Source organism: Phocoena sinus, chromosome 1, assembly GCF_008692025.1.
Source record: "Phocoena sinus isolate mPhoSin1 chromosome 1, mPhoSin1.pri, whole genome shotgun sequence".
NCBI lineage: Eukaryota > Metazoa > Chordata > Mammalia > Artiodactyla > Phocoenidae > Phocoena > Phocoena sinus.
The window spans coordinates 13651380-14220139 of NC_045763.1; the positions used below are offsets into that span (position 1 = coordinate 13651380).

At 50.3% G+C, this 568760-nt stretch overlaps 2 protein-coding genes and 1 long non-coding RNA gene across 3 annotated transcripts; 2 read left to right on the top strand and 1 right to left on the bottom strand.

Moving 5' to 3' along the window:
* Positions 1-134875: 134875 nt before the first annotated feature.
* Positions 134876-379383, top strand: IGSF21 (immunoglobin superfamily member 21). Its single transcript, XM_032641651.1, has 10 exons — positions 134876-135285; positions 241480-241592; positions 299128-299249; positions 338076-338194; positions 364940-365055; positions 367690-368164; positions 377311-377396; positions 377808-378000; positions 378418-378456; positions 379153-379383. The coding sequence occupies exons 1-10, from the start codon at positions 135216-135218 to the stop codon at positions 379224-379226; spliced, it is 1407 nt and encodes a 468-aa protein (XP_032497542.1). The 5' UTR covers positions 134876-135215; the 3' UTR covers positions 379227-379383.
* On the bottom strand, positions 297807-301373 carry LOC116758651. Its single transcript, XR_004351203.1, has 3 exons — positions 301325-301373; positions 299101-299226; positions 297807-298966 (listed from the first exon to the last, which is right to left on the bottom strand). It is a non-coding gene; the product is annotated as an uncharacterized LOC116758651 (long non-coding RNA).
* A 72829-nt stretch (positions 379384-452212) lies between the features above and the next one.
* Positions 452213-461434, top strand: KLHDC7A (kelch domain containing 7A). Its single transcript, XM_032608214.1, has 3 exons — positions 452213-452332; positions 453063-453180; positions 453299-461434. The coding sequence occupies exon 3, from the start codon at positions 453969-453971 to the stop codon at positions 456351-456353; it is 2385 nt and encodes a 794-aa protein (XP_032464105.1). The 5' UTR covers positions 452213-452332; positions 453063-453180; positions 453299-453968; the 3' UTR covers positions 456354-461434.
* Positions 461435-568760: the final 107326 nt, after the last annotated feature.

The window sequence follows — 568760 nt, forward strand, 5'->3', positions numbered from 1 at the left end:
TGCGACATGGGTTTCTTAGAGTGTTTATCCAGGGGAAGCCAGCCAGCATGTAAAGACTCTCACTACTCTGAGACCACCATGCTGTGAGGAAGGTCACTTTGGCCACTTGGGTAGAGACAGGTGCCTGGCCAGCCCCAACCGTCCCAGGTGAGGGACCAGACCTGTGAATGAAGAAACATTGGAGACACACAGTAGCTGTGTGACTGCAACTGTATTAGAGACCAAAGCGAGCGCTGCCCCGCTGAACCCAGTCCACACACAGAACTTCGGGAGATAATAATACATTTGTATTTTAATCCGCTCAGTTGTGGGGACCTGAATAACAGGTCATTGAAACAGGCCCCCCTGCTGTGTGCACCCACAGGCCCCTGAGCTTCTCCTCGTAAGCATTCATCGTGAGTTATTGTGCCTACTTGTATTGGCAGAGAGGTGGGCTAGTCAACCAAGATTCTTCTGCCCTTCCACAGGGTAGTGTCATTGTTAGGAAGTGGTCACCCAGCCAGACAACATTTCTCAGCTCCCTTTGCAACTGAGGTCTCACCAGTGGATTATGGGTAAAAGTGATGTACATCACGCCCACTGGCCTACAAAAATGTTTTGGGTGGTCTTTCTCTACCTGTCTGTTAGATGTGACTTTTGGAGCCATCCATTGAAGATGCTTCCATCTGCCTGGGTCCTGAGGAGAACTCCCACCCTCCCCCACTGACTGATTTTTCTGCAGGAAAGAAAGAAACTTTTACTTTAAGCCACCGAGATTTGAGGGGGCGTGCTGGTTCTAGTGCATATTACCTTAACACTCCGCTTGTAAATTGTGTGTTCTTGCCAGCTGGATTGCTAACACCACGAGGGCAGAGATATCAACTGACTTGCTTGCCATTGTGCCTCCAGCCCTAACCCAATGCCTGGCACTGGCATGTGGTGGACACTTGAGAAATACCAGTGAGTGAATGAGTGTGTGGGCTATTTATTTATTTTCCTGCTGAATTATCTGACTCACACTTTACCCTCAGGCTAAACTTTGATGACTCAGCTGTCATGCTCAGCAGGTGGGCGTTAGGGACAAATTCATATGTTGAAACCCTACCCCACGTGTGTTGTATTAGGATGTGGGGTCTTTGGGAGGTAATTAGGATTAGATGAGGTCATGAGGGTGGAGCTTCTGTGAATGGGATTTGTGCCCTTATAAGGGCCACAGGAGAGCTTGCTTCTACTCTCTGCCCTTGGCCAGTTGAGGGTACAATAAGTCAGCAGTCTGCAAGCCAGAACAGGGTTCTTACCAGAACCCAACCAGGCTAGCACCCCAATCTCAGACTTCCAGCCTCCAGAACTGAGAGAAATAAAACTCTGTTGTTTATAAGGCCCCCAGTCTCTGGTACTTTGTTAGAGAAGCCCGAACAGGTTAGGACAGTGATGAACCTGAAAAGCAAAAATTCCTTTCCTCCCAGAGGCTCCCTGGAGAGGCGAGGAGCTGGGGAGTCTAGCTTCCCTTTGCTTTGGCCTTATTTTAATGACTGATTTTTTTTAGGTCTTTTTTTTCTTTCTTTTTTTTTTTTTAGGTAGGAGAAGTTTAGGTGGGTGGCAGCTTCATTCTAGTCAGAAGCTAAAAGGCTCGTTGATTTTTCTGATATCCTTTGAATGGGCCCCTTCTCCATAGACAGCTCCTCGCAGCTGTTAGGACTTCAAATTCCTCATGCATTGATGGGGACAGAGAAAAGATATGAAAGGCTTTTCGGCTGACACAAAAGAGGGGAAAAAAGAGGAATAAAAATGACAATGTGGTTAATACATAAAATGGTGAAATTTCTGGCACTCGCTGTATCATTAATCTGTCTAAAGTGCCTTTGATCTCTTCTGCTTTAATTAACTTGTAATTATAACATGATGATTTTTGCAGCGGGCAGAATCTGGGAGCTGAGCCCTGAAAGCAACTTCAGCCTCTGAGTAACACCATAAAGCAGCGTTTGCAGCATCTGCCTTTCAGAGGTGCGCTTCCCACATCTGTGTTTGCACACCCATGCGACACACACACGCACACACCAGGCTCCCTCATTGCACATTCTCATGCATTAGTAGCTATGTGCTCGTACTAAGTTTTATGAGTCTGGCCGTAAAACTTGTTTTGGTTGATGGCATGTTGACGAAAGCGACAAAAAATGCCCAGTCTTACTTTCTGGTCCCAGAAGGAGCAGGAGATGCAGGCAGAGCAGTCACCCCAGTGCAGGCCAGCCTAGATCAGCCAACACCCAACAGACCTGTAAGTGCGTGAGTATAATAAATAATTATCATCGTAAGTCCCTGAGTTTCGAGGCTGAGGCAGCGAGAGTTAACTAATATATTGGCGGGATTAGGATTCAAACCCAGGCCCACTGTTCCATCTGTGTCTAAGGCCAGTGTGCTTTCCTCAGTGCCATGTGGTCCCAGAGTTGAGGGCCCTCGAGGCTCTCGGTGTTTTTCAGACTGGTGAGCGAGGGGGAGGGGGAGGACTGAGCACTAGACCTCTGCCCCCATCACTCCTACATCAACTGTTCCACATCCATCTGTCTTATATTGGCCTGCTAGATAAGACTTCATTGAAAGAATGTGTTCTGCTCCTTAAACAATGTTTAAAAAACCATGTATTTACTCCAATTCTCCTCATTTTACAAACGAGGAAACAGAGGCTCATAGAGGGACACCAGCTTGGCCAAGACCACAGCTGGTTAGGGATAGAGCCAAGATGTATAGCTCAAGTTCTCCAGGCCTCTTAGTCAGAAAATCACATCACAGTAGATGTCATGAATCTTTGAGACAGCAGGACTGGGCAGGGATAAATGGTGAGGATGTGAAAAGAGGCTCAAAGGAGGGATGCCCCTGGGTGAGGTCACCTCCACCTCTTGCTGCCCTGGCTGACTCATCTCATTCTCATCAAGGTTCCCAGAGGGATGGCTGCATGGCTGCTGCCCTCCCATGGCTGGACTCTGAGAGCCTTGAGGAGGGCTTGTGTGGTTTTGACCCCATTCACCCAACTTTTAGAAACAGATGCTGGGCAATCCACCCTTCCTCATATTCTGCCCTTGGGGTTGATGTGTGCCCGGGTCACATCCCTTCGCCCCTGATCTCAAGGGAAGAGCTCATGACACCTCCTTTCTGGACACTGTGATTGGCTCAGAAACGGCACGTGAGACAGTCAGACCAGAGATCAGTGGGGCTTTCTCTGAGCTCCAGGTAAGCTGAGCTCAAATGTGAGAGAGACAAAGAGATAGTCTTTCTGAGAAGGAAGCCAACATAAGAGAAATCAAGCTTAGTGAAATGAGAGGAGCCCAGCTTAGGAGGCACAGGCTGAGCCCCTGGATCAGGTTGTGCCTGAAGTCCACCCTCTCCCAGACTTAGGAGTTCGTTGATCCAATAAAGCCCCTTGGCCTAGGCCAGTTTGGGCTGGGTCGTCCATCACGAGGCCTCGTGCCGCTTAGATCCCTGGCAAACAAACGTATATTTCTCATTCTGCTCCCAGAGCTCTGAGCTACGAGAGTTCCAATCAAAGTTCTGCTGCTGAAATGCTGTGTGATCTTGAAGGAGTCACTCACTCTCTCTGGAGTTCAGTTTTCTCACCTCTGATTTATGCTGGTTGCCTCAAAAGAGGTCTCGGGGCCCTCCCAGCTCCCAAACCTGTTACCTCCAAGCTCACTGTGTTCTGTCTTACCTCCCAGGCTTTGCAGGTGATTCTCTGCCTGGAGCATTTTTCTCCCCCACTGGCTCCAAACGTCTTTCAAAATTCGGCACAGCTCACTTCCCCTGGGAAGCACTTCTGATTCTGTTCCAGCCCGGTTGGATTTGGACTTTCCACCGTTGGGCTCTTGTGGCTCCTTTAGTGGCTGTTGAGCTGGAGGGAGTTTCGTCTGTGTGATGCTGGCTGGACCAGTCAGAGATACAGCTGAAGACTGGTCCCTTTACTATGTGCTGCTCCATGTAGTAAATGCTGATGCTGAGAAAACAGGCTGCAGTTTAGAGAATAAGCTCTCAGTGTGGCGGAGTCTGGTGCCAGAGATGGAGATGGCCCCCAACTAAGCGCACATGTCACAGGTGCCCCCTTTCCCCAGCACCACCTCCACTCCCCTCCCTATCCTTCACATGTATTTCCAGCTTAACTCCTTTGTCCTTGCTCTCCCTCTTGCTTGTCATCCTTTCCCTCTATAGTTCCAAATAACCACACAGATGAAGGATGGAGGCAAGCTGGATCCTCTAAGAAACCCCCCGGGGGAACCCCAGCTCATGGAGGCCTGGCTCCCTGATGTTACAGCCTGGGGGGCTCCAGCTCCCTGCATTTCTCTCTAATTATTTCATGCTGGTGACAACCTTATTTTCCCAACCTGACTGTAAAGACCCCAGAGGCAGGACTCTGAGGTTCATCTCTGGCTCCCTAGCAACTGGCTTGGACCTGGCACAAAGCTGGCCCCTGGCACACTGTTGAATGACACACAGTTTTGTTCCCAGTTGTGTTCAATGCAGGGCTGGGAACACACGCCTCCCGGCGATTACATGTAGATTATGTGTGGATGTGTCCTGGTGATTACTGGAGGCTGGGTGGGTAGACTGAACTCACGGTGAATGACTAGTTAGTACCAGACTACGCAAAGTGCCTTGTGGGCAACATCTCATTTAATCTTCCCAGCAACTTCGTGGTGGGGAGTCATTCATTCATTCACCCAACAGATATTTCTTGAACGCCTTCTGTGAGTCAGGCACTGCCCTAGGCACTGGGATATAGCAGGGACCATATTTTCATCTGACAAGCCGAGGCACACAGCAATGAAGAGACCTGCCCAAGGGTCACGCACCTGCTTGATGTCTCCAGAATTCAGACCCAGATCTGTCTCTCTCCAAGTGCTGAGCCCAAAAATGCTGTGCAAGTTGCTTCTGCAGATCTTGCTTGCCTGAGATATCTTTCCTCCAAAGCTCCCCAGCTCCTCTCCTTTCCCCATTCCCTCATCACTCAGCCACTCACTCATTTGATCTTTGTCTTATTAGTTCAATCATTCATCCATTCAGTCATGTATGTACTCATTCATTCAGACGCTTCCTAAGATCCTGGCATGCCTAGATCCCATGCTGGGCATTGGTCACGACAGGTAATAACTCAGCCAACATCAAGCCTAGAAGCCAAGAGGGGATTTCCAGAGGCAGACTTCCAGCTGCATTGTGGGAGGAAGAGGGAGATGGGTCCATCCCAACTAGGCCTGGACCAGCCGGGCATTTCTCCAGGTATGGTTAACACAAGCAGAGGGAGGCAGAAGGTGAGAAGACAGCAGCACAGAGACCAGTGTTGGGAGCCCTGGAGAGTCAGAAGAAAACTGTGAGCAAATGTCAGTATTTTTGGACGGGAAATAAGCACTATGCAAATGAGATGCAAAACGATGCAAATCATGGCCATTCAATTTCAGTCCAAAGCTACTTTTGGTAATAAGTCTACAGCAGGGCTGGTAATGGAAGAGAGGGTGCATCAGCGGGGCCATGAGGGTGCATGAGGGCTTCCGATGTTTAAATGTTGGCTCAAGCTCTTTTTTTGGTAAACACACTGTGAGCAAAAAGAAGAAATGAAAGAAAAAAGAAAGAACAAGGAAAAGAAAAGGAAAGGAAATAATTAAAATCTAGAGGCCATGAGTCATCAATTGAGGTTTCTGTGCTGGAGGAGAGATTAAGGAAGGAGCGGTGGCTGGAGGAGGGGAGCTGTGGCTGCCCCAGTGAGAGCGCCTGGCACGCCAGGGAGAATAACAAGGAGGGACTAGGTGCAAGATGTAGGTATCAGGTATCTATCGCCGTAGAGATGCTTCAGAACAAACAGCCACGAAACCTCAGTGGAATACGATTGATTGTAAACCTGTGTGTTTGCTCATGAGTCTCTGGGTCATCTGGGTGGTTCTGCTGAGGTGAGTGGGCCTGGGCAAGGCACACACATCTGTCTGGTCAATTGCAGGTCAGCTAGGCGGCTTTGCTGATCTTGGCTGGGCTCTCACGTGTCTGGGCCTGGCTGAGATAACTGGGTTGATTGGACTGTGCTCACTCCTCCGGCAGGCTAGCTCAGGAATGTTCTTATCAAAGGTAGAAAAGCAAGGGAGAGACCCAAAATGCCTACGACTCTTGAGACATAGACTTGAAACTGGCATATAAGCATTTCTGCCGCTGTTTGGCAAGCAAGTCACTTGGCTAAGTCCAGATTCAAGGGTGGTGGGGGGAGGGGGGGATCTAGGTTCCTTCTTGCAGTGGGTAGAGCTGTACATCACTTTGCAAAGGGCATGGATTGAAGAATGGGTGAAGGATAGGACCATTTTTGTAATTAACTTATAAGAGTGTAACTTTGGGTAAGTCACCCACTCTGTCCAGACCTGCTTTGTCATCTCTGAAAAGAGAAGGTTGCATGGATGATCCTTCCAGCTCAGCTACCCTGAGTATGTACCTCATCTCAGGCCTCCAGGGCCCAGCTGGATTCTAGCTGGTAATAGTGAGGGCCTTTGCCTCTGTTCCTCCTCCACTGGGCCCAGGAAGTGCCTCCCCTAGGATCCCAGGCATCTTTCATCAGGGATCAATAGCTCTTTCCTCTTCTAATGGGCTCCCTGATGGCTGGTGGCTGCGGCAGAACTGTGGGGAGAGATGTATTAGCCCCCCTTGTCCCCCAGAGGAGTGTTCATCTTTAATGGATAGAGGGATGTGGCTGATCCTGTCTCTCCATTGTCTGAGATATTAATGAGGCCTTTATGGATTACACTTCACTGAGGAGGATGACACAAAGGATAGGACTATCTCACAGGCCCAATTTCCATGTGCTGAAACCTGTAGAAACCTGCTTACGTGGAATTATCCCATCCATCCACCCATCCATCCACCCATCCATCCACCCATCCATCCACCCATCCATCCACCCATCTATCCATCCACCCATCCACAGTCTTCTTAAGATCTCCTATGTGCCAGGGCAGATACAGGTAACACAGAGATGAATAAAACACAGCCCCAGCCTTCAAGGGGGGAGGGCACACAAGTAAGCAGTCAACGGACCATTCTGGGTGTTAGGTGCAGCTAAGCGTGGAGAAAAGAACCCAGCAGAGGTCAACTCTGCCCCAGGTCTAAGAGGGAGTCAAATCCAGACTGAGTACAAGGGAAAAGATGTGGCTGGCTCTCTGCAGGCTCACAGCATCTGGCGGTGGGTCCAAAACTGCCTTCCATTATCTAAAGGATGAAGGGTAACCCCAAGCCAGAGTACAAGGATCAGGGCCCTGACCTTTTGGCCTTACATTCAAGAAGTCAAGCCAAGGGAGTCCATATGGGAGAACACCATGGTGTTAGAGTGTGTATATGTAGGACCCATGTGGCTGAACTCCACACCTTCTGTTGTGTGGCCTGGGCCCGAGGGAATGGTCACTCCATCCTGCCCCTGGAGCCTTTGGTCAGTTATAAACAAAGGTCCTGAGTTCTCTTGCTTTGTGGCCATCTTGGGAAGGGTTGCTTAGCAGCCAGTGGGGTGAGTTCATCCACATCAATGCTCCAGGGGGCTTTCCCCTGGGAGTAACTGGTCCAATCTGAAATATCCAGGTAAGAGGCTGTGTAGATGAGACTCTGGCTCTGGGCTCCATCTTCCACCCAACCCTCCTTGCCAGGGTGAGTGGAGGCAAGGGCAGGAAGGACCAGGTAAAGGAGAGACCATCTTCCTTAGCAGGACAGAGCCCACCCCAGACTCCCAGATAGGTGCTTACCCTACTTTTGCAGCCACAGAAGGTACTCAAAATTAGGCATATAATTTTAGGGAGACTCCTAAAGTCCCAGGATAAGAACTCTAACTTTAGGTCTTAGATTAGTCCCTCCTAATTAGACTTCAAACTCAGACCACTAAGACATTCTACTATCATTAGAGAAAGCTGGTACCCAGCCCTGCCAAGATGGGAAGGGGAGGGGTTTTGAGACACTGCCTCAAAGTTACAACTGCAGTTCCCTGCCGCTGAGAGATGTAACTGCCCAGGAAAGTGCAGGAAGGCAGGCATTTCTCTCTGTAGTCAGAACCAGGAGATGCCAGGCAAACAGGAAATTTCACACCCAATGCGAGTCTCTTCACCATGCACACCTCAGTATCGATTTATCACTTATTGCTTCTCCAGTTCCAAAGATGGATTGTGTAGCTATGTAAAATAAGTGCAACAAATAAAGGAAATACATTTAAAATGTACAAGAATTGGCCAATTTTGCAATATTTCGCCTCAATTTTATATGCTGGCAAATAGATTTGAAATACAAATAGATTTGAAATACATGTGACAAATTTATGGAAACTAAAGTTCTATTATTTTGCTGCAATGCGCCAGGGGAATAGCCCTGAAATAATATACTTCTGTCTGCAATAAAGGCTTTTCTCTGAAGCTGTCTTAATGCTGTGAGCAAAACCTAGAGCTCTCTCAAGGGCTTCTTCCTTTGAATTACTGCTCCTCTCCGTGGCCTTTCACCATGATGCGTTTGGCAACCACTTGGTGGGTGGATGGGGATCCAGCCCACCATGCAGCCCCCTGGCCCAGATGGCCCAGAGAGATAAGCGTGGAGAGGACGGTGAGCGTGAGAACACACCCCCAGCACACAGCGTCTGTGTGACAGGCCTGCCACGCCCAGCACCTGCCTCCTGGAGACACACCTTAACTGTCACCGTCTCCACTTGGGTAACAGTCCTCCGGTAAACTGGAGACACAGTTTGAGAGGTTGGCTACAACTGCGCGTGCGGCGTGGCAGCAGTAGGCTGGGGAGGAGTCTAATGGCCTCAGGGTCATACTCTGCTGTCAAATGGATTTGGATCTACGCTCTCTATTCTTTGTTGTGCTTCCGGAAGGTCACATAAGCTCTCTGAGACTCACTTCTCTTGGCTGTAAAAAGGGAGTAAAGATTCCAACTTTATACGATTGTCGTCACCCCACCGCACAATGTGTAATTAATTCCAGGGGGCGCCATTCACACTGTACTCTCTAGGTAGATGGTGCACTCTGCAGTTACACAGTGCACTACCTGTGCAGCTGTACATGGCAGCTCTGCATGATATAAAGGCCCTGGCACATAGTAGGTATGCAATAGGCACAACCAGTTTTAGATTGTTGGATCTGGCCCAGAGTAGGCTGTTTTGCATACTGATTAAAAGAGAGGATATTGGAATCAGATGGCCTAGATTCAAATTTCTGCTCTGCCACTTCCTAGCTCAGTTATCTTGGGAAAGTTCTTAACCTCTGCCTCGGTTTCCTCTTCCATAAGACAGGGATAACAGAGCTGCCTGCAGAGGTTGCTGTGAGGATAAAACCTGATAATTCAAGTCTGAGCCTTTATTGGCCAGTGTCTGGCAAATGACAGATGTTCCAAATGTTAGTTTCCACAGGGCAACTGGATAGACAGAGTGAGAGTATGGCCACCATGAGGCTGAGAGCAGTCAGAAGCAACACACCAGATGCACCCACAGTAATATGGGTTGACTGCAAAGCCCAGTGCTGGGATGGAAATTCCATTTAAGTACATTGAAAATGCACACATACAAAACAAAAATATGCATTTCACAAAAAGACATACAAACAGAAGGATACACATAAAATGCATCAGAAGGGTTGCTTGTAGGAGGGGAGAGATGGACTAGGAAATGAGGATGAAAGGGACTATGTAGGTAAGAATGGGATGCGACCAAACCACATCGAATATCAGAGCTGGGTGGTACTTCAGAAACCGTCCAGCTCAACTACCTCCCAGACAAGGGGAAGAGAAAGAAAGATAGTAGACTGGGCAGCACAGTCTGTGGACCACGTGACCATGACGAAGGGTCTCTTCTCTAATGAGGGTGTCAGAAGTTCCCAACACCTGTTACCTAATTTGGTAGAATTTTTCAGCTTTTCAACTAGTAAGTTTGGGGACATGTCGCTCAGAACCATTCTTTATTCAGTTGGTTCCCTTTCTCTCTACCTGTTCCTCTTTCTTCCCCCTCTCTCCTTCTCCCCTCACCTGCATATATTTTATTAAAATTAAAAAATTTTTAAACATCTTTACTGGAGTATAATTGCTTTACAATGTTGTGTTAGTTTCTGCTGTGTAACAAAGTGAATCAGCTATACGTATACATATATCCCCACATCTCCTCCCTCTTGCGTCTCCCTCCCACCCTCCCTATCCCACCCCTCTAGGTGGTCACAAAGCACCGAACTGATCTCCCTGTGCTATGCGGCTGCTTCCCACTAGCTATCTATTTTCCATTTGGTAGTGTATATATGTCCATGCCACTCTCTCACTTTGTCCCAGCTTACCCTTCCCCCTCCCCATGTCCTCAAGTCCATTCTCTACGTCTGTGTCTTTACTCCTGTCCTGCCCCTAGGTTCTTCAGAACGTTTTTTTTTTTAGATCCCATATATATGTGTCAGCATACGGTATTTGTTTTTCTCTTTCTGACTTACTTCGCTCTGTGTGACAGACTCTAGGTCCATCCACCTCACTACAAATAACTCCATTTCATTTCTTTTTATGGCTGAGTAATATTCCATTGTATATATGTGCCACATCTTTGTCCATTCGTCTGTCGATGGACACTTACGTTGCTTCCATGTCCTGGCTGTTGTAAATAGAGCTGCAGTGAACACTGGGGTGCATGACTCTTTTTGTCACCTGCATATCTTCTCTTGCTCCTCTGGTGTTTCTCTCCTTCCTCTTCTTCTCCTCCTTGGCATAAAGATGCTGCTCTGTGGACCAGCCCTGAACCCAGTGCTTGCAGATGCTTCCCAAGTAGGAAAAAATTGGAATTGGTCAAAGGCTTCATGTGCCTCAGCTGTCCACCTAACCTCAGGTCTCCCCAGGGGACAGGGGGCCCTTCAAGCTACTAATGAGACAGGCAGGGTCCCGGGGGGAAGGGCTAGGCACCTGGAGGTGTGGGCCTGCGTGTACATTCTTGCATTTCTACAGAACGGAGGCATGAATGCACACAGGAATACACACACGTGGGCACATGCAAATCCAAAGGCACACCTTAGAGGCACCATGTGCACACACAAACATGGCCCCATACATATGCATCAAAATACAGATGCACACCCAGATGTGTGGGTATGCACAGACTCACCTGCTGATACACACACATGTATGCATCTATGCATAAGCATACACATGGAAAGAAATAGACACCTATGTGCAGCCATGCACACACACAGGTGAGCCAGGAAACAGAAGAGGAAAGCCCACCCCACTCCCCACCTGACACACAGACCAACAGGCATATGTTCCTAAAGTACCACACAGGTGCTTGGGCAGGTACGCATCCAATAGCCCTCTCTCTTCCCAGACTCTCCTCCTCCCCTCCTGGGATGTGGGGTGAGGGCGCGTCTGCCATATCTTGTGGCTGCAAAGAGCCAAAGCAGAGACACATGATGGGATCCTCATGGAAGCCTCCCTATATCATGGGAGCTCTAGCGTCCCTCCCGGGATCAGGTCTGTAGCCCCTCAAAGTGACTGCAAGAGGAATTTCTGCTAATTCCCTGTGCTTGTGTTGGCAGAAGAATTCCATTGAGATGATGCTTCCACGTGAGAGCTCTGGATACGGGAAACACTGCCGTATCCCCTTCACCATGCACACAGCCCAGCCCAGGTTGCCATGAGAGCCTCAAGCTTCAGAGAAAGGCTTGCAGGTTTCCACGGGGCTGGGCAGACATGCCTCCTACAAGCAGGAGCCTGCGTCTGTCTTCCTCTTCTTGGCGGGGCTGTGGGGTGGGTACGATGAGCCCCGGGGAGCTAGAGTGGGAGCCAGTGCTGGAGCACCAGCCAGGCGCTGCACACAGCATGTCTGCTCATTTCCTCTGCTTTTTTCTTTCTTCCCTGGACAATAGCTTCCTGCTTCCCGCTTGCCTCTTTGGGAACATTCTCTGCATATCAGTCAGAAAGAGTCTGTTAACCTATAAGCCAATCATGTCACTTCTTTGCACAGAACCTTCCAACGGCTTCTGTTTCATCAACAGTAAGCTCGAGGCCAGCACAGCCTCTGGGATGCCCTTCCTCGTCTGGCCCTGCGTTGCTCCGCTCTGCCCACCTTGCTCTCTCTCCTCCAGCCACACCAGCTCCCTTGCTGTGGCTCAAACGCACCAGGTCTGATCCTGCCTCAGAGCCATGCTGATCCCTCCCCTGGAAATTCTTCTGCTCTCTGAAGATCTGCATGACTCACTTAAATGTCGTCTTCTCTGTGAAGCCTTCCTCGGACACCTGATCTAAATCTGCATCCTGCCACAGTTTCCATGGCCTTTCCCTGCTTCATTTTTCTCTGGAACACAGCACCCTCTGACCTACTGCACATTTTACATATCTTTCCTGTCTGCTTTCTGTCTCCCCACCATAACATAAGCTCCGTGAGTGAAGGGGTTTTGTTTGTTCTGTTTAATGCCTCCAGTGGTACTCGGTACGAGGTGGGTGCTCAATACACATTTGCTGACTATGTGAACAACCCTGTGAGGCAGGCATTTTTACCCCCATTGTACAGACGAGAAAACCGACGATACTAAAGCCAGCAGGCGGTAGGGCTTGAATCTGAACTCAGGCTGATCTGGCTCAAAAGCCGGAAGCTGGATTTAACCTGCCTTGCTGCCACCTGCAACCACGCTGCAAAAAACCACGTGCCACATACCTTGTGTAAACTTCCAACCTGTGGTTGTCAAACTTTGGTGCACATCAAGATCAACGCAGATCCCTGGGTTCCACACAACCCTAATTAAGTCAAGTGGGTGCTTCGTGAAGCACACTTGAGAAACACAGTTATATACTCTTTTCCCAAGATACCCAAAGGCCCATGATGTCACTTGGCTAAACCCTCCTATCACGTTTCAGAAATTCTTTTCTCTGCACTTCCTTTTCAAAAACTTAATGTACCTAGGTGGTGGTAGTGGCAGCTTTTTTTTTTTTTCTTTTCTTTTCTTTAAGGATCTCGCTATCTAGGGTCAGGGGCAAAGGGAAAATAACCTTTACTGAACTCCTATTACTTTTGAGCACTCTTTTAGGAACATTATATGTGTTTTTAAATTTTTTTAAAAATTGAACTATAATTGATTTACAATGTTGTGTTAGTTTCTGGTGTACAGCAAAGTGATTCAGTTATATATACATATATATATATATACCTTTTCTTTTTCTTATCCTTTTCCATTATGGTTTATTACAAGATATTGAATATAGGTCCCTGTGCTGTACAGTAGGACTTTGTTGTTTATCTATTTTATATATAGTGGTTTGTATCTACTAATCCCAAACTCCTAATTTGTCCCTCCCCCATTCCCTTTCCCCTTTGGTAACCATAAGTTTGTTTTCTACATCTTTGGAGCATTACATGTGTTGATGAGGCAGACAACTGTTGTAGCTTTGTGCATGGGCTCTGGACCGACTGCTGGGGTGAGATTTGGTTCTATCACTTTTGCTAGCTGTGCAAACTTGGGTGACTTATTTAACTTCTCTGAGCTTCCATTCCCCTATCTGTGGAATGCTGACTTTGTTGCAGATGATTGTCTCCAATGTTAATTTCTTTTTCTTTTTTTTCTTCTAGTAATAGAATTGGTGAATTTTAGCAAGGCACATGGTCACCAGAAAGAAACTACATTTCCCATAGTCCCGTGTTACTAGGTGTGGCCATTTGAGTATGTTCTGACCAATAAGATTTAAGAGAAGTTATGGGATCAACTTCCAGGTCATGCCCTTAAAAGAAAAGGGGATATCTCTCCTTCTCTCTCCCTCTCTCTCCCTCTCTCACCCCCTCTGCCTGCTGGTGAGAATGCTGGGCCATGTGGACAAAAACAGAGCAATAAAGTTGAAGGAGGCCTTGACTCTGACATTGTGAAGCTATCTTATCAGTCCTGGATCAACTGTTACCCAAGAGAGAAACTTCCATCTTGTTTAAAGCACTGTTCCTTTGACTTTTGTTACAGCAACTGAGTCTGTTATCTTAACTAAAACCAACTTTGGTACCAGACTGTTGTGCTTCCATAACAAAACATAAACTATGAAGCTTTGGCTTAGTGGCCAAGGGGCAGGTGTTAAAGCTGGAGGTATCTCAGAATAGGATGATGGTGGCCCTTGTTATGATAAACATCTGATATTGCCTGGGGTTCCTTGAAAACAGATCATGTGCCAGCAGTGTCTGTAACTCTAGCAGGTCCGTCGTAACTCAGAATGTAATATGTATTGGCTGATTCTTTCATGTTTAGCAGATCCTATGAGAGAGATGATCTCAGGGTACTTATAAAACAAGATTTGGAGGAGGAAGTCTTAATAGGCAGGAGAGAAGACTGAAGCCCCAACCTTTTCTCATGCACCTCAAGCCAGACTGTAGGATAGAATATGGCAGCCAAAGTCAGATCAGACTGTTGCCTCCTCACCCAAACCTACTGTCCCAGGTGGCCCCCAGGAGGCCTCCTCTGGGTTGGAACAAGAAAAAGATACCAGGAAATGAAAGATGAGTTTTTATTTTATTTTTAAAAACTTTTATTGAAGTATAGTTGATTTACAATGTCATGTTAATTTCTGCTGTACAGCAAAGTGACTAAGTTGTACATATATATTCTTGTTCATATTCTTTTCCATTATGGTTTATCACAGGATATTGAATATAGTTCCCTGTGCTATACAGTAGGACCTTGTGGTTTATCCATTCTATATATAATAGTTTGCATCTGCTAATCCCAAACTCCCAATCCTTCCCTCTACCAATCCCCTCCCTCTTGGTAACCACAAGTCTGTTCTCTATATCTGTGAGGGTTTTTTTTTTGTTTTGTAGAAAACTTCATTTGTGTCATATTTTAGGTTCCACATATAAGTAATATTGTATGGTATTTGGAAAGAAGAGTTTTTAAACAGAAAAAATATACCTAGGAGAAATTTTGGTTGTGGTTACTTGTACATGGTGCTGACTGGAAGCAAATAGAAGGAAAGCTTACCCAATTCTTGAGGGAATTATTTTGCCAAAGAGACCACAGTTTTCTCTGAGACAAGTTGATCTCCGTAGGCAAGAGCCTGGTTCTGGAACGGGGCTTACCATGCTCCTAAGCACCTCTAGGTAAGCCCCACTGTTCTTGGAAATGCACATTTCTGCCCTGGCGTGCTAGAGCTGGGCCTTGGAGCTTACCTTGTTCACCTTCCCATTGTTTTGCATGTGGCGAAATAGAGGACAAGAGAGGGACGGTGCTCAGCCAAAGACCACACGGCTCCATGCTGGATGAGGTTGAGAGCAATCACCCTCATGGCAAGATTCACCACAGGGTTTCTACTTGTTGTCAGCTCCTTAATGCATAACTTCTGGGGCATGTGTAATGAAAAGAAGTGATGTTTGTGAAAACAGTGCACAAAAATTAGGGATCATGAACCAGGATGTTGGCACCTGTCACAGTTGTTGCCCCAATTCCCACTCGTTCTGCCTCCTTCCAGGGGAATAGGGAATGTTCTGGCAAGACAGATGGAAAAGCAACCCCAGGCGTAAACAACATGTGGCCTGAGTTTGAATCCTGATCATGCCACTTACTACCTGTGTGACCTTGAACAGGTAAATTACTTCTGTGGTGTCGGTCTCCTCATCTGTAATAGTAATGCTTACCGCACGGGGTTGTTGTGAGGTTGAGATGAGGAAATAATATAAAATGTTTACCATGGTGCTGGCACATGTCAATATCTGTTAATGCAAACTGCTCCGTCTTAGTGATTTTGTACAATTGTTTATTCCTTATTTGCATTGCAATCTGATGGCTCCTGAGTCACCCTTCTCCATCCTCCAGCCACACTGTCCCTGGTCTCCAAGCAGAGGAAGAGAGAGAGATGTTTCTAAGGGCCATGCCTGGAAGTGACAGACATTACCTTGCCCAATCCTACTGACCAGAAACTGTCAATGGCACAACCACCCCGCCGAGGGGGTGCTGGGGCACCCTGTGCCCAGGGGAGGGAATGGTGTCTCGGCCACATCTAGGCTATAATACTGGCTCGGTCCCTGGTATATTGTGTGATTCTCTACACGTTGTTCAACCTCTCCAAGCCTCACTATCCTCATTGTAAATGGAGCTGATGATACCAGTTTTATTATTATGAAGTTCACGTAAGGAAAGAAACGATCAAAGTGCCTAATGCGTGGAGGGTGTTTGGTGAATGTTATTTTCCTAACTTTTTTGCTGAACAGGCCCCCTCTTTGCCGCATCGTTACTCCCTTCTCAGCTCTTCTGTCCTCCTCTCTCCTTCCTTTCCCTGCAGTGAGCAGGTGACAGCTGGCAGGGCTCCTGGGCTGCAGTCACTGAACTGGCCCATTTTAAACCAAAGGGTCAACGTTACCAAAGAAAATCCAGAGAGGGAAGGTTGTGGCTTGGAGTCGGTGACTGGAGCCACGTCCCCTGCCCCCCAACATAAATCTTTGGGGAAACCATTAGTGGGCCCTTCAGCTCAGAGACAAATTACAAGGCAGGGGATCAATGTTATTTTTTCCACAAGCTGAAATAATAACGGCTTATAACAAAATCGATGCAAATCTTCATGAATAAAGTGATGGCAGGTACATGTTAGAGTAATAAGGGGGTGGGAGGGGAGGAGAAGCCTCAGCCAGTCGGCAGTGGAGGTGGCATCCCAGGAGGGAGCCACCTGCACGGCTGCCCCGGGGTTTGGTCCCCTGTGTAGTGTAGCGACACCCCTCCCAGACTGGCCTCAGCCAGTGAATGCCCCCAGAAGGGAAGGGGCCTGGGGGTGGGAGAGGAGTTAAGAAGAGATGACATTTTCTTGCAAGTTTACTCTGAGCTCCATCCTTGATGTTCTTACGGGATCCTCAAAGCTTGATGCCATCAAAACCCTCATTTCGCAGCTCAGGAAACTGAGGCTCAGAGAGGTGAAGCAACGTGCCTGGCATGGTTAATAACTAGCCATGCCTGGATTTAAACCCAGGTCCCCCCTATTCCAGAGGCCGAGAGTTACTTCTTTAAATGAGCATTGCCTCTCTGTCCTGTGCTTTCCTGCCTCTGCACCTCTGCACGTGCGCACCCTCTGTCTGGAGCACCTCGATCCTCTTTCCTCCTCCCAAGAAAGAAACTTCTCATCCGCCCTCTTGACTTGGCTGCAGGGTTGCTGTGAAGGCTGGCGGCGTCTGTGATGTCCTCAGCTCACATTGTCATGCCCTCCCGGCAGGATTTTGGGTGTGGTCTGGGGGTGGACCCTGTGACATTGCCTAGGGAGTGTTTTTCCTCCTGGAGTAGCTCCGAGCTACTCCAGGGTTGGATTGTATCCCGGTTTACTATCTCTTTTTCAATCCACCCACCTAAATACCAGCACTGATATTCATCCTTCCATCCATTCAATCATCTGCCCAGCCATCCATTTGTCCATCCAACCGTGCATGAATCCATCCATCTGCCCCACTAGCATCTGTCCATCCATCCATCCATCCACCCATCCCTCCATCACTCTGTCCTTCCTTCCTTCCTTCCATCCATCCACCCATCCATCCATCCATTTCCAGGTAGCTCCCAGGACCTGCAACATTATAAGATTTTATGCTGACAGATGCTGCAAAATGGATGAACCTTGAAGACATTATGCTAAGTGAAACGAGAGAGTCACAAAAGGACAAATACTGTACAATTACACTCATATGATGTACTTAGAGCAATCAAATTCGTAGAGACAGAAAGTAGAATCCTGATTGCCGGGGGCTGGGGGAGGGAAGATTGGGGAGTTAGTGTTCAGTGGGTATAGAGTTACAGTTTTGCAAGATGAAAAAAGGTCTGCAGATGGAGGGTGGAGATGGCTACACAACAATGCAAATGTGTGGAATGCCACTGAACTGGACACTTAAACATGGTTAAAATGGTAAATGTGATGCTTTGTGTATTTTATCACAATTACAAATTAATTAGTTTAGAAAATTATCAGATTTCCCAAGGAGGCTGCAGTATAGCCCTTATACAGAATACCACCCCTCCCCACCTGTTCCAATCCAAACTACTGGTCAAGCTCTACCTGAACTTCCACCTCCCCCGTGTAGAAGCCTGCAGGTTTCTGCAGCCCCCTCCAGCTCTCCTGCCTTCAATTCCCCAGGTGCTCATGGTTTTCCCAGAGTTGTTATGGCTATGTTTATAGGAGAAGAAGTTTATGGCTACGTTTACAGGGGGAGAAGTGACAATGCCTTTCGTCATATACAGATGGGAAAACTGAGGCTGGGGGAGGTTAAGGGATTATATCAGGCCACCCAGGAATACTGGACGGTGCGAGGATGGGCAACAGGTTTGTGGAGGGTGGTTTACTTCCAATATTCCAGGCTAAGAATCTGGCTGTGATGGCATGACTTTGCCTTCCAGAAACCTTGACCTGGCTTTCTCTTCACCTGCCTTTCTTTTCTTAAGGGTCGAAGGAAGTCGGGAGAGGTGGAGGAAGTGTCCGTCGCCCAACCATGGTGGGTGGGAGAGAGCCTCATTTCTTCATGGCAGCCTCAGAATCGTTGTTCTTTGCAGTGGATCTTAGAATCTCAGAGCATCAGGGCTAGAAGGGGCCCCGTTGCTTCAGTGCAGCCCCCACCCATATTCCAACCAGGAACACCAAAGCCAGACACGGGAAGCAGCCTGCCAAGGAGAGGTGGTTGCTTCCTGAAGAGCCAAGACCACTACCCAAGTCTTCTGACTCCTGGGATCAGTTCCTTCGGGAGGCTAGCCCCCTCCTAGCTCACTCTGTGACCATGGGCAGGTTCACCTCCTCTGAGCTCTGCTTTCCCTACATGGATGAATGAAGGGATGAGTCCCTTCGCCATCCAACTCAAAGGGCAGTTGGGAAGTCGTACAGTAGTCAAGTGTAAACATATGGGTAAAGAGAGCTAACACTTTCTGAGTTCCTATTGTGTGCCAGGCCCTGGGCCGGGCACTTGGCATATGAGGTCCCTATGATGCAACCACAGCTACCCCATCTGCCTGGAACGTCTCCTGACTCCCCCTCCCCTTGTCCCTTCTTCTAATTTCTTCATCTGGCCAACACCCACTCAGTACTGCAGTCTCAGCTAGATGTCACCTCCTCCAAGAAGTATGCTCTGATCACCGATGCCCCATCATTGTGTTCCCACACAACCTGTGCATCCTGGCACAGCACTGGTCACAGAATGTATTCATTGGCTGTTTCAATGTCTGTATCCTGTACTAGACCTCGAGATCTGAGTGCGTAGGCATGTTGCACACTGTTGTATCCCAGTGCTCATGAAGGTGTCTGATACAGAGTATACACATGATATATATCTGTTAAGTTTCACCAGTGAGGAATCTGGGATGGAAAAACTAGTAAACTACAAAGGACCCACCCTTTCAGGGCAAAATGTGGTTTGAGGTGTTGTAATTCCACATCTTACCTACAGAGGGCGACGCTGAACCCAAGAGACTGCTCAAGGGGTTGTGGCATTTTCGACTAAAGTGGGGTCAGTGAGGGTGCGGTGATATTGGGGGGAAAGGAGGTCTGTGGCCTTTGCATCACAACGCATGATAATGACACAGAGCCTATTCCAGTGATTTCTAAAACCCACATAGGTTAATTCCGGCAATGGAACAACTTCCTGTGGGTTTCAGCTCCTGGCCTGGGAGCTCTGCCCGGCTTGTGGTCAAGGGGTGATCCATCACAGTTAGGCCCTATTTATTATTTTGGCTGCATTTTCTTCCTCTCTCCTTTTCTGTCCCCCAATTAGATTTAATTAGATATTGATAACAGATGCATGTGAAGTGAACCTCTGTGGTCCTGAGCTGGCTGGTTGCAGGGCAGCTGTAGAAAGAGGATGCCAGAGGCAAGAGACAGCCAGCCTCTTGGATCAGGACTTGTGCAGCCCAGGCTCTGGGGTTCTGAGTGACACTTCCAGCTCGTGCGTTTTCATCTCCCATCACTTTCTGCTCCTTCCCTGTCCCCTCTGTTTTCCTTCAGGGTCCTCTGCCCATGCCTGGACCTGCTGTCCCCTCTCTTCAGCCTAATCATTTTATTTCTCTAAGCCTCAGGCATTTTAATTCAGGTCCTTCCTGGAGGGAGATGGGACACTTTGGGTTACTGTTCAGCAGACAATCAGATATTGTCCTCCTCCCACCGTGGTAGAGCATCCCCATCCAGTAACGAGGAGCTTGGCCATGTGACTTGCTTTGACCAATGCAAAGTTGGCAGACGTGAGCCAAGCAGGGGCTTTACATATGGGTATGTCAGTTGGCTTAATCTCTTGTGCTCTTATGACCCGACAGAAGCAGAAGGTGCCAGGGGTGGCCACTGTCCCCTCAGGCCAGGCTTCAGAATGACCATCCAGGGCTCAGATCTGAGCCCGACCTGCAGCCGGAGTAGAGCAGCCCAGCTGGGTCCAGCCTAGACCAGCCAAACCACTGCCAAACCGTAGCCAAGCTGAGCCTCATGAGTGTGAGAATAAATGCTTATGGTTTTATTACACAGCATTACTGCTGTAAAAGCCTGGCTAGTACAGAGGGTAGTGTGGGACTTCGGGGAATGATACAACGAAACAGATTATTCTAGACTGTGAGGCAGGAGACCTGGACTCTCATCCAAAATATTCTACTAACTCCTACGTGCCTCTGGAGGAGTGGGAAAGAAGCCGGTATCGGCTGATCACCTACAGTGGGCCAGGCACTGTGCTAGGTACTCTCCACATATCCTTTATTTTAACACCACCATTTCTGTCTTAACTTTTTTCCCTGTATTTCTCCTTTTATTACATTTCAAAAATTAAGATATCATCACATACAATAATATGCACAGATCTTAAGTGCTGTTCAATGTGTTTTTCACAGTTGTTTACACCCATGTAACCACCACCCAAACCAAGATACAGAAGACTTCCATCACCTCAGGGAATCCCCTTCTGCTCCTTTCTGGTCAGTTCTCTCATCCCAACTCCACAATCACTTTTTAAATTCAATTCATAGATTTTGCCATTTTTATTTTTATATAAACGGAAGTGTGCAGTATGTATTCTTTTGTGTCTAGTTTCTTTCACTCAGCAAACTGTTAGTGAGATTCATTCAAGTCATTGCCTATATCAGTGGTTCATTCCTTTTTATTAGCAAGTAGTAGTCACTCTATGAATATACCACAATTTTTAAATTAATTTTTATTGGAGTATAATTGCTTTACAATGTTGTGTTCATTTCTACTGTATAGCAAAGTGAATCAGCTATGCATATATCCTCCCTTTTCTGGATTTCCTTCCCATTTAGGTCACCACAAAGCACTGAGGAGAGTTCCCTGTGCTATACAGTAGGTTCTCACTAGTTATCTATTTCATACGTAACATCAATAGTGTATATATGTCAATCCCAGTCTCCCAAATCACCCCACCCCCCTTCCCCCCTTGGCATCCGTACGTTTTTTTCTCTACATCTGTGTCTCTATTTTCTGCTTTGCAAATAAGTTCATCTCATCTCTGTCTTATCTTGACCTTACTCTGTGCCAGGCGTTCTGTTAAGTGTTTATAAGGCTAATTAGGATTATGCTAAAAATGAAACCAATGCTTAAATGATTAATAACTTTAAAGGGAGGTGTTTGTGGAGTACGTATTACGGGACAGCCTTGCATCAGGTTGTTTCAATGTCTTGTTTCACCTTACCCTCAAAACAACTCGGTAGACTGTAACTCATGAAGTAGACATCACATCTGTTTAGTTCACTGCTGTGGCCCCAGGGCCTGGCACATGGGTACTCAAATCAATTTTTGTTGAAGAGAAAGTCCTGTGAGGTAGATGTTTGTAGTACCCCCCCAGCCCCCCGACTCCTTTCTCTAGTTGCTGAAATTGAGGCAGATGAACTGGCCTAAAAAGTGTCTCTACCATTCCAGTTGGGGGTGATTTTGTTCCCCCAAGGGACATTTGGTAACATCTGGAGACATTTTTGCTCGTCATGGGGAGGGTGTAATGTAGCTACTGGCGCATGGCGGGTAAAGGCCAGAGATACTGCTCATATCCTACAGGACAATCCCATAGCAAAGAATGATCTGGCCTAAAATGTCAGTGGTGCTGAATTTGGGAAACCCTGGTTTGGCTATTAGGGGATCCTGGCTATTAGGGGACTAGCTATTAGGGCTCCTTTCTGTTTTATCTCAAAGCACCCCTATTGCTTTTCTGCGGCTGCCATAACAAATTGACAAACTGGATGGCTTAAAACAACAGAGATTAATTTTGTCAGAGTTCTGCAGGCCAGGGTCCAACATCGAGGTATCTGCGGGACCACATTCCCACTGGAGGCTCTAGGGCAGAGTCTTCCTTGCCTCTTCCGGCTCCTGGTGGTTGCCAGCACTCCTCGGCTTCAGGCTGCATCACTCCAGTCTCTGCCTCCATCTCCACACCCGCTTCTCCTCCTCTGTCGGTTTCAAATCCCTCTGTTTTTCTCATAAAGGACACATCATTGGATTTAGGGCCTACTCAGATACTCCTGGATCATCTCAAGATCCCTTAATCTTACCTGTAAGACCCTTTTTCCAAATAAGGTTACGTCGCAGGTTTGGGGATTTGATGGGGATATCTTTTGTGGGGGGGCTATTCTTCAACTGCCTACAGCACCTCTTCTTGGATACAGACATATCCCACTCTTCCACAGAAATGATTGACATTTTATCTTCACGACAACCCTCCAAAGAGTGTATTTTACCCCCTTTTACCCACGAGGCACTGAGGCTCTCCGAGGAGAATCAGCATATTGGGTCAGGATTTGCTCTCTGGCTTTAAAGCTCTTGCTCTCACCTTTAAACTCGCTTCCTGAATCTCATCCATCTGTCTGGGCTCCGAGGAGCTCATACTCCATGGAGCACCTAGAGGTGCCACCTGGACCAGCCCTGCAGTTGGGGGTCAGTGGGCATCCTACCTGGATGACATGAGCCATCAGCAGCCTTTTCAGGTGAATACGTCTTTCACATACCTGGGTGCTGGGAATGCTGGGTGGGGAGAGACCTAGGATCAGTAGGTTTTCTCCTCTGGAGAAGGGGAGCAGGTGGCCTTACCCTGGGGTCTTTGCCATGAAAGGCCAAGCCTGGCCTTTCAATCACTCCAGGAGGTCCTCCCCTCCCCGTCCCTGGCCACTTTCTCTCTTACTAGCCCTCCACTCGATGAACTGTGTGCCAGCGTATTGCAGGGCCTCCTGCATGGGAGCAGAATAATAAAGAGGAGGGACTTGTCTGGCCCTGGTCTGTGCTTGATGGTTTGGACAAAGCCGGTAAAGGGCATTGGCGTGAGAGCCCCCGCGCCCTCCCCCTCCCCCTTGTCTCCACCTTCAGTAGTGAAAGTCCCAACAACACCACAGAGATGAATGGGGAGCCACTGCGTATTACATCATTTAAAAACGTCAATAAACTTTTGTTTTTTTTCCCTTTTGATAATAGCTTTATTGAATCATAATTTACCCACAAGAAACTGCACATCTTTAAAGTGATACATTGGATATATTTTGACATGTTTATACCCATAAAACCATCACCACAATGAAGACAATGAAAATACACATCACTCTCCAAAAGTTTCCTTGCGAACCTTTGTAAATTCCTCCCTTTTCCCCTCCTCACCGTCCCTCCCAGCCCCAGGCAGTCATTGATCTGCTCTCTGTCACTATAGATTAGTTTTCATTCTCTAGAGTTTTACATAAATGGAATCCCACAGTACAGACTATTTTGTTGTGTGGCTTCTTTCACTCAGTATAATTATTCTGAGATTCAACCACGTGGTACCATGTATCGGCAGTTTGTTCTTTTTACTGATGGCTCATGTTTCATCTTGTGACTATTCTACGGTTTCTGGGTCCATTCCCCTGTTGATAGACATGGGATCTTTCCCATTTTTGATGATGATGAATAAAGGTGCTATGAACATTTATGTGAGAGTCTTTGTATGAGTACACGCTTTCCTCACTCTTGGGTAAACACCTAGGAATGGCTGGATCGTATGGTGGGTTCATGTTCAACTTAACAAACCACCAAACTGCTTTCTGTACTTTTTGTACCATTTCAAATTCCCACTGGCAGTGTATGAGATTTCCTGTGGCCCCACTTCCTCACCAGCACTCAGTATCATCGCTCTTTCACGTTTAGCCATTCTAATAAGTACGTAGGTATCTTCACAGCTTTAATTGGCATTTCCTTAATGCCAAATAATGTTGGGCATTTTTGTGTGTGTGCTTGTTTGCCATCCAGATATCTTCTTTAGTGAAATGTGTGTTCAAATCTTTTGCCCATTTTTAACTGGGTAGCTTATCTTCTTACTGTTGCGTTTTGAGAATTCTTTACGTATTCCAGATATGTCTTTTAGCAATAAATGATTTGTGAATAGTTTTCTCAGTCCTTGTCTTGTCTTTTCATTCTCAGAACAGTATTTTTCAAAGAGCATGAGTTTTGGGCTTCCCTGGTGGTGCAGTGGTTGAGAGTCCGCCTGCCGATGCAGGGGACACGGGTTCGTGCCCCGGTCCGGGAAGATCCCACATGCCGCGGAGTGGCTGGGCCTGTAAGCCATGGCCGCTGAGCCTGCGTGTCTGGAAAAAAAAAAAAAGAGCATGAGTTTTTCATGCTGATGAAGCCCAAATTTTCAATTGTTTCTTTACTGGATCATGTTATTGATGCTGTATCTAAGCAATCTTTGCCTCGCCCACAGTCTGGAAGTTCTCTCACGGTAGTGAGCCTGGCAGGTGAAGGACTTGCCTCCTGTTTCTTGTTTCTCAGGGATTAAGCTCCTTCCTTCTCTGATGCCCAGGGTCTTGAAAACCATTGTTCAGTATATTTTGTCTGGGGTTTTTTTGGTTGTTGCTTTGGGCAGGAGGGTAAATCCGATCTTTGTTACTCCGTCTTGGTCTGAAGCCCCAATAAACTTTTAAGGTAGGCATCATTTTACGCATACTGTCACCCATGTCTCAGTTGAGGAAACAGAGTTCAGAGAGGTGAAGTGAACTGCCCTGGGTTCTACAGCACATAAATGGTTGTATTAGGACAGAAGCCCGCGGCTACCCAACTGGTTCAAGTCCCGCTTGCTGCCAGAAATTTCTGAGTCTGGCGTGCACATAGGATCCGGGATTGGCTAGGCAGGAGACTCCCATCCAGTATTGCTGGCTTGGCACTGGCACTCTAGATCAAAAGTAAACTCTCTGAGCTTTAGATGTCTAATCTGCCTACTGAAAATGTTAATTCTGACTTAACCTGCTCTGCAAGGGGTGCAAAAGATGCAGTTACAAAACCAAAGGATTTCCAGGACCTTGTAGGATCTAGAGCCCAGCCTTCTACTCCATGCCACTTCTACAGCAGGATTAGAAATCTGAAATGCTCGTGCCGTCACCTACCCCTCCTGTGTCCATTGCAAACATCACCAATCAACGACGGAGCTCTTTCCTGATCAGCTGAGCTTCATCTCAAAATCCAATTTTTAAAAAATCTAATACTCAGAGTGCCCACCACCAACTGATTGGATTGGCATATGAAACGAATCCCATTTGCACCTAAGCGCTAAAGCATTCTGGTCAGACGGCCATCCAGCCTTGCGGGCACACCTCATTTGACCAAGCCTTAACTACCTCCTAAGGAGGTGTGTTTCATTATCATGCAGCTGAGACGTGAAGGACGAATTTTCTGGACAGGCCTCTCTTCCTAACTGCAGGCTTGTTTCCATCTCTCCCACCTGGACAGGGACCCTCAACCGGAATGGACTGGACCAGATTACCAGTTGGTGAATCTCACCCTCTAATTAGTCAGTTTCTCTGCTGAAGTTCTGTATATACCACAGGTACAAGCAGGTAAAGGTAGACAAAAACCCAAAGGTGATTTTACCCATAGCCCAAACTGCCTGTCCCAGTACCCAGAGGGCCAGAGCCCTGGCCTTTGATTCATAACTCAGAGCTGCAATCTGGAGGGCACCCTGTGGGCTCCCTCTGCGAGATGGTGTCACAGGATTGAGAGTGCAAAGGGACAGCCCAGGTTTGAGATGGGGACTCAGTTTCACCATCAGCAAGGCCACCCTCTCCCCTCCCCGGGTGGCGGGGAAGCCATGTCTCCCTCGTCTTTGGTCCTCGGCCTGGTGCTTGGGTGGACACGTGGTCTAAACCGAGCCTGTCAATGCACCTCGACTCTCTGCTCGCTGACGCTGGCCCAGCTTCAGAGACATGCCCCAGCCTAGGCTGCGGAGAGGCAGGCCTGGGATTGTGATAGGAATTGCTCTTCTCTATGGACTTGGGCCCAGGAGTTGAACCTTGAGGCTTCATGGGAAGAATCTGCCTGTGTGTAGAAAAGCCAAGAGGGAGGTGCAGAGCCGAGAGGCCTTTCTGAGCCCGGAAGCTAGCCACGCTGGACTGCCCGGCCATCAAGCCCACACGCCTCCTGGGCTTCTGAAGCTGGGTGAGCTGCTACCAGCGACCTCTGACAAGGACCGGCTGTGACTCCAGTCCCTGATGGACTCTCTCCGGCTGTTATGTGCCAGCCCGGGCCCAGGGGCCATGAGGGGATTCGCCACCAGCATGAAATGCGAGCCCTGGCAACATGGCAGCATATTGGGGCACAGCCATGAGTCCAGCACAATCTCTGTCCCCGAGGAATTCACAGCCAATTAACAACTAACCACCATCTATGCAAGTCATGTCCACGGAGTGAGGTGTATTGTAGAGATGGTGCCGGGAACTCAGGGAGGGAAGTAAAGGGAGGGAAGATCCCCAGAGAAAGCAACGTTTTAGGCAACACTTGAAGGAGTGTTGGGATTAATGGCTCAGGTCCTACAACATTCTTGGGCTTAAATCCTGTTCAGCCCCTTGCTAGCTCTGTACCATTGGGCAAGTTAGTTAATGTCCCTGGGCCTTGGTTTCCTCATCTGTAAAATGGGCATCTGCCCCGTGGGTTTATTGAGCGGATTCAATGGCTAATATAGGCGTAGTGATTACTACAGTGACTAGAGCAAATGTTCAGTAAATGTTAGTCTATTATATTATTATTATTATTTCATTGAGGGCAGGTACACCGTAGGTAGCAGTAAAAACGGATACTAAGAATCACACATTCATAAAGGGGATAGGCGTGCAAGATTCAGGTTTGTGGAAAAGAAGAAGGGGTTCTGGGCAGTGGGGCCATGGCAGGCGATGGTGCAGAGGAGGGACAGAGCGACGGGCAGACTCAGCACAGCTCTTCCCCCGCCTCCGCCAGCAGCAGGAAGACGTCGAGACAGAGAAAGGGGTGGGTGGACAAGCATTAGCCATCAGGGTGGGGGTCAGATTGTAGAAACCTAGCTTGTTACTATTTTTTTTTTTTTTTTTTTTTTTTTTGCAGTACGCAGGCCTCTCTCTGTTGCGGCCTCTCCCGTTGCGGAGCACAGGCTCCGGACGCGCAGGCTCAGCGGCCATGGCTCACGGGCCCAGCCGCTCCGCGGCACGTGGGATCTTCCCGGACCGGGGCACGAACCCGTGTCCCCTGCATCGGCAGGCGGACTCTCGACCACTGCGCCACCGGGGAAGCCCGCCATGTCTTTTCTTTAGAAGAAGAATCTGCCGCCACCTAACCCAGAAGTCACTTGTCGATTTGCTCAATTTGGTTAAGTTGCTCGTCAATTCAGTAAGAAAAAAACCCCAGTCCTGCCAACCATTTGCCCAAAGCAAGCATGAGCCTGGCGTGAGAAGTGCATGTTAGGATACGCTATTATGTAAACACCTAAGCAGGTCTACCTGGGCACAGAGGTGCCCTAGGAGCCCAGTCCCCAGGAGAAATGAGAGAAACATAATATGAGACAACGTCACAGTTATTTTTGTTTTTGATCACGTGGAAAAGAATGATGTGGACTCCCGCGAGCTCCTGGGACAGTGGAAGAGGTAGTCTCTGTGAGGCCAGCATCCCTCCCACCCTGCGCCCGACCTCTCCTCCAGCACGACATCTAACCCCGAAGGAAAAGGGCAGTTCTCTGGACGACTGGGTATTAAGTCATTCAAATCCTTCACACCCTAACCTCCTGTGTGACCTGAGGTTACATCGTCCGATTTGAACAACCACAGGCACCTTACAGAAAAGACAATCTCTCCACCCACCTACCACCCCATTCATTCACTCACTCACTCGCTCAGCCCTCACAGACATCCTCACTCACTCCTTGGTTCCCGAATCCAGCTTTCCAATCACTCAGGATTTCACTCACGCATCCTTGCTTATACATTCGTGAACGCTCTCTCATCACCTGGGCACTGGGCGTTGTGACCGGGTGCAGGTGGCAGTGGTGGCCGTGAGGTGAGGTCACTTCGAGCAGATGGGGCTGGCTGCCCAGGGCTCTGTGACCACAGCAATGGCATGAGACATCCCTGGGGCTTCCCTGCAGGCAGCAGGGCGAGTAAGAGACCGGGGGCTCAGGGCAGGTGGGGCGAACGGGTTGAGAAGGCACAGCAACTGGGCCAAGTATGAGCAAACTGAAGCCACATTGGGGAACATTCTGGGCTCCCGACTCCTAAGCATCAGTGGCCTGGGATTGTGGCTGCTCCAGGTTAAGCAATGGTCTGGTCCTCCATCCCAGGTCTGGATACTGGCCCTCCCTGTGTGTTTCAATGCTTTCTTATTTCCCCTGGGGTATGCAGGACCTTAAGGCCATAGAGAACCAGGAGATGCAGGAGGGGGTGATGTCCAACAGAAAAGAGACTGGAAAGCCTGGCTTGGGAGAAGGGCTTCTCAGAGCTGCTTACAACTTGATCAAAAACACATGCCTTTGAGAGAGGTTTGGAGTCTCCTTGCCTTGCGCCTGTACGGTTTGTGCGTCTCGTGTGAATACAGACATCTCCTAAGTTCCCGCAAATCAGGTACACCTTGGACTTCTTCTAAGTTACTCCAGACCCTAAAGGGCCACGGCCATGGGAAAGGGATCCTAGTATCTATTAGATAAATTTCTTGAAAGAAGAAGAAGAAGATCTTAGGCTTCTCCATTCCAAGTACCTAGTACAGGGACTGATAGTAAAGATTTTCTTTCATTCGTTCATTCATTCATTCATCAAATACATATGCCTACTCTATTAGTTTCCTAGGGCTGCCATCACAAAGTACCACAAACTGACTGGCTTAAAGCAATAGAAATGTATTCCCTCACAGTTCTGGAAGCCTGAAGTCCTAAATCAAAGTGTCCACTCGTGTTCTCTCTGACACTCTGGGAAGAATCCTTCCTTGCCTCTTCCTAGCGTCTGGTGGTGACTGGTGGTCCTTGACTCACAGCTGCATCACTCCAGTCTCTGCCTCTGTCGTCACATGGCATTTCCCCTGTGTGTCTGTGTCCAAATTTCCCTCTTCTAATGAGGATACCAGTGTGTTGGATTAGGGCCCACCTTAATGACCTCAACTTAACTTGATCATATTTAAAAAATGCTATTTCCAGCTAAGATCACATTCACAGGCACTGGGGTTAAGGTTTCAACAGACCTTTTGAAGGGGACACAGTTATACCCGTGATAATGACTAGGTGCCAGGCCAGGTGATGGGCATTGGAGGAAAATACCCGTTGGATGGAGACTTCATTCTTTTACCCCATAACACTCCTATTGGGGAGCTGTCCTCCTAGGACTCACGACTCAGCTCAGCTGAAAAATTCCTGGAGCCCAGTCTTGCTGGGAACTCCCACCCACCTCTCTAGCCTTACCTGTCTGGTTGCAGCCTCTAGTGGGGCCTCAGCAGCTCATCCGTCACCATAACAGGAACGGCAGGCAGGATAAATCTCACTCTGAAATTAATGTAGCTCAGGAATAAAAAAACAGTACATTTGCTCATTTCAACTTCTTGTTGCAAGACTCATAAGCGAATAAATCCAAAATAAATATAACCGGGACGGAGGGAGAAGCCACAATAAATGCAATCCTGTCACCCTAAATGAGGACAAAGGCTCCGAGGCAACATTAAATTCCATCCCCAAAGGCTCATTGCATTTCCGACCCAGGTTTCCACAACATCGAGTTTTCCAGTCCCCCTCCTGCCCCTATCCTGGGAGTTCTGCAACCTGGTCCTGTCAGCCTCTGGGTGCGCTGGTCCCTGCAGTTCGTGGCCTCCGGCGGCTCGCATACCAGCTGGCCCCCAAACTATCGAGACGTGGCGACTTCCTCAGCTCTGGGACGGGCGGCCTCTACTGCACTCTGGGGACCCGCAGCATCTGCTTGGGCTTCTAAGCTTTGTGTACCAGTATCCACATCTTCCCGCAGCCCAGGTGGAGCATAGCAGCGCTCCACTCACATGTACATCTCCACAGATGCTTTGGACCTGTGGGCTGGGAGACCAGGAGGCAGGATGGTCAGCGTTGGGTGTCCTTCTAGCCAAAATGTGTCAGCCAGGTCTTTTGGGGGCAGAGGCAGGTCTTATTCTTCTTCGTGTTACCCTGACAACTACGGATCTCATCCTTGCCCTGCATTCTACAGACGCAGTGCCTGGATATCCTTGAGGCAGGGGAGAGTGGGAGCGTGGAAGGCAGAGAAAGGAGCATTTGGAGGCAGAGGTCCCAGCCTATGTGGGGGCAATCGTCTCCTCCCCAAGGAAAGATGAGCCAGCCTTTATTTATGGAGGGTAAACTCTACCAAGCCAGGGGCTGTGTCCGCCTGTTTTTTTTTTTTTTTTTTTTTTGCGGTACGTGGGCCTCTCACTGCTGTGGCCTCTCCCATTGCGGAGCACAGGCTCCGGACGCGCAGGCTCAGCGGCCGTGGCTCACGGGCCCAGCCGCTCCGCGGCATGTGGGATCCTCCCGGACCGGGGCACGAACCCGCGTCCCCTGCATCGGCAGGCGGACTCTCAACCACTGTGCCACCAGGGAAGCCCTGTCCGCCTGTTTATGGTCGACCCCATATCCCCGGGGCCTCATATGCTCTGAGCCCTATATGCCCAGCTCAGAGCCTGGTGTATGCAGGGCATCACACATACTTGTCAAATGGATTTAAACTACTCACTGACCAGATCCCCCCCCTCGATGATGTTACCAGCCAGGTGATCTTGGGTGGATTATCAATGACCATGACCATGGATCAGCTGGGCTGTTTCACAATCTTAATGACTCAGCTGAACTGACTGGGGAGGTGGTGAAAGGTGTTCAGGTAATCCAGTGAGCTCCCTGACAGAGCTGACAGATGGCTGTCACCAGTGCCAGCAGGTATGTCTGTGTCAGAATGCTGCCCACGTCAAGAATTGTGTCACCTGTACCCAACTCTTCCCAGGGAGGCTGTGGTGTTGACCTTGCTGTTGGTGGTAGGGGTAGGTTTACTTTCAACAATGGTAGGAGCTGCCATGTGTTAGCACCTACTGTGTGCCACCTCCTTTCCCTAGGCTTACCCACCTCTTCGTTCAATAAATCGCATTTGAATGCCTACTATTTGCTAGGTTCTATGTTAGTGGTGCTGGGGATTGCTCTGTTGTTATGAAGTTTACATTCTAGAAGGGCGTAGCATATTCTATTTTATTCTATTATGTTCTAGTGGAGGGAGTTACAGATATTGTCATATTATTAAAAATATATGTACTTTATTATACAAAATTTTAATTATATTAAAATTTATTATATAAAATTTATACAGTATAAAATTTATGTTCTGTTCTGTTTCATATCATATCAGACTATTCCCATTTAACCCCAATAACAGCCCTGCCAGGGAGATATTATCTTCGTTTTGTAGCCGAGAAGACAGGGTCAGAGAGATAAGTTAACGTGCTAAGTGCTCACAGCTTGTGAGCAACCGGGCAGTGCTGTGTGGGAGCCTGGTGGGACGAAGGTGGCTTTGGGAGTGGGACAGACCTGGATTTGAATCCGAGAGGGAGACCTCATCCTCTGCAAACCTCAGTTTGCGGAGCTGGTGTGGTTTCCCTGCTAGGACGTGTGGAAGACTCACCTGGGGTAGCGTGTGCGCAGTGCTCAGCTCCTGGCTCATCACTGGTGCCAGGTAAGAGCCGCCACATCATGGCTGTGATCACGGTTCCTATGAAGCCAGGACCACAGGGCTGCGCCGGGCAGGACCCAGACCCCTCATCTCCTGCACTGAAGCTGCCAATGCCACTTCGTAGGCGAAGACCAAGCAAGAATCAGAAGCCCCGACTCCTCTCTTGCACTGGACCCCCAAGCGGGGAGGGGTGGGGCGATTAGCCCCTCTAGCTCACTGGCCGTCACTTCACACCGGAGGCGTAGCAGGGGTCAGGGTTAAGAAGACAGACTGTGGGCCCAGGTTGCTGGGTTCCAATCCTGGTTCTGCCACCACGGTATGAACTGGGGCAAATTCTTTACCTGTCAAATGAGGTTTTACCTCGCAGGGTCAGAGGAAGGATTGAGTCTATGTAAAGAGCTCAAGACAGAGCTGGTCCCGTGGATCGTTAGCGAGTGGATGCAGACCAGGCCATGAGGAAGCGGGCCTCCCCTCCTGGTTGGGTTGACACCCCGAACCCGCCACAGGGAATTGCAAATGAGTCTTGAAATGAAGTACCAGGGAGATGGCGGCTTTTGTCCAGAAGAAGCCAGGCAAACACTTCCCTCTCTTCTGCTCCGTCCTCGGGGGGCTGAGCATCCAGGAAGCCCAGTCTTGACGCTGACTCCAATCCGCCCTACTATGTGTCCTAGTGGTTCACATGGATGGTACAGGTGGCTGCCTGTGGGGTACAGTTTCCCGAACCATCACCCTAATCACCCATTCCCAGTTCCCTGGGGAATATTTAAGTCACACTTACTTTTTATTCTGTTTTTTTTTTTTTTTAACAATTCAGTGGGTTTTAGTGAATTCAAAAAGGATATTCACAAAGTTGTAAAATAACCACTACAATCAATTGTAGAACATATCATCACTCTAGAAAGAAATTCCATACCATTTAGCCATTACCTTCTCACTTCATCCCCATCCCCCCAGCACTGGCAACCATGAATCTGCTTTCTGTCCTTATAGATTTGCCTATTCTGGACATAGCTTATAAATGAAATCTTACACTATGTGGCCTTTTGTGACTGGCTTCTTCAGATTTATTTGTAGACTTCTACACGGATAGAGTTAGGAGAGATCTCCCAAGTCATCCTTCATATTTCAGATCATCCTTCGTCCTTCAGTGGGGCCGTAGTTAAGCAGTTGCTTGCGTTCATTCATTCATTCATCCATTTATCCATTAATTCAGCAGCAAACATTTATTGGATACCAATAATACGCCAGGCTCTCGTCCAGGCAATGGAGACATGCAGGTGAACAAGACAGAGAAGTCCAGTGCTTGAAGCCGCAGTCTATAAACGCAGAAACACAAACAAAACAGGAGCTGTCAGGTTGCAACCAGTGCTGTAAATACAGTGAAAGAGGGGAATGGGAGAGAATGGCCTCGGGGAGGGATGCTACTTCAGCTTGGTGGTCAGAGAAGGCTGGGGCGGGGGTGGGGGGGGGATATTTAGAGTGAGGGAGGCACCCGTGTGAAAGTCTAGAGGAAGAGCATCCTAGGAAGATGGAACTGAGTTTAATGACTGAGTTTGGAGTGACAGGGGGTGCAGAGCAGGCCACTGCGGCTGGAGCTCATGGTATGCGGACAGTGGCAGGAGGTGAGGTTTGCTTTCCCCTTGATCTTCCCAGGCCATTTATCCATTGTAATGCCATTATTTGTTCATGGTGTATTTGTTCATGGTGGCCTCTTCTTTGCTAGTCTGAAGGCAGGATTCAAATCCTAGGGCTCTCTTTATGCCCCGTGGCCAGCCTGGGGAATGGTTCCCACCAGGAGTGGGTCAGCATTGTTTGAAGTGACGTCTTAAAGGAACGCCCATTATAGGCCTTTTTGAGAGCAGGTTTGCATAAATGAAGGTGGGGTGGGAGGCAGCTGCAGAACCCAGAAGTGTGTGAGGAGAGGGGTCCCAGGGGAATGGGGAGGGACCAGGTCGCCAAAGACACACTCTACCCATCTCCTGCTTCCTGCATCATATACTTTTTTTTAACCCCCACATGTCCTTGTCACTTTTGTCATTTCTCCTTGAGAATCAAGTTGTTTGGGAAAAAGAAAACCAGTTGCATAACTGTGTCCGTTGGCAGGCGCGTTCTAATTTTAAAAAATGTGTCACTCTCCAAGCTGCGCGTCCCTTAATCAGGCAATTACTTTATGATGTAGTATAGTTAAGGAGAGGGAAAAAATAAAAAACCACCAACCCTTGAAATCTCAATTTCTTATGGAGAGTTAATTTGGTAAATGTTTGACTTGAACTCAAGAATGTCTTTTGTTTCCATTTCTAAATGACAAAAGGGACACAAAAGAAAGGTAATATTTGGTCTTAATCAATCTTTTTCATTAAAATTAGCTCCCCAAACCAAGGATGTCATGGAATCAGTGAATGTGGGGAGAAGGGCTTGGGGGTCTGTGAGGAGGGGGTGTAAGGACGTTTGTGGGGAGGGCAGGATTATTGCGTGGGCATGGCCCCGGGAACACAGGATGGGACGGGATGAGTGGCGCTGGCACTGAAAATAGTTACATCATGGATTGAAGGCTTCCCACATTTCAGCCCTCGTTCCAAGCCTTTCCAAATACCCTATCATTTTTTACTCAGAGCAACCCTGTGAGGTAACTATTGCTACGCCCATTTTACAGTTGAAGACACTGAGCCTTGGGGAGGTAAGAGAATTTGCCCAATGCTTACAGCTGGACGGGGCAGAACTGGGACTTGAACCCAGGTCTCCTGATTCCAAAGACCATGCTTTAGCACTTATCATCCCAAAGTGCACTTTTTGTCTCTGCCAAATCCCGAGACAGTTCCGGGCAGATCGCAATGCTGGAGGGGCTGCCAGGAAGCCCTTGAAAGTATATAAAGAATCTTACCATTTCTGCCAAGTTTTCTGCCAAGGATGTTTCTTCCAAAGATGCCCTGAGTGGAAAGGCAAATTCGAGACACCTAAGAAGCTTCTCTCCAGCACCCAGGGCTTCTGAGGGACCCCATACTTGACCCTGACCTGCCCGTTCTCCTGTGTGGTCTGCTTTCCAAATCCTTCCTGGGCCCCTCCCTTCATCAAAACACCCAGGTTTTTGTGTCCTTCTCCTCGGCTTCCCAGGTCATGATGAGTCAATAAGCCCCTGTCCTGTGTGATCTGTGTGTTGTTAAACCCATCTCCAAAGCTAGAGATGTCAGCTTCTGTGCAGGCTCACAGAGGAAGCATGTAGAGCTGGAAGGCAGGGGGAGTGAGGTCGGTTTTCTATCATCATTTTATCCATCCACATCCGTAACTCTCTCTCTCCAAAGCTCAAGCAATGAGACTCTTCCTCCTCCCCCCACTCCCCCCCCCCCCCCCCCCCGCAACCCTTTATGATGTAGAACAGTCTAGATGGCCATTCTGGCTAACTGTTTCCCCCTTTGTTCCTCATTTCTTTATCCAACTTCCAGCACTAGGCTACAAGAACAGGGCTGGCCATCATCGGAGGTGGAGGCTGGGTATGGGATCTTGGTTTGCAAAGACAACATTTTCATTGGGGGAAGTTGAGGGTGGTGGGGAATCTTACTGCTAATATATCTTGTCCCTGTCACAAGATCACATCACATTTGAACAGCACTCTTTATCGGCTAAAACACAGCTGTGTCTTGAGACAGCAGGAAATCCAGAGAACCCATGAACACATCCCCACCAAAGGCTGGCTGGCTGTTGGTCCCCTGAAAGTCTCATGCGTCAGGGCAATGGGGCACCTTAGCCTAGACAGCCCCTGGAGGACCCTAAGACCTCTGACAAGTTGAAATGGGAAACCCTAGGCAAGTAAGTGTCTCATGTCAGGCTTTGCGACAAAAGCAAACAATTATTAAGCACCTACTGTGTACAAAGGACTTACTTCTGTACAAGATAGGTATAATTCCCCCCACCCATTTTACAGATGAGAAAACTGAGTCTCAGAGAGGTTAATCCACTTGGTCAATGTCACACAGCTTATAAGCACAACCCATTCCCTGACCATTACATCCTCTTGCTTCCCAGCGATGTGCACAGGGTCTGTTTTCCTATCTGCTGAAAGAGGCACAACCTCATTGTACCTTCATGGACGTAGCATTGGAAGCAAAAGTTTGCAATGTCTTTTTCCAGGAATTTGGATAAGGGTGGACTCCGGGGCAGGCTAGGACCCCTTGTTGGGTTACCATTTCTATGTCTGTATAGCATTGGTTATCATGGTAAGAAATTGCTGTAGCCAGTGCATGGACTCATGCACTCAATCACTCGAAGTAGTATTTATCATGTTCCCATGGTACGCCAGGCACTGTGATAGATGTTGCCATTGTGGACACAACTCATTTGGTTCCTGCTGGCACGAAGTTTGCAGTTTTGTTGGGAAAATGGCATTTGACCAAGTAATTAAAACATCGTATCTGTCAGGGTGCAGTGCTGTATTTTAAGAAGAAAGGGATTTAATACAGGGGATTATGTGTTTATAAAACTGCTGGATGGTCTGAAGAAGCAGGGCCTAGGCTGGGTCCCTGGGAATGACTCTCAGAACAATGTAGTCCTCATCAGGAGAGGGGCTGGGACCCTGAGGCCACCCTGGATGCCCTGCCACCTGGGTTTGGAGCCACCACTACTGATGACCCAGCGCCACACACCAGGAGGGGGTGAAGGACCACCTGATGCTGTGATCCAATGATTAGGGAATCATCTCAAGAAGCTCCGTGACCATCACTCTTTCATGATGCCCAGGATGCTGGTGAATTAACCTAGGAACTTGCTGCAGGAAAATCACAGATATTTTAACCAGTGGAGAGGATCAGAAACCACAGACAGATGGCATTCACTTTATGTTCGCCTTCCAAACGGAAACCTCATTTTATCCTAGATCTTAGCTGCAAAGGAATCTGGGAGATGGGGCTTTTAGTCTTCCAGACCAGGAAGTATGGGGAAAATAGGTACCACGTATCGATAGAAGATATCCAGAGAATCCAGGCTGAGGGTTGGGAAGGAAGGCCCACAAGATGCTGTGGGTGTATAATGATGAGATGAATCCAGACTGTGGGGTGAGAGGCAGCTTCTCTCATGATGGTGGCTTCCGAGCTGAGGTCTGAATGGTGCAGTCTGTATAAAGGCCCCGAGACTAGGGGTGGAGGGAAAGCAGAGCATGTCTGTGACAGTTTTGGATGATTTTTCAATAAATGTTCACTCCCCCTCACCTTCCACGTGGGTGGTATGCACTCCCCTGCCCAGTGACATTCGCCATGTGACTTGGTTTGGCCAGATATACGAGCAGAGGCCTGGTTTAGCGTGGATTATTGTGTCCTGGTGATCTATCATGAGAAGCACCTCTCTGGACTCCAGAAAGAAAACACATGAAATTGAAATAAACCATCTTTTACAGAAAAACCCGGACGAACTTTTTGGCCAACCCAATACCAATGGCATATGGTAGGTCAGGGGCAGAGCAGAGGCTGGATCCCATCTATACCTGTCCTCCTCTCATCTCATCTAACTGACAACAGCAACTATTCAACAACACCAGTATTCAGACTTAGCCAGTCGTATCTGATTTATCCAGCGCTGCCTGATTTAACCCTGTTAATATCTCCACTTGCAGATGAGGAAACTAGGGATCAAAGAGGTTCCACGTTTTGCTCAAGGCCATACCTGAGTTTTTTTCTGCCCGATGCCCATGATCCCAACTGCTGGGCATGGCAGACCCCCACCAGCCTGACTTCTTATCCAAGCTGTGCTGAACTGGACTGCTGGCTCCATGGGCATCAGCTTCTGACTCCATGGCTCTCTGCAATTCTCCTGACTCAGGTGGGCTAAATTTATACCTCAGGCAGGAGCGTATGGAGACTGTTTGCAGTAGGTGATGGAGAGGTTCAGATCCCATTGTGCACTCTTGGTAATTACAGGCATCTTTGTCGGCAGGCAATCATGTCGTGCCTGTGGGGGAGATTTCCTTCTCAGAAGGTGGCTCATGAAGTGGGCTTAGCCTGTGTCTAACAGGAATTAACAAGGGCAAACGTCAATGTGGGGAGAACAGAGGAAGGGAAGACACAGGAAATACTACTCTTGGGACGTGGGTGGAAGGAGGGAGAGAAGAACTCCAGAAACCTAAAGGGGGCTGCATCTGGTCCAGCCCAGGGCACTGGATAACCTGGAGCCGCCTTCCCAAATTGGGCTCTACCAAGCACAAGGGCCCGTGAGATGCTGGCAGATGATCCGCAGACCAGAGAACCCCCGGTGTGTTCCTCTCCCACATTTTTTAGCTCTGTGCTTCCTGGAAACAGGGCAGCAGTGCACTTCCTGGACCCCTTGTCCTTGTGTGAGGCCACGTGACTCTTCCTGGCCAATGAGTTGTGAGTGAGAGTGGCGTTCATCACTTCCGGACTGAAGCATTTAAATGGTGGTGCAGATCCTCAGGAGTTCTGGGTCCCCTGCTGGGAAGCACCTCTTGTGAGTGAAAACCATGAGCAAACACCCCCTGTCAACCTGCAGCGGAGACACAGTACAGGTGAGACATACACCTTCCAATGAGAAAAGGAAGTACTACAAACCCGGTCCTTTTCTTAGAGATTTACAGGGCACATTATCAGTGAAGGATCTGAGAAGTCCTGAAAGACAAACAAATAAAAAATTTGTTTTCCTCGGTTTAATTCAAAGTTTCCCAAATGTATAGACTAGCAATCCTTCGCACCAGTGGAACATCTTTGCCTGGGACAGCAGGATGGCAGCAAAAATCTTCCAGGGTGCTCTTGCAGACTCAAAAAGCATCTCTGGAAGACATCTCATCTCAGACATCCTCCTGTGAACGCTGACAGGGGAAGCAGTAGGGAAGGATTTGAATATTCAGATAGGAACAAGAAAATCTGCTTATCAATCCCGCTCTGCCACCAGCTCCGTCTCTAACGTGGAAAGTCATCTCTTCTCTCTAAACCCCTCTAAACCCCATCAGTGTCCTTCCTGCGCCTCCAGGCTTATGAGGAAATGACTCTGTAAAGTGCTTGGCACGTCAGAGGTGCTAACTTGGCTGCTGCAGCTGTCCCAGATGTGCAGACAACTGTCTGAAGGGTGGACTGCAGCCATGCAGGGAGCACAGAGCCAGGATATGTTAAAGCTGCCGAAGAGAGAGTATGATTTGGAAAGCAAGCCTGTCAGCCTGTAGGGGGGATCAGTGACACACGAGACCCCATGAATTGCCCCTGGGATATTCCATATCTCCCTGGTTTCCTGACTGAGCTTCCACACAGCTGCTAGAGCCCACCCTCCTTGCAGCCCCAAGGATGTGGCATCCTGCCTCTAAGATCCTCTGCTGGGACTTTCACTGGCAGGAACCCATGGAAATTCACTCTGATCCTCCCACCTCCATTAAGACCGCTGTGGTCCCCAGGGCTCAGCTTTCCTGGTCCCAGTGACTGCCATCTCCCTGTGGGATCCCCTGGGATACCATTGTCACATTCCCCCAAGGCCTTTCCTTAGCAACTTTCAGGCTTGGACACCTGCTCCTTTGTCCCGTTGGGGACTAAATGTACACTGACTCCAAAAAATGTTGCTCTTTTCTCTGGGTCTCAGATGTCAGCCATGGGGGAGCCAGTGGTTTTCAAACCATTTGTGTTTTGAGCCATGGACAAGAGTGGGATCTTCCCAGACCGGGGCACGAACCCGTGTCCCCTGCATCGGCAGGCGGACTCTCAACCACTGCGCCACCAGGGAAGCCCCCTGGAGATGTTTTTTAATGTAATAATAATAATGACAGTGATGGGTGGGCACAGGAGTCATGGTGCCCAGTGGGAGGGCCTGAGGTAGGGGCAGGGTACCAAAATGCACCCCCTAAAATAACCACAAACCATGGTGATAACAGCCTTTGAGCGACACCTTAGGTGGAGCCCCAATATGTACAGCACAGGTGAGAGCAGAGTGCCCTGCTCACGCATGACTTCTCGGATCACAGTGTGAAAGTCACTGGATTAAACCCACTTGGAGAGCCTCCCAGCTCATGTACAGTCCACACCTCTGTGAGACAGACTCCTACTGCCTCTCCCTCCTTCTCTCCTGAGGACCCACACCCTCTGCTCCCTGGTGCCCCCTCCCTCCTCCACTTAGGCCAGAGGCTGCTTCCCCTGCCTCTGACTGGAGGCGGACACCCCAGAGGCTGCCCCTGCAGCTCAGGGATTCCGGGAGCTCACAGGATGGCAGCAGAGGCCGGGTCCCAGCCCCGCCTCGTCCTTGTATCCTCACCCCCACCAGCAGGATCTGCTGCGATTAGAGGCTGGACAGGGGGGGCACAGCGAAACATTTTCTGGCTTAGCTGGGGATCCCTGGATTTCCACTGCCTCACTTACCTAGGACGGCGCCCGAGCTCTTCCCCGCCCTGAGGCATCTGGGAGCAGGGACTGGGCCACCCTCTCTGTCCTGGGAGCCAGCACTGCAGGCCTCCAGAAACCCTCCTGGTACCAGCCCCCTTCGGACCTGCTAGCTGAAGAAGGGAGCTCATTAGCTACAAATTAGCATTATTATTCCACTCAAGTGCTCTGTCAGGGATTACACAAGGGAACCTTCAGGTGCCCAGTCTGGGGGTCTGCTTGTCCTTGCTTGAGGTTTTAATAATCTCTGGAGTTTTTTTTTTTTTTTGTGCGGTACGTGGGCCTCTCACTGTCGTGGCCTCTCCCGTTGCGGAGCACAGGCTCCAGACGCGCAGGTTCAGTGGCCATGGCTCACGGGCCCAGCCGCTCCGCGGCAATGTGGGATCTTCCCGGACCGGGGCACGAACCCGTGTCCCCTGCATCAGCAGGCGGACTCTCGACCACTGCGCCACCAGGGAAGCCCCCTGGAGATGTTTTTTAATGTAATAATAATAATAATGACAGTGATGGGTGGGCACAGGAGTCATGGTGCCCAGTGGGGAGGCCTGAGGTAGGGGCAGGGTACCAAAATGCACCCCCTAAAATAACCACAAACCATGGTGATAACAGACCTTGTGGCTCCATTTTAATCTGCTCCCTGCTTCTAGAATCATGCCAGCATGCTGAAAGAAACCCCTGCCCAGTTTCCAGTTTATTCAGAAGCGAGGATGTATTCCAGAGGTTCACACTAATCCCTTTTGGGGATCTCTCTGAGGTGCTAATGGATCCCCTCCTGTTCCTTTTGGAATGGTTCCCTCCCATCAGGTTATCTGAGATTGACCAGTAGAGAGAACAACCATATTATACTTAAAAGAACCCCCTGCAACAGAAATAACTCTTTTGGGAACAAGTGACAGAAAAAATTAATTTTAATGGGCTCAAGCAACAACCACCACAGATGATGTTTTAGGCCACAGAACACATATGTTTGTGAGAGAGCTTCAGGTCTGGTTGGATTCAGGTGGCCCTAAAAATTCTGACAGAATATTATAAAAATATAAATATTTTTATTTCCATAAACAGGTAATAAGTCCAAATATAAAAATGTTGATCATTCTTCTTTGCCATTGCTTAGCCCTGCTGTCATTTGTGTTGACTGAATTCTCAGGCACTCCCCTCATGGTGCCAAGATGGCTGCCAGTGGCTCAAATCTTCCATCCTACCATCTTTTTTTTTTTTTTTTTTTTTTCAGTACGCGGGCCTCTCACTGCTGTGGCCCCTCCCATCGTGGAGCACAGGCTCCGGACGCGCAGGCCCAGTGGCCATGGCCCACAGGCCCAGCTGCTCCGCGGCATGTGGGATCCTCCCGGACCGGGGCACGAACCCGCATCCCCTGCATTGGCAGGCGGACTCTCAACCACTGCGCCACGAGGGAAGCCCCCCATCCTACCATCTTAGTGCAAGAGTCTTCTTCTTTTTCACCAACCCCTACTGAAGTCCAGCATTGACTCTTTGGCCTCCCATTGGCCCAGCTGAGGTCACATGCCCATCGCTGAACCTGATGAGATGCTCTGACTGGATAGTCCTGGATCACATGCCCATACCTGGAGCCAAAAGGGGGACAACCCCACTCAAACCACCTGGACTGAGAGGGGAGGAAGGTTGAGTGTCCCCAGGGAAATCAGGGCACTATTAGGAGGAGTAAGGGATCTGTATTCTGGAAAGGCAAAACCTCGATGGTTATTTATGTATATTGACACTGTAGATGGAACTGCTCCACATCCAACCCCTACTACCACCATACTCATGGCTTTCAAATCCAGGCTGGCCTATAATTCAGGCTCAACCCCGAAAGGGGGAAAACTTTCTTTATCAAGATGGTTGCCTCTAGGGCCAGAGATCTTGGCAATGGTCAACTGAAATTGAGGGAATCACAGATGTCAAGGTCACTCAGTCCAGCCTTCACCTGATGCATCTTCCCACTGCAGCCTAAGAGGTTGACTAGTCTATATGTCCAGGGAACTATCCGTGTCCAGTAGACAGTGACCTCCTTCAGGGTGAGGCTTCTGTTGTGTTCACTTGTTTCATCCCAGGACCGAGGGCAGGGCCTGGCACATACTTCTGCGTAAATCAAACAATTTCACAATTGGTTGGTTCTGACTTTTTAAAAAATTCTCCTTATATACATATATGAAACAAAATGTAGTTTGGGGGGGATTTCTACACTCTGGTTAGGACCACTCAGAAAAATGTTACCATTCTCAGGGGACTACATTTTATTTTATTTATTTTTTATTTATTTATTTTTTTTTTGCGGTACACAGGCCTCTCACTGTTGTGGCCTCTCCCGTTGTGGAGCACAGGCTCCGGACGCGCAGGCTCAGCGGCCATGGCTCACGGGCCCAGCCGCTCCACGACATGTGGGATCTTCCCGGACCGGGGCACGAACCCGTGTCCCCTGCATCGGCAGGCGGACTCTCAACCACTGCGCCACCGGGGAAGCGCGGGGACTACATTTTAGACATTAGCGGCTACAAAATATCTATCACCTCTACTCCCTCCGGTCTCTCCTTAGGCTACACAGTACTAGTTCCTTCAACTACCTCCCACATGGCATGATTTCAAGTCCCTCTACCCAGACTCTCTCTAAACCTAATCCCTTTGGTCATTTATCTTGCTGAAAATGTGGTGCCACTTCTCCAGGTGGGAGTACTGGAGCATAGTGACCACTTCCCACCTTCTGCCTACTCTACCTCTATCAATATGGTCAACATCCCATTATTGTTTCAGTCCCTATATCTTATTGGAGACTCACAATATACTTACTGTTTTCTAAAACCCTTGGGTTTTTCATATATCCTAACCATGGTTTTCCTATTCCCTACTTGTATGGTTAAATTTTTATATGCTTCCTGATACTCAAGTAGAAGCTGAGGATGGGGAAATTAATCTTTCTGGAGCACTTCTTATGTCCCATGTACTTCATAGGCATTCAGCTATTTACTTCTAACAATATTTTTTAATAGATCTTTATTGGAGTATAATTGCTTCACAACGCTGTGTTAGTTTCTGTTGCACAACGAACAATATTATAAAGTAGGTATAATTGTCCCAACTTATAGATGTGCAACCAGAGGCTTAGACAAGTTCCTCATTTGCAAAAGTCACACATTTTAAAAGGGGCAGAATCAGGATTCAAACCCAGAATAGCCTGGCCCCCAAGCCCAGGCTCTTACAGCAACAACATGAGTTTACTCCTAATGATAGGGGTCTGGATTGAAGGCAAGGGAGCCAGATCACCCCAGAGAGGATTTCACCGTGCACCGTGTAAGTTCCCCTTGTAAGCTCTGTGTAAGCCCTGTCCAAATACATCCCACTGTACTCCCTCTGACTGCCCTTCTAGATACTGCTTCCAACATCCTGCAAGAACTTTCATAACCTGAAAGTTCTCTATGTCCATCTGCCTACTTAGCATGGCTGTATCAGCAGGACACTGTGGGCAGCAGATGGGGGGGGGTCAGCAAGTCTGGGACAACAAGATGTCTTGGAAAATGTACGCAGAAGAGAAAAAGGCCAGTGCGGTCCATTGCTTCCCTACCTTCTATTCACCAGCTGTCAAGGGGGATCACCAATTAAGTGGCTGTCTAGGACTTTCAAAACCACTAATCAACCCTGCCAAAATCTTTAAAAAGAGCTTTTTACAAATTTTCTCTTCATTTACTTTATTAAGCGTGTTAAAAGGTTCACTAGGGATCTGCAAAGGAGGAAGAAGCCCTTCTCCGGCTACCGTCCTCCCTCACTCAGTAATTAAGAACACAGCTCCCCCCAACAGTAGCTTTCATGCCTCCCCCGTCGGCAGCGGAAGATGTGGACAGCAGTTCAGAAGCATCTTGTTAGCGTGTCCGCCTTGCAAGAATTGCTCGCTGATGGGAGATGCTGGGAGTTCATAGTTTGGTAAAAAAATGTGTTGTTACTGTCAGCAGACGGCTTCTCCAGCTCTTGCCCGGGCCCCGCCTGCTCTGTCTCTTGTACTGGGAACTCGGCTGGGAAACAATCAAGAAGAGATGGCCCTCTGGGAATCCAGGCAGAATGTGTTCCCTTAAGGAACGCTCCAGAATACGTGGCATTTGGGAGCTGCAGCTCACATCCCCCCAGAGAGAATGGTTTTCCCGCTACGGTGGGAGCTAGGGCCTCGTGGGAATGGTGTGGGCCTCAGAGTCAGAAAACCTAAAACAAGACCCCATCTCCGTCTCTGAGTTACCTGGGGCAGGTGGTTTCATCTTTTGACTTCATTTTCCACTTGTGTAATATGGAGATAACAGTATCCTCCTTGCAGGATTGCCATGAGGGTTACCTGTCCACAGTGGTCATTAGAATGATAACTGACATTGATGGGAGCATTTGCCAAGAGCGAGACGCTCTGCTAAGGTTTCCAAAACACCCATTTCATAGGCAAGGAAACAGGCTCAGAGACACTGAGTGACTTGACAGTGGTCACACAGCTGGGAAGTGGAGTGGGATTTGAAGCCAGGCGTGTCTGTTTCCGAAGACTTGTATGTACTACACATTCTTGGTTCAGGCAGGCTCCAGATGCGATTGTAGCTGTAATTGCAGTGTGTGCAGAGAAGGTTCTGTACATGCCTGACGTTGCAGAAGTATCCATATTGACATTCTGGGAGCTGACAGCCTCTGGGAATGGGAGAAGCAGAAGGGACCATCATCAGTTTTCAGGGATGGGGAGAAAAGGGAGGAAGGGGAGAGGGAAAAGGGGCCGGGAGGCTGGCTGAAGGCTCCACAGCGCATCAGTCAATCCATGCTCCATGTACTTGGAGGGACCAGATCTCAGAGGCTCTGATGAAAAGACAGGCCCAGTCCCTACCTAGCATCAAAATGACCTTCTAATAGAATAGGAAAGCTGACATGGAGTGAGTGGAAATCTACAAATAACCAACAAAACCTCGTCCTGGTTTATTCTCCAGATATTCCCTGAGCACCTGCCATGAGCCCTGGGGGTACAATGTGGGGGGGGGTCCTTGTAGATCTCTGCCTAGAGTCCCCCCGAGTGTCCCAGTGCAGGTTCTTACTGAGCGCGATTTGACTCTGCCACCCCAACGCTTTCTCCTACGACCCCCCCCCCTCACTCTCCCCCATGGGCCGCAGGCCACTGTCCGGAGTTACCCCCCGACACCCCGCTTCCAGTGTTTCCACAATGAGCTTCTCATTATCCTTCAGGTTTCAGATCAAATGTCCTGCCTTAGACACACTCTCCCGGACATCTCCCCGTCGTGAGGTTCCTCCCCTCCCCTTACGGTCTCTGTCCTCACATCTTTTTGTTTCCTTTATAACCGTTAGCATCATTCACAGTTATTTTCTTATTCGTGTACTTCTTCCACCTCTTTCTCTCCCATTAGTCAGAAACTTCTTGAGGAAAGTAACAATGTCTGTCTTGTTTACCATCACATCTCTGGAGCCTGAAACCCGGTAGGTATCCAGAAAGTCCTGATTGAAGGTACCATGCACAAGACATTTTACCTGCCCCTGGGGGGCTTAGAAGGGAGTAACAGGTGGCATTGGTGCCTGGTAGAAAGGAAGAGCTCGTCCCAGTGGGCTTCCTGGAGGAATGATGCCTCCAGGGTAGGGATGGCCTGAACACAGATGGGGGGAGGCTGGGACAAGGGAGAAAGCAGAGTTTGTGAGAATCACTGTGCACGATAGCCATGATCCCTGGGCCCCAGGGGAAAGGGCCTGGCCCTGCTCTGGTGGTGGCGTCAGTGAAAGGACAGCGGAGGATAGTGGCCGTAACAGTTAGCCATATCATGGGCAGAACCGGGCGGGCCAGGGAAGCCCGGCAGCTCTGAGGTTGGCCTGCCCACAAACCCTGATCCCAGTGTTTCGCCCGCTGCTATAGCGGCTGCAAATGAGCCCCTCAGCCAGACAGAGAGAGGAGTAAAAACAAAAAAGGAGATCGAAAAAAACCCACACCGACTCCCTGGGAAGCACAGTTGAAAACAACATCTCATTGAACAAGGAATGCGTGCGAGGCTCAGGCGGCAGCAGGCAGGCTGGTAAGTGACCCCTTTTCCTCCGCTGACACAAGGCCCTCCCGCTGCCAAGCGTGGCAGAGCTGGCCATGACCTGGGCTTCCCCAAGCAGGAGCTTCCACGAGGTAAGGTGTTTCTCCTGGAAGAAAGCACTGATGCCCAGCTGGACCTGCAGGGGTCTGATGAGCAAATGTTCTCTCCTGTTTCAACATCCCAGGCCAATAGACATTCTCTGATGACTGCTAGGTTCCAGGCTCTGAGCCTCGTGCTGGGAAGGCAGATGAAAAAGACAGAGCCCATGCCCTTGAGAGGCTGGTAGTCGGGAAGGCGAGAGGAACATGGAAATCAGACGGTAGAATCAGTGCAAATGTGATGGGGGGGACAAAGAAGGGCCATGGAGACTGATGGGCCCTGGGATCCCACTCCTCCATTTGCTGAGGGGCGGCTAAAGGTCAAGGGCCCTGGGGATAGCATCCTGGGTAGAGGAGAAGCCACCACTTACCTGGAAGTACCACCACCCCGTGGTCATACCCAACTTACCCAGTTCCTTCAAGGCCTGTGGTTGTGTCAACCTGTCCCATATATGACAGAGGATCAACACACATGCCATCCGGGGTTCCCTGTCCCCAGAGGTGAAGTAGAGAGAAAAAAGGAGCAAACCTGGAAGGTTTTGCCTGTGATTGGCACAGATTGTTAAATTAGTCGGGGTACAGAGTGGTGATGGGGTGAGGGCAGTGAGTAGTGGTCAAGAATTTTCGGTGATAGGGCAACGGGGGTGAGTTCTTACAATGGCTGCGGTTGTGATACCCCAGGAAAGGGTGAAGGTGTTGATGCTGGTATAGAATTGTGATAACAATGGCAATTGTGGTAGCCCGAATCTGGATATGTGTCTCACCTCTCTGCATCTCAGCTTCCTCCTTTGTAGAATGGGTTTGATGCCTGATGAGCAGGCTATGAGGATTTTAAAAAGGCAGCTCCAGGGGCTTCCCTGGTGGCGCAGTGGTTGAGAGTCCGCCTGCCGATGCAGGGTACACGGGTTCGTGTCCTGGTCCGGGAAGATCCCACATGCCACGGAGCGGCTGGGCCCGTGAGCCATGGCCGCTGAGCCTGCGCGTCCGGAGCCTGTGCTCCGCAATGGGAGAGGCCACAACAGTGAGAGGCCCGCGTACCGCAAAAAAAAAAAAAAAGGCAGCTCCAAAATCCATAAGAAGGGTACAAAGAGAGGGGCCGATTTCAAGGCGGGAGGGATGCTTTCCAGCTGCGGGGGATTGTGGGAGTCTTTCTTGAGGAGATGAGTTTCTGGTGATAGGCCTGGAGATGGCTAATAATCCAAGTGGGCTGGCTGGGAAAGGTGGGGGCCTGGGCAGAGCACCTGGTAATGAGCACACAGTTTATAAACTCAATGTAAAGCGGGCAGCCACGCTCTGTTGCACGAGCCTGCTGGTCTTCTTATGACCTGTATCTCTATTGGAAATTGTCATGTCCATTCGCCTTCCTGTTTATTGTCCATCTCCCCTATCTAGATTGTAAGAGCCAGGAGGGCAGCCTCTGAGTTCCGCTGCCTAAAGTGATCTGATCCAGAGTGGGGCATTTGGTTACTGCTTGTTGGACAAATGAATGGAGCTGTAAACGACGCTGTCCTGTGAATCCCAAAGCAGCCTTGTGATGAGGTCAGCGATCTACTAGCTCATGACCTTCCACAAAGAGAGTTGCTGGCTTCTTGGGGACACCTGATCCCACTGATACTAATGCTTGCGGAGCGAGTGGTATTCCAAAGGAGCAGCGGCCCCAAACCCTCTGCCTTTGAGGTAGTTGAAGCTGGGATGCTTCATGTTATTATATCAGCGCTATTTTCTCGTCTGTCCTAGCAGGCAGGGCAGAAAGAGTGACCCCATCTCCCAGTCCAGGAAACAGAGGCTTGGGAAGGTAACGTACCCCTCAAGTTCACATGGGTGGGAACGGGCAGCATCAATCCCCAAACGCAGGGCTCCGTCTCCAAGCCCAGGGCTCCTTCCAAAAGCCCCACTCACCTCCTTCCAGAAACTCTACTCACCTCCAAGATCCTCGACACGGATCAGTTATGCGCGTAGAGGGGCTGCTTCGTTTCCGAGCTTTCTCCTCTGCCGAGTGTGATCCGTGTGCTGCGTGTGTGAATGTCTCCACTTCACCTGTTCCGTCTGAGGATAATCACACAGGTGTATAACCCGACACAGTGCCGTGCAAACAGCAGGTGCTCACATATGAATTGACCTGCCCCCTTTCCTGCCTGGGCTGCTAACTTGCCAGTCCCAGGAAGGAGAGGTTGCCTGGGAACTGCTCTACAGCTGAGGGTGTGGAGGGCAGACAGGGGGACTGGGGTGGAGGGTGGTACATAGACGTTGGTGCAGCGGGGAGGGGAGCCCAAGGGCAGGGAGTGAGAATGAAGGAAGTGAGGATGGAAACCCAGAGCCCAGCTGGGCCAATCTTAAGCAGGAAGGAGAATGGCACATACTTGCTGTGTCATATAAATGATAAACAATAATAATAACATTGGTTTGCGTGTAATAAGGTCTACAGGGACTGAATTACCTTGATAATGGGCTGCAGATGTCAGAGAGTCATTTGTTTCTTGAGGGAAGAGCTGAGGGTTGCATTCTCTCCCTCTCTCTCTCTCTCTCTCTGTCTCTCTCCCTCTCTGTCTCTGTCTCTCTCTCTGTCTCTCTCTGTCTCTGTCTCTCTCTGTGTCTCTCTCTCTCACACACACACACACACACACACACCAAGGATGTCGCTCCAGGTGGGGAGAAGGGGGACGGACCCTGGCGGAGGGTGAAGCAGCTGAGGCTGGGGGCTCAGAAACAGGCCCTGGTAGTCATTATTTTTGCTCATCAGATATGTCCCTTCTCACCTTACGGGCACATGCAGGTTTGCATTTCCTGACCCCCATGTGGTTGTGGAGTCACTGAGTTGTCAGGGGACGTGATGTGTGTCACCTCTGGGTGGGAGCCCCTAATGGCTAGTGCAAGACCTTCCAGAATTGGCTTCCCTCTGCTGAAGTGCTAGTGGAAGTGCATGTCCCGGAGTGAAAAAGAGGCAGTGTTAAGTCCCCATTGCAATGGACATAGAGCAGGAGAAAGAAACCAAAGTTTGTCAGTGTGAGCCATTGAGGCTGAGGCTCATCGTTACTGCAGCATTACCCATCCCACCCTGATTGACAGAGGGCCCTGCTTTGGGACCAAAGTCTAAGAATATAAGTCCCAGACCATAGAGCCGTGCAGCTGTCCAGGATCACAGTCCCTCAATCATGATTTCCCTGGTCAGATGGAAACTGTCCCCAAACCTCCAAGACTAGGAGATGGGTCTCTCGACCTTGAATCATCTGATGGTCCCGTCCCTGCATTGCTTTGTTCTGCTAGTTGCAACATCGATCTAGAAGTTACAAGTCCCTGTCCGATTCAGGAAATAAAAATTAGATGGGATGTCCAGTATCATGGAGACAGAAGGTGACCTATTGACTGAATTTTGCTTTTTCAATTACTTTTAAGGTTATCAGATGTAAGAACACTGTGGCTTTGGGGTCAGAGCCTGCATAACGTACGTGGTGGTTATCAGGAACTGTGTTCTCATCCCATCCCCTTATTATGAGGTGGGAAACCTTGGCTCACGTATTCGAGGCCACGTGCAACACAGTGTGTTGTTTTAAAGTTCCCTGGATTCTCCCTAAAGTTTCTCTCCACATTTCCCCCAGAGAGGTGGTCTCGGAGAACCTGATTACTACCTTCATGTCATATTTTGGGAGGTCTAAGGAGTGAAGGGAACTTTGAGAGAGAAAACCTCGCACCTGGGTTTAAATCTTAGAGGCAAGATAATGATGGACACTCTTCTGCCAGGTGGGTGAAAACTCAACCAGCTCTTTGCTTCCTATGTAATTATCCCGAAGCTCAGCTGGGGTCTCACCCCCAAAGTTTCCCACTGTACCGGAGGAGCTGGTGCCTGGGAATTCTTCTCTGCGACCTCTCCACCTCTGCTTTTGTAAATAATCCACTCTCTGCCTCTCTTGCCAGGAAGTGCCATTCTTCAGAACTTTAATCACGTCCGCGCCTCATTTCTGAATCGTTTCCAGTTGCCACCTTGCTCGGCATCTCTGCACAGATCGTTTTTTTACTGCTTCCCCCATCCCATATACTATACACTCATGTAGTCAGCCTAATAGCCCTCACAGCCTGGAAGCATAAATCACATTTTAAAAAGGAGCAAAGTGCTTTAGCATCTTAAGCTGGAATAACAATAACAAGAGGTAACACTGATGGACGGTGCCAGGGACGGTGCCACGGGCTGCTCCAAACGCTACAGACAAGTTAACTTATTTCCTCTTGTGACAACCCGGAGAGGTGGTATGGTGATTTTTCTGCTGAGGAAACTGAGGCACGGAGCATTTCAGTAACTTGCGTAAGGTCATGCTTCGGAGACAGTATCTGAGCTTTGCGTGCTGAGTCTTCCCTCTTAAGCATTATACTCTGTACTTCTCTGAAAGGAACTTCAGGGGTCCTCAACTCCAGCCCTTTTTGGAGACAAGGCACAGAGGAGCAAAGTGACCTTTAACTCCCACGGAAAGCTAGTGGCAGATCCACTAACTGGTCCACTCCCATCAGTTCTATTCCAGGCTTCCTACATCCCTCCTGTGGGGCAGCCTTTGATTTGTACAAGGCTGCATGGCTCTCTCTTCTCTCCTTCCTGCTCCACCCACAGGCCAGGCTTCCTTGTTCTTTCCAGAGACCCAGCCAGCACTGAAGAGGCGAGCCCACCCGATCTGCTCTGCTCCCGGCACATCTGGAAGTGAATCCGAGATGAGACACAGTCGCAGGAGAGATGCACCCCAAGCACCATTTCTGTGAGGAAATATTAACAGAGGGAGGGGATTCCCACTGGGCTATAGGTCCTGGCAGAGCTGCTTAAAATTCTTTAAAGGAGAACGGGACCATTCAGCTTGGTTGCACCTGGCTTCTTGCCCTACTGAAGCCCAGACACTGGTGGCCTCCTCTGGAAACACCTCTGCTTGACAAAGAGACAAAACAGATCCTTGAACAGAAATCTCAACCTGCCAAGGAGCCCTAGGGAAAAAAAGGTGAAACCAATTTTCAACCAGGAATAGGAGAGTCTTAAGGGTCTTTTGGTCAACAGGTGAGAACCAGAATTGGGAAGAAAGCCTCCTGAGCTCTGAATTTATCTCCTCAATGACATGTCGTGGAGCATTAAAACTAGTCAGCTATGCAATGACTTTATTACATAAGCCAATAAAATGGAAAAATTAGATTTTCACTGTTCACTGCTAGGCTGAGGTTTTTGAACCTCGTATTTTATAGCTTCATGCTTCTCAAAGACTTTTTAAAAATACATTCTTTCCATCTTGAACAGAGTTACTCAAATATTTCACATGCATGCATCTGGTACATAGAATTCTTGCTCCTAATGCTTCAGTGACCCGCATTCCCCTTTGTCATGTGACTTTAGAGTACAATGGCATCGCGGCCATCCCTGCAGCATTGACTCTGGGTGTGGCCATGTGACTTGTTTCGGCCAATGAAATGTGAGAGAAAGTGATGGAGGGGCATTGTGTATTTCTAAGTGTCCTCAGCAAACTTCCCACCCTCCATCATGAACGGGGGCATGCCCCAGATTGTGTGGTCCCGGGATGAGAGATACGTGGAGCAGACCTGAATCCAACCCACAGCTGGAGCCTGAAGCCTGGAGCCTGGCCTTGCTGGGTTGCAACTGGCCCACAGACCCCTGAGCACAAAGCCAGTGCTTGTTTTTGTAAGCCATTGCAATTTGGAGTTGTTACGCAGCTTTATTGCAACAAAAACCTAATACAACATATATACTCACGGAGGTGGAGAGTCTCATAATCTCTAATTTGGAAGAAGCTTTTTTTAAGTTAATAACATGGCCATCACTTATCAAGGACTTATTAAGTGCCAGGAACCTGTGCTAGCTAGTTTACATGCAGCATCATGTTCAATTGAGGAAACAAGCTCAGAGTGGTCAGGTAACTTGCCCAAGGTCACTTAGCTAATTAGTGGTAGAACCAGGGTGCCATCCTCAGGTCTTGCTGACTACAAAAGCCTTACTCATCCATGCTGCCCTCACCTCTTGGAGTTGGTCAACCTCAAACTTCCCTGGTCTGGGCCTCTGTGACACTGACTCATCCTCCAAGATCTTTGCTAAAGTTTCTGTGACTTTGAGTCCTTTAATTAAATTAAAAGGAATTGATCTCCTCCCCAAAAGTGCACTCCACCTTTGAACATTTAAGATTACTGGAAATTCTTCCTTATCTTGAGTCAAAACCTGTCCCTCTCTGATCCTGACCGTTTCCTCCTTTGGGACTATATAAAAAGCTGGAGGTCTCCTGTCTATATCCTGATCTCCCAAATATCGTTAAGACAGGTTTTGCATTCATTCCACGTTTTCTCTTCTCCGAACTAAACACCTCTACTTCCTAGCTGTCCTTAAGAAAACATATCTTTCGGTGAAATACTGCATAAAAGTGCATGAAATATAAATGTACAGTTTAATAAATAACTCTAAAGCAGTCTCATGAAACTCCTTCCAGGCCAGGAGCTGGAGTTTTGCCATCTCCTGAAGACCCTGTGTGTCTCTTTGATTATCTCTGCTCCGCACCCAGCTGGAACCACCATCCTGACATTTATGGTAATAATTTCCTGGTTTTTTAAATTGTTTTATTACCTGCATATCCATCCCTAAACAACACAGTTTAGTTTTGCCTGTCTGTGGACTTCATGTAAATGGAGTCATGGAAGTACTTTCTTGTGCTTTGTTTATTTTAATTCACATTTTGTTTATAAGATTCACTCATGTTGTTGCTTGTAGCTAGACTTCATTTCTTTTCCTATGGTTATAGTATCCCATCGTATGAATGCATGCAATTTACTTATCAATTCTGTTGTTGGTGGACATTTAGAACGTGTGTAGGTTTGGATTTTGGCACACAACACTGTTATAAATATTCTGATACATGTGCCTTGGTCATATACCTGAGTTTCTCTCAAATCAGAGGATACAGGTATCTTCAACTTAGATGATTCCTAGCTGCTTTCCAGAGTGTTGGAACCTAATTCATATACCTGCTAGTAGTTTTTGTGAATTTACATTGCTCTTCTAACTGTCCCTTATATGGTTTAGTTCCAAGTAGCCTTCTTATCCTGGCTATTTGGTCTCCATGTACACATACGAAATGCCTTCATATTCACAAGGTATGCACTTATGCCTGTAAACACATGCTTGCCTAACAATACATGAGTTATATGTAGAGACAAGAAATCTCACTTGACTAAGTTTTAGAAGATTTACAATCTGTTAGGAAAAATCACAGTGACAAAGATAAGACACTGGTTCCACTTAATCACAAGCTTAATTCTGTACTTGTGTGAGTGGGTGAAAGTCAAAGGAAGTCCACCTGAGCTGTTCATTGTAGAAGACTGGGTTACAGGTCTAGCCTCTTCACTCCCTGGCCAGTAATAGGATTATCCACACTCTTGGGCAAGCATCTTGGCCATCTTGGCCTGGGTGTACTTCTCTGTCTCTTGAGCTGGGGCTCGGCCATTGGCCAATGGAAGGCAAGCAGATATGACACAAGTAGAGACTCAAAATGCACTTGTGCAACAGCTTGTGCTCTTTCTTTTGAGTCTACCACAGCCATGGGCCCAGGACAAAGATGAGAGCCACATGGAGCCCAGCAGCTCCAGCTGAGTCCAGCCTAGATCAGCCAAGTCCCAGCCAACTAATTGATGAACTAATGAAATGCTGTTGTTGTATGCCACTGAAGTTTTGCTGTTTGATACAGAGCGATGGTTAACCAATACAATCATTGTCAACATGACCATCATTCCATTAATAATAGCTACCATTTATTGAGCATATATTATGTGCCAGGCACTTTGCTAAGAACTTCATATACATTACCTCGTGAAATTCCCATACCATTCCTCTGTAGTAAACACCATTATTCTCTCCATTTTGCAGTGGGAATCTGAGGCTCAGAGAGGTTAAGGGACTTGCCCAAGGTCACAGAATTAGGAAGAGGAGGCACCAAAATTTACACTCAGTTCTCTCTGATTCAAGAGTTTGTCACCAGCTAGGGAAGTGGCAGGAGGAGGCTTTTAAAGCAAATGTTTAAGTTACTATGGCATCGGAAGACACAGGCGTCACATATATTCAGATGGCCAGACTGAAATAAGCAGAGAAGCAGCCGAAGGGTGGGCCCTTTGAATGAGCTCTCTCCCCATTGGTTGGCTCAGACTGGCCCTTGGGCTTTCTCCCTGATGCTAAAATCTAGCAACAAGGCCACCGCACTGTGCTTATAGAGTTGAGATGGAAACAGTCAGAGACTGGCAAAAGGTCAGAGCTGGATGAGAGTCTTGGTTCGACTTCTTATCAGCAGTGTCTCCTTGAGCAAGTAACTCCATCACCTGAAGCTCCATTCCCTCATCTGTAAATGGGGGGAGAAAACAATTTCCTTGATGCTTTGATCCAGTTTTCCGTGACGGGCAGTGCTACCAGGGATGGGCAGAGTTTGTAAATGGCAATACCTCTGCCATGTCCGTGGTTGTCGTTTTTATTGTTATGATGACAGCGTGGGTCCCCCTTGTGACCAGGCAAAAACAGTGATGTCTCCAAGCATTGGCAGGGCTCTTGTGGATGATCATATGTAAAAGAGAGAGGTGGGAATGTTAAAGACAGTGAGAAGGACAAAGGTACCTCGGGTCTCATGGTTTTGGGCTGGCTGATGGTTCTTCTCTGCCCTCCCACCCAAGCTGGGAAGACTTGAGTTCGGGAGGGGAACAGACTCATTTCATCACTCGGAGAAAGAATCTTGAGCGGTATAGGCCACAGGGATGGCCAGTGGACTGCTGAGGCTCAAGGGGGGACCACTCTTGCCCGGTCAGCTTCCTTCCCTAGCGGCCAGCTCATCCCACAGCCCCGAGAGCAGTATCACGTGGTGGGCTGGCTGTCTTCAGTGTCCTGCACTCTGCAAAGCAGGCAGAAGAGTGGGGCCTCTGTCCTGACCTTAGCTTTTATGTGCTTTAGCTTCTGCAAAAGCGTCTTTCATTTCTCCCCGGCACAGCATCTGACAGCTCTCCTCTCTCCTCCGTGTGCGATGGTTTCTTTGTTTGGTTGAATAAAGAAGCTTGTTACTGGAGAAAATGCCTTGGCAAGTGTCAGTGGAGATACCTGTTTCCTTGCAGAAACTCCCATAAAACCTTTCAAGCTGCAGCTTCTGAGTCCCAGAGCCCCTCGGATCTCCAAAATTTCCTTACTGTTTTCAGACCTCATTGGGTGATTTTCCAAGTCTCTCCTCTGCAGCAGGAAGGGTGAGCCCAACTCCTGGAAACTCTGGGGTGCCTGGTGAGCTGGTCTCCATCAGTTTGCTTTCCTTGTGATTGACATCAGGCCAAAGCCTCCATGCTGGGCAGGGGAGGGGAGGGGGAGGGGTCATCAGGGAACATTCACCTGTGGTCACCTCCCTCAGAAGGTTTCCCAAGGCCCAAATGTGTCTTCACTAAGTTTCTAGCATCTGGGCATTGTCTGAACTCAAGAGAAGATGACGTTCACCAGGGTGACTCTGTCTGTGGGTTGCAGTCCCCGATCCTAAGCAAAGACATTGTAAGACAGTCTCGTCTTTTGCTCTGGTTTCCTTGTCCACCATTCCTCCCCTGGCCTCCTGCTTTATGAATCACACACCTTCCATATAAGCCCTGGAACCCACCACCCTCTGTCACCCCCCTAGCTTTACACACAGGGCTCCCTCTCCCAGAATGCTCTTCTTCCTCCCATGGGCCCATTTCCAGCATCACTTTCTCACAAGCACTTCTCTGACCACCAGGGAGGCCCAGTACCCTGCTCTCCCTCTGGGCCTGCTTTTACTTTGGCACTTCTCACATGCCATTTTATTTTATTTTATTATTTTTTTAACATCTTTATTGGAGTATAATTGCTTTACAATGGTGTGTTAGTTTCTGCTTTATAACAAAGTGAATCAGTTATACATATGTTCCCATATCTCTTCCCTCTTGAGTCTCCCTCCCACCCTCCCTATCCCACCCCTCTAGGTGGTCACAAAGCACCGAGCTGATCTCCCTGTGCTATGCGGCTGCTTCCCACTAGCTATCTATTTTACGTTTGGTAGTGTATATATGTCCATGCCACTCTCTCACTTTGTCACAGCTTACCCTTCCCCCTCCCCATATCCTCAAGTCCATTCTCTAGTAGGTCTGTGTCTTTATTCCCGTTTTACCCCTAGGTTCTTCATAACCTTTTTTTCCCCTTAAATTCCATATATATGTGTTAGCATACGGTATTTGTCTTTCTCTTTCTGACTTACTTCACTCTGTATGACAGACTCTAGGTCCATCCACCTCATTACAAATAGCTCAATTTCGTTTCCTTTTATGGCTGAGTACTATTCCATTGTATATATGTGCCACATCTTCTTTATCCATTCATCCGTTGATGGACACTTAGGTTCCTTCCATCTCCTGGCTATTGTAAATAGAGCTGCAATGAACATTTTGGTACATGACTCTTTTTTTTTTTTTTTTTTTTTTGCGGTACGCGGGCCTCTCACTGTTGTGGCCTCTCCCATTGCAGAGCACAGGCTCCGGACACGCAGGCTCAGCGGCCATGGCTCACGGGCCCAGATGCTCCACGGTATGTGAGATCTTCCCGGACTGGGGCACGAACCTGTGTCCCCTGCATCGGCAGGTGGACTCTCAACCACTGCACCACCAGGTAAGCCCGCATGATTCTTTTTGAATTATGGTTTTCTCAGGGTATATGCCCAGTAGTGGGATTGCTGGGTCGTATGGTAATTCTATTTTTAGTTTTTTAAGGAACCTCCATACTGTTCTCCATAGTGGCTGTACCAACTCACATTCCCACCAGCAGTGCAAGAGTGTTCCCTTTTCTCCACACCCTCTCCAGCATTCACATGCCATTTTAATGGTCTGCCTGGATGTCCATCTCCCACTAGGCAGGAGCTCCTTGGAGGTCAGGAGCTGGTCTTATACACAGTGCCTGGTACTTCACAGGCACTCTATCAATTTGGCTTTCTAGGGCTTCAAGGATGAGTCCCATCCAGGTTGACTTTGGTGACACAGGGGCAGGGATAACTGCACGGACAGAAAGGGCAGTGAGTTAGCATGGCCATACCATTATGCTGGGTCCTGGAATTTGCTGGGCTCATGAAAAACAGAAACAAATGCTCGGCGATAGTTCAAAAATACCTAGAATGATCTACTTTCTCTGGGACCCCCTGCATCTAGAGCCCTAGAAGAGAGAAGCAGATTGTCCTGTTTGTTTCCACCTGGAATAAAGCATCATTCCTGGTCATCCCTCCCACCCTCCCAAGTCTCTGCAGAGGACATAGGCTTCTGTTGCAGACTTGAGCACTGACCTTGACTCTACCTGATATGACTGGGGTTAGCAGGGTGTCCATGCTCGGGGCACAGGCCACAGCCACTCTGCAGAAAGGCTCTCTCAGGGCATCTTTCCTCAAAGGGGACAGTAGGCACAGTGACTCCTGGGCGCCTCTCCAGGGCCACATGCCATTCATCATGAGGGCAAGAAAGGATCTCACAAGGGCTCTTGCTTTGTGTTGGGACGACATCTGGCCTCGCTGAGGGAACTGAGGGAAATAAATATTGAGTTCCTGTGGCATCTCAAAACCCACAGGTGGTCAACAGAACACGTCTCTTTTTGTCCTGGTTCAGGGCTACCATAGATGAGGTCTTAGTATCCAGAGTGCCCTGATCCACTAGCGCCAAAAGTAACTAAAAATCTACTAAGCGCTTCATCTGTATCAGACACGTATTATTCCATTCAACCCTCCTTCCAATCTGGTGAAGTCAGGCGCTAGTCCTGTCCCACTTGACAGGTGTGGGAATGGGACTCAGGTTGGTCACATGAGCTGCTTGAGTTCATGGAAGGACAAGGTCTCTAGCCCAGTGAGACTCCAAAGCCCATGCTCTGGACCTCTGTTCCCTATGGCCCAACTGGCGTGTCCCAGCAGCCCTGGGCTCCCAGACTCAGCACCTTCCCAGACGTGCCCCTGCCTGTACCAGCTCCTGAAAGCTGCGTGTGTCCCTGGGCTATCTGAGGGGACCATCCTGTCCCATCTGCCTGCTGGTGTCTGGAGGTAAGCCCCATTCTCAGCAGCAGGAAGTGCCTCTCCTTAGCTCTTTGTTGCCCGAAAGGCCTGGGACCACCCTGGCCACCCACAGACCCTTCAAGCTTCAGTGTACCCCCATGCCGGGCTCACCGATCCATGGATACACTTTTATCCCAGCCGTCTTCCTTGGAGGTATCTTGGTTCCTTCTCTAGATGTGAGCTCTGCTCACCCACTGGGTTCACCAGTTATCCCCCGAACAGGGTGAATCTGGCCACCATCAACCCCAGACATCGGTGAGGGTGCTTCTTCCGTCCATGGTAACTCTTGTCCTCACCCTAGAAAACCCCCTTGACCCCCAAACACTGACTGCATAAACTTCTAGGCTCTGCCCTTTGGCCACATACTTCTGTGAGCAGAGATAATAATGGTAATCCAAGGTGTTCATCATTGAACCAGGCATACGTGCCAAGCAAAGGCTTGGGTCTTTCATGTTTTATCTCTTCTAATCCTCACTGGGTTTTATGGTCCCTTTGTACAGATGAGGAAACTGAGGCTGTGAGAGTGGAAGACTCTCCCGAGGTGGCAGGGCTGACATTGCAGGCTGTCTGGGAGCCCAACCTCTCTCTCCATCCTCTGGACAAAAGTGAGTGGACCACCTCCTTAAGGATGGGTCAGTTGTCTCTGGCTTTAGTGCTCCAGGTGGGGACTAAACTGCTCTCCAGTCTAGAATTTCCCCTCAATACATGGCCTGCATTGACAAAGACTCAGAATAAAACCACCGGGGATTCTAGCAATAGAGCTAGGGTTTTATCTGTGAATTGCTACACCCTGGTGGGACCCCATCCCCCCCCATATATGTAGACCAGCTGATGACAATGTACAATGTAACAGAACTAGTGACCCAGTGCAGGCCAACATTTCACGAGGGCTCCCTGGGTGCCTAGCTCTGTGCTGTTTTTCACAGGCTACAGCGAGAGACCTTATCCCCTGAATGATGTGGACACATAGCCCAGCATCAAGGATCCAAGGGACAAACCACCTCCCTGCTTTCCTCGGAAGCCTCAACATCCGATCTGTCACCAGTTCAACCCAGCCCAGACCGGGCCCCGTCTTCCACATTTCCTTTGCCAAATGAAATAACGAGACTTTTGCTTTGTTGAGAAAAGGGGGGAGAGGAAGAAGAAAAAAAAAAAAGAAAAAACCACTCTCAACAACCAACAAGAAATAATTAGTGCACATTGTGTCATTAAACACTAGACTTTAATTAAATCGCATGGAGATAAATACCTCTAACGACTGGAAATCTGGAGACCGTAGACAGCAAAGCACTCAGCATAATGGCGGAGACTCTGCGAGCAGCGACAAGTCAGGCATTCGACTTGATTAAGAATCTGACTAAACTGGGTTGTCACCTCGGATGCTGCACCTACTACCTGAGAAGTGTTCATTACCTTCCCCATTTGATCTTCTGGGAGCTAACAAGCCTTTGTGGAGACTGGTCCAATGATCAAAGGACCCATTTACTTGGAATTTGTTCCAGCTTCAGGGTCCTCATTGCTGCTGTCTCCTTCCCCCCTTTCTTATTTGTAATGAATCATCACCTGGCAGCAGCCAGAGGCCAGGCTGGAGGTGACCTCTGCGATTTCTGAGATGATTGTCCCTTCCTTAACCCTGACTATGGGGAAAAAAGCGCCTGGCTCCAGGAAGTGGCGTGGCTTTCCCTCGCTTGCCTCTGCCCCGGCCGGCAGCCAGCCCCCAAATCCAATCTTCCCCCTGTCCCTTGCACATGATCTCTCCTCCTTCTGTCTCCCACTGCTGTCCTGGGTCAGCACACCCCGAGGATGAGAATATCCAGTCAGTTGGATCTCATTCCCATCTCGCCCTGGCCAGAGCGACACTTGTAAAGCACAGTTCTGATTAAACCTCAGCAAGGGCTCCCCATTTTCGTGTCTGGCTTTCAAAGCCTTCCCCAGTCTGATCACAGCCTACCTCTCCAGTCCCCAGATGAATGTGTATGACGTGCATCTCCACTCCGGCCACGCTAAGCTGTCCTCGTTCCTTAATATAACCCTTTCCTTTTCTGGCTCTTAACCTCCGCTCAGTCTGTTCACTCCACTTGCAACGCGCTTCCTCAAGATCTCAGCCTGACAACGTGGTGTACACCCCCCAGGGCTTGCCTCCCATCCTTCTCAGCCATGAATGCACCGCTGAAAACTGAAACTCAGAGGTGGTAGCTTCCCAGCCAACCTGGGTCTGAATTCCAGCATGAATTGTGTGAAATCCAGATGAGCTAGGGCAAGATCCCATTCATTTAGAAAGTGCCTACTATGTACCAGGCATGGCAGCGGGCTCTGAGGGTAGATCAGTGATCCTCCCTGGGGCTGGACCTTAGAGAATTCGGGGTGGACCCTGAGATCTCTAAGGTCCAGCCCCAGGGATAATCACTGTGTGTGCAGTGCCCAGGGATCGGGGGTGTGAAATGAAATGAGCGAGGTGGGTGGACCTGAGAGTGCAAAGTCCAAGAGGTGAAGAGGTTTAGACTAAATCCTTTCTGCAGGGAGTCATTGAAAAGCCTCTGAGCTTCAGCGTGTCCATCTCTAATATGGGGAAGATTTGCACCCAGAAGGCTGAGCTGGGCTGGGGCTAAAATACACCCACCCCCTACACACAGTGGGTCTATCATAGAAGTGGTGCTTAGGAAGACTGGTCTCTAAGGCTGTCACTCCCCTCAGGGGGTCCCTCCCAAGAAAGAAGAGTGTCCTATTCTTTATCCCCTTGGTCATAGCTGTTTGAAGACAAGGAATTTCCAAGTCTCTCCCTGGACCTCAGTTTCCTTCTCTGTAAAGTAGAGATAATGACAGCACCTTCCTATAGGCATGGTGTGGGGAGGCTTTAATCACATAATAGTCGTGGTAGACGAACACGTTTTTAGTGCTTGCAGTACTATTTAGGCCTTTCTCCCTTTCTTCCATAAAAGTTTACTGAGCACACACTATGGGCCAGGCACTGTTCTAGGTACTTGGGATATGCCTATGAATAAAACAGGTAAATCTCTAGTCATGTGGAGCTCACATTCCAGTAGGGGAAAGACCGGCAATAAATTATATATATAATAACAATAACAAAGTTTATAGTCTGTTAGAAGGTCATAAGTGCTATGGGAAAGGGGGAAAAAGTCGAGCGGGTCAAGGGTGATCAGAGCTCAGTACAGTAATTTTTTAAAGGGTGACCACTCATTTGACCCTCTACAACAATCTTATAAAGGAGTGCTAGTAGTCTACCCAATTTACACATGGGAAAAGTGAGGCACATAGAGGATAAGTAACTTACGAGGTGTTGAGCTGCCAAGCTAGTGGGAGGTCTGGGGTTTAACTAATTCACGTACACGGAGAACAGAAGGTTTTCTATAAATGGTAATTTCTGGTGGTTTTGCATACAGTAGGTGGCCATTAAATGTTTCTGGAGTTGAAATCAACTGAAACTAGCAAACATTCGGCCAGCGCACGTTCACCAGCCACTGAGAGATATGAAACCCCGATGGCCCCTTGTGGTGCTGGGTGGGCAGGACCCCTGGCTGCACAGATGCAATCCCATGGGTGGATCCTGTCTCTTGCCTGGATGCCCCATTTCAAGGCTCCAGCCTCTCTGGAGGGAAGGTGAGGGAGGCAGATGCTGGGACCCAGGGAGGAGAGGAAGCTGGGGCTGAAGGACAATTGTGATTCAGGGAGGGACCCAAGCCAAGAACCCACTGCAGGGGGGAGTCAATAATTCACTCAACCCCTTTAAATATTTAGCTCTCTGGCTACTTAACACGGAGAGCAGCATCTTTGAATACACATGTATATTTTGTAGTTTGGTCACAGAAACATGGACGACACAGACAGACTGATGGGGGTGGAAGGGCATGGTGGGGCGCTGGAACCCTCGGGACATGCGGAATAGTTTTGTGCATAGGAGGAGAGAGTGCTGTGATACTGAAATACTAATGATCGCCTCATATGTTGAGCACTTATTGTGTGCTGAACGCTGTGCGAAGTGCTTTATCTACTAACTCACTCATTTATTCACTCCTCCAGCCTCCAGGCTCTGGAGCTCAACAGCTGAAGCTTCCATCCTGGCTCCACTTTGGGTGACCAGCTGCGTGACTCTGGGCATGTTGCTGACCTTTCTTATGCCTCAGTTTTCTCCTCTATAAAACAGGGCGATGGTGAGAAGTAAATAAGTGAATGCGTGTGACAATGCCTGGCATGTTCTACGAGCTCAATAAATATTACTGTTGTCATCATCATGAACCCACTTATTCTTTTTTTTTTTAATTAATTAAGTAATTTATTTTGGGCCGTGTTGGGTCTTCGTTTCTGTGCCAGGGCTTTCTCTAGTTGCGGCAAGTGGGGGTCACTCTTCATCGCGGTGTGCGGGCCCCTCACTATCGCGGCATCTCTTGTCGCGGAGCACAGGCTCCAGACGCGCAGGCTCAGTAATTGTGGCTCATGGGCCTAGTTGCTCCGCGGCACGTGGGATCCTCCCAGACCAGGGCTCGAACCCGTGTCCCCTGCATTGGCAGGCAGATCCTCAACCACTGCGCCACCAAGGAAGCCCAAACCCACTTATTCTTTTGAGAAATATTTACTGAGTGCCTACTATGGGACAGGTACTGTAGGGTACAATGATGAAACGCAAAAAGATAGTTTCTGCCTTCAAGGAACCTCCACTGGGGCACAGACAGTAAACTAATTTAAAAAGACAATGAACAAACCAGTTCAGATTGCCGTATGTCTGGGAAGAAGATGAACAGGCTGATGGGATAGAAAGGAACTCCGTTACCTAGGTGGCCAGGTCAGGCAAGCCTATTTGAGGCGGTGACTTTTAAGCTTAAATGTAGAATATCAAAAGGAGTCCAGAAAAGAAAGCCCCAGGCAGAGGGAACAGCATGTGCAAAGGCCTCGAGGTGGAATGTAGCTTGACGTGTTTGAAGAAAAGAGAGAAGATCCTTGTGGCTGGAGAGTAGCATAACCTCCAAATCTCTCCAGGGGATTTAGAACATCTTGGGGATGTGGAAAAGGAAGCCCAGAGAGGTACAGAGATTTGCCCAAGGCTTCACAGCTGGTATTGGAAAAACCAAGGTCTGTCTGACTCCAGAGCCTGTGTCCTTAATGAAGGCACCAGGCCACTCCCAAGGGGGAGCACAGGCCCCCAGGAAGGCAACCCAACTTGGAGAACGTCAGTGTGAATTCGTGGTGACTCTGAATTAGGGAGTGTCTTATGAGAGAGGCAGCCGGAGGCTCTTGTAGGCTCAAACTAGCCACCCACGAAATGCTGCCAAGGAGAGGCCCTGTGGAGCCTCCTTAAGGAAAGTCACCTCCAGTTGGCAGCTCCCTGGGCATCACACCAGCCATGGAAAGCAATTTGGAATTGTAGTACGGGCTCACACAGGCAGTGGGAAAGGAAGCAAGGCATGGGGTTGGCAGGATGGGGTGTTCATGGAGCCCCTTTTATGTGCCAAGTGCTGTGCTAGTGTCTTCACACATCATTTAATCCTCATAGTAACTCAGAGCTGTGCAAAGTAGCTTCCTTCTGTTAGGAGCGTGGGGTTCGTCAATATCGGGTAATTTACCTGTGGTTACACAACTAGAAGGCAGGGTGCTAGGGTAAAAACCAGGCTCCAAAGCCCCACCCTTCCACCCCAAACCTATCACTGGGTCCAGATGATGCTTAGCTCAGGCTCCAAAGCTTGATGTAGCCCCAGATTATCCATCTTTGCCACAGTCACTAACCACCAGCCAGGTTCTTTCATGCCAGAACCTTCTGAGATATCCAGGTCACAATTCACTCACAACCAAGACGGCCATCAGGTCTGGGAATTAACAGTGGGCTTTCCAAACTTCTTAATGAAATTCCAAGGCACTCCAGGAGCTGCTGGGGTAGCAGCTCTGGGAGAAGGCATGCCACCTTTGGGGACACTGAATTGTTCTAATGGAGTGTGACCGCTCCATTAGATGTGATTTGGGGGTGACACCTCCCTGGGGAGGGAGTAGAAGCATTTGTGGTTGTGCGTGGCTGAGCCAGCTCATATGAGACACCATCTGATCAGGGCGGTGCTTTCTAGGAGGGCAGAACCCCATGTCTACCTGTTTTACCACTGAATCTCCCAGACCTAGGGCCTTACACAGGACCTGGAACATAGTAGGGGGTTCTAAAAAATAGGTGCTGTGTGATGACAATAGCTTGTGTTCACTGGGTCCTCACTAGGTACCAGACACTCTGCTCAGAATTTCACATGGTGCAACCTCAGGTGCATACAGGAGATTGAAAATATACCAGTACCCGAGTTCCATTCCCCAGATAGTCTGCTTTTGTTGATTTAATTGGATACAGGCATTTTTTAAAGCTCTCCTGGTGACTAGTGTCTAGCCAAGGTGGGGAGCATTATGTTTCATCCTCATCTCATCTAAGCCTTCCATTAGCTCTAAGGAGGCGGTTACTAGTAACGAGCCCACTTTGCAGGTGAGAAAGCAGATGCTCAGAAAGGTTAGGTTGCCTGTTCGGAGACACACAGCGAGGAAGAGGTAGAGTCAGCATCTGAACTGAGGCAGTCTGACTCTAGCACCTGGGCTGAGCCACAAACCACACAGAATGAACAGAGGGAAGAAGGGGCATCCTTAGAGCCCTGGGAAAAGGAACAAGGTACAGGCAGGGTTAGGAAGCACCTGCAGATGCTACAAGGCACTTGCCCTCATCACAAACTCCTCTTAAAGAAGTGACTCCGCCCCCAGATAGGTCCCACCCAGGGTTGTTTCTAGAGCAAGAAGGACACCTTTCTGTGCCTGTAACCTGTCCCTTGGGCCAGAAATGTTTGGATTTGGGGCAAGTGTTCAACTCAAGGACAAACAGTTCACAGACTGGATATAGCAGCACATCAGGGGGCCTGATATAAAAACTTCCCTGTGTAACATAATGTAACATAATGCCAGTTTACCCAAGTATTTATGAAATTAGTTGCTTGATATTGTATTTTACAAACCAACGAGTAGATCAGTGTACTATTCATACTTTCCTCTTTAATCCCAAATATCCACTTTCCTTATTGGATCCTCTGATCAGCTTATGCTCTACCCTTCTGACTGAAATGATCAGAGCCTTAGGGCAATGCATTCATTCATTCATTCATTCATTAGTTCATTCCGTATCTTTTCTGTGCCAGGCTGTCCCTTAGATGCCGGAGCATTTTCTTGTGGGTAGCCATGCATCAAACGGCAAGGAGAGAGGGAGCTGGATTCATGTTGATTTTCGCTTGCCTTAATGTAAAACAGGATTGCCTGCATTTTGGAATTTGCTGGTTTATCTTGCACGGCCAAAGCCCCACTTATCTCTGCTTTACTAAGCCTTGAGATTGGTTTGGAACTTGAACATATATTCTCTGAAACCATTAAAAGTGGTTTAATTGGCTGTTCAGGGATGTCCTCCACTCTACTCTCCAAATGGATCAGCCCTCTCCGTCTCTCCCAAGAACTGGGAGGCTGGAAGCCCTCGCCTGGATGATGCACTCCCCTGGATTTATTAATCTTGCTCTGGGCCCCAGAAACATCAGCCTTCGCATTGCAGATCTAGCCTATGTTCACAGCTGCACGTCCAAATCCTGTCTCAGAAACCCACTGGCGCCCGCAAAGCCCCATGCAATGGGGCCACGTCAGCCTGTGTCTTCCAAGAAGCCAGACTCTTGAAAAATTCACACCTTACCTTGATAAGCATGGGATGTGGTGGCCCAAAGGAGGGCTTCAGGAAGAAAGACAGACAGCCACCTGGGATTATGCAACATAGCAGAAAGGCAACGACCTTGGGAGTCAGATTGTCCCAATTTGCTGCTGAGCCATCGTGCATTTGTACAGATACAGGGCTTGGTTCACATGCAGGCTTTTCCAGCTCTTAGCTGTACGCCCTTGGACAAGTCACGTAACCCCCTTGAGTCTGTCTGATTCAGTCTCTCTGAAAATTGAGACCATATATATGTATGCACGTGGCAAACTGCAAGAGATCAGTAAGTGTTGGTGCAATGGCTGGTTTATCTTTATTTTAAATCAAGGTGAGTTTATTATCCAAATAGCATAACCTGATTGCATCCAAAACCATTTTCAAATCCATCTTTAAGCTACTCAGAAAAACACGTTACTATTTTTAAAGATCACTTAACACTGAACAGATAGGACCTCTTAAAAGGCAGCTGACTAGGGTTGAGAGTCTGCCTGCCGATGCAGGGAATCCGGGTTCTTCCCCCGGTCCGGGAGGATCCTACGTGCCGCGGAGCGGCTGGGTCCGTGAGCCGTGGTCGCCGGGCCTGCGCGTCTGGAGCCTGTGCCCCGCAACGGGAGAGGCCACAACGGTGAGAGGCCCGCGTACCGCAACAAAAGAAAAAAAAAAAAGGCAGCTGACTATACCATGTCACCATCACAGCCAGGACAACACCTTTTTCCATACTTCCTAAAAACCTTTCGTGTATACTGATAATGTTCATGCTACTTTAGCACTTGCTCTCATGCAGACCAAATAAACACCCACACCGCTTATAGAGTACAAGGTGAGAGAATAACACTGGCTTGATATGGCATCACACTTGTTTTAAAGCAAAAAAATATATAATAAAAATAAAAGAAAGTCCAAGACAAGAAACTGTAACTGAGAGAAAGAGAGAGAGAGAGAGAGAGAGAGAGAGAGAGAGTCTGAGGTACGTGGTGAAAATGGAAAAAATCCAGTGGCCCAGTGACTAGCTGGGGATTTCAGAGTTGTAATCGCTGGTTTAGAAACACCAGTGCCCAGCCACTCGGAACTGGACACCTCATTTTCATTAACTGTTATTTGCTGGAAGGTGTCTTATCCCACCCAACCCTAAAGTGCCACGTGTTGCACACAGGTATGTATTTGTATACACACACAGTGGAAACACACACACATAATAAATATGTGTATATTTTACAAAGGTAAATGGAGATGTGAAAGTAGACTGGAGATCTAGAGACAGAGACAACGTATTTCTAGGTGCTTTCTTTTTTTTTTTTTGCGGTATGCGGGCCCCTCCTGCTGTGGCCTCTCCTATTGTGGAGCACAGGCTCTGGACGCGCAGGCTCAGCGGCCGTGGCTCACGGGCCTGGCTGCTCCGTGGCATGTGGGATCCTCCCGGACCGGGGCACGAACCCGCATCCCCTGCATTGGCAGGCGGACTCCCAACCACTGCGCCACCAGGGAAGCCCTCTAGGTGCTTTCTTGAAGTCATTTCTAGGTCTAGTGCCTGCAAAGCATTTGGTATATAACAGAAACTTACTGCGTATTTATTTGTTCGTGTGTTTGTTTTAGACAGTGCACATGGAAGGTTTTTATTTTATTTTTAAAATTAAAAAATTTTTTATTTTTATTGGAGTATAGTTGATTAAGAATGTTGTATTAGTTTCAGGTGTACAGCAAAGTGAATCAGTTATACATAGACATATATCCACTCTTTTTTAGATTCTTTTCCCATATAGCCATTGTGGAGTATTGAGTAGAGTTCCCTGTGCTGTACAGCATATTTGTTAAATGAATAAATTTAAGAATCCGTGATTCATGTATATGACAGAGAGAATGTGAATGTGTTTCTATGTAGTTGTAACAGTAACTCGAGGGACAATATCACATTTAATATAAGGTACCAGCAAATAAAATTAAATAAGTAAAAAAAAATACTGAATAAAATATCAGAAAACATAGATATGAATTTTAAATTTTTTAAATTTATTTTCGGCTGCATTGGGTCTTGGTTGCTGCTCGTGGGCTTTCTCTACTTGTGGCGAGTGGGATCTATGCTTCATTGCAGTGCGCAGGCTTCTCACTGTGGTGGCTTCTCTTGTTGTGGAGCACGGGCTCTAGGGCGCTTGGGCTTCAGTAGTTGTGGCTCGCAGGCTTAGTTGCTCTGCGGCATGGGGGATCTTCCCGGACCAGGGCTCGAACCCACGTCCCTTGCATTGGCAGGGGGATTCTTAACCACTGCACCGCCAGGGAAGTCCCAGATATGAATTTTTTTATCTCCTTTTTTTCTTTCTCTTCCTTTTCAGTTAGGGTCGCCAGATAAACAACATGATATCCATTTTTATTTGAATTTCAGTCTTCAGTGATTTTCTAATATAAGCATATCCCAAATATTGCATGGTCAAATATTACTTGGGATGTATGGATGCTAAAAAAAAATTTTCATCCCGTATTTTCTATTTGTTAAATCTCACAACCCTACCTGACCCTTCCAGACAAGTCTAAATCCTACTTTGTTTGAATGCCACTTAAGTACTCAAGGGCCTTCGGTGGTTTTTCATCACCTATGGGATCAGGAAAAACCCCTTCAGCCTGGCATCTGACCCCCCCACCCCACAATTCAGGGTAGATGCCTGACCACTGCCGGATGCAGCCCCCCCCCCCCCCACTCAGGCCTGGCCTGGCCCCTCCAATGCCTGCAGGCAGCTGGGGGCAGAGACTGAGTTTGTTTTGGTTTGTTTCACATTAGCTGATTCTCCCAGATAAAGTCACAAATCAGCCGTCATGGAGCCCTGCTGTTTCATGCATAGAGTGGTACCCTGCTCAGGGCCAAACCTTACGCCGACACAGATGGAAGCCCAGCAAACCTTTTCCTTTACCTTTTCAGGCACTAAAAATGCAATCACCTTTTCTCTAGTCATGGCGAGGATTATAAAGAGCCTTACCAGAGATAAAGCCTCTGCAGTGGGTAATCGGCCATAACTCATGGCCCGGGTGTGGGTGTTGGCAGGCGTCGCCCTGGTGCCAGGGATGACACGAAGCACTTCCTCCCCACCAGCCTCCCCACATGGCTTAGCAGCACAACCCTAGACTGCCTTTGGAGGTTTGGACAACCCAAGGCTGAAAAGCACTTGAAGGAAAGGTGGGGCTTGGAGAAAGCAGAGGAGGGAGACTTTTAAGAGAGAGGGAGAAACGGATGGCTGGAGCTCCCCTGCATCCTGGGTACCACCCCCTGAGTGTCAGCTCGTCTGGAAAAGTGGGAGTCACAAACCTACCTCTCAGGGTGGTGAAGATACACTGAGCCGGCACATGGGAAGCGTCTCCCGGCTGTCTGTCCTCAATACACTTTCACTTCCCTTTCCCTAATGCACAGCCTATAGGGAGGCATCTAGCCAGCCTCCTCCCAAGGCTGGCTCTCGTCAAGATGGCACTGAATTGAAGCCAGGCCGAGTAGGCGCTCAGCAGCTGTCTGGGGCTCACCTGATGCAAAGACATGAGACGCTGCCTCCTAGCCCCCTCCCAGCCTACAACCCATCCTGGAGACATCCCAGGGCCTGACACCTTTGGCTGGGCTGTCCATCCTGTCCTGGTGAATCACAGTGATGCCAAGAAACCTCAGCTCAGCATCCATTCTCCAAGAATGACCTATCGCTGACCAGATTGTTTCTAGCCATCATCCCACAGAATCCTTGGAACGACACTAAGGCTGGCACCATTGATATGGCCTCATTTTACAGACGAGGAGATCGAAGTTTAGAAATCTGAAGTCACCAGAGATGGTGGTCACTGTGGTCACCGGGCCGAGCTGTTTGATTCCAGGGCTGCAATCTTTACCACTGAGTCTATAAAGAGGCTGGAGGTGGATTCTGGCTCCGAGAGCACAGGCTTGAAACTTCCACCTTCCCCTCTCCCTTCCATCCTGGAAGTAGAGAGGGGTCCCCAACACCCCTAAGCCCCTGCCCCCTGGACGCACCCAGGTTTGCTTCCAAAGCAGCCCACAGCTGCTCTCAGAAGGAAATCTCCCCCCAGCCTCCCCCGTCTCACAGCTACAGTTTTATTCCTGGGTGTTTTTTTTCTGCATTCCTCTCTGTGGCTCCAGCCCACTCTCCCTGAAAATACAGTTTGCTGATATTAAAAAGAAACACACAATCACTAAACACATTTTATATAGTCTTTGAAGTCTCATGGCCTCAGGTTTCCAGATTGATAAGTATACAGACAGAGTGCAGACCAGAGCTGGGAAGAGGCACCTCCTGCAGTCACAGCCTCATGGAGCACGGGGCAGGGGAGGAGAGCCCACGGGAGGGAGGCCTGAGGGGAGGTGGGTCCCCACAGGGGGCGGGGGAGGGCAGCGAGAGGTGCACAGGTCCCAGAGGGAGGTGGTCCCCACGGATGCCCTGTGAAAAAGCATTTGGTCTCTCAGAGGCTGGGTAACTGGGGCTTCCCTCTCAAAACAGGGAGGGGAAAAGGAAAGTTCTCTGCACCCCAAGCCTTCAGAGGGCATCTTTGTACCCAGGAAAAGATCATGATGGGAAGGTATTGAGGTTCTCTGCTCACACGGACTTGTGGAATACGGGTACATGTGTGCAAGTGGGGCTGGGGGGCAGAAGTTGGCTCCGTCAGCCCCTTCCTATAGAGTTGCTTGCACGGGGATGGCACCCCAAGTGCAGACACTCAGCCAGAGCACCGGGACCACCAAGCCCTGTTGGTACAGCGGAAGAGATCCAGCAGTCCCCAAGTCCTGAAGGGGTGGAAAGCTCTGCCTACAGGGAGCTCCCGGGCTGATGGAGGAAGTTCCAGCCCACAGAGGACCTGCATAAACATTACAACCACGGACCCAGGAGACATCCATCTCAGCCTCAACTCCTCATCTACCAAATGGGGCATTTATCCTGGCATTTCTCATTAGCTCCCAAATTTCCGTGGAGGGACCTCCTGGGAAAGAGGCGCCCACTCTGCTTCCTGATTCCACGGTGCTGCCTCCGATGTGCCCCCTAGGCCTCCAGGCTTGGTTTCCCCCAAATCCGTCCTCAATTCTCTGGCTGTCCCTCGTCCCTCTAACCCCATCTCACTCCCACTTAACCCCCCACCTTCCCATCCATCCCCATCACGCCCACCCCATTACCCCGTGGTGTCCTCACCTTGCGCGTGGCTTCCTGTAACTGAAACCCCATTTGTGTGCCCGTGACCCGTGCAGGGCAGGGGTCCTGAGTTCCTCATCTTCCTAGCACACCTCACACAGAGCCCAGCTGCGTTGTTCATCTCTTTGTTATTAAAAGAGAGCGTGCTCTGTGCCGGGCCCATGTGTATCATCTCATCCATAGATGTGAAACCGAGGCTCTGAGAAGCCTGGGAACTTGCTGCCCCCTTGCCTGGGTAATTCCCGTCATCCCTTGGGTCCCAGGCCAAATGGCCCTTCCTTAGGGAAGTTCTTTCTGACTCTCCCCCCACCTGCCCCCCCCCCAGTGTCCTGATAGCACTAATTACAGGGTTATTGAATTAATCATTTCATCTCTCCCTGCTCATCCACAGGAAGGGAACATACTACGTTGCTGACCTCTGTCCTGAATGCTCAGCGTGGATGACGGTTCAGAGAGGACCCCAGGAGATATTTGCTCTTTAAGGAGTGAATGCCTTACTGATTTTGTGCACCTAGAGCTCTCTGGACTTCAACTGCCTCAGGTGTACATAAGTGGAAAATAGGTCCCCAGGACCAGCTCACTGTGAAGGTGACTTCTTATACCTAGGTCCTAGAAAGTGCTTTTAAAAATTCCACTTTCCTTCCTCCAATTAAAATGACAGTATCCATTAAAAAGTCTACAAATAACAAATGCTACAAAAGCTGGAGAGGGTGTGGAGAAAAGGGAACCCTCCTACACTGTTGGTGGGAATGTAAGCTGGTGTAGCCACTGTGGAAAACAGTATGGAGGTTCCTCAGGAAACTAAAAATAGAACTACCATATGATCGAGCAATCCTGGGCATATATCCAGACAAAACTATAATTCGAAAAGATACATGCACCCCTATGTTCATAGCAGCACTATTTATAATAATCAAGACATGGAAGCAACCTAAATGTTCATTGACAGGTGAATGGATAAAGAAGATGTGGTTCATATATACAGTGGAATATTACTCAGCCATAAAAAAGAATGAAATAATGCCATTTGCAGCAACATGGATGCAACTAGAGATTATCATACTAAGTGAAGTAAGTCAGAAAGAGAAAGACAAATGCCATGTGATATCACTTATATGTGGAATCTAAAATATGACACAAATGAACCTATCTATGAAACAGAAACAGACTCACAGATACAGAGAACAGACTTGTGGTTGCCAAGCGGGAGGAGGTTGAGGGAGGGATGAAGGGGGAGGCTGGGGTTAGCAGATGTAAGCTTTTATATATAAAATGAATAAACAACAGGGTCCTACTGTATAGCATGGAAAACTATATTCAATATCCTATGATAACCCATAATAGAAAAGAATATTAAAAATAATGTATATATATGTATAACTGAATCACTTTGCTATATAGATGTATGTAGTTAACACAACATTGTAAATCAACTATACATCAATTCAAAAGACAATATCAGGGACTTCCCTGGTGGCGCCTTGATTGAGAGTCCGCCTGCCGATGCAGGGGACACGGGTTCGTGCCCCGGTCCGGGAAGATCCCACATGCCGTGGAGCGGCTGCGCCCGTGAGCCGTGGCCGCTGAGCCTGCACGCCCGGAGCCTGTGCTCCACAACGGAAGAGGCCACAACAGTGAGAGGCCCGCGTGACGCAAAGAAAAAAAAAACAAAAACAAAATCACATCACTTCATACCAATCGGATTAGAAAAAATTTTTAAATTGGTAATGCCATGTGTTGACACTGTGTGGAGTACCATATTCTGGAAGAAACCTGACAGTATTAAGGGAAATGAAGTACTGTGTCCCTGTGACCCCGTCATTCCACTCCTGGGAGACCCCAGGGAAACCCCCTCAGAAGCCCCTGGGGGAATCTGGGTGTCCACTCTTTGGGGAGCAGGTACCTCTCTGGAAACCTCCGCAGCAGTTAGAGTCATCGATCGAGATTTACCCACAGAAACACAGGTAGATCTTAAAAACGCAGTATTAAGAGGAAAAATTATGCAACAGAATGAGATCCATAGTCCACTACAATTTATGTAAATTAAGACACAGTCACATGGTCAACAGCACTATATGTTTTACAGGAAGCGTCCATATCTAGGGACATACATTAGAGCTGTTATAGTGGGGCTCTGGAGGGGCAAGTGGGGGGGATAAGGGAGAAAATCACACAAAACAAAGCAAGGGTGGGGCTGTGAAAGAGCAGGAGGATAACGGGTGAGCTGAGGGGTGTGGAGGTCCTGACTTACTCTCCTTTCAAGGTAGAGGTAACAACTGACTAACTGATCAACCTTCCACCTCCCCTTCCACCTGTGGATTCCCAGGGGGTTAGACAGGATTTCTCAGCCTCGGCACCATTGACATTTTGCCGTGGAGACCGTCCTGTGCATCGTGGGATGTTCGGCAGCACCCGGGCTCTACCCACCAGCTGCTGGCAGCACCCACTCAGTTGCGACAACCAAAATGTCTCGAGAAGTCGCCAGATGTCCCCTGGGGGAGAAAACCGCCCCTGGTTGAGAACCACTGGGTGGGAATAAAAGCCTGGAAAACCGCTCCAAATCTTCCAAGTAAGTGGCCCACACTTGCTTTACACACACACACACACACACACACACACACACACATACACACACATACACACACACAGAACGTCAGGACCCGGACTGGCTGGGACCTCCATCTTGAAATCTGCCAGCATTACTTGCACGTCTAAGTCACGGCTCTGTGGAGATTCCAGTTACAGCCCATAACCACATCTGCCTTGGGCTTCCTCCTAATTTTAACCAGCAGCTGGATTTGCATAGGACACTTGCATCTGAGATTACCCATGGTTCTCTGGGAGGCACTGTCTATAGCAGATGATGGCAAATATATATATAATTTCATCTCAGCTTGCAAGGGAGGGGGGAGGAAGGAAGAATGCTTCAGGGAGGGAGGGTATTTGTAGGAAATTTCAATGCCTTATGCACTTGGAGAAGGAATGTAAAGGGGGTGTTCTGCTGGTTACTGGGTAAAGGGAGGACTGTCTGTCCTGGGTTCTGGTACTTGGTAGGCAAATTAGTGAATCAAATAGGGGATGAGTGGGGCTCCCTGAGACTCCTTCAGGAGGGACTGCTGTTTCAGGCGGAGGCAGACAGAGGGGAGGAGAGAGTGGTGCAGACGGTCTACAGAGCAGCGCGCAGACCCAGCCCCTGCCCCCGGCAGCCCAGCCACCCACCAGCTCTGCCTGCGAGCCTACTGTGCGCCCATGTTTCCTAAGTGCTTTCCCCACGTGGGGCCGTTTCATCGCATGGTTCACCCGTCTCAAGGGGAACACCATTCTCCTTGTTTAGAAGAGGAGGAAACAGAGGCTCCCATGTCTCACCCTTAGTAAAGAGCAGAGCTTGAATTGGTACAAAAGTCTGCCAGACTTTAAAACTAATCCTCTTCCCAAACCCCTTGGCAGACTGCCGCTGACTTGCAAAGTGTATGTGCCACTTGAGTCAAGGCTTAACTGGCAACTTCCCTGCTCTCCTCACACCCATCCCCAGGCACCCAAGGACAGTCACACCCGCCACTTTGCTGCCCCGGTGCCTTGTTGTCCTCTATTATTGCACGCAATGTATTCTTTCTCTATCTCTCTCCCCCACTAGACCAGGAACATCTTAGGGGCAGAAATCATAATTGACTCATCTCTCTCTCTGGTGCTCGGCCAAATTATTCTGAGCTAATTTTGGACTGGCAACAGGAGAGTAACCAATCCACATCATTCCAGTTGAACATTACCTTGTTCAGGAAGTTTCTTGGTTTTCCCAGAAGGAAGAGATTTTAGATGAGATCTTTCCCTAAGCCACATGTAGCAGCAGGCATTGTGTACCCCTGATCACACTCCATCTGCACGTTTGATCTCCATGAAAATGCCAGTGACTCCTCAAGGGAAGGGGCCTAGTCCAATGGTTTCTGCATTCTCAGTGCCTAGAGCAGGGTCTTGCATACAGGAAATAGAACATGGATGAATGGGTCGGTGGATGACTGGATGGATGGATGGATGAGTGGATGGCTGATGGAAAGGTAAGAAGGTAGGTGGACATATGATAGGCATATGTTTGGATGGTGGTTTAATAGTTAAGTGAGTGGATACATGGATGGTGGATTTATGGATGAGTCTGTAGATGGACAGATGGATGGATGGAAGGACGGTGGATGGTTGGGTGTTTGGTTGTGGGAGAGTGAGCCGGTCAGTGAATGGGTGGATGAATGAAAGTTTGGGTGGGTGGATTAATGGTTTGGAGGGTGAGTTAAGTGTATGGATGGTGAGAGGCCGGATGGACCTGCATGGTGTGGGAGGGTGGCTGGCTGATGGGTTAATGATTGCATGGATGAAAAAGATGTCTTTCCATCTCCCAGCATCACACTCAGCCTCCCTAAGTAAAATAGCCCTTTGTACTCCTTTTTTTTTTCTATATCTTACCCTTAAGTCCCCCACCTCTCCTGCTCTTTTCCATCCTCCGAGCAGGGGCTCTGAGATGCCAGATGGAAGTCTTCCCAGGAAGTTCAGCTCCAGTCTCTGCCTCTGTGCTGAGCGATCCTTGCTGTGCAGAGATTTAATACTTCACTCCAGCTTCTCCCCGCTCCTTACCTGCCTGAGGAGGCAGAGGTAGCGATTTGCATAGTTATTAGATATCTCTTAGCAGGATACACAAGCCGCATTGCTACATCCCGCTCCCAGAGTCGTCCTGCTGGCAGACAAGACCGCGTGTGATCAGTGTGGCATCACCACCCATTAAATAGCTGTTCCAGGGCTCGGGGGGCTAGGAGGGGAGAGCCAGGGGCCACAGGGTGGGTGGGGCAGACGAGGCCCTGGGGGCCGGGACTCTGTCATCTCGCAGTTATTAGGCAGTGGGGGCTTTCTGCCCTCCGCCCAGGAGAAAGGGCTCTGAGCCCTCCCTTCCAGCCTCCACCTCCACATGGCACCCCTGAAATTCAGCGCTTCCTTTAGAAAGTTTCCAGAGGAGGGTGTTTGGAAGCATCTTTGTTTTGTGTTTCTTCCGCTGCTCATTTTACTCGGACGTCCTCCCTAAGGTCTAAACAGAAGTGGGCCTGCCTTTGCGTAGACCTACTGCTGCTGTGTTGCCTTTGGCCAAAATGGGACAGGCATCCACCGTGGGTCGGGACATCCTCCCCCAAGCAGAGTCATACCATGAGGTCCAGTCTTGGATCTAAGTGTCCTTGGGAATCCGTGCCCTCTGTTATCCGGAGAGAAGTCCCTGGGGTGGGGACAGATGCACCCAGCTCTAAACTGGGATGATCCTCCCCACTGCAGACTGGGCCCCCGCTCTTCTTCCCCTCTCCTGTCACAATTCCTAGACTGGGGTTCAAATCTGAGGATGTGGTTTCTGCAGTCAGATGTCCCAGGTACTGATCCCTGTCTCACCTCTTACTAGCTGGGTGATCTTGGGTAAGTGGCAGACCCTCTCTGAGCCTCAGTTTCCTCGTTTGGAAGTGGGGATGATAATGATAATACCCACTTCATGAGGTGATTATAAGGGCTAAGTACAATGAAGGACATTCAGAGCTTAGCACAGAGTCTGACTTTGGGCTGAATAACGGTTGTTATTTTTATGGAATCATGGAAAGTTACAAGTACAAAGTGAGGCTGGTTGCCTGCCTGTCTTTCCCAGGGAGAGGGGAAGGGCAGAGGGACTCAGATCTGCCGAATTCTGTGCTGAGCATGACTCCTCACAGCTACCTTCAGGTAGGTACTCCTAACACACCCCCTATACAGATGAAGAAACTGAGTCCCAGAGGGAGGAAGGAAACACACAGGACCATGTGTGAGTTGGGGACACACATCTCTCTTGATGTCCTCTTCCCACACAAGTCACAGGGGATCCCTGCCTAGGGAAGAGCCTAGGACCCAAGGAAGAGGAAGCAGAAACCCACAAACAGCTTTTCCACCTCCATCTGCCCCCACCTCCCACTGCCCTGGACTGGCAGGAGGCAGAGGGAAGGATCCAGGCTGCAGCCTCGTAAACCTTCCTGAGCGCTCTCATAAACACAGAGCCTGGCTGGCTCCAAGTCTTCTGTTGCAAAAAGCAAAATCTCTGGTTGTAAAGTAATCCCCATAAATAAATAAAAAAGAAGAAAAGAAAAAAACCTGTGTAGTAAAAACAGTAACAGCTTCTAGGAAACAAGGAAGAAGAGGTTAAGCTCCCATGACTGGGGGAGGGGGGAACAAGGGCACCTATCCCCAGTCCCCACCTAAAAGGCACCAAGCTCAGGGAGTCTTATGGACCAATGGTCCAAGCTGGTAGAGTGGGTACGGGTGACTCGGGGTGGGAGGTGGAGGTGCTGGAGGATCGTGGCGTTTCCGATAATGATGATGATAACACTGAAGTGGCTTCTGTGAGAAGGACATTCACACTCACCCCCTCACTGGAGCCACGGACAGTCTCAAGGTGTCTAGGGTTGGGATACCCATTGAACAGATGCAGAAGCTGAGGTCAAGGAGAATAGGAATTCTCAGGCAGAGCTCCGGACTGCTGCCCCCTCCAGGGCTCCCTACTGCTGCCTTTGTGAGCTCAGATCCCCAGAAGAGATGGGGGCCTGACTGCTCCCCCCAAGAAGGAATGCCAAGGCTTGGGAGGTGAACACAGCTGTGGGATCCTAGGTGGGTACTTCTGTTTGTCATCTACTTATGGAGGATGATCATTCTTACCTCACCTGGGGGATGAAATGACATAAGAGATGCAGAGGAATAGGGTCTGGTGCCACTCAGGGCTCTGTACAAGGGAGGTGGGCCAGTTAGAATCCTGGTGAAGTGAGGCTTCCAGACCAAGGGGCCAGGATGACATTTGTGGGTGGGGACAAATGTCGCCAACTCAGTACTGGCGTAAACCGCCTCCACCCCTCTTCCGCGCCCGCATGGCCCCCAGACAAAGCAGCTCTGCTCAGCTCTGAGCCTCCGAACCCTGACAACTCCTGGCCTTTCTCTCCTTCCCCAACCTTTTCATTCCTGGCCTTATCTCTTCCCTGAGCCTCTCTCCTTCCCTCTCTGCGCCTTCCCTTGGCTGGCTTTTGTCTGCAGGTTCCAGCTTCTCCGTCTTGCTGCAGTGCCGACAATCTCCTTTGCTCTCTCCCTCCAGGTTTGGGGGGGCTATTGTCCTCCTGCTGTCAGAGCTGACTCTGCCTTTCTTTATTCAAGATGACACTGCACTGGCCTCTCCCTGGACCCTCCGGTGGCCCCTCCAGGACCCAGACTCTGTCCTGAGCCTGTCTCAGCCTCAATCACTTGGGGAATCCTCACTTTGATTCCAGCCCACAGCCCCAGGGAAGAGTCCGTCCTCTAGTGAACAGGGGCTCCCCTCCCTCACATCCCTCCCCAAACCCGCCACCCCATCTCCAGGAAGTGAGCTCAGTAAGGAAACACCCCTGCCCCGTGCACCTGCCCAGCTTCTCTGTCCCCCCCAGCACAGCAGGAAAGGACCATGCCCTGCGCGTATGTGTCTTCTGCCCAGTGTCCACTACCAGGAGCTTAGGCAGAGCGTGTTTTGAGTGAATGAGCCTCCCTAGGGAACGATATCCCTGACACAAGGGACCCTCCTCATCAGAGAACGTGTCCCCCTCTCCCGAATTCACTTTTGCCACTTCTCAGCTCCTGCTCAGACACAGAGCAAATGCAAGGGGGCCCAAGTGCTGTCCCCGTAACCTCCCCCACCCCCAACTCAAGAACGTTTGGGGAGGGGAGGGTCCCAGACCTCCGGTCTCATAAGCTATGCAACGAGATAACAGTAGCTATTCGCAGGGCTGCTGGGAGAACTAAATGAGTTAACAAATGGAGAGTGTTTCCCTCCATGCCTGGCATATAGTAAACATGCATAGATAAGTGTTCACCGCTGCCATTACTTGTGGTGGTCATACTGTCCCAGACTTCCTTCTGCCTCCAGCCTCACTTCCAATCTTAGCTGCTTCTTTCCAACCCTGGGCAGGGAAATGAGTCCCAGGTTCTAGAAACGACGGAGTCTTCACAGGCAGTCGGCTGCTCTCTCTTAAGAGCAGGAATGGTACTAATGATATCAGTAAACATAATAATGCTGCTACCGTTTATTGAGCAGTTACTACGTGCCTCCCACGAATGGGCTCACGTAATCTTTGCCAGATCCACTGAGGCAGCCACCGTTGATCACTCCTTCTCCTCACATGACAGTTCCAGATTGGTGGAGTGACTCTGTCCAGCCCACGGAGCCCCTTGGGAGCAGGACATCAGTCTAAATTCACAGCAGTGAGTCACTGGACAAGCCTCTTGCCCTTTCTGGGCCTTAGTTTTCTCATCTGTAAAATGGGTGCCAGTGCCTACGGGGTCTGGGGTGTGATTAAGACAGCACTCTGGTTAAGATTTGCCAAGGAGCCCGGGGGCTGCTAAGCCTGCCCTGCCTGCAGAGGGTTAAGGTGCCAGAGCCCCGGGGGTCGCCTGGACTTGTCCAGGGGCTGGGTCCTCTCCCCATAGGGTCCATCCTGCCACTTGGGCACACAGAGATCATGGGCTCCACCATCACTCCGCTTTGGAGCAGCCAGGAAATTAGCAAGTCTGATGGAAAAGCGCCTGGAGACTCAAGTGGCTTTGGTGCCAACCTGGTTCCTGGGCTCCGCCATTTGAGTACCTCAGAGGGGTTTGGGAGGGTGGGGACAAAGGGACAACAGAGGCTCTGAGCCCAGCAAATGCAAGCCCAGACTTTGCAGCTGGAGCGACTGAGACCCAGAGAGGGACAGGAACCTCTGACTTCCAGCCCTGTCCCATTACCACCTGTCCACCACCCCCCGCCCCTGCCAGTGGCTGCGGCAGTAGTAGTAGCAACAATCATACTGATCATTGTAGCGAGCCACCCTGAGCCCCTTCTCTGTGCCAGACACCTGCCTGGCAGCTTACCTTTACCCCACAGCAGCCTTCTGGGACGGGATCATCTCCCCAGCCTCAGTGTACAGGAGAGCACACAGACGGATTTGCCCAGGCTCAACCACCTAACGGGCAGCGGGGCTGGTTTTGAACGTGAATCTGACTCTGAAATCTGTGCTCTTTTTAAGAAGCTAGACCACCTCATAAAGGACCCGTCATTTATTTTCTCATGAGACTGTGTCCCCTTTCAGGCTTGGCACAGACCTGGGCACACTTTGACAGGGGTCATCATGAGAACTGGGGCTGGCCAGACCTGGGTTCAAATCCTGCTGCTGCATAAATGGTACAGAATGCCATATACATGATACCTAGGGATGCTCATGGGCACGTGTGTGTGGTTAGTTGGTTGACAAAGAGGTTGGTGCAACCCCCAACTCACCCCCAACAAAGGGTAAGTGTTGACTGCTTTCTGTGGTCCTGGGAATCCCTTGCATTTAGCCAGAACCCATTTGTATTCGGGGACCTTCCCCTCTGCCTGGAATTGCCTCTTTTCCCACCTGGCTATTTTAGACTCCTCTTTCCAGATGGTTCCTTGGGAAGTCTTGTCTGATTCCCTAGTCTGAGTTAGACGTGCTCCCTCCCCTTCTGGGCTGCACCGTACCTTTAACATCTCTGTCTTCCTGGTAATTGCCAATTACACGTCTGTGTGGAGTACAGCGAGCTCCCTGAGGGCAGGGAGGATGTCGTACTCATTGCTCACTCCTGGTGCTGTGCAACACTTGGTAGGTGCTTGGATACGGTTGCAGAGTGAATGAACAAGTAAAGCAGATGAATGAATAAATCAACGAATGGGTGACAGGGACGTCAGCATGAGTGGCACTCCCGTCCGGCCGTATTTGGGGCCAGAGACACGGATGACAGACTCCCCATCCCCAGGCAACCCCACCCTCACCCCCACCAAGGTTCCTCTCCTCAGCATTTAAATTTGCCTGTCGTCCTTGCAGAAGATGCTACCTGGTCATGAGTCTAGAAGGACAACACCACAGTGACCTCTGAACTCTGCAGCCACTGGCCAAGGGAGCAATTTCGAGGTCATGGGGCCAGTGTGACATGAGAGATCAAGGGATGGCCTTTCCTGAGAGACCCAAGACCTCCCTGAATTTGCCTGAATTTTCATGCCACTTGGCTATTCTCTTTGAGAAGGGAGAACGCGTGTACCGTGGTTCCTGACTGCAGAAATCTATACATGCTTCTTATTCCAAGCATTCCCCCCCGAAAAAATACTCTTGCTAGGGTAAGAGATGAATTTATCGTGAATTGGCATATACTCCCTGACCCTGACCCAACCCCATCCTCATCTCTGTCAGAGAAGCAAATTTCTACTCCCTTTGCTCTGGACACCAGCAAGGAGGCTTCTGAACTTCCAAATGCTGCCTTCCAAGAAGTTGGAGTTTGAACACGATCCCTTGGGTGATACATCCAAAGGAGAAGTTCTCGCTGAAATTCCCTGCTTCATAAAATGTCAGGATGTCTGCGGTCTTTATTTATAGACAGATTGCTTTTCAACTTTCCTCACTCCAACATTTCAATGTGTTATTCCTGAAGATAAATGCACATTATGCTTTCATAATAGAAACTGCATTTCTCCCTTGTGTCACCTCTAAGCATGTATATATGTAAATACGGCTCATTGCCTCCAACAGTAATTTAAAAGGCACTTTGGAGAACATACTGATCATGACCAGAGACCAGGGCTGACGTGGTCTAGATTTCATCGAAGTCTGCCTCCTCCAAGCCCCTGCCCTCTCTCGTCATTTTTGTTTGAATTCTGAAGCTTGGGAACTTACGATTTCCATTTATCTTTGTATATGGGGATGTTTGCTTATAGGCACCATGGGTTTTGGGAGTAGGGGGAGAAGCGAATTTTTATAACTCCGAAGTGCAAACAAGGAATGAAAAATGTAGCCTTCCTCTCAGAGTGAGTTCCCTGGAGTCAGGAATTCTTCAGCTGACTCCTGGATAGACTTGAGATCTTGTGAGGCTGACGCTGTCCTTGGCTGCCTTGGGGTCACCTGCACTCTCTTTTCAGATCATCATCACCTTCTCCTAGGGCTGAATTCTTGGTCCGGCCAGACCATCCTCCTCTCTACTCACTTGTCTGCTCCTAGGGACCTCAGGATCCCTTTAGAACGTTCACCTCCTCCCAGGCCCTTGAGCTCCCCCTCCCCTCATCATTCCTGGAACTACTAGCAACTCACCTCTTTTAGGGAGTGTTCGTGACTGCTCAGAGCTTCATCCCAGCATCCCAGCATCCCACTCTCTGTGGCACCCTCCACACTCTGCCCATTTTGAAGATGATTTTTCTTTAGGTTACTTTTAAGGTCACATTGTCCTAGGCCAGGTGGCTCAGTGAGTGGGAGGGAACCAAATCGGAATTTGTTGAGCATTTATGATACATCAGGCAAGTTTCCTTAACCCATCTCATTTAGTCCCTACAACAGTCTTGAAGGGTACGGTTTTATTCTCCCATTTTACAGAAGAGAAAACTGAGGCTCAAAAATGTCAAGGTACCCATCCAAGGTCTTGAGCTGCTAAGAGGAAAAGCCTCGATTCAAATCTCCAAAGACTCTATTTCCTCCAACATTTCATAAAGCTGATGGGGCTGGATTTGGTGGGTCAGTTTTTCAAGATGCCGATTACTTTTCCAATCCAGAAGAGTAGCCCCATAGATGTCCGCTGACAACAACCGTGGCCTGGCCAAGTGTCCTACAGACACCCATGTGTGGTCATAAGGGGGCCAGTGTATAGTAAACCTCCACCCTATCAGTACCACACCCTCTTTATCTTTGCTGTTGTCTCTCTGGTCCTCCCCCTCAATCTCCATTAGCCTGTTTCCTCTCTCTGCTCCTTCAGCATCAATATTCCCTCCACTCTGGACTTGGACCTCCTCTCTTCTTCCTTTCATTCTTTCTGGACTCTCACTCACTTACCCTCTAACCTCCAGCTTCAATGGCCATTTTTCTCTTGGCAACTTTCCAATCTCCATTCCACCTCAGATCACTGTCCTGACTATCCCTCCACTGGACAACTCCATTGGGAAGTCTTGCAGTCCTCTCAAATGTAATCTGGCAAAGATGGAGCTACACATCCCATTTGTGAGGGTACCATCACCCACACAGGTTGCTCAAGCCAGAAACCGTGGCCATCGTACCTGACTCCTTCCACATTATCACACCCATTCCTTACCAGCCCCAATGTCCTCCACTTATTAATACCTCTGGACCATCTCCTTTCTCTCTATCTCCTCTTATTCCGTTTTAATTCAGGCCACCACTCATTCTGACCTGAGTCACGGTGGTGGTCTCCTAACTCATCTTCCAGTTCCCACTCTTGCCCCTCCCAGTCCATCTTGCATATTAGAGCCAGAATGAGCTTCCTCAAGCAGAAAACCAGTCACATCCTTCTTTTGTCTAAAATGCATCATGGCACTCCATTGATGGTCAGTGAGGGTGGCCCCCATTGTGTCCTCCCTTTCGTTCCAGGCGCACGTAGGAGGCACTCAGCAAATAGTTACCAAGTGAATTCTCTCCCCCTTCTCCTTGGGTCTGCTCTCTGGGCTTTACGCCCGCTGACTTTTCCTTCCAGAGCCTCCCTCCAATGACTCTGTTTCCGCATCTTAGCTTTGCCATGCGGCTAACATCGTGGGGGCTGAGTTGGCCTTTGCTTCTGCCATTAGCTGTCTTCCCCTCTCAATTACACGGTAATCCCTGTTAAAATTACAAATTTATTTATAGTTTTTTTTCCTTTCTCTTTTCTCCCCACCCGGCAATTTTTACGGCTCATCGTCCGTAACAAATTCTACTTCATAAAGCAAAGGGCGCGTTATTATTACCTTATGGAAATAGACTGCAGCAGCCGATTCCCATTCCCAGCCGGCGTGTTGCTTCCGCAAATCCGTAATGGTTTCAGTCAATACCCCTGTGGGATTTGTTCCGCTCTTTGAAGACGCGAGCATTTGGACCTGGAAATAGTGTTTCTACCTCCAAGACAGATGGCAGTGGTGGTTCTGCCCAGGGACCCTGGATTTTGGTGGTTGTTCTGGTGAGAAGAACAGGTAGGAGAAGTCTTGGTGATTCTGTTTTGTCCAGGAATAAAGAGACCACTCTTCTGCACAATAGTGATTGAATATTATTCAGTCAATATTTGTTCTGGTAACCATGCGAAGTAGGTGGCAATTATGACCCCGTTTTACTGGTGAGGAAAGTATGGCTCAGAGACCATATGTAACTCCCCCAAGAGAACAGAAGGGTCAGGGGTCTCCAAGGGACACCCTCCTCCAAGCCAGCAGAAGTGGGGAGGAGGTTCTGAGTGTGTCCCGAGCTTCCCGTCACCAGGTAAACCTTTCCCAGGATCCACTATGGGGACTATAAGTTGTTCTCTCCTTCGTTCATGAGCTCTTTCGTTCGTTTATTCAATGCAAATGTACCAGCACTGGCTGTGTGTATTTCCCTGTGCCAGATGCTCAGATCCTGTGATGATTCAGCCATAGATGAAAGGGGTGGACGTTATCTTTTTTCCCGCCCAATTAGAGGGCAACTTTGTCAATTATAAGGACGCTCAGGAGGAGGAGAAGCCTTCAGAGAAGTCAAAGATGAAGGCAAAGAGAAAGAGGAAGAAGAGCTAACCTCAGGTCCTCCCATTTTACAGAAGAGAAAACTGAGGCTCAAAAATGTCAAGGTACCCATCCAAGGTCTTGAGCTGCTAAGAGGAAAAGCCTCGATTCAAATCTCCAAAGACTCCATTTCCTCCAACATTGTGTGTGATCTTATGTCATTCTCATAGATGCCAGGGTCAGAGGGCTTAGGAACACAGACCCCGAGTGCCTGACTCTGAATCGCAGACCGTCCCCTCCAGCTCTGTGACCTTGGCCAGGTGACTGACTCTCAGGACTTCATTGATGAAATGGGGGTGGGATGCTACTAATACTTGCCTTTAGCTTATCATGAAGAACAAAGAAACATACTTGTGCCCGTGGCCGTCACCAAAAAATCTACAAACAATAAAGGCTGGAGAGGGTGTAGAGAAAAGGGAACCCTCTTGCACTGTTGGTGGGAATGTAAATTGATACAGCTACTATGGAGAACAATATGGAGGTTCCTTAAAAAACTACAAATAGAGCTACCATATACCCCAGCAATCCCACTACTGGGCATATACCCTAAGCAAACCATAATTCAAAAAGAGTCATGTACCACAATGTTCACTGCAGCTCTATTTACAATAGCCAGGAGATGGAAACAACCTAAGCGCCCATCGACAGATGAATGGATAAAGAAGATGTGGCACATATATACAATGGAATATTACTCAGCCTTAAAAAGAAATGAAATTGAGCTATTTGTAGTGAGGTGGATGGACCTAGAGTCTGTCATACAGAGTGAAGTAAGTCAGAAAGAGAAAAACAAATACTGTATGCTAACACATATATATGGAATCAAAAAAAAAAAAAAGGGGGGGTTCTAATGAACCTAGGGGCAGGACAGGAATAAAGACACAGAGGTAGAGAATGGACTTGAGGACATGAGGAGGGGGAAGGGTAAGCTGGGACGAAGTGAGAGAGTAGCATTGACGTACAATTTACATTTACTACCAAATGTAAAATAGATAGCTAGTGGGAAGCAGCTGTGTCACACAGGAAGATCAGCTCAGTGCTTTGTAACCACCCGGGGGGTGGGATAGGGAGGGTGGGAGGGAGACCCAAGAGGGAAGGGATATGGGGATATATGTATACATATAGCTGATTCACTTTGTTATACAGCAGAAACTAACAACACTGCAAAGCAATTATACTCCATTAAAGATGTTAAAAAAAAGCACTCAATAAATATTATCAATAACTGCATGAGGTAAGCACTATTTATTATCCCATTTTATAGATGAGGAAAATGTGCTTAGAACATTCAGAACTTGTCTAAGAGACAAGAGCCGGCAAGGGGCAGAGATGGGCGTCTGCAGTTAGCTCCAAGATCTGTCATCTCACCCACCTCCCGATACAGCGTCATTACCACTGTACCATGCATCGGTTTAGTAATTAGTTTTGCCGGGGCTGGGGCTGGACAGATCAAGAATTAGCATGGAACGTCTGCCCTCAAGGAGTTTACAGTCTTGTAGAGTAGAAGGCTGTTAACAAGAGTTCATCTACTTTCAATGCAGCCATGGAAACATGTGAGCACACGGTAGTGGGTGCAGAGGAGGGGGGTGGTCCCCTCAACCAGGTGATGGGGGGAGGGACTGCCAGGAAAATAAAAAGCACAACACCTGAGATACCAGAAGGAAGGCTCTGAAAAAGATCTGATCTGACTCTACTTTTTCTTTTTCGTCATATCAGTGACTCCTTGCTACTGATCCTGGGTGCATCCTACACATCAGTCAGGTCTCTGTTGTGGAATGAGCTCCCCTGGAAGGTTTCCAGATCGGCTCAGGCCATGCTGAGGTCCCAAGCCCTCTCCCGGGAAGCTGCTTTCCTCTCTCCTCTTGCCATTCACCATCCTTGTCAGATCTTCAAATCTTCATCGTGAGCATGTTTACCTGCTTCTTCAGGATGGTAAAATTCCTCTTATCCTCCTTCAGGATCACTCAAAAACCCCGAATCATACCAGTGTGTGTGATCTTAGTGTGGTGTGAATAGATGTGCCATTAAAACAAAAGCAACTAGCTGTGTGTTAATTATCAGATTGTTTTCATAACAAAAAGCAAGATGTGTTTGCACCATAAGCAGGCTGCCTTCCTGGAGCTTACAACAGAGTATCAATGTGACATGGTCAGGAACCTGGCTGAGGTGACCCACAGGCCATCCTCTCCCATCTGATAGGCTGTAGGAGGCACAGGAGCTAGGGTGAGGGTTACAAATGAACATCGGTGACTTGTTGACTTCTCCCTGCCTCTGGCTCCAGATCTGATCATACTTGGGAGGACAATCCATCATCACAGAATGATAAGGCATCCTACTGGTTGGGCATGGTGACGGAAATGACTAGAAGGGCTTACCTCTTTCCACCTCACTTGAATGCTTCCAAAGACAGGGAACTCACCACCCGAAGAGCAAGTCCATTCCTGAGATGCCTGGCTCTCACATAGTTTTCCTTCGATGGAGACCAAATTGACAATTCTGTAATTTCTATCCATATGTCCTAGTTCAGCTTTTGGGAGCAGCAAAATCCTTCCTGTCCCCTTCAGCTGCTTGCCTATTGCAGACAGAGCATCAGAGCTGGAAGGCACTCTCAGAATTCACTCCCTCCCTGATTTGTACATAGGGCTGCGGTCATTGTAGCCCCGGACAACTTGATTGTATCTCACTTTCCTCATCAGTGTGGCAGGATCTGTCATGTACAACATCTGTCAGAGACCTGACCCCAGAGCTGGGGCTAGATCCCAGCCTCCAGCCTCCTCATGTGCTGCCTTTGGTCACCACCATCGGCAGAAAGTAGAAGTGGACAGGATGGGTCTGACTCGAGCTGTGCCCATTCCCCAGCAACCCCTTGGTTTACCTTGGCACGTAGAGAGTAGCCCTGACATGGCCTGTGCGAAATGTTGAGTGCTTTTTTTGACCACATCTTTATTCTCAACTGTCTGCCTAATTTGGCTCACGGAAGCGGTCTAGGGTGCTGCCCGGCAGCCTTGGGATCCGAGGAAATTTTACCATCAAGTTAACTCTTGGGTTTACTCCGAAACGTAGAGGGACTTGCTGACTCTTGGGTCCTTATCACCCCAGAGCCAGGCTGGAAGCCCCAGCATCCCTTCCCTGACCCTCAAAGTAAATCCTCCCTGAGTCCCAGTGGCAGCCTAGTGGAACAGGAAGAAAACACAGGGGCTCTGGAGACAGAATGCAGGTTCCAGTTTCTGGCTCTTTCTCTCAGCAGCTGTGTGACCTGACTCAGAACTCTCTCTTCTCTTGGTCTCAGTTTCCTCATCTGTAAAAGAGAGATAAAAATATCCCATTCAAAGGGCTGCTTCTGGGTTCTAAACAAAATAAGTTAAGGAGAGCGCCCGGCCTGGTGTCTGGCTTACATTCTCTGCTCTGGAGACGCTGGCCTTCCCCATCCCAGCCCCTTGCACGTGTACCGCTGTCTTCACCAAATGCCCTTAGAACTCAGCCTCTTTTGGCTCACACTTGGTAGATCATGGTTACTATGGCAACTCGTGGGCTGTGCAGCTCCAGGTCCCTGTTCGCCCAAACCCGTCCCTCTCCACTCCTGCACCCAGCCCAGCCCAGTTTGGACAGCTACCAACGCAGCTGGGTTGTGTTGGGTACAGCTGGCTCATCCTCTGAGCTGACCCCCGGCTGCCAAGAGATTTTAAGGGGGTTAAGACTCAGTGGGCTTAATGGGCTTTTCTCAGCCAGCACAGGTCCTACTGCTCCCCTGCCAGTGGAGGCTTGGCCCTGCTGTGCCCCTGCTTCCCAGAACCCACCTGGGTCCTCTTTGCTGTCTCATTAGGAAGCCTGGCAGGGCCAGGACTGGTATTTGGAGAGCTCTTACCTGCAGCAGACCTCTTCCTTCCATGGCCTGCCTCCCCCAAGCATTGGCTAAGCAAAGCCTCTGTCCAACTCCCCTTGGCTGGGCAGGCTAGGTCTGGGTGAAAGGGATGTCTTGGTGCACGGAGAAGCGTCAGGCACTGAGACCAGAGGTCTCTGGGTTCAAATCTTAGCTCTACATTTCCCTGCTGCGTTAGCTGGCCAGGGCTGCTGGAACAAAGCACCACAAACTGGGGGGCCTACACAACAGAAGTGTATTCTCTCACAGCTCTGGAGGCTGGCAGTCTGAGATCAGGCTGTTGCTTTCTCCTGAGGGACTGTAGGAAGAATCCGCTCCAGGCCTCTCCACCAGCTTCTCGTGTTTGCTGGCAAGCTTTGGCTTTCCTTGGCTGGTAGAGGCATCACTCAGATCTCAGCCTTCATCTCCACATGGCGCTCTCCTTGTGGGCGCATCTGTCCAAAGTTCCCCTTGTTATAAGAACACCAGTCATAATAGATTAGAGACCCACCGTGCTCCAATATGACCTCATCTTAACTAATTACATCTTCAATGTGACCAAATTCAAGGTCACATTCTGGGATACTTGGGGTTAGAACTTCAACATTTGAATTTTTAGAAAAACTTTTCTTTTTTGCTGTGGACCATTTTTAAAGTCTTAATTGACTTGTTTGTTTGTTACAATATTGCTTCTGTTTTATATCTTGGGTTGTTGGCCGCAAGGCATGTAGGATCTTAGTTCCCCGACCGGGGATCGAACCCACACCCCCTGCACTGGAAGGCAAAGTCTTAACCACTGGACTGCCAGGGAAGTCCCCCACATATGCATTTTTGAGAGATACAATCCAACCCATAGCACTAGTCATGTAGCCACAGGCAAGTCATATCCTCTCAAAGCCTTAAAGAGACTCATCTTGAAAATGGGAGTGAAAGTAGCAAAGGCCACATGCAGATGTCGTAAGGATTAAATGGAACAATGTATATAGGTTGGTTAGCCCAGGGCTAGCAGATAGTAGAGTCAATAACTACAGCTGCTGTGAATTCCTCTTTGGGGGACGGGCCTTTCCCTTGGGGACCACGTCCACTGATCCTTTTTACTCTGGGTGGAGGTAGTGAAAAGATGGGTGAGTTCACAGCTTTTGGGCCTCATCACTACAATCCAAACTCCTAGAAACCCTGGTAGGACCATGGTTTTGGGGTTCACTCACTGACTCCATCAATTTATTCTACAAAGGCTGAGTGCTTTATGCATCGCTGTTTTATTTCATCTTTACAAATGTATTATTGTTTCCACTTAACAGATGTGGAATCTGAGAGGGGGTGTGGCTTCCCAAAGTCTCACGGAGAAGGGGACTGTGGGGACAGGGCTCACCAGTTCAGAGCATGGATGTGCCTGGCCACAGGGGTACCTCCATGGGGAAGCTTTACCTTTTCTCCCTGTGTGGGTCACATAAATCCTTCACTGACCCCCCTGTAGGCCATTTTTGGAGGAGCCCTCATGTCCTCCCATGCTGTCGGCGCCCTACATGCAGCCCCTGCTTATAATTTTTTGTATTTATATCTTCTTTCCATTGCTTGTCATCAGGCTGTTTATCAGCACGCAGAGATGCACCCCTCGTACGTGTTAAATATATACGCATCTCTGTGTGTATGAGGGTGCCTTCCCAGTTATATTTATGCAGTTCCTCGGAGGATTAATTTATCCAAATAACCGAAGCTATTTAGGTAGCTGACATTCACACTGTGATGGGAATGCAGAGGAGCTAAGTCAGCAAGATGCTGGCTTTCTCCCAGGCCTCCCCAGGACTCAGTTTCCTTCACTCGGGGCCCACTGTGGCAGAAAGTGCAGGAGCTCAGCTAGCCCAGGGTTCAAATCCAGGTTCTGCAATGGGGAGCTGTGGACTTCGGGGAAAAAATCCAGAACTGAACCTCAGTTTTCTCATCTAAAAGAGGTCTTTTTTCTTACAGAGCTGTTGCAAACTTTAGTGAAAGTAATGGATTTAAAGCTGTTTGTTCCTAGCAGGTGCTTTGTTGGTGGTTACTTTCATTCTCTTCTTTCTCCCTTCTCTCTCACTATGTGACTCCAGGAGTCATATAAGATAAAGTTAAAATTTGGCTTAGCCCTTGAGGTCCTCAACTATGTGATCTTTGTTGGTCTTCCTTACCCTGGAAATTATCCTCTCACTGTGACTGGAAGTGTATCCCCGAGTTAGGATGGTCGATGCTGTTGGTGCCCTTTCAATCTGTCCTTGGTGTCCACCATTCCTGCTCAAGCCAACCCAACAGCTTCCACCAGCCAGCGTACTGGGGGCCAGAGCCCACTCACCTGCCAGAGGGGCAGGCTGGTGTGGGTAACAGCCCTCAACAAAAGACGGAAGGGAGGTGATGCATAAGCACCCCAACTCCCCCGCCCCTTTGTTGGACTAACTCATAGGTCTGTTTTATACTCTCGTTCACTGTGCTCCAGTGGGCTGGAGCCCTGGTTGCCCACAGCAGAAACCTGCTCCACTGATTGACTTTCTTCTCTTTCTTTCCCTGTCTCACTCCCTCATGCTCCTACAAGTGTGTCCAGGATCTCCCTTCAAGATAAACTCTGTGCCCTCAAATCCTTGTCTTGGGGTCTCCTTCTGGAAAAACCCAGCATAAGACCAGACGGGGTGGGGAGTGGTTAGAGCTGAACTCTGGGGTCCCCTATCCCCACCTGTATTTGAATCCTGCTTTAAGAGGCAGTGATAAATTAATTATTTAAACTTTCTGAGCCTGTTTTCTCCTTTGTAAAGTAGGGGTAGAGTCACAGTTCCTGCCCCCTCGAGGCACGGGGTAACTGATGGGGGGAACATGATGTCTCTCTCTGGCTGCTTACTAGGCTTAAGTTTATTCCATAGCCCCCTTTACCTTCTCCATGGAGGTTATTTTATTTATTTAATTTTAGTTTCTCTATTGAAGTATAGTTGATTTACAATGTTGTGTTTGTTTCTGGTATACGGCAAAGTGATTCAGTTATATATATATATATATATTCTTTTACAGATTCTTTTCCATTATGGGTTATTACCAGATATTGAATATATAGTTCTCTGTGCTATACAGTAGAACCTTGTTGTTTACCCATTCTATATATAAAAGCTTACATCTGCTAGCCCCAAACTTCCACTCCATCCCTCCCTCAACCCCTTCCCCCTTGGCAACCACAAGACTGTTCTCTACTGTGAGTCTGTTTCTGTTTCACAGACAGGTTCATTTGTGTCATACTTTAGATTCCACATATAAGTGATATCCTATAGTATTTGTCTTTCTCTTTCTGACTTACTTCACTTAGTTTGATAATCTCTAGTTGCATCCATGTTGCTGCAAATGGCATTCTTTCATTCTTTTTTATGGCTGAGTAATATTCCACTGCATATATGTACCACATCTTCTTTATCCATTCCTTTGTGGATGGCCACTTAGTTTTCTTCCATGTCTTGGCTATTGTAAATAGAGCTGCAATGAACATTGTGGTACATGACTCTTTTTGAATTATGGTTTTCTTTGGGTATATGCCCAGTAGTGGGATTGCTGGGTCATATGGTAGTTCTATTTTTAGTTTTTTAAGGAACCTCCATACTGTTCTCCATAGTGGCTGCACCAGTTTACACATGGAGGGTTTTTCAGATTGATTTGTGTATGGTCTTTCTTCACATAGACTGTCCTACCCGATCTAGAAGATCATCTCCGTGAGCAGCGTCTCTGTCACTTTTGTGCACTGCTGGTTTTCAGCACTCTGGACAGTACCAAGCTCATTCTGCTCAGTGAACATTATTGCTTTGTTCCTTGCTGCCTCTGATTTTGCTCTAGCTGTTCTCGTCACCTTGGATTCCTGTTCTATCTAACTCTATTCATCCTTTACAGCCCAGGAGGCTTCTCAGGTCAACTCTGACCCTTACTGAACACTGCTTCCTCTGAGATTCCCCACTGAGGTCCTTCCTCAGGGGCACAGACTGAGGTCTTAGGCCTCAGGATAATACCTACTCAGTGTCTTTCCTCTCTTGTCCTCTGGTGGGATGCACCCAGGGCCTCTGCAGCTTGCTCCTTTCCTTGGCCAGTAGTAGCAGACAGAGAGGCCAGCTGAGGACCTCTCCAGTACCTGCCATATTTGCAAGGGCCCATCAGTCTAGGCCTCAAAGCTACAGCTTCTCTTTCTATTTTTCCTGGATCCCCTGCCTTGCAACCAGTCTGTCCTCACACAGACACCAGGTGCCCATAGTGTGCTTGCCCTGCATCTTGCTCAGGGGTTCCACTTACATGGGTCACTGAGCTTTCCCACATGCGGTTCCACACTTGATCATGGCCGACTGGATCCAGGATCAAGGCCTGAACCAAAGGCATCCGCATCTACCCTGTGGATAGGCTGGAGGAAAGCCCATGAGGTACCTGGGAATACCAGCAGACCCGTGTGGAACATGTCCTGCGTGCAGGGCACCGTGACAAGAACTCCCCTGCACGTGACCTCCTCGATCTTCACAGCCGTCCTTTGAGGCCAGCGCTTTTATTATCATGTCCATTTCAAAGATGCAGAAAATAGACTCAGGAACTTGCCTGACATCAGGATTTGAGCCAGCTCTGTCAGACTCCAGAGAAGGCACTGGGAATACCGCCCTATCCTTTCCTTTGGGGTGGTGATTAACTGAAGAGCACACATCCTCCTTATTGAACCATCCAGCTCTGAGTGCCCTGCCTACCACAAATGAGTGTGTGTGTGTGTGTGCATGAGAGGGAGACACACACAGAGGGACACAGAGAGACACACAGAGAGACAGACACTTAAGGAATACAGAGGAGCAGACATGGCCAAAAAAACAAATGTGGGTGGAGACTGGGAGCCAGGAGATGATAGAAGCCTTGAGAGCAGAGATTGGGAGAAGCGTGCCAATCATCAGCTCCTGGACGAAGCTCCATTCTCCGTGAGGCCTGGTCCATCAGTAGCTGGATGGTTTCACATCCCCTTAGGAGCCCCAAGCCCACCTACATCCCTTGCAACCCAAGACAGCCAATGACATTGTTGCTACCAACTCCACCATCACACTCTACCTTTCAGTGACATCATCCCAGCCAAGGTCCTCTCCATCACCATCATTGTTATATCATTTGCATAGATGTCTTTTCCACCCCACTCACTCCTGGCCTACCCTTGCCACCCCACCACCCTCATCACCACCTTCATTCATTCATGCATTCATTCATTCAGCAAATATTTGTGGAGAACCCTTATGTGCCAAGTGCTCTCATAGCCACTGGGAATGCAGCAGTAAACAAAGCCCTCAGGGTTCTCCATTCATCATCCTCACCCCCTCCCTCCATGACCTTGAGTGTCAGTATCAGCCCCATTGCTACAATATCATCAACGATTATTCAGTGAGCACCTGCTATGTGTAACACCCCAGGCTGGGAACTGAGCATGTAAAAAGTCGCCCCACCCTTGCAGTACATATGCTGCTTCCTATTCTGTCATCTGCATGAAGGGAAACCCCTGCTTACAGAGATACCCCTCCAGTTTTCCCCCAGATGTTACCCCTCAAAGCCTGCTGCTGGTTGTAAGGCTGTCTGACCTACTTGGAAATCTTTTAGTGCAAAAAAGGAGCTGACGCTTCATCTCAAAGGAAGCTGCCTTTCTTCATAGCAGGAAAGGAAATAAGACAAAGACTGGGCTCTCCTAAATTAAATAAATGCCCATGAAATGCCAGAGAGGGGCTGAGGAGGACACTGGGGATTGCAGTGGACTCTGACATCCTCTGCTTACAGCAGCACCTGAACAAGATCCTCTTAAGCAATAACTGATGGGACAATAAGGACATGAGGGTGGGGGGCAGATGAGCCCTAAGTCTCAGGCTGCAAATGAGCCCATCCATTCACCCAAGTGGCTCCCCCTGCCCAGCATCCCAGCTTCCTTCTAACCCAGCACTCCGTCCATCCGTCCATAGCACTGAGGGTCCATCAGCCTTCAGGGCTGGGATTTGTTTAAATGGCGAGTGAGCTGTGTGGCTAAAGTGCGGGTTAAGCGATGTTTACTACAATCAATAAATCACGGTCCCGTATCTGATGCAGAGATGGAAATAGCTCGCGAGCCCAGGTGGCAGGAGAGAGTGAGGTGACCGCAGCCCCAGAGATAAGACAAACTCAGTGAGGTCGGCCTCTCCATCTCGGCTGCGAGGGGCTGGCGTTCTCCAGAGCCTTGGTCTCATCTCTCCTGACAATTCCCCCTCCGCCTCCTGCTTGGAGTAATCTTGGGACAGTGCAGATGGTCTGTCTTTCCTCCCCTTGTGAGAAGGCTGGTCTGGGAGCAGAGGTGCAGCTTAGCTGGCCAGGTAGGTACCTTACTAAGAACAGGACTTGGAGGAGAAGGTTGTCTGGTCCCTTTTGGGGACTTCTTTCTGCTCTGGGTGGAAGTTTGTCTCCATTCCATGCAAGTTGGGAAAGGAGGCAGGGTAGTGGAAGAGGAGATGACTTGAAGTGCCATAACTGGAAAGTCTGCTGCTTTGAATGAGGGGTGAGGGGTGCTATGGACAGGCGGTATTAGATAGTTTCAGAGCACAGTATTGTTGTCACAAAGAGCTGGGGTTCAAATCCCAGCTTTGCCACTTCCTTGAATGAGCTCCCTAACCTCTTTGAGTATCCATTCCTTATGTGTAAAGCAGAGGAAATAATATCACCTGCCTCACAGGAATGTTGGGGAAACACAAAGAGTTAACGTGTGTAGACGTGTTTAGCACAGGGCTGCAATTTGTTTAGTGTTCAGTAAATGGTACCTATTGGGGGAGGTTGAATAATGGCCCCAAAGGCGTCCTCATACTAATCCCCAGAACCTGCAAATGTTATGTATATGGGAAAAGGGATTCTGTAGATGTGAGTAAAGGATCTTGAGATGGGGAGATTATCATGGATTATCTGGTGGGCCTGATGTAATCACAAGGATCCCTATAAGAGGGAGGCAGGGGAAGTCAGAGTGAGAGGGCCAGGAGACCATAGAAGCTATAAGAGAAAACACTACACTGATGGCATTGAAGATGGAGGAAGGGGCCACAAGCCAAGGAGTGCAGGAGGTCTCTAGAAGCTGAAAAGGTAAGAAAACAAGTTCTCTCCCAGAGCCTCCAGAAAGGACAAGCCCTGCCAACACCTTGATTTTAGCCCTGTAAGACTCATTTCAAACTTCTGACATCCAGAACTGGAAGAGAAGAAATTCATGTTGTTTTAAGTCACTGGGTTGTGGTCATTTGTCACAGCAGCAACAAGAACACTAACACATCCGTGGAGACAATGATGTTGATGATGCCACAGTGCCAACATCTGAGATGCCTCCCAGGGTCCCTTGGGTGGTGCAGGCAACTGTCATCAACCTTCTTGGAAAGTGAAACCTGGTAAGAGCAGACTCTTCTTGTGCCCTCTTGGCATTACCAGAACAGACCAGGTGGGAAGTTGGAGTGGATTTCTGATGCCCACGTAGGTGGCAGCCAAACCCTTGGTGGTCCCAGGCTTGTGGGCTGACATGTGGACCATCTGAACTATTAAACAGGGCTAATTCACAGGACTTTGAACTGTCCGTCAGTACCTCTGCACTGGCTGTGATGGTTACTGTTTGGAGCTTGGACAGGGATAGGATGGCAAGGGCAAGTTTTGGAGGGACCCAAATGCTGTGTAGAGGCAATAAGAGTGAGGACTTGGTGGAACCAGTTGTCGATATGGAGACCTGGACAGATGCTCGACCAGAGAGCCAAGGCAGGGGACCCCTTCCCTGGTGAGAGGTCAGAGCAAACCTTCTTTGATATAGAGACACCTGACACTGGTCCAGGGCTCCTCACAAACCCCTGGTTAAGATTAAGGTCAGTCCTAAGCCTCAGGGTCGGGGCAACCTAGCATGCTGTCCATGAGCTGCAGCTATGCAGAGAGAAAGACTGAGGGACTGTTAGAACGAGGAATTTTGTTTTCTTTTGAGTCGTCTTTTTTGGACTGATGTATGAGCCCAATCTCAGGATCTCCTCTGATGAGGGCGGGGTTTCTACTCCAAAATCAGACAGCTGAGCCATACTCGGCGGAACGACTCAGGCTGCTGGGAAGCAGTGAGTGGTGGTTTCTTTTTCCTTAAGTGGAGCTGCCAGCTCTCCTGGAGGCTCCTAGTCTGTCCCGTGAAGCACTGTAGGGGAGGCGGAGACAGTGTGTGATGTTGGAAGAGGGCCTGTGGGATGAACGCTGGCCCTGGCTCGGGGGAGTTGCTGGGGAAGAGAGGGACGAGGTGTCAGCGGTATGGGTGAGTCCAGCGTCTCCACTGGTGGCTCTCAAATGCTGTCGCCTGTATGAGCCACAGCAGAATCACCCAGGGAGGGTGTCCAAAATACAGACTTCAGGAACCCACCCCCAGAGGAGATTTCCGCTCAGTGGTCTCGGGTAGGACTTTTGCATTTTTAGGGTCACTCTCGCTACAGCTGTACCCAGAACCTGCCCACAGCCCCCTCCCACGTGCTTCAGACCAGCTCCTGCTCTGAGCCAGCCTCCCTCGGCTTCAGAGCTCAGCTTCATTTCACAGTTATGAACGTGGCCCTCCAGACCTGGCATTGGGGGTGGTCTTCCCCACGTGCCTAAGGTCCCTTCCTTAAGGACTGAGGGAACTGGTTTGTTCTACTTCAAATGGTGTGCCCAGGAAGCTTCTTTCCTGCCTCCGGCTTAGAACATCATTGTGGATGGACCCCCGGGGATTGGAATTTTTGGTCCACGGTGCCTGTACCCAGGGCATGATATGGGAACTTAGGAGGTGGAGAAATTTTGTCCTATTAGTTCTTATCTTGTGATCAGATTCATCTCTAGCTTGACATCCCCAGAATGTGGCAGGCAGGGATAGAGCCAATCCAGAAGAGGTGTGATTATAACTTCGTCAGGAGAAGATGGTGAAGGAGGAGGACAGGAAGAAGGAGGAAGGGTAGAGGAGGGGGGCAGGGAATAATGGCCTGTTTCTTTTTTTCCCGCACCCTCTTAAAGGACACTCCCAGCACCGCAGCCAGAAACATAACTCTGATGTGTAAATATAAAGATCTCCCTCTATTGCGGCATTTCTCATTGACATTTAGGACTGGATAAATTTTTTGCTGTGGAGGCTGTTCTGTGCATGGAAGGATGTTTGGCAGCCTCTCTGGCCTTACTCGCTAGATTCCAGTAGCACCCATCCCCAGTTAAGACAACCAAAAATATCTCTAGGTATTGTCAGACGTCCTCTTGGGGGCAAAGTTGCCCCCAGTTGGAGAACCACTGCCAAATTACTGAAAACCCACCCGTGGCTTCTATGCTGGGTTGCACCATTGTTCCTAATTCTTCATCCATGCCCTTAGGCATATGACTTTAGAGTCCCTTCCGTTAGAGGCAGAGTACACGTTTCCATCCCGGTGATGTTGGGTACAGCCAGAGACTTGCTTTGGCCAATTGAATGAGAGTGGAAGTGACAGTGTGCCAGTTCCAAGACCAGCCTTCAGAGACATCACCTATTTCAGCTTAAACCTCGTGCTTCTGCCATTCCCTCAAGAAGGTCATGCCTGGAGGCATCCACTGGCTCCAGGAAGAGGACGTATACATGTGGGGCAAACCTGGCCCCCATCTATGGCTGGTGGCAAGCCCAGCCAAAGCAAAGCTAGACTGGGCTACCCCCAGCCAACCCGCGGATGAGTGAGGACAAATGATCGCTACTTTAAGCCATTGGGTGGTGTGTTATGCAGTGTTATTGTGGCAATACCGGACTATTATAGCTTCCTTTTGAAACCAGGAGAAACCCTGAACTCCTCACTCTGACCTGTGAGGCCCTGTATGAGATGCCACTGCCTAACTGGCTTGGCAGGAGGGGAGTGGGGGATGGAGTGAGTGTACCAGCGCAGGGAAGGGCAAAGAAGAAGACTCTGATATTGAGTGGTAAGAGCTGTTTGTGTATTTGGGGACCTAGAGGTTAGCATACTGAATAAAGTAAGTCAGACAGAGAAAGACAAATATTATATACATAGCACTGATAGGTGGAATCTAAAATATAGAAAAGAACTTATTTTCAAAACAGTAACAGACTCAACTTGTTGGTTAGAAAAAAAAATTATCATTACCGAAGGGGAAAGGGGGTGGGGAGGGATAAATTAGGAGTACGGGGTTAACATTACACACCACTATGTATAAAACAGATAAACAAGGACTTACTGAATAGCACAGGGAACTATATTCAATATCTTGTAATAACCTATAATGGAAAAGAACCTTAAAACAATATATATGTAAAACTGAATCAGTTTATAGTTTTGCTATACACCCGAAACTAACACAATATTGTAAATCAACTATACTTCAATTTGAAAAAAAAGACCCTGACAAAGGACCGAGCTGGGGTCTTCAAGGGACAGAAATATGCCCATTGTTAGGCAGGGACTAGATCTGCTTTTGGAGAACCAGGTTAAAAGAGGTACAGCCAGAATTAAAATCCAGGCTATCACAATCCTAGATTCTGGGTGTGTCTTTTTGCCCGCACCGTAGATGATGATCATCGTGATTGTTATTATTACTATTACGCTCTTTTTCTGGACCAGGCACTCGGCTAAGTATCGATACTTAGCATCCAGAATCGAATTCAATCTTCCTACGATAATGAGGGTTGTTCTATTATGCCCATTTTACAGATGGGGAAATTGAATCCTAACTTGCCTGAGCTCACACAAGTAGTGGTGAGAGAGCGAGAGCTCAAACTCAGGCCCACCTGAGCCCAGAGCTCCAGCTCTCAAGCCACTGCCTTGTCTCTCCCTTGACTAGCTCTGCACACCCAAACATTTTCTGGAAGCTTCAGGAGACACGTGCCACCGCGGGGCCATCAAAGTCTTCAGTGACTTTCAAAGGCCTGCTGCACGCTCTCCAGGTTCACGGTGTCGACATCCCCTCCCTCGGCAGGGTGCGGGTGAGTTGTCTATTTGAGGACAGGTCTCTGGGTGCACATTATGGGACAGACTCCAGGAGGATTTTCAGACTCTGGAGTCAGGTCCCATGGTTAACAGGCAACACCATTAGAAGAGAGGCAACAGACAAGGCAAAATAAGAGGTTGGTTTTGCATGAGGCTGGCCAGGGTAAAGCGGTCTCCGTGGGGGTCTTTGGGGCTTAAGGGAGCTTTAAAGAGTACGTAAGTCTGGGATCCACCCAAACCTCTGATTTAAAGCTCAGGGCTCTATTTTTTAAGCTTTCCTCCATCCCCAGGTGGTTCCCGTTTGCGCCCCTGCTTAAGAATTTCCATCATGGAGGCTGTTCAATGGAATGTTTTCTGCCTGTACCACTCTCCTTTCTCGTCACATTTCATGGCCAGGGACTTTGGTATCACTGCCTCTTTCATGATGATGCCTTCTTGGGCTTATCATTTAAAGGCAGATGCCTTTCCTAGACTCCTTTCTCCATACCTGAACACTTGACCCTTCTAAAGCACCCCAAACTAACACACCGCAAAGGGAACTCATCTTTGCCCCTAAACTTACTCCTCTTTCTAGCGTTCTCTGTCTCAATAAATGGTATCTCCATCCCTCCAAAAGCCAGAAAAGGTAGGTACCACTGATGACTAAGGGTTAAGGCCCTAAGCTGTGCAGTCAGTCCCCTGGGTTTGCAGCATGGCTCCACCACTTTGGCTCTGTGACCATTAGCCAGTTATTTAACCTCTCTGAGCCTCTGTTTCCTAATCTGTAAGATGGAGCCACAGTACACATGTGTCCTAGGGGTGTGGTTAGGAGTCAGTGAGATGACACAAGTAGAATGCTTAGAACAGCACTTGGCACACAGTGTGTGCTCAAGCAACGTTCACTGTTGTCTTCCTTGATGCCTCCCTCCTCGTTCCTTGTATCCAGACAGAGCCCTGCCGATTCTATCTCCCAGATATCAAATCCGTCCTCTTTTCTCCATCTCCATGACTACCCACTGAGTGCAGGTAACTCTATCCAGTACAGTGACACCTGCCTGGTGCCCCTGCTTCCTCTTCTACCTGCCTCCAATCTATTCTCCACGCAGCAGCAGGGGGGGGTGAGCTTTTAAAAGCACAAATTGGATCGTGGGATCCTACCCCTTTGCTGATTAAAACCTTCAGGAGCTCCCCAATGCCTTCCACGCTGTTACAGTACAGATCCTTCTGTGTGATCCTCTCTCCTCCACCCCCATCCGGTCTTCCCAATTCCCTACTACTCATCCTCAAAGCCAAGGCAAGATGTCACGGGCTCAGGGGAGTCCTATTCCCAGGTCAGATCCCTGGCTCTGTGCCTCCACAGCCCACCCCATGTGTCCCCGATTACAGCACCTTTGCATGCTGTGTTACGATGATTGTCTCTGGTCCAGTCTGCCTTCCGGGCTCGAAAGCAAACACACTGTCACTTGGTATACAGCAAACAGTAAGTAGAAGCTACTGTTGTCTTCATGGTCAACACCATTGCCATCATCATCACCTCTCGCTGGCCAGATCCCACCATCATCTCCTGTTATGACTGATAACTGACATGGAAGCTGCCTGCAGCAAGCACAAGTTGAGTCCTAAGGAAAGATGTTTCGATGCCTACATCTTCTCTGCCATCCACTCTGCTAAACCCAGGGACCAGCTGAGGCATTTCAGCCCATCTGACTTCTGTCTCTCCTCCCTTCCACCCAAACTGCTGTCTGAGCTGGAATAGCATCTCTGAGACCCCCAGGGCAAAACCCTCTGCAGGAGTGGGAGTGGGAGGCTGTTCTTGAACAGCCCCAGGTGACGGAGACGGGGTCATCACGCCGCTCCCTAAACCCCAGCGTACCCCACACCTGAGGCCCGCCTGTCCTGGTGTGAGGCTCGCAGCACTCCCTGGACAGACCTTCCCAAGCTTCTCGTGGATTCTTGTGGCTCATCCCTGGCTTTGCCTCTCAAGATTGTGCTATAAACCCTTCTCTTGTAAGTAGAGTGAGCAGTGACTAGGACACTCTATTTCTGGCCTGCCTGTGTCATCTCTTGATTACCACCTCTGCCCAGCCAGCAATCAGGTTCAGATCCAGGAGAAAATGGGAGAGAGGCTTTTTAGAACTCAACACTTAATTTAACATCTGCCTTTTTTTTCTTTGAAAGAGAGAGGCAGTGAACAAGCCAATTTTACATGGGGTGAATTTTTGCACCTGTCTAAATCCGGTCTGGAAAACTCTAGCCATCCCCAAGCATCGTGGTGGGAAGGAGGAAACCACTGCTGCCTTGAAGCTACCAACATAGCTTCATTTCATTTGCACTGAATCGGCCAAAACACCAGCGATCCCAAATATTATGGATAGATACACTTCCAGCCCAACATTAGCCCCGAAGCACATTCAAAACCAAAGAGAAGTGTCTTTCAAATGTTCCTGAATATTCTAAAATTGTTTGGACAACTCTTGGATTCCCAAGGAATGTGGTAAGAGCTGTCTGCTCCATGAGGGCCCCGGGGGAAGATAGCTTCCCTCTCCAAGGCTGGAGCTGATGGCTGTTTCTCTCTAGGGGAGGGAGTGGGCTCCATCAGCCTCTGATGAAAAGCTCTAAAGCCATCCTTCAAAAACGTGTGTCCCCCATAGGACCCAGCAATTCCACTTCTAGGTATGTAACCAACAGAACTGAAAGCAGGATCTCGAAGAAATATTTGCACATCTCCGTTCATAGCAGTGTATTCACACTAACCAAAATGTGGAAGCAACCCAAGTGTCCGCTGATGGACGAATGGATAAACAAAATGCGCCGTATACATTCAGTGCAATATTATTCAGACTTAAAAAGGAGGGACAGGGCTTCCCCGGTGGCGCAGTGGTTGAGAGTCCGCCTGCCGATGCAGGGGACACGGGTTCGTGCCCCGGTCCTGGAGGATCCCACGTGCCGCGGAGCGGCTGGGCACGTGAGCCATGGCCGCTGAGCCTGCACGTCTGGGGCCTGTGCTCCGCAACGGGAGAGGCCACAACAGTGAGAGGCCCGCGTACCGCAAAAAAAAATAAAAAAAAATAAAAATAAAGGAAGGACATTCTGACATATGCTCCAACATGGATGAACCTTGAGAGGACACTATGCTAAGTGAAATAAACCAGTCTCCAAAAGACAAATACTGCGTGATTCCCCTTATGTGAGATACCTAGAATGGTCCAATTCATAAGGACAGAAAGTAGAAGCGTGGTTACCAGGGGCTGGGGGGAGGGGGAAATGGGGAATTGTTTAATGGGTGCAGAGTTTTAGATTTTTTGCGAATGAAAAAATTCTAGTGATTGGTTGTACAACAGTGTGAATATACTTAATACTCCTGAACCGTACACTTAGAAATGGTTAAGAGGGTCACTTTCACATTAGGTGGTTTTTACCACAATTAAAAATTAAAAAGTGTACGTTATACATGTATTAGATTTTTTTAATGCAAAAAATATAAGGAAGACAACAGAAGAGGCTCTTGATTCCATAGCCCGGACACCATGTTTTGAACATTTCTAAAAATAAAGGTAATGTGCACAAAAGATTAGAATACTTAAACATTACAGAAAAGCATAATTTAGAGCTATTTTTAAAAATGTATACAAAAAGGATCCTTTTTCTGGGTCTTGCTTTTTTCACTGAACGATACCTTAGAGATCTTTCTCAGTCAGCACTTGAAGCTACATCATCCTTTTCGACAGTTCCGCAATCCTAGGAAGAGTGTCCATTTTTTTGAGCCCTTATTCTAGGTCAGGTATTATTCCAAGTGACGAACATGAGATAACTCATTTAATCTTCCTAGACTTTCTGAAGCAGGTCCTCTAATCACCCACATTTTATACAGAAATGTGCCCAAAGAGGTTCAGTTCACAGAGATGAACCTTGTCCAGGTTCACAGAGATGGTAAGTGACAGAGCAGGAATTGAAACCCAAAGAATTGGGCTCCAGCCTTGTGTTCTTAGTTTGTTACCCCGACCCAGTGGCATTTTCTGGTACAAGTGGACTAGACCTTATTAACCCGTTCCCTCTTCATGGCCATTCCAGTTGTTTTCACTCTTTTGCTGTTATAAATAATGCTGCATAAATATTTCTGCCCATGTGTGCGTGTGTGTGTGTGTGTGTGTGTGTGTGTGTATCTTGAACGAATACAAGAATGAGTCTGGGGGTAAATTCCTAGCTCGGGAATGGATGCATTGAAAGGTTTGTGCATTTCAAATTTTGATATTATTGTCGAATCACCCTCCAAAGAAGTAGCATCTATTTACACTCTCACCACTGATGGGTGAGAGGGCTGGCAAGCATCTCTTTTGAGGTCTGCACCTGAGAATATCCTGGGAATACCTGGGAGGGCTCACAGCTCTCTTTTTAAAAGCTGGCTTCTCATACTTCAGCAGTACACTGGCCGCCTTGGACCAGCTCCTTAAGGAGATTGGGGGCCTGAAACTGGTGTGGGGTGCTATCCCAAACCAGGATGATGGAGATACAGCATGAACCACAATGAGGTAATGACTCACAGTCACTGAATGCTGATGTACCAGTATCTGTGCTAAGCAGGGGACACACTGTTTTCCAGTTTTCCCAGAAGACAGCAGCCTGCCTCAGGATAACTGCACCCTGAGAGGATCCTGGTGATACTTCCCAAGGTTGCAACGAGGCTGCATGAGAGGAGACCTGGGTTTGAGTCCCAGCTCTCCGGTTAACTTTCCATGGCACATGGTTCAAGGGTCCCTTCCCCTGGGCCTCAATCTACCCATCTGTAAAATGATAAGGAGGTACTCAGTGCTCTGTAATCCCTATCCAGCCCCACCGTTATGTGATTCTGTGATTCTCAACATGGGCAAGGATTTTCCATAGACCGCTTTCAGTCTCAGGTATTTCTGTGAAGCATGGTGAAATACATGGGCCCCATAGCTGAGCTGCCTGGGTACAAAGCCCAGCTCAGGGTCATATGAGCGGTGTGTCCTCCAGCAAATAACCTAATCTCTCTGACCCTCAGTTCCTTCATCTGAAGGAGGGAATAAAGTAGTTATATGTTAGAGATTTGGGGAGAAGAGAGATAACACATGTAAAGTGGCACATAGTAAGCACTCAATGAATATTGGCTTTGCTGCTGTTACCACTACTACTACTATTATCTTCTTTCCATTGGCACCTGGAGCAAGGAGGATGCTGAAAAGGGCTCCTTCTTCTTGGGCTCCAGCTGCCTGGCTTAAAAAGGCATCGCCTTGGGCACCTCATGCCTTGAAATCCATCCGCAGACCAAGCTTCTGTGTTGCCTGCCCCGAGCATCTCACAGAGGTGGGGAGACGTAATTATAGTTGCAATTAATGCTGGTAAAGGGGTTGAGGGTTCACTAGGGAGTGGATGCTGCAAGACGTAAAGAGGCAGGTCCATGGTCCCTGCATCGACGTCTTCCATCTCCGGGAAGGCGGCTGCTGGGGGAGAGGTGGAGAGTATACCGTGGGGAGTCCCTGTTCTGCTCTGGTGGGAAAAACAGGATTTGGGAGACCTGTGGACCTAGGGTCAAAGACTGGGTCTGACACCACGTAGCCAGGTGTCCTTGGGAAACGGTTGTGCTCTCTGAGCCTCAGTTTCTTCATCTCTAGAATGGGGACAATTGTGTTGCCAGCTATAGTAGTGACGATTACACAGAAGTGCCCTGCATATAGTGGGGCTCAATGACCATTAGTGTTCCGTCCTCTCCTTCTCGGAGTTCAGGCAGCCCTGTAAGCAGAGCCCTGGCTTGGGCACCACGAGGAGGCAGGCAATGGAGAGCAGCTGACGTAACCCCTCACCCTGGAGGAGCTCTCGCTCTGAGGGGTGTGCCAAGCCCTGCCGAGTGGTGAGCTGAAACCTTTGGCCATGGAAGTGACATCCTTTTGTCCTTGCCCAGGAGGCACTTGGGGCCCCTTTCCTCAGAGTGTGGTCCGTGGACCGGCAGCCCCCGCATCCCCCGGGGCCTTGTTAGAAATGTGGAATCGAGCCCAGCCCAGGCCTCCCGGATCAGTATCCGCACTTTAACAAGATCCCAGGGGACTGGCGTCCGCAGCCAGATTTGAGGAGTGCTGGACTCATCCTCGTCTTCGTGCTCCCGGCTCAGCATTGCCACGGGGCTGCCCTCTCCTGAGTCAAGAAGGCAACGAGGGAAGGAAAGGGCATGGTTACTTCAGACCCACAGAGGCGGAAGGAGATGATCCTGAAGGGGGCCACCATTTGGGATGGAGGTACTCCTTCTGGGATGGCAGCCTGCCTGCTACCCTCACACTCGCCGCCCCCGAGACCAGGGGCCCTGCAGCTATAGGGGACCATGTCGCCACACAGCAAGCAGTCCTCAGAGGTCAGACCAGTGGAGCAGAGCCTTTGCTTCCCCGGGGCACATCTCCCATAAACCTCCTCCCACCTCCCCTGCCCCTGCGTCTGAGGGGGTGAGCTGGGGAGACCGAGGCAGCAGGGACCAGCCAGCTGGTAATGAGGCAGATCCACAAAACAGCCGCCACAGAAGGCGTATTAAAGCCGCTCGCTCCCACTTTAATAACCTGCCAGCCTGGGCGGCCGAACGTGGCTCAGAAGTTGTGGAACAGGAGAGCCATTTCTTATTATTTTTAATAAAGAGCTTTTCATAACCGACTTCATCGGTGCTATTAACATGCCGCGTGTTTAATAAGACGACATGGTAGCAAGGGGGTTGTCTTGTTACTCACTTGCCGAAGAGGCAGGAAGAGCTGTAGGCATGTCCACGCTCACACGCCAGCATGCACCATGCAAGCGGAGTGGTCCAAACGAAGGGCTGCCTGGGCACACGCGAGCACACGCTTTGGCACATGCATGTCCTCACATGCGTATGCATGTCACACACACGCAAGTACAGGAACCTGAAGAGGGTGCGTGTGGACCTGGTTGTGTGAGTTGCGCAAACATGCACGTGTTAAGAAAAGCGTGCATCGTGCACACGTGTGGTTTTCCAGTTCACAGCATGGAGGGGAAAAGGCGGATACGAGCTATGTTTCCCACCAATGCACAGGAATACTCTCCTAGGTGCCCTGCGGGGCAGCGGGATGGGGGATGGGTTGCTGGGATTCCCTCCTCCCCCGTGTGTGCCAAGCAGTGGCAGACCCAAGAGGGGTGGTCAGAAAGGAGGGCAAGGCCGGCAGGAGAGGGGAAGTAACCAGCCCCTAAATCTGCTTGCCAGGGGGGTTTCCAGAAACAGGAATCCCGTGCATTAGCAAGTAACTAAAGAGAGAGAGAGAGAAGGAAGAGAGGGAGATGGAGAGCCAGGGGGGTGGCCGCCGTGAAGAGTCATGACGGGGTCAGGAAGGGTACGGGGTAGCTGTCCTGTCTTCCTTTTTCAGAGACGCCTCTTTCACTCTGAAGGGTCTATTTCTGGATTTATCTTCTTCTGAGATACACACCCACACACACACGTAAAGTGAAAGCAATGGCAAACATGTATGGAGCGCCCACCATGTCCCAGGCCCTCCTTTTTTTCAGTCCAGTGCAGGGATTAGTTCATTCCACAACGTGGTGGTTGAGTGGGGTTTGGGGAGATTCCATGACCAGCTCTACAATCAAGGAAGATGATCGCTGGAGAAGGTAAGTGACTTGCAGTCAGGGCTGGGGATTAGCAGAGATGGAAGGCAGAAGAAATGGGAATCAAGGGCTAAGGGTTCAGAGCAGAAAGGAAAGGAGAGGGAAGAGGGGAAACAGGTGCTGTGTGCCTGGAATGGGGTGGGGTGACTTTGAGTCAGAGGGATGACTTGGGGGGTAGTGAGTTCCTGTGCAGGGTGATTTACACCCACTATCGCACTGGGTACCCGAGTCAACCTGGGAGGAAGGGAAGGATCAGTGGCCTCATTTTCTCGACTGAAGCCTGGGAAGTTTTGCCCCAGGTGAAGCCGCAGAGCAGGTGCCCCTCCTAGGTCTGCGGGCTCCAGCGGGAGGGGCGCACACTAGGGAACCCACAGTGTGGCCACACACCTTCCGGAGCTGGCTGCTTTCCTCTTGCTCCTTTGTAGGCAGAGCCCAGGAACAATGGGTCAGCAGCTTCCTTACAATGCTTGGCGACTGGTAACGAGACACCTGTCAGCCCTCTCATCCCCAGGCCTCTGTGCAGAATAGATGAGAGGAGCTCTTTGCAGTGTTGCGCTGAGCGGGGGATAAAGAAGAGAAGGGCAGGGGTGAGGGGGGGCGGGAGGATGATGAATAAAACCACCTACGTTTGCAGAAGAACAGAAGCAGTGTTTTCTGCCTTCTGATCTGTATGCCTCTGGAAATTGGGGGTCTGCGGGGGTCCCTCCTTGCGTCTGTTTGAATTATGGCCTCTCTGCTCCATGCAGCTTTCTGGAGCTGTCATCGAACGAGCTCCCCAAAGGAGACATTGACAGACCCAGGAAAGGAAAAAAACGATGAAGCCGCTTGCCTTCTCCAGGCAGGGAAGGGGCGGCAGGCGGTTGGGGAGGGATCGACATTCTAGCAGCTGCAGCCAGCGGGGCACTGGGCAGCCCTGGTCCAGACAAAGACCCCAGATCCCTCCCTCAACCCCACCCTGGCCTCCTCCTGGCAGGCAGGTGGGCTGCTTTCCTGGACCCTGTTCAGAGTTGGCCTCGCACCTGCTGGGGCCTCCAAAAAGTCAGAGGCCACCAGGCTGAACTTGGGCTTTGAACTTTAAAGGGGACAGCTAGAGGCTACTGGGGGCTGTGTGTGGAGCTGAGTAAAATCAGGGAAGGGATTTGGATGGGACTGTGGTGCTTGGGGACAGTGGGAGATCCCGGGGACTGGCCTACAAAGATGAGGTATGGCGGCATCGCACTGAGGTTACCAACTCCGGCGTCAGCCCCTGCGGCTTACACACTGACCTATTTCCCCAGCTCTTCATCTCCCGGATCCAGCGGCAGCCCCCCTCCGTGGACTGAAACCAGCAATGAAAAAGGGAATCTCTTAGGTGCAGCCCCTGGACCCCCCTGTTGCCCACTGCTCTGCTCTGCATCCCTACCCCAGCTTGGCCAGCCCGGCAGGTCTCAGACAAAGGAAAGGAACCTAGAGGTAAGATGGGAATAAAGACACAGACCTACTAGAGAATGGACTTGAGGATATGGGGAAGGGGAAGGGTAAGCTGGGACGAAGCGAGAGAGTGGCATGGACATATATACACTACCAAATGGAAAATAGATAGCTAGTGGGAAGCAGCCGCATAGCACAGGGAGATCAGTTCGGTGACCACCTAGAGGGGTGGGATAGGGAGGGTGGGAGGGAGACGCAAGAGGGAGGAGATATGGGGATATATGTATAGGTATAGCTGATTCACTTTGTTATACAGCAGAAACAAACACACCGTTGCAAAGCAATTATACTCCAATAAAGATGTTAAAAAAAGACACATGTACTTATAAGAGCTCTTTGACTAATAAAAGCAGAATTATTAGGAAAAAATGGTCAGAGATAGGTTTGTCGACTGCAAAGGGGCCACACGATGCGACTATTTTTTTTTTTTTAACATCCTTACTGGAGTATAAATGCTTTACAATAGTGTGTTAGTTTCCACTTTACAGCAAAGTGAATCAGCCATACATATACATATATCCCCATATCTCCTCCCTCTTGCATCTCCCTCCCACCCTCCCTATCCCACCCCTCTAGGTGGTCACAAAGCACCGAACTGATCTCCCTGTGCCATGCGGCTGCTTCCCACTAGCTATCTACCTTACGTTTGGTAGTGTATATATGTCCATGCCTCTCTCTCGCTTTGTCACAGCTCACCCTTCCCTCTCCCCATATCCTCAAGTCCATTCTCTAGTAGGTCTGTGTCTTTATTCCCGTCTTACCCCTAGGTTCTTCATGACATTTTTTTTCTCTTAAATTCCATATATATGTGTTAGCATATGGTATTTGTCTTTCTCTTTCTAACTTACTTCACTCTGTATGACAGACTCTAGGTCCATCCACCTCATTACAAATAGCTCAATTTCGTTTCTTTTTATGGCTGAGTAATATTCCATTGTATATATGTGCCACATCTTCTTTATCCATTCATCCGATGATGGACACTTAGGTTGTTTCCATCTCCTGGCTATTGTAAATAGAGCTGCAATGAACATTTTGGTACATGACTCTTTTTTTTTTTTTTTTAAACATCTTTATTGGGGTATAATTGCTTTACAATGGTGTGTTAGTTTCTGCTTTATAACAAAGTGAATCAGCTATACATATACATATGTTCCCATATGTCTTCCCTCTTGCGTCTCCCTCCCTCCCACTCTCCCCATCCCACCCCTCCAGGCTGTCACAAAGCACCGAGCTAATATCCCTGTGCCTTGCGGCTGCTTCCCCCTAGCTATCTACCTTACTACGTTTGTTAGTGTGTATATGTCCATGACTCTCTCTCGCCCTGTCAAAACTCACCCTTCCCCCTCCCCATATCCTCAAGTCCGTTCTCCAGTAGGTCTGCGTCTTTATTCCTGTCTTACCCCTAGGTTCTTCATGACATTTTTTCCCTTAAATTCCATATATATGTGTTAGCATACGGTATTTGTCTTTTTCTTTCTGACTTACTTCACTCTGTATGACAGACTCTAGGTCTATCCATCTCATTACAAATAGCTCAATTTCATTTCTTTTTAAGGCTGAGTAATATTTCATTGTGTATATGTGCCACATCTTCTTTATCCATTCATCCGATGATGGGCGCTTAGGTTGTTTCCATCTCCTGGCTATTGTAAATAGAGCTGCAATGAACATCTTGGTACATGACTCTTTTTGAATTATGGTTTTCTCAGGGTATATGCCCAGTAGTGGGATTGCTGGGTCATATGGTAGTTCTATTTGTAGTTTTTTAAGGAACCTCCATACTGTTCTCCATAGTGGCTGTACCAATTCACATTCCCACCAGCAGTGCAAGTGTTCCCTTTTCTCCACACCCTCTCCAGCATTTATTGTTTCTAGATTTTTTGATAATGGCCATTCTGACTGGTGTGAGATGATATCTCATTGTAGTTTTTTGGTTGTTTTCTTTTTTTTTTTTTTTTTGATGTATGGGAGCCTCTCACTGTTGTGGCCTCTCCCGTTGTGGAACACAGGCTCCGGACACGCAGGCTCAGCGGCCATGGCTCATGGGCCCAGCCGCTCCGTGGCATGTGGGATCCTCCTGGACCGGAACACGAACCCATATCCCCTGCATCGGCAGGCGGACTCTCAACAACTGCGCCACCAGGGAAGCCCCTCATTGTAGTTTTGATTTGCATTTCTCTAATGATTAATGATGTTGAGCATTCTTTCATGTGTTTGTTGGCAGTCTGTATATCTTCTTTGGAGAAATGTCTATTTAGGTCTTCTGCCCATTTTTGGATTGGATTGTTTGTTTTTTTGTTATTGAGCTGCATGAGCTGCTTGTAAATTTTGGAAATTAATCCTTTGTCAGTTGCTTCATTTGCAAATATTTTCTCCCATTCTGAGGGTTGTCTTTTGGTCTTGTTTATGGTTTCCTTTGCTGTGCAAAAGCTTTGCAGTTGCATTAGGGCCCATTTGTTTATTTTTGTTTTTATTTCCATTTCTCTAGGAGGTGGGTCAAAAAGGATCTTGCTGTGATTTATGTCATAGAGTGTTCTGCCTATGTTTTCCTCTAAGAATTTGATAGTTTCTGGCCTTACATTTAGGTCTTTCATCCATTTTGAGCTTTTTTTTTTTTTTTTTGCCATACGCAGGCCTCTCACTGCTGTGGCCTCTCCCGTTGTGGAGCACAGGCTCTGGACGTGCAGACTCAGTGGCCACGGCTTACGGGCCCAGCTGATCCATGGCGTGTGGGATCTTCCCGGACCGGGACATGAACCCATGTCCCCTGCATTGGCAGGTGGACTCTCAACCACTGTGCCACCAGGGAAGCCCTGAGCTTATTTTTGTATATGGTGTTAGGGAGTGATCTAATCTCATACTTTTACATGTACCTGTCCAGTTTTCCCAGCACCACTTATTGAAGAGGTTGTCCTTTCTCCACTGGACATTCCTGCCTCCTTTATCAAAGATAAGGTGACCATATGTGCGTGGGTTTATCTCTGGGCTTTCTATCCTGTTTCATTGATCTATATTTCTGTTTTTGTGCCAGTACCATACTGTCTTCATTACTGTAGCTTTGTAGTATAGTCTGAAGTCAGGGAGCCTGATTCCTCCAGCTCCATTTTTCATTCTCAAGATTGCTTTGGCTATTCGGGGTCTTTTGCGTTTCCATACAAATTGTGAAATTTTTTGTTCTAGTTCTGTGAAAAATGCCAGTGGTAGTTTGATAGGGATTGCATTGAATCTGTAGATTGCTTTGGGTAGTAGAGTCATTTTCACAATGTTGATTCTTCCAATCCAAGAACATGGTATATCTCTCCATCTATTTGTATCATCCTTAATTTCTTTCATCAGTGTCTTATAATTTTCTGCATACAGGTCTTTTGTCTCCTTAGGTAGGTTTATTCCTAGATATTTTATTCTTTTTGTTACAGTGGTAAATTGAGTGATTTCTTGATTTCACTTTCATATTTTTCATCATTAGTGTATAGGAATGCCAGAGATTTCTGTGCATTAATTTTGTATCCTGCTACTTTACCAAATTCATTGATTAGCTCTAGTAGTTTTCTGGTAGCATCTTTAGGATTCTGTATGTATAGTATCATGTCATCTGCAAACAGTGACAGCTCTACTTCTTCTTTTATGATTTGGATTCCTTTTATTTCCTTTTCTTCTCTGATTGCTGTGGCTAAAAATTCCAAATCTATGTTGAATAAGAGTGGAGAGAGTGGACAACCTTGTCTTGTTCCTGATCATAGCAGAAATGCTTTCAGTTTTTCACCATTGAGGATGATGTTGGCTGTGGGTTTGTCATGTATGGCCTTTATTATGTTGAGGAAATTTCCCTCTATGCCTACTTTCTGGAGGGTTTTTTTTTTTATCACAAATGGGTGTTGAATTTTGTTGAAAGCTTTCTCTGCATCTATTGAGATGATCATATGGTTTTTCTCCTTCAATTTGTTAATATGGTGTATCATATTGATTGATTTGCATATATTGAAGAATCCTTGCATTCCTGGAATAAACCCCACTTGATCATGGTGTATGATCCTTTTAATGTGCTGTTGGATTCTGTTTGCTAGTATTTTGTTGAGGATTTTTGCATCTATGTTCATCAGTGATATTGGCCTGTAGTTTTCTTTCTTTGTGACATCCTTGTCTGGTTTTGGTATCAGGGTGATGGTGGCCTCGTAGAATGAGTTTGGGAGTGTTCCTCCCTCTGTTATATTTTGGAAGAGTTTGAGAAGGATAGGTGTTAGCTCTTCTCTAAATGTTTGATAGAATTCTCCTGTGAAGCCATCTGGTCCTGGGCTTTTGTTTGTTGGAAGATTTTTAATCACAGTTTCAACTTCAGTGCTTGTGATTGGTCTGTTTATATTTTCTATTTCTTCCTGATTCAGGCTTGGCAGGTTGTGCATTTCTAAGAATTTGTCCATTTCTTCCAGGTTGTCCATTTTATTGGCATAGAGTTGCTTGTAGTAATCTCTCATGATCTTTTGTATTTCTGCAGTGTCAGTTGTGACTTCTCCTTTTTCATTTCTAATCCTATTGATTTCAGTCTTCTCCCTTTTTATCTTGATGAGTCTGGCTAATGGTTTATCAATTTTGTTTACCTTGTCAAAGAACCAGCTTTTAGTTTTATTGATCTTTGCTATTGTTTCCTTCATTTCTTTTTCATTTATTTCTGTTCTGATCTTTATGATTTCTTTCCTTCTGCTAACTTTGGGGTTTTTTTGTTCTTCTTTCTCTAATTGCTTTAGGTGCAAGGTTAGGTTGTTTATTCAAGATGTTTCCTGTTTCTTAAGGTAGGCTTGTATTGCTATAAACTTCCCTCTTAGAACTGCTTTTGCTGCATCCCATAGATTTTGGGTCGTCGTGTCTCCATTGTCATTTGTTTCTAGGTATTTTTTGATTTCCTCTTTGATTTCTTCAGTGATCACTTCGTTATTAAGTAGTGTATTGTTTAGCCTCCATGTGTTTGTATTTTTTACAGATCTTTTCCTGTAATTGATATCTAGTCTCATAGCGTTGTGGTTGGAAAAGATACTTGATACAATTTCAATTTTCTTAAATTTACCAAGGCTTGATTTGTGACCCAAGATATGAAGATAAGTAAGATATTCTTAATAGAGGGAAGGAAAAGAGAAAAAGAAAAAAAAATCAAAAGCGTGGTCACCTCGTCTACGTATCTATTTTGTTCACCGTGATCCTCCAGCACTTAGCACAATGCCTGGCCATAGCAGGTGGTCAACAGACATTCGTCAAATTAATGATAAAGCTAATGCTTCCATATTACTTATTAATTTAACTTACACATTAGCCCTATGAGGCAGGCTCTATTATTGACCTCGTTTCACAGATGGGAAATACAGAGAGACTAAGTAACTTGCTCAAGGTCAAGTGAATAACCAGCAGAGCTGCGATTCTATCTGAAGGGTCCTACTAGAGTGTGGCCCTACTATGCTCTCCGGCTGCTGAGCAGCACACTGTATGCAGGGACAACACATAGGCTTGTGCTAGTTTGCTTGGACTGCCATAGCGAAGTATTGCAGATTGAGTGGCTTAAATGACATTTTCTTAAAATGACTTAAAATACATTTTCTCACAATTTTGGAGGCTAGAAGTCTGAGATCAGGATGTCAGCAAGGTTGGTTTCTTCTGAGGCCTCTCTCCTTGGTTTGTGGATGGCCACCTTCTCCCCGTATCTTCACATGGCCTTCCCCTGGTGTGTGTCTGTGTTCAAATTTCCTCTTCCTATAAGGACACCAGTTGTTTCGGATTAGAGTTCACCCTAATGATCCCATTTTAACTTTATTGCCTCTTTAAAGACCCTGTCTTCAAATGTAGTCACATTCTGAGGCACTGGGTTATTAAGATTTCAAGATACGAATTTGGTTGTGGGGGCATCATTTAGCCCATAGTAAGGGGGTTCTGGGAATAGATGGGGGAAAAAGCTAGAGGGATGGGCAGAACTCAAATCCTGCTGGGTCTTTGCATGGAAAAGATACATCCAATTGCATCTGGAGGCACAGGTTGGAACCTAAGCAGGATGACTAAGCTGTAACAGATGCTCTCAGACTCTTCTGTACAAGGATTACTTCAGTGGGACAAAAGGCTCCTATGGGTGCCCACTTTGCAGTTGAAAAAATGAAGATGGTAATAACAGCAAAATATCACCATCATGCAGTTCTCCACATTTGCTTTGGCCAGGGATGCATGGATGATTCCTTTTTAACCGTGGCGTGCAATATTTGAAAATCTAGTAGGGTTAACTGAACGTTGTAAAATTAACCAAACCACCCCTCCCAAACTAAATTGATAAATGGTGCAGTTAAACTAGAAGGCACCACTAATTACAAAGCAAGAAGAGAAACAATTGAAAATCACAGCTTACTCAAGAGCGCCCTGCTGTCCCTCTGATGACAGGGTATCCTCCCCACCCCTGCCACTGAAATGGGGGAATTGACACTGCTTGTGCGAGCATGTGCGGAGTAGGGGCTGTGCGATGCTGTCAAGTGTGTGAGGCAGCCAGATCCCTTGAAAGAGAGATGAATCTCAAGCCCAAGTTGATGGTCACTGTTAATAGCTCACTGAGCAGGTTAGTAAAAAATAGGTCTTAGTCTGATGTCAAAACAAAAGCTTGTGGAAACATGAGCCATTTGCCTCAAAGAATGAAAGGAAAGATCTGCATTATGAATTTCTTTCTGGCCCATCAACTGACCCTTGAGACCTCCCAGTGAGCTACAATACTACTTTGAAAATCCCTGTGGTAGAGAAATATCTCAGATCCACCACCCCCTGGCCTGCACCCCAGGGCTGTCCCATATAATACGGGCCTGATAAAAACAGAACATATTTCAACACATTAAACACATCCTCAGCAAGAGATGTAAGTACTTTCTAAGTCCATATTTTAAATCTCAGAGAAACTGAATGGCAACCTTCAACAATTTGTATGCCAGCAGAAAGAGTTCTAGACAGAGAGACAGAAGGCCCAAAGTCCATTTGTCTGTCCAGACCCAGCTCAACCACAAATCAGCTATGCTTTAGATTTCTCTTACCTATAAATGTGCTCATTTATACAGTTCATGGCTAAGGTTCTTTAAGGTCTGCACGCCTGTAGAATATCTTCTATTACATGTTTTGGTAATTTTCCCCATTCACTCCCTGTGTTAGTTATCTACTGCAACATAATGAAGAGGCTTAGAACAGCACACTTTAATTATATCACTTTCTGTGGGTCAGGAATCCAGGTGCAGCTTAGGTGGCTTCTCTGGCTGAGGATGTCAGGTGGTACTGCAGTATCACCTTAAGGCTCAGCTGGGGATGGATTTGTGTCTAAGCTCAAGCCAGAGGTCACTGGCAGGGTTCAGCCCCTCACGGATTTTTGGACCGAGGGCCTCAGTTTCTGATGAGCTATTGTCTGGGAGCCTCCCTCAGTTCCTTGCCATGTAGGCCTCTCCATAGGGCAGCTCACAACGTAGCAGCTGGCTTCATCAGAACGAGCAGGGAGGGGCCAGAGAAAGCACCTGCAAGACAGAGGTCACAGTCTTATAACCTCAGAGGTGACGTCTCATCACTTTTGCCCTTTCCTACTCATTAGAAGCAAGCACTAGGTCTAGCCCGCAGTCAAGGGGAGGAGATTACACCAGGGTGTGGAGGCAGGAGATGGGGACCACTGGGAACCATTCTAGAAGCAGCTCACCATGCCTCTCCTCTCCACTGTTCTCTTGGCCTCACTGGGTCACCTGAGACCACAGTTCTCCTTCTAGGACTCTTACAAGATTCTCCACTAGGAAGGGGTCGAGAAATGGGAAATGGAGACTTGGAAGAATGTGATGTAGGTCAGTCAAGCAAAGCCCGTGGGGTAGGTGCACCGGGAGAACAATGCAGGGGAAACTGACAACAGACGTAGCCCCAGTACAATTAAAGGGAGTTGTGTCAGCCAATTACCCCGTGGGTGCTGCGTCTTAATGATGCAGAAAACTTGGGAGAAAAGGCAGTGTTTGATGCACATCTGATTTGACTCTCTCATGCTTCATGAGACCTCTCGGCCCCAAGTCCTCCAACTCCAAGTAACACCTTCAGGAAGAGAAAAGACAAAAAAAAAAAACCCTAAAGCCTCTTTAAGAAGGTTAACGGGGGAATCCTCTCTCCATGACATAGGAGTGTCACTTTCTTGTTTTGGTGAGGTAGGGTTAAGTTCGATGCTTCCTGGCATGTGGAAGGGAAAAGCGGTATAAGTTTCAGTGGTCTTGCCTGTTGTATTGCCTTGGACCGGCAGTGTGAAGGAGCTGGGAACTCAGAGGGCAGAAAGCAAGATGCAGGGACATGCCTGAGAGCAACCTGACACATGTAAATATTTAGTTATGGGTTGAACTCTGGCACGTAGTTTGCCCTCATGAATGGGGTTTCACCACCCTACAGCCCCCAGTGGCAGGGCACGGGTAGACCAGGGCTGGGACCAGGGTGAGGGATCTGGGGGCACAGTTTTAAAGAGGCCCTCACTCTCAGAAGTGCAGGACGACCCTAGTCGTGGCACTGGGGTAGACTAATTGGTCGTGTGATTATTTGTTCAATGCCAGCCTCTCCATCTACGTGGATATTCCACATCTGTTTTCTTTCACCACTGTGTTTGCAGTGTTCCCTATGGGGTCTGGCTCTTATCTGTGGGATGAATGAATTAGTCAAGGACTAAATCGATAACTCTCCACGGAGTGAGGTTCCGTTCATCGGTCAAGACCCAGCTCAAAGGCTCCTTCTTGCTGAAACTTTGGATGTTGCCTGGGCAGCACTGAGGGCCACTTTTTGGCTTCCCATCATACCCCGTACTCCCCACGCCAACCGCCACCACAGCGTGCCCATCAACATGCTATAGGATGGTATTTAAGAGCTTGGGTTCCAGGTTATACTACTTGGGTTCACATCCTCCCTCTGTCTCATTAGCTCTGTGACCTTGGCCAATTCGCTTAACTTCTCCAGACCTCAGTTTCCTCATCTGCAAGTTGGGGCCACTGATAGTTGTGTCATACGGATTAAAGACATGAATACTTGTTAACCACTCAGGATGTTGCCAGACACATAGTAAGTGCTCAGTAAATCTCGCTGCTCCCTGCATCAGCTCACTCATCACCCCGCACTGTAGTTATCTGCTTAATTGTATACTCCTCAAGGGCAAGGACTTCAACTCACTCATTTCAGTATCCGTTCTCCTAGCACACAGTGGGCTGTAATTCCTGATTCACTTAGTGGGCCGCTCTGCCTAAAGCAGACATAATGGAGCCTTGAACTCTGAGACGAGCCCTGTGACCTCTTGTCTCCCCGCCTCCATTCCCCAACACCCCTGCATGGTACAGATACCTTGGTCCCTGGAGATGCTTGGAAGTTTCTGGGCCCCCTGTTCCTCCCTCCCCACCCCCTCATGAATCTTGATTAGGGAGTCCTTGCACTGGAGTTAATTTTCTTGTAGATGCCTATCAGTCAGGTAGCAAGGAATCTCTCCCAAGCTAATGAGGAATCATAGTCTTGCCATGTTATTACTTAGCTAATTAATTAGTACACAGACTTCTTTGGGGTGGGAGGTGGGGGGAAGGTCAGGGAAGATATCAAGAGAAAGGAAGAAAGTTGAGATTTCCAGGGGGATTGGGTGTGCGTGGTGAATCTCACAGGAAATGAGGGAAATGTCCTGCTCCCACCGTCTTCTTTCCCTGGACTGGCCCCTGGAGCTCAGACTGGGGCATAGAGGCCTTTCCAAACTTGAGCCCAGCGCCCTGTGCGGTGGGGTGGGACCACACAACCCCCTTCCCACCCTGTGCAGGCTCTGAGAGCCCCGGCTTACAGATGCAAAGTCCTGCTGAGAAAGGCAGAGGCCAGCTGGGCAGTTCCCGGGGGGTCTAGGGCAGCAGGAGGGTTATTTGGCTGCAAGCAGGGAGGATGGTCAGGGCCCGGCTGGAGACCAGGAAGCCGGAGCAGAGGCAAAGCTTTTCCCTTCAGCGCCTGCCTCCTCTGGGCAATTTGTTCTTCCGCTCAAGATTCAAATTCTAAAGAAGGAGATGTGTTCCCTGCCTGCCCCTCAGGGAATGAAAAGTGCTCCAGTTGTGACAGTCCCATAGACTGACACATGGAAGGATTAATTTGTTCAAAAGAATTGAGCCCTGCTAGGAAGTGGGAAGATATGCTGGGCAAACAGGGTAAAATGCCCCCTCGGCCTACCTTGTAAGCAAGTTTCCTTCAACAAAGAAAGATGTGGTAGGTGCCTACTAGATGCTGCATCTTGGGGAGATCAGAGAGACCCCCCCGCCATGCATCTCCCAGGGATAGCACACTCTGGAGGGCACACGAGTCACAAGGTCCCACCAAGAATGGGAAGTGATCTGCAGTTTGCGGGTTGTGACATCCAGAACAATTTCAAATCCCAGTGGCGTCAGGACCAGGAAGGCAGCGCAGCCCAGCAGGTCAGGTGGATCTTGGCTACTGGCCACATTATACTGAAGTTCACATCTCTGGGCCTCACCTACTTCACCTGTAAGGGGGCTGTTTCCTGATTAAATAGGATGATGTGTATCGTGTATAACAAAGGCCTGGCACACGGTGGGTGCCAGATCCAGAAGTAGGTCCAAGGGGTACATTTGGGGTTCTATCAGGGTTCAAGGAGGAAACCCAGCCAAAGACAGGACGAGGTAAGACAGTTTGGGAAGGTCCTTCGTGTTGGAGGGCACGAGAGTGCGTTGGCTGATTTAAAGGTGGGTGCAAAACAAGCTGCAAGGCCACCTTCCCGACTAGATGCCTTTGCTGTGGGGGGTGTGCTTCCTCCATCAGACTAGGCACTCTCCAGGGAGGGATTGTGCCTTGTGTGATGTTTAAGAGCATAGACTCTGGAGCCAACTGCTTCTGTTTGATTCCTTTTCCAGCCACTTCTTAGCTGTGTGGCCTTGGGTAAGTCACTTAGCCTCTTTGAGCCTCAGTTTTCATATCTATGAAATGGGCTGATGGCACCCACCCTGTAAAACATATGCACGTAAGGCCCGCATTAAGTAGCTAATAAGTGTTCACCAGTGCTTTAGTCATTCATTGCCGCATAGCTAATCACCCCAAAACCTAGTAGCTTCAAAGAACAACATTTATTGTCTCAAAAGAATCGGGGGTCAGGACTCCAGGTGTGGCTTAGCTGGGCCTCTGGCTCAGGACGTCTCCCGGGTTGTAATCGGCCAAGGCTGCCGTCACAGCAAACGCGACTGGGAAGAGGAGCCTGGAACCACTCCCAAGCCCTCTCCCGCGGTGGCTGGCAGCTTCAGCTCCTCGTGGGTTGTTGGATTAAGACCTCAGCTCCTCATGAGCTGTCAGCCTGCCGTTGGCCTCCCTCGGTTCCTTGCTACGTGGGCCTCTCCACTGGGCAGCGCACAACATGGCAGCTGGCGTCACCAGAGTGAGCAAGGGAGGGCCCAGAGAAAGCACCACCGAGACAGAGCCGCAGTTTTTTGTGACCTAATCTCAGAAGTGGCACCCCATCACGATCGCCTATTCTGTCTGTCAGAAGCCAATTACTCGGTCCAGCTCACATTAAGGGGAGATTACACAGGTGTGAACGCCAGGAGGCCGTCGTCCATTGCTGGAGACCTACACACCTGGGCGGGCTGTGGGGAAGGTCTGGGGGAAAGGGGCACTTTGTCTTTTCATTCACTGCGCATCCTCAGCAGCTAGAAAAATGCCTGGCACTACTGTCCAGACTATCAGTGGGGCTCCCTCAGAGCAGGAGCTGGATAGGGAGGGGCCTTCTCTCCCCTCTGCCCTCCTTCGAGCAGCCTGACAGGGTTTTGCAGCCCAGAGCCCGGAATAATCCCCCCAGGACAGCCTTCCCCCACCCCCCAAAGAAGTCTGTGGTTGCATTGCAGTGGTTTGCCCTGACTTCCCACTCGGAGGGAAGGCAAATTCTACCCAGAAGGAGATGTGTGAAAATTGGATTTGCTGCCAGGGTCAAACTTTGCAGTGCTTTATCCCGGCTGTCACCTGCCTTTGAAACAGAGAGTGTTTCTCCAATTGGTACATCTCACTCGTGGCCCCTCCCCCCTGGAATCAGAGCCCATGAGTCTCAATCAGTCCCCCATCGCCCAACCCCTGGCCATTTCTATGGCTTCTGCTCTGGCCCACTGCTAGCCTCGGCTCTCTCTCCTTGTGGTGGCCTCCTGACCAGTGTCATCATCTCCACCAGGCCCCTCCTCCTTCCCATTTTTCATGCAGCAGCCAGAAAGGTCTTTCAAAAGTGCAAATCGGATCACATCATTCTCCCTCTCAGAGCCCTCCGATGTCTTCCCGTCACTCTGGAATAAAATCCCAACTCCCACCCATTCCTGGGTGGCCCTGTTTCCTCTCCTCTCGCAGCTCACCTTCTAAAACTCGCCCCAGGCACTGTCAGCCAGTTTCTGGAAAACAGGAAGCTCTTCCTCCCTCAAGGCATTTCTCCCTCTGCTCTTTGCAGTTCCAGCTCCTTCTGATCCTTCTTATCCAGCCAAATTGTCACCTCTTCAAGGAAGCCTTCCCTGATTGCACTATGCTCCCATCATTACTGTTCGCGTCGTCTTGTTTAATTATGTCCTGGTACAGGTCACAACCTGTCATCATTTTGGTTTAGTTGCTAACCTGTTTATTGTCTGTTTTCCGCATGATGGCTCCACGAGGGCCAGGAGGATGTCTGATCTGTCACAGCGTTGTCCCCTGGGGACCCGTGTGCTGTGGGACAAATGAATTCCCCCTTTCTGGAGGACTGCAGCAGTGGTCCCAGCCTCCCTTTCTGTCTGCAGGCTCACCCCCCGCCCCACGCCGTTCCCCCTATACACAGCCTCCAGACGAATCCAGGTAAAGCATAGCTCTGAGCACTAGACCTGACTGCCCAACATTATCTGGGACACTTGACTTCAGGTTCAAGGTTGGGGCCAACCATTTCCTAACATTCCCTTACATGTACACCATGCTCTGTTCAACTGGAATACATGTCTGCTGATTCCTGAACACTCCCTGCCCTTTTCTATCTCTGGGCTTAGGCTGGTATCTCTCCCTCCACCTGGAAAACATTTTTCTTCTTTAGAGGCAGATGTACATTCTCATTGCAGCTCAAGTCACCTCCTCCAGGAAGCCATCCCTGACCACCTCGGTTGGTGAAGAGGGAGGAACTTTGGGATTTGTCCCGGTTTTGCCATTTGCAGTGTGCGGCCTTGGGCAGGTCACCCCATGTGTCCGGACCTGTGCGGTGGGAACAGTCCCGACTGCCAGGGTTGCTGAATGAAACACATTATGAGAAAGCGCCTGGCCCACGGCTGTTGCAGAATGGATGTCAGAAGCCCTTTCTGCGATTGCTGGTGACTCGTGATTCTCCCTCACACTAATTCTCCCCTCGATGCACACGGTGGTGGACTTGTCTTCTTCTGTCCGCACTGACCATGAACCACATCTGGGCAGGACCACACCTGTTCCCTCTCTATCCCCTTACCCTGCCTACCGAGGTGCTTGCTTTGCAGCAAGCAGGGTCCAGGGAGAGTTTGTTGAATGCTCTTGACCTTTTATCTTCTCTGGATATTCTTGCTTTATAGAGAAAGCAACCGGATACAATTGTACGCTCATTCATTCATCCATTCACTCATTCACTGGGCTTCCACCAGGTAAACAAGAGAGCCACATTTCAGGGCTCTGTGGAACTTGCTTTCTCCAGTTTTGGAACTGCCATCATTCATTCAGTCAACAAACATCTACCAGGACTAGTGTGTGGGTGCTAGCTGCCTCACTAAAATCTCCAGCCTCTTAGCAGTGGTTATTGGTGGCCAAGGACACGTGGGTCCCCCTTTCCTGTATCTGCAAGTTTTCTGAGCGTCATTCCTTCCAGCTCCTCTCTGTGCCTACAGGGAGGCTCACGAGATGCAGGAGCCACGCGGGCAGAGGACTGTGAAGTCTGCCACGATCTGCTGCAGCCCGTGAGGGCGGCAGGGCTTCCCTGCCTCCCAGGCTTCTGTGCGCCTTCCAGCTTCTCTGATTGTGCTCACCACCTGCAGAGGTAGCTGGGGGTGCCTGGCAGGCGATGCCACGGAGCCTCTCTCTTTAAAGAGAAGTGACCATGCGATCCAGCAATTCCACTTAGGGGTATGTATGCAAAAGAACTGAAAGCAGAGTCTCAGAGAGATGTTTTTTGTACACCCATGTTCATCGCGACAGCCAAAAGAGGGAAGCAACTCAAGTGCCCAACGACGGATGACTGGATAAATGTGGTCTATCCATACAAAGGAATATCATTCAGCCTCGAGAAGGAAGGAAATTGCGATATGTTCTACAGCATGGATGAACCTTGGGGACATTATGCTAAGTGAAATAAGCCAGTCACACTAATAGACAAATACTGTGTGATTTCATTTGTATCAGGTACTTAGTCAAATTCACCAATGCAGAAAATAAAGTCGTGGTTGCCATGGGCTGGGGGGAGGGGAGAATGAGGGGTTATTGTTTAATGGGGATGTAGTTTCAGTTTTGCAAGATGAAAAAGTTCTGGAGATGGGTTGCACAACAATGGGAATAGACTTACTACTGGATCATACCGTGAAAAATAGTTAAGATGGTACATTTTATGTGACATGTACTTCACCATAATTGAAAGAATGTTTAAAAAGAGAGACAGAGGGGAGCAGAGAAGCCCTCTGGGAAATAGCACTTGCGTAGGTAGGGATAGCCCTGTGGGATCTGACCTTGGCCTCTGAGCGCCACCTCCTCCTGAAAGTCCTCCAGCTTTGACTTCTACTCCCGTCAGTCTGGCCATCCATCTCCTCTGTCTCAGTAGCCCGAGTGTGGATGCACCTTCTTTCCACAGCTGACTGAGGCTGGTGCTTCCAACTTTCCTGAAAACAGAAATAAATTAGAAAGAAAATAGAGAAAAATCAAACCGGAAAGAACAGGATTCTGATGCAACAGCTACCAACCTGCTCCTCCAGATTCTGAGCCCTGCCGATTCCACATGGGCCACCCTCTGACAGCCTCCCTTAATTCTCCATTTACAAATCAAGATGGTTTTTTCTATCATTTAAATCATGCTGGGCCGTCACTGAGCCCCTTTCATTCTCACGGCCACGGCTCCCCTTGTCCGCGGACCACCGCAGTATCAGAAGTCTGCCCCTACATTCCCTGTCGTGCTTGGGGGGCTCCCTCCTGGCACACTGATGTCGGTGGCACTGGGTAATTTCCTTGTCCAGTCCAGCCTGGTCTCTGGGCCCTGAAACTCGGCACTTGACCTCCTGGGTTGTGCCTCCACTGGACCTTCAAGTTACAGTCTCAGGGCATTTCCTCGTCTTCCTACCTAGGGCTGTGGAGTCCAGGAAGCACTTTGGGGGAAGAAGGACAGCAGGCACCGAGCCCCTGGGCACTTGACCTTCCTGTTGGCCTCCGGGATGACTCAGTCCCTGGGAAGAGGGCAGCCGGCTCCCCTTCCTGATCTTCCATATGCTGGGATGTGAATTCAATGGATGAGAGGTCAGAGCTCAGCATCCTTTGATCCCCTGCCCCTGACCTTGACCATCAGAGAGTTCTCACTGCTCTACAATCCATCCTCTACCGGGGCACATCCCCACCAAAGCCTTTGGTTTTTCTCTCTCTCATGGCTCTCAGATGAAAGCCATGACCTCTCTGCTTCGGCCTATGTGTGATGAACGAAGTCTGGACCCAGGTCTCACAAACTCCCTTCAGGACGACAGGCTCACCCCCACCAGCGTCACCATGGGGCTGCTTAGAGGGACACACCGTGGGATGGCACATCCCCCAGCCCAAGTGTCCCGACCATCCCTAGCAGCAGGCAGTCAACCCAGAGACTGCGATTCCCTTAGGGCCATGAGAGGAAAGTTTGGTCCTGCCGCTCGTTCAAAGGTGGGTTCCAGCGCTCCCTAGCCCGTGACTGTGCACACGTTCCTTAACCATTTTGAACTTCAGCTTCCTCATCAATGAGCAGGAATGACACCACCCCCAAGGTGTCCCTGTCATGTCCAAATGTCATGATATATATAAAGCACCCAGCCCTGTAGCAGGTCAACAAATGCTGTTTCCCCTCCTCCTGTCCATGATGGGTGAGGCAGCCTGCAACCTCTAGAGCATCCATTGCCTGTATTACCAGATACGGTCTTATACTTTCACTAACCTGTTCTAAATGAATGGCTGGGGAGGAATAATGACAAGCCTCTTACAGTTGTATATTACAGTTCTCAGAGCCCATTGCAAATTCTTCATCGTATTTGTTCTTTCAAAAAGACCTGGGAGGCTGATTAACAGGGCAGGCATGATTAACCCCATTTTTATAGATATCAGCGCTGAGAACCAAAAGAGGGAAGAGGTCTTTATCCAAGGTCACACAGCTGGTAAGTAGCAGAGTTAAGATGAGATCACAGATCTGTCCTTTTTTGAAAAAAATTTTGTTCTGGAAAGTTTGCCAAGGTACCACCTGGTCCTCAGGAGCCTGTGAGGGCACTGTTGTAAGGAGGATGGGGCCGGCGATACTGGTAAGGGCAGCACCTTCCGACCCCGCGGAGCCTGTGCCCTGGTTGAACTACGTGCCATGCTCCCTCACACTCACATGGAGCCTGCCTTCCAGAGAGACACTAAAGTGCTCCTGAGCATCTCGTGCGTATTTATATGCCTGCGTGCATGATAAAAAATAAAACGACTTCACCCACCGCCGAAATGCAACCGCTCGCCGTGTGAAATATGGGGCTTATCGAGCAGCGACAAGGAAAGTTCTCGGGGAGAGGCTCCTGTCCCTCATGACACTGCAAGGGGGCAGCTGGAAGGAGGTGGAATTTAATTATCTTGATAAGTAAGTGTTCGACTTGGAAGCAGGAAGATGAGTGGTCCCCAGGCACCCAGGACGCCCTCGAGCTTCCCTGGGTTGGAGAGCCGGTCCTGCCAGAGGAGACAGTACTGTCTAAAGAGGAGCGTGGGCCCCTTCACACGCTCCCCTCAACCTCACTCCCTGAGAGGCAGCCTGCAGGCCTGCTCTTCTTCTCCTGGGCCCAATGTTCCACCATGTATTGCTTCTTCCTCTAAGGGAAGGTGTCGGGAGGCTTCAGTGATCTCACACGTTTTGGAGCAAGAACCAGCACCTCTGTCTCTGGTCCATTCAAGGCAGCCCTAGTTAAGAAGGCAAAACCGTTCTGGAGAAGCTGAGCATCTTTTCTGGCCATTCCAATCTTTCGACAGTATCTTGAGTCTGTTCTGATTCCTGATGCTGAGCCTTGTTCTAGATTTAGACTTCTGGCTCTCTCCATCCCACTCTCCCTCCTTTCCTTCCTTCTTCTCCCTTTGCTTTGCCCATTTTACCACCATACTCTTAATTCCCTGGGACAAACACAGAGAAGGCATCTAACGCAGACTTCCAGAACTACTGACAGCTAAAGCTAAGCCCTGGGACATGAGTAGGAGCCAGCCAGCCTAAAGGGTGTACATGGGGTACATGGGGGCAGGGTAAGGGAGAGAGGAGTAAGGAGGCTGGGGAGGCTGGAAGGGTGTTTCAAGCAGAGGGAACAGCATGTATAAAAGCCTAGAATCAAGAGAGCTTAGTGGGCACTAAGAACCGCAGAGGTGGGTCCAGTGTGGAGATGAAGACCCTTGTAAGCTGTTCCGAGGGTGTTGGCTTTGGTCTTCAGGCCATGAGTGGCCTGGGGTGTGGATAGGCGGGGGTTGTGCTTTATGTGTAGGATAAGGTCCAAGGAATTGTCCAATAGTCAATTCTGAGGAGACCCAACTGTCCTTCCTTTAGTGTAAGCCTGCATGGGGTTAGGACTGGGGGCCCAGCAGGAGCTGGGGGGCCTGGGGAGGCATCTGGGAAGGAAGAGCCAAGTGAGCAGGCAGGTGGGTGCAGGACCCTGATGGCGAAGAGGTTAGGTGAACAGGTGCAGGTGGGCAGCCCTGAGGTTGGTATTCAGGCATCTTGGTAGTGTACCCATCCCTGATGACCGTGAGCGCCTCAAGGGCACAAACTGTGTCCTTCTGCTTCTGTATCCCTGGCACCCAGCTCAGCACCTGGTCCAGAGGAGAAGACCAATGCATATGCGTGGCCTCAATGCCCTTAGCGGAGGTGGACACCCATTAGAACCACTTATTTAAGGGCACTAGAGTAATGCCATTAGAGTTTGGGACCCCTGTTCCTGTGCTTCTTGGAGCTGTCATGCCCCCAAAGCCTGGGTGCCTTCCCTTGGAATCACACAAAGCTTCAACAATGCCTATGTGTTTCCCATCGTCCATCAGCATCCCTTTTAAGGGATGGATAACTTTGAGGGTTGAGAGTCCTTCTGTGCTTCCCAATACTCTCCAGTTCCAGGGAAATATTCCAGCCCAATGCACCAGCTGTCTCTCTGCAGAGTCAGCCTTTTGACAGGGAAAATGGAAAGAAGGACAGGAAGCTGGGCATGGCAGAACAGGGGCAACATAGGAAGGCAGGGAGGGGACTGGCTCGGGTGTTAAGGGGTTAGCGGGATTGTTTCTGTCAATCAATAGTTGGGGAGAAAAGGGCGTGGGGAATGAAGAGCATCTCTGCAGAGATGTAAAGGCTACAGTGATGACAAATTTCCCTCTGTGGGCTGGGAAAGGACCAGTCAGTGTAGAGTGATCTAATGTCAAGAGACACAGAATCTCAAGATGGGCAAGATGTGTCCACGTCATTATTGTCAAAGCAGGTTTTTAGAGTAGTTTTCATTGTTCCTTTGCCACCCCATTCATTGCTTTCTGTGGTCTTCAAAGACCCTTCCTAACCTCACAGCTTTAGCTCTCTACACACCCCCAGACCCACTTCCTGGACCACCTGTTGCTCTCTGGATGGCAATCTCTGTTCCATCTTTGTAAGGAATTGGCTCTGCCCCCAAAGCTTTTCTCTAACGCCTAGGCATCCTTCAGAGCTTCAGGTCTCACCACCTCCCAAGTCCAACCTCAGTGCCAAGTACAGGGTATCTGCTGCATCAGTAGCACAGGAAGGGAGAAAGAGAAGGAAGGTGGAGGTAGATTCATGCCCAGGTAAGACATCATCTGTCAGGGGCCTCAGGGAACGAGTTTGGCCTTTTGCCTCTTGGAAATGGGAACTCTGAAGCCCAGAGAAATGGAATCATCTCCCTGTACTATAAATTGAATTGAGATTTTCCTCAAATGTTTCAGGACCTAGAAACTCAAGACAGAAAGCAGGCTGATGGGGAGAGGAGGGAATTGTCAGGTCTTACCAGATGGCTTTGTAATTAACCAGAGCATTTTCATTACAAATACCTTTTACTCACAACTGAACAACTAGCCTGGTTAGCTAGCTCTTCCTCCTTTGCTTCCTGGCCTCTCCAGTACTGTGACTCAGGCCTGAGCAGAGTGGTACTGTAGGTGCCAAGGGGCAAAGTGAAAAGTGCCCAGAACTTCCAGAGCTTCCGTTATGACCTGGGAAGACAAGACACACAGGTGAGCCAACTGAAGAGAATATTACTTCCGTGTTGTGCAGACTATATGCACCTCAAATAGTGAGAATGCAGGGAGCAGACAATCTTGCTTGGGGTCTCAGTTTTCTCATCTATAGTATTATGGTCCCATCACACAATTGCGACTAAGGACCTTACGTATATATATTTGTGACAGCATGCCTCATTGTAAATATACTAAAGCTTAACGGACTCTTGCAATAGGAAGCTGGTTTGTTTTACATAATATAGGCCCTCACACTTAAAAGGTTGTAAAAATAGAACAAATCACATATTGGATGTCGCCACCTGTTGTCTATGGGTGGTATTGCGGCTTGGCAAGGAAAGTAGAAAAGGGCTGCTCTTCCAAGGGTGACCTCGTAAGATTCCAAGCCAGACTTGACAATCATGGAGACAAGAGTCCAAAGCCAGGAATAGGCTGCCTAATGTTGGAGAATGCCATAGAAGATAAGTGAATTGCAGATCCCGTTTACGTTGACCCTTTTCTTTGGTTCGTGGTCACGGCAACCGCCTGCTGAGTCCCTTGAGATCATAACCCTGGAGTCTTCATCCGCCCCTCTCCACTGCAAAGCGCAGGAAGCTAAGGATGAAAATAAGGAACCACGGAGTTGGGTAATTATAGCATCCTATGGCTGCCTCGGTCATGGGTAATAGTTACAGCTAATATTTATTGAGTGCTTACGTCATTTGAAGCATTGTCTTATTTAATCAGTGAGGTTGGTACTCTTTTTTCCCATCCCCATTATACAGATAAAGAAATCAAAGCACAGGGAGGTTAAATAATTTGTTTGGGTTCTTACAGCAAATCCTTCCTTCCTTCCTCTCTTCCTTCCTTCTATCCTCCCTCCCTCTTCTCCTTCCTTCCTTTCTTCCTTCCTTCCCTCCCTCCAACAGTTATTTCCTGAGTGTTGAAGATGAGATTTGGGTCTAGACAGACCAACTCTAGAGACCATGCTTTCTGTCGCTGCTCCCGACTACCTCTGTTGCTCCCTTCCAACTGTGACTAACACCTGTGAGTCCAGGTCTCTCATTCTTAGCAAATTCAATGATATGGGAAAAAGTACAAATCTTGCTGATGCTTTCTAATCTCGATTCATCTATACCCTCCTCCAACCATGTGCTCATTAACCCATCAATCCATCTGTCTACACACCCACCCACCATCACCTATCCATCCTTCTTTCCATCTGTTCCTCCATCCCCCCATCATCTACCCACAATCCACCCATCCATTCATCCATCTATCCACCCAGTAATTCTCACATCCATGTATCTATCCATCAAAGATCCATCTAATCCTTCTCTTACCCATCCATCTTTCTATTCATCCGTTCTTCCTTCCTTCTATCCCTGTCTTGAGCACCTACCACCTGCCTGGCACAAGTAATAAAGAGATGAGTCAGATGTGGTCCTTATCTTCATGTTTCTTACAGTTTCAGAAATACATAAAAGCAATATGACCTTACGCAAGGGGCCTCACCTCTCTGTGTCTCAGTTTCTTTGTCTATTCTATGGGGTTAAAAATAGAGCCTTCCTCGTAGGGTATTGAAGAGGATTCAATGAGTTAGTACAAGCAAAATACTTAGAAAAGTACCTAGTACATAGTAAGCACTCAATAAATGTCATCAGTTGTCAGTGGCTATTATTTTTCTTATCATCATCATCACCATCATCATCCTTATCACAACTACTGTGGTAATCGAGGAAGAGATCAGAAGCCTTGTCCACCGTCAGAACAGCGTCTCCCATCCATCCCATGACCTACAAAGCTCTTGATGTGGGATATGAATAGGTATTTATGCAAAGAGGGTTCTGAAGCCAAACAAGTTTGAACTTCAAGTAAATAAAACCAAAAAACTCTGCAGGATTTCTCATAGCCTTTAAATGCTCGTGTGAATTGTAAATCTCCAAGATGTGGAGAATGAACTAACATACAGCATTTCTCAAATATATTGAGCCACTGAACCCTTTTTCAAGGAATGTTTTTTTTAATTTTAATGTTATCAAGTGCTTTTCTTTTTTTTTTAATTTATTACTTTAATTTATTTATTTATTTTTGCCTGCATTGGGTCTTCGTTGCTGCACGCGGGCTTCCTCTAGTTGCGGCGAGCGGGGGTTACTCCTCGTTGCGGTGCGCCGGCTCCTCATTGCGGTGGCTTCTCTAGTTGCGGAGCATGGGCTCTAGGCGCGCGGGCCTCAGCAGTTGCGGCTCCCGGGCTTCAGTAGTTGCAGCTCGCGGGCTCTAGAGCGCAGGCTCAGTCGTTGTGGCACACGCGCTTAGCTGCTCCGCGGCATGTGGGATCTTCCTGGACCAGGGCCCGAACCCGTGTCCCCTGCCTTGGCAGGCGGATTCTTAACCACTGCGCCACCAGGGAAGCCCCTCAAGGAATGTTTATTACAAACTTGCAAAACAAGTGGTCAGTGGGGCCCAGTTTGGGGAATGCTGGTCTCCAGTGTCAGCTTGGCCTGCTTCTCTCACCCTCCCCACCCCCATGCTGTTCCCCAGATCTTAACTTCCTGTCCCTGACTCCTTCACATTGTCCAGCTCCTTTCTCTGGGCCTGTGATGCTGAAGCTCATTCAGCAACCACAGCCTCAGATTCCCCATGGACAACCTGCCAGTCTCCTCCCATGAGGAGACAAGCTGGTTGAGTCCAGGTGGGGCTGAGGTCCATTAAAGACACAGCACTGGACTTAATTCCAGTCAACTCCGTATCGATTTGGCTCACTGGTGTTAAGGCGTCACTTTCAGTTGCGTTTAATTTAAACAAACAATAAAAAACTCGGTCTTGTCTGGGATGTAGCCTGGGGGATGTTTAATTCCCAGCACGCAGAGGCAGAGGGTAAGGTAAGAAGGAGCCAGAGGACTGCATGAGTGAGTGTGTGAGTGTGAATGTGTGTGTGTGTGTGTGTGTGTGTGAGTGAGAGAGAGAGAGAGAGAGAGAGAGGAGAGAGGGAGAGAGGGAGAGAAGGAGAGAGAGAGAATGTGTGGCTCTCTGGGACAGAGCCTGGGGAAAGCCCACACTAGGTTCCTGTCCTCAGAATACAACATTCCTCTACCTTTGTCACTTTGAGTAATTCTTTTCACTTCTCTTAGACTCAGTTTACTTATCTATAAATTGGGCTTAGATAAAGCTGCCACAGGGGGCTCTGATGAGAATTAAATGAGATGAGAGAGGCGGAGCACACTGGGCTTATGGAAATTTTGTTTCTAACTCATTTCCCATTGAAATACTGGCTTCCAGGGCATGTGTGTGCCTGTGTGCCTGTGTGTATCTTGGCCTGGAAGGGTATTTAAGACCTCTGGCTCTGCACCTTTTGTGGGTTTAAATCTGGCCCTATTACTGTGTTGTACTGGGCAAGTTGCTTAGCCTCTCTGTGCCTCTGTTTTCTCATCTGTAAAATAGAAATAATGATAATACTCACACCATACACTATTGTGAAGATTCACTGATTCTATTCACATTTTGTATTTGATCAGTGCCTGGCATAGGAGAAGCACTTTCACAAAGGCTTACTACTCTTAGCATCATTATCCAACCCCATAGGAGGGCCTACTCCAACCAACAGAACCCATCCCTTTGGAAGCCAGGCTGTGGGAGGGAATACTGTGCCATACCCTTTCCCTCTCGTGGGAATAAGCAAACTAGAGGTCACAGAGGACCCCAGGGCCCCTTTGACCTCTGGGGTTGTTCCCTAGGGTGAGAAGAGAAATTTGCTTTGTGCTATAGTGCCCTCTGTTGGGAGATCCTCGCTCAGCACCATGGACAGAGGGAGGCTGCGGGCAGACAGCCACACCTCCAGCCATCAGCCACGGGGAGGTCCAGGGCTCCCACGCAGCCGGTGCCCCAGGAAGAGGCATATCCCGCCGTGACTCATGGGTCTCAGCGCCAGGACTGCAGAGTGGATGCCCTGCTGCTGGCGGTTGATACAGTAGGAGACAGGCGCCGAGGGACGTTAAGCAAATCAAAAGCCTGTGGCTGCCCTGAGTGACTTTTCCCTTGGCTAGGTCACCCTGTGCCCTCTCAATGCTGCGGATATGCCTTTCTCTGAAGCAAGAGAATAGCCTCCAAAGCTGTGTTTTGTGAAACAGGAGCTGGAGAAGTGTATGCCCCCAGGAGAGTGTGTGCAGAGGTAGCAGTATTACTAAGAAGAATTACGTATGGTAATAAACATGCACTTTGCGGCTGAGCCCCTTTGGGGAAACCAGTGTGCACCTGGGCAGGGTTGTCCTCTCTCGGAACATGTGATCTAGGGGGCTGTTTATTCTCTGAAAAGGTTCACGGCCACAGGATGCATGCTAGCACCTGCCAGGTGCCAGCCTTGTGCTAGGAGCTGAGGAATGGAGTGGATACCACAAAGTGCCCTGCTCTCATTCATTCTCCCAACAATTATTTATTGAGGGCCTGCTATGTGTCAGGCACTGGCTAGGAGGACCCATAATTATAATACGGGGTGATATTAAAAGAGAGATTCGTAAGTCTTGGGGTGAAGGAGGGTTAACTGAGGTCTCCAATGCCCCACCCCACTCCCCAGCCCAATCCTTGGCCCTAGGAAGAAGCCTCTTCTTGATATCAGGTCTCCTTTCCTCCTTGCCGGCCTCTTGCCAGGTGTCATTCGCAGCTGGCATGATGGAGGTGACTGACGGTTGCCTTTCCGGTGCTCCCCACAGGGGTCCCTTTCCCAGCTGGCGGTGTGGACCCAGACTAGGAGGAAGCATCACCAAGAAAGGCCCTGGAATCCCACCTGATCCCTGGCTCTCCTGGGTAACAGCTGGGCTACAGTGAGTACAGACAGTAAGCCTCACATATGCAGGATTTCACCTGGCAAACTGTTACCTGTCCACCTGCCTGGCTGCGCTCTGATTTGCAGCTGGGCGTACAGAGCAGGAACGCCCATACGGGGGTGCCTGGCATTGACCTGAGGAGCTCAGACCAACATGAGGGTCTTCCAAGCTGGATGCTGCTTCCCAGCAGGGAAGGCCCTGGCACAGAGGGCTTAGCACCTGCGATGGATTTGGATTCTGTCGGCTTTGTTCTGGGCCAGAGGTGGGGAGGGGGAGGGGCAGAGAAGAGGCAGTCAGGGACTGTGTCCCATGGCACGGCTGCGGCAGCCCAAAAAGAAGGTGAGGGGGAGAGGTGACCTCAAGCTGACCCTCAGCAACTTGGAGAAGGGTGGACCTAGGTGGGTGGGGGTAAGAGGGAGCAAAGAAGAGCCAGGCGAAGGGAGAAGAAAGGGTCTAAGACTCCAGTGTTCAAGCCATATCCAGTCTAATCAGCTTCAGCCAATTAGTCTGATTCAAAAAAAAAAAACCACAAACCACGTAGGGACAAACTGTAATCAAACACCTATTTATAAGGGTTTATTATGATCATTGTTATTATTTTACTGAGAGGATCATTCTAAAGCCTGTCAGGTGAATGTATGCTTTCAGATCTTCATAAATGCAAATCGCTCCTTCCCTGGGGTGGGCGGGCATGAGCTGCTGCAGAGCAGCCTCGGGAGGTGATGCGGTGAGGCTTGGAGAGGGCACTTGGCGGGACCAGCTCCCTGCCATGGGGCATCTCTGCACAAGGCTGACCAAGAGACAGCCTAGCAGCCACCCACTGCCCACTCCATTCCCTACACCCCTTCAAAGGGCTGCTGGAGATGGAACTGGCTTTGTACCCACTGTCCATTTAAGTAAACAGAGTGACAGCCTGACGCAGCAACCTGACATAGATAGAGAAGCTGGGGATTCTCCTCAGAATGCCATGGAGTGAAATTCCATGCTCTGAACTTCCCCATCTAACGTCACTCCTGACCACTCCAAGGGCTGGAGTACCTCTCCCCTCCCAGGGCTCACAGACAGACCTGAGGCTCAATGGTTGGTGTGTGTGTGTGTGCGCGCGCGCACACGTGTGTGTGTGTGTGTGTGTGTGTGTGTGTCGGTGGGAGGATAATGATAAGACACAAGTCCCAAACCCCCATCCTCAGGCCCAGGGAGAAGAGGAATCGGGTCTGCCCAAAGGGTGAAACTGTGGTCTCTACCAGAAGGAAACACGCAGTTCCTTACCCATTTCTGCCTGGGTCCAAGAATGTGGCTATTCTTGGAAGAAAGAACAAAACATATCCCATTTCCATGTGTGCCTGGGGGAGGGCAGCCATAATTTGGAAGTTTCAGAACACTGATGCCCCTAATCCTTAATGGGGGTAAGACCACTGCTCCCGTGCCACACCCTGCCTGTTTGGCTCCACGGATGGCCTCGCTTTCAAGGGGGAGGCTACCTCTTTCCACCAGGCTGGGGGTCGGCGCGCAGGCGAGGGTGTCCCAGGGACGGGATTAGGTGAAGCGGGATCAGATGGAGCTTGGTCTGGAGGGCAGGGGTGCTCGGTCAGCTGGGGGAGGGTTACCGAGCTACAGGCTGCAAGCGAGTTGTGAGTGAGGAGGGGAACCTGGGGGGAAGAGGGGCGGGGGAGGGGGAGGGGTGGAAGATCGCTAGGAGGGGGAGGGGGACGGGAGGTGGGAGGCTCTCCTTCTCCCTGCAATAAATCGGCTTAGCGGACGAGAACCGAACAGCGCAGAAAGGATTAAAGAAAAGTCTGTATAATACAGCCGAGAGAGCGGCGAGTGGAGGGCGGGGAGAGGGGGAGGGACGGAGGGAGGGCGAGGGGAGGGGCGCTCGCGCAGCCGGGAGAGGCGAGCGCGAGGCGGAGAGAGCGCGATTCGGCTCCCAACTCCGGCGCTGCCACCGATCCGACTCCGGGCTTCGGTGGACACCGCGCGGAGCCGAGGATCCGGGAGCTGCGGCGCGCCCGGAGGTCGCCCCGAGCGCGAGGGTCGCGGCGCCCGGCAGAAGCCGAGCCGAGTCGAGCCCGGCTCCCGGGCGGCCCGGCAGCGACGGCATGGGGGCGCCCCCGCGGCGCCCCGTGCTGCCCGCCACTGGCTCGGCCGGCGGCCGGAGGCAGGAGCGCGCCTGAGCCCATGGCTAGGGGCCCCGCCGCCGCCGCCGCCGCCGCCGCCGCCGCCGCCGCCGCCTCGCCGCCGCCGCCGCCAGCTGCCGGGCACCATGCGAGCCGCCCCGAGCCTCCGCGGCTGCGCCTGCCTGCTGCTCCCAGCGATCCTGGACCTGGCGCGCGGTGAGTGCGCGGGCGCGGGCCGGAGCCCGGCTGGGGATGCGCGCGGGGGCGGGCAGCTGGCGGCGGGCGCGGGCCAGGGTCGCTCCCGAGAGGCTCCGGGTCCGAGCCCCGCTCCCGGCGTGGGGGTCTGCAGAGGTGATCGGCTTGACGAGGGAGGGAGGATGTCTCCTTTGAAGAGAGCGCTCGTGGGTCTGTGCCAGGGTGTGCGTGTGCGCGTGTGTATGAGCGTGTGTCTTTGTTGCGTCTCAGTGTGAGGGTGTCCGGGAGGGAGCTGTGTGTGGAGAGGCTGCCGGAGTGCATTTGGAGATGTGAGTGTGTGTGATGGTGTGTGAGCGAGCGAGTGTCTGGAGGGGTGTTTGAGTGTCCATGTCAGTTACACAGAGAAGGTGTGTGTGTGAGAAAGCGTGTGAGCCAGTGTTTGGGGGTGTGAGCGGGTGCCAGCTTCTCGGTGAGGGTGTGAAGTGTGTGAGCTTGTGTCATCGCATGTGTGAGCGTGTTACAGGGTGGATGGGTGTGTGAGGTGCGGCGTTGCACGCGCGTCCCAAGTGTATGGGTCCCTTTAGGGATGTGTGACAGGGAGTGGCTGTATTTCTGTTGGGGGGGGGGCACGGGGCGTGTGTGCATAGGAGGTGGGAGTGTGACACTTGAGCAGGAGTGTACGTCTCTGGGATGTGTGGAGGTGCAGGCATGCGGGGGTTGTGTTGCTTCATGGGCCAGGAGTGTGTGTGCGTGCAGTGGAGTGTGTGGTTCTAGTGTGGAGGGAGGCATGGACGCGTCCGGGGGCTGAGAAGGTCTGAGCAGCGGTGTGTGTGCGTCCCGCATGGACTTGGTCCCGGCTGGGCTGAACCCATTGGAAGGAGGGCCCTAGAGAGAGTGATTGGTGCCTCCGCACCTCCAGGGTCCAGGGTTCGCCGAAGCCTCGATGCTTCCAGCCCGGCGCCGCCGCCTGGTGGGCCTTAAGTGGCGCGGCAGTCCAACCTGGCGACCCTGGCACCTTTCGGGCAGCGAGCCAACACATTCGCTACGAGCTGGGCGGGAGGGAGGCTGGACCGGCGAAGAGCCGTGGGCGCGGAGACTAGAGGGTGCGCGTCCGCGATTCCCCCCTAAGCCTAGTACCAAACCTGGATGCCCAGAACCAGCCCATCTGGAGTTACGTCCTGGCTCTGCCGCGGAGGCGGAGGAGGATGCGGGGTGCCAAAACGTAGCCATTGTGACCAGTAGGGTCTCAGTCCCTAGCCCAACTGGGTGATGAAGGTGGGGGAACCATCTCCGTCCTCTGCCGTGTGTGTGCCTTGCCCCACCGGGGGTGCTTAGCCAAACTCTGAGAGAGTGCCTTCCGGGAAGGGGTGTCCCGCCTAAAATAACCGCACCCCGTCTACCCCGAGGTCCTTGAAGAGTGCTTGGTCTGCTGATGGGAGAAGCTGCAGAATTCGAGCCTGAATGGTGGTCCTGCTGGCAGAGAGCGGGGAGGGGTTGGTGTAAAGCAGAAGTAATGCAAGCCCTGTACTTTATCCCCCTACCCTTGGAACAACAGACCTTCCAAAGTGGATGAAAATCTCCCCCCAACTTTGGGGTGACGGCTCCCTCCCTCGGATGCCTCTAGAGGGAAAGGTTATATGGAGGCGGGGAGGGGGTGGTGTCCCGGTTCCAGCGCAACGGAGAGGGCACTGGGCTTTGTTGAAAGGCACCTGGAGCCCTCACCTGGACATTGAAGGGAGCGGGGATGGCTGGGGGGAGGAGGGGAGCACCCCTTTCCCCCGGAATGCGCAGAACCAGAGAGACGCGGCAGGGGTGAGGGTGGCGACTGATGGGAAAGGCTTTGGTGGGAAACCCCGCTCCGTCAGGACCCCACCCTGCGATTTTCCCCAGAACCCGCGAGCAGCGTTCTTCGGGCTGCGGGGCTGCGGAGAGCTGAGCCGGCGTCTTGGCGCCTCCACTCCCCTGGCCCGCCTCTGCAACTGGCTGGAGGCTGGGGGATCTGGCGCCGGGGGTGAGCGCCTCTGGGCCGGGGGCAGCCGGCATGGCCTCTGAGCTCCGCTTCTCAGGGTGAGGGAAGAGCGCTGATCCGGATCGCAGATGGGAAACTTTCCGAGCGTGGGACGCGCGCAGGGGTCCTGGGCAGCCGGGGAGCTCTCCCTTCCCTGCAGAGATGAGAGTGCTCGAGAGTGGGATCCCTCCTTACCCGCTCCAAATCCGTGCCCACGAAGGGATGGGAGCACGAGAAGGGTCTGTACGAGATGCAACAGGCCGGCTTGCCAGGGGAGGGCGCCCTTCCTGGACGTGACCGAGAGCCGTGCACCTGGCATTTGGCTGTGCCGGACCACCTGCCAGGGGCTGCTTCGGAGGGCGGGGAGGGTAGAGTCCAGGGCAGGCATTCAGAAACACGCCTGCACAGTGGGGGGCGATGGCGGTCACTACTAGGGAGAGGCACGGCCAGTGCGCCCTCGCCGGTTCTGTTCCTATGGGCCGCAGAGCCAAGGAGCTCACCTTTGTGGAGAGGTGGGTCTGTGCACTGGGAGGAGAGAGCAGTCGGCTGCACACAGGACTGGCTGGGCTGGAAGTTCCTGCCCCTGCTTCCACTCCCCAGTATCTTGACTCTCCAAGAGGAGAAACCCGCTCGGTTTTTAACTCCTCAGTTCCCATTTTACCTGGTCTGGGCACTTCTGGGAAGGCAGTGATGCACTCGTGCCTGGGCGGTGGCCTGGGAGAGAGAGGGCACCGGGCCCTGGGGGCGCGGGGAAGAGAGTGGTTCATGGACCTGCCTCTCTGGGCTGTGGCAAAGTCTCCGCGAAGGCTAGCAGTGGGCAGGCCGAGTTAGGACGCGCCAAAGGCCCCAGCCAGAGGCCCTTCCAGTTCTCTCTTGGCAGCCGCGTGTCAACGGGTGGGTGGGATGCGGGGGCGGACTCGGCTGGGCCGAGGAAGCCGCAGCACCGAGACTGCAGGGGAGCTGTGCATGCACAAGCTGGCGTGAGGACTTTACGTACTTCTGCTCCCTCACCATCTCCACCCGACGCCGGGGGCGCGGGGCGGGGCCCAGGCCCCCGCCCGGCTCGCACTCAGCCCCTGGCGGGGGAGTTAAGGGCCCTGCCGGGGCCAGGCTGCTTCGCCCCTGCTCCCCTTGCCGCCCCGCCCCCAGCCTGGCCCCTCCGCCAGTAATAAACCCCACTCCCTTCCCACCCAAGGTGCAAACTGGAGTTTTTCCTGAGAGGTTGAATTAGCTTTTGCTTTTTAAGTGCAGGGGATGTTAGAGCTGAAAGCGACCTCCAAGATCTCTTACTTCATTGGTTCTGAAACTTCTAATTTTTACCAGGAGAACCCTTTTAGTGTAGGAACCGATTACCACCCCCAAACCTGTTGCCTTGGACAAGATGATAGGCACAAAAGGACAGCTGCCCTGGTAAAAGCGGGTACTGAGACGCGGCATCGAACGATCTTTCCGCAGCTGTCCCCTTAAACAATCTAACATTGCTCCCCTCCTTGTATCATAGCTGGCTTTTTGTTTTTTTTTTCAATAGCCAGTATTACGTGGAACAGCCGCAGTGTGGCCAGCACGTGCTAACTGCTGCACAGTCCTCGCCCACTGCAAGATGGGTTTAAGCTCTTCTTTTCACAGATTGGGAAACTGAGGCCCAGAGTTTTAAGATTTGTTAATGGCGTGAGTACTGGCGCCTTCCGGGTCCCGACTGGTCCAGCGCCAGGCTCCCTCTTCCCTTCCAGTGTTCCTTGGACAGGGCGTGTGGGCAAGGGCTGGCAAGGTACCAGTGATGCCTTAGATTGGCCTGGCTACCCCAGCTTTTCAGAACATCTGTCTCACCCAGACCGGAACCTTGCTACAGTTGGAGGGAGGGGCGGTGGGGGAGGGGCGGTGGAAGGAGATTAAGTGACTCGCTGGGGTTTCTGGGTTATAGCAGTGGTGACTTCAAAGCCGGAGACCGAAGAGCCAAACGAAGAGGAGGCTGGTTAGTTCTGTTAACTGGGTTTCCTGGGATCCATGGAGGCGTCTAACCTGGCTTGCCACCCAGTCCACCTCTGCTCCATCCCCAGGCCCCTTGAAATTCATTTATTTAGCCCTGACGGAGCTCTCACTATGTGCCAGCATGGTGCCATGCGCTTTGTTCTTCTTGTCTTGTTTAATAACCACGCTGAGAGTTAAAGTGATTTTCCAGATGGGGAAGCTGAGGCTCAGAGAGGTTAAGTGACTTGTCCACGGCCACCCAGTCAGTAAGTGGCAAACTGAGATTCAGACCCAGGACTGTCTCTTTCCCTCTGTGCTCTGCTGTCTGCTGGTGAGAAGGGGTCTCAGTCGCTTCCTCGGCTCCAGCCACACACAAAGACAGTTGTCGTGTGTCCAATGCCCAGTCCGGATGCCTTACTCTTTCCCAAATCCCAGTGAGATAAAATTGTCCAGTATGTCCACCTGCACAGATGGGAGACGGGGTGTCCCTGAAAGCCCTCGTCATCATCAAGAGAATGAATGGGCATCTGTCGTGGGCAGAGCACATCTGAAAAGAGAAAGACCTATGTCGGTGACCGTCATTCCAGTGGGGCGAGAGGTCAGGCATGTACCCATAAAGATGAATGAAAATCCAGGTGGAAATTTGTCGATACCTGCTAGATGCCAAGTGGATTGATGTCCCCTACAGGAGGTTCTCGGGGGAAGAGTGATTATTTGGGGGGTATAAAGGGAATGCTTCAGAGAGGAGGGAGAACTTGAACTAGACCTTGAAGCAAAGGGAGAACATGAATAAGCCACGGGCTAATGCTCCAGGGAGGGAAACCCGTGGGAGCAGAGAACTGGAGGTAGGACTGTGTGTGGTGGGACCAGCTCAACTCAAGGCTGTCTTTCTTGAGTCTAGTTGAAGACTGAGAGAAAGAAGAGTGACATTACGGATAGTTCCCATTTATCACGCACCTGTTAGACGTCCTTTATGCATTAAATGCTCTCAACAATCCATGAGGCGGTGTCATTAGCCATGTTTTGCAGGTGAGGACAAGAGGCCCAAGATACCTCTCTCTTTCTCTCTCTCCCCCCCTTCCTTCCTTTCTTTTCTTTCTTAAATAATGAATGAGGCTCAGAACCTTTTTTAAGTGGAAGAACCAGGAGTTTCAAACCCAGGTCTGAAGCAATCCAAAGACACTGCTGCTCCTGGAGGAGAGGAGAAAGGATTTATTTTTTCTTCGCCGGAAGGAGGAATGCAGCAGCTTCTACCGTATGCAAGAGGGTGCAAAGCGCCCCCGCTTTAAACGATAAATGTCAGTGGAGGTGAAACATGGGACATTAATTCCTAAGAGGCGTCTGTCTTCAGGATGAAGTTCCCGGGAAGGAACCAGGTGGGTGAGATCCTGGAACCCACCTTTCCACTTGCAGTGAGGTCCGGTGGCATAGGGGGCTTGTGATCACCGAGACCTATTGGCCAAGATTCCATGGATGGAGCAAATAAATACAGTATTTACAGACCTAGAGGTTTAGAGAGTAGCAGCCCAAAGGAGCAGGAAAGGACACTGTGACACCCAGGAAAGGAATCTGGCGTTTAGCGTGTCCACCAGCCATTCCTGCTTCTCCCGGCAACACGTCAGATTTGCCCTGGGGAATTATTCACCACCCTACTAATTGCACGCCATCTTGGTAGGTGGCACGATCGGCTAAGTCACCCCCAAGATGAGCGCATCTGACAAAGTCTCCCTGGAAGCTGAATATTGAACAGAGGGAGACAGAGAACTACTGGAAAGTCCCCTTATCAATGGGGGCCCCAAGACGCTGTACTTTTCTGGTTTCCCCAGGGCTAATAATGATGGGACCTTCCTCCCAGGATGTTGACGGGATGGAAAGAATCGTGACGTACAAAGCTGTTAGCTTAATCCTGTGGGCTCAGATCACTGTTACCAGTATTAACCACGGTTACGTCAGAGCTGCTCCAGCTCAAGCAGCGTGGGTCCTCCCAGTACCAGGCTCCAGTTTGTCCTTGTGTTCCATGAATTCCCCATAATGTTCCACCAGTTACTGTTTTTGGCTTGAGTTGTCTGGAGTTGATTTCTGCCTCTTATAAGAGAAGGACTCCACTTGATACCCTCCCTAGGCATGATGAACCTTAGAGGTGCTGATTACCGCTCTTGGTAACTCCTGGAGGATGGTTCATGGCCAGGGGGTGACTGATTCCCCTGCCTGCTCCCTGACTTTCCCTGGAGGCTCGACCCATTGTCCCCCATCCACACCCACACTGGGTGCAGTCAAGACCCAAGACCCAAGTTGTTTCTCCCAGTGAAATTCGGGGGTAGAACCAGTCTCACTGGGACCCTCCCATCCCCTACCCTAGTCGACTAGAAGCTCCGTGAAGTCGGGGACCCTGTCTGGTTCTGCTCTTCCCCACAAAACACATGGTGGATGCTCGCCCACAACCCGCTCACGGTGGGTTGTTTGGATGAATAAGGCATCTTTGGCCTTTAGACATGTGCGTCCTGGTGCTGGGGTACGTGGAGAGGTGTTGGGTGTGTGGCTTTCTACAGAAAAGTGTATGCAAAGGCTTAGGCCGTGTGAAATTTAGGCTGGATTCACAGGTGAACTTCCTGTTGGTAAATTTCTGCTCCTGGAACTACATTCTGTCTTTCTTGAAGACTCTCAGGTAATCAAAGTGATGCCTACTCTGACTCCAGACCCCCAAACTCTCTACCTGCTGGTGGTACTCGAGCGTTGACGAGATGCTTCCACGCCCATTCTTCCATTTAGTTCTCACATCAGACGTGAAAGGGAAACTGAGCCTCAGGGAGATGGAAAGATGGTGGCAGGAAGTGGCTGGACTGGAATCTGGATTCTGTGGCTGCACGCTCAGGCTTCCTTCCCTCCCCAACCCATTGCGCTGTTTCATTCACACACACCCCTAGGGTTTTGGAATGAGACAGGTCAGCTCCCCATGAGCTCACAGGCCAGTAAACTGACCAGAAAGCTTGCCCTGTGAGCTGAGTGCTGGTGTAGCCATTTTGCTGATGTGACCTCCTCCCTCCTCCACGGCTGCCCAGATGGGTGTTGTATCCCCAGTCCACAGGGGAGGTTGCTGCTGCAGTCACACGGCCTGGGGACCGGAGCCGCCACCTCTCCGCCCCGCAGACTTGGCCTCTGCTCAGAGGTTTCTGGCCTTAGCCTCATGTCCTCCACCTCCTCCCCCACTTCTGCCCTTTCCTGGCTCAGAGAGCAGACATCTGCCCTCAGCCAGCACAGCCCCTGACTCCCCGTACATCTCCCTCCAAGTCTCTGCTCACCCACTTCTTGCCCTCTACAACCCTCAGGTGTTCCCTGTGAGTGCTGCCAGCAGTGCTGTTAAAACAACCCTCCTCTGGGGCTGGAAATGGTCATCGGTTGGTCTCCCCATTGAACAGAGAGCTCTTGAGGGCAGGCATCCCTGCACCACTGGCTCTGGCACAAGGCCTGCCTCTGAGCAAATCTTCAAGATGTGTTTGTTGAATGACTGACTGACTGATGAATGAATAATGTCTCCCCTGAATCTGGGGTTTGGTCGAGACACTGAGCCCAGGGCCTGTTTCCTGGCCCTGCTCAATCACCTCTGGAAGTCCTTTCTGGTGTGAGAATGTGTCCATTGTCCAGCTCTGCCCGCCATCACTCAAACTGGCATCACGGCTGGCATCTGGGGGATGAGCCAACAGTAGAAGGTGGAGGGAAGACTAAAGGGATTCCTGTTCCTTCTGGGTTCTCCTTGTTTGGTGATGGGTGCAGGGTTTGGGGAAGGAGGGAAGGAAGGAAGAAAGGAGGGGGAGGAAGGAAGGAAGGAAGGAAGGGAGGGAGGGAGGGAGGGAGGGAGGGAGGGAGGAAGGAAGGAGGGGGCAACTATTATGTGCTAAGTCCCGTGCTAGCCGTGTTCACACAAAGTCATATTAAAGCCTCCCAGAAACTCCCATTTGGGAGATAACAGTCTCTCCATTTTACAGATGAGGAATGAGGCTTAGAGAGATCGTGTGATTTGCCTAAAGTCCCACTGCTAGTGAGGGACAGACCTGGATTCACACCCAGGCATTGATTTACACATCTCTCCCCAGCTCTGAGTTTACCTTATTGGTGGCTTGAAATTGACCAGGGCAGGAGTATTTATACCATGGAATGAGCAAACACTGCAGATCAGAGCTCTCCCCAGCCCAGAGCTAGCTGTTAAACATTTACCAGCACGCTGCTGGACCTGCCCATCCTTCCTCACTCACTGCCTCTGTGGAAGAGCCACTCGGTGGTAATTAATATACTTTGGTTTTTATGTGAATTGGGTTCAAAGCCTAGCCCGGCCACTTCCTAGCAGAGTATATATTTGGGCAAGTCATTACCTCTCTGAGTCATGGTCTCCCCGTCTTTTGAAAATAGCGGGTGTTGTGGCGATAAATGAGACGAATACGTGAAAGCCCCTGGCACGCAACTAGCCCTCAGTCTTGACCCCTCCCTTCCTCCTGACCCTCAGGATGGGGTCAGCTGGCCATGGGGTCCCTCTGAGAGGCTCAGTAAGCGCGCACTTTCTTCTCCCTCCCCTGGAAGCTGACTTTGGAGTCAAGGCAAGGGATCCAGTCACTTCTGTTAATTGAGCAGCTGTGCCAACCTCATTCTGGATTGGCAGAGGCCTCCCTTAAGGAGTTTTGGCTCGTTGGCCACCCCACACAGCACGGGCTCATTTGAGAACAATGAAAGATTATGTATAATAAGTGGCCAATACAAGGATAGCAAGAATAAATCCTTGGAAACTAAAGGGAGTGGCCCAGGAAGGCTCTGAGGGATTGAAACAATCTTGGGAGGTAGGGAGGGAATCCCAGGCCGGAGAGCAGCACGTGCGAAGCCCTGGAGGGGGGAATGAGGACGCTGTCAGGCTGTGTGAGGATGGGAGACAGAGAGGCAGCTGGCCTCACTTGAGCATAAGGTGCTCACTGAGAAGCGGGGAATGAGGCTGAAGCTGTTGGCCAGGGCCTGCTCGCCAGGGCAAGGGGTCTGGACTTGAGCCTGGGAGCTACGGGGGGCAGTTGAGGAGAGAGGAGTGACGTTCCCAGACCAGGGCTCCAGGAAGATGAATTTGGCTTTTCTGGGCCACCTGAAACCGGAAACTCTTTGCCACGCCATTGTGTTATAAATGATTGCTCTGGGGTGCCCAAAGAGACAATGGTCTCGTGGCAGAAGTGCCATTATTTGGACACTACCCACCTCTCCCACAGTGTCCAGACCTGGCAAGGAGGGAAAACCAGACCCCTGCCTGGAATGGAGCTGTTCCACCTTGAGCCTGAACCAAGTGTGATGGGGGTAGCTTCTCCTGGGGAGAAGCATCTACCTCCCCAGGGGGCATGGGCTCCGGGGTCTGGCCTGAGTTCAGATCCCATCTCCACCACTTATCCAGCGTGTGAACTCCGATCACCTCCTTGTTGCTTTCAGCCTTGATGTCTCCAGCTGAGCACGCGACTCATCATGGTGGCTTCGTGGGGTGGGGCTGCTGGGAAGGGGAAATTCACGTAATACGAGGGGTCTGTATGCAGGGTACCTAGCACACAGCAGGTGTGGGAAAAGTGGCTGCTGCTGTTATAATGACATTTGGAATGCCCCCAGTCTGAAGAGGAAGAAGTGTTTACTAAGCCCCAGTGCCCGTTGTAGGTTTCCCACATGGAGCGAGTCCTCAGGTTTGGAATTACAGAGCATTGGGGCCAGGAGGGAGCTGGGAGATTAAATGCACTATATCCTTCCCCCCATTTCAGAGCTGAGAAAACTGAGGCCAGAGAGGGTGACTTTCCCGCTGGTGCCCACACCGTGCGTGATGTGTGTGCGCGTGGTGGTGGTGGGGGGTGCAGGTCTTCTCCCTCGAGGTCCTGGGGGCCATCCCAGGGCTCAGTCAGGCAGACCCACCACCCAAGAGCCTTGCGTGGGGAGCATCAGGGTGCCCCAGGCTTGGGTGGGGATCTTGGCGGCACTCCAGCGGAGAGCAACCCCCAGCCTCATACATCACAGGAGCAGCTTGGGAGTCACCAGGGAGAGAGGCAGCTGAGCTGTTGGGTTTTTTTTGTTCCTTTGCCAAGCTGTTCCCTTTGCCCTTTTGTTTCTCTTTCTGCAGAGGCACTCAGCGCTGCTCCAGCGGGGCTGTTTGTCACCAATCATTGGCGCCTCCATTATCTTCCAAGCACCGTCTCTTCCTCCCCGCTGCTTAATGCTGCCCCAAAGGAAGGCGTCCATCACCGTCTGCCCTGGCATCGTGCGGGGCTGGGCATGGGGAGGGGGCAGTGCAGGGGCTCAGATGCCCTGGCAAGGTGAACACAGAGGCTGGCATGGCCAGAGGGTGGGTGGCATCCGCATCTAGAGCTGGTGATCAGTGCCGGAGTGCGCAGGATTTTGTCAGGTGGGTATTCAGGCCATACCGTAACCCAAGGCCAGGTGCCTGGTTCTACAGAAGCAGGTGATACCTTGCTAATTGTCACCAAGCACCTAATATCCCAGTCAGGGGCGGAGGCAGTGAGATGGGGGCAGCGAAAGCAACCACACCACAAAAGCTTCTTTGTTTGCTCGGTGGCAGCAGAGAAGTGGACCTGAGCTCAGCTTGGAGAGGAGGAGGCATGTTGGAAGTCGAATTCCTAAGCTTGTCTCCCCACTGAGGAGCCTGGAGGGAGGAGAGCAACCGGGTGGCGAGGAACAGAGTTACTTAACCAGGAAGAGTTAATGGTTCCCAGGACAGTCTGAATGCAGAGAGCAGTTTCTTGTTGCAAGAAGCAATATAGTTCATTCATTCATTCAATTACTGATTCACCCACTGATGCATCGAGAATTAATTGAATGCTCCTGGCAATCAAGCACCGTGCTGTTCTAGAAATCCAGAGGAGAATGAATAGGCGAGTTCTTGCCCTCATGGGGCTTACAGTCCAGAGCTGTGTTCAACATGGAGCTGTGTGTGACAACTGACATTTACATTAAAACTCAACAAGGTGTCTCGGCTTTTATTTAACCGAATGAAACAGAATTCATCTTTTCAGCCACACCAGCCACATTTCACAGGCTCAATAGCCACACGTGGCAGGTGGCTCCTGTATTGGGCAGCACAGCTGTGGGTAAGACGTCTCCATCACTGTGGAAAGCTCTGTTGGACAGTGCAGGTCTAGGGCAATGTTCCTCTTTCGGTGGGGCCTCCCCATGGGCAATAAATAGCAAGGAATCACAGAGAGGGAGGGTCTTCCCTGTTCCTTTCTCATGCTGTCCTCCTAGTTATGCCAAGGAGAAAGCCTCAGGCTGATGCCATCCTGTCTTTAACGCCCCTTCGCTTGCTAATCTCGCTTTGCAACAGAAACAGGTGTGGGGCAACATGCCTGCAGCGAGCCAGAGGGAGTAAAAGTTTTAATAACAGTGTTTTGTTTTCATTATAATTCTTTTTCAGTCATCCTCTGTTTCAGACAAGTGAGACTGGTTTGCCATTTGGGGCAGTGATTTAAATTCACTCTCTCCTTTTTAAATGGCTCATTTAAGTAAAAAAATGAGCAAGTTAAAGAAAAATGTTAAGTGCATAGCAGAGCAGGTGGCAGATGTGGCCAATCAGGGCAGATGCGGGTGTGAACGTCTGTGGCTGAGAAACCGCAGTTCAGATGGAATGACATGGGCTTTGGAGGCAGAGGAGGGCTGGGGTTTCAGTGCCACTGTTTGTAAGCTCTGTAATCTGGGGACACTTTCTTTCTCTCTGTACCAACCAGGTTCCATCAGGAAACACCTAGCTCAACCTGGGGGGTCCATGAAGGGCTTATTAAAGGGACTACTGGCTTTAGGGTTTAGGGAGGGCAGCCCTTGGGCCCAAGAACAGTGGGGAGTTACTACCACCTGTAGCAACTGGAGAGAGGGCTGTGTGAAGAGGGCTGCGTGCAGGACTGTGGCTCTGGGTAGAGGGATGCAGCCAACTCTTGGGGCCCTGGCAGGGAGCTGGAGGAAGAAATCCCTCAATTTCATCCTCCTCCTGCCGTTGGGTCTCTTGCTGTTGCTGCCCATTGACCAAACTCAGTTGGAAGCCCATGCAGTTGGGCTCCCAGGCACAGAACGGGTGGAAAAGGGAAAAGAGTGAGCTGGGGAGCAAACAGCAGAGATATAACGCCATCCTGCTAAGCTAAGCCTCAGTTTCCCTGTCTAGAAAACGGAGGTTGCACTACATACCCAACAGAGTTGCTAAGATGATGGAAAGAGATGGAAAAGTGTGATGGAAAGTGTGATGCTAATAAATAATTGGTCACTACTTATATTAATAACAATCACGGTACTAAAATGCCTGCCCTTGTGCCCCATCCTGTGCTAGATGCTAGATTTTCCTGAGCCAAAATGTAGCATATGAGAGCGGGGCTCTACGAACGTGGAACTGGCCTTTCAGGGGCACGTGAACTTGAAGGGACAGGTAACTTTGGGAGAACGTTGCAGTTTGCAGAGAGGAAACGCCTGCACCCTCCACTGCTGGTATTGACCGTTGCGATGTGTTGTCTCTGCTCAAGACTCTTCAATGTCCCCACACGTCCCTGTCCCCTGGTCCATCACACCGATTGATTACTCCACCCCAGGGCATACCGATGCCTCGTTCCCCAGTCTATTTTCCACCCCATTTCCCACAGAGAGGTTCTTTCTTCTTAGATCCATTTAGGTAATCCTTCCTGCCACCCCCACTGGCTCTTACCATGTGCAGTCTGGTCCACATCCATCATGAACGGGCTCAGAGTTCCTTTCTCCCAAGGGGACAGGCAGGTGCTCTCCAAGTCTTAGCTCATCTTGCCAGATGCTGCTTCCTCCCTTGCAGGTGGGGTAGAAGGGAGTTAACAGTGAGTAAGTTAGCCCTTTGGATCATCAGACCTTTATCCTTCATCTGAAAGCTGAGAGTGCCAATTTTACATTTAGAGGGACCTTCTCAGCAAGTCGCTGGAGTCTGCAGGGGCGGGGGGGCGCTGGCTTCTAAATGGAGTGACTGTTTCCTGGGAAAACGGCCACCAACAGCCCCTTTGGCTCCCAGTTTCTCAGTTGGCTCAGGGGACTGTCCTCGTGTCCCTCTATTTTCCTTTGTCCGGCCCTTTTTTTCCATCTACCTTGACTGTTCAGATTGACTTTGATGAGGCCTAATTTTGCCAGTTGAAATTCGAGACGCTTATACATTCGGTGCTTTGCTGAAATGGCTGTGACAAATACCAGCAGCAATTTCGGCCCCGGCTTATTTATTCTCTGAAGTGCTCTGGGCAAGACAGAGTGCCCCTGCCCCTTGCCCGCGTGCCGTCTGTGGACACTGCCATCTTCCCCCAGCCCTGCTACAGCCCTGTCCCCCTGCAGGTCGGTCTCAGCCCTGCCTACTGACTCAGTGACAGCGTGCTCCTTTGGAGGGGGGGATCGATCGCTCACTGGAGGTCAACATTCCTTAGGAAAACCTCCAACAGCCCCCTCGGGTCTCAGTGTCCAAATTGGTGGAGGTGACATTCCTTTGTTCAGCCGCCTTTCCATCTACCTGACTGTTCACATTAACTTAGATGAGACTCGTTTCCAGTTGAATATGGGACCGTGTCCTGCAGGCTGGACCCCCCCCGTGTGCGGGCTGCGGGGCATCCATCATAGTGCTGTTGGGCCACTCCTTGGCCCGGGCCTGGGTCTCAGGGGGAGCTTTTGTTGCCCGCCATGCTCATGTCCCGGGGTGGTGGAGTGGTGCTGTGCTCTCTGGTTACCAGCTCTGAACCACGCCCTGGGGCACAGTGCAGAGACTGCTAAACTTCAGTCGCCTCCTTCATGACTTTATCTACATCCCACCCAGGTTATTTCTTACATCACGATTTTCTTAAAATCAAATTTAAACTGATTCCCTCTATTTTCATTTGTATTTTACAAAGGAATAACGTATAGGTTTGTTGTACTGAGTAGACATACTTTTTCTTAATTCATATTAAACATGTGACCATTTGCATTTTTAAAAAGGCTTCTCTGTGCCACTTAGCCTCGTCCTGCAAGCGACCGTAGAAAACACCAGTTTGGTGGAAAGGACGCCAGCCTTGGATCTGATTTCAACTCCTCCATCAACTGGCAGCCTCACTCGCTCACCCTCCCCCACTCCTCTGAGCCTTAGGTCCATAAAACAAAGGAGTGAGTCTGGACGACCCAGTTCTAAGATTCTTGGATGGATAATAAGATTGGGAAGGAGAGTACTGTCGTCTCGGTCCAAAATACTTCCTTTAAGACATATTTGATGCCTCCAAATTCCCACCTTTGGGGTGAAGCGTCCCGCCTCCAGGTGGTGTTGCTAAGAGCAGGTGTCTGTGCTGACAATGCTCCAATAGCCACTCATTTCCTTGGAGCACAAGCTCGGCCTCATTTCAGTTCCATTCAGCAGCCGTTTACTGAGCACCTGCTCTGAGTTGTGCCCTGTGCCAGGGCTGGCACTAAGGTGCAAATGAGACCCAGTGCCTGTCCTCAGGGAGTCCACAGTCTCCTGGGGCAGATAGGCAGGCGAACAAATAAATTATGGAATAATATTGAAAATTCTAAAATTGAAATAGCTACCAAGTCCTTATGGGAACGTAGAAGAGGGAATGACTAATCCACTGAGGTGTTAGGGAAAGTCCTATATCATCAGAGAGGTTAAGCCACTTGCTCAGGTTTGCACAGCTACTAAGTGGTTGAGCTTTGAACGTAGGATGTCTCACGCTTTAACCGCTTTCTGTCCTCTCTGCCTTCTTGCTTCTCTGCCGGAGATCCCTTCCAACTTGACCTTTTGTGACTCTGGGGCTCTCTGGACCTCCCATCCTGCTCCTACGTGCCTCTGGGGGAGGGGGTCAGGGGCTCCAGCAGCAGCGGGATCTGGCCCTGGGCCCCCTGCCTGGGCAGTCACTGGGTGGCAGCTCAGCTCTGCTCTGTTGTCTCTGGCCTCATTATTATTCTTTCTTTCCAGCATGCTGCTAAAAGCTTCCCGCAGAGAGCACACAGCCCAGCTCTTTATTTATTTATTTAATTTATTATTTTTAAAAATTGTATTCATTTATTTGTTTTTGGCTGCGTTGGGTCTATGTTGCTGAGCGCGGGCTTTTGCTAGTTGCGGCGAGAGGGGGCTACTCTTCGTTGCGGTGCGCGGGCTTCTCATTGTGGTGGCTTGTCTTATTGCGGAGCACAGGTTCTAGGCACGCGGGCTTCAGTAGTTGTGGCACACGGGCTTAGTTGCTCCGCAGCATGTGGGATCTTCCTGGACGAGGGCTCGAACCCGTGTCCCTGCACTGGCAGGCGAATTCTTAACCACTGTGCCACCAGGGAAGTCCAACCCAGCTCTTTAAAATTTAAAGGGCTTTACTTAAATAATGTTATTTCCCTTGGAAAGGAGACAGAAGAGGTATTTGCGGTGGTTAAATTAGTGCAGTGTGTGGGTCCGAGCAGATGAGTGTGGGGTTCGGTGGGCGTGGAGGTGGCCAGGGAGAAGTTCATGGCAATGGGAGGGGCTATGGCTCATCACCCCTCCCTCTCATTCCCCAGAAAGCATGACCTCAGAGGGGACCTATTGTGCACAGAGTTCTGGGAAGAGCACTGGGTGCCACCTATGGGGAACCACTTGGGAGAACATGAATCTGGACAAAAAGCCTAACCCTCGGGCTTCCCTGGTGGCGCAGTGGTTGAGAGTCCGCCTGCCGATGCAGGGGACACGGGTTCGTGCCCCGGGCCGGGAAGATCCCACATGCCGCGGAGCGGCTGCGCCCGTGAGCCATGGCCGCTGAGCCTGCGTGTTCGGAGCCTGTGCTCCGCAACGGGAGAGGCCACAACAGTGAGAGGCCCGCGTACCGCAAAAAAAAAAAAAAAAAAGCCTAACCCTCCTGCCACATAGGACCTCAGCACTAAAGACTTGGTACTCCTAGATGCCCCAGGGCCTTTGCACTTGTCATTCACTTGGCTGGAAACTACTTCCTTCTTCAGACTAAGTTCTATTCATCATTCAGGTCTCACTTTAGACATCATTTATTCAACAAACATTTTCTGTGCACCTACTATGTTCACAGCACCATGGGGCACAGATGCCATTTGTAACTCATCTCCATGCTTCCTGTACCTGGTGTAGTTCTGGCACAGAGCGGGCATCAGTAAGTGTTTATGGAACTGATAAGAGCCCGTGTGGATGCTGTGGGATCTGGAAGAACGATAGAGTTGCCTTTCCAGTGCTTATAGCGTCATTGGAGATTCATGTCAAAGACATTTTGAGCTCTGAATGAACCTATTATGGCTGGCAGACTCATACCCACTCAGGGAAGAAAGGGAGAATTCCTTCCTTCTTTCTTTGGTGGCGCAGTGGTTGAGAGTCCGCCTGCCGATGCAGGGGACACGGGTTCGTGCCCCGGGCCGGGAAGATCCCACATGCCGCGGAGCAGCTGCGCCCGTGAGCCATGGCCGCTGAGCCTGGGAGAAAAATATATTTTTTGGCCATATATCCATCTATCTACCCATCCATCCTTCCATCCATTCACCCATCCTTGCATTCATCTGACAAACTGGACACTTACCACGTTCCAGATAGTGTGCTAGGCACTAGAGATATGGTGGTGAATAGAAACAGATAAAGATAAAGCCTGCCCTCCTGGAGCTTACCTTCCAGAGTACATACATGAATACATAACAAGAGGAAGTAATAGCTGCTATGAAGAAGAATAGGGCCTGGTAAGTGTGCTGGCCAAGTGTAGATGTGTGGGGTCAGGGTGGGGCCCTATCACTGAGCAGCTACTATGTCTCAGACCCTGTGCAACCCTGGTTGGAAACAAGTAAAGAAGCATAATCACTGGCCACAGTGAATGTTAGGATGGTGAGAGCTGGGATACGTTTGGTAGTGACCAGGGGAGTTTCATGATCAGGGAGGCCTCCAGTGAAGTTCTGAGACATGAGCTGGGCCTTGGAGATGGGGGAGTTTAGGCAGGATTTGACAGACCCATGGTTTTCAAACTGTGCTCCTTGGAACCCCAGTTTCCCATGGACGTACCTCCCATACCACTTTGGGCAGCCAGAATGTGAGTCAAGGTAATGGTTCAGGGGGTCCTTGTCCCCAAATCGATGCAGGAGCTCTGCTTTGCCTCTTTTCCAGACTGACTTCTACTTCAGCTTTACTCTGAATGAAGGAATTTGAAAATGAGTGGATTGCATGATGGGGAGGAAGTATGGACCTCCTCAGGGCTAGTAGAGGAGGTTCTAGCGTTTTTCTGTTAAATTCAACCCTCGTTTCATGCTATGTACGGGGAAACTGAGGCCCAGAGGGGCCAGTGGCTTGTACCAGGTCCCCAGCAGGAGGGGACAATTTCTGGGAGAAAAGCCTCTGATTTCCACCTCTTTCCAAGCTGGAAGGGAGGCCTGTGAGAAAGCCCCACGCCCACCCCGGCCCTGGCCCAGAGGCTTGGGTCCTGTTGCCCCCGCAACTTGTGCCTGCCCTGACCCCCAGACAGCCTCAGGGTACCCCCTATAAACCTCTCTCCTTTGCCAGCCCAACTGGTCTACCCCACCCCCATGGGAGCCTGGAATCAGACGAAATATTTAATGATCCCACGCTTCGTTATGTTTTATTAAAAGCACCCGTGCTGGCCTCTCCTGGCACATCTGCCAGGCCCAGTCCTGGGGCTTCCTCTCCCTCCAAACCACCACCTCTCACGGCCCGGGGAGGCAGGCGGCTGCCACCTCCTTCCCTCACAGAGCGGGGCCCCCAGCCGGGCTGTCCTGCAGGTAAAGGCAGACTTGGGGATTTAGAATGATAATTCCGTGTGTTCACACATCCCTCAGCCCATCTGGTCCTGCAGCTACCGCTAGAGGGAATTGGTTCAGAGAGGAACGAGTCCAAAGGGAGATGCACCTGGTCCTGCGTTCTTGACGCTCTCTGTGCGACCGTGCACATCCAAGATCAGGCTGGCTTTCCTCTCCAGGCTGCTCATGTTATAGCCACCAGCGACCAGAGGGAATGCCTTGCTCTCAGCAGGCTGTCGGGCTTCCAGGAGGAAAACACTGGCGTCCAGATATTTTTGGTAGAGAAGCAGCTCTCCCCTTCCCTCCTGGTGGGACGTGCTGTGCCCTATCCGGGGGCCGGGTAGAGTGCTTCGAATGCGTGGCCCACCTTGTTCTGAATGGCCGCTGAGTCACCCGCTAGATGTGTCATCTGGGGCAAGGCGTTTCTCAACTGACACATAGTAGACACTGAATACACAGTAGCAATGGTTTTTTTAATAGGATCCCCCACTAAAGGAGAGAGGGCATTTAATCAGCTCTTCATTTGAGGGGAGAGGGAAGTGATAACCTTGCTTATCATCATCATTATTATTAGCTAATACTAATGGAGAACTTGCTATTCATTTATCAGATACTTTTTGATCTCCTACTACGTGCCCAGGGAGACGATGTGAATGGGACAGTCAAGAGCTTAGGCCTCACGGGACTGACATCCTGGTGGGCGAGGCAGGAACAAACACATAGGTAAATAGCCTAACTCTGGATGATGCCATATTGTGAGGAGAACGCGGGGCTATGGGATAGTCAGGGGCTTAGGGACAGAGCAGCTTGTCTAGGTTGCGTGGTTCAGGAAGGCTTCTTGGAGGAGGTGCCTTCTGAGCTGAAAAGGGAGAAGAAAAGAAGCAGGGAAAGTCTCACGGAGCTCCGGCGTTGGCGTCTCCTGACCGGGCTGCACGTCTGTAGCTAACTTCTTCTGATGGGGTCTCCCCTGGACCCTGCTCCCCGGCATTAGGAATGACCACCTGCCATTCCCTGACACCAGTGCTGTGAACTCAGCTGGCCCATGGTGATGGCACCCCCTCCAGGCCTGGGACAAAGGCCCCAAGGAAGCAGGAGGCCAGGGACTGTGTTCGGTACATTCTTGACCTGTTCTCCTTTAATTCTTGCATGTGCCTGGGAGGTGGGTCCTGTGGCGTTCTCCATTTTGCAGACAAGGAGGCTGGGACTCAGAGGTGAAAATCTCAGAGCTGGTGTGACTAGGAGCTGGGATTTGAACCGAGGTCTGACTCAGTGCCTTCTGCATTAGGCTCCGCCTCTTGCTGGCTTGCTGTGTCTGTGTTGCGTGTCCAGTGGGAGGACCAAGAAAGCGGAAAAGCCCACCTTCTCTTGTTCCACCTTGGACCCCCAGGGTGCCTCTGGCCTGGGGCTGGAGCCCCAGGCGAGTGGGGAGGTGAGTGGCCGGGTGGCAGGGAGCCCACAGAGTATCGATGGCTCTCAAAGCTGGCAGGCGTCGGGAAGCAGAAAGGTATTAATTAGCAGTTATTCCCCAGCAGTGAGGAGTTGGATAGAGATTAAGGTGGCAGCCCGTGCATCCATTTAGTAGCAGCCGAGAAGCAACAGTAAATCAGTGCTGTGAATCGATGCTGTAAGAGGAAGGTATGTTTTTTTACTTTTTCTTTTTTTTTTTTTTTTGCGGTACGCGGGCCTCTCACTGTTGTGGCCTCTCCCGTTGCGGAGCACAGGCTCCGGACGCGCAGGCTCAGCGGCCGTGGCTCACGGGCCCAGCCGCTCCGCGGCATGTGGGATCTTCCCGGACCGGGGCACGAACCCGTGTCCCCTGCATCGGCAGGCGGACTCTCAACCACTGCGCCACCAGGGAAGCCCGGGAGGTATGTTTTAATCTTATTAGCGGTATAGCATTACAGGGAGCGAGGGGGGAGAATTCCTCACTTGCGGAGCCTGGGGCAGGAAGGAGGGAGAGAAAGTGATAGGACCTTGGACCACCTGGGAGGGCACCAGGATGGAGAACTTTGACCCCTGTTGGGAATAGGAAGGAGGGATGGGAGGTGGGAGAGTGGTGAGAGGCAGGAGAGGAGGACTGGGTCAGCAGAGGGGACCCCTCCAGTCTTCCCAAGGGGCTCCGCCATAGACTTAGTCCTACTGTGCACCCCCTCCACCCCTCCCACGAATGGAGGGCTCTGGGATGGACATTGGTTCAACTGCCGGGCCCGGATGAGGTTCTCACTCAGGCACTGACCCTCTCTGGGCTCTTGGCCCAGACACACGCCCGCCCACAGTGAAGGCTCAGAGGCTGAGCAATAGGGTGGTGGGTGGAGGGCAGGAGCTGGTGCCTCTGGGTGGGTGTGAGGGAGAGGACAGCATGATCAGGGCCAGTGCCCTGCACGGTAGGCCCTGAGGGCACAGCCTTTAGTCCTCCCAACAGCCATCGCGGTGGACGTTTGGCCCCCATGAACAGAGGGGAACAGACATGAGACGTGAGGGACCAGCTCAGGTGTAGCAACGCCAGCATCTGGCGCCATCTCTGACCAGTAAAAGCATCGACCACCCCCGGCAAAAGCCGTGGGAAAACCCATGTGATCCAGCCTCTGAGTGTGACGAGGGTCTCAGAGACGGGTCACCCGCTTCTTCCCCTCCCCTTCCTCGGTTCCACTCTCCACACCAGGACGAGGAGCTCCTGTGGGCAGGAGACAGGGAGGCAGAGGAAAAGGTGGCAAAACCAAAGCAGGAAGGATAAATCATAAGCACGTGCCTTTCTGTTCCACCCAAGGTTAGTGGCTGAGTCCCTGTGGGCCTCACTTTCCCTCCCAGATCTCTCAGGGCTCTTCTAGCTAGAACATTCTCAGATTCTGTTTCTCCCTTCTTAAATTATCAGTTGCCTGCTATGCCATTTAATCCTCTCCCTATCCCCTGTGACACAAGCATTATTAGTCCCATTTTACAGATAGGTAAACTGAGGGGCTCAGAGAGGCTTAGTGACTTGCCCGAGTGAGTGTCAGAGCCTGGATTCACACCCAGATGCTGCTCTCAAAAGCTCAGCATCCTTCATTTCACAGCACCATCTCCTTGTCTGATAGCCAGACAATCATGGAGAAAAAAATGTCATCTGAGAAGGAACTTGACTCCAGGCCTTCAGTGGAGAGCAGCAGCCCTTCTGTGGGGTTGCAGTGGGGCTTCCTGCCACCACCAAGTCCAGGACTTGTTCCTGTCTGGCTGCCTCTTGTCAGCCACTCTGCTCCAGTGGCTCGACCAGCTCTGACTATGGCTCTGACAGCCTGGAGGGGGGACCCGGAGCCCCCTCAGCTCTGGCAGCCTTGGGCCGGCCAATGGAGATATCTTGGTGGTTTGCCTGGGCTGCCAAACCAGGGGTGGAAACCAGCCTTGGGCCAGGCCTCTGAAGGAAGCCAGCTGCCTCCCAGGGGTGGAAACCCATTGTCTCCTATCCTTGCTTCTTCTTGTCCTGAGAGGAGGGAAAGGGGCTCCTCTTACGGACTGAGAAAAGCCCCTGCAGAAAGACAGCGACTGCTGGGGAAAGGGGCCCAGCTCGGGACCTCTGGTCCGGCATGGGGAGGGAAACACCCAGGGCAGATTTTTAGTTTTCTCCTCCATGTGTCTTGGTAACAGAAACCACACTGGTGGCCCTGGGATAAATGCCCCGCCTCAACTTCTGCACCCAGAGGGAGGTGAAGACGTCACCCTTCCTGTTCACACTGAGGCTCCCTATCTGTACCCCGACTAGGAGCACGTTGTCACATAAATTGAATGGATATGGGAGTCAGGTTCAAAGCCCGGCCCACCGCCTACCAGCTGTGTGAATCTGAGCAAGTGACTTCGCCTCTCTTTACCTCAGGATTTTCATCCATAAATGGGGCAACGGTTAGCTACCACATGCAGTTGTTATAAGAGTCAAATCACATGTTTTTATCCCTTCATTCACTTACAGAAAGGTGCTTTGTAAAATGTAATTATACTAGATAGGGTGACACTTGCTGCTGTAACAAATGAACCCCCAAATTTCACTGGCACAGTCTCAAAAATAGTATTTTTAACTTACATTGTGGGTATCTTTGAAGGTGGGTGCTTTTCCTCCATGTGGAGATTCAGAGATACAGGCTTCTTATATCCTGTGACTCTGCCGTCTCCTGGGGCTCCTTTCCAGCCAGTGGAAGAGGGAAGAGAAAATAAAGAGGCATCTAGGAAATGTCATCCATGGGCTGGGGTGGGAGTTGCCTCCAGAGACAATTCCATGTTATGCGGCAGGGCCAGGGTGTGTGTGTGTGTGTGTGTGTGTGTGTGTGTGTGTGTGTGTGTGTGTGTGTGTGTATTTTTGGTAGCCAGATGCTGTCTCTGCCTCAGTAAATATCTTGTTTACTTGCCTGCCGCATCCACTCCATGAAATCAATAAGAACAGTGTCTCTGTTTGTCTTATTTACTCTGTATTGGGCTTCCCTGGTGGCGCAGTGGTTGAGAGTCCGCCTGCCGATGCAGGGGACGCGGGTTTGTGCCCCGGTCCAGGAAGATCCCACATGCCGTGGAGCCGCTGGGCCCGTGGGCCATGGCCGCTGAGCCTGCGCGTCCGGAGCCTGTGCTCCGCAATGGGAGAGGACACAACAGTGAGAGGCCCGCGTACCGCAAAAAAAAAAAAAAAAAAAAATACTCTGTATTATTAATTTTTGTAACCTTAGTACCTAGCACTGTTCTGGGCACAGTATATGTACTTATTAAGTATTTGTATTGATGGATGGATGGGAAGATAGATGGATGGATGGAAGATGGAAAGATGGTTGGATGATGGATAGAAGATGAATGGATGGAGGATGGATGGGTGGAGGCTGGAGGCTGGATAGAGGATGGCTGGATGGCTGGATGGATGATGCATGGATGGATAGATGGATGAAGTGATAGTTAGTGAGCCAAACCACACTGAACTATGACTAGGGGAACACAGACATTTATGGTCAGCCCTCTGGGCATTCCTGCCTCATTGACTGTTGGATTCTCATCACTAAGCATGGTACGTGGCACATGGCAGATTTTCAGTGTTTATTGAATGGAATTCTTAGAGAACCTTTGGGAAGGTCAGCATTTGAACCTGGGCTGAGTCTTGGCAGCCCCAGCCTGCAGACAGAGGATGGCTGAGATGACCCAGGGATGGGCTAACTTCAAGAACTGGTAAATGATTGCAGACTTTTGCCCCATCAGTGGATTCTGGGCCCTGGCCACCTCTTGGGGCTGTCGGGGAAGGAGATTTTGCAAATCTCCCCTGTGAATTCTTCAGAAGTGCCCTGCCCTCACTTGAGTGGCTGGTGAGGCTCCCGGTGCATCCCTGCTTTCTCCCCTGGTAGGGTCTAGGCCTGTGAGGCAGACACAGAGGCTCTGAGTGGCGGGGGGGAGAGGGCTGGGGGTGGGGAGACCACCGAGATGGGATTAAGTGCTTTCCTCTCTTCTTGCCAGACCAGTGAGAATTTGGCTTTAAATTTTTAACCTAAATAGAGTTATACTCATTCTCTTCCCCGCTAGATGCAAAGCGCTTTTTTGGAGCAATTAAGGAAAAGGCTAAATCAGTCCATTTTTAAGAGCTCAGTCTGCCTATGTGGCTGGCTAAAATTAGCGTCTCCATAAAGGGAGAGGAGCAGGGGGGAAGAGAAAGCTGGATTTGGCTTTAAGACACCCATTCACTGAGGCTGGGGGTGATGCCAGGCCTCTGCCCTGCGGCGCCCAGATCGTGGGGAGTAGGGCCTCCAGCTCCATTTGGCTTCTACTGACCAGGACACAGTTTCTCGTCCAACTGCTGTCTCCTGTCTTAGGTCTTTCCCAGTTCTCTGATACGGTAGAAGGAGTGGGTTTGCAGAGAGACTGGGCTTGAACTCCAGCTTCACTGCATACCTGCTGTGTGGTCCTGGGCAAGTCACTTCACCTCTCTGAGTTCGCAATTTTTGCATCAGATAAATGCTACCTTCTCACCATCAGTCCTTCCCTCTACCACCTGACTGTCCATGACACAGGCTGAGGCCCACACAGCTTAGAATATGAAATAATGGTCCTCCTACCATGACCCCCACCTCAGTTTATAATTACCCATTGCCAGCGTGTTTACTATTTGACCACAACCGACTCCTCCATTGGGCTGGAAGCCCCTGAGGGCCTTGTCTTCTTGTTCATTGCTGGCACATCATAGGTGCACAGCTATTATATATTTCTTGATGAATGAATTTGTAATGACCACATGGGCCAATCCCCTTACCTCTCAGAGCCTCAGTTTCCTAACAGTAAAATGTGAATAAGAATTTGTTTCTTCGCAGGTGAGAATTGAGTGTGATAAATCCCGCATTATCAAGCTCATATTACGTGCCAGGCTTTGGGGATAGAGCAGTGAGCAGCACAGGTGTGGTCCATACCTTTAAGGAGCTACAAACTAGTGAGAGATAATGTATGTTTTAGTACCTAGGAGAGTGCCTGCCAATTACTCTCAGTCGCATAATGAATGAATGAGCAAATGAATGAAAGTGTGGAGGGAAAATCGTCTCCCTTCAGCGACTGTTCTTAACTCTCACCTGTAGCATTTTCACTGCACATCATCTGGGCGAGTTGAGTTTTGTGCTGACAGTTTAGAGACTTGGTCCCACTCTGGCTGTGCTGTTCTGCTGTGTCCCTCACCGTCTCTGGGCCTCACTGTCCCATCCTTAAGGTGAGGGGGTGGGGCTGTCATCTCAAACTCTCTTTGAGCTGGAAGGATGTTCTGGTCCCTTGTTGACAGGGCTTCAGAAGCTTCCAGGGCAGAAGTCCTGTCACCACCCCTTTCCTCCTGGTCTGATTCTTCTCTAGGTCTATCTGATGCCAGTTCAACTCCCCGGGGGAGGGTGAATTACTCACAAGTGCTATCTGCCCATCTCCCTGGCCTCTCATCTGGGACATAAGCATTTAGGTTAACACATTAGGCCAAAGCAGGTGAGGCACGTGGGAACCAGAGCCTTTTGACAAACATCTCTGGGCTTCTCTCGGGGCCAGCCGCGGAGGATGTCCCCAGACATTGGCTTGGGCTCTTCAACGCCCCGCCCACAAAGGCGGGTCCAGCCCACACCCGCGGGTCCTGAAAACTCCAGGCACCGGGTGTCCGGTCCTCCGCCCCGGGACTGTGTGGTGGAAGAGCCCTGGGCTGCGGGCCTCCCCCACGGGCCAGCTCAGGCCAGACAGATGAACCCCAACTGTGGCCTCAGTCAGTCACGGTGAGGCAGAGAAATCCTACATAGACTTCCACGGCCATGCCTGGGAGATTAGGGGATTCTCTGCGATTTAGATTAATCAACAGATTTTTGCAGACGAAAAGGGGGCTGTCACTGAGCATATGGTCTCCCCCAGGCCTGAGCTTCAAGCTTTCCTGGGCGTCAGCCCACGCACCTCCCACCAGCCCAGTGAACTGGTGCATCGGGTTCCCTTCGCAGGTGAGTACCCACATCCCCAAAGAAGTGAAGGGACTTCCCTTGGGGAACTGGGGAGAGAAACTGACCTTAACTGGGCTCCTTGGGGGGCAGCCCTTGTACCAGGTGCCTTCCTGACCTGTCTTCCCCTAATGCTCACCTCACCTTATGAGATATGCTGGGACTCCCCTGGTTGTCCAGTGGTTGAGACTCTGCGCTTCCACTGCAGGGTCGGAGATCTAAGATCCTGCATACTGCGTGCGGCGCAGCCAAAAAATTTTAAAAAAGGAGCTGTGCACCATTATTATCCCCGATGGGGAAACTGAGGCTCGGGTATGAAGTCACTTAGGGCTGGTGAGGGGCAGTGCCGTATTTCACACCTGGCTCTGGGAAACTTCAAAGTCCCTTCTCTGTGTTTAGCGCTACAAAGCCCACGGACGGAAGCCACTTCTGGGAAATGGAGATATAAAGAGAATTCATGACTATAATATATTTGCATGGATTTCCACCACATCTGAAGGATTTTTTTGTATTTACCATCTGGTGAAACCACCACAACCCTTTGAAGTAAGCAATATAGGTGTTTATCTAACAAATATTTGTGTAGTACTTACTGTGTGCAGGGCACTTTTGTAAGTGCTTCATAAATATTAATGTGTTTAACCTGCATTAAAAACTCCATGAGTTAGACTCTATTATTTTCCTTATTTTGTAAATGAGGAAACAGAGGCACAGAGAGGTTAAGTAACTGACTCAAGGCTGAACAGCGAGTGAGTGACAATGCTGGGATTCCATCTCTGGCAGTCTAGCTCCTGGCTCTTACCCCTCGCTCGTCTGCCGCCTTGTCCGCCACATTTTAGAGGAGGAAAGGTTAGGCTCAGAGCAGGGAGTGACCTGCTCCAGGATGGGCAGTGGGTTAGTGGCAGGGCTGAGCCTTGAGCAGGGCCTGACCTTGGGACAGGAGCCGAGGGACACCCCCTCTTTCCCCTGCCCTGGGCATACCAGGTCCCCTGCTTGGAGGGTGCTCTTTGTCTCACAGCCAAGGTTGATGAGGCTGCCCCAGGGTTGGGGCTGAAGAGAATGGAGCTCTAAGTGACAGGCGGGGGCGAGAGGGATTAACAGAGCTGGAGACTGTCAGTGCCTGAACCCCACATGCGGGCTACAGAATCAGCGAGCTTTAAGATCTTTATCTCACTGTGGAAATATAATAATCCCTCCCAGGACATGTGGCCTCACTTGCTTCTTTTCTGTAGCTCTGTCCTGCTGTTTATCTCAGTCATTCCTTCCGACACCAGCCTGAGAAGTGGGAGGGAGGGTGGTGTTGTGTGGTCCTCACTTCTCAGGGATTTAGTGCTGGGACGCTATGACTACCTCGGGCATCGCTATCACTTGCTTTTGGGGTTTCCGATCAAAGTGGAGCCCGAGACAAGGATTCGTGTGCAGGTAGTTTATTTGGGAAGGACCCCAGGACACACCAGCAGAGGAGGGGGCGAGGGAGACGGAAAAAGGAAGGAAGCTGATACAGCTGCAGCTGGATGGGCTGAGAGGCAGTGTGGGGACACGCCTCAGGATCGCCAGGAAGCTGGGATGTTTATCCACCAATCCCCATCCCTCACTGATGGAGGGTCTCTGAGGGACGTCACTGCTCCCTGCCATACCCAGGTCAGTCGCGCCCACGTAGTCTCCCCTTAGATGGAGAAGTGCAGGCTGGATGCCAGCCCAGCGTCCACTCCCTCAGTCCCCTTACTGTGCTGCTGCCACCACGCCTGCTAACTGAGCACTTTCTGTGAGCCAGTCTGCTGCTCAGGGCCTTGCCTGAGTTATCTCACCTACAACCCCATTTCACGGACATTATTGTCCCCTTCCTACAGATGAGGAAACTGAGGCAGAGAGAGGGCCACGCACAGAGCCTGTGGGAGAGTTGGGATTCAGCCCCAGTCACTTAGTCATCAAGCATTTAATAAGCACCTACTATGTGCTCGATTCTGGCTGGGACTCGAAAACCCATACTCATAACCGTTGATCCCTCTGCGGACAAGCTCTCATCCCTTCTGTGTACAGAGACTGTATTTTCTAGGTTCTCCAGGATGGTCCCCATTGCAGGTTTTTTTTAATCTTTTTCAATAAAGACAATCTGTGACATACATAACCAAATGCATGCTAACGTTTAAACCTTTGTAAGACTGTGCACGAATAAGTTCACTCTTCCCTTCCCAGCGGGAAAGCCACGTCTAACAAGAAAGTCTAGTTTGGGCTGGGGAAATGTGGTCTTTGAACCAGAGGGTGGGGCATCTGATTCAGGCTCAGAACCCAGGGCTCTGGAGAGGCACTGCCTGGGCTGCAGTGCTGATGAGCTCCGTGGGGTTCCCCAGTGCGTTTCCAGCGCTCAGAACACAGCAGGGCTGCCTGGGCGATGCACCTTACCCACTCTTCTCCCAGCAAGTCTCGGCCTCCCGTGCTTCTTGCCCTCCTTCTGTCTTCATCTCTCACCGCTCCCTTGTCCTCCTGTTGGGAGTGGACCCTGTCAGGCAGTGTGGCTCCATGGTTATGACCACAGGCTCTGGGGCAGGTCCTTGGGTTTGAGCCCTACGGTGCGCTGGCTGTGAGACCTGGATGCTCTGGGCCTCGGTTTCCTCATCTGTGAGATGGGCTTAAGACAGTAGCAGACACTGACAGTGCCCAGCCGTAGCCCCCTTGGCATTTCTGTAAAGACCACAATCTGTTCACTGTGAACGCAGCGACCCTCTGCCTGGGGGCAGCCTTCCTGGTCTGGACACCTGGACACTCATTCCGGGAGTGTCTTCTACACTGGCTCCCAGAGATACACAGTGGGCTTGGGCTCCGCGGTGGTAGTTGGTGTGGTAACACAACAGAATTGACTGCCTTTTCTTCCCCACTCCCTCACCGAAGTTTCCTGGGTTACCTCCCAAAGAAGCTACCTGCACTTGAATTCTTTTGCGAGTCTGTATATGGGGGAGCCCAAACCAAGCCATCATTCCACCTACTTTAGGGGGCAGCTGCGGGGATTTTGCGAGTATGTATTTGTAAAACATAGAACGGTGCCCAGGCCACAGAAGCAAACACCCCCATGCTTAGTGCTCCAGCTGTTCAGATACACCAGATTCAGCACCGTCTCTGTGCTTTGACTCCTGCTGTCCCCTCTGCCTGCTCTGCCTTTCCCTCCTCTTGACCTGGCTTATGCCAAGATGTCCCTCTGGATTCATCTTGGAAGTCACCTCTTCCTGAAAGCCTTCCCTGACCATGCCCTGCACTTGGCTGGCTGGGGTATCCTTCCTCCGTGTTCCCACAGGCTTCCTTCCTCCGTCATAGCATTTACACCCAGGATTATAATCCTCTTCTGACCGTGCCTTGTCCCCAGTTGTTCCTTGAGGCCAGAGAACACGCTAATTGCTCTCTGGTTCTCTGGGAAAGGAGGGAGCAGGTGTGTGTGTCATGCACATCCCTCTGCTCCCCACGGTCCCTGGCACATGTCTACAGTCATGGAGTGATGATGGCTTAGAGCCCACACAGGGGAGCGGCACTAGAGCACAGGACTGCAGACCCCCAGCTCTTTCCCCACCCTTTCCTCTCTCCTCACCACCTCTGGGCTCACCCAGTGGGACAGGATGCTGGGGCAACTAGAGCTTGAAGAAGGGAGGCATCCAAGGTGATGGGAATTGGTTTCGTGAGGAAGGGTTAAAGGGCCTTAAAGTTAAGGTCTCATCTGGTCAGGAGAAGACCAGAGGGAGAGAGAGGGGAGTTCAAAGCTCCGGGATGTGCTTTGCTTTGCTTCTACTTGATGATGGTGATGATGGTTATTCAATGAAGAAGGTGGTGAACCAAAGTTTTCCCCATCTGCTGATGATGACAAAGAGGATACAGATGGATTTTAAAGCCAGAGAAGTTGCAGTCAGACCCAAGAAGGAACTTCCCACTCTCTGTTTGAGCAGGGTTGGCTGTCATCTGATTCTCAGCAGGCATTTGACAGAATGATAGACTCAGGGAAAAGAGAGCCTGGAACGCAGAGATGTGGACAGAGAACGAAGACCCGAGGAGAGAGAGGAGAGAGGCAGGGAGAGGCAGAAGCACAGAGGATAGGTAGAGTGCTGTGGGTCTCTAGCAACTGCTACAGCCGAAAGAGCTCATGAGAGGGAGGGGCCTGGAGGCCCAATTCCCTGCTCTACTGCCAAGTTGCTGGATGACTTCAGGTGAGTCACTTCACCTCTCTGGGCCTCAGTTTCTTTGTCTGTAAAATGGGGTTACGTCGCCAGCCAACTTCACCAACTGTATCCTAAGTTATTGGATGGAAATATGCTTTACAACGTTTAAAACACAGTTCAGATGAAAAATAAACAGGGTAGGAGATATGGGGATATATGTATACGTATAGCTGATTCACTTTGTTATAAAGCAGAAACTAACACACCATTGTAAAGCAACTATACTCCAATAAAGATGTTAAAAAAAAAAAAGGGTGAGGAGAAAAGAAGCAGAAGAAAGCCAAGTATATGCTTTTTATTCTGTTGCAAACCATGGCTGGTGACACAGGGATGCTATTTAATGAGCAGCTACTTTACACCTAGCACTCCACTCTGAGGATTCCTTTAATCCTCACAATAGCCTATGTCGGAGGCAGTGCTTCCATTTTACAGATGAGACTAATGAGACCCAGAGAGGTCATTTCAAAGTATCGGAGTCATACAGCAGCAAGTGTCAAGAGTCAGGATTAGAACTCATTGCTCCTCCAAGTCAATGGCTTGGAGGCTCGTTCCTTTTGCCATATTATCAGAGCTGCCATGGTCAGATGTCCCATGCGCATCTTATGACCTGATGGCCCTTCTCCCCCTGCCCAAAATAAGAGATAAGAAGCCATGACCCAGGAAATCTTTCCAGTTCCATAGGCCTCCCTGTTCCTCCCCAGGAAGCCCTGCACAGGCTCCCCTGCCCTCTGAAAGGGGGCATCGAGCCCAGTCTGGGGCTTCATCATCCACCCAACCAGGCCTCAGCTGAGAAGAAGTTGGGCGCTGAGCCCAACAGATTAAGATCCCAGGCACCTCGGCCAAGCCTGGTGGCCTTGCCAGGCAGTGGGCTATGCTAATTGCTCTGTCAACAGTGGACCTTGTTTGCATATATGCAAATTGAGGGGCTTATTAGCTCTTCTCCCAGATGGGTCAGTTCAGGCCTCAGGCTGACCACTGCACTGCCTGCTTTGAAGGCTTCGCTAGCCAGTGGGACAAATGCCCATCCAGATGGAGGACACAGCAGGCAGGGATGGCCCGTGGCTTTAGCAGGTGAGGGGTTCAACTGGGACCTGAGTGTTTTGATGGGGGTACCAGAGGCTGTGGTCTGACGTTCCTGTGGCTCCTCCAAACTGGGGCGCCCCAGGATATCCCAGGGCCTGCCCTGGGCCTTCTCCTCTCTGACCTTGTTCCCACACGGGCCTAGTGACAGCAGGTGTCCACTGTCCAGCTGCGAGGGTGCCCGCAGACCGAAGGGCATCCACAGAGGAGGACCCTGGGCCTGTGTCCTTGAGCCCAGCCAGGCAGCTGCTCAGAGCTCAGACATCATTGAACCTCATTGGCCCTTCTGTCAGGCTGGGCTCAGAGTACGGGGCTTCAAGTCTTCTGTCCAATGTCCTCCACCGCCAGGTCTAATGCTTCCATCCTATAGCCAAGCCCTCAGGCTGGACCCCCATCGCCTGCCTAGATCATCACAACAGTCTCGTCACTCATCCTGCCTCCACTCGTCCCCCACTCCCTCCTCCTCCCTGAAGCCCAGCTGAGATTTTCAAACTACAAATCTGACCACCCCTTTCCCTTGCTTAAAACTCTCCATGGCTCCCTAGTGCCCAGCCATAAAGTCCAAGCTCCTAACCTGGCCTATACCCATTACATGGGTTTCCGATCCCAGCTTTTCTCGTCAGTGTCCAGCACCCTCTACTTTGCTCCAGCCCCCCGAGTTCCTTGAGGGCAGGACCCAGCATTGCTGGCTGGGTATAGGGCCGTGGCCCTAGACCTTATCACATTTCGATCTAAGGGGAACGTGAATGTCTATTCTGTTTTTGTGCCACGATGTTTTCACATGGTTGCCTTGGAAAAGACACCTACAGAAGAAGGAAGGCAGGATACGGGGAGCTGTCTGTCCCCATCTCCCTGGGACAGGGCAGCCTCTCGGTAAGTCTGAATTGAGTGGGAAGGACAAGGGTCCACAGGTGACTCACAGACACCCCCTCCTCTGCTCCATGCATGGAGCCAGGGCCCTCACACCCGCTGCCCCCCGTGTAGCCGGGTCCTGCCTAGAGACGAGGCTGCCCCCCATTTCCTTCCTTCCTGAAATAGCTGATTTGGCTCTCCTCCCCACCCTGGAGGGAAACTGGCCCACCTTTCCTTCCACAGCTGGTTTCTGCCTCTTGCTCCATCCTGACCTAGACTAGCCTGGGTCTGGAAGCTTCTGGAAGCATCTAAGTCCAGTCCCTCAGTCCACTGAGGACATCTGCAGGGCATTCTAAGTCTGACCAGAGAAGCCTCCAGTAAACACAGCCCTCAGACCACCAAAAAGAATGCCCAGAACCCTGCAAAGTGAAAGCCCCTCATGCCATCTGAAGACTATAAGTCGTAACCTCCCAGCCCTGGGCCCCAGAGAGCCTGGACAGACGGGGATGAGGGCCAGGCTGGGAGGGGCAGAGGGCTGGCTTCTCTTGAGGCCCCTTTTCTGGGTGACCTGGAGTCAAACATTTAAGTTCTCGGTGCCTCAGTTTCCTCGTCTGTCAAGCTGGAGGATCACGGAGAAAACAACAAGACGCCAGACTAGGAGCCCCAGTGATGGATCATTATCGTGGGTGAATCATGGGTGCCTTGGAAAACATTCCTTCCTGCTGCTTTGAATTATCTGACTTTTAAAAAAATCACTTTTTTTTCTATTACAAAAGTAATACCCAAAAGCTGGAGATAATTTGGAGCATTTAGAAAGGCACAAAGAGGAGAATACTACCACTCAGGTGACCACTGTTAACTCCACGGTGATTATCCTGCCAGCCATTTCTGTGCACGGAGACAGAGGGTTTTGCAGGGGAAACAGAAAGGAATTTATGTGAATTTTTATTTTGTTTTTTTTAAGTTATCGTTGGCTTAGGTTTTGTGGGGAGATGGCAGCTACCTGCCTTTGTTCCCTGACCCTCGCGTGGGCATCTGAAAGCCACCCATTACCCTGTTTTTGCCACCAACTTCCTCGATTCATATTCCCTATAAACCACAATGGGGAACTTTATAGACCCACAAAGGCGTTCAAAGTTAATGGCAAAACTAACCATGTGAAAACTCTCCTGTAAAATCCACCTCCCTCCTCTCCCCAGAGCCTGAATGCCCCTGCCCCTACCAGGCCCCGCGAGACAGCCCATTCCCTGCTGTCCCAGTAGCATTGGGTCCCAGGACAGGGGATGGGGGTGGGGGGCAGCGAGAGAGTCCTAGGGGTGACCTTCCCTCCGCCAGGACATGCAGTGCACACATGCTCTTGCCAGCGCAACACAGAAGCGATAAGTATCGGGACTGTAATTTATGTAGACATTTTGGAGTCCAAACAGAAGGGTGGGGAGGGGCTAATGAAATGACACCCTTCATGTCAGCTTCTCGGGGCAGGGAACAGAGCAGGTCGTAACACATGGGGGCATTTGCTAGCCTGAGGATGGAGGTTAGATAAATCCAACCGCTGCCCCTGGGCTTCCCTACTGAGGTCAAGGCTCTGTCAGGGGATGGAACCCAGGACTGGGAAGGAATTTAGCCACTCCTTTATTCATCCCTTCAATAAATATTTCCAGGCTCCGTTCCATCTCTTGCCCAAGCCCTCCCAGGCAGAAAGGGAAAGACCTTGCCCCGCTTGGTCTTTTAGGGGCGAAATGTGAACAGGGCAGTGAACAAAGCATGGACGTGGCACTGAACCTGCCTTTGCTGTGTGACCTTGGGCAAATCATTTGCCCTCTCTGATCCCGTCCAGGCATCCATCTATTGAAGAAAACAAGAATATTATAAAGATTGAGTGCATAGTAATGAGGAAGCAGGCAGAGGGGGAGTGCATGATAAACGGCAGTTTTTCCTCATCCTCCATCATTTTCCCAATTTCTTGCAAACTGTGAGAGAGCATAGAACCCTTGCCTGTTTGTCTCAGAACCCAGAGCTGGAAGGCTTAATCAGTTTGTGGACTGCCCTTCCCTCTCTTTTAGAAGAAGAGGCTTGTGGGGTGTGGGGAAGGGGGGTGGGGATTATAGAGGAGGTGGGGCAACTCTGATCTACTCTGGGCCCTTAACTGACTCAGCAGATGACCTTGGCTGAGTCATTGCTTCTCACAGGAGAGGCTGGAACTGAGCCAGCGCCCTTTCTCCTGGGCCCTCCAGGGAGTGTCACTCCAGGGTGGGGGTGGTGACAATATTGAGAGATCAGGCTGCTCCTCCCACTAGCGCAGCCACTCCCTGGCCGCACCCCCACTCTCGGGGGCAGAAACATCTGCTTTTGGTCCAGGTGGGAGGAGCTAAACCAGAGGATTATTCTGCCCAGCCTCATTTGATGGGTAAGGAAACTGGAACTGGTTTCTGGCCAAAGTCAGCACAGGTGACTCAGGTGGGACCAGAGTCTGGCCCAACAAACTCCTCTCCCCTCTTTCCCCAGCCCTCTTTACTGCCTCTCTATCTACAGCACATTCACATCTCTGTAAGTGGCCAGCTAACATTACCCTTGATTAATAAGTGAGGAAAGCGAGGCTCAGAGAGGTTAGGTGACGTACTCAAGGTCACACAGCTAGTTAATGGCAGGATCAGAACAGAAATAAAACGTATGTCTCCTAGCAGATGCCAAAAAAAAAAAAACCAGAATCAGCCTTGATTCCTCTCCTTCTGCTACTCTGCACGTCCATCCAGTCTAAGAACAAGTCCTGGCCACTCTTCCCCCAACACATCCCAAATCTGATTGCTCCCCTCTGTTGCCGCTGCCACCCCCAGTCCAGGCCACCACTGCCGTCCTGCGTTTGTCACAGCCTCCCAACTGGCCTCCAGTGGCTGCCACCCTCACCTCTCCCCGCCACCACCCCCCCCCCCCAGCTCCTCAGGGAGTCCAGAGAGATGTTATTAAAATGTAAATAGACCGCTTCCAGGCTTAAAACTCTCCAAGGTTTGCCACTGTACTTGAAGTCAAATCCCAGCCCTTATCCTGCCTCCTCTGGTGGTGACCACCCTCTCACCTCAGCTAGTCAGGCCCTCTTCCAGGCTCATGCTGTCCGGCCACTCTGGCCTCCTGGCTTTCTTCTAGGTGCGCTAGGAGCTGGCCGGACCGGACTGTAGGCCTTTGAACTTGGAGTTGCCCCTGCTTGCATCCCCCTTCGCAGGATCTTCCCATGGCTGCCGCCTTCCCCTCCTGCGGGGCTCAAATTAAGTCAGAGAGACCAGGACATGCTTTCCCTGACCACCCCGTTGAAATAACTCCTTCTCCCCGCTTTATTAACACATCTGAGCCATCCTTTGGGGCACTTGTCAATGTCATTAATAATTTTGTTGGGTCCTTTCTCTGCTTGTTCATCATCTGATTCTCTGCTAGCATATATGATTACTATTACTGAAAAGTTTGTACCTCCTACATACCAGGACTGTTCTAGGTTTTTACACACATGACTCATTTAAATTCACAACATCTCTGTGAGAGAGGTACTATTACCATCTCCATTTTACAGATGAGGATACTAAAACCCAGAGAGGTTAAGTAATTTGCCCAAGGCCACACAGCTGGTTAGTGGTAAAATTGGGATTTGAACGCAGGCAGTCAGCTCTAGAATCCAGGCCACAACAGCAGACTATAAGCTTCACCAGGGCAGGGGCTAGGTCGGTATTGTCCCCCCAGCCCCGCTGTGTCCCCAGTGCCTGGTGCAAGTTCTGGCACAGAGAAGGTGCCCCGTAGATGTTTGCTGAGTGAAGGAACGTGGGTCACGGCAAGCAAGAGATCTCATATTCAGCTTATATCATTGCTCAGAAATCAGGGGAAATAAAAATAAAAAGTGGAAAACACAAGCCTGTATAATTTAAAGAATGAATGTTTTATCCTTGAATGAGCGAGGTTGTTTCTATTCAAGTACGGAGTAGCCTGCCAGCCCCCTTGCAAACAAGTTAATGTTTTATATCCATTTAGAAAGCCAGAGCATAATCCCAGTGCTTGAACTACGCATCCATGAGCACTTACACCATCAGTAAGATGTGCTCCCCAGCGTGCGTCTGGTGCTGTCTCGGGGACTCATGACAGGCTAGGTGCACAGAGGGAGTTCCGGGGTCATCCCCCAGCAGCCCGCCTCTTCTGCACCAACAGCCAGGCCAGATGTGTGTCACCCACAGTGCCTACATCTGTGTGCCCAGCCCCTGCTGGTCAGCTCTAAGAGATAGAACCAGAGAGCCTTCGGGGAAGATGTGTGGCCATAGTGGGGAGTGTTTGGTGTTCAGGGGAGATACTGGGGCTGGGACAGTCCCCAAAGTTTCAGGGCGAGGGGCAGACTTGAGTGGCCTTTCAAGGCAAGAATGACACACACTGAGGGAGGGGGTGAGCATCCCGGCACAGTTCAGAGGCTCAGACACATTGCTGTGCTAATCATTAGCGTCCATACCGTGAATGTTCTCAATCATGGAGCTAATGTTGCTAATAATAAGAGGTGATATATTCTGACGCCGCCCCTCTGGCTGGGTGCCCGTCCAGCCGGACCTGCTTCCCCAGCACCGCACAGCTCATGGGCTGTCAGCAGCAGGCCAGTCCCACAATTGGCCCTAATAGGCCTTTGTTACATGGGCCGGTCATAGAAACCTTGGGTGGCTTTCTGAGGGTTCCTCCAGGGTAGGGCCCTGGCTTCATTTATCCATCTCACCATCCTGGTTCCATCATTTCCCAGCTGTGTGACCTTGGGCGAGTCATTTCTCCCCTATGTTCCTCGTCTGTAAGATGGGTACTGTAAAGCCTAGCCTCAAAGGTGGTTCTGAGGATTCTCTGAGATAAAGTGAATGCAGCGCTGAGTGGCACACCTGGTGCAGGTTTCCTATATGCTAGGTATTGTTATGGTGAGTCACGCGTTCATTTCTTCAATAGCAAGAATGTAGGCTTTGGAACCAAGTTGACCCGGGGTGGAGTCTGCTGCCACTCACTCTGAACCTGGGCCTCTCTGCACCTCAGTTTCTTCATCTGGAAAGTGGGGATAATAGCCACCTTATGGGGGCTTGGGAAGATTAGAGATAGTCCGTATATAACACCTGGCCTGAGATACTTAAGGTGGCTTAAAGTTAGGTCCCTACTGTGTACCAGTCACCGTGCCCCACCCTGGAGATACTGGTCCCAGGATTCTGTTTTAGCTCCAGGTGTTTGAAGAAGGGTGGCCAGGGCCAGAAACACTGGGTGCCTTGAAGAGTTACTTGTGGGGCTGGGTGAGAATAGGTGTGTGTAAATACTAGTTTGGGACCAGGCAGTCCACAAATGTTCCACCCTGCCCTCCTCCCTGGATTCCAGAAGGTCTAAATCCCTTTCTCAGAGCCTCCCCAGGAGCTGAGATCCCTGACTTCAGGGGAGCATCTTCCAGGCACCCCAGTGATCTAGCTACCCCATCAAGGCCACCAGCACATTCATTGGGGCAGCTGCCACCTCTCCGTGATCTCACCAAGTGGGGTCACAAACATCAGTGCATTCTAGACTGTTCCAAGTGGAGAGCGTCTGGTCTGCCTGCCGGCCTCTGTTACCACATCAGCCTCCCCACCTTGGTGCCTTAAGGGAAAAAAAGCAGGGGCAGTGCCTGTCCCAGTTTGCACTAGAGAAAACAAAGTTTCAGGCAGGTTATGTGACCTGAGCAAGGTGGCCAGGTGGTGAAGGATGTGACTCAGCCCCCATGAGTCGCTGAGACTTCTGGGTCCCCAGGGCCTTTGCACGTGCCACGTCCTCTGTGTGTGGTGTTATTTTCTCACTTCAGTTAGGTCTCTGTTCAACTATTACCTCCTCAGAGAGGCCTTCATGGACAACTTGTAATAGGGTGATTAACACTAGCTGCTATAACAAACAACTCCAAACTCTTAGTAACTTAACAATAAAAATGTAATTCTTGCTCAGGCCAAATCAAGAGCATTTATTCCTGCTTTTGTTCAGAGGCTCCCCCCGGGTGGCTTACCTCCAAACAGTGGCTCAGAGATCCCAGCCTTTACCATTTTGTGCCTCTGTCTTTCCTGGGGGACCCTTGGGGCTCCTCACTGGCTCCTCTGTACGCATTCTGCTGAAGAGGAAGAGAAAGAATACACAGAGGATCTCAACTAGTGTGTCTGGAACCGGGTCCAGAGTGGCACACATCACTTACGCCCACATTCCAGTGGCTAAAGCAGGTGTCGTGGTCACGTCCGACTTTAGTGGGAGGGGAAGTGCACTCCACCACGATGGGCAGGGGCGGCAGGGTGAATATTGGCTGACCAGTGATTCACACTAGGGCAGAGGGGCTCACAGGATGTCTGGGGCCAGGCCTGCATATTGGTGAAAACCAACAGTTTCTGCCCCATCACCTAATCAAAGATAGCTCCGTAGTGTTTCCCATCACAAGGGTGCCAGACAGTTTGTCATCCATATGGGACAATTTTAAAGGGAAAGGAGTCATAATGATCATGCACTGGACAAAAGGCTTAAACCAGGATTGCTGCAGGCATTCCGGAATGTGTGGTCACCTACTCTCCATCCCTGGGCCTGCCTTATTGTTCTTTTTCACCCTTGTCTCTGCATAACATTTACCATCTGTTTACGTTCCATTGTCTGTCTTCCCCACTAGGATGTGGGGTCCATAAGGGCAGGGACTTTCCTAGGTACACTGACTGCTGTCTCCTCAGTGCCCAGAACCGGACCTGGCATATCACAGGTGCTCATTATATCCTTGTTGAATGAATGAACAAATTTACACAATCATCCCACAGATCCATTTTGGGCACCAGCTGTGTGTTAGCCCCCAGTGTTTCTGCCCTCGTGGAACTAAACCCTAGTCAGGAAAGCAGACCCCGAATCAGGCAGAGTAAGTTTCAGGGGCTCTGGGTGGGGTCAGAACAGATCCCCCGTGGAGGTGATGTTTGGGCTGAGGATGTTTACAAAGCAGAGACCGCGGACTCAGTTCTAAACAGCCTTGAGCTCACAGTCCAGTTTGGCCGTTTAGATGCTGTGTGAGCCCGAGTATGTTGCTTGACCTCTCTGAACTTTAGTTCGCACACCTGGAATGTGCGACCAAGTGTCTGTATCTTTGCAGGGTGGAGGTGATGTTAGACTGCCATCTTGCTGGTATTGGTGGGGATCCAGCAAATGGCGTTGGTTGTCATCATTGTTACTTCTCTTATGTAGATTTTAGACTGGAACCTCCATCACTATGACTTTGGCCTCTGGCCGTGTGAGGGACATGAAGTTCCTGCCCTACTCATTATGCATCCCCTTAAAGCTCCCAAGTCCCTAGCGACGGTGCCCCTGAGGACCTGATGCTGCTTCCTGGGGTAGGGCCGTACGCTCTGGTTTCAGCGTGGCCAATTAGTAGCTGTGTGATCCTATACAGCTTACTCAGCCTCTCTGAACCTGTTTCTTTGAAATAGGGATAGGAAAAGCTATCTTATGGGGCTAAGGTGAGGATTAAAAGAGATAATGCAATTAGAGAGCCCAGCACAGTATCTGCCCCATAGCTATGACGTAATAGCACAGGGGTTGACATTTATTGCTGGCTCTCAGTGTGCCAGCCAACAGTGGTGACATCCCGAGGTTCGGGGGCTCCGGGTGTGAGCTCCCAAGGGCACCCAGGTCCCACCCAGCAGCAGTGGTCACGGGGCTCCGCGGCAGCGAAGGGAGAAGCGTGTCTTGAGGTTTGTTCCTATTGTGCCCCGCTGTTTAGAACAGGTGGCCGATGGCGAGGCTGCCAGAGTCACGCAGACGTGCCCGGGCCTTGCTTCAGCTCTAGCGTAAACCGTGGAACAGTTATGGCTGGTTTTGTCCTCTTGAGCTGTTCGCCCCATTATGGTCCGCAGACGGCTGTAACGGGCTTTGAGGAGGCTTCCACCGGCACCCTCCTGAGAGATCCTCTCAGCAGAGGTGGCTCAGCCACAAGGCTGGGGCGGGGCTCAGAGCATCTCAGGAATCCACAGTCCCTGGGAATCAAAAAGCCCCGGCGTGGGGCTGAACACACCATCCCTGCTCAGCCAGGCCCTGGTGACTTGGCTCACTAACGGGGAGGAGAGAACAAGGTACAGTTACCAGTGAAAACAGCAGCAGCCATGGGGCCCAGGGGGCGGGAGGAGAGCAGTGTTTACTCTGAGCCCAGCGCGGACGGGGCATTTCCTCTTGTAATTCTCATAACCCTGTGGGTTACGTGTTATGATCCCCTCTGTACAGATGCAGTGACCGAGGGTCAGGAAAGTGAAGCAAACTTCCAGGTGGGACAGCTAGGGAGGGGGAGGGGGTGGTGGCTGGTGGAGGGGGAGGGACCAGGCCTTGAGTTCCAGGTGGTCTGAGGCCCAGACATGTGTTGCTCCCGCTATCCTGCACAGCGTCTGTGTAATCCATCACCATTTACCCAGAACCGCCAGTGCTTTATCTCATTTCATTGGTTGCTGATAGATCGGGAGCCCCCTGTAGTAACAGGCCCATGCGTTCATTTAACAGACGGACACATTGAGGCCCAGAGCAGGGACAAGCCTTCCACTGTCTCATAGTGAGTTAATTGTAGGTGCCCATCAATTCCTAGGTTCCAGGTCAGTTTCTTATCACCTGTCTGTGTTGTGTTAGTTAATCTTCATGCCTTTAGGCCGGGCATATCTCCCCATTTCACCCCAGAGTCCCCATCACTCCCTATTGCCTTTACCTGGGCTGATTTTCTCATTCATATAGCCTGCCTGATACCATCGAAATGTGCCTCCCTGCCTGGGCTCCCCATACAGGGACTTGGATAGAACCTGACCTTGCTGCTCTGCCCCCTATTTTGAGCACACCCTTGCCCCTTTCAACGCCCGCCAGTCCCAACTCCCATTTTACACCTTTTTTTCAAACTTCTCTCCTTCGTGAAAACTTCCCCATTCAAAGTGCACTCCCTCTGTTTCCTCTTGACTCTGCTTGACGCTGAGGGAAAGCAAAGGAGAGGCCGCTCAGCTTTCTCTTCTCCGACCTTAATGCTTGGCTCAGGGAGGCTGGTGTCAGCCCTGTCACCTCCCTGACTCTGTGCTGGGTCCTGCCTGGAGAGAATGCATGTGTTTTCCTGACCACAATGCATCTGGTGCTGAGAAACCTTCCCTTCATGGCAGGGAGGGCTGCGTCAGAGGTGAGAGAGGGGCTCTGCCCCCAGGGACGGTCAGCTGTGAGGGGCTGGTGATGGGCAGGGGCTGGCAGAGGGAGGTGTCACTCATACTACCTGGGGGTCCCAGCTGCAGCAGACGGAGTCAAGAAGTCAGGACTACTAGATTCGCTCTTCCTCCAGGCAGCCCTCCAGGACCTTTCCTGATTCTAGCCAGTCTCAAGGGTCTCCAGGGAATTCCTCCTCTAAGGAAGGGAGAGGAAAGAGGAAAGGAAACAAGGGGACAGGAACAAAGGGGGAAAAGTGAGCACAGGGGAGGAGAGAGGATGAACTCTGGCTACACAAGACAGCTCCATTTTCTTTGACCCTAAATAGCTTAGCTTATGTCGTTCCCACCTGGAATGCACCCCATCCCTACCCCTCCTTATGTCCTTCAAGTTTTAGCCCAGAAGCCACTGCTCTGCCTCCCTGCTCCCCTCCCCCCGGCTCCCTGGGTCCCATGGCACTTTGCATGAGCCTGGATTTCACCCCCTGCCTTTGTCATCGGCACTGCCCCCAACACTGTGACCCCTGGAGGGGGTTGCCCGTTGCGCCAGCACCCCGCAGAGGCGGCGGCATAGAGACACCCTTCACTCGTGCGTGGAAGTTGTTTGAGGGGTGATCCGAGTCTCAGTCTGGACTCTGCCACTTTGTGGCCCTGTGACCTTGGATGAGCCGTTAGTCTCCAGGCCTCTGCTCCTTCGTCTGTAAAATGGGGATAATAATACCTGCTCTGTAGGGTTGCTATGGGAATAAGAATCCAGCATCTGTGTATGCTTGGCATCTGTTAAGGATTCATCAAACATAGCTACAGAGCAGATAAAAGGGGGGCCTGACACGGGGGGCTCACCGACCCCTCCAAGGGCAATTCTGCTGAGCTCCCAAAGGGGAAGGGCACAGAGCACGTGGGGTCCAGGGTTTCCAAAGAGCTGGGTGCCAGTCCCTCCCCAAAACAATTTATAGGGACACAGAGACCAGCTTGGCAACCCTGAAATCAAGAAAGAGTGACCCAGGCTTAGGCGCTGGTGGGGAGGTCGTGGAGCATCTTGAGTGGGGCAGGGACAGGCCAGAGACAGGCAAGGGACAGGCCAGAGGGACAGGCCGGAGGAGGGCAAGCTGGTGTCCCTCTGCCAGTACTAAAGGCCCAGACCCAGCCGATCCTTCCCTGAGGCCTGGGCAGTAACCTTGGGTGAGCCTGGCTCCCAGCCCCCTCCAGGATGAGGAAAGAGAAGCTAATAGCTGTGGGCGGTCAAGGAGGCTGGGAGCTTAATTGATTAATGTTGGTACGTGTTTTGACAGGCCCAGATGCAGTGCTGGCAAAAGGTGAAGTATTAATACATATAATATATAATTATGATGTACCACCGGCCTGGCAATCTGTGTAAATAGTTACCCACTGGGAGCTAATCCAGGTAAGTGGGCTGCTTGCAGGCCCCTCTCGGACACAGCAGAACGGCTTCTGCCCTCTTGGAAGGTGCTGGGCTCTGCCTGGCCTTGCCCACTACCGGGGGACTGTTCTGGCTGGTGGGAGGGGGTCACTTCCAGGGCCTTCAGGAACCCTAGACCTTTAAGAGGTGGCAGCCAGGGAAGGAAGGAGACCAGGATGGGCCGAGTGCTGTGCATACACCCTCCCACTTCATGCTCCTATTTACGTCTCATCCTCTCCTCTTTGCAGATGAGGAAACAAGTTCAGAGAGGGTAAGTAACTTGCTTAAGGATGCACAGCAAATGGGTGACAGAGCTGGGATTCAACTCAGGCCCACCTGACTCCAAGCCTGAGTGTTGCTGCTTAGAAGGCAAGACCAAGGCCACCAGTCCCACCCTGTGATCCGCTGTAATGAGGGTCCTCAGGGAGGTCTATAGCATCCTGGGTTTCTCTCCCTAATGTCACTTAAAAGTTTAGTAACCCGGTTTCATAAAGAGAGCTTGGGGAAGACCCCAAGCAACTCTAGGTTTCCCTAACAGCCAGCTACATGGCTTCTGTCTCTGAGTATATGTAGCCCAGGAAGCAGAGCATGGCCAGGAGGTAACATGGGTGTAAGGGGCAGTGGGTGTGAGGCCAGAAGTGGGGCAGAGGCGGGACTGAGAGCTGGAGTCAAGATTCCAAATAACTTTCAACAGCCCTGGCTACCCGCTATGCCGTCCCAGTCCAGAACCCAGGCTCCCCAGCCCTCCACCCTTCTCTGCCCCCCGAGAACATTTTGAGGGTGGTTCTGGCTCCCGGGAGCTCTAATGCCGCCTCACTGTCTGTCCCCAGGCGGGGCTGAAGCAGGCCCCCATCACGGTGACTCACCTGCAAGGCGGGCCCACGCAAGTCTGGTTCACCACATCCTTCCAGGTCCCTGGACTGCACCGTGCAGCCTCAACCTGGGGACTCCCCGGGCAGGGGGCTCATTCGTCTCTAGGCACCATCATCATCTTCCCAGCGCCTGCCCTTGGCTTCCTGCCTCCCAGCCAGGACTTTAGAAACGCTGCGAGCCGGGCCCTTCTTCCTCCTGGGCTGCAGCCGCTAATGAGATGCTAAGTGCCTATTTTGCAGATGAGGAAATTGCAGTTAAGAGTAACTTTCCCGGGGGGTCACATAGTTGGTTTGCCTGATTCCAAACACCAAGATTTTCCTTCATCAGATTGCCTCTCTGATGGATGGCACTTCCAGGGCAGGGGCTGATACCCCATCAGACTCAGGGCTCCTGTAGGGAAAGAGCTCTGTCTCCTCCATCCGAGTAGGCATTTGCTCAGAGCGTGAACTCTGTCTCTCTCACTAGACCATGAGCTTCCCAAGGGCAGAGGCTGTGCATCTTCCATCTGCCTGGGACCCTCTAAAGGAAGGAACTATGTCTCCCCCATCAGACTAGGCATATCCTCTGTAGGCCCTTTTCTCTCTCATCAGACTGGGATCTCCAAAAGGAGAAGCTCAGTGCCTCCCCCATCAGACTGGGAGCTCCCTGAGGGCAGGGGTGAGTCTGAAGCATCTCTGTCTCTCTGTGTGCCCTCCACCGCACCCCAGCTCCAACCGGAGGACACCCTGCCCGTGGCATCCCTGACCCTGGCTGCGTCCTGCACAGGCCTCACCCTCAGCCCAAGCAGAAGCTGCCAACAGGCCCCTAAAGCCGCAGTGCACCCCAGGCATTAATTAGTGTTGCTGCTAAGTGTTTCTTCCCATTTATGCAAATCAGCGAGGTAAGAGGCATATAATTAAGTGTTTGTGGTTTAATACTGTGTGGTAGGAAGGAAGATGAATTTTAATTATTGGCTCCTAATTGATTGGACGGCTTGTTAATATCCTGCTGATGGGTGGTCTGAGCCGGTGCTGCCCACCAACCCGGGCCCAGGTGCTGGCACACCACAGGGCAGCGTAGGCTAACAGTCCCTCCGGGAGCCTCCCCGCCTGCCCTTGGTCAAGGGTCATGCTGGGCATTCCTCTGCCCTGCGTTTGGAATTCCTGTGGAGGCTTGCAATTTCTCTCTCTCTCCCTCTCTGCCTTTTGCAGGGCCCTGAGGCTCGTGTTCAGATCCCCACTGTGCTGCTTGCTTACCGTGTGACCTTGGGCAAGTCATCTCCCCTCTCTGAGCCTTGTGTTCTTCAGGTTAAGTGCTGAAGAGTATGAATGAGGGGCAGTGGGAAATTGTCAGGGTTGGGCAGTTAGGAGAGGATGTTCAGAGCAGGGGAAGTCCTGAAAGATAGCATCAAGAGTTGGCAGAAGAAAGGGCAGCCCAGGAAAAGAGTCTGGAGGAGAGAGGAATGCGGGGAGTTTGGAGAGCTGGGAGATGGGTGCAACCTCAGACTTAGGGGGTGCTGAGGAATCCCCTCCCACTCATTCCCCAGGGCTCTACTTGAGTGACTCATCCTCTCAGAACTTCCTCTGCCCCCTGGGATTCCTGGATTGAGGGTCCCTACCCTGGATTTGATGGAGGACTGCTGGGTTTGATGGCTTCTCTGTGACCACCCCCCATCATAGTATCTGTCACTTGGTGCTGTCACTGCACATTTAGCATGCATCCCTCCCCGCCACCACCCCATCAGACTGCAAGCTCCATGGGGTATAGGGCTAGTCTGTTTCTTTGTTCTGTATCCTGGTGTCCAGCACAGTTCTGGGACTCTCTATTCGTCCAAGATGAATTTGTCCTGTGAATCCAAGATGAATTTGTCCTGTGAAAGAACGATTAGTAAGTAGGGCCAGGTTCAGGCTGGATTTGTCTTTTGAAGACATTCCAAGGCAGGTTGCAGTTTAGATTCTGGAGAAGGTAGGTAATAGGGTGCCGTGGAGAACTCCAAACAGGGAGCTGATGAAATGCTGTGATAAATGGCATCTTCATGGGTCCCCTGTGCCTCCTTTCCCACTCCCCTCCCCTTTGAACATCCAAATCTTGACATGATCCCAGGTCACCAGATGACAAATGTAGAAGCATTTATGGATCTTCTAGGAGGGACAGGGTGTGAACAAGCATTGGGAAGGGTGTGGCTAGAGGGAGAGAAGAAATTCCTCCTCACCAGGAATTTCACCAAACTGGCTTGAGGAGCGTTATAAACAGGTAGAAAAGCTGCAGCCTGAGTTTTTATTAATACGCAGACCCATCTCCTCAGAAAAGCATACTGGAGTCTGAACCTAGCTTTGCGACTTAATCAGCTTTGTAGTCTTTCTGAGCCTCAGTAGACTGAGCTGTAAAATGGGTTCAACCTACTTTACAGGATAGATTGAGAGAATAAACGACAAAGTATTTCAAACAGTCAGCATAGTACTCAGCACATAGTGGGTGTTCAACAAATGGTAGATATTATATTTATTAAATCTCCCAGAATGAGAGAGAGAAGAGGTGAGTGCCGTCTTAATTCCCAGAAGACCCGGCTCTCTCTCCTGGATGCAGCTTCCTGGGGAGAAGCACAGGTGTTTGACTTAAGGCACACATCTGCCTCTGCCCCTTTCTGGCTGGGTGACCTTGCCTAAATGTCCCTCTCTAAGTCAGAATTTCTCTATTGGCAAAATGGGAATCATATAGTATCTACTTTCAGGGCCTGGGGAAGTTTGAATGAGGAAACACGTGGGAAGCGCCTGGCGCTCAGAGTGAGGCTGTTCAGCGAGCTGACAGCTGCTCCCGTCCTGGTGATTATCACCCACTTACAGGGGGAAAAGCGAGTTGCTTTCCCGCTCTATCTGGATCACAGGTCCCGCACAGACGCTCTCGCAGAATCATTGCAAAACCAGCAGAAAGGGTCTATGGGCAATCTTCCTAAACTGTAAAGTGCTAGGCAAATGCAGGCTCAGGGGGCTGGGATCACAGAGGGCGTGGTGGGTGAGGTCTGTGGGGTGGAGGTGGCCATTTCTATGGGCTGCCTGCACTGGGCCAGGTGGGCGGCGGCTATGACCTCATGCGTGCCCTGCACCCATGTGGACACCAGGAAGCAATCGCGAGCACAGGAGACCGGCTGCAAAACCTTGGGCCTCTGGGTCTACCAGGGACTGGCGGGGACGTCTCACGGGCCTGCCGCCGAGCTCAGCAAACTCAGAAAGGACTCTGTCCTCCCCACCCTCAACCTCGCTGCCCTCCTCTTCTCCACCCAGAGTCCCTATGAGGTCCTCCCAACCCCACCATTTATGGAACACCTGCTGTCTACAGCAGGCCCTCCTCTAAGCACTGCTATCATCCCCAGTTTACAGATGAGAAAACTGAGGTGGATTGTGGGAGATGGCGCCATGAGTGAATGTCCGAGCTGGGATGCCAGCCCGGGCCCTTGTGACTCCAGCACTGTGTTCTCTCCTTGGGGCCTGCAGACACCTGCTCGATTCCCAGAAGTGTACCCAGGGCGCCCAAAGCCTTATTTACCTTCGTCCCAGCCCACGTTCGTAGGGCTTATTGGGCAGAGACAGCTGCTCAGAATTCGAGAGCTTCTTCCAAATGCCCCGCCAGTGACAGGAGAACAAACAAATCTGTACCCTCAGAAATTCCCTGGCTGGGAGACCTGCCAGGCTTTTCAAAGAATAGAAAAGCTAGGAAACAAAGTTAAAAAAAAAGAAAAACAAAACATTTGTTCAAATGGAAAGCAGATGCCAGACAGATGTGCTCCCAACTCACACTACAACAGTCTAATGGGGTAGAAAGAGGCTTTGTCCTTGTGTTCAGGGGCCAAATAGTTATTAAGCGTTTACTGCCGGAGGCAGAGTGATGGGGCCAAAGGCACAGAGACTTTGGAATCAAGCAGATGAAGCAGGCCTGGGTTTGAATCCCAGCATCTCCTGAGTGCTCTGTGACCTTGGGCATATCCCTTAACCTCTCTGAACCTCAGTTCTCTCAGCTGCAAAAGACCCACCTTATAGGGTTTATTAATATATATTAGGGACATGGCATAGGTCCTGGCATATAGTAGGTACTCAATAAATGTTCATTCCATTCTCCTTACTATAGAAGCTTTAGCAAGCTAAGGATATGAAACTTACCAGTATTTGCCCTACTGCCCAGATGCATAGGAGGGGTTACTTTCAGGGAAGGATGACAGAGACCAAGACAGGAAATGTCAGGGACCTGGGGAGACCCATGATGGTGTCACACTGTAGAAGCGGCCTGTCAGGGCAGTAAGTGGAGGGTGAATTAAAGTTGGTTGGCAGGATGTGGATTTGGGAAGGTTAACTTAGATTCCTGATCACCCTGGGGTGACTCTTCTAAACTGAAGAGGTCTCCGTGGGGGTTTGGGGCACTGCGGCAGAGGCTGGCCCCGTGTTCTGGGGTCAGAAGTCCTGAGGCCATGCTCGGTTCTGCTGGTTGCTAGCTGCTGACCTTGGACAAGACTGCTCCAGTTCTCCGAAGCTGTTCCCTCAACTCTAAACGGAGGATCATCACACTTACCTTGTAGGGTTGTTGCCAAAAAAAAAAAAAAAAGTTCAGTGCCAGGCAGGTGGTAAGTACTCAGCAAATAGCGATTATTATCCTGTTTTTGGTGTTGATGTCACAGGAGGAGGTCCAGGATGAGGTGGCAAAAGGAATGAGTGCGGGTGAGAGGGAAGAGCTGGGTGCAGGATGGAGGCTAGGTGGATCTGTATCTAAACCTTCGTGTCCTTGGCCCTGGGGAGGAGATTCTTTGATATGGACCTGGCACATTTACTCAGGGCTGGGGCGGCTTTCTAAGGCTCTGGACAAGCCTCATTCTTTTCACACACATTGGCCTAGGTTTCCCCAGCAGGAGGCAAGGCTCCTGAGACAAGCCTATATCTTCCATCCACTCAGCTTTATTCTGAAGACCTGCACTTTGCCAGCTTCTCTCCAAAACACCATTGGTGCAGCCAGCTTTGATGGGTAGAGAAATGCATCCCCCTCTACTTTGGGGTGGGAGAGGGGAAGGGACAGAGGTGATGGAAGTGTCCACCTAGGTCTTCTTTGCCTGTATGACCTGATGACAGCTTGGGGCGCTCCCCGGGTTAAGTATGGAGATCAGACCTCTCACACCCAACGTCAGGCTCAGGATCCAACAAGACATGTTTTCCAGTTCCTGAAAATGTGTTTAGTCTGTGAAAAGGGAAATGCAGTGATAGCCATTGTTTATATCAATCCAGTTTAGTTGCTGATTCAGTGAATCACTTTACTGAAAAGAAGTGGAGAGCATGAAAAGGACAGAATCTATCAGTATGAGACCACCCTGTGGCTGGCACATTGAAGGACGACGATGACAATAATAATAGTAGAATGGGGCTTCCCTGGTGGCGCCTGGGAGAGTCCGCCTGCCGATGCAGGGAACGTGGGTTCGTGCCCCGGTCTGGGAAGATCCCACATGCCGCGGAGCGGCTGGGCCCGTGAGCCGTGGCCGCTGAGCCTGCGCATCCAGAGCCTGTGCTCCGCAACGGGAGAGGCCACAACAGTGAGAGGCCCGCGGACCGAAAAAAAAAAAAAAAAAAAATAATAATAAATAGTAGAATGATGTTAGCTCCATCTCTATAGCACTCTATGTGGGATGTACCATTACTATTCCCTTGATAGGTGAGGAGACCGAGGCACAGAGAGGGTGAGTAACTGCCCAAGGTTAAACAGCTAGAAAATGGCAGAGCTGAGATTTGAATGCAGGTTTGACTGACTCCAGAGCACACATATTTCCTTTTCTGTCCTCCCTCGCTCCCTTTCTTCCTCCCTCTTTCTTTCTTTTCTTCATTTTCCTTTCTTCTTTCTTTCAGTTGAATATGCCAGATCACCATCTATAGGGTTGTCTAGTTTACACTCCCACCAGCCTTGTTGGAGAGTCCCTCCCTATTCCCCCACAACCTTGCCAAACAGTCTTGCCAAGCATTAGCAAACCTTTGGAAATTTGGTCCATCTGATAAGCGAAAGATAATATCTCAGGGCAGTTTTATCATGAATGAGGTTGAGCATCTTTTCATGTGTTTATGAGCCATTTGTATTTCCTTTTTTGGTGAATATCTATCATTTGCTTTGCCTATTTTAAATATTAGCTTGTTGGCCTTTTTCTTATTGAATTCTAGGAAATTTTTATATATTAAGGATAAAATTTATAATAGGAAACTATATTAGTTTGCTAGAGCTGCCATAACAAAATACTATAGACTGGGTGGCTTCAACAACAGAAAATCATTTGCTCACAGTTCTGGAGGCCAGAAGTCCAAGATCAAAGTGTTGGTATGTTTGGTTTCTTCTGAGGTCTCCCTCCTTGGCTTGTAGACGGCTGCCTTCTCCCTGTGTCCTCAAATGGTCTTTCCTCTGTGCACGCACATCCCTGGCGTCTCTTGTGTGTCCAAATTTCCTCTTCTCATAAGGACACCAGTCAGATTGGATTAGAACTCACCCTAAAGGCTCTATTTTAACTTAATCACCTCTTTAAAGGTCCTGTCTCCAAAATACAGTCACATTTTGATACACTGGGGGTGAGGGCTTCAACATATAAATTTTAAGCGGACACAATTCAGCCCATAACAGAGTCCCACATATTTTTTTTCACTTTATCTTTTTTTTTAAAAGCTTTACTTGTATATTTTTTCTCACTATGTCCTAAAGCCTCCTCAAATCCCTGAATTTGAATATCTACAATCAGGTCTGATCTAGAAGACTGAGTGTTTGTCTTCGCCATGATCCTCTAATTTGTCTTCTGAGATAGTGTGGTCCGGGGTGGGGGGGGGGGGGGGAAGGGTGTGGCAGACTTTGGGGTCACTTTGACCTGGGCTGAAGTCTGGGCACTTTACACAGCAGCAGGGTGACCTTGGGCCAGTCACTCTACCTGGGTTTCAGTCTTGCTTCTATAAATAAAGCTAATAATAGCGAGCTGACAGGGTGGCTCTGAGGATAAAATGAGATGATGTCTATAAAACGTCTGGCCCATATCACAGACTCAGTGTGCTGTAGCTGTTGTAATTTTCTTTATGAATAACGGCTCATTTATCAAGCCTCCGGGACATGCAGGGCATTAGGGGAGGGGGCTGCAGAGGCGAGTGTGTCCAGGTCTTTGCTCTCAGGTACTCACAGTCTAGAGGGGTGCCTGGAATACCTGCGCCAGGCCCTGCTGTCCTCCAAAGCCAAAATGGGGAAGGGAGGCACTCATGGATGCGCTGGCACATATCTGAGTCTTGAAAGTGGAAGAGAATTTCTGCAGGTGGCAGGAGCCGGGGGGAGGGCATTGCTCAGGGGAGGACCCAGTATGTTCAAGGGCAGGGGCAGGAAGCAGAGACAACCTTCATGGATGGTGTCTCCTTCCATCTGGGGGGTATCTGGAAGGAATGGGAGTGGTTGGAAGTGGGAGGTGGCGTGGAGCGTCTGTTGGGGAAATAGAACCCCCTGACCTGAAACAAGCAGACCACACGAGTGTTTGCTGGAGCGTGGCCGTGAGATTGTAAGTGCTTGCAGAGGGAACGGACGGCTACATGAGCGAGCAAAGGTAGTCCAAGTTCCACATCAGTGGCCACAGGGTCAATCATAGGCAGCCTGGGGCTGAGGCTGGGCTTGCAGAAAGGGAGAGCACAGCCTGGCACAGACTGCTGAGGACCCTGGAGGGATGGGTCTTAAGCCAGAGTAAAGGATGACCAAACACATCGCAAGATGGTGAGGAATGGTCCAAGAGCCCCTATTGGCTCCAGGTGGCTCAGCAAGACAACAGAAGGAAAGAACTTCAGTGCCCAGCACTTTATCTCATCTAATTCTTGCTTCGAACCTGCCAAGTGCTTATTATTGACCCCATTGTACCGGGGAGGAAACTGAGGCTCCAAAAGGTGAAACAGTTTTCCCACAGTTGAATTAGGGACTGGGTGGAGGAGCTGGGCTTAGGACCCAGGGCGTCTACGTTCCTCTCCATGCACCCTCGTGCTGCTTGGAAAGGGTCTCAGATGGGGGTCGTTCTAGCGAAATCAATCCCCGTGTCAGGGTTCAGTGCCCTCCAACCATCTGCATTGCCGAATCCCCTCCTTTCCCACAGAGCGTGGACTTGGCAAAGCCAGGGTGGGTTTATGGTGTGCCTTCTCTGATTCTTTTCTTAGGAGAAAAGGACACCTTCCTTTCCATCTGTTGCTGGAACCTCAGTTAGTACCTTCACCCTCTTGATCCGATGGTGGTGAACATACACTGGGCCTCACCTTTGCCCCCATCCCTGCTGATATAGAGGAGAGGAGGGGTCCCCCAGAGAACGCTCTCTCGCTGTTCCCCATAGCAAGAGGGGCTGGGTGGCCAGGGCGATGACTCTCCGTAGGGCCCCAGGTGCCATTCTAAATTATTTTGTCTGACTGTGGATCCCAGAGCCAGGTCTCCTCCCATAGGACGCTCATTCTCCTCTCTGTTCCAGTACAGCCAAACACATTCATCTCGTCTATTGTAGGGATATCTGCTCTCCTTTTAAAGATTGCATGCATTGCTGGTTGGAAGAGACCAGCAAGCTTAGCATCATGGTCCAAAATGTCTCCTGGGGGCTGGAGGAGACCTTGAGAGTTCAGTGGTCCACCCTGCTGCCTTTGGGGTGGGGTGGGGTGAAGATGCAGTAAACCCTCTGAACTCCATCCAGGGCCTCCGTTGCTGCCAGAGCCCCCTCCGCGCCGCTCTACCCGCCCCGGAAGAGCATCTGGCCGTTAACTTATATATAATAACCCTTAAACACTGCCATTAAGTCACCTCTCATTCTTTTAAACTACCCAGGAAGGGAATTCAGGGTGATAAGTGGAGGCCGTTATGGCTGGTACCGGGCAGGTTAAGGACTTAGTGGCACGCTGAACGCACACATTGTTGCATAAATAAGAATCGCTGTGATATCAAAGCATCACTCGGCTCCATGTCCAGGTTTCCTAGCGGCACAGAACCCCCTCCCTGCATCCGCAGTCATCACCACTTGACGAGGACAGAGGGACTGACCCAGAGCTGGACCGCTGGATCCCCACAGTGTTGCCACAGCTGGAGACCGTGTCACTCTATCTCCCCATCCCCTCCTTCTTTCTTTAACTCAGTCTTTTCTCTAACTACTCTTTCATGTTTCGGAGGGGCAGAGGAGAGGCATTGCCTTATATGGGAATTAACCTACCATGTGCCAGGCGCTCTACAGTACAGGTGTGCTCACATCAGATCCACAGTAGTAAAAGTTCGCCCATTTATAGCTGAAGAAACCTGTCACAGGCCCAAGGTCACCCAGCTGGTAAGTGACAAAGTTGGGATTTGGACCCTTCCTCTGTGCCTTGCGTAGAGGTCATCTGCAAGAAGCTTGAGGCTCTGTGGCGGGAGCTTGGGCGGGGGGCAGGGACTGGTGCTGGGGGACGGCTCTGAGGGGCCTAGGAGCCTGGGAGATGTTATAAAAATGGCAATGAGAGAGCAGGGAAGCAAGTGAGGGCTCCCGAGCTTTTCTCTGAGTTTGCAGGCGAGGGTACCGGGGTGCTCACCCGGGCGGTGCATTCACGTAGGAGCAAATGGACAGTGTTCATATTTAATGAGCAAGGATGCTGTGGGAGAATTTCTGTTTACTCAGCGATTCTCCCCATCCTCACGCAGCTGGGGTCTCAGGACCCATGTAGGGCCCTGATGGCCCAAGCAGAGCCACCCCACGCCCGGGCTCAGGTCCCCATGGGCAGAACTCACATCAAGGCATGTTCTCAGACACACGTTGAGTGCGCCTGGTCTGCTGTTAGGTCCTGGGGGGTGGGAAAGAGCAGAGAACCGTGCAGTCAAATCGCCTTGCTTGGGGAATTCTAGTGTTTGCCCTGTAGCAGCTAAAGGCAGCCCAAGCAACATTTCTTCCTTCTTCTTTTCCTCTGATCCTGTTTCTCCCTTTGTAATGCTGATCGAGATGCCAGCCATTATGCAGGGATCTCCTGCTCGTTCCGATTTACAAAGGCACCCCAGGGGTTCAAGAGCTAATTCCATTTTGTCATGAGACCTCAGGGAAATCATACACTTCCTCTGCTGCTTCCCCCAGCCTGAGGACCACGGCACAGGTGGCCAAGTTAGCGAGCACCTTTGCTTGCGGCTGGAGCCCCGGCTTCCCCCCAGTGCAGGGTAAGGAGTTTTCCCAGTTAGTTATGCCTGGTTAATAAAACTGGAAGATGAGCTTATTGCCAACTGCTTGTCGGGTAGGGAGAGCAAGCTTTCAAATCACAGAGTCCTGGGGATGGGGAAAGGGTTGGAAATGGGGTTCCTGGTACTGGAGAGTTTGAGGTCCACATGTGGCTGCTTGGTGCTGGAGATAAGCTGCCAGTCTGGTGGTGGGGGGGGCAGGCGAATCTGAAAATGTGTGGGCTCTAAGCCAGGAACGGGGCAGGGTCTTTACAAGTGTGGGTTGGGGGGTATGTTACTCTGCAGGAGATGGAATCAGGAAGGGTTCGATCAAGCAGCCGTGCCAATAAGACATCGAGGGAGTGGTTAAGGGAACAGGCTTTGTGTTGAAACCCAGGTTCTGTCACAACCCCCAGCATCCAGTAGGCACCTGGTGAGTGGTAATGGTTATGCTGGAAAAGGCAGGGAAAGGCATTCCAGTTAGAAGGAACAGCATGGGCAAAGCACACCTGAACCTAGATGCTGCATTTGGGGAATCCTACACAGGTTTAAAGCATGCAATGGCAGGCGGACAAGGCAGGGAGGTGAGGTGAGAAAAGGATATTGGGGACCAGGCATCTAGATGAGCAATGAGGTCTTACGTTATTGGCAAAAGGGAGCCAACGGCCATTTGTGAGTAGAGATTCTAGAATAAGACAGATCCATGGCTCCTGAATCCTTGCTGGCTGGCTACAAAAGACCCACTTGGGGTGATACATAAAAATACAGAATCCAGAGTCTCACTTCTAAAGAGTCTGATTCCGTAGGTAGAGAAACCTCATATGTATCAAATGGCTTTTACTTGGTTTTATTCTACGTGCTTTACTTTTTTTTGAACCTCATGTAATCATTATAACAGTCCTATTGAGGTAGGTACTGTTATTATTCCCATTTTACAGGTGTGGAAAGCGAGGCACAGAGAGATTAGTAACTTGCTCACGGTTCCACAGCAGCAATTGCCGGGACCGGGATTTGAACCCAGGCTGCCTGACTCCAGGGCCCATGATTTTAACCACACGGCTATCCTAGCTCTGATGTAACCTAGGGAAATCTTATTTACTGGCACCACCCACCCACGATGATTCTGACAGGCTGCAGACTTGGACCCCATTGGCATTCTCTGTGAGTGTCCTTGCGTTTAGAGAGGGGAGAGGACTGAGTAGGTAGCACCATCAGGAAGGGCTTCCTGGAGGAGGTTGACTTAAGGGTGCCAGGCTCGGGTGGATGCAGGGAATCAGGGAGGAGGGCATTCTGGGTAAGAGGCAGAACATGAACCAAAGCCAGGGAAGGACAGAGATGCAGGCCAATGGGGAGGAAGACCCTGGAGAGGTGAGGCTGGGTGCATAGAGTGGACTTGAAAGGCTCTGGAGAGATTTCTGTCCTCATGTAGCATGAGGAGGAGTCACTGGGTTCTAGGCCCTCAAGACCCCTTCTGTTCCAGCACCTCCCCAGGCTCAGGGAGAATCTGTCCCTGGTACAAAGACCAGTCCGAAAAAGGAACACCCATCGCTTTATTTAGAAACAATTGTCTCCACCAAAGACCCATCGGTAGGGCTGTCCAGACTCCCTCGAGTCAAGGGTCTGTGGGACAGGGTGAAGGAACTGAGGCTTTTACAGTTAAGTGGAGGGGAAATCACTTTCCTCTCTGCTCTGGACCGGGAAGCGCCTGATGGTCAGTGAATTCCCAGCAAGGGTAAAAATAATAATGGATAAGGTAATAGCCATGCTGGGCACAGTGCTTAAGAGGCCAGTCCTCAGAAATGGAGAGTTCTTGTTCTGGCTCTGCCACTCACTAGCCATGTTCCAGTGACTTTCCCTCTCTGAGCCTTGGTTTCCTCTGCTGCAAAATGGGAATTCATATTTCCTGCTAGGGTTAAATGATGCACAATGTACCTCATAAGCACTCAGTAAACTAAAGCCATTACTGTGATTTCTTGTCACGAACTCTCTTGGTCATGTACCTAACGGTCATCCTTGCTTATTCTTCCTTTCTAACAAGAGCTTAATATTGCTCAGGAATCACCTTCCTCCATGTGGACATGGGAGACGGCACCACCTCTAGCCCCAAGGACTGAGTCACGATTGGTCTAAGGCTAAGCCAATCTCAGCTATCCCATTCCCTCTGCCAGTGACTGGTGGAGTCATGGGCACTTGACACAGTTCTGGCCAAGGAGAGCATGTCTGCAACGGGGCTTCTGGGAAAAGTTTATGGAAAGAAAGTTTAAAAAGAAGCACATGGAAAGAAATGATCCCTCTTGTTCCCAAGGCAGAGTTGTGTCTGCAGTTGGTGGCTGGATTCACTGCAGCCCTCTTGCAGTCATGAGGGGAACTAGGCAGACAGGCTGAGGAGGGCAGCGAAGAAAGAGAGATAAGACTTGGGAACGTGGTGAAGGCCTGGGCTACTGAATTAACCAGCCCTAGAATTCCCCTAGCTCAGGCCTTCTTATGTGAGATAATACATTTTCAATATTGCTTTAGCCAACTTGACGTTTCTTGTTACCTGAGCTGCAGGTATCTACCTAACACCTGTGTTAAATAATTAAAGTTTATTAAGCACCTAAGTGGCCCAGAGCAAGGCACTTATGTACATATCATCTCATGTTATCCTCACAATAATACAACAAAATAGGTATCCCCATCTGCCTTAGTCTGCTTGGGCTGCCACAATGAAATGCCACAGACTGGGTGGCTTTAGCAACAGACAGTTATTTTCTCACAGTCTGGAGGCTGGAAGATCAGGATGCCAATGTGGTCCATTTCTGCTGAGGACTTTCTTCCTGGATTGTAAAGAGCCACCTTCTCGGCGTGTGCTCACGTGTCCTTTCCTCGGTACATGTTTGTGGATGGAGAAAGAAAGAGAAATCTCTCTTTCTTCTTCTTCTAATCCTATTGGTTTAGGACCCCACCCTTATGATCTCCTTTAACCTTACTTCCTTAATTACCTGCTAAAAACCCTGTCTCTGAATATAGTCACACTGGGGCTTAGGGCTTTAATGTGTGAATTCAGGGAAACACAATTCAGTCCATAGCACCATTATGCACACAAGAACATTTAGGTTCATAGAGGTGAGGTGGCTGGCCCAAAGTCACACAGCTTGCAAGGGGACAGAGCTGGGGTTTGAACGTAAACCTGTCTGAATTCCAACGTAGGTGTTTTCTGTACCAGTCAAGTGCCTTTGAGGGGGTTGGGGGTCTGTGTGTGTCTTGACCCATGAGTCATCCCACTCTGAGATACCCTGGATTTATTTATTTTCCTTATTTTTTAAATCAGCTTCAGTGGAGGTATAATTTACCTACAAAAAGAGTCACCAACTTGAACCGTCCAGTTAGAGGAATTTTGACAAGCGTTTGCAGTTGTGTAAACGCCACCACAATCAAGATACAGAACAAATACATCACCCACCCCTCGACACACACACGCACACAGACACACACGCGCGCGCACACACACACACACACACACCGTCCCTTCATTCCCAGCCTTAGGCCCAGGTAACCACTGGCCTGCTTTCAGCCACCGTAATTTGGCCTTTTCTAGAATTTCATGCAAATGGAACCGCAGTTTGTGTCTCCTGGGTCTGGTGTCTTTCACTCTAATGCTTTTGCAGTTTACCCATGTGGTTCCATGTATCAACAGCTCATCCCTTTTTATTGCTAAGTAGTATTTTATTATAAGGATCCACCAGCTCTGGGTTTATTTGAATATAAAAATAATGCCTTTCACCCATGGATGCTGTAGGCAGCTCAGCCCCATTTGTCCTGTGGCTTCCTGGATAGCCCTCTCCACCGAGTTCCTGTAGGGAATACACATCACAGGCAGAAAGGCCCGCTCTCCCTCGGCTCTGCTGAGGCCCTAAGTCTAAACCTCTCTAGTTCCCTGGTATCACCAGTGAGCCTCTGGGACGCTCCAGGGAAGGGATTCCGCATGTCCTCCGAATCCCCGTAGTCAGGGTTTAAGCATCTTCACAGATGGGCAGTTCTTCTTTTATCTGGTCCCAAACCTTCCTGCTTCATTACCATGCTTCCTGCTGCTGATGAAATGGAAGCTTTGAAGTGACGGAAATGTACAGTTCTGAAGGCAGGAGAAGAACTGATAAGAAGACCCAGCAGTCCCTCCCCACGTCCCTGGTTATATAAAAAGCTGTTTAATATGTACAGATGCTGGTGGTACCCACTCATACCCCTCGCTCAGGCTCTGTTCACTCAGAGTGCGCCGGCCACTTTTCACCTGCCAGCTCCTGCATTTCTTTGCTGACAGGCTATCTTTGCCTGCAGGACCTATTTTGCCCACCCCATCCCTGTCTGCTTTTCCCCCCCGGGCAGGATAGCTCTGAGGCTTCTGTTCACACCAGCTCCCAGAGTTCTCCCAGGGGACTGAGCCCCAGTCGCCCTCCAAGGCAAGCTGCCTGATAACACACTTCGGCTTCTCCAGGCTTCTGACAGTGGTCCTTGGAATTGTGCGCCCCCGCCCCGCGAAACAAACGGCATACATGCAAATCCTTGACCCAGTTCTGCTTCTGAGGACCACGTATTGAGCAATTAGGGTCTGTGAGGCTCTGGGCTAGATGCTTTCTGTATTATTCTTATCACTGAGTCCCCTGAGGTGGGACCCGTGCCATCAACATCATTTTGCAGATGACGTAACTGAGGCCCAGAGAGGGTGAGTGACTTGTCCCAAGTCAAGTGGCCAACCCAGGTCTCTACCTCCCAGCACTTACCCCACACCCTGCCCCTCAATATCTGTGTGAGTTTGAGAGAAGCTCTCTGTCTCGGGTGCCCAAAGACTGGGATGCTGTCCCAGCTCAGCCACAGATGTACTGTGTGGCCTCAGGTAAGTCACTTGCCCTTTTTGGCCTCTATTTCTCCATTAGAGTCTGGAAGGATTGGATTGCTTGATGTAAACAGGCCCTTCTAGCTCTGACACTTGGTGAAATCTAAGGTTGAAGAAGGTGATTTTAGGACAAGTAATGGGCCCCCCGGTTTCACCCAGTGTGGAGTCAGTGTGTACAGTCAGCCCCTGTAGAAGAGAAAGAGTCTTTGAAGGGTTCAGGGGAAGTTGACCATGCAGTAATAAAGCAGCCCCTTAGAGAGACAATGGGGGTGGGAGGCTGGGGAGGGCGAGGTAGAAGTCCAAGATTAAGGGCAGGAGAGTCAGCCTGGATCTCTCCCTCGTGGCTGGAGGTGTCCCGGGGAGAAGCTGGGGGAGGCTCCCTCGGTTTGACCCCTTATTTGGGGTCCCCTGAGCAGAGGCTGCTCCAAATCCTGCTTCCCGAGAGGGCCCACTCTCCAGGGGTCGCTTCTCGCCCAGCCCCTCACCCAGGACAAAGGAGGGGTGGATGTGGTGGAGGGAGGGCTGAGGAGCCCGTGCCGTGTCCCCTCCATGTCTGAAGGCAGAGAGCAGGGCAGAGGGAAGAGCCAGGTGAATTATGCATGCGCCTGTTAATCACACCCTGATTAAAACGATTGTGCTAATAGTAACTCTCCCAGCCCTCTCGGAGGAGAGGCGCAGGGGCCCCTGGTGGAGGCCAGGGCTCGTTCCCTGTTCCCGGTGCTAGATCATGCCCAGTGGACTGGCGTGTTTGTAGGGTGCTAGCTCTCGGCCAGTCCCTGTGCACCCCTGGTGTAGGCTTATCCCCCTGGGTGTGTGCCGCCCGCCTTGTGGAGCAGGAAGGACCCCACGACTGGCCTGGATTTCTGAACCTGCAGAATGAGTCTCAGAGATGTCAAAGGACTTAACTGTGGACACACAGCAATGAGCCTGGTTAGGAACCAGGCTTCCTGCTCCCTGGGCCGTGGGCTGTGTCTGGAGGGGGGTGGGGTACAAGGAGGATTGGGAAGGCAGCGTCACATGGGGCAGCGACTTTAAAAGAGACAGAGCTCTTCATTTGGCCAAATAACGGCCAGAGGGAGCTTGGGCGCATCTCAGCCTACAAACACCTGAGCTGTGAATACTAGACCCCTGGAGCTTCAGTTTTCAGACACCTGGAGGCCTTGCGGCAAAGGGAAGGGGAGAGCATGGACTCTGGAGCCAAAGGGACCTGAATTCCAGCCTGGCCTTCACCAGGCTCGTGATCTTGACAGTGACTGGTTCTACCTCTCTGAGCCTTAGAAGCCCCATCTGGAAAATGGGGCAATGATGCCCACCCCCCAAGAACTGTTGTTGAGATTGAGGGTTACGGTGTAAGTAGGGTACCTCATGGCACACGGTGGATGCTCCCAGGAATGAATTTCCCAAGGAGAAATGCTTTAGTCCATTGAGGTGGAGAGTTTCCTTGTACTGGGGTTTAGGAGTATTTCCCAGCCCCCATCTTTCTCCCCTCCCCCCACTTCACCACACCAACTCAGCAAGCCTTTCCTTCTCTTCCTGGGTGAGGTAGGAAGAGATCCTTGGTCCCGGTAGAGGATTTAGAACACAGAGCAATTCCCCAAGGAAACAATTTCCGATCCTGGGCAGCCACCATTACAGATAAAAACTTTGTCAGCTACACGCAGCATGCAGGGGGCTTGGGGGCTACCCTGGGGCTCCAACGATCACCAGTAATGACAACAATGCAGCTACAACATTAGCGGTGATGATACCAAAGCCACGCCCACGGCTTATTGAGCTCCTATTGGGTGTGAGCACTTGAAGTGCATTACATCCTTTAATTTTTCTAGACTCATTTGAGGTTGGCGGGTATTTTTCTTGACGCTTTCACTTGATCTTAGCCAAAAGGCCGAGAAGCGATTCTCTTGACGCTTTCAGAGATGAGGAAGCAGAGCGGGTCGATGACTTGTTGAAGCGTGCCAGCCTCACAGGCTGTGCCTTTCTCCACGACTTTTTTTATCGCGCCCGCTGACACTGCTTCTCTGGGAAGATATATTACCTGATCCAAGGAGCTGACCTGTAGGTGAACTTTCAGGACAGACCCTTCTATAAACTAAGGATGCCATGGACTCTGGAGGATAAAGAGCCAGCAGTAATCCAATCAGTGAGCACATTCTCAAGGGTCCAAGCCACAGGGCAGGAGGTCCAGTGCTCAAGATTTTGCCTCTACCCGGAAAAGTCCGTGCAGAGCTCTGAGCGCGTGCCCAGAGACAGCGGGCAAGAACTGTGTGTGTGTGTGTGTGTGTGTGTGTGTGTGTGTGTGTTTCTCTCTCTTTTTTTCCAGCTGATTACTGCCTTGCCCCGTCCCCTCATCTTTGTTCACAAAAACACTGATGTGGTCCGCACTTTGCTAATTTGCATGAGTTCGCACAGTGCCGGAGGAATGATTGACTCTCTTACTCCTGTCTCGTCATCACTCAAGCTGGGAATTCCCTCCATTTAGAGCAATGACCCTGTGCGTGGGAGGATGCCTGGGTCTTAGAGGCTGAACTGGGGAGGTGGCACATGTACTTTTAAAAGCAATGTCCAATATGCCCGTTGTCTTCAAAGTACATCGTATAGCAAACCAAGCTTCTTGGTGGGTGGAGAAGGGATTAAAAATCTGAATTTGAACCTCCTGGGGGTTGAATGGAGAGTCTCTGAGGTCAGTGGGTTTACATAAAGGGGCAGGGGTTGAGGCTGGGAAGCCTCCCAGTCAACATGCTGGGATTGCAGGTTGGTGGGTTGTGAAGGTAGCCACAGTGGGACACGTTTCTTTTGTTTTGTCAGCTCTCCTTAGCTGGTACTGATGCGATCACTGAGATTTCAATCAGCTGTAACAGACATAACCTTGAAGTGTGAGGTTTTTGGGAAAGAGAAGAAAAGAAAGCATTGAGAGAGAGAGGGAAAGAGATGGAGGCTGGAAGGAGACAGGAGGATATCTCCTGAATACCTGGTGTGTCAATTACCCATCCATTTGTTGCTGACCAGCTGTAGGTCAGCCCAAAGATGCTACAGTCAGGTGTTGCCCAGGTCATCTTTTTACCCCCTTAATAACCTTTGTGAGCAAGCTGTATTTCCTCCGTTTTACAGATGAGGAAGTGGAACCTTACAGATGTCTCTTGGCGACCAAAAGGAAACTCATGTTTCAGCCCCACCTCTGTCTTCCTGAGTTCAAATACCGGATCCTACTCTTCCTAGCACGTGATATCAGACAAGTTATCTAACCTCATGTTGCCTCCATTTCCTCATCTGTGAAGTGGGGACAATACTACAGAACTCACTGGGGTTGTGTGAGCATTAAATGTGTTAATATATGTAAAATGCATGGAACTGTGCCAGGTGCATATTAAATTCTGTACAAGTATTAACTATTATTCTATTATTGTTATTCTATGTATGCAGTTTATTTAACGCCACGTGGAATGTCCTTTTCCTCTCTCCTTCTCCCCAGTTCCCCCTTCCTGACAGCTCCCTCTCCCTTTTAGAGTTAAGTCCCGGTGTCAGCTTCCCCAGCGAGCCAGAGATGTGGGCGCCTCCCCACCTCGCAGCCTGGGGGGTTGGCTCCTAGGGGACAGATCCGTCCATGTTACCCAGACCCCTCGTAGCAGGCGGAGCGGTGTGGGTGATGGGGGCAGGGATGCAGATGCCCCCACCCCCCCGCCCTTCTCTCTGAGAATCTGAGGGCATAAGTTAGATAACCGTGACATCTGTTTTAAATTAGCCTTCAGAAGCCTCCGACAGCTGAGAAATTATTTAACAGGGAAAGGATTGAGTACATGAATAAATATTAATATTAAATCACTGCTTCTCTAGATTTAAAGGGAAGGAAGGGGGACTCAGCAAGAAATGGAGGCAGCAGCTCTCTCAGAGATGCCCCTGCATATGGTTTGGAGAAGTGAAACACAGGAGCAAGGGTCGGAGCAGCGGCAGCCATTGGTCACCCGTTCTTGCCCAAGCCGGGCAGGGGCTCCAGCTGTCAGGGGGCCGGACAGCTGGCAGGGGCTCGTGGCAGCTCACCAGGTAGCTTGTTCGAACCCCAGTCTTCCGTGACTGAGGTCCTGGAGGCACCAAGGGGCCACCCATGGGCAGCCGAAGCATCCCCCCGCTCCTCAGAGGGGGGACCACACTGATGCATGGGTCTAGCACGACTGTCCCTGTGACCCCCTTCCTCAGTGTGAAAGTATTAAAATGTCTATTTTATGACCACACTGGTATAAAAGCAAATATAATCCAGGCTGGATTCAAGAGTTTCTATTCATTATTGTTATATTCTTTTTCCACCTGATTGTAAAAGGAATCAAAACGAGAATATTTTGTGGGCCCTGGGCACTGTGCCTACTGGCCCGGATGGATGAATCGGTTGACCCTGCCGGGGGCGGGGACTGCTGCTTGACCTGGGGAAGCCGGGGCTGGTGAAGAGGGGCTGTCCTTGGGGTGAGGGTCCTTAGGGTTGTGAGGATTTGGAAGCTAGGACCCCATCTCTCAGGCCCAGATCAAATATCATATTTATATTAAGGAATCATAATAAATTAATAGCAATAATAATGATGACAGTAACAAGTAATTCCCTCGGCTTTAGCTGCCCTGGCTTCCTTGGTGCCTTAGAACTGCCAACAATGCTGCAGACTCAGGGCCTTGGTGTTTCTCTCCCTTCACCTGGAACCCTCTTCCCCAGCATCCACGTGCCTCGCTCCCTCACCTCCTTTGGGTGATCTCTTCTGTAATGTCACCACCCCTAGTGGGGTCCTTCCTGACCTTTCTAGCCTAATAACCCCTCCCACCCTTTCACTCTCTGCCTCCTTACCCTGCTTAATTTTCTCCATTGCTTGTCACTTCTTAATATCACGTTATGTGACAACTAGAAACATATGATACGATATTTACCATACATAGTATATGTTGTCGATGTGTACCTGGTTGTGGTCTGCTAGGCTATAAGCTCCACGCGGGTAGGGACTGCATGTCATTCATCCCTGTGTCCTTAGCATCAAGGACAGTGCCTGGCATACAGTGGATGCTCACTAAGTATTTGTTGCGTGAATGAATGAATGGTACATTTCCGGCACATGGTAGGTACAGCGGTCACGGTACCTGGCATGCTGGCTTGAGTCCTCACCACTCCTCGTGAGGAAGTATCACCTCGCCAGGGATGTGAGGTCTGCAAAGATGGACGGGCGTGCCCCAGAGTAACACGGCTAGTATACCAACAGCATCACTCGATAAAACAAAGTGTGGAAAAGTCCGAGGTATGAGCCAAGAAGGGGTCTGGAAGGTGCAGGCAAGGAGGGCGTAAGGCAAGGAGGGGGAGATGATTTGCTTTCCCCTCCTAGGCCAAGTTCAAGCACTCCAGCTCCTGTCTGCTCTGGAGCCTTCTAGGCTCTGTTTTGGAAGTTGGGGGTGACCAGGAGTTGGGGGCCCTGGTTGAAGCACCCGCCCCCTGCAAGCGCTTCCGGGCTCAGTCTCCCCACCTGGGAATCCTGCACCCAGCAGGAGCTCAGCTCTCCCCTCTGCTGAAGCTCAGGTTCCTCCCCAGGGAAGGGGAGATGCCTTCCTCAGCTCTGGTCCCCCTTCTGATCCCTTCTCCGGGCCCTGACGCCTGCAGGGGCTGGTGGACCCTAAGTCACCAAGCGAACATGTTCTGGCACCATTTACACCTCCTGGTATTTCCGAAGCCCCATCCTACACACCGCAGTGAGTACGCTGCTCTGGCAAACATCAAACAGACGTCAGCTCCAGCCCCGCTCAGCTTCTTGTCTGATTGTGGCGGTGACATTGATGTGACAGGGTGCTTTTAGTTAGAGGACCACGTGCACTGACCCAAACGCCGTTTGGGCCCAGAATTTTCTGGCTGGAGCAGCGCAAACTCTGCGTGTGCTGACAATAAGGACCTTTGGGTTATGGTGTGGATTAGATGGATGATGCAGGAATCTCTCAGAGGGCAGGGGCAGACGGTGACCCGCCTTCCATCGCAAGCCCCTCCCTGCTCCCGAGGCCCCACCATGCCCTGGAAAGGTGCCCTCCACCCCGTTAGGGCAGAATGTCGGCTTGTTCCCTCTTGAATTCATCCTCCAAGTATTTGCAGAGGTTGGTGGTAGGGGAAGCCTTCTGAGCACACTGACCTTCCCCACCCCACCCCGACCCAGGGGCATGTCTGGCCTGGCAGCATCTCTGGGCCACCTGGGCTGGGTCTTTGGGCCCAGGCAGCATCTAGGCCAGTGTGAAGGCCTCTGTTAAGCACATCTTGAACCCACTGCTGTCATTAGACCAGACATAGAGCGTGATGGAGACTTAGGTTCATTTTGTGTCTGGTGAGCTCAGCTATAAATAGGGAAAGTGGATTCAGAGAAGTTCAGAAACTTGCCCAAAGTTTCCCAGCTGGAAAGTTCCAGAACTGGATTGAGATGCAGATATCTGGACATCTGTATACGCCAGGCACCTCATTTGTTATCCTTTAAGTCGGGTCTGAACCCTTTCTTGATGGGGACAAAGCCTGGAACCTCCGGCAGGGCACGCTTCCTTTCCATCAGAAAGTGGAAGGCTCGCCCCAGTTTCCAGAAGGTGTCTCTCAAGGGTAACTGGCTACTACTTCTCCTGAGCCCCTGGCCTGGGCCCCATCCACCTGTTGCAGGCCATCACAGAACCCCCGTCCTTTCTCTTGGAGCAGGTCCAGAGCTGGACCTAGGTGACCTGTGAGTCTCATGAGAAAAAAGGCTCTGTGCCTGTCTTGGGAACCACTGTTGCGTGAATAAATGAGTGAATGAATGAATGAAAATGAGACTCAGTCCTGAATTCCATTCTCTCACCCCACCCCAAGCTGTCCCCTCGTTTACTGCCAGGGAGGGGGCGTCAGTACCGATAGGTGGCATTGAGGCCAACGTGCCGAATGGGGTTGGAGGCCTTTCCACCTGGGGAAATGGCCCGTGGAGTCCACCCCTGTGTCCATCCACTTGACCCGCGCTCTGGGCCCCCATGCCCTCATCTCTTGTTCCCCTGATGAGTCACTTGAGTCCCTGTGATCCAGCCGCCATCACTGTCCTTATCCTGCAGACACGACATCACCCTTCTTCATCCGCTGCAAAAGGGAGGCCCAGGCACTACGGGAAGCCACCCCCGCCCTCCCCCGCCAGGCTGCACTTGCCTCGGTAATATCTCTTTTCTGATAGAGTAACCTGCACCCCGTGTGCTGTTCTAAAAGCAGCCTCAGCGGCCCCTGCGAGAGGTGGCTGGGTAATCGCCCAGGCTGAGGCATGAGCTTACCTTACACTCGGCGTCAAAACCTGCTGCCTAGTCTGAGGATCCTGCTGGGGTGGTGGATGAAGCACTGAGCTAGGAGTCAAGTGGCCCGGCTCTACCGCCGCCTCCTCTCGGAGACTCAGCTTCCCCGTTGAATATAAAATAAAGGGGCTTCATTCCACGAACTTTGCAGTACCATCTCTCTCTGAGATTTGGGAATTCTCTCTTCCCCATTAAGGTAAACCTGATGAGAACAGGCCCTATCTGTGAATTGGTGAATTTTATTTTATGTTAAGTTATACCTCAATATAGCTGGCAAAAAATGAATGTGCGTGAGCAAGACATATGGCAATCAAAAGAATATTCTAGGAGTAATAGGAATCTTGTGCATATGGTACCAGTGGGCGTGAGATCAGAGATGAGCCTGGAAAGTTGGCATAAGCCCCGTCCTGGAGAGCCCTGAGCAGCATTCAAGTATCATGAAATATGCAATAACTAGCTATCGCTGTGAAACAAGCAGCCCCAGACTTAGTGGCTTAAACCAATCATTTGCCCTCATGACCATGAATCTGTGGTTGGCTGGGGGTTGGCCGATCTGCGCTGGGCTCAGTTGGGCAGTTTTGTTTAAGCTATGAGTCCAGCTGGGCTTGGCTCTGGGTTGCAAGTTGAGTTCAATTCTGTCTCATGTGTATTCACTCTGGGGTCCCAGCTGAGAGAACAGCGGTTCCAGAGGAAAGCTCTTCTCAAGGAAAATCTGCCTTCTCCTTGGATTTCTGCCAATCCAAGGGGCAAATCCCACTGCGCAAGCCCCTTTCAAGCTTCTCCTGGCATCTATCACCCCACAGGCCAAAACCAGCCACAGGACCATGCCCTAGACGGGTGGGGTGGGGAGTATGTTCTGCCCACAGAGAAAGGGAGAAAGGATGGGTATTTGCCGAAAAATAGTCCAAGTGATCACAAGGTAATTTGGCGTGAGAGTTAAAAGTCAGGCCAACGTGGGTTCACATTCTGATACTCATCAACCTCGTGACCCTCTCTGTGCCTCAATTTTCCCATCTGAAAAGCAGATACCATCAGACATAGCCCGTTAGATTACATCAGGTCGGGCTTCACACAGAATAAGCACCTATGTCAGCCATTGTTTCAAAGATGCAGAGAGATATTCCAGTTTCATCTTTGTCATCATCCCTGATTCCCCTCCCCCTTGTTTCCTTCTTCTGGACCAAATCACCCCACTCGCCCCCTCCCCAGGGTTGCCACTCTCTTCAAATATTTTGAAACATCCCCGAAGTCCCCAATCTTTGGTCATGGTTCGGCCAAGCTACACGGATTGAGTGTCTTTAATCTTTCCTCGTAAATTAATCCTTCTGAACCTTTAATCATTTTCCTCGAACAAGATTCAAATGAGACACATCTCTGGGCTCCCACCATACACAGGTGGCAGCCTGGTGACAGGCTGTCATGATCACAGGGTTCTTGTCCTGCAGGGAAGACACAGCAAGCTGCCCCAGAGATAAGGAGATTTGGGCATTGGAAACCTGACCCTAAACCAGAAGCCAGCCCAAGTTTTTGCTGGTGTCCTGCCCACAGGTGGAAGGACCTGTGTGTTTTCTGCAAGGGGGATGGGTGGTCGGACGCGTGTGTGCTCCCTCATCCAGTCCCTCTGTGGCAGCTGGCCACCCTTTATCCCTTATATGGATGTATGTCCTGTCTTGTACGCAATGGGGTTAATCCTCCATCTTAATTCTAAGAGATGAGAACCCATCCATTGGTAGAGTTCCAAAGTCTGGGGTGGTCCCACCTCCCTGGCTCACCCTTGCGGGAAGGAGCAAGGCGTCCCCACAGGCTGGAAAATAAGTGGGATGAATAGGCCCACCTGGGGGCTGCACCCATGATCTGGGACTCACAGAATGCCAGGTACATGCCCTGCCCATCCTTCTGTCAATCTCTGGGATGTAGGTTTAGAAGTTGGCTGCTTATTTTTATGACCTTCTAGGAAATATTCCCCAGACTGAGCTTTGAAATGGTTTCTAAATATGAAAGTCAATGATCGAGAGAAACACAGAAACAAAGCATGTTCCGGACCCAAGTTCAGCCAGGCAGCAGGATCTACGTGGATTTGTAATTCCTAACGTCAGTTCTCAGGCATTTAACTCACAGGTTGTGTCGCCCACTGACAGCTGAAGTATTGTCACACAGACACTGAGCAGATCTGAGCTGCATTCCTCCTTCCTAACTGGGAGGATGTATAACCTGGTGGCTAAAGATAGATTCTGGTGTGAGATTTCCTGGGTCAGGATCCCAGTCCCCCCACTTACTAGCTACGTGACCTTGGGCAAGTCACTCTGTCACTCTGTGCCTCCATTTCCCCCTCTGAAAAATGGGCATAACAATAACACCTATCTCATAGAGTTGCTATAAGGGTGAATACATCAAAATGTCTAAAAGTGCCTCTGAGAGTACCAGGCACAGAACAAGCGCTCAGTATACGTTTGCTACTGTTATAGTTGTCACTCCTTCCGTGTCTCCATAGCTGCATGAGCCATGTCTGGTCTCTGAGGCTCAGTTTCTCCATCTACAAAATAGGCATGCTGCTACTTGTCTACGTGCCTCCCAGGGGCTGTTGTGAGAATCAGGTGAAATAAAGTGGGTGAAAGTGCTCGCAAAATGGCAAAGCATTGTATGTTTTGCAAGATTGTTAGAGGGATGTACTGACAAGAAGGTGAGTGATGAGCTGTGATATTTAAATGAGAATTTCTAAACCTCCCAGAAGCCTTTTATTCCCTGTCCCCAAACACTTATTGTGTTGGAACATCTCATAGCTTTCTGTGCTCTACCTGGGAGACCGATTTGCTCGAAATTGGCTTGGGGAAGGCAAATCTATTAGGGGTAGGGAATGAAGGGAGGGGGACTTGGAAATCTTCTCCCAACAGTGAGTTGCTAGAGGATTGGGAAATGGATTGTAGAATCTCAATCTCTCTCTCTCTCTCTCTCTCCCTCTCTTCATCCTTCCCTCCCTCCCATAGAACCATTGAGGAATAAGATGGATACCATCTGTCTTAAAGCCGGGTACTTGGAATTCATTCTCCATACGTCCCTCCCCTCACTCTCCAAGGCCTGTAAAGATCCCTCCTTACTATCACACAGAGTTGCCCCCTGCTGTCTGCCTCCTCAGCCACAGAGTCCAGAGCCTTTCCCCCTGAATGGCAACATCCTAGCTGGACCCCTTGCTTCCTTTCTTGTCCTCCTGGAATCTGCTCTACAAGTACCTGCTACCTGGTCTTTAAAAAATGTTAATCCATGGGCTTCCCTGGTGGCGCAGTGGTTGGGAGTCTGCCTGCCGATGCAGGGGACGCGGGTTCGTGCCCCGGTCCGGGAAGATCCCACATGCCGCGGAGCAACTAGCCCCGTGAGCCATGGCCGCTGAGCCTGCGCATCCGGAGCCTGTGCTCCGCAGCAGGAGAGGCCACAGCAGTGAGAGGCCCGCGTACTGCAAGAAAAATTAATAATAATAATAATAATAATAAAATTTAAAAATGTTAATCCAATCCTTCCCCAAATCCTGTGGTAGCTTCCCTTTGCTTACAGAAAATAGTCAACATCCTCTGAAGTAAGTACTATTATTATCCCCTTTTAAAAAATGACATATAGCTGGTTTAGAATATTATATTAGTTTCAGGTGTCACAGCATAGTGATTCAATGTTTTTATAGATCATGCATTATTATCCCATTTTACAGATGAAGACATTGAAACCAATCCAGGTAAGCAGCTCTGGCCCCAGGCCCCCAGCTCAGAAGTGTCAGGATTGGGGTCATGATCCCAGCAGCCTGGGTTCGTCTACCTCTCCAGCCTCCGCTCAGGCCGTTGGTCTCCTCTCTGTCCTCTGATTCAACAGGTTCCAAGTAACCTTTGCATATGCCTTTCCCAGCACCTAGAATTCTCTTCCCTCCTCTCCCTGCCTCCCAAACTCCACCTAACGTCATCTGGGCAACTCCTGCCCTCCTCCAGGTCGTCATTTCCATGACACTTGCCAAGGGAGGCCTCCCCAGCTGGGTCTGGGATCTACACACTCACAGCCCCTCTCTCTTTCTTCAGTGCACATATCCTAATTGTAACTGTCTTCTCTCTTATGACTCTTTGCTGAATATGTCTCTCCTAACAGAGCAACATCATGATGGCAAGGGTCGTGTCTCAGCGCAGGATGCTCTAACAAATACCACAGACATTCATTTCTCACAGTTCTGGAGCCTTGAAGTCCAAGACCAAGGTGCCAACAGGTTGGCACCCTCTTCCTGGCTCGCATTCAGCCACCTTCTCACTGTATCCTCACATGGCAGCGAGAGAGAGAGAGAGAGAGAGAGAGAGAGAGAGAGTGCGAGAGTGCTGGTTTTTCTCCTCTTAGGAGGGCACTAATCCCATCCTGGAGGCCCCAACCCTCATGACTGCATCTAAACCTAATGACCTCCCAAAGGTCCACCTCCAAATATGATCACACTAGGGGGTTAGAGCTTCAGTATATGAATTTTGGGGGCTCACAAACATTCAATTCAAAACAGGTGGTGTATATCTTGCTGGATCAGTGATTCCAAGCACAGTTCTTGGCACTAAGCAGGCACTCAGAACATTTGTGGAAAGAAGGAAGGAAGGAAGGGAGGGAGAGAGGGAGGGAGGGAGGAAGGACGGAAGGAAGGAAGGAAGGAAGGAAGGAAGGAAGGAAGGAAGGAAGGAAGGAAGGAACGAGGAATTACAGTACTGCTTGGACACTGAATCTGGAGGTCCAGCCTAGATTTGAGAGGAAACTTGCAAACCCAGTCATGCCCCAAAAGGTTTCTGTGACACCAGAGAGAGGGCTGGATGAATCACCATTTAGCAAAGACTCTACTTTTTATTAGCAGTGACCTAACTGTTGGCAAAGTTGTGGCTGGCTAGGATACTTTCACTTTTTCCTGAAACATAAAAAATAAATTAAAAAAAAAAAAAGAAGAGGAGGAGGAAAAAGTCACCTTGAACTGCTCTGATCTCCCAACCACAAAACACACCCCTGGGATTAGATCCCTGCTGTGAAATACTGCCCCATGATTAGATCTCAAGCCACGAAACATACCCATGAATGTAGATCCCCTCCTCAGAAGTACAGTTTGCTGATGAGATCGCCCCCATGAAATAGGGCCTTTGGGTTAGTGCATGCCGGTAAAATATGGCCTTGGACTAGATCACTGCAGGGAAGGCTGAGCTGCTAGCCGGGAGTGGGGCCTTTTACCACATCCTCCCAAAGTAAAATATAAATATATGGAGAGGAAGAGAAAGCAGTGAAGGTAAGTTAATAACGGCGACATTTTGGAGCTTGGACTTCCTTGGAGGTTGTCAGCATGAGGGGAGGAGATGGGGACAGAGCCAGGCATGGAGACTCAGCCCATCCTCCGTTGGTGACAGTGTGGTGGCTATAGCTGATGCATGGGGGCTTCCTGTGTGCCGGGCACCGTGCTGAATGCTTTATGGGTTTTAGCTCCTCCAGTTTCCAAGAAGGGGGTGACATTGTTACAGTTCCCAGTTCCAGGTGGGAACTGAGGCACAGAGAAGTGAAGTCACTTATCCCAGGACACACAGCTAGAACATGTCAGAGGTGGGATTTGAACCTGGGGCATCTGCCCCTCGAGACTAACCCTAACCTTTAACCACTTCCCTTTGGTTGGGCGAACTGATGCCTCTCCCGGCCTGGCCTGTGGGGCTGGGGACACGTGGCTCCCATGGGCCAGCTGCTGCTGCAGGGATCGGGGGTGGGGGTCCCTGCAAGAGTCAGAGACAAGCTGGGTCACCCTGGATTATCCTAGGTGAGGAGCAGAACAGAGAACTTCAAGGTCAGAGCCCAGAGAGACATGGGGTCCATCCGTGGATTGGGGTTCATCCCCCAATTTAACCAGAAGCTCAGGCCCAGAGCTGGGCAGTGGCAGAGCCAGGCCTAGAAGCCAACGTCTTCTAACTTTGAGGCAACTAGCTCCTACTTACTCTAGAAATCTCCTGAAAGGAGCAGAAAACTAAATTTGGATGCTGGGTTTATTCAGCAAGATGCTCCCGTGTAATCCTTCTGAGGACTGACGGGGTCAGGCAGACCTGGGTTTGACTCCCAGCCCACACCTGGTAACCATGTGACTCGGCACTCATGCCCCCAGGTGCCACTCACAGCCGAGCCTCTGCAGGAATTGCCCTTGAAGGCCACCACCTAACCCAAGGTCACACCTCCCCAGAGACCACCCGGTCCAACGGCTCCTTGAGGGATACAAGAGCCCTGTCTTCTTGCCTCAATGCAGAGCAACTCTGAAGGGTCATCTTGGCTCCAGAGTCCCAGTGGGACCGGCGGACCCACACAGCCCCACTCCCCTCTGTCCTGTTCTTCCCCCCAACACACACCCCCGCCACAGATGCCGGCTCCAATACCCCCAAGAACTGCACACAACTCTCCGTCTCATGGTCTGGTCCCCAGGGCCCAGCCTACAGCAGACACTTGTTCGCATCTCTGTACCTTGTTTCTCATCCACAGCGTGAGGATGTGAGCTCACCTACCCCAGGATAGTGGAGGCAGGCGTGCGATGGTGTGTGCGTGTGATGGGCTTAGCCCAGTCCTGGGGCACAGTAAGTGTTTGGTAAACATTCGCCCAAGTCCCTCATGGGCGATCGCCGGCGATTACCAAGGAGTAATTCGCTTGGCCTCCTCTCATCTGCACAGTGGGACCAAAAGCCTGTCCTGTAGGTTGTAATGTCCACTGCATAGGGCGGTGGGGGGCGGGGCGGGTCCCTGCGAGCCAGAGCAATACTCAATACTCGTCAGACATGTTCTGGCGCCGTCTTTCTTCCCTGGCAGGGAGCTCAGTGAGGGCCGAGGGAGGGAGAGGGGGGCATTTCCTTATCTCGCTGGAGCCAGCGGACTGACCAGCTGTTATCGGGGATTTGTGAGCTTGTAAAACATGGCCGGCTATCATGCCAGCTCCCTGGGGTGAAGGTGCTCCCAGCTGGGCCTTATCATGGGGTGATCTTGGCCTGTGATTGAGGGGAGAGCCGGACGGATGGCTGCCGAGTCCGCTGGGAAAGCTGGGGTGGGGGCATCAGGGTGGGCCTGCCGGGGGCTGACATGACATTGGAGTGGACCAAGCAGAGCACACAACTCCCTTTCCCTCTTCTCTTCCCTGCAGAGGGATTTCAGACCATGGGGTGACCCCGAGAGTCTCCAGGAGCCAAGAAGGAAAAAATTCTGGGGGGAAGAAAAGGAGGGCTGCATCAACCTCAGGGACCCCTTTCATTCACCCATTCCTTGTTAAGCACCCACTGTGTGCCAGGCGCTGGCCAGAGAGCTGGACTTAGAGTGAAGTCTCAGACTTCTAGTTCTGCCTCTCATAGTTTCTAGCTGTGTGACCTTGGACCAGTCACTTGCCCTCTCTGAGCCTTACGTGTCCAATGGGAATAGCAGTAACCATCTCACCAGGTTATTATCGAGGTCCCTTGAGACAGTGGATGTGAAAGAGCTGCCTTGCAAACTGCGAAGTCCTGTGCCCATAGGAAAGATGTGATCGAAGGGTAAGCTTGTGTGTGGATGCCATGCCTAGAGGAATAGCAAAGAGAAGGATGAGGGAAGTCCCAGGAACCAGAGCAGGATTCATAAGTAGGAACAGATTCTGCTAGAATTTGCTGAAGCTCCTGGGGAGGACTCAGAGTAAAATAGAGAGGGCATTCCAGGCAAAGGGGAGTGGTGCCCACAGAGGCTGGCTGGGCAGAGGGCACTCAGGGTGGGCCCTCACCGGTCATGCAGGAGCAGACAGGCTGAGCAGAGCACGCCTGTGGCAGCTTTGCTGGCTGCAGAGGCCAGGTCCATCTGGCTCTGTTTTTCTCCTGTCATTTGGAAGCTTTTGTGCTGAATCTCCCGTTTGTCACTGTTTCCCCGAGATTCTCTTTTGAACTTGGCATCTGTTTGGGGCTCTATCCGGTCCCTGCCTCCTGTGTTCTGAGGCTCAGATCTGTTTGCAACCTGGGCATCTGGTCTTAGGGCAGTAGGTGGTTCCGGCTTCCTCAGCGGGTCTTGGAAATGGAGTGGGGGATGGTGGGGCGAGGCCTGTGTGACAGACGGTGGCCCTGCCTGACCCGGGCATGTGGCACCTGCCTCTCTGAGAGTCCAGGGAGCAGCTTTCCTTCCTCCCCTGCATCCCGGGGCCCCCTGAGGCTTTCCCTTTTCCATCTTGTGTGTCTGTCTCTCCTACCCCAGGTTTCAGGGGCAGAAAAGCCTGGCCATTCCGAGCACTCGCTTTGGATCCAGACAGTCCTGACTTCATCCCTTGGCTCTGTCACTTACCGGCTGAGAATTCTTAGCTCAGACTCCAGGAGCCCGTTTTCTACCTCCGCAAAATGAGGATAGTCCCCCCTGCCTGGGGCTTCTGGGAGTGCGCTGGAATCCTGCTCCTGCAGTGCTGCCCGGCCTGGAATGAGCACACAGGGCCTGAGCACAGCTCTGGGCTGGGCCTCGAGAGGCTGCATTCTGATTTTCCCAGGACACGTTAGTTAACCTCTGTCTGTGCCTCAGTTTTCCCATCTGCAAGATGGGAGCAAGATCTACCTCACAGAGCTGATGGGAGTAGTCAGTGAATTTGTGTGTCTGTAAAGCACTTAGAACCCCGCCTGATGCAGTCAGCCCTGCTGGTGCTGGCTCTTCCTCCTCCTTACCAGCATCCTTAGTATCCAGGAGCATTGCCCTGGGGCTGCCCTGGGGCCACAGAGAGGACAGAGGCTACCACTCAGTCAGCAGTGGGGCACACCGAGGTTCAGCCCCCCGGGTAAGATCACACTGATCAGTTAGGGTTTGAATCAGTGTGTGTGGTGGGGCCGGGGTGGGGGGGTGGGGGGGGTGGGGGGGGGGTGGGGGGGGTGGGGGGGGTGGGATGGGTAAGGATCGGAAGACCTGGGTTTGAGTTTCTCCCCTTGCTATTGTCTGGATAGACTCTGGCTGGTTACCTCTGTACCAAATTCCATTACAAGTTCAGTTTTTGTCTCCTTTTGCCAGAAAAATGGGATAATCTTCCTCCTAAAGCATTTGTGAAAAATAAGCAAGAAAATAAATGCGATCACATTTTGAAAAACAAAGTGCAGGGGACTGACTCAATTCATTTATTCAACGCCCATCTATCTATTGAGCATCTCCTGGGGTGGGGGTTGCTGTCCTGGTGCTGGGGATCCCAATCCTCACAGAACCTTCACTCTAGAGGAAAAAGCTCCCCAAGCTCACGGGGCTGAGATAAGTGTTCAGCACAGGAGGGGCCATCAGGGAGGGCAGTGTGAGGAGGCGACATTTGACATGACAGCCGAACAGAGTGGTGACAAGCCCGCAGACATATGGGGCAAGGGAATGACAGGCAGAAGGAAGTGCAGCCTTAAGGTGGGGGGAGAGGGTCTGCTTAGGGTTGTGGGGAGGGTACCATGGAGGGAGCTGTGGTCAGGGGCCAGCCACTGGGGACCTTGTGGGCCAGGCTCAGAGTCTGGAATCTGTTTCAAAGGAGGTGGGAATCACTGTGGGGTTTGAATATGGGAGGGATGTGATCTGGCAGGATGTTTGTCTATTACACTCTTGCAATATACAAATACTAATTAGCCTGCCGTGGGCGAGCTGAAGGGAAGAGTGTGTGTGTAAGTTATTTGTGGGGACAGTGCTGTGGTTTAGAGGACGATCAGGAACTGGAGAAGGATTGGAGGAGTGGCCTCTGAGATTTCTTTTGACCCAGAGACTCTGATTTTATGAAGAAACAGTCGACTGGTTTGTTTTCCAAGTCCCCAGACCATAAGGGAATTTAAAATAATAGGAGGAATTTAGGATGAAGCTGGATGTGAAAGATGTAGCAAACAGGGCAGTAGGGGAAGCCGTAGGAATTCCTGTTTCTGCAGAACAGGAGGTCTCTGCTTCTGGCGGAGGGAAGAGAAAGCAGATATGTATACTGAGTTGATAAAAAGCAGTGAGGGCTAATGTGTTTTGAGCACTTACTACGTGCAGACTCTGTGCTAACCATTCTATATGAACTCCATGTTTTGGCTCTTACACCCAACCTGTTAGTTTTCTGGGGCTGCCCTAACAAATTGTCACCACCTGGGTGGCTAAAAACAACAGAAATTTATTCTCTCACAGCTTTGAAAGCGAGAAGTCTGAAATCAAGGTGTCAGCAGGGCCAGGCTCCCTCCACAGGCTCCACAGAAGAATCCTTTCTTGCCTCTTACAACTTCTGGTAGTTGTCAGCAATGCTTGGTGTTCCTGGGCTTACAGACACATCACTCCATTCTCAACCTCCATCATCGCCACGTGGCATCCCTCATGTGGGTGTCTGTCTCTATCTCTCCTCTTCTTATAAGGACACATCATCTTAACTGATTATATCTTCCAAGACCCTATTTCCAAATAAGATCTCATATTCTGATGTTCCAGGTGGACATGAATGTTGTCGGAGTGGGGGGCATTCTTAAACCCAATTTGCCCACTCTTTTGAGGGTAGACAGCTGCAGAGGAAGGGAGCTGGGTTCTAACCCAAGAGCATCTTCATGAAGGTTCACTTCTGTTCCACACCACCAGGCAGCCTCCCGTGGAAGAACTGGCATGTCAGCCAGCGGAGTGGCGCAAGGCGGCTTGAGGTGCTGGGGCTCCACGAGTGGATGGGAGCGGCTGGAGCGTGCAGTGGTGGGAGATCAGCTGAGATGGAGTTGGGAAGAGGATCAGAACAGGCTCCTTCTCCATCCTTCTGAACCTGCCTCAGAGACCACCTTCCCTCTAAATCCTCCCCAATCCCCTTGCCCTGCTAAGATGTCAGCCCTTGCTCTGAGCTGCCTCAGCCCTGGTGCTTGTCTCTCTCTGGAACCAATTCCCTTCCCTTTGCACCTTCTGTTCTCTGACAGTAAGCCTCATTCTCCTCCGCGTTTAGTCTTGACGTGCTACAGGCCAGGCACCCTGCTTTATTCTTCTGTGTTTTCAGCACCTAACACGGGGAGTGGCACGTCGTAGGTGCACTCTAAATTCATTTATTCCACAACGAGGCATCGCGCACGATTCTGTGCCGGAAACTGGAAACGTAACCTGGAATGAGAGACAGTCTGGTGGGGCGACAGACAGGCAAACAGACTGGCCACTGGAGAAGTGCAGGGGATCGTGGGAGCTCAGCGGGGAGCCCAGAGGCAGAGAATGCTTCCCAGAGCGTGACAGGTGAGCAGTGCAGTGATGGAAAGGAGAGGGAAGGTCACTGTGGCCGGATCAAGCAGTAGGTGCAAAGCCCTGCGGGCAGGAGCGAGAGCTCAGAGCTTTCCAGACCTGCAGGCAGCTTGATGAAGCTGGCAGGTGTGTCCAGAGAGCAGGTGGGAAGAGGAAGTGTTGATGGAGGTGTCCAAGGTGAGGGGGTTGGGATATCCCTCCCTTGAAACAGACACATTGGGGTGGGAAGAGGCATCGAAGAGTTTTAAGCAAGGGACTGGGTGTGGTAGAAGTCTTTTCCTAGTAGCAGGGTGAAGTGAAGCTGGAGGCAGGGAGGCAGGAAGGAGGCCATGCTGTGATCCAGGAGAAAGATGCCAGTGGGCTGAATGGATTTGGTGGTGGCAGGGGGAAAAGAAGGGGGAGATTTGGATATCACCAAATGCTCAATGAACTGAATTCTATAATCGAGACCTGCAGGACTCGATTCAATCTCAATGCAGGGAGGAAGGGCCATGTCTTGGGTACCGTCTGAGTCCTTGCTGAGTGTGGGAGGGTCCTTCCTGCTGTGGGGGAGGGGAGACGGGGTGTGTGGCATGCTTGGGGAAGGAAGAGAAACAGTCTCTGTCTGCCACTGCTTAGTGATGGAGCTGGACTGCCCATTCCCCATGTGGTAGGTTCCCTCCTGTGGCCAAAAGCCCCCAGAGGACAGGGGCTGGTTTGTCTGCAGAATCCACACACACTGCATGGCCAAGAGCTTAACAACCAATATACTTAGATGCCAGCAAGAGAGCCCAGGCTCTGTCTTCACAGCCAAAGCTTAGCAGGGGGCTCCATGAGGTCCTGGAGGTGCCATGCGTAACAATCTATGTCAGGGCTGACATATACGGCCAGCTCACTGTTTACCCTATCCTGTGGCTCTATGCAGTATCCCATCTGAGCCGCATCACAGCCCCATGAGGTGGGTACTCTTATACCCATTTGTCAGATGCAAAAACTGAGGCTCCGAGAAGGGAAGTGACTTGCCCAAGGTCACACCCCTAGGAAGTGGCAGAGCTGGACTTGAATACTTGTTCTCCTGACTCCCAAGCCCAGACCTGTGCTGCCAACCCCAGGAAGGTGCTGTTTACCCAGGATGCTGATCTCTCCAGAAGATAACCTTCTCCCTGAGCCGCAGAAGCGGGTGGGAAAGCGCCCCACGCCCCCGTCTGAGTGAGTGAAGGAAGGAAGACTGACGGGCGGCTTCCTGTCTTTCCCTGGCTTCCCGATACCAAGTATATATTTCTTCTAATCGGCCTGGCTGCTGATGCTTATCTGGCTTCATGAAAGAGCAAAAGAGACTTTGTGTCAAATGCTGAAAAATGACTTTTCAGGCAGCCTCTCTGTCTCCTGAAAGGAGGTGACGTGCTCAGAGCATACAAATCACTCAGTGCTCGGGCATCTCGAGGCAAGGAACGAGTGTGTTTAGATTGCTAAAATCACTCCTGTCCCTTCCCAAGGTCACGGGCAGGCAACCCAGCCTTGTCAGCACCTGGAGGGCAGCAAGGCCCGGAGAGAAGAGATGAGGTGGCCCTGGACAGCAAGCCTGCGGGACTCTGGGCCCAAAAGGGGTCCCTCGGATGCAGAAGACGCAAGAGTCCGGGAGGAAGGCTGGCCTGGGATTCCAGGTCTCCATCTGCCCACGGTGACCTGTGTGACCTTGGATGAGTTACTTAACCTTTCCGGACCTTGGGAATCCCCATGTGCATATAGCCCCACAAATTCTGTCTTCAACTTTGCCATTCATCCAGTCAGGTGTTCTAATAACTGGGTTTGCCTTATGCCTACCGGTGCTCAGTGCAGCGGAATTTACTGAGAGGCCCCTGGGTGTAAGGGAAGAGGATGGACTCTGGAACACACCAGAGAGGGCTTGAATCCAGGCTCTGGGTTGGGCGGCCTGCTTGGGTTCCAATCCTCGTCCTGCCACTCAAGCTGTGTGACCTTGGGTTTGTGGCTTTCCCACTCTGAGCCTGTCTCCTCATCTGTCAGCTGGGAAAATAATCAAGACTACCTCACCAGGGGACTGTGGCGAAGCAAAGGGCTTGGAGCAATGCCCGGCACGTGAGTCCATCCTCAGTGTCGGTCTTGTCATGATGACTGCTTCTTAGCTGTGCTGATGGGGCGGGTCTACTAACATCTTCAGGCCTTGGTTTCTTTATCTGTAAAAAGAGGATGAGGATTTAAAAATCCAAAGTACTTAAAACGATTGGCACATAGTAGGGTCTTAATCACTCACAGACATTATTCTGACTTTTTACAGAAAAATAGTTTTTGTGGGTTTTTTTAACAGTTTTTTTAATTGAAGTCTAGTTGATTTACAATGTTGTGTTAATTTCTGCTGTACAGCAAAGAGATTCAGCTATACATATGTATATGTTCTTTTTAAAATTCCTTTCCATTATGGTTTATCGCAGGATTAAAATTTCAGTTTTTTCTTATTTTTTTATTTTTATTTTTTTGCTGTACGCCCCGGACCGGGGCACGAACCCATGCCTCCCACATCGGCAGGCGGACCCCCAACTACTGCGCCACCAGGGAAGCCTCAAATTTCAGTTTTTAAGTGTAGCTGATACTTTGTGATCCTTTGAACATTTATAATGAAGAAGAAATGTCTAATGGAATCTATCTAAGTATCATCACTGGATTGACAAAAAGGTCCCTGTTTCCAAGTGGCCATGATGAGGGTCCACTGCTGGGGGGAGCTCCACCAGAATAAGGGCCCCGTGGAGGTCAGGACTCCGAGACAATGCCCAGAGCAGGCCCCAGGAGGTAGCACATGTCCTGGTCTCAGATGCCAGCTCCAGTGCCCCTGGGGCAGGGGTCCTGCCTGCCCTGCTTCCTGGAATGCCAGTGCGCTGGGGCAGGGTGGTCCCTGCCCTGCAGAGGGGAGTGACCGCTAGAGCAATAGCTGAGAGATGGAGTAGCAGCCAGGCTCCAGGGGACATTCGTCACTCATCACCCCTATTTTTATTTTCCTGCCTATAAAACACAGAGAAACCATAGAGCCAGGCCTTTAAAAATACAGACAGTCTCCAGATGAGTTTGTGACACTAGACAAGGCCTATCGGGAGCTGTCCTCATGCTGTAGCAAAATAAACAGCCCTCCCCGGCCGGGAAATAGTCTAAAATTAGGGAGCAGGTGGGCAGTACAAAATGCACGGGATCGAAAGAGGGAGCAGAGTATTAAAGAAAGAGTCCAAGAATGGGCGCCCGGCAGAACACAGCCTAGGCATAACTTGATAGCTGGGTGAGCCCCGGGCTGTCTCCTCTCTCCCCGCCCCACTTAACTCCTGGGGTGCTGTGAGGATCTGATGAAATCACGGAGGGAAAAAGATTTGCTCTTTGCCGAGAAGTGGCATAAAATGACAACGGGAAGATTGTCCCCCTCCCTCTCTGCCCACACGCCCACCGCAAGGAGGAGCCTGGGATGGTGACAGGCTCTGTGACACAGTGTGGGCAGGGCTCCTGACTGGTCCATTCTGCCCTTTCCGTCTGCCTGGTCCCCTCCCCAGCGGGTCATGGACTGAGGCTGGGATGCCACATCAGGTGTGGGCCAGGTGCGAGGCTGGTGGCCCGTGTAGGGGGAGAGGAGCATCTCGGAGTGAGCAGAAGCCTGGTCCAGTGGAGGATCCCGAGGGGCTAAGCAGCCTGTGAGGCAGCAGCACGCGGGCCAGAGAAGCAGACAGACAATACGGGCAGAAGACGGAAGGTTGTGGCATCGAGGGGGCCCAGCAGCAGCTTTCTTGGGGTGCCTGTCAGCTCCGCTGTGGAGAGGAAGGATGCCGGACCCAGTGTGGATGCTCTGTGTCTCAAAGCCTGTAAATGAGGTGAAAAAAGTAGACCTTTGTTCTAAAGCAAACTTCTTTTTACATACAACTTGAGAAGCACCCTAATATATCAAACAGATAAAAAGGGAGCTTCTCTGGTTAAAGAGTGGGTTTGGGACCCGCACCCCATCTATGAGATGCTCCTAAATCTGCTCCTGCCACTTACCTGTCAGGTGATGGGTTTAAATTACTTGACCTCTCCAAGCCTCTGTTTCATCATCTGTAAAATGGGGATAATGCTAGAACTCGGTGAAGATTAAATAAGACAAAAGATGTGTTTGACACAGAGTAAAACCTCCACAAAGGTCCCCGTTACAGCAGTGATTGTTGTGGGACTCCCTTGTGCCCGGGACCGCCCCCTCAGATCCCTTAGGTCTGCCGAGTACAGCTTGGGCACCACCCCTCGAGACATCTCCCAGAGGGCTTGTCACTAGAGCATCCTCTGACTCTGAAGTTCTCAGCATCCTGGACCCACTGACTCCCTGGGTCTCTTATTTGGCGATGTTGCCTTTGCGTGATGGGAAACTGTGCCTTGTGCCTTGTGGTAACAGAGCCCAGAGGGAGCGGGCAGCGGCCCCCCTTCTTCCCTCCCCAGCACCCTAGATCCCCCTCCTTCACCATCTTTCACTTCAGGCAGTCACAGCCACAACACTCCCGACTTTATTCAATCGTCTCCATTGTCTGCTCCACACCGGGTCATCTCAGCTTGGAACACATGTTAACAAACGGACAAAGTTTATGGGGAGCCAGCTGCCCCTCCCTGCTTCGTCAGATAAGATGCTCGAGCTTCCTGGGCTCATACTTGGGCAGCAGACCCCACAGGAACTGGTCCCCAGGTAACTGCATTGTCTGCTGCTGGAGAACAGGAAACATAGGTGAGGACAGTTCTAGGGGGCTCCAGGGACCCGGGCAAAGGCCACTCTCACTCACGGGTTCTGCTGCTTCCCCTCCTGGCCAGGGACTCCTTGAGACTCCGTCAGATGTGGGGCAGGGGGAAGGCTCACATTGGTTCTGGGTTCAAATCCCACCTCTGCCTCTTCCTAACTGTGGGTTTGTGCACAAGTCACGTTCCTTCTCTGGGTCTTGGTCAGCTTGTTATAAAATAAAAAAGCCATCTGCCTCCCAGACAAAATGAAGTTAACTGAGATTATGGACATGAGTTATCCGGAGCCTAGTAGGTAAACGGGTTTCCTCCTTTCCATCTTACCTGTATTAATTTTCCAGAGCTGGCATAACGAAGTGGCTTAAAACTGCAGACATTTATTCCCTGCAGTTCTGGAGGCCAGAAGTCCAACATCAAAGTGTTGTCCAGGCCACGCTCCCTCTCACAGCTCTAGGGAAGGGTCCTCCCCTTCCTCTTCCAGCTTCTGGTGGCCGCCAGCAATCCTTAGCATCATTGGCTTGTTGATGCGTTACTCCCATCCCTGCCTCCATCCTCACCTGGCATCCTCACTCTGTACATCTGTGTCTCTGTGTGCAAATTTTCCTCTTCTTCTAAGGAAGCCAGTCATATTGGATTTGAGCCCACCCTCATCTTAACTTGATTGTGTCTGCGAAGACCCTCTTTCTACATAAGGTCACAGGTCCTGGAGATGAGAACTTCAACATATATTTTGGGGGGACACAGTTCATCCCACGGTACCATCCTTTGGCCGAGCCTTCCTAGCTCAGGTGGTGAGGGCCCCCATTATCCTTGGAAGCAGCTTTGGTCACTCAGCTCACCTGCTCAGTTGCACGTGTGTCATCTCATGTCTTACCACGGCCCACACGAGGGATCTGCGGTAAATGCATAACCCCGTTCTCTCCCCTGCTGCTTCAGCCTGTTCTAAGCCCAAGATGGGTGTGTAAATAGATAATAGTGTTCACATGAGACGGGGGTCCATGTCAGAGAGATGAGCATTAATGGGAGCAAAGATACAGTGTCTCTTCCACACTAGGGAGAAGCGTAATCAGGAAGGCTCTCAAGGGACCAGTTGCTGAGCCCGGAAGGATGCAGAAGGATGAGAAGGGCGTTGTGGGCAGAGGGAGCAGCTTGAGCAAAGGGCTGGAGGAGGAAGTGTTCTTGAGCCGTCCTGGAGTGGGTGGGCAGCCCTGGGTGGCTGGGTCGGCGACGGAGTGTATGCTGGGGGAATGGAGCTCTTTGGAGATGTGGCTCTAAGGGCAGCTGGACGGACACCTGGAAGGGCCAGCCTAAGGTGTACGGACTTGATCTTGCGGACACTGGGGAGCCAGTGAAGGTTGTAGAGCAGAGGGAATGGTGAAATCAGAACTGTGGCTCACAGGGCTAATCCAGCAACAAGGACATTTTAAAGATTTTGCTGAAGGGAAGGCTTTCCCACCTAGGCACACAATTGTCGCTGGGATTTTAAAGAGCTAGAGAAATTTGTCAACCAGAAATTTCCCAGTGGGGTCTTCAGCCCAGCTGGGCAGGCAGCAGCCACAATGACTCAGCCTTCTCAGTCCCAATTACTTCTTCATATTGACTGACAATGGACCTCAGAATTGGCCCAGGGTATCCAGGGGCTGAGACTCTCAAGGAAATAACAAGGGGGCCATATACCTGGGGACTGGCCCCCTTCTCCCCTGATCAAGGCATGAGAATCTGCCCGTTTTCAGTGGCACCCCTCCCACACCCCAGCCCCAAGATTTTAACTTTTACATCTAAGTCTAAGCTTTTCTGTTAGAACCTCCTAGCAGTCAGCAGCGAGAGGTCTCCAGAAGGCCTAGGCATCCATTTCTGTGCCCTGTAAGTAGAATCATTTATTTCTGTCCTCCAATTTTGATTAAACTCCCCTGCAAATGAGCCAGATACTAAATCCATGACCTCAAACCTCCCTCCCTCTCTGACCCCTCCCTCCCTCCTTTCACCCCAAGAGTGGCCAATGTAGTCCAGGGGAGCACCGACCGACTGGAAAATTCCATTCCGGGCCTGCCCAGCTCGTCTCCCACCGCTGAGTGCCCTGCTGCCTCCTGGCAATTTCACTTTTAACTCTATTTACATTCTGGAAAGTACATAAGATTTCTATTGTGTACTTTCCTAATGTCAGTTTTCCCACGATGAGAATAAGCTGTAAACACCCATATTTTCCGAAGCCTATCATAAACCTCCAAGTATTCAAAATAGCTGAGCTGCGCCATCTCACCGCCCATGGCGCTGAGGCTGGGGCGGAGATGGCCCAAGGCCAGTGCTAGGAACCAAAACTCACAGCTGTTGGCTTTACTGTTCATTGAATGACCACTTTCATTACTTTTAGGTGGCCCTTCTCCATGCCTACATGACTACGTTATTTCTGATTGGAGCTGTCATACCTGCTAGACCACTATAAAGCCCAAGAAATGGACAGACACCAAAAATGGTGCCCAGGGAGGCTGTAGAGCATGGGTCACCCGAGCCCTCATCACCCCAGGGAGGGGCACTCTGGGCCTGATCTGGTGGACCTACTGGGCTGGGCTTTGGACCAGAGACACCATTCCTGGTGCTCTTCAGGATTCCAGAGAATTTGAGAAGAAACAGAACGCATTGTGGCCAGGCGTGTGACAGTGGGATCTGGAAGCTACTGAGCTTCTGCGTGGGTCGTAGGCGGACTTTCTCTGGAGGACGTCAGATGTCAGTCACTGGAGGTGTTTTCTGATCAGTCTAGGTTTACTAGAGACCTTTTGCTTGCTGCAAGGCTAAGCGGGGCGAGGCTGCAGGCATCCAGCAGTGAACTGGCCTGTGTCTCCTCCTCTGCCTCTCACCCTTAATGAGTAGTTGTTGAATGAATGAATGAATGAATAGTATTTGAATATCCTTCAGTCTGAGCTGAAAGACATACATTCACTCGAAGCGAAGCAACAGAGGCTATATGAAAGAGGACAAGCTCCGGGGTCAGAATCCCACTCCCAGCCTTTAACCCTTTCAAAGCCTTGGGGTGGCAAACTTTCTGTAAAGGGCCAGATGGTTTTGCAGGCCAAGAGGTGAAATCGAACGTACTATGTGAGTACTTACATAACTGTTTAAAAATATAAAAACTATTTAAAAATATAAAAGTCCTTCTTAGCTGGTGGGCCCTACAGAATCAGAAAATGAGCAGGAGTTCACCTGGGGCCACACTTGGGCGACTACTGCTCCTCGTTTCCTTTATCTGCAAGTTGTGACCAGCCCTTGTCCTGTTGGGACTGGAGAGAGTCCATACGCCAGAGGTAAGGCGTCTGGCAGCCTTTAGTACATGATAACAGCACAATCCTAAAAGCCCTATGATGTGGAAGGCTTACCAGGTCCCCGGCGCTGCTCTGAGAATATGAACTCCTCTGACCCTATTATGATCTCTGTTTTACAGAAGAGAAAACTGAGGCTCAGAGTGGTACAGTCACTTGCCCAAGGCAAAGCTGGGATATGAACCCAGGTAGCTGGGTTCCAGAGTACCTGCACTTAACAACCATGGTCGACTGCTCTAGGAGTCCTAGTTGCTGCTATTAACTCGTTCTCAGTCATCCTAAGGTCATCCAAAGTGAGCCAGCCCATGGATCCTCTCCAAACAACAAATGACACACAAGTGTCCCTATTTGGCTATGGTGTGCATGTGTTTCTTTTATTTGGCCACTGATTTACTCCCTGAGTTACAATTGCTTGGGCCTGTTGGTTTGACATCTCTGAGCACAGGCTTGGGGACGGAGGGGAGAGGAAGGGGAAGGAGGCCTGGGGACGGTTGAGTCAAGTAGGAGAGGCATCCAGTTTACAAACATGCAGACAAGCCAATCTGTGTCTAATTGCCCTTGGAGCATGAGTTGGTTTCTCTCAGTTCTGAAAAGAAAGACAAAGGGTGGGGCCAGAACAGGAACTAGGGGGAAGTCCTTTAAAGAATGGAAAAATGTGGCCTGGTTTCAGCCTGGAAGCAGGGGCATGGACAAGGTGACCTCTCAGGGCTGCATCCTGCCTCCCCGTTGAGCTGGGGAGTGTATAGCCCACAGCGGAAACTACTTCATAGGTGCAGATGTTCTCCTTACAGTTTGGGTTTTCAAAAACCCCTTTTAAATTTTTTAAAATATAGACTGAGGTTGGAGACACTGGATCTGAGAGGATTTACGAAACCTCTCGTTCTCTCGGCTAGTCTGGAAAAGTTTTAGATTATTATGGTGTTGGTGCTATGGACTGAATGTTTGTGTCTCCCCAAAATTCATATGTTGAAATCTTAAACCCCAGTGTGTTAGGGGGTAGAGCCTTTAGGAGGTAGTTAGTTCATGAGGGTAGAGTCCTCGTGAATGGGATTAGCATCCTAATAAAAGAAACCCAGGAGAGCTGCCTCACCCTCAGGAGGACACAGAGAGAAGACATTTGTCTATGAAGCAGGAAGTGGGCCCTCACTAGACACTGAATGTGTCAGTACCTTGATCTCGGACGTCTCAGCCTCCAGAACTGTGAGAAATAAATTGCTGTTGTTTGTAAGTTACTCAGTCTATGGCATTCTGTTATAACAGCCTGAACTGACTGGGGCAGAAATGGAGTCATTAGCATCTTTAAATCTAATCAGATTGGAGAGCCAATTCCAGAAACCCCAGAACGAATTCAGAAAACTCGTCTTTAAAATTCTCTTCCTCTAGAACCACTCTTGATACCAAAATCTGTATTAGTCAGGGTTCCCCAGAGAAACAGAACATATATATATACATATATTATGGAAGCTGAGAAGTCCCACGATCTGCTGTCTGCATGCGGGAGACCCAGGAAAGCCAGTGGTATAATTTAGTCCAAGTCCAAAGGCCTGACAACCAGGGGAGCTGATGATGTAAATCCCAGTCCCAGGGCAAGAGAAGATAGGTGAGATGTCCCAGCTCAAGCAGTGAGGCAGGAAAAAAAGGGGCAGATTCCTCCTCCCTCTGCCTTTTGTTCTGTTCAGGCCCTTCGTGGATTGGATGATGGCTACACACATTGGGGAGGGTGATCTCCTTTGCTAAATCCACTGATTCAAATGCTAATCTCATCTGGGAATACCTTCACAGACACAACCAGGGATAATGTGTAATCTGGGCACCCCATGACCCATTCAAGTTGACATGTAAAATTAACCTTCACAATTGGGCATAAGAGGATTTGCGTTTTCATGTCAAGTGATACTAGGATCTCGGAGTCATGTTAAAGAGAGAGAGAATTTCAGAATAGTAACAATGGCTTTTTCTGTGTGGTTGTTTACAAGAGGGAATTTTTTTTTCTGTACAATTTCTTGTATTATTTATTTCCTACAATAAGCAAATGTTACTCTTGAAATCACCAAAGGGAGAAGTCATTCAAGATAAAAATATTGCTAAGAATAGGGCTGTGTCTCTTCTTCCAGAACCCAGTGGGAAGTTACCTTCTCAGTGGAGAAACCATCCAGTTTATACAGGGGACATTTGTCATCCAGGTCTTTCCCCAACTCGCTCTTATCTTGCTGACAAGGAGAAGGATGGAGATGGGGGCTCTGAGCAAGTGAAGCCTATGGCAGCATGTCTCAAGCAGCCCATTGTGAAAGGAAGTAATCACAAGAATCGGTTTGGGAATAAAATACAACTCCAGGTCTTGTAGCCAGGAGATGCTGCTCAAGCATTTTGATTCCAAGCTCCCCTGAAACCCTACAGTCTGATTGGAACCAGGGGACAAGTGAATCAAGGTGACCTATACGAAGGATTCTAATCAAAATGTAGCCCAGAATCAGAGTTAGGGAAACTATGAATGCTAACTGTTGAGGATTACTGAGAAAGGCACAAAATCCTACCTATGGGAGTTCTTTAAAATCTTGTTCTGTAAGATGGCCTGTCAATGTTAAAGAATGGTGGTGTTGATTTGTTGTTTTCATTAAAGCAATAGATGGTACCCAATGCAATGCCTGGCTCATCATAAACACTATTAAATATTGATGATTCCCAGGTACTGTTCTCGGTACAGGAGACACTGCAGTGAATAAAGCAGAGGAAGTCCATCCCCTCCTAGCGGTCCTTGTTGCTGCCATTAACTCATTCTCAATCATCCTAAGGTCATCTAAAGTGAGCCAGCCCATGGATCCTCTCCAAACAATGAATGACACGGTGGGGTAGGAGGGTCTATATAATTGGTAATAAACAAAGGGATAAATTAAAATATACTGTTAAGCAGAGAAATAGTGTTATAAAAAAAAAAGCAATTTTAGGGATAGAGAGAGATGCTAAGTGGGAATTTTGGAGAATTTTAGACTGGGTGGTCAAGGAAGGTATCCATGGAGATAGGACAGTGAGCAAAGATCAAACTGAAATGAATAGGCAAACCATGTGCATAGCTGGGATGAGCGTATTCCAGGAAGGAGAAACAGTAAGTGCAAAGGTCCTGAGGTAGGAGTGAGCTTGTGATGTTTATGGAAAAGCAAAGAGGTCAGTTGGGCTGGAATGGAGTGAGAGGGAGGGAGTGGTAAGAAGCAAGGTAGCAAGAGCCAGGCCAGACTTCTCTGGACCATGAGACAGCTTTGGCTCTGGCTGTCCAGTGCGATGGGAGCTATTAACATGCTTGGAGCAGGGGAGTGGCACAATCTGATTGATGCTTCAAAAGGATTCCTGGCTGCTGCAGTCTCAGCTAAACGTGTTATATTAGCCTTTATTGCTGCCTAACAAATTACACAAACTCTGCAGCTTAAAACTACACCCATCTCTAACCTTACATTTCTGTAGGTCAGAAGTCCCTGTGGGCCAGGCTCAGTTCTCTGCTCGGGGTTTCACAAGGTCAGAACCAAGGGGTTAGCTAACTGGGCTCTCATCTGGAGGCCCCCGGGGGGAGAATCTACTTCCAAACTTGTTAGGGATGTTGCAGAAATCATTTCCTTGTTGGTGTAGGACTGAGGTCCGTGTTTGATTGCTGGCTGTCGATGGGGGTTGCTCTCTGCTCCTAAAGCCCGCTGGCATGTTTTCTTCGCACCCAGCAAGGGCATGCTGAGTCCTTCTTGGACCTTGAATCTCTTTGACCTACACACGTGTGATATATGATTTAGCTGTACTTGCCAGAAAGCTATTTGGGTATGTGCAAGCCTCTCTGATGTGGAACTTGTAGGTCTGGAGTTATGAAGTCAAGTCAACAATACCAGTCTCTACTATTGCACTCTTTCAGAGCATTTATTAAGCACTTCTGTAGTCCTAAGAGTGTTGTGTATTATGGAAGGATTAAAAAAAAAACTAGCAACAGAAAACTTCATCTCACCAGGGAGCTGGGGTTCATAATGCAGAAAGCAAGCAGTGGATTTGGTAAAATACAAGGGCACTCAGTGCTAGAAGATGCAAAAGTGGGAAGAATCTGGCAGGGGGCGTGATCCTATGTTTATGCATCTCCCACCAGGTCAATTCATGGCTCATGCCTGGCCCAGTAACTAGCAAGGGTTTCATCCAAAATAGTATTTGTCCAGTGAGTGAACAAGTGGATGAATCAATTTGTTTCAGTTTTCCTACCTGAAAAATAGGGCTGTTGTCCTTCCCGCCAGATCAGAAGGATGTGTATATTTGTAAAAAGCAAAGCGGGATCAAATGTCATGTCATTTATCACAGAGGGTGTCAGAGATTGTCTTCAACATGCCCCTAGGAGAACAGTGGGGGAAAAGCGTTCACATCAAAGACACGTAAGTGGCCAAGACTCTTAAGGGATGCCCCGAGTGCCCCTGGGAGGAAGGGCAAGGGTGCAGAGGGCTGCGTGGGCATGCTGAGGGCAAACTCATTTTCTTCATAACACAACAGAGGGCCTCTCTGCCCGGAGCTGGCCAAGGACGGGGATCAGTTCCCAGGGGAAGAAAGGGGTTGACCAGTTGTACCTTGGGTCTAGGATTAATATTTTAATGACAACCATAGGTTTTATTTATAATATCCCCAAACTAGAAACCACCTAAATGTCCCTTAATGGTCGAATGGATAAATGAATTGTGGTATTTCATACAACAGATTACTACCCAGGAAACATTTTTTAACAGCATAAACTCCAGATAAAGGCAACACATAGATGAATGTCAAAAGCATTGTACTGAGAAAAACGTAGCCAGACACAAAAGGGCACCTCTTGCGTGATTCTGTTTATATAGGAGGGTCAGGAAGAAGCAAAGCTAATCTAGGATGGAAAAGCCAGAATAGAGGTTATCCTTGGGGTTGGGGGCAGTGACTGGAGACGGGCACGAGGGAACAATCTGGGGTGTTGGGAATGGCTTATATTTTCATTTGGATGGTGGTTCATTTGGGTGTGTAATAAGTAAAAAATGCATCAAGTTGTTTGCTTGAGGTTCTACTGTATCTTACTGTGGTATTTTACTATAAATATACCTATAAAAAGAAGTAGAATTGTTCTAACAGTAGTAACGTCAATCATGTATTCAGTGATATATTAGCTCGGTACATCTATTATCTCCAGCCCTGGGAGGTCGGCATCAGGATTCTTACGTAATAGATAAAAAGACGGAGGTGTCATATTCCAAGAGCGTAGAGTTAGGAAGTGGCAGAGCAAGATTCCAGCCTGTTTTCAGAAAGGCTGGCTGGTTGGGCAGGACTTACCTAATACCTGCCCACAGTAGACTCAGCATTCTTTCATAACTTTTAAACTGAAACTAGCCAGGTGTTGGAGTGTGCCCTGCCTTGTTCCTGAATTCCTGTCCTGGTGGCAAATTGGCCCATGGTCCATGCAACTCTTGTTGAGGGACCCCATGCCTTTCTGTCCCCTCTAGGAAGCAGAGAGCTTGAGCCCTGGAGGATGGGAGTAAAATGTCTCTTGCTCATCCCACCCTAACCCACTTGCTCCCCACCTAACCCCTCCACTCAATAAGATGCCTACGATCTGCACCTTGGCCTCCAGCAGGAAGAAGTTATATCGTGAGCGAATCAGGCCCAAATAGCCTTCGGTGACAAGCAGGCACTCTTCAACCGAACAGGTGTAATAGACTGATGTTTATCTTGTAGGACGTTTGTGTTTATAAAGTATTAACACGAAGACCAGATTGCTTCTCCTGCCAAGCAGGCAGAGTCAGATTAGCAAGGAGGGAAGCGCTGAGTGCTACCCTTTGAGGAAGGAGCCCTCAAGACGCTCACCTTTATGAGCTAGGATTCTTGATTTGCAGAATAAATCTATTTCGCCAAGGGTGACTGTGAAAAAACTTTCTCCTGGGCTTTCCTGGTGGCGCAGTGGCTAAGAATCTGCCTGTCAATGCAGGGGACACAGGTTCGAGCCCCGGTCTGGGAAGATCCCACATGCCGCAGAGCAACTAAGCCTGTGCACCACAACTACTGAGCCTGTGCTCTAGAGCCCGCGAGCCACAACTACTGAGGCCGCGTGCCACAACTACTGAAGCCCATGAACCTAGAGCCCGTGCTCCGCAACAAGAGAAGCCCGCGCGCCGCAGTGAAGAGTAGCCCCCGCTCACCGCAACTAGAGAAAGCCCGCACGCAGCAACGAAGACCCAACGCAGCCAAAACTGAATCAATAAAAATAAATAAATTAAAAAAAAAAACTTTCTCCTAGGATTCTCCTATCACAAAATCAAAATAGGTTCCAGAGGGCAAGAAAGATGCTCTGATGGAGAGAATTGATCCATTTGGGTGGAAAAGAGGTTTGGGTGAAAGTCAGATGTTAGACACACCTGGTGCTGGGGTCATGTTGAGGGAAAATTTTCCAGCAGCCTACATTCCCAGCTTCAGATAGCCGGTCCTGATGTTTGGAGACTCTCTTTGTCTCCTGTGCCTGGGAACTCCTGAGGGCACATTCATTCCTTCCAGAATTTTGCTTTTCTCCCTTCGCTGCATGGTTTCTCAACCTCAGAACTGTTGACCTCCGGGGCTGGACGATTCTTGGTTGTGAGGATGTCCTGTACATTGTTGGATGTTTGGCAGCATCCCTGGACTGTACCCAGTCGATGCCAGTAGCAGTCTCCACCTCCACCAGTTGTGACAACCAAAAATCGTCCCTGGATGAGGCCACTCTGCTTCATTGGACTGTTTCTAACGGCTGCTGTAATAGAGATGCGATATCTCGCTGGACCAGTAAGGCTGTTACCCTGATAGCTGAGCTGCCCAGCCCGAAGGCTCTAAACTCAGGGGCTTTGATTCTGCAAAATGAGTTCATTCCCTAATTCATCAGAGGTAAAAATGTCACATGCGTTTACTTAAAACGGATGCAGATCCAGAGAACAAAGTGACACTTCATTCAGACCATGTCTTAAAATAATAGTTTGAAGGAAACAGAATTGTTACTGAGCAAATTCCGTTTGCAAATTTCCAGACCTTTTGGTGCCGAAGTGAGGAAGTCTAGTCTTCCTTTGGGTTGCCTTTTGGAAGAGAAAAATAAAAGACCAAAAAATTAAGGGTTCCTTTATTGTGCCTTTAGCTTCTGAGTCCAGCAATTAATTCTTATGTGCTAAAGGACTTCTGTGTTTATGAGACATTATTATTTAATGTAGGCCTATTTTAAATTGTAATTTTTTTCATTAAGTTGCCTCGTTTTACTGATTAAGACCAGTTTATCACCTAGCTTAGGCTGTGTTCCTTGAGTAATAACTATTTTTCTTTTAAAATATTCCCTAATAACCTCTCATCCATTTAAAATTTTATTCTAAGTCAGAGGAGCCTCCCTGTTGTTAACAAATCTGTCCTCCTGATGCTGAGTGATGTCAGAGGATGCAGGACTGCCAGGCCCTCAGTGCACTTTGCTTCAAAAATCTCCGCAGAGGACACAAACAACATCGACTAGGAGATGGTGACTTCTCAGCCTCCGTGCTCTTGAGGCTGATCTGAAACAGACAAAAAAGAAACATGGGTCATCGGCCCCAAAGCTTTCTAGCAAACTCCTTAAAGGAGTCTTGCTGGTAAAAGAGGATTGAGGGTGTGGAGAAGTGGGGCAGTCAAGGCAGGGGAGTGATGGCCAGGATATCTGTGTCAGCACTGTCCCCATACGCCAGGCGCTGCACTGGGCCCCTTGCCTGGGCCACCTCCCTCCCTTTCCCCCACCCCTTCCAGCACTAAGAAGTAGGATAATTATCCCCATTTGGCAGTTGGAAACTGAGGCTCAGAGCAATGAAACAACTTAGTGCTGCAGAGGTGGCCTGTGGCAGAGTCAGAAGCTGTCCCAGGTCTGTCTGGTTTCCAAGCCCAAGGTCATAACCTCTCGGCACCGGTGGTCCCTGACAATATCCTCATGCAAAGAAGGAGGCCTTCCCAATTGTGCTCCTCAGATCACTTTCTCCTCTATTGTCTCATCTTGCATCACCATTACTCTCAGTAATAATCACCATGAGCCCCTTTTTCAGATGAGATGACTGAGGCCCAGAGAAGGGGAGGGACTTGCTCTCTGTGTCCATGGCAGAGCGAGAGCTAGACCTGGGTTTTTGGCTTCAAAGTCTGGAGCTATTTCCTTTTCCTCCTGCACCACCTGTGGCTTCCCTGTGGTTGGCTGCACAGCCAGCCCTGACCTGGTGGCCCTGGACCAGAGAGGGCACTACAGACATAGCCGTGGCTGGTCGGGCATCTCACGGGCATCCTGTATCCCATCAGTCTCTCATCCTTCTTCCCTTCTGGCAGTTCCAGCTGTTCTTTGGATGCTGGACTGACCCAGAGATAAAGAAATGATGATTCCCCTCACCAACCCCCAAAGACACTGAGAAAGTTCTAGAGGGTGATGGCAAGCTATCAGATGAAAGGTCATGGGAGAAAAGACAATGGTGTGATAAGCTTCGGGAGACCTGAATCCTGGTCTTAAATTGCTTATTAATTGTCTTTGTGACCTCGGCCAAGGCCCTTCCTTTCTCTGGGCCTCAGTTTACCATCTTTATAACAAAAAGATTTCCATTCGAGATCATAAAAGCCACTTCCCTGTGATCCTCTGTGATGGAGAACTATGGTTTGGGAATCCAACTCAGTGACAGTATAGCCGGACTCACTGATTAACTTTGTTACTTATTCATTTATCTGTCTGTTCACTTTATTTTCACGAAGAACCTACTGAGTACCTACTATGTGCAGTATATTAATGGAAAGTATTAGTAGAATAACTGCTGTAACAAATCACTTTAAAATCTCAGTGGTTTTGTTTTTAATAATTTGTGTTTATTATATAAAATATATTTATTATAAAAATTATTTCATAATCAATAAAATAGCATTTTATTTCTCACTCATATTACTGTCTGTCAGGGGCTGTAGGAGGGCATTACTCCATACTGTCATTCAAATACCCAGGTTTTTTCCATCTTCTGGCTCTGTCCTCGTCCGGCTCCATGCAGGCAGCTGATATAGAGGGAGGGTGTGGAGGATGGCACGGAGGTTCCTAGGGGTCAGGCCTGGAAGCCATATTCCCCTGCCAGGATTTAGTCACATGACCCCACCAAATTGCAAAGGAGGCTGGGAAATGTAGTCCAGCTGAATCCCTGGGAGGAAAAGGAAAAAAAATGGGGTTTGGGGAGCACATGGCACAGAGCAGCACTGTGTACAAGCATAGCAAAGACACCTTCAGACCCCAATGTGAACTTGGGCAAAGGAGCCTGGGACAAGCTGGTCCAGATGGAGACCTGACTGGCAGGTCCAGCATCAGCATCCTGCAAGAGACTATGCACTTGGCCCTGTTGTCAGCCCAGGGCATGCTGCCTGATGAAGCATTTCCCCAGTCCCGTCACAGTCCCTTGCCTACGTCTCAGAGGCAAGAGGAATGATTGAACAAGCCCTGCCCTTCTCTGGCCTCAGTGTCTCCCATCCATGAATTGGGAAGAAAACTGACCGACACTGGCTCTCCGGAGAATCAATCAGAGAGGCATCAGGTGTCTTCAAAGGGCCACAGAACAGCCTTCCCAATCCTTCTCATTAATAGTAGAACCACAACAGTATCAATAATGAAACACAAATTAATAATAAATAAACAAACTAATGATAAATAATACATATGTCATGAATAATACATTAATACTACAAGGCTTTTGAGCATCTATTGCTTCTGACAGAGGGGAATTTGATTAGCTGTCTGGAGAACAGAGAGGGGGAATATTTCAGAAGAGTCTGGGAGGTTGGGGCAGGGGTTGGACACCTGAAAGTGGCAGGCACGTCTCCCTGAAGAGGTGTAAAATGTTTGAGGTCTTTGGTGACCCAGAACTGACCTGACCTTCTGCTGGGGGATGTGAGAAACAGGAGTCTCAGGGTGGGGCCTTCCTGTCTAGATGTCTTTCCATGGTTCAAATTAGAGTGGAAATCCGTAACCCAATAAGGCAAAAACACAAAGAAACCTTCCAGCCCCAACAGAATTTGATGTTGTTGCTAAGGCGAGGCCAGCTGAAGATATCTGTAGAATTTATTTGTTCATCTGTAGACGCATTCACCCATTCATTCATTCAATAAGTATGTCTTCAGTACCAACAGCATGGCCAGCATGCGGTTACTGAGTCATGTTTTTGGCACTCCAGGAGCTCATCGTTCACAATGCTGGGAGACAGACTGGCAAAATAAAGGGTCACCCCATGCAACGCGTTAGGGTTATTTTAGATGCCATGAGAGGGGCACTTAACCATGATTTGGGGGTTCTGGGTGCAAGGTAGGTGAAGTCAGGGGGTATGTTGGGCAGCCTCTAAAGTAAGTGATGTCTAAACTAAGACCTAAAGGGTATATCAAAGCGATGGGGGTAAAGTGATGGTAGGTGTTCCAGGCAAAAGGATGGCCGGTGCCAGGACCCAGTAGCCAGACAAGGCATATTTAAGGAGCTCTAAGGAATCCAGGATGACTGAGGCTCAGCATGGAAAAGGCAGAGGGACAAGAGGCAGGCCGTGAGTGGGGGAAGGGGTTTGGACTTCATCCCAAAGGCAGTGAGGAGACAAAGGAGGATTTGGATCCGAGATGTGACATCAGGACGCTGGACTGCAGCCTAATCCACACTGCTCCAGGGCTACACGGTTCACCAAGCCCTGTCCCATGCAGTGCTCATGTGTTGGTTCATTCATTACTTCACACATGCAGCACACAGGCTGAGCACCCATCACGTGCCAAATATCCCACAGGGACGAATGCCAGGCCCCTGACCTTAAGAAGCTCCCAGCCTGATTGTAGAGACATACACAAAGAACCGTATGTTATATTACAAAGCGATGTGGACCGGGTATGATTGAGATGTTTACAGGGGGCTGTGTGCTTATAAGAGAGAGTGTCAGACTCATGGAAATCAAGGAGGGGGTGATTGTGGCATTGAACCTGGAAGGACGTGTACAAATTTCCCTAGGTGAACTCAGAGCAAAAGGCATCCCAGGAAGAGGAAATGGCACAGGCAAAAAGAAGAACCTGAGGATATCTGGGAGGGCTGGTGGACGGGTAGCACAAACGCAGTGAGAGACTGATTGAGTTGGAGAGGCTGAGAGAGACCAGATCATTAGGGGCCCGGTTGTCCATGACAGAGGCTGAACTTGATCCTGAATTGGAAGGCAATGGGGTGGGGAAATTGCATGGCATTAACCAGAGAGGTGGCGTCATCATATCTGCATTTCAGAAATATCACTGTGACTCCAATGTTGTGCGTGAATTGGAGGGACAAAGCCTGAGGGTTGGGAATAGCAAGGTGGCTGTGCAGGGTCCTGGTGGGGATTTTAAGGGCCCAAACAAAGGCAGGGTTGGTGCAGGGCAGTCACAGTTCTGAGAGCTATTGGAGAGGAAGAATTGATCCATCTCAGAAACAGATGAGCTATTAACCTCCCCTCTTTGCTCAGAAGCTTTCTTTTCTTAAAAGGCCCCCCTCTATCTTCTCCCTCACCTCTTGTCCCCATTTCTGCTAACAAGGAGGTGATGGCTGGGAGCACCTGTTAGCCCAGCATGGAAGGGTGTATTTCACAGAACCCTCTATACCTGCCTGAAAGATATGGTTGCAGTAATTGGTTGTTGTAATAATATTTATTATTGTAGTAAGTACACGGTGCGGGGTGCCCAGGGAGGCTGTCATACCACACGATGGTATTTATCTTCATGAGATGGAGTGACCTCTTTTCTTTCTGAGTGGTGGTACATGGAGCTCCTGTTATCACGTAGAGATAAATCCAAGCCCCACAGAAAGGGGAGGGTGGCATGAGGACTTTATACGACCCTGACTCCCACGGTCCACTCCGGCAGGTGGAACAAAGCTGGTGGAGCTGCTGCTACCACCTGACTGTCTGTCTGCCCCAGGTCAAGTCTCGGTGTGGTCCAAGCTGGTTCTCCCAGGGAAGAGGGGTCCTTGAGTTCTCTGCACCACTTCTACACTCTCAGACACAGAAGAGGGTGAGACACTGTCCCTGTCCTCAGGGAGCTCCCAGTCTGATGGCAGAAACAGCCCTGCCCTCTGATAGAAAGACGGTGGTCCGCTGCTTTTGATTCTTCTCTAGTTACTTTGTATCAACAAGTGATAACTTGGGTGACACAAGATAGGCACTTCTGGGCTAAGGGAACTGTCCAGAGCTGGGTTCAGATGTCAGGGATGTGATGGGACAAATTTATCCATCCAGCCCCAGGTCTCTCACAGTCCCAGAAAGGGTCTCAGACACCTCCCTGGCCTCCCTGGGATCCTCTGCTGTCTTTGAACTTGAAAATGGCCCCAACCACAGTCAGTCTGCTGCTCCCTTGTGGAAGTGCTGTGTCTTGCTGGTCTAACCTGCTGTGTGATCCCACTACACCCCAAGCAAGAACTGAATCACTTTGCTGTACAGCAGAAACTAACACAACATTGCAAATCAACTATACTTCAAAAAACAAAAAACAAAAACAGAATCAAAGGACCTGCTTGCCAAGCCTGGTTCTGTGTGATCACGAGGAAGTCATTCTGTATCTCTGAGCCTCAGTCTCCTTACCTCTAAAATGGGGACACTATCCCCCAGGGTTGCAATGATGATCAATGAGGTAATAATTATAGTTGGACTTCAAAAGTTGCCAAACACTGACCACATGTTCATTTGCTCATTTTTTTTGTTCATTTAATACATATTTGTTCTTAAAATTATTTATTTATTTATTGGCTGCATCGGGTCTTAGTTGCGGTGTGTAGGCTCTGTAGTTGTGGCATGCAGGCTCCAGAGCACACGGGCTCAGTAGTTGCGGCACGCAGGCTTAGTTGCCCTGCAGCATGTGGGATCTTAGTTCCCTGACCAGGGATCGAACCAGCATCCCCTGCATTGCAAGATGGATTCTTAACCACTGGATCACCAGGGAAGGCCCTAATACATATTTATTGAGCTATTATTAAGTGCCGGGACCTGTTCTAATTTCTAAGAGATAAAGTAGTGATTAAAAACCACAAACTCAAGGACTTCTGGCTATGGTGAGATAAACAGCCTCCCTTTATCTTCCATTAATTCAACTATAAGACCTGGACAGAGTGTATGGACACCTATTTGAAAAATCTGATATGTAGATACTAGCAGGCAGTTTGGGGAAGAACATCAGAATTAAAAGAACTACTAAAAGAACTGATATAAACAAGACCCAGAGTCTCACAAAGTAATACTTAAAATGTTCAAGATACAAAGTAAAATCACACGACATACAAAGAGCCACGAAAATCTCAACTCACAGGAAAGACAATCAATAGACTCCAATGAGGAGATTGACACCTATGCTGGGATTATCTAACAAGGACTTTAAAGTAACAAAAATACTTGAACAAACAATCACAAATCGTCTTGAAAAAAATAATAAAATAGAAAGACTCAGCAAAGAAATAAAGGCTATAAAGAAGAACCAAGTGGAAATTTTAGAAATGAAAAATACAATAAATGAAACTTAAAAACTGACTGGATTGACTCAGTAGCAGAATAGAGAGGACAGGAAAGAGTCAGTGAACTTGAAATAGATCAATAGAAATGATCCAATCTGAACAACAGGAAAAAGAAAAAGGTTGAAACACTCACGTATATTCACACACAAAGTCTCTGCTCTCATGGAGCTAGCAACCCAGTTGGGTATGGGAGTGGGAGGGGGGAGATATATCAGCAGACAATAAACAAATAAACATGTATCAGCCACTCACCGCAGTAATAGATATTTAAAAAAGAATAAAGCAGGGTAAAGAGTTAGAGAATCACTATGATGCTGTTTTATATAGATAGGATAATTAGAAAAGGTCTCTCCACAGCAGAGGCATTTGAGCAGAGAAAGAATTGAGGACTTGAGCCAATTCAAGTGGGTGTCTGGGGAGAGATTGTTCTGGGAGGTGGGAGCAGCTGGTGCAAAGGCCCTGAGGTGGGGATGTGTTCAGAGTATTCAGGGATCAGCAGGGTTCCTTGTGTGTGGGTAGAGTAAATGAGGGAGAGGGTGAAGGGAGATGAAATCAGAGGGGTGGGCAGGGACAAAGGTGAGTGTGGGTGGACCATCTAGGAGACAGGGCAATAGACCAGCAGTAAACGGCGGCTGGGCCCAGGGAGGTAGAGTAGAGTTCAATTCCGGATTTATTCTGTAGAGCCTGCGGGCCTTGCTGGTGTTCCCCGAACTGGGGAGAAGGAGGGGGACACATCACTTCAGTTTTGGACCTGTTCATTTGGGAGGCCAAAGGACATCCGAGTGGTTCATCAAGCAGTAACGTGGTGCTCTATGTTAGGGGTTCCTAACCCATCTGCTACAAGCTACCTGGTTACCTCTGCTGGTGGGGAGGCTACCGGGAGAAGCGACGGAGACAGGACCCCAGCTCAGCCCAGTGTTCCCAGGAGAAGCAGGACATCATTCCTTTGCAGCAGCAGCGCCTCTGTGCCCTGATTCTGAGCCTTGCAGCTCTGGCAGTCACCCTGCTCGGGTGAACGCCCGCCTTCCTGCCCCAGGGCCCTGCTGGTTCAGCCAGTGGCGCTGTCCATGGATTCCGCTGCCTGTGGTCTTTGCTCTGCCCCTGTGCTGTCTGCTGACTCACTCCTTAGGTCCTCTGCCCTACCATCCTTGATGGGGCAGCCACTCACCGCCCAGTGGTGACTTCCCCTGTTGGACAGAGTTCTGCCTGACCTCTGTGAGGAGCCTTAGCGCGCACTCTGCAGGAATACCAACATCGACCCAAGCAGATGTGATCCAAGAGGCAGGTTCTCAAGGCACCTGGGGTCACGGCGGCCCTGAGCTTGGGCTGCGCCACAGGGAAGAGGTGCTTCTGAAAAGGCCTTCCTGGGAATACCACCCACTCTAACTATAGAACAGCCTAGAGGATGGGCAGAATTAACGTGTTTATTCAACACATGCTCGGATCTGGGCACTGTTCTAGGCACACAAGTAACATGGCAAACAGAAAGAGGTAGTGGCCTTGTGCACTGAGAATGTACAATGAACACATCGTTACAAGTCATTTTCAGTGTCCTAAGTGGTAGGAAGGGAGGGGTATTTGGGGAACTGTGATAACCTGGAGAGTCCAGGATACTTTTCTTGAGGAAGTGAGATTTCCATGAATCCCTGAAGGATGAACAGAGTTACCCAAGCAAAGAGTAAGGGCTTGAGAAAGAGGGGACAGCCTGTGCTGGGGCCCAGAGGGGAGACCGAGGCTGCATGCGAGGAAGAGCAGAACACAGCAGGACCTGGATAGGGGGTGAGAGCCAAGCCTGGGCCAGATCACCCCAGAGAGCATGTGCGCCTCTTTTAGCGGAGCAATGAGAAGCTCTGAAGGCCCTTATGAAGGCCATGGCATGCCTTTTAGAGAAAGCTCTCTGGCTGCTGGTGGAAGATGATTGAAGGGCATCCATGGGTGCAGGAAGCCCAAGACAAATCCTAATCTCACAAGTTACATACTTAAGTAGCACCATCATCTACTGAACACCCACAAGGAGGCAAGTACCAGTGGGGAGGGCAGCATTTACTCTCACTAATCCTTATAGTGGGGACGGATTGTTATCCTTACCTTCTGATTGAAATAGGTGAAGGGGTCTAGCGGTTTAGCCATCGTGGACCATGGTGGGATTGTAACTATGGTGACCAACTTGTCTTGGTTTGCCAGGGACTTTCTAGTTTTAACACTGAAAGCACCTGTCCCAGGAAACCCCTGGGTCCCAGGGGAGACTGAGACACCTGGTCACCCTAGTATAACTCATGCCTCTTTTCACTACCTGTAGCCCTCCCATGGAAACCGTCTCTGACTCCCGTCTAGCCTGGGGCCAGACATGAGCCAGCCCTCTAGAAACGTCCTCCCTGAGCTGGAAAGGAGCTATGCTGGGATGTTGCAAAGAGAGTTTCCAGATAGAGAAACTATTTGTCATCACCACCTCAGGAGGGTGCCTGGCTGCTAAATATTGCCTGCGATTTTGCTAAAGGTATCTTTTTTTTTTTTTTTTTTTCCGGTACGCGGGCCTCTCACTGTTGCGGCCTTTCCCGTTGTGGAGCACAGGCTCCGGACGCGCAGGCTCAGCGGCCATGGCTCACGGGCCCAGCCGCTCCGCGGCATGTGGGATCTTCCCGGTCCGAGGCACGAACCCGTGTTCCCTGCAGCGGCAGGCAGACTCTCAACTACTGCGCCACCAGGGAAGCCCGGCTAAAATTACCTTTACAGGAGTGGTGTAACTGCTGTCAGCGATAGAGGGGAAGAGTGATGGCCCCATTCAGGGTAATGAACTGCTTAGTTAAGTTGAACCCGTTTCCACTCCTGATCCAGCTTCTTGATAGGGTGCTTGGTGGCGGCGGGGGGAGGGCTTACGCATCGGCGCTGATTGGTGGCAAATTTAATGCCGAGAAAGACAGAGCTCCATCTTTAGCTGGTGGCTGATTCATTGACAGGTTCGCTTCTCGGAGCAATGGCGTTGAGTTGTATAGGCAACGATGGCGTCAGGATTCAGGCTCAGTTAACATCTGACATGGGGTTGATCAGAGCTGGAAGACCCCGAAAATGCAGTTCACCCCTCATTTTGCAGATGTGAAAACTGAGGCCCAGAGAGAGGGGCAACCCGCCTGAGGTGCCAGAGCTGGTTGGCAGCACAGCTGAGCCCACAACTCACGTTTCTTGTGCTCTTTCGACTGGATTCACTGCCTCCTGGCTGGTGGATGAGCCCATCTCGCCCCACCCCTGCCTGCTCAGCGGCCCCTTCTCACCAGCCCAGGGGCTTGATTCAGGGATCCTGGCAGCATGGGGCTTTTTGGATCTCCTCCCTTTGGTTTTCTGTCCTCTGCTTTGTAGAGAGGATTCCTGGTGGGTGTTCTGGCTCCGATCCCGGTCCAGATGGGATGTCTGGCTGAGCTGGACATTCCTGAATCTCCTACTCCTTGACCAGCTTCCCATGTCAGACCCCACTCTTCCCACTTCCATCCCAGAACCGTCCTTCCCCAACTGGACAGTGGGGACTGGGGGACGAGGAAGCATGGGGATGCCTCACCTCCTTGTGGGCAGGGCTTGTGATGAACGAACTCCTAGCACATGCTCCACCATGTTGGACCCTGTGATTGTTCCCATGTCTACATTACACATGGGGAAACGGAGTCCCATGGAGGCCACCTAACTTGCCCAGGTCAAGACTGAGTGGTGGGGCTAGTAACTTGAACAGATAACTGGCTTCAGATTTGCTGGAAGCGTGTGGGTGGGAGAAGCAAGGAAAGTGAGGAGGAGGGTATTTTCAGAGAAAGAACCAACACGGGATCTTCGGAAGATGATGGGATTTTGTGAAAAAGGAGCTGGAGGAATGTTAGACCTAGAGGAGAACTTTCCCTGTGTTTTTCTTTTGCAAAAAACTCCTTGGCCATGAACTCTTGTTATCCCCTCTCCTGTGTGTCTGTTTCTGGGAAGGAGAATTCTCACCTGTGATCCAGGTGTCGACTAGGGCTGATGCAATCCTTGCCTGGTACCTATGTCAGAAAATCACCCTGCCACCTGCTTCTCCCTCCCTCCCCGGGCCAGTGATCCTACCTCCAAACCCAAGACTTAGAGTCCATGCGGGTTTGTCCTGGCCTTGGGTAGGAAAGGTCCGGGGATCCCACAGTTCACTGTGAGACTCTCGAGCCTGGAGGGAATGGGGTCTCCCCTCTGCCCCCACCCCTCGCTGGGACCTGATCTCACCCCGGACCTCTGTGTCTGCAGACTCCCTCTCTCCATCATCATCTACCCCATCTGAGAGCCAGGCCTCTGATGAGGATATAGTCAATGCAGCGGCCAACGGCGGGCAACCCCCCGAATCCTCACATGACCTCAGCAAGTCCCGTGACTCTGCTGCGGCGGTAGCAAACGTGGTGGACAGCTTGGCCTCGCTCGAACTCGGACAGATCTGGGTTCAGATCCCGGCTTTGCTGCTTACACGGCAGTGGTACTGAGCCAGGCCCTTCACCCCCATGAACTGCCGTTCCTCCTTTGTGACAGAAATATTCACAGGGTGACGTGAGCACTGAGACCGCCCGCCCAGAAGAAAGCTCAAAAAAGCATCACTCATATTCTCATTTTAATACTCTACTGGTATTAATGAAACTCACATCCCAGAAGGAGAGGCAGATGTGCAAACAGACAATTACACCCCAGCGCGACATATTCAGTAATCGCCGCGTCTTACCAGGAAGACACGCGCAGGCTGTTCCAAGAGCCGGTGGGAAAATGCGAGTGAAGGTTCCGGGAAAAACTAGAAAGTGCCATGCGCCCAGGGAAGGAGGTTTTAGTCCTTAAAGCTGAGGTCTCCTGCCTGCTCTGCGGCCTGCCACGCCCTCCTCCGCCCCTCCCAGGGGAGCTGAGAAGAGGAGAGACCTCAGCTCGGAGCGATTCACCCCCATCCCCCTCCCTCTGTGACTTCAAGGACCTTGGGAATGAGAGACACAGTCACTTCCCAAGAGAGGTGTTTCCTAGTGTTTGTTCCAAAGGACTCTAGCAGGGTGGGAGCTAGGAAGTGGCAAATGAGGCTCAGGGTCCTGCAGTGGGAGTGAGTGCCTCCTTAAGCCTGGCACCCTAGGCATCTCACTTGCCCCACCCTTGTGCTGGCCCTGGTTCTAATCCTACAATGGGCTCCAGAGTGTACAATGCTACAAAAAAGTTTCCCACCACTGCCCAAGTTTGGAGAATCACAAGCACACTCCAGCTTCAGGGCCTTTGCACGTGTGGCGTCTTCCATCTGGAATTCTCTCCCTCTAGAGTCACACATGGCTCACACTTTCCTTTATTCTCGCCCTTTCAAGGGAGCCTCCTGGGTCGTGCCCTGTCCAGAGCAACCCCTCCCCCATAACTCTCCCTTGCTGTACGCTGATTTGCTTTTCTTCATTACACTTATCACCACCTGACATACTTCCCATCATTTGTTCCTTTGATTATCATCTCCTCTGCTGGACCATCGGCTGCCAAGAGCAGGACCTGCCTGTTTTCACTGTTGTATCCCTAGTGCCTGGAACAGTGCCTGGTACTGAATAGATTCTCAATAATTTTTACGGAAGAAGGCAAGACAGATAGAAGGAAGGAGAGAAAGTTTCTGAGACATTTTGAAGGGAAGGACCATGTTTAATTTTGTTTAAACCAGAATTTCTCACACTTAGTTGATAATGGAAATCTTGTTGCCTGACACGTCTATTAGCAGCTCATTCTCTAAACAAGCCAGAAAATACTGTCTTAAGGGGTCAGAAACACCCCCATGCCCCCACCTTTTAATTCTCCTCTTCCGGTATCCCAAGGACCTCCTCTCTCTGCTATGCGGTGGGCTTTCTCTGCTCTCGCCCAGGCCTGCCCCTGTGAAGCCTGTGCTCCAGACACCTGCTACACCTGTTGGCGCTCCCAGCACGACCACCAGTCACCAGAGTTTCCACCACTTCCTCCAGTGCCCACCAGACTCACACCTGTGATTCCCTCAGGGCTCGCCAAGAAACGGTGACCCTGCAAGCTGGCATCCCGCCCTGGCCCGCCTCACATACATGCACCATCTGCACCGCCTTGGGCTGGCTGGAAGATTTATACATCTGAAAATGTGTCCTTTCCATCGCCTTCTGGTGGGAGGGGCCGTTCTCTGTTCTTGAGCTCCTCAGCCATCTGGACGGTTGATGCTCATCTTAGCTGTAGCTCCAAAGGTGAGACACGACTCCCAGCCCTGCTGGGAAGGTGGGCGGCGGCAGGGGTGTCATCCCAAGGCTGGGAACTGTAGCAGAGGGGATCAGGTCCTGGTCTCCTGCCATGGTCCCCCAGCAACACACTCCCATCCTTCCCAGGGCTGGATGGGAAATGTTCGCTGGCCCATTCTCACCTCTCCCATCCTTAGCTGTGTGTAGCGTGGTGGTCACAACTGAACCAGAAGGTCTGGGTTTGAATCCCAGCTCTGCCACTTATAGCTGTGTGACCTTGGCAGGTTACTTCGCCTCTCTGTTTCCCCATGGAAAGTCGGAATAATACTAGTTCCTTTCTCCTAGGATTGTTGTGAAAATTAAGCGAGTCAGTGTGTATTAAGCATGGAGCCCAGCATGTGGCACAGTGGGCGCCGTGGAAATGTGAGCCGTTATTACTATTTCACACTTGACTTGGCTTTCCCCAGCGTCCCCCCTCCCATTAGGGTTCATCCCCCTGCAGGTGGCCTCCTTGGTTGTCACGGTTTGGCACTGGCTGGGCTTGGGGACTTCTCAGATCATCTAGCCTGGGCCAGGTTTCCCCTCTCCCCTCCCCCAGTCCCTCACCGTAATCCTACCATTACCCTCGTCGGCTTAGTGTGGTCGTGTTGTGAATCTGTCCCTCCACTGTACGCTCCTGGAGGGCAGGGCAATGCTCAAGCCATCCTGCTTCCCGCCCGGGGCCTGCTCAGGGCAGGTGGGAGCACACTCTGGGGCAGAGTGAATGAGGAGAGGAGGGGGCAGAAGATGGGCGCTTCCTTCTGCTTAGCTTGATCACTGCTCTCACGGGCCATGTGTCTTCTGTGGGGCTCCCTGCAAGCCTGACCTTCGGTCTAAGTTAGAGGCCCCCTGGGGGTGAGCCCCGGGTTTACCCCCTTACCCTGGGTATTGGGACCTGAAGCCTTGGACCACACAGGTCAAGTCTGCCTCGAGCTTCCGAATTGATCCCCTCTAGGTTGATTCTTTTTTCTTTCTTTCTTCTTTTTCCATAGAGTGTTGTAACCATTAAGCTCCAGGCAGGGGTCAGACACCTGGGCTCCATCTGCTTAGGTTGCCTGCACAACTGAAATCCCCAAATCCATTCTGGTTAGTTTTCTCATTAAGACAATCAGACTGGATTGATCCATTAGATCAATGGCTGGACATCAGCCAGCAGGAAGCCAATCCAATGAGCCTGGATGACCAGCCCAAGAATGAGGCCCCGCATGGAGCTGGAGTGGGCACCACGCCCCGAGGATGGGGCTCTGGGAGGCAGAGGGGGTGGGTCAGAGGACTCAGCAGACTGGACTTTGGTGTGAAGGCATCAGTGTTGCCCGGGGTATATCTAGCAGGAGAAGAGCCCCAGCTCCTGGGAGCTGGGCAGGGATTCCGGGGACAGCTGGTGGGTGAGAACCATCATCTGTGCTAGCAGACAATTGAGACTCCTTCCCAGGCAGTCAGCCTGTTATCACCGCCCCCCCCACCACAACCACCGTCACCACCGCCATGGCCCAGGGTTGGAACTACATCTCCTTTTGGGTGTCAGGGTGTGCTTGATGGGAGATTTGGGGGTTCAGGAAGCAAACACCAGTTTCCCAGTTCTCTCTTCCCTTCTCACCAGGAGTAATTTTATGAGGCTGGGAATGGAGGGGTATGGGTGCCTAGAACACCGTATCCTGATGTTCCAGGGACCCTGGCTGCATGAGATGCTGACGGGGTTTAAGGGATGGATAAGCACGCATATTCAAATACATTTGGAAGCACTAGGTTAAATGCGTTTCGGCATGTACGTTTCCTACAAAGCTTATGCACACTGCAACTTTCTAAAAGCGGGGATGGAGGTGCAGTGTTGGACCACAGACCCGTTTCTCTGGGATATCTTGTAGAAATACATTGAGGCACTTCCTCCAGGTGCCAACCGGTCCTACTTTCATGGGACAGTTCATCCCAAGAAGAAGTGTTATCAGGATTGGAGGGATCCATGGGAGCCAGGAAGTTTCTCAAAAAGGGAGGCATCAACGAGAAGGTAGAAGAGGGTGATGAGCTCCACTCAGGCCCACCATCACCATTCACATAGACCACAGTGCGAACAGCACCCCCTACAGTTCTGCCGGCTCCTTCCCCCACCCCACCTGTCAGCCCAGCCCTCCAGATCAGCTCATGCCCTCACCACCCCATCTCCTTTCTTCCATAGGCTACTTGACTGTCAACATTGAGCCTCTCCCACCCGTGGTGGCTGGTGATGCTGTGACCTTGAAGTGTAACTTCAAGACAGATGGCCGCATGCGTGAGATCGTGTGGTACCGGGTAAGTCACCCCCACTATCCCCTCTGTACCTATGGCCAGGGCTGAGGGTAGAGTCCCCAGAGCCTCTCTGGAGATCCTCGTGGGTTTGGCTATATACTGAGCCCTAACCAGCCCTGAGCTGTCCTGTGCTCTCTGCTAGGTCCCCATCCTCTGCTGAAGCCCTCCTGGAAGATCCTTTTGCCCAGGTATCTATTTCTCTTCTGCCCTCAGTATCTATCTCGTGCTGATGTCTTTTGTGTCCCTAACATGCCCTTATGTTCAGGAAACCCCAATAGCACCTAGTATTGGTTACTAAGAATGCTGCAGGCCCTGGTTACAGTGTAACGAAAGAGAACCGAAGGGTGGAATTTGGGGCATGAGGATTTGGGTAATGTTTTTCGCAGGGGAGAGAGAAGAGGACAGCTCCCTGCCTTCTTAAAAATCAAATTACAGACATAGTCTGCCTTCTAATCCGATTACACCTAGGACTAGTCCACATGTCTGTCACCCCAAGGTCTAAGGAGGTCTGAGATGGGATGTTGATAAAGATGAGCAGATGCCCACCTGCCCGAGGCCCAGGTGTTGGCAACAGGAGAACCAGCTTTGGGTCATGGAAACAAGTGTTGGCCTTTTTAGCCACCGATAGACATTTCTATGTGTCTGGACTGGGCATCCCAGCCTGGTCTCCCTTTGCCACAAGGGAGTCGGGGCTGGCTGGGCTCAGGAGAAGGTCCGGTTGGCATTGACTTTCTTGCAATGCCGCACTTAGGTTTGCACAGAGCCAGGTACCGCCATCTGGGGTACGGGTTAGGTGGAGCATTGCTCTTCCATGAGCTACAACGGGGGGTGGCAAAATTTTTCGGTGAGGCCCAGATAGTAAATATTTTCCTCTCTGGGCACCATATGGTCTCTGTCACAACTACCCAGCTCTGTTATAGTGTGAAAATAGCCACAGACAGCGTGCCGATGGAAGGGCATGGCGGGGTTCCCTTACAATTTTATTCAAGGCCACTTGAATTTCATGTAATTTTCACGTGTCACAAAATCTACTTCTCCTTTTTAATTTTTTCAACCACTGAGACAGGTAAAAAAAAACGTTCTTGGCTCATGGGTCATACAAAAACAGGCTGTGGGCTGATTTGGTCCACCAGCCTTAGTTTGCCTGCCCCTGATCTAAAACCAACACTTCCCTAAGCTTTGTAAGTTGTGTTGCCCTTTCTTCAAGTGAAACCGATGGGTGACACAGTCAAGTGTAACTGCTCTGGAAGGAGCATGGAAGTAGGGGGTGGGGAGTGGGGAGAGGAGGTGGAAGGTGGGGGGTTGGGTGGGCGCAGCTTGGTGATGAGGCATCTAGAACTGGTTCCTTTGCTCCTTCAAGCTATTGCCATACCCACGGTGCAGTGCAAGGAAACTCAATGTTAGAGGATCCTGCTGGGGATCACTCACCATTCAATGCCTTGACTCGGAGCTGGGCTCCCTCCTTGCTGTTGGTCCAGTCTTGCTTTGAACTATCCTGTAGTTACGGTTCCTTTCTTGGCCTTTGATTCATCATTTGCTGGTCATTGCTATTTTGCTGGGTGCGGTGACCTGGGCTCCTTTTAACCCACATCATTGTTCCCCATCTTAGCACCGTAGCCCCTCCTACTTAGAATCGCCTCCGACAGTTGGATCCCCACAGGGCCCCGGCTTTAGAAGAGGTTTCCATCCTGGATAAATCAATGGGCCTAGAGAAAGTCAAGACATATGTTAAATAGTGCCATGAACTGAATCACTAAGAGGTGTGTGTACACGATACGGGAACTGCTTGGCCGACACACGCTGTGAGCATCTCATTAGCACCTGGCAGAGGACTAGGATAAATTAACTCCAGCTCACTGCTGAGGGTGGTACTGCATCTCTTCCTCAGCCTTGAGTGAGGGGTAGTGAGAGACCTGCTGAGAGAAATACAGAGACCCCATGGGAACAGTTAATAGGAGTGAAGATGGGAGGGAGCTTGAAAACAGGAAAATACCAATAGGCATCTCATTGCCTTCCCATCCTTTGAAGCAACTATCTTCACTCTTGTTTGAAATCAAATGTTCCCGCATCAGTAGTGAAAATCTCCCTGCAGAAGTAGCTACCAGGGTTGGGGCAACAGCAGTGCCAGACCGAGGTGTAGGAAACCAAGAGCAGGCTTCCACATGGCTCAGGTCTGTGTTCTCTGAAGACCAGGGACGTGGCTGGGGCAGGACGAGATGCCCAGCTTCCAGTGCAGACAGATTCCCCTTCCCCTTCTCTGTCCCAGAGCTGAGCACCCTCGTTCACTGCCCCCCCATCTCCATCCTGGCCTCCGATCACATTGATCACTTTGAACATCAGTTAAGTCTCTTACGGGTGTCCGGCCCTGCATATCAGGCTATGGTAGCCTGCACTAATTAATTTATTTTATTTCATTTTACATCCTTTGACTGAGAGCGTCTGGAATGAAGGTGGTGGTGGGGATGCAGATGTATGCAAATCACATGCAAATTGCCCACAGGAGCCAAATACTTGGGCCCTTTTGATTCTGTAGCTGGACTGAGGAAGTGGGCTCGGCCGACTTGGTACTCTCCCTGGGACCAGGGGAGCCCTGCATGCCCTGTCTATGATGGTGAGGATGGGGCAGAGGACGGAAGCAAATTCCAGGGAAATGGCTCCATGCTGTCAGTTCTCTCTTTGCCTGCTGCCACTCTGGCCTTCTGACACCTAACACCTCTTTTCCCAAGGAGCCAGCTGAACGGAGAGATAACAGCTTACCGAGACGGGGGCTCCAGGAGCCAAAGCCAGGGCAGGGCTTCTGGAGGGTGTGGGAGAAGCAGCAGTGGAAACCCCAGTTTCCTTCCCCAGCTGGATCCCCACCAGACAAGCCCCCACAGCTCTATCCCCCCCATCTCTGTCTTCCCCCAGCTGCCCACCCTCCCAAACAGGGAGCTGCCGAGCGTTGTTTGTTTTCTGTACGTGTGTTTGCTTCCCTCCCCAGCTTCCTTTGCCCGTCCTTCATGAAAGAGCTTACAGAGCCCGGCTTGGAAGGAAATGAATAGATTACACAGGTCCAGCCAGGGCTGTGTCTCCAATGCCTTCAGCAGGGAAAAGCAGGGCATTGTGATGAGGTTGCCTCTGCCCACTCAGCCCAGTGGGCACAAAATGACCCAAAACATGTGTCAAGCCCAGCAGCCTCCCCTCTGGTCCTAAAGACATTATCTTACCAATGGGGTCATCCTAAGCTTTCAGAAGCTTTCAGAAGCAAGTGGATTGGATTCTTTGGGTAAATTGGGGGAGCTGATGGAATTGTGTGAAGCAAAAGGGATCACCCCCTCGGGGTTAACAAGAACACTGTCTCATCATTTGGGAAGGTCTTGGCCTATGGACCCCTTGGGGATGGGGTAGGTGGGCAGGGAAATAGGAGGAAGTGGCCAGGGCCTGCACCTTGGACACCCTGCCCCATGGTCAGGCCAAATTATAGAAAAAGATGACAAAATTCTAGAATAGACTCAAGAAAGTGGACAAGATCAGAGCCCCTGGGTCTGTGTTGACCAATATGGTAACCGCTTGTCACATGTAGCTATTTCAATTTAATTAAATCAAATTAAATTAGAAATTTGTTTCCTCAGTCAGACTTGCCACATAGGATTAGTGGCTACCATATTGGACAGGTATAGAATATTTCCATCATCACATAAAGTTCTATTGGACAGCCTGTTGTAAATATTTGAAAAATAATTTTATGGCCCCTCCTTGGAACGTACTGTACTTTCCTGGCAAGGGACTGAAAGTGACTGCTCACTGAGCCAGCTTTCCAGGCAAATTCCCTGTAAAGTGAATTTCAGAAAAATGAATTTTATTTGTTGTGTAACCTGCCATCATTGGATTGCGGGGAATGGGGGGTTGGAAGAGGGATTATCATTCTCAAAAGACTTCTTTGAAAACACAGAGAAGATGTCAAGGAAGTTTTCAGGCCCCTGAGGTGCTGGTATCTTAGTCATCTATCAAAGTCCTGTTCAACTTAAGGATGCTTCACAGCTTTTTCACCATCTCCCACGTTTTCTTCACTGTTGCATGGGTTCCCCTCCCAGATTTGAGTTTCCCAGGCTTCTTCAGAGCTCAGGCACATACCTTTCCTTTTGCCCTAGAAAATATACAGCAGCTAATAGAGTAGGGATGCAATTCCACGCTTGGCCAGTAGGAGGCAGTCGCCTAACAACCAAACTATTCTAGCATTAAGGTTGGGACCTGGTTATAGAAAACGAATGATAAATAATATCCTCTACTTAATCATTTCTATCCATTTACACCTAAATTTGGGGACTCATTCAATAATTCTGCTAATACTAATATGAGTGACTAACATTATTGAACCCTTACTCTGTGCCAGCCACTGGATTGAGGGCTGTACATACATGGCTGCATTTCATTTTCATGTTGGCACTGAGGTTGGTAGTATTGTTAAGCCTGTTTTTCAGATGAAGACACTGAGGCCATCCAAAAAGACTGTGTCAGCTCATGTTGCCTTCCCTGACTTCTGCAGAAAGTTCTAGACGCTTCCTCCTCCATGATTCCTCTTTGAGGGTCTATACTCCAGCTCTTACCTCATTATGTCAAAACATCTGTCTGCCCACTGGGCCGTGAGTATCTCAAGCACAAAGGCCACGTCTTTTCCCCATTATATCAACAACACCTAGCGGAGAGTCATCTCAGTAAATGTTTGTTACATGAACAAATGTCAGAGGTGGAAATACACACGCACGTTTTGACAGACCATGCCAGGTAGCTCACTGCCATTTCAGGTGGACATCTGTGTCTAGCTGATCGTATCTGTCTGCTTGGGGAGTGAGTGTGAGTCCTTGTATACTCAGGGAGCTTTGTGGAGTGTGGAAAAAAAGGAACATTTCTTATTAGGGAACACTGTCTAAACTCATTTACTTGGAGGTCACCTGCCCAACAGGCAAAGCCAAAGGTCTGCTTATATCATAGAAATCCATTAAACAGCCACAGAGGATCCTGGGAATTTAACCTTTCACAGCAGTTTTTATCATCTTTCCTTTGTTTCATCTCTTTCCTTCACAACTGGTTCCCAAGAGCTGCGCTGGGCTCAGGTTACAAGGCCACAGAAAAGAGCCACAGAGCAAGGCAGAGAGAGAAGGAGATCTACAAAGAGTAATAACTTCAGAGCCCCTTATCTCGCCTCTTTCACGTTGTGGGGAACGTGTGCCTGAGTGTTTGTTTAATGGTGGAGATTCCTCCTCCATGATGCTGCCTGGCCTGGGGCGAGCTCCCGCCCTAGGGCTCTGCTGGTTGCCTGGGCAGTGAGGGTTTATGGCTGCTCTGAACCATTAGAGAAAGGATTAAGCCTGGAGGCTGGGAAGGGTATGGTAGGGAGAGAGGACTTCAGCGTCAGAATACCTGCATACCTGTTCAGGGCATGCGACTTTAGGCAGTGACCTAATCTTTCTGTTTTAGAAACCTCATCTGAAATTGGGCATGAAACCACCTACATTGTACGCATAAATGAGATAATGTCTACAACCAAACAAGCCCAGTGCCACTGCAATCCTTTTATTCCGCTCAACAAAAGCTCATGATGGGACCTGTTGAACAAATGGCAGCCATCGTCCTCTCATGTCTCTTGGTAACAAGGGATCCCAGAGAGGGAAATTATAGAACCAGAGTGGAATGTGTTGTGGGAGGATCACCAAAATAGGGTTCCTTGAGTTCCAGCCTACCACCTGCCTTGCTGACACAGACAGGCAGAGATAATACTTAAAGCTTGTACCCTCTTTGCCGCTATGTGGTTCTGCTGGTGAACTCACTGGATTTAATTCTTGGAAGGTCATCACACAGCTAAGCCCTGTCAATGGATCTTAGCTCTCCCTGAAGCCAGAAGCTATTTCAAAATGGCTTTACTGGCACGGGCCCTCTCTTAGCCTCAGTCCTTCACAATGTTTTGTTGTCTGAAACAAAATGGAAAATGATGATCCTAAAGGGACATTACAGTCTAATGATATCATAAGGGCAAGAAGACAGGTACAGTCTTGGTGATGAGTAGACTAGGGCCCAAGTCCCAGAGAACTGGGCTGCATCACTCCTTTGGCCCCTCTGGCTTGGAGCCCATCCTGGCAGCCTTTCAACCTGGCTGCTCCTTGCTACCCCCTTCACAGGTCTTACAGCTCCAAGATATGGAGGAGGAAGGGATAAAGGAAGACAAGAAGCCTTCTTCACTGAGCCAGGGCTACGCTGGCTGAGCTGCCTTATCCAGTTCTCCATTCTTGCCCCTAGCCTCACAAAGGAGCAGGCTTTCCCTGATGGGGGATGTCCCATACCTAATTTTATCACACCAGTCACATAAGAGGAAAGAGAAAGTACCAGCGAGAAGGCCCACCAAAGGACGGCTGATTGTACAATAAATGTAGTGCCACATAAGGAGGAAACAAACATCTTTCTGAGTCTAGTTCCATTGCAATCTTTGTATTCCACCCTCAACCATAGATTGTGTCCATCCCATGTCAGACAGCTCCTCCTTCTGGGGGTGGAGTGATGGGAGCAGCTTTAAGCTCCCTCTAGAGGTCAGAGTGTGAATTGCAACTATTGCATACCCAATTCTTGGTTTTTAATGGAAGTTTGGTTGCAAAGAGGCAGGAGTTGCCCACTCTAACTGCTCGTTAGAATTTCCAGAGGGACTTGTAAACACATACTGATAGCTGAGCCTCACCCTACAGTTATTGAATCAGAATCCCCAGGATTGGAGCCTCAGGATCTTTGTACGTTTAACAAGCTCCCTCAGGTAATTATAACGCGCTTGGCTCAGGCAGGGACCATGTCCTGGTGTTTGGGACACTGTTAGAGGGAGCTGCTCCACTCACCCATTCAACATTAATTCAGCACGTGGGTACTGAGTCGGATGGTTCTAGGCACTGAGGGCCGCATCAAGGAGCAAGATCCTGAGCTCATGTGGGGGAGTTGGCGGGAGTGGGGTGGGGGAGAAGTTAAAAAGATAAACAAGCAAGAAAATACCAGATAATGATAAGGGCACATACAATTATAATAGAATGATGGGATGGAAAGGGATTAGATGGTCAGGAAAAGACTCTCATTTAAGCTGAGACCTCAAAGGCAACAAGGACCCCGCCATGCCAAAGTGGGGAGACGGAGTATTCTGGGCAAAGGAAAGAGCACATGCAAAGGACCTATGTTGGGAGCAAGCTTTGCATGTTCAAAGAACAGAAGGGGAGCCCACTGCATGGCTGGAATGAAGTGAACGGGGGAGAGTTAAGAGATGAGGTGAGACAGTTGAGAGGGACCATTCATGCCAGACTTTGAGCTCCAGAGAACTGGGTCTGGAGTGATTCTAAGGGCAGCAGGAAACTTTGGAGGGCTTTAAGCAGGGAAGTAACAGGATATGGTTAACTTTACTTAAAGGTCACTTCTGGGTGAATGGACCTTGGGAGGCAAGACTGGAAGCAGGGTTATTAGAACAGTTCAGGCAGGAGGTGGCAGTGCCTTTGGTGAGTACCAGGAGGGCAGTGGTGGAGATGATAGGAGGGCAAAGAAGTTCTGCTGTGACTTGCAGGTAGAGTCCCAAGGGCTTGCTGACATGTGCAGGGGGGTGGGGGGAAAGGGAAGATTCGGGATGGCTCCTGGCTTTCGAGCTTTCGCAGCTAGATGTGAGGGATGGCGCTGTTTCCTGAAACTGGGAGGGTAGGCGGAGGAGAAGGATGGAAGGAGTTCTTTATCAGCCATGGTACGTTCCAAGCGCTTCTAAGACATGGAGATGGAGCGGTCAAAGCAGCAGGGGAAGCTAAATCTGGGATCCTGGGGAGAGGTCAGGGCAGGAGATTTACCCTGGAGGGTCATCAAGGTGTGGATGGATCTAAAGCCATGGGCCTGGATGAGATGATGCCCCCAGGGAGGGTGCAACAGAAGAGCACCCAGTGTGGACCCTGGGCACTCAAGATTTAGAGACAGGAAAGTAAACCAGTGAAGAGATGGAGAAGTAGCAGCCAGCAAGATATAAAGAAAGCTGGCAGAGTGGGGTGCCCAGATCCCGAAGGAAGGAAGTAATCCAAGCAAGAGAGAATAGTCAGCTGCCTCCAGTGTTGCAGTGGGAGGACTTAAAAGAACCGGGGAATGTCCTGGACCAAAGCAGCCCCCTCAGAGTTAGTGGGGGCAGAAGCCTGGCTTCAGTGGGCTGAGGGAAACGCTAAGACCAGCTGTGGAATAGCCTTGAGGTTTTGAGTATTAAAAGGATTTGACCTTGAACTTCTGGACAAACCTTGCAGATAACATAAAGACACCATTGCTTCTGTTTGGCCCATCTCTGTTTGCATGTCGTTCATAAGCTACCAAGGGCATTATCTATTCCACACTTGCCCCGTCTTGCAATCCGCAACTGACGGCAGCATCACCCTCCTCTTCAAGGATGTGGAAGTGGCTGCTCAGAGAGTTTAGGGGAGTCTAGGGTGATTCAGCAATGCCTTTGGTATTCGGAGGAAAGATCCCAGCTCTAACCATCCAATTAACTCAGTGGCCTGTGGATGACAGCCATTCACATAACCCTGCTCAGTGCAAGGTACTTGAGGCTGGAGATGCAAAGAAGGACCCTCTTCCCTCCAGGGGAGAGCTTCCGAGTCCAGGTGTCATTAAATTGTAAAGATCTGTTTCCTCATCTAGCCAATGGGCTTGATTGGCTCCCCCTAAGCATCTCCCAGGGGTTTGTGTGAAACAAAGGAGATGCCTACAGAAAAGCCATTTCCCTCACCCTCAGTGCAGGAGAAATAGGCTTCACTCATGTCCCTTTATCCCCTTTTCCGCCTGGCCACGTCTTACTCATTCCGTCCTCTGTGTAGCCTTCTGACCTTGCTCATCAGGCAGAGCTCAGAGATCCTCCAGCGTATGTTCCCTCAGCATTTTGTACATTCTTCGATTAGCGAGGTATCACCTGGTGTTTTAGTTATCCTTCTTGTCTTTGCGTCTGTGGCTGAGTTTCATTTATCTGCTTCTCCCATGTGTGCTGTGGTACCCACAGGCCCTGGACCACAGTCTTCATGTGGCATCTCTGGATCCCTAGGGAGGGGGTGGATAGGCTTCTGGAGGTGCTTGGATCCCCAGAAAGTATGCCCAATATGTTGCGTACATTTTTTTAGTGGAAAGGGACTGAATGTTCTCAAAGGGGTCTGTGACACCCCCTAAAAGGTTCAACCATAGCAACAGCAGGTGTCCAGGGCGTGTGAGGGTGAAACGTGGAGGGCGTCATTACCTCCACCTGCAGGTCACCAAAGTCGTACTCAGGATGGGTCTCGGAGACCAAGGGGCTGCAAGGCTGTGACAGGAAGCCTGTGGTCCCTGAGCTTTCCAGGGACCTGGCGGGGAGGGGCACTGCATTCAGCTTTAGATGGAAAGAGCGGTGGGGGGATGGGCTTAGTCCAGATGCCACAGCCCAGCCAGCCCAGCTGTGTGCACAGACACTGGGACGGGAGAAGGAGGTAAGAGGGGGGAAAGGAACGGCTTGCTTTGGCAGCAATTCACCACTCACTCTGGCATGAGGGAAGGTGTTCTGACCAGAGAAATCTATCCTCTTTGGGGAATTAAGATCAGGTGTCTGATACTGGCAATGAGACCGTTTCTCTGCCTAGAGGTGCTCACACAAGGCTTATAAGGGCTCTTGGCTCCCAGACCGTTGGTGGGGTGACGGGGAGAGTGCCAACAGTTGGAGCGGATGCCCAAATAACAAGATGTCCTGTTGGAGCACATGTGGACTCCACCTGTAACAGGCTGTCCCACTGGATGGTCATGAAAAGAAGACAGGGTAGACTGGCAGGTCCAAGACAGGGTAGACGCATTGATGGGGAGTTTGTCCGCACTTACCAAATGCACAGAAAAGAAAAGAGCAGGGGCCTGGGGGCAAAATGTCCTGCTGTGTGACCTTGAGCAAATCACTTCCCCTCTCTGAGCCTCAGGAGTTTTATCAGTAAAATGACAGGATGAAGTGAGATGGTCTCTATAGGATGTGCTCTTTCCCATTTTACAGCCAACCCCCCCCCCTTCCTTTCCTCTCCCCCAGCAGACCTGGGGTGGTGGAAGAGGCTGGCACTTCACGGCCAGGTGCTCCCCGGGGTGGGGCTTGGGCAATTCCTCATCAGGGTAGAAATCCCAGCCCGAGATGCTGTCAGGCCCTCTGAGCCAGTGGACACCAGAGCTGTATGAAGCCCAGAGTGTGATTTCCAGCCGACCCTGCCTAGTTGAGCCCTGCTGGGTTTAAATGACAAGAGGGCTGACTTAACTTGTGGGAGGAGAATTAAAGGTGAACTTCCGCTCCAGCACACCAGTGACATAAAAGAACATGAATGAAATGAGAGATGTTTCCCAGAAAACCAGCTCAGGACGCTTCTCCCTCCTAAGTCCTTCCTCCTCCTTTCCTCACCTTTTCTGGGTTGGGTGTGTCGTCCTTGTATGAAGAGTGACTGTGTCCTCTTCCCAAGAGGCTCAGAGATGTCCCCAGGGTCATCACAGTCACCCCGATGCAGACAGGCACAGCCTGGCCCTTTTCTAAAACACACTATGGCTGCCCCACACTTCGCAAGAGATCCCCATTGCCTTAAGAACCAAGTTCAAGGTCATTGGCCCAGCATGCAAGGTTCTTGATTCAAGCTCCATTGATTGATTTTCTCCAGCCGTGCTTCCTACCACGTTCCCAAATGGGCCCACCACTGGAATCATACGGCCTATATGCAGTTCTTGGAACATGCCAACGCTCTTTCCCACCCCCGTGCCAATGCCAATGCCACTTCCTCTGCCCGCGACGCCCTTACCCGCTCCATCTGGCAAACTCCGACTTGCCCTCCAAAGTCAGCTGCAGTGTCACCCCCAGAGACATTTCCTCATCCTTTTTTCCCTTCCATCTTTTTCTTCATGCAATCACCATGACCCAGGCATCTTAAAATACTCAGAGCTCTACCCTAGGACTTAACACACTGGACACAGATGTTCACTTATGCAGCAGCTATTTCTTGAGCATCTACTATGTGCCAAGCATTGGGACCAGAGCACCGAGTAAGAACAGTGGGGTCTTGTCTTTATGGAGCTTGTAGTTAAGCAGGGAGACAGATGTGGCCTGGAAGACTGTCTGATTTCTTTGAAATTGTGGTAACTGCCCCCAAAAGGACAGGTGCCTGCTAGCTGAGAGCTCACAACAGGGGGATTAATTCTAATAGTTGAATGTCTCCCTTCCAGAATGTAAGCACCTTCTTGGTAAAGACCAGGTGTCCTGATTGTATCTGAGCACATAGCTTAGAGAATGAATAAATGAATGAGCGAATACCTGATGTAGCTGAGTGACGTGGAAGTAAACCCTTAGTTGATGAGGTGAATAATTTTCTCACAATTAGAAAAATGGATGGGATGACTTGAGGACTGGTGACTTCCCTACCCCTGAGAGTGTCTAAGCAAACTTTAGAGTGGCCTCCTATCAAAAATACAATAGAAAGGATTTCTGGCTCCCTGGCCCAAGGGAGCCCAGAACAGGATGACTCTGTCCATTTCAGCTCTGAAATTCTGTGCTACGTCAAGTTCAGCCGCCCAGCGATGACATCATGACAAGGTAGGGATGGAGCCTCCAGCCAGCTTGGCTAGCCCACACATCAAGTGTGGGACACCAGGTATCCAGAAAGTTCTAGATTCCCCAGGAGAGGGGTGATTGTAGATGTTCTGGGAATCTGCTTCATGTGGGTGCCCCACCCTTGAGTGAACATTCAAAAGAGAGGAGGCTTCAGACACCCGGGGCCAGAGAGGTGGGGGGAGAATGTGAAGGGAGTTAGTAAGACCAGATACAGAAGAGCAGTCCGCAGCTGAAGGTGTCGTAAAACACATCTCCGTTCATGTCACCCTGCCTGAAACTCATCACCGAGGCCTCTCTGCTGCTGTTGGGACAAAGATCCGAGCCCTGGTGTCCTCTTACAGGGTCTGGCCCTTGCCCGCCTCTCCAGGCTCATCTCCTGTGTGCTCCCGTGAAGGAAGAAGCTGCGGGCGTTCAGAGACCTCAGGGAGCCTTGACCAAAGGAAAAGGAAGGACTGGGGCAGGGCAGAAAGGGTCCTGCAAGCTGGACCCGCTAATTCTCATGTCGGAGCCTGGGAGGCTGAGGTTAGATGGGGTTAAGCACCTTGCTCTGAGTTGTGCAAGAGAGAGAGGTTGGGTCAAGCTTTGAAGCCACTCTCTGACTCCAAAGCAAGGCTCTTTCCTTAGGCTCCGCTGAAGGTCGTAAATAGCGTCCTGGGGGGTGGGAAGGATTTCCGCCCGAGTGACAGGCAACCCGAGAGCTGCACCCTCAGAAGGGCTGAACCCCTCAGCTTTGGGGAGCCTCTTTCTTCCTTCTTCTCCTCATCAGCGCCATCGCTATGGTTTAGGTCTGGTGCTGTGTCAGGGACGTTACAAAATCGTCCCACTGGCTCCTCACGGAAACCATGTGACGCTGGCACTCTTGTCCATTTTAGGGTTGGGAACGTTGAGGCTCAAAGAGGTAAAGTAACCGTCCCCAAGCCTTGCAGATAGTAGGACGGCGCAGGATCTATCCACTGGCCTGACTTCCCCTTACAGCCAGACCTTCTCAGCATCCAGGCTTGCCCACAGAACTGACAGAGGGCGTCCAGATCCATCTTTGGGAAGCTCCTTAGCTCTGGTACAGAGTGAGACAGAGAGGGCCAGGGGACGGGGCGGGGCTGGCCGCCTCAGGATGTCCTCATCATCGCACAGCCAGAGCCACCTGTCTGCAGAGGCAGTGGTACAGATCCATGCAGGGGCTGTCAACACCAAAGGAGGACCCAAGGGAAAACACAGCTTCCACCTGCAGAGATGACGCAGACAGCACGGTTCACCTACCCTGAGACAAACGTGCAGAGCAGAGCAGACAGGTGGAAAGGACAGGACCCTCCCCTCCCGCGCCCCTCCCTGCACGCCCCCCTCGCACAGGGCGTCTGCCCACATCCCTTGGATGAACCTGAGAAAACGTTTGATGCTACCATCCGGAGCCGGGTCATGGAACACAGCCCTCAGGAATCCCAGCAATGAGGGAGAAGGGCGGCCTGGATTAGTGGAAGGTCTGAACTGGAGACTATCCTTCAAGAAATGAATTTGTTGATTATTATTATTAACTATTATTATTATTATGTTGCAAGATGGTGGAGTAACTCAGATGAGTCGAAACAAGTGTTGTCAAGTAGTGGATCTTGGGGGACCTGCTTTCATGGTTATAATAATCACTTCAATTGGCGCATTAATTATACGTGAGCAGAGGCTGCCAAAATAATTGAGGGTGTGGGAAAGCCGTTTCTTAAGTGATTTGAACATGCCCCTTTAACCAGGTGTACTCGATGAATATCAAATCACGCCAGGCTTGATATCTGGAGATGGAGAGGAGTGAGTCCTGTCTGAACGTGTGGGCTCGGACTTAGTGAGATCTCCAGATCATCCCCTCATGCCTTCTTTCCTTCACGTATGGAATGAACACCCACAGGAAACCTGCACGGAGTTTTGGGTGCAGCACCGAGATGCCGACCCCGGCTCATACTCTGTGGGTAGAGACGGGATGTCACAGAGCCACGGAGCAGGAACCCCACCCTAGTCTGGGGCTGCTCCGGAATGAGGAGGGGACAAAGGGCGTGGCCAGTAGAGCCAAGGGCACGTGCAGAGACCTTGAGGGTGGCCCGTGGAAATCCCAACGGGCACTGGTGAAGGCTGGAGAAGGAGAAGGAGAGAAGGCTGAGGGCAATCAGGGACCCGAGAAGAACGAGCTACAGTTGGGGTTCCAGGCAGTGGAGCTTGGCTTGTATCCACAGGGAGCATTCGAAGAATTTTTTTTTTTGCGGTACGCGGGCCTCTCACCGTTGTGGCCTCTCCCGTTGCGGAGCACAGGCTCCGGACGCGCAGGCTCAGCGGCCATGGCTCACGGGCCCAGTCGCTCCGCGGCATGTGGGCTCTTCCCAGACCGGGGCACGAACCCGCGTCCCCTGCATCGGCAGGCGGACTCTCAACCACGGCGCCACCAGGGAAGCCCACATTCGAAGAATTTTAAGCAAAAGAGAAGCTGCATCCAGTTTTACAAATCTCTGGACCCCTCCCAGCGATATCTGATAAGCATCTCAGACTTGACACAGCCAAAGCAAAATTCTGTATTTCTCCCCCAAACCCATTCCCATTCTTCCCCGTCTCAGTAAGTGGCATCACCATCCAGCCAGTTACTTCAGCCAAAAACCTAGGGATCTTTTTTGCTCTTCCCTTCCCCTGCGCCACCCCCAGCCTACAGCTCTTCCATTGAGGAGTCTACCCTCAAAACATGCCCCGACTCCACTTGCTCCTTCCTATCTTCTGGCCACCAGGAGCCTCTCTCACTACGTAGAGGTGGCAGTCTCCCCTCTGCTGCCTTCTACCACCCAGCCTTGTTAGTGTTCCGTAAATAGCCTACAAGTCCACTCTTCCTAAAAGTCCAAGTTGACCCGATTCCTGATGTGCAGAACCCTGTGCTTTTCGGTGGTGTTCCAAAGAAGAACAGCCTGTGCCCCAAGGAGTGTGTGGACCAGTGATGAAGAGGCCGCTTAGCAAAAGGGACGCTGGAAGCAGAAAGATCTGAGTTCAATTCCAGGCTCTGCCTCTTCCTCTGTCACCTCTCTCAGCCTCCACGTCGGTGCCTGTAAAATGGACTGATGATAATAAAACCAACCTCTCAAAATCATCCCAATTTGGACAAAAAAATCACACTGTCTGTTGCCAATTCCCAGCTTGCAGGAAGTGCTTTTCATATGTTAACTAGAGCATGATGGTGTTCTAGTTTTCTGTGAACACAGCATGTCATGATCCCACAGTGTCAGGCTGAGATGGGACGGGCAGGGGTCTCTGCTTTGAAGGGGTTGTTGCAGGTCATGCTGGAGGCCTTCCTCTGCATCTGAGAGCACGTGCTGGAGGAGGACCAGATGGAGGCTGGAGGGAAGTCATTCAGTGGATCCCTCGAAGAAATCCAACCGCATTGCTGAACAATTTTGGCCTCTCCAAACGAGGCTGTACTCTCTATTGTTTCATCTTTCAACAAATAGTTATCAGGAGTCCACTATGTCCCAGGCAAGGTGCAAGGTGCTGCTGTAGAGGTTCTGCCTAGCAGAATAAAGGAAGCTGGTGATGTTTGTCTTTTATGCAAGCATCTTACTGACACTTGTCCCTTCTAATGGGCTTTTTGTTTAATTTCAATCTTTTGGATTTTTAAAAGTTATGTAACTATATTATTTGCAAATAATAACCTTTCTCTTCTAACACCCGAGAGACAGTATCTCATAATGTATAAAAGCACATGTCCTGGGACCAGATCACTGAGATTCAAATCCTAGCTTTGCCACTTAGAAGCTTTGTAACTTTGAACCAGTTACTTAAACTCCACGCCCGTTTTCTCATCTCACATAATGAATTTCGGACAGTGTCTGGCACTATGTTAATGTTGGTGGTGTTGTTACTCATTGAATTTCTTATAATTTCTTGCCTTATTCCATTGCCTAAAATCTCCAGGATGCTTGTAATATGTTTCCTTGTCTTATTTCTGGTTTTCGTAGAATTGCATTTAACATTGCATATGGTACTTGCTGCTGGTTTCCAATAAATACTATTTTTGTCATGTAAAAGAATTTTAGTTCTATTCCAATTTCACCCAGAGTTTTTATAAAGAAAAATGAATTAAGTGCTTCTTAAGAATCTATTGAAATAATCATATGGTTTTTCTCCTTTAATTTCTAACATAATGAGTTATGTCGATGGTTTTCCTAATTTTGAGCCTCCATTGGGTTTTTATAATTTCTTTGAACAAATATCTTGTGTTCCAAATGAAAAGAACTCCCAAGGATTTATTTTTTATTATTATAAATGGAATCTTTTGTACATTTATTTATTTTATTTTTGGCTGTGTTGGATCTTCGTTGCCGTGCGCGGGCTTTCTCTAGTTGCGGTGAGAGGGGGCTACTCTTCGCTGTGGTGCGCGGGCTTCTCATCTCGGTGGCTTCTCTTGTTTCGGAGCACAGGTTCTAGGTGCGCGGGCTTCAGTAATTGTGGCTCGCGGGTTCTAGAGCGCAGGCTCAGTAGTTGTGGCTCACGGGCTTAGTTGCTCCGCGGCATATGGGATCTCCCCGGACCAGGACTCGAACCTGTGTCCCCTGCGTTGGCAGGTGGATTCTTAACCGCTCCGCCACAAAGGAAGCCGTATAAATGGAATCTTTTTCACTGGATTTTCTGTGGGTCTCTGGGATGAAAGAATGCAATGCAATTGAGGAGCAGGAGTAGTTAGCCTTGAACCCAATGGGGAGCCAGACCTCTGAAATGCAAGGTTTGTTTCTTGCAGGGAAAGTGAAGATTGATGCCCTCATTCTGAAATCTGGCCTTGAACTGGCCAGCTCTGGCCAGCTCTCTGTCCCTCTTTCTGCCCTTGAATCTGGGACTTGCTTGAAATAAAAAGGAGAAAATATCTCAGTTCATATTTTTTCCAAGCAGCATCTCAGCCCTGAGAGGCTCGGGATGGAGTTGCAGTGTGCCGTGCTCCCAGACGTTCTCCCTGAGCCTGTGGACCATGCTCACTCTCCCTGAATGAGCGTCTCTCAGAGACTGCTGGCATCCCAGTCCCCAGCAGGCTCCACTCTGCCTGGCGCTCCTGCTGCATCGGGCCCCGCATCTTCCTGCCTGTAGTCCTGCTTTTGGATTTTTTGAGCTAATTACACCATCTCATCATTCTGCGGACAGGCCCCCTCCCTCTTCCCAGAATCTCGCAACCCTGGGAGCATGTATCTTGTAATCTCCCTCCATCTAACACCAGTCAACTTAATTATCCTTGTGTAGCTTAGGACTGCAACCTCCAGGCTCGCCCTCTGCGGTCTCATCACCTTGGCCTTCCTGCAAAAATGGCAGCGGGTGTCTTGCTGTGTCGTCCCTGGAGTTATGCCTCACTGAGAAGGCAAAGGGGACTGACCCAGCATATTCCCTAATTACCGAGCCTCATTCTTGGGACACCTCTTATTCATTCACACCAAACCACTGTGTGGGTTTGTGGCAGCCTGTCTAGCATGCCCCTGTGGCACCAGAGAGCCATTCTGCCCACACAAGTCACAGACTTGAGCGCCTCCAGGAGCCCCAGGCCACCCTGAGGCTCAAACCCCACCCTAGGCTCTCAGAATATTATAGGAAATTCCTCAGCTGCCAAGGCTCTCTGGAAGCTGCCTGGGACTCAAGGAGGGGAGAGCGAATCCTTCTTGATGATTCATATCATGCCAGGCATTAAGCTAAGGGTTGTCCATGCACCACCCAAAACAGGAGCTATAAGCAGCTCCATCGAACAGATGGAGAAACTGAGGCTCAGATGTGTGATGGGATTTCCCACAAGTTGCAGGGCTGGAACGCGAACCCAGGTCCTTCTGACTCCGAGCCCCACACTAGCCATTTTCTTTGTTGAGATGGTCAGTGGATGTGAATCCTCCATTTCACAGGGCTGCCAGCCTTGATGACCTGAGGATGGGGCCAGCTCTGTTAGGCTTCCAGAGACAAGACTGGGGCTCTGACCTATGTTTGGGCAGCAGCAGGGGCATCCCCTTCCTCTTCTGAGCCACCAAAATCCCACCTGGGATGGGCTGCCGCAATCCCCACTACCTGTCTTTGTCATCCTGGGTAGTAGCGGGGAAGGAGGACATTGTCCTTTGAGTGTGAGCTTCCAGAGCGCTTGGCAGAGAGGTGTTTCGGGGGATGGTGAGTTCCCTGCAGCTGCCCCAGTGCTCTGGCCAGTGAGCCTCGCCTGGAAGCAGCCTTCAGTGGGTGTGGCAGGTCACTGGTGTCTACAGCCTCTGTTCTGTCGCCTGGAAAATGAAGGGAATAATACCCCGCTATGAGGTACGGTGGCTATAACATGAGATCATTCTGGCAAGTGCACGCCAGAGTGCCTGGAAAATAATATCAATAACAACAACAATAGAAGCGAATGTTTACTGAGCATTGACCCTAGGCCAGTCACTGTCTAAGCGCTTCACATATGTTCGTTCATTTAATCTTCCTAGCAACCCTCTGGGAAGGTACCGTCCTTGTCCCCATTTACAGATGAAGAGACTGAGGCACAGAGAGGCAACAGCTTGCTCAGGATCATAGAGCTGGTAAATTAAAGAAGTGGGATTCGAACCCACACTCCTATTAAGTATTTCAGAATATTAGTTTCTTCTCCAAGCCTCTCCTCCTCTTCCCATGCACCCACAGTCCACCCAGGCCAATAGACCATGAGCTAAAAGGAAAAAGCGCAGGCACAGAGGTGTCTACAGGGCACGGAGGATGGTTCCTTAGCCCTGAAGAGAGATGCCCACAGAACACGCCAAGGGAGAGGCAGCCAGCTTGTTGGGATTGTAGATTTCCTGCAAGCTGAGTCTAGGCTTTCTCCCTCCCTCTGTCCCTTCCATGCTTCCCACACAGGGCTGTGCACATAGTGGGAGCGGGGCCAGTGCTGGCTGACTTGATTTTGAAGGGAGACACTGCGATTCATTTCAAGCTGCTGGAATTAACCCCTCTGTAGAGCTCAAAACTTTGCGCAACGTGGGAGGCTCTGGGCAGACAGTCGGAGGCTGGCTTCTGTGGTGCTGGCAAAGTTGTGAAGCGTGATTTATAGATTGCTTTTGTAGAAGAGTGATGCTGGGATTTTCCATTAGACCGGGGAAACTTGCAGTTGTGGCTTTCTGAACGATTAGAAGGGAGGAGGCTGGGAAAATGCTACCAAAGCAGACAGACAGCCTCCTTCTTGGGGCCTTGAGAAATGACCCAGTATGTTTGCTTTTGCCCACCATGGTCCTTAGGACACAGATATAGATTACACAAGGTCCAATGATGCCACATGGCAAGTTCTCTCGGACAAGGTGCCCTGGGTGAAACTCATTCATTCATCCAACATCCCCACATCATTCACTTAGTTAACAACTACTTCTTGGACATCCGGGACTGCCAGGCTCTGTGGTAGATGCTGAGAGCACAGCACTGAACAAGACAGGTTCTCTCTGCCCACAAGGAGCTTACATCCTGTTGGGGGATGCAGAAGGCGTAGATCAGAACCTCTTGTCAAATGATGAAGGGGTTATGTAGCATGGATGCCCAAGCCAGACTTGAGTGGTTGGCTTCCCAAGGAAGGAAAGTAGGAGCTAAGGATTGAAGAATGAGGCTGACTTAGCCCAAAGCCTGTGCAGGCCCCTAAAATGGGAGACAGTGTGGCAAGCCCGAAAATTAAAGTGGGCCATCTAGTTGGGGTCTAGATGGAAGAGGCAAAGAAGCAGAAAGCAGCTGGAGGGATGAGTGGGCCCTAGATCAGGTATTCATCTTAATAAGATGCTTGAACTTAACCCTGAGGGCAAAGAAGGGGACGCTTTTTTTACATGGTCTATGTGGTCACTTGCAGCTGTGAGGTCAATGAACTGGGACCGGGTGGAGGTTGGGGAGCTCCAGAGCGGGTCAGGGGCTCTGGGTTGGAGGCCGCTGCAGCGATCTAAGATCAAAGATGGCAGCCGAGTTAGGGAGTTGGTGGTGGAGGGTGGAGTGCAGGGTATAGATTAGTGGCCAGGGGCTTGCTGGAGGCCCAGCAGAGGGAGTAAGCTGCTGAGTGGTGGGATATGAAGAGACTTCAGAGAGGAGGTGACATCCAGGTAGGTTGGAGGCATGGGTGCCTGCATCATTTCACCAGACGGAGAAGGTGAGGGCAGACGCAAAGGTGGTCCTGGCAGGGGCAGCTCTCCGTGCAAAAGCAGCTTGGGAATCCTGGGCAGCCTTTCTGAGCCTGGAGAACTTGGCCAGATTGACACTTCACAACCCAAAGCCAGTTCTGTGCTGGTAGCATCTCTCTTCACCCTGTATCCTATATCTCTCTGGTTGAGACCAGAGGAATGGCCAAGAGCCATGTGGCAAGAGAAGTTCCAGCCTTCAAAAACAAAACTTGTTCTCTTTCTAGATCTTGCCTTCCCTTCCCCCCACTGGCGCACAAAGGAAAGTTCGGGGCGCCTGAGGCAGCAGTGGAAACCCACTGGTGCAGGAGTTGGCAATGGTCAGAACCTGCACCCCTGGCCCTGGCTCCGCACCACCTCCCCTTTGTGTGTCCTCTGACGGCTGGTCCATGGGACAGTCTGCTCTCCTCCTCTCACTGGGGAGGGAGGGGTGGATGCCCCCTGATCACAGCACTCTGGCTCTATGTCTCTGTCTCTGTTTCTCTGTCTTTCTCTCCCTCTCATTCCCTCCCTCCCTCCCTCTCCTGGTGAATTTGCGTGTGCTCTGACCACTGGTGCTCACGTAAACATTACTTTGTAAACGCCCTTGTGATTCTCGCAGGTGCTGGGATTCTGTCTTCAGCCTCAGCCTGTGTGTTCTTTCGGGAGAAAAGGACCATGTCTCCCCCATCAGACAGGGAAGCCCTGAGGGCAAGGGCTGAGTAAAAAGAAGTTACCAAAGACAGAGTAGCTTCCCTTCTCTGTGTTGGATCCTAAGCCCCACATAGTTAAAATACCTTCCAAAGAGGCAAAAAATTATAGAGTAGAAAAAGGATGTGTGTGGAGTTTGACAGAGCCAGGCTGAAATCTGAGCTCTGTCATTTACTGGTTTTGACTTTTCTGGGCCTCGGTTTCCTCTTGCGCTAAATGGGGATAGTAATTCCCACCTCACAGAGCTGTAAAAGTTGTAGCTTTTATAAGCTCGTGTCCCCAGTCCACGAGCACTCACAAAGTGTCTACCCTGTGCCCAGAACTATTCTAGGCACCGAAATACAGTGTTGAATAAGACAAACAATCTCCTTGCTCTAGTGGGGTGGAGAGACAGACCATTCATTCATTAATTAGCAAGAAAGTATCAGACAGTGATAAGTGTGGTGTAGGTAATTTAGGATGTTGTGACAGAGAGTAACTGGGGCTTCTGAGGTTGGCTGGTCAGAAAAGGTGCCTTTTAGGAAGTAACAATGAAACTGAGCTCTGTATGACAAGGAGGGGCCAGGCAAAGATCTGAGGAGGAGTGTCCCAGGCAAAGGGTATCTACGGAAAGGCTGAGCTTGGTTACACTGTCCAGAGATCAGACGTGTGCCTGCAACACAGGGGACAGAGGGAAGAGAGGACATGTGCCAGAGACGAGACAGGCATATCTCACACAGGGCTTGGTAGATTTCATTCATTGTGTAGTGTCAGATGTAGTAGAGAATGTTAAGTAGGGGGCGGCATGTTTCGAAGACAATTCAAATTTATGTTTTGAAAATAATTCTCCAGCTGTCGTGCAGAAAGTGGACTACAGGAGAGTGTGGGAGTCAGCATAGCCTAGCTCGCACTGCATTAACAAGGTAACCCCCAAACCTCAGTAGCTTGACGCAACAAAGGTTTGTTTCATGTTCACAAAAAGTTGAATGTGGGTCATGCCTCTTCTGGGCAGCTCTCCTCCGTGAAATGACTCAGGAATCCAGGCTCATTGCATCTTGTGGCTCTACACTCACGTTGTGGGTGGTTACCACAAAATGGCGGTACAAAAGCAAGAGAGTCATGTGATTGCTCTTATGGGCCCGTCTGGGTGTGGCTTAGGCCGTTTCTACCCATATTCTGCTCGCCAGAACCCTGTCACATGGCTGCAACTGCAAGGGAGCCTGGGAAATGTAGTTGGACCAGATGCCCAGGAAGAGGATAACACTGAGATTTGCTGATCACCCAGCACTGTCTCTGCTAAGGACAGGAGCTGGGTGGAGACAAGAGTTAGGAGGTTCTTGCAGTCTTCCAGATGAGGGATGATGGTGGCCTAGGCATGGACGGTAGTTATGGGGATGCAGAGAAATGGACAGATATTGTAACATTGATACACACCTGGTACTATGCCAGACCAGGAGGCCTGTACTAAATAATCTCTCTTATTATAATCCCTTGCAATGAAAACATTTAAATTTTCCTTCACAGGATGAAGTTAAAGTCCCCAAATGGCTTTTTTTTCTGATTCCATATAGTCAAATGCTGAGATACTCTCTAACCAATGCTTTTAAAAGACACGGTCATAAGACCCTGGAGTTTTAACCTTGGGATGGCTTTTAGAGATGTCCAAGACCACCCTCTGTACTTATCAGGTGGAAGGAGTGGCCCAGAGGAGGCCACGGACTTGCCCCAGCTATCACTAGCTAAGCAGAGGCCAGGGGCCAGAGCCAGGACCACACGTGCCTCTCTATCCAAATCCTTCCCCAGCAAGTCCAAGATACAAACAGCTGGGGAAGTGCCTGGGGCAAAGTTCCTCTCTTGGTCATATCTGGTGAGATCTACGCAGAAGGGGAGGGAGGGAGGAGGGTGGACTGGGGCTTGTTCACCCAAACCTGCTGCACTCTTCCCCGTCTCCAGGCTCCTGAGAAACAATGTATGGGGTGTGAGGAAGATCATGGGTTCTAATCCTACCTCTGCCACTTGCTTGCCATTACATCTTGAGTTAGTTACTTAACCTCTCTGAATGTTAGACTTCCTTTCTTAGTAAAGGGGACTCATGACGCCGGCCACACGCGGTTATTAGGACCGAGTGAGATAGTGTAGGTAAAAAGTCCTAAGTCCAGAGCTTGACGTCTAGGAGGTGCTCGACCAATGGGAATAATTGTTGGGAAGAATTACCAAGCCACCTTCCATTCCAACCCCCTCGTGCCCACGACCCTGGATGCTAACTCTGTAGCATCTCGTCAAAACTTTTCCAGGATCAGGACAAGTTTAGGAAGTCACTCCACTCCTCGATAATGAATGCTTCTCCCTTCCCCAAGAAGCAGACGGCTTTCCACCGTGTGGTCCACCTTACCTTTACGTAAGATGCTACCGAGTATCCTTGCCACCTTACCCAGAGATCAAAGGGGCCACAGCAAACCCAGACTTTCCTGAGTCCCCTGAGGGGCTGCACTATTTTCTGGCACCCAAATATCCTTAAATAGGCTTCTGTTGTTTGCCTTGGGTCAAATCTAGAGGGGAAGGGAGAGAGACCACTCACACCCTTGAGAACTGGGTCAGACCCCAGGCTTCTGGCTACCTCCCGTCAGCCTCTTAGAAGGTGCGGGGGGCCCTTTATCTCTCCGTGGTCCTGTCCAGGGAGACTCCAGGCTGGATCCTGCCAGTACCTAGGATCCAGCATGGGCTTTCAGAGGTAGCTCAATAAAGAATTTTAAAGCCTTTTCAGGCTTAGCAGGGAGTCTGTCCTTTGCCAAATCACCAGTTAAGAGGACAGGCCAGTTCAATGTGACTTTATTACTAGCGTTTTATCTGTAAGAGGAGACACGGGGGTAGGTGCAGGCAATGAAGGCTCTGGGACAGCCTCCTCAGCTTCCTTTGACAGGGACAATCATCTACAGTAACTGGGCGCCTCCCACCTTGAAGGCTCCAGGGAGAAGCCAAAGGACTCCTTGACTTTTTCCCTACCCTTAGGAGCTCACAAAGCAATGGAGTGAGGTTGGTCAAAGAAGGCTTCCTGAAAGGGGCAGACTTTAAGCTGGGCTGTGAAAGATAAGTAAAGTTAGGGGAGAGTGGAGAGGGCATCGTGGGCAAGGGGCCCTGCAGGAGCAAAGCAGGGTTCATGGGAGCTAATAAATAATATTTGAGGGGCACTTTGTATGTCTCAGGATTGTGCCAAGCACTTTATAAGTGATCTCTAATCTTTCCAATTCTAAGACACAGGTTCTCTTGTTGTCACCATTTTGTAGATACAGAAACGGAGGCTTAGGTATTTCAGACCAATTCATGCTTCTAGAAGGTACTGGACCTTGGATTAGAACCAGACAGATGGCCTCAGTACTTCTGCTTTTAACCCCTAGGCTGAAAAGTGGAGGAAGAGATGTGGAGGGGTTAGGAGTACGGGGGCTGTGAAGCTGGTAGCGTTTGTCTTTACCTGAAGCCCAAAGGTCCCCATGTCCCTCTTTCGGAGCCTCCCAAGGACATCTATGCATTCATCCATCCATCTACCCATTCACCAGATCTTGGCCTACCACCTAAACTGACCTGGCCTAGGCCCCGGTTCCTCTTATCAGCTTTCTTCTTCCCTTCTATTCTAGCAGGTACCTTTGGAAGCTGTTATTCCCAAAGCAGTGTTATGTCAGGTGACCTTCTAAAGTTGTGGCTAATGGCCTTGGAATTTCTCATCAACCACAAAGTAGGCTGTTGCCTACACTACTCCTGGACATAGGCTGCCTAAGGCTGGTGGCTCTGTACCACTTCTGAAACCTTCAAAGACGCTTTGCCTATGCCTAGAGCCCATAAGAACATGGTGATCATTCAGGTGTTTGTTCACCATACATCCATACACCCATCCATTTATTCATCCATCCCTCTCTTCATCTACCCTTCCACCCACCCATCCACCCATCCGTCCACCCACCCACTCATTCGTCCAGTACTTATTTTGAGCTAGTGGCCTTGTCCTCCTTACACTGGGCACTCAGTACTGTAGGCTGGGATTTTCTGGAAAATGGAGAAGTTAGTTTATCCAACCCATCTCCCTTTAGGCTTTGTCAAGTGATAGATGCTCTGAATCCACAAAGTGAAATATACTAACCCCGGGACAAGTGACAGGTCTGGCCCTGCCCAGACGTGTTCTTCCAGTCTCCAGTCCCTTCCACTGTAGAGAAGTGGTTGGAGAAGCCACCCAGCCTCTGAATTACAGGGTGAGAAACTGAGGCTTGGAGGAAGGGTCACCTGCCACAGGTGCATGGCAATCGGGAGCCAAACTCACTCTCACTTCCCTGGCTGGCTGCCTGCTTAGTGCCCACCCACTTGGTGCTCCTGCTGGGCTTCTGAGGATTTCCTCATCCATCCAAGCAGAGTAGCTTTTGTCAAGTTCAATATTGCTCACAGTCTGGTGTAGTCCTGCTGCAAGGCTGTGATTGTGGACAGACAATGACACACCCTGGCAGGACACACGGGTGACAGAATAAAGACTTGAATTCCTTACTCTGATCATTCTATCACACCCCCCACCGTCTCATGGCCCTCCCCTTTCCTATGCTCCAAGCCCTCATTCCTGTGGCTCTGCCTCTCTCTGTTCTAAGTCACTCCCTCTCCTTTTTTCTGTAATTCCTCTTGATTCCACCCCGTATCCCTTTTCTTCCTCCCTGCTTCTTGTACCTCAAGAGTCATCCTTAAGCCCTCCCTCCTCCTCACTCCTTCATCCCCAAGCAATCTCCATCTAGTCCCGCCAATTCCATTTCTTAAATCTCTCGCAAATGTGTCCACTGCCCTCTATCCTGAGGCCCCCACCTGTTAGCCCACTTCATCACCCTAATCAGGATGTCTGTCACCTCCTGACCTGCCCAGTGTTAGGGGCTTACCTGGTCCCAATACAGTCTCCATCCTGGAGCTAGAGGGAGCTTTCAAGATGTAAATGTAATCAAGTCATTTCACTGCACAAAACCCTGAAGCAACCTGCTGTTGGCCTCAGAATGGAGTCTTGCTGTGTTCCATGCCCTACAGAATCTGGCCCCTGCCCACTTCTCCACCTCATCTTTCAACAGTCCTCACCCAGCCCCTCCCACCTGATGCTCCAGCCATACAAAGGAACTTCTTTCAGCTCTTCAAATAAGCCACACCCTCTCTTACCTCGGGGCTTTTTTGCCTATGCTGTTTCTCTCCCTGAAACAGATTCACTCTCCTCTCTCACCAGGGTTATTCTGACTCATCCTTCAGGTTGGAAATCTTTTCTCCACTCCTAAATCTGGGTTAGGTGTTTCTGCTCCGAGTTTCAATGGTCCCCTCCACTTCCTCTAAATCATAGCGTTTATCAAAGTGCATCTGAATTGCCTGTTTAATTGTCTGCCTTCAGTGCTGGAGCCACAAAGGCTTAGAGAACAATAGGCTTCCAGTTTCCCAAAAGAAAACCTGAGGCTGGATCCCTAAGTCACAATCCCAGGTCACCAAGGGAGCCAGCTTCCCAGGGCCATCTCTGGGATCTGTCCATGGTGCTGCCGGCTCCCATTTTTCTTTGACAAGGGCCCTCGCTCAGACACCATCTTGGAGGTGACCTGTGCTCTTGGATATTTCCCAAGGGGGCAGAAAAGGCCTTGGTCTGACCTTATGAATCTACAATATGCTCTACCTGGTGGACTTGAGCTTGCCTTTATGTGAAAAGCTCAATGGGAAGGCTTTAAGCCTTCTAATACCACACCTACCTCTTGGCATCTGGCCAGATTTCTGAGATGGAGAAGGGGCTATTCCAGAAGCAAATGATGTAATAAAGAGTTTCTCTGTCCACTACCTAATTCCCTTTCCTTCCCTCTCTGAGTATCAGGAAAATGGAGACCAGGTCCCCTCTCCGACAACCCTGGCTCAGGTGCCAGTAAGGGCTCTGTGCTCCATATCACAGCAGGAACGAGCTCACTGTCTCTGCGGCACACATATCTTAGTTGCCTTCCCTTTTCTCTCAAATTCAGCCCTTTTGGTAATATTGGATTAGCCCACTTTCTTGAAAGCTGATTTCTATTTGCATAATCCTCTCCTCTTGGAGTCGCTAGGCCCTCAGTGATAAGCTGATGGGCTGGGGCCGTCAAGAAGCTTATACTCTTTACTCTGAACAACGCGTTGAAAGTGGAGGAAGTTATTTTTTTAAAGAAGACACACACTTTGTTTATATCTCTATATTCCTTTTGACCAGTAGTGCCATCCCAGTTTTGGGCGTACTGGTCTGGAATACATAGATCTTTACCAAACCACAGCAGGCAAGGTGGAAGTTAGACCAAAGGAAGGACTTCCTAACAGTGTCAGTAGAGAGAATGCATATGAAAGCTGCTTGTAATGACAACGCATTACACTTTATATATATGAAGCACATTTCCATCTGTCATCTAATTTTTTCCCCATGAAACACTATAGCCAGGACAGGCATCTTCCCCAAGTGACAGTCAAGACTGCTGAAGCTTGGAGAGATCATATGTTGAGTCATGGGGGGAATTGGAAGTAAAGCTCCCGATTCCAGTTTCTATGATGTCGAACTCACTGAGCTCAATTCCAATCAACAAACACCAACTACCAGTGGCAGAGGCACTGAGCCTACAGGCCAGCAAACCTTTTGTTGAGTGACTGCTGTGTGTCAACCCACACATTACAGCCTGGGGGGACTTGGCACAGACCACAGACTGCTACAGAAAAGGGATGGAAGAATAGTTAAAAAGAAGCCATTCTTTCTTTACCGGCCTCTTCTCTTTGCTCAGTACCGGGACAGGTACCAGGACATGGGAGCCTTCCCTCCCCTCACATGAGCCCTTCCCATGGGTGTCTCCTGAGGGGCCCCCGGGAGAGGAGGGTCCCGCTGCAGTCTCCTGCTTACTTACAAGTGAATGGCACGCTTCACTAAGCTGGGGCCGGACTGCGGGTCTACTGAGCTCTATTTATACAATTTGTAAATCATCTTGTCAGGCCCTCCTGTGAAACCCAGGAACCACTTGCACAGGGAGTTAGCAGCCTCAGTTGCTCTTTTCCAGTCCCCCAGAACAGTCACATTCCTCGACAACCTTGAATACTATAGCTTCCTAAGGTGACCCCTGCACCAAAGTTACACAGGCAAAGATGGAAGGGCTGGGGGGAAGGGACTTCCTTCCTGGATTGGGCTTTGCTCTCCCCAAAATGTTTTCTAGGGAACATTTGAGAATTAAAAGGATTTCTCCCTACCATCCTCCCCACGTCTATGTCCAGGGTGATTAAGGAACAGAATGTCCCAGAGGCAGGAGAAGGGACTCCATGGCCTCTAAGGGTGAGGTGGACTCTGTAGTCTTTGGGGTTCCGGTAACCTTGACCTTGGCACTTGGCAAAGCCAGGCAGGAGGGTGGAAAGAGCACTGTAACGGGAGCCGGGAAACCTGGGGTCTAGTCTTGATTTTTGTCATGAGTACAAGGGTTGAGCTTGGGCTTGTTTGAGTCTCAGTTTCCCCATGTGTAGAATGAAGACCTCAGTGCAAAAATTTAAGGAGAGGACCCTTCTCTAGGGTGGAGGTGTTATAGAGCTCACACCAGCATCCGAATCCTGGCCCTCACATTTGCCAGCTGGGTGACCTCAGGTGTTTGCTTCACCCCATTGAGACTCAGTTTCCCCATCTGTAAAATGGGAAGATACTTCCTTCCATGTGATTTTGTGAGACCCAGGTCAAGTTTCTGGTACAGTGCTCGGCACCTGGTAAGTGCTCATCTCTCCCCTTCCCAAGAATCTGGGTTCCAGAGAAGCTTTCTGCAACTGAATCCCGAGGCAGGGCCAGGCCTGAATGCTCATCTGAGTTCCACGGCGAACAGAATCAGGCAGGGAGCCAGGCCCAGCTCCTTCGTCCCTCCCTCTTCCCTTAGCCTCCGATGGGATCCTTTTGAAAGCAGGTGCAACACTAATAAATCTTAAAAGAAAGGAAACAGGTTTGGCGGCTGCGCCTTTGGATGAATAAAGAAAACGGCAAAGGGGAAAGACTGACCCTGGGATGGGTGTCTGCCAGATCCCCTGAGGCTGGTTTGTGAGGGAAAGCTTGGTTTACTGCAAAGACCAGGTGCTTTGGTGCCAAGCCAAACTGGGTTTTCATCTTGATTCTCCTTTGGGGCATCTCTGTGATGTTGCATGGAGACACTCAGAGCTTCTGTTTCTTCATCTGTGAAATGGAAAGATCCATACCCACCTCCTAACTGTCAGGATTAGAGAGAAAGTGTCTGGTAAAGTTCATGGCAGCTAGTAGGGGCCTAATATAGACTATTCCACCCTCCTCCAAGGCCGTGGAACAAAAGAGGAGATTTTCACCAATCAAGGAATCATCCATGTAAGAGGACAAAGAGGAGGTGTGATAAAGGCCAGTGGGCTTGGTGCCCACGAAGCTTCTGATGGAAGTCCACTGTGAGTGGCCTTCGTTCCACCTTCACCTCCCAGAACCTTCTAGTCTTCACCCATGCCACTGGGTAGGGACTGTCTCTCCTGACAAGTTCATATTCAAGAAGAGAAAGGACAGGAGTGTGAGGGAGTAGCTTCAAGATGTGTGTGTGTGTGTGTGTGTGTGTGTGTGTATTTAGGATGGGAAGCTGTACACATGTCTAGGCTGAAGGGCCAGAGCCAGGGGTTGGGGAGATCTTGGAGCTGAAGGTGGGAAATAGGTGAAGAGGCAAGGCCCCAGCGCATGGAGGAGAGGGTGGGCTCAAGCACTCAAGTAGTGGGCTCACCACCTGAAGGAATGGGAGTGCTCGTGGTAGGACAGGAGGGGACGCTGGACAAGGTAGAGACTGGTGCAGGCAAATCTGGGTTCAAACTCCAGCTCTGTCATTTGCTAGATGTGTGGCCTTGGCGAGGCCCCTTCACCTCTGAGGCTCAGCTTCCTCTCTTCTCAAATGGATGTAAAAGCTTCCCCCTTTCAATCTAGGGAGGGTGGATTTATGAGAAAGCTCTAGTATGGTGCTTGGCATTTGGAATGTTCTTAGTAAATTTTAGCTCCATTTACTCTCTGAGCTGGAGAAATCAAGAGAGGATGAGGGAAGAGCTAGAAAGGGTAGAAAGGAGAGATACTGAGGGTAATTAATGGACAATGAAAGTCCAATGTCCCTTCCCAAATGACTCCCTGTCCAAGTCTAGGGAAAGGCCAGATGGCTGGTCCCAGGACCTAAGCAGGTAAAGAACCAAGAGGCCCAGAACTGCTCGCTGGGGACTCTGCCTTATCCTTGGGACTTCCGTATGGTTGCCGCAGGAATCCATCCTGGTCTTGGCTGGCATGGGCCTTGTCCAGGTGGAGGTGACTAGGCACCTGTATGAGGGAAGATGTGGAGGGTGACGGATCAGCAGGTGGACCCGGAGTGAAAAGTTTGGGGTGATTTCTTTGCCTTTCAGCCAGAAACAGCCAGTGGCGCCCCAGTGTCAAATCACAGCTCTTACATACTGATTCAGATAGGGGATCGGAAGCCAGGGGCACCAAGCCGCTTGACCCTGGGCCGGCTAGCCTCGGCTTCTCCATCAGATCAAGCAGTTAATCACTGTACCGACTCCAGGGGGATCGTCCTAACAGTTAAATGAGATGACACACGTGAAGCATCTGGCACATGGGCTGGCCCAGAAAAAGTGTCCTATAAATGTCAGGCGTGAGGATGGGGAGGAGAAATAGAAGAAGTGTCAGTCAGGGCTCTTAGACCTTGGCGGCCTGAGCCAGAACAGAATGATCTGGTACCCCTCAGAAGTCATCCTCAGCGTCAGCACCCAGAGTGCCTCCCCACCTAAGCCTTGAAGATGCTGTAGAAAGAATTGGGATTCGGGTCTGTCTTAGGAGGTTTCCCCGAAGCCTCCCCATGCCCCCACCCAAGACAAAGATTTGACTACAAGTCATTTCTATCAGAGGTGTTCCCAGGAAGTGTTGTAGGGGAGTAGGGAAGAGACACAGGGAAGGGAAGATAGTCAGTAGAGAATGTTGAGGGCTGTTGAGGGCTTCCCTGGGGGCGCAGTGGCTGAGAGTCCGCCTGCCGATGCAGGGGACGCGGGTTCGTGCCCCGGTCCGGGAAAATCCCACAGGCCGCGCAGCGGCTGGGCCCGTGAGCCATGGCCGCTGAGCCTGTGCGTCTGGAGCCTGTGCTCCGCAACGGGAGAGGCCACGACAGTGAGAGGCCCGCGTACCGCAAAAAAAAAAAAAAGGAATGTGCTGTTGAGAAGGTGGGAAATGAGGCTCAGTCCCCCAGGGAGCTTTGGGTGATGGTATAGAGGAGAGCTGCTAAAACTTTAGTGTGCATGGAGTCACCTGAAGAGGTTGTTAGGAGAAGACTCCAGAGCCCCGCCTCTAGAGATTCTGATTCTGTCAGTCTGGGGCGAGGCCCAAGGATTCACATCCCTAACAAACTCCCAGACTATCCTGGCTGATGCTGGGAGGGACCAGACTTGGAATCGCGGTGTTAGACCACACTCAGAGCCATCCTTTCCTCCACAAAGGGGTAAGGACACTGGGGTGTCTGCCCTTGGTGAGGACTGCGTCTGGGTTGTAAACACTGCAGTCCTGGCAACCAAAGAAACAGCCTGAGGCGGACAGTGGCCAGGGACGGCAGCAAGGGGGCGTGTAGCTGTAGGTGCGGAGGGGATGGGCACCAATGACGTCTGCTACAAGGTCAAGTCTGAGTTTGAATCCTGGTCGCCTAAGACCTGCAGGACTCAGGCAAGTCTGTCGCCCCTCTGCACCTCGCTGTCCTCATGCATAAAATGGGGATCAGTGTCATTATGGGGATTTAATGAGATGAATGCAGTCAGAGCGTCTGGCACACAGTGGGTGGATCCACTCTGTAGCAGCGCTTTTCCAGAATTGGAATGAGAGAGGGGTGGACCCTAGAGAGCTGGAAGCTGCAGACATCGCCTTGAGGAATAATCATGTATTAAGGGAGGCTCTTCCTTTCTGCTGAGAACCAAGTCCATTCCACCTGCTGTTATCTCAGGAAGGCTTTACCGCTGAGAGGCCTGGAAATTTGTCTTTCACTGCCTGCCCATCCCCCCCAGGACTCACATACACTGCATTTTGAGAACTCCTGGTGAAAAGACAGGAAAATTTTCTCCCCTTCCCTCTTTTCTGCAACCAGTTAAACAAAGCCACCCAGCAGGGCCAGGTCACCTGACACTGGTGCCTGTAATTTCTAAGTGGGAACAACAACTCATCAAATCAAACGGTTTACAATTGCCTGGGATGAAACTATTTTCTTTTCCATCTTCCCCGGGAAGTGACAGATAATAACCAGCCTGGAGATTGTAATATTACTAGGGCCAAAATAAAATAAAACCCCTTAACTGCTTCTTCTTACAGAGTGAAGCCAAATATTTTTCAATTCATTTAAATAAAGTGATTGTTTTCCTTGCTCATTATCTTAAATTCCCAGGAACCTGCATTACCCTCCCTCCCTCTGAATAAAGGGATTGTCCAGCTCTCCCATCTCCTATTGTCTCCAAGTGAGTCTCTAATCTCTGAGGCCTCTTCCACTTTACAAGCTTCCTGTTGAAACCCACCAGCAAGAAGCCCAGCATTTAAGAACCACCTTCAGGGGCTTCCCTGGTGGCGCAGTGGTTGAGAGTCCGCCTACCGATGCAGGGGACACGGGTTCGTGCCCCGGTCGGGGAAGATCCCACGTGCCGTGGAGCGGCTGGGCTCGTGAGCCGCAACGGGAGAGGCCACAGTAGTGAGAGGCCCGTGTACAGCAAAAAAAAAAAAAAAAAAAAGAACCACCTGTAGCAAACTTGCTTCCAGCCTAACCCCCAGTACTTACATTAAATGAGATAATATACATAAAGCACACAGAACGAGGACTGACGTATAGCAAGTGCCCAACTAATGTATAATGCCATTAATAATAATATTGTATAGGGTGCATTTGAATCCCATGATTTTCTTTTTTTTTTTTTTTTTTTTTGGCCATGGCATGGGGCTTGCAGGATCTCAGTTCCCTGACCAGGGATTGAGCCTGGGCCATGACAGTGAGAGCCCAGAATCCTAATCACTAGGCCACCAGGGAACTCCCAGGATCCCATGACTCTTGTCACAAAGGCAGTATGTGCCCTCAGGCACATCACTGTGCGCCAGCCTCAGTTTCTCCAGCTGTGAAAGGGGGAGAGAGGGCGCGGACAGAGTGAGCCCAGAGCAGCGATCAGGATGCTGGCATCCCTTTCCAGGAGGACACTGTGATAGACTTTGGGCAAAGAGTCAGAGACTTTTAAGGCCCCGTCATGTTCTTGTTCTATTCATAAACAGAAACATACAGGCCAGCAGGGGCAAATTCAGCTGATGGACCATTTGGTTTAAACTAAACCTCTCTGTCCCTAGGCACTTTGTTCCAGATGTTTCTCGGAGTACAATTTGCCTCTTACGTGCTTCTGTTTCCTCTTACCAGTTGTGCTGACTTAGATACTCCCTTAACCTACCTTTCCCCTTCTCCAGCAAACGGGAAAGGCCATGCTCACTTTTTAGGGCTATGGTGGATCGTCCAGCTGACCCAGGAGCAGGGCCAACCACGCAGTGGGCACCCTATACATAGCAGCTATTGTAGTGGTTGCTTAGCAGAACGTCATAATTCTTGCTCTGTTTTCACGAGCCCACAACCCCTTACCTGTAACCCAGAAATCCAAAAAGATCTGAAAATTGAAAGGTTTTGTTTTGGTAATCCATTTGGTGGCCAAACTGGACCTGATCTGAACTGTCTTGGTGGCAAAACCCAGCCTGAGCCAATGGGAGCTTATTATGGTCTCTATTTATCTTACTTGGTGTTACTATCTAGACGCTTCACTGCCGAAATATTGATGTGGGTGATTACGGAGTGATTCCTCGGCCCCCTGGGTGGGTTATATAATATACTGAACAAGCAGCATATCAACCTTCCAGAAGGAGAATGAGGCCTGGGTTCCAGAACACATCTGGCTCCAGGCTTCTAGATGTGGTCTGTGGGACCAGTGTACAGTCAGGCACAGATTCTCACCCCCATGTGTCCTCCGTGTACCTCCCACTCTTGGAAAGTCATTGTTTACATGCTATCCTTTTACTCCCAGGCACACAGATCCAGCTCAAACCCACCCACCCAGTTACACCTTCTTACCATGCCCTGCCCCCCAACTTCTCTCAGCATCCCTGTACCCTGTGAGCCCCTCCTTCGGGGTGCTGGGTCTCCATTTTAACATGCAGCAGCATCACCCCTTTCCAAGCTGATGTCTGTGCCCACCAGGCAGCTGGAAGGAAGGCCTCCACCCTGCCTGGCGTCCACATGTTTGCCTGCCCCACTGCTGCCTGAAGTCTGCACTCTTCACACAGATTTTTGGCACCAGGTTCACACAGCCAGGGATCTCAAAACAGAAGCATGCATTTCCCAGGCAAGCCTGCTCCTTCCTGAAGCTCCCAGACAGAAGAGCAGGCGGAGGCCCAGCCTGTCCACTCTGTCCAAGGTCCCGGACCTTCTGCAGGCATTTTCTTCAATAGGTTTTTCTTTCGAGCCGCGGAGATTAAGAGCCTGGAAGTGGCCACTGAAGAAGGGGTTTTCAGTAATTTAGTGTAACCATGGTGGAGCCGAGTGACAGGGGGTGAGGGTTTCTTTCTGTCAGACTACGAGTAGGTGAGAATGACCCGGAAATTTATCCTTGCAGCCTCTGGCTCAGCCCTGGAACACAGTATTGAGTGAATGTTTATTGATCACTTGCTATGTGTCAGGCTCTGTTCCAAGCACTTTATATGAAGCATCTCATTTAATCCTCACAACACCCTACGAGGTGACTTCTATTTTTACCCTTACTTTATAGATGAAGAGACTGAGGGTCAGTCCATCACACAGCTAGTGTGTGGTGGAGCCAGGGGCTGATCCCAGGCAATTGGAGCCCAAATTCTTAGCCATATATATATCAGTTACCTATTGCCATGGTAATTCTGTATAACAGATGAGCACAAAATGACCACAGCGGTTACAATAAGCACTTTTTGCTCACGTATCTGGAGTGTTGAACTAGGCAGCTCTGTTTTCTTGGCTGTTTAGACACATGTATGTGTCTGGGGGTTGGCTGACTGTTGGTTGCCATAGACGTTGCTCTCAGCCTAATGGGAATGAGTAGCTTAATGGGTAAGGTGGAGCACCCACGTAATGAGAAAAGAAATGTCACTGAGCACCGAGGGCCAGAAGATTTGGAGAGATACTGGAAAAACCTGATCCAAGAGAGTCAACCTAGGTGGGCATCCTGGAGGAGGTGACGCTTGGCCACAGTCAGGAAGGCAGAGGAAGCTCTCAGCTGGACAAGGATTAGAAAGTGGAATCAGGAAGCTCAGGAGAAGATGAGGCGGGGAGCTGATCTGCCACCTCCTTGGCCTTTTGTGAGTTTCCTATCTACCCTGTCCTGTCCCCCTGCTCAGAACCCACTCTCTGAGAGCCTTCTGGATTCCCTCTGCCTTCCTTCTCCAGAGCAGCCGCTGTGGGGAAAGGGAAAGTGCAGGGGGGGTTGGAGAAGAAGGCCCTGGGCCCCTTTGTGAAACATGAAGAAAGGAGGAGAGGATGCCTGCTGATGGTTCCAAAAGTGTGCAGCCCAGTGGTGGAGGAAGGAATCCCTTTCCCACCATCACTCCGTCCCTTTGTTTACTCTGCCTCATCTGGTCATTTTACAGTTGAGAAAAAGGAACTTGAGTTCAAAGCGAACAGCCTTAATCTTCCAGCCTGTTAGTAGTAGAGACACCTCTGAGACGCAGGTCTCCTGACCCACAGTGCAGACGTCTTTCTAAAATGCTAAAATACACCCCAAAGCCTCTCTCCCTGCGGTCCCCTGAGTGATCAGCATTGAGGTTTCTTTCTTTGGTGCTTTATAGGAGGTTCCCAGGTGATGTAAGAACTTTGGGGCTGTGGATGGGGTATTAGGGACTCCTGGGTCCCCGGGGGATGCAGCTGAAGGAGAAATGGGCCCAGAGACAGGGCTTGCCTGTGGCCCCTCCAGAAGAACACCTGCGCTCAGGTGGGACGCTGGAGGCTGTGGCTGTGGTTTGCCTGTCTCTCTTCCAGCCCGGCTCAGGGTGATCACACACGTGCCTTGGGAGTGGAGGAAATTACTTGTCACCAACTTGTGAAACCAAATCCAATTAGTTCTTCCCAGAGCTAGAAGCAGATGGAAGGACAGGAGGCATCAGACCTGCAACTGGCCTCCGTTCTTGGGGGCTCCAGGGCAGGGGACAAGGGGAGCAGCGGGACAACTGTCCCACAGGCTTACCGGGGTGGGAGATAGTCATTGGTCACACACGTGCCACCCAAGGCAGGAATCGCCCTCAGCCCTGTTGATGGCAGATTCTACAGGTTGAAACACACACGGGTTTGCCTTCCGCTGCAACAGCTCCAGGACCTTCTGTGCAGAGAACCCTCCGCCACTGTCAGTTCAGGGCAGTCTTTTCCTGAGGGGGTCAGTTGTTCTTGATGTCTCTCCAGCTCCTGAATGCAACCTCTTAGTCCGGGAGCAAATGAGCTGGAAACAGACATGTCAGGACGTGAAAGGCATGGCTATTTAAGGTGCAAGTGAGGCTGGAGCAGCGCTGAGAAGGGCGGGTCCGATGGAATTGCGGCGACTGCAGCCTCTGATGGGCTCTGATATCATTTACGGGTGAGGGAGGCTGCATGATGCTGACGGGATGACAGGCCTGGGGTAAGTGGGATGCCCTGAGGGACCGCTTGGACCTTTACCCAAGGCTTTGGGGTGACTGGCAGTCCCTTCCTAGTGGATGAAGGAGGATCCAGATGGCTATGATCCTGTGTAATGGGGTGGGATGCCAGAGGACTTCCTGAAGGAGGAAGAGGAGTGCCAGCAAGTTCACGGGAAAGAGTTGATCATGGGCTCCCCTCAGCCAAGGAGCGGGCAAAGTCCCCTCTCAGCCTGGAAGCTTCCCCGAGTCCAGAGACTGCACCTCTTCGTGCAGAGCTGTCTCCCACATCAGACTGAGAGCTCCCTTAGGGTTGGAGCTGTGTCTCCACCATCAGCCTGCCAATTCCCCTCAGACTAGGGAGTACGTGTGTGCCATTAGACCAGCAGGTCCCGGAGGGCAGGTGCTGAATCTCCCCAGTCTGAGGATATGTCTCCCTCATCACTCTAGCATCAAGGAGAGGCCTTCCTTGCTCTCCTCTGATGATCCCAGGCCTTCACCTCCCTGCAGGGCAGCACTGAGAAAGAAGAGAGGCTTCTAAGGAGGCAAAGACAGCCACGGACTTAGCAACTGTAATTTGCAAGTGACCTTAGGCAAGTCCCTTCCCCTCTCTGGAGCTCAGTTTCCCTCAACATAAACCAAGAGGCTCTCCAGCATTTCAGAAGCGTGCTTCTGGCTCTCTGAACTCCTGCCACACACCTTCCAGAGGGATCCTTCTTGCAGCATCGGCCCCCATCCTCCACCCTCACGCATCTCCTCCTCAAGGAGGCCTCCTCAAGCCTCCTCAAGGCTCCTCAAGCCTCCTCAAGGCTCCCAGGCTGAGCCAGACAGCATCTTTGCTCTGGTGCTGCCTGCTGACAGCTTCATTTCCCACCTCTTTGAGCTCGGAGCATTCCTGGTGGCTGAATTACCAGCCCTGCAGGGAACCAAATTAAGAGATTCCAAACCCCCTCTCTCCCCTCACTCCCAAAGCTCAGGGAAGTGGCTCTTTGAAGACTTCAATTAACAAGAGAGAAAACAATTCTGAGATACCCGTCCCGTTCACTTGGCTCGGTCTCTCATAATTATTTCTTCTCCAGCCCCAGATATTCTAGGAAGAATGGACAGAGGATTGGGGGGAGCCACCCTGGATGACTCACATCCCCCAAGGTTCTGCCAACACGTGGCATCTACTTCATCCCTCTCGGGGCAGCTGCGAGCCAGAGGGCGCCCTTTGTACCATAACTCAGATAGAGACACCTTAGCACTAGAACGCAGCTGGCTCCCAGTAGGTGGTCTGCAGAGGCAGTCCCTCTTCCCCAGGGAGACAGCCTGAACCAGGCGCCCCCTAGAGGTTGCTCAGTGCTCACCACTGACTAGAGACCAGATTTCTGACCATGACCATAGCCGCCCTAGAAACAGGCCAGGCTCAGTGAAAGCAGGCTTCCTGCCCTCCAGGCAGTCCCCACCACCAGAGAGGGAATCTCAGGCTCCGTCCTATCGGTGTCTATCAGAGATTTCAAAAAGAAAAAAACCACCTGAACCAGCGCCACTGAAGCTGTCAGTCACTGCTACTTACTCGCACGCAGGCCACGTGTAATTTGATGCCGTGGTATTTCTGCAAATTACATATTTTTCTCCCCCATCAAAGCTGCACTTTTGACTGCTGTAATATTTACCTAACCGTGCAAGTAACTTTCAGGCCTCACTTAGTGGACCAGTGGGGTGTAGAGGAAAGCAGGGATGGAGTGCACCTCAGACAGCAGGCCCAAAAGGAGCTAAAATATGGTGAGAAGGGGTCTTAACGACCCAGCTGAGCTCAGAGAGACCTTTCCTCTGCCTCACCTCATAGAGTTAGGGACAGAGGATGGACTTGCAGTCGCTCTCCATCAAGTGTCATCTAACTGTTGCTTACATGCTTCTGATGATGGGGAGCTCACTATCCACTATAGCTAGCTACCCAGTCCATCTCTGAGTATCTCTGACAGTTTAAAAGTGCTATCTTGACACTGATGAACTCTGTCACCCTATAACCTCAATCTGTTTCATGGGTGACGTAGAGTTAAGGTGACCAACTCATCCCTACTTGCCCAGGACTTTCCTGGTTTTAGCACTGTATGTCCCACATCCAAGGCCTCCACTTAGGAAGACCAACTTGTGATTTGCCTGCGACTATCCAGGTGCAAAAACCAAAAGTCCTGCATCCTGGTAAGTCCCTCAATCCCAAGCAAACCTAGACAGTTGGCCACCTTACATAGAAAAGCTTCTGTCCACTTTCCTCCTCCACCAGACCCCCTTCCCGAGGCTCAAAGGCAGTCACGGTGCCTCCAGGCACTGTGGGAGGTGGGAAATGACCAACCAGGGGCAATAATGGCTGGCCCGGTCTCTAGAAGGAGCAGGATGGTGGAGGGACCGGGCAGTCTTTGGCTCAAACCCACCTGTGCCACTTCTCAGCTAGGTGGCCACAACCTCTCTGACCTACACAAAGATTGCTGTATCCTTGCTCACAGATGTAGAGAGGTTTCAAGGAGATCCAGTCTGGGAGACTCCAAGACCACAGTGGCTCCTGGCCGGCTCTCACTCGGAGAGTCGCTGCAATGGAGGAGGGCTTCTTGAGAGGCTGGAGGGGCAAGGCTGGGAGGGGAGGTGGCTGATGAATGTACTCAAAGGCTCCCAGTAAGAGATGGGGCAACATGACTGGTGTTACAACTGGGTTCCAAGCCTGGCTCTGCCGCTTCCTGGTTGTGTGACCTTGGACCAGTCGATTTACCTCTCATGGCCTCAGTTTCCTCATCTGTAAGGTGGGAATAGTAAGAGCCCCAGTTCATAAGGTAGTTGGGAGGATCTGGTGAGAAAACACATATGAGGTACTTAGTACAATGTCTGGCACCGAGGAAGCTCTCAGGACATACTCTTATCGTCGCCGTGGTCATTACTGCTATCGTGTCACTGTTACATTGATGCTGCTGACTCATTGCCTATATGACCATGACAGCCCCTTCTTGCATTTTCTGGCTTTGAAATGAGTGATTTGGAAGGAACTGGATCTCTGGTGGACTAAGCATGTCCCCTGTTTCTTGCCGGGGGTCTGGCTGCCCAGGGGCGGTGGGGGAAGGGGGCTTCCCTAGCCTTTCACAGCCTTGCCCACTGGACAAAAGAGGCATTTTAATTCAAAGTTGCCCAAGGTCTGAAAATCCTTTAGAATCTTCCCCATTTGGCCTTTAGACATGCATTAAAACTCCTCCTATGGAGGAGGAAATAGATCAGGAGCCAAGCCTCTATCTACTTCATGCCTCAGTGGGAACCGCTGCCTCCCTCCATGACTGAGGAGCCTCTGGCCAGGTCTTCCTGCCCCCATAGGCCCTACAATCCCTTCTCCACCAGCAGCCAGAGGGATCTCTTACACAGGTAAATCAAGTCAGAGAATTGCCCTGCTTAAGACCCAACAACGCCTTCCCTTTGCAGCAATTCAACCTCCTTGCGCCAGCTTTTAAGACCTTGTGTGATCTGGCTCCAGGTAGCTCTCTGGATTGAGGGCCCACAGCTCTCCACCTTGCTCACTCCACTTCTGCCACACCAGCTGCCTTTCTCTTCTCTCACATAACAAGCTCCATATACCACCTCAGGGCCTTTGCAGGTGCTCTCACCTCTTCCTCCTGGAAAACGCCTTCCCAAGGCTGGTGCTTTATCATTTGGGTTTGTTGGTTTTTTTTCAGTTTTTGTTGGAGTATAGTTGATGTACAATGTTGCATTAGTTTCAGGTGTACAGCAAAGTGAATCAGTTATACATATACATATATTCACTCTTTTTAATATTCGTTTCCCATATAGGCCATTAGAGTATTGAGTAGAGTTCCCTGTGCTATGAAGTAGGTCCTTATTAGTTATCTATTTTATATATAGTAGTGTGTGTATGTCAATTCCAATCTTCCAGTTTACCCCTCCCCCACCTTACCCCCGGTAGCCATAAGTTCGTCTTCTGCATCTGTGGCTCTATTTCTGTTTTGTAAATAAGTTCATTTGTATCATTTTTGTAGGTTCCACGTGTAAGCGATATCATATGGTATTTGTCTTTCTCTGTCTGACTTACTTCACTCAGTGTGGCAATCTCTAGGTCCGTCCTCATATGGGTTTTAGAGAAGCCTCCTCTGGCCTTTTACTGAATGCCCAGGTCCCTCTCCAGCCCCTCACTTTCTGGTTCGTTTGCTTCATAGCAATGATCACTGGAAACCATCTTTCTCTTTTGATTTTCTATTTATTTGTGCACAATTGATCTCTCTTAGTACAACGCGTGCTCCCTAAGAGCAGGGGCCACGTGTCTTATGAAGGTGCTTAACACAGAGTGGTAACTATTGGCAACATTTCATCCTTGCCACAACCCTGGGAAGGAGGCAGCAGTATCCCCACTTTACAGATGAGAAGACTGAGGCTCAGAGAAGTTAACGAACAGTCTCAGTCTCTCAGTTAGTCAGTGGTCCAGCTGGGATTTGGACCCAAAATTCTTGGACTCCAAAGCCCACTGTTTTCTTTCTTTAATCACCCTGCCAGTGAAATCCTTGCTCTCTGGGGACAAGAAAACAAAATACAACAGATCTATCATGAAAAGCAAATGGGACTTTTTTTTCGTTGTAATAACACCAAGTGTTCGTTCAAAGCCAGGTAGAGATTTTTGTTTAATATACTGGGTGATTTTTATTGAACAGTTTCCTTGTAATAGGAACCGGCACCAGACTTTTCAATTTTCTCTCCGCCAGAGGAAATAAACCAGCCACCCCTCCCGCACTGAGCCAGTGTAGAGTGAGAACATCTACACACCCCTCATTGGGACTCATGACTCCAGCTGCCCATGGCATCCCTCCTGGCTCTGTTAGGACATCAGGGCTTAGTGCTAATTCCTGGGCATGGTTGAAATGGGCCCAGCCTGGGAGTTTGAATCTAGCTCTGTCATTAGTCTGTTGCTGTGTGTTTTGGAGCAAGTTGCTCAACCTCTCTGTTAAAGACACCTACCAGGTCCACCTCAAAGCTGATTCAGGGGCTCAAGTGGCCCAACTAGAAAAAAAAAAAAGTTGTAAGCATAAGGCCTTGCCTTTGTGTATTTTGTCACCACATTACACTAGGATTGGTGAAAAATGGTATTGAACAAAACGATCCCAGCCCTGCCCTTCTGTAGGTTTTAGCCTAGGACTCCCACCTGGGTGTGTACCACAAAGCTCCATGAAGGCTGTAACCATGCCTTTCTGCTCACCACTGTAGCCCCCGTGCTCAGCGCAAAACTTGCCTTTTAGCTCAGGATCAATAAATAAACGTGTACAGGTGTGGTGTGGGTGAGGGCAAAACAGGAGCAGCTGAGCTCTCCTCGGAGATGCTAGGAAAAGCTTTTGAGCTGAGTCATCAAGGATGAGCCGGAGGGGGCTTCCCTGGTGGCACAGTGGTTGGGAGTCCTCCTGCCGATGTGGGGGACGCGGGTTCGTGCCCCGGTCCGGGAGGATCCCGCGTGCCGTGGAGCGGCTGGGCCCGTGGGCCATGGCTGCTGGGCCTGCGCGTCCGGGGCCTGTGCTCCACGGCGGGAGAGGCCGCAGCAGTGGGAGGCCCGCATACTGCAAAAAAAAAAAAAAAAAAAAAAAAAGAATGAGCCAGAATCAGACAGGCAGACACGGAGAGGAGGGGCTTACAATCTAGACCAGGGGTTGGCTACCTATAGCTCATAGGCCATGTCCAGCCCACCATCTTTTTTTTTTTTTTTTACAGAGCTTTACTGGAACACAGCTATGTCCTTTCATTTGTTTACAGATTGTCTATGGCTGCTTTTACACTATAACATCAGGGCTGGTTAGTTGCAACACAGGCTGTATAGCCTGCAAATCCTAAAATATTTACCATCAGAGAAAGTTCGCTGGGTCTTGATCAAGACAAAGGAATCAGTCCCAGAGACCTCTTGCTTGCTTGGAAATAGGATCGGCTACCTAACTTGTGTGGCCCGGTGCAAAATGAAAATATGGGGTCCTTCCTTCAAAAATGATTACAAATTTCAAGATGGCAAAGCATTAAACCAAGAGTGAGACCTTCTCAGCACAGGGCCCCATATGACTGCATGTATGGCAGGCTGCAGAGCCAGCCCTGGGGTCAGTTAGAGGCCCCTCTCATGCATTTTCTTGGAGAACTGCCCTGGGAGCAGAGTTATAGGGAGAAATCACAACCCAGGGCTCTACGTTGGGGCTCAGAGTCTCCAAGTCCCAAGCTTCCCAGGAGGACCCATCTCAGGCGGGACCTGCTCCACAGGGCAAGGACGTGGAGGACCAGCCTTCCTTTCTCAGCTCCCCTGCACCCCCATTTCACGGAGCCTGGTGGTGATGAAGAAGCAGAGATGGGCTCAGCTCTCTCTCCCCCATCAGCTGCATCTTGGTTATCAGACATGAGGCAGCTGTGGGAAGAAACATGACAGTTGAATGGGAGCCTCTCTGATGCCGCTGTTTCCCACACACGCATCTGAACTGTCTGGTGGGGGAGCAGTGGTGGGGTGGAGGGTGGGACCTTGCTTTATGCAGCTATGGGTCAACCAGACAAGGAACAGGGTTTAATGGAAATTTGCCGAGCTAGGTAGCCACTCAAGTTTGGCTCCCTGGATTCCTGGTCCACTGGACACCTTCTCCCACCCCCTAGACCCACTCTTAGCTTCTCCATCCTTTGTGCCTGAAAGCCGACCTGTACTAGTAGCATCAATGGGTTTTCTTGCCGGCTGACTCCCAGTCGTATTTGGCTAATGGAAGGCACCTGCAGGAGATGGGGGTAGACAGGTGAAATTGAGAGGACAGTGTATTTATTCTCCAGCTCTTCCCTCCTGGTTCCCCGTGTCCCTCTACCTAAGTTCCTGTTGGGTGGCGTTTTCCTTCATCTGCCACTCTCTCAGGTGCAGGTAAAACTCCCACCCCTTTGCCCCTTTCCCTTTGCCCCTTAAAAAACTAGCAGCTCCCACTGGTCCCTGCCCCAGGTGCCACCACACATGCCTTGCTGGGATCCCTCAGCTCTGTTCACACCTTTGTAAATAAACCTGGTGTTGAACCCTCCTCATTTACCCTCTTTGCATGGACTATCTGTTTCCTGCTGGATCCCACCTGATCCGACCTCTTCCCCTGCACACCCAAATGTTGCTCCAATCAAATAGAGGCTCTCACGATGCAGTGGAGGTGGCACTGGCATTTCCTGTGTGTGCAGGTGGGGGCTGAGATGGAATTCCTCCTTGACAAGAGGAGAAGCATGCAGCTGTGGTTATTGCTGCATACAAATCACACCGAAATGCCGCATCTGAAGACACCAGCTATTTCATTACATCACGTGATTGTGTGGGTCTGGAATTCAAACAGAGCCAGGCTGGGTGATTCTGATGCTTTGAACGGCATCACCAGGGGTCACTGGGTCATGTTCAGTGTGGCGGCTGGTCTGGTCTGCAGGGGTCAAGGCAGCTTCAGTCATGTGCAGGCAAGGCTGGGCTTTTGGGTCCCTCTCATGCTCCACGTGGTCTGTCCAGCACCATGGACAGAGACAGGGAGTGGACGTCTCCTGCCTCCTAAGGCTTGGGCATGGAAACCGGTATGCTCTGGCACTTTTGCGTATCCCGATGGCCAAAGCCGTCACAGAACATGCCCCGTTCAGAAGGAGAAAGCATAAACCCCTGTCTCTCAGTGTGGGAGTGTCAAAGAATGTGGAGCCATCTTTAATCCTCTACACAACAATTATCCTTCCAACAACTGTCATCACCTTCCTCATTTGCTTAACGTTGGGCCCACAAGACCATTGTCTGAGGCCAAATTCACCCTGAAGATTGTATTAATCTGATATACACTGAGGGTTTTATTTTTAATTAAAGGACTTCGGACCCACATAGCTTATCCATCTCGACACTGGTCCCACCACTTCTCACTACCTGCCAGAGGCTCACACTCAGGCTTCTGCCTGGTTTCTGGGGCCTGTAGCTGCGGTCCTAGATCAGCAAGCACAGGGGACAAGTTTACTCTGATGAGTCCATGCACCGGGACACAGATACACACAGATAACCCAGGCTTTTATATAACACAGCTCTCCCAGCCTTATTTCTAGGAGGGAATGCTGATTCAACAAACACTGAGACCTTATCTGTTAAGATCCCCAAGATGAAGCCAGCATGGTGTCGGGAAAGAGCCCTGCACTGGGAGAACAGGAGCCTGTGTTCTTGTCACTGCACTGCCTATGTGACCTTGAGCAGGTCACCAGCCTCCCTGGGTTTCTGCTTCTGCATCATTCAGGACAAGGAAAGAGCATGGTTTGGAGTCACCCTTAGTTTGAAGCCCAGCTCTGCCACTTGTCTTGGACAGGTCACTTCAACAGTCCGGCCTCAGTTGCCTCCTCTGAAAACCGGGGCCGCAATGAACATGCTACCAAGCTGTTGTGAGGATAAAACACGGTGACGTGCAGATCGCTTGTTTCCTAGCAGGCACTCCTGACTTTCTGTGCCTCCTTGGAGCCTTCAGAGCCCAAGACCCCAGTCTGAGCTGGGATCACTCACCTCCATGTCTAGCACAGGTAGGTGCTAGACACATAGTAGGTGCTCAGCAAACACTTGTTGAAATGAACTGGCTGTTTGGCAAACAAAGCAGTAGCAAGAGAAATAAAAACATTCATCCATTAGAAAACCATGTATAAAAATGTTCTTAGCAGCTAAATACATAGTAGAGCCCAACCAGAAACCATCCAGGTGTCTATTTAACAAGAGAACGGCTCAACAAACTGGTCTCATCTTCCAATAGAATACTACTCAGCGATAAAAAGGAATGAGCTACGGGCACACACAACAGCAAGGGTGGATCCCAAAAAAGTTATGCTGGGAGAGAAGAGCCTTCACGGAAAACTACCAGCTGTATGATTCCACTTATATGAAATTCTAAAACAGGCCAAGAATGGTGTGAGAAAAATCAGAATAGTAGTTGCCTTTGGGGGCAAGGATTGACTGGGCAGGGCAGAGGATCTTTCTGGAGTGATGGTGATGTCCTATATCATGAGAGGGGCTTGGGTTACACAGGTAGATGCATGTGCCAGAGCTCATTGGGTAGTGCACTTATGATTTGTGCATTTCATTTTATGTAAATTTTACCAAAAGAGAATTAGAAGTAAGTGTAACTCTGATTAGTGATATGCGTGCTGAAGCATGTAGGAGTAAAGTGTACCTGATGTCTGCAACTTACTTCAAAATGCACCAAATAAATACAAGTGGATGGATGGACGGATAGAGGGAGAGAACTATATGGTAAAGCAAACATGGCCAAGCTCGTTGCAGAAGGCGGGTGGTAGGAATATGGATGTTCGCTTTAACATTCTTTGCACTTTTCTCTATGTTTGAAAATGTTCATAGGTAAATGTTGGGGGAATAAAATACGAGGCTGTTAAGACCAAGCTGGGGTAGTGGGGGGCGACAAGTGCAAGGTCACACAGTCTTTGACAAACATTAAGGCTGGTTTTCAGCAAAGTAGAAGTCAGTTGTGAAGACGCAGTAGAAAAAGGATTGTATTCCCTGAGCTGAATCTGGACCGTGGGCACGTAGGCAAATGCAATCACTCTGACTCTGTGTCCCCCTCTGCAAAATGCAGACAGCACTGCCCACAGGGGCGTTGCTGGGACTAAATGAGAAGCCAGAAGCATTGAACAAATATGACTTCATAAGGAGCTGGCAGGAAGCAATTTGATTCTTTCCAAGCAGGCTGACCCCACCTCCTCACTGGGATTTCAGCTTAAATATGAAATTTAAGCTCCAGGAACGGGCTTCCCCTGGTGGCCTAATCTGCTGTGGTCCCCACCTCCTCCATCCATCACTCTGTCTTCATTGTCTGTAGGACACTTGTCCTGATCTGATGTGTTTCTTCCATATTCCTTAATTTGGTTTATTGTCTGTCTCCTCCCACTAGAATGAGGTCTCCAGGAGAAGAGGGTCTTTGGCCCGTTCATGACTTTATCCCCTGCACCTAAAACAGTCTCTGGCACATAGTAGAGACACAGTGAATCCTTGTTGAAGGAAGAAATAAATGAGCAGGGATAAGCTTAGTGTCACCCCTCAGATCGCAGAATTATGCGACTCGGAGTTTGCCTGTTGCTAACACCACCTGCACGAAATAGCAGGAAGTGAATTTAGAGAGAGCCATCTCCGCCGCATTTAACAGATAAGAAAACTGAGGCTCAGAGAGAGAATGCAAGTTTCCCAGCATCCATTGCCACTTAGTGACTGAGCCAAGAGGGGGCCCAGGCTCTTACTCTTTCTCTCCAGCAGGCTGCTGGGGCTGCCCGGGGCAGCTGCAGACGGACAGACAGTCAGGCTCCACTGGGCCGGCTGCCCGCATGCCGTGTGCTAATTACAGGGGGCAGGATGTGCCAGCCTAGCAGTGTTCGCTGACGCGCCCCGCCCCCTGGGTAGCAGGTGGGCAGCCTGGCGCAGGCGGCTGATGGGTCATGTCCACTGGTCTCCCAGCGCCTGATCATGCTGACAGAAGGCTGGTCATCTGCAGCGCCTGCCGAGTGTGGAGGGCCTGCAGGTTGGCACAGCGAGGTCCCTCCACACTACGGGCAGCCCCTCCTGACTGTGTCAGTCAGCCAGACTGGCAGAAGCTGGGCATCTGTCCCCACGATGAGCCCTTGCTGGACGCAACCTGTCCACACAGGTGTGCTCGCTGACAGGCAGCCCAGGGGGTGGCATGGGGACCGAGCGCTGAGCATGGCACTGCGGGATGCTGTTTGGGGTGTCACAGGCAGGGGATCGCACACAGACACACGGGTGCTGGGATCAGACAAGACTCAGCCACGCCCCCACCCACACCCACACCTGCCCAGCCAGCTTGGGGGGATCCAAAAATCAAGTCACAGCCCTGAAAAGGGGGCTGGAAAAGTGATCTCTTCTCTCTGTCCCAAAGGCCTCTTCCCAAGCCAGACCTGCTTGCCCCTAGCTGTGTTGTCCACACTGCAGATAAAGGGATTTTTTTGACCCTGGTGGGAGCTGTCACTCCCCTGCTTGAAGCCTTCAGTGGCTCCCCATCTCCCTCTGACAAAATAATATCAATAATAATATCTACTACGTCATATCTGCCGTGCTAAGCATTTTAGAACTAATAAAATAGCACATTTTAGAACTAATAAAATAGCACACAATTATAGAGCCTTTACTGTATTCCAGGCTTCTTTCTAAGCAGTTTACGTGGAAGAACAAAAATCATCCTGTAGCCTATCACCTATGAGGTGGTACTACTGTTATCCCCGTTGGATAGATGAGAAAACTGAGGCAGGGAGATGTGAAGTGACTTGCCCAAGATCTTGAATTAGATTTGAACCTAGCATTCTGACTATCACTACCAAACCCAGACCCTTCACATGGGGTCCAGCTCCCACGGCCACACTCCGCATCCCAGCATCCCACAGAGCATCCCACAAAATCCATCTTGAAACTCCGCATCACTTTTCACCCATGCCTGGCCTTTTCTCTTACTTTTGTCTGGCATCCTCTGTGTCTGGAGTGCCCTCCTGCGTCCTCTTGTCTGCCCTGCAAACTCCTCTCCCTCCTCCAAGGCACAGCTCAGAGTACCCTCTTCTGTGGGTACTGCCTGAGCTCTCCCTGGCAGAGCTCTCTATTTGTCTGCCCTGTGCCACTTCCGTTCCACACCGAGCAGCCCACGGCAGGCAAGCATGTGCTGCTGATGTTTCTTTCTGTGATTCCCCTACCCTGCCCTTTCTAGGAGTTCCTTGATGGCCAGGACCTTGTCTGATGCACCCTCTGTCCACAGGCCTGGCCGCCAGGAGGTGCTGAACCAATGAACAAACAAGTGAATGAATGAATGAATGAGAAGTGTAGTCACTTGGGTTCGAGGAGTGAAGGCTGAGGGCAGGTATGTCAGGGAGACATAAGGTGGTTGAAAAAGTTCCTCCTTCCTCCTCCATCCCTGCCCCACTGCTTCCAGAACATGGCAGGGGAGAGCTTTGGCCATACTGGGAAGAGCCCTGTCTTTGGGGTGACTACATGACCATGGGGCCCATCTCTAATGCTGGGGATCATTACCCGGAGGCATGGAATAGACAGCAGGGATTGGGGTGCCCTGACCCAAAGGCAGAGGACGGACAAGAACAACCCCGGTGCCGCATCTGTACAGCACTTGATGGTGAACCTTGGTTTCTGGAGTCCCAAGCATCAGTGCGATGTGGTGCAAAGAGGAGCCAAGGACCTGGCCCCCAGCCCTGTCACCTCCTTCCTGTGTGGCCCTGGGCCTGTCTCTCCCCTCACGGAAGGCCTTGGTTTGGCCTTCTATAACGTGCAGGTTCTAGATGGGACGGTCAAGGGTCCCTCCTGCGCTGAGCGGCCGGGCCTCTCAGGCGCCAAGGGTATGGCACCTGGGAAAGCTGCGCAGAGGCCTTGGTTGCGGGGGAGTCCACGGGAGTTAGGGCAGTGTCTCCCCATTTTGGTCCCCAACCCCTGCGTTCAACTGACTCCATGCAGCTTGTTAAAAATCCCCAATCCAGACTCCACCCAAGACTCACTGCATTTGAACCTCTGGCATGGGCTTCCAGGGAAATTGACATTTTCAAACCCTACTCCCACCTGGCTAGGTGATTCATCTGTGCACAGAAGTCTGAGTGTCTAGCATCTATCCAGGTCCTTCCAGTCTCCCCTGCTTCTTGCCTGCCAGCCCCTGCAGTGTGGGTTTTGGGGGGTACACAGGAGATGGCGAGGGAGGTCTCAGAGCATCTTGTGTCTGGTGGAGTCTGGGGGCTCAGGTGGTTGGGTTCTGACTGTGGTTTTGCATTTGACTGGTGGGAGCCTGCCCCGGGGGTGGACAGTGGCAGGAGGACAGCATTGGCGTGATGGTGTCTCCCAGCCTGGCATTTCTCAGACACATGCCCCCCCCCACACACACACCCCAGCTGATGCCCCCTATCCCCTGGCCCAGAGCAGGGAACAGGGTGTGTAACTGGGCTTACTCCATGGGTACAGGCATCATTCACACACACACACACACACACACACACGTGCACACACACAAACCCTCATGTTCTTCCCCAAACATCTAGAGCTACACTAAATATTCTCACCATTACTTTGCTCTACACACACACACATATGCATCCTTACATGTAGCCTAGAGGCATGTAGGCTTGTCCACTTGCCCCTGCTGATAGGTGTCCATCCCCAAAGCCCCTGAACACAGGCTTTCTTATTTGCACTCACGCTCATCCACATGAGCCGGCCGCCGGCAGCCCCTGGGACCCCCTTGTGTTCACTCCCGTTGCACACGCACCTCCTCATACTTGCATAGGCTCTGCCCATGTGTGTGCCCACAAAACCAGCTGCCACGCCTCTGCCTGCCATTCTTACCAGCCCCCGGGCCGCCCCACACCTCATCCCTGAGCTGCTGTCCGCCTTTGCACGGTAACCAGATGAGACAAGCAATTTATGACACCAGCTGTCTCTGTTAAAAACCGGATCTCACACACACACACACACGAGGGGAAGCCAATTACCCCGAGCCCAGCCCTGCCAGAAGCCAGGACTCACAAGGGAGATGGAGTGGGGGTGGAATCTGGCCACCCAGAGTGGTGAGTGGCACCTGACTTGAGGATTCCCAGCCCTCCCTGCTATCCCTGGGAATCCGGCATCCTCCTCCCCCAGGGTCCAGGGGAGCCTGCCCTCTCCTCTCTGTGGCTGCTCCCCTGGCCCAGCTCCCAGGCCCAGGAGATGCAGAAGCAGACTCAGGGTGGAGAACAGGCGGGCAGGGAGTCTAGAGGAAGAGTGGTCCAGGGTCACCATGGCAACAAGGAAGGCAGGAACCCCGTGCCCCTCCTACTGCACAGTAGTAAGCCAGGGGGAGGCTGCATTGCTGTCCCCTCTTCCTCTCCATTTTTATTCTCCTTGCTCCTCTCTGAGCAGGTACCCTGCACCCCGCCGTGGTTTCCCTCTGCCTAGAATACCTGCTCCCTTCCTGGCCTCAACCCAATACTTCATCAACTCTACTGCCTGGGCCACTTCCACTCTGGACCTCGGAATCAGACCCAGGTTCAAAATCTTCACTCCTCCGCTGACAGACCGGGTAGCCTGAGTGAGTGGCAGCCCTTCAGCGGCTTCAGTTTTTGCATCTATAGAAGGCATGTTCATTTCTGTACAAATATTGACGGAGAGCCCTCTCTGTAGCCGGCTGTCCTGGGAGTGGGCGATACAACATTGAACACAGCAAAGTCGCGGCCCTCCTGGGCTTCAGGTTCTGCTGGAGGAGTTGGAAGACACCCAGCGCAGACATTTAAGTGAGATGATTATGTTTCTTCACCGTCTCACCTGCTGTGTCCATGGCTGCCCTCCTGGAATCGAACACACCTCATGAAAGGAACTCAATCAATAAGCGAATGCTTGAATGCACAAATGGCTTGAGCCCTATGCCGAGGCTGACTCCATCTAAGCCTTTCTCTAACACTAGTTGATCTTTGCACTGGGCCTCGGAGGGAGCTTTCTCAGCGTAATTTCTGAGTGGTTGGATGGAGACACATCTAAGTAGACTTTAGAACATTCCTTCCTTCGCTGACTTGTTGATTCACTACACAAACGTACATTATAAGGACAGACTGTGTGCCAATCCCATGCTAGGCACTCGGGGTTGAGTGAGGTGGGGAAGAGACTTCTAGGTGACGATTGCATGGCAGAAGTTTTTAGATATGCTTATCACATTTTACAGGAAGATTTCACATATATTTGGGTTTTTAAAAAGTACTGCTAACCACTCTGGGGCATAGGTCCGATGAACACTTTACAGATGAGGAAACCGAGACTCCAAGACTATCAGTGACTTGCTTGAGAACACAGAGCCAGGAAGTGACAGCCCCAAGGAGGAACTGAGCCTCTTCACACTTGGCCCAGCATTCTAGCCACCATTCGTCACTTTCAGTGTCCCTTTCCCTACAGCTACAACTCTATAAGGCAGCCATGGCTCTCGCCCATTTTTCAAAATTAATTAAATTATTTATTTATTTATTTTTGGCTGTGTTGGGTCTTTGTTGCTGGGCCCGGGCTTTCTCTAGTTGTGGCAAGCGGGGGCTACTCTTCATGGCGGTGCGCAGGCTTCTCATTGCGGTGGCTTCTGTTGTTGTGTAGCGTGGGCTCTAGGCTCACAGGCTCAGTAGTTGCGGCACGTGGGCTCAGTAGTTGTGGCACACGGGCTTAGTTGCTCCGCGGCATGTGGGATCTTCCCGGACCAGGGCTCCAACCCGTTTCCCCTGCATTGGCAGGCGGATTCCTAACCACTGCGCCACCAGGGAAGCCCGCTCTTGCCCATTTTAATAGCCTGGGAGCTGCCTGGAACCTGCCAGTGCTGGGATTTGAACCTGGGCTGGCCTGACTCTGGAGCCATCACTCCTCCATGTCTAATCAGTTCATTAAAAACCCTCCTTGCAAACTCTCCCTCTCACTGCCCAGCCACAGAAACCTCAGCTGTTCCATTTCTAGGAGATAAAATTCCTTCGCGGCTGGAGAGGAGTTGGGATGATGTTGGCAGGCAATTTAAACAGCTCCAGCAAAATACACTCTCTGCCACTATTACACTTTCCAGCCGCGGTGGGATTGGCCCACAAGTGGATATCAAGTTTATTACAGCTATTTCCAACCTGTAACTGGTTTTGTGGAACACAAAGAGAAGGAGGTTGGGGGGTGGGGGAGCTGATTTTTACCCCCTTCTTTTTTTTCTCTTCCCGATGAAGGCACCCAGAGACATCGGGAGGAGGCTAAAGTTGGAGACTTATTTGTTTTTCAAATGGAAAACCCTGGTCGGCCCCCGCAGGCTCTCACGCTGCTGGCAGGACTCAGTCCATTTGACACACTTTGGTGGCTCCACTTGAAAATCAACCCAGCCTGGCTGAAGCCAGATTTGCTGGTCGGGGACAGCCGGCGCCCTGGGACACGGTCGGGCAGGCTTGGGACCCGTGGGCAGCTGTTGAGCCTTGGCTGGGCAAACCGAGCGTGAATAAGTGTGGCCTCCAGGGCCAGCTGTTCTAGAATCAGAACATTTGGGCATTCGGGGTAGAAATGGCCCTCAGAGGCCACTCTGCCCCACGTCTCTTCACTGAGCATTTAGGGCAACTGAGGCCTGGAGAAGGGAGACGTGTGGAGAGATTTAGAACCCAGGTCTCCATCCAGTGTAGCTGATCAGTCAGGGGCTGGATACCGACCAGGGTTCTTGACCTCCCCAATAAATAGAAATTGACTAGAGGCCAGACAAGAAATTCAGGCAAGGCTTTATTGGGGCCCGGCTGAAGCAGGGGGAGCGAGAACAAGTAAGAGGTTCCTGCTCGCTCGCCGAGCTGGGGGGCAAGCTGGTTCCTTAGACGGGGTGAGGGTAGGGGTGTGTCCAGATGGGTGGCTTAGGTGTTCTGCCCCAGTCCCTTTGTGGTGTTTTGTGTGCAGGGGGCATGCGCGGTACACTGCTTTTGCTACACACCCAGTTTTTGCTCCCGGCTCTTCAGAAGTGGTAGATAGGGTTTTTTTTTTGGTCTTTTTGTATCTTTTGGTCCAGAATTTACCCCAACGGTGCTTGCATTCAGTTATTTTAGTCCCATATAGTTTCTTTGCATTTGGTTGCTTGAGGAGAAACTTGTCTAGGTACAAGCACTGCAGCAAAGGGCCCCAGGTCCCAGCCTGTCTCGGAATGACCTCTGAGAAAAAATACCTCAGACCCATGCTGGTTCCTTCTGGGGCATCACTGCACGGATGGTCCCTCCACCTTCCCCACTGGGCCTGGTCCTGTTGGGAAGCCCCATGAAACTGGGGCGTGGGCACGGAAGGCTGTTCTGGGGGCAGGTCTGTGTTGTAGGAATGGCTTCTCTTTTTCCTTGTGGCGCCCCAGCGCCTGGAATGTGGTAAGGGTTCAACTCACTCTAACAAACAGTTACTGAGTAAGAACCAGGTGCCCAACTCTGGGGGCAGAGCTTGAACAGGGCAGATAAAGACCCTGCCCTCGTAGAGCTTATGTTCTAGAAGCAGCTCACATTCAAGCCCTGTTGATTGACTCACTAAAAATCTGTTGAATGAACGAATGAGTGAATGAACACACAAGCACATCTCCCTCTGGGGAAGGGAAGACCCACACATCTTTGGCTCTCCAACAGCACCTTGACTGCCCCCACTAGCTTTGTCATTCTCTGTCTGCCCTGATCTCCTGGTCCCAACCCACTATGGGCACCGGGGGACTGTCTTGGAGCCCCCGAGACTAGCCTGCCACCACGTCCTTGTTCTGAGCCTCCTCGAGCTCCCTCTTTGGGCTGATAGAATAATATAACAGTTCAGCAAGTTCCTGGGCCTCTGCTTTCCCCACACACAACCCCCAGCCCTCCAGTTCTCAGTTGCCCACACTGGCTTCTGGCTCCTCCCACCCGCCTCCCTCCCCAGAAATGGACCCCCTTCTTTCATTTACTGATTTTTTGCATCCTCTGGCTTTTCAGCAAGAGATACTCTGCTCTCCAGCCCTGAAGAGTGAGAAGGGACCCAGAAAAAGAGGTGGTTCAGAGAAGTGTTAGTATTTACAAAAATAGCTGTCTCCACTGAGCGCTGACCATACACTGGGTGATCTTTCCAAGCCTTGTCTCGTTTAATCCTCCCAAGAAGATAGGTTGAGTTGTCCCCATTTTACAGATGAGGAAACTGAGGCTTAGAAAGGTGAAGTAGCTTGCTCAAAAGCACAAAGTAGTAACCAAAAATCAAGAATTCGACTGGGGTATGGGAAATCAGTATTGCTTCTTGCTCAAAAGCCTCCCATAGGCAGGGAGAAGCAGCCTGAGACTAGATACCCCCTGAAAAGGGCCCACCTCCTCCAGGAAGACTCCTGTGATCACCCCCCCGCCAAAGGAATTCTTGGCTCCTCCATGAGCCTCAGATGACGCTTGGCAAATACCTGTTGCTACATCCATGATCTCCCAGACTTTGGCCTCTCGCTTAACTGTGAGTGGTGTTATCTCCCCCACCAGACTGTGAATAAGCTCGTGATGGGCTGCAACGGTGTCTGAAATTCATTTCTTTCTCTCCGATGGGGACTAGAACTGTGCCTGTGTGTCTTAGGCCTGGCGACACGTTTCTAGAACTAAAGGGAAGGTGTCTTGCAGCATCTTCTCAGGCTTACACCATGCCCTCTGCCCACTGCCTGTGATTACCCCCACCCCCTCCCAGCCTCTGTCTTGAGGGGTTCAAACCTCCAAGAACTACAGAATAACCTCCTTGCAAATAGCCACTTGCCCACTGGTCTGGGGCCTGAGAGTGAATTTGGAGTCTGTTACTTTCCTTAACCTTCCCTGAGGCTGAGGGAGGTCTGAGAGCCAGCTGCAGGGAGCTGGGACCGTGGATGCCTTGACTGGAAGGAGATCAGTGCTTGTCTCCGGCTGCCCGAGGCCAGTTTAACCACAGCAGCCAGACGCGGGCCCCAGAGAAAAAGATGTAAATGAAACCAAAGTAAAACTAGGTGCGTCCTTGAAACTCCCCTGTCCCTGGGCCTGAAACAGCGATTTACGATTCAGGTAATTCTTCGGTGCTTTATCTGGGGTGTGTGGGTATGTGTTGAGTACGTGTGGGGTGTGGGTGTATTTTCCCACTAATAAAAACCTCAGTCCCGGAGAATAAATTTGAGGAGACAGTTTTACTGACAGATTTTTTTTTCCTCCTTTGTATAATAAAAAAAAAATGGAGTGAAATTTGAAATTGGGACGATAAGGGCTGCCGCATTTTAGGAGGAGATAAAAAAGCAGTACCTGAAGGGAGGCGAGGCTGCAAGTCAAACAGGCAGGATGCCTTCCACTTTTACGACTTTAGGAGAAGATTACTCAAAGCTCCGCCGGGCTTCTGGCATCCTGCCTCCTGATGAGACAGCCGCTGAGTGTAGAGAGAGAGGCCCCGAGAGGCGCTTAGCTCATCCTCAGCCCTTTCAGCCTAGTGGGTGGGATGGGAACCCTGGTCTGGGAGCCAGAGCTCTGCCAAGAGCCCGTTGTGGGACCTCGGATGAATCACTTTGCCTCTCCAAGCCTCAGTTTCTTCATCTGCAAAATGGGAGATTACTGTCTATTCTGCTCTATACAAAGAGATGTGCTTCAAGCAGATTTCTCAACCTTGGTATTGTTGACATTTGAGGCCAGATAATTCTTTGGGGGCCTGTGCATCATAGGATGGTTATAGCATCCCTGGCCTTTGCCTGGTAGATACGAGGAGCACGTCTTGCCCCTGAGTTGTGACAACCAAAACTGGCTCCCGACATTGTCAAATGTCCCCGTGAGGAGGAGGGGGCAAAATTGTCCCCCAGTTCAGGGGCCTGGTTTACAGGTACTTTGCTCTTCTTCCTCAGGCTTCCTCCATTCTCATCATCCCCTGTTTGGGAAACTGGTGGGAGGCAATGTGAGAGGACCAGAGGATGAGATGTCTTGCCTTCTGACTGCAGCCACGCACGGTCAGAAAAGCGCAAAGCCCTCAGAGAGGGAACAGGTGAAGTGTATGAGCGGTGGATGAGCCTGCTGGAGGCACAGAGGTGTGAGCTCAGCGAGGAGACACCGTGTAGTGGGAAGTCCCACCACTGATCCCTCTCAGGGTCCTGGAGCTGGTGAATGTGTTATCATCACTCTAACCCTCACCAGCCGGGGCTCCCTGGGGACCCCAGTACTAATAGAGGTCTCCTACTCTTATGGCACACAGCTGGCACTCAATAAATGCTGGCTGGATTGCACTGGATCTGTGTTCCCTAAACCAGCAGCACTACCACCTTGGCCAGACAGATGTGGTCCAAGTCAGCTGGGGTCCAGATGTGCCCAAAGGAGGCCAGCTGCCCCGGGCCAGTCCTGCCAAGAAGGTGGCAGACCCAGCTCCAGGGTCAGTCCGCCTTTGCTGGGCTGGGGAAGCACCTTTCGGCGTCTCGAGCCCTCCCCCAAGCCCCTTGGAGAAACCCCACCCCCAGCCCCCTCTCCTGCCTCCAGCACACAGAGCCACAGGGAGTTAATTCCACTTCTTCAGGAAGTGGAGGCCTCCCTGTTGCAGGCTGTTAGCGAGGCTGCAACTCTATAATAGAGTTGCTGAGACAAGCGGAAAACTGCAGCTGAGTAAACAGATAAATAATTGAAACAGAGACAACACATACCTTGCTGCTTTGTGGAGTAACACTTTCATTAGCGGGAGGCAGCACAGCAGCGGGGATGGGGATGCGGACAGGCGGCAGGCGGGATTAGGGCACACTTTGGTCCGGCTTTTAATCAGCTGTGAACAGCTGGGCACCTGTGCAGCCTTTGTCTTCCAGCGTGGGCTTTATTACCACCTCCTGAGAGCCCCTGCCTTCTCGGGGCCTCCTTCGTATTCCTATGTGAAACGGGGACTTCCTGACACCCCTCCTGGCCTGTCCCAAGGGCAGCCAGAGGCAGGCAAGTCCCCCACACTGTCCTCTTCTCTCCATCGCTGGTGTCAGCAGACTGGGTTCTCCCTAGCCACCCCAGGTTCCCCTGTCTCCAGACAAGTCCCTTCAATCTCTTCTAAGGCCAGAGGGAGCTTGTAAATAGAATCTGAAACTCTGCACCTCCTTGGCCTTCGGGGGAGTTGAGTTCCTTTGCCCATCAGGCGCTCCCTGATGTGGCTCCCATTTCACTCCTCGGAGTCTACTCTCTTCACTTCCTCTCTGCCCCAGGCACTCTGAACACAGTCTCGTTTCACTGAGCACAGATGCTTCTTTCCCACCCCAGGGCCTTTGCTCCTGCTGTCCCTTCTGCCTAGAAAGCACTCCCTCCATTTACTAGGCTGGTTCCTACTCTTCCTTCAGAAGACAACTTATGCACTGCTTCCTGCAGGAAGCCCTCCATGATTACCCTATCCCCAGGATGGGACCTTCCCCTCCTCTGGGCTCTCTAGCTATTCTGGTCTTCTCCCTTGAAGAATTTATTGGAAACCATTGCAGTTTAGCTTGTTTGAATCCGTATGAGATCTTGGTACAGATGCCTGCCCTTGGCCCCATTTCTTCTCTCTTTCTATCCAGCCTGCTCCCCCATTCCCTCTCTCCTTGGGTGGGGATGGCTTTGGCACTCTGGCTGACTCTGCAAAACACATTCACACTCTCTGGCCCTGTCTGCGGCTCCCCAAGGTTTGCTTGTCATTTTTGCAAGGCCAACAAGTGGGATGCAGAAGTGGGACCACCTGGTGCATCGGAAAGGGCCAGAAGAAGAGGCAGCCCTACTCCTCCTTAGCTGTAGGACCTCAGGAAGGCACTTGACTTCAGAGCCTCAGCCTGCACATCAGTGATGTGGGGATGACCTGGGAGGATAATAGTGATGGTTGTGACATCTCCCCCGAGAGGCTTCTCCTGGGGCTGCCTGCATCTCCCCAGCATCCCTGGAGCCCACTCACCGCCTGGAGGAAAGGGGTGGCAGGGCTGGCCGAGCACTCACCTGTGACTCCTCTGTGCTCTGTTGCAGGTGACGGATGGCGGCACCATCAAGCAGAAGATCTTTACTTTCGACGCCATGTTCTCCACCAACTTCTCCCACATGGAGAACTACCGCAAGCGAGAGGACCTGGTGTACCAGTCCACCGTGAGGTGAGGGCTGGGAGGTGTCCAGGGGGCCACTTCTCCAGCCCTTTCATGTCTATCCTACATGCAATGCTCTTGTAGTGGGGAGGGGGGGTCTCAGGATCACCCTCCATGGGCTTGGAAGGCAGAGCTGGGGCTGTGCTGCAGAAGGGGGACCCATTCCCAAGGGGAGTCATCCCCTGGAGGGAAGAAGCAGGAAGGGGTCAAGTTGCAGCTCTGCCACATGGAGCAGACCCTTTATGTTGGCCTCTCCAGACGGCTCCTCCAACAGTCCCCAAAGTGGGTTTTCCAAACCCCTTTCCAGGTGAGGACACTGAGGTCCAGAGAGGGTGAGCAATATGCCGAAAGTCACACAGCCAGGAATGCCAGGGGTGGGATGTAAACCAGCTCTACCCGGTTCAGAAGCCTGTGGAATACATCCTATTGTTCCCCACGGGCTCTAAACCTGGGAAGGAAAACAGACCCTAAACAACCGGACCCTAGGTTCAAAGCAGCAACAGGATGGGGAAGGAAGAGCCCTTGGGGATGGAGATACTTAATATTTCTACCCCTACCCCTTTCCTAGAAGACTTTAAGGTAGCGGATCCCATTCTAGGCCCTGCTGTGTCCTAGGCGTGTGGGCACCCACGGCCCCACTCCCCTCCCACCCACTGCCTAAAAGGCCCCAATCCTATTTTATTGCTCTGACCCTTTACACTTGATGGGTGCTGTTCCCTTCGGCCACCTGGTAAACTCCTCATCAGCCTTCAGAACCCAATCGAGCAGGTCCTCCCATGGGACACCTTCTTTAGACAGTCCGCCACCCCAGCAGAACTGACCTCCCCCAAAGCCAATGGCTGCGGCTCCTCCAGAACACATGCATACACACACACACACACACACACACACACACACACACGTGCGTGCTTTTTCACACTACACAGCCAAATGCTTTGCCTGGTGGCCAGGCAGAAAGTGGCAGTCTGCTCCGAAGCTAGAGGACAACCTGGCTACACCAGGCACGCGGGGAGATGCTGCAGGAGACAAGCTGGCTCGCACTGTGCTTCGTGGGGTGCCTGCCGCGTCCCCGCTTATGCCTTACCCCTGACCCGCCAGGAGGATAAGGCCCCGCTCTGCACACACAGGTTGGTCCTTCTCTCTGTGACCATGAGCATCAGGACAGAATGGGTGCTCCCCCTTCACCTTGCACCCTCAGCTCTCAACACGAGGCCTGACACACAGTAGTTACACTATAAGATTTGCAAATTGAGTGGATGACCCTGGGCACCCTCCTTGGCCCTTTGGGTGTCAGTTTCCCTGTGGATAAAAGTAGAAAATGGGACAAGAAGATTGCAAAGGGTAAATCCAGCCCTGCGTAGGGAATCTGGCCGGTGGTCCTTCCATGCCCACTTTGGTAAGAACGGAAGGTGGGTGTCTCTCCTGGAGGACCTTTCTGCGTGCTCCTCTCTCTGGGCTTTGTGTTAGGAGCTCAGACCCAGCGTTTGTTGGGGGAATCTTGTGAGACTGTGGATGTGAAGGGGCTCCAAAGAGGTGTACAAATGGCCACACAGATACCTTCATCCATCTATTTATGATTTCTCCTACACCCGCTTCCCAAAATGATTTGGGGTGCCTTAAAGCACACCTAAGACCCACCAGTTACCATCAAAACGAAAAACAGGTAAAAACTCATTTTGGAGAAGAAAATAGCTATCCTGGGAGCCACAGATGATTTTGCACAAGTGGACATTTAGATCACCTCCAGCTTCCCAGAAACCCGTCTCCGCCTGCCACACCTCTGCCTGGTTACCAAGGTCTCTGGGAAGCAACAGCTCCCCACATACCATCATTTTCAGTCCCCCACCCGCGGCTGCAGGTGTGGTCTCCAGGGTGTTTCCTTGGCTCTGACCCCCACCATCTCATGTAACCAGAGCACAGCCCTGGTAGGCAAAGACCTGGTTCAAAGCCCAGCTCAGCTACTTCCTGCTGAGTTACCTTGGACCATAAGGACCTTGACCTCTCTCTGCCTTGGTGTCCTCATCTGTAAAGCAGGCTTAATATGATTGGCTTAAACAGTCGTTGTGGGGTTTGATGAGACTTACGTCTGATGGCTTGCGTTCTAATCCTGGCTCCTCCACCCCCTTGCTTCAGTGTAATCTGGGGTTGGTAACTGTGCCTGAGTTTCCCAGTCTCTAAAAGGGAATGACAACAGGGCGAAGCTCACTGCAACCTCGTGAGCTGAGTTAATAATTTGCATAAAGAGCAGCCGTAGTTGCTGAGTGGTGCCTGCTGCTCTTATTGCCTAGAAAAGCCCTCCTTTCCTCATCATAAAAAAAGAAGCCCTCCCCTTTCCCCAAATCTCACAAAACCCTCCTTGTGCACTCTTTCTCTTGATCCTCACTAACAACGCCGGGAATGCAGGCAGGTATTATTATTGTTATTATTTTCTGTAGTCCTGATTTTACAGATGGGGTCAAAGTTCAGCAAGGTCAAGGGACTTGCCCAAGGGTCCCCTGCTATAACAACATCAACTTGGTTGGACCTCAACCCACCTCATCCCACCCCTCCACCACACTGCCTTTCTCATTTTACAGCTGAGGAAACCGAGGCTCAGAGAGGGAAAGAGACTAGTCCAAGGTCACACAGCAGCTCAATTGCGGCCAGTGCTCTCTTCTTCCCCAGCCTTCTCCTGGAACCTTGGTTACAGTGGGGGGCGGGTCTCCCAGGCAGAGAGCAGCAGGGCAGGGGGGCCTCAAGGAAGCCACAGAAGAAGGGAAGGAAGGAGCAGGCCCTCTTGGAGAGTCTGATCCTGTCACGGAGAGTTGCAGCCGCAGGAGCAGCTGTGCTAGCTGGCTGAGGCTGCTTCTCAGGCTGCAGGGTTTCTTTAGGGCTGGTGAGGGGTGCGGGACTCCACATTTACATATAAATGGAGATGTTTACAAATTAATGCATCTCATCTAGAGACAGTCCCAGCTCCGCAGCTGTCTGGGCCGCTTCCTCTTCAGCTGGGGAAAGTGGGAAGAGAATGAGACTGAGAAGATTACCAAGAGTTGGCAGAGAGCAATTTTCTGGGCAGCCAGGGGAGCCTTAGGGAATCCCAGAGCTTTTCCTCCCACTGGTGGGGTTCCCGGAGGGATGGGAGTCAGGTGGGGTGACAGGGCTTCTGTCCCCAGGTTGCGGGGTGCAGGTGTAGGGCCCCAGTTCATGACCTCTTGGGCAGGTCACTGCCCCTCTGCACACCCCAAAGATTCCATCGATCAAATGCCTTTCTAGTTCTGAGCCTCAGAGCCCAGAGCTCCCAGTTTGGAATTGACAATAATTTATTCCTTCAAAGGATATTTAACTGAGCACCTACTAGGAGCCTGGTATGATGCAGGTACCAGGGATCCAGTGGGGAACAAGAAAGACGGGGCTTTACACTCTCGTGGGGGAGACAGAGAGGAAACGAGGGAAGCAAGACGTCAATAAATTTTTCATGACACATTCCATAAAGATGTGGGTCTGATGGTGATCACGTAACGAGGGGCGAGCAGCTTGCAGTGCCAGGAGGACTAAGGTGCTGGGGTGGCAGGCAGAGCCTCCCAGGAAGGTGGCCCTGGGCTGAGACCTGTGGGCTGGGAAGGAGCCATCCATGGCGGGGGCAAGGCAGGTGTGGCAGACGTCAGAGCCCAAGTGCCAGGGAGTTGATGTCTGGGAGCAGCCTCGGCCAATGACTGATGGGAGGTGTTAGATGAAACCCCAGTCCCCTCGTCCCCCCAGTGGGGCAACTCAGATGTGTCTTCTCCACTGTCCCCGAGTTCCCCAGCGGGACTGAATAACCTCCAGGATGTACCTGTGTTGACTTCCCTTCCACTCAATCCCCACTCCCTTTCCAGCTGCCTGGGATACCCTCCTAAATAAGCCAGCATCTCCCAATTGACTCCTTGTCTCAGGTTCTGTTTCTCAGGGGCCCCTAAGTGGGGACATAGGATATTAGTAACAGTCCCACCTGCGGGCATCCTGCACATCTGCCATCCTCTACCCCTGCCCTCTCAGGCCCTGCCTCGGGCCCCGTTCACCTGTTCCATCAGGCCGGGCACAAGTGGACCAGATGCATGGACCCCCCTCACTGAGGGGAAGATTGTGTGGGCAAAACTCATTAATCCCTGCAGAACGTGGCCATCCCCAAATGGCAGCTGTGACCTCCTTGGAGGTCAGGGTGAATCACAGCGAGCCTTCACCAGCCCCTGCTCCCCCCACCACAACTTGTGCCTTCTGTTTCCCGAAGTCCTCTGCAGTCCATGCCCCATCCCATCAGCCCAGGGTGTCCCTAGGAACACCAAGCAGGCTTCACTGGCCCTCATTTGGCGGTGAGGGAAATCTAGACTCAAGGGTTCAAGAGTGCGCCCCTCCCACGCCTTGCCCACCTCTCTTTGCCGAGGCCCTACTCATCCTTTCGGGTTCAGCTTAAATGTTGCTTCTTCCAGGAAGCCCGCCCTGACTGCCCAGACTGGGCCAGGCACCCCAGTGCCCTTCCCCTCCCATACTCACTGCCCTGACACCGGGTATTCGAAGTGCCTCCTGCACTTGACCGGAAGCCCCACGAGGATGGGGATTGGGGGTGATGTCTTCACTGCCATCTCTCCAGCCGCCCAGCCCAGCACCCCCTGCCCAGTGTGGACAATTTGTAGATAATTGTGGAGTGGGTGAGTTAGTGGTAGAAGGCGTGGTGGATGTCTTTCACTGACACTCTCACGGCTGCGGGATAAACTTTGGAAGAAGGAATTCAGGCCTCCTCACCTTCCCCCAACCTGGGCATCATTTATTTGTCACAAAGGAATGGAGCAATCGCTGTATGTCAGGGACGGTGCTGCTGATAAAATGGTGAACGAGACATAATCAGACCTGCTCTGGTGAGTCTTACGATGCAGGGGTGAGGAGAGACAGACTATAAAAATGTGTTTGAAAGAATATGGAAAAATATCTTCAGTAGGTGATGAAGGAAATAAGGGAATGTGATGGAGATGATGACAGTCGTGGAGTATGTGAGGCGGCGGTGGGGGGAAGGGGGAGCGTGCTATGAGGTTTCTCATAGGAGACATCTGAGCAGGGATCTATAGGATAAAAGAAGCCCGACAGACCAGGCTGGAGGTAGGGAGGGCATTCCAGGTAGAAGGCACAACAAGTGCAAAGATCCTGAGGTGAGAAACAGCTTGGCGTGATCTAGGAGCTGCCAGAGGGCCAGCGTGGCCAGAGTTCAGGGAGCAAGGAAACAAGTTGGCTTTTATTCTCAACGTCCTGGAGCCACTGAAGGTTGGGGTCTCACGTGATGTGTCTTGTAAAGCTCACCCTGGTTGCCAAGCGGAGCATGGGTTGGAGGGGTCAGGCAAGGAAGACAAAGCTTTCCTCAGAGGGGTCTGGGGAGGGAGAGAGAGGTCTCTTCATAGGTCTCAGGACTTAGATTCCAAACCTGAGTGAAGCTGGGAGAGGGAGCTGGCCCACCGCTTCGGGCTGGCAGGGGCCAGGAGGCAAAGGTGAGGTCTGATTGCCACGCGCTGTGAACACGTGACCAGGCTCCATTTCCCCCCACCCCCCTGCCCCCAAACCTGCAGGAGGTTGAGAACAGCTGGGAGGGTGGGGGGACGGGGCAGAGCCTGGGGGCTTCGTGGAGAATGTGAGTGCACAGTTACACCTTCCTAATTCATATTTATCAGAGGAGGGAGATGTGGGAGAAATCAAGTAAATGAAAGAAGAGCCTGGAGGATTGAGGACACGGAAAGACACGCCACTCCCTTTATTACTTTGAGATGCACCCGTTCGTGTAGTCTCTTGATAGCTCATATCGAGTGTTTACTGCATTCAAGGCACAGAGCTGGGGGGCGGGGGGCACAGTGCCCAGAGGTGGGCAAGACGCAGCCCCTGCCGCCGTGGAGCTCAAAGCCTTCTCCCTCTTCCCCCACCCCACCAGCATAAGCTCCTCCGAGGCTCTGCTATATCGTTTTCATCTCAGTGACCTCAGAACCTACTTGGCATTTAGAGAGGAGCTATAAATATTTGTGGGATGGAAGGAAAGAGGAGATAAAACATGGAGATAAATAGCTAACAATTCAGGTAATCAAGTGATGGCTACCACGGGGAGGATTTAGATGTAACGCGATGATGAATCAGAGATGGAGAGCCCGGGCGAATCGTGGAGAAGGTGGCATTTGAAGTGGGACTAGAAGCATAAGTAGGTTTTAGACAAAGAGGAGCCTGGGAGCGGATACCGCAGGGAGCGGACACTGTGTGTGCAAAGGCACGGAGGCAGGTAGGGAAGTGCTGAAGTAGTAGCAAGGCTGCTCCAGGCAGGCAGACGGAGGTTTCAAAGTCACGGCTCTCCGGAATCTGTTCCAAAGGAAAAATGGGGTTGGTTTTAAAATAGACATATTCACCGCTGGGTCCAAAGATCAGAGGGGGGTTTGTTTCCCTTTGAAATGTTCCGTGTCCCTTCTGTAGGGTCAGCTGTTAGCAGGCAGGGCAAACTCCTCCACCGTTGGTACACAAAAAAATGCCCTCTGACCCTTGTTGATTTGCAAGCGTGAATTCCACAGCTCACCTCTTTGCACGTTATAGTGGACCATACATCTTTTGTCTCCAGAACGTACATAACCCATGCTGCTTGCACAGGACATGGTCTTTCATTTATTCATTTATTTGAGAACTCAGCAAACACACATTGGACACCTACTATATGCCCACCTGGTGCTGGGTGCTGGGAGAGTCGATGAGCTCAGACCCTGCTCACAGGGAACTATCAAGGTTACACCCAGTGCTTGACCTACTGTAAACCCACTCCTCTCTCTCCCACCCAAGAAGCGAATGAGCCAGTGACGTTGTAAGGATAACCGTGAGCCCTTTCAGCACTTTGCTCGTAACAGCTGCCTCTGAGTAGCATCAGCATTGAACACCTCAGGTCTCCAACCCCAAGTGGCAGCTGGGTCCCCAAATCAAAACCAGGGATTATTTTAGGAGTCGGGGCTGCAGTCTGCCTCCCAGGAAGTTTTCAGCTGAGCGCTCCCCTCACAGCCCACCGCGCCCTAAAGGAGAGGCTGCCAGTTATGCCACCTGAGCACGAGCTACCCTCCGTGGTGTCTACACCACAAGCCGATCAGTGCACCACCTGCATTAGGATCACCTTGGGAGTTGCTTAAAAATATCAATTCCTGGGCCCCCACCAAGACGGAATTTGATTCAAGCATCCTGGAGCAAGGCCTGGGGAAGCAGCCTTTTAAAAAAGTCTTCCAGGTGAAGATGTTGGCAGCGAGATTTGGAAAACTCTGCTGCACGCCGCACCTCCCATCAGCCCCGATGTGCAGATGGGGCCAAAGAATTCAGCGGGAAGCTGCAAGGCACAGACCATTCTCATTGCTGCCGGTAGCCGGTGGGCGACAGACGATGTCCTGAGGCACCCGGGGGCCAGACTCGTTTGGGTTAAAGATGACCAAACAGCTGGACCAGCTAGTGACCTCCAGTCCAGGGTGACCTCACAGGCACCAGCCATTCAGGAGTCTGGGCCGTCCCCGCACCAAACACCACGAGGTATCAGCGGATGGAGTAATAACGGTATGCTGGGCCCGGTGCTGAGCTTCTCGGGAAGTGAGGCCTTGACTGGGGGGCAGGGGGCTCAGGGGCAAAACGTTCTTTCCACAGCCCCCTGGGATTTTCCCCCAAGGTGGAGTGTACCCACACTTTCTGAGCCAGAAGTTTCACTGGACCCCATCCCCAGCCTCCCGCCCCCAGAGCATCCATTAGGGAAGAGTTCCTGGACCCACCCTCTGTGTCAGGCCTGCAGGAAGTGCTCTGCAGAAACGCCTGCTCTCAGCTGTCCCTCTTGGGTCTTGTCTCTTAGAACTGGACCCTCCCTTCTTCATCTCTAGGTCCTCAGTGCCTGACACAGGGCCTGGGATGGAAGCCCAGGCCCTCAGTAAAGGTTTCTTGAATCAATAGGCTGAAAGCCTATCCAGATATGGAATTGTCATTTCAAACAGTCAGCAAAGCTTTTTTCCATCCATCATCGGTTTAACCTGAGCAACCATCTCGTGGAGTGCAGATCCCAGACTCATTGAATCCTGTTATATAGATGATGACACGAAAGGACAGAGAGGTACAGTCACTTGTCCAAGGTCACACAGCTTGCACATGGGGAAGCTTGGGTTCATACCCAAGCCGTGGCGTTCAGCCACTGGAGTCATATTGGGTCTCTGGGCCGTCGGGGGCAGGCTCATCCAACAAGCAGTCATGAGTGACCACCCCGTGCCAGGACCTCTGCCAGGTGCTGGAGACCCGAGTGACTTCGTGAGGGTACGTGACCTTGTGTCTTCATCCCGACATGCCCCCGCACGAGCGCATGTACACACGCGCACACACACAGTGGATCTGTGGACCCCCGTGCTTGATGCCTCCAGGTAGGACGCTGCCAGAGTTAGTCACCACCTTAAAGATAGACACTGCCTGGCAGTTCCAGGCCCCTGGACTCCCTGGCCGAGGAGACCAAGTGATGTCCGATTCTGGCCCTAGAAATGCGACTCCCAGGGCTCCTTGTCTGCCTCCGCTGGTGGCGTCAGTTCCATTTACCTGCTGAGAAATCCACTGAGGCGAACATGCTTCCACTGCTCTGCCTAAGTCCTCACTGAGCACGATGGCGTCCCCTATCCCCCCACTTTCCACCTGCCCCTGCTGACCTCTCCTCTCCCTGCCTCAACCCCCTGGTGTTAACATCTTAGTTTCCACTTCTCTCCTCCAGCGGTCGCCTGTCCTTTACCATTTTGAAACCCAGCAGTGGGTCCAGGCCCCGTGCTCCCCGACCCTGTTGTCTCCGCACAGAATCAATGCTACCGACAGTGCTCCAGGAGAACCCTGTGCGTTGCATTCAGCTCTTCTCATGCCAGGTCGCAATTTTTCACTCACACAAATCTGCCCCCACCCAGGCCATGAGCAGCCCAGGTGGGGCCAGTACCGGCGGCACGGGCTGGAACTCGGTACCCTCCCGAAGGACCGGTCCTGGTGGGTTCTGCCTCCCTTCACTTCCCACTGGTAAAGGTCGACCTTCTTCTACTTTTGCTCCTTGAATTTCAGTTTTTCCTCTGGTTTCCCCTTCTCAGTGTGATCGTCACCTTTCCTTCATTTCCCCCTCCCCGTGCAGGGCCTTGCCCTCCTGTTCTGTGCACACAGACATACACATGCACGCACACACACAGGCATGATGCTTTTCATTCTCCTCTCCCTGCACATTCTTGCATCTCTTGGCTTGGAGTCCCTCTATGGCCCCAGAATCTCCCCAGCAGCACAGACCCTAGATCCCGAAGCTCCAAGTGGGTCCCCATGCCACACTGGGGGTGGAATCCCGGGTACTTCTCTGTGGCTCGTTCTTGGGTTAGTGGAGACCTTAGACACAGTGACTGAGATGTGTGTACTCTGCTGGGTCCACAGCTGGCACAGAGCAGCACACTGCACCCACCCACCCCCATTCTGCATTTGTCCCCAGGCCCACTAGGAGTCTACTGGGACTCCCAGAACGCACCCTTCTCACCAGTTTCTTCCCAGGGGAGGGAGGTGCTTGCAAAGCTGTCTGCCGCCCTCTGGTGATACCCTGGGATATTGCAACGAGGGAGCCCTCTGCCTGTGCCCCCTCAATCACCAAGGATGGGTCTTGTCCCTCAAGAGTAGGGACCTTCCTCCCTTCATCTCTAGGACCTCAGTGTCCAGCACAAGGTCTCAGTAGTGATCTCTTAAACTGATGAGCTGACAGATTATCCAAATGTAGAATTATTATTTCAAACTGTCAGCAAAACTTTCCCATCCGTCATTTGCTTAAACCCTATGGAGTGTAGATCTTAGACCCTATTTATGGGGACCAAGCTCAGCACAGAGAGAGGAAGTGACCATCACAAGAGCTGGGAGAGCTTCCCCATCACACAGAACTTTCCTCCTCTGGGGGCCTCCCCCGTGAATGTGGCTGAGCCCCTATGCCGGGGGGGTGGGGGATGGGGTGGGGAGGGAGCTCTGGCGGTTTGCCTTTTACCAGGGGCCTTTCGGAGACAGTGTCTTCACCCAGAATCAACCCCGAGGAACTGCAAGCCCAGTGTCAGGCGGCACCCTGGGTACGGGGTGTGGAATGAAGTTCTGATGACAGGTCCCGTGCACCACGGTCAGGACTTGCCCTAGTTATTCACTCGTTGTTTAAAAAGTGTTTCTTAACTGAAGACCTCGGGGGACAAGAGTGAGCAAGGGAGACAAGAACCCTGTCCCCACGGAGCTGATATTCCTGGGGTTATGCTGGCAACACAGGGAGAGGACGGGGGCTCTCTGAGGCCTGGATGGCAAGATGAAGCAGCCACGTAAAGTCCAGGGAATGAGCATTCCGGCAGAGGAGGAAGCAAGGGCCTGGGATGGGAGCAAGCTCCATGCGACAAGAAAGAGCAGAAACAAGCCCAGAGAGGCTGGGGGATTGACAGCCCCCGCGAGGATTGTGGGAGATGAGGGGAGGCGTCAGCAGAGGCCAGATCTCAGGGTGCAGACCTCTTGAACGATTCCATACCCAGGAATCGCTTATTACAATACAGATTCTCATTCCATGGGTCTGGGGGAGGGCCCCAGGTCCTATGGCTCCAGTCATCCCCCAGGTGAGGCCAATGCCGTCATCCATGGTCCACATCAGAAACGTCCAGGAGCTTTACACACTCCTGATGCCCAGGCCAAGCCCTGCTGGTTAAGTTAGAACTTTGTGGGCAAAGGTGTGGGGACTCGGACATCAGTTTTTCGAAGTCACCAAGGTGATTCCAATACGCAGACAAGTTTGAGAACCGTTGTTGGAGATCATTCTGGGTCTTTAGAGAGAGTTTGAATTGTACTCTAGGGGTGATGTGGAGCCATTGAAGTCGATCTTGTTTCTATGTGTGCGTTGTTCAAAGACCCACCTTAGCTATTGGAGAGGTTGTGAAAGTGAAGGCAGAGGGACCAGGGAGGAGAGGTGGCTAGGGTGGAGGGAGGTGGAGGGAAGTGATGGGAGAAGAATTTGGAAGCAGAGCGGGCAGGACTCACTGATGGACTGGATCTTTGCTTCCCCCACGAGAGTAATGCTATAGCCAGAGCCCTGAGATCTGAGAACTAACGACAATGCCAACGCCAGTGTGTATCAAGCTCTTATGCCCTGCGGGAAGTGCTTTAACACATTGACTCATAAATCCTTGCACTGTCGGGGTTATTACTACCCCCATTGGTAGGTGAAAAGATGAAGCTCAGAGAGGTTAAGTGACTTGCCCAAGGTCACAGAGCCGGAAGGTGGCCGAGCCAGGATTCAAACCCACCAGCTACGGGAGAGGTCAGAGGCAGAATACAGGCTCACAGCCACTGCTATGTAAGTGCTCCAGCAGGTTCAGGGTTCCAGGATATGGGACCCCCATCACTCTTGGCTATGATGCGGGTAGATATGCAACTGTGGTTTGCCTTTATCAGATGCTATCTGTGGTGACACTGGGCAGGACTTTGAGCCTCAGCTTATTCATTGGTAGGAGAAGAATGATGGTTCCACCCCCAACCCCGAGCTATGGTGAGCGTTGCATGAATTCTTACCATCAAAATGCCTAACACCTAGCACGTGGTGGTATTAAGTAAAAGACGGCTGAATCACAGGTGCGTGTCTATAATATGCTTCATAACGTATATATACTTCTGTATGAGACAAATTTTATACCATAATGCAAAATAATAATAATAATAATGGAGGGGAAATGTTGTTGGCTCATAGGAGGCCCTCTCCATTTGCCCCAGCAAGGACCCCTGTTCCCTAGGGTCTCAGGAGCCTCTCCCATCACCCTTCCTTGACTGTCGCTCCTGGAGGGAGGGACCACCCACCGACACCCACCTGGGCCCGGCAGAGCTCAGCACAGAGGAAGGGTGGAAAGAATGAATGACGGATCGGGCTTTTCCTTCTGCTTTTCAGGGACTCTTCCCTGTCCCCTCCTCCCAGGTGACCCTCCCGAGTACAGCTCCTACCCGCAGTCTGGCCTGGAGATTTTTGGGGAGTGAGTGGGGAAAGGAATCACTGAACACGGCGTTCTCTTGTTCATTCAGTGAACATTTCTGAGCGCCTCTGATGAGCCAGATGCCAAGTTAAGCAGAGCAGGGTGACACGAGGGCAGAAAAAAAACCCTCCCCATCCCCCAAAGGAAGGGCTATTTGCTGAACACTGACGTGGTTTAAACATTTTACGTGGGTTGTGTCATTCAATCCCCACAACATCCCATGAGGTAGGCCAAGCCCCACGTCCCATTTTACAGATGCAGAAACTGAGGCCCAGACAGATGCATAAAGAGACAGTTGCAGTACAGTGTGTGGCACTGTGGGATGGACTGTAGGGTCCAGGGCGTGTGGGTGAGGACCTTCCATGCCCAGGTGCCCATGTGCCAAGGTTGCAGCATGGGCTTATGTGGGCATCCTGGGCCGGGGGGCTGAGGAGGTGGTAACTTGCTTTGTGGGCTCTTCCCTGAGGGGTCAGAGGCCCAGAACCCAGAGTCTCCATCTCCGTGCTTGTCCTGTTGCCTCCTTCACCAACCAGACAAGCCTGACCACTCGGTGCCCCGCCTACAACCCCCGATTCCCCACTTCCCACCTCCCCCAGGAGCCCTCCTCTGGAGGTTCAGACAAGAGGCAGGAGCCCCCCCTTTTCTGGCTTGATGTGAGTGTGATGGGAAGGCAGGGGGATGGCCCAGATGACACTGTGAGGTCTATGGGCCCAGCAGAGCTTGCATCCATGCCCAGAACCCATGCAGCCTGCAGGGCAGATCTGGGATTTGAAGCAGGCATCAGGCTGGATCAGAGCAGCTGGGAATGGCCAGAGCTCAGGCCCAAGTGCTCATGAGCGCTGCCTGGAGCCGTCTTGGCAGGATCCTACTCGGTGCCTGGTGCCACAGGAGCGCACAGTCACGTTGCCACGCTGGAGAAGCTGTGGCCGAGTGGGATCTGGGCTCTGCCACCCCTGGCTTCTCCCCACCAGAGTCGTTGAGAAAGAACAGGAAGTGCCCACAAAGGGTCTCTCTGTGGGTCTGGTGCCCTCAAAGGGCTCCCAAGCAGAAATGTGACCTTTTTTGCTTTCATCTTTGTAGCCACCAATGATTAAAAACACCAACTCATTATAATAGCAAACATTTGTCTGGGGCTTCCTATGTGCCAGGTAAAAACTCACAGCTATGGGGCAGATAACCACTATTGGTCCCATTTTACAGATGGGAAAACTGAGGGGACAAGTGGTTAAATGCCTTGCCCCAGGTTAAGGGTGTGGCAAGGGGTGGAGCCAAGCCTTGAACCCGGGCAGTCTGCAGCGAGGGTACCTGTTCTCCACGAGACCACACCACCAATCACCATGGGCCTGGAAGTTCGTTCACTCGTTTGGTTGTTGCAGGAGTCTGGGGAGTATGGAGGAAAGCACCAGCCTCTGGGGTCAAGAGGACTGGAGTGGGGAGCCCAGATGTGCCCCTTGAGAGCTGTGGGACCTTGGGCAGATCACTCAGCATCTCTGAGCCTGTGTGCCACACTTCCTGTGGTGCTGGGGTATACCCCGGGTGGCCGTTCCCTCCACTGCCTCTAGCTGGCTGCTGAAGGCCTGCCTCCTTTTTGCCTCTGCAATGAACCAGTGCAGGAGACAGGCCATGAGGGCTTGGAGGTGCTGAAGTCTGATGGGGAAAATCCCAGGGTGCCCTAGGAATGATGCAGTGGATGGGAACCGAGCAGGGCCCAGCAGAGGGAGCTGATAAGGAGAGGCTGGCACGGGAGGAGAGAGAACCTGGGCTGCGTCTCTGCACCATTAGCTCTCCCCGCAATGTTTCCCCCCTGCTTGCCGAGGCTATGATGCCAACCCTTGAGATCTAGGGTGGGGAGGGGCACGTGGAGGCCCTGCCAGCTGCTCCAGCTGCTGATGGACCAAGGGGGCCCCTGGACTTGTCATAAATCCTCTTTAGATGCCACTAAGTGCCCCCCATCCTGCTCATGGCTATATGCACCTCCTCCACTGCTCAGCAATCATCCATCCTCAGCCTCTTGGAGACCAACAGGAGCAACTCCAGATGCCTCTGTGAGACTTCTGAGGCGCTCCAGTGGGGACTCCCCATCTATGTATTTCCCTTTTATTTACATCAGGGTATAACATACACACAGGGAAGTGCTTCATCTAAACGGCCCAGCTTAGGGAAGCATTACACAGGCGTACGCCCCGCTGCCCACCCACCGCCCAGATCAGGACATAAAGCATTTCCAGCATCCCACGAGGTTTCCATCCACCAAGAGGGAAACGTGATTCTGACTTTTGAATCAACTTAAACTAGTTTTTCCTGCCTTTGCTCTGCACACAGATAGGATCACACTTTCCACATCAGGCTTCTTTCACTCAGCAAGTTGCTTTGAACCTGAGCATTCATTTCTTTTGGATGTATTCCTGGGAGAGGCAGCGCCAGAGCCTCAGAAAGGCAAATGCTCAGCTGGAGTGGAGTCCGCCCATGTGGGTTTGCTTGGGCTGCTGTAACAAAATACCACAAACTGAGCGGCTTAAAACAACAGAAGTGTATCCTCACACAATTCTAGAGGCTAGACATCTGAAATCAAGGTGTCACCTGAAACTTTGTTATGAATAATAAAGCTACAACATAAAGAACGCTTAAGACAGAAGGTGACATGATAGAGTCACCCTGGAGCTAGGGTCCTGGTGTCTGAATCCCAGCTCTGTCACTTACTGGCTGTGGGACCCTAGGCAAGTCACTGCCTCTCGGTGCCTCAGCTTCCCCATCTCTAAAATGGGGATGATGATAATAGTACCCACCTCGTAGGGTGTTTGTGAGGTTTAAATGAGTTAGTAAAGCCCTTAGAACTGGAACGATGCACACGAGATACGAGGGTAGTGGAGATTATACGCTAAGCACCTCACGTGGATGTTGGCCTTTGCCACGTTCATCCAACAATATTTACCAAACACCGGTGACAAGCCAGGCACAGTGCTGGGCTCTGGGGAGACAGTGGTGAGCAATCTGGCCAGGCCCTGTTCCATAGGGCTCTGGTTTACCATATGGGTAGGAATATTTATTGCTCCCATTTTACAGGTGAGAAAACTGAGGCCCGGACCAGCTAAGGTCTTGAGGCCACATAACCAGAAAGCAGAGGAACTGGTGTTTAAAACCAGATAGTCTGCACTCTGGACCACTGTCCTTTATTACCTTTCTAATTCACAGCCCCAGGACCCAGAGGCCTGGAACTCTGCCCTGAATCTTTCTAGAAAACTTGGAAACAATTTCAAAACAGGGGTCTCGTCCTTTATTAAGACCACCTCGGGAAGACATGACTGTTTGGCTCTGATCACATTAGGCCCATGTTGTATAGCTTTCTATATTCACCATAAAGCTAATAAGCTAATAAATTAGACAGAATGAAAATATCATTGGGCAAGACTGCATACTAAAGCATTGCTGTAATTATTCTCAAGGCCGGGGCCAATTTCTCAAATTTCTCCTTGGCCAAGTTTCCTCAGCTCACCGTGTCCCTAATAAGGCATAACTCACTCTGTAAACATTAAATTGACTTATTTATTTTAAATTGCAGTGAAACTGAAAACCACCTTGATAAACCTATTCTCATGCATCTGCCTTCTCATGAACATGGCCCAACATTTTTTTTTAACAAAGAAAATATCTAGTCTGCTTCAGCCCTCTCCATCCTCCAGCCCAGCCTGGTTGATCCTCCCTTATCACGATTCCAGCTTTAGAGATTTGACTCATTCCCCGGAGGCTAGCAGAGGTCACCTTCTACGTAGAAAGGTGATTCGTGTCTAATGAATAATAATAATAGTGCAAACATTTATGGAGTGTGTATGATGTGGGTACCATGTGCTGGGCCCTCTGTTATGATCTCCATACACTTGAATTTCTTTAATTGTCAAGTAAGTCTGCGAGGGCCGTCCTTCATGAACCTCTCTTTGCAGATGAGGAAACAGGGGATCAGAGAAGGGAAGTGACTTGCTTGAGGCCACAGAGAGGATGACTTGGAGCAGAGCTGGGACCCAGGCAGGGTGGTCTGAGGCCAAACCTTGGTTCTCAGCACTGTCCTCTCCCACGTCTCAGCAAACTGGCACCAATGCTGAGGGTACACCAGGCCTGGGAGGGCAACTAGGAATTCTGACTGCGATAAGACACATTTCTTTCTTTGTTTTTTTTTTTTTTTTTACTTGTGATGCCTTTTTATTTTTTTTAATTTTTAATTTTTTTAACTTTAAAAAATTTTTAGACAATTTTTGAAGGTTACTTCCTAAAAACTTTTTAGACAATTTTTGAAGGTTACTTTCCATTTATTACAAACGTTGGCTATATATTATTACAAAATATTGGCTCTATTCCTCATGTTGTACAATACATCCTTGAGTGTATCTTACACCCAATAGATTGTACCTCCCACTCCCCCATCCCTATATTGCCCCTCCCCATTCTTCTCCACTGGTAACCACTAGTTTGTTCTCTACATCTGTGAGTCTGCTTTTTTTGTTGTTATATTCACAAGTTTGTTGTATTTTTTAGATTTCACATATAAACAATATCATACAGTATTTGTCTTTCTCTGTCTGCCTCATTTCACTTAGCGTAATACCCTCCATAGTCCATCTGTGTTGCTGCAAATGGCAAAATTTTGTTCTTTTTAATGGCTGAGTAGTATTCCATTGTGTGTGTGTGTGTGTGTGTGTGTGTGTGTGTGTGTGTGTGTGTGTGTGTGTGTACTACATCTTTATCCATTTTCAGCTGATGGACACTTAGTTGCTTCTGTATCTCAGCAACTGTAAATACTGCTGCTATGAACATTAGGGAGCATGTATCTTTCTGAATTAGTGTTTTTTTTTTTTTTCAGATATGTACCCAGTAGTGCATTTGATGGGTCATACGGTAGTTCTATTTTTAGTTTTTGGAGGAACCTCCATATTGTTTTCCACAGTGGCTGCACCAATTTACATTCCCACCAACAGAAAACACACTTCTTGAGCTGTGGGAGGTACTCACAGCCTGGGGTGGTGGGCATTGGTGACGGGGAAGATCTGGACAAACAGACAATGGTTACTGGGGACCCCAGGAGTGCACAGGTATCTACCTGGCCTCCTTGATGGAGGTGCAGGAGGGTAAGGGGCTTGAGCGGTTTATCAGAGAGCATGATGGGTCAGGGAGTGGGAGATGGCCAAACAAGGACACAGGGGGAAGGCATCCTGGGCGGAGGGCGCAAGCAGGACCAAAGGCCAGGGGTGCATCCAGAGACCTGTGGCTGGAGTGAGGGTGGGGAGTGCAGGAGTGCTGTGTGGGAGGAATCTTAGCATCAGGTAGCGTGTGCCCTGATCCATCCACCATCTCCCAGGCTGTTTCCACTTGGCCCCAAGGAAATGACACCACTGTCAGCTGAGAGCTGTCTGTAAGCCGGCACAAGCTGGCCCGTCTGGAGCCACTGGATCCAAGAAAAGAGGGAAACTCTGGCTCCAGGCAGGAAGTGTAGCTGCACTGGAATCCAGGGTTTCATGAAGTTGTTCTCCCCAGAGATGAACTGGGACTGGCCCAGCTCCTGGGCATATTATGCCAACTCCCTGAGGCCAGCTCCCCGAGTGTGAAACGGGAGTGGTGATGGGGCTTTTATCCTCAGCCTGAGTTCTCTCCAGACCTGCACATCCAGCCCCTTATCCGACTTTGCTCTTCGGATGTCTCTCAGGCAACTTAAACTCAAACTGGACTCATGTGGTCCCGTCTCAGCTGCTTCGTGAAGGACCCCACCATTGCCAGCTGCTAGAAACTTGGGAATTATCCAGGTGCCTCTGTCTCCCTCACTTTCCACGTGCAATCAGCCACTGTGTCCCATCCCTAATACCTCCTGAATCAATTCCAAGATAGCTTGTTTCCCTCTATTTCCCCAGCTAGACCAAGCCAGTGGCATTTCTCATCTGACAGCATGGCAGTAGCTTCCAAAGTAGTCTGTCCATCCCCGCTCTTGACCTTCCTCTTCCCATTCTCTAACTCGGCAGAGTGGAAAATGCAGACTAATCATGTCATGCCTCCATCCTCGCTCCCCCTCTACTCCCTTCAGTGACTGCCGCTGTTCTTGAGAAAAAAGCCAAACTCTGTAAGATGACCCAGGAGGTCATGGCCCGACCCTAACCTTCATCACCTTCCACATCTTGTATTACTGCCCCTCGCTCCCTGGATCTTCCCTCATTTCTTTAGTGACCATCACTCCTCTGCCCTCCCAAGTCTTCTGCACATCTGGTTCCCTTTGCCTGGAACCCTCTCCACCTGCCCTTCCCCACCACCTCACCTGCCAAGTCCTGTTCCTTCTGGCCTCTGTGTTCACGTCTCTTCTTCAGAAAACCTTTCCTGATGTTCCAATACAGCTTAGTCAGGTCCTCCCATTGTCAATCCTAGGAGTGCCCTGGATGTCTCGTGAAATTCATCACACTGTTAATTAAACATGTATTTAGGTGGTTAGTTCCAATCCTGTCTGGAGCACTAGAAAGTAATCTCCATGAGGGCGGGGATCACGCCTGTCTTGTTCACTGTTGTCTCTCTACTAATTACTCCATGTACCGTTGAGTGGAACATGGTAGACACCCAATGTAGAATTGTTGGATGCATGGACAAACGGATGGAGGAATGGTTGGGTGGATGAGTGAATGGATAGTTGGATGGATGGTTAGACAGAAGGATGGATGATAAACAGAAGGGTAGATGGATAGATGATGGTTGGATAGACAAATGCAAATGGATGGATGCACCGGAGGTTTAAGGAGATCCCGTGTAGAAGCCCCCAGCATAGTGCCAGGCACAGAAAAGTTATTCAGTGTTTGTTAGGTTGGAAACACAAATCCCTGCCACGCTCCAGTGCAGGGATTCCCGCTTGCCTCTCAGGCTCACTTTCTGGAAGGCAGAGTCCCTGATGGGAAACCAAGACCCACAGCCAGTCGGAGACAGAAGTATGACGGAGGGCACTGGGGGTCCTCATCCTGTACCAGCCACTGGGGCTGGGCTCTGCCAGGCAATGATACAGAGCAAGGGGGTAGGATGCCCTGGAGACCTTGGGCCCTGCCAGAGCAGAGCCGTCATCTGTCCCCTCCTTCCCAGCAGGGCCATGGTCCTGCCGGAGCCAGAGAGTGTGAGTTCCAAAGCTGAACATTGAGGAATGGGGTCTCTCCTGCTACTGCTGGGGATGGCATCCCAGTGCCTTCCAGAAACCACAGCTGCCTTCCTACCCCTTGCTCAGAGACCGAGAGCGTCCTTTTCCTGCTCAGAGCTCTGCACAGCCTCTCCTTTTTGTCAGTTGTCCTCTCTGACCTTGAACAGTGGCATCAACAATTCTCTCACTATCTTGTGTGCGAGCCCTGCCCCTCCATTCCATAGTGGGTCTCTGTTACTACCCCTAATTTTAATGTGGGGAAATAGAAGCACAGAGTGATAGAGTAACTTGCTCAGGGTCACACAGCTGGTCAGTGGAGGAGTCAGGATTCAAAGCCAGGCTAGAGTCCCTGCTCTTAGCATTGCCATCTTTGGCATCTGAAGTATTCACACAGAGGCACCTGCGGTGGGTCTGGAGGATGCGTGGGGAAAGGTAACCTGTAACATGGAAGAACTTCCTCAGAGCCAGGGGGCGGGCGTGTTGACCATAGATGGCTCTTCCCAAACCAGGACTCTGGGTCACACCACACCCAGTTGTTGGCATTTCCTTGGGTGAGTGTAACTATTACATGACATTGCTGTGGACATGAGGGAGAGCCCTTGCCCCTCCCTCCCAAACACAGGTAGGGGGACAGTTGCTTCTTTCTTCATCCCCACTTTCCCAGCACCACCACCAAGAGCTCATCTCCTCCTTATGCTGGCGATTAGCAGAAGGAGCAGATGGTGGAGGCTTTGGTTGAAAGAGGTGAACATTCACCAGGCTGTCCGGCCACTGCTCACTTTTGCGAGCCTTGCTTCTGCTGTTAAGGGGTGTGAGTGTGTGTGTGTATGTGTGTGTGTGTGTGTGTGTGTGTGTGTGTGTGTGTTTCGTTAAACAGCACTGTTTCTGTTTCAGCCTTGTTGAGAATCCAGGATGCTTATTTCAGAAGCTTAAACCCAGGGGAGCTTGAAGTGGGGACACACCCTGCAGGTGGCTGCCACTCCACCTCTTCCATGGCAGGATCAACTCTGAGCATCTGATGGTCCCAGTTCTGTCCCTCCCTGGCTCCTTCAGTTTCCCCTGTAAGTCTTCCCTCTCATGGGGCCTCACTCACAAACCAGGACTCAAGGACAAAGCCAGCAATAAACAAGTTCTGTTTGACTGACCCTGAGGGGTTTTTAATTAAAAAAAAAAAAAAAAAGCTTAAAATTAAATCAATGACAAACTTTTGAAATTTCACATACAAATCTTTATTTTTGGCTTCTCTTCAAAAAACGATGATGTGGCCTTTTTACCGGTTATTTCCAAATTATAGCAATTGACTGCCATAAGTAGTAGCTGGATTTAAACCAGGGAATGACCTCTCTCTTCCCCACAGTCCACACCACTCTCTGGTGTCTGAAGCTGTATCCATTAGAATTAGTTTTGTGGCTACAAGCCACAAAAACTGAAAATAAATGTGTCTTAAATTAGTTAAAAATTTCGTCTTCTTTCTCCTAAGAGTCCCATGTAACACCTCCAGAGCATGTAGGCTGGTGTAGCATGTTCCATGGTGTCAGAGACCCAAGCTCCTTCACTTTTGATACTCTACTGTGTGTGACCTCCATTCTCGAGTTTGCCTCAAAATCTAAGAAGGCTGCCCCAGCTCCAGCCCTGGGGACTACATTCCAGCCAGGAGGAAGGGGGAAGAGGAAGGAGAAGGACGCACCAACTCCCTTAAGGACCCTTCAGGAAGTTGTACATAACACCTTTACTTACATCCCATTGGCCAGAATGTAGTCACAAGGTCACCCCCCTCCTGCAAGCGTGGCTGGGAAACGTAGTCTTTATTTCATGTAGTCATGTGTCCAGCCATTAGGGCTTCTATTGCTATGAAAAGAGAATAACTGTTGAATTGTTGAACTTTCTTACACAGACCCTAAGTAAGCCCATGAAGAGGAGACCTTGTCTTTGACTTTGTCTCTCAGCTTCTGTTACTGCAGTGGTAATTTACATTCACAAAGAGATGATGAATGTAAGATTGCTTTGTTTATGGTCTGCCTCCCTCAACTGGAACATCAGCTCCGTGAGGACAGCGATTTTTGTCTGTATTGTTCACAGCTGTATAGGGCAGGCCCTGACACATAATAGGTACTCAGTAAAAACATATTGAATGAATGACGGTATGAACAGATATTTCTTGTATGTCTTCTGTGTGCGAGGCATTGTGCTGGGTGTGAGACAGAGCAGGGAACAAGATGCCTTTCAGGTTTCATATCCCCATGGCATCGAGCCCGAAGCTGAACACACTAAGATAAATACCTATTACCTTGGATGGGATCTCGGTGCCAGTGAGAGTCCAGGCGTCTTAATTTTGTTTTGACAAAGAGGCTGATGGGGGAGAAGCTGCCTGGCTTCTCTGTGTCCCGTCTGCCAGCAGCCCTGGGTGCCCTGGCCTGACCTTCCCCCTCCCAGCCCCATGTTGCTCAGGACAGTAAAACATAATTGGCCTGCCCTACTTTTTAAGAGAACCCAGATTGAAGGATTGGGTTTTTTGATGGGCTGACCTGTTTAAGAGCCTTAAGAGGACGCTGGGAGTTTCCATTTTCCACTGCCAAAGCAAGGCTGTTTTTAGCTCAGCTTTGATGAAACAGCAGGAATCAGGTTTGGCCCTGGGTCACCCAGCAGCTGAACTGGTTGGGAAAGGCCTCCTGAGGGGCTCCAGGCTGAGCTGCAGGTTTGCAGGGAGAAGGAAGGTCTGCTTTATTCAACCGGGGTAATTGGTCCTGCTCCGAAGCAGCCCTGGGGCCATCCCACAGGAGAGAGGGAGTACTAGGCCACACTCAGATGCTTGGTCTTCCTGATGGGCTCCGGGAGCCAGACAGACCTGAGCCTCTACCCCAGCTCTTTCAGGCATTAGCTGTGTGACCTTAGACAAATTGCTTGGCCTCTCTGGGCCTCAGTTTCCTAACCTGTTCAGCGAGGTTCATCATTTTCATCTTGCTGGGTGATTGTAGGCACAAATGACAGAATGTCGGCTGGCTGCCATGTCCATCTCAGAATTTGAGGGTATTTCCCCTGACCCTCTCCCTGCGGGAAGCCAGGCTGACTGACAGCCACACTGGAGGGGCACACCGGCTCCGGCCCCAGCAGGTGAGGCTTCTCTGAATTGCAATGCTTTGGCACGCCGTCTGCTTTTCTAAGGGTAAAGAACCATTTCTTTGCGCCTCTTTTCTGATCCTTTTGTCAAACTGTGGTTGAAGAGATTGGCCTCTGGGCCACTGTGGTCCCAGTATTAAAGGGACCTACGTGATAGATTCTTGCTGGAGTTCGCGTCCAGGAAAAAGTGGTCCCTGCAGATGATGCGATCTGCTCTTGGTCACCAGAAAGCACAGCCAGGCTATGCACCCAGGGCCCCATGCTGCCGCCCTCAGCTGGCAGGAGGCCTGGAGCAGAAATCACTGCTCTAGAGCCTTAGAGGTCCTGATCATTCTGCTTCCCCTTTACGACTCTCCAGCCTGCGGGAGTGTGTTTCCATCCAGCCACTGACCGCTGACCGGGGGAGGGAAATTGCAGAAGCCCAGAACCTAGAAAGGCAGTGAGCACGGGGGCTCAAGGCATCCACTCCAGAGCCCGACTGCCAGGGTACAAGCCTGAGCTCTGACATCCTCTGGCTGAGTGACCATCAACAAGTTCTAGACAACATCCATGTTCCTCAGTTTCCTCCTCTGTGAACTGGGCTGTTAATACTAACACCTACCTCATGAGGTGGTCGTGAAGACCGATCTTTGCTGATGGGGTAACCGAGGCACAGATGTGACATGACTTGTCCCAGATCCCTCGACTATGGCACATTAAAGCTGGAAGCATCTGACACAGGAAGCTCTATTATTTATTATTACTACTATTATTTTTCTTACTTCAGAGGGCTTCTGTGAGGGTTGGAAGGGATCAGTGTTCCATGTGCCTCCCACAGGGTCTTGCCCACAGTAGGTGTTCAACTGCCACGCAGAGATGAGCGAGGCACGAATTGTCCCCTAGAATCTCTTGGTCCAGTGGCCTAACCCTAGCCTTGCACACAGTAGGGTCACAGCTGTGTTCACTGAACATGATCAGAGTGGTCACTGGTGCCGGGAGGTACGGGGAACCCTGGGACAGCCATAGTCCACACCTTCCCTCTCCTGCTGAAGGCCGGCTTGGTTCCAGTGGGCTTGGCGTCTTCCTGATGCCAATTCTCACCCACTGCCAAGTACAGAAGCAAAGACGGAGAGGCAGACATTCTTGTTAAAAAGCAAAACACCCGCAGGGTTAGAAAGGAGGCAGCGGGCACAGCTTCGTGCCTCTCAGCCTTTCTGCCTCGCTTCTAGTAGGCTCACTGCCCAGCTTCCCTTATCCGAGGTCCCTTTGGCCCGCTGCCTGGTTTCTAGTTCCCCACCACCCAGTGTCTTTCTCCACGGGGCACATGCCGCATGCCAGGTGCCTGCTGGGCCTGGGGTGGCATGGGCTGTTGACAAGGTAGAAGGAACGTCCTGACCCCTCGGCCCCTCCCGCCCTTGCCCACCTCCCAGCCCAGAGGCTGAGTTGAGCAGGCTGACTGTGAAGGGCTAAGTGGATCAGTCGGGATGCGGAGGAGAGAGCGGTTTCCATGGCGTTTCCATGGCAGCGGCAAGAAGCTAGAGAAGAGAAGCCAGGAGAGGAAGGGGAGGGGGAGAGAGGGGGAGGGATCATCATGGGAGGAACAGGGGAGGGGCAAGCAGCTGGCCAGAGGGGCAGGGGAATGGGGTCAACAGAGAGACGGGGAGGTGGGATTGGGATTCGGGGCCTGAGGCTCAGTGTGGCAGCTGAACAGGGTGGGGAGGGCCGGGAGGGATGGCACAGTGACCCCCATCTTCCATCAGCCGCGCATCAACGGGGCCAGAGCAGCAGGGACCAGTGAGCCTCAATGTCAGCATCCAGCATCCTGGTGACTAACTTCCTGGGCTTGGGTAATCTAGGGATCCCACACTAGGATCCCTAGAGCTAGACGATTTCTTAGGAATTCGTCTTCGGAAGATAAAGTTTGATTTCCAAGGGGCGTTTTCCCACATTAGAAATAGGTCACTCCCTGTTTGCCCACTGGGAAATCCCAGCTGCCATCTCTGGAGCACCACTCTGGGCAGGAGTGAGGGGGGCCTTCCACAGTGATATTGTTTGAGCCTCAGAACAAAGGACTCACTGTGGCTCTGATGCAGAAGCTAAGGACCAGAGAGGCAAGGGACCTGCCTGAGGTCACACAGTCCTAGGAGGCTGAGCTAGATTGGGATGAGCATCCCCCCTCCCCAGTAAGTTCCCATCCAGCACAAAGGGTCCCTTCTCAGCATGAAATTCTAGGACCTAGGAGGATGCAGCAGGGGTGGGCCAGTGGGAAGCAAGCCCCTTCCCTCAGCAAGTCAGCGGAGGGGTAGAATGCGGCCTCCCCTCGTCCTCAGTCTAGCTGTCAGTGTAGTGAGTAATTGGACCCCAATTACAACACCTTAATGCTTGGGCCAGAATCGCCAATCCACAAATCTGGGGCCAGGAGCAAGTCCTGCGATGAGTCTGAGGTTCCCTGGATGGGGGAGGGGAAGACCAATGGAGGGAGGGGGTTGGGAAGGGTGCTAGCCTGTTCTGGAACTTCTCCCCCTTGTCCGCCCTTCTCTATTATCTCCCCTCCAACTACCAGCCCTGCATCTGATTGGAAGCCACAGATATTTCATACCCACTGAGTGGTTTCATGATGGAAACCATTTTCAGGTTGAAAAGGGGGATGAAAATCAGAGTAATGGCTTTTTTTTGTTTTGAACTTTTTTTTTTGGCTACGTTGGGTCTTCGTTGCTGCCCTTGGCCTTTCTCTAGTTGCGGCGAGCGGGGGCTACTCTTCGTCGTGGTGCGCAGGCTTCTCATTGCGGTGGCTTCTCTTGTTGTCGAGCACAGGCTCTAGGCACACGGGTTTCAGTAGTTGCAGCACGCAGCCTCAGTAGTTGTGGCTCGCGGGCTCAGTAGTTGTGGTGCACGGGCTTAGTTGCTCAGCGGCATGTAGGAATCTTCCCGGACCAGGGCTTGAACCTGTGTCCCCTGCATTGGCAGGCGGATTCTTAACCACTGTGCCACCAGGGAAGTCCCCACGCTAATGGCTTTTTAAAGGTTCTGGGGGGAAAAAAAAAAGAGTTCAGGCAGGTTCTGAAAAGAAGGGGAAAAACACACAAGATAGAAGGTAATAAAGCTCTCAGTGCTGAGGGAGGGGCTCAGCTCTTAGGTAAGGGGCTTTTCGGCTGCTCCATGTCCCCTGCCGAGTTCCCTCTCCTTCTGTCCCCTGCCTGGTTCGAGACAGCCTGTTCACCTCTAATTGGTGCTGCTCGTGTGTCCTCAGGTGAGCCCACCACATTTAGACTGGCCAGACCTTTGACTGGCTCCCCAGCCAGAGGGGATGTCTGGAAGGTGGTGGGGTCCCCAGCTGAGGGCTCCCAGCCCCATCGAGAGATTCTGACATGTCCTCCTGCTTGGCTCGGGGAAGAAGTTGGACCCACACTCTCCAGCTTTGTGTTGTAAAAATAGCACCAGATTTTTCTGGCTCTATGAGACCCTGACTCATCGAGACTCTGGCTCATGGCGATCACAGTGGTAGTTCAGTGAACACCTATTATGTGTCCCCCATCCCCACCCCATGTAAGGGGCTCTGTAACACCATCACCAGTCCTCAAACCGTGCTGCAGGGGGCCATCTGGGTCTATTTCCCAGGGCCCTTTCTGGGTCACTTGGCACAGGTGGCCTGGCCTCTCCATCCTTGACCCGCTGCTGACTGCTGTCTGGACCAAGGCAAGTCACTCCTCTCTCTAGTATGCTCGTTAGTTAAATGGAAGGTTGACCAGCATCCTGATTTGCCTGGAGCTGAAGGGCTCCTGGGACAAGGAATCTTCAGTGCTAAAATCAGGAAAGTCTTAGACAAACCAGGACTTGCTAGCTGGTCACCCTAGTTAAGACCAGGCTGGACTGGAAGATCTGATATGAAAGGAGCAAAACTCCCAGCCTCCTCCACGTGCACCTATGCCCATAGGATGAATCCATTAATTCAAGGGAGAGTTTCCTTCCTCTGCCAGCATCTCTGCCTGGTGCAGTCCCCAGAGCTGCACACCTGCCTGGGGAATGTCTCCCCAGTCTGCTCCTGGACAGGGCTTGCTGGAGGAGAAAATCCAAGGATTGGCCCAAAGGAAGCAAGGGAATCATTTCTGACCCCTTGGGGTTGAGACTTCTCTTCACAGGCAGCTTCCCCAGGAGTGTATTAACCAGGGGAGGCTCAGGTCTTAACATTTCAGGTGACTTTAGCCAAGTTCACTCCAAATGGGATGAGACCATTTGCCCTGGATCTAAGTCTAGTCTCTGGGTCCCACTTTCTGAGCTGATCTTGAGGGTAGACTTACTTCCAGGAGGCCAGGAAAGATTGAGAACACATCATCTCTTTCAGAAGCTGGGGGACGGGGAACAGGTACAGGTGTGGTCCAGGAGGGCAGAGCGGGATTCAGCATCAAGTCGGTGGAGAGTGAGGGTGATGGAGGCCACGTGGCCAGCTTGGGGCAGGCCCTGGGGGTTTCAAGGACCCATGCATAGCTGCAAAATCTATCCATCTCAAGCAAATTCCATTCAACAATATTCATGAGGGACATACCATGTGTCAAGGCCTTCCAAGCTCTAGGTTCTGGTTGGTTTGGTGAAGCCAGTGGAAGGGGACCTCCCAGTGTGTCTGGTGGGGAAGGGCAAGGTTAAACAGATGGATGGACCCAAGGCGAGGGAGGAGGGCTGAGGACCTGAGACTTGGGGCTTGCTGACCAGCAGCAGTAGCATCGCCTGGGAGCCTGTTAGAAACTTTAAAGTCCCTCCCCAGAAACCTACTAGAACCTGCATTTGAACCAGATCCCCGGGGGATTCTTGAACACATTCAAGTTTGAGCCTTATACCCCAGCACCTTCCCAGGGTGTCCTATAGAGGATCCCATCCCGAGATAGGGTCTAGGTCTAGACAGACCCTTCCTTGCCTGTCCCCAGGTGCTTTCCCAGACCTACTGGTTGCCACAAATGCTACCCCCAGTAGCCACTGCATTTCTGAGTGCTGGGGGCGTTCGTGCAGCCATCCAGGGCCTGTGAAGGAAGAGGGCAGCCAGGGAGGGGAAGCAGCTGGGGCTACCTGAGCAGGTGCACACCTGGGCAACTGGGCCAAACAAACAGACCTGAGCTGCCCACGGGCTCCCAGCCAGGCTCTGCAAATTGGACCGGTGCAAGCGAGGGGGAAAGGCAGATGCCTCAGCCCCCACCCCCATCCTTTGTCAGAGAACAGCACACCTTTTTCAAGTGTCTTGTTAGCCGACATCCCAATAGCACCCACGGCTGCCAGACTTCACGGTCATTGTTTTTTTTTTTTTCATCCTACAGCTTGGCTTGGGTTGTTATTCTTTTTTTTTTTTTAATTAATTTATTTATTTATGGCTGTGTTGGGTCTTCGTTTCTGTGCGAGGGCTTTCTCTAGTTGTGGCAAGCAGGGGCCACTCTTCATCGCTGTGTGCGGGCCTCTCACTATCTCAGCCTCTCTTGTTGTGGAACACAGGCTCCAGACGCGCAGGCTCAGTAGTTGTGGCTCACGGTCCCAGTTGCTCCGCGGCACGTGGGATCCCCCTAGACCAGGGCTCAAACCCGTGCGCCCCGCACTAGCAGGCAGACTCTCAACCACTGTGCCACCAGGGAAGCCCCTTCACGGCCATTTTTATTAATTCTGTCTCAAGACTCTGCAGAGGTGGAGCGGGCTTTCTGTAATAGTTGCCCCGGCCTCATGGGGCCATGACATTTGAACTTGGAGAGTAAGCAGGTGTTGGAGGGAGGGAGAAACAAGATCCAGGCCTCAGGGAACGTGCCACCAATCAAGGAACCATGGCAGGCGCAGGAACAGTAAAACTTCATTACTTTCCACCTGAGAGCTCTCCAGCAGGCGTCACGGAAAGCTGGGCAGGCACTAGGCTAATAGGATTGCAGGGGGTGTGTTTAACCTACTTGCTAGAATGAACTATTTCCAGGCCCCTTAGAAGCTTCGTTTCTATGCAAACAATGGTTGTACAAATGAAAGGCTCTCTCATCTCTTCATTAAAGCGGAGCCTCAAAGGGTCAATTGCTACTTGAATCTTTTTCATTAGCCCAGAATGAGGTACTGTCTATATAAATGAAGACCTTTGCATGACAAAATGCTTTTTAAATAGGGTAGATTATGAAAGTTTGGTTCTGACGAGTCTTCTTCAGCAAATCCACTTGCTGAATTTTGCCGAAGATGTGAGGCCACACACCCCTTTCTTCCCTCCTTCCCTCCCTTCCTCCTTTCTGGATCTGGGGCCAGATCAAGGAGGGGCCTACAGTCAGACTGAGTTTGGGCTTGATCCTCCAGTGTATGGAAGCCACGGGAAGGTCTTAATTTGGGAAAGGACAGGCCAGATCCTCACTGTGAGAAGGTCGCTCTGGCAGCAGGGTGGGGAGGGGATAAACTGGAGGGCCTCGGGCAGGGAGGCATGGCAAGAATGAATACAAAAGTGGAGCAGTTCCAGACAGAGCAGAGTCAGTAGAGTGGAGGGAAGGAGCTGACCACTGTGTCATCTGTCCTGCCAGCTCCCATCCCCCGAAAGAAGATTAGAAGAAAAGAGGGTCAGAGGCAAATGTCATGCACAATTTTCTCTTAGAGAAATCCCATAGCCCCCGCCCTTCCTCCCCAACCTTTTTATCCACGTGGCCACACGATTCCCACGGGACTTGTTACCTGGGCTTGGAGCTCACCGCGGACTGAGAGAAGCATTTTGATAGTAGGAATAACGTAACGGAGAATGAGCTGCTTCTCAAGGAAGCACCCCAAGCAGAGTGTGCAAAGGCAAAAAGCCATAACAAGTGGAGAAGTCCTCACTGTAGAAAAGAGTTGAGCAACGTCTTCAGGTTAAAATAAGCCCAGCCATGCCACTCCTTGGTATGAACCCAAGAGAGATGAAAGCATACGTTCATACAAAGACTTGTCCGCATATGTTCATAGCAGCTTTATTTGTAATAGCCAAATAGAGAGCAGCCCAAGCATCCATCAACAGGTCAGTGGATAGACAGGAGGGGCTACAGCCATGCAATGGGAGGCCACTCAACCTTAAAAAGGAATGGACTATTGATAAAGGCAACAACATGAATGAATCTCAAATAACAGTGACGAGTGAAAGAAATCAAACAAAAAATAGGACATGCTCCATGGTTCAATTTATATGAAACCCTGAAAACGTGATCCTAGGAAACAGCGACAGAAAGTGAACCAATGGTTGCCTGGCCTTGGGGGCAGAATGGGGGGATTACAAAAGGACACAAGGAAACTTTTGGGGGCGATATGTTCATTATCTTGATTGTGGCAATGGTTTCAATGGTGTATACGTATGGCAAAACCCATCGAATGTGTAAACTTTATGCACAGTTTATTGTTTGCCAATCAGACCTCAATAAATCTGTCGACAAATGTTTTGGTTAAAGGCAAGGAGCCCAGGAGACACAGTGTAGGGGCAAACTAACCTAACACATTGCACTACCCCCAAGACATGGCAGGATGAGATCGGTGCTGGTTATGATGACCTTGATCCAGGGCCAGCTTAACTAACGTTCAGCTGGTTTCTCCCAGGAAGGAGGAGGCATACTTGCAGACTCAACTAAAAAAAAGACGCCTTTATAGTGACGCCTGACGGTCCCCGACTTACAATAGTTCGACTTTACAACGGTGCAGAAGCCACATACATTCAGTAGAAACCGGGCTTCAGATTTTGAATTTTGGTCTTTTCCCGGGCTAGCCATACGCAGTACCAGACTCTCTTACGATGCTGGGCAGGACAGCACGCTCCCAACCAGTCACAGGATCACGAGTATAAACACAACCGATACATTTACAACCATTCTGTACCCAGGTAACGATTCTGTTTTTCACTTTCAGTATAGTGTCCAACAAATTGCATGAGATATTCAACACTTTATTGTAAAATAGACTTTGTGTTAGATGATTTTCCCCAACTATAGGCTAAGGGAAGTGTCCCGAGCACAGTTAAGGTAGGTGAGGCTAGGCTATGATATTCATGGTTTAGCAGGATGTAACCTCATCGTAAACTGAGGAAGATCACTATTGTTCTGTCTTCTTCCACGTTATGTACTCAACACCGTAAACATGGTAGATGCTTGATAGTTTGTTTTAAAATTTTAATACATTAATGGTGCAGGGGGAAAAAATCTGACAAGCGCCTACAGCATGCCAGGCTCTGCTCTAAGTGCATTTGCATGTCATTAATTTAGGTTTCAGGTCTCAGCAAAAGTCACTTACTGGATCATCTGATTTGCCAACAGTACAGGAAAAGTAACTCAGAGATCCGTTCCCTGTTTCACCCCAGCCCCACCCTCTGCTCCCAAGTCCACGATCTCCAGTCTGGGAGAATCTAGGACTCTTCCCAGTGGAAAGACAAAGTCAGGAAAGGAAAGATGATCAGAGGCTGTAGAGTCGTATCAGGTGTGGGGAATGTGAATACAACTGGCTCAGTAAACTCCAGGCATCAGAATTAAGGGACCCACTGGAAGCTGGAAGAAGGGAATTTAGGAAAACAAAAGACCATCCCTTCTCCCAGCAGGGAGGAAACAGATGGCTCTCAAAACCTGGAGAGGTGGCAAGGCTCAAAACAGAAATATGCTCAAGAGCAGTGGAGGCAAATTCCGGTCCCAAGGGACTCAAATTAATTTGCTGGGAAAGGAAGATCTGACTTAGAGTGTGGGGATGGCAGTGGGGTTCCAAAGACCTCTCACGGGCTCTGGCATCCATCAGGCTTGGTTTCGAATCACAGCACCCACCTGCTCACTCTGTGACCTCCTCACATCCCGTCTTCTCTGGGTGCCTCAGTTTCCTCATCTATACAATGGGGATAATAATATTATTATTGCTGTATAATACATACCAGAGCAGGTTTTATATACTGCATTATAATAGGGTAGGATCCAGGGAGATGGGCTAAAATGCTTAGCACAACGCCTCTCATTGTAAATCTCTATAAATATCAGCTCCTTCCAAAGGCTGTAATCCCACAAGGCAGATATTATAACACCCAGTTATCAGATGGAGAAACCAAAGCACAAAGAGGCCCAAGGGCCTTACCCAACCTCCCGCAGCTAGTCAGGTGCAGAGCCCAGACCAGAGCCCAGGGCACCTACCTCCTGGCCCTGGTAGCTTCTGCCGCCCTCATTCATACAGTGAATATTCTCTGAGCACCTACCACATGGCCAGGCTCGCCTTCAAGTAGCTCATATGCTTCTCTGGGAGGGAAGACAAAAGGGTACCAATGTAGCGTGATATGGATAGGTAGGTGCTCCCAGACAGACACAGCCCTGGGGAGGTGGAGAGGGACTCTGTCTGCACAGGGAGCGGCGGGCAGTCAGGGCAGCCTGCCTGGCAGAGGCAGCATCTGAATGTAAAGCCCTAGGACCACTATGTATCTAGTGATTCTAGTCCATTGGACTTTCAAGCCACACCATTTTGGGCTAAGCCCTTGAATTATCCCACGTAATCTTCTCAATTATCTGATGGGGAGGGATCATAAATGGGGAAAGTGAGACTCAAATGCTAGGCTTTGAAAGATGGCTAGAGGCTTGCTGTGTAGATAAGCAAGGAAAAGTGGTCCAAGCAGAGGGAACGGCCTGGGCAAGGAGGCACAGAGGCAGGAGACAAATCCTTGGCATCTCTGTGTCTACCCCTTCCCCCACCCCTAAGGCTCAGCACAGGGTGTGGTACACAGTAGGTGTAAATACTTGTGCTGAGCATGGACAGACTACAGTCCTGCCCCTGGGCCTTGTGAAGCCCCAGTGACCAGCTCTTGCCTGGCCTCACCTGAGCCACGGGGACAGCCAGGGGGGTCTCCGCTATCCCTGTGCCCAGCTTTTCAAAAACACAATTACTCGCCTGCCCTTCAGAACCACTGTCAGTGTCGGTAAACCCCAGCTGCTAAAGTACATTACACTGAACTCGCCAGAAACCTTTGCCATTATTAATAGTTTATTGATTGCAGCCCATGGCTGATGAGAGCAGGTCTCCTCACCCTCAGCCCCCTCGGGGCCCTGCTATCTGCGGAAGGCCTTCTAGCCAGCATGCAGATCAATGCCACTCAAATCTGGAGAGAGGGGGTCTCTGGGCCACTTAATCCACTTTAGAAGGATAACGCTGAAGGCACAAGCTCAGACGAGGTGCTGAGAAGAGGCAGATTGGTCCAAATGAAAGCTGTGACTGGAAGCTCTTGGATCTGCAGACAAGAACCAGAATCTCCCTTGGGGTGGGGTAGGGGATGGGGGGCTGCATGGCTTGCAGCAGAGGGAGGCTCACACCATAGCCTCCTGGAAGGTCTCACCATCCACCCATTTAGCAACTATTGATTGAGTACCAACCATGATGGCAAGCACTGGGCCAGGCCCTGGGATACGCTGGCAAGCGAGCTGGACGCAGACCTTGCCTTCATGGATTTTATGGTGCATGGTGTGGGGGAGGAGGACATTTGTGAGTTCCCAACATGTCATTAAGTTACAGTGTAGACAAGAACTGCTCAGGAGAGGCATGCAGAGACCTGCTGTATCAGTTAGCTATGGATACATAACAAGCAGTCCCAAATGAGGATGGTTTAAAGCAATGTATTATAGCTCATGAGGTTGGGGTTGGCTAGGTTCAATCCTGAGTGTGGCCTTGGCTGGACCAGCTGGGCCAAGTGGGGCCTCCATCCACTTGCTCTCAGCCTCCATCAGAGGCTTGTTCTCAGGACAGAGGCAGAGGGAGAGAGAGAGAATTCTTTTGAAACTTGGAATTTGTACACCATCACTTTCACCACATATTATTGGTCAAAGCAAGTCACAAGGCCAAGAATGGGGGAATAGACTCCACTTCTAGGTGAGAGGAACTATGAAGGCACTTTGCAAGATACAGGGAGGCTGTTAATCCAGGCCATCAATGCATTCAATCTACCACAGCCACCCGGTCCAGGTGGTCACTTTCTAAGTGTCCTTTGTAACTTGAAGGATGTAGCCAGGGGAAGAAAATTCAACATTCTCAGGAAAACAGACTGTTGCAATCAAAAGTGCTGAATCAAAAAAGATACTTGGCTCAATTTACCTAGGACTGTCACCTATGAGGGATCCTGGATGGGATTCTAGAACAGAAAAAGGACATTAGTGGGAAAACGGGTGTAATTCGGATAAAGTCTGGAGTTGAGTTAATAGCAATGTATTAACACTGGTTCTTAGTCTGACAAGAGTACTATGGTCTTGTAAGAGTTAACAATGGGGGAAATTGGGTGAGAGGTGTTTGGGGACTGTATTCTCTGTGCAACTTTTCTTTAAATTTAAAATAATTTCAAGTTTCTTTTTGAAAAAAAGGAACTTGGCACATGGGAGGAATGGAAAGAATGCCATTGTCGCTGGAGGATGGGGGAGCTGGGATATGGCAGGAACCAACTGTGCTGAGCCTTGTTGGCCCAGATAAGGATTCTGGTCTTTATTCAAAGAGCAGAGAGAAGCTTTTGAAGGGCTTTAGGTAGGGGAGTACCATTAATTCCATTTGCATTTGAAAAGATCTGGGGTCTACCTTGGGGCACAGATCAGGAGGGATATTAGCAGGGGCAGAGAAACCAGTTAACTATTCATCCCATATTCCAGGTGAGAAAAGATGTTGACGGTGGAGATACAGGGGAGAGGATGGTTCAGGACATATTTAAGATGCAGAACATCCAGGACTTGGTCACTGACTGTGTTTGGGGATTATAGAAATGGGAAGCATCAAGGATGGTGCCCAAAGTGTGGCTTGGACCTCTGGCGGAGAGCAGGACCATTCGTGGAGGAAGAAACATCCGAGGCTGTAGAAGTAGTCCTAAGCAAAAAACCGCCTCCTTCATAAAGCACCAATCTAGATGTCCCCTGAGCTGTCTTCTATACCACCCGTGTTGTGTCACCCAAACATATTGCCGGTGTTACTGTCACCAGAACACGAGTGTAGTGATTGCCTAAACACATCACCTGTGTCCCTAGCACAGAAATACATCTTCTGCATATATCACCCTATGTGGCGGTTACCTGTGCATTTCCACCTGTGTGTCAACCGTGTCGTTATTATCTGTAGCTGCCAGCTCCATGTGTCCCTGGAACCTGTTTCTTTACAGAGCTGTCACCTGAGCATGTCACCTGTACACCTGTCACCTACGCAAGGCCTTTAAGAAAGTTGCCTCTATAACAGGCACCTATGAGTGTCACCTAAACATGTCACTCTAGATGACTGTCATTCAACAGCCCTGCCCAGTAGGGAGGCTATTTTTTTCAGTCTAGCTGAGTTACAAACAGAGAAGATAGTTCCCAGAGGGGACAGTTCCCTGCTGCTTCTGCTGTCACGGTGTTCTTTTCTTCTGAGATGGGAGGCAGCATCTTCCCCACAAAGTTTCCTTGATGAAAAGCTTCCCGTTCTTTAAGTCCTTTTGTGACAGTCGGTAGACCAGATGTCAGCCTCTGTGTATTCTATGGAAATGAAGGTGTTTGTTTATGTTAATGTGAGCTAGGCTATGGGAGGGAAGGAGGCTCTGTTAGATGGGCGGGCTTCCTCCATGAGACCGGAGATGGAGAGAGAGAAGCTGGGCGCCCAGGTGTGTGTGTGTGGGCACAGAGGGTGGGGGAGGTGGGGGACAGTGAGCCATAGGAAAAAGTAGCTGGAAGACAAAGATGGGGGTGAGGACAGCTGAAATGAAAGGAGAGAGGAGTGACTCTGAGGTTAGATTACTCAGTAGAAACAGATGGAGAGAGAGGCTTAGCTGATGGAGAGGGAAATGTGTTAGCTATGGGGGTGGACGCGAAGAGCAGAATTGAAGGAACCCCCCTTCTTGGCGGCAGGGCTGGTGCAGGCGTCCAGGTCTCCAGAGCCTGTGCTCTTAGCCAACGCCCTCGTCCTCCACCAGGGTTCTGATAGGACTGCTGGGCTAGTTTGGTGGGTAGAGCACTATGCTTGGCATTTACTAGGGTTCCATGAACATGAGCTTCTTCCCCCGGGTTTCTGCTGTGGCGTGAGAACCTCCAAGACCCAGACACAGAGACCCCACTTTCTTTAAGTTGTGGCCAGAAAATGCTCCCCTTCGGCTGCATGATGAGGCCCAGAGAAGGCTGGAACTTGATGGAGGACACACAGATTTCCCTGATGCAGCAACAACATAGCTTCTGAACTCCAGGTCAAGGCTCTTCCCCTTCAAAGTGTCCAGGTCTCACTTACCAGGAATCCCCTCTCCCTCACAGGGCATCACAGAATCCAGGAGCAACAGGTAATTGTCCTGCGACCATTTTAATGTGACATTCCTGCTCACAGAGGTCTTGCAGTAACATCATCACATTTAATCCTCACTGCAGTCCTGCAAAGCATCAGCTCCATATTCTAGATAAGAAATAGAGGCTCAGAGACAGCATGGCTTACACAAGGTCACACAGCGTACCAACAGTGGGGGCAGGATTTGAACTTGGCTCTCTCTAACCCAGTGTCAGAGAGGAGTGAGGAAAGAGCTGCCCCAGTGACATTTCCATGGGGAGAGAGAACAACAGACCAACTCATTTTTTTTTTTTTTTTTTGTGGTACGCGGGCCTCTCACTGTTGTGGGCTCTCCCGTTGCGGAGCACAGGCTCCGGACGCGCAGGCCCAGCGGCCATGGCTCACGGGCCCAGCTCTGCGGCATGTGGGATCTTCCCAGACCGGGGCACGAACCCGTGTCCCCTGCATCGGCAGGCGGACTCTCAACCACTGTGCCACCAGGGAAGCCCCAAACCAACTCATTTTATCGTGGTCTGACCCCGTAGACCCTGTAGAAGGATCTAGAACAGAAATCGTCAAACTACAGCCTGCAGCCTGTAAACCAAGAATTTTTTTACATTTTTAAATGGTTAGAAAAAACTGGAAAAAGAGAATAAGATTTCATGGCACATGAAATTGTATGAATACAAGATTTGATGATTATAGATAAAGTTTTATTGGACCATAGCCACGCTGGTTCACTTACTAAGGGTGGCTGCTTTTGCTCTATAAGAGCAGAGTTGAGTAGTTGTGACAGAGACTGTAAAAACAGCAAAGCCTAAAATATTTACTCTTTATTTTTACTTTTTTATTTGAGATTTTTTTATGTGGACAATTTTTAAAGTCTTTATTGAATTTAATACAATATTGCTTCCATTTTTTTTGGTTTTTTGGCTGCGAGGCATGTGGGATCTTAGCTCCCCGACCAGGGGTTGAACCCACACTCCTTGCATTGGAAGGTGAAGTCTTAACCACTGGACTGCCAGGGAAGTCCCAATATTTTACTCTTTAGAGGACATGTCTGGAAGAAGGTTTGAGGGAGCATCTCCTGTCCTCATGGGTCGCCTCCTCTGAGAAGGCCTCTTGACCACCTCAGGCAGAATCAGCTGCTCCCCGCTCACTCTACGCATGGATAAGCTCACCCTTTCCCATGGGATTTGGGTTTTTCTTTTAATGAAATATAGTTGATTTACAATGTTGTGTTAGTTTCAGGTGTACAGCAAAGTGATTCAGTTTTATACAGATAGATAGATAGATAGATAGATACTCTTTTTCAGATTCTTTTCCATTATGGGTTATTACAAGATATTGAATATAGTTCCCTGTGCTATACAGTAGGTCCTTGTTGGTAATTTATTTTATATATAGAAGTGTATATATGTTAATCACAAACTCCTAATTTATCGCTCCCCCCACCTTTCCTCTTGGGTAACCATAAATTTGTTTTCTGTGTGAGCCTATTTCTGTTTTGTAAATAAGTTCATTTGTGTGGTTTTTTTGTGTGTGTGTGGTACGGGGGCCTCTCACTGCTGTGGCCTCTCCCGTTGCGGAGCACAGGCTCCAGACGCACAGGCTCAGCGGCCATGGCTCACGGGCCCAGCCGCTCCGCAGCATGTGGGATCTTCCCGGACTGGGGCACGAACCCATGTCCCCTGCATTGGCAGGCGGACTCTCAACTGCCGCGCCACCAGTGAAGCCCTGTATATCATTTTTTAGATTCCATATATAAGCAATACCATATGATATTTGACTTTGTCTTACTTCACTTAGTGTGATAATCTCTAGGTCTATCCATGTTGCTGCAAATGGCATTATTTCTTTTTTATGGCTGAGTAATATTCCTGTGTGTGTGTGTGTGTGTGTGTGTGTGTGTGTGTGTGTGTGTGTGTGTGTACACACACCACATTTTCTTTTTTCTTTTTAACATCTTTATTGGAGTATAATTGCTTTACAATGGTGTGTTAGTTTCTGCTTTATAACAAAGTGAATCAGCTATACATATACATATATCCCCATATCTCCTCCCTCTTGCATCTCCCTCCCACCCTCCCTATCCCACCCCTCTAGGTGGTCATGAAACACCGAGCTGATCTCCCTGTGCTATGCGGCTGCTTCCCACTAGCTATCTATTTTACATTTGGTAGTGTATATATGTCCATGCCACTCTCTCACTTTGTCACAGCTTACCCTTCCCCCTCCCTGTATCTTCAAGTCCATTCTCTAGTAGGTCTGCGTCTTTATTCCCACTTCGCCCCTAGGTTCTTCATGACCATTTATTTTGTGTTTTTTAGATTCCATATATATGTGTTAGTATATGGTATTTGTCTTTCTCTTTCTGACTTACTTCACTCTGTATGACAGACTCTAGGTCCATCCACCTCACTACAAATAACTCAATTTCGTTTCTTTTTATGGCTGAGTAATATTCCATTGTATATATGTGCCACATCTTCTTTATCCATTCATCTGTTGATGGACATTTAGGCTGCTTCCATGTCTTGGCTATTATGAATAGTGCTGTTATGAACATTGGGGTGCATGTATCTTTTTGAATTATATTTTTCTCTGGATATATGCCCAGGGCTGTGTTTGCTGGATCCTATGGCAACTCTATTTTTACTTTTTTAAGGAACCTCCATCCTGTTCTCCAGAGTCCCATGGGATTTGGGGCATTGATCAGCTTCCCTGCCTCCTTATCCATTGGGATGGGGGGCGGTCCATGGAGACAAGAATTTTACTGTGTTTCTTCTCAAGTCTCCAGGGCCATGCATAAAGTGATAGCATGGCCTGTGGAAAGAGGAATTCAGATTCCCATCCTGGCTCTTAATAGCCATGTGGGGGGGGGCAATTACATCCCCTCTGGAGTCTCAGTTTCCATGTTTATGAAATGGGAAGAGCGATTCCTGTTGGGGGGGGCAGCTGTGAGGAATGAGTGAGCTGGTGGACTAGGTGACAGTTTTGAGCCTGAACCACATGACAGGCGCCTCAGTCCATGTCATCCTCAGGGGGGGCCCCTGGGAGCGGGCACATCACCATCCCTGGCTCAGCCCCTGAAAGGAGCACAGATTCAACTCTAGTTGAACACACAGCCCACAGCTTCATCCTCTGAAGCATCGGGCACAGGGCCTGGCATACAGTCGGTGTTCCATAAATGTTTCTCCTGCACCCAGCACAGCACGTGGGCACGGCATGGTGGGTCCAGGAGCGTTGTTGACAGAAGGCTGGATGGTGGGGCTCTGGGTCTGGTTTACTGCAGTGCCGTGACTGCCCGCCCCAGGCAAGGGACCCTCATCCTGCACCTCTGCTTCCCCGCAGGCTGCCCGAGGTCCGCATCTCTGACAACGGTCCTTACGAGTGCCACGTGGGCATCTACGACCGTGCTACGAGGGAGAAGGTGGTCCTGGCATCAGGCAACATCTTCCTCAACGTCATGGGTGAGTGCAGGGCTCTTGGCACTGGCGTCACTGTGTGCGTGTGTGTGTGTGTGCGCGTGCGTACCCACGCACACAGAGGGGCTGTCCTGGGAACCAGCTGCCGTGCTGGCACTGGACCCTCTTCTCTCCCACCCTTGCCCTCGAGGGCAGGAGGCCAGCCATGCTGAGGTGTGACTGATGTGGCCTCTCAGGAACCCCTTCTCCTACCGGCACTGACACCCGGACCTGAGGGAGGCAGGGCTGTACCTCATCCCTGCAGCCTTGCGGACCAGGCACTTTGAAGGGGCTCCGACATGTTGATTGGAATGGATGAGGGGCACTGAGACTTCCCGAGGGGTGGCAGCCTGCTGCAGCCTCTGGGCCTCAGTTTCCCCTTCTGTAAGATGGGGGTGGGATGCAGGCCTAGTGGATCACTCGTGGATCTCCTAGCCTCAGGCTCTGCGACCTGGTGAGGTCACGGGGAGAAAATATTGAGTTGCATGGGCACCTTTCCCAGGTGAAAGCCAGGAGCCACGTTCATGGAAGCACCTGTAGCAAAGTAGAGTGGGGGTGGGCACTCCCCTGGGGGGAGGACAATCCAGGAGCCTCCAGGGTAGGGGAGGGGGATTGAGACAGCATCTCAGTGATGATGCATACCTACTGCAGAGAGAATGTTCCCTCCCTGTGCCTCCCAAGCCTTTTCCAGGACATTGAAGCATCGGGGACAAGTTAGAAAGAGTGCCGGACTGGATGTCAGGGTTCCTGGGTTCCCACCCTGTGTCTGTGCCTGCATTTCTACATCTGTAAAATGGGGATAAGAATACTAGTGCCTGTCTCTGGCTGGCTGTGTCCCCTACCCAGCCCCAGTTTCCCCACTTGTAAAACAAAGCCTTTCTCCACGTGGTCTCAGAAGGCCCTTCCAGCGCTGACGTTCTTGCCAGGCAAAATCTTGGGTTCTGGGTCAGCTCTGCTGCCAGGATTCTAGGTACTTGGCCTTGACTCCGGACTCTGTGTTCCCCGATTTTCTTATCAAATGATATTTATCAGGGAAACAAAGCTTGCCATACTCAGGCAGTCAATGAAAGCATAAAGGCCTCGTGGAAACCACTGCTTCTGGGGAAATGGGAAACCTCCAGAGGCCCGACCTCCAGAGGGACATTGAATCCTGTAGCAGCGGCACGCGGTGTGTTCTGGCTTCCTGGGGGACAGGCCATGGCCAGGAGGTGGCAGTGCCAGGAAAACCTCCCCTCTTGCAGTCACCCGCCCACGGAACGGCTTCTGTAATACTTGGACAAGGAGGGTTCTTGGTACCGAGCCCTAGGCTGGTCACACCAGGGAAGCCGGTGCAGATGAAACTCGGTTTGCTCCATCAAGGAGCTCCCAGTCTGATGAGGGATGTGTACTCAGTTGTTTATTCATCAGATATTTATTGAGCACCTACTACGTGCCAGGAAATGGCCATATACTTTCAATAGGAAACATCTTTGTCCTTGGGAGTTTGTGTCCAGTGCGTGAGACAAACATAAAACACATGTGCAGTTGGGTAAGTGAGGTGATTACGGATAGTGACAAATAATGGGAAGAAAATCACGCAGGGTAATGGGGTCAAGAGTGATACAGGGGAGGTGGCAGTCAGTTTAGGGAGAGGGCTCAGGGGAGGCCCCTGGAGGCCACGAGGTTAAGTGCTTTCCAGACCTATGTCATTTAGTCCTCACAGCCAACCCAAGAGGACGTACTAGCACTATTATCCCTATTTTGCAGACATAGATATACAGGCACAGAGAAAGCAAGCAACTTGCTTGAAGTCACACAGCAAGGATCACAAAACCTTCCTGTGAGATCAGGCTGCTTAGTGTTGAGGCCGGAACCCGGGTGTCTTGACTCCTGGGCCAGCTACGTTGCACGGATGGAAGCAGTGTAGAAGGTCCAGCTGAGGCTCCGCTCTCTGGTGCCTGTGAGGAACCAGAGTCCTCAAAGCCACCTCTGCTACGAGGCGCACTCCTCCCCCATTCACCAAAGTCTCCTGAGCAGGTTACTGTCCCTCTGTGGCCTCGGTTTCCTCATCCGTACAAGGAGGTGGTAGAACCAGATAACCCTAAACCTCCTCTGCTAGTTCCAACCGAGGCACAAAGAGGTCTCGTGGGACCAGCCCGGCTTGCACAGCTGGCCTGACAATCCCAGCTGAAGGAGGTGGGGTGCTCCCGGTAGGCTCCAAGGAGCAAGGGGCTTTGTGCTTCTGGGCTTCTCCCACAGGGAGGTGGCAGTCAATCCAGGGATGGGGCAGACAGCTCCCAGGATCCCACTTACTGAGCAGCAGGCTGAGGCTACCAGGAGGGACCAGAGAGGGGCAGGGCCAGGGATTCCACCCTCACCCACCCCAGCGCCCCCAGGAAAGCTCTGACCCCTAGAAGTTCAGCGCATCCCTGGGTGGGACTCTCCCTGGAATAGCAACCCCCCCCATCTCACTCAATCCTCTGACTGTCCCCAGTGCTCAGAGGTCACCATGCTTGTCACTGGTCCCTACAGCCTAGCTGTCCCCTGATGGGTCAAGTCCACCGGTGCTTGCCACACGGGCAGGACCTGATGCCTTGCCCCACCATGGCATGTGCCTGACAGTGCGTGAGCTCCCAGCTTCATGCGCATTTTCCGACAGAATCCTGGCCACAGCCTGTGAGCTGGGAGATGTTATAATCCCCATAACATGAGGGGAAATGACTTGTCTAGGGTCATAACAGCCATCTGAGGCCAAAGCCCGTGGTCTAAACCAGTGGTTCACAAACTTGAATGAGCATCAGAATCGCCTGGAGGGCTTGTGAAGATACAGATTGCTGGGTCCCACCCCCAAAGCTCCTAATTCAGCAGATCTGGGGTGGGGCCCAGGAACCTGCATTTCTCACAAGTTCCCAGATGATGCTGGTGCTACAGGTGCCAGGACCACACTTTGAGAACCACTGGTCTAAACCACTAAGTCTTCAAAACATACTAATTCTGTATATCTCTCTATTGATATCGATATCGATACATGCATCAAGAGCTGTGTCTATACTCTTATCTATATGCGAATGTATTTCTCCTTCCTCCTTCCAACTGTCACCTCACCCCAGACACAGGAGGATGCCCCATCTGCATACAGGTCAAGGACACGCAGGTTTGGAGCTGAATCCCAGATCCACCATGCAACCTTGGATTCATTAGCTTCCCTGGGCCTCTGTCTCCCCATCTGTAAAATAGGGGTAAGGATGCCTCCTTCCTAGGACGATTGTGAGGTTGAAATTAGAAAAGGTTGGGGCTTCCCTGGTGGCGCAGTGGTTGTGAGTCCGCCTGCCGATGCAGGGGACACGGGTTCGTGCCCCGGTCCGGGAGGATCCCACATGCCGCGGAGCGGCTGGGCCCGTGAACCATGGCCGCTGAGCCTGCGCGTCCGGAGCCCGTGCTCCGCAACGGGAGAGGCCACAACGGTGAGAGGCCCGCGTACAGCAAAAAAAAAAAATTAGAAAAGGTTTGCAAAACACCTAGCCCAGCACGAGGCAGCTAAGAGGTTCAGTAAGCCAGATTTTACTGTCTTTATTAACATTGTCTCTGGCCTGCCTGCTCTTGGGCACGGCTGTGGCTGCCTCTTTCTTGCCCCTGGTTTTAGCCCTGACACAGAGAAGTCCCATCCACTATTCCTGACTCCAGGGAAATTTAAGCCAGTCTGAGAAATGAATGCTCACAGGTTTGTGCCCACTGGCTCCTTGGAAAGGGGGTCCAGTCCTGCCCTGTTTATGGGTGTCAGGGTGGCCGGCCTCTGTGTGACCATCTTCCTGTAGGTCTGCCTGTCCAGACATGTCTAGGGGAAGAGCCAGGATACGTCCCAAGTTTGAAAATGACAGACACACCTCAGTCTTGGCCAGTTTGTGACAGTTCCACGGTGCTTCCCATAGAGCATTTCACCTGATCCTCACCGTGGCCCCTCAGGGGCAGGATAACCATTATCCCCAGTTCCCAGGTGAGACGACTGAGGCTCAGGGAGAGGAAAGGATTGGCTCTGGGCCCCACAGGGCTGTGGCTGTCCCTGGCCCAGAGCAGTGTGGCTTCTGAGGTTCAGCAAGGTCCGGACTGGTGAGGGGAGGGCTGGGAGAGACAGTGGGGCTAAGTATAAGCCAATTGCCCGTGTAGTATCTCCCATAACCCTGGCGGCCACGTCAGCCCATGAGGCAGAAACTGCACTATGCCCACTGCACAGACCCAGGCACAGAGAAGGAAGTGGCTTACTTAGCCAAGGTTGGGAGGATTAAATGAGATGATCCATAGTACAGAATGTTCTGAGCCCCCGCACAGGCCGAGTGACCCATAAATAGTATCTCTCTACAAACTACTGTATATAAAAGAGATGAAAAACAAGGTCCTACTGTACAGCACAGGGAACTATATTCAATATCCTGTAATAAACCAAATGGAAAAGAATATGAAAAAGAATATGTATATATGTATAACCAAACCACTTTGCTGTACAGCAGAAATTAACACAACATGTAAATCAGGGAATTCTGTGGATGTCCAGTGGTTAGGACTCCACGCTTTCACTGCCCAGGACCTGGGTTCAGTCCCTGGTCAGGGAACTGAGATCCCACAAGCCATGCGACACAGCCAAAATAATAATAATAATTTTTTTTTAACTCCCTAAAAAAACCATTGAAAATCAACTGTACTTCAAAATAAATAAATGAATAATAATATCTCTCACAACAAATAGTGATCATGTCAGTTAAAAATCAGGCACAATTAGAAAGGTTTAAAAATTGCCCCGCCTCCCCCTTCCTCCCCCATGACTGTCTCCTTTAAATATATTCCAAGGCAGGTTTCAAAAATTAAAGTCAACTCATTGTTTTGGCCTGTCTGTGGCATTGCATAGAAAGACCCTTTCTTGTCACACACACGCACACAGAGACCTTCCCTCCACGTAAGTGGAGGTCATTGAAAGCTGGGGTCTCCTTTGGGCCTAAGCCCTTAGGTCTCCTAAGGGGCCCTAAGGGCTGTGCAAGGAACAGTGGGGCAAGACGGCCCCTGTCCAATTTGGGGGTCAAGGGGAAACTTCCCAGGACAGTGGGGAGAGGGTAGCCTAGAGGGTGGGGAGCGCCCAGGTCCCCACCTACATCAAAAGCACAGAGCAGGTCCGCCGGAGAACTGGGCGCCCCAGCCCGCTATCACCAAGCCTGCATCCATCCAGAACATTCTAACGCGCTGTTTCCAGAGGCCTCTGGGTAGAGATCAAACTGCGAGCGCAGCTGTAATTTCATGCCTATAACATCCCCGCTCTGTGGTGGGGAAAGACATTTGGGAGCCCCATGGGTGACACCGAGGGTTCGTGTTAAAATGTTTTCATCCAAGCAGCAGATAAATTGTAAGCCAGTTTGAAAGTTGCATGCTGGGCCCCGGGAACGCAGTGTACACAGTCACGGAAGGCTCTCGGAGGCTCTTCTTGGGGGTGTGGGTTATGCGGGGGAGCGTGTTCAGGCTGGGACGTTACAATCACTTAAATGTTGAGAGGCCCAGATACTCCCACCTGCTGAAGCCAAAAGAGGCTGTTCTTTTGATTTCGCTGCAACACCAAGGCACAGGGTATCTTGGCCACCCTCGCCGTGCAGAGTTGCCACTGAGGGGGCCTTTAACTCAGAGCTAATAATCAAGGTCACTAGCCATCAAGCACGGCTATCTGCCCAGCCCTGTGTGCTGAGTATTCAATCCATGGTTCATCATGTGACCGTCATGAGCACCTCCCGAAGTAGGCATTGTCACCCCCATTTTACAGATGAGGAAACGGAGGCTCTGAGAGTTTAAGGGGCTCACCCACACGAGTGCCAGAGCTGGGGCTCCCAGCAGGTCTGCCTAAGATCAGAGCTGGTGTTCCTAACAGCATCTCTGAGCTCCCAAGGGGAAACATCCCAACCTTTGGCACAAAAGCTGTTAGTGACACAAATGTCAAGCAAGCATGAGGGGGAGGGGGGAGCAGTGCAGAGCAGAGAGAGTGGGGACCTTGGGGAGACTGAACCCCAACTGGGAGCACTTGGCACTCAAAACTCAGATGGCCAGTGGGGCTTGCTGTCCCTCTAGGGGGCTTGCAGGAGTCTGGGGGGAGGAAAAGCACGTCCATCAGTGCCCCCCGCTTCTCCATTCCTGTGCCCCAGTCCCCGTGAGTGGTTCTCCCATCCGCTACTACCCAGCGCCCCCTCACTACTTAGATCCTCTGAACGGAGCACTGAACTTGGAGTCCAGCCGACCTGGGTCCAAATCCAGGTCAGTGTCCACGTGTGACATGGACAGTCCAGTATCGAACTTTCCTGTCTGGTAAAAACAATATCAGGATGTCTTTTTGGTTGAAATATATTAGAAGGTGACTTGGCTGTCCATACACACGGGCATTCTAAATCTCATTTATTCATTCATTTTTCATTCATTCATTTATTTACCAAATATTTATGGAGCACCTGGTACATTCAGGTGCTGTCGTATGCATGGGAGCTCAGCTTCGGCATTTGGACAGACAAAATTCCACGTCCTCAAGGAACAGTCAGTGCAGGAAGCGAGGCAGACACAAACAAGTAGACAGCTGGGACCTGTGATATGTCAGAGGGTAGTCAAGCAAAGCAGAGGGAAGCGGGGCTATTGTAAAGAAGGTGGACAGCAAGGCCTCTCTAAGAAGGTGACACTCAAAGAAGGTGAGGCCCGAGCCATGTGGGTTTCATGCCTTCATGCAACCAATTCAATGGCTACTTACTTATTCATCAGCTCCCCCGTGCCAAGCAGAGTTCTAGGTGCTGAGGACATGTCCCATCGAGGGATGTAGCTCATGGTACAGATGCAGAAGCAAGGTTTGGGGACTGTGCTGCATCCCCAGGGCTGCCCATAACACGTGATCATAATCTGGGGGCTTAAAGCGAAAGGAATGTATTCTCTCGCAGTTCTGGAGGCTACAAGTCCAAAATGAAGATGTCGGCAGGGCTATACTCCTTCTGACAGCTCTAGAGAAGGGTCCTTCCTTGCCTCTTCCAGCTTCTGGTGGTTGCCAGCAATTCTCAGCCTCCTTGACCTGTAAATGCGTCATTCCCATCTCTGCCTCCATCCTCACCTGGCGTTCGCCCTCTGTGCGTCTGTGTCCCTGTGTCCCAATTTCCCTCTCCTTGTAAGGACACAAGACGATGGATGAGGGTCCACCCTAATCCATTATGACCTCATTTTAACTTTACATCTGCAAAAACCCTATTTCCAAATAAGGTCCCATTCACAGGGTAAGGACTGCAACATATGTTTTGGGGGGACACAATTAAACCCACAACAGAAACTGACCCAGGAGGGAGCAGGGCAGATTCACTGATTCCAAAGCCCATACTCTTGGCTCCCAACCACAAGAGTCACTGCTCACTGTGTGTTTGCTCACCTGCCACGCACCGTGCTAAGCTTTTCATAAGGGAACTTATTGAACAGTCACGACAGCTCTGGAAGGCAGGTACTGCCACTTCCCTTTTGACAGAGGAAGGATCTGAGAGGTTCCATCACTTACCCAGGCCACCCAGCCAGCTAGTGCCAGAGCAAGGGTAAATGCATCCTATACGCTTAACCACTCCACTCTACTAGACGTCACCGAGTATTGTTAGGCATTAATAAAATGTTCTATCTTGGGATCCCTGTGTCTCTTCTGGAGGCTTCCAAGTGAGGTTGGCAGATAAAGGTAGAACTTTGCAACCCGAGGCCACAATGGCACCAAACGACACTATATGCTTTTCTAAACCTGAGGCCGGGGGCCACGGAGAACAGTTGTTAATAAACTTTGCATAGCTTGTCTTTTTTTTTCCAGTGAATTTTTATTAAGTGCATCTGGTGCTTTTCTCCCCCCTTGTTTTTGTTTAAATTGATTTTTATTGCGGTAGAATTCACATAACTTATAATTCACTCATTTGAAGTACACAATTCAGTGGTTTTCTGGCCTGGCCTCGTGGAAATGGGCTCAGCCTCTGTCACCCCCCCGCCAGCCTGCCTGTAGCTCTCACCAGCCCCAGAGCGAGTTTCTTCTAATGGAATAAAATAGAGTACAGAAATAAACCCTCACATCGATAGTCAACTGATTCTCGACAAGGATGCCAAGACAATTCCCTGAGGAAAGAAGAGTCTGTTCCACAAAATGGCGCTGGGACAACCAGATAGCCACGTGCACATAATAAAGGTAGACTTTCCCTCACACCCTGTACAAAACTTAACTCAAAATCCATCATCAACCTAAATATAAGAGTTAAAACTATAAAACTCTTAGAAGAAACACACAGGAGAAAATTGTGACTGTGATTCCATTGGTCTGTCTATCTCCAGTGTGAGTTGCTTTCTCCCCTGCTGTGTGACTTTGGACCACAAGTTCATGGGAAGTTCTCCTGTGGCCAGTTCCTGGACCTTTCCCATTAGAAGAAACTCACCCTGGGGCTGGTGAGGGCTAAAAACATTCCTGGCAGGGTGACGAAGGCTGAGCCCACTTCCCTGAGGCCAGGCCAGAATCTAGGATTTCTGGAGAGCTCTGAAGCTCTGCTTTCTAAGACCAGATTCTTTTATTTTTTAAAGGGTACACTCCATTGATAGTTATTATAAAATATTGGCTATATTCCCCATGTTGTACAATGTATCCTTGTAGCTTATTTCTCCTTTTCTTAAAAAATGTTTATTTTGTATTGGGGTAGTTGATTTGCAATGTTGTGTTAGTCTCAGATGTACAGCAAAGTGATTCAGTTACACATATATCTATTCTTTTTCAAATTCTCTTCCCGTTTAGGTTATTACAGAATATTGAGTAGAGTTCCCTGTGCTATACAGTAGGTCCTTGTTGATGATCTATTTTATATATAGTAGTGTGTATATGTTAATCCCAACTTCCCAATTTATCCCTCCCCCCCACCCCTTATAGCTTATTTTATACCCAGTAGTTTGTACCTCCTGCTCCCCTATGCCTATCTTGCCCGTCTCCCCATAGGTAACCACCAGTTTGCTCTCTGTATCTGTGAGTCTGCTTCTTTTTTGTTATATTCACTAGTTAGTTGTATTTTTCAGATTCCACATGTAAGCGATATCATACAGTATTTGTCTTTCTCTGTCTGACTTATTTCACTTAGCATAATGCCCTCCAAGTCCATCCATGTTGCAGCAAATGGCAAAGTTTCATTCTTTTTAGCAGCTGAGTACTATTCCATTGTATGTATGTATATATATACACCACACCTGCTTCACCCATTCATCTGTTGATGGACACTTAGCTTGCTTCCATACCTTGGCAATTATAAATAATGCTGCTATGAACATTGGGGTGCATGTATCTTTTTGAATTTGTGTTTTTGGGGTTTTCAGATATATACCCAGGAGTGGAATTGCTGGGTTCTATGGTAGTTCTGTTTTTAGTTTTGTGTAAATGGGTACAGCCGCAGTGGAAAGCAGTGAGACCAGATTCTGGAGCTCCAGTCTCTGAATTCCCAGCCCCGTCCTCCTCTCTAAAAGAGGAGCGTGTTCCCAGGACCAATAATTGGAGTGTTGAGGACTTCTCTTGACTTGGGCAGGAGAAATGTCTCTGGCTCCAAGCAGGATGGGGAGATGTGAGGGCTGAGGGCAGACCCTGCATCCCTCAAAGACCTGCTGCTTCTCGACCCAGGCCTGAGCAGAGAAGAAGCACAGCCCTGCCTCTCTGTAGGATGCCAGTGGGAAAGTGGGCTTCAGCTGGTAGAATTCAAAGCCTGCCTGTGGGGCAGGACAGCGGTGGGGGCCTGGGAGGCTGTCTGTGGGACCAGCGCACAGCTGGTGTAAACGGTGGTCCAGGGAGCAGGTTAGTCATTGGAGGGAGACTGCTGGTCTGAGAATCCCTGGGGGTCCCCAGGCAGGGTAGCTGGGAGGCAAGATTCAGAGCCACCACTATAGCCCTCTCCGTAGCCCAGGACGCCCGCTGGGTGAGAAAGGATCAACTCATTCCCTTGTCTTGCAGCAGGAGAGGATGAGCCACTTGCTGGGCTTGAACTGGCCCCAGGCGATTGCAGTGGCCACAGGCAAGGAGGCAAGGGCGGGTTGGGATCCTCCCTGGCCAGAGCTGCAGAGGAGTCCTGGGGCGCTGAGGGGAAGAGGGTGCAAACCCAAATCTCCACCTCCCACCCCAGAAGCCCCCAGGGTCCTGAAGACCAGACCTGGGCCTTTTGTCCCCCAGGCAAACATCTGGGTACCTCCAAGCCCTCTCCCCTCCCCCATCAGCTTTCCCACCCACCCTGGGTGAGTGACAGTAAATGCCCGTGGTCCTCCAAACTGGGAACAGACGGCTGGGTAAAACCCCAGTTGAAGAACTACACCTCTGTTCAGTAGGTAGACTAGAAACAGCCTTTACTTCCTTAGAGAATCGATGGGTGTCTAAGGGTATAGGCCTCGGATTCAGCCATGAACTTGAAGCCCAGCTCTGCAACTACGAGTAATAAAAGCAGGAAATGCTTATGGAGCATTTACTACACACCAGGCACGGCCCTGCTTTACACCTGTTAACACATTTAATTGTCAGAGCAGACCTCTCAGGTAGGGTCTTCGGTTACTTTCCCCGTTTTACAGGTGTGAAAATGAAGAGGTTAAAAATGTCACCTGAGGGCACAGGTCCAGCAAGGCTAGAAATGGGATTCAAACCCCGGCAGGCTGACTCCAGAAGCAGTGGTTAGAGGCCTAACCACTACGCTACACTGACAGCCTATTTAATCTCCTTGAACCTCAGTTTTCCTATCTGCTAAATGGGGACTGCAGTAGCATCTCCCCTGTTGAGGCATGAAATGTAAAGGTTTATGTCCCAAGCTCACACTGGGCACTCATGAAAAGAGCAGTAGTGCTTACTTCTCACCCATTTTGCCCTAACCTTCACCCTGGAAATGGCAGTAGGGCCGGGGAATAGGTTCAGAGCTGCAGGAAGTGACATCAGCCCAGTGGGAGCCTTATAAGCCAGGCAGTGACAACAGTGGCATCCTACCCTGGGCCCTGGTGGAGGAGATCAGGAAGGGACCGACCCAGCAGCCTTGAGTCCAATCCCATCCCTCCACAGTCTCACTGTGACTTATCCTCTCCCAGCCTCAGTTTCCTCAACTAGAAACTGGGGGTAATGAAGGTTCCTACTTCATAGGGCTGTTGTGGGAACTAAAGAAGGTCGTGCTCAGCCTAGCCTGCTGGCAGGTTCTGAAGGCAGGGAGGGCAGTTAGGAGGGGAGGGATGGCAAGAGCCAGCCCAGGGTTCAGTCAGGAGAGTCTGAGCATGTGAGGCGTTTCCAGACAGAAGCCACAGGGCATGGGGACCAACTGGAAAGATGGGGGCAAATGCGGAGGGGACATGGCAGGACCTGGCACAGGTTGGAGATGTTCCCCTGAGAAGGTACCAGTGACACCACGTGACCTCACTCGGCAGACGGCGACGGCAGAAAATGGGCCGCTGGAGTGAAGAGGCCAGGGCTGCAGTCCTCAGGACCTCTGCAGACCTCCTCCCCACCAGTCAGAGCTTCTAGATGGGCATCAGGGGCCGGAGGCAGCTGGCTGGGCTTGGCTGCCAGAGGCGGGGCTGGAGCCCAGAGGACTGAGGCCAGGGTGGCCAGGGTCTTCCAGGATGGACATAAAGCCTGTTCAGAGACTGGACACTGCTGTCTTGAGTGCCTGGACCTGGCCGGGGACCTGGAGGAAAGATGTGCACTCTGCCCACCTGCCCGCCCACGGGCCCTTAGCCAGCTGAGGTCACTGGCTGAGAGCTCATTCAGAGAGGGGCCAAACAGATGGGTTTGGGGCTCAGAGGAGCTCTTTGCAGCTAACTGGGTCATCTATCAAGGACGGTCACTTCCCAGCTTCAGCCTCAAAGGCCAGAGCCTGCTCACCACCTCCTGGACAGGCTTCTAGAGTCCTCGGTCCCTGCCTCTCTGCACACAGCCCCGCAAAGGAGGAGTGCCCTTGACTGCAGCCCACTCTGTGCTCAGCGACAGGCCCAGCACAGTCCATTAGCTCACTAGTCCTCCCTCACGTCTACCCACTCCTCGGCAGGCCCTATGCTGCCTCAGTTACGGGGGCAAACTACAGACGGCTCAGAGAGGGCAGAGAACTTGCCTGATGTCCCACAGCAGTGAGTGGGCTGGACTTTGAGCTCAGGTCTGCTGAAAGCCAGAGCCCCCGATTTTTCCACTACACAAGGCTGCCAGGAAGACGGAGGGACGTGGCTCCTCCCTGAGTGTGGGCAGCCATCTGGGCCTCGGCCAGACACCGAGGCTCCTCTCAATAGGGCCAGCATGGAATAGTTGGGCTGCACTGTCACCTGCTCCTCCTAGCTGTCCGGAAAGTCAGCAAGATCAGTGTCCCCATTTTACAGCAGAGAACACTGAGTCTGCTAATAAAGGGAAGCCTAGAATAGGAACCTGAATGTTCTCTGATTACCACTCTGCCTCCGTGGGGACCTGAGTCCCTGAGCTGGGGATGGAAACAGGGCCTTTGAAGCAATCCACTCAAAGGGCTCGATTTGGAAAGCTGTGTGACCCCTCTGACCCGTGATCACAGCTGGAAGGTGCAACGCTTAGTCAAGCAGCATATGCACTGCTTTGTGCATCTTTTCCCTGCGGCCACAGAGCTGACGTCACCAGCTCTTCTCTGAGAGAAACAGACAGACCATTTGCTTATTCATTCATCACACTTACAAGTCCTCGTTTCAACTAATATTTATAAGCCCCTATTATGTGCCTGCCATGGGGGAAGGACCGAGAGAGATCCATCTTAATATTAGTGGTGACTTTTCTAGTTACAGGGGGCCAACCACTGCTCTAAGCACTTTAAATGTATTAATCGATTTACTCCTCGCAACCCTAGGAGGTAGGTACTTACTCATTTTAATAAATGAGGAAACTGAGGCCCAGAGAGGTTAAGTAATTTACCCAAGGTCACACAGCGAGTGAGTGGCAGAGCTTGTTTTCAAACCCAGACCGCCTGGCTAAGGAGCCACTTTACAGCCTCTCATGGAATGGCCTGTCATGCCCTCCTGAGCTGAGCTAGAAATTCATCTGCTCCCTGGAATTGTCCAAGCAGGTGGCTACAGTCCCCCAAGGATCTCACCAACTCCCTGGACCTTCTGTATCTCCCAGACCAGGGATCACCTCTCGTTCCAGGGTTGCCTCTCTCCACCTACTATTCACCCATCTCAGCTCCAGCCTCCCGACCCCACCAGAGCGGGCCTGCAGGTGCATCGTTAAACCATGACAAGTGTTAGGTCCATACGATGCTTTATCCTTTCCACCACTGGGAGCTGGATTTAGTGTCTCTGGCAGAAGGTAAACTTCCCCTCCCTGGGACAGGCCCCTTAATTACAAGGGACATGTGGCCGCTGAAACTGTCGTGCCTCAGGCCCAGTGATTTAAGGAACAGGCCCAAGGCTAAAGTTACAGGTGTTAACAGAGCTGAATCAGGAGCTGGGAGAGCAGGGATGGGGCGGCTGTGGGAGGTGGTGAGCCGGTCCCTGGAAGAGCGTCTGCTGCCTATAGCCACTCCTGGGGAAAGGGAAGTAATCCCACTGCCTCACGTACAGAAGGGGAAACAGACCAGGACCACGCTCCAAGTATAGTGAGCCCTGGACTAAGTCTCCCCAGCTGTACACAAGGAGGCAGCATTACCTTGCTCACTGCCTAGGAGTGATAATCTTCATAACAGATAACCTTAATAACAAAAGCTAACACTGACAGAGTGCTTGTTATGTTCCAGGCATGGTACTAAGTTTTTTATGAGTGTTCCCTTGTTTAATTCTCAGCTGGTGAGAGAATGATCATGGTTATGCCCATTTTACAGAAGAGGAAACTGAGGTTCAGAGAGATGAAGCAACTGGCCCAAGATTGCTTGGCTAACAAGTGACCAAATGGAGATTCTCAGCCCCTCTCCCTGAATCCAGACCCTGACCTGTATGCTCCAGGGATAATGAGAGGGATATAAGACCCAGTGTCTGCCCTGAAGGAGTCCCTGAATGATGGGGAGACAAATAAGGGCACAGGTTTCTAGAATTCCAGCAGATAGAAAATAAGAACGATGGGGGAGGACTAGGGTGCAAGGTGAGGGATGTGAGAGCTCCCAGGACGGAGGCTCTCCCCGAGGGGTTGGCATCAGGAAGGCTTCATGGAGGAGGTGGCGTAGAGCTGGGCCAAGTAGGCTGGGGCAGACAGGACAGGAGGCATTTCAGGCAGAAGGAGCCCTGTAAGCAACGGTGTGGGAACAGGAAAGCATGGCAAGTAGAAAGCATTCCTGTGTGGCGGGACCCCAAGGCACAGGAAGGAGCAGGTAGTAAGAAACGATAATAATAACAGCAACAATAACGACAACGGCTGACATCTATTCAGTGCTTACTGGGTGCCAGGCCAGGGTCTAAAGGTCTAAATTCTTTATACAATGCTCACAAGAACCCTATCAAGTAGATACTGAGGAAAACAGGCACAGAGAGGGTAAGTGACTTGCCAAGGTCACCCAGCTAACAGGTGGCAGAGTCAGGATGTGAACTTGGACAGGCTGGCTTCTGAGCCCATAGAAGGCCAACTGCTGTGCTCCAGGTGGGAGCAGGGGAGGTGAGGTAAGAGCGTCTTGGGAAAGTTCTTCTTGCATGCCAAGCTGCTGGGGGCCCTGCCTGCCCTCTGTCCACCGGGCTTGGTCACAGGCAGAGAGGAAAAGTGAGGGGGCCCTGAATCCAGTGACGTCTGTCCAGGGATGCCATGGGAGCCAGGATGGGCCTGGGAAACTCCCTGAGGCAGCCGGGGGACTTGGGAGCAGTTGTGAGGGTAGAGAGTGTATTCACTGCAGCACTCTGGTGCCAGGCATGCCTCCCAGCTGATTTTCCTGTGGATCCCAGGCCCATCAGAGCAGAGACCCCAACTCCTGAGGCTCCCCGTCAGGAAGAGCCTGGGCCCTTCTCTGCTGAGCAGTCCTGCTGTCTGACAGCTGGTTAGGACGGTTTTCCTCTTCTCTAACATTGAAGCCTCTGCTGCCCCCTCTGGACCTCCCACATAGAGCCATAGACTTTTTGAACTGGAGGGGGATTTTAGGACCCACCTAGGCCAGCCCCCTTCACCAGACCACACAGGAAACCGGTTCCTGGAGAGACACCCCACAGAAGGCGAGAAGCAGGGCCAGGCTGAGGGCTTAAGCCAGACACGGGTTCAAGTCCTAGCCTTGGTCCTTATTGACTGAGTAGCCACGGACCAGTGCGTTTGAAAACCTCAGTTTCTGCCTCTGTAAAATGGAGATAATAATTCCTACTTCTAGGTTCTGTAAGGCTCTCATGCATTAAAGCATTTAGCATGGAACCTGCCTCAGAGTGACCAGTGAGCAGAAGTGATGGTCAAGGGCCCTCCCCACCCCTCACCCAACCCGCTGTGTGCTGGGGACCCCACGGACCCCAGACTCAGGGTGCAGAGGACGCTACTCACTGAGCAAACCCAGCCCCCCCCCAGTCACCCCCTCAAACATCAGCTCAGCCCATGCTCGCTGAGATCTGCTCTGTGCTGCCCTTAGCTGGGGCCCTGGTCAGCAGGATGACCCAATGTCCTTACCTGAGGAAGCTCCCAGGCCAGTGGCCAGAGTGAGTGGTGTCGGCAAAGTCCAGCCACTGTTCAGGCCAGTGATGGAGGTTACTGTTCATAAATATGATGGCCAGTAGGTACAGGGACTTACCGGTACCAGGCATCCTGCAAAGCGTGCCACAAACATGAACCCTGTGCGATAGGTACTGCTGTGATGCCCATTTTACAGATGAGAGAACTGAGGCCGGAGCAGACCTGGTGAGGGATGAGGTTAGAGAGGTCAGAGATGAGACAGGTGGCCAAGGCCTCAGCACATGGGCCATGGAAAGACCAGGGGAAGAGATCATGAGGGCTGGATCTCTGAGACTCCCCCACCCCCAAATCAAGCCCTCCCGCCCTAGCCAGGAGTTGGATCCCAAGAGGAATGAGCTTGGCTCTGCCTCGCCCTGCTCTTGGACAAGACACAGTCCAGTAGATGTGTGATAAAGCCAGTAGAGTTAAATGCTCATCGATGAAACTGGGTGATGGACTCATGAGTGTTCATTGTACATTTATTTGAGCTTTCTGATAGGTTTGAATATTTTCATAGTAAAATGTCAAGGAGGAAATAATACACAATCCTTTTCCCACAAAGTGCCCCTTCTCCACGGCTCTTCCCCTCCCCGCTACCCCCCACTTGCCTCCCCTGGAAATTGCTTTGTGCGAAGTGAGAAGCAAGAATGATTCACTTGCCCTCTGACTCAGGAAGTCGATCCTAGAATGCTGATGGGACAGGAAAGACTATGGCTTCAGAGCCCTATGGGAAGGGAGGGCTCTGAGCTGGGGGGTTGGGGGTTTGGGAAGTTCTGCTGGGAGGTTGGTGGGAGTACGCCCAGCCAAGTACTTCAGTCCTCACAGGCACCCGCAGGCACCAGTGTCACCATTGTCCTATGCGGGAGGCCCAGGAAGCTAGCACCTGCCTAAGGGACACATTGCCGGTGAGCAGAAAGCCTGTGACCTGGGAGCCAGGTGCCCCAGGGGCTGGGTGGGGAAGTCCAGGGGTGAGCTCTCTTCTAAGCCCCAGAACACCAGGACCTGATGCTTGAGGGGGACACAGTTCTGCTAGAAGGGACAGAGGTTTTCCAGCGTTGGGGAAGAGGGCGTGAGACCCACCCAGAACCTCCAGGCTCCAGCCCATTGTTCTCAGGGGCTTGGGAGGGGGGCGGGGGGTTAATAGAGTAGCCTGAACTTGAAGTTGAACTTGAGCTGAGCGTCACTGCCCCTGGCCAGATCTCAAATGTGCTTGCCCACTTGCCAGGGTCTCCCCCAAGCTTCCGCAGGCTTCTGGAGACTTCGTTCATAAAGCTAAAACGGTGGCACCTGGTGAAATCGCCCATGCGTATAATATATACCTCCGGGATACATTGAAAACATCCCCCAAATAGCCAGCCTTGCTGCTATTTAAAATAGGTTCGTGTCACACCCCATAGATTTCATCTCTGCGGAAATGGCACTTATCGTGGGCCTGAACACATTCACTCTATTGCCACATAAACTACAGTGGCGTGGCAGGGCTGGGGCAGTCACACGCGGTAGCCGCAGACAGGCTGCTGGACAGGCTGCCTCCGGACAGCGAAGCAGAGGTGTGGGGAGGGTCCACCTGGGGCTGGCAACCTAGGAGGCCAATCAGAAGACCTGGAACGTGGACAAGCAGCCAATCAGGGCACAAGCAGAAAGTTGCTCTTGTAGGGGCAGGTAGTTTGGGAATTTGAGGTCCTTTGATCTGATCAGTGCATACAGCCGGAAAGCTTCCAGGGATCTCTCCCTGTGCCCTGTCTGCCCAGGCCGGGAGAAGCCGGATTGAGGTTCTCCAACTCCCCTGAGCCTTGTTCTCCCAGTTGGTAATAATTTTCACAACTGTTACCAAGCACCCATTAGGGACCTAATGGTTAGTTCACATAACACTACCTTGGAGTGGGTCTTATCCCTGCGAGAAGACTGAAGCTTAAGAAGGTCAAAGGCAGTAATTCCCCTGTGGAACTTACGTTAGAACCTCCTGGAAGGCTTGTTAAAACCTGGGTGGCTGAACCCCCACCCCCAGGTTTCTGATTCAGCAGGTCTGGAATTGGGCTCAAGAATTTACATCTCTAACAAGTTCTGAAGCTGCTGGCCCGGGAAACACACTGAGAACTTCCAGGTTAAAGGCATAGGTACAAAATAGCTCTAGCATGCAAATTCAGATCCAGCATCAAGACCTGTGGCCTGGCCTCCCCACTACCCTTTTGTGTGTGTGTCTGCGTGTAGGCGTATGTGTGTTTATGTGTCTCTGTGTGTGCACTTATACATATGTGTGTGTTTATGTGTGTCTGTGTGTGTGTATATATACGTGTGTGTCTGTGTGTCTGCGTATGTGTGTTTATGTGTCTTTGTGTGTGTCTGTGTCTGTGTCTGGGTGTGCCTATATTACGTGTGTGTGTGTCTGTGTGTGCGCACAGGCGCTCGTAGGATTTTATTTCTGCATCAGCAGTAACCCGAGCTGCATCCTGCTTGGCCCAGCCTCACCGATTCACCACTTCCCACGCTGCACCACCTGCCTCACACTCCCCTGCTCCCCCAGAGCAGCCAGCCAGGGCCTCCAGTTGGGCTTGTTAATTTTATCTCCTACCACTTGGAAAGCACAACAGCTGTCAGGGGAGGGGCGAGGCAGGTGAACCGGTGAACGGGGCTGCCAACCAGCTCTCCTCAGAGAGGAAGGCGGCGTGGATGGGCTACACCCGCAGCCACTGGGTACCCTTGTGACCCCACTCCACTCAGAAGGGCCTCCGTCTCCAGGCAGGGAGGGTCTGGGCGGTGGCCACCGACGCTGGCAATGACCTGGACCCCAGATTCCCACCCCTCGCTGGTACATCAGCATGCGGGCTCCCACTCGCTTCCAAGGTTGGGAGTTGTGATCTGGCTCAGCAGATGCCACATGAAAGGGCCCCATTGCAGCTCATATACGCACAGACACTGCGTTTATCTCTCCTGTCACTGATGGCGGCTCCATTTGGGGGCTTTTTGTCAGTATTTTTTCCCCTTGGCTGCCGTCACTACTCAGTTCAATATTTAATTTTCCCATAAAGCAAAGCGTTGTGCTTTTCCTACTCTCTTTTTCTTGCTGGAGTCCTCCTTCTGCTGGTGGGCTGTTTCTTCCTCAGGCTTCTGCTGGGAGAGAGGGGTTTGGACATGGCTAAGATTTCAGCCCTTCCAAATTGGACAGGGATGGGAGGGCAGGACACTTAAGTCCCTCCTCCCAGCTCATTCATTTGACAAATGTTTATTGAGCAAATCCTTGTGTGTCAGGCCCTTGGATGTAGCAGTAGACAGAAGAGTTCCTGTCCTCATGGTGCTTACATACTAGTGGGGTGTGTTGGAAAAAAAGACAAGTGTGAGGACCAGTATACGAAATAACTATACCTTATGATGAGTTCTATGAAGAAATAACAAGGTGCTGTGACAGAGAATAGAAGAGGCACCTCGCTTAGATTAGGAGGTGGCCTTTGAGCTGAGACTTGAAAGATAAGCAGGACCTAGCCTTGCTCAAAGCTGAGTGAAGGACTTCAGGCAAAGCAAAGAGCAGATGCAAAGGCCCCGGGGTTGAAACAAGCTTAGGGTGTTTATAGACCAAAAAAATCTCCGTATATTTGGAGCATGGTGTTGGGGGGAGGGTCGAGACAAGGCTAGAGGTGGTGGCAGGGCCCACGGCATTGCAAGGTCTTTCGGGATTCCTTCCACAGGCTGTGTGCTTGTCTGTACTAGAAGTGAAAGAAGGAAAAAAGCAAACAGGAATTGAAATGGAATCCCTGCATGGCAGGCTTGCACTAGCTCTGAGGTTAAAGAAAGACAAAGCTCCAGCCTTCAGAAAGCACACAGCCTAATGGAGAAACAGACGTGGGCCCAGGACAGAATGACAAGCACCTATGGGTATGACAAGAACAGGACGCTCCAGGAATCCAGAGGATGAGCCCTAACCCAGTCTGGGAAAGTGCTGGAAGGCTGCCTGGAAGAGGCAACAGTTAAGGGCAGACCTGAAGGATGAAGCCGAATTAACCAACAGAAGGACTAGTATGTCCGGGGCACAGAGGAGGTGAGCAAGGCGAGGAAGGAACCTGGGGCATTTCTGTGCGGCTGGAGCAGAGAAGTCTTCCTGGAAGAGATGCTGTTTTGAGTAGCATCTTAAAGAAGCAGAGAGGGCTTCCCTAGTGGCGCAGTGGTTGAGAGTCCGCCTGCCGATGCAGGGGACGCGGGTTCGTGCCCCGGTCTGGGAAGATCCCACATGCCGCGGAGAGGCTGGGCCCGTGAGCCATGGCCGCTGAGCCTGCGCGTCCGGAGCCTGTGCTCTGCAACTGGAGAGGCCACAGCAGTGAGAGGCCTGCGTACCAAAAAAAAAAAAAAAAAAAAAAAAGAAGCAGAGAGAGACCAGTAGAGAGGATGGGAAAGACACAGAGATGTGGGACAGAAGAAAAGAAAGAAAGAAATTAAAATAGGAAGCGTGGGGGAATATTTAGATTCATGAACACTTTTATATTGAGGGTGGTTTTCTTTCTTTTTTTTAAATATGGTGTAATGACTAGTAACTGATTGAAACAGAAGGCAGTCAATAGAGCAGGCACGCTGAGAGGAAAGAATGGATTTTTGCAAATAATGTAATTTTGAACTTGTCTTTTCCCTCCCCGACTCCTCCCCAAAATCTAATTGATTACCGCCCTTTGATAAATGACACCCAGAGCAGGAGTGTGCTAAGACCAATTTAGCACAAGGTACCCAAGGAAAAGGAGAGATTATCCCTTCCTGCAGACAGTGGCCACCCCTGAGAGGAAGAAGAACTTCCCCTCTATGTCCCTCCCAGCCCAGGGAGAAGTGAGAGCAATTGAAGAGGTAATATAAATAATCCCTTTCTACTTCACCATCCTTGTAGAAGGTTTATGTCCATATTCTCGCTTCTTCTCTCAGAATCTTGGAAGCTGAAAGTTTGGCAGGATATGTTTTATTGAACCCATTTTATAGATGGGAAGACTGATGCCCGTGTGGGTCAGTTGATTTGCCCAAGGTCCCATGGGATGTTGGTAACAGAGCCTGGGCTGGAACCTTGGCCTGACTCTATTTGAGCTGGTTCCCTGGGAGGAGTTGGGGGGAGCCTCATGGTGGGGAGAGAATTTCACTTCAGTAGATACAGTTAGACCCAGATCTGCTGGGGTTTATATCACAACAGGTTTGTGTTCCTGAATTGCAAAAGCCAAAGGATGATTTACAGAGCTAAGAGCCATCACATTATCTGCAAAGTGAGTTACGATGACCGAAACAAAGTTCTGCTTTCAAGAGAAAAACGCAATATTTCAGAGTTAATTTCATAAAACCAATCACCCAACCATTGCCTCACTGTGTCGATGTTAACAGTAGAGTCTAAAATAACTTTGATTCCTGCCCCCTCCTCAATGGCCTGGAACAGAGGCGTGCTGTGCTGTGTGGCCGTGTCAGATGTGAAGCCGCTTTACCTTCCCAGATGCTGGACAAAATCAGTCGAAGAAACTTCTAGCAGCAGTTCTCTCTGCTTAAGGCAAAGTCAAAAATAAACTGGGGGGCTTCCCTGGTGGTGCAGTGGTTAACAATCCTCCTGCCAATGCAGGAGACGCGGGTTCGAGCCGTGGTCCGGGAGGATCCCACATGCCACGGAGCAACTAAGCCAGTGTGCCACAACTACTGAGCCTGCGCTCTAGAGCCCGCAAGCCAGAACTACTGAGCCCACGTGCTGCAACTGCTGAAGCCCGTGCGCCTGGAGCCCGTGCTCCGCAACAAGAGAGGCCACCGCAACGAGAAGCCCGCGCACCGCAGCGAAGAGTAGCCCCCTCTCGCCGCAACCAGAGAAAGCCTGCGCGCAGCAGCAGAGACCCAACGCAGCCAAAATTAAAAATAAATAAACCGGGAAGTCCACTGGCTTGACTTGGGGGCAGTGGATTCAGGGGAGTTCTGTGGCAGTGGCCTCTGTTTGACCATGATGGTGAACTTGTAGAACTGAGGGGCTCTTCCTAATGCACAGGGCTGGGGTTACACAAGTACTGTGGTATGTCCACGAGTGGTTTGTAAATTCTGAAGCTCTGCCTTTGTCTAGGGTCTTACTGCTGTGACTACTACTATTTCTCCCTTGCCCAGGCCAAATATGCCTGCCCAGTGTCTCTGAGGAGGGTCCTTTCAGGTACATGGTACCCACCCTCGCCCCAGGAGAGCATTGCACTAGCACGGACATCCCTGAAGACACTCTCAGAGTCCATAGGAATGAGGCACTTATGTTGGGTGCATTGGGTACTGCTTCAGAAGAGTGGGGAGAAACTGGTGATCTAGGGGTCTTTGTTAATGATTCTTTGCCATTATTTGCCACCTGGATCATAGCCAGGTGGCCTTGCTCTATACTGCTTATTCTGTAGCCCAGCTTTGAATTTGGGATTATTCTCGTCCAGGACCTTTATACCCATGACTGCAGCTGGCCATCTGTCTTTGACTGGATACTGTTTCTGGGGCCAGGGGATCTATTCCAGGCATAGAGTCATAAGGGGGCTTTGACCTTGGTCAGAGATTGTAGCAGGGATGGGGATGATGAGAATGGAGATGGGCTTGGGCTTGGAGGAGGGATGGGATGGAGACAGATATGAGGATTGAGTTGAGAATGGGGATAGAGATGGAGTAGATTTCGGGATGGGGAAGGGAATAGAAGTGGGAATAAGAATGGAAAAGAGAATGGGGATGGAGGTGGAGAAGAAAAAAGATGGATGGAGATGGGGATGGGGATGGAGGTGGGGATGGAGATGGGGATGGAGTTGGAGAAGGAAAAGGATGGAGATGGGGATGGAGGTGGGGATACAGGCGAGAATAGGACTGGAAAAGGAGGGAGAGATGGAGGTAGAGAAGATGGGCACGGGAAAGACTGAGAGTAAGTGAAGGTGCTAGACCACGAGCCTAAGAAGCAGCAGCTTGTGGGGGAAAGAGTGCTGTACGTAGTCAACGGAAGGGAAGAGAGGAGGAAGGGGGAGAAGATGACGTGTGGAGTGAAGCATCCCGAGGCAGCCAAGGACTCCCGGGTGTAGACAGCTCCCTGACCACCCGCACTCAGAGCCCTCCGGCGGGCAACAGGAGGCGAGATGCAGAGTGAAATTTTCCTAGGACACAGCAACTGAGGAATACGTTGATGCAGAGTGTGGGAAGCCTGGGCTGTCCACGCTGATATTAGCAGCTCTGCCGTGTCATGCTCCATACAACTGAAATCCGTTATTGTCTTATGAGCTTGATTAACTGTACATATTGCTAACACCTGCTCAGAAGTATAACGAGGGACAAGAACACAGTTCCCAATCAGGGTCTGTGTGGGTGGTGTGCGTGACTTGGGTGCAGATCTCCAGAACGGGGATGTGTGTGTGTGTGTGTGTGTGTGTGTTGGGGGGAGCACTTGTGCTGTACAAAGAAGCCTGGTCAGGATTTGGAAGGCCTGGGTGCCAGTCCAGACACTGCCACTGACTGACGGTGTGACCGTAGGCAAATCTCTCCCTCTCTCTGACCTCAGTTTGCTTACCTGTAAAATGGAAGGTCTAGACTGGCCCTCTCCAATAGAAATACATATATATATATATATATATATATATATATATATATATATGTATATATATATATACATATATATATACATATATACGTATATATACATATATACATATATATATATACATATATATATATATATTTAATTGTAAGTTTTCTAAAGACTACATTAAGAAAAGGCTTTAAAAAGTTAAAATGAACTGGAATAATATATTTGTTAAATCCAATGTATCCCATGTATTATTTCAGTAAGTAACCAATATAAAAATATTCATGATATACTTAACACACTTTTAAGAAATTATCTTCCAGATTCAATGTGTATTTTACACTGACAGCACATATGAACTTGAAAAAGCCACATTTCAAATGCTTAAGAGCCACAGAGGGTGGGCAGCTGCTGTGTTAGACAGTGCAGGTCCACAGCATTTCTGGTCTCCTCACTAAACCGTGAATGCCCCAAAGGCAAAGACAATGATTTATTTTCCCAGAAAGTAGCAAGGAGCCTCAAAGAAAGAATGTTAATAAATTCTGCTGATAAATGCATCTGACATGCACTCTCAAAACACTTTCAGGTACTTCTTTATTGAATCCTCACAGGTACTCTATAATTCCACTTTGCAGATAAGGAAACTGAGGTACAGAGTGGCTAAATAACTTGCCCAAGGTCACATAGCTGGTAAATGGTACAGCTTGGTCTTTAAACCCTGGGTAGTGTGATTTAGAGCCCATACTCTTAACCATTGTCCTATCTCTTTTATAATAGTGAGACAAATAATATTAATTAAAATTGCTAAACTGTATTGCAGGCTTACTATGTGCTAGGCATCCCGTAAGCATCATCTCATTTATTCCTCAAAGCAATCCTATAAGGAAGGTTCTAGGTGTCTAATTCCTGTTTGCTCAATGAAAGTAAGAAAGAAGAAATGAGGGATTTTAAAGGTGCCCCCTGACTAGCCCTGAGCCTCTAGTACAAGGGTCCCCAACCCCCAGGCCGTGGACTGGTACTGGTCCGCTGCCTGTTAAGACCTGGGCCGCACAGCAGGAGGTGAGCGGTGGGCAAGGGAGCGAAGCTTCATCTGTATTTACAGCTTCTCCCCATCGCTCGCATTACCGCTTGAACCATCCCCCCACCCCGTCCGAGGAAAAATTGGCTTCCACAAAACCGGTCCCTGCTGCCAGAATGGTTGGGGACCGCTGCCTAGGATTCTTGGAGGGTATACTTATCCCTACCCATAAGCCACCATGAGCAGTGACAGAGAATTATTCTAAGCTCTAATTGGCATGGTCCCTTGATCTTTGGGGCATCCGAGTTAAGTAGAGCCACCCACGGGAAGAGTTCCTCCAAGGATCTGGATTAAAGGTATCCATGAGAGTTGAGATGTGTCAGGTAAATGAGCATCCCCAGCAGCTAAAATGTGCACTTAGGGCTAAAGGTGCCGATAGGGACGAACTTCTTTCTTCTTTCCAAAGATATGTCAGTGTTCCAGCTTAGTGTCAGTGTTTGAGCCCTGAAGCCAGGGTGCTGGGGTTCAAATCCAAACTCTGTGAACCCCAGAAAGCCACTTCACCTCTTAAGTTTCCCCATCTGTAAAATGGGAATAAATAAACCCATGTAGATGCGTGGTGAGGATTAAATGAATTAACCCATGTTAAGGGCCTAGAACAGCTCCTGGCTCCTAACTGTTGGTCATTGTTGGTTCTTACCGTGGGATCCAGGCTTTCAGTGAGTTCTAGAAAACTTAGATTGCAGACTGTGACTTGTGGATAATTGAAGTGTTCTGGTGTGTTTTTCCCCTCTCGGAATTCCTTACCCCACTTCCCATCTGTTTCCTACCACCTCACACTTAGTTACAGTTCTCCATCTATTGTTCTCCCATTGTTTCCCATTTGTTCTGCTTCCCTTGCGACAGCACATGGCGGCTGCCTGAGTGAATGAATGGTTCATACCTGGCTTCGTTTCACTAGACCTTAAAATAGAGCTGCCAGGCGTCTGTCGCCCCCGCCAGACTGTGAGCTTCTCGATGCACTGTATCCGTTTCATCACTGGGCGCCTGTGGTGAGCACCTGGCACCATGCCCGCACCTAGTAGGTGTCAGGAAATGTTGGTCGGATTTAATTAAACTTAACTGGAGTGAAAACCCCTTGCAGGAAGGAAAGGCCCACCCCTCTTCATTTTCTCTGTGTCCCCCATTGCACTTGACCTAAGGCTACAAGAAGCCAGAACTGACAGCCTTTCCTAAGCAAAGTTGTAAGGTTCTGGCTCCTGTCCTGCTGATGACAAGGAAGTTGCGGAAATAATCTCAAGAATCATAAGACTAGTGAATTCCTAGCACGCGCTAAACCCTTTCATATCGATTAGCTGGTTCATCCTTCAAATGTGTCTGCCAAGGATTAATCCCACTTAGCAAATCGGGAAACTGAGGCTCACAGTTTTGGTAACTTGCCCAAGGACATGGAGGTGGTGGTGACCTCCCTGGGACTTGGACCCAGGAGTGCCCCATGGCTCCACATTTGACCTCTCAATAACCCACGGTGCCTGGAAACACCTGCTTTGGCAAACCAGCCAGTAGTGGGCGGTGAGGGGAGCAGAAAGGGAAGCTGGTGGGAAGCGGGACCAATCAAAATAAGCCAACTTTGGGGGGAAAATAAAAAGAAAGAGGGAAGACTCTTGGCTCTAAATATCTCTCAAAGTCATCTGCTTCTCCCGCTTTGCCCTCACCACGGTCTAAGCGACCCGTCTCGCTGGCTTAAACGGCACTCTGTGTTTCCAGTCTCTTCAAAATGCAGCTCAGATCGTATCTCTGCTGTTGCTTGAAGCCTTCTTCCTCCTGCTCTCAGGACAAAGAAGAAAAACTCACAGCCAGCGGTGGGCTGGCAAACCTGCTCTCTGGGGGCCTGGGGTGGGGACGGGGGAAGGAAACAAACAAGAAAGCCCTGATTTGCAGTGGTGGCTGATTTCCATGGCGTAAAGATGCCCACCGTGGCCTGTTTCGATCTAGCAGCAGTTTAAGAACTGGTTCACAAAATTCCCAGCAATGTCACAATCGGCTCTCAGGAGCTGGTAGGAACCAGCCACAGCACACCACTGCAAGCGGTGACCCCCCAGCGGTGCCCTGCACATCTCCCCAGCCCCAGCAGGCACCACGTCCCCCCTCCTTGCCCTCCCACCACACAGCCTGCCTTCCATCCCCCCTGCCCTGAGCCAACTGTCACGAGGCCTTTGCACATGCTGTTCCCTCCACCTGCCACACTTGTCCTCTGCCTACTCTTGCGTCCTCAGGCACAGCACGGGCTCGCTTCCTCAGGCTTGAGCAGGCCCCTTTCCATCCTGTTATACCTCCTGGTATCTGATGCACAGCTGACCGTGTGATCACTTGATTCGTGGCTGTCTTCCCCACCAGGCTGTAAGCCCCGTGAGGCAGGGCCTTGTCTGTATGCCCAGTAGGGACATCCTTCTCACTGTCGTTGCTGCCAGTGGCACCCCCTGGAACTGTGCAATATTTGTCCCCCACCCCAATGCCCAGTGTGGGACCCGGCCCATCCTAGGTAATCAGTGAACTCTTCCCGAACCTTCCAGTTAAGCGTTGGTCTTCCTGTGCTTCTCTTTTGAGTAGCTCCTCCCACCTCCATCGAGGTGGTGGCCGCTGACACACCAGCACCCTTCAGCCGCTACCAAGCCCAGAACTTCACGCTGGTCTGCATCGTGTCGGGAGGGAAACCAGCGCCCACGGTGAGTACCTCTGGAGTCGTCCCTCCTCGTCCCTGCCAGGCCCCCCTCCTTCGTGGCTCGTCCAGCTGCCCCGGTCACCACAGCGCTCACTCTGCAGAACGAAGAATAGAGGCCACAGCTTGCATAAATTAACTCTGCCCCGTCTGCCTTGGTTTGACCCTGTCCACTCATCTGACCTACCCAGGCGTCCATATGCCTCTCTTGCTCCCAGCACCCTGGTGCTGAGAACCCCCGCTTCTCCTGGACCCTGAAATCCTTGAACTGCACGGTGAGGGTGGTCTTCAGGGGAGCCCAGCCTCAAGCACACCCCTCCCCCAGTTATTGAACAGGATGGAGACAGATGAGGCCCGGAGAAGGCAAGGGATGTAGAGAGAGTCAGCCACTGTGTTCTTGACAGAGCTGGGACTCAAGGTCATGTCCTCCAGCTCCAAGTCCACTGGGGACGGTAGGAAGGAGGGAGGAAAAGGGGGAGATGGGAAGCGGGGAGGAGGGGGAAATCCCTGTTTGGGCCAACTCCTTATTAGCCCCGCCCTAAGCGCTTTGAGGCCTGTCAGTGCAGCTCAGGAGTTACTGTCATGGCCGCTCTACGGGGCGGGGAGGGGGTGGGGGTGGGGGGGTTGGGGGGAGGGGCTAGGATGGGAGAGCATGTGGGGGCCTGTGTTCTAGCCTCTAACGTCACATGCACCAAATGACCCTGAGCAAGGAGACCTGCCCTCTGCTTCTCAGGTTCTTTGAGGAGGTTTAGGGTGTGGGCAACATTATAGTTTTCCAGCATTTTTAGAAGCAGCAGGACCTGTTTGGTCTGATTCAAATACACGGAAGCCTCATGTTGAAAACATTTAAAAGTGAAGGAAGGGCAAGTTGCCCTAATGGGTCCCTGAGGCACCTCTGTGGAACCCTGAGAGTTCCCTGAACCATACTGAGAACCTATGGGCTACGTGCTCCCAAGGCCAATTTTGACCTTATATGATACTTTGAGTCTTGACCTTGTGAGTTTCACACATCACTAGGGGTGGGGCTGGAGCCTTGGGCAGGGGGATTAGAGTTCAAGGTGGGGAGGCAGGGGCTCTCCTCCTTCCAGACCCTTGACTGTCTCACAGGCAGGGTCCAGTGGGGTGACCTTGGGACCGGGCCAGCCCCACCCCAGGACCAGCTGTCCAGGACAGGACAGGAGTGGAGAGAACCAAGACAGGGCAGTAAGCAGGTGCTCAGATGCACAGGGGGCAGTAGGCGGGGGTGCAGAGATGAGCCTTTGATGAGGCCCATCTCCCTCCACCTGCACCTTACAGTCCTGAGGACACAGACGAAAAAGCAGCTTCAGAGCCAGCAACTGGCGAGGGAAGAGCGTGGTCCCGAGATTTCCCTTTGGAGCCCGTAAAGACGCCTGCCCTCTCGAAAATGAGACAAGCTCGTCTTCTTCCCCAAAGAGAGACTCCTTTTCTGCAGGGCACAGAGGAAGTCTCCTCACCGCCCCGGGGCTGCAGGAAGACCCCCTCCTCCCCGAGCTGGCCATCTCCTGCCATTTAAGACACAGCAGTACAATATTCAAATATATATATGAAAAAAAAAAAAAAATATATATATATATATATATATATATGCGCCTGAAAGGTCCTCATCTCCCCACATGCCGGGCACCTTACGTTTGCCTGGGATATCAAAACTTGAAAGAATTCTTTGACATAAATTACAAACCTGCTTTTGAAGCACTTTTCAAAAAGAAAGAAAGAAAGAAAGAAAGAAAAACCCCAAAGCAGGCTATTATGTGCATAAGAGATTCTTCGTTGGAGCTGTAAACTCTGACAGACTCTGTGCACCCCACGTTTCATTCGCCCCCCCCCCACCTGGTCCTCCCCCGCGTCCTCTGGCTCCCTTTCCCCACTGGCACCAACGTCCCCAGAGCTGCTTCCTGTCCTCCTCTCACCCTGTCTCCCATCGATTTATTTAAAAATAAATACACCCAATCCCCACAGGCCCCTGGCATATGTACCAAAATAAAAAGACAGCAAATTAAATGAAATGCCGCCTCTCAAAGCTCCAATTCTCTGTTGGCGGAGGAAGTGAGAATATGTGGCCTATTGCCTCATTCCGCACCGAGCGCCTTCCCACACGCACACCTGTTTCCTGTCTTCCTCTCCAAAACCTCCAGGATGTGCGCACACACACACAGATCCTTTCCTTCTCCTTCTGACATCTCACTTAATCTCTGGCGCTCTTCCACCTTCGCTCTCACCCACCTGCTCTCCCCAGGTGGGCACGGACCACACCCTTGGAGCCCAGGGGGGCTGCCAGGGCCGTGTCCAGGGTGCTTTTTCCACGCACTGTTTCTAAGCGTCCAACAGCCTCATGAAGTAAGTGTTCTTATTCCCTTCATGAAGTAGGTGTTCTCAGTAAGGAAACTGAGGCTCAAAGAGGCTCAGCCTCTGCCACCAGAGCCTGCGTGTCCCCATTGAACCGAGCTGACTCAGAGCGCTTGGGGTGCTGGAGGGAGAGAGCGGTCCATCTAGAAGGCTACTAGGAGGAGGAGGAGGCTCCTGAAGGATTGGACTCCTGTGGCCAGTTCCTCCGAGAGCCCGCTGGGAGGTCCATGTCATTGGGGCAAAATCTTTTCCCACACCCTCCTTGCAATTTCAGGTTTATTTCAAACGAGATGGGGAACCCATCGACGCAGTGCCCCTGTCAGAGCCGCCGGCTGCTAGCTCTGGCCCCCTCCAGGACAGCAGGCCCTTCCGCAGCCTGCTGCACCGTGACCTGGACGACACCAAGATGCAGAGGTCACTGTCCCTGCTGGACGCTGACAGCCGGGGCGGGCATTCCTACACAGAGCGCCCCTCCCGCAGCCTGACCCTGGATCCCAGCATCCCCCTCCAGCCAACCACCGAGAACATCCCCGAGACGGTGGTGAGCCGAGAGTTCCCCCGCTGGGTCCATAGCTCCGAGCCTGTCTACTTCCTGAGCCACAGCCATACGCCGGGCAGTGATGGCACCGTGGAGGTGCGCGCCCTGCTCACCTGGACGCTCAACCCGCAGATCGACAACGAAGCCCTCTTCAGCTGTGAGGTCACGCACCCGGCACTGTCGATGCCCATGCAGGCAGAGGTCACGCTGGGTGAGGCTCGATGGAAGCCACTCTGCAGGGCCCCTGCAGAGATGGGCGGTGGGGAGCCTTGGAATAGGGTGGGCTGCCGGCCACCACGGAGAAGGGAAGTTGGAGCGAGCCGGGGTCGGGGTTAGGCACGGAGGTCAGAGTCAGGCTATTTGGGAGGTTTGCTGAGCTGTGTTGGAGGACATAGGAAATTACAGGGAGGTCTGGGGAGTTTGGTCCAGCAGGATCAAAGATATGGAAGTCACGGAAGTTTTGCTAGATCAGTGTTAGAAACATGGGAGGTTTTCAAGATTGAAGATGGAACAGGACACTCCCAGGGAAGTTTGCTGGGTGAGTGAAGAAGACACAGGAGTTGGGACTCATAAGGGAGAGTTGCCGAGTCAGGTCAGGAAACGTCCAGGGAAGGATGGGAACATAGGAGGTGACGAAGGGGTTTTCTCGATTGAAATAAGAGACCCATGAGTGCAGGGACAGTTACTCGGTAAAGATCACGAGTGTGGCAGGTCGGAAGCTTGTCGGATTAGGGTCAGGAATACTGAAGGTAGTTTTGCCAGCTTGGGGTAGGGAACGTATAGGACGCGGGAGGATACCGCTCTCGCTTACACTTTTAAGTACAATGGAAACCCTGTCATCTGCAGGGATGTGGAACGTGGGCGCAACCAGGAAACTGGATACCCAGGGATAGCTCAGCCTGAGAATCCAATCCCCATCTGGGGCCTGCTTCCTCTTCCCACAGAGCACCAATTCTGTATGTCCCCAGAGCAGATCCTTGTTTCCCCCTGTACATCTCCTCCCAGCTGAGTAAAGGCAGGGAGACGGGACATGTGGAACCTTCTCTACTAGAGATATGAGGCTCTCAGAGCCAGGATTTGTATTGACTGGGGTGGGGTGGGGCAGGGGGCTGGGCACACTGACCCAGTACTGGCCCTCTTTGCCCACAACCCTCTGGACCTTGGTTTTCGGTACCCAGCAGCTGAAACCACAGCCCAGGATGCCAGGGCTTGTCCCCTGCATCTCCTGCAGTGGTGAAGAGCTGCATAGAAACATCTACAGCCCCTAACCGAGGCCCCTCGTGACTGAGGACAGATAGCAATGACTGACGAGGGTTGAGACCCCAGCCTGTGCCTGGGGGTCCAAAGGCCGTCTCTGTTTTTAGCGAGTCCACCAGAAAACCCAGCACCAACTCTGCACCAAACACCAAGAAAAGGATTTCATGTACGTATAACACGTACTCTGTGCCAGGAACATATGCAAGGATTCTCTCATTCACTCCTCACAGTCAGATTACCGTGCAGTCCAATTTTACAGGTGAGCAAAACTGAGGCTCAGTTTGGTGGGGTCCCTTTCTCTGAGCCGCCAACTTATAAGTAGCAGAGCTGGGATTTCCAGCCAGGTCTGTTGGTGCCTTCTCCAATTCCCCTATGCCAACCACTGAACTTACCAGCCCCAGGACTGGGCACCCTTGCTGGCTATGGGGTTAGTTGTCTGAAGTCTGATTAAAATGGCCCTTTGGTTCCCACAGGCCACTTGCCCACACAGAAAATAATAATAAGGGCTAACATTTACTGAACACCTACTATATACCATGGACCATTTCTTTTCCCATATGAACACAATTAGTAACCCAGTTACCCAACTGGTAATCCTCATGGCCACTCAGTGAGGTCAGCGTTATTAGTATCCCATATCACAGACAAGGCAGCTGAGGCGCAGGGAGGTTAAGTAAGTTGCCCAAGGTAAGTGGGGGAGGGTTCAAAGGCAGGCAGTGTGGCCCCAGTGTCTTGCCCTTAGCCTCCACTCACTGTGCTGCCTCAGGGCATCTGTTGTCATGGTGCCTGCCCCCTGAGTACCATTTGCTCATCATGCCATAGAAACTTCACAAGCACCCCTTACAGCCAGGCCCTGTGCCAGGCGCTGGGATTATCCCCACACAGAGCCTGCCCAGATCCCTCTCTCAGCCTTCCCACCTTGCCAGAACTCCCGCCCCCAGTTTCTCTGGACCCTCCATCCTTCCCAGAGTTCCTTCTTGCATTTGAACCTCCCTGTCCCCAAGATACAGTCTGCTTCCAGGCTGGGAGGCAGAGCAGCCTCGACCCTTCAACGGGATGCCTTGCCCATGAAAGCCGCCCCCAGCCTCTCTTGCCCCAGGCTCGACTTCCCGTGGGAGGGCTCCCTGTCCCACCCCCACAGAGAATGAGAAAGACGAGACCAGACAAGGACTTCCGAGCAGCTGGAAAGGTGAGCTTGCAGTTCACATCTCCCAGTGATGGACGGGGTGCTGCCACTGGCTTGTTCCACCCCCTTCCCACCCCCTATCCCAAGCCATAGTAAAGCACTTGCCTGCCCCGTCCCAGATTCCAGATGGTTCCCTTGACCGGAGCCACCTTGGTGTGCACCCCCAACCTCCATCATCAGAGCAAGAGAAAGGCCCACTCACAGGCAGTGGGCATGACAGATATGTGTGTGCCCACGGGGGACACAGCAGCGCCACCCAGGCGAAGGGGCCAAATCGGGTGGGTGAGTGAAGAGACCCCCAGGCTGGCGTCCCGTCTTACCCCAGCTGCTGTCAGTTGGTGAGGTCTCAAGCCTCTTAGGTCTCTGAGCCTTGTTCTCTGACCTGTTGAGTGGGGGAGTAATAGTAACCTCATAAATGTTTGGAGCATGTGCTGGCAGCCAGGCTCTATGCAAGATGCTTTTCTCCAAGATCTCCTTGCAGTGACCCTATCAGGCAGCGGAGAGACGCCATCATTATCCCCATTTTATAAGTAAGGGAACCCAAGCTTAGAGCAACTCTCCTCAGGTCACCCAGCCAGGTCTGACCCCAGAGCCCATGCTCCTAACCGCTGAGCTCTACTGCCCATCCGGTGGGGCTGTGGTGAGGACCCATGGAGCCAGTGGGTGTAGCCGGTGGAGAGTGGTGTGAACCAGAGGGGTCCTGAGTGAGTGCTTGCCCTTCACACAGTCAAGGCACCCTGTACTCTGGCCATGGGGGTGAGACAGAGGGCTGCATGAGATGACCCCGGAGCACAGAATCCAGTCATCTGGTCAGGACTTTAAAAGTTAGGCCAACAAGGGTTGGGGCATGCCTCCCTGTGATGACCCTTTGCTTCTTCTGTTCCCGCTGCCAGGGATGCCCTTCCCAGCTCAGATGTCACTGCCCCTAAGAAGACAGATGCCTGGTGGTCCTAGAGCCCATCTCAGTAGATAGCAACTACATTCTTCCCATTGATCAAGCCAGAACCCTTGGAGTCACCCACTTTCCCCCTCTTTTCTCCTACCCAACAGCCAAGCCATCCTTAAGCCCTGGCAGCTCAACCTCAGAATATATCCCACATCTACCCTGTCTCATGGTTTCCTCTCCGACCACCCAATCTGAACACCAGCAGTTCACACTGGATTATTACAGTAGCCCCAAAACTGGCCTTTCTGCTTCCACTTATGTGCATTTCTGTTCTCCACTCTGATTGATCTAAAATATAAATCCACATACACACCCACCCAAAACCCTCCAATGGTAGACAGATTGATAGATCAAAAAAAGAGCCCTAGACCCACATATAGTCAGTTGATTTTTGATAAAGGTCCCTAGGCTGTTCGATGGGAAAAGAGAATGCTTCTTAATACATGGCCCCGGAACTACTGGATACACTTAAGGAGGAAATGAACCTGACCTCTACCACACACACACACACACACACACACACACACACACACACACACAAGAATTAACCTGAGATGAATCACAGACCTCAATGTAAAACCCAGCATCATAAAACTTCTAGAGCAAAGCACAGGAATGTATCTTTGTGACATCGAGGTAGGCAAGGATTTCTTAAAGAGTCACGAAAAGCACTAAATGCAAATTTGAAAATTGGTGAATTGGACTTAATCAAAATCCAAATCTTCTGCTCCTAAGAAGATACCTTTAAGAAAGTGAAATGTGGCGAAACGGAAAAGCAAACTACAAACTGAGAGAAAATGCTCTCAGTACAGATATATGATGAGGGATTTGTATCCAAAATATATAAGGAACTACTGCAGATCAATCATGATAACTCAGATTTTAAAGAGAGGATATACAAGTGGCCAATCAGCATATAAAGGATATACATCCTTGGGGAAATGAAGACTCAAACCTCAGTGAGATACCGTTTTGCAACCACTAAAGTGCCTAACATGGGAAAGACGGACACCACCAAATGTTGGCAAGGTCGTAGAACAATAAGAACCCCCACACAGGGCTGGGAGTATGAAAGAGTGCTACTGCTCTGGAAAAGTAGTAGTTTCTTACAAAGATAAAAATACCCCTCCCTACTCTATGACCCAGCAATTTCACTCCTAAGTATCTACCCAAGAGAAATGAAAACATTCGTCCACAAAGACCTGAATGCTCACAGCATCTTTACACATAACAAGAACAAAAACACCTGTAAAAAACCCAAATGTCCGTAACTAGGAAAATGGATGAACAAAGCTGGGATATATTCACATAATGAACCACTTCTCACCAGCACAGTCGAATGAACGCCTAATACACCAACAACATGGACGAAGCTCAGAGACACTGTGCTGAGAGCAGTCAGGCAGAAGAGTACGAACTGCACGATTCCATTTATGTGAACTCCTAGAACATGGAGCACACCTCTGAGGATAGAAAGTGGAACAGTGTTTACCTGTGGAGGGTGGAAACTGACTGGAAGGAGGCATCAGGGGACCTTTGGAGGGATGGGAATGTTCTCGAATTTGGCTGGGATAGTGGTGACACAGATGTTCACATTTATGAAGATTTGTCAAATTGTGTTCTTAAGAACAGTGCATTTCCCTTATGTGAGTCTCCTCACAATTTAAAAATATATGAAAGTCAGAACAAAACAAAATAATCCTCTGGGCCGCCATCACATCTAAAATTACATTCCCACGGCGCTCACCTTTCACGCTCGTCTCTGTTACATCTGCTCCAGCCACAGGGTTCTCCTTACTCTTCCTTGAATATGCCCAGCTCAGACGCACCTCTGTGACTTGGCACTGTCCTTCCTTTCCGCCTAGATTAATCCGACCCCAGGTATCCTCACTCCCTCCTTCATCAGATCTCTGCTCAAATCTTCTACTCAGAGGCTCCTTCCCTGAACACCCTATTTCAGCCTCCTCCTCCTGGCCCCATCAATTCCTTACTTTGCTTTGCTTTCTGGCATTGCGTTTATCTCCACGTGCAAGTATATGACATACTTTCTTATTGCCTGGATCTTCCGCTAGAATTTAAGTTACACGTGGGCAGGGTCTTTACCTGCCTTGTTCACACGGTACAGGGCTCAGCACAGTCTGTAACATATGACTTAATAAACACTTCCCTAATAATCAATTACTTAATACTTTTCTGGGTTGTTGTGAAGATTAAACAAGGCATGCATACGAAGCGCTTAGCTCAGTGACAGAGTAAGTACTCAGTAAATATAAGCTACTGTTGTTACTCATTATTGTAGCCCCAACATTGCCCTGCATAGTGATCGACACAGATTAGGCATAAAGAACTAGATGGTTCGAGTAGATGAGTGGATGGGTGTGTGAGTGGATTAGTAGGTTTACGGGTAGGTATATGGATGGAAAATGGATAGATGGATGTTATGGTGGAGGGATGAATAATATGATGGAATGATGGATGAATGGATAGAACGAATGCTTGGATGGAGGGATGAATAATATGATAGAGTGATGGATGGATGGATAGAATGAATGCTTGGATGGAGGGATGAATAATATGATAGAGTGATGGATGGATGGATAGAATGAATGCTTGGTTGGATGAACGAATGGACGCATGGATGCGTGGATGGATGAATAAGTGGGTGGATGAGTGGGTGAGTGGTTGTCTTAGTGAACACCTAGAATTCCTGTGGTGGGGCGCCTAGAGGAGCTTTCCGTGAGATTTCACAAGGCTCTCCTTGCAGCAAAATGCTAAGGAGAGTAAAGAGAGCAGTTATATAACCAGGATTTTTTGTACGCCCCTGGACAGATGCGCACCACTTCACATCTCACGTTTCCATCTCCTATCTCTCCCCCATTGTCGTTTTCAGAGCAACTCCTCAAATAGTAGGATAGCAGTCTATTCTCCCCACTTACAGGTGAGAAAATTGAGGCCCAACAAGTTGAATTGACTCATCCAAGTCACGTAACTGGAGAGTAGAAGACAGGCCTCAATCCTGGGTCTCCTGACTCCCACTCTTTCCATATGTCCAGGGGTTGAGAGGAGGGAAGTCCCAGGGGCTGAGAACCTTCTTCAGGTACCTTCAGTGATGTGTTCTAGGGGCAGGAGAGAGGGGCCAGGACTTGACCACCGGGAGCTGCTAGTGGGTGTCAGCGTGTGGTGGAAGCGTGCGGGTGACAGCAGCTGGCCCGGCTTCCAGAAGCATCTTGATGCAGCAGTGAGGGCAGGAGTCAGAGGGGCCACCTGCCACCAAGGCTCTTGCCAGGCGGCAGCTGCCAGGATCGAGCTTGGAAGAGTGAGGGCAAAGCAGACCCCTTGCCTACCCACCCTCTGCCTCTCGGGGTCAGCTCCACACAGGAGCCTCTGGACCTGGCAGCTCAGGGCAGCGGGGGAGGGGTCTGGCTGCCCACGTGGAAGAAGGCATCCAGCTTTCCCCCTCCTCCACCCCTGGGTTCCAAGCTTCGCTCTAAAGACCTGTGCAACTTCAGGTCCCGCCCCTGCCACTTCCTTGCTGTGTGACCTCGGGCAAGCCAATGCCCTCCTGGGAGCCAGTTTTATGGCCTGCAAAATGGGTTTCATGGCAACCTGCCTCGTAAGCACCAAGATGGGTGAGACGGTCCTAGAATGAGGTCTAGCACATGTCAGGCACCTGATAAATGTGAGTTCCCTCCCCTTGGGGCCAGGAGGCCCAGGCGCGGCCCGAAGAGGGTGGGCGGGGTCTTTAGGAACCGAGGCAGTTAGGAATCTGACCCAGGAGAGGAAGTTGTCCGCCCTGGTTCTCCTGCTCACGCTTCTCCGGGACAGGGATGCCCTTCCACGCCCCCTGCTGGCTGCAGCGGGACAGTGCCATCCCAGCAGGACGAGAAGAGGAGACAGAATGACGCAGGGCCAGACCAGCCTATGCAGCGCTTCTCACCTGCAAAGGGACCTTGACAGCACTTGAATGTTCATTAAAAAGACGAGAAAGTTACTTGACTTCCCCAAGCCTTCATTGCCTTATGGGGACAATCTCGAGAGGTTGGAAGTGTAAATGAGGTCGTGCCTAAAGCACGTCACAGAGCGCAAGGCACTTAGGATGCTCTGGACAAATGTTAGCCCTTAAACCCACCATCTCCCGATATTCCTAACAGCCCAGTGTGCTGGGTGGGCAAGGGTTGCCTTGGCTGTTCCCACCCTGTGTTTGGGGAAAGCCAGGGGAAGTGACTGGTCCAGGGGCACACAGACTAGACACCTTTCTTACGTGGGTGGATGCAGCAGCAGAAGCTACCTGCACCTTCCCGCCATTCCCTCCCCTCTCACAGGCCTGGCTTTCCCTGCTGATGCCTCCCTCCGCCCCACACGGCCCTTCAGGTGTCTTGCTCGTGGTTTAATTAATAGTCCTTTGGTTTCATGAATGAAATTGGTTGGCAGTGCCTAGGAAATCACCCACATCTGCCAGCTGCTCTGATTTCTGCTCTGACAGCTCTGAGTGGGAAGGAGAGGCTCGGGTAGCAGGTGGGGCAGATGAGGAGAACCCAGGCCAGCCCCAGGGCCTGGGGACAAAGCTTTTCTCCTGCTGCCACCCCTGGAAGATGTCCAAGGAGAGTGGCACAGGGCATGGCACTCTGATCAAAACCCTATCGCTTCCCCCTGCCCAGGAAGCTGTGGGGGTCTGGCCCAGTGCCCACCCCCATCACCCCTGACCTTCCACCTCAGCGCCATGTCCTGGCTGTTCCCTCCACCTGGAACCCTTTTCAGGAGCTTCATCTCAGCTGAAATGTCAGCTCGTTGGAAGAGACACTCAGACCATCACTCCCCACTTGTCCAATTCTCCACACAATGCCATGGCTCTCCAGTAGATTCTTATTCACGTACTTATTTGTGTGTCAAATGTCTCCCCAACTAAAGTGTAAGCTCTGTGTCGGCAGGCACGTGTCTCCATCACCACTGCGTCCCCAGCCCTGCCCCAAAGCCTGCCACACAGTTGGCTCAATGATTACTTGTTAAATGAATGAATGAGTGATGAATGGATCTGGCAGAAAGAAGCCTGGCGCAAAAGTCATGGGACAAGAGAAACTGGCTCTGTGGGTGACCTTGGATAAGCCTCTTCGTTACCCCTGGGCCTGTTTCCCAATCTGAAACCTGAGAGATTGGACTCAGTGATCCCAGTGGCTCTTCCATCCCCGATATGCTCTGGTTCATAGGAGGGCAGCACCCTTGGGCATCTTGTCTCCCAAGTTCAGAGAAGTTAAGGGGCTTGAAAGAAGTGATACAAGCAGGTGAGGAAGAGGGGCCGGAAGGGCACAAGCCAGGCCCAACGAGGGAGATGGTTCCCCCCATTTTGCCACCTTCCACTCACCTCCAACCCAGAGATTCCAGGAAAACCCCACGGGGCATATTAACCTGGTAGAAGGCTCTCTGGAGCAAGGGTAATGAGACCAGAAATTTCATCCCAGTTCTTCTTCACTGTGTGAACTTTGGCAAGTTACTTCCCCTCTCTGAGCCTCAGTTAACTCAGCTATGCAACGGGGATGATAATGGCAGGAGCGCACCTCACAAGGGTTTAGCGTGGGTGGGAGTGTGGGTGTTTTGAGCAGTGCTGGGCGCTGGAGCAGGTTTCTCCCTGTTATAGCAGCTGAGTCGTCTCCCAGGTGGCACCTCCCTTGGGTGTCCCTGACTCCACTGTGCCCTGGGCTTCTCCGATCTGACCCCTTGTTACACCGGTTTGTGCTTGTCTTTTGACCCCACTGAGAGTGAACCCCACAAGGACAGGGAGTGTGCTCTGTACACCATTAAACCCCCGGGTCCCAGCCGGGGCTCGGGAAACATGTATGAATGAACGCAGGCATGAATGAATGATCTGGATGGGGACCTTCTCTTCCGTTCCGCCAGCACCTCTTTTCTTTGCTTAGTCTCCTCTCCCCGCACACACGCACACCTCTCTGACCTGGCCTTCCTCTCCCTGTAGTTGCCCCCAAAGGACCCCAAATCATGATGACGCCCAGCAGAGCCCGGGTCGGGGACACAGTGAGGATTCTGGTCCATGGATTTCAGGTCAGCCTCTCTCTGAGCATCTGCAAGGGTGGCGGGAGGTCATCAGGCACCAACGGGACACGAGCATCCCTGGCAGCATGCTCTGAGACCCTCCCCTCGACCTCCAGCACGGCCAGCTGGTCTCAGTCTGCTAATCTGTGTAACGGCAGAATTGGCTTCCACGAGGAATGGCATGGGGTGCGCGCATGGATTTGCTCGCCCACCTACGACTTAGAGCAGACATGGCACATGGATCTTGGCACTCCTTCCAGCCCTAGAGTCCTTTCCTTCCCGGGGTCTGGGCAGCCAGCCCCAACCCATCCGATGAAAATGTGTTAATACCCACTCTGGCCAGGCCATGCCTCTGGCCCCTTCCTGCTCTGGCAGAATGGTTCCTCCTGTGACCCGACTCTCTCCTGCTCTGGCCAACAGAACGAAGTCTTCCCAGAGCCCATGTTCACGTGGACGCGGGTCGGGAGCCGCCTCCTGGATGGCAGCGCTGAGTTTGACGGGAAGGAGCTGGTGCTGGAGCGGGTTCCCGCTGAGCTCAATGGCTCCATGTACCGCTGCACGGCCCAGAACCCTCTGGGCTCCACCGACACACACACCCGGCTCATCGTGTTTGGTACGCTGTGCTCAACTAGAGGATCGGGAGGGCCACCCGGGGAGGCCCCTGGTTGGAGCTTTCCCAAGGAGGAGGGAGCAGTAGGGGCCCAAGTCCCATAAATTTGCCCTGAGAGGGTGCCCCACAGGGAAGCACTACAGTTCAGTGGTTAAAACCATAACAGCTTTGGAGCTAGAGAACCCTGGGTTCAAATCCCAGACCCACCACTTAGCAGCTGGGCAACGCTGGGCAAACTGTTTCCCCTCCCTCAGTTTTTCCATCTGTAGAATGGGGCTGATACCGCCCAGCCCCCGGAGGCCGTGTGGCTGCCCTGAGAGGGAGCACATGACACCACACAGCGGGTGCTGGATGAGGGGCTTCCTTCGCCAAGTTCCAATGCCATCCACGCTCTAGTTCTCTTTCTGTTCTTCCCAACAGAAAACCCAAATATCCCAGAAGGGACGGAGGACTCCAATGGTAAGTCTCCACTCTCAGAGCTTCTAGCTTAAAAGCTCTGGTCCCCCAAACGGCCCCTTTGTATGACCTTGCCCCTCCCTCATGCCGTAGGCACATAATTGACCTCTAGTCGGGCAGAGTCTGGGTCAAAGGTCAGGAGTGGGCACTAAAGCAATTAAGCATCCCTAAGCAGCTGGCAGGGAGTTCGAGGGACAAAGTCTTTCTCAGAGAGCTCGGCTGCCATGGTCCCAAGAAGATGTGTCTAGCGCTGACCGTGGGGTTGTGATCTGGGGCCCTTGACCACTTCATAGGATGGTGGGGCCCTTTATACTGCCCTCCCTCAGCTGCCCCCGAGCTGGGCACCACCCCATGGAACACAGACACTCCCCCCAGGCCTGCCAGCCCTCCTTTTCCCACAGTGAGCCAATCTCACAGTTCATGATGGAGGCCCCCACGCCTAGTCCCCACTGCAGTGTCCTGATGGCCACCGGGGAGCCTGACCTCCACCCAGCAGGCCTGGGACAGCGAAGAGGTCACACACAATCAGGTGGGACAGATAGCAGAGCTAGGACTTAAACCCAGCCCATCCTAACACTGAAGTCCAGACTCTTGGCCGGGGCCCTTCAAAGCTCTGTGGTCCCCAGGCTCCACACACACCTGTGCCCCCCAGAAAGCAAAGCGGGTGGGTCACAGGCCCTGACGCTGCTCCCTGCACAGGTTCCATGTCTGGCCCTGCTGGCATCCGGCTCACCTTGGTGCTCGCCCTGACAGTGGTCCTGGAGCTGACGTGAAGGCTCAGCCCTGCTCCCTCCATTACATCTGGCACTGACATCTCGGCAATTGGTTTTCATTTCTTTTCTAAGCTACTTCCAGTCTTGTTCTTAGTCTCTTTCTGTCCATGTCTTGGCTTCTTTGGTCAGTTTAATTAAAACAGAACATTTTTCCCCACCTCGGTCTGTGGCTCTGTATTCTTCCTGGTCTATAGCAGCAACTGGGCACCTCCGGACATGCAACCTCGGGATGGGCACTGAGGGGGATGATGAAGGACATGGAGGGCATGCTCTTCCCTGGAGGAAGGGTGGAGGGGCATCTCCTTGTTTCACACAAATCCAGTTGTGGGAAGTGGCCAGAGACTCTACTCAGGAAATTCAAGTTCCCTCAGGGCCAAGTGTAATAGTCAGCTCTTGCCACAATAATGCTGCATAACAAAGGGACCCAAATCGCCGTGGCAGGCAACAACAAGCATTTATGATTGTGTTTACGTTTAGGACAAAGTGGTTCAGCTGATATAGTCTGGACTCACTTGGGCAGCTCTGCTTCAGGCAACAGGCTATCTGGGCTGAATTCCAGCAGATGGGTTGGGCACAGGTCTCATCCATGGTTGTTTTCTCTGGGGCCTAGGCTAAAGGGGCTGTGGCTGTCTGAGAGTTGATCCTCTTATGGTAGATCATCCTAGCTAAAGAAAAGAAATTCAAACCGTGGAAGCGCAGTTAAGGCATCGGCCTATCATGTCCTTGAACACTCCTTTAGCCAAAGCAAGTCACATGGCCAAGGCTAACGTCAATCAAGGTCACATATAAGTCAATGGTAGAGGTTCCAGAATTTCCTGTTCAACTGCTAGAAGATTCCCCATATCATTCAGCTATTGGAGGGAAGGGCTGAGAATGTCTGGAGATGGGTGGGGTTGGCATCTCTGAGCTGTGGCCAAAACCTGAGGGTCACCAAGGAGAGCCCTGGAAGACTGTGTTGATCTGGATAGGAGAAGCTAGGCTGCAGTAACACATTAACCCCAGAGTTTTACGGGATTAACACAATACTTATTTGGGGCTCATGAAAAGCCCAAGGCGGGTTGGGTAATCCTCTTCTATCCTGCAGCTAAACCAACTGGAATATGTGGCCTCTACGATCTGCAGGGCAGGGAAAGAGAAGGCTGCAGGATCAGAGTGACGGGCAGAATAACAGCTCCCCCACCAAAGATGCTCACATTCCCAAGAACCTGTGAATCTGCTCCCTTACCTGTCAAAAGGGATTTTGGCTGATGTGATTAATTGAAGGCTCTTGAGATGGGAAGATTGTCCTGGGTTGTCCAGGTGGGCCTAATGTAATCACAAGGTTCCTTAAAAGAGAGAGGCAAGAAAGCAGTAGAAGGAGATGTGATGACAGAAGCAGGAGATTGTCATGACGCAAGGAACGGGCTACGAGCCAAAGAATCCAGGCAGCCTCAAAGCTGAAAAAGGCAAAGAACCAGGCCCAACCCCAGAGGCTCCAGGAGGAACCAGCCCTCCCAACACTTTCAGCTCTACAAGGCTTATTGCAGACTTCTGACTTCCAGGACTCTCTTAAGAGAATACATTTTCCTCGTTTTAAGCCACTAAATTGGCGGTAATTTGTTACAGCAGCGGTAGGGAACTCATATAATCACACAGGATGACTTTAAGGGTCAGGCCTCGTAGTGGCACAGACCACGTCTGTCGCACCCCATTGACCTCGGGGGACTTGCCCTCCTGTCACTTCCGCTGCAATGTATTGGCCAACACAAGCTACGAGGCCAGCCCAGATTCAAGGGGTGAAGTCTATTCCACTTCTAGATGAGAAGAACTACGAAGCCATGTTGCATAATGCACAGATACAGGTCAGGAGGCGGATTAGGGCCGTGTTTACAATCTACAACAGCCCCCCATTCTGAGCTTGACGCTCCGGAATCGTGGTTTCCCATCCACCATGACTTACTCTCACTTCAACTGGGAAGCCCAGATGGCCCCTCACTGCAATTTCTCTTTCAAAAATGTAACAACTAAACGATCCATTTATTTGATACATACTTGCCTGCCTGCATCTTGCAGGCAACAGTAAAGAAGATGATTTTCAAGTGTTGAAAGGTCTCTCATATCGATTAATATAAACATCCAGGCCAGGTCAGCAGCAACAACTACATTGCACTGCCTGTCTCCTCGGCCAACTTCCTTCTTCCCCCTGCTCTGTCTCACATGAGCTAGCGGCTCCCCCTACTGTTACCTGCCAGCAATCCTACCTAAGCCAATGTTACACAGTGCCTCTGCCTGTTTTCTGGAAGGAATAAAAAAAGATTTGTTCCTTCTTTTTGTCTTAATAGAGGGAAGCCCATGTAGGCATGAAATTGGAATTGCTTTCCCTTATTAACAGTGTGGCCTTTGGGCGCAACTGACCCCTAAAGTGCGTTAATATCTCAGCAGCAAGTGGATGAACCACAGAAAGTGGCAGGGGACATGCCCAGAGAGAGCCAGCTGGGAGGCTTGAGGTCCACAGCGGGTAGGGCGGCCGTCTGCTTTGGGGTCTGAGTTTGAGGATGTTGAGCCCTGAGCAGGCTGAAAAGGATGGTTTATTCAACCTAGGACTGCAGGGATGGAAGGAGGGATGGGTGACACCGAGCCCAGCCTGACACGGAGACGGATCCTTCGTCTATTTGTCCACCTGCTTGCTCACTCATTTCACAGACTCTGAACATCCCCCTGTTGTGGCTCTACGCCAGGCAGGGGAAACACCAAGACAAGTTGGGCAGATCCTAGTGTAAAGAGCACCTGATCCATCCAGAATGACAGAGTCGAGGAGAAGAACAACTGAAATGCCATGTAGTAAGTATTGGAACAAAAACGTGAAAGAATACAACAGGGTCTCAGAAGGGGTGAAAGATTGTCCTAACTGGACAGGTCAGGGGAGGCTTCCAGGAGGTGGTGACTTCACAGCCAGGTCTTGAAGGAGAGGAAGGGGCATCAAAGTCAGTTCTGCCACCTTCACCATTTGGCTCCAGGTCAGTCAGTCCAGCTGTCGGTCCGTGCAGAGACCCATGCTAGGCCTCAACGGGGCCACCTCCATCCCCCTCATGGTCAGCCGAGCCCTTGTTGTTGGGCTCATGAAGGAGAACTTGGCAGTCCCATGTGCGGCGGCCCCAAGACAGGACCACCCTTCCCTGGCCTGGGCTCTCGAGCTGTGGACACTTGGTCACAGGAAGTGGGGGAGGCACGTGACCATCTCTCAGTGCTGCCGCTTCCAGGGCAGGGGTTCAGCATCTGCTGTGCCCGTTCCCTCCGCCTGTGCACCTGCGAGAGAAGCGAGGTCTGGGGTCACCGTCTTCTCAGCCTTGGGGTACTGTGCCTCGGGGCCCCACACACACCCCCAAGAGGAGTCACATGACCCCTCTACCCCAACCCACCTCATGGGACTGGAGACGTCCAGCCCTCCTGCTTCTAGCCTGGCTGGGCTCTTGGCTGGGCAGGAGCAGATCTGGGGACCTGCCTACCGTGCAGGCTTCTGTGATGCCAGCAGCCGTCTCCACCAGGGGCCACAGCCACCTAGTCTGAGGGGAGACATGGAATCGTCAACCATGGCTCCTACACGAGGACCCAGGTTTTCAGAGTAGCCATCCTGACCCCAGAAAGGCTATATGTTTTATGAAGTGCACACACGTACACAGAGCAGAGAAAACAAAACCAAAAACAAGGGTCTCTGGGCTCTGCCCCTGCAGAGAAGCTGACAGCCCCATATGACGCCCAGACCCGGATGCGCACTTTTACATTTCCAGGATGGGAAGGCCAGAGTCTTCGGGGCTGACTCCCCCAGGAGCCGTGGCTGCTGATGAAAATGAAAGGGAGAGGGTTGTGGTTCTGAGTGATGAGACGGGGGGTCGGGGGTCGAGTGGGGAGGGAGATCTGGAAAGAGAAGAGAGGGAAACCGAGGATGGGGTTGGCTTAGAGAAGGGGGCAGGGAAAGGAAGGAGAGAGGGAACAGGGACAACCATCCGAGGAGAGCTGTCTGGGGTGCTGGAGGTCAGGCTCACACTGGGATCAGACATCCTGGAGAGACAGGAGTCTCCTTGGAGGCATTTGGAGATGAGGGATGGAGGGGACAGAGAAGGGGGTCCCTGGAGGAAGGAATTCTGGAAGAGAACTCTCCAATCCAATTGGGCTTCTGTGAAACCTTCGAAAGAGACCAAGATCTGGACTGAATGAGATGAAGAGAAAGGTTGAAAAAGTGGGGAGTAGATAGAAATGAGACAAGAGATAGAGGAGAGACAGAGACACAGAGTCAGAGAGACAGACACACAGAAAAAAAGCAGAAAAAAGAGAGACACACACACAGAGACACAGAGAGACAAAGAGAGAGAAACAGAGAGTGTGATAAAGACAGAGAAACAGACAGAGGCAGAGAAATAGAGACAGAGACAGAGAGACAGAGACAGAGACAGAGACAGAGGTGGAGCTAGAGAGACTAGCCCTGCAGCCCAGCCTGGAGCTGGGGAGTTTTCCAAAAAGCGCTTAAGCTGTTATGTCAGGTATTATGCCCTTGGTTTCCTCTAGGGAAGACAGCCCTGAGTGATGGGTGGAAGGAAATAGATGTGCAAAATACATGCATTTTTTTCCAAATGGGCCCAATCATCAGCGACAGGCCTAAATGTCAGCACTCACAGAGGAGCCCTGGGCTGCCAGCTGCATCTGACCTTGGGGCTGACCTTCTCAGGAGGCTTGCCTCTCCTCTGCTCCTTCTCCTCCCCCTCTCCTACTGCCCCAGGCAGCTGTGTTCCCCACCCCAGGCTCCCGTTCCCTCCCACCCCTTCCTCCTTCGATCCTGGAGATCCCAGGGCCACAGACAAAAAGCATTTTGGAGGAGCCCTTCCCTAAACCGGTACCCCTACCCCCGCCTTCTCAAACTCCACCTCCCCCAGAGACCTTCCTTCCCCGACCACAGGGACAGTCCTTCCCCAGTGACAGCCATAGTTTCGAAAGGCTTTGGGGTTGAAAGTGTTTGAGGGCTCAGATTGCAGCTTTACCACATTCCCACTGTGGGATCTTGGGCAAGTGGCTTAACCCATCTCAACTCAGTTTTTCCAACTATAAAATGGGGATAATTACACAACTTACAGGACGTGTGTAACAAATTAAATGGCAATGTTTCCATATGCAAGAATTTGCATAAATATCAACATTCCTATATTTAGGAATTTACCATACACCAAATCTTCTCTACGTGTTAAGGGCTGCGCTAAGCACTTTGCCTGTATCATCTAGTGTGATCTTCACAACCACCTTGCCGTATAGGAAGCATTAGATCCATTTTACAAGTAAGGAAGTAGTCTCAGAGAGGTTATGTAACTTGCTGAAGGTCACACAGCAAATAAGTCCTGGAGAAGAGATCTGGACCTAGGCTTGATGCACTAGGCAATTTTGCCTCCATAGGTCAGAAGCCCAGCACAGAGTCAGGTATAGACCAGAAACTCAGTGAATTCAGTTCCTTTTCCTTCCTTCATCCTGGAAGCTCCTCCAAGGCAGATGGTTCTCCTAAATATTCTACTGATCTCAAGCTGGTCAGTCCAAGAGGCAGGACTGTGTAGTAGGTGGTTAAAGAGGTGAGTTATAGAGCCAAACTCTCCTGGGTTCAAATTCTGGCTTAGCTGTTGACTAGCTGTGTGACCTCAGGCTATTTACATAACCTCTCTGTGCTTGGGTGGCCTGTCTCTAGAATGAGATCATAACTGTACTCACCTCTTAGGGCTGAATGAGAGAGCGCATATAAAGTACTTAGAAAAATGTCTGGCATATAGTATACGCTCAATAAATGTCACCTGTCATTATCATTCACTTGGCAGGAGATGCTAACATTAATCTCCCTCCTTTAGTACTAGATAAAAGAGATCACGTGGTCCTTCCCCCCCCCCCCAAGGTCATTCTGTGCCTTTAAATCAAGCCAGCAGAAGGGGAGGGGAATGGAGAAGGAGGAAGAGAACCAAAGGGAGAGAAACTTAGAGTTACGAACTCAGATTCTTTACAAGCCATATAAGATAGGACCTATCATGCTCGTTTAATAAATGGCGCAAGAAGGGGGCCTCAAGAGGGAGGGGGACTTGCCCAAATCACGTGGGTAAAGCGGTGACCCAGCTGGAAATCCCATCCTCTTTACACGCATCTCCCCTCCCCTCCCAAGTGGGAGGACAGGGCCACTGCACCACCCACCCTCTGAGGGCACTGCCAGCAGGGGGACGAGTGCGTGCAGACAGCCACACTTTCCAGTGGCAGCCTCAGAGGACAGAGAGTGACCTGACAGAAAAGGGAGAAAAGAAAGGGGCAGGCTTGCTCTCCAGACCCTCTGGGTGCTACATTAAGGTCCTTACCCCAACTCCAGAGAAAAGACCGCTTCCTTCCAACTAAAGCAGAAATGTATGATGAGTCTCAACCCATATCCCAGCTGGGAAACAGAGGCCCCAAGCAGCTCGTCCAGGGTTACAGCAGCTTAGTGGTGATGTGAAGATCAGAAACTGGGTTGACTCCCCCCCCCCCATCCCTTTTTCTGGAATTATACTCAGTGATTCTGCCTGGTAAAGAAAATATTAACTCAGCCATTAGGTGCCCCTTTTACCTCTTTGGGGACCTAGGAATCTGTACCAGGGAAGAGTTCCAGGGCGGACCAGTCTCAGAGGGAGGGGAAAAAGCTTCTGCAGCCAGGGTGGGCTTCCCCGAGGGATGCAGACCATGCTGAGCAGGGGCTAAGGTCTGAGACTGGTGACCCCTCTTGCTGCCACCTCCTGGGATGGGAGCCATCTACCTGGGGGGGTACCCCACCCTCAAAGGCAGTGACCTTGATCCCACCCAGAACCTCCTAGGCTCAGGACTCTGTTCCAGGTTCTAACAACCCCAAGGGCTTTTGTTGGGGGCTCTGGCTGAGGTCCTGCACTAGTCCAGGTTTGAAATAACAAATTTGCTTCACTGGGCGCCTGCTTCCACCTTCTCCTTTTTTCTCAATTTCCCCTAAAATATATATATGAGTGAGTGTGTGTGTCTGTGTGTGTGTGTGCTTTGAGGTTGCTCCTGGGGGACTATTAACTAAGAATAATTTATCCGGGGGCTTCCCTGGTGGCGCTGTGGTTGAGAGTCCGCCTGCCGATGCAGGGGACACGGGTTCATGCCCCAGTCTGGGAAGATCCCACATGCCATGGAGCGGCTGGGCCCGTGAGCCATGGCCACTGAGCCTGTGCGTCCAGAGCCTGTTGCTCCGCAACGGGAGAGGCCACAGCAGTGAGAGGCCCGCGTACCGCAAAAAAAAAAAAAAAAAAAAAAAAAAAAAAGAATAACTTATCCAAGAAATTTGTTATGTTAGAATGACCAATTAGATATGATTATAACTTGCCATGGCTAACACGGCACTACTATTGGAAATCTGAATGGCATTAAAATCTAATTAGCATATATTAAGTTGAAGGCTGTTTTACTGCAGTGCACCAGCAGGTTTGAGCAGTGCCGGCCCAGCACATGGACTCACTGCCCACTTTGGCATGCTGGCCACGTTGCCCATGGCACCCAGGGGCATGTCAGGATGGCTCTGAGCAGCTTTTCTCTTCCTAAGCTGGGGACCAGATGGTCCATGCCTGCAGACAGGGGCAGCTCCGAAAGTGGACATAACATTCAAGGCTCTGTCCCTGGTTGAGATGAGTGGCCAGAATCCAAGGAGAAGCATGTTTGATTGTGGCTAACACAGTCAGGGTGCTCTGGGGTCAGGGCTCTGGGCCAAGAGGATGGGGAGTGATTTTGGCAGCCCCTGGGGGCAGTTAGCTTCGGGGCAGAAAGCTAGCATCACAGATGGATCCTACCCTGGGCTTAAGGGCATGGTGGGTCCTGACGTGAAGACCCAACTGCTATCTCCTCGGACCTAGAAAGCCCCTGGCCCAGGAACAGAAAACACTTACTGGGCTCCTACAGCGGGGGCTACTCTCTTGTTCTCAATCCTCATAAGAACTCCAAGAGAAAAGTTCCAGTATTGTGCCCATTTTATACACAGAGAACTTGAAGCTTAAAGAGGTTAAGGAACTTTCTCAAGATCATGTAGCCACTAAGTGGCAGAAGCAGCGTTTGAACACAGGTGACTGTTTTTTTAAAGCTCTATCTCCTAACAGCTTGTTGCCAGAATGAATGAGGTCCGTTGTCAGGTCCCGGTCAGGCTTGATCAATGCCCTCCGCTGCCAGCAGGGGGAGGCAGTGAGAGAGTAGGGAGCCTTGGCAGAGTGGGATGTGTTCATGGATGTATTAATGTCAGCTACAAGGTCACCAGGGGATGTTCCAGGTGCAGAATAAGACCCCAAAATGATGCTCCCTGGAGATTTTCTGAATGCAATCATCCCAATCAATGGTTTTTGAATTTTTTCAAGGGGAAAACAATCTTTCTTTTGTGCAAAAGCTAATAGAAAGTAGCAGATTAGATTACTGCACAGCAAATACTGTCTCCCTCCCCACCACCTTCAGGATGGGTGTGTACTTCCCCTTCCACGCCCTATTGATGTTAGACATGGCCACGTGGCTTGCTTTGGCCAACAGGATGTTAGTGGATGCACCAGGAGCAGGGGCTTCAAATATGCTCGACTGTTAGGCCTTCTCCCTGGCACATCTGCCATCGCCAGGAGAGCACACCTTGGGTAGCCGAGGTCCAGAGAGGATGAGGGATGCATGGAGCAGACCTGGGCCCAAGGCCCAGCTTGAAGCCAAGGCCAGCAAGGCCAACCTGAGCGACAGCCCAGTGGACAATGAATAAGAAGTGAAGGCTTCTTGTTAAGTGCCACTGAGGTTTGGGTGGTTGTTACACAGCAAGAGCTGACTGATGTACCCGGGACACCATCGTGAAAAAGACGAAAAGCAAGCTATCCCGATCAAGCAAAGAGACAGGACAGAGTCCTGCTCTCACCACACAGGCCCTTCCTCCGCCATCATCACCAGCCTTATTTCTAACACTGTCATCAAATGCTTTGCTTCAGCTGGTTTAGTCCCTCAGCCCCAGCCCCTGGCCACACAACACTTCTGGACATCCTCCCCGCCTCTGTTCCGGTTCCCCCATCACCCACTCTGCCTCCCACAAAACACACTCAAACTCAGTAGGGGCCTGGGACCTGCCACTCTCATCAGCCACCGCCTCCGGGAAGCCCCTGGCCTCCACCATGCCCAATTTTGAGACTCTTTTACCTTCTGCCAGCCAGCTGGGAAGGGGAGGAAAAGTGGACAGAGGCCTCCTGAGCTGCTTGTACCATTCTGTACCCCACTCTCCTACTGTTTTCCTGCACAGGGTCGCACCTGTGTCCCCAGACGCCTTCCACATTTTCCTCCAATAGCTGGGCCAACTCCCTGCCCCCAGCCCCAATCCCGCAGGAAGGAAGGGGAGGCCCAGAGAGGCACGGTGGCCGACGGAGCCACACAGAAAGCCCGAGCCACACATTCTCCCTGGTGGCCTGGGGCGCTCTGGTGCTGGGACTGAGCTATGCTCGGGGAGAGAGATGTGACCTGAGGGTTGGGGCCAGGCCTGGGCAGGAGCAGGTGTCACGAGGAGACAGAGGGAGGAGCGTGATGGGGAGGAAGTTCTAGATCAGCTCAGGGGTCCCCAGCAGAGGCCTGAACAGGCCGGCCTTGCCCCCCTCGTGGGGTTGCCAGAACGTCTGAGCAACTCCCACTCCTTAGCCTCTGTGCTGTGCTAAACTTCCAAGAAAAGAACCGCTTAGGGCTTCCCTGGTGGCACAGTGGTTGAGAGTCCGCCTGCCGATGCAGGGGACATGGGTTCGTGCCCCAGTCCGGGAAGATCCCACATGCCGCGGAGCGGCTGGGCCCATGAGCCATGGCCGCTGAGGCTGCGCATCCAGAGCCTGTGCTCCGCAACGGGAGAGGCCACGACAGTGAGAGGCCCGCGTACCGCCAAAAAAAAAAAAAAGAACCGCTTAAACCTCTTCTGGGCTCAGCTGGTATGCGGCCTGGGGACGGGCAGAGAGGCCACATCCTGGGAGCAACCCCATGTCCTAGTCATCTTGGGGACCAGCCCAGCAGCCTGGGGCTTACAGATCGAGAAGAGATGACCAGGGAGGAGACATCTCTATTGCTGTGCAGGGGCTACAAGGCCTCACAGAGTGAGGGGCTTAAACAACAGACATTTATTTCCTCACTTCTGGAAACAGGAAGTCCAAAGTATCAGCAGGGTTGGTTCCTTCTGAGGCCTCTCTCCTTGGCGTGTGGTGGCCACCTTCTCCCTGTGTCCTCACGAGGTCATCCCTCCTTACCCGTAACCTAATCTCTTCTTATAAGGGCACCAATCAAGTTGCACTGGGGCCCACCCTAATGACCTCATTGTAACTTAACTGTCTCTTTAAAGACTATCTCCAAACACAGTCGTGTGCGAGTTAGGACTTTAACATATGCATCTGGGGGGGACACAACTCAGCCCATAACAGCACCGCTCAGACTGAGAGGCCATGAGACCGACTCCTCTGGCCCCCACTGAAGCAGGGCAGCAAAGGACCGCCCTGGGGACAGCGATCCTGTTCATGCAGGGTTGTTTCCTTGATAAAACTCTGCCTACACAGTGATAGGAACGAGCCAGTTGCAGCTACAGGCCACAGAGTGGATGGAGGCCCCAGACATGCAGGTGAGGAGAGGATACCGGACACAAAGGAACATGCACTGAGTCCACACACACAAAGTCCCAAAACATGCAAAGCAAATCCATACCGTTGGAAGTCAGGCCTCAGCCTGGTTACCCTGGAGGAAGGGGAGGTGACTGGAGGAGGTGTGAGAGACCCTTCCAGGGTGCCCGTCACGTGCTGGTTCTTAACCTGGGCGCTGGTTCCGGGGCTGAGTTCCGTTGGTGAGAGCCCACCGGGCTGCCCTCTGGAGGTGTGCGCACTTTTCGGTTTAGTGACTAGCATTGTGCCAGTGTCAACCCCCTGGTTTTGACAATGCTCTGTGGTTATGTAAGATATCACTGGGAAAAGCCGAGTAAAGCATGGGAACCCTGTACTATTTTTACCACTTCTTGTGGGTCTCAAATTATTTCAAAATCTTTTTTTTCAGTGCTCTAAGTAAAAATGATAAAAGCAAGACATTTTAGGTTTATTTTAAGGTTTTGTAACACTTCCAGCCCCAGAGGAGTTGAAATAAATTTTAAATTAAAAGACAAACAGAAGAGTATGCACTTTTCCGTGTGTATGCTACAGTGAAATTAAAAGTTTAAAAAAAAAAAAGAAAAAACGCTCCTGCCAGTCTCTGAGCTTTTCTAGAAGGAGAGGAGAGAAGTAGCATTCATGGAGTACATTTTACCTGCTAGATATTTCTAGGCACTTAACCCAAGTTAAGCCATTCATTACTCTGAGTTGGGGGGGGTGGTCACTCTTGTGTCCATTTGCATATGAGGTAACTGAGGCTCAGAGAGGCAAGGGAAGCTGCCCAATGACACACAGCTCATTCAGGTCTCGGTCGAGGTTCACACCCAATGCTGGCTGCTTCAAGACCCCTGCTCTTGTCCCTGCCCGTGCTTGGGCCACTCAGAAGGACACCTCTCCCTGCTCTGCTGCCCTGGACTGCCCTGCCCAGCCTTGCCATGGGGCACCCCTCCCCCCGCAAACGCTCTCCACTCCGACTCACGAGGATGCCGATGTAGAGTTTTCCAAGGGGTGTCCGCCCCACCTGCCAAGCACCCTGGCTGGCATTGACCTTCGGACCCTTATTAGCTCCATTAATTGCAGTGCTGAGTATGCGGCTCTCCTTCCTCAGGTCCCTGCAGACCCTGAAGCCCATTCCATGCTGGGCCCCTCCCTGCAACACACCTGTACACCCTCAGCACCAAAGTCCCCAAGACCCTTGGAGCTTGAACAAAATTAACTCATTTATCCAACCAACCCAGTGGGGAGGACACCTGCTCATTGCCGTGGGCCCTAACATTAACCTGGTTTAGCATGCCCTCTGAATTTTGGCTCAAGCAGCACTTTTAGGGACTTTCAGGCACCCGGGAACCAAAGAACAGCTGGAGGAATGGAAGTTGATGACTATAACTCCAGCCTCAAAGATCATCTCTCAAGGTGGGCTGAGGTCAAGGGCGAAGATGAACTGCTGCTGACCCGGGGAGTCGGTGGATCCGGCTTTGGTACATATACCTGGCACTCAACTTGTCTGGGTCCTCCTGGCCCGACAACCACCCAGAGAATGCCGTAGACTGTCCTGCGGGATGCTGACGTGTGTTCTGCCCAAAGGAGGTCTGCGAGCATACAGGCTGGAGAAATTTTCCTTTACTGAAGGTCTTCTCAGAGCCCTTATGGTGCTAATATGCTGTGGAGTCTCCAAGAGGGACCCATCCAAGACAGTGTTCTCTGCTCTCCTTTGGACAGTCCCTCAGAGAAATGCTGGTCCCCGGCCTTCAGCACAGATGTGTCTTGGGGGCAGTTCTGGAACAAGATGAGAAAGGAAAGAATCTGCAGTGGTGGTTAGGTAATGGGCAGAAGTACTACTGCTCCCATTTGGCAGAGGGGGAAAAGTGAGGCTCGGAGAGGGAGAGAGATTTGCCAAGTCAGCAGGCAAATTCGTGCCAGAGCCAGCCCTCAGTCTCAACAAAGTGTTCTTTCTACTGCCCAGGGCCAAGGTCAGGTGGGTGGAAATCCACTCAGAGAAGATTTTTCAGGGTTCCTTGGTGGGAATGATGTAGTGTCCAAACTGTCTACCAGCCCTGGGAGGAGGAATCAGCAGAGCTACATCATGTATAACTCGCCTGTAACGTTTCCAAATCTCTTTGAAAACTATTCATTACCTTTTCTTTAACAAAATTTTGTCATTATCTTTTTTAATCTTTACAACCTTTCTTTAAATCTTAGGCATTAGAGCCTCATTTTAAAGAGAAGTCACATGGACCTCAATGAGGCGACGTGATTTGTCCAAGGTCTCAGGTCCAAGTGATGCCAGAGCAGGGGTGTCCCTCCCGGTGTCCCAAGATCCTGAGCGCTGGCCGGCCTCCATCCACACTCTGGCCCCTGCCCTCCAGGGCAGCACCTGGGTCTCGCTCAGCTCAGTGGTCCCACCACTCCCACCCCAAGTGCCGAGTTGTCCAGGGGGAAGCCCCGGCTCTTGGTGCAGAGTCCCCCAGGGGAGGGCACTAAAGGGGCGACTTGGGGTCCAAATCTTCGTGCGTCCAAGGAACTGCCCCTCCCAGCTACTTCTCTCCTTCTTCCTCATTACGTCACAGCCAAGGTCAAATCCTGGTCCAGCAGCCTGGGCATGGCAGGACTCCTTAAAAGAGGGGGCTTCTCCTTTCTGCTTAGTAAAGGAGGAGGTTACCTGAGATATGAATTTCACTTCCTTGGGAGGAAACGTATCCGCTCTGTTTTAAATCGGGAAGCCAAGTTCAGAGGGAGCAATTAACTTACCATGAGTCACACAGTAACCGGAGATGGAGTTGGTCGACTGACCTCTATCCATCAGACCAGTGGGTCTCGTAATTTACAGTGCCTAGGAATCCTCTGGAAGGAAGTGGGTGGTGCAGACAAACATTCACATAGTAGGCCTGAGACTGCTGTCCTTTGAAAGGCCTGCTTGCGGGTTTGGCCTTGGCTGTCCTCTGGGAACTTGGGTTTGGAGAAGGTTCCAGCTGATAAGAGCAGCTCACATTACCTGACCTGTCGTGCAAACAACGTGCTTTAGGCTGAAGCCCTGCTTTTCTTCTGGGAGTCTGGAACTTTGGAACATGCCAGGCAGAAGGTTCCTGCATGACCAGCCCCTGGTACAATCCCTGGGCACCCAGTCTCTGAGGACCTCTACTGGGAGACAGCATTTCACACGTGTTCTCACAACCCAGTGCTGGGGGCATCAGCTCGCCCTGAGGGTCTTCAGGGAGAGGCTCTTGGAAGTTTGCATCTTGTTTCCTCTGGACAACCCCCCCCCCCCAAGGCTCCTTTTCCCTTTGCTAATTTTGCTCTGTTTCCTTCCACTGTAGTAAAATCATAGCCGGGGTATGCTGAGTCCTGTACCTCTTCCTCATGAACCATCACACCTGGAGGTGGCCCTGCCCCCACCCCCCAGCCACAGGGAGATATGACAATGCAGATTCCGGGTCACCTGCTCCATGAGTTATGATCCAGTGGGTCTGGGAACGAGGCCCGGGAGTCTGCACACTTGCACACACTCTGGATGGCTCTGAGACCAGGGGTCTGCAAACCTCGCTTAGAGAAACACCACCTCCTGGTTCTGTGGTGGCCATTTCATTAAGGAGAGTGTTACCTGGGGAGCCTTTCTCTGAAAACTCCGCAGCTCTCTGGGGAAGGAAGACCGTGGGGCAGGGGAATGGACCAGAAAACTCTGGAGTTATCTGAGATGCTGCGCCACCCATTTTCTGCCTTATTCCGCTTATTCTCCTTTTTCGCCTTATCCCTCTCTTCTTCTGAAGGAGAGCCCAGAGCGTGAGCCTGAAGCTATTTTCACGCACTGCCTCTGTGTCCTGACTGCACTTCATCGTGGCCAGTGGGAAGAGTACCTTCCCTAATCACAGCCTGGAAGCTGTCAGATGAAGAGGCTTAGAGGAGAGCTGGGGGAGAGGGAAGAGGGGTCTAACCGGCTGCCAGAGAAATGGGACTGATGAAGGGAAACTGGACGCTGGGACGGCAGTGCCTTTTCAAGCCTCCTATCTGGTGGCCAGAGGGGCGGCTCTCCCTGCCCGGGCTGGGGGGGCAGGGTCAATCAAAGGCCATTTCTGGCCAAATAAACATCATTCTCAAGGTGCTAATGGCAGCTGATAGAAATGCCCAGTCGTCCTGACTCAGCCATGTCACTGTCCCCTTTTGCATCTACACTGGCCGGCAGTTTGACCTCTGTGCACGCCCAAATTCCTCCCAATTCTCCAGCTTAAAAAGATTAAGTCATCTTCAGTGTGCATTAGTTTAGTGGGCTCCAGCATCAATACCTTTTTTTTTTTTTCAGAGCTGCGTGGATTCATTGAATTGATTCGGAGCCATGCTAATACAATGAATATTCACTGAGCACCTACTGCATGCCAGGCACTATTCTAGACTCTGGGGATGCAGCAGTCAGCAAACCAGACAAAAATCCCTACCCCTGTGAACCTGACATTCTAGTGTGGGAGGCAGACAATAAGCAAAGTAACTAAGTAAAATGTGCCTTAGAAAATACATTCTATAAAGCAGGAGTCCCCAGCCTTTTTGGTACCAGGCACCGGTTTCGTGGAAGACAATTTTCTACAGACCGGGGGGGCGGACCGGGGATGGTTTCAAGATGATTCCAGCACACTGATTTATTATGGTCTCCGGGCAGTCAAACCTCTCTGCTAATGATAATCTGTGAGCCCAGCAGCCCACGTCCCAGGTTTGGCCCAATAATCAAGCCCGGGAAGACAGACAGCCTGCAACTTTGTTCCCCTGGAGAAGCTGAGAAGGCAGAGGTGATTACACCAAGAGGTAAACTGAGTCCAGGCCTGCAAAGGAGCTCAGCAAACAGAGGTGACAATGGCAGCAAAACCATGACACTCTGCCCTTGCCCTGCCCTCTGCAGAGAGTACAGGAGGACCGCTGTCTGCATGGCCCACACAGAGGCTGGGGACATAACAAGGGTAAGTGATTGCCTGTCCCCATGAGCGTCAATTAGCTCCTCGTCTTTCGAAGGGTTTTCACAGCGTTACCTGGAAGCAGCCAAACATTCAGCAAGGGCCTTTGTAGAACCGGGAAGGTGGGTTGGGGGCGATGTCCATGGCAGAGTTGCTGGCTCCATACTCGTGGTGCCCCCGACACTGAGCTGGCCAGAGCAGGGACCTGGGTGGACCAGGGGAGGGCTGCCCCAGCCCAGGGGAGGGGGCGGAGAGTGCGGACCCCACTTCTCCGATTGCCAGGTGCTCCCGGGAACTGCAAACATCACCCCTGCACTTTGCAAGGTCAACACAGAAGACAGATTCATCCCCTTCTTTATCCCAGGTTTGGAAACCGAGGCACGGAGCAGAGAGGGGCTTCTCAAGATCCCAGGCTGCTTAGTGACAGAGGCAGGACTGGAACCCAGGGCCCTGACCCTGGTTAGGTGTCCTGCCTGCTACCCACCAACCCAGCTGGTTTTGAGGCTGACTGCACCTGACCCTGAAGACTTCTCAGAACGTTCCTTGCTTTGGAGCCCCTCCTCCGAGCCCCCACCAAAGAGGAAGGTAGTTGAAGCTAAGGGGGCTCTGGTGTTTGGTTTGCCAGCTCTGTCTGAGACCTTGGCAAGTGACTCACCTTCGATGAGCTTCATCATCCACATTTCATAGCTGAGAAAACTAGCACGTGCCTCGTACGGTTTCTGCGAGGATGGAATGAAGTCAAGAAGAAAAAGCACTTAACGAAGCACCAGGGAAAGATGTTCTGTAATTACAATACATTGTTTATGATGATGAGATGCTTATACAGACCCTAGGCCTCACACAAGGGGCTTCCAGATCATCATTTCCAACTCCGTAATCAACTGACAAATCTGGTGGGCCACCCATCCTGGGTACAAGTACTTTGGGGTTGCAAAAAGTGCCATGCTCCTAGCTGCCCTCAGGGACCCACGGTCTGGCTACAGATGAGAGGCTCACGGCACACAGTCGGGGGCAGATCCGTGCCAAGCTGGGGGCTGATGACAAGGAGTCATGAGAGGTCAGAGGAGGGAGAGAGAGCTGATGTAGGGAGAACGGAAAGGCTTCGGCCAGGCAGAGGCTTTTTAATTGGAGGGAGTATCAGATTCATCAAAGGCAGAGCATAACCAGAGCTGCAGGTGCCTGGTCTCCACCCCAACCCATCCTGGAGAGGAACCCAGGAAGCTACCTTTTAGCAAGCTCCCCAGGGTATGGCCGCAGGTGGCTCTTCCAATCCCCGTCTCACCTGCCCTCCCTCTGCTCCCAGGCCTGGACCATTTCACCTCACACCTCCAGGCCTTTGTATTTGCAGTGTTCCGCACCTCGGGGCTCTTTCTTCTCTGCCTGGCTTTCTCCTTGCGCACCTTTCAGGACCAGCCTCGGAAAAGCCAATTACATCTTCCCTGTCACCACCACCTGGGCACACCTGGACCACATGCATCCCCAAAGCAGAATCCAGGCTCCGGACTCAGGCTGACTCCAGCTGGAATCCCTGATCCTCTACAGATATATTGTTTGGGCAAGTAAGTCCACTTCAGGATTTTCAGCTGTAACACGAGTATAAAATATTCTCCCAGAATTATTGTGGCGATTACAGGAAGTAATGTATACAAAGTGCTTCATACAGGAAATGTTCAACCAATATAAGCTAATATATTAGGAACATTAGTAATTAGAGTAATAACGATGATGTCTGTTGGCATGTGTCTCCCCCACTAGACTGGAGATCCTAGGGGCACTGTATTATTTCTCTTCATTACTCCTGGCTTCTACCATTAGGCTTGAAATAGAGTAGGCATTCACTGTTGACCCTTGAATAACATGGGGGTTAGGGGTGTCAATCACCCCTGCCCCGTGCAGTTGCAAATTCACATATAACTTTATAGCCGACCGTGTATATTCATGGTTCAGCAGGTTCGGTCAACCTCAGATCGTGTAGTACTGTGGTATTTACTGAAAAGAAGCTGAATGTTAGGTGCCCCTCGCAGTTCAAACCCGTGTTGTTCAAGGGTCATCTGTAGTGAATGAATGAACTCATGCATTAAGGAGCTTGGGGAGGTCAGGAAAGGCTTCCAAGGGAAGATAAATACTGATCCAGGCTGGAGAAGATTTGGAAGATTTGGATGGTATATCAGTTAACTATGGCCTCAGTTATGCTGTGGAACAAGCAAGCACCAGACCTCAGTGACGGACAACAGAAAGCATCGATCAAGCTCCTCGCGGCAGGTTGGCTGGGGCTCTGGGATGAGCTGGGCTGTACTGGGCCGGCTCAGCTAGGGCTCTGCTCCCCAGCTCTCTCATCCTTCTCCTGGGGACGGCAGGCTAGCTCAGGCGTGTTCTTCTTCAGACTGTGGCAGAGGACCAAGGGGACAAGCAGAGTCACGCAAAGCCTCTTGACACCTGTGCTGACAATTCACAATAGCCAAGACCTGGAAACAACCTAAATGTCCATCAACAGACGAATGGATAAAGAAGACGTGGTACACATATACAATGGAATATCACTCAGCCATAAAAAGGAGTGAAATAATGCCATTTGCGGCAACATGGATGCAACTAGAGATTATCACACTAAGTGAAGTAAGTCAGACAGAGAAAGACAAATACTGTGTGATATCTCTCATATGTAGAATCTAAAATATGACACAAATGAACCTATCTACAAAACAGAAACAGACCCACAGACATAGAGAACAGACTTACGGTTGCCAAGAGGGAGGGGGGTGGGGGAGGGATGAAGTAGGACTTGGAGGTTAGCAGATGTAAGCTATTATATATAGAATGGATAAACAACAGGGTCCTACTCTATAGCACAGAGAACTATAGTCAATATCCTATGATAAACAATAATGGAAAAGAATATATATGTATAATTGAATCACTTTTCTGTACAGCAGAAATTAACATAACATTGTAAATCAACTATACTTCAATAAACTAAAAAAAAAAAAAAAGACCCGTGCTGAGAATTAGGCTCACTGTTATATCCACCTCATTCTATTGGCCAAAGCAAGTCCTATCCCCCAACTCAAAGTCAGAGGGTGGGAAATACCCTCCGCCTTTTTTTTTTTTTTTTTTTGCGGTACGCGGGCCTCTCACTGTTGCGGCCTCTCCCGTTGCGGAGCACAGACTCCGGACGTGCAGGCTCAGCGGCCATGGCTCACGGGCGCAGCCGCTCCGCGGCATGTGGGATCTTCCCGGCCCGGGGCACGAACCCACGTCCCCTGCATCGGCAGGCAGACTCCCAACAACTGCGCCACCAGGGAAGCCCCCCCCTCCGCCTTTTAATGGGAGAAACTGCAGAGTCACACAGCAACAGGAGGGCTGAAGTAGTGGGATTAAATCACAACCTCCCGCTGGTGGGCACAGGGGAGGAGGGGAAAGGGGATGCTCTGTGGGGTGGGAGGACAGAGGAATAACCAGACGAAGAAGCCAGTCCAGAATGCCTGTTATGGGGTTGGAAGGTCCTGCAGGGATGCGTCATGGTGGTCCCTCATGCTCCTAGGACTGTTAGAGCATCATTCATTCATTTAGTCATTTGTTCATTGAACAGCATTCACAGTGCACGTACTGTATGCTGGGCTTTCTTCTCAGCACTGTGGATATCATGTCAGTAAAACGAGCCAAGATCCCAACACTCCAGACGAAGAGGCTCTGCTTCTTTTTCTGGCTCCTCCATCAACTTACTCTGTGACCTTGGGAAAATCCCCTTCCTTCTCAGGACATCCCAGCCACCACTAATAATACCTTACCTTTGTAGAACACTTTTAACTTTATCAAATCATCCTCACATAACGTTCTCTGTGAAGCATCGGAGACCGGTTTTATTACATCCTTGATGTGACAAGTGAAACTCTTAATAGTTATAAAATGTACAGCTCCTTGGAAGTGCTCTCCAGAGAGGACTCGGAGAGCAAACCCCTTGCAACAAACCCTAGGATTCTCTCTACAACAAAGCCGGTCCCTGGATAAGGGTAGATGGTTGTCATTTCCAACAACATTTGGGGCCTCACAATTCTTGTGTGACCCAAGGACTGAGACAGCTTCCTTTACCTTCCCTTTTATTTTAAAAAGCCACTGCTCTGAACATTTCAAAGATTCCAGTAGAACTTTTCCAATTTAATTAAAAAAAACAAACAAACAAAAACTGCCTGTTCCTAACTGGCTTCACAAATGAAAAGAGTTGAAAATGAGACATAAGCCAGGCCGCAGAGAACAGCCTAATCACTCGAGCTCCTTATTTAATGGCACCACCACAGAAAACCAGGCTGCACATTTTACAAGAGGAAAGAGAGGCAGAAGCCTGCTTCCTTCCTGTCCCATCAAATCTGCCTCTCAGCCTAGGAGGGGGTCAAGTCTAAAGCAGGCTTCTCTGGCTGGGGATCTACTATGTGCTACACACTTACGAAAATGCCTCTCCTCATATCAGTTCTGTCGGTGCATATACCATCTCACAGGCTAGGAAACTGAGCCTCAGCCAGACAGAAAGTCACTGCTAGTAACACCAGCTGAGTTGGATGCCAACTCAGACCCATCTGAACCCAGATACTGTGTTCTTTCCCATTTTCCACATCTCTTTGTTATGTGGGTGGGGGGTGGGTGTTTAATATGGTAGGGGAGCTGGGTGCCAGGTGCAGTGAAGAAGGAAGGAAGAAAGGAAGGGAGGGAGGAAGGAAGGAGGGAGGGAGGGAGGGAGGAAAGGTAGCATTTACCTTGTAGTGTAGTGTAGATGTGGAGTTGAATTCTGAAGGCGCGCCTTCCAGAATTTGCAGGGCAGCTCCCTGGATCATTTTCAGAGCCAGGTGCTGTAGCAGATGCTATGGGGGCTCTGTCCCATCGCCTTGGCCTATCTGGAAGTTGCCTGCCGCTTGGATGGACAGGTTCCCTACAGTGAGAGTCCATCCTACCTCCAACGGGACATCTCTCTGACAGCAGGCTTTCTCTGGCCACAGGAATCTGTGTCAGGGCCAGCCAGGAGTGTCAGGGAGTTAGTTCTCCACCCACCCCAGCAACCCACAACAATGAAGGATAAGAGTTCGTGGATGTATCGGTTACCTACTGTGGCATAATAAACATCCCCAAACCCAGGAGCTTAACAGTTGTTTATCTGCCGGTGATTCTGCAGTTGGGCTGGGCTCAGCTGGAATGGTCTCGCAGGGTCACTCATGAGCTGCAGTCATCTGGCAGCCGCCCTGGACCAGATGGCTCAAGATGCCTGGCGGTTAGGTGAAGCTGCGGGCCGGGTGCCTCGGTGTCCGCTGTCAGGAGAGTCCAGGCTGCGTTTATGACGGCAGCCGTGTTCCCAGAAAGCCGGCCCCTAAGTGCAAGTGCTCCCCAGGGCTCTGCTGGCATCATATGTGCTCACAGCCCCTTTGGCCAGAGCAAGTCACATGGCCCAGCCCAGTGCCACTGCGAGCAGGGCCTCGGCCAGGCCAGGGCGTGGACACAGAGAGGTGAGGCTCACAGGGGGCTATTAACAAGCAATCTACCCCAGTGGGTAAGGATGCTGGCTTCCTCAACCCTCAGTGGGACAATACTTAGGTGTGTCCTTTTGAGTCTCTCGGAATCCCCAGAGGGCTCGAGCCCAGGTGTCCACAGCTGCAGCCCCTACTCATAAACACGTTTTTTAAAGACTTTCTTTCTTCCCTGGCTCACTTTTCCCACTCCCTCACTGAGCTTTCCGAAATCCCCTCCCAAATAACCCACCTGCCCTCAAGTCCCTCTGTCAAGGTCAGCTCTGGGGAAACCTAAATGGGGACCATAGCACAGCCAGGAATCAGGATCCCCAGCATGTTTTTGATTCTGCCTCACTGGTCCCTGGGAGGGACAGGTGGGGACAGGACACAGTGAATGAGAGCACGGTTTCTGGGGCACTGGGGAGCCCCCGAAAGCTGTACGCAAAGAGGGGCGTGATCAGCAGACAACTCCTGCCCCTCTGAGCCTTGGCCTGATATCGGGGATGGACCGGGCTAGGTCAGGGGTGGGGACTGCCCTGCCCAATAGGGACAGAAAGACAAGACCCTGCAAAGGCATGTCCTAGTTAGGGAAGACCCGGCCCCTCACCAGCCCCTCCCCCCACACACACCGGGTCCATCCGGGTCCCCGGAGCTGTACTCACATTTTGCGGGTCTGAAACCAACCCACCTTTTTCTGAGTTGCGTTTTTTACTGATTATGTAAAATCTCCCTCCCCTGCCTAAGCAAAGCAGGCTGGAATTGGGGCAGCTTGACAGGATAAGATGGGGAAACGACGGATTACAGCCGCCCACTCTAGTAAACACAAGTTTAATTGCTTTTTCAGAGGGGAGAGAGGGAGGGGACAGGCTCAGAAATAAAACAAATTCCCACTCGGCTGTGTCAGGGCCGCTGAGCTGATGGCGGGAGCTCTGAGCTGAAAGCAGTGGGTTCTCACCCGTGGGAGAGAGGAGGCAGGCAGCGGAGAGGACGCGCTGGAGACTTGGACGTATCCCCGGGGAAGGCCGCAGCAAGGGCAGGCTCTCTGCCCTTCAGGTCAGTTCAGGTCAAGGGCAGGGCAGTCTGTGCCACGGGAGTGGGGAGAAGCATTCTCACCTGAATCTTTAAGGACAACAGCAGGAAGAATGGTATCTCACCCTTATTGTGGACTTACTGTGTGGCAGCCACTGAGCTAAGTGCTCTACGTGAATTAATCACTTAATCCTCACAGCAGCCCTGTCAAAGTCTTACCATCTTACAGATAAGAAAATGAGGGAACTGAGTTTAGAGAAGTTTAAAAAGTACCGGAAGTTCATATAACGAATAAAGGGTAGGTCTGGGATTCAAACCCACGTCTGTCTGATGCCAGTGACTCTACCTTTAACCACAAAGCTAGCAACGTCCCTAAATACTATCGCACACATCAAAGTAATGACTTCTATTTGTTGTCACTCTGTGCTAGGCCCCCAGACCTACATGCCAAGGCTAGGAATGAGAGATGGCCCCTGCCCTTGAGAAGCCCATGATCCAATGAGGAAGAGAAACACATACATGAAACATTACAATGATAAGGGCTTGAAAAGGTGAAGAAGATGGGGTGGGGGCAGAGAGGGCCCCTACTTCTACCCTCAGAGGTTGCAGGATTAGGCTTTACGGGCTTTGCAGAGGAGGCCACATTTGAGTTGAGGCTAAAAGGATGGGTTGGATTTCACTGGACAGGCCAAGAAAGGGATAACAGGACAGCAGGTAAAAGGTCCTCAGGTAAGGCAGTAGCTAGCATGTTCTGGATCTGCCAACAGCCTGCCGCAGCCAGGACACCGGGGGGCTGTCAAGGAGGACGTGGAGACCGTGGTGAGAAGGTGGCAGGACCACATCGTGACGGGCCTTGGCAGCCAGCGGAAGGCCGCCCCTAATCCCCAGTGCTAGCCTTCCTTCAAGTGCCATCTGCCTCGGCAAGATGCTCCCAGAACCATGAGGTTCCACGGCCAAGGAAGTTTGGGAAGCACCACACACGTTTGCTCCTTCCAGAAGCTGCATGGGTGTCTGAGAAACCTGGTAGTAAAGAAAGCTGCCACTCCACCATATATAAAATCAATAAACAACGAGGTCCTACTGTACAGCACAGGGAACTATATTCAATATCTTATACTAACGTATCATGGAAAAGAATCTGAAAAAGAATATACATATCTTTATTCTTATATATATGTATAAGAATATATATACAGGGGCTTCCCTGGTGGCGCAGTTGTTGGGAGTCCGCCTGCCGATGCAGGGGACGCGGGTTCGTGCCCCGGTCCGGGAAGATCCCACATGCCGCGGAGCGGCTGAGCCCGTGAGCCATGGCCGCTGAGCCTGCACGTCCGGAGCCTGTGCTCCGCGATGGGAGAGGCCACGACAGTGAGAGGCCCGCGTACAGCAAAAAAAAAAAAAAAAAAAAGAATATATACACACATATATATATGCATAACTGAATCACTTTGCTGTACACCTGAAACTAACACAACCTTGTAAACCAACTATACTTCAATAAAAAAATAAATAGAAAGAAAAGAAAGCTGTTTATTTCTGCTGAGCCTGGTCACCCCAAACCTATCTGACCCTGGATGCCTCCTCTGACCCGTGAGTACGCGCTGTGATCAGCATTCCAGGGACAAACACTTCAGGAAACATCTCTGTGAGTGCCATAGCCAGGGCAGCGACAGGGAAAGGCCATGTGACCATTGCTCTTTCCCGTGTCTTCAAGCCCCGAGAGACCTGCAACCTGAGGATGGCAATAATAATAGTAATAGTAACCGACATTAACTGAGCACTTGCCATGACCTGAGCTGGGCCCCATGCCTATGTGCTCTGTGTATCATCTCACCAAATTGTCATACTATTACTAATCCCATTTTACAGATGGGGAAACTCAGGCACAGAGAAGTAGGAATTTGCCTATGATCTCTCTATCCATGGGTGGAGGAACCAGGACTCAAACCCCAGTCTGCCAAACCCTGAGGTCCCAGAGCTGTCCCTGTACTGCAGCTCCAGTCTGCAGGGAAGACCCCAATCCTACATTAGGATGAGGTGAGAAACGAGTCTTTCTTTCTCATTTAGGAAAAATTCTCAAGGTGCCGGCTCCTCTGCCCTTCATGGGGACTGCATCATTTCTAAAACAACAAAGCCGAGTCAATCCAATTCAGCAAACAATTCCAGACTCCCGTTTGGCACAAGGGGCTTCTGAGGATGTGAGAGGAGAGTCAGTCCCTGGCTGCCAGGAATCCCACTCCTCCTGGAGGCTCTGATCACATAATTCCTGAGCAGAAGTGACTTTGGAAATCACACAGTCTCCCAAACTTGGATTGAAAGAAAAGCCAGACAATGAGATACCACTACACACCTATTAGCACGGCCAAAATCCAGGGCACTGACACCACCAAATGCTGGTAAGGATGTGGAGCCACCGGAACTCTCATTCACTGCTGGTGGGGATGCCAAATGGTACAGTCACTTTGGAAGACAGTCTCTTACAAAACTAAGCATACTCTTAGCATACCATCCAGCAGTCACGCTCCTCGGTATTTACCCAAAGGAGATGAAAACTCAGGTCCACACAAAAACCTGCACATGGATGTTTACGGCAGCTTTATTCATAACTCCCAAAACTTGAAGATGTCCTTCTGTAGGTGAATGGATAAAGAAACTGTGGCATATCCAGACAACAGAACATCATTTAGCACTAAAGAGAAATGAGCTATCAAGCCATCAAAAGACATGCGGTAAACTTAAACGCATAAGAAGCCAGTCTGAAAAAGTGGTATGATTCTAACTATATGACAGTCTGGAAAAGGCAAAACTATGGAGACAGTCAAAAGATCAGTGGTTGCCAGAGTTTGGGAAAGAGGGAGCACAGAGGATCTTTAGGGCAGTGAAACTAATTTGTGCGATACTACAAAAGTGGATACAAGTCATTTTACATTTTTCAAAACTCACAGTGTCCAAGACCAAGAGTGAATCCTAAATGCAAACGGCAGTCTCTGCCTGATTATGAGGTGGAGGTTCATAAATTATAAAAAATGTACCGCTCTGGTGGGGAAGACCGTGTGTGGCGAGCAGGGAAAGTGTAGGAAACCTATGTACCTTCCCTTCAGTGCTCCTGTGAACTGAAAACTGCTCTTAAAAAAAAAAAATCGTCTTTAAAAAAAAGAAAGAAAAGCTGATGTCAAATCCCCAAATTTAGAACTGGGGGTGGGGGCCCTGGAGCTCACCTGCAGAACTTTCCCTCCCCGCTCCCCTGGGAGCTCCAGGTAGGAGAAATAAGAACAAATAAAGCACTGTGAAATCAGAGGAGAAGGAAATGAATTTCACCAGGGAAAGCTCCTTCAAAGAGGTGGGCCTGACCTGAGCTGGAAACTGGGGCGAAGGTCTAGCAGGCATAGAGTTCCCAGTGTGTTTAATGAGGCAGGTTCTGGGATGTGTGGGGTGCAAGCGATGGGAGGAAGGTGACAGAAGCTCCGTGTTCACTCACACCCCACCTCACCTCCAGCATCCTCCCCCAGCCCTTTCTGGGCTGCAAGGACAGTGCAGGTGGCAGGGCCAGACCCCAGGGCCAAGCTTTACTGCTTTCTGTGGCAAGCACCTGAATATCTTCTCTGAAACTGGAGATTTTCCTACTGACCTGGTTGTTGTTGGCAGGTCTGGCCTGAATTCCAGGGGACAAGGAAGACTGGAAATGCCACCTTGCAAAGGTCACCTGCCCTGTCCCAAAGCCTGGGATCCAGCCGGGTCAGGAATGCACCTTGCCCCTGGCAGAGCCTCCAAACACAGACCAGGAAATGCTCGGTTTAACACCTGTGAGAGGTGGCACAGGACACAGTTAGCAACCCTGTAGTGGGCCGTAAAGCCGTCATGGCCTGAGCTCTGCTTCCAAAGCTGTGGGATCTCAAGAAAGTAGCTCTCCCTCTCTGAGCCTGGATCTTCATCCACGATGAGGGGATAGTGGCATACCTATCATGAGGTTCTTACAAGGATCTCACGAGACTGTGGATGTGGCCACGTCCTGCGAACAGTACAGGGCTTTATGCGGTGTCTGGGGCCACGGAGACATCAGGCATTCGTTTCAGCACTCAGCACACAGCCCCACACATGGGGTACCACCCGAATTCACTTACGCATGGTAGGGTAAGTCACCGCAGCTGGTGCACTTCAGAGGACGCCGAAGTGGCCAAATGCACGTCAGTAACTCTTACTGCAAAGCCCCCTTTCTCACAACTCCTGAGGTTTGGATCAGAATGGGGTGGGGACAGCGTTTTAGACAAATCCCACCGCCCTCCAGTAACTCACCACGAAGTCTGAGAATTATAGCCATGAAGCAGACCCCCAAAGGCCAATTCTTTCTCAAGTTTAAGGGCAATTTGCAGTTATATTAACTATCATTTGAAAGCCCCTACTGTGTGCCACCTACTTCACATTAATGATTTGGAAGTATATGCCCTTCAGGTTCTAGATGGGGACGCCCAGAACAGTTGAGTGATCTGCTCTTGGCCACAGTAAATCAGGGGCAGATCAGGCTGCCAATCCAGGTCTCTCTGAAGCCAACTCTCTGCCACTGCTTCTCCACTTTGCAGTGTAAAGGGAAGACTGCAGTTTTGAGTGACAGCTACTTCTGAGCAATCCCAGAGGCCTTCCTGGAAGGGGTGGGGGTCAGAGGCCTACCTAGGTCCTGGGAGAGCACAGAACAGTCCGCAAGCCTCCCAGGCAGTGCTGGCCCAGCCACCGGACAATGAGGGAAGAACCCTCTGCCTGCATGGCCCTCATTTGATCTTTGTCTCTGCTGTGTGGATTTAAGATGCACCAGCCCTCAGTGCTCTGGGGGGGTTCATCTAAACATGATAAAACAACCATTAGGCCTTTGCGGTTGGGAAATGGAGATTTACAGACTTCCAAACCTCCATTTAAATGCAAATGCAACATCTGCCTGGAACCATGGATCTGAGTAGCCATAAAGTCACCATGTCCCCTCGCTCCTGCTACGCTGGGCCACCTCAGGCCCCCATTTAATCTGAGGGGCGCTGCGGGCACCTGCTGGAACCAGTGGGGACAGGGGACAGGGCCTACAGTGAAGCACACGAGTTGACACCTTGCCTCCCTTCAACCATCATTGCCTTTCCTGGCCCTGGCGGGAGTGCAGATGTTAACCTCCAGCCAGGCTGGGCTGACCTTGTCTGGGTCACACACACAGCCGAGAAATCCTGTAGCCAGGACTTAATCCCCTGCCTGTCTGGCTCTGAAGCCTCAGGAAGGCCAGGCTCTGTGTCGAGTCACACCCCGGGGTCCTCTGAGCAAGGGGCCCAGGAAATAGTCACTGAGGTGAAAGCAAGTAAAAACCTACCACTGAAGTTAAGCTAATAGCAACAAGGTCCGTTTTATTGAGTACCTACTATGTGCCAGGCAGAGAAGGAACCATTTCATCCTCCCAAGACCTTATGAGGTAGGTTTTAGGATCCTCTTTTTTTTTTTTTTTTTTTTTTTTTTTTTTTTTGCGGTACGCGGGCCTCTCACTGTTGTGGCCTCTCCCGTTGCGGAGCACAGGCTCCGGACACACAGACTCAGCGGCCATGGCTCACGGGCCCAGCCGCTCCGCGGCATGTGGGATCTTCCCGGACCGGGGCACGAACCCATGTCCCCTGCATTGGCAGGCGGACTCTTAACCACTGCGCCACCAGGGAAGCCCAGGATCCTCATTTTTAAAGGGGAAAATTCAGAGGGACTCAGGGAGGTGAGGAGCCTGTGGAGTCACTCATGGGGGAGAAGTTGAACCCAAGTCTAGCTGATTCCCAAATCTAACCACTTCTTCAGGCTTTGCCATTCAGCTCCTGTGTGACCTTTGGCAAGTGACTTGACCTCTCTGGGCTTCTGTTTTTCTGGATCTAAAATGGGTATGATAATAGTATCCACTTCATAGGATCTTGGATCTGGGGATTCATGAGGGAGTTAGTATGAATCAAAGAACTGGGACCAGTATTTGGTGCATAGAAAGAACTTAACAAATATTAGCAACAGTTATTAATTACTCTACACTCAGAAAGTTCCAGCCCTAAGAGAGGCACAGACTACACACTGTGGGGATTTCGAGGGGATACAGATTTCATGCCCTGAGGGGTGAAATCAGGGACAGCCTCTTAGAAAAGGCCTCCCACCCTTGTAATGGACCTTGGGGGTGGACAGGGGAGGGAAGCAGGGAAGGGAACAGCTGGAGAAGATGAGTTAGGGGTCAGGGAATGGGAAGTTGTCCAGCAAGACTGACCCTAGGTGGCACCTACAGGAGACGGGGGCTGGAGGATTCAAAGGTCATCTGGGGCCAGGCTGTGAAGGCCTTGAATTCCAAGCTGGGAAACGTGTAATGTGTTCTGCAGGCAGGATTTGGAACAGATAACGTGGTGGGCGGGAAGAGAAGGGAGTGACGGTGGACATGCACTTGCTGCTGGCCGGGTGCTGTGCTGCACCAGTTTCATACACGATCTCGTTCTTGTTGGGTTTATGACTATTACTCATGTTTCAGGTGAATTGGCTGTGGCCCAGAGGCGTTAGGGACCATACCTAAGGTCACCAGGACAGGGGAGGTGGAGCTAGCCTGCAAACCCACGGAGGATACTGCTCCCCTCCCAGCCCCAGCCCTGCTTCTCTCTGACACTGAAGTTTCCAGTCTGGGTGCCTGGAAGAAAGGGATGCTTGGGTAAGCAACTCATCCTGGTTTGCTCGGTGCTCTCCTGGTTTGAAAATAAAGTCCCTGGAAACTCTCTTGTCTTGAGCCAGCCAGGCTGATCGGTCACTCCAGCGATGACCCAGAAATGGGACAAAGGGATAGAGGGGTGGGAGGGAGCTGAGAAAATGATGGATGAAGTTTTTTGACATGTTGAGTTGGGTCTCCAGGGAGCTGATCCGGCCACTGGTTTGACACAAGGTCACGCCAGAGACCCAGATTTGGAGTTCAACCACAGAGAACCGGGGAGCCCCCAGGACCCACTCAATCACCCGAGCCATGCCTTGAGAGAGGGATCCGTCTCGAGGGAGGAAGGGGTCCTCCTTCCCAGGACAGAGATGACACAGAAGGAGCATGGGACTCGCAGCTCTGCCTTCCAGCCAGCCTGCTAAGCAGGGTCTGGAAGACCATTCCTGTCCCTGGATGGCTTCTTAGCTATAGGTCCTTATGGGGCATTTGCTCAAGGCTTAGATGCAAGAAATCATGTTCACATGGGGATATTTTCCGGCATCAGGCCTTCCCCTTGTTTCTGGAATCTGTCCAATTGGCCAGTGGGCACAGTCCTGTTCAGTGGTGCCAGGGAGGAGAAAGAGCAAGATATTTCTTTCTGTTTCTGCCCTCTCTTCACTTCCTCCCAGCCACTCTGTCTTTGGACACTGTTTGCTTCTGATCTTTGACCCCAGAGATGGGCCACAAAGGGTGACAGAAGTCAGGGCCAGCTGTGCACACAGGGCAGTGCATCCCCCGGGGAGAGGCCTGAGCTGGGGTCGATGGGGAAGAAAGTGACAGATTCCTCCTTAGCATCTAAGTATAGACACACTACCAGGGCAGGGATAGGGGCAGCTCATCCACTCACCTGGTCTGAGGTTTGGGGGCACAGAGCACAGGTCCAGAAGACCCCAAACTGTAGGTCTAGCTTGTACAGCCATTGACTTACTCTGTGACCCCGAGCAAGTTGCTTCCCTTCTTTGGGCCTCAGTTTACTCATCTGTCAAATAGGCCCATAGCATCTCATGGGACGTTGGCTGCGGGGTCCAAGGTCAGAGTCTGGCCAAAATATGATGTGAGGTAGTGTCACAGACAGGAGGAAACGAGGGGAAGAGGAAGGGCCGGGAACAGTGACAGGGCTACAGATGAGGTATTCGGAGGAGGGGACCCAGCTGGGTGGAGAAGACAGATGGCAAGATAGGTGAGAGCCTGTTGAAAAGGGGAGCTAGGTGTGGACTCATCAATCAGCTTTTATATCCCCTGCCCTGCCCTCCCACCCTCCCCGCCCCTCCCAGCCCCTGTGAATAATCACAGCAGACACCGATTAAGAGGACCGGGCCCCCTGGGCTTCTTTGTTTGAAGTCCTCCTGGTGAATTATGCAGGAGGCTGTGGGAGACGCAGAGCTGGGATTGCTTCATTATTGATGAGAGATGACAGGTCCTCTGCTGACAGCCTGCCTAAGAGATATGATTAGCTTGTAAAAAATTAATCACTGTTCTCGGGGAGGACACAGATTCAAACCTCGAGGAGTGGTGTTATCTACCGATGTTCCCTAATTTCAGGGGACTTTGAAAATGTTCTAGTGCAACTTGGAGGAGACAATTAAATTCAATTAGCATCACACGTGCTGAAATGTCACTCCCTCCTGGGAGGCAGGCACGGGGTGGTCCAGGAGGGAGGGGCTGCAGGTGGACGTGTGGGGGTGTCTCTGGGAGCCTGGCCTGACTCTTTACCCCCTTGGGAGGCTCCTTCCACCCTGTCCTCTCTCCAGGTGATCCATGCTCACCAATGGCTTCAATTTACTACCTAGACTCCGATGACTCACACATCTATGGCTCCAGTCTGGACCTCTCCCCAGAGCTCCCATCCTGTATTCAGCTGCTTTCTCAACACCTTCTCTGGGATATCTCAAAGGCACCTCCAACTCAAAGGATTGCCCACCCATCCCCTATCCTCCCTACCTTCATACCTGTCTTCCCCCAGATCCTCTTTCTTAATGAAGGGTACCACCCTCAACCAAATCCATCGCCATGACCTGTTGGTTTAACTCCCGAATATTTCTGGAATGCGCTCACTTCCCTCCATGTTCTTCGCCCACTACCCTAGCCTGCACCGCCTTCCTCTCTCACCTGGATGACATCAGTAGCCTCCTAACAGGTATCAGATACTTCTGGCCTCTTGCCTCAGCCTCTCAGCCTCTCTCGTTTCACCTGTGGTTGGAGTGGACAGTTCCTGTGAGATGTGATTCCCTGCCCTCTGACATAGTCTGGTCTCAGGTGTGCACCATCACTGTTTTCCCCGTCGGCCCCAGGACTCCTCTGATGTTGCAGGGCGGGAGGGGCGGGTGCTGTGTTCATGCCCAGCTCGGAAGTGTGGGAACATTAGCACCCCTGATGGATGGTGTCCCCGCCTCCTATCTGAGGTGGGTGAGCAATTCTGGGAGGCCTTGCGCTCAGGAGGTCCCCACTGAATGGAGCCCCTGTGGCCGAGAGCAGTGTCCCAACAAGCCCAGCCCTGCCTCATTCTTGGTTCATCCATCACTCCTGTTCCCAGAGATCACTCCCCAGAAACTACCTGCCCCCAAGTTCTTGTCGTGGCTCTGCTTGCGAGGGATCCCAAGCTAAGACATCCTGCTTCCGCTCTGGCTCCCTCCACTCTGTTCTCCCCTGATCTTCACAAACACATCTGATCACGTCATCCTCCCCCTTAAATCCTCCAAGATTTCCCAGTACTCTCAGGATCAAAGGAAACCCCCAAGCGTGGTCCCCAAGAGCCCGAATCATCTGACTCCTCCCACCCTGTCCCCCGTCATTTACCAGACCCTCGACCCTCGTGTTCACCATGTCCGTCCTGCCACAGAGCCTTTGCCCACGCTGTGCCCGCTGCCTGGAGCCCTTTCCCCGCCTCCTTTGATCTGTAGCTCATGTTCAGCCTTCAGCTCTCACCAGGTGGTGGTGTCTGCCAGAAGTTTCCCTGACCCTCTTGAGAGGTTAGACCTATTCTCTCATCAGGTCTCATAGCACCAGACCCCTCCCGTCTTATTGCTAATCGAGAGCTGTGCTTTCACAAATTTCACTGTTTTTTCAGGGGTGATTTGATTAAAGTCTGACTTCCCTGTTAGGAGGGGGTGTCGTGAAGACAGACTGTGTCCGGCAACTGTAGGGCCAGCACAGTAGCATGTCAGGAAGGAAGGAAAGACAGAGGGAAGGAGAAGGAGGGAGGGAGGAAAGGAAGGAAGGAAGGAAGGGAGGGAGGGAGGGAGGGAGGGAGAGAGTCAACCGTGAGCTGATTACAAATCTTTCTCTACACCCGACTTCACCGCTTCCCCAGTGCAAGCATAGAAATCAAAGCTACCTAGCAAGTCCTCCATTAAACCCCAATTTCCCCCTAACATGATTTCCTTTACCCGCCCCCCGCCCCATACACCCCTGGTTCCAGCCAGCCTGAGCTGCTTGCACATCTCCATTTGGTCCTCTTTGGGGAGCACCCGTTCGAACGTAAACTCCACAAGCCATAGGGACTCCTACACATAGCAAGGGTTCCGAGACTGTTTATTGACTGAATGGAGGACCTTCCACATACCACCACCACGCCCCACCCCGGCTCTGCCTATCTTGTTCCTGAAAAACTGTCTCCTGTGTGTCAGGTGCTCTGGGCACTCCCCACAGACCCTTCCTACTTTACAGATGAGGGAAGTTGGGGCTCAGATGTAAAGCCGTTTGTCCCAGGTCACACAGCTTGAGAATAGCAGAATGTGGATATCAACCCAGGCTTTTCACACCAGACTCACTGCCCAGGGTCCCTGCCTCCCATCACCTCCAGTGTCCATATTCTCCCTGTTCCTGGAGGGCCAATTCAAATGCCGCCTCTTCCTGGAAGACTTCCACGATCACCATGTCCCTGGCCGTAACAAGTGTTTCCTACTCTGAAAAGCCACCAGAGCCTTTGTTTATTGGTTTTGATTTTGACTTTCTTTTAAGAGCTTTATTGAGGAATAATTTACATACCATTCAGTTCTAAGTGAATGACTCAACTATCAAGCCTGTTTTTAAACCCCCGACCTGACCTGTACTGATTTCTAGCTGTGGTCATTATTCACACAACTCTCAGCTCCCTGTTGAAGACGGGACCAGGGCATCCACATCTCTGGGCCCCCCGCTAGCAGGGCCTGCACCCTGTGGGTGCTGGGCATGGTGAGTGAGCCCACACCTCGTCGTCTCCGCCTGGGGGAAGGGAACCTGAAAGAATGGCAATGGCCGATGTTTCACACAGCTGCTGGATGCCAGGCCCTGTGCTAAATATTCTACATGCGTGATCTAGCCAAGTGCACAGGTCTCCACGAGGTGGGGTGCGTTACCCCGTCTTACAGATAAGGACACCGAAGCACAGAGAAAGTAAATAATGTGCGTAAATCACATAGCAAGTAGCAGCGCTGGGACTCAAAGCCAGTGGTCTGGCTCCAGAGCCTGGCTTTTACCTAAAGTGCTCTGATGTTAGGGTGACCAACCGTTCTGGTTTTCCCAGGGCGCAGGACATTCTGTTTCAAAACTAGGACAGCCCCAGGCAAACTGGGACAAGTAGGTCATGCTCTACGATGTTTACACTTCTCATTCTAGTAAAGTCTGCTCTGAGCTCATAAGGAGTTCTTTAGATGGCTGTATCCCCACTGCTCACTGGCCTCTGTGGCCACTGTCCAGGGCTCTTGGGAGATCATTCATGCCTCTCCTGGACCCCACCTGCCAGGTGAGGATTCCTGGGGGTGCTGGGTGTCAGGATCCAGGGGTAGAACCAGGAGAGCCAGCCTAGGAACTTGGACCCCACCCTGCTGTCAGGGGCTTCCAGGGGCTTGGAGTTCAGGACAAAGGAGGGCAGAGGAGCAGCTTGGAGGTTGAGGGGAGGCAAGTCTTCTGCTCATTGTCAGTGTGTTGAGTGGCCTCTGTTACAAGACACCTCACTTGCCCATCTGTTTAACGGGTAGGTCTCTGCTACACAGCCTCATGCTAAGGGCTTGACAGTTTGCTAAGTGGGTCCAAATCCATTGTGTGATGGGCCCCACAGCAGCCTGAGGAGCTGGGAGGCCAGGAATGATGATCCCATTTGATCACCAACAAGACCAAGGCTCAGAGAGGCAAAGTAACTTGCCTGAGGTCACACAGCTTAAGAAGTAGCAGAGCTAGGTTCACACCAAAGCCATCACACTCCAAATCTTCACCATCCTGCTCTATGTCAAGGGGAGGGCAGGCAGCAGAGGCCTTGACCAGGACTCCAGTCCGGACTGAGGAGCAGGTGGGGATCTTGTGGAGGTGTAAGGGCCCCTATGCGGCCTTCTCTCCCCCATATCCTCTGCTTTAGCTCCTCTCTGAAGGACCTAGATAATATTAGTTGTATCTGATGCACCTTTCCTGAGCTGTTTTACAGGTGTGAAAATCTCCATCCAAATGGAAGATGCTCACCACTTGCTGACCATGAACACATAGCTCCAGCTCCAGCCCTCCTGGAGCCTAAGGACTGATAATGTTAACCCCTGTGACACCGCCCTGTTACCTCACCATCAACCAATCAGAGAACTGTGCACGAGCCGATCACATACCCTGTGACACCCCCTCCCTCACCTGGGCTTTAAAAAGTGCTATGCTGAAACCCTTTGGGCAGTTCAGGGTTTTGGGGGGCACGAGCCACCTGTTCTCCTTGCTGGGTGCTGCAATAAACATTTCTCTGCTCCAAACTCCAGCAGTTCAGTATTGTTTGGCCTCACTCTACGCTGGGCACACGAACTGGCGTTCGGTAACGGAGGACTAAGTCCTGCTCGAGATTTAAGATGGTGGAACTGCTATGAGGTCAGCCATGTGGCTGCACAGTGAGGTGAGGTCCCGAGAAAAGGGGGGACCTACCCAGTCACGTAGCTAAGCAGCAGCTGATATTCAAGTTCTCACATGAACTGAACTGAGACGTATAGGAAAAGAGGACCCCCTCCCGCCGTGGGCCCCTGTCCCCTGAGTTTCCAGTTCTGCCACAGCCCCATTCACACCTTTCATCTAGATCATAGTGTAGTCCCTGCTCCTTTTTCCCCAGGCCGCCACCCACCAGAAAGGTCCCTTCCTTCCTGGAACCCACCCAGTTTCCTCTTAATGTCAATAATATTAGATACAGCTAGTATGTGTAGAGCATTCACTGTGTGCCTGGCACTGGGCTATGCACTTCTGTATATTTTTTTAATAATTCTCACAACCATGGGGCTTCCCTGGTGGCGCAGTGGTTGAGAGTCCGCCTGCCGATGCAGGGGACACGGGTTCGTGCCCCGGGCCGGGAAGATCCCACGTGCCGCGGAGCGGCTGGGCCCGTGAGCCACGGCCGCTGAGCCTGCGCGTGCGGAGCCTGTGCTCCGCAACGGGAGGGGCCGCAATAGTGAGAGGCCCACATACCAAAAAAAAAAAAAATTCTCACAACCACCCCATGGTGGGTACTGACATACACACACCTCCCACACACAGGTGAGACTGAGGCTTGAGCTGATCATTGGCCCACCCTCTCACTACCGAGTTTCTTTACCCATCCTTGGTACCCAACCTGATTCGGTTGGTACAAGATGGGAGCCAGGAATGTACATTTTTAGCAAGCACCCCAGGCAAGCATTGTGCTCCCCCATTCACAGCTGGGGAAACTGAGTCTTAGGGGAGGTAAGAAACTGTCCACGGTCACTCAGCTCACAAGCCGTAGAGCTGAGATTCAGATGCAAAGTCCAGGATACATGGTCCCCTCCGTCATTCATGGTCAGAAGCCTGGGTTGCCCAGCTGGGAGGCCCAGGGTAGGAATCAGCCCTGCCCAGACCCAGGCTCAGGCCAGGGTCCCAGCACTCCGTCCTCTCAGAGGCTAGGGAGTCCCAAGACAAATGACTGAGGTCCACCTCCAAGAGCAACCTGCAAGGACAAAGCTTCATGTGCTAGAATTGGAGCCGCGCCATTCACCTGATTGAGGAGCTGCTACTATTGGCTGGTTTTTAGTGATGCTAAATTAGCAGCTACACCCCTGCAGATCTGAGGTCGGGCCTGGAATTGACTGCATTAGCCGGGAATGGTTCCCAGAGCATCTTTGCCTCGGGGCAGGGGAAGGGGGAGTGAAGGGAAGGAGGCAGAAAAGACGCAAAGGGTGGGTACAAATGGGAGCATCTAAAAGGAATCCTTGGGCACTAAGACCTTCAGGCTAAAGGAAACAGGACAGATTCGCCACCCAGCACTTGACCTTGAGCCTACCTCCTCCTCCATGTGGACTAGGGGTGGCTAACAATCAGAAGAAGGACACTCATCACCATGGCTAGCATTTTCTGAGCACTTAATAGATGCCAGGTCCTATTCCAAGTGCTTTCCATCTATTAACTAATTAATTTAATCCTCAGAATAGCTCTGTAAGGTAAGTACTTGTGACCGTTATCATACATGACCACAAATTCTTTGACATTCAGCCAATCAAGAGGCATGGGCTATGTCCCCTGCCGCACCCCCCTTGAGTCTGGGTGGGCTTGGAACTACTTCAACTAATAGAATACAGTAGAAAGTGAGGCCATGTGACTTTAAGAGCTAGATCAGCAAAGCCAAAGCAGCTTCTGCCTTGTTGGTGTGAATGTTCGTCTTGGAACCCTGAATATGCATGTCTGAAGTCTAACTACTCTGAGGCCACCATGCTGTGAGGGAGCTCAAGCTATTAACCCAGGGAGAGGCCACGTGGTGCAAGCTATTAACCCAGGGAGAGGCCACGTGGTGCTACGGTCAGCAGTCCCAGAGGAGTCCAGCCCCAGCCACTCACGTCTGAGAACACAGAGACAAGCCATCCCCTCTCTGCCCTATCTAAATTCCTGACCTAAGAAACCATAAGCATAATAAAATGGTGGGTCTTCTATGCCATGGAATTTGGAGGTGGTTTGTTACACAGCAGTAGACAATCAGAAGAATATTATTATCATCTCTGTTTCCTAGTTGAGGAAACTGATGTACCACAGGTAAGTGACAGAAATAAGATTCAGCCCAAGGCAGTCTGGTCCCAGTGTCCGTGTGCTTAAAAACCCTCCATAAATGGGAGCTGTTATAATTGCTATGGTCATTATTCCTATTATTTCTCTGGCCTAATGCCTAAGCCATGTTGACTCCAAAAACTCACTTTACTCAGCCAGAGATCATTAAAAGTAATTGTATTCTCTACTGAAGTCTCTCAAAGTATATTCAAGGTGATCCCAAAATTTAGTCCCCAACCTTATTAAGAACCCTTTAGGTCTCCAACTTGGCTTCTCCTCAAATCTATTTCCCCACATGGACCCACCTCCTCCACTCCACCCCTCGACATCTTATTTCCCAGCAAGAAAGAATTCTTCCTCTTTAGAAAAGGGGCCCAGGGGGCACCAGGCTGACAGTTGTAGGGTTCTCCCCTGTGAGCAGGGGACATATGCACAGTTTGGTAATGTTTCCGCCTCCCACTTGAGTCATTTTTGTCCTGCCCCACGGTGATCATTTCAAAAAGTCTGATAATATCACGAGTTTCCCAGAACCTCCTGGTGGGTTGAAGAAACCCCAATATTCCAGGAAGGCAGTGGTTTTGTCGAGAGCCAGCCTCTCCATCGGGATGTCCCCATAGACACATCTAATTCAAGGTCTAACACTGAAGCTCCTTCTACCTCCTACCAGAGAGCCCTGGGTTCAAATCCCTGCCCAATGCTGTCTGACCATGTCATCTTGTACCTATGTTTCCTTATCTGTAAAATAGGGATAATAATAGTACTTACCACCATAGACCAGTGCCTTCCATGCGTTCAGTATTCATTAAATCACAGCTTTAAAATGGCATGTAACTGACACATAGTAAATGCTCAATAAGTCTTAGCCATTAAACAAAGTCAGCAATGATTTCTTATTCTTTTAGCTCCCAGAGTTGTAGGGGGAAGTTAACATTGTATAGCTCTGGTAAGACTTCAGGGGAAAATGGTGTCCTCTCTCACTGCTAGTAGACGTATAAATTGGCACCAAATTTCTGGAGGACAAATTTGCCAGTGTAAAATGCTATAGATCATTTACTTTGTTTATTGTCTGTTACCTACTACTGCCTTGGCCTGCTTTTTCGCGGCTATGACTCCAGTGTCTGGGGTAGTGCTTGGCATGTCACAGGCTCTCGGTATGTCTTGAATGAAAGAATTAATTAATTAATAGGCCAAAATAATCCAGGATTTCTTTTGTTTAATTTTTAATTGAAGTATAGTTGATTTACAATGTTGTGTTAGTTTCAGGTGTACTGCAAAGTGATTCAGTTACGTATATATTCTTTTTCAGATTCTTTTCCATTATAGGTATTACAAGATATCGAATATAGTTCCCTGTGCTATACAGTAAGTCCTTGTTGTTTATCTATTTTATATATAGTAGTGTGTATCTGTTAATGTCAAATTCCTAATTTATCCCTCCCCACGTCCCCTGATGCAGGATTTCTACTCCTAAGAAGCAATGCCAAACTTTTCAGCAAAAGCGTTATGTGCAAAATATTTCACGAGCATTGTTTACAGTGGTAAAAAAAAAAGAAAAAAAAAGAAACAGCATCACATCTATAGATCAAGGTAGATGAAATAAATGACAATGCAGCCAAGAAGCACTGCCATCGAAAAGGATAATGCGGGCTGTACTCACTGATACTGAATGAGAGAGCAAATAGCAAAATAGAATGTTTCATTTGATTTAATTTGTGTAAAACTGGGCAGGGGAAGGGGCAAATGAGAAAGTCTGGAATGGTGGCCTCCTCTTTTGGCTGGTGAGAGTCCAGAGGATTGTTTTTCTTGCTGAATTGTTTGGATTTTTAGAGGGAAGATGGCAGCACCTACCCGTCACCAACATCATGGAAGACGGAGGGAAACCACTTTCATTATTTCTACAGCGACAATAACCGTAACGTGAAAGATGATAACAGTCGTGTTAGTTACCATGTATTGAGTGCTCCCTCTGTGCCTGGTTGAATGTGTTACATTTAATTCTCACCAGACCCCCTACTGGGTGGTGCAACCGCAGATACCAATTCAGTCGGTAGTCATTTGCACCATCACTAATGACAGGCACCAACCCCTGTGTGTGTCTACTATGGCTTTTATGCCCATAGATATATATGAAATGACTTGTATGTGTTACGTGATCATTATAACTACCTATGAGGTTGATGACTATCATTATCCCCATTTTATGGATGAGGAGGTTGAGGCACAGAGAGGTTTAGCAACTTGCTCAGGGTCACCAAGCTAACAAGCGGCAAAGATAAAAATCGAACCCGGGTGTTCTGGAGAAACATGACTCCAAAGCCAGTCTGAATCTCAGGCTTAGGAAACGTAAACTGATGCCAAGGTCACACTGTGGCAAAGCCATGACCAGCCAGACCAGCCGCCTTGGGGGCGTCTTTGTGCCTCTGTTTCCCTGGCTGCCTCACCCTCCCCTCCAGACAGTGCTCAGCCTGATTAACGCTTGGGAACTGCTAAGTGCCCTGTCTGGCAGGTGTTTCTAGATCACAGACATTTTTCTTCTTTCCTTCTGAAACTCTCCAGCCGAGTAAGCACTTCCCAGGCAAGAAACTATATTAACTCTATTTTAGTACTGTAATTTATGTTAACTATATTTTATTACTTACTCTAGTTTTATTTTCTTGACGCTTTGACATCTTGGGGGCCTTGCTGGCAGGAGAGAGACACATCCTCCCAGAGCAAGCTGATTCCTAGAGATAGCAAAGAGTCCCTTTCTTCAAGTGAGCTTTTCACATGCAAACCAACCAATCCAAGCTGTACCCCCCAGCCACCTCCTGCATGGAGCCTCACAGATTATCGTCTGCCCCGATCACCCAGGGCCAGGTACCAGGCAATGAGAGGCATTCCTCACAGCCCAGAGTCCACTGAAATTATTCAAACTGGTCAACCCTACAGCTGCATAGCCCGCCTCACCCACTCCTTCCTGCAAAGACCACAACAAAGGCTCTTGTCCATGTTTTCACCTTGCCCTTTCTGCCTCCTGACTGGCCCTGGTGCTTCCCCGTGTGGCCCTGAAGGGCATGCCTCCATCTTCTGGAGAGCTATCTTTTCAATGGCAGTCATCTCCTGATCTGTTGGTCTCACCACACCTGAAAAAAAATAAAACCTACGTTTAAAACAAATATCCCAGCCCACATTAAGGAAGAGATGGCCTCCTCAAAGAGACACTGACAATATCATGGACCTCTTGCTAGGGGCCCCTCCCTCACCACCTCCAAAGCCCCCTGCTGCGTGGCATAGCCCCTCGGACTCAGTTCTCTTTACCTCTGCCTCAGTGAGAGAAGTTTCACATGATGGTTATTAAGAGTGGGGGTTCAAGGCCCAACTCTGCCATTTCCAGGCTGCATATACCTGGGCCAGTTAGTTAACCTCTCTGTGCCTCAGTCTCTCCATCTGCAAAATAGGAAAACAATTCCAACCTCACATGTTTCTTCATCGCTGCCTGTTACCTCCAAGAAGGGTCAAAGGTAAGCAATAATGGTTAGTACCTATTACAAGGACCCTGTGAGGTAGGCATCAGCATCCCCATTCTGCGTACGAACAAAACCACAGTTCTGAGAGGCGTATGTCTTCCCCCAGGTCAGGTGGAGAAAAACAAGTGGAGACACAATACAAGCCCATTTCATTGTACCTCTCTTCCCCCATTAACAGGGCTGGGACTACGGCGGGGCAAGTGGGACAGCCAGGATGCAAAACTTAGGGAGGCACTCACTCCCAGTTTTGAGCACTTGAGAGTGAGTGCCTGCTTACATTTTAGACCCCAGATGCCTCGCTTGCCTCGCCCTAATCCCAGCCAGGCCCATCAAACACACACTCCAAGGCTGCTTTCCTGTCCCAACACCATCCCCAACATGGGTCCGGGCTCCTAGTCTTAATCAAACCACAGGGAAAGAAGTGGTCTCCTGGTGACAACCTCTTCACATACATGAAGAGCTAAGGCTAGGTTTGCTCTGTGTGTGCATGTGTGCGTGCGTGTGTGTGTGTTGGGGGATGGGTTCTCAGTATTTCCTGGGCCGAGGGAGTGTGGCAGAGTCAGGGGTGTGGGGTGATACAGACCAGGATGGATCCCCCCTCATGGTTGTCAGCCCAGAGCTCCACCAAGGATAAGGAGGTACAGGTTCCAAGGGAGAGTGTTCCATGCTTTTCCCCATTTCAAGGCTGGGAAGAGTCCCTGATAATAAGTCACCATCTGCTCCTGGCTTACATACATAACCCTAATAAAATAGCAGCCTCCGTGGTCCAGTCTCACAGCAACGTCGCGACCAAAGGAACCCAGGCCAGCAACCAAAGAGCAACTTCAAAATAATTCAAGTCCTTTGTTTATATTTTCCATAAGCATGTTACATACACCACGGCAGCAACTCTGAACTTCTCCTTTACCAGCACCCTTACCCCCAGAGGGATTCCTGGGACCTCTTTTCTCCCCACGCCTCCCACGCCCTCTCCCTGAGCTGCTGGCCCTTCTCCCTCCCTCTTCCTTCTCATTCCACATCACAAAAGCCCGAGGAGTTGGTCTGGCCACTGCAGAGCCCACCTCAGAGGTGGGGATTATGAAGACCTGAACAGGCACAGCCAGAAGACCCTGATGGGCTGCAAGCAAGCAGCACTCAATCGTTTCTGCCTTGTCACACAGATATGGCCTCTTTATATCTTCACAGTAGACCGGCTCCCTCTGCTGCTCCCTCACCTCTGTAAAGGGCAGCACCATCCTCCCCTCTGCTTGGGCCCAAACCCCCGGGACTCAGTTCATCTCTTTCCCCACCTCCTACATGCAATCCATCAGCATGCAGTGCTGTGCCTCCAGATACAGCCTGACTTTTGTCCACCCCTTGCCTCCTCCGCTGTGCTTATCAGTTAGCACAAGAGCCTGGTCCCCCTGCCTCTATTGTTCCCCACGGGTGGAGTCCGGCTCCCCACAGCAGCCCTAACAATCTCTTATCAATGCAATTCAGAGCATGTCATTCCTCTGTTCAAATGTGCTGAGGCTTTACGTGTCCCCAGAGTAAAATCCAAACCCTTCACCATGGTCTCCAAGGCTTCCCATGATGGGGCTCCCGCTGGCTCCCTCTCATTCAACTTTCAGCTTGAACGTTACTTCCTCCAAAAACCCCTCCTGATAATTCTTTCTGAAGGTGATGCTCCCCCTGCCTCAGGACCCCTCTCAACCATTCACACATCACCCTGGTTTGTGGTCTTCATATACCTGCTTCCTGATATTGTCTTGTTTCATTATTTATCTCCCATTCGCTTCTCCCAATTAGTGAGTGAGTTCCATTGCGAGCCCCTCCTCATTAAATGCTTCCACCCCCATGCCTGATGCCTTGTCTGGTTCTTAATAGATGCTCAATAAATACTTGTTGACCTAATACATGAAAACACAAATGAATGACCTGGGAAAACGCATTTGCATTCCTTTGGCTGCAATAACAGGAAACAGACTCATCCTGGTTTTAACTATGTGGAATTTCCTATTTCACATAATGGGAACTAGAGGTTGGGTGGATTCCAGGTATAATTTGATCATGGATCTGGATCCATTTCTCTATGTTTGCCTCAGCCCAGCTCTTCCCCAAGTGTGGGATTTATCCTCAGACTGGCTTCTCTCATTGGCATGCGATGGCTGCCCATGGCAACAGGAACAAGAGGCTTACCTATTCCCACCCAGTAGAAGAAAGAGAAAGAGAATCAATCCAATGTCCCCAAAATGAGATGTTTCCGGCAGTCTGCCTGGGCCACTGCCACATGGTGATTGGCTTAAGCCTGGACACCTAACCAATCACTGGAAACCATGGCTGTGTCTGATGGCTCTAATGAGGATCACCCATGCCTAGCTCTGGGGATGGGGTCTGCTTCCCCTATTGAAATGGGCTTCATCAGGGAGAGGTGAATGCTTGAACAAAACAGGAGTGTCCTTAGGAAGGAGAAATGGTGAATGAGGTTGGGAAGGCAGCCACACAAGTTCTACTACAGCATTAACATCCCCATGTTTCACATGAGGGAGCATCTGCCCAGAGAGGTTAGGTTATGTGCCTAAGATCATAAACTCATGTATGGGGAAACCTGGACTTAAACCCAGACCTCTCTGACCCCAAGCCTCTTAGTAACCAAGCTCTAAGCCCTCCCAGACTGCTTAGATTCCAGGATAGGGGTGTGACCATTGTTTTTCACTCTCCAGAACACAGAGAAGTGGCAGGACCCCTCTAGTGATACAACAGCACTGGAACCCCTGACTCAGGATCCCCCAGCGTGCTTCTGCTTGGATGAGTGGGGTCCTCCCTCATCCTCCCAGGAGCTCTAAGTCCTCCCCTTCCCAGGAGGTCTGGGCTAGGTCCCCAGACTCAGGAGCATTTACAGTCAGCCCAGGCCTAGGAATGTCTCATCTCCATGTTCCTAAGCTGCAGTCCTCCCTAGGCGGGATTCATCTCTGGGACTTACCTCCCTCCATCCCACCCCCTGCATCCCCCAGACTGTCATCCCTTCAAGGTAGGAACAGTCGAAATCTTCTTCAGCTTCTCTACTCACCACACTCCTCCTCACACTTTCTGCTCCAGCCCTGTTCCTTTTCGCCTCCACAATTTTGCACAAGCTGTTCCCTCATCTTGAAGGACCATATCCCTGATCTACTGCCCTCTCCCCAACCTTCACCTCTCCTTCAGCATCCCTCACTTCTTAGTTCATGACCTTGGCAAGTTACCTCCCTCTGCTCTTGTTTTCTCATCTGAGAAGCAAAAGGAACAATGGAATTGTTGTGGAAATTAAATGAGAAAATGTATGTAGAGTGTTTAGAACACGTAGTAAGTGCTCATAGAGCTTGTGTTATGATTTTTACTATCCATATTATCCTTCAGGTCTGAGTTTAAACATTACTTCCTCCCTCTCTAACTATCTCTGCCAGGTCAGAGTTACTTGCCCTGCACTGTGCCCTCATGCGTCCTGTTTAGGATAAGAGCCCATCATTTGTAACAAAAGTAGCTATTTTCTGTGCAAAAGCTTTGAAGTTTCATTAGGTCCGATTTGTTTATTTTTGTTTTTATTTCCATTTCTCTAGGAGGTGGGTCAAAAAGGATCTTGCTGTCATTTATGTCATAGAGTGCTCTGCCTATGTTTTCCTCTAAGAGTTTGATAGTTTCTGGCCTTACATTTAGGTCTTTAATCCATTTTGAGCTTATTTTTGTGTATGGTGTTAGGGAGTGATCTAATCTCATTCTTTTACATGTACCTGTCCAGTTTTCCCAGCACCACTTATTGAAGAGCCTGTCCTTTCTCCACTGTACATTTCTGCCTCCTTTATCAAAGATAAGGTAACCATATGTGCGTGGGTTTATCTCTGGGCTTTCTATCCTGTTCCATTGACCTATCTTTCTGCTTTTGTGCCAGTACCATACTGTCTTGATTACTGTAGCTTTGTAGTATAGTCTGAAGTCAGGGAGCCTGATTCCTCCAGCTTCGTTTTTCGTTCTCAAGATTGCTTTGGCTATTCGGGGTCTTTTGTGTTTCCATGCAAATTGTGAAATTTTTTGTTCTAGTTCTGTGAAAAATGCCAGTGGTAGTTTGATAGGGATTGCACAGCAAAGGAAACCATAAACAAGACCAAAAGACAACCCTCATAATGGGAGAAAATATTTGCAAATGAAGCAACTGACAAAGGATTAATCTCCAAAATTTATAAGCAGCACATGCAGCTCAATAACAAAAAAACAAACAACCCAATCCAAAAATGGGCAGAAGACTTAAATAGACATTTCTCCAAAGAAGATATACAGACTGCCAACAAACACATGAAAGAATGCTCAACATCATTAATCATTAGAGAAATGCAAATCAAAACTACAATGAGATATCATCTCACACCAGTCAGAATGGCCATCATCAAAAAATCTAGAAACAATAAATGCTGGAGAAGGTGTGGAGAAAAGGAAACTCTCTTGCACTGCTGGTGGGAATGTGAATTGGTACAGCCACTATGGAGAACAGTATGGAGGTTCCTTAAAAAACTACAAATAGAACTACCATATGACCCAGCAATCCCACTACTGGGCATATACCCTGAGAAAACCATAATTCAAAAAGAGTCATGTACCAAAATGTTCATTGCAGCTCTATTTACAATAGCCTGGAGATGGAAACAACCTAAGTGTCCATCATCAGATGAATGGATAAAGAAGATGTGGCACATATATATAATGGAATATTACTCAGCCATAAAAAGAAACGAAATCGAGCTATTTGTAATGAGATGGATGGACCTAGAGTCTGTCATACAGAGTGAAGTAAGTCAGAAAGAGAAAGACAAATACCATATGCTAACACATATATATGGAATTTAAGGAAAAAAATGTCATGGAGAACCTAGGGGTAAGACAGGAATAAAGACACAGACCTACTAGAGAACGGACTGAGGATATGGGGAGGGGGAAGGGTAAGCTGTGACAAAGCGAGAGAGTGGCATGGACATGTATACACTACTGGATGTAAAATAGCTAGTGGGAAGCAGCCACATAACACAGGGAGATCAGCTGGGTGCTCTGTGACCACCTAGAGGGGTGGGATAGGGAGGGTGGGAGGAAGGGAGATGCAAGAGGGAAGAGATATGGGAACATGTGTGTGTGTATGGCTGATTCACTTTGTTATAAAGCAGAAACTGGCACACCATTGTAGAGCAATTATACTCCAATAAAGATGTAAAAAAAAAAGTAGCTATTTTCTCTTCTCATCCTTGAGAGCAGAGATGACAGTCTCTCTTGTTTACTCCTGTATCTTCAGTGCCTAACACATTGCCTGCCACATTATCATAAGTGAATAGACACTTGCAAAACAGAGAAGAAATTACTCTATGTGCCACCAGTAGATTCCCACAGTGGTGGCCAGGGTTTTCTTCTTCTCTGAGAACAGCTTCCTTTCCCTCTCCTGTCCTCCTCTCCCCATCCTGCCCCCCTGGTGAACACCAGCCTGGAGTTTAGCATTCATGGCCTGATTAGTGCTTTCTCTTCTCCCCAGCCTGCCTTTCAGAACAGATGCCTCCTCCCTCTCAATCAGTCCCCTCTCTGCCACACCTGGAGCTTCATCAAAGGACCCTGATTTCCCTCCCACCACCCAAACGTGTCAGACACATTCCTGCTGCCAACAGGGGCTGACCCTTCCCCACGCGGCTGGGCCCTGCCCTGGCAGGGAACCCAAGCCTGGCATCACAGTCCCACACCCCAGTCCTTCCAGAACCACGCACACCGTTCACGTAGATACAGATAATCCACACCAGCAGGTGGGAATCCAGGCGAAGATAATCCAAAAGCCATTGGAGGATCCGGAGGTCATTTCTATTGGGCTCTGAAGTGCATTCAATGAACTTATTTTCTCCCCACCACACATTTCATTCCTTAATCCTCTTCGACTTTAGCTAATACTGAAATGAGTTTGCCTGCCCTGTGCACACACTGGGGACACAAGCCCAGGATACATCCAAGAGCTTTAAGGAGCAGCTTCAGGCTTTGCAATTGGCCAATGCAAAGAGCCAGGACCTGTTGGGGTCCAGGCCGCCCCCCACCGCCCCACAGGGGTACAGCAACCCCAGATAACAGACCCTGAAAAGGTCTACAGTCGTCCACTTCTCATTTACCTGGAAGAACTTCTCAGAACCCTGATTGAGAGCAGAATTCCTAGCGTTCCTGAGAGGAGTGGGAGGTCCCAGTCACACCTCTATCCACCCTTCTTCACAACCAATGGGAATATTCCCTCCTTCTGGATAGAAGAAGGAGTGGATTTGGAGGCCAATTGTCATGCCTTATCATCTGGCTCACCTGGAGCATGTCACTTAACCTCTCTGAGCTTCAATGTTCTATGAAAAATGGGTGCTAATACCTGGTCTGCTTACCTCACCAGGTGGTCGCATGGAAGCCATAGACGGTGGTGGTGAACATGGAGTTATCTGTGGGCATCACCTTAGTCACCTCACCACCATAATGGTAGCAAATGTTAATATACCAGGCCCTCTTTGCAGAGCTTTACGTATATTAACTCACTGAATCCTTAAACCACCTCCTAAAGCAAGTGTTATTATTCTTATCTTCCTTCTAGAGATGCAGATATGAAAGCTTAGGATGCTCGCCAAGCAGCCCCAGATCCAGGATTCGAACCCAGGCAGGCTCTGGACTACAGCCATTCCACAGGCCCACAGTGTAGCAGGGACACAGGGACAGAGAGAGTGGGACATGGAACCATCCACTGGTAAGGAAGCCTGCCCTGTCCTCTGGAAATAAAAACAGCCAGGCTGCTTAGGCCAGCCAGGTGAGGTATGGAATAAACACAGAGACCCTGATGAGCCAGGCCTTGTCAGGAAACGGGAAACCTTGCCAGCTCCAGACAGCCACTGGGTATCTCTGCCCGCCTTCCATGCCCATCTCCATCTGCCTTGGACATTCCTTCACTCATTAGACAAACCTCCACTGGAGCCCTACTATTTGCCAGGCCCCGAGGTAGGTCCTGGGCACCATCAAGCTCCCCTGACAATTACCTGTCCCTTCCCCATTACTGCAACCCAGAAAGTCCCCACAAAGGCAACATGCCCAGAGGGGCCTGCTGGGTGCCCTTGACCCAGCCCCCAGGCTTGGTCAAAGCAGGAATTCCTGGGGGGTGGGGATGCAGGCATTGTGACCCTCGATGCGGAGCCCCTCACTGCCACTCAGCAATGTCCGCCTAGGACGGACCTGCAGCAGATCAGGGCACAAGACTGATCCACAGGACGCAGCCCGGGAAGGCCTTCTGGGCTGAAGAGAGTTTAGTGCTCAGAGGCAGAAGGAGGAAATTCTGTCTCCGCCAGGAGCCCCAGAAGTCCGTCTTGAAAGATATTCTTGGCAAATAAGGGTCAGAGACTCATTTTCCAACAGGTGATTCTCCTCTCCTGATATCTTTCTGTTCCTCTTCAAATTCCTCATCAGATACACAATGAAGAGTTTGGGGCAAGAAAGTCAGAAGATGTATGTTTGAATACTTGAATATGTCACATACTTGAATATGTCACCTCTTAATTAGCTGTGTGACCTTGAGCAGAGTCCTGTTGGGGCCTCAATTTCCTCTTCTGTGAAATAAGTCAGTGATGGCTGGCTCTCCCATTGCTGTGCCCACAGCAAACATTGCTAAAAGATCATTCATTCATTCAACAAATGTACTTATCATCATAGGGTACCGCCTATGCAGTAGATGGTATCCTAGGCACGGGAGATAAGATAATTTACAAGACTGAGATGCTCTCTGCTCTGAAGGAGCTTGCATTCACTTTATTCTTACTCACTGAACCTAGACGTGGTCTCAGAATCCTTCTTCACACAGCTTTTTAAGCAGCCACTACTAATCACATTAGCATGAGAGATGAGTTCTGTATCAGAGTTTTCTGGAGAGACAGAACCAATCAAATATATAGATATAGATATTGATGGAGATGGAGATATAGACACAGGTATAGGTATGTACAGAGATTTATTTTAAGGAACTGACTTGAAAAATGCAACTTTGCAATCATATGTGCTGGCAAGTGTGAGATGTATAGGGCAGGCCGGCAGGCTGGAAACTCAGGCAGGGCTGCATATTACAATCTTGAGGCAGAATTACTTCCTTTCCGAGAAACTTCAGTTTTTGGCCCTTAAAACCTTCAACCAAGTGGATGAGGCCCACCCACAATTACCTCATTATTGAGGGTAATCTCTTTTACTTAAAGATAACTGATTGTCGGATGTTAATCACAAGATACCTTCATAAGATAATCTACAAAATAATCTACAAGATACCTTCACAGCAACATTCAAACTAGGGTTTGATCAAACAACTGGGCAGCACAGCCTAGCCAAGAGAACACATGAAATTTAACCATCACAAACCCTATTTCCCACCCATAGGAGTAATCTCTAAGCAAACATTCAGCTCTGACTATCTAGGACCCAAAGCCTCTGATCCTATGTAGTTCTTGGGACAGCACCTTCAGGTGGCAGTGGACTAATTAATCAAAGAGTCCACTCAAATCTCTACAAGAGAAGTTAGGAAGTATTTCTGACTGGACAATTTTGACAATCACCTCCATAGAACCCTCTCAGGATGTTTTGTTAAAATGATCTGCTATTGGTTATCGGCCAAGAACACTTTCTTCTTGTTTAACCTAGAACTTCAGAATGTACAGCCCTTGAGAGTTTCAGAAGCCTGTGTCCTAGGACAAAGGACTTTTCTTTCTGTACTATACCTGCCGTTTCTATGTTGGCACATGGCTTATGCCTATCTGAGCCATGAAGGGAGGGGACGAGGAAAAAGCATAAGTTGTCCAGGCCCTGTGTTAGGGGCTTGCACTAGTCAGGTACAGTCTAGGTTATGCTGCAGTAACAAATATCCCTGGAATCTCAGGGACTTAATACAACAAAGTTTTATTTCTCTCTGATGTTACATATCTGATGTAGGTTAGCAGGTGGCTTTGCTCTAGAGTCACTCAGGAACCCAGGCTGATAGAGATGCCACCACTCTGTGATGTTGCTATCCTAACATGTGGCCTCCAGAGTCTCCACGGTAGGGTGAGAGACAGTGTGGAGAATTCACACATGCTCACATACCTGTGAACGCCTTGGCCTGGAAGTGGCACACGGCACATCTACTCACATTCCATTGGCTAGAACTAGTCACATGACCCCCTCCTGGCTGCAAAGTGTGGTGGGAAATGTAGTCCTATGTATGCCCAGGAAGGAGAGGAGGACCAGATCCTCAGAGTATTATTCCCTTCTATCACAGTGCTTTTTTAAACCTATTATTTTAACCGATTACCATACTTAACCCTCACAGCAATACTCAGCAGGAGATATTATGACTGTTTTACAGATTAGGAAACTGAAGACCTCTCCTCTGATCCAAATGCAGGAACCTTAATGTAGGGATTTTCAAAAGCTATGTTTTGGCAGCTCCTAGATCTTTCGTAACTTCCTTCTTAGGTCTCATCTGTGTTCTGTACCAGCTGTTCTCAACATGGGTACCGTGACACACCAGGAGGGTTATCCAAGCTATCAGCTATTAACAGACAGCAGGGTATGAAAACTTGCAAATTATTTGCTTTGCTAAAAAATATGTGAATTAGAGTAAATTCAAGGTTAACCCTAGAATGACGAGGGGAGGTTGTGAATGGGAGGATTGTTAGAACAAGAGCAAACACCCATGGAAGTATTTTTCCCTGGGGAGTCTGAATCTCCCCAGACAAAAGGCTAGAAAACTGCCCTTGGCAGCTGAGTGTTTCATTCAAATGCCCCCTATGGAGCAGAAGAGATTTTATGTGACCATTTAAGGGGAGAAGGCAACAGTCATCTCATTGGACAGAACTGGGGTGCTCTGGCCACACTCGGGAGGGAGCAGTGTGGGGCAGATCCAGGAGTCAGGCTCATCTCAGAATCCTAGCTCTGCTCAGTTCCAAAACTGTGATCTAGCCCTCCTGGGCCTCAGTGTCCCCTACTGTAAAATGGAGAGAGGGGTGTCTACCTCCCAAGATCATTGAGAGGACTAAATAGGAAAATGTCAGGGAAGCTCCTAGCACGTTTGGCCGTCTTCTGCCTTTCTGTTCCCCATCTGATGGATGTGTGGCATGAGGCGGTGTGTGTCATTATAAACACAGAGGTAGCGGCTATATCCACCGTCACGTGCCAGGGATTGTTTAAAATGCTGTATTGGAAAAAAAAATGGAAACGAGTTAAATATCCGGTACAGGAGATTGGTTAAACAAACTCATTCAGATTGATGAAGACTGTACTGCTAAATGCTCACAGGGAATTTGGAGCATCAAAGGAAATGTTTATGACACAATTCTGAGAAGAAAAAAATAGGGCACAAGACGGTACATACAAGACGGTATCAACTATGCAAAAACAAGAGTTCTGTGGTCTAGGAAAAACATAGGGCAGGTCCTCAGATGAGTCATTATCCTTTTCTTTAAATTGTGTTTCATTTCATGTTTATTTTTCCTTGCAATTTCAATTTCTCTTGTATTTGATTTCATATTTTAAAATATAACAGATTATGATGAGAAAAACATCCCTTTTTTAAAAAAACGCAAATGTGGAATTTCTGTGGGTGTCAGTCGCATCCATATGTCAGAGACCTGGTTGTTAGATGTTGGGTGAGATCAGGACCAGCAAGGCATGGAATGAGAAGCAGCGAGCGCTGCGAGGAAGGCAAGGCTGAACTTGACCCCTTCCCTTCTCCTTTCTAGCTGTATGACCCTGGGCAAGTCATTAAACTTCTCAGAGCTCCAGGGTGCTCGTGGTTCAGATGAGGATAAGCATTCTCCCCTCCCCGAGGACCTACACAGACCACCTCGCAAAATCTTTGGCACAGAGTACACGGAGAGTAGGGGCTCAACATCAGCTTTCCCTTCTCTGTATCTCATGGGTATTTCCAGGCGGGTGGCTGCCCGTCACCCAGATCAGGACACTGACACCTGCTGCAGAGGCCTCTCGCTCAGGATCGATGCTTTGCTTTACTTCTCACCGATGTGGAGCCCGTCCCTGCTCCACGAGTGCTTCCCCCGAACACTTGGGCTCCTGAAACTTGATTGTAACTCTCCGTGTGAGTCACGGAGTGTGGCTGTCGACGGCTTCATCTTCAAAGGGATGTTGAGTTACGGAACAGCTGCTTCCTTTACCAAGAGCCTTTGAAGTCCAGGCCCCAGTAAGCAGGGTGATTGGACAGGACCTTGAAAGGTCGCTTCAATCTGGGGGTCTGAGATTCCTCTTCCGTGCTTTCATCACATTCTCTGGGGGATAAAGTGGGCTGCACTGAGCTGCGGCAGCTGCTGTCGCAGCTTGGGATGCCCACCTGCGCCTCCCTTGGCTCCCAACTGCCTGTGTATCCTCCGAGGTTCCACGGAAGCATCCCCCTCTTCTTAAAGTCATCCCTAACCTTACCGCTCTCCTTCCCGATGGGGCTGCAGCCCTCCCCCTCAATTCTATTCTACATCCTCAGTAGCATAAGCACCTTGAAAATGACTGCCGTCCCCCGGACCCCGGGCTCTCAGAGGGCATGGACTGGTGTACCTCATATTCCTGTACCCAAGGCAGGATCTAGCACAGGGCAGGTGCTGAAGAGATGTTGGATGATTTAGTCAATCCCATTCCCCCCACCAGAGATAATATCTCACCAATAAAGCCAAAGTTTAATTGTGGCTTCCCTAGAAAGGACCAGAATGTACAATGAGACATAGCTCTGTGCTAGGCACCTGCTAAACCTTTCTTGACCCCCTTTTAAACCCCCAAAGTACCCCAGGAGGTAGGAGTTACTGCCCCCCTTTTACAGATGAGAACACTGAGGCTTGGAGAGCTTAAGTGATGTGCAGGTGACAGAGTGGCCCTGAGGCTGCGCTCTTCAACGCTCCTTTCTGTCACCTCCCTGTCAGAGAACAGGAGGCTCTTTCCAGGAATTTAACTATTTCCCTTTGAGGACACATGATGGGCTAAAAATATATCAATCCTTTCATGAGTCTATTGAAGTGCAATTGACAAATCCTGAAATTCACCCGTTTTAAGTGTAGAATTCAATGATATTTTAGTGAATTTTAAAGAGTTGTTCAACTACCACCACAATCTTATTTGCGAGCATGTCCATCATTCCAAAAAGAAACCCATTAGCAGACACTTCCCGTTCCCACTCCCAGCCCCAGGCAACCAATAATGTACTTTCTGTCGCTATAGATTTGCCTTTTGGGGACCTTTCATATAAACGGAATCATACAACACACAGCCCTTTGTATCTGCTCCTTCACTGAGATAGTGTTTTTGAGGTTTATCCCTGTTGAAATATATATCAGCACTTATGTTCCTTTTTTTTACTGACAATTAAGATGCCATCGTATGGGTATACGGTATTTCCTTTATCTGCTAACCACTTGATGGACATATGGGGTGTTTCCACTCTGGGGCTATTGTGAATAATGGTGCTGCCGTGAATGTTCCCACACAAGTCTTTGAGTGAACTTCAGTTTTCGTTTCGCATGGGTAGATCCCTAAGGTTGGAATTTCTAGGTCATGTGGTAAAGTTATACTTCACTTTTCAAGACGCTGCCGACTTATTTTCCAAAGTGGCTGCAGCATTATACGTTCCCACCAACAGTGTATGAGGATTCCAGTTTCTCCACAGCCTCACCAACACTTGGGGTTGTCTACATTTTTAAAAATGATACCAATCTCCTGGGTGGGAAGTGGTATCTCATTGTGGTTTTATTTTGCCTTTTCTCTAAAGGCTAATGATGCTGAGCATCTTTCCATGTGCTTATTGGCCATTTGTCTGTCTTCTTTGGTGAAATATCTGTTAGGACCTTTTGTCCATTTTTAATTGGGTTATTTGTCTTCTGGTTGAGTTGTGAGAGTCTGGTTTTTTTCCCCAGGAAAGCGAAATTCTCATAATTGCTTTGGGGAGAAGAAAGGCACTTATTTGGTGGGAAAACAGATTTGAGTTTTAATTTTGGCTCTGCTGCTTTCAGGATCTGGAATTTCAGACAAGTATATTTATTTCCCTCCATTTCAATCTCTTCTGTTGCAGAGCAGTGATAACATCAGTTGCAATAATGCAAAAAAAAAAAAAAGCATCAGCACATAGTATGGGCTTATCTTCTATTTGCTCAGAAATATTTATTGGGCCCAGCTCTATGCTGAGCACCATTGTTGGAGCTGGGAATACAGCAGGGGACAGGACAAACAGCCTAGTCCCTGCCCTCGTGGAGCTCACATTCCAGAGACAGAACCAGACAATAAACAAATACAAAATAAATGTATAATTCAATGTCAGGGAGTGAAAAGTGAAAAATAAAACAAGGTGAGGAGACAAAGTGTGGCCAGGAATGGAATGGCCTGGAACCTTCTTGGATAAGGTGGTTATCATTAGAAAATAGGTTTGTCTGAATGTACCTATGGTCCAACATATCAGTGACTTAAACAAAGTAAGAGTTTCTTCTGTCTCACTCATCACCAGGGTTGGTTTCCTGGCTCTACCTCTCAAGGTCAACCAGACACCCAGACTCCTTCTACGTCGTGGCTCTGCCTTCCCTGGAGCAGAGCCCTCCTCCAAACCGTCCACAGTGACTCAGTACCTTGTCCACACTGCAGGTTGCAGAAGGGAGGAAGTGAGGACGAGGGGCACACGCCCTCCCTTCAGGAAATGCCTGGAAGTTGCTCACATACCTTGCCCTCCCTATCCACTGGCCAGCACCTAGTCACATGGCCACACCTACCTGTCAGGGGGACTGGGAAACAGACCCTTTATTCTAGTACCCAGCCATGTATCCAGCTAAAACTCATGCATTTTATCACCTCGAGTTAAAGGGGGAAGATATTGGGGGATATAAAACCTATCCTTGCCATGAGTGGTCAACTCCTATGAGAAGTTGAGCAAATATCTGAGTGAAGTGAAGGAGGGAGCCGTGCAAGGTTCTGGGGGAAGAGCATTCTATGGCAGAGGCTACAGTGGTTCTGATGTTCCTGAGTCAGGAGCAAGTTTGGGGTGTGGATGGAGACCAAGAAGTCCATAGTGGCTGGAACGGAAGCAGCAGGGAGTAACTTATTAAAAAAAATAATAAGTCTGTACAAATGACCCAATTTCATTCCTTTTTATGACTAATATTCCATTGTATATATGTGCCACATCTTCTTTATCCATTCATCTGTCGATGGACATTTAGGTTGCTTCCATGTCCTGGCTGTTGTAAATAGTGCTGCAATGAACATTGGGGTGCATGTGTCTTTTTGAATTGTGGTTTTCTCAGGGTTTATGCCCAGTAGTGGGATTGCTGGATCATATGGTAGTTCTATTTTTAGTTTTTTAAGGAACCTCCATATTGTTCTCTATAGCAGCTGTATCAATTTACATTCCCACCAACAGTGCAAGAGGGTTCCCTTTTCTCCGCACCCTCTCCAGCACTTATTGTTTATAGGTTTTTTGATGATGGCCATTCTGACCAGTGTGAGGTGATACCTCATTGTAGTTTTGATCTGCATTTCTCTAATAATTAGTGATGTTGAGCATCTTTTCAGGATTGACATATACACACTACCACGTGTAAAACAGATGGCTAGTGGGAACCTGCTGTATAGCTCAGGGAGCTCAGCTCCGTGCTCTGTGGTGACCTAGATGGGTGGGATGGGGGGGGAGGGAGGTCCAAGAGGGAGGGGATATATGTATACATGTGGCTGATTCACTTCGTTGTACAGCAGAAACCAACACACATTGTAAAACAACTATACCCCAATTTAAAAAAAACAGAAAAAGAAAACAAAAAGATGTCTGGGAAAACAATCAGGCCAGGTAATGGAAATCATGTTGAAGAGGGTGGATTTTACTCCAAGTGGAAGGGAATCCTCTGGAGAGCTGTGAATCCAGGACTGACACATCCGCATGATCTCATTATGCAAGGAGGGCTCAGGTGAGAGCTTGAACTCACGTAGAAGGTGAAGAGTGGTCAGTGTGGGGTATACTTTGGAGGGAGAGTCAACAGGACTCGTTGAGATGGATTGGTTGTGAAATAAGCAAAACCAGCGGAACCAAAGGTGACTCCTGTTTTTTAGACCAAGCTTTTATCCTCTTACAGGTCTGTGACGAAGCGTGATAAGACTAAGCATTCACAGAAGCCAAAAGTCAGTCCACGCCGCCCTTCTGCTCCGAACCCACAACGCATTCCCATTTTTGTACAATGTGCCAGGTCCTGTCACCAGGTTCTTAGAACCATCCTGAGAGGTAAATACTGCCCCTTGTTTTTTTAGATGAAAAGACCCAACCAGGAGGGGTGAAGTGATATCCAAAGTAGCACACCCTGGGAGTGGTGGATCCAGGATTTGGGGCTGACGCTAAGGCCCAAGCTCTTACTCATTAAACCAAGATCATTGGAGCTCATGGCACCCTTGAGGCTGAGTAGGAGTTGATGGAATCTTGCTGCTGCCCACTCTGGCTCAGGTCCTCTGATGTCCTCCAGCCTCCACCTACAAACATGTGTGCCTGCACACACGTGCCTGCACACACATGGGCATGCAGACACACAGGCACCCATGCATGCACACTCACGCACACAAGCACACACATACCACCCCCTGGCCCCTTTCCTCTGTTGCTTCTTCATTTGGCACCAGAAGCCCAACAGGGGGTGCCGTGTGCCAGGCTAAAATAGCCATGACTCTATCATTGTCAAAGGCGCGGCGTACTTTCCATCAGTGGCGCACGGACATCCAGAACTGCTTCTTTACACAGAAGGAGATCCTCTCTGAGTCCTTGGTGGGGACTGCGGTTATTCCCAAGACCCCCTGGGATGGGGCTTTGGGGATCACGGAGCTCCCTCACAAGGCTCCTCGCACAGTACCTCGCCACTGCAGACGTACACTCTATGCGGTTGGGGGTGCCAAGAACCTTCCCTAGGCTCCCACTTTTGCCTGATATTCCCCCTCTGCTTGGTGGCTAAGAATGAGGACCCTGGAGCCAGACTGCCTGGGCTTGAATCTTAGCTTGACTGCTTACTAGCTTTGTACCATTGGGCAAGAAGCTTAATTCCAGAAGCCTCAATTTCTTCCTCTGTGGACTGCTGACCATAAGAATACCTAGCACAAGGGATTCTTGAGAGAATTAAGTGCTTGGATTGGTGCCTGGCATATATAGTAAACGTTAGATGACATTATTATTATACTGATGAACTCTCTCTAAGGTTGATCCTGACAAAACCTCCCTCTGCCTTGATGTGAACCAGACAGAATAATTCTCAGTTGGCGTTAATGTCCTTTTTTTTTTTTTTTTTTGCGGTACGCGGGCCTCTCACTGTTGCCGCCTCTCCCATTGCGGAGCACAGGCTCCGGACGCGCAGGCTCAGCGGCCGTGGCTCACGGACCCAGCCGCTCTGCGGCATGTGGGATCTTCCCGGACCGGGGCACGAACCCGTGTTCCCTGCATCGTCAGGCGGACTCTCAACCACTGCGCCACCAGGGAAGCCCTAATGTCTCTTTTTAATCCATCATTCTGCTTGCAAGCTTATCCTAACCCGTTTAAAGTTTTCTTTGGCTTCAACCCTCAGCTTTAACCACAGTTTCTTTCTACCCTCCAGTCACTCTGGCTTTCCTGTCTGTATAAGTTATGCTCCTACCTCAGGGCCTTTGCATATCCCTCTAAATCAGAAACTCTCTGTCCAAGAATAAGTCATCTCGAGTGGCAGAGCCAAGATTTGATTCCAGGCCATCTGGTCCAGAGACTGAACACTAAAGCACTGTACTAGTCGCCTCCCTCCCCTCTCCTCCACTCTCACAGTGTCATGTATCCCACATTTAGGGCTCTTCCCCGGGGTATATAAGTTTCTGACGGAGGTCTGTTTCACCCTGAACTGTGAGCTCTGTGAAGGCTGGGCTGAGGTCCATTTTGCTTATGCAGCATCCCTGGTACCCAACATGTAGCACTTAGTAAGTGTTTATTGAAGGGATGAATGAATGTCTGCCTGTCTCTGCTACATATGTGGTTCCCCAAGAGCAGAGACTGTGTCTGCATCTCTGCATTCCCAGTGCTCAGCAAAGTGCCTGGCACCAGAAGTCATCAGTGTGCGAATTGAATTGAAATTGACCCATCTTCCTGGTATGTTCACCAGCCACACTGATGCCCACTCACACATGAGTAAGACAAATACTACCCCCCAAGTACACACGTGTCCATGTTTCCATACCTCGTTCATTCTGTTGCCTCTTCCTAGAATGCCCTTCCTCCTTCTCCATCTGCTGCAAACTTCTTCACAGCTTTCAAGGCCTTGGGTAGACAAACCCTCCTCCACCCTCTCCTCCCAGGAAGATTTTGGGCTCTCTTCTCTACACCCTCACAGCACGTTCATCCCACTGACTGTGCCCTACAGGATGGTAGTGTAACATTTTTTCTGCTAAACTGTGAGCCTCCTGAGGACAGAGTCACGCCTTATTCATTTCTACACCCCAACCTGGAGGCCAGGCGTTCCCAGAGACAATGTAAAGCACAAGAGATGAATAGATGAGCAATCACTTTGGCTAACCGGCCCTTCCCAGCACTCCTCCGTGGCAGGCTTGCTTCCAGGGTATTAACATATGCAACTTTCAGGAGGCAGATGCTGTTAACGGTCCCGTGTTACCAGGGGGGAAAACAGAGGCACAGAGAGGTCAGGTAGCTTGTCCAAGAATGCAAGAGAAATTCCTCAACCTTACGGGGGCGCTGGTGGGGGCGGGCTTCGCCACCCTAGGTGGCATGGAGATTGCAGAGGAGCTGGAAGACAGTCGCCCTTCCTGTGTCCTCTACAGAGCTCTCAGCAGTTTGTCATTCTCAGGGCTGCAGGAATGGGGACCCCTGCCCTTCAGGAGCTTCCCACCCCACTCCATGAGCAGCCCTGAGGAAGGACATGGCTCCCCTGACGTTTCAAGCTAAGACTAGTGTAGCCTCCGGAGTCGCTGGCACCAAAGCCTGCCTTTATTGCTAGCAATAAAGCAAATCCTGGATCGTACAGGGAGAGAAGCACGCCCTGTTCTTGGGCAGGGATTTGGAGCCAACAGGGCAGGAGAAGGGCTCTCGGGGAAGCCCGGGCTACGGGTCACATTCTGTCCTTGTGAGGTGCCAAGTCTGACAAAGCTCACCAGCGCCTCCGTGCCCAGGTGGTGAGGGACCAGGCCCCGCCACCGGGTTTTCAGAATCTGAGCAGCTTCAGGGGAATCTACCTTTTCTGTTAAATGGGGCATGGTGGGTGGGGGAGGGCATCCAGGAACCAGGGCTTGGGGAATGATACAGAAACAGGACTTGGGGTTGCCAAGCTGAGTCTCTGCGTCCCTAGAAAAAATGAGCCTGGGATGAAGGGATAGAGCAAACCAGGAGAAAAAGCATGAGCAGCTTCGCCTGGCGCCCCCCTCGACCCTCAGACCATGAATGACCCCCTTCCACCTTCCATGTGAGGCCCAGAGGTGGGCTTCTCCTCAGAGGGGGTGCCGTGCAAGGTGGGAGTTGGTCCCAGAGAGGCTGGGGCCTCAGCCAGAGCCCAAGTCCCTCTGCAACTGCTGTGTCTCAACACCTCCTGTCTGAGTTCCCTATTGCTGCTGTCCCAAACCCCCATATACAAAGTGACTTGAAGCAATACACATTTATGATCTGCAGTCCTAGAGTTCAGAAATCTGAGGAGGGTCTCATTGGGCTGAAGTCTGGGTGTTAGCTGAGCTGTCTTCCTTTCTGTAGAGGCACCAGGGGAGAACCTTTTCCTTGCATTTTTCTAGATTTTAGAGGCAACCCATAATCCTTTGCTCATGGCCCTACCCTCCATCTTCAAAGCCCACAGTGGCGGGCTTCCCTGGTGGCGCAGTGGTTGAGGGTCCACCTGCCGACGCAGGGGACACGGGTTCGTGCCCTGGTCTGGGAGGATCCCACGTGCCACAGAGCGGCTGGGCCCGTGAGCCACGGCCGCTGAGCCTGCGCATCCGGAGCCTGTGCTCTGCAACGGGAGAAGCCACAGCAGTGAGAGGCCCGCGTAACGCAAAAACAAACAAAAACAAAACAAAGCCCACAGCGGCTGGTCCTGTCTTTCTCACATCTCGTCACTCTGACAATGACCCTCCTGCCTTTTCCTCGTCCACTTGTAAGGACCCCTGCGATCACATTGGGCCCGTCCAGATAATCCAGGGACATCTCGCTTTTTCAAGGTCAGCTGATCTGCAACCCTTATTCCATCTGCAGCCTTAATTCCCCTTTGCCATGTAACCTAACATGCGAGTTCCAGCGATTAGGATGTGGATATCTTTGGGGACCATTACTCTGCCACCACACCCCTCACTTTATATCCAGGCACTGTTTTGCGGGAGCACATCCTGCGTGCCAGGCACTTTCACACACAGATATTATTTCTTACTCTAAACAATCCTGGAGGGGCAGGGATGCCCCACTTCTTTCCAAGGAAGAAACCCCGGGAGAGCCAGGCCCCATGTGAATTTGGGGGGCCCGGGGCCTTCTTTCATATGAAAAATTATTTAAAATTATATTTTCTGACTGTGTTAATACAAACATGATTATAACCAAAGTGGCTAAGTTCAATTTTTAATTTCTGGTTTTAAAGAGAAATTAAAACATGTTCTGGGCCCCTGAGAGTGTTGTGGGCTCTCAGCACTACGGCCACTGTCCCAGATGAAGAAGGAGACCCAGGGGACCGATGAAGGGACCAGCCAGGGTTACATGGTCAGCAAGGGACAAAGCCAAGGTCATACCCAGGATGCCCCTGACTCCAACACACTGATCACTTCACCCATCACCCAGCCACTCTGTTAGCATTCAAACAAGTCTTTGCAGAATCAGACTCACAGCCACAGGGACACTAGAGATTATTCAACCCGAAGCTCTTCTTTTATACACGGGGGTCCACGTGCCCAGAGGGCAGGTACAGCCAGGTCAGAGACACAAACAAGTCAGTGCTGCAGTCAGGACGAGGGCCTGGCCTCCTGACTCTTCATCAGGACTCTTCCCCCACCTCTGTCTTTCACATGCCAACTCCTCTGACCTGAGAAGGCGCCCGGCTTCTCCCAACCCCGCGCTCACACACTCATAGAGACACACTCTCACACACCTCGTCACCACACACGCCATGTCAGTACAAGTCTCGGCCACTGCTGTGTTGACTGTTCTCTCTAAGCTGCTAGGATTTACCCAATGCATTCATTTTGCAGATGGGAAAACTGAGGCCAGAACAGGACGGGCCTGACCAAAGCCACTCAGCAGATGACCAAGAAAGCCAGCACTGTGTCCAGTCCAGGCCTCCAACTCCCAGGCCTGTGCTCTTGGCTCTGCTGGCACCTGGCCCGCAAGCGTCCTATGCACTGATCACAGATGGCAGGTGGCAGCCTGAGGGGCCTCCCGTGGCCCCGCCCAGTCCACAGAGGCAAAACAACACCACGTGACTGGAAAGTTCCGAAAGAACCATTTCCAAGTCCTCAGCGTCCAGAACTGGCACAGTCGCTGCCTCAAGCTGAGGCTCAGAGCGAGAAAAACCAGTTCCAGGAGGCCACCCTGGGTCTTCAGGCCACCTTCCTGCCCTTTAACTCTGCAGGAGGGAGGTCGTTGTCCTTGGGTGCCCAGGCTGGAGACACTGAACCAAGCCTGGAGGTCAGGGCTTGCACTGCAGAGTAAGTGGCCAGCCCCGCCCCCATACCTCTGGCTTCCCCTCCACACTACTGATCTCCTCTGAGCCTCAATTTTCCCCCCTAGGAACAATATTACTACATGCAGACCTCATTTTATTGCATTTCCCAGATATTACATTTTTACAGATTGAAGGTTTGTGGCAACCCTGTGTTGGACAAGTCTATCGATGTCATTTTTCCAAAAGTATTTGCTCACTTCAGGTCTCTGAGTCACATTTTGGTAATTCTCGTAATATCTCAAACCCTCCACCAGCAAAAAGATTAGGACTCGCTGAAGGCTCCGACGATGGGTTAGCATTTTTTAGCAATAAAGTATTTTTAAATTAATGTATGTACATTGTGTTTTTAGACATAACACTATTGCACACTTAATCGACTACAGTATCGTGTAAACATAACTTTATATGCGCTGGGAAACCAAAAATCCTCGTGGCTCACTGTATTTTGATATTCGCTTTATTGCGGTGGTCTGGAACCGAACCTGCAGAATCTCTGAGGTCTGCCCGTAGTACCTACCTTTCAGGGTTGTTGTTGTTCAGGATTAAATGAGTTGCTTAACACAGGGCATGGCACATGGTAAGAGCAAAATCAATGTTACGATTTTCATTGCTAGACTTAATAAAACTAGAAGCAGTACATGAAGCGGCTCATGCTTGGGCTGGCTCCTGAAGGCCAAGACAAATTGTTGGTCTGGCAAAGGACTAGCACAGCCTCTCAGGGAAACGTTACAGGGGCAGAAGCCAAGGCCAGAGAGGAAGCAGAGGATTGTGGGGTCCCGACAAAGAGACCCTCACAATGACTTCTGGCACCACAGAGGGACCTCTGAGGCGGCCCCCAGAATGACAGAATCTCGGATTCCCCACCCACTGTCCTCTGCAGGTTCCCGCTGGTGGAACATACATTCAGGACCTTGCATCACAGGGGTCAAATTTCCAACTCTCCACCCATTTTACATATGGGAAAACTGAGGCTTCAGGAACAGGAGTTACTTGCCCAAGAACACACATCTATTTCATGACCATGCCAGGACCCAAACCCAGGGTGCCCTGACTTTTGAAGGAACTGTTTGACCACAGTATTTTGGAGATGACAAATCTCCAAATCACTCAGCTACCCTGGGGACAGTTTTCTAATCTTCCTTTCCTTTTTTTTCATTTTCAAGCCTTATCTGACATCTAACTGAACACAACGGACTTGTCCCTCTAGCCCTGAGGACAGCTTGAAGAAAAAATGGATTGCTGAACTCCATTCCCCTCATGTCACCCCGACACTGTCCCCTGCTCCAACCACGATCACTTACTTCCGTCCCATTGGGGCTGCACGTCCTTACCTCAGAGCCTTGGCCCGACCTGTTCTCCCTCCCTCAGAGCCCTCCCTCTGCAATCTCTGTGAAGTTACAGCCCCTCCTTCCAGACGTATCACCTTCCAACCCTCCCTGATGGATCCTGGCCCAGTAGATATCAGCTCATTGCCCCTCAGTACTTATAAACAACTTCAAAGCTTGATCTGGACTGTATTTGTTTGCTCTTGTTAACATGGTAATTTATCTGTTCTCATTTATTCGTTTGTTTATTCAACAAAGATTTCCTGAATACCATCTAAGAGCCAGACACTCCCCTCCAGTCATTTACCTGGGGAGTAAGGGGAAGGCAGCTACCAAGGGAGGAGTCAGAGGGGACCTGTTACAGTTGTGAGGTGCTGGTTGTCCCTGGGGATAGACTGGGGCCCCTGCTTTAGTCTCAGATGCCTTCCCAGTTGGGAACCTTGCCAGGTAGGAAAGGGTCTCTCCCATCACGGCTGGTGCTCCCTGGAGATGAGGGCCCTGGAGGTTTCCAAACCATCTTGCATCCCCTACTGGGCAGCCTTGGGGTTCACTGGCCAGTGATCCCAGCTCTGCCATCTCTGAGATGAAGGGCTTGGGCAGAGTCACTTCCTCTTGGGCCTCAGCTTCTCTTCTGTGAACAGCTCCTAGCTCACTGGTTTGCTGTGGGATGGGGGAGTAGCCCATAAGCGCATGGGGGGAGTGAGGACAGCTGCAGATGTGGGGTCCCTGAGCCGACCTTTCAGAGCTTAAAGCAGCCGCCCTGGAACATGGTTCCCCTTTAAGTGGATTTTGGAGCGTTGCCTCCTTTTATGCGATCTCTGACCTGCAGTACGAGAGGGCTGGACCGTGGGCCCTCCAAGGTCTGTTTCAGCTCTGATTACTCGAAGCAAGCCTAGAAACAGTACAAGTTGAGGCTCTGCCCTGTATGGTTTGTGCTTCATCTGTCCTCTCCCCGCCCCCCAGGCTCTCAGACAGCGATGGAAATGGAAACACACCTCTGAAGATGGAGAATAAAATAAGCAGTATTCACCCACCACCACCTAGAGGGATGTGAAGGAAAAACCTGGCAAACAGCCTCACCATCTTGCATCACGGAGCCCAGAGTACAGAGCTGGGACAGTCTTTAAATTATAGATCTTGGGAAATTAGAACTCAGAATACAGAAGAGAACCATGCTCCTGGGGAGTCGGGGGTCAGAAGAATGGGGTCCCACCTGGGGGACATGGGCAAGGAAACACAGTTTAGGCTCTCCTCTCTCCAAATTGGAAACACCACCTCTCTCATTTTCTCCCAGCTCTTGGTGACTATTGATGGGGGGAATCCCACACCTTGTATTATTATTATTTTTTAACATCTTTATCGGAGTATAATTGCTTTACAATGGTGTGTTTAGTTTTCTGCTGTATAACAAAGTGAATCAAAATTTACAAGCAGCACGTGCAGCTCAATATCAAAAAAACAAAGAATCCAACCCCAAAATGGAGAGAAGACCTAAATAGACATTTCTCCAGAGAAGACATACAGATTGCCAACAAACAAATGAAAGGATGCTCAACATCACTAATCAGAGAGAAATGCAAATCAAAACTACAATGAGGTATCACCTTGTATTATTTTTGAAACCTTCCTTGAAAGTTAATGAAAGGAAACCTCAACCAAAATTGGAGTCAGGAAGGACCGTAGAGGGAGCTCTCACGCTCTGTCACTCGTGTGAATTACCCCCAAACACGAAGACGTCAGTTATCCCAACAGAAAAACATCAGTTACTGACTCCAACAGAAAGATATCAGTCACTGACCCCAATAGGAAGAGATGTGCCTTGCATTCCCAAACAGGTAGCCCAGCTACTTTATTGCCCCAGAGGGAGGAAGACTTCCTTCTTGCCCAGCAACAAGCCCAGCCAATAGAAAACGCCACAGCTCAGCCAATGAGAAGCTGCCTTCACTTCAACTTTTATTTTCCTCCAATGAACTCTCATTTTTCCTTGCTGATGACTTCCTTACCTTGTCCCCCGCTCCTTACTATAACAGCCTTCCATGTTGTGTAACCCCTCAGAGTATCTCCCTGTTTGCCAGATGAGATGCTGCCTGATTCATGAATTGCTTAATAAGGCCAATTGGAGCTTTGTGTTTACTCATAAATTTGTTTTTTAACAGTTCCAGTCAAGGGAATTCCTTCCTTGGTTCTTATCTCAAGCTTTCTTGCTGTAAGTCCTGGAACTCATTTAGTCTCCCTGTCATTGCCACCCAGTTGGAGGCTAACTCTGGCTATGTCAACATCCCATATGTTTTCAAATGCTTAGAACCATTGCTACACACAGACCTCAGGGCTTTTGCACCCAGGGGGCCCTCTGCTTTGACTATCCTTTCCCTGCCTGGCCCAACCTGTCGTACCCCTCATGGACTCAGCTCTGAGAAGCCCCTCTCCCCAAAAGCCCTGGCTCTTTGCTCCTTGTCTCCATAGCACCCCATGGACCCCCTGTCGCGTTTCATCATGATTTGCTCTGATGTTGTCCTGCCCCTCTAGACCATGAGTTTCTGGAGGGGTGGAGTGGGTATAATAGGGCAGAGGGTATGAGGCTGAGCCTGCTGGCTAGGTGAATAACCCTGTCTGAACTTCAGTTTCCCCATCTGCAAAGTGGGAACAAGCCATTCTACCAGTGAACTGCATGTTAGCTCAGGAAATTGACACTGGCTCCTGCAACTAGCAAATCCTGAAATCTCAGTGGTTTAACCCAATACCAGTTTATGGTCACAACCTCACATGTCCATCTGGGACATGTGGCCTCTGAGATCACCCCGGCAGGGGGTATGAGGAGAGGAGGCTGCCCACAGCTTCTTCGCTGCCTCAACCTGGAAGCCACTCGGGTCACTTCTGCTTGCTCTTTCTAGGCCATAACTCCATCAAATGCCCCCACCACTGCAGAGGGGGCTAGGAAATGTAGTTTTCCTGTGTGCTCAGGAAGGGGAAACTGAACTGGGATTTGGTTGAACACATAGCCTAGTCTCCATGTATGGAAGAGGATTAAAAGACAGAGAATGTGGGGTTCCTAGCCCAGTGGCTGACACATAGTAGGTGCTCAATGAAGCTGCCACTCATTCTCTATTTACTCCTGCGTCCCCAGAACCAGCCCGGAATCTGGCCCCTAGCAGAGGTCGTGCGGATGCCCTGCACGGCTCCCCCTGCCCCAGCCCCTGGCCCCAGGCTACCCTGGCTGCTCTTCCCACAGCCTCCCCTCCCTCCTCCGGCCCTCTGCGGCTTGGCTGGGGCCGCTCTGTCCCCCTTCTGCACCTGGACAGCTGTCTCTTTTCAGAGCGTTGATTTGCAATTGTCCAGAGCAGCGCTAATGGGCCAGTAAGGCCCCTGGCTGCGCTGAGTTAGCTCCATTTAGAGGCTCAGGGCTGTGAAACGCAAACCTGCCCTGCCTCTCTAGGGCCAGACCAGCTCTCTAGTCCCTGGGAGACACAAGAGTCAGAGCCAGACTCAGGGCTGCAGCAGCTGCTCTCCTAGCAAGGGCTACCTTGGCTCTCTTCCACAGGCCCTTCTGCTGGCTTAGAGGAAGAACTGGGAGCCACAGTCACGCTCTCTGGGACCCGACTCTCCACTGGTGATGGGCAGCAGAGAGTCTCAGCTTCTCCCCCTCCTGGTGGCCTCTTGAAAAGTGCACAAGATGCAGGGGTCCGGGCTTCCCTGGTGGCCAGTGGGTTGAGTATCTGCCTGCCAGTGCAGGGGACACGGGTTCGAGCCCTGGTCTGGGAAGATCCCACATGCCGTGGAGCAACTAGGCCCGTGAGCCACAATTACTGAGCCTGTGCATCTGGAGCCTGTGCTCCGCAACAAGAGAGGCCGCGACAGTGAGAGGCCCGCGCACCGCGATGAAGAGTGGCCCCTGCTTGCCACAACTAGAGAAAGCCCTCGCACAGAAACGAAGACCCAACACAGCCATAAATAAATAAATTTTTAAAAACATCCTAAGTAGAAACTTATAAAAAAAAAAGATGCAGGGGCCCAAAGAGAGGGTGGTCCTCGATACACCACAAGGCAACTCATCCAATCACCATGACAACTTATATAAAAGCAGGTTTTATTGGCCCCATTTTACAAGTGAAGAAATTGAGCGTCAGAGGTCACAAAGCAGTGTTTTCTAAACTGATCTGGCCAGAAAACCATTTTTCTTCTAAACGCAAAGCACATACTTCAAAACGTGCCACCCTAGGCTGGCCTATTTTTTTACCCCCAAAGCCAGTTTGACAGATCCTTCCAAAAGCTTAGCATGTACTTCCCCTAGCTCAGGGGTTCTTAACTAGGACTCCAAGAGTCTGGAGACTTCCAGAATTTGCATGTGGAATATTATGTGTATGTGCACTTTTCCAGCAAGGGTCTATAACTTCCAGTAGGTCCTCAGAGGGGCCTGGGCCCCAGAATGGGTCAAGAACCGCTGCCTTGGTTTGAGCTCCTATAGAGAAGGCCCAGTTTTGATCTGGGGTTTTGCAAAAGTGAACAGAAGAGCAGAGATGTGGGAAAAAGCGCCAGGAAGGGGAGAAGTGGCCTGTGCGACAACAGGGACAAGGGGACAGTAAACAGATGAGCTTGGCTGGAGCAGAATGGGTGTTTGGAAACAGTGACAAATGATGTCGGGGCGTCGAAGGGACCTTGGAGAACAGGCTGAGGCATTTAGATTTGAGAGGGGAGGCCACGGGGAGCCATAGGAACTCTTGGAGCCGGCAAGTGGCAACTCGGAACGTGGGTTGCGGAAGAAGCAGGAGAAAGCAGAGGGGAGAGATGAGCGACCAGGATGGGGCTACGTGGACAGCCAGCTCCAGGGAACGTGCTGCCCCTGGAAGGGCACTCAGGGCTGGTGACCGTCTGGAATATTGCAGAAGGAGGAGACGCGAGCAATGACATGAGGGAGACACAGCCTGGCTTCAGATCTAAAGGCGCCTGGTTTGAATCTCAGGGCTGCCATTTCGTAGCTGTGTGCTTTTAGGCAAATAACTTAACTTCTCAGAGTTTCTTCCTTGCAAGACAGGGATAACCATGCCTCCTTGGTGGGGTTGTGAAAATTCGCTTTAATGAGAAGCTACCTCTGAAGCACTTAGCCCAGGACAAGGCACACAACCAGCCTTTGACAATGATGGGTTCCAGTATGATCCGTCAATTCATTTTATATACACTTATCAACCCCTGCTGTACACCTGCACCAGGTGCCCTCCTAGCCATCCTACTGTGTTTTCTGACAATAACCCCATAGAGGGATGACATCATGCCTGTTTGAGAGATGGGAAAACAAAGGCACAGGGATTTTCAGTCAGAATCAGTAGTGATGTATATTAAGGTTGTTGTGGGAGCTCAGACGTCAAGGGGTCAGTGACGAAGGTGTCACCTCTCTCTGACTCAGGGCAAGAGAAGACACATGCTCTCGATGATCTGCACGGCCGTACAGTTGACTGGTTCTTGGGATTATGGGCGTCTTTATAGTGCTTCGCATAGGGATCCGGTTAGCGGGAGGATTCTGATTTTCTGAGGCTGGGGTAGGGCCTGAGATCCTGCATGCTGACAGGGGTTTCTAGAGAATGGCTTTGGGGTAAAACTGACTTGACCTTGAGCAAGAAACTAAGCCTCAGATTCCTCATCTGTGGAATGGGTCTTAACTCCCCTCTAGGTCTGTGTGAAGATTAAAGAAGATGGTGCCTGCAGCCTTGGCAGAGCACAGAGCCTGACACAGGGCGGGTACCCAGGAAATATCGCTTACGATTATCATTATTACTAGTATCACCCTTGGCTCTGAGCCCTCCGTGAAAGCTCTGTCTGTGTGCGAGCACGGCTTATGCCACATACGCAAACCTCGCACTGCTCCCTTTGGCTCATTTCATCCCACCCCAGGAGTAAAAATCAGGATGCAATCTGCCATTTCAAACAGCATCCATGGATCGTTTCACATTCAATTTCCCATCAAATTCACAGGTACGTATCACATACCATTATTCCATTTCCTAATGGTCTGTGCAGAGGAAATTGTAAGTAGGACATTTCTTCATGCCCTTGGCATTCCCAGCTCTTTGAAATCCCCTTTCCAGGCCAGACCCCTTTTCTGGCTGCTGCAGCATGCTTTGTCTTCTCCAAAATCCTGGCTTCACTCACCACTGGCCTCTGCTCCTCCCAGAACGTCAAGGAACTACAGTGACACGTCTGTCCCCTTGGAGAGCAATGTTGGTCCTACCTTGGGCTCCTGTGGAGGCGAACTTTGGCAGCAGGTAGCAGGTGGGCTGGGTGGATGCAGGGTTCAGAGTCAGAGAGGACAATGGTTTCAGCCCCACCTGCATACCACTCACAAGCTGCAGGGCCCTGGGCGAGATCACCATGATCTGGGAGCCTCAGTGCCCTCATCTATAAAATGGGGATGACAATGCCATCTGCACTGGGTGGTACAGTGAGAAGTGCCCGGTCAAAGGCTATGCCCATAACAACCGTGACAGTTATTTGTTCAGGTCACGTGAATGGAAAAGTTGACTGGATGCCCAGGAAGGGGTGAGCTTAGCACTCGGGACTCAGCAAGTGGCATTCACTGTGGCACGTCCGCCAGGGTCCCTGTTTGGCCTTACCTTTGCCGGCTCAGAATCCCAGCTAAGGTGGCATCCTCGGTCCAGGAACTCTTGTGCCAGCATCACCCTAGACGGAGCAGAACAGGAGCCTGGGGGTTGGGGCGGAGCCAGTGGCGTGGGGGAATATTCGGCACTTTACCTCCTGGTGAAGCGTGGTCCTGCCCTAGCTGAGTGGTGCAGCAGTGGAGGAGCCTGTGATACCAAGCATTGACTTCTAGTTCGTAAATGGTGGGGAGGACAGAGGGGATGCTGGGGGAACGGCGGCCAGGCTGGTGGGCTTGGGGCGGTGGCTATTCACCAACCAGAATGGAAATAGGTCAACATTTAACAACCGGTGTGGATGCAGCCGTGCACATCAGCTGGGGGTGCAGCCCAGGGACGCTGAGGGTAAAAAAGCCCAACATATGTTAAGGAGAGTTTCTCGAGGAAAGGCCTCTGGGTGAGTGTAGAGAACCACCATACCACCATCAAATACTGAGTACCCTTCCGACAAGTGGCAACTTATCCTTGACCTAATCCTCCACCCCTAGACCCAGTCCGATGCCCCGTGTTCTAGTCCCAGCTGGACAGACAGCTAGGACTTAGTCTCCCCATCAGACAGGATCCATTTATTGATGAAACTTCTGGATTTAAAAGTCCATGGTCTCCCTCAAGTGTGTATGTGTGCATGCGTGTGTGCACACATACATGTACATTCATACACACGCATGTGCGTGCGCATCTGTGTACATGCATGTACACATGTGTACGTGTGTGCACACATGCGCGTGTGTGTGCATGTCTGTGTATAAGGCCACACAACTCCCCGACTCCCTCTCTGACGTCTCCACCCACTCTCTGCACACACACCTGTCCTCCCAAAGTGCCCGCGCCCAGCTCTTCACCACCTCGGACCCTCCACTCAGGCCCTCACTTGTTGCACCCACCTGGAGTCCATCTCCACCTTGGAACACAGACCGGAGGAGGCACCGGCATGATGGAATGCAGAGCTAATCGCTGGAAGATGCGTCTGTTTATTTGCATGGCTCGCATTTGTCTCTGTTTTATCCACCCCCTGAGCCAGCCGAAGAGTTCTCCATTGATCCTGCCCGCAGGGAGAGGCCAGATTGGCAGCAGGCACCACATCCACAGAAGCCCAATATAGACTTCCAATTATCTTTTAATTTTGCTCCTGTCTTCATTTGTTCATTTCACTTTTTCCAAATGGCTTGGAGGAAAAAAAGCTGTAATTTATGGACTTTGAAGTCAGCTGGCAGGAGCCTCGAGCTCACATGCGGGTGGGATTAGACTTCAGGGTAGAGCCCAAACTCATTCCCAACCATCCAGCGGGGGAGCCGGCAGCCTCTTAGAGACCCCAAAGTCCCTAGTCTCTCACTTCTGGTCTTCTGACTCCCTGTAGTAACTATATCTTCTTGATATAGAACTTGGGCATCTGGGGCCCGCTGAGCTGACTGTGAGCTCCGAAGGCTAGCTAGTTCCTAGAGATGGCAAATGACTCACCTAGGAGTACACCTCTCATATGCAAATGAGCCAGTCCAAATCCTTCCCCCCCCCCCCCACCTCCTTTATAGGCTCTCACAAGGCTCTTATACCTCAGGGCCAGTGGGCCCCTACCCTAATCACTCCAGGACCAGAAGCGAGACAAATAAAAACAGCCCCCGGTCCCCTGAAATTATTCAAGCTAGCCACTTCTAAGCCTACCCTACATTGCCCATCCTCTACCTTCCCTTCCCATGAAAAACATAGTAAAGTCAATGCTTCCCACTTCCCCTCCTTCCTCTGCCTCCTGTTGACCCTGGTGCATCCTCATGTGGCCCCGTATAACACAGGGTAGGGGCTCCCCTAGGGAACTGTAACAAGCTACCTTTCCAAGAGCAGTCATCTCCTGATCTGTTGGCCTCATCACACCTGAATAATAATAAAGCCTACATTTTATAACTATCGCAGGTGGCCGTGGTCACTGGGGACCAGAATGGAGGGCAGACAGCAGGAAGCTTCCTTTAATGAAGGTCCCCTCTGCGCTCAGCTGTTTCACAGGTGTTACTTCCACCCTCCAACAAAGGAAGTGCTAAGCCAGGATTCATATCAGTGTCACCTGACCCTCCACCCGCATACGCACAGCCTGCACCCAGCCCCAAGATCCAGTCTGGAGGTCTCATGCATTGTCACAGCTCTCATGTCCCCCTGTATTCCTCACCCCTTGCTATTTCCCTCTTCTTGGCCCTCCCCGTTCTGCCTACCAAGTACCCTCTCCACGCTCGTGTCCTGGCCTGGCACAGGGACTCCTGCTTCCCTCTCCCCCAGACACCCCCACCTACGGGCATCATCACACTTCACCACCTTCTTGCTAAGCATCTTCTTCCCCCAGAGTCAGCAGTCTCCACGGGTTCAGGCTCCATGGGTGTCTCTTAACCTAGGTCACTGCACAGGGCCTGGTACATGGTAAACATCTGGAAAATAACTGTCCTATCAATCAATCAGTCTGTCTATACCCCCTCTTTCTTTGATCAATATTCAATGCTAAACACCTCTTTCTGGAATCCTCTCCTGACCTCTCTTCTGATGCCCCTCGTTACAGCCTCCCTGGCCATCGAATAGTCTGGTTGTACTTTGTCAATAAGCACCTGTTGACAAGTCACCTTTTTAATTTTTCCTTTGTGATACACTGTGACTTGATCGTATCTCAGGCATAGGCACCATCTTCCAGATCTGGATGTAAGTCCTTCCCCAGGGCTGGGGCTGGGTCTTCTGCTCCCAGTGGCCCTTTCACTTTCTCCTGGCCACCCAGGGGCCTGGTTTGGCCACATCCAATACCCAGGGGCACAGTTCCAAATGGAAAGAGTGATTGTCTGACTCAAAGCCTTTAAGCTGTAGCTATAGGGAGGGTGCTCCAGGATACATGGAGCCTTTCTTGGGTGGGAAGCAGCCCCTGAAAGGGGCTGAGACACTGCTCCCTTGGTGGCATCTGAGAGGACAATGCCAGGTCACAGCACTCAGGAGGGCATGCCACAAGTCTCCCTCTCTGAGGGTATGGGAGGCCCAAAGCTGCCCTTACTGCTGAAATGGTAGCTTGGCCCCTGGGAGGGGGGCGGTCCACATCAGTCCCCAAAGCCCTGATTTCACCACTGGACAAATCATTGTTATTCCCCTTTATAGCTCATCCTCTCCTTCCCAGAGGAAGATAAATGGGCCTTGCAGTTAGAGACACCTGGTTATAAATCAAGACTCTGCCACTGACAACCTCCGATGACATTGGTGCATCCCTCTAAGCCTCGGTTTCCTCACCTGTAAAATGAGGGCGATGACAATACCCACCTTCCTGGATGACTGAGAAGGTGAGATTATTTCACTCATACAAAGTACCCAGGATCCATTCCCCTTTCCCTGCCACTCTCCTGGATGGTCTAGGGGGCAACTGCTCACCCACCACCCAGGGGTGAAGAGGAATTCTTAGCAGACAAGTAAAAACACTGACTTACTTTCCATTCCTCTACCCACTGGAATCTCCTGAGATGATTATTAAAAATGAGGATTTCCTGGAAGCCATCCCAAACCTACTGAATCATAAAATCTGGGGGCAGAGCTTGGAAATCTGCACGTCTAACGATAGTTGTAAATTACTATTGTGACCGTGATGGAAAGCGAGAAAACCCTGCTGCGGGTCACCAGCAAGACAGGCAGAGAACGCCTGACTACCGGGGCAGTGTTAGCTGTTGGGTGAATTCAAGTCTGTAAAATTCAGGAGTCTGGAAACAAAAGATAGAAATCCCCATTTACAGGCAAATTGACATAACATTGGAGCTGCCATAAAGTGGGGATGACAATTGTATCCCTCCCAAACGGGACAGTGAAGAGTAGATGAGATGCATCCTGAGTGTCCACCCCCATCCTCCCCGCGGAAAGGCACAAATATGTTGGCTTTTGTCCCAATTTGCCTCCGGCCCCAGAGTTGAACTTACTTGGAGACTTAGAGTCCAGCAGAGCAGTGTGTACTTTGAGCCGCAGCCCGTGTGATGAAAGCTAAAAGAGGCGCATAGAAGAACAACAGAACAAGAAGGAAACGATGATGCCGGAAGGAGGGAGGCACCAGGAAGGAGGCACAGGAGGCAGCCTTTGACCTGACTCAGATGGCTGGAGGAATGTGGACCAGCAAAGATGGGGGAAAAGCCTGAGCCCCAGCCCAGAGCCAGGTGGGCACAGCAGCGATCAGGAGATGATTTTGGAAGGTAAACTAAGGCTGGAGCGTAGAGGGTTGTGAAAAGCGTCATAAGGAATCAGGATTTTCTCCTCAAGTCAAGGTTTCAGAGACATATTCCTCTGAAAACTCTGTATTTCAGAGTGGGTTGTTTTTTTTTTGTTTTTTGTGTTTTTTTTGCAGTACGTGGGCCTCTCACCGCCGCGGCCTCTCCCGTTGCAGAGCACAGGCTCCGGACGCGCAGGCTCAGCGGCCGTGGCTCACGGGCCCAGCCGCTCCGCGGCATGTGGGATCTTCCCGGACCGGGGCACGAACCCGTGTCCCCTGCATCGGCAGGCGGACTCTCAACCACAGCGCCACCAGGGAAGCCCTCAGAGTGGTTTTTATTCTCATATTTAAAAGTTAAATGCCAACATTTAGAAATCGAGAGTGATGGCATCACCACCTAGACTCTAAGTGACTCTGAAAAGGTGGGACCAGGGGGTGCTGGGACCGCCCACCTGGCACCATCAGCCCCCATAGGTAGCATGAGGCTGAAACCCCTGCCCTGGCATTTGGGGACCGCAAAAAGACCTCAGTCTGAGGAGGGGCAGAATTACACCTGCACTTCCAAAGGTCCAACTGATGACAATCAATGTGAGTCATCAGCCTTACGGCCTTTACACGCATTAACCCATTTTGTTCTCACCACAACCTTATGAGATGCTGTTACCCTCATTTTTCAGATGAAGAAACTGAGGCACAGAGAGGTGAAATCACTTGCCTAGCAGAGCAAGGCAAGAGCTGTAGCAGAGCTGTGTGGCCTAGATCCGAAACCCACAGCTCCGGTGAGATGAGCGGCGGGTGAGTCTCCCTTGGCCTCTCACCATATGAGGTTGTCTGGTTCAGAGGGTGAGGTTGTGGCCCATGTCTGTCCCCGATCTAGGTACTAATGCCATGTGTTTTCCCCAACTCCTCACAGGAAGGCCGGTTTTCCTAGTCAACTTATCAGGCAGGGAAGGAGGGCAGAGTCACGCAGGAGCCAGTTCGGTGGTTTGGCCGCAGTCCCCAGCTCAGCCTCACCTGCTGCTGACTGCGGACCCCACCCCCCACCGAGGGGAACAACCAACCTCAACAGGAAGAAAACAGACCCGGGAGGTTCTCCTGCCATGCCTGCCGTGACTCCACCTGCCCCACAAGTCACCACACCCAACCCTCCCAGCCCAGTGGATTTGCAAAAGAGAAAACAAAACACACACACAAATAATCACCAACCCCGTGCCTTTCCTGGCATCCGGTGACTGTTAGGTCAAGAGGTCCCTCCCTCTCCGTGTACCCGCTGGACACTCCTAACCCTCTCCAGCTGCTGCCGGCTCGGGCGGATTATCACAAGCTCAGCCCCCGGCAGGTGCCTCCCACTCCCAGGGAAAGCAGCGAAGGATCCAAGGAGGCCAGCAGCCGAGATCTGCCAGCCCTGAGCCCCACCGGCCACCCTCTGCCAGCTCAAAGTCACCTTTGCCACAACTCCTCCGCTGGGCAGCCAGCCCAAGGCCCCCATCCCTCTCAGCTCGGCAGGAACCAGGAACCGCTCCCTACTGGGCAATCATTAATCGGATTCTTGACATTCCTCTGCCCCAGGTCGGCTTGGGAACATGCTCCCCAGAGGAGAGGGAGCAGAGGCCCAGGGCTGCCATCTGGACATGCAGCTGGTGGGCAAGGTGGTGCTGTCTGCCGCTGTCCTGCTCCTGGCGACCGCAGCCTACAGGCTGTACAAGCCAAGGCCTGCCCAGGCCCCCCTGGGGGGTGGGAACGCCAAGGCTGAGGCCAAGGACGAGGCAGAGGGCTCCAGGCAGCCTGCCATCCAGGAGGCTGTTTCCGGGGCGCCACAGTGGGGCCTGAGACGCCGGAGGGGAAGCAAGGGGGCCGGAGTATCGCTGGGCTGCAGCTGGGAGAATCCGGAGGGTCCCAGAGTCCTGGCGACAGGAGCACCTCCTGCAGACTCAGAAGCCCAAGCGACTGGGAAACCCGAGAGGAAATGTGCTGGTGAGGAACCGGGTGGGCAGCGCACGGACTCTGGCCTGGCACCTCCTCGGGGCAGTGGCCAGGAAGCCGGAACAGCTGCTGGCGGTAAGCTGTCCCGTCGCCCCCATTGGTGCAGTGAACCCCAAAGCTCCCTAACTGGCCTCGCTGCAGCGGCCGGCAGCGATGTGAGTGGTGAGCTTGCCCCATGGCGGGACAGCAGATCCCAGGAGCAGCTGGGGGCCGGGGAGCAGGAATCCCCCAACCGGTGTGGGGCGGCCCACACAGAAGGCGAGAGTGACATGAACAAGAGCTGGGTCTTTACCCGTGTGACAGGGGTCCACAGGGAAGAGGCTGGGGCCCTCCGGGCTGCCTCGGACATGGGTCTGGCCCTGCGTCAGCAGGAGGGAGCCACCGAGGCCTCCTATACCTTCTTGTCTGTGGCCCGGGTTCGAGTGGAGGAGAATTTCATACCGGAGAAGATGGAGGGGACCAGGCCCAGGCTGAAGCGCAAGGTGTACGACTACTGTGTTGAATCCACCTGTCAGGCCACCTCCAGGGCCAGGCTGGCCCCCAGAACAGCAGCCCTGGCGGAGGCTCCACCCCCTGTGTCAGGGCCAGGCCCCCTGGGAGTGGGGGCAGCCTCGGGAGGCCAGGCCGATGACAGAGTAGGTGGAGTGGGGACAGCTGCCACTCCCGAGCCTGTGCTGTCACCCTCCGCACAAGGCTTCAGCAGGAAGCAGAGCCTCCTTCAGATCGTGGAGAACCCGGAGCTTCAGCTGCAGCTCGAAGGCTTTGGGGACCCTGCGCCATCATGCCCAGACCAGAGCGCCCTGCCCACCAGCCCCATATCCCAGGATTCTCTTGGGTCCAGCTCAGCTGGAAGCAGCGGGAAGCCCCACCTGCACTTTGTGGCTGGGGCCAATTTCTTTCACCTCCCGCTCAGCCCTGGATCAGCCCCAGATGCCCACCTGGATCTGGGCAATTGTTATGAGGTGCTGGCCTTTGCCAAGAAGCAGAGCCTGGAGGCCCTGAAGGAAGCCGCCTACAAGGTGATGAGTGACAACTACCTCCAGGTCCTGCGCAGCCCAGACATCTACGGGTGCCTGAGTGGGGCAGAGCGGGAGCTGATCCTCCAGAGACGGCTCCGGGGCCGCAAGCACCTGGTGGTGGCCGACATGTGCCCCCAGGAAGACTCCAGCCGCCTCTGCTGCTATGATGACGAGCGGGATGTCTGGCACCCGCTGGCCCGTGTGCCCCCTGAGGCTGTGTCCCGGGGCTGTGCCGTCTGTAGCCTCTTCAATTATCTCTTCATCGTGTCCGGTTGCCAGGGGTCTGGGCACCAGCCCTCCAACCGTGTCTTCTGCTACAACCCGCTGACGGGCATCTGGAGTGAGGTGTGCCCTCTGAACCAGGCCCGCCCTCACTGCCAGCTGGTGGCCCTGGATGGACACCTGTACGCCATCGGGGGTGAGTGTCTGAACACGGTGGAATGCTACGACCCTCGCCTGGACCGCTGGACCTTTTCCCCGCCGCTCCCCAGTGACACCTTTGCCCTGGCGCACACAGCCGCGGCGTGTGCCGGAGAGATCTTCGTCACCGGCGGCTCCCTGCAGTACCTGCTGCTCCGATTCTCCACCCTGGAGCAACGCTGGCGGGCCGGCCCCACTGGGGGCGGCAAGGACCGCACAGCCCAGATGGTGGCGGTCAAAGGCTTTCTCTATCGCTTTGACCTCAACCGCAGCCTGGGCATCAGCGTGTACCGCTGCAGCGCCAGCACCCGCCTCTGGTACGAGTGCGCCACACATCGGACCCCTTACCCGGACACCTTCCAGTGTGCCGTGGTGGACGACCTCATCTACTGTGTGGGGCGCCAGCGCACCCTCCGCTTCCTGGCCGACTACGTCTCACCCAGGTTTGTGCCCGAGGAGCTACAGAGCTTCCCCTCCCCGCAGGGCACCCTCCTGCCCACCGTCCTGATCTTGCCCGGCCCTGATGTGCCCCAGACCAGCGTCTAGTGGCCCCTCTGCTGGGCCCCTTCTGCAAAACTAGAGGCAAAAACATCCCCTACCCATCCTCCATGGACCATTTCTGGGAGATCAGGCGGCCTGGGAATCTGGCCAGCAGGAGGTGAATTCCAGTCCTTTCTCCTCCACTGGCTGGACTTCTTAGCTGCATCTTTGCCCCCATCGGGCTACAGAAGCCCAGTGTGGAAATGGAACTCGGGACTGGTGCTCTGAGGCCCAGGATGCCCACGTCCGCAGGGATGGCCATCACCTTGCTTGAGCTCTGAATGGGGGGCAGGTACCAGGACCCCAGCCAAGTTCAGGGGCACAGCCTTATCCCAGTCCTGGTTCTGAGGGCCAGTTGACCCCCAATGACCCCTCAAGCTGACCCTGCTGGATCTGGGCTAGACCTCCATAAGCCGCCAGGGCCTCTTCCTAAATATTGGCCACTGAGCCCCAACCTCCAAGATTCCCAGAAGCACCTGGGACACACAGGTGGGGAAAATGAAGGGAGGCGGCTCCAGCAGGACCAGGAAGGAGCCCAGGAGAGCCCCAGGGGGCCCGGCCAGAGGGAGAGATGGTTGGAGAAGCAGAACAGCTGAAGTTGGAACAGCCCACGGAGCTCTTGTCTGCAGAATAAATCGACCGAAGCCCACTTTAATTTTTCTCATTACCTGGAATTCTAGTATACTGGAAGGAGGAGAAGCCTCCATTTTCAGCATCCGTTTGTAAAGGCACGTCTTCTTGCAGGGTTTACTGAGAATACAATTGCTTCTGAAGGCGAGGAAAAAATGTGATCCGAGGGCCATCGTCTGCTGGGCTTGCTGTTATATGACCACTGCACTCTCTCCCCAGATCTCAGAACCCTTCACAATACAGCTCCCCAAGCAACCCAGCCCTCGCCTTGGAGCTGGGGGGACAGCCACCACCAGTCAGCCCTTCCAGGTGGTGAGAGGTGACGGCATCCTTTGCCCTCCCTGTGCCCTGTGGTCACCTGGTCTCATCAGACAGGAGAGGACCAGGGAGGGGCAGGTCCATGATGGAGCTGGGGAACTAGAAGGTTCTAGTGGTGCATTGGGAGACTGGGATCTCCTTTCATATCAGGTTTGGTAAATTCTCAAAGGGAAGAAACTCTCCAACCTCAGGAAGTTACCTCTCTTCCCAGAGGGAGGGGAGAGAGACTGGTCCAATCTATTACTGCAGCCCTGTTCCATCTCCAAAGGAGACACATATACAGAAAAGCGAGCAGCGATGCCCTTGGTCCCAGCCAGAAGCCAGGAAGCTGGGACCACTTCTAAAGCGGCAAGCTGCATGAGGAAAGCAGCAGAGAAGGGCGGTGCACCAGGGCAGGTCCCACAGGTGGGGGGACAGGAATGCTCAGACTTCAGCATCCCTATCTTAAAAATGGGAAGCACCACCCATGTCCTCCTCTGCCTGGGGGATAAAGGTGAGCACCTGGAGAAAGTTCTTCCCAGTTCTGCGGGGTCCTGGCAGGATCTTGTGTTCACTGCAGCTGTTGGGGCTGATCTGGGGTGGGAGATCTTTTTAGAAGATGCAGAATTGGAACAAAGAATGAGAGGAGGTTGGTACAGAGGCGAAGCCTTTTCTTGGACCGCACAAGGCTACCTTCCCTATTCTAGGACTTGGGAGGCGAAGCTGCTTAGTTTATTTCTAAGTTGGAAGGTGGGGAATGAAAGATTGCTGGGACTACGGCTGGAGCCTGCGGAGGGTGACCTCCTCCCCAAACCCCTCCGCCACAAAGGCCACGCTCAAGTTCAGAGTCAACACTCAGGCATGAACCTCCAAGGGACCCAGGGGAATTGGAGATGTGATGCCAGGTGGGGAGAAGGGTCTGCTCAGAAGGAGAACCCCATCTGGGAGCTGGGGCAGGTAGAGCCAGATCCAGCCCCAGGGGCAGGTCTCCGGTAAGGAGCCCGGCAGGGGACAAGACCTCAGCCAAGCTGGGTAGGGTGTGGGGAAGGGCTCCAAGCCAAGGGTGAGCTAGGGATCACTCTGGAAAACTTCCAGAAGCCCATTGCATACATATGGCAGGGACTAGGGAGATGGATCAAGGGATAAGGCAACAGAGCTTGTTCTAGGTGGTGGATGTGGTCTTCATGATGAGAGGGAGAGCTGAGACTTGAGCCTGGGTTCAGGTACGCCACACATCTTGTCTGCCTCCTATGGTCCCATGGCAGACATCACTAAGCCATCACCATGTCTTTTCTTGTTGAGCTCTTTCAATGGCCTCAGAACTCTTTCAGCATGGAGCCCCAGGCAGTCATTACTGATAGATTAGAGCTGTGCATTTTTTATTCCTGGCCTGGGTCTCCAGAGCTGGGTTTAGGGATGAGAGTGGTCAGGGCTGTCGTGTTAGGGCAAGGTTCAGGGGGCCTGCAAAAACCACCTGGGGCCGTGATGGTCAGGGCTCATTTACAGACTGTTTAAGCCAGGCGCTGTTCCGGGTGTTGGAGATACAATACATCCCTGCCCTAATAGACCTCACATTCTAGCTGTAGAAAACAGGCAATTTTAGAAAACAAATACATAAACAAACAAATAGAACCCATGCTGCATACAGGCCATAGAGAAAGAGAAGGCAGGCAAGTGAGATCGTGTGATCAGGCTCCCTGATAAGAAGAAGCTGGGCAGAGCCCTGAGTGGAAATCTGGAAGATGCAAAGACCAAGACTGGCTCAGGGCCTGGGAGGGCTGTCTCTGCCTCCTGAATGACTTTGCCACGCCAGCGGAGGAGGGCAGGAGTGCCTCCCAGGCACTCCATCCTGTTGTGTGAGGAGGGCAGGAGCCCAGCTATTTGCTTTAGCCTTTCCTGTGAGGGAAAAAATCTCATTACACCAACAGTTATGAAAGAGGGTCTTTAGATAGAGGTAAGCTACATTCCCAAGAGAGAAGCAGAGTTTGCACCTTTAAGGGTGAGAGTCAAAATAACACACAGACGTCACACCTGAGTGTGTGGCTGGGTGTCAGTGAGCCCATATGACTCCATGAAATCAGAGTCTAGGATTTCCACTTGACCTTTTTAATAACCTTGTCTCTTGCCCTCTAGCCCTCAGCCGCAGAGTGACCTGTGTGTCACTGGGCTTCTCCATGGGTCATCTATTCCTGCTTTCCCAGTAAGAGTTCTTTCTTCTTTAGGAAAAAAAAAAAAAACAAGTTTGTGTTGCTTTGCACCTTAGGCCAACCATGCCATTATAGGACGAAAATTGGAAAATAGAGAAAAGTATAAAAAATCTCCCCAGTTTCGCCACCCAAAGACAGACGCCCCCCGCCCCCGCCACTGTGGTGTAGGTCCCTCCGGTCTGCTTTTCTTGTGCGTGATTTTTGTTTGGCTTGATTTTTGCCTAGATGTGATTGTGTTGAGTATACAATTCAGTTGCTTCCCTTTTTTACTTAGCTTTATAGAATAGGCGTTTTCCCGTGTTATTACAAACCCTCGGTAAACGTCATTTCCATAGATGCAGAATATTCCATCCAGTGGACCTGCCATGGTTTATTTAAACATTCCCCCCTCCTTCAGGCCTGTAGATGTTTTTTTTTTTTTTTTTTTTTCTGTTGGTTTCTTTTTCTATCATAAATAAAACGTCTTTTGTTTTCGCGTTCCTCTCTGTCTGAGGCCTCCATCAATGTTTACAAGAGAAGCTCAGCCTCGGTTCTGTCTGGAAGAGCCAGGCTGTTGAAACAACCATAGAAACCACAGCAGTTGCCTGGGGCGGGGACCTGGCCCTGCTTTTACTGTAGGGCACAGAGCTGCCCTTGGAAATGACCAGCAAGAAAGACAAGGCCGGAGGCCCTCCTGTCCTATGGGATTCCTGGAGCCAGGATGTAATATAAGGACCCCTGCTCTGCACACACCAGGAACTGAGCTACATGCTTCCTACACCTCCCCTCATTTATCCTCACAACAAGCCCATTTTACAGGTGAGAAAACTGAGGCTCGGTGAGTTCAAGGAAACTTGCCTCCATGGCAAAGTCCAAAAGACCCTCAATTTCCTTAAAAGCATCCTTAAACCTGGCCTGCCCACTCTCAGCACCTTGCTATTTCCATTCCCCTACCATGAGGTGCAGAGCCAAGGACTTGGCCTCAGCTGTCTCGTGGGCCGCCCCTAATCCCTGTCTGTCCCCCACCAATCAATTATGCTCTATCCTTGAATTTGGAACTCAAAAGAAATTGTCTTAAGCTCTCTGATCCTCCATATCTGCAACTGTAAAGTGGCTTTGCCACTGCCAGCCTCGCGAGAATGTTATAAGAACTAACGAGAGAATATGTGTAAAGCACCCGGCTGCTCCAGTGGTGCCGGAGTGGCTGCTCCCAAAGTCGGTCTCAGAAGAAGCATCGTCTTCTGCAGGGAGGGTGCTCTGAGCCACCTCGGGGGGAGGGGCCTCTCCTACTCCCACTCCCCTTTCTCAGTGTCCTGGCCCCTGAGGAAGGAGGTTGTCTGGCATTTAAGCCCAAGAGGCCCCATCTTGTGTAACAAGGTGTAGGGACTGGGGGAGGATGCTCAAATCACGCATATTTTAGACCATCCAGGCTTTGAGACAAGCCTGTACAATCCTCTACCAGGGTGAGTGACTGGTTGGTATGAGTTTCCCAAGCTCAAAGCATTAAGCATTTCCCCAGGTCATCCGACAGCAGTGAAGAGCTTCAGAGGCTGCCCGGGAGTCCCTGGAAACCCTGAGAAGGTGCAAGGTGGAGGGGGCTCCTTTCTCTTGCAGATGGGGGTTAAGAACCCCTCAGAGCACCTGGGAGGCCCATGCGCTGTGTCTAGGTGCCCGGCACTTTCCACCTTGGTCATTCTTACCTGGAAGGGCCCTGTGGCCCCAGGGTCACCCTCAGAGTCCCCTGAAGCTGCAGCTGCAGCCAGGAGGAACCCCCTAGGCAGATGGGAGACTGCGGTGGAGGAAGGGGGATGAAACACAAAGGGAGGAGGTGCCTTCAGAGAGCGGAGATGAGAAGAGAGGCAGCTGGGGAGCCAGAAGAAAGGATAGCCTGAAGGCGAGTCTCTACAAACAGCTGAGACTCAGGCTTTTTGAAAAGTGGGATGTGGGTCAAAATAAAACAAAATGAAAAAGCGATCAAGTCTCTGCCATGTTTTTGTGTGCAGGGAGGAGGGGGAGACACGGATCTTACACCAGTAATAATAACGACCTCATTCCCCACACCCGGCTCTGTGCAAACACTTAACCATCATTCCCTCATCCAATCCTTCCTGAGACATCGCTGCCTGAAAGCGATTCTCATCATGATACGGGGGAGGAAACGGAGGCAAGACGCTTCACGAAAATTAAAAGTTACTACTTAATATCTATTCTAACAGCTACCTTATCATTATTAAAAAACTCGAAGAGAGAAATTAATCATTGTCAATACGTTTATTGAGCATTAATTGAGCGTCAGGAGGCACTGTGCTTATACGATCTCATTTTATTCTCAAAACTACCTGGTAGATGACAAAACTGGCCAAATTCTTCCCTTCCCATCAACTTCTCCGCCCTTGAATCTAGCAGTGGCACTTGCTTTAACTAGCTTGGGCACTGGGTTTACTCTCTTGTGGTTCTTGGAAACCCTGACATTTCCACCATGCGCACAAGCCCGGGCTAGCCTGCTATACACACAGGACACACATGGCCCTCTTACCGGTCCCCCCAGTCCACAGCCAGCCAAACACCCGAGCCACTGACCACCAGCTGACCACAGATGCCCAAGTGAGCCCAGCCAAGACCAGCAGACCACCTGACTGAACTCGGCCCAAAGTGCTGTGAATGAAAGATATTGCCTGCCATGTCAGTAAACAAAGAATGTTGCAGCCATCAAGCCATCACATTACAGCTGCCCCGAAGGTGAGCCCTGAGGAAACCCAGGATGGAGGCAGGATGCCCACCATCTACCAGTCAGCTGCTGCAAGCCACCCGCGAGGGCGCACCCTGAGGAGATTTAGAGTGAGAAGCCCAGGATACTGGCCCCAGAGAGCTGAGGTGCTATCACAGGAATAATTTCAATGAGCCCAGACTTTGCATTTTCCCAAACACAGAAAAGTGCTAGATTTCTTAACTTGAGATATCTGGTTTTCCTTAATTAACAGTAATCTTTTGGTGGTCCGACTATCCGGTTTTTGTTGCAAAACCCTATATATCCTCTCCCGCCCCCTCGCTCGCCTCGTTGGAGCAGTCTCTCAGAGTTACCTGAGATGCTGTGTCCCAGGCTTAAGTCCTCAGTTTTGTGCACTGAATAAAACATAACTCTCAACTTTTAGGTTGTGCATTTCTTTTCCAGTTGACATTGCCAGTCCACTGACTCATGAGCAAGATTAGCAGGCTGTGGGTTTAAGCCACCACATTTTGGGGTGGTTTGGAACTCAGCAGTACACAAGCGATACAGCAGTCCTGTAATGTACACACTATTATCACCACTTTATAGCAGAGGAAACTAAATTTCAAGAAAGTGAACTCGGGCTTCCCTGGTGGTGCAGTGGTTGAGAGTCCGCCTGCCGATGCAGGGGACACGGGTTCGTGCCCCGGTCCGGGAAGATCCCACGTGCCGCGGAGCGGCTCGGCCCGTGAGCCATGGCCGCTGAGCCTGCGCGTCCGGAGCCTGTGCTCCGCAACGGGAGAGGCCACAACAGTGAGAGGCCCGCGTACCCCCCCCAAAAAAACCCCAAAAAAACAAAAAGAAAGTGAACTCACTTTCCCAGGATCATACTGAGAGAGAGGCTGAGACACTAATTCAGGTCTGCCTAACTCCAAATCCTGCATCATTCAGCCATATGGTTCTGGTTCCGTTTTAGCCAGAGCCAGGGCATTGGGGTCCCTCCTGGTGAAACTGCTAGGTGGTGTTTCAGGGGGCTCTGAGGTGCTCCGGTTCTTTACGTCTCAGCACAGAAAAAATTCAGCGAGAAGCAAAGTAATAGATAAGAAGTGATTTATTAGAATAGGACGCTTGTGAGGCTTATAAGTGGGCCGGCGAGATCTTCCCAGAAAGAGTAGGTCAGCTCCTTGAAAAATAACCACGAACACTTACTGATGGCTAGGCTCTGCTGTAAGCACCTGACTTGCAGGAATTCATTTATTTCTTAAAATAACCCTGTGTGTTCGTTAGATCAGCTACTATTGTGTACGTGAGGAAAATGACGCTCAAAGAGTTTCAGTAACCTGCCCACAGCTGTGTAGCCAACACGTGATAGACCCTGTGATACCCCAGGGCCAGCCCAGTGTCATCAGGAGACAGATCAGCTATGAGGACAGGGAACGCTTTGCCTCCTGCCCTCCTGCCCCCCAGCATGTTGGGGTCAAGGCCTTGACTGCCTTGCTCCCTGCATCTTGTTCCCATGAGTGTCTCCAGGGTCTGGTCCAGGATCTGGCTCAGGGCAGGATCTCAGTGCCACTTTACTGAAAGAAGGAATCAAAGTGGCAAGTGCCACTGTATGACACTGCCTGGCTTCCAGGCTGCTTGGACCCCTCTTGATCTCAGGGCTTAAACCCCTGCTGGTGTTTTTGTGGACTCCCTACAGCTTCCTGGTATGTGTTTGATCCCTGGGGTGAGGATTGGAAATCCAAAATCCTGAGGCCACTCGCCCAAAACCATGACCCTTCTCATCACTCAGAAGTTTAAACAGAGATTTCAAATCCATCATCATCCCATTTCTCAGATGAAATAAGTTAGGTTCAAATGGATCTTGTAGCTGTGATGTCAATATTCATCTTTCAAGGACTTGACCATGTGGTCTCATCATCTCGGGCCCAGACACTCCCCACCCCTCAGTCGGGACACCCCACGCTGCACACATAACCCCCACCACCACTTCTCATTCCACAGCCTCAGCCTGCAGGTCCGCTGGCCCCAGTGAGTTCCCAGTGGGCAGTGAGGATGTCTTGTCTGCTTCCATCCTGGCACCGGCACAGAACGGCCACACAGCTTGGCTCAGAAGAAGCTGAGTTGTGTCCTGGTTTGAAATGCACCATCAGGTACAGTGGCTGGGTGTTCAGCACTGCCCAGCCGGATTGATTTCCTGTCTCCAAGGAGGACTGTTTCATACCTTCTGTCCTTTCCTTAAACACCCTCCGCATTGGCATGCAATATCAGGGCGCAGGGAGCCCCTCAGTTCTTGTAGCGTAGAGCACAATGGTTCTGCTGGAGCGGTCAGCACCTGTACGCGGCCCACGTTAGGGGCAGGGTGCACTGCCTGGCGAGGTACCACCCCCAGGGAGGGCTCGACTGTCAGGAGGTGGTGTACAAAGGAAACCATAAACAAGACCAAAAGACCACCCTCAGAATGGGAGAAAATATTTGCAAATGAAGCAACTGACAAAGGATTTATCTCCAAAATTTACAAGCAACTCATGCAGCTCAATAACAAAAAAACAAACAACCCAGTCCAAAAATGGGCAGAAGACCTAAATAGACATTCCTCCAGAGAAGACATACAGATGGCCAAGAAGCACATGAAAAGCTGCTCAACATCATTAATCATTAGAGAAATGCAAATCAAAACTACAATGAGATATCATCTCACACCGGTAAGAATGGCCATCATCAAAAAATCTAGAAACAATAAATGCTGGAGAGGGTGTGGAGAAAAGGGAACGCTCTTGCACTGTTGGTGGGAATGTAAATTGATACAGACACTATGGAGAACAGTATGGAGGTTCCTTAAAAAACTACAAATAGAACTACCATACGACCCAGGAATCCCACTACTGGGCATATACCCTGAGAAAACCATAATTCAAAAAGAGTCATGTACCACAATGTTCATTGCAGCTCTATTTACAATAGCCAGGAGATGGAAACAACCTAAGTGTCCATCATCGGATGAATGGATAAAGAAAATGTGGCACATACATACAATGCAATATTACTCAGCCATAAAAAGAAACGAAATTGAGTTATTTGTAGTGAGGTGGATGGACCTAGAGTCTGTCATACAGAGTGAAGTAAGTCAGAAAGAGAAAACAAATACCGTATGCTAACACATATATATGGAATCTAAGAAAAAAAAAAAAAAAGGTCATGAAGGACCTAGGGGTAAGACGGGAATAAAGACACAGACCTACTAGAGAATGGACTTGAGGACACGGGGAGGGGGAAGGGTAAGCTGGGACGAAGTGAGAGAGTGGCATGGACATATATACACTACCAAACGTAAAATAGATAGCTAGTGAGAAGCAGCCACATAGCACAGGGAGATCAGCTCGGTGCTCTGTGACCACCTAGAGGGGTGGGATAGGGAGGGTGGGAGGGAGACACAAGAGGGAAGAGATATGGGAACATATGTATATGTATAACTGATTCATTTTGTTATAAAGCAGAAACTAACACACCATTGTAAAGCAATTATACTCCATTAAAGATGTTAAAAAAAAAAAAAAATCCAGACTCCCTCCGCCTCCGGGTGGAGAACTCAGGCTCAGGCTCTGCACTGACTCCTTGATAATATCCCTCAACAAAGTCACTCCAGTCCTCTCTGCTGATGTTCCCACCTGCTCCTCGCTCCTTCCAGAGACCGTAGAGGAGGCGCACCCTCCTTCCCCCTCAAGCCCACCCCCTCTTACCTTCTTTAGGACTTCACACCACGGACAGCCCTTCCCGAGCACCAACAACCTCCCCTATTTCAAATGGAAAAGCCACTTTCACATGCTCAGGCCGATCGTGCAATAAATAAAAAGCATGGATACACTTTAGAAGGTTAAAAACGCCACCCAAATATAATGCGTCTTGATTTGCAATGACTGTCAAGGTGATGTGGCATCTCTGCATTCTTGAAAACAGTCCATCCTCTGAAGATTTGTGACTGTTTCTCCTGCCATCATGTTTATACTATCACATTTAACAATCTTGGCTTTGTAGGAAATAGGAGCGTTAGCTGTTAACTCGCCCTCAATTTGAATGGTAACAAATCCTGAGCGAACTGTTTTAAAAAACAAAACAAAACAATAAAATCTGCCCTTACAGAATACTTTCCATCTTATTTGAAGGAAAGGAGCTAAACTGTTGGATTGTACATAGAACCGGTTAAACCCATACCTGGTATCTTTCAGCCTCTTGGTTTCACTTCCCAAGCCAGGTCTCTCTCCCCTGGACCACACAGTGGGGTGGGTGATGGGGAATGACTACCAAGTAGGGCAACGCTAGCCTCAAGAAAACCCAGGGAGGAAATGCCTTTAAGTTGTCTTTTCAAAAATACATTTTTTTTTTATTGGGGTAAAATACACATGACACAAATTTACCATCATAACCACATGAAAATGTACAATTCGGTGGTTTTAAGTATATTCTTAACGTTGTGTGTCTATGTTTTATCTGGTTACAAAAGATATACAAACATTTATTGTAGAATATATGATTGGGAAAATACAGAGAAGCCCAAAGAAGACAGTAGAAATCACTCCCACTCCAAAATAATCAGTTATTGTTTTTGACATCTTTATTTCCACGGTCTTGTTACCTATAATTTTAAAAATTAAAAATGGGATTTTACTCTGTAATTGCTGTGTAACCGACCTTTACTGCCATTAGAGACTACTTTCAAGTTTGAAGAGTGTATCACTGGATTTCTTTTTATTGTGATAAAATATACATAACATAAAATTGACCATTTTAGCCATTTTTTAAAGTGTACAATTCAGAGGCAGTGAGTACGTTTGTGCCAGCATCACCACCTTCCATCTCCTGAACTTCTTCATCACCCTAAACTGAAACTCCATGCTCATTAAACCCACCTCCCCATTCCCTGCTCCCCACCTGCACCCCTGGTAAGTAAAAGTTGTCTTTAACTTTGGTAAACAATCCCTTACAAGAATAAGGAAGTTCTCTGCTCCATCAGCACAGATAACTGGCAATGTGCCTTAAGCATAAAAACACACTGGGTCTCATTCATTCTGGAAAGTTCCACAAACTACACAGAGCCCAGCTCAGCAGGGTGCTTTGGGGCAAAAGAATGAAAAGCTTATTTCTCAAAGACGTTTTGGCTCCTTCCCCATTTCCAGGGGGAAAGACAAAGGGAAAAGTAACCTCTCTGTTCTCTATGAACTTCCTCCATCCTCACACTAAACTCACTACTTTTGGTGATTTAACAAAATATAGTTGGGAAAAGCTCGAGGAATAAAACATGTTAACGATTGTGTTATGTTGTGGATCCTAATTATGCAATCACGTGCCCTTAATGTTTATTAAATGCCCACTCCCTGCAAGGTGCTGTGGCGCCGACTGTGAACAGGTTGGGTGCATGTTCCTGGGGAAGCCAAGAACACACAGGTGAACAGCTATATAGGATAAAGGCAGGTTGGCGTAAGCTCAGTGCAGGAAATGAATGGAGTGTGATGGAGAGTGACAGGAGGGACGTGGTTCATTTTGCTCAAGGTGGCTTCTCGGAGGAGGTGGCAATGACGTTGTGATACGAAAGATGAGAAGGACTTGGCCTGGAGGAAGAGAGACAGAGGAGAACTAGGGGAAGGGGAGGGACCGCCAAGAGAAAGGGCCCTTTGTCCTAGGCCAGGCGAAGGCCAGTGTGGCTGGGGAGGTGGCAGGAGGCGGGGCAGCCAGGTCACACGGGACACCGTCAACTATCGGCTGGAATGAGAAGCGTGGATTTTATTCTCAGCCCAATAAGAAACCTTCAGACGATTTTTTGCTTTGACTGTCAGTACACTTTTGATTTCAGGAGAGTTTTTTTTTTTTAACACCTTTATTGGACTATAATTGCTTTACAATGGTGTGCTAGTTCCTGCTCTATCACAAAGTGAATCAGCTATACATATACATATATCCCCATATCTCCTCCCTCTTGCGTCTCCCTCCCACCCTCCCTATCCTACCCCTGTAGGTAGTCACAGAGCACCGAGCTGATCTCCCTGTGCTATGTGGCTGCTTCCCACTAGCTATCTACCTTACGTTTGGTAGTGTATATATGTCCATGCCACTCTCTCACTTTGTCACAGCTTACCCTTCCCCCTCCCCATATCCTCAAGTCCATTCTCTAGTAAGTCTGTGTCTTTATTCCTGTCTTATCCCTAGGTTCTTCATGACATTTTTTCTTCTTAAATTCCAGATATATGTGTTAGCATACGGTATTTGTCTCTCTCTTTCTGACTTACTTCACTCTGTATGACAGACTCTAGGTCCATCCACCTCACTACAAATAACTCAATTTCTTTTCTTTTTATGGCTGAGTAATATTCCATTGTATATATGTGCCACATCTTCTTTATCCATTCATCCGAAGATGGACACTTAGGTTGTTTCCATCTCTGGGCTATTGTAAATAGAGCTGCAATGAACATTTTGGTACATGACTCTTTTTGAATTATGGTCTTCTCAGGGTATATGTCCAGTAGTGGGATTGCTGGGTCATATGGTAGTTCTATTTGTAGTTTTTTAAGGAACCTCCATACTGCTCTCCAGGAGAGTTTTTAGAACGCAAAGTTGCAAGGATAATACAGAGAATCCCCATATACCCACTACTGTTAAGATCTTACATTAATATGGTACTTTCGTCACAGCTAAGGAACCAACACTGATACATTGTCATTAACATAAGTCTACACTTTATTCAGATTTCCTATATTTTTTCTTGGCGTCCTCTTTCTGTTCCAGGCTTCCATCCAAGATGCTACATTAGTTTTTTCTTCTTTTTTTTTTAATTGAAGTATAGTTGATTTACAATGTTGTGTTAATTTCTGCTGTACAGCAAAGAGATTCAGTTATACATATATATACATTCTTTTTTATATTATTTTCCATTATAGTTTATCCCAGGATATTGAATATAGTTCCTTGTGCTACACAGGAGGACCTTGTTGTTTATCCATTCTATATATAATAGCTTACATCTACTAATCCCAAACTCCCACTCCATCCCTCCCTCCACCCCTTGGCAACCACAAGTCTATTCTTTATGTCTTTGAGCCTGTTTCTGTTTCACAGATAGGTTCATTTGTGTCATATTTTAGATTCCACATATAAGTGATATCATATGGTATTTGTCTTTCTCTGTCTGACTTACTTCACTTAGTATGATCATCTCTAGGTCCATCCATGTTGCTGCAAATAGCATTATTTCATTCTTTTTTATGGCTGAATATTATTCCATTGTATATATGTACCACATCTTCTTTATCCAGTCATCTGTCGATGGAAACTTAGGTTACTTCCGTGTCTTGGCTATTGTGAATAGTGCTGCCGGGAACATAGGGGTGCATAAGATGCTACATTACTTTTAGATGTCATGTCTCCTGAGGCTCCTCTGAGTAGCGGCGGTTTTCCAGACCTTCCTTCTTTTGGGTGACCTTGACAGTTTTGAGGAGTACGGGTCAGGTATTTTGTAGACTGTCCTTCAGTTTGGTTTTGTCTGACGTTTTCCTCATGGGTCATGGGTTACTCGCCTGGGGTTTGGGTCATGGGAGGAAGACCACAGAGGTAAAACCCCAGTCGCATTACATCATATCAAGGGTACCTGCAATCAACATACTGATCACTGTCGATGTTGACCTTGACCGCCTGGTTGAGGTAGCATTTGTCCAGCTTCTCTGCTGTAAAGTTTCTCTCTTTTCCCTCTTTCCGTATTCTGCTCTTCAGAAGGAGTCACTGTGTGCAGCCCACATTCACAGGATGGGAAGCTATACTCCACCTCCTTTATGGGGGAGTAGCTCCGTAAATTATTTGGAATTCTTCCACATGGGACGTTTGTTTCTTCTTCCCCATTTATTTACTTATTCAATTATCTACATCAGTATAGACCCATAGATACGTACTTTGGGTTATATTCTAATACTATGTTGTTTATTTTCTTGCACAGATTATTCCAGCTTTGGCTACTAGGAGCTCTTTCAGCTGACTCGTGTGTCCCTTTGACGTAAACCTATCATTTTGTTTCTTGAACATTTCCTTATTTTCTGTCACTACAAGATGCTTCAGGCACCTCTTATATATTCCTTGTCCAGTCCTAGAATCCACCATTTCTCCAAGGAGCCTTAGTTCCTTTACTAGAGAATGGTGTTAGAAGCCAAGGTCTGGACGCTGGGTCATAGGGGTTTTTAGGCACAAGGGTGGCATTATCTGATTTCCATTCTAAATGAGTTCCTCTGGAAGCTGTGGAGAGCATGTTGGTGGGTGGCCAGAGAGGAAACTGTGATACCAGTTAGGAGGACATCACAGTCATTCAGGTGAGAGGTGTGGGGACCCACTTGGAAGAAGCCTTCTCGGAGCTTCCTTTATCTCACTGAAAGAAAAACTTCTAAGAATGAAACTATCAAAACTTCCCTTCTCTGAGGGAGTTTTATGGCCATGAAAAAGATGGACGAGATCACTCGCTCCTGCATAAACAAATATTATCACAGATTTTCTTATTTCCTGTTTGTTCCCCTAGAAACCCATTTGTTCTTACCGTAGAAGCCTCTTCTCTCTCCCAGCCTTTAGCTATTGGGCGAACTACTTCTTTTGTGAGCTCCCATATACACATGAATAAATTTGGGGTTTTTTTCCTCCTGTTAATCTATCTTTTGTCGGTTTAATTCGTATGTTCCCAGGTACTGAGCCTAAGAGGTTTTTCTTCCCTGATAGAGACAGTGGCCTGAGCTACACAAGGACACAAGGTCAGCTAGAGATGAGATCGTATGATGGCAATATACCCACCAGATTGTTCCTCTGCCCAGCCCCTTCGGCCCCCAGCCCAGCCTACCTTTACCCCTCAACCCTTCCAAAACATCCTCTTTCTCTTCTCTTTACCTGAATTGATTCCTGTTGCTTACAACCAGGAACCCTAACTCAGAGAATCTGGTAACTTTCCCCCTTGACTTCTACAGTGGACTCCTCCAAGACATCATTTCACCATCACGCCAACCCTCACACAGAGCCCAGCACGTGATTGTTGAGGCCAGATTTGTGCTACTCAGTAAACAAAACGGGTGGCTGTGCCATGGGGCACCATCGACAGGCCTATGGGGAGCACCTTGGTACCCCACTTAAGGAAATGAACTGTCTGCCAGTCATTTTCCCACATTCATTTGCATGGAAACAATTAGTGTGCTAACTAAAATTGAGCCTTATCTGTTCACTAAAGGAAGCCCAGCAGGACCTCCAGTTGACAAGATGGGGCTGGCCGAAATTTGGAGGTTCTCTGGTACTAGAAAAGAAGGCATCTTCATTTCCCATCAAATGTTTAATAATTCAGGTGACTGCAGAATTTGGCTGACCCTCCGTTCAGGCTCAAAATAACAAGCTTGGCAAGCACGGGTCCATCGACATCCACATCCCAACTCAGATGAGTGAGAATTTGTGATCCTTCTCCCAGCCTGGCCTGGCTGGACTGTGCCTTGCTTCCTAAAGGAAAGGTTTGTTGCTCAAATTAATAGTACAAACAAGATTTTAGAGGGGAATGCTTAACCTACTTAAGAGAACACACCGTTTTCAAGCAATTAGTAGTATTTGCACACAGTGAATGAGCTAATTGCAGATAAGCCGTATTTCTGCTTTGAAGAGGGATCCAGCAGGACCAGTACTTGGCAATACTTGGCCAACAGTTAGTATCAACACATGTTCCTGCAAGGAATAACGTCACAATTCACTGAAAACAATCTCCTATATTCAGATTTCTAAGTCATTCTCAGTAATACTCACCAAGCCTTAATGTCAGTATCTATAAAGTGGGGGTGATACCTATTCATAGGGGCTGTTGTGAGGAGTTACTGGGTGCATGTATTCCCATAAATAGCAGCTAAATTCACTCTGGCCTTCCCCCAAATTTGGTCAAATGAGCAGACAGATTATGGGCTCAGCTGCTGATGGGGACTTCCAGGCAACCTGCTGACTCTTGATTCAGCAGCCATTGTATTTATGGGATGAAACGTCATCAGCCTTCCATCTGGGCTCTACTACCAACCAGCCGGAGAACTTGGGACCAAACCTATCTCCTCTGTCAAATGAGGTAGATGAATTAGCTTTGTGGTTTTAAACTCAAAAAAAAAAATGTCTTTGTTTGCTTATATATATTCTGTCAGAGAAGAAAAACGTTTCCTCTATCCTCTTAGGGGTGTGCCTGAGGACCTGCAAATTAAACTAACAAAAGACATTAATAGAATGAAAGGCACACAATTTTTATTATCGGCAGGCGGACTCCCAACCACTGCGCCACCAGGGAAGTCATAAGAAGTATGTTTTTACTTGAATACCGTAGCAGTACCAGCTCTTCTGTGAGTCAGAGAGATAGCAGGCCACAACCCTACAAAAGGAATTGATGCTTCTTTTGGACAGAACATTTACTTTTGTGAAAACAAAGCATGTGAAAAGGCTATTTAAAGACGTGAATGGTTGAGTTTGGATATAATAATGGCTTTAAGAGAAAGATTTTTCCCCCCTTCTCTTGAAGCACTGAAAAGTAGTTTTTAAAATAAGAGGTGGGGTTCCATTGTCCCTTCCTACAGGAGTGTTGTCAGGAGTGCTCCCTCTGAGGAGAGATGAGCAAAGCGTGTGCATGGGAGTTCACGGAAAAGAACAGAAACTCAAAGAAGCAGTTAGACTCAGGGGAGTTAATACTCTTTTAACAAAAGAAAGAGGGTTTGGTCTTCAAGGGACAATGAATTATGGGAAAGGGACTAGGAAATATGTGGGGGGAACTCATGGAAAATAAGAGTTATTTTAATAAGGTCTGCTTACAAAATTTATCTTGGTGTCCATTATCCATCTTTGATAAGAGTTGCTCTTCTCTCCCTGGTACTGGGGAAGGGGAGATCTTCCTCAAAGGGAAGTTTATGCCCTGCTTTTAGGCAGATAGGGGAGGGCAGAGAATTCTTGTTGCATCTGGTGATTCTCAACTGCCTTCAGTGCAAAATAATCCCATGTCAAAGTGGCATATCTTGGGATGGCATGTTCTGATCCCCTTCAGTCCCAAGTGGAACCATAACAAGAATAGACCAGGATGGAGTCTTACTGAGTTGAGAGGATCCAGCCCAGAGAGTCCTCTGGCTGAGCTCTCTTGACCATGGGACCTTGAAGCCAGGGGAACCTCTGAGAACCCGGATGGAAAAACATTCCTCTCCTCCTTCATTCATTCCATGAATATTTACTGAGTACCCTCCACATGCTAGATACTGTCTTAGGCATTGCAAATAAATCAATAGGTAAAGGAACAGGATGATTTCAGATGGTGAGAATTGCCATGAAGCCAATAAAATAGTCTGATGTGATAGAGAGGGTCTTCCTTTGCATTTCCAAGAAGTCTATTCTGAGGAAAGGATTTGAGCACAAATAAGTTCATTAAACAGGTAATTCCCGGAAATGTCGATAGGGGAGGGTGAAGTCAGTCAAGGAAGGGAAGAAAATCAGTAAGGGGTTGCATGGAGCTCAATCCTATTGGAGAACTCAGGGAGCCATTCAGGGCACGCCTCAGCATTTTCCCACCTGAAGGGAGAGGAGACTGGGGTATTTATCCACCAACTCCTACCAGTCCCTGTTTGCGGGCTGCTCTTGGGGAAGACGGCAGGGGGCAGTAATCCCCTGATATTTCCACATAGCACATGGGCAGTGCCACTCTGCCACCCCGAGAAAGCCCTCAGGCAGCCGAAGGAGCTGGCCTTTGGAAGTCAGACCAGCACACAGTGAAATGGCTAAAACTAAGGGGCTATATGCAGGGGAGCCATGGTGTCCCTGCAGGGAGCAGGAGGGGAGTAGCCGCTCGGTGGTTTTTCAACCACTAATTTCACCAGAATTTTTTCTTGGGGGGGCAGGGTGAGGGTGAGCCATGATATTCTAACTATTTTCTATTTCTTTCAAAGAAATGTCAAATTTACAGAAGAGTTGCAAGAATAGTACAAAAACCTTTTTTCCCTGACCTTTTTTTTCGAGAATAGCTTGGTGACAGGATGCTTCATCACTCCCAAATTCTTTAGTGTTTATTTATTCCCTGCGAACAAGGACATTCTCCTACATAACCATAACACAACTACCAAAATCAGAAAATTAATATTGGCACGTTACAACCATCCGACTCACAAAGCCCAGTTGTCTCGGTAATGTCCTTTACGGCAGAGTGATCTAATCAGGATCCCACATCACTGAAGCTCTCTTCAGTGGACCATCCCTCCGTTTTTCACAACCTTGACCCTTTTGACAATTTCAAGTCATGGAGAATGCCCCTCAGTATGGGTTTGTCCAATGTTTCCCCATAATTAGATTTAAGGTATGCATTTTGGCAGAAATGTCACAAAAGTGCTACTGTGTTTTTCTCATTGCATCCTATCAAGTGGTACACAATTTGGATTTGTCTCATTACTGGTGATTTCATCATGTGATTAAGGTGGCAGCTGTCAAATTTCTCCATATAAAGTTACTATTTTTCCCTTTGTAATTAATCGGTATGTTGTGACAAGGTACTTTGAGACCATGTAAATATCTTGTTTTTCATCAGACTTTCACCCACTAGTTATTACATCCATTGATATTTCTTGGCAGAATTTGTTATTACTATGACGGTTGCCAGAAGGTGACCTTCTAATGACATCATTCCTTCTACATTTATTAGTTGGCTTTCTACGGTAAGACCTTTCTCTTCTCCCCACTTACTTATTCATTCATTTATTTACATCAATATAGACTCATGGATTCCTGTTTTTTTCAGTGGATTATAATCTGTCACTAACAGCATTTATTCTGATGCACAAATTGTCCCAAATCTGGCCAATGGGAACCCCTTCAAGCTAAAATCTATGTCCTTTTTGACATTTTCTCATCCTCCTTTGAGCAGTCCCTTACTTCCTAACACAAAAAGACACTCTAGCTTATCTTGGACTTTCTCTGCTCCAGCTTGGAGTCAGCCGTTTCCTCAAGGACGCCTTATTCCTTTGACAGGAGAAAGGTATTTCCAAACCAAGATCTGGGTGTTAAGGGTGTTTATTGCTTTGGGGTGTTGGTGCTTCTGGACCCTCTCAGTGACCACATGTGTTTACTTCTGTATCTACTTTTTCATCTACCTCTATCTACGGGAAACATGAGTTCACACTGATACCTCCAATTCCAATCCAATCCCACAGAGTTTATTCTAGTTTTTCTCCCTTTCCATATTCGTAACCCCTCAGACAATGAGAAACCTGGCTCCCATTATCCTCAATATAGTTAATGATTGGATCAATTCCCCTCGAGTGATAATCTCCCATTGCCACTCTTGTCAACCATGCAGTCGCCCTCTTCATCCTGCCAGGGCATTGTTGCCTCATGCCAAGCCCCCTCCCCAAACCCTCCCCCATGCAAACACCCCCTTCTCTCTGCTCCGACTCCAGCACCTGCCCGAGCTGCCGGACCACAAGCCCCTTGTCCCCCATTACAGACGTCTACCTTGCTTTTCCCAACCCGATAGCTTTTGGACTCCATTATTTAGGAGGGCAGATAGGAAAGAAGGAAGGCGTGAACTGGAATTCTAATTCCGACAATGCAGCCTGTCTTAGGTTGGATTCTCTAGAAGTAGCTCCTGAGAGCAGAATGCATATGTACTTGATTTACTGAGGAAATGCTCTCAGAAGAAATTAGCAAGATGGTAAGAGAAGCAGGAGGGAGAAAAGAAAAGGAGCCCCACAAGAGAAGAGAAGGTCACAGTGTGATCCATTCACAGAAGCAGCACAGGGCCTGGGGATGAGCAACCTCATCAGGAAAGGGGTCCGAGGGGATCTTGGTGGAGCAGCAATGGTCTCTGCTGCCCATCCATCTTCTCTTACTTTAAAGGAAACCAAGATTTCCATTCTGGACACACTAGGAATGTGTGACAAAGGTCAGCGAAGTTTTCTCTAAAGGGCCCAGACCGTAAACATTTTAGGTTTTGAAGGCTATAGAATTTCTATCATAATTACTTAACTCTTTTTTCTAGCTCTCAAGCCAGCATAGAAAATATGTAAATGAATGGGTGTGGTTGTGTCCCTATAAAATCAGGTAGGGGGCCATATTTTGCCCTCGGGTCGTAGTTTGTGGATCCCTGCACCCTCTCTTGCCAAGTTATGAGTCCAAAACACGCCAGGCACTTTGTGGTGACCAGTAGATGAAGCCTCCCCCTAAAATAACAAGGTTCATTTCTTCCAGCTCTTTCTATTGCTTTTCAAGGCCTAAGCAGGACCAGCAGAGAGGGATTCAGGGAAATGAGGTCAAGAGCTCTAAATTTTCTCCCAGTCTGGGATCTGGAACTGAATTAGAGGGCAAATTGGTCAGACAAGGGCCTAAACTCTCTAAGGGGCCTGAACAAAGCACTGGAATAGTAAGATAATGGAGATAATTAAACTGAGTGGCTTAAAAAGATGACAAAAACACATGTAAAACAATGAATATAACACCTGCCTCACACCATATACAGGAATTGACTCTAAATGGATCAAAGACTTAAATGTAAAAGCTAAAACTATAAAAGTCTCATAAGAAAACATAGGTGTGACCTTGGATTAAGCAAGGGTTTCTTATACATGACACCTAAAACATAAGCACTCAGAGAAAAAAAATAGACAAATCTGACTTCATCAAAATTTAAAACTTTCGTGTGTCAAGTGACACTGTGATGGCTAATTTTGTGCCCACATGACGAGGCTGTAGTATAATTCTTTAAGCAAACAGCCTAGATGTTGCTGTGAAGGCATCCCGTTGATGTAGCTAACATCTAAAATCAGTTGACTTTAGGTAAAGAGATTACCCTCTACAATGTGGGTAAGCCTCATCCAATTAGTTGAAGGCCTCAAAAGCAAAACCTGAGGTTTCTGGGGAAAGAAGAAATTCTGCCTCAAGGATACATTACCAATCCTGTCTGAGTTTTCAGCCTGCAGTGCTGCCCTATATACTTCAGACTCGTCAGTTCCCACATTTTTATGCGCCAGTTCCTTAAAATAAATCTCTTTTTTTGTGCCTTGTATTGCTTCTGTTTCTCTGGAGAACCCTGACTAATATAGAAACTATCAAGATAATGAAAAGATAATCCACAGAATGAGACCTAATCTTATATCTGATAAGGGTCTAGTATCCAGAATATATAAAGAACTCTTACAACTCAACAATTAAAAGCAAAATAGGGACTTCCATGGTGGCGCAGTGGTTGAGAGTCCACCTGCCGATGCAGGAGACACGGGTTCATGCCCCGGTCTGGGAAGATCCCACATGCCGCGGAGTGGCTAGGCCTGTGAGTCATGGCCGCTGAGCCTGTGCGTCCGGAGCCTGTGCTCCGCAACGGGAGAGGCCACAACAGTGAGAGGCCCACGTACCGCAAAAAAAAGCAAAATAACCTAATTTTAAGAATGGGTGAAGAGTTTGAATAGACATTTCTCCAAAGAATGTATACAAATGGCCAGTAAACACATGAAAAGATGTTCAGCATCATTAGTCATTAGAGAAACGTGTTTTCTTTCAGGAAAAGTTTATTGAGCTTCTTGAAACTGTGGGTTTATAGTTTTCATCAACTTTGAGAGCATTCTGCCTATTATTTCTTTAAATTTTTTCTACCCTCATCCCCTCCTTCTGGATCTCAGATGTTAGGTCATTTGATATTGTACCATAGGTCACTGTTTATTTTCTTCTAGTCTTTTTTTCCGTGGGTGTACTTTGTTATGGATAGTTTCAATTGCTGTTTCAAATTCCCTGATCTTTTCTTCTGTAGGCTCTAATCTGCTTTTAATCTCATCCAGTGTTTGCTTTTCATTTCAGATACTGTAAGACTCACCTCACTAATTTCCCTTTTTTCTGGGGGCAGTCCATGCTGCCTGTTTCCAATAACTGAAAAAACATTGCTTAACATTTTGTCTCATTCATTTTGTCTGCTTTTCTCGTTGTTTAAGGTGGGAGAGTAACTCTGTTCCTTGTTTCTCCATTATGGCCAGAAACAGAATTCAAACACGTTTTAAAACCAGCACAATTTTAAATGGGATTTTTTCTTTTTACTTTTGCTTTCTGATAGTTTATTGTTAGCATAAAGGAATGCAACAGATTTCTATACATTAATCTTGTAAACTGCTACCTTGCTGAATTCATTTAATAGTTCTAATAGTTTTTGAGTGGAGTCTTTAGTGTTTTCTATATAGAGTAGCATCTGCATATAATGACAATCTTACCTCTTCCCTTCCAATTTGGATATCTTTTATTTCTTTTTCTTATCTGATCACTGTAGCTAGGACTACCAATACAACGTTGAATAGAAGTGGTGAGAGTGGGCATCCTTGTCTTGCTCCAGATTTTAGCAGGAAGGCTTTCAGCTTTTCACCATTGAGTATTACGTTGGCTGTGGGTTTGTCATAAATAGCTTTTATTATCTTGAGATATGTTCCCTCCATACCCACTTTAGTAAGAGTTTTTATCATGAATGAATGTTGAATTTTATCAAATTTTTTTCTGCATCTACTGAAATGATCATATGGTTTTTGCCTTTTCTTTTGTTGGTGTGGTGTATTGCATTGATTGATTTGTATATGTTAAACCATCCTTATGACCCTGGGATGAATCCAACTTGGTTGTGGTGTATGACCTTTTTTTATGTGTTGTTGGATTCAGTTTGCTAATATTTTGTTGAGACTTGTGGCATCTATATTCATCGAAAATATTGGCCCATAATTTCTTTTTTTGGTAGTGTCTTTGTTCAGTTTTTTAGTATCAGGGTGATGGTGGCTTCATAGAATGACTTTGGGAGTGTTTCCTCCTCTTTAATCTTTTGGAAGAGTTTGAGAAGTATAGGTATACGTTCTTCTTTGTACGTTTGGTAGAATTCCCCACTGAATCTGGGACTTTTGTTTGCAGATAGGTTTTTTTTTTATTACAGATTCTTTTTCACTTCTAGTAACTGGTCTGTTCAAATTATCTGTTTCTTCTTGATTCAGTTTTAGCGGGCTGTATGTTTCTAGAAACGTGTCCATTTCTTCTAGCTTGTCCATTTTTTTGGCATATAACTATCCATAGTATTTTCTTATGATATCTCTCATATCTGGAATTTTTAAATAATACAAATGAAATTATTTACAAAACAGAAACAGACTCATATGGGATTAACGGATACATACCACTACGAATAAAATTGATAAACAACAGGGATTTACTGTATAGCACAGGGAACCATATTCACTATCTTGTAACAACCTATAATGGAAAAGGATCTGAAAAAGAATATACATATATATATATATATATACATACATACATATAACTGAATGAATAACTTTGCTGTATACCTGAAACTAACACAATATTGTAAATCAACTATAGCTCAATAAAAAATTTTTTTAAATAAATAAATAAAAATAAAAACCAGAACGATAAACTATTTAAGTTGGGAGATGAGGAACCATGAAGCGGATTCTGGCAAACAAGTTGACCACGAATCACCTCCTAAGGAGGTGGGTTCTGTTCGGCAGGACTTTGGCTTTGCTGAATGAGGTTTGCAAATCTGAGGCCCAAACAGATTGCTCAGCACACAGGCTGAGCCCCACCACCAGGAATCTTCCTCTGCCTACCCCTGGAATTCAGCTTCTCTTTGAAAGAAAGGTTGAACGAATACTGAAATCATTGCCTTTGAGGGGACACCAAACTGCTAGCCTGCCCAAGACACACCCAAGGCTCCATCTGCCCTGTTAGGAACAACAGGACCTGGGGAAGGCTGGTTTCTAGGGAATCAGAAATGAGAATTCTCATTTGATAATAATTGTTCTGCATGCCAGTCTGATCATGTCATGGTAACTGTGGCCATTTTTAGGGTAGAGGTCAGGCTTCTTCAGGGCCTACATTGAGTGCCCTTTGAGATCTAGCACACCTGTGGTTCCAGACACACCAACCCTCCCAGGCCCTCTCGCATACCACCAGTCCTGTTTGACCAGCATCTCTTTGCATGACTTTTCCCCCATTCAATCTAAGTTACCTTCTCCTTTTTACAGCTGCCTAAAAATAAAAGGAACAACACCTACTTCCTTATCATTAAAACTGGGGAGTAGGGGCAGAGGGGGAGATTAGACTTAACCCTGAGAATACTGTTGCAAGAGGGACGTTGGATTCACAGTCAAGGCGTTTCGGATGAGCTGACCTGACCTTGTGAGGCTTGGGCCCCTGCCATTGCTTTGAGTTGAGCCAGGCAGCTTGGATCCTTAACCCCAAATCCTGCAAGAAGATAGATCAGATGTTAAGTCTCAGCCAGATGAGGGTAATACAGGCATTGATGCTTCAAACACTTAACTCCTGAAATAATCAGTATGGTACAGTCTGAGTCCAAGGAAACCTGGATTCAAATCTTGGCCTTCCCACTCACCAGATTTGTCAGATAAGTTTCCCTCTCTCTTTCTCTGAGCCTTAGAGATTTGCCTTGGAAATAAATAAAGATGATCGTAGCCACCACCCCTCCAAAGCCTGTTGTAAGATTATATGAGATGGTGACTGTGAACTCAGCCCAATGTCCAGCACATGAAAAACATTCACTGAACGTTAGCTGTTGAAGAAGTAGAAATGGCCACTCGTCACTGAGTAGGCTGAGGCTTTACTACTGATGTGCCAGAGAGCCTATCATCGGTGAGACCTCATCAGGACCTTCTGTCTTTGGTCCCTCTCGGCACAGTTTATATAATCAGACCAACAATTCAAGTTTCTCTTTGGCACCTGGCACATGAGTTAATTCCTACATGGACTCTGTGACATGAAACACTTTCTCTGATCGAATAAAGGAAGGAAAACTCATCTGGCTGACTGGTTTGTTGGCTGATTTTTGCAAGTAACTCTCACAAACAAGGAAAAGGGAAAATCTATAACTGAACTGACTTCAATATAGTGTAGCCAGCCAGGACGCTGGCCAAATTTTCTGGGCCAGAAATGAAAAAGGAATATTTTCCCCCTTCTCTGCAGGAACCAGTCTGCTTTTAGAGCTGTGTACTTCATACAGGCCACTACTGGCTCTCACACTTTGTGGGTTTGGGAGAGTCTCAGTCATAATTCCAAATCGTTTTCTCAAAGTTGTTAAAATTATTGTCTGTATAAATAAAGATTTATTTTATGGTTCCTGCTGAGATGACCATTTCAGATGACAATTACCCCTAACCACTAGCTGGTCTAAGTTTGAGATATGTCCCCCTTCCCCCAAAAGACTGATAAGCAAGAAGGTAAATGATGTTGGCTTCTGGTGGTTTCACAATTCCTGGACAAAAAGTAGAATGTTTGCAATTGGTTTCTCCTTGTGGCTTTGGTTACACTAAGAATAAAAAAGATCTTTGAAAGAGATGGAAGAGTGAAAAGTAATTATTATTCACTCTCCCATTGGCCAGGACTTATGGATGATGGAGGGATTGGGGCACATATAAGCCTCTCTGCCCTTTCTTTGGTCAGCTGCCCACCTGGCTATTTTGGGACTGGGGTTACAACCATTGTGTGACCAAGGTATGGACGTGCCTGGCAAAAGGCAAAGCTTACCTGCTCATAAGTAGTATCAGAAAGTCTTGAAAATGATGTCATACTTGTTTTGGTATATGTTGTGTAGAGCTTTTATCTCATAAAGGGCCACAAAATTCTCTGCTTCGTATAGAATTTCATAAGCTAGAGCGCTCTCAAAATCATAGTACCCACTCTATTTAGCGTGACTCCTGGGTTCAGAATGCAGCGTGAGCACTGTGTTAAAGAACCTGCAAACAGTTTGTTCTCTTGAGGAGATCAGTCACTATCCCCCTGCCTTTGGTCCATGCCATTGGTACATTAATGGTGCAATTCAATTCCACACATACTGCCTAAGAGCCTCCAACTGCTAGGGTTGGGTGGGCAGCCTGCGAGCGTGCATGCGTGTGTGTGTGTGTGTGTGTGTGTGTGTGTTTGGTGGGGAATGAGGTCCAGGGATACTAATTAAAATACAGTGACTGCTCTCCAAAACCCACCTTTGGAGACCACAAGGTGCCTTTAAGATACTCAAAGTTGAGACAACCAGCAGATTGACACCAGATCCCTCCCTGGCATCCCCAGAGGGCTAAGTGCCACCTTATGTAAGCACAAGAGGCATGGAGGAAAGAGAACACATAGGTTTGAGGCCTGTTTGAGATGTCATTCACACCCTCCGCCTCCCCCTCTATCATTTTCCTGTGTCACCAGGGTAACAAACACATCACCCACTACCCCTACAGGTACAGCAGCCAGACGATCAGAAGGGCAATGTTAATGAAAGGTGCTATCTGGAAAACCAATGCCAAGCCAAGCTGACATAATTAGCAGTATTTGTCGTCCCTGGGGTTTGGCAAGTGAGGATGGGGTGGGAGGACAGTTGGGGAGGGAGGGAGACATCCTCTTCCAAAGCTTCTGGAAAAAAGAGAGCAATTTGGATGGCTTCCAGTTAGGGATAGTAACTTTCCAATTAGTGCCTGCCCAGCTTCTGAGAGATGGCTACACACAGCAAATAAACAGGGACGCTTAGCCTCCCCTTAGCGCCAGCTCATGAACCTTCAGGATGTCGACGGCTTCAGATTCAATCTTCATTGCCGCTATTCCAATGCCAGAGGGTGTTTTTCCCCCAAGAGAGTGCCATTTGCATCTCAGCATTTGGAGTGCAGCTGAATAATGTTGACATCCCACATACCCTCAGAGCCACTTAAAAAGAATCATTAGTTCTCTGAGGTTGATAGGGAAAGGAAAAACATGCATATGGCAACAAATACCCTTTGAATCTGGTTTTTAACTTTCCAGTAAGCCAACTTTACTTCTCTATGATCTTGAGCAAGGAGATTAACCAGGACTAGTTTTGTTTTCCTCATTGTAAAAGAGGGTTAATAACACACACATCCTGAAGAACTGTTGTGAGAATCTAAGCCAAGGGTGCAGCTTGGTAGATGCTCGATGGTATGTGGTGATGGTGACGATGATGATAATGGTGATGATGATGAAGATGATAATGGTATTTGCTTCCCCCTCAGTGATCTTGTTTCCCAGAGTGGGGAGGACTAAACAACATAACGTAAAGAGGAGCTGTTGATTGATGCACTCATGCATTGGTGGTCATTGTACAACGATGCATAATAACGATAATTACCATGTGCAGAGAATGTGTTTTCAAAGGACTTTCACATGCGTTACCTCATCTGCACCGTTCCACTGCTCTGTGAGGAAGTTACTATTATTACCCTCAGTTTACTGATGGAAAAAAAAAAATGAGACTCAAAGATTAAGAACCTTGCCTGAGTTCCCACAACTGCTAAGTAAACTAGCCAGGTCTTGAACTTGAGCCTTGAGACTGCAAATCTGATGTTCTTCCTGCGGCACAAATATGGCCTTCCAAGCATTTCAGGGAGTATGGAGAGAAGCTAACAACATTGATTGAGGTGGTTTCAGCACATACACTTTATCAATAAAAGAGACAAGAGACAGAGATCTGAAACAGAAAGCGTGGGCTGGTGACATCTAATGCTCACTGTATCTGCCTGCAGGAGAGATGGGAAGTTGATACAAGCTCACTGAAAGGCCAGAATTCCAGAATACTTTTAAAGAAGTTGTTTCTGCAAGAGGGAAGCGATATGGGAACATATGTATATGTATAACTGATTTAATTTGTTATAAAGCAGAAACTAACACGCCATTGTAAAGCAATTATACTCCAATAAAGATGTTAGGACTTCCCTGGTGGCGCAGTGGTTGAGAATCTGCCTGCTGATTCAGGGGACACGGGTTCGAGCCCTGGTCTGGGAGGATCCCACATGCCGCAGAGTGGCTGGGCCCATGAGCCACAACTACTGAGCCTGCGCATCCGGAGCCTTGCTCCGCAACAAGAAAAGCTGCGATAGTGAGAGGCCCACGCACTGCGATGAAGAGTGGCCCCCACTTGCCACAACTAGAGAAAGTTCTCGCACAGAAACGAAGACCCAACAGAGCAAAAATAAATAAATTAATTAATAAACTCCTACCCCCAACATCTTCTTAAAAAAAAAAAAGATGTTAAAAAAAAAAGAAAAAGCAATTTGAAAAAAAAAAAAGAAGTTGTTTCTGTTATCACTTGCTGTATAACAAACCACCTCAAAATTTAATGGCTCAGAATTACAACCGTTTTACTTTCTCTCACAATTCTGGAGATTGGGAGGACATAGGTAATTCTTCTACCCTACACTATGTCAACCGGGCTGCAGTCATCTGGGCGCAGACTAAGCGGAAATATCCAAGATGGCGCCCTGCATGGCGGGCAGTTGATGTTGGCTGCTGGCTGATATCTCAGCTGGAGAGCCTTGGGTCTCCTCTACATGGCCTCTCTATGTGGCTTGGGCTTCTCACAGTGGGGCAGCTGGGCTCTAAAAGGGAGACTCTCAAAGGCGAGCATTACAAAAGAGAGGAAGGAGAAGCTAACAGTTGTCTTAAGACCTGGACTCAGAAGTCCCAGAACTTCATGTCTACCACATTCTATTGATCAAAGCAGTCACAAAGCCAGCCCACGTTCAGGGAGAATGGAAATAAGCTTCACCTTTTGATGTGAGAGGAGGCATGTGTTGGCGGGGAGGGGAGAACTTGATGACAGCCATCTTTGAGACGAGAAGCCAAGTTGTATCATGTTCAAGTATGAATTACACTGAAGTTATGTACTATTATCCCATTAGAGTAATAAAAGCAATAATAACTGTCAGTTACTGAGTGAATGCTATGCACAGGTGATGCGTCATCTCTATTCTCACCAGAGGCAGGGATTATAGAGATTAAGTGATTTGTCCAAGGCATGACACCTAGATACAACACTCAGAGGAAGGAAAAGGGCCACCTCTGCCTGGATGTCCTTTCTAGAAGAGTGAAAACTTTTTGTGGTGGCCCCCCCTCTCCCCAGCAGATTTCCTCTCACTCCTCCTTGGCCAAGATTGAATTGTATGTCCATTCCTAAGAAAGTCACTAGTGAGAGCACCTGCTGTAAGCTGGTACTTCCCCATACAAAAACTGATATTTCTGTACCCCTCTGGGGGGCCATCCTGAGGGTCCTAATGACCCCACCCCACACCTAGCTATCTTGAATGCTAAAGGTGTTTGGTCTCTCAGCTTAGATAATCACTTGGGTGGAGGTGGAGGCATGGATGCTGGGGAATCAACCACAAAGACCACTCTGGCTAGAAAGGGGCAAAACCAGGACCAAACCCCATCTCTTTCCGTTCCAAAGCCCATGTCCTTTCCATTACTCTACCGCGTATCAGAACAGATGGGATGAGAAAGAGATCTCCAGCTTCTTGCCTTTGCTGTTCATGCTGATGACTCGGTAATGCTCATCATCAGACACCTGAGTGGGATGTGTTCCCTGTGCCTCTGTATCCAAGGGTCCACTGTGGTGGGTAATTGAGAGCGACACTCACAGCACAGCCTCCCGAGAGGCTAGAAGAAACTGCTCTCCTGCTGGCCTGGGCTTTGTGTGGGTTTGGACTGCATAGAGACAGGCGGAATGTGATGGGTGCATGTTGTTCTGAATCCCTCTGCCCGGAGTCTGTTCCATCCATAGCTTTTCTCTGTAGCGTCTGAGCCACGGTACATATCTGGAAGGACATACCGCCTTCTTCCATGAGCTCAAATTCAGACCTCCTAAGTATAGGTCTTGGGAGAGAAGTCTCAGTGTGAGCAGGGGCTGTGGATAACTAAAGAACCAAACCAGGTGGGCTGTAACATACAAGCGGGCTCGTCTTGCACATGCCTGACACATCAACCTCCTCCATGTGACTTCTCCCTCCGGCAGGGTAGTTGGATATCTTACACGACGGCTCAGGGGTCAAAAAAACACAAAAGCAGAAAGTTCCTGTCCTTCTATTGGCTAAAGTCCATCATTGGGCTGGTCTCAATCCGACACGGGATGAGATTACACAAGGCTGTGGATACAGGAAGCTGTGGTTCGTGACGGCCATCTTCAAAGACTATTGACCCCACACATAAAATAGTAGAACATCCAGCTAATACACTGAATCCAGATTCTGTGGTGGGTTCACCTCGATGCCTTTAATGCACTGTTAAATCGGAAAGGTGATTTAAGATTACATTTCTCCCTCCCTGGTTTAATGCCTTCAGAGTCCATGCTCACTCATCTCCACATCTTCTGCCGATGTAAATTACTAAAACATTTCCATTCTTTAGGGGCCTGAGATGCTTGTATCGAACTTTAATCACTGGTCTAGAGGAAGTGGTGTGATAGAGGTGGTCAGGAGGAAACATGGCTTCCCTTTGTAAAGTGGAGGTCATTCCTGGATTTCCAAACAGGGCAGGATTCACTGACAGGGGATGCTCAGTGAATTTCAGGATGGATGGTATATCAGTCCTTAAAAACCATGTAAAAAACCTCAATTCCAGGAATCTTTTAAGAGTGGGAATCTCAATCCGCACTCTTTGAAACATGCCCTAGCTCACACTTAAGAGATCTATTGAGGCTGTGAATTCGACCCATAGGTATCATAGTTCAACAACCTGCAGATTTAAGCAATGCAGCTATTTTCAGCTGTTTCACTTGTGGCTACGAGAGATGAGAAATTACTTTTAAGGCAACCACAGAAGTTCCCTTGTCCTCTTACCAGAACTTGAGACGTAAATCCAGAAACCTTACCATTTTCTTTCTGTAAACTGTACTGTGGTACAGTTAGAAATAGTTAACACACCCCAAAGTGCTTCTATTCCTCATTCCTGCTCTGCTAGACCGTCACAGCGTACCGTTCCCCTGCCAAGACTTGCCTTTAGGAGACCATTCACTCTAGGTCCTATCCTTCCTGCCAACTGGATCCTCACCACCTTCAAATACAACCGTATTTGTATTTGAAGCCGTAGATTTCCATTTCCTTGACAATCTGCAGTGTACAACCTAGGATTGTACACTAGGATTCAGTTACAGATCATAGAAATCACTCATACTAAGTTAGGCAGGAAGGCATCTATCAGCAAGTACTAAGAGGCTTATGGAAAAGCAAGAGAAGCAGGCTCTGAGGTGAGCTCAGAGGAAAAAAACCTCCAGTTTCCAGAATCATTCAGTCTCTGCTGTGATCAGAAAACCTTCCTCCTCCACTGCCAAGGAAACCAACAATTTAGGAAGCTGCTTAGCGACACTCTCTTCGTAACCCACGCTAGCAAAACGAGATGTCTCTTGTCCTACCTCTTTCCCTTTTAACTCAGTTCCAAATCCAAGTCTTGCACAGGAGATTTTGATTGAAGGAACCTAAACCACATCTGAAACGCTGGCTGCAAGGGAGTCTGGAAAATTAATTTTTATTTTTCCAGCCTCCATAGTACAGGAACACCCTAGAAGGATGTTGGAATAGATGTTGGACAAGTAAGTGCGTATCACCCACCACACAGCCAATTTCTTCAGATCTGAATAATTCTTTTCCTGAAAGCCTCACTCAGAAATATGTTTTCAACTCATCGAGGGAACTTTTATCTCCATGTCAATTCAGTTCCACCAAGAACTTAGAGAGAACTGCTCCATGCTAGTCCCATGCTAAGAGTTGTAGCTATGGAGAAGAATAAAGCCAGGCTCCAGTCCCCTCAGAGTTCACAGTCTAAAGAGGGACGCAAATAAACAGAAAATAAGCTGGGGAGGACCGAGAACAGAGGCAGTGGGAATGAAGTTGATTCCATATCATGGGGTGTATGACGTGTTACAGTTTTTATACCTTTATAAATCAGAAAACGTTTTCAAGTCTCTACCCTGCTGGGTGGGCAAGAGATACAATTTCAACCATTATTGAAACCCTCTTACTTACTCCCAAGGGTTCAATCAAGGTCCCAGAGCCTTAACAGCCCAGAACGTGTGGGGAAGTAACTGACTGCATATTCCTATCCAAACCCATACCATCATTTAAAGTTAGGTGGTTGCATTGTTTCCAGACCAAACCTGGGCATGGTGACCTTGAGGAAGTGGGTAAGACAGATGTTCCATGCAGTCATTCTCTATGGGTCTGCCATCTTGCTGGGGTGACTGTAAGAGGTTGGGGCTCTGGTACTCACTACGTGCGTTTCAATAACAAACTCTGTGTCATTCCCAGCCCTGAGGGAATTTCTCCACACCTCTCCTACCAGGCCATTGCCACCCTCTCTCTCTAATCCACTCATCGCCTTTCCCTTGATGATATCCCCGCACTGGGGCATTAGAAATATAATACACCCTGGATTTGGGGGCGGGTTTTTTTGGTTTTTTTTTTTTTTGAGGAAAGAATAACCCTGATACCAGAACCAGACAAGGACAGTAAAAGATAGGAAACTTTAAATCAATCTCACATTTATGATCATGGATGCAAAAAAGTGTAAATAAAATGTTGGTAAATGGAATCTAGCAGTATATTTAAAACAGCAATACACCATAACTAAGTAGGCTTTATCCTTGAAATGTAAAGACAACAATAAGAGCTGACCTTCATTAAAGGTTCGGAAGGGTGGAAGGCGAAGAGATAGATTGGGAATTTGGGACTGACGTGTACACACTGCTATATTTAAAATAGATAACCAACAAGGACCTACTATAGAGCACAGGGAACTCTGCTCAATATTCTGTAATAACCTAAATGGGAAAATAATTTGAAAAAGAATAGATACATGTGTATGTATAGCTGAATTACTTTGCTGTACACCTGAGACTAACAAAACATTGTTAATCAACTATGCTCCAATATAAAATAAATTTTTTAAAAAGGGTCACTTCATGCCAGACACTTTACATCCCTTTCTAATACTTAGAATCAATGAGAATATACTCTCATGTTCTCCATTTTGAAAGTAAATTGAAATACAGAGAAGTTAAGTAACTTACCCTAGGAACTCTGTTAGGTACTTCAACAGCAGAAAACCTATCAAGTAATTCATCACAATAACAGTTTAAGAGGAATAAACTCTTTCTCATCCCAATAGATGCAGAAAATCATCTGAAAAACATTTAAAACGAATTCATGATTAAAAAAAAAACACATTTTAGGGCTTCCCTGGTGGCGCAGTGGTTGAGAGTCCACCTGCTGATGCAGGGGACACGGGTTCGTGCCCCGGTTCGGGAAGATCCCACATGCCGCGGAACGGCTGGGCCTGTGAGCCATGGCCGCTGAGCCTGCGCGTCCGGAGCCTGTGCTCCACAACGGGAGAGGCCACAACAGTGAGAGGCCCGCGTACCACAAAAAAAAAAAGAAGAAAAAAAAAATCAAGAAACAATAAATGCTGGAGAGGGTGTGGAGAAAAGGGAACCCTCTTGCACTGCTGGTGGGAATGTGAATTGGTTCAGCCACTATGGAGAACAGTATGAAGGTTCCTTAAAAAACCACAAATACAACTACCATACGACCCAGCAATCCCACTACTGGGCATATACCCTGAGAAAACCATAATTCAAAATTAGTCATGTACCAAAATGTTCATTGCAGCTGTATTTACAATAGCCCGGAGATGGAAACAACCTAAGTGTCCATCATCAGATGAATGGATAAAGAAGATGTGGCACATATATATACAATGGAATATTACTCAGCCATAAAAAGAAACAAAATTGAGCTATTTGTAGTGAGGTGGATGGACCTAGAGTCTGTCATACAGAGTGAAGTAAGTCAGAAAGAGAAAAACAAATACCGTATGCTAACACATATATATGGAATCTAAGGGGGAAAAAAAGTCACGAAGTACCTAGGAGTAAGACGGGAATAAAGACACAGACCTACTAGAGCATGGACTTGAGGATATGGGGAGGGGGAAGGGTAAGTTGTGACAAAGTGAGAGAGTGGCATGGACATATATACACTACCAAATGTAAGGTAGATAGCTAGTGGGAAGTAGCCGCATAGCACAGGGAGATCAGCTAGGTGGTTTGTGACCACCTAGAGGGGTGGGATAGGGGGGTTGGGAGGGAGGGAGACGCAAGAGGGAAGGGATATGGGAACATATGTATATGTATAACTGATTCACTTTGTTATAAAGCAGAAACTAACACACCATTGTAAAGCAATTATACTCCAATAAAGACGTAAAAAAAAAATTAAATTTGATTATATCAGATACTCAAATTTCTGTATGCTAAAACCATCACAAAACAAAGTTAAAGCCCAGCAACACATTTGGAGAAGGTAGTTGCAACCGTATAAAAATAATATTCAGGGCTTCCCTGGTGGCGCAGTGGTTGAGAGTCCGCCTGCCGATGCAGGGGACATGGGTCCGTGCCCCGGCCCGGGAAGATCCCACATGCCGCGGAGCGGCTGGGCCAGTGAGTCATGGACGCTGAGCCTGCGCGTCCGGAGCCTGTGCTCTGCAGCGGGAGAGGCCACAGCAGTGAGAGGCCCGCGTACCACAAAAATAATAATAATAATATTCAGAATACATAATATTCCTATGCTAAACATACAACTTCACTACTAATCTGAGAAGTAATATTTAAAAATCATCCTGGAAAACAGTGTTGTTGTAACTAGATAAGTTAAACAGGCACCTATTCTATGACCCAGCACTTTACTGCTAGGTATATATAAACCTAGAAATCCATTCACGGTATTGATGGTAACTGAAAAGAAAAAGAAACAATGTTCTTCAATAGGGGAGCATCTTTAATGTGTTATATATCAATACATGGGCTGGACTGTTAACATGAATGAACTAGACCTGTGGGTATCAGCATAGATCGAGCACTCACATGGTACTGGGTGAATAGAACAAACTTCAGGTTAAATACAATGTATCACTCATACAGTATGTTTAAACACACAAAAGCCTCTACATATTGTTTTCAATACAAACACATATAGTAAAAATGTAAAATCGTGAACAGAAAGGACTAAAAGAAACTCATGATCATAATTGTCTCTGAGGAATAAGGAAGGAGAATTGGGACTGAGAGGGGAAAAAGGGACTTTGGCTTTATTAGTCATTTTTAAATTCTCTTATGCTACGAAAGGATGTGACTCATACAGGGCAATGTTAGCATTCGTGAATTCAGAGAGGTAGGTAGAAGGGAGACCCTTCCTTCCCTCTCTCCCTTCCTCCCTCCCTCCCTCCCTTCCTCCCGTCCATCTTTTCTTTCTAATAATAAATAAATAATACTGGCCTCTCCAGCTTCCAGGTGGGGGAGGTGAATGAAAAGCTAAAAGTAATCCTGAACTCCTTCTCTTACATATATTTTGGAATAAGGATAGTGAGGCTCCAGAAAGCCTTCAATGAAAAGGTGATACTTTAATGGGGTTCTGACGGATGAGTGGAAGTTCCCCTCTGGGGGCCAGGAAGAGAGGTGGAGGATGACTCTCCAGGCAGGGAGAAGACTGTGTGCAAAAGCTCAGAAACCTATAATGGCCTGTATATTCAGGACTGATAAGCAAAATGGGCAAGAAGGTGGAGACAAGCGAGAGAATTCTCCAGGGCCAGAACCTGGAGAGACTGGTGAGCCAGGCTGAGGAGTGCAAATCTGACCTTGCGGGCACTAGAGACTCAGGGTTAAAGTGTCCTACAAGGCAGGGCCCTTTGGCCTCTGCCTGACATTTGGCAAGACATAGAACAAATTCCACACCACTTGGAGTAGTTTAAGCTGGGTCTGCCATTCCAGTGGAGGGACTCTCCCTCCTGTCGCTCTCCCTTCTTAAAGTGACAGCTTGAGAAACCATATCGGTGGGGACTACAACAGACCACTTAGCACTGACCAAATAGAGCGGTCAGCAGCTTGCAGGAGTTGCCCAGGAATACCAGCTCTCCAGTATCTGAAGACCGCAGCGCCCAGGAGGTATTGCAACTCCTCTACCAAGAAGGAGAAGGTCCCTAGTCCCATGGAAAGCTGAGATAGGGTGCAGATCCCCACTAGAAATAGTGGGGCGGGGGGGACGCTCAGTTCTCTCTGGGTTACTTTCCAGCTAGCCCAGAGTCTGTCACCAGGGGCACTTTGGATCTTTCTGCATATCACACTACAAGCAGCAAAGGGACATAGCCAGGCTTGGATTTTTAAATAAAGTAAAAGATGGATTGGGGGGAGTGACTCTCACTCTTGCCTTCATGGGCCCCTTCCTCCATAAAGAATATTAAAAACTGTTTTCACTGTGTTGGTGTAAAGGCAAATAGTATTACATATTAAAAACATTTTCTTTGACCTAAAAGTTAATTGTTTTCTTATGATTTTGAAAGAAATTAAAGTATCTTCATGGGCCCCCTAGAAGTACTGGGAGTCCTAGGCACTGTGCCTGATGGAGAAGTCAGCCCTGGGGAAGAGACACAGGGAGACCATGCAGGAGGCATCACAACAGTCACTGGGGTGGGTACTGATACAGTCGCCAGGGTGATGAGAAGTCTGGGGCAGGTGAGAAAGATGCTGGGGAGCCAGGACCAGAGTGAACATAGACAATCCTCATGGAAGGATAAGGATGAAGGGGAGGGGAGGAGGAGGCAGAGGCCAGGCAACCAGAGAAGTGCCTCTGCCTCCCAGCATGCTCCTCTCTGCCTCCCACGTCTCATGCAGTATAAACGAAGACAGAGAAAAGGAAGCTAATTGGAACTGTTTGCAACCTAAACGGAGCTGCTTCTTCATCTCAGCAATGGGACTGCCCCACTTGGAAACTAAGCATACATAACAGTTAGCATTTAGGAACTTGCTGTATTTGAAGCACATAGCTGCTAAATGAGTTCCCAGGAGAGGCCCCCCATGCTAGGGCAGCCACACAGGCATTCTGGAACTCCAGAGCCAGGCAGGGGGGCAGGGAGCTGGCCCCCAATAAGGATGCTCCTTACAGCTTCATCCATCAGTAGTCAGGCTGCCCAGCTGGCATCGATGCCCTACATAGAGCCCCTGCCTCAACCAGAGGGGGGATACAGCCAGGATCGCCGGCTGCTGTCAGCATGTCGCTACTCCACTGAGCTGAGCCAGCAGCTGGGGAGAGAGAGAAATGGATCCCAATTAGGGGCTGCCTCAAGCTGTGGCAGGATGTCAGCAGGTCTCCCCAGCTACCTCTACACACACACACACACACACACACACACACACACACACGCACACATTCCTTTCTCCTATTCTTTCCTAGAAAGCTGGATCAGCATTCACTGGCTCAAGTTCTCTTCCAAATCCCTGGGCTCAGCGCCCTACACAGCAGCAAGAACACAGGGATAAGGGCTTCCTGTGGCCCATCTACAAATTCACTTAATACCCTCCCCAAACTGGTGTGACGTCCTTAAATCTACCTCGCTGTCCCCCCAGTAGAGGCACTTGGCCAAGGGGGCGTCTGAGTACCCACCTACTGATCACAGCCCAAGTCTTGAACAACCTCAGCTGTCCTGAAACTTCAGCGTACATCAGAACCTCCTGGAGGTCCTGTTAAAACAGATTGTGGTCCCCAACCTCAGGTACTGTGATTCAGCGGGTCTGGGGTAGAGCCTGAGAACCTGCATTCCTAGCAAGTCACCAGGTAATGCTGCTGCTTCTGATCCCGGGCCCTCACTTTGAGAACCACTGCCTTCACTTGTCTTCCAACCTTACCTTGTCGTACTCTGGATCTTCTTGTTTGTCCTCCAAATCCTTTCATTTCTGCTTTCTTACATTTCTCCTGACTTAACTTTTGACCTAGTCTTCCTACCCAAGCCCTTGGTTCCTCTAGGCTCCAGTGCAGCCGTGCCACCAGCAGCGCCCTAGCTAATGACTCTCTTGATCCGGTCCTGCCCCAGGAGGACAGCCCCGCCTCTGGTTCTCATGGGTCCTTTTGCTTTTTAAAAGCTCCTTTACATGTCTCATGTTAAATACTCGAAGGGGTCCTCTGTCCACACTAGGCGCTCATTACACAACGAGGCACAACTAAAGGGCACTTCTTCTATGCCCGGCCAGGGGACACTCGTTTCGGTCTCCCTGTAGCCTCAGAACAAGCTCTATCTTATGTATCAGGAAACTGAAATGCATATCACTTAATGACTAGTCCAAAATGCTGGCTGCATGATAGAGATGAGTATCTGGCCAGGTCTTATGGTGTCAGATTCCCTACTCTTCTCATTTCCAGGTGGCTTCTGTATCTGTTGGGAATGTTTTGGCTGCAAGTAATAGAATCCCTGACTAATGGTGGCTGAAACCCAGGGAGGTATATTTTTCCTATGCATTCTCCTGTAGTTTCTCAGAAGTCCAGAGATGAGACACTGTGAGAATGGGGCAGGGGTTCACTAACAATCAGAGTGCAGGGAGCCTCTGCAATTCTTTGACCTTGCTCTCAGGATCACAAGACTGCGGACATCATTCAGGTGTAAGACACCCCATGACCATGTTAAAGTAGCACACGGGGGCAGGCAAGAGGCAGAGCTTTTCCCTGGCTTTTTCCTCTCTTGTCAAAGAGGAAGCTCCCTCCCCCAGCAGATTTCGCCTTCCAGCTCATTAGCCAGAACTAGGCAGGCAGGGAAGTTCTGCTATCAAAGAAAAAAGGCAGTGATATCTCAAGGGCAAGCAACCATGACGATATGCCACAGCATCCTTCAGAGATAAATGCCCCCTGGATTCTGGGAGCACTGAATGGCCAACACATTCAAGCCCACTGGACTGTAAGACCATCGATCCACATCCTATTCCCCTTTCTATACTCAGTGTCTAACATAGTAAATACCCTTGTTCAACACAGGGATTCTTTCCCAAGTGCCTGCTATGTATCACATGCCACGACAGGCATTGAACCAGTGTGACCTGGTGGAAAGAGTGTGAGATTTGGACCCAAACCAAATGGTCTTCGAATTTTTCTATCTTCAACCTGTGTGACCCTGGGCAAGTCACTTCACCTCTCTGAGCCTTACTTTTGTTATTACAGGGTGATCACGAAGACCTAGTAAGATAACATATAAAAGGCACAGGACACACGCTCATTCAATGGATGAGAATTGATGATAATGACATGAAGGCAGTGCCGAGAGGGCGCCAAGGAGGAGGTAGTGAAGGTATGTTTCCATCAGTGGCTTTCCCGCTTGGCACCACAGAAAATAGTTCGGATCTTACTGCTGCGGGGGAAGGACCACAGGAATCATCATCATTTAGAGCTTCAATTCCCTCTGAAGGCCATCGTCATTGAAAAATATAGAATGATAATAGCAAGAACGATAATACCGCCTACCTTCTATTGAACCATTACTCTGTGGCTGGCGCTATGCCAGAGATTTATAATATTAACTCTAATTGTCATAGAAATCCTAGGAGACGGGTACTATTATTAAATTTATGTCTCAGTTGAAGGAACTGAGGCACAGAGAGGTTGCAAACTTGAACCCCAGCCCCTAGCTCTAGAGCCTGAGCCCTCACCACTATGTCACACGACCTCCCTGGGATAGATCAGAGGCATCTTTCTTATTCATAGTCTCCATATGGCAGGAGCCATTTGCTTACCTGGAGAATATCCTGATGAAATTGGATTTGGAAATAGCCCCACTCAGAGGAGCAGCCAGAAATGCATCATTATACCCACGTGTCCCGGCAGCCCCTTGGAGGAGGGATATACTCTGCTCTGTACCTCCGGGGGGCTGGGGGCAGAAGGGCATGGGCCCAAGTGATGTCCGTGGTACCCTCAGCTCTTGGCAGTATTTCTTCTCTGTTGTTGTTGGCATCCTGCATCCCCAGGCCATGCTGCGGGGCTGGGCACCGGACACACAGAGATATACCAGACTCAACCCCAGCCCTTGAAGGGCTCAGGGTCTAGGGGAGGATGCAGAAACAACCAACAAAGACAGATGTCTGCAAGATTGTCTGCGGAAGCCCAGAGGGAAACCTCTTACCCAGCCTTGGGCAGGGGATGGTCAGGGAAGGCTTCAGGGAGATGCTGAAAGCTGGCAGAACAGAGACCAGCCAGGGGAAGCCTTCAGGAGAGATAATAAAACAGCAGCGAACACTGTGGCAGGCGCTTTTGTAAATGTTACCGAAGTTAACTCCCCAGGACTCAAAACAACCCAACAAGGTAGGTACACCTGTCATCCCCATTTAACAGGGAAGAAACTGGGGCACAGGGAGGGTGAAGAACTTACCCGAGATCATAGAGACAGTAGTGGTGGAGCAAGGATCTGGTTCCAGCTTCTGGACACACTGCTTCCACACATGTTGAAGAGTGGTCCCTGCAGCAGGCAGCACGTGCAAAGTACAGGCGCCAACAGCAGGGCCCACCCAGGGGCAGCCGATCAATTGTGGTGAGGCTGGAGTCAGCAGGATGTGCACTTGTTCACTGAGACAACCCCTGGGTGGGGTGACAGCAGCCTAATCCTTCAGCCTCTGCGAAAGCATGGTCAGCTCTCTAGGTCCTGGCTGATTGACAGCTGGGCCCATAGACCCCATCCCCAAAGACCTGACCCTGATGCCAAGCCCAGCATTCCCCCTAGACCCAGCCTCTGTAAAACTTTCCCTGGCTGATTAGGAGAGTGGAGACCACCCAACCCACCCGGCAGGATTCCGCACCTGCTCCTCACTCACCGCTCTGACCCCTGCCTGGTCTGTTACCCCTCATGCATTTGCCCAGGTTATGCAAGCCCTTTATGGGATCTTTTCATGTATGTCCTAAAATCACATCTGGCTGATTTGCTAAGCACTGGACCAAAATCCAAACTCGCTCAGCAGATAAATTAAGAGACAACTTTTCAATGCCAGTGCAATACAGAAACATTCTATTTTAAAATCAACCCACAAATGTTTGTTCCATTGGTTTTATTGATTTGTTTGTATATACTGTCTCATTCTGCCAAAAAGAAAAAAGGCTTGAGGCAACTTTGTAAATACATTTAACCAGATACAAAACATTGATGTGGAGACAGGACAAAGGAAAAGCAAGGGTAAAGCAAGGAGTTTTACTAAGTTATGAAAAGTCATGTCCTTTACATGACAGTACACGTCCTTTACAGACAACTCAGTCTACCTGAGTTGAGTCACCTCCTGAGTTCGAGCTTCCTAGTAGCCAAAGCAAGAAGGGCAAATGTATTCAATAATCAGATTTCCAGGGCTTGTGAAGGGAAAACAAAACAGTTGCTAGGGCTTCCCTGGTGGCGCAGTGGTTGAGAGTCCGTCTGCCGATGCAGGGGACACAGGTTCGTGCCCCGGTCCGGGAGGATCCCACGTGCCACGGAGCGGCTGGGCCCGTGAAGCATGGCTGCTGAGCCTGTGCGTCCAGATCCTGTGCTCCGCAACGGGAGAGGCCACAGCAGTGAGAGGCCTGCGTACCGCAAAAAAAAAAAAAAAAAAAAAAAGGAGGAGGAGGTAAAAGAAAGAGGAGGGGAAGGAGAAGGAGAAGGAGAAGGAAGAGGAGGAAAAGCAGCAGCAACAGCAGTGTAGGGTTTCTGGTCCTGGGATGTGTTAATCATACATTGGATTTGGCCAAGGTTTGGGGGGAGTGCAGAGTGGAGCCCCAAACCCAACCTGATCTGGTCTGAGCATAATCCCCAATGCAATGCACTCACTGGATAAAGACTGTCCCAAGATCAGATCCTGATGCTGCCTGAAAAGGCTGATCTAGGCTGGCCCTGCCCCCAGGCCACCCTTCCTGAGTGGGCAGGGCCAGTGGAGGGGGTGGGTGGACGCTCATCTTCCTGAGCTCGTGTACAGCCCCTTGGAGCCCAAACTCTTCCAGAAGTTATTGGGTACTCAAACTCAGTGTTTCCGAGATGACCCTCACTGCAGTCTCCTCCATCCCCCGATCCAATCCTCTTCCTGTGTTTCCTGTCTCAGGAAATGGCACCATCACCCAGACACTCAGGTCAGAACCTGGTGAGTCACACTTACCCCTCCCGCAAGCTCATCCCCATGACAAATCCTCCACCAGGTGCTGCCAATTTACCTCCTAACCGGCTCTTGAAGCCCTCACTTCTATCTACTCCATCTTCCTTAATCGGCCTCTTCCTCTGGTGTGGACCGCTCCAAGAAATTCCCATCTCAGCTCCTTATATCAGCTCTGGTTCCTCTAGCGCTTCCTCACCCTGCACAGAACAATCTCGTCAAGACACAGAACACATCAGATTATGTCAGTCCCACTTTAAATCCCTCACTGGCTTCCCTTGCTCTTAAGATGGAGACAGCAGTCCTCAGGGTAGAGAGCAAAGCTTGCCCCTAACCACCTCTCCAGCTGCTCCTCGAATCCCCCCTACCTAGCTCTTCTCCACTCTCATGAACAACCTTGCCATTCCTCCACCTGGCCAGCCTGTCCCTTCTGCCCAGGACACTCATCACACCATTCTGCCCAGTCAACTCCTGATGTCCTAGCCACCACCTCCTCCAGGGAGCCTTCCTTGACCTCCGTCGCTAGTCAAATCCTGCTCAAGCTTTCCTAATGTCCCTTCCTCCCTCTTGAGGCCTATATCGCAGTTGGGAGGATGGAAGCCCAGCAGGCTGGCTTCAGAGTCTGCACTTGTAGCCCTTGATACCATTTTTTGAGTATTGTATAAATGGTTTATAGGCTTCTAGGAGGCAGAATAATGGCTCCCAATGATGTCAGATCATAATCTCTGGAACCTCTAAATGTTACCTTCTTTGGAAAAGGGTGTGATTAAGGATCTTGAGATGGGCAGATTATCCTGGATTATCTGGGTGAGACCTACATGCCATCACAAGTATCCTTATAAGAGTGAGGGAGAGGGAGCTTTCATGCATAGAGGAGAAGGTGACATAAGGACGGAGCAGAGAGAGATTTAGAGATGCTGGCCTTGAGGATTGGAGCGATGCGGCCACAAGCCAAGGAATACCGTCAGCCACCAGGAACTGCAAGAGTCAAGGAACAGATTCTCCCCTGAGCCTCTGGAGGGAGTGCAGCCCCAGTGACACCTTGATTTCAGCCCAGTGACACTGATTTTGGACTTCTGGACTCCAAAACTGTGGGAGACTAAGTGTGTGCTTTTCTAAGGCGTGGGGTTTGTGATGATTTGTTACAGCAGCTGCAGGAATCTAATACAGAGTCATCACTGATGAGACTGAGGCTCAGAGAAGCGAAGTAATTTGCCGGAGTCAAAGAGCTAGCCCCTCCCGGAACTCAGCCCTCTCCTGGAAGACAAAGCTGACCCCCACAGTGAGAAGCCCAAGGAGGCTGTCATCTGGGAGCCCGCAGTGGGCGAGGGGAAACCAGCCACTCTCAGGCCACCTGAGCAAGTTCTTGGCCTGGCCTGCCGGGTAGGCCTCCTGCTCTGGGGCCACAGAATATCCTGGCACATTCCCCGTTACCCGCTTCCAGGAGGGAACCCTGCTCACGAGTGGGTTCTTCCCCTGCACAGCCCCCTTGAGGAATCCGCAAGTGACAGCAAGGAGTTATCCGAAAGCTGCAAGCTTCATCGCCACGGTGATCCTGGGCATGCAGACATCGTGCTAACATGTCACTTCAGGAAGCTCCTGCCTCCTGACTCTTGTTTCCTCCTTCCCTTCCTGCTGCTCCCATAAGAGGGTTGTGAAGAGGGACAGTCCTGGGGCCATGCAGAGGATGACGCAAGAGAGGACACCACCCTGCCATCTGGCCAGGAGAGCAAAGACAGGGAGGACAGTGTTACAGCCCTACCGCGTACCACGCACAGGCTGGGTACTGTCACATGGGACACCCCGGCAAGCCCCACAATATACCCGCAAGACACGTGGTCCTATTCCCATTTTGCTGTCTGGGAAACTGAGGCTCGGAGAGGCTAAGAGCTTTGCTCAAGGTTACCCAGCTAGCAAGTGACCAAGTTGGGATTCGACCAGGTCTGCTGGCTGTAAGTGCTGTCCCCACCCACACCCTGACCCCCAGTCTTAGCTCAGGAGAGACTGCCCCTCCCCTTAATAAGGAGGGCACCCAGGGAACCTACCTTTGCAGCCTGTCTCCACCGCTCCCCTACTCCAGCTCCACCAAGCCTTCCTCCCTGTCTGAATTTCCATTTGTCATACCCAAAATGAAGAGGCCATCCAAACTAGCCCAAGCACTCTCAAAGCACATTCGCGCACAGCAAACACAAGAGGAGATGAGGAGCTGTTTGAAAATAACAGCGTCAGGCCTGGGATTATTATTGTAAATACCGTACACTCGACTCTTGATCTCCCATATTAATGGGAGGGAACAGTGGTGCGGATAATTAAAAAATGCACTTTTTTGGGCATCAGAACACGTTTTTCTTCTCGTGTTTGAATATGGGAGGGTCTGATATTCCAGGAATCCAGTGTGACTTCATAACCCTGCAAAAAAAGAGAGAAAGAGAATTACAGACACCTGCCTTGAGAAAAACCAGAAAGCCATCCCATGCTCAGCCCCAGCTGGTCACTCTGTTTCTGCTGAAGATGAAAAGTGTCACCTCCATCATGGATGCAAAAGCACCCAGTCTAGCAGAGCTTCAAAATAAGTGATTTTTGTTGTTTTAGCCACTGAATTCGAGGAGGGTTTGTTATGTAGCAATAGATATCTGATACGTGTTCCTAGGAGGTCTGTGACGTCTCTAAGTTTCCTGTGAATTCCTGTTCACCTTGGGGTCCAACTTCCTGCTTCTTCTAATCCCTCCATCTGACCCTCATCTCTCCTCCCTCACTGTTCCCTTCCCAGACCTGAAAGCCATCTCCTTCTCCTGATATCCTTCGAATAACTTACAAGGCTTTTGTGAATGGGACACACTTGACTGAAGGTCTAGAGGAGTCTGGAAGCAGGGGTTTTCATATCACAGGATCTCAAATGACTTACATTTGGATGCTAGAAATCTCTGTTCTTAAAAAATATTCGGTAATCCCACCAACAGCATTCTTCCTTAGCTTTAATGTACTGCCAATTTCCCTCTCCCTCTACCTGATCTCTCTTTTCCAAATTCCCACACCTCCAAGATTCCCATGCATATCAGAGGCTGCTAGTTTAGCTATCTGCCACTTCCAGATAGACATGCTCTCTGAGCCTTATCTTCCACCCTCAGGAGATTGTCAAAGTATTTTCCAAAGCAAAAATTGTTTTTTCCCTAAGAGGACTCTGAGGCCAGATGTTAAGGCAATAGTTGCACTTTTTAATTCTGCTATATAAGTGAGGGAGGACACTTCAAGTTGTCCATCCAATATCTGTGCTTTTCTTTCTTCTTAATTTTATTCAGGACAGTTCACTCTCCAGCCTCCTTTGCTGGATCAGAGTAGACACGAGAAATAATTACAGCCCTTGAGATGCAAATAGAAGTCTGCTGGGGATTTTATGGGAATGTTTATCCTTTCCTAATATAAGCACTGCCCCCTCCTCCCGCATCTTCCTGCCTAGGAAGTGAACACAATGTCTGGTGGTGCAGCAGCCATCTTGCAACCAAGAAGATGAAAGTCACATGCCCAGGATGGCAAGCAGAAAGACAGAACGGGGCTGCACTCTCAATGACTTCCTTCAGCTGCACCTGGACGGCTGAATTCTGGACTCCACGTCCATTGCAAAAAATAAACCCCCGTTTGATGGGTTTCCTGTCTCTTGCATGTGAATGCAATCTTACCTGATTCAATAAGTAATTGCATCTTGATTTCAAAACCCTTTCCTTTAACTGCTGCTGCTTCAGGTAAATAGATGACGATGTCAACCACAGAGTAGAAATTAAACAAAGTTAGCAATGATGTCAATTAAAAGTGTTCAAGTCATATCGCCTGCAAGGTTCGAGAATCGTCTGTAAGTGAAGAAGAACAGACGGGAACCTCAGTCTCATCTCAGAGCAGTCCTAGCCTGAGCCCTCCTGAGGGTGGAGATGGGGTGTCTATGCGGGTCCGTCCTCCTTGTGACACACCAGGCACAGAGTGGACCCTCGTGCTCATCGGTGGAACAAACGTGTGATGGCTGAACTCAGAGGACGAGGAGTGAGCCGAGAGCAGGCTTAGAGCGTTCTGAGCAGTTGCTTCACTTTGGGGTGGCCTGGAGGTGGCGGGTTTGTCGGGGCCCTTGGCGGACAGGCGGGGCCCTTGGGGAGCAGCTTGGCAGGTGCAGGTCCTCATACCTGGCTCCTGTCCCAGCTCAGCCACTGAGTAGGCGAATAACCCCAGGAGGGCACACTATTTCCTCCACAAGCCTCAGCTTTCTTGTTTGTGAAATGACGATATTAATCACTCCGTCTTACACCATCACGAGCACTGCCTGAGACAGTGGGCACAGACATCTGCTGCCAGCTCACAGTAAGCGCTCAGTAAAGGCTCACGTCACTGTGGTTCCCTCGAGGAGGTAGTTTCAGTGCTGGAAGCAGTAAGGAGACCAAGTGCGTGACGGTCACTCAGCAGAGGGTGTCCTGCCTGGGCTCTGGGGTGAAGTCAGCAGCAGCAGGGATGGGAAAGAGCGGGGGTGGGGTGCGGGGATGTCCCTACTTGGAACCCAAAGCACTCAGCTCGGTCTCAGGTGTTCCTGACCTCTGCTCAGACCCTCCTCTTCACCCCGATGTGTTAGGATTTGTCTACAAGTTCACCGTCTCACTCGACTGGGAGTTTATCTCAGTACCTCCAGGGTCCGGCAGAGACCAGGTGACAAAGAAGGGTCACAGAAGGAGAAACGGACAGACAGTCACAGGTGATGGACCCAGTAGTGACTTGGGCAGCTCTGAGCTGCCCCAGGCTCCCTGAAGAGGACTTAATGCTGGGGGACCCACCAAGCTGCAGAGGACTTCTGTGGGTGTGGAGAGGGGTCATGTCAGTGGGGGACAGAGGTGGACAGACATGGGAGGGGACAGAGATCAAGCCCAGCAATTTGGGGGGTTCTAAGCCAGAGAGGACTGAGTCCCACAGCAAGACACTCTCTAGTCAGCAGACGGTGAGTCTGATCATCCCCAGAAGCAGGGTTGCTTGGACCAACGAGAGAGCGGGGAGGGTTGGAGTCTGGAGCCTCTGATGCTGCCTCGCCGTGCAGGATGGGCAGCCCCGAGCCCGCCCTGTGCCTCAGTTTCTCCATCTGCAGAATAGGCGATTAAGCAGGATGACCTCTGAAGGTCCTTCCAGCTCTGACAGCTGGGATCTGGGAATGGGCTGCACTTCAGGGACCGGACAGAGACTCTTGCCAGAGCCCAGGCCCAGCTCCCTCACACGGTGCACTGAGAGCCCCGGGGCCACTCTGCCCTTGAAGGGCACCTACTCGCCAACCCCCAGGACCCCACCCCAAGAGGATGTGAGTGGAAAACCCCCAGATCATCAGGAGCGAGAGGCAGAAAACATTAATAAACAAAGACAAGGAGCTTTCTGCTCTAAGATACTAAGGAACCAGAAAGGGTCTTCGTTTCCTGACTCATTCACTCCCTCACTCATTCTCTCGTTCATTCCTGTGAATCAGACAGATGGACGATAATCCATCCGACTCAAGTGGGCCCCTGCTTTGTGCCCACTGGCTGGGTGCTAGAGACGCTGACATGAATAAGATGTTCCAGAAGCCCACCGTCTAAAAGTAAAAACAAATACTGAAACAAAGAATTCTAACGTGGGGCAGTGAGGGCTGTAACAGGGCTCAGGAGGTGTGTCCTGGTGAAATGGGGTAAGGGGAGACCCTACCTGCCAAGCCTGAGCCCTCAGCCCAGGTTCCCTGGGATGGTCTGGCCTTTAAAATTGTCCTGGGAGGCTCCCTAGTCCCAGGCACACTGGGGTAGTTGGTCACAGGTATTGGCGGGGGCGGGGGGGGCGCGCGGGGGGCAGGTATCCCATACCTCAACACTTGTAATGGAGGAGAGAATAAGGGGAAACCTTTGAGAGAGGGGGGCAGAGGCAAGATGAGGTCACCATTTCTTCCCTCCACATCCTGGGCTCTGCATCTGGGTGGGGGTCCTCCCATCCCCCCAAGCAGGGCTGTGAGCTTCCAACTTCTGCATCTGGGGGCCAACCAGAAGCTACAGTTGTAGCAAATGGCAGCTTAGTCATTACTCAGCATCCCTCTTCATCTAAGAGCCCAGTGGGTGCTGAGAGCACGCTGGCTTCACCCTCCCATCACTGCCTTTCCTCATATTGGTCCCCAGGGTCAGTGGGGGTCTCTGGACCCAGAAACCCTCGGCCCCTGCTCCAGCTAGGGACTACAGCCCTCATGGGGGCAGCACCTCGCCTGCACTGAGCCCTGCTTCGCTAACCCCAGATCCTTCGCTTCCCTTGGGGGAACGTGACCCACATTGGCCTCCCGGTGCCAGCCACACTTCTCCAGCTGCGCTTTGATTTATTGGCCTAATATTCCCCAAATTATGTTTGCTCTGTGTTTTGTTTTCCTGAACAGCCCCCGGGAGGCCTCATTACTCTGCCTCGAGCATGGGGCTCTACTGCCATCAAGTCCCCCTGCTAACTCCAGCAGAGCCGAGATGATGCCCCGAACGGATTGCCCAGGAGGATTCAGAATCCGATGCCCAGAGGCTGAGAAAGCATTAGGCTGGGACTCTTGGAAGCCTGGCCCATCCAGGGAGCCTGGAGCTCATCAGCATCTTTGCCTTCAACCTGCTCCAGGAGCGGCGGTGCAGAGACCTGTGGGGAGAGGTCAGGCCTCCTCCTGGCTTCATTTCCCTCTTCCTGTTTCCAGGGTCTTTGGTTTTAAAAGCGCTTCCCCAAATGACCATATGCCCTTCTCCTTAACCGCCTCCGTGCCCTGCTACTGTGCCAAGCAGCCTGGCCAAGTCTCCCCATCTTTCAGCACCTCGCTTGGCTCCCCTTTGAAACGAGGGTGCAATTTTCTTCCTGCTCACTTCTTAGGCATTGAATATTTAATGAGCAGCTACTACGTGCTAGGCTCCGTACCAGGCTTCCACACCATAAGGCCGTCTTAAGAGAATAATAACAATAATAATAACCAACCTCCACATGCCAGACACAGCGGTAAATATTTCTCCTCCCCTTTCATTCGTCATCATCAGCATCATCACCATCTACCTGGCTGACACCAGGTGTATGCCACGTGCTAGCCACTACACAATGTTGATTGTGGATTTTAGTTCTTTTATCCACACAGCAGAGCTATGAGAGATATACCATTAGGATCCTTATATTGCAGACGAGAAAGCTGAGCCTCAGAGAGGCCATGTGACTCACCCAAGGGCGTGCAGTTTCTAGGTATCGAGGTGCAGAAATCAGAAGGCGCTTCACATGGCAGCAGGAAGTGGGGAGATGCAGCGTGATGAGCAACGGAGCCGGGCAGTCTCTTGGTCTGGCTACGGCTGAATAGAATTGCGGCACCCAGACCAGGCCTCCGAGATGCTGAAATGTAGTTCTGAGCTGCAAATGCCCACCCGGGGAGGAAAAAGAGCCTTAGACCCTCAAGCCCTCAGCCGCTTTCGGGGGCACCTGCCAATTCCCCATCCCTGGGCCACCAAGGCATGCACAGTGGTGCCAGTTCTGCTGACCCCGCCCCCAAGGAGAGAGCGGGAATGTGCTGTGGGAAGCACTCCGGCCCTGGAGGCCCGGCAGGAGGCCCGAGGCCCGTGGGAGAAACTCCTCCTCCAGGGGAAAGTAGGGCTGAGCGGTTAGGACGGCCCCCTGTGGGGACTGACACTCTGCCACCTCCCTAGCCAGGTGACTAGGGAGAGGCACACCCCATGCTGCCACCTTGGGTAAGTCACCTCATGGCTCTCCATTCCCCACCACAGAGAGCTCGGTGGAGCCCCGGACCCTGAGCCTAGAGAGCGAGGTCCATGCCAAGCCCTGCCCTCCACACGTGCTGCCATGGTCAAGCCCCCCGACCTTCCAGTATCTTGCTTTGCTCTTCATGAAAACAAGAGTGCAATTCCCTGTCTTTCTTTCTTTGTTCAACAAACACTTATTCAGCACTTACCATGTGCCAGGCTCTGTGCTGGGTCTTCAGGCTGTTGTGGGAAGCAAATAACGGTAACAACAAGGGCGACAACAACAATAATACAGTTAAGTCCCCTACATACGAACGAGTTCCTTTCCGAGAGCACTTTCGTAAGTCCAGTTTGTTCGTAAGTCCAACAAAATTAGCCTAGGTACCCAACTAACACAATCGGCTGTACTGTACTGTAATAGGTTTTATAATGCTTTTCACACAAATAATACATAAAAAACCAACACAAAGGGCTTCCCTGGCGGCGCAGTGGTCAAGAGTCCTCCTGCCAATGCAGGGGACACGGGTTTGAGCCCTGGTCCGGGAAGATCCCACATGCCGCGGAGCAACTAAGCCCGTGTGCCACAACTACTGAGCCTGCGCTCTAGAGCCCGCGAGCCACAACTACTGAGCCCGCGCACCTACAGCCCGTGCTCCATGACATTGAGAAACCTGCGCACTGCAATGAAAAGTAGCCTCCGCTCTCCACAACTGGAGAAAGCCCGCGCACAGCAACGAAGACCCAACGCAGCCAAAAATAAATAAATTTAAAAAACAAACAAAAAAACACAAAAAATAAAGAAAACATTTTTAGTCTTACTGCACAGTACCTTGAAAAGTACAGTAGCACAGTGTAACAGCTGGCGTCCAGGGGCTGGCATCGAGGGAACAGACAAGAAGAGCTACTGACCGGAGGAGGGAGAGGAGGTGGGAGATGGTAGAGCTGAAGGATCGTCAGGAATAGACGACGGAGGGCAAGCTGCAATTTCACTCACGCCTGACGTGGATGGCACAGGCTCTGGCTCCTCGCTGGATTCAGTTCTATCTACCCTCTTAAAAGGGTAAGCTGTGACAAAGCGAGAGAGAGGCATGGACATATATACACTACCAAACGTAAGGTAGATAGCTAGTGGGAAGCAGCCGCATAGCACAGGGAGATCAGCTCGGTGCTTTGTGACCACCTAGAGGGGTGGGATAGAGAGGGTGGGAGGGAGGGAGACGCAAGAGGGAAGAAATATGGGAACATATGTATATGTATAACTGATTCACTTTGTTATAAAGCAGAAACCAACACACCAATGTAAAGCAATTATACTCCAATAAAGATGTAAAAAAAAAAAAAAAAAAGAGTGATCCAGTGATGTCTAGGTAGTAGCTCTTTTCTTCTCATCATAGATGACACTGTAGCACTGGATTGCATTCTGAACGGCTGCTGCAAACTTCACGTACCTTTCTACATTCCAGTCTTGTGCCTCAAAAACAAACAGGGCCTCCTCAAATAAAGAAAATCCCCTGCCACTGCCTTCATCGTGAATCTCTTCGGTTCTTCAGCTACTTCTTCTTCCTCCACTTTTGTTTCCATCATTATCGCTTGGCCCTTCTTAACAGTACCAGCTACCTCACCGCTGCTTTTACACTGGCTTCCGGACATCCTGGGCTCGAAGTAAAGATACTGCACTACTGTGCGGTAAAGGACACAAAAGCACAACCGCTTGAAGAGGATGCACGCCCGTGACAGTGTACGCCACACACGTGAACTCACTTATGGGACTGGACACGCGAGGCACGTTCGCATCTTTGAAAGTTCGCAACGTGAAGTTAATATTGAGGGGACTTACTGTGATGGCCAACCTAGCGTGTGGTAGGTTTCATCCTCTGGATGAAAGCGTGGGTGGGTGGTTAAGACCCAGGGCTGGGTGTGAAGCCCCCTCTGCTACTTCCCTGACTGTGTGGCCTCGGGCAGGCTGCCTACCCTCTCTCCTCTTCAGTTCCCTCACTGTAAACTGAAGGTGACATTAGTTCCTCCGTGGCTGGCTTTGGTGGGGATGAGATGGGGTCCTGCAGGTCAGGCTCTCAGCACAGCGCCTGGTTCGCTGTGAGTGCCCAGTACATGGCGGCCACTGCTGTTGGGATGGCTTTTCTCCAAGTCCCACAGAACAGGGGGTTCGAACAGCACTTAGAGGGGGGAAAGGAACTGGGAAGTCTTGCCTTCCCCCTCTTTTCCATCCTCCCCATTGCGGCCCCAACTCAGGCCTGTCATCTCTCATGTCAAATTGTGCCCCAGCCTCCTAACAGCCTCCTGACCTCTGGCCTCTTCCTCTCTGTTATGGGCTGAATGGTGTCCCCCCATCTAATTCATATGGTGAAGTCCTAACACCCAGTACCTCCGAATGGGATGTATTTTTTTTTTTTTTTTTTTTTTGTGGTACGCGGGTCTCTCATTGTTGTGACCTCTCCCGTTGCGGAGCACAGGCTCTGGACGCGCAGGCTCAACGGCCATGGCTCACGGGCCCAGCCGCTCTGCGGCATGTGGGATCTTCCCGGACCGGGGCACGAACCCGCGTCCCCTGCATTGGCAAGCGGACTCTCAACCACTACGCCACCAGGGAAGCCCCAAATGGGATGTATTTAGAGAGAGGGCCTTTAAAGCAGGAATTAGGGTGAAATGAAGTCATTCCATTGAGCCCTAATCCAATCTGACTGGTGTCCTTATAAGAAGAGGAGATTAGAACATAGACAGACACCAAGGGAAGAACATGAGGGGACACAGGGAGAAGACGACCACCTCTGAGCCAAGGAGAGAGGCCTCAGAGGAAACTGTCCCTGCTGGCACCTTGGACTTCTGGCTCCCAGAACTGTGAGAAAATAAATTTCTGCTATTTCAGCCCCCAAGTCTGGGGTGCTTTTTTTTTTTTTGATTTGATTTTTTTTTTTTTTTTTTTAATTTTTGGCTGCATTGGGTCTTCTTTGCTGTGAGCGGGCTTTTCTCTGGTTGCAGCGAGCGGGGGCTACTCTTCATTCTGGTGCACGGGCTTCTCACTGCGGTAGCTTCTCTTGTTGCGGAGCACGGGCTGTAGGCGCGTGGGCTTCAGTAGTTGTGGCACACGGGCTCAGTAGTTGTGGCTCACGGGCTCTAGAGCACAGGCTCAGCAGTTGTGGTGGATGGGCTTTGTTGCTCTGCGGCACGTAGATCTTCCCGGACCAGGGCTCGAACTCGTGTCCCCTGCATTGGCAGGCGGACTCTTAACCACTGCAGCACCAGGGAAGCCCTGGGGTGCTTTGTTATGGCACCCTGAACAAAGTAACATACCCTCCAATCCATCTGCAACTCGCCCACCAGGATGACCCACCCCTAGTGGCGGAACTGACTCAGGATCATGTCTCTTCTGAGGCAAAAACCTCTCTGAGCCCCCATGATGAAGGCACCCTCCTCAGCCCGGCATTCAGGCTCCCCAGGGCTGATGCAACCTCACATCCTGTCTCTGCGACTTCTCATGTTCCTGCCCCAGCAAGGCCCCCTTCACTGCCTGGGGCCTCTGGAAAGGAAGAGAGACAAACCCACCACTGTCTCAGGGGGCCAGGACCCCAACTAATGTGGGTATGAGAAAGTTCCACCCATGCGGAACCGTGCCAAAGCCCGTGCTCGGGTTATACTAGGAGGCAGGCTACCCCTGGAAAGCGGCAGATTCTTCCCAGCGTCTGATAGTGGCCAGCAATCCTGGGCTTGTGGCTGCAATCACCCCAATCCTGACCCCCTTCGTCACACAGGCCTTCCTCCTGTGTGTGTCCTTCACATAGCACTCTTACAAAGACACCAGTCATCAGATATAGGGCCCACCCAATTCAGTATGACCTCCTCTGAACTCGATTACATCTGCAAAGACATTATTTCCAAATAAAGTCACATCCCGAGGTTCCAACTGACATGGATTTGGGGGACACACTAGTTAACCAAATACAGCAGGTACTACTCCCCCCATTTCACAGAAAAGGAAAATGAGGCACAGGGACTGACTTACTCAAGGTCATACGCCTACTCAGATCCACGAGCCAAACTCCGGTCTGCCTCACTTCCAGACCCCACCCTATCAGCTCACCATGCCAGCTCCTCTGAAGACTGTGACCATGGCTGTCACTTACTGGTGTCATTACCCCTGTCATTTCATTTAGTCCTCATGCTAGCCTTCTAGGGCTGGGACATTGTACTCGTTTTACAGATGAGGACGCCAAGGCTTAGGCTAAGGGCCTTGCCAAGGCCACACAGCAAGTTAGTGAAAGAGCCTGGATTAGAACTCACGCTGGTCTGATTTCAAACGTGTATGATTAACCACTACCTGAAAACGCCTCTCTGTGTCCTGTTGCTTCCTGACAACTTGAAGCTGGATGAATCACAAACCTGCAACTCAAAGGCCTTCATCCAGGACTTCCCTGGTGGCACAGTGGTTAAGAATCCGCCTGCCAATGCAGGGGGACACAGGTTCAAGCCCTGGTCCAGGAAGATCCCACATTCCCAGAGTAAACTAAGCCCGTGCACCGCAACTATTGAGCCCGCGTGCCACAACTACTGAAGCCCACGTGCCTAGAGCCTGTGCTTGGCAACAAGAGAAGCCACCGCAATGAGAAGCCCGCACACTGCAGTGAAGAGTAGCCCCCATTCGCCCCAAAGGGAAAGCCCACACACAGCAACGAAGACCCAACGCAGCCAAAAATAAACAAATTTATTTTTAAAAAAGGGGCTTCCCTGGTGGCGCAGTGGTTGAGAGTCCGCCTGCCGATGCAGGGGACACGGGTTTCGTGCCCCGGTCCGGGAAGATCCCACATGCCGCAGAGTGGCTGGGCCCGTGAGCCATGGCCGCTGAGCCTGCGCGTCCGGAGCCTGTGCTCTGCAACGGGAGAGGCCACAACAGTGAGAGGCCCGTGGACCGGAAAAAGAAAAAAAAAAGCCTTCATCCAAGCCAGAGACCCTTCAATTCAATCTATGCTGAAGGGGGCACTCCCATCCCTAGGGACCTGGGAGAATGGAGTGGAGTGGAGAAAACCACACCTTCCCCCAGACACTACACACACACACACACACACACACACACTCCTCGGCAGCCACCATCTCCCAGAGCCAATTAGTGAAGAAGCTGGGTGGTCTCAGGGGAGCCCCACCAGGTGATTGAGCAGCTCGAGTGGCAGAGCGTGGAGCAGGAGAGAGGGGTCACTTCAGCGTCTTCTCTTTCTGAGTGTGGCAGGGACTCTGGGGATGGAGACTAAGTTGTATTTACTGTGGCGGTAATTGAAAGGCAGCGGCAGCCACCCAACCTTGTCCCCACCAATACCTAATTGCTGGACCAAAAACTGCTGGAGAGCTGGGGCTGGGGCTGGGGGGAGAGGGGGAATAGATTTAATATATCTCAGAATCAATAGAGAAAGCTTTCACAGTGTCAGGCACAATAAATGGAGCTGAGCTACTGGAAGCTGCAGAAAAGTAGCCTGCAGGCTGATGCGGTTTGAAAGCTAAAAGCTGGTAAATGCAGAAACAGAAGGGAGTTCTCGGCCGCCCCTTCTGTCAACGAGTTTTCTGATGGCAAGTGGAGGTCTGGTGCCAGCTCAGAGCGCGCAGGTTGGCTGAGAATGGAGCAGACGGACCCTAATTTAGCCCCCCGAGAAAGGATTCAGGGCACGGAAAGCCCTCAGTAGCCCACGACCTTGGAGCAATCACATCAGCTCACCGAGCTTCGTTTTGTTCATCTGTAGATCGTGTACTTTCTAATGGAACGTAGCGTGGAGCGGTGGAAAGAACATGAAGATCAGGGTTTGAATCCCCAGCGTGCCACCTCCTCACTGTGAGACACTGGACAGGTAGGTGGCTTAACCTCATCTAGAAAAGGGGAATTATGATGCCCAGCTGTGGTAGGCTGAAAAGTGCACCCTCTGAAAGCTATCCACACCCCAATCCCTGGAGCTTGTGAATGCTGCCTTATACGGCAAAACAGAAAATGGTCTTTGCAGATGTGATTCAGTGATGGACGATGAGACGGGAAAGTTATCCCGGATTATCTGGGTGGGCCCTACATGCCATAATAAGCAGATAAGAGCAAGGCAGATGGAGATGTGACACACGAGGCGAAAGTGATATGAGGATGGAGCAGAGATGCTGGCCTTGAAGACTGGAGTGGTGCGGCCACCAGCGCTCAAAAAGATTCTCTCCCAGAACATCTGGTGGGAAACGTGGCCCTGCTGACACCTAGATTTTTGTCCCAGTGATACTGATTTCAGCCTCCAAAACTGTGAGAGAATGAGCTTCTCTTGCTTAAACCACCAAGTTGTGGTCATTTGTTACAGCAGCTGCAGGAAATGAATGTGTCAGCTTTGAAAAGTTGGAAAGATGAGAAGTATTTATTAAAACACCTGGCACAGAACAGGGCTTCCCCGGTGGCACAGTGGTTGAGAATCTGCCTGCCAATGCAGGGGACACGGGTTCGATCCCTTGTCCGGGAAGATCCCACAGGCTGCGGAGCAACTAAGCTCGTGTGCCACAACTACTGAGCCTGTGCTCTAGAGCCCGTGAGCCACGGCTACTGAGCCCATGTGCCACAACTACTGAAGCCTGCGTGCCTAGAGCCCGTGCTCCACAATGAGAGAGGCCACTGCCATGAGAAGCCCACACACTGCAACGAAGTGTGGCCCCCGCTCGCCGCAACTAGAGAAAGCCCGCATGCAGCAACGAAGACCCAACACAGCCAAAAATAAATAAATAAATAAAATTTAAAAAAAAGAAAAAAGAAAAACACCTGGCACAGAACAGACTTCAGAGTTCAAATGGCACAAAACCTCAAATGAGCAGCATTTGCCACGTTAGAAACCTGGAGACCCTCTTTAAGGAAAGGTCTTGAATTTCTATGTGAAGCATCTTAAACTTCTCCAACAGATCTATTGAGCAAATTATTTGTTTCCTTTGGCTAGGATGTAAGTCCCACGAGGATGGGCTTCTTTCTTTTGTTCACTGATGTACTCAGGTACAGTGCCTGGCACATAGTAAGTGCTCAGTAAACAGTTCTAAATAATAATACAAAAATAATACCAAAAAACTGACACATAGGAGGTGCCAAAAGATGGTGGCTGTGGTGTCATTGACAAAAGGCTCTTGCAGTGATATCTTTCCTCTCTGGGCCTCCATTCCCTAATCTGGGGGAATGATGACCAGGATAGCACAGCCCCCAAGGATTGGCTATGCAGTGAGTATCCCGGGACGGAGGGGAGAGAGTTTTGGAAACTAAAACGCTGTCCAGAGACCCTAATCAGCCATCCTGACCTCATGTGAGACTCTCTTCACTTACCCCATTCCTACTCCACCCCCTTAGACCCTGAAAGTGTCCTTTGGGGGTCCAGGAATCCCCTGTAATTGTGACAAACTGCTCTGCAATGTACCTTTATACCCTTCCCTGGTTAAATGTTCAACCATGTTCAGATTCTCAAAGAGGGTCTGTAACCTTTGGAAAAAAAGGTATAGTCCCTGGAACAAGCAGCCTCCCACATCTCCGGGTGCAGCCAGCCCCAGAGGCCAGCTGTGAGGTCACCCCTGGCTGTTGCCTGAAGGCAAGACCTCTGGGAAAACAGGGGTGCAAACATTTGGCTTCCCTGAGCCACAAGTGCAGGGCTGGATGCAGGGAAACTGCAAGGGGGTTAAAGGTGGCTCCGGAGCGCCGGAAGGCCAGGGAGAAGCCCAGAGCTGCGCTGGAGATGGTCCACACCTGATCCTGAGAGCCAATGGTATACATCTCTCCCCATTTCCACAGTAGCATAAAAGCGGCTTTCCTGGGTGGAAATGAGCACATGCTACAAATCAGAATTTACCTTTTTTTTTTTCCCTGAAAAGCTGGTTTTTAAACATTTTACCAGCACACCCACTAGAAAAGCCCCAATCCTGGAGACAAGCTATGTCTTCCCAGAGCTTTGCAAGGAAAACCCCTACAGGTGTCCCCATGCAGGAAGCCTGTGCCCCAGCACAGCACGTGGCACCTTGGCCGCGAGATTCCAGCATTCACACCCTACTCCCAAGCAGTCCTGAACCCTTGCTGTAGAAACCACCAGCCTGACTGCGGCACCTCTAGCTGTGTCTCTCCTTTCCCCAGGGAAAGTCACCAGTCCCAGGTTAACTGATGGTTTGAGAGCAGGAGAGGGAGGCCTGGGGGGTGGAAATCTAGTCTCAGCCTCAGCCATCGTGCACCACGGTGCAGCCTCCCCCAGTGCTGATGGTGGGAGCCATGGCTGCCGTGCTGCAGGCTGATTGCTGCGAGCTCCACATCTGCCCTCTGACTCACTAATTAGCACGTCCTCGTTAGAGCCATTTCACTGAGATGAAAAACATATATGTGTATGTACCTGGTGGGGATCAGCGGGGAAGACTGAAATATCAAATTAATGGTGCCAACTCTCCCAGACAGCTGCAATAATGGAAGACAGTGATGGGGGAGTGGGGAGAAGGGAAGAAGCCAGGGCCTCACCAGCATTTGGTCTGGTCAAGTGTATCCCCTCCAGCTGGGGTGGTCCTGAATGAGAAATTCTCATTAAAAGGGATTAAAGGGCTTCCCTGGTGGTGCAGTGGTTGAGAGTCCACCTGCCGATGCAGGGGACACGGGCTCGTGCCCCGGTCCGGGAAGATCCCACATGCCGCGGAGCGGCTTGGCCCGTGAGCCATGGCCGCTGAGCCTGCGCTCCGTAACGGGAAGAGGCCACAACAGTGAGAGGCCCGCAGTACAGCACAAAAAAAAAAAAAAAAAAAAAAAAGAGATTAAAAAGGATTAAAAACAGAGATGTTTGTTCTGAAGCAGGTGCCTGCAGCATCCACAGAGCCGTGGCTCAGGAAGATGCAGGCCAGCCAGACAAAGTGTGTCTTCTTGGGGGACCAGCAGCCTATGTCACCAACCCTGCACTGTCCATGAGGGGCTTCCAGGAGCCAGTGTCAGCTCCTGACTTCTTCTGACTATAAAGACCCAGGGGCAGGTTCCAGCACCTTCTGTGAAAAAAAAAGGCTATCATCTTGGAAAGTGGGGACCATTGGCTGTGGCCACTTAAGCAATTCAGCATTCAGACCCCAAGAGGGAGAAGAAGAGAGAATGGGTATCATCCATCCGTCCATCCATCCATCCATCAGTTCAATAAGCACTGAGGTTTGCTCTCCTCGGGGCCTTTGCCCATGCTGTCCCCGTTGGCTGGAATACCTTTCCCTTCAGGTGCCCACACGGAGGACCTTTTTCATCATTCAGGTCCCAACTCAAATGCTACCTCTTTAAAGAGATCTTTCCTGACAGTCTATTTAGAGCAGCTCCCCTCCTGCACCCCCAGGTTTTAATGGCCTTCTTAGCCCTTGCTTCTATCTAAAATCATCTGTATTTGCTTTATTCCTTGCTTACTGTGTAATCCACCCTCTTGTAGAAAGCAAGCATTATACTTACTGCTGCGAGCGTAGAATACCGCCGGGTGCAAAAGTGGGTGGTGAGTGAGCGGGTGGGTGATGGAGAGAAACATATGCTGAGCACCGACTGTGTGCCAGGCCCTGTGCTAGAAATCCCTAGAGGAAATAGAATGACATGGTTTCCCCACCCAGTAGCTCACAGGCCAGAAGTAACCGGTCACTTGGGTTCTTAGTTTTAAGCATCATAACAGAGACATGAACACAGCACTCGGAGAGCCCGGGGGCATCAGAGAAGGCTTTCTGTAGGAAGTTGCATTTGAACTGAGTTTTGAAGGAGGAATAAAAAATTTTTTCAGGCAGCTGTGGGATAAAGAAGATTCCAGGAAAAGGGAATCGCACGGGCAAAGGCCCTGATGGAGAGGGCTCGGGGGAACTACACGTAGCTTGGTGTGTTTCCAGCACAGAAGAGCGTGATGTGTCCCAGCTGCCTTGCAGGAAGATTTCTCAGCAGCAGTGGTGGCAGCAGATGGGAGGGAGGGGCTTGGCGTGATTGGCAGAGAGAACAGTTAGGAGGCAGCTGTTGCAGGATGTAAGATGGGAGAAGGGATAAGAGGAGGGGATGGATCTGAGAGATATCAAGGGGTAGAAGGGAAAGGACTGGGGGTGAGGAAGATGGAGGAGCCCAGGATGGCCTCCAGGGTTCTCTTCTGGGCAACTGGATGGGTCCTGGGACCCCCACTGAGCTAGGGAACCCAGAAGCAGGAGCCAATGGGAGGAGGAATTCTATTCTGGGTCTGGTGAGTTTGAAATGCCTGTGGAACAACCCCCTATCACCAGCTCACCCCATCCCCTGAGCTCTGCCCAACTGGAGGAAGGGATGGAACCTATTAGCTTGGAGGGAGCAGGGCGGGGAATGAGGCAGGGCCCCTGGGTGGATGTGGACATCCCCCTTGATTCTTCTTTGGGATGAAGGGAAACTGAAGTAGATTGACCGTCTAGTCCAACCTGTCATCTTCCAGATAAGGAAACTGAGGTCCAGAGACAGGATGGAATTCTCTGCATCAGTCAGCAAAAAGTGATGTTTGCTGCAGTAACAAAGAGTTCCAAAATATCAGTGGATGCAAGCCACAAACACTTATTTCTTACTGCTTTAAACCTGTCCATGGCAGGTGCTCTGGGGGTCTGCTCTGCATCTCCTTCCTCCTTCTCCAGGACCCAAGCTGCCTGAGCAGCCAGTCTTGATGGCAAAGGCAGAAAAAGCCCCTGGAGGGTCTCATAGGGGCAATCATGACATTGGGTCACTTCCCAACTCATTGGCTAGAAGCAATCCATGGCTCCACCCAACCCCAAGGGGACCAGACGTGCGGTCCTATATGTGCCCAGAAGGAGAACAAGCTGGGAATGTTTGTGGACTGCACTGATATTTGGGGATGAGCAGCCTGGATCACTCCTAACAGGACGGACTCAGTGCTGGGCAGCATGCCGCGTGTCCCCCAACACCACCCAGCTCATCCTCGCACCCTCCACGTTAAAGCACATGTTGGGCCCAGCTGACATTCAAGGGTGTCATGGCGCAGAGAGGTGATGTGTCTTGGCCAAGATTGAACTGCTAAGAAGTGGGATCTGGAGTTTGAACCCAGAGTTTCGCCTTTGGGAGACCAGCAAAGAGGCTGAGCTACCCAGAGGAGAAATTCAAGGAACAGCCTCGCCTGGTAAGCCCAAGCACACTGCTGTCTTCCCTGTGTCCAGCTGTATTTTTCCTGAATGCTGCAGTCAGCTCCATCCCCAGCTCTCAGGGGAATAGATGATGAGAATGGATGTGATCTTAAAAGCTGTCAAGTCGTGTACGTGGTGAGAAGAAAAGTGCCATACACTTTCCAGGTGTTTTTATTGGAAAAGAAAAGTGTCAAGTCCAGAGTCACGCTGTCTTCGTAAGTGGGACGAGGGGAGCCAGCTGGAGAAATGAAAGCTCTGAACCAGCTCTCAGTGTTAACTGCATCATAGCCAATACCCACGGCTAGAGAAACATGGATGCAATTAGCAGGGAGCCCCTGACCCCCAAGGACCTGTTCTGTCATCACATTTGTCCAGTGGAATGAACACCCCACGGCCACCACTCCTCACAAAACGGACCCCACCCTTTTAAAAAGACAAACTTGCAGGACTTTCAACGTGCCAAGCACTGTGTAAGCCTCACATGTGTAACCTGGCGTACCAGCCTGGACACCTGCCTCCTCCGTTTTGCTCACCTGTATCCCTGGCAGAGTGCAGGCCGTGTACTAGGTGCTCAATAGATGTCCGGGGATGAGTGAATGATGTGGCCGAGTCTTCCAGCTTATGGATTCGCCTGCCTTTCTTTTTTTTTTTTTTAACATCTTTATTGGAGTATAATTGCTTTACAATGTTGTGTTTGTTTCTGCTGTATAACAAAGTGAATCAGCTATAGTATACATATATCCCCCTAACCCCTCCCTCTTGAGTCTCCCTCCCACCCTCCCCTATCCCACCCCTCTAGTTGGTCACAAAGCACGGAAACCTGCCCTTTCTTATTAAATAAAGTGGCTCCAGGCACAGACAAGTGACTCCACTCTGAGTCCCTGTGCTGGGAAAGTCTTGATTTCACTCAAATTTCCTCCCATGGGTCCTTCCCTCTTCCCTGACTCATGTCAGCCTGAATGTGGGACATGGCGAGTCCTTTGCCTTGGTTACTCCCAGGTTCCACGGGGACAGGACACACGTGTGTACCCGACATTTGCTGAAGGTTTGGGGGAGTGGTAATGGAGGAAAATTGCATTGCCCTAAAATGGAAAATGAAACACCTCTGTTGTGAATTCCTCCCAGGGATGGAAGCTCTCTGACAGCTCTCAGCACCCCTCCCATCATCACTCCCTCCGCCCCTCCACTCCCTCCACCTTAGCCTCTCCCCCAACGCATCCCCTCTCCTGTTCACTGGTTTCCAACCCCCAGGAGCCTCCTGCTCAAGTCTCTTCCTGGCCCCTCCTAGAATTCCCTCAGGCCTGCCTTTATGTATCCAAAAACTCACTCTAGTGCTCTGTTAAACAACTCTGTGTCTTTACCCCTAGCAGCCCAGAGCCCAGAGGAAACCCCTGAATCTGTGGTTTCTTCTTGGACATGAAATTCTTGAGCTCAGTTCTTGGCCTGCAAAGCTCCATAGAGGGGAAGGCTTCAGTGCGAGACTTAGTCTCCCCCAGACACGATTTCACCACCGGAGTGACTACTGCTGGCTTCAGGAGTGTGAAGGCACCTTTTGTTTCCCAAACATGCATCTAATCCTCACAAGGACCAGCTGAGGTCGTGGTGCGGTTCTTGCCATTTTAAGATGAGGAAATTGAGGCCCAAAGGAGCGAGGTGACTTGTCCAAGGTCACCAAGTGAGTAGGTGGGAGAACCGGGGTTCAAAGGCAGCTCTGTGTGTCTGAGGTCCACGCTGGTGCTCACCTGGGTACCCTGTCACCCCATCCAACATCCACACCCACTAACAACAAAGACACCACAAAGCAGAAGAACCTTCTTAGCAAATAAGACTCTGGAGGACACCCACACAGGCCTGAAGGGGCAGGGATGCCCTTGGGTTTGGGGTTGGAAGAGAGGGCAAAGGCCAAAGGACTAGCCTTTACAGGGCCCCTGCCATGGGCCAGGCACCAGCTGGGCACTTAACAACCTTTTTACCACCATTTTACAGATGGGGAACTAACATCCATAGAAGGTTACCCAGCTGGTAAAAGGCCAAGCTTGGACTTGAACCAAAGTCTGTCGGGCTCCAAAGCCCATGTTCCATGTCTCCAAGGGGTATCCATCTCAGGGCAAGCCTGGGTGGAGACAGGTTGTCAAATCCATACTGTGACAAATTCAGCTGATATGCTCTCATAATAACCCTGTTCTCACACAACACTCCATGGAAGGAGGTTGGTACCCAGACATTGCCAGGCAACTGGTCTACCCGACCCGCCTCCATTACTGCAAGGAGCCACCTGCGCAAATCCACCCCTTGTGCCCTTTCCCATCCATCTGTCCCAACAGACAGCACCAGAATCCAGCTCCATGGGCCCCTGCACCTGGATGGAAAGTAAAATGCTTGGTATCATCTAGGTGGTACAGGCTTTAGAGTCAGACTAAGATTAAATCTCAATTCTGAAATAACCTAAGATAGATGATGAGTGACCGCCAAATAGAGAACCAAAAAGCAATGCTCTGGAAGTTCATAAAATCATAGAAGTTTCAGGAGGCGGTTTAACACACACACACTTACACACACACTCATACATACATACACACACACACACATACACACATATAGGTCACCTGGTCCTGTCTTCTATCTCCACTTTGGTAAGATTATCCCCATTTTACAGACAAGGAAGTGAAGGCCCAGAGCTTTGCCCTAGCACATGGCAAAGAAGGAACCAGAATCTGGCTCCTACACCAGTGGGCTCCACACTGGGTCCAGAGGAGACCCAGACTTCACAGAGATGCTACAGGGTCACCCCGGGGAAGGACAGTGATGCCCAACAGGCAACTTTCACCGTCAGAACAGCTCTACTTTTTTCTGTACATATGTTGAGGCTCCATGTCAGGTTTTATTTGAAGAAATGGTTTGCTGCTTAAGGAAAAATCTGAAAGCCAAGGCACCGCTGCTCCAGGGAGAAACCAGGGTGGCCTCTGAGGATGTTAAGCCTCAGGACATCTACTGCCCCAAAACTGTGCACCTTATTTCATCTACAGAGTACCTTCTCCCCAAAGACCTTTTTGTATTTTCTCTCCTCCTCCTTTCAACTCTCCGTCCCCACTGGCTCTCAGCTGGTGACCTTGCCTCTTACGTCTCAAAGAATATAGAAGCCATCAGATTCAAACTCTCTCATCTTCTCACCATCATTTCTTCCTCCTGCCTCCTGGCATTTGCCCCCTCCTCTAATCCTTCCTATTCAGAAGAGGAAGCACTCCCGCCACGCACACCCACACCCACCCTGCAGGCCAGTCTGTCTGCCTGGACCCTGGGTCCCCCCAGGAATCCCACTCTGTGCCATATCCCATCTGTCTCCTGCATCTCCAGTCTCTCTTTCCTGGACTCTTTGCATTAGCATTCAGAAATGCTCTACTCTCTCTCGTTCAAAAACTACCTTCCTGGAACCCCATATCCCTTCTCTTTGCCTCTCCTCACCTCTCCTCTTCTGTCTTCTGTCCCCATCTTTCCAACAAGCAGCTCTTGGCAAAGCCTAAATGGCCTCCATGTTGCCAAATCCAACCGGCACCCTTCTGTGCCCATGGATCTCCAGCCCAGTTGACTCTCCCTCTCCTGGAGAAGTTCTTTCCTGGGTTTCCGTGACATTGAAGTCTTCTGGTTGCCCCTGCCTCCCTCGTTGCCCCTTCTCCCCCCAGCTCCTAAGGAGAGGCCCTCAGGACTGGGTCTGGAATGTCTTCCCTGCCCCCACTACACTTTCCCTTTAGATGATTTCATCCACCCATGTGGCTTTCAATGCCACCTGCTGACTGGTGATGCCACAGTTTCATGTCTGCCTCGTCTCTTCTGAGCCACGCGCTCAAGTCTTCAACCTACTTCCCATTTCCTCCTGGATGTCCCCAAGGCGCCTCCAGCTGGCCTGTCCACCATGGAGCTCTTGATCTTCTCCCTGACCCCTCAGGCTTCTCATCTCAAGGACAGCTTCTCCCACCACCCAGAACTCTGTCCAGAAACCTGGAGGTCATGCTTGATGTCCCCATGCCCTCGGCATGCCCTGCTCAACCCTTCAGCTGGCCCCACCATCTCTGCCTCCAAAAGTGTGCTGGAGTCATCTGCTCCATTGCTACTGTCCCCATCCCCGGCCAAGCCACCATCCTCGGTCACTCAGACACTGCAAAGACCCCCCCCAGCTCCTCACCCTGCCCCCTCTCTCCCCCTCCCCCCAGCCCCTTCTCCACAGAGCAATCAGAGGGCTGTTATGGAAACAAAGGTCTAATCAGTTTCTTCCCACTTCAGTGGCTCCTTGACCCCATAAAGTGGTTTCTGAGGCCCTGCTGATGGGCCAGCATCCACATCCCTGGGCTGGTCCTAAGTCACTCTCCCATTTGTTGGCTATACAGGAAACACTTCAGCCTCATTTTCTGTTGCCTCAGGGCCTTTGCACAAGCTAAGCGTCCCCCCCCCCCCCCCCCCCCCCCCCGCTTCCTGCCCCCAGCTCCAGTTTCACTGGCTCACTGCCACTTATCCTTGGGGGAGGGGGGCTCTCCCCTCCAGACTCAGTCAAATGGCCCTGTCTTTCAACTTCTCCAAGGCTTTCCTTCCCCATGAATTAATTCAAGCAATGACTGCCTTCCTCCGTGGACTGAGGGCTCCATCAGGTCAAAGGCTCCATCTGTCTTTTTCCCCCAGTGTGGTACCCAGCACTTAGCACATAGTGGGCACCCAGTGAATCTTTGCTGGGTGAATAAACGAGTTAGGACAACCCTCGGATCTCTCTGAGGAACTGCCTTGGGGCAACCTACATGGTCATGTGAAGAAGCTGGGCAAGAATTATCTGGGGAAGCCGAGGCTCAGGGAGGACCAGTGACTTGCTCTCAGAGACACAACTAGGATGTGAGGGGGTCAAGACTCCGACTCAGGTCCGTGCAGCAAGCCCTGGGTGTTCCACCAAGACTGCCCAGGGCAGAGGGTATCCTAGTGACACCGCTACCATCTGACATTGATGACCGGCTCCAATTAGAGTGGCCTCATAAACAGCGATAGATCCACTATTGGTCATAGATTTCATTAAGCAAACCATGTCCCAAGCCATCTATTGTGTAATTGGCCTCATAAGACACATTTTCCTTTGCCATTCCGTTACAATTTAATTTGCCGGGTCAGCAGTTCTGCCTAAAGTCGCGGGCAGCAGCCTGGCTGTGAATACCAACTGATTCTCCAGCATCACGCGATGCGGTGGGTTCATCAGCCCTTCCCAGGGGCGAGTATTTGACAGAGGAGGAAACTGAGGCACAGAAGGGAAGGGACTTACTCTAAGCCGTACCACCAGTAGGTGCTGGGTTACAACTGGAATTCAGTCCATGCCTCTCTGATCTCACCCCCTCCCATGCCTTCCCCACGGCTTTCCATACACTACATGTGGCTGGTTGTTTTGTTGGGGTCTTTTTTTAGCAAACATATAAAGCTTCTCTGAAATTTACCACCTCCCTCCATCCTAATTCCAGAATATAAGCTTCTCTTTATATGTATGGAAATTATAGCACTTACGGTGTATTCGGAATCGTTTGCCTCTGTTCCCAGTCCCTGCACACAGCCTCCCAGTGAGAGCTCCTGGGGGGTCAGGGAGTGTGTTTTCCCTGGTATTGAAGGAGCCCTACACAAGCCTGGACCAGAGGAAGCCGATCATCCATGAGTGCTTCCTGGATGGAGTAGTTACTTCAGAGCAGTCACCTTGTATATATTAATAGTGAAAGTGGTGAAATATTTATGGGAGAATGATGCGATGATTGAGATTTGCTTCACGTGAATAAGCAATGAGGGTGCAGGGGCAACGGATGGGGGTGAGGGTGGGGCAGGGCTAGTCAGAGGTTGGCGGCTGGAGGGGTCGGGGTGAGGTATACGAGAGTTCCTTAGAACCCCTTTCCATGGACATTCAAAGTCTCCGTAATCGAAATTTTAAAAAAATTAAATATCCTTCCCCAAAGGGTACTAATCATGGTCATCATAGTAGCTAACAGGAGAGATTAAAGCCATCATTTATTGATCACTTACTATGTGCCAGGCACTGTGCCAAGAGCTTTACGTGTCACCTCATTTGATCCCCATGCTACCCCTATGAATATGGTGTCCAGTTTACACCCAGGAAGCAGAGGTTCAGAGACCGAGATAGAGAAACCTGGTCTCAGACCAGCATCGGGGTCTCTACCCTCACGTCACATCATAGTGATGTTGGCAGTGCCTGGGGCATCCTGGCCTGTATTTTGGGAGAGGCACGAGAGACGGCACCTCATGCCTTTGGACAACCATATCTTCATCCTCTAAGGGGAGTGAGGCTGATTTTCAGAGTCATCCAGCAGTCACTGAAGCTGGATCTTATTGGGCCACAAGGCTGGCAAGCTGGAAAAAGCTACCTTGAGTCAAAAACGAGCTGCAGCTGTGACTCTGTTTCTGTTTCGTAAATAGATTCATCTGTATTATTTTTTAGATTCCACATATAAGTGATATCATATAATATTTGTCTTTCTCTGTCTGACTTACTTAGTATGATAATATCTAGCTCCATCCATGTTGCTGCAAATAGCATTATTTCATTCTTTTATGGCTGAGTGGTATTCCATTGTGTATATGTACCACATCTTCTTCACCCATTCATCTCATGACAGAATCACAGACATAAAAAATAAACTTATAGTTACCAAAGGGGAAAGAGGGAGGGGGAGGGATAAATTAGGAGTATGGGATTAACAGATACACACTGCTATATACAAGATAGATAAGCAACAAGTTTTACTGTATAACACAGGGAACAACACTCAATATCTTGTAATAACCTGTAATGGAAAATAACCTGAAAAAATTGTATATATTTATACATACATATACAGAACTGAATCCTTGTGTTGTACAACTGAAACTAACAAACACTGTGAATCAACTATGCTTCAGTTTAAGAAAAAAATGAGCTGCGGCTGTAAGCAGAGAGCCCCTGGCCCTCCTGGGCACCCAGTTTCCACCATGTTCCTCCTTCCTGGTTCTGAAGCTTGCCCCTATCCCCTGCGCCCCTGTCCCACCTTCGTTCAGGCCTTGGCCTCACTCACCCAAGTTACCTGCCTACCCCCCGTCCCCAGTCTGCTTTGACCTCTCCACAGTCACCAGGGAGCTCAGTCTACACCCCAAACCTGACAGGCCCATCCCTTATCACAAGCTTCCCACACTGCCAGGGGATGACACCCAAATTCCTTACTATGGCCCTCAAGGGGGGCATCTACCTTCCCCCCACCCTCTCACTACTGACCTTGCAGCCTCATTTATCTCACTCTCCCCAGCTCCCACATCCCAGGCACTCTCCTCCCCATGCCAGCCAGACTAAAAAATTTCCAGGCAAACAAAGTACCACATTCTCCTATAGGAATGGCATTGCCTGTCTTGTTACTTTATGTAGCTTGGACAACACCTCCCTCCTCAGCTGCTATCCCCCCACACGACCTGACAAACTCCTACTCACCCCCAAGGCACAGCTCAGGTGTCACCTCCTCCAGGAAGCCTTCCCTGATGATCCAGGTTGGGTTGTATGTTCCCACAGGGCACTATGTTTGTCTCCAGCACTGCACACAACACACCGGGTTATACATGTCTGCTGATCTGTCTCCCACACCATCAGGAAACTTCTCGAAGGCAGGGACCCATCTCTGTGTCCCAGACCTAGCACATAGTAAGTGCTAAATAGACTTTGGATATGCAATTATGGGCTGGTCATTTAGTCTCCTCATCTGTAAAACATAATTATTTGTACCTGCCATGTAAGCACGTTCATTCATTTACTGAGCTCCTACTATACACTAGGCTCGAATCTAGCCCTGTGTTCACAGCTGAGAACAAAGCCTCTCAGCTGGAACTAACATTCTTGCAGAGGGAGACAAACAAGACATAAAATAAGTGCAATATATAGAATGTCATATGGCAATGATGAAAATAAAATAGGAGGGGTGGAGCAAAGTAGCCATTTTAAATAGTTCAGTCAGAAAAGTCTTCCCTGGAAAATGACAGTTGAATAAAGTCCTGGTGGAGGTGGGGAATGACCCACGCAGTATCTTGGTGAAGTGCAGTCTCAGCAGCAGGGAGAGCATGTGCAAAGGCCCTGAGGTGGGCACGTGCCTTGTGAGAGCCAGGTCAGCCAATTAAGGGAAGGAGGGTAGGGAGAAAACGTCAGACCAAGGTGATGAACATTTTACTCAGAGTTTGATGGGAAACCAGTCCGGGCAGCCGAGTGGTGTGACCTGACTGCCAGCAGGACAGAGAGCAGACACAGAAGCACTAGCACCGTGCCTGGCACCCAGAAATCACTCAATGGGCGTTGGCTGTGGGTGCTCACATCACCACGATCGTCCTGATTAGTAAGGCGTGAATGTTACGTGGTTCTGATGGCACTTTCAGAAATGTTCTGCCAGCTTCTGTTGAAGGAGCCCTCGGCCCTCGGAGGGGGCTTCTTTGAAGGACAAACAACCATGTGTCGCAGTGAGAACACAGAAGTCTTTCTACCTCCTGCAGAGACTCTGCTGGTGACTGGGGGGCTGGCACCATCATATGCCCCTGGCAGGCAGAATGCAGGGCGAGGGCCTGGCGCCCCCAGGGACGTGTCTGGGGCTGCGATCGTCAAGGGCGAGTGTGGCTCCACCTGTGCCCGGAAGGGCTGGGTGAGGTGGAAGGAGGGAGACGCGTGGGTAAGGACAGCCAGGGGTCACCGCTCCCACATTCCTGTGCATACAAGCTGTGGAGGCTTCTGACAAGGGGACAGCTGGATCCCCACGTGCCAGGGCTGACCTTCGCCCAGGACAGAGGGGAAGGGCTCACAAAAGCAGGATGGGGGAAAGGAGGAGAAGAAAAAGGAAGATGAGAAGAGGGAGAGGAAGAAGGAAGGGGCTGCTTCCGGAGCAAGAGGCATGTGGCAGTCTGATGGCGGAGACACAACCCGTGTCCTGGGGAGCTCCAGTCAGATGGTGGAGGCTCACCACCACCATCACCTGCCCTCCTTCATGAATACATCCCAGGAGACTTCCAGAGCAGGGAGAGCTTCCCAAAATGAACAGTCCAAATAAAATATCTTGAATGAAATCAAGGCCAAGAAGCAAACGAAGCACAAGTGGAAGGTAGTGGCTGGTTGCTGACTTCTCCAGAAGTTTCTCCTTAGGGGACGATCGTGGTTTGTTTTTAAATTCCAAGGAGCAGAATAAAATGAGCCTCAGCCAAACCCAGAGTGATCTTGGACAGACTTGCAGCAAGCTGTATCTTCATAAGGTCTGGCCTTTCTTCTAATTATGAAATTAAGACACGCTCCTCCAGAGTCCAAACTATAGATAACAAAGAAGTTGGTTTAAGTGACCCTTTTCTCCCCTTCTTTACTCCATGCATTTTTACGTTGTTGAGTCACACCTCATGCACCCTCGCACTTATTCATGCCATGTACGTGCCAGGTACGCTCTGGGCACGGGGGATCCTGCAGCAAACAAGACAACAGACTCCTGCCCTCGTGGAGCTTATGGGGAAACTGGCAAGATGCCAATAATTCCATGCATCAAATAGTTCCCGTGGGTGATAAATGCAGTGAAGAAAATAAAATAGAATGACAGAGAGAGTGACTGAGGGGCATGGGGCAAGGCGATCAGTAAAGCCCCTTTGGAGGGAGAATATTTGTACTGAGCCCAGCCACGGAACGGCCAACCACCAGACCAATCCAGAGAGGCGCTCCAAGCAGAGGGCACAGCGGGGGCAAAATCCCAGGAACTAGCTCTCGCTTGGCATTTTCAAGGAAGAGAAAGCATGCCAGAGTAGCTGGAGGCACGCCCCTGGGCTATGAAAAACTCAGGAAGAATTTCTTAGACATCAAAGGGCTATAAGAGTGGATTGGGTGACTGGGGGACTTTGTCTTGAGCAGGCATGAGCATCACGCAACCTGAATGTATCCTAGAATCATAGCATGAAGGAATGGTTTAGAAACTGCTTTTTCAGATTTTCAAATCAAGGTGCGGGTACACAACTGGGTGCTGGGATGATGCTGGCTAACAGCCGCTGAAAGCTGACTCTGGACCAGGCACTGTACAATAGCCCGGAGATGGAAACAACCTAAGTGTCCATCATTGGATGAATGGATAAAGAAGATGTGGCACATATATACAATGCAATATTACTCAGCCATAAAAAGAAACGAAATTGAGTTATTTTGTAGTGAGGTAGATGGACCTAGAGTCTGTCATACAGAGTGAAGTAAGTCAGAAAGAGAGAGACAAATACCGTATGCTAACACATATATATGGAATTAAGAAAAAAGAATGTCATGAAGAACCTTGGGGTAAGACAGGAATAAAGACACAGACCTACTAGAGAATGGACTTGTGGATATGGGGAGGGGGAAGGGTGAGCCGTGACAAAGCGAGAGAGAGGCATGGACATATATACACTACCAAACGTAAGGTAGATAGCTAGTGGGAAGCAGCCGCATAGCACAGGGGGATCAGCTTGGTGCTTTGTGACCGCCTGGAGGGGTGGGATAGGGAGGGTGGGAGGGAGACACAAGCGGGAAGAGATATGGGAACATATGTATATGTATAACTGATTCACTTTGTTATAAAGCAGAAACTAACACACCATTGTAAAGCAATTATACTCCAATAAAGATGTTAAAAAAAAATAAAGTCCTATTTTGTCTGATATGAAAAAAAAAAAAAAGAAGGAAACTTTCAACTCATTTCAGCCCCGCAACAGCCCCATAAGAGAGGTTAGTCTCTCATTTCACAGATGAGGAAACTGAGTCTCAGAGCTGAGACATACCTTGTCCCAGGAGATCCAGTGGTTAAGTGGCAGGCCAGGATTCAAGTCCAGGCCATCTGCTTCCTGAATCCACGTGGAACTATTAACCACTGCCTCCTCTGATGGAGCCACAGGGGATTTAAAACATGACACTTCTTCCCGGACCTCCCATTTTGCTTGACGATTTGGGAGAAAGACGCTAAGCGATTCAACTGATAAGTTCCCCAACACATTATTTTTGTACCCAAACAAGCATGAGTTGGTGACAGGAGTACAAGGCAAAATGTGCGTGCATTTTTCAGGGAAAAATTTTGTCATGACTTTGACAAAAACTGTTAGCTTCTTCTAATTGCCTGAGAGCGACATGCCATTATACAGATGAGCCAACTGAGGCCCAACCCAGAGAACAGAGATGATTCACCCCCAGGGCTGTCTCCCAAGGCAGGAGGCTGGCCCCTAAGACCCTGAGACCTGGTGATCAGTGACCAGGCGACCTGAGAAATTGTAGGAAGCGGGAAAGAAGACGGCAGACACTAGCCCACCTGCACTGACTGTTTGTTGGCTCCGACAGCACACCCAGGACAGATGAGAGAGGCTAAAATCCACTTCTGCTGGCCAGCACCACGTGGTATCTGATCAGGAAGACCTCACCCAGAACCAGGGACGCTGAACCTACGGTTGTAAAGTCAACACGGCACCCCCGCCCGGAGAGGAACCGTGCAAATGTCCCAGAGGAGAGAAGGCAGGCACGGCGCCCAGCCATACCACCAGCCCAACGCCTCCACTCCCACCCCACACAGAGAGGAAAGGGTGCAACACAGCAGTGAAAGTCACTGGACAAAACAGCCTGGATTCGAGTCAACAAAGAGACGGAACAGAGAGCTGGATGGACAAGTGGGTGAATTTCAAATAGGGAGCGACATATTATGATAGATATTATAACTATCAGAGCTCTATCAGAGAGGAGGAATAGATTATGTATCCTTATATATGTATTTATTTATATATCGTGTATCTCAGGATATTTTCCAGATTCACAGATTATATGCTTCAGGTAGGTGGGTAAATGCAGGCTAGAGCCAGTTCCTACCAGCTAGAAGGAACCAGTTATACACATTTCTCCCTAACTCTGTTAAATGATAATATGTTGGTTACTTGAAATCAGCTTTAGTGGGAGTGTTTACACCATAGAAATACACACTACAAATCAGGTCTTACTTTTTTTCAGAGAGTTGATTTACTAACACACCATTCATTATACATGGTGTATGATGAGTTGGCCAGTTGCATATATCTCAGATAGATTTTATATATGTGTGTGTGTGTGTGTGTGTGTGTGTGTGTGTGTGTGTGTGTATAAAACATATATAATACATATAAATATATATATTCATGTATATACACACACACATATAAGGGGGATTTTATGTGCAAGGTAGATGGATTATGTTTATTTGATAGATAGACAAACATAAATATATATATTTGTATATAATTTATATTTGGCTGAACCTTATGAAATTGCTGTTATTCAACTCTTTTCGTCAAAAACATGCAATTTCATATGGCTATAAAAGTATATACGTATGTATGTGTGTAGGTGTGATCATTAGAAAACATCCCAGACTGAGAGTCAGAGAGGAGATTTGGGGTCCAGGAACAACCCTACCACTTACAAGCTGTGTGACTCCAGGCCAATGGCTTGCCCTCTCTGAGCCTCTGTTTCCATGCTGGAAATGTGAGGGCACTAAGACCCTGTTCCAGAGCCGCTGAGGGGACCATGGGAGGAGAGAGCCCAGAGCCAAGCCCAGGTGAGGCCTCCAAGGGGACCCTCAGGTCTGTGCCGGACCCATCAGCACAGCCCCACTTCCGACTGGCCCTGGGCATCCAGGGCCCTCAGTCCGGAGGGCTCCAAAAGATCTCCAGAGAGCTTTGCCTGAAGAAACAGACTCTCCCACGAGGGAAGCAGCACCTTTTCTGATCCTCATCTCTTCCCCCTGCCTCCCAGTTAAAGAGTGATGTGGTGCCAGCTGACAGATGTCCCAGCCACGGCACCATGCCGAGTCTGGCTGTGGGATGACCTCCCTCAACCATCAATCAACAGAGCGGTGACCAGCACTCATCCCCAAGAGAATCCCTCATCGGTTCCCTGCTCACCCACCTCCTTCCAGCAAACTCCCTCAGGGGAAGGGCCGGAGGGAGTCTTTTCATGGGAAGGAGACAGCGTGGACACCAGAAGGAGCCCCGGGTCTCAGTGTGGCCAGTGTCCCTGAGCAGGTCCATTGCCCTTCTGGGCCTTGGTTTCTCTTCCGTACGTTTAGTATAAAGGTGCTAAAAAATCAACTCAAACAAAAAGAAAAGAAAACCAAACCCTGCCAGCCAGAGAAATCTGCCTCTGGGTGATCCAGCCATAGACAGAGAGATTGCAACTCTGCCCTTGACAGAAATCAGCTCTCAGGATTCTTGCCTCCGTAGCTGGTGTTAAGGAACACACACAGATTCAAACTCCAGCTCTATGACTTACTAGCTGTGTGACTTTGGGCAATTTACCAACCTCTCTCAATCTCAGTTTCCTCATCAGTAAAATGAGGATAGTAACACCTGCCCCACCTGCCCTGAGATTGTCATGATGACTTTTTAAAATAACATAAAGATGACATCTGCCATTTTTAGTGCAGTGGTTACATGCCAGGCTCTGTGCCATAAACTTTATATATTATCTCATTTCTTTCTATAATACCCCTGTGAAGTAGGTACTATTATTCTGCCCACTTTACAGAGGAGGAAACTGAGCCTCAGGGAGGTTAAGTGATGCGCCCAAGGCACACAGCTGGCAAGTAGCAAAATAGGGATTTGAACCCAGGCCGTCTGGCTCCAGAGGCTATGGGCTCACCCACTGTCACACCAATAATAGATGTAAGATCCCTGACATACAGTAGATGTTGTCCACATCAATTACTGGCTAATCGTCGTTAATTTTTTTTAACATCTTTATTGGAGTATAACTGCTTTACAAGGGTGTGTTAGTTTCTGCTTTATAACAAGTGAACCAGCTATACATATACATATATCCGCATATCTCCTCCCTCTTACATCACCCTCCCACGCTTCCTATCCCACCCCTCTAGGGTGGGGATCAAGTCTGTGAAGGAAAAGGAATTCACCCATCTCTTTTGAAGTAGATCAAAGACTGAAGCAGATCAAGACTGTCTCTTGATTGGACACAACCTTGCTGTCCTCTGACCTGTTTGCCCTGAGCCAGGTATAGCTTGGGGCCTCACTGTGTTGGGGACATTTGGGGCTGTGCAGAGACCCAGGGAAGGAAGCAGGGGAGGGAGGGGGCAGCAACAGGTAAGGCTGATATGTAGAGCCTCAGCCTGGTCCCCTAAGTATCCACTGGAGAGACAAAGGGGTGGGGGGGGGGCATCAGAGAGACTTGGGATTAAACCTGGGCTCTCCACTGGCCAGCTGTGTGACCTTGAACAGATGAGTTGACCTCTCTGGGCCTCTGCTTCATCCTCGGGAAAATGGGGATGTTAATACCAACCTTACAAAGTTCTGATACAAAAAGCACCTAGCACATAGCAGACGCTCAAGACAGCGTGGCTGTCAACATTTGTTCTTTTATTTAGGCAAGCCACTGTTTCTGGGCCAACTGTGGTCAGCCTGCTTCAAACTCAGTAGCTGTTAGCCAAAACCTGGCTGGCTGGTTTCAATATACTCAGGAGTTTGAAGGCCACCAAAGGCTTTTCGGAGAGTTGATTGCGTTTCACTGCTAGTTATTTGCAAAGTGTCTGGAGGCTCAAACCCAGCCCAGGTGGCTGGTTCTTCAGGGACCAATCTCTGGACTGAAGGGTACAAGCTGTGTGCAAGGAGCCAGCTGTTTCTTGCACATCTACAGAGCAGCCAGGTGTACAATGGAATTTCAGCTCTTCCTTTTCAAAACACCGATCTGTGGGCACAGTCAAAAACCAAGCCTGGCTAAGCCTCAGAGGCAGCTAAAGTGGCACTCAGCCTACATCTGCAGAAAGGGCAGGTTGGTGCTGACAGCTCGGGGCCCTGATCCAAACCTGTCCCTCTTAAAAGAGCCATCAGCCAGCTGAGCTGTGACCTTCCTGTAGAACGTTCCAGTTGGGGTGATCGGGTGCGAGATGCTGCTAAATCCCATAACCCATCCTGGAATAATCCTTGATAGGTAGGCAGGGCAGCATGGAAACAGCCAAAGAAGGACCAATTCTCTGCTCTGAGCAACCCCCAACCCCACCTGAGTGTGTCCCAACTTCTGGCCATCAGTTAAAAGCAAGGATAGAGCAGCAGAACTTGGAGAGGAGAGGAAGTATGCTTAGAGCTTCATTGCAGGGATTGGGGGAAGAGGGGTGGCCGGGAGGGACTGATGTGGCTGGGAGAGGGACAAAGCAGGAGGCCTGGGAAGCAGTGTAGGTTTTCTTTCCACCTCTGCTGTGTGATCTTGAGTACCCCGTTGGCCCTCTCTGAGCCTTTTCTACCTTATCTGAGAAACAGAGAGTTGACACGACTGCAAGTCACGTGAGATAACTCGGCTTTTTTCACTGCTGTATCCATGGCACCCAGCTCAATGCCCGGCACACAGTAAGCCCCCTATAAATAATTACTGAATGAATACACCTCTCCCTCCATCCCTTCTTCATGTAATTTTCCCATAGGCGAGCTTCTAATTAGAGAAGCGTTCTATGTGGGTACAGACTGTTCCTGATGCAAGAAGCCGTCAGTATGTAGCTGATTTTGAAAAGCATTGATCTAGCGCATTTCGATCCTAATGAGACAGAGACATGAGAGAAGCCTTGGTTCCTGCACCCCCTCTGGACTCGCTCTTCTTCCTCAGCCATGGTGGGGCTGACAGCTACCGCAGCCAGAAAGTTCCTCGCACCCCAAAGCCAGGACTGCAAGCCCGCACACCTCCAAGACTGGGCAGGTAACGGGAGGGAGGGGCACAAGGTGACCTCTGGGCTGGACTGATCCGTATTCGCCCCGCCACAGGGAGGTTCCCATCAGGCAATCATTGCTGCAAGAAATGCAAGCTTGGTGCAGCCAGCGCTTATATTTTTTAGAGATGAAAATCTAAATTCTTAAGTGAATTGCCTGATTTTTGTGTCTGTAACTGATTCAACAATTTTTTTAAAATACTGGAGGAGGCAAACAGAACACTGTGCAGGCTAGACCGAGCCAGGCTTCTGAGGTCCGATGGGTCGTGAAGACAAACCTTTTCAAAGGGAGAAGACTCGGTCCTTGCCCTAAGGGACCCATCAGTCTGATGGTGGAGACACAGCTCTGCCCTAGGGAATCCCCTGGTTCTGATGGGAGAAGCAGAAAGAGGCAAGCATTCCAGATCCTTCCAGAGCAACCCACAAAAATGTGCAGATGAATTTCATGCACACTGAAACCACAGGCTGCTAGCAGGGAGCCACAGGACGGAGGATGAGTGTGTTGGCAGGGGACAGCGTCCCACGTGGGGAGCATGGCAGATGCGGAAACCCAGTGGCAGAGCAGAGCAAGGTGGAGAGTGGACAGACGCAGCCCTGGAATATCTAAGCCAAAAGGACTTCTATGGATCACTTGGTCCCATAATCCCAATACACAAACAGGAAAATAGAGGCTCAAAGACAGGAGGAACTTGCCCAAGGCCATGCAGTAAGCTGTGACACAAACAGGACAGGAATGAAGTCACAGGATACCAGGTTAGGGGTAGGAAGGGGGCCAAAAAGCCTACCTGAGAGATGGCTACTTAGCTACTTGGCAAGGTGCGTGAGGAGCCTCTGGCTGGTGACTCACCCCCACTCCCTTTGGCCTGTGAGCTGGCGCCAGGTAGAGGGCATCATCTCCAGCCACGGCTGCCCTTTGAATTAACCTTCAGACTGTGCAGATTAAGTGTTCCATCCGTCTTCCACCCAACAGGCTCCAGAGGTCTGACAGGGGACGTGAGCTGGGTCCCGAAGGGGCCTGGGACTAAGGGACAACTGGGAGGATGTCCCAGACACAGGAGGCCTTGCCTGCCAGGACTCGGGGCCTATGGAGGTCTGGGAGGGAAGCTGAGTGGCCCTGATGGAGAGACAGCCAGATGTCCAGGGCCAAGAGTTTCACCAGCATCCATGTCCCTGACTCTTCTTGGCAACCCTGCAAGTCCAGGACTCTAGGGACCCATTTCACAGATGAGGAAACAGAGACTTGTCCAAGGCCACCCAGCCAGAGTAGCAGCTCCGGGATTCTGAGCTTTCAAAAAGGGAAGCCTTGTGGTGTCACATCCCTCCTCAGAGCCTTTCCCTGAACCCCATCCATCTCTCCTGCCTCACCTCCCCTCGCTCCCACCCTCAAGCTGGCCCACCACCCTCTCCTCACTCGGGGGCTTTACACTTGCTGTTCTCTCCTTCCGGAACTCTCTTCCACCATCTTCCCTCCACACAGCTGGAGACATCCATGAATCTGCAACGTTCAGGGCAAGAACAGCAAGAACTTGGATTTCCCTGGTGGTGCAGTGGTTAAGAATCCTCCTGCCGGTGCAGGGGCCACGGGTTCGAGCCCTGGTCCGGGAAGATCCCACATGCCACGGAGCAACTAACCCCGTGCACCACGACTACTGAGCCTGTGCTCTAGAGCCCTCAAGCCACAACTACTGAGCCCAAGCACCACAACTACTGAGCCCACACGCCACAACTACTGAAGCCTACATGCCTAGAGCCCGTGCTCCATAACAAAAAGAAGCCACCGCAATGAGAAGCCTGTGCACCACGATGAAGAGTAGCCCCCACTCGCTGCAACTAGAGAAAGCCCGCACGCAGCAACAAAGACCCAATGCAGCCAAAAATAAATAAAAATAAAATTAATTAATTAAAAAAAAAGAAGAGCAAGAATTTGAACCAGAGAAGATGAGGGGGGTGGGTCTGGATGGGCCAAGCTGCCTGGGCAATTGGGAACCAGCCGAGGACATTTTCCTTCTGTGTTATTGCAGTTGAATTTTCTCTAAAAAAGTTTTGAGATATAAAATGCATAAAGGTGGGTGCGGAATTTAAGTGAACAGCTCAGCGAACTCACATATCTTCGTCCATGTAATTTCCACCTCTATCCAGGCATAGCTCATTTCCTGCACCCTGGAAGCATCCTGTGTGTCCCTTTCCAGTCAAAACTAACTTTCCCAAGATGCCACAGTGCTCTGACTTCTGTCACCATCAATCCCATCAATCAGTTTTGTCTTTTCTTGACATTCATACAAAGGGGGTCATAAAGTATGTGGCCTGCGGCAGGTGGCATTTTCCAGACATGGTTGCAATGATAACTCCCATTCCTCTTCTTGCCATGGGACACTGACCCTACTCCCATAGAGTAGTGGGGTCTGTGCCCCCCCCCACTTGATTCTGAGTGGACCCTATGACAGCCTTGACTAAAAGAGTATGGTGGGAATGATGCCATCTGACTCCTGAGTAGATCACGAAAATGCCGTGCACGTGCTCTCTTGGGACACTCGCTCATGGAACCCAGCCACCATGCTAGGAGGAAGCTCAAGCAGCCTGTGGAGAAGCTCATATGAGAGGAATCATAGCACTGGTTGAGCTCCCGGCCAACAGCCAGCGCCAACCTGGCAGCCATGTGAGTGGTCCATCTTGAAGGTGAGTTCCTCTGCCCCAGTTGAGCTACCCATGGATGGCTTGTGGAGCAGAGACAAGCCACCCCCCACCGTGTTCTGCCTAAATTGCCTCTTGTTAGCAAATTAAACAAGTGTTTTTGTTTTACGCCATTAAGTCGGGAGCGATTTATTATACAGCAACAGATACTTGAAATCTGGTCCATAAAAAGGTTTTTAGCAGAACAGTGATGTTCAAATAAGTCTCTTACCCTTATATACAATGAAAGACTCAACACAAATTGGCTTAAGGAAAAAAGAGAAAGAAGAAAGGTATAATGGTCTTCATAACTAAAAAGTTCAAAGCGGGGTTTGTATGAGTTTGCTTGGGCTGCCGTAACAAAGTACCACAGACTAGGACAGCTCTGGAGTCTGGAAGCCCAACAGCACGGCTGGTTCCTTCTTAGGGCAGTGAAGGAGGATGTGTTCCAGACCTTTGTCCTTGGCTTGTACACGGCTGACGTCTCCCTGTGTCCTCACGTCATCTTCCCTCTATGTGCATCTCCATGTCCAAATGTCCCCCTTCTGTAAGGACACCAGTCCTACTGGATTGATTAAGGGTCCACACTACTCCAGCATGACCTCAGCTAGTTACATCTGCAACAACCCTCTTTCCAGATAAGGTCACGTTCCGAGGTTCTAGAGGTTAGGACTTCAATATTTGAATCTGGGGGCACAATCCCACCCATAACAGGGTTAATTCAGGCGTGGCTGGGTCCAGGCTCTCGTGGCTGCTACCAGCCTCCTACTTCTCAGCTTGCTTTTCTCTGTTTGAGTCATTCTCAGGCTCCATGTGATGAAAAGATGCTCCAGGCCTGCAGTTCAAGGTCTGAAGTACCAGCAGAAAAGAAAGCTGCCTCTCTCTCAACAGCCCCAGCGTGAGTCTTCTCCCATCTCATTTCCTGGGGCTGGGCTGTGTAGCCACACTGATGCTGATTTTAGTGGCCAAGGAAGGCCATGCTTTAATTGGTTGAGCCCGAGTCCAAGCGGGGCCGGGATGGGCATCAGAGTGCAATTCCCGGAGAAGAGTGATGGGGCCAGAGGGCCCACCACAGACACAAGAGGACGTTTTGGACACATGGCTCGTGGACCAGAGCCCTCCGGTGAGCAGAAAAGGGCAGGAGAGTGTGGATGGCTTCGTGTCAACCTCCCCAGTGGCCGGCAAAAATCCTGCAGGACCAGGTCCTGCCATTCCCAGATCTCCTGTGTCACATTTCCACTCAAAGAACAGCAGGCTGAAAGCCCAGCCCTGAGATTATGAGAAAAAATAATATGTCAAGGCACTTATTAAAGATACCCAGAAGACCCTTCGAATGTCAAACAGCTGTGAGCAAACACTAATTTGATGATCTGTGTGTTAATGAATCCCAGACATAAGGATTAAATTCTCTTTAAATTGCACGTGGTTTTAAAATGTGTTTCCCCCTGGTGTGTCTGGTTCAAAATAAGGTTAGCAAAACACCTGTGAGGCAGGTCTGACTGAGCAGGGGCTGAAGACAGCCCTGGCTCGGGCCCCGGGGAGCTTATAAGCTGGATAAAGAAAGAGATACACGGAGAGATGGGTTATCATCGGTGTGGACCAGCACAAGTCAGGGCATGCTGAGAGGGAAGCTCCCTGTGTGTGGTTCTCTCACTTAGCAAATATTTACAGAGCCCCTGTGATGGGCTAGGTACTTCCCAGGGTATTGGGGATGCAGCGGTGAGGACGGAAGCCACAAATCCTGCCCTCCTGAAGCATTCAGGTGAAGGGAACAATTAATAGGGAGGCAGGTTGCTCATCAAGGTAATTTCAGAGCTTAATAGTGCTATTAAGGAAAGAAACACAGTGATGTGATACAAGAGTAGGTTGGGAGGCAAGGGAGAGGAGGTCATCTGAGAACAGGAGTGAACCGTGGGAAGGCTGGGGGAACAGCAAGTGCAAAGGCCCTGGTGTCAGCACAGTCCTGGCCCGTTCGGGAATCGAAACAGGCGGAGAGGGAGTGGGGAGGTGGCACATGGCAGACACACACAGCAGAAGACTCCACAGCTGGGGGTGTTGTCAGAACAGCAACATAGATGCACCTAGTGCCGGGAGACCCAGGTAAGAGACAGAATGAGAGCTTTAACTCAGTCACCACTGGGAAATCAGCACTGCATGCACGTTCTGGAAGGGGGCGTGGTGGGGCTGCTGGGCTGCTCGTCACACCCAGTTTCCTGATCCCAGGCTGGTTACATGGGTGAGTCCACTTCTAGGAAAGTCTTCAAGCCACATGTGTAGGATCTGTGCACCTTCCCATGGGTATATTGTTCCTCAATAAAATGTTTACTGAAATTAAAAACTTAGGTGCACAGGAAAGAGCAATGCGCTTTTTTGCAAGAATGCATACCAAATAAAGATGGACCTCAGTGCCTTGGAGCGGTCGTCTGGGAGGGATGGGGATGAGAGGTTTGTAAAACATCTTCCTGGAGTGCTCAGACACGGTTTGCAAGGGACATATGTGTATCAGCTCACTCACGTATTTTACATTCTCAACAACCCTGTGATCTTGGTAAAGCTTACGTTCACGTGGAGAGGGTAGACCAGTTATCCCTATTTAATAGATGAGTTGGTTGAGCCCCTGTTAATGAATGAATGAGTGAGTGAGTGAATGAATGAGGATAAGCAAACCCTGGTGTCTCTGAGTGACTCTTGAAGTGCAGGTGGGAAGCTACCGACAGAAGCTTCAAAAGCCAGTGCTGAGTGTTTTGTCCACCTCCTGCAAGTAGGATTCCCTGCTCCTGGACCCCGCTCCAGTCCACCTCCGGTCAAGGTGAGAACCAGCCCCTTCTATAACTTCCACAATCTGCACGTGGCACCAGACAGGTGCCCCAACAGCCAGCAGCTCTCTGGAGCCTAGTGACAACATGACGGATTGGGAGCCCAGCTGCTGGAATGGCAACAGGAAGGATATGATAACTTTCCCCGTCCCCCATCTATTTTTATTTCTCTCTGCACCTTGAAAGCCAAGGGTTCCGGCAAGTCGCTCTCATCTGCTGATAGAGACTTGAAGTGTCTTGAGCAGCTTATCGACGTCTGAGCCCTGAGTTCTGAACCCGGAGGCGAGGAGCCCGGCTGCGGTGGGGGAGGAAATGGCCCAGCCTGAGCCCCTCCAAGTGAAGAAGCCCTTGCAAGGGGTGCAGGGGAGGGCCGGGGGAGGGGAGGATGCCAGGCCACATGCGTGAGGGCTCTTCTGTCATGTCCTGGCCATGTGACCCCAGCAGGCCCACCCACGGTCCTAGTTGCCACATCCGTGAAACAGGTGGGGTCATCCCAGGCCCTCCCTGTCACTGGGATGTGGTGGGGTGGGGGGTGGGGGCGAGTACTGTGAATCGGTGGCCAGATCATGTTTGGCCAACCGTCCAAGCTGATACCCTGAAACAATATCGCTTCTGTGAGCCCTCAAAGGATCTCAGTGCCTTCATTCCCTGCCCCACTGTGTCAGGGGCAGACCCCCACATTTGGAATGAGGCCAGGCAGCAGCTAAATCCCAGTGCCTCCATTCTCCAGCCTTGTGAGCTGGACGGGTGCTTTCTCCCCTCTGGGCCTCAGTCTCCTCATCTGTCCAATGGGGCTATTGCAGAACATCACTGGTGAGAGGCAGATACGTGTCAAGCACTTGCCACTGGGCATTTGGCACATAATAGATATCAGCAGGTGAGGGTCACTGCTATCTTGTGATAAAAATTATCCAGGAACTAGGCTGAGCAAATGAGGCACCTGGGATGTAAAGTTTAAGGAGGCACTTTCTCGCCAACCGTGCAGTGAGAGCCTCCTTAAATTTTAATCCGTTTCATCCTCCCTTAGTCTCACCCTGTGGCCCAGAAGTGTGGCCTGAGGAATGATGGTGGGGCAGCTCCCATTATTTACTAAGTGGATGCTGGGCACTGTGTTCCCTGAGGGTCTTAAGGTTCATTGTTACCCTAGTGTCCTCATGGAAGGAGATGGGTGTCAGCTCCCCAAAGCTGTGTCTCTGCATTGCCAAGGTCCCCAGCCAGAAGGGGCAGAGTCCAGACCTGAGCCGGGCGTCCAGTGATTCCACAGCTGTAATCATTCCTTAGCAGCGTGCTCTCCTTTGCTGGCTCGGGCTTGCTTCCCTGGGGAACGTGCAGGTCAGCCCTGTGCTGCGGGTCCCTCCACACCCACCCTCACACCCACATTCCCCCACCTCTGGACTGGCTGGGGTTCCTCCCCTGGTGCTCTAACCGGCCACCTCTACTCCTGGCCCAGGGCTCAAGGCCCCAGTGACAGGGACTAAGGTCACTCCTATCATCTTGAGGTACCCCTGGGAGTGGACAGGGCTCCGCCTCTTGTGGGCTGACAGGTCTGTGGGTTCAGCCACCTGCTGCCAACCTGGTCCAGGGGTGAGGATGGTGAGCTAGCATTGCTGAGGGCCAGACTTGCCCATGGCACGGTTCCTTTCCATCCTAGCGCATCCTGTAATCCGCGGTTATCTTATTTATAGATTGGCTGACGTGTTTATTTTCTGTCTCCCCCATAGGAGATAGGCTCCATGAGAGCAGGCCCCAGGGCATGCCTCATCATACTGGGTCCCTAGGGCATAGATCCACCCCTGCCTGGTGGTAGGAACTCAATAATTATTTGCTGAATGAGAGAGTGCCTCGGTGAAGGAGGTAGGGGGTCTTCCCATTTGCAAACAGGAATCAAAGCTCCAGGGAAGAGCATTTGGACCCAGGACTTGGGAGCTGCAAGCCCTGCATTGTTCTTCTCTCGAATGCCAGGACTGATGTCTTCTCAGGGACCTCGATTGAGAAGGGAGTGTGGTATAAACTGGTGCTTGCAAAGAAAATGCAAATGACAACGCAAATATCACAGGGCTTCTTCCATGACGTCTGGCCTCTAGGAGAACTCTCTGGGAGCCTCTTGTCTGTGGGAAGTTCTGCTGTAAACTGGCTCCCTCCAGGTGACAGCTGGGGGTGGGAGAACCCTAGAGGAGGCAGGGTGGGCCAGGGGCCAGGTTATGACGCTGGCCCTGACCCCAGTCGGTCCGGGTGTTCTGAGGTCTCTGGGTGGTGCGCACACTCCTGCGGATTCAGACCCACCCTTCCCACTCTGCAGAGAAACCCAAGTGCTGGAGTGAGGACCCTGCTGTGATGATGAGGTCTAGAATCCTCATCCCTGCACCAGGCTTTACACCCATGATCCCATTCGATCCCCACACAAACTTGAGCAAGAGGGATTTGTGTGCCCATTTTACAGATGAGAAAACGGAGGCTTGACCAGGTTAAATAACTTGCCTGAGGCTATAGAGACAGCAAGTGACAGGGCCAGATGTGCCTGCCATTGAAGCTGCCCACCTGAACCCCTGCATGGTGCTGCCCACTCACCCCTTCATCTCCTGTCCTCCTTGCCCACGCATGCCCATGTGGTTCCTGGCAGTGCCCTCTCTGCTCTCCCTTGTGCTACATCCTCCAGCCGGTGGAAACCCTCCTCCTTCAGGCAGCCCTCCTTCCATCTCTCTCTTTGGGAGCTCTGCAGTGAGGAGAGGCTGCACCCACAAAGCTGTGACTCCACTCCTCCGCATTTCTTGCTCTGTCATGCATCCCTATTTCTTCAGCCCCCACCCTAGTCCAAGCCACCATCACCTCTCACTGGGACGACTCCTACCACCTCAGCCACACAGGCCTGCTTTCTGTGTTTCCAGCGCATCATGCCATTTCTGCCTCAGGGCCTTTGCACCTTCTGTTCCCTCTGCCTGAAGCCCAACGTTTCTAGCGGTTTGCTTGGAAATGTTGTAATTCAAGGCCTTAGCTGACTGCTCAGCCTCCCCAAGGTTACTCCCTATCTTGTCCCTCAGATTACATTTATGTCCCCCAGCCCCCAGAGATCTGTCTCTTTCCTTGTTTCTTGTTCTTCTGGCTCCCTTAAGGTATGATCCACAGGGTGGGGACCTTGTTTCTCTTCTTCACTTCATTCTTCTGGCCCAGAGCAGGCTCTCAATAAATATTCGTTGAATAAAAATCAACCAATCAATTGAAAAGTTAATCACAAAAGAAGGTTCTATTTTTTTTGAAGAGACACTGGTTCCAGAGCCACATGAAGAGCCAAAGCCAGTGTCCCAGTGAGCTGATGGGTATCACTCAGTCAGTCAAGTAGTCGGTCAACAAACACTCACCCTGTCCTCTGAGCTTGGAATCCAAGAGAGAAGAGAAGTTAAACAGCAGGGGATGAAGAGTCCATAGCAACTCGGGCTCCAGGAGAGCTGGCATCTTGACCATCTCTGCACTGTGTCCAGCCTTTGTCAGACTCTGAGGCACCAGGCCAGGGAACCCATGCATTCATTCAACTTCTACTCACTGGAAGGGGTGAAATGATTAACCCTGTGGACCTTGGTTCAAATCCTGCCTCTGCTACAGACTGGGAGCATGGTTCTCAAAAGCTTTCCTTGTTCTCTGGGCCTCAGTTCACCCATCAGCAAATGGAGGCAACAATGGTATCTGCCCTGGCAGGCCACCACGAGGAGGAATTAACACAGCGGGGGACACCACGGTTCCCTGGTGCGTGTGAGTGCTGTGCGCTATCACCAGCCCCCTGCAAGGTGCCAGCTGGGCCCTGCGCGTACAGAGAGGACCTAGATGCTCCCTGCGGGATACTCCCAGACACACAACAGAGCAAGAGAGCCACAATGAGTGTGCTGAGTGTCACAGTGGACAGAGGTGAGGACATCAAGCTCACCCTGGGGACCAGCACAAGTGCTCTGACCCGTCAATCTCCCCGTCCACATCCCCATCACATTTTTCTGCCTTAAAAACTGACATTATCGTCTCATTCCCTCCCTGCAAATGGCCCCCAGGCGCTCTGAAGCCTCCTTCAAGGGGCAGCAGCCTGCCCTCCCCTGTCTGCCTGAAGGTCCAGGGTCTCCTCAGAGAGCGGCAGGGGTCTCCTGGGTAAAGGCAAGAGAGATGGGAGAAGCCTCCATCCAGCCCCCTGCACGTGGGACTTCCTGGGCTTTGGCTGGGAGGGGTTCCAATCCTACAGGGGCAGGGCCACCTGGGGCCTGAGGAGCTTGTTTGGGAGTTCCTTGTTTTAAGGTCCCACATAATAACGGAGGGGGCAGGGGCACAGCCCGAGATGGGGAAGGGGTGCCAGACAGCCTCATCTCCCCTCGGCAGCCTCCGAGACTAGCAAGGTTCAGAAACTAATCAATCTACCACCTCCTGCACAAATGGGGAAACTGAGTCCCAGGAGGCCTAGGGAAGGGTGATACCCAAGGTCACACAGAGACAGGACTGGCGCTCAAGTCTCCTGACACCCTCGGGGACACCCCAAATAGAGGGCACAGCACGACGCTCTGAATGAATGGCTGGGAGTGCACAGTTCTCGGCAGTCACGGGGTCCCCACCTCGCCCAGCCTCTGCACTCCCTGTGTGTCCCTCTCCCCCCACCCGACAGTGGACCAGAGACTTGGGACCTGGCTGAGTCCAAGCCTTTGACTCTGCTGCCCCCAGGTGGTCACTGGCTTCAGTCTCCAGCTCCAGGTCCCTGATTTGGCTGTGGCTGGTCCAGGAATGGGTCCACGGGAACAAGAATATGGGGAAATGAGGAACCAGGAATGAGGGAGATGGCGAGAGGGAGGTGAGGAGAACCACAGAAAGAGATGGAGGCTTGGCCTCCTGCTTCTGCAGTTACACCACACACACACACAAACGATCCTGTGGAAAGAGCAGAAGCCAGTCAGTGTGGAGGTCAGGACAACGCCTGTGAGGGGATTACAAACGGCAGCAAATCCTTGGAGCTCCTGACACCCAGGGGTGGAGTCTATTTCCCTCACCTTGACTCGGGCCATCCCCTGGACCAGTTTTGGCCAATAGAATGCAGCAGAAGTAATACTGTGTAAGTCCCAGGACTGGGCCGTAGCTTTCCCCTTTGAGAACACACCTTGGAATCCAGTGGCATGTTACCCAGTAAGGAGGCCACGTGCAGGAAAATCAGCTGAGCCCTCAGCCAGTCCAGCACCGAGGGGCACCACAGGGGTGAGCCACCCTGGATATTCTAGCCCCGGCACAGCTTCCACACAACAGCAGGGCTGGCCGACACTGCAGAGCAGAAACACCACGACCATGACAGATAACAAGAGACAGTGCTTTTTTAAGCCACTAAGTTTGGGGTGGCTTGTTACATAGGAATAGATACACAAAACAGAGCTCCCCCACCCTTAGCAGCTGTGTGACCTTGGGCTTGTCACTTAGCCTCTCTGAGCCTCAGTCTCTGCATGGCGTCACAATGCCCAGAGCAGCTGTGGAGATTAAATGAGATGGTGTGTGCAATGCGCCGAGTACCCGGAACCCACTAATCACAAAGGTACTGAGCACACCCCAGGTGCCAGCCAGCTCTGCTCGGCACCCCGTGTCCATCATCTCATTAAACCTCACAACAGCCATTGAGGCACTCAGTTTTACAGCTGGGGAGGCAGGTTCCCAAGTAAACACTCCCAACTCACACTGAGGAAACTACGGTATAGAGGGGATACAGTAACTTGCCCCAAACCCTTAGCTGGTAGAAAGAGCCAGGATTCGAATCCACATAGTAAGCACAAAATAGAGGACAGCTATCATCACGGCCAGCATCACCATCACCATCACATCTCCATCATCATAGCATCACCATCACCATCATCATCAACATTAAGCTGTGTGTCCACAGGAAACTGGCAAGGAGGAACTGCCATGTTTCAGAACAGCAAGAAAGCCAGAGTGGCTGGAGCAGGGGGAACTAGCAGGTGACAGAACCTCGTAAAGAAGAATCTTGTAAGGCCTTTGGCTCTACACTGGAGCCACGGCTGGGAGTGAGCAGAGCTGTACCAAGATCTGACTCATGTCTTAAAGAATTCCCTCTGGCTGCTTCTCGGAGAGCAGACTTGTAAGATGGAAGCAAGGAGACCAGTGAAGAGGCTGCCCAGCAACACAACGGTGGCTGAGTCAGGGTGGTCCCAGGGCAGGTGGGAGAAGCAGTCAGAGCCTGGATAGGTTCTGCAGGTTGGAGCGCTGACCAGGACTCCATGACAGGTTGGATATTGCTTTGTTTCAGCATCCCAGCCCTCTGAGAGTATGAGTGATTATTCCCATTTTAGAGTTGAGTCGACTGAGGCAGAGGACCCAAGTGTCTCTCCTCGGCTTACTCAGGGCAAGGGTGGCCCAGTGTAGCTCTGCAGTAAGTGGCGCTGCTTGTGTACAGAAGCCCCAGAGATGAGCTTGGGGCCTGGGACAGGGTGCGGTGAAGGGGGCCGACACCTGCTTACCCAGCACCCCATAAAGCAAGCTGGAGCATGAATTGATGGGCCATTTAATGGCCCAGAGCTCAGAGAAGTCATGTCCTCAGCAGTTTATAAACTCATGAAAACGCCGTGGTCATGGCCACACATCCCTGCCTCCTTCAGCTGAGAATGAATGGGCTTTCCGGTGGGAAGAGCCCACAGGCTGTTGGGGTGTCTCAGCTGGGGCATGACTGAGCTCTCATGTCACTTCTTACTTCCCCTCCAGCCCTGCCTCGAGGGGCCTCCTTGTGGCCATGTCCCCATTTCCCTGCCTCCTGGCTCTGTCTCCCTTCCCTCACTCTAAAAGGAAGCCCCCTGGTGGGGGTAGGGGAGAGGACAAGGGAAGGAAATTTACACCTGACAACACCTACCAGGTGCCAGGCATTACCTGTGATCATCACAGCTTCCCGGTAATGTCAATGGAGGGACGACAGGGTGACGCCTGCAGCGACTGGAGAGGTGGTGGCTGGGGATGTCCCCACCCCCAGGGACTGGTAAGGCTCTGCTCCCACCCCCAGAGGAGCAACGGAGCCCTCTCCCCTCAGGAGCCCACCCCAGGGTACCTGGAGGGACGTCCTGAGGGGCACAGGCATCCAGGGCCTGAGAAGGCGCGATTCAGCCCACACCCACTACAGGTGGGGCCCTAGCACCACCTCGTGTCCTTCCGCGGCTACAAGGTGGCCGTGGAGCCGGTTCAGACACGGGCTGGGCTTTGAAACTCTGCCTTCAGATCCTTCCTCGCCTCCTTCCCTTTCTGCTCTGTCCGCATACCATCTGAATTATTATGTACTCCATACATAGCTGTTTAAATCAACTCACATGTTTTACTTAGCTTCATCCATCAAATCCCAAGTCTGATGTGTTAGTTGCATTTTTCCTAATACGTTTTAAAAGAAATACTAAATTCACAATTTCAAAAATTGTATTCATGTGCCTCATAAAATCTCCTCCCCACTCACACTTTGGACAACACTCCCCACTCAAGAGCTGACCACTTCTTTCTCTGGGTCATTCAGTGAGGGTGGATCCCCTCCCCTATGCCCGGGGAGACAGACATGGCCCTTGTCCTCTCCCAACTTACAGCCCAGTGACAGAGCCATTAATCAAAGAATTGCAAAAATAAAGATAGAATTATGAAAATGTTATTAAATTATAAAATTGGTTTGCTATCAGGAAATAGGAAACACTGGATAAGTCCCCATTAAAGGGATTTGACCTGATTGGGGAAGTCAGGGAGGGCTTCCCGGAAGAGGTGGTGCTTGAACTGAGACCTAAAGGAAGAGCAAAAGCTAACTTGGTAAAGAGGGAAAGAGAGAGTGTTCTGGGCAGAAGGACCAGCATTTTCAAGATCCTCAAGGCAGGAAGGAGCCTTTCCATGAGTTCTTAGTCTCTGCCTTGGAACTTGGCTCCCTGCCCACAGCCAGAGTGGGAATTCTGCCTGTGTAGCCTCCTTCCTTACCCTCAGCTCCAGCCTAACTCACCCATCCACATCTTCAGCAGTGCCAGGCACTTTCTACCTCTTCCCTTTTCATCCTGGTAACCCTGCAGTCTTACTCTCAGGATCCCCATTTCCAAGTCAAGGAAACTGAATTTCAGAGATGCCAAGTTACTTTCCCACAGTCACACAGCTTGGCAGAGCCAGGATTTGCCCCTCAACCACCAATCTGATGGGAATCAGAGGCTGTGCTCTCTGACTGATGTCCCAACTCTTACTCTTGTGGACTTCAAATCAGGAGACCCGGGAGCAATGCTTGACTGAGCAGACTTGCCGAGCAGATTTGAGCAGGTCATTGCTCCTCTCTGACCCTCAGCGTCCTCATCTGTAAAATAATAAGGGTGCACAATAATAGCTAACACGTGTTGTTCCTCACATCCACCCTTTACAGGAAGCACTAGCGTTATTCCCATATTGCACGTGAGGAAACAAGCTCAGAGAGGTTTAGTGACTTGTCCAAAGTCACACAACTGGTAAGTAGCAGAGCAGCATGGAATCATTTCCAAGGTCTTTTCTGATAATAACGTTCTCAGCCTGATTTTCCCAAGGAATCCCAGCTTGTCCCTGGAATGTCAACCAACCTCTGACCCCTAACACAGTGCTACGTGCCCATTTAGTTCGCTCCATGCTATCCGTGGGTTTGAGACTTCTCTCTCCAAAGAGGTGGAGGCCCAGGGTGCCACCTGCCTCACATCGCCAGGTCCATAGCAGGCTGAGCCAGGTCCCTGAGGTTCTGGCAAAGCCCATCACAGCTTCCCAGGCCACCCGTGCAGCCACCATCACAGAGATGTATTGACCCATTTAGAGTCTCTGGGACAAGTCTTTGCTCTTTCTGGGGGAATCTCATTCTTCTGATCTCCAGTCAATACATGGGTTTGTTCGTGGATCGGAAAACATTTAATCGCCGGCTCTGCAGCACTCTGTCAAAGCCGCCTTCACTCCCAGGCACAGGCCGGCTCCTTTGGGAGCCCTGAGGCACCTGGGCTGACTCTCTCTAGCCCAGGGCCAGGCTGGCCTGGCAGGAAGGGGCAGAGCCAGGGCGTGAGTGCAGTTCTGGCTGGGGCCTCCCCTGGGGCTTGTGGGGATTGAAGCGACACAAGCTCTAACAAGGCCATCAGGAACAGGGTATGCGAACCCTTCAGCCAGCATCAGGAATTGGCTGAGGCCCTTTATGAAACATGAGGTCCTGGATCCTCCACTCTAAGAGCCCCAGTCAGATGGGAGAGACCTAGCTTCTGCCTTTAGGGAACCCCAGTCAGATGGGGGAAACCAAGTTTCCGCCTCTGGTAGCTTCAGCCTCAAAGAAGGCAAGACCCCAAGATGAAAACAGCATTAAAGCAAAGCTACAAATAGACAAAGGCAAATAGATGCCCAGGAAGTGGAGGCTGGACCATCTGAGCTAAGAGTTTGACAAGGGTTTGGAATCAATCACGGCTGGCTCCAAGGGGGAGGCAAACATAACACTGTATTTTGAGCAAGGGAAACTATGGACTGGCCAAAAATATGAGGGCAAGCATCTTGAGAAAGGAATCCCCATGCAAAAGCTCAAAACCTGGAATGAACTGTATAGACTGTGCAAAGGCTGGCAGTTGAGGGGTAGATCTTAGACTGTCAAAGAAGAGCCAAGTTTTACTAAGCACTTAACTATGTTCCAGCTCTGTTCTAAGGGCTCCACGGGTATCATTTCACCTGGTCCTCGCAGCAACCCTGTAAGCCAGACGCTAACATGTTGGTATTATCATCCCGAGGTTAAGATGAGGAAGTTGAAACACGGAGAAGTTAAGTAAGTTGCCTAAGGTCACAAGATGGTAAGTGGGGAAGCTGGGAAGGTTCTAAAGAATGACCCCATTTAATCTCTCTGTTACAAATGATGCCTAAGACCCAGAGAGGGGGGACTCCCTGGTGGTCCAGTGGTTAGGGTGCGGCACTTCCACTGCAAGGGGCGTGGGTTCGATCTTCTCTAGACCTGACTGATTCAGGGAGCGGCTGGAGGTGGGGTAGGTGGGCAAGAATGATGCGGAAGGATTGTCGTCAGCAGGAAGGGAAAAGGCAGCATTGGTGAGGAAGTCTTAGACCTCTACAGCAGCTGTCTGCCAGAAGTTTAACGTCATCGTGTATTAAATGCTTAAAACAAGCAAAGGATTTAGATGACATTTCACCAAAGAAGGTATATAGACAACAAATAAGCACATGAGAAGATGCTCAACCTCATTAGCCATTAAGGAAATGCCAATTAAAACCACAATGAGATACCACTCTACACCTATGAGAATAGCTACAATTCAAAAGACTGACCGTCCCAAGTGCTGGTAAGGAGGTGGGACACTCAGACACGGCTGGTGGGAAGGCAAAACAGCGCACCCACTCTGAAAACACTTGGCGGTTCCTTAAAAGTTAAGTTAGCACCTACTATGTGATAAAGCCATTTCATTCCTAGCTATTTACCTAAGAGAAGTGAAAGCAAATTTTCATTGAAGCTTTATTTAACTGGCCCAAAGCTGGAAACACCCCAAATATCCATCAACAGGTAACAGATGAACTGTGACGTATCTATACGATGGAATACTTGGCAACAGAAAGATACAAACTATTAATGTACATGACAACGTGGATGAATTTCAAAATAGTTATGCTACAGAAAAAGCTAGACAAAATGAGTACATCCTGTATGATTCCATTTACATAAAATTATAAGGGACACAAAGTAATCTACAGTGACAGAGAGCAGAGCAGTGGTTGCCTTGGGGATGGTTGGGGCCCAAGGAAACTTTTAGAGGTGACGCACGTGTCCATCATCTTGAGTTTGGTGATAGTTTCAACAGTGTATACAAAGAGCAAAACTTGTTGAATGGCACCCTTTAAATATGTGCAGCTCATTGTATGTCAACTGTATCTCGATAAAGCTCTTTAAGAAAATAGTCTGGCGTTGGACTTCCCTGGTGGCGCAGCGGTTAAGAATCAGCCTGCCAATGCAGGGGACACAGGTTCGAGCCCTGGTCCGGGAAGATCCCACATGCCACGGAGCAACTAAGCCCGTGCGCCACAACTACTGAGCCTGTGCTCTAGAGCCCTCGAGCCACAACTACTGAGCCCACCTGCCACAGCTACTGAGCCCACGTGCCACAGCTACTGAAGCCCGAGCGCCTAGAGCCCGTGCTCCACAGCAGGAGAAGCCACCGCGATGAGAAGCCCACGCACCGCAATGAAGAGTAGGCCCCACTCACCACAACTAGAGAAAGCCCATGTGCAGCAACGAAGACCCAACACAGCCAAAAATAATTAATTAATTATTTATTTTTTAAAAAAAGAAGAAAATAGTCTGGTGCCAAGCAGCCTAGAGGGACAGAAAGACCCCCCCCCCTGAACCAGAGTGGTCTGAGGAAGGCACCTACAGACCCTCAGTGACCCACATAACCCCAGCCTCCACCACAAAGCCTGGGATTTCAGGAGGCCTTCAGGCAAAGGAGTTAGTTAGCCCAACCCCTTATGGTACAAAAGAGGGAACTGAGGCCCTGTCCACTGCACCACAGCTGTCTCCAGGTTCAGCACAGTGGTAAGTGCATCCTACTGGCATCCCCACCTTTCACATTGGTGGTAAAACACTACATGCCCCAGAGCTGGGCACAAGCCTGGTCCAGGGCCACTCAGGTGACCAATGTGCATCAATCACCCTGTGCTTCGGTTCTCCGTGTGTAAATGAGGGTAAGAAAGCTGCATGCCTTCTGAGGATGCTTTCAGGAAACCCACTTCTATCTGCCTTAAACCACAAAGGGAATCCACTGGCTCACATAACTGCAGCCCAGCATTGTCTGATCAGGTAAGGTTTGATCCAGCAGCAGCTCAGAGATATGACCAAGACACGGGTTTCTTTCCATCTTTGCTCTCTGCCTTTTGCAGTGTGGATTTCCCCCACAAAGCTGGCAACTTACGTGGTCCCAGATAGTGGCTGGCAATAGGCCAGCAGCTGTAGGCATCCTTGGTCATACCCTGTGGGATAAGAGGGCATCTTTGCCCCGGCATCCCCCGACCAAGAGGGAAGGTGCTAGCATTCTCTGATGAGCGACATCATTCCCTGGACAAGTGCAGGCCTGAGGTATCCATATCCCCTGGGAACTAAAGGGTGGAGTTCTAGGAATGGGAGGCAGGGGAAAGAGACAGTGGGGGTGGGAGTCCTGAGGAAAGGGGGAGGGAAGTAGGGAGGGCGAGCTGCAGCAGCGGCCATAACTGGCCACAGCCAGGTCTCTGGTTAATCCAAGAAGATTCCTTGGAAGAAATGCAGTTTTCCAATTTGTGGGAGGAGGGAGGCCGAGCCAGACAGAAGCCACTCTCCAGGTTCATATTTTTAAGTGTGTCTGAGACGGTGAGTTTGAGAACAGAGACTAGTGTGTGAAGCGTAATGTGTGCATCCTTGGGCAGTTTTATTTTAAGCTTCATTTCATTTTAATTTTTGAATAACTAATGCATTAACTTGCTTCAAAAACCAAAAGACATAAAAATGTACACAGTACACTCTGCTCCACCTCTGTCCCCCATCTGTCAATTCTCAGCACCCTTCCCCCACAGATAACCACTGTTCAGTTTCTTATGTAACTTTCCAACATTTCTTCTGCATATCCAGGCAAATAAGCATATACGTTCTTGGGCTTCCCTGGTGGCGCAGTGGTTGAGAGTCCGCCTGCCGATGCAGGGGACGCGGGTTCGTGCCCCGAACGGGGAAGATCCCACACGCGGCGGAGTGCCTGGGCCGCTGAGCCTGCGCGTCCAGAGCCTGTGCTCCGCAGCGGGAGAGGCCACAACAGTGAGAGGCCCACGTACGATTGTTTGACTTTCTCAAATCAATCTCTATAAGCTCTTCTGGAGAGAGATTATCCCTTTGCCTCTGATATGAATTGCAAACATTTTTTTCCCAGTTTGTCATTTGTCTTTTGACTTCGCTCATAATAAGATTTTTTTCAGCACGCAGAACATTTTTTATTTTTATGTAAGTAAATTCACCAGTCTTTTTTAATGGCTTCTAGATTTTTGAGTCATAATTAGGAAGTCTCCTTGCACCCCATCACTCCCACCATGTTCAATGGCACATTATTTACAAGAGTCAAGACATGGAAGCGACCTGAGCGTCCATCGATGGATGAATGGATGAAGAAAATGTGGTATATACAACAATGGAATAGTACTCGGCCATAAAGAAGAAGGAAATCTTGACGTTTGCGACAACAAGGATGGACCCTGAGGGCATTATGCTAAGTGAAAAAAATCAGACAAATACCATATGATCTCACTTCTCTGTGGGATCTTATAAGCAGCAACAACACTGAGCTCATACAGAGAGCAGATTGGTGGGCAGTGGGCAAACTGGGTGAAGGTGGTCAAAAGGTACCAACTTCCAGTTATGAATAAATCACGGGGATGTAATGTATAGTATGGTGACTATAGTTATAATACCGTATTGCAAATTTGAAAGTTGCTAAGAGAGTAGATCTTAAAAGTTCTCATCGTAAGAAAAAAAAATTAAGTATAAAAAAGAAAAAGAAAAAAAATACAGAAGAAAGTCCCTGCACTTTAAAAATCATAAAGGAATTCTTCCATGTTTCCTTTTAAAATGTCTATGGTTTCGTTTTCACATTTAAATATTTGATTCCTTTGGGGTTGGTTTGTTTTATTTAAAAACTTTAATTGAAGTATAGTTGATTTACAATAGTGTGTTAGTTTCAGGTGTACGGCAGCAGAGTGTTTCGGTTATACATATATATGTACATATAGGTATTCTTTTCTCCGTTCTTTTCCCTTATAGGTTATTACAAGATATTGCACAGTTCCCTGTGCTGTACAGTAAATCCTTGTTGTTCGTCTATTTTTATTTTTTTTTATTTATTATTTTTTTTTTTTTTTTGCGGTACGCGGGCCTCTCACCGCTGCGGCCCCTCCCGCTGCGGAGCACAGGCTCCGGACGCGCAGGCTCAGCGGCCATGGCTCACGGGCCCAGCCGCCCCGCGGCATGTGGGATCTTCCCGGACCGAGGCACAAACCCGTGTCCCCTGCTTTGGCAGGTGGACTCTCAACCACTGCGCCACCAGGGAAGCCCTCGTCTATTTTATATAAGCTAGTGTGTATTGATTAATCCCATACACCTAATTGATCCCTCCTTCCCTTCCCCTTTGGTAACCGTACATTTGTTTTCTATGCCTGTGAGTCTGTTTCTGTTTTGTGAACAAGTTTGTCTGTACTGCCTTTTAGAGTCCACACATAAGTGATAGCATATGATATTTGTCTTTGACTTACTTCACTTAGTATGATAATCTCTAGGTCCATCCTTGTTGCTGCAAATGGCATCCTTTGTAATTTAGTTCAGGGAAAGAGTAGAGACGCAAAAACTTTTTTCCAGGTGGCCATTCAGTTGTCCCAGCACCATTTATTGAATAATTCAACTTTTCTCCATCGGTGATGTAGTAACATTATCAAGTGTTAAACACCTATCTGAATTGAAGCCAATTTCTGGGTTTCTATCCTGTTTCATTGGTCCATTTGAGAATTCATGAGCCAAAACCACATTGTTTTAATGATTGAAGCATCATACGTAATACGGTTCTTTCCTTCAGTGCTCTCTTTTTTCCAGACTTTTCCTGGCTCTGCTCGCTGGCTAATTTTTCATGTGAACTTTAGGATAAACATCCAGTTCACTGAAAACGGTTGACATTTTCCCCAGAATCAAAGTATATTTATCAACTGGCTTTGAGAGAATTAGAATTTCATGGTGCTGACTCTCCTTCCTCAAATATGATCCACCTTTCCACGATGCATCACATCTTCTTGTCTCTTAATAGTTGTGTTAATTAAAATATGTATTGAAATATAACAGGAATACAGAAAAGTCACGAATCTTTAAGGATACAGCTGGGTGAATTTTCACAAAGAGAATATCCCATGAAATTTCCACCCAGATTGAGAAATAGAAAATGGTTCGCACCTCCTCCAAGCCCATCCTCCCCAAAAGGAGCCACTTTCCCCAATTCTACCCTCAGGAGTGTTTCCTGGTTTTGAACGTTGCCATTTAGATCACACCGTCTGTACTCTTTGGTACCTTCTTTCATGCAACAGTGTGTTGGCAGGATTTATTCCTGCTGCTCCACGTGGCAGTACTTTGCTCGGTTCCATTACTGTATCATTTTTCATCGTGTCCAAGCATTCTACTCCTGGTGGATATTTGGGTCGTTTCCAGTTTAGGGCTAGTAGAAAGAGTGATGCTTTGAATGTTCTAGTCCATGTTTTTTGGTGCACATATGACCTCATTTCTGTTGGGCCCTCTGAGGGGTAGCATGGCTGGGTCATGGGGTGTGTGTTTGAGAGCTTTGCCAGATACCACCTAATAGTTTTCTAAAGTACTGGGACTCATTTCCACTCCATGAGCTGTCTTCTCAAATCCCTTCTTCCCTTCCTCCCAGGCACACGGTGAGACTACATTTCCCAGCCTCCCTTGCAGTTAAATGACATACGATGCCAAGTCCTCACCAATGGCCCTGTGTGCCCCTTCCGTGCTCCACAGACAGCGCACCTTCTCCACACTCCCCTCTCCCTTTCCTCTCTCTGGAACCCACAGGGACCCACGTCAACCATGCAGATGATGGCAATGCCCAGTGAGAGGGCAGAGAAGCCTGTTGATTGGGATCTGACTTCCTGAATACCTCTCCGGAGTACAGCTGCCCACACCAACCAAGCAGCTGTGAGAGAGGAGGTCTTCCTTGTTCTTCAAGCCAATTATTTTGGGGTCTTTTGGTTATAAGAGTTAGACCTTTCATCCTCAATAATCCAGGAAATGGTGCCTGCGGTGGGGTACCAATAAGTGACGTGGTCCTAAGGGTCGGTCAGTGGATAAGAGTGATTAATCACGTGACGGAGACATTCTATACCCTTTATCTGTCTTGTAATGAAGAAAGTGAATCGAAGCGTGTTCTCCTTGCAGCTCATGTAACTTCTCCTTTGTAAGTACACCTGCTATGTTATTTAGGTCACTGGTGTTCATAACTCTTATTATCTCCTTTGTGGATTACACACTCATATGTTCTAAGGTGCCTTTCTTTATCTTACTACTTTTCTAGTCTGAACTCCATGCTAATATTAAGATGACGATATATTAAGATTTTTTTTTTTTTTTTGCATTTGCCTAGGATGCCTTTGCCCAGTTTTTATTTTCACCTATTCTGAATTACGTTGGTTTAGGTATGCCTCTTATCTAGAGCATAGAGTTGAATTCAGTTGTAGACTCCAAACTGGATTTTTTCTTCCTTTTACTGGGCAAATTGAGCTCATTTATATTTATTGACATTTCTAATATCTCTTCTTGTCACATTTTCATGTCATTTTTTCTGTTTTTATGGAGTTTTTTAAGCCTTTTACTATGTGAATCATTCCCTTTGCTTTTGCATGTGGTTCTTCCACTATACAAGGAGTTTCATGCATTTGTTTATTATTATAACTTTACGTAATATTTTTGGTCCACCATTTCTCAGAATGTGAGAAAATCAAGGTGTTTCTTCTTGCCCACCCCCACCATTCCTTTTCCTCCACCATCCCCTTTTGAGGCACTAAAGTTTCCTATCTTAGTGATGTCCTGTGTTCTGTTACGTGTTTCCATATTTCATGTTTGATTTGTCAACTTTGAGTGATGGTCTTTGGTTCCCAGCAACTACAGACCAGGCGTTCAGCAAACACACGCTTCTCTCTCCCATCCCTCCCATCGTTCCTCACACTGTCAAGGGAACGATCATTCACGCTCCTATCTGCCCCTCTATTCCCCACACCTGTGGAGCCTTCTTTCCAAGCTTAATCACAGTCAACACACCCCCAGCTCTCTGTCAGTCACTTCTCAGTGGCCGAAGGTCATCTTCACCGTGAGTTTCCTCAAGACGGACTCCATGGGGACAGCACTGGCTGAAATGGTCAGAATTGTGTTGGGGACCCTTGGACTTGAAGGATGCCTCAGCTCAGTGTAAAACCCTGCCTCACACTTTCTTTCCTCACTTCCTCACTTCCCTCGCTGGGGCCCAGTGCCCTCTTTATTACAGAATGGGGAAAAGCCAGGTTCTCCTAGTCTGGCTGTCTGTAGGCGACTCCTCCGGCTCCCGTGATATTCAAGAGAGAGGTGTTCTCACTGCCGGGCGAGCCCCTAGCTGACAGGAAGTATGTTTTTACTCATGTTTTCTGAGCCCTCCAGTGGCTGACAACCTTGCCATCTAGATCCTCCTGCGTGGTTTCTGTGACCCTTCACCCTGCGCAGCTTTTATACCCGTCATAGCTGCTATGGGCAGCCTTTGTGTATTATTTTTGAGTCTGCATTTTCTGATTTCTAGTTTTGCTGAAGGTGTTGTTTGTGGGGACCTTTATTCACCCTTTGTATGGTCTCCAGGAGGACAAATGAAAATTGCCGTCTCATGCTGACAAGCACACATCAGCATATTCTGTGGAGTCATCCCAGCATCTGCTCTTCCCCACCGCTACACTCCAGGGGCCGTGTTCTGGGGTTACAGCTCCCACCTTCAACAAGACACCGTCCGTCTCCTCTCAGAGCAGGAGACCTCCATCGGCAGAAGCTGTTTATCCCCCAGCAGACTGAGACTTCTTAGAGGACCCTAGTGATGTCTCCCTCTTCAGATCAGAAAACTCCCAAAAGTAGAAGCTATGTCTTCTCCTGGTGTCCCCCATAAACATACCAATGTATAGTCTGTTGTGAGTCCTATGAAGAAAGGAAAATAGGAAAAGGGAAATAAAAGTCATGGAGGCTACTCATTTAGTTAGGGCAGATTTCTCTGAGCAAGTGACATTTAAGCAGAGAGCTGAGTAACACGAGGGGCAGTCCAGGTGTATGTCTGGGGGAAGTGCATTCCAAGCAGAAGGAACAGTAAGTGCAAAGGCCCTGGGGCGGGGGGAGTCATGTCTGTTTGAGCAATGGCAATGAGGCCAGCAAGGGCAAGGTGAGGCGTGAGAGATAAACACGGGTAGGGAGGGTCATCATGGGCCAGGATGCTGTCTTTGGCTTTGCTGTAAGTGGAGCCACTGTGGGATTTTGAGCAGAGAAGGGACCTAATCTGACTTATTTTTAAAAGGATCAGCTCAGAAGCCACGTAGAGAACAGACTATAGAAAGGCAGGGTGTAGAAACAGGGTCAGCCTCGCTCAAATGAGTTTCTTGCCTTTGACACGAACAGGCGTCCAGCTGCTGAGGTCCAGCTGAGGTCTGTGAGCCTCTCAGACCTCTGCTTTCACATTCCCCTCCCCATGGAATCTCAGCTGATGAGAGCAGGGACCCTACATCCTCACTCCCTTCTTTCCCCACAGCAATATTGACCCTCCCTGACCATTAGGAGCTTTGAGGGGCGGGGGAGTAATTTGTAGAGCGGCTACTGACGGCAGCTCTCAAGTCTAGCTGAGCCTCAGCTTCCAGAAGAGAAAGGCACAGGATGACCACTAGGTGGCAGCATTGCTCTGCTGAGAAGGTGACGCTGAGCTTCCAGAAGCTAGGAGTTTCAGTCCCAGAGAGAAGGCTGAAACTCTCCCTGCCCCTTGTCTCCAAGGGACCCTTCACGGACAGGGATGGTGGCAGTGTGAGGATTATTCCAGAGGGTTCCAAGACAATAAATACCTTCCACATCAATTGTGACCACAGAAAATTCTATGAGATCACCATATTGGGACCTGGTAGCCCATTTTACAAGTGAGAACAAAGGTCCAAAGAGGGGAGTATGGCAGGCACAAAATCCTCCAACGGCAGAACCTCAGCCTCTTCTCCGATCTTTCCATGCCTCCCTGAATCTAAAGCAGTGGCAGGGAGAGCAGTGGGGGCAGAGGTAGCGGAGGAAAGTTGCCTTTACCTGTCCTGGTTTACGGGTCCAGGAGGCATAAGCACTTCTGAGGATGAGAAGGGAGAGGAGTTGAGCGCAGTGCACTTTCTTGGGGACTCTTTTAGGTTCCATCAGAACCCCAGCACATCTGCCTGGAGGGGTAGCTAAAGTCAAGCTAAATTAAAACAGGATCAAAAGTGATGGCAAAGCAGTAGGAATTATGTTTGTGATTGCCTAGCTGTCTTTATAAATGCTCAATTAATGGTACTTTTTTAATCACTCCAAAAAGAGGGTGTGGCTTCCTATATGCCTCCCCCTACAGACCCAATCAAACCCTATATTATAGGGTGCCATGTACTTCTCCTTTATCACCATCTAAAGGAGACCCGCTTAACATTCTCTTAAGTAACTATTGGATTACTGTCTCTCTCCCCCACCAGAGTGTCAGCTCCAGAAAGAAAGGAGCTGGTCTCTTTGTGCTCCAAATTATATTCTCATCTCCCAGCACTGATGTGTAGCATGTAGCGGAAGCTCAGAAAGCATGAATGAATGATGGCGTGCATGAATGTCTTGGCCTAATCCTGTGGCCTCCACGAGGTCCCCCTGCCCCCAAGCTTTGCAGAGCCCATAGGAAAGGAGCAATTTGTTGCTGCTTCAAGGGTGACTGTGTTCTATGAACCCAGAACGGAAGTTTGTTCCATGTCAAAACCTCCCCCAGCCGGTTTTGGACCTGTTCCCCACTGATGTTTCCATCTGTTGCTGCGATCACCTTGTTCTCACCCCTGGGAGCCATCACCATTTCCCCATCGTGCTGTAATGCCTCATACAGAATGAACATTTGCCTCCAGAAAAGAAAGCACCAGGTGGAGCACGATGGACTTCACTCCAGCCTCACCCGGCAGGCTCACTCGGATCCAGCAACCCTGGTTAAAACAAAGGCACTATAATCTCTCATCCACTATTGCATTTGAGCTTCCCCACAGCCCTGTGGGTTAGACTTTATGATGGTGCCCATTATACAGATGAGAAAACTGAGGACTGGACAAAAGTGACTCAGCTCAGAAGTATCAGAGCCAGGAGGAGTCCGATGGATGCAAGTCTGCCTTGACTCCACAGCCCCGGCTCATCCCTGTTCTACGCGCAGGGCAGTATCTGAGCAGGGACGGGAAGAAATCCAGAGGAAGGAAAGGGAAGCTCACACACCCTCCCAGGGAACCACTGACCCATCCCCTGTACTTAGGCAGTCTTTTGGAAATTCCAGAGAATGTCTTGTTCCTAATCTCTCTTATAAAAAAAGATTTCTGGGGGAATTCCCTGGCGGTCCAGTAGTTAGGACTCTGTGCTCCCACTGCAGGGGGCCTGGGTTCAATCCCTGATGGGGGAACTAAGATCCCACAAGCCGCGCAGTGTGGCCAAAAAGAAAAAAAGATTTCTTGGAGAGACAGAAAAACTAAGGCCCAGAAGAGGCTCCATAATTCTGAGCTTCCTTTCTGCTCTACCCATAGGATTAGAGTTGCCAAATAAAATACAGGACAATATTGGGCATATTTACACTAAAAAATGGTGCATCATGTATCTGAAATTCAGATTTACCTGGGCATCCTGCATTTTTATTTGCTAAATCTGGCCACCCTACGTGGGACACCGCCCACACTTCTCCCATCCTTTAGGATTAGAATAGGTGGGGTGACACGAACCCAGAATTGGTGTCACTCCCTTCCCAATCGGGGCTATATTCACCTGGAAATCTGGGCCCTGCCATGAATAAACATTTGAATGAACACTCAGGAAACTATTATTTTCCGCAAAGCGTTGAATCCCAGCCATCTCTGATATACACCCCAACTCTCTGGGGTCGTCAGAGGAGGAGGGAGTCCAAATGCTCTTCCAAACCCCAGGATTTCTCCAGGCCTCCATGTTGGGGCAGCCAGTAGCTCTTGGAATCAGCCAAGGCCTGACCTTGTGACCCTGAGCAAGTCTTATCACCCCTCTGGGCCTCAGTTTCCACATTTGTGAAATGGGAGCCGGTTCCCCCTTTCCCTGCAGCCCTAGCCCAAGAAACTTAGCTCCAGAAACATCTCCATGCCCCCCGCCCAAAGAAAGGTCACTGTGCATCCGGGGCCCTGGCTTTGGTCCGTGTGACAGCCTCACGTCCCCTCCTCCTGGGTCAGATGGAGGGTTGAAGGCTGGAGGAGAGGCCCTGCCACCTGCCACCAGGAGATGCTGCTTCTGCCTCACTTCCGGTGAGCAGGTAGGCTCTGATGGACACGGCTGTGTGTGTCACATGTCCCCAGCCCCCAGTGTAGGGCCCAGCGCAACAAAATTCCCGCTAACACTGATTAAACACTGTCTATGCACCAAACCCCACATAAAGCATTCTCTGTGGATTACCTGGTCTAATCCCCACAACCATCTCACACTCTCAGGTGCGTCCATCACCTGATGGTTAGAGAGTTACTTGTGCGGGGCTTGTCTGCCTCCCCCACTAGGTCACACGGGGCCTGCGGCCAACCATCCTGTCTGCACGGCTCACTGCCGTCTTCCAGGTCGGGGAACTGGCCTGGCTCAGAGCAGGTGCTCAGGACCTGGTTGGAGAGGGAACCTAGTGCCCGTTATTGCCCCCCTTCTCCAGGTGAGGAAACAGAGGCTTAGAGAGATAAAGTCAGTTGCCCAAGGTTCCATAGGGAGGATATTTTGAACCCCAGCAGCCCAACTCCAGAGCCCACGCGATTAACCTCCACCCCATACAGGGGGAGCACAAAGCGTAATTGATGAATACATGCACTTATAAATGAATGAATGAACGTATGATTGCAGCACCCTCCTTTCTCACCCAGTCCCCTTAGGGGCCTGTGTTTCTCCACCAGTGTGGAGCAAAGCAACCCCTTCAAATCTGGAAGCAAGCACGAGACCTAAGACCCTGACCTTGGAACATCAGTTCACGGGTCCCACTCAGAGATGGGCAGCAAGGGTCCTGAGTCGCACAGCTCGGTGATTGGAGGCCAGACATCCCATCCTGCAGGCCCAGGCCCTGGAACCCAGTCCTGCCCCCCAGCTCTGAGACAACCCTGTGCTTGGTGACAAAGCAGCGGCTGGGGGTTAAATTCCAGCCTTGCTCTTCACTCGCTGTGCTGTGTGACCTTAAGTGCATCATTGCCCTCTCTGAATCTCTCCCACTGTAAAATGGGAATACTGCTCCTGACACCCACCAGCACCACCACCGGGGCTGTTCTGAAAATTAGGAAGTGAAACCACGGACAACCAGCGCAGTCAGAGAACAGAGCTCTGCTCAGGAAATGCCACCAGTCCCACCCGGCCTCTGGCCTCTGCCCTACAAGCGCTGACTGGGGCCCACCAAACCCCAGAGCCAACCTGACAACTCTGTGAAGTCTGAATCCGAGGAAAATAATTGAGGTTAATTCCTCAGCATCTCACACATACCACCCACCTCTCCTCCCAGCAGGCCGGGGAGGATTTATGAGTTAACAGCGGCATTGTCTTGTAAAGGGCTTTGAGATCCTTGGAGAGAGAGCCCTGGGGACATGGAAAGTATGAAATAGGAGGCATAATGGTATTAGCACCCAATTACTCGAGGATGATCACTCCAGCTCCCCCGAGCTAAAACTGAAGAGCCATGGTCTCCCTGTGACCTCCTCCATCGCCCCTGCCAGGACCAGGCTGGGGCAGGTAGGTGCCATCTGCTTGCTGTGTGGCCTTAGGAAGTTCCCACACCCTCTCTGGGCGTCTAGCCTCATTAGCTGTCCTGAGGGCCCCTGCAAATCAACAGGCCAGTAACGCACTTCTCCTGCCCCTCTGCCCCTGCGTGGCCCACAGTGCTACCCCAGGGCTACATCAATCATGCTTGGGTGTCCACCCAGAACGGAAGACGGGGAGCTGGCTCCCAGCCCAAGCTCCTTCCCCACCCCCCATGTTAGACATCCCCTGAGCACACGTGGTCAAATGCGTATCAGAATCTGTGACAGAATAGCTCCCACTTAACGCACTGCAGCGGAGTACCTTCCATAGCAAGGCATTTAATCCTCACCACAGCTCTGTAACGTACCTACCAGTATCATCCCCAATCTATGGATGAGGAAACTGAGGCCAGAGGCCACGTGCTTGCCCAAGGTCCCACAGCGAGGACGCAGGCGACCCAGGATTCAGATGGAGGAAGTCTAGCTCCTTCCCCATGTTCTCATACTCAGAACTTCCCCATGTGGGCACCTGCCAGCTTTGCATTTGCCCTTGCCTATTAAAAGTGAACAAAGCTTTATTGAGCATATACTACACACCAGGCTCTGTGCCGAGTGCTGGTCCTTTATACCTAGCTCACCGCCCGGAAAATGGAGTGTTTCATCCCCAGTTTACAGGTGAAGAATCTGAGGCATGGGGAGCAGTCCTTTGCCCCAGGTCTCATGGCTGCAATGTGACCGCTCCACTACCTACGGCCCCACCAGATTTCATATCCTTTACAGGGCTTTCCTCTCAGTTTATCTTTCCGCATGTTTGTGTGCAAGAAGGTGTCTATTTGGACTGGCCCCGATTTTGCATCCTCATCCGGCCCCGCCGGTCCTACTCTTTGCTGGGTCCCCAGTGCCTGGAAGAGTGACAGGCACACAGTAGGTGCTCAACAAATATTTATGAATAAAGGTTGGAAGGAAGCATTCTGTAGGCCTAGGAGCCCTCCGCACAGGGGTGGGAGTCTTAGACTTAGCCTGAACGAGGGAAGGAGGCTGGGATAGGGGCGGAAGCTGCTCAGAGAGGTGGAATCAGCAAAATCATATCAGGGTAAGGATCCCTCCCTCCCAAAGCTGCACGATTTCTGGGACAAACGGGCGGCACAACTGGCACCCGGAGGGGGAACGCAGATCCCCCCCCTCAGGCAGCTGGGGGTCCCGGGGTCCCAAAGCCCCTGCCATCTGCCATTCGGCTGCCCTTTCCCCCAGGAGCACGGCTGGCCCACTCTTTCCCATCGACGCCACGCGTCCCTTCCGGATAAATGCAAGTCCTTGCCTTCCTTCCCGGATGCTGCCGGTGCTCTCCTTGCCTTTGCCCAGCTCCCCGTCTGCCTTCTCCAGCTCCCCCACCCCCTCCCTGCCCACCCAACCCCACACCACCTCTCCCACCCATCACAAGCTAATTCCTCGGAAAACTTTCCTTGGGAGCAATTTCCACTTCTTATTATGCCCGCTGCGCCGGCCCAGCTCGGTGCTATCTGGCCCCCTACAGCAGGGAAGACGTCTGACACTCGCCTGGAATAGCAGAGGTGACAAGGGGGCGGCCGCCCACTGGGATTACGATAAGGGCTGGCAGGCCGTTTGGTATGCCGGCCCAGGCCACACGCTCTCTCTTCCATATTGGGGTGATAAAGATGATTTTCCATGCTGGTCCCTATCTCCTATCAAGACCAAACATTCAAATGCAGCCCTACGTTTTAAACCCTCCTTCCCCCTGCAAGATACCACCTCCTCCAAAGGAAATTGAACCTTATGATTTGAAAGGGGAAAAAAAATTAATTGAAGTAGCCAGGTCATTCCCTCCCTATGACTCTCGGATTTAATGAAAAAATGGAGATGGTTTTGAAGCTCGGTGTGCTTGTGGGGTGTGGAGGGAGAGAGAAGGGGGCTGGGAGGTATTTATTGGGTCAGCTCTGAAGAGACTCCCCTCCATCAGGAGGGCTGGGGACAAGGGCACCGCGTCCCAACCCACTTGCCGGCGCTCTGACCTCAAAGTTGTAAAATCAGACATCAGTTCTCAGCCCAGGAGGAAGATCTTGACCCAGAAGAGAGATGCCGGGTGGGGGGGTGGGCAGGGAGGGGGGTGTGACTTCACTTCCCATCTTCATAAAATTTTCCCAAAAGAGAAAGGCTTCAGGAAGGTTTGGGTTCTTTTTCTTTATTATTATTTTTTTTTTTTAGAGTTTCAGAATTGTTTCCTGGGTTTGGAGTCCGTCAGCAGAATATTTATTGTACTTTATGGTACATTAGTAACGAGATTGTCTTCCCTTTCCACAGCCGACTTCAAACCCCCCCACCCTTCTATCTTGGAAGGAGAGTGTATCAAGTAGGAAGATTCCTTTTTTGCCAAAGTCAGCAGCTACGGCAGAGACACCCCAGCTCCCGGACCTCCGGCTGCGGTGGCATCACCCATGGGACCTTGGGGAGCAGGGGAGGCGGCCCTGGCTGGACCTGGCACCCACTGCTGTCCTCATTCCTCTGGGCCACCGTCCAACCCTCAGCATCACCATCCCAAATTCTTCAGATGGCGGCAAGGAGCCCCTGCCCCTCGGGGTCTCCCCACGCCCCCAGCAGAGCCCCACACCCCAGAATGGCCTCAGTACCAGGCACAAATTACAGCCCAGACAAGCGTGGATTACTGGCCAGCAGGAAAGGGCTGGGGGGACGGAGGCAGGATGGGGAGGTGGCCCATCCTCCCCTTCCTGCAGGAGCAAAGGGACAAAGGGGACAGAACAGAGAGGCTGGCCGCCCAGCCAGCTGCCCTGCCCACAGCAGCTTCCCATACAGGTTTTACAGGTCTGCCGCAGGGAGCAACATGGCCACAAGCCATTAATTACAAATTGGTTCAGGGAAGGCAAGGCTGGAGACACTATTTACACATCCCCGCTCCAACTTCAGGTGGAAATTCCTCCTCTGGACAGGATGGGCCCCAGAGCGAGCACTGGGCTGCGAGCAAGAGCCCAGCATATCCATCTGTTCGCTGGGTGATGTCGAGCGGATCCCTGCCTCTCTGGGCCTCGCTTTTCCCCATCTGGCAACCAAGCGGTTGGATTAGATCAACTCTAGAGATATTCCTGATTCTGATCATAACAATAATTAAATAGTAATAATAACAACAGCCATAAGAACTACCACATGGTGAGAGCTGAAGGGTGGCTGGCGCCGTGCTGTCACGTATATTATCTCATTGAATTCTCCCAAGAATACTGTGGGCTGGGTATTATTATCCTCACTGCGCAGATGAGGGAGCCGGAGCAGAAGTAGCAAGTGCGGCGGCCCCGGGAGGCGGAGCGAGGGCGGCGGCCCGGGAGGCGGAGCGAGTGCGGCGGCCCCGGGAGGCGGAGCAAGCCTTGTCATCAGGCAGGCAGTGACAGTACCCAGACCTCTGTCCCGCCTGACTCCAAACCCTCCTCTCACGACTCTCGTTGTAACCACCTTGGATGGTTCTGCGGGTCTAGGGTTATCCATTTATTTTCCAACTTTTCCTCATCAATTAAAAACAAAGAAAGAAATGTGTCTGGACTCTTAAGACTTCCGAGAGTTTCCTGTGCTGGGTAGTACTCCCCTGCGCCTATGCAAACGTCAGCTGAAAGATGGGGAAATCCAGGTCTGGGTCTTTATTCTAGGGGGTGGGGAGGGTGTGGAGAAGGCCACCAAATGCAGTTAGTGGAGGCCCCACCTGCCCACAGACCCTATTATCATGTTCCCCATCTTCTCTCCTCCTCCAGGACCCACCCCGCCCAACCCACCAGGCTCACCTCTCCTCCCACTGCACCACCAGCATCTGGGGCAGGGCTTCTCAACTTCAGCACCACTGACCTGTCGGGCAGGTAATGCTATGCTGTGGGAGCCTGTCCTGTGCACTGTAGGACACTGAGCTCTGGCCTCTACCCCCTAAATGCCAGAAGCTTCCCCTCCTACCCCCAGAACTATGACAACCACAATTGTTTTCAGGTATTGCTGAAGGTCCTTTGGGGGACAAAATTACCCCCCACATTGCTCTAGTAGCTAAAAGTACAGGGACAAAGTTACCCTGGTTCAAAAGTCCCTCTGCCACTTAGAGGATAGCATTTGGTGAGCCCCTTTACCTCTCTAAAGCTCAGTCTCCACATCTGTAAAATGGGGATGGAAATAATATGCAAAGACATGGTCTAAAGAGTCCATGAGATAAAGCCTGTGAGGGGCACATGAGGTGCTTAGCCCAGCACCTGGCAAACATGCTTAACCAAGGAAACGGTCCTGGGATGAGAGGAACAGGTAGTGTCACCCAGAGAAGATTAACATCAATGACAGAAGTCACCGGAGCCGGGTCTGATGTCTTCGTGGGCTGGGAACAGCACAGGCTGAAAAATGTGTGGACTTTGAGATCTAATCCTGAAGACCTTGCTGGTCACATTGTCCAGTCCTTTATCAGAAGACCCCACATCAAGGATGCTTTCCTTTCACTAGCTCATCAGTTCTCAACCAGGGCAGTTTTCACCCTCAGAGGACATCTGGCATTGTCTGGAGACATTGTTAATCATGACAACTGAACAGGGAAGGAGCTGGGAGATGCTTCTGGCATCTAGTAGACAGAGGCTAGGGATACTGCTAAACGTCCCACAGGACACAGGACAGCCCTCCACAACAAAGAGTCATCCAGCCCAATATATCACTGGTAACTAGGCTGAGAGACCCTGCATCAGATTGATTAAACCACTTGCTTTCCCTTTTTGCCTTGTCCACTAGGAAGCTCAGAGCAAAGTTCTCAATTGCCATAGCTTCTCTCAGCCTAGGTTTCTGAGTCAACTCCTTCCTCTACTCCCATCTTCCATCTTTTATCCTTCTTTCAATAGGTCTACAAGATTTTTGTCTCATTTAATTGTGTTTTATTGTTCTAGGGAAAAGAGGGTGTATAAACCAAACCAAAACTAAACTCTATTTGTTTTTTAAGTGATTTTTAAAGTTGTTTATGGTTTGCAGTTTCATTTATAACATTTCATTCTCTCAATAGCTGTGTAAAGCAAGCAGGTGAGGAAACAGGCTCAGCCAGGTGACTTTATGAGTAAATGATGAAGCTGGGACTTACACCTGCATTAAGTGAGTTGTTGGAGACTAAATCATATTGATTTTCTTAGGGAATAGTAATAACTCTTAATGCATTATTGGACTTAACCAATTAATTTTCACAGCAACCCTTTTTTAAAAAATGACGTTATTACATTATTTCCTTTTTTAAGAGGAGGAAACCCAACATACCTAAGGGACCCAGATGATTAGCACATTTGATGCTGTCAGCCCGTGTTTCAGCCAGCCCTGTCTTCACCGTGCTCCCTGCCCTCCCATCCGAGCCACCAGGCTGCCTGATGGGACCACCAGCCTCAAAACCGCAGATATAGGTATATACGTACAATAGAATATTATTCAGCCATAAAACGGAATGAGGAGCCGATTCCTGCCACAACACAGACAAAGCAGGAAAGAGTTACGCTGAGCAAGGGAGGCCAAACACTAAAGGACACGTATTTTAGGGTTCCATTGATAGGAAATATTCACAATAGGCAAATCTACAGAGACGGAAAGTAAATTAGTGGTTGCTAAGGACTGGGGTCAGGGGAGGAATGGGGAGTGACTACTAATGGGTATGTGGTTTCCTTTTGAAGGGGTTAGAATGTTCCAGAACTACATAGTGGTAATGGTTACACAGCATTGTGAATGTACTAAATGCCACCATATAGTGCAGTTTAAAATGGTTAAAACATGGTGGGGGTTTTTTGTTTGTTTTGTTTTGTTTGTGGTACATGGGCCTCTCACTGTTGTGGCCTCTTCCACTGCGGAGCACAGTCTCCGGACGCGCAGGCTCAGCGGCCATGGCTCACGGGCCCAGCTGCTCCGCGGCATGTGGGATCTTCCCGGGCCGGGGCACGAACCCGTGTCCCCTGCATCGGCAGGCGGACTCTCAACCACTGCGCCACCAGGGAAGCCCAACATGGTGTGTTTTATATATGTGTGTGTGTGTGTGTGTGTGTGTGTGTGTGTGTGTGTGTTTTCCCACAATTGTTTTAAATGTAAAGAAAGAATGAAAGAGAGAAAGAAAGAAAGAAAGAAAACAAGGAAGGAAGGAAAGGAAGGAAAGAAAAGAAAGAAAGAAAGAAAGAAAGAAAGAAAGAAAGAAAGAAAGAAAGAAAGAAAGAAAGAAAGAAAGAAAAGAAAGGAAGGAAGGAAAGAAAAGAAAGAAAGAAAGAGAAAGAAAGAAAGGAAGGAAGGAAGAAAGGAAGGAAGGAAGAGGAAGGGAGATAGTGAGGGAGGGAGGAAGGAAGGAAGGAAGAGAGAGCGGGAGGGAGAGAAAAACCAGTCTGACTCCTCTGGGCCAGGAGTGTATGTGAACATCTTTTTCTTTCTTTTTCTACCATCTCTCCATTTTGGAATACTGTTTGCACAACAAACCAATCAAAAAAGGAGGAGGAGGAGGTGGAGGAGGAGGGGGAAAGGAGAAAGAAGAACAAAACAACAGCCCAAACCACTGGAACAGCTGAAGTCTCGCTGACGTTGTGGGGAATCAACAGGTCAAAAAGGTGATGCGATCGGTCTGTCAAAGGGTTATTTTGTCTACACAACACGGCACAGCTGGTTCGAAGTTTGGGGTTTTGTTTTCTTTTCCCTCGCTTTGACTGGCTGCTTTAACTTGGTGAATAGGCAATTTGAGAATGACTAAGGAAAAATAATATTTTACACAAGCCCAGGTTTCCAAATTGCCCAATTAATAGAAGAGGGAAAGTCCTTTCTTTGAAGGATTTGGCCTCAGGCATTTGAAGCCAGAGTGAGTTTTGGTCCCACTCCAAGCGATGGGAAAATGATGCAAGGGGAGCCCATGGGGCTTCACTGTTCCCTGGGGCCAAGAGAGGAGGGTTTTATATAACAGGTGTGCCAGGGGGATCATCACGGCATTATTTATCCTGGGGGAAGGGGAAAGCAGCCACAGAAGTCTCAACTGGGATAGCTAATGACCCTGCACTATAACCATACAATGGAACATGGTGCCGCTATTAAATATGCTGCCTGGCTTAAAACAAAGAAGAATAAAACAACTGAGAACGTGAAGGTATGTTTTCCTATAGATCTGAGTAAGATGGCACTTGAACCCACAGTAGGATTGCAAATGCTGGTACAGGGAAAATATTAGAAGCAAATACATGAAAACAAGAAAATGCAGAGAATGATTTCATGGTGGGCAGTCTTTATTTCATTCTACGTACTTTGCAAAGAGCAAGTGATGCTTTTATAATCCAAAAACACTGTTTTCAAATATTTTCCGGGAATATCAAGGACCAGCCTTCCCCTTTGAAATGGCTTCCGGCTTGCAAATGGACTAAACTCTTTGCTCTATGCCTGTCATGGCAGCGGCAGTGGGGGAAATCCGGATCACAGGCAGAGAAGCCATTTAGCTGCAGGCTGCTCCTGGCCACCTCCCAAAGATGCTGCCTTGGCAGAGAGCAGCAGACAAACCCCGTCCCAGAGGGCAATGGAGTTTTGGAGGGGACACATAGCCTCCCTCTGGGAGAACATGGTTCTCTATTCTCTATTCTCTAGTCTCTGGTTCCACCCATGATGGAATTCTTTCTCAGAGAGAATCGGGACCATCCTTTTCAATCTGAGTGTAGGTGGTTCTCCCCCACCCCACCCCATGCTGCCTTCTATCTAATGCTTTCCGTTCCAGCTTCAGCCGCTTAAGTGGTCGGGTGTCCTTGGGCAAGTCATTTGAATCACCACTGTTAAAAAGAAATAAAGTCTGCCCTCTGTCGCCACGGATGCCGAACCCACAGATATGGACCCGCAGATACAGAGGGTGGGCTGTATTCTGTTGTGCTGTGCCATTTTACATAAGGGACGCAAGCATCCGTGATTTTTGTACCCATAAGGGCTCCTGGAACCAATTCCCCCATGGATGCTGAAGAGGGGCAAATGTAGTTGTTCCAGTAAGATTCAAATGCACAAGTCCTCAGAACTCCAGGGTTGCCTGTGACTTTAACCCTGCATTCAGGCCACTCTGGTCTACGTAGTCACCTACCTGGACAACCCTCTGAGGCAGGTGCACCTCTACCGACGAGAAACAGCTGCCCAAAGCCAAACAGCTGGAAGATGGCAGAGTCGGCATTTGAACCCAGATCCCTGGACCCAGGGCCAAAGCCCCTTTGAAT

Excerpts from the sequence above, each read along its gene's own strand:
- IGSF21 (XM_032641651.1), top strand. The coding sequence starts at position 135,216 with ATGCGAGCCGCCCCGAGCCTCCGCGGCTGCGCCTGCCTGCTGCTCCCA. Across the intron at positions 338,195-364,939 it reads CATCTTCCTCAACGTCATGG|CTCCTCCCACCTCCATCGAG; the intron begins GTGAGTGCAGGG and ends TCTTTTGAGTAG. Across the intron at positions 368,165-377,310 it reads GCAGGCAGAGGTCACGCTGG|TTGCCCCCAAAGGACCCCAA; the intron begins GTGAGGCTCGAT and ends CTCTCCCTGTAG.
- KLHDC7A (XM_032608214.1), top strand. The coding sequence starts at position 453,969 with ATGCTCCCCAGAGGAGAGGGAGCAGAGGCCCAGGGCTGCCATCTGGAC.